Source organism: Gorilla gorilla, chromosome 13, assembly GCF_029281585.2.
Source record: "Gorilla gorilla gorilla isolate KB3781 chromosome 13, NHGRI_mGorGor1-v2.1_pri, whole genome shotgun sequence".
Classification (NCBI taxonomy): Eukaryota; Metazoa; Chordata; class Mammalia; order Primates; family Hominidae; genus Gorilla; species Gorilla gorilla.
Genome location: NC_073237.2, coordinates 23,517,395 through 24,094,110, shown reverse-complemented (window position 1 = coordinate 24,094,110; position 576,716 = coordinate 23,517,395). Strand labels below are relative to the sequence as shown.

The 576,716-nt window shown below is 39.3% G+C and overlaps 3 protein-coding genes, 1 long non-coding RNA gene and 2 pseudogenes across 12 annotated transcripts; 4 read left to right on the top strand and 2 right to left on the bottom strand.

The window, feature by feature from the left end:
- The first annotated feature begins 49,204 nt into the window (after positions 1 to 49,204).
- Positions 49,205 to 99,505, top strand: LOC129524551 (uncharacterized). Of its 2 annotated transcripts, none has more exons than XR_008668350.2 (6): positions 49,205 to 49,251; positions 49,586 to 49,769; positions 49,932 to 50,034; positions 64,178 to 64,331; positions 96,834 to 96,954; positions 98,946 to 99,505. It is a non-coding gene; the product is annotated as an uncharacterized lncRNA (long non-coding RNA). The 2 variants fall into 2 exon arrangements; XR_008668351.2 differs by having other exon boundaries at positions 49,239 to 49,350.
- Positions 99,506 to 172,546: 73,041 nt separating this feature from the next.
- On the bottom strand, positions 172,547 to 401,548 carry LOC101143875 (contactin-associated protein-like 3). Of its 3 annotated transcripts, none has more exons than XM_063696227.1 (24): positions 401,059 to 401,548; positions 376,754 to 376,864; positions 348,981 to 349,174; positions 292,693 to 292,840; positions 277,722 to 277,925; positions 276,884 to 277,068; positions 275,521 to 275,664; positions 270,922 to 271,183; positions 265,478 to 265,621; positions 249,387 to 249,558; positions 243,848 to 243,954; positions 240,078 to 240,197; positions 232,535 to 232,738; positions 218,924 to 219,080; positions 209,967 to 210,094; positions 204,574 to 204,744; positions 203,330 to 203,548; positions 200,687 to 200,926; positions 189,196 to 189,420; positions 187,491 to 187,624; positions 186,509 to 186,596; positions 179,503 to 179,733; positions 179,200 to 179,271; positions 172,547 to 174,850 (listed from the first exon to the last, which is right to left on the bottom strand). In XM_063696227.1, exons 1-24 carry the CDS (start codon positions 401,141 to 401,143, stop codon positions 174,729 to 174,731), a joined length of 3,867 nt encoding a protein of 1,288 aa, XP_063552297.1. In that variant the 5' UTR covers positions 401,144 to 401,548; the 3' UTR covers positions 172,547 to 174,728. The 3 variants fall into 3 exon arrangements, with proteins under 3 accessions (XP_063552297.1, XP_063552298.1, XP_063552299.1); XM_063696228.1 differs by having other exon boundaries at positions 232,535 to 232,735; XM_063696229.1 differs by lacking the exons at positions 172,547 to 174,850; positions 243,848 to 243,954; positions 249,387 to 249,558 and adding an exon at positions 178,688 to 178,855 and having other exon boundaries at positions 232,535 to 232,735.
- LOC129524474 (splicing factor 45-like) lies at positions 253,652 to 255,056 on the top strand (annotated as a pseudogene).
- A 35,114-nt stretch (positions 401,549 to 436,662) lies between the features above and the next one.
- Positions 436,663 to 442,873, top strand: LOC129523482 (spermatogenesis-associated protein 31A6-like). 3 transcript variants are annotated; one of them, XM_055350099.2, is made up of 5 exons: positions 436,699 to 436,886; positions 438,024 to 438,100; positions 438,669 to 438,729; positions 438,985 to 439,587; positions 440,044 to 442,873. In XM_055350099.2, the coding sequence occupies exons 1-5, from the start codon at positions 436,699 to 436,701 to the stop codon at positions 442,718 to 442,720; spliced, it is 3,606 nt and encodes a 1,201-aa protein (XP_055206074.2). In that variant the 3' UTR covers positions 442,721 to 442,873. The 3 variants fall into 3 exon arrangements, with proteins under 3 accessions (XP_055206075.2, XP_055206074.2, XP_055206073.2); XM_055350098.2 differs by having other exon boundaries at positions 438,006 to 438,100; XM_055350100.2 differs by having other exon boundaries at positions 436,663 to 436,887; positions 438,043 to 438,100; positions 438,985 to 442,873.
- Positions 442,874 to 520,116: 77,243 nt separating this feature from the next.
- Positions 520,117 to 540,595, bottom strand: LOC129523567 (zinc finger protein 658-like). 4 transcript variants are annotated; one of them, XM_055350343.2, is made up of 5 exons: positions 540,355 to 540,512; positions 537,618 to 537,644; positions 533,402 to 533,528; positions 533,031 to 533,126; positions 520,117 to 523,974 (listed from the first exon to the last, which is right to left on the bottom strand). In XM_055350343.2, exons 1-5 carry the CDS (start codon positions 540,484 to 540,486, stop codon positions 521,033 to 521,035), a joined length of 3,324 nt encoding a protein of 1,107 aa, XP_055206318.2. In that variant the 5' UTR covers positions 540,487 to 540,512; the 3' UTR covers positions 520,117 to 521,032. The 4 variants fall into 4 exon arrangements, with proteins under 4 accessions (XP_055206318.2, XP_055206322.2, XP_055206321.2 ...); XM_055350347.2 differs by having other exon boundaries at positions 537,618 to 537,676; positions 540,355 to 540,386; XM_055350346.2 differs by lacking the exon at positions 540,355 to 540,512 and adding an exon at positions 540,113 to 540,341 and having other exon boundaries at positions 537,618 to 537,676.
- A 20,429-nt stretch (positions 540,596 to 561,024) lies between these two features.
- Positions 561,025 to 561,529, top strand: LOC101146772 (S-phase kinase-associated protein 1-like; annotated as a pseudogene).
- Positions 561,530 to 576,716: the final 15,187 nt, after the last annotated feature.

Genomic DNA, 576,716 nt, shown 5'->3' with positions numbered 1-576,716 from the left:
CTAATTTGATTTCATGTGTTGCTCATGATGTTTATTGCTGAAACATCCATTACCCTGCTGATTCTGGCAGTGAAATAAACATTATAATTTTTCAACAGCTGTAGTGTAAAATTTTAGAAATTAGACTATGAGTAGCACAATTGGGGTTTACTGTTTTGGATTACCAAAGTGTTTAGCCTTTGCCGTTCAGGGTGATTGTGTGGAAGCGGACACTGCGTGGGCGGAAGTCAAGGCAGACGCTTCCCTGTGGCGCTGGAACCTGGCGGCTGCTCTGCAGGGGGCTGTGAGCATCCCTCCTCGTGAAGCCATGGGTGGCTATTAGGTAATGCAGAAGCTGTTGCAAATAAGAGCAAGGGTGTCCTGGTGACTGCCGCACCTTGCCCCTCATAGGAAATGCTGCTGCCTCTGAGCAGGGCTCAGGGACTGTGAGCAGTGATCGGCAGCAGCGGGGCTGTGCGGCCTGAGCTCCTGATTCCTCGGACCCACGTGCACACCTGGAGAATGGCGCACGCCTCACCTCCTGAGCACCAAGGCCCCTCCTTCGTGAGACTTACCCCATTTATGTGAGCCCCGGGAAGAAGGAGGCATTTTCAGATGTTTTTAGAGACAGGGCTCCTGGAGCGCTAATCAGAGCCGTCTGTGTTTGAGGATGTTGTTACGGATGCACTCATTTTTCAGGATGAAAGTCCACGCTTTGCTCACACAGCAGTCCCTGATGGTTCTCCCTCTGTTCAGGGCCTTCATTACCATGTCTGGCACGACCTTGATGCAAATGAAACATTTCCAAGAACAAGGAGCTATAACAGGAACTCAGATGTTGCATTTATAATGATTCCCACTTCGGCTTTTTGACCTTAGAGTGCAAGGAAAAATGTGCAATTTCTTATTTGGGCAAAAACAAAACAAAATAAACAACGAATGCAAATCCAAACCGGAGTCTGTTACTGTGAAGTAGAGGGCTCTTAAAGGAAACAATCTAACTCTAAAAATGGAACAAACCAGAGCAGCTGCCCTGAAGAAGCAAGGTGGTTTCCACCCAAGCTCCACCTGACGCTTGCGAATGGAGACGCCAGCAACACCCCTGAGCACAGACCTGCTCTCAGGGAGGGATTTTTACCTTCATCTGCACAAAGCACCCTGCCCCTGCATAGATCCATGGGGGCTCATTGGCACTAAATAGAAAAATAGATCCATTCTGCCTCGTTCTGGTTCACACCCATGTAGCCACAGAGCTGGCAAGAAGAATAAAATAAAGTTTTAATCTATTCCATTCTCAATCTTACTGCATTTACATTTATTAATCAACTCCATTACTAAGTATACACTCCAACGTTTGCAAAATTCTGACTACATTATCTACTCTACAATGTCCAGAAGTTAGTTCATTAAAATCTGAATTTAAATTCTATGTCCATTTAGAAACTATTTGTATTGTATTCTTCTGTAATTGGTTAAGCTTCATGAGTATAAACGCAGGAATATGGATTTTTCAATGAACGTTAAATAATCTTGTTGATTAAATTAAAGTCAAAGTAATGTTTGCTTAGAAATTAAAGGATTATATTTCATTAGTATTTAATTTACTTAGTTTTAATTCCTGGCTTGTCATGAAGATGGCAAAAGCTGATGTGTTCCCTTGTTTCCTATACTATACTATGTAACATGGAATATGTGTGTGTGGGGGGGTGTTTGTGTGTGTGTGCACACAAACACAAGATACGTATACACATTTAAATTTAAAAACAATTCCCTTGGATAAATACTAGGTATTCAAAGAAAACTCATTTAAAGGTTAGGCAAATCTAAGTGTACTGGATTTTTATTGTGCTTTGCTGAGTATAGTCTAGCTGTTCACTGTATACTGTTTTGTTGTGTCTGCAACAGTTTCATTTGCATGCACTTCAGTAGTTAGTTTCCTAGACAAGTAATCTCCAGATAAGTGCACCACGACCCCTCTCTCCAAAAACATCTGAAAATGCCTCATTCTTCACAGAGCCTACTAATTGTCACTTTAAATTGGAGAAGGGGGCTGAACATTGATTACACTATGGTGAGAAGGGTCAGGTCCGCCAAATGTGGGTCTCAAGGAAGTAACCTGCATATTTTCAAAAACAGCCTTCGGGAATGGCAGACTTTGCGTGCTGGTGCACTGAGTACATGGCTGGGTCCCTAAGCTGAAAGTGCCGAGGCTGCCTGGGTGGAATGCTCAGCTCTGCCACTTCTGAGTTCAGAAAATTAGGCAAATTATTTCATCTCACTTGGCTTCAGTTTTGTCATTTTAAAATTCTGAATAATGACAGCAGAACCCAATTTCTAGATTTAAAAGACATAATTTATATAAGGTGCTATGAAATGAGTCAGCCCATAATCAGAGTTGGCTAGTTCTAACACTTACTACAATTATTACATCAACTCTCTTTCTGTGTGGTCCTGAGAGGTCACTTGTCCTGGGAGTGTGAGTTTCTTCATCTGTAGAACAGGGAGGTTGATTAGCCAATCTTAGGATTTTATGATCCTCTTCCTGTTAGACAATTGTCTGGAAATAGGGTCCTGTCCCTCCTCCTCCACACTCTCCCGTGCTGTGTGCAGGCAGATGTGGCCCCTAGCTGCATGAGGGCAGGCCTGGCCCCATGGCAGCATTATCCGCTTTGCCGGGGAAAGGAGGGCATCACAGATGATCCCAAGCTGTGTCCTGAAGAAACACAAAACTAAAGATTTTGCATGTGCATCTAGGAGGAAGTTTCACACTGGAATCAATTCCTTGTTCCTGAGATTCCTTTCCTCATGCATCTTTTTCTGTGGGGGTAGATGATATGGTTTGGCTTCGTCCCACCCAAATCTTATTTTGAATTCCCACATGTTGTGGGAGGCACACAGTGGGAGGTAATTGAATCATGGGGGCAGGTCTTTCCCATGCTGTTCTTGTGATTGTGAAAAAGTTTCATGAGATCTGATGACTTTATAAGGAGGATTTTCCCTCCATAAACTCTCTCTCTCTCTGCCTGCTGCCATCCATGTAAGACATGACTTGCTCCTTCTTGCCTTCCACCCTGATTGTAAGGCCTCCTCAGCAACTTGTAACTATAAGTCCATTAAACCTCTTTCTTTTGTAAATTGCCCAGTCTCAGGTATGTCTTTATTAGCAGTGTGAAAATGGACTAATACAGTAGAGAATTAGTGAGAAACTCAACTGAGAAAAAAAAACCCTACAGAGAAGCAGAATCCAGTTATTCACACAAGGCCCAGGACATGGGGCATGTGTGGCATTCTCCTGGCTGCTCTTGCTCATAGGTAGAGGTGGATGGAAACTCCACGCACATCACCCACCCCATCTCCTGCCACCTGTCCCTAAAGCCTCCCTTGCCCTCTCCCTCCCCGCCCCTCCCCATAGGCCGTGCTTTCCCAGGCTCTCCGGCAGCCCTGCTCACTTCCTCAGTGGCTGGTCTGCCAGTCATCAGCTGAGAGCAGACCCTCCATTCACCTGGTTTCCTGTACTATGCTGTACCATGGAACATGCAATATATGTGTGTGTGTGTATGCACAAATATCAGATACCCCACACAGTTCAATTTAAAGAAGACTATTTCCTTTGACTAATACTAGACATTAAAAGAAAACTCATATAAAGGGTATTCAAATTTAAGTTTACTAGATTGTTATTTACCAGGTTAATTAGCTATTATAGCCTGGAACCACACAAAGGGGTCAGCATCCTGCTCCCCAAACTTCCAAGCAGGTATGAAGGGATCCGTGGGGAGATTCCTGCCAGGTTTCTTAAGTGGTGAGTTGGGGGTGGGGCGAGGGGCAGAGAACAGCTTCCCAACAGACAGCCAGGCACCTGGGGGACCGCCAGGTGGGAGTCTGTGCTCACAAAGAAGACATTCTAGGTTGGCCTCAGCAACACTCACAGCTCCCTCCCCGCAGCCTGCACACCCTCGCTCCGGACACCCGGATGTTGCAGGATTCTCTCACCAGCCACCAGCCAGGGCCTTTGTAGCTGCTTCGGGTGGTGTCTGGAACCACGCTCCCACCCTGCTACAGACGCCTGCAGTTAGAAAGCCCTGGGCATCTGTTCAGCAGAGGGTCCTGCCAGGCTCCCGTCATTCAGATGGGACAGAATTCTCCCCCGACAGACTTTTTTTTTTTTTTTTTTTTGAGACGGAGTCTCCCTCTGTCTCCCAGGCTGGAGTGCAGTGGCGCGATCTCGGCTCACTGCAAGCTCTGCTTCCCGGGTTCACGCCATTCTCCTGCCTCAGCCTCTCCGAGTAGCTGGGACTACAGGCGCCCGCCACCACGTCCCGCTATTTTTTTGTATTTTTAGTAGAGACAGGGTTTCACCGTGTTAGCCAGGATGGTCTCGATCTCCTGACCTTGTGATCCGCCTGCCTCGGCCTTCCAAAGTGCTGGGATTACAGGCGTGAGCCACCGCGCCCGGCCGACAGACTTTGTTTCTATCATCATGTGGGGAGTGAACATGGATCTCTTCCTGCCTGAAGGGGGCACGAGGATATTGACCCTTTGTGGGATTCCAGGCCTTTCAGCGACTCCTGAACCCAGGGGAAGGAAGCCAGGGAAAGGAATGCTATGGGGAGAGGGTGGAGAAGGCAGAGAGCAAAGGAAGGCTGTAGGGACAGGTGGTCAGGTGGAAGACCAAACCATGCAGCGGTGAGTGGACGTCAGGGACTAGAAATAGTGCTCTCAGGGTTCACTGTGCCATGGGGAGGTCTGCATTTCACCATACCCTATGCCCGAGAGGCTACAGAGCGGGTCCGTTCAGCTGTCCTTGTACCTGTCCTTGTACCCACATGGGACACCCACCACTGCAACACCAGAGGCCCGGGGCCTGCCCTCCTTGTTTGGAGGTTCTGATTTCCCCAGGATCTGGGTGAGTTTTCTTGGGCCACAGTAAATACCCTCAGAACTCTTGTCCTCACCTTCTCTCCAGCAGTTTCGCCCGACTGACAGCAGTGAGTGCCTTAGAATGCAGCTCAGAACCCATTCCCCGCAGGAGGATCTGAGCGCCTCCAGCCCTCGCTCCCTGCCTCAGTAGCCCTGAACTCCACTTTTATCTCCCCAGACCTAGGAAACTGTCAACAGTTTCTAAGCATTCTGTTCTGTCTCTCTGACCTTCAATACTGAAAAAGCAGCAAATACGTGCAGGGAGAACGCTGACACAATTCAACGCATTCCCTTCTCCCTGGATTCTTGGCCCTTCCATTCCTGGCCTTTGTGATTACTCTCTGACACCGGCAAGTAGCTGCTTTTTGTTTTTTATCTGGCATTTATATTTATTTTTCGTGGTGGTGGTGGTGAGGGGGCTTCTTGGTGCAATAAAGATGTTTCTGACCTCTGAAAACCGCACAAGAACGTGAAGACCTGCGGGTCTAACTTCTCACCAAGCAGCTGCAGGACTCCTGTTATCTCTAATAGGGGACGTTTGACACTCACAGGAAGAATTAACTCATTCTTACAGACCGAGCTTGATTTTTTAAAAATCAGTTTTTAGGCCGGGCATGGTGGCTCACGCCTGTAATCCCAGCACTTTGGGAGGCCAAGGCGAGCGGATCACGAGGTCAGGAGATCAAGACCATCCTGGCTAACACGATGAAATCCCGTCTCTACTAAAAATACCAAAAAAATTAGCCAGGCGTGGTGGCGGGCGCCTGTAGTCCCAGCTACTTGGGAGGCTGAGGCAGGAGAATGGCGTGAACCCAGGAGGCGGAGCTTGCAGTGAGCCGAGATTGCACCACTGCACTCCAGCCTGGGCGACAGATCGAGACGCCGTCTCAAAAAAAAAATAAAAATAAAAATAATAATAATAATAATAATAATAATAATAATAATAAATAAAAATCAGTTTTTAAAAAAATCAAAGTAAAATTTACCCAACATAAAATTAACCATTTTAACATGTACAGTTCAGTGGCATTGACTACATTCATGGTGCTGGGCAACCATTACCTCTATCTATTTACTTCCAAAACATGGTTATCAGCTTACAAGGAAACTCCATACACATAAAGCCATCCCTCCCTTTGCCTCTTCCTCAGCCCTGGGAAACCACTAGCCTGCCCCTTGTCTCTATGCATGTACCTATTCTGCATATTTCATGTAAAGGGGCCATACAGTACCTGGCTTTTTCATAAAGCATCATGTTTCTGAGGTTCATCTACATTGTATCAGTACTTCATTCTTTTATGTTTTATTTATTATTATTATTATTATTTTGGAGACAGAGTCTTACTTTGTTGCCCAGGCTGGAGTGCAGTGGCGTGATCTCAGCTCACTGCAACTTCCACCTCCCAGGTTCAAGCGATCCTCCTGCCTCGGCCTCCCTAGTAGCTGGGAATACAGGTACACACCACCGCGTCCAGCTAATTTTTTTTGTATTTTTGGTAGAGACGAGGTATGGCCATGTTGGCCTGGCTGGTCTCGAATGCCTGACTTTAGGTGGTCCAGCCGCCTCGGCTTCCCAATGTGTTGGGAATACAGGTATGAGCCACTGCACCTGGCCCAACACTTCATTCTTTTTAAGTGACTGAAGAATATTTCATTTTGCCAATATACCACACTTTGTTCACTTATTCATCAGTGGATAAGTTTGGGTTGTTTCTACCTTTTGGCTACTGTGAATAGCATAATCAGTATAACTTTTACATCCACATGTGTAACGATTATATGTTAGGTGAATGTCAGTCTCTGATACAAACAACTGGAGCTTATTTTCATGCACAACCCATTCTTATTACAAAAGTTCTTGAGAGGGCTGAGCGCGGTGGCTCACGCCTGTAATCCCAGCACTTTGGGAGGCTGAGGCAGGCAGATCCCTTGAGGTCAGGAGATCGAGACCAGTCTGGCCAACATGGTAAAACCCCATCTCTACTAAAAATAGAAAAAATTAGCTAGGCATAGTGGCGGGTGCCTGTAATCCAAACTACTCCGGAGATGGAGGCAGGATAATTGCTTGAACCTAGGAAGCAGTGGTTGCAGTGAGCCAAGATCGTGCCACTGCTCTCCAGCCTGAGTGACAGAGCGAGACTTTGTCTCAAAAAAATAAACAAAACAAACAAAAACAACAAAAAACCACAAAGTTCTGGATGGTGTATCCACATCACTCAGGGAGGGACAGGACTTTGTCTTCTCTCTGATGCACTCTGGGCCCCAAAAGCAGCAGAGAGGGTGACGCTGGGTCTGAGGCCCAGGTCCAGATCCCACCCTCCCTGCAGCTCATGAAAACAGGCAGTCAGCCATCACACCCTCCAGCCCTGTGTGTGCCTTGTTCCTATGGACATCCCAGAAGCTCAGCCCTGTGACATTGAAGAAAGCCCTCAGACTGCACAGTGGGTTGGTGCTCAGCACCCTTTATTTATCACTGGAGATAGGCAATTACATTTCTGCTTGTGGGAAAAATGAATGACAGCAGGACTGGGGGCCTACAAATGCATGAGGAAGTAAACCCCCTCTGTCCACAAAGGCTTCACTGTACTTCTCTAGCCTTTCTATTCAATTCTTCACCTTAGAAATTTGAAAATGTAATAGTCTATCTCATGGTAATTTCTGAAACAGTTGTCTTCATTTTTTAGAGATAAATATGCAGGATCATGATCAAAACATCTCCTGAGGCCTCCTTGGTGCCATGCATTATACTGATGACATAGAATAATCCATTTAATCCTCACCACAGCCCTGTGAGGGAGGTCCTGTTTTGATTCTGATTTACAGGTGAGAACACTGAGGCACTGAAAGACAGACACAGAGGGAGACGGGCTAGTACGCAGAAGAGCTGGACTTAAACGCAGATTGCCTGGCTCCTGGTTCCCTGCTTGCAACTGTTAGCAGCCATCTGCTCGTGTGGCTATCAAAAATGAGTTCTCAAACAACATTTGGCATCCAATTTCCAATCCCCATTTTATAATTTTGCATGAAAAAAATTTATGTTACTATGATGAATTACTGAGATGAAGTTCTGATGCACTTTGTTCATGTTTAATTGCTTTGGAACCTGACTTTTTAAGCACCTGGAAGGAATCAGTGTCAAGTTAGTTTTGAAATGAACAGATACTGCCTCTTCTGATGAATCAGGAATAATCACCAGGTAGGAGTGTAATCTCACTGCAACTTGTTTGAGTGGTTCACGGACTTTACATCCTAATTTGGATCCTAATTTGCATCCTACCTTTAAAGTTCTGGAATGTCAATGGACAGCTGCATGAATAATTTTGTTTACAAATTAAGATGCAAATATTGGAAGAGAGAATAAAGCTATTCTGGAGTATATGTCAGGAGTGGGCACTGTTTTCTCAACTGTAAATTTTCACCACTTTCTTTTTAATTTGCTGTTCGAGTTGTTTTACAGTTTTCTTGTTTTTCTTCATAGACTTGATGGGTTAAAATAATAAAATAATAATTAAAAAACATTAGCATCTGAGAAACTAGAATTTTAATTGTGTGATTCTTTAGGATGGTGTCTCAAACAGCTTTTCTTATATTTTTAAGTTTGGTCTACATAATAGAAGCATTTTAAAACATCAAGCAAGTCATAATTGTTTCAGTTTACTGCTTATTCAATTAAAAAGAAATAGACTAACAGTGCTTATTGGTTTCCAAACCACCAACCCACATTTAAAAAAAATCAATCTTCATATTTCCCTGAGTCAATTTTTTCTTTTAACCATTAGTATGAGCTAATCCTTATTCAGCATAAAGCTAGGCATTACGTTAAGAACTTGCATTTCATAGTCACCACAAAATGGCCTAAAATTAGTATTTATTCCATTTTGTAAATGAGCAATCTGAGGTGTAAAAAGATGCAATAACCTGCCCAAGGTCCTTCAGCTAGCGCATTTTAGAGCTGGGATTTTACACTGGGTTGCCAGAACTAGAGGCCTAGCGACCTTCCAAGCCCATCTCCTTACCTCCCGGGCCTCAGTTTGGCTATTCCCTGTCTTTAGAACAAATAACAGCATTCTATAGCTAAATAATTAGCAAAACAAGTCTTTTTTTTTTGGAGAATGCCTTTTAACCTACTATTAATCCACTTGTTAAATTTTTACTACATTCAAGGCAAAGAAGTGTAAAATATAATCCCTGCCCTCAAGGAGCTTACAGGGATTGCAATGAGAATTTGTAACATAATGAGAAAACTATGTCAAATGGTAGTTCGAACACTGCAACACAGTTGTGATGCTTACCACCTGGAGTTAGCTACAGGTGCCACAGATTTAAGGGACTGACCTTCCTTCAGACACCAGCCATACTTCTGGTGTCCCCAGTCCTCTTGCAGTGCTGAACAACTGGCTAGAAATGTGGGCATCACCATGACCCTTTCGAGTTTGATAATTTGCTAGAACAACTCAAAGGACTCAGGAAATACTTATGCTTAGTTTTATTATAAGTAATAAAAATTGGGACCTGCCAAGGAAGAAACACATTTGGCAAAGTCTGGGAGGGTCCCAAACACAGAGCCTCCATCCCCTCCCTGCGGAATCTGAACCTGTCATCCTCTCAGGATATCCACATGTTTACCAGCCAGGAAGCTTCCCTGAGCTTTGGTGCCCCCAGTTGTTACTGAGACTGTGTCACAAAGGCAGGATTGACTTAACCATTGGCCACATATTTTAACTGAATCTCTAGCCGCTCCCCTCAGAGATTGGAGGTCAAACTTAACATCTTGTGTCTCAAAGCCCAACTCTCCAATCACTTGGCTGCTCTTTTTGGCACAGCTTACCTTTTTCTTAAGCACAAATTCAGGTGTGATCCAAGGAGCTCATGAATAACAATGACACTCCTATTACTCAGGAATTCCCAAGAGTTTGAGAGTCTTCCAGGGACCAGGGACGAAGGCCAGTCTAATTCTTCATTACACAACAGGCGACCCTGTGGCTTTTGACTATGGTTCTTTTATATGTCTAAAATGTGGAGGAGCTACTGTAGAGTATGAATAAAAAGCTTTTAACTCAATTTCCCAGTATATTTGACTGTCATTACCAGTATTATAATTTTACCGATTATGCCAGTGTTTGACCATATTTCAATATGGTAAAATAATCTGAAAAATAAGAGTAACAAATATTGACATATTACTAGAATCTCATTCAGTCATTAATAATTAGTCCAGCCCATCATCATATGGTGTAACCAAAATGTCTCCCAGGGTGACATCACTCACGTTTGCAGCTTCTGTTCAATTCTCTCAAGTTCCACAAGCAGGAGTGCTTTCAGCAATACGTGGCTTCACTCTTTCCAGCATCTGGAATCTCTGAGCTAAGAGACAATATCATCTCTTGCCTTCAGCCCTTCTTAAAGTATTAATATAATATTGAATTTTCCTCATTGTGCAACCCAGACATTCATTGTTATAATCAACTAGTGTTTCTTCTTCTCACCAGTTATGAGTTTCTAAGCTTTTCCACATTTAGAAAGCACATTAGGTTCAGCCATTGTGCTGGTCTAGATTCCTGGCAGCAATACAAGTTTAGCAAGTGCCTTCCACTCAGTGGACTCCCATTCATGTAGGATGAGGTACAGAACTAGGGGGCGTGTCAACCACTAAGCAATACATCTGCATTTCCTGTCAACCTCAGTCTTGCCAGATGGGGTAAAGACACAGTCTACCCCATCTGGTCCTTAGGAAGCACAGTTACAGCTTTTACTTAGGAATTATCCCTCCTTCTGGTATTTTGCAGCCCTGGGCCCGAGACCACCATAGCAGGTAGGTAAAAGAAATTTGAGGTGACGTGGGGAAGAAAGAAAGCTGTAATCACAACTCCTTTGTAAGAAGAATTGTATACTCATCACAACATTTGCCCTACCTCTTCCTTAGGACCCTCAGAAAAGTGGAGGAATCTATCTAGTGGGACCACCCGCTTGGCTGCCTCATTTTGAATGTGAGCACACACTCAAGAAAACATATAAGCCAGCCCTTCATGCCTATTTTTATCCCCATTTTAGATGACCAAATTTTTTATTTTATTTTATTTTTTATTTTTTTTTGAGATGGAGTTTTGTTCTTGTTACCCAGGCTGGAGTGCAACGGCACGATCTTGGCTCACTGCAACATCTGCCTCCCAGGTTCAAGCGATTCTCCTGCCTCAGCCTCCAGAGTAGCTGGGATTACAAGCATGTGCCACCACACCTAGCTAATTTTTTTTTTTTTTTAAGACAGAGTCTCACTCTGTTGCCCAGGCTGAAGTGCAGTGGCTCGATCTTGGCTCACTGCAAGCTCCACCTCCCGGGTTCATGCCATTCTCCTGCCTCAACCTCCTGAGTAGCTGGGACTTCAGGTGCCCGCCACCATGCCTGGCTAATGTTTTTGTATTTTTAGTAGAGACGGGGTTTCACTGTGTTAGCCAGGATGGTTTCGATCTCCTGACCTCGTGATCCACCCGCCTCTGCCTCCCAAAATGCTGGGATTACAGGCTTGAGCCACCGTGCCCGGCCCTAATTTTGTATTTTTTGTACAGACGGAGTTTCTCCATGTTGGTCAGGCTGGTCTCGAACTCCCCATCTCAGGTGATCCGCCTGCTTTGGCCTCCCTAAGTACCAGGATTATAGGCATGAGCCACTGTACCCAGCCGATGACCAATATTTTAATTGTCCATTTCAATTCTCTATCAAACCATTACTGTTAGGACAGAAGTGTTTCCTGAACTAAGAAAATATGACTTGTTCATTCAAATTGGTGCAGAATAATCTGTTCCTTTGTCTCTGATCATTTGCATCTGTTTCTGGGTAAGCAAAGCCAAGTCTTGAGCAAGTGTCTATTCCTGTCTATACCCCTTCGTCCACTAGGGGTATAGTGGACTAATGTCATCCATTCGGCTTACAGGGCCTTCCTCCCAGCTTCTCTGCTCCATAGCCATCTATAGTCTGTGTCTCTCTTGTTAACAAAAAGAAGAATCTTTATGAGCATTTTGTGCCTCAGAAGGTACAAAGGAATAAATGTAATTCAACCCATCTCTGGGCTGCTGCAGCCTCACAATATTCACTCATGACATGAACCCAGTGGCCATCTCAAGTGAGCACACCAGGATATCCTCTTGCTGGCTCCGAGTACCTCCTAATCCTAGAAGGGGGGTTTCTGATAGGCGTTGGCATGCCCCACTTCAATGCACCCCTCAAATTCCTGTGATCACTTCCACAAGGCAAGCCCTCCATAGGCCAGTTTTCCATTGCCCTCTGCATAACCCCCAGGTGGTCCCAAAGTCCATCCTATGGGAAAAAGAGTCGATCTGCCTGTGAACACACTGGGTAAATTTACATTGACCTGTGCTATGATCTGGATGTCCCTTGAAGTTCATATGTTGACATTTAATCCCCATTGGGGTGGTATTAAGAGGTGGGACCTTTTAGAAAGTGGCTAAGTCATGAGAGCTTTGTCCTCAAGAATGGACTAGCATCTTATAAAAGGGCTGGGTGTCTAGGCACAGTGGCTCACACCTGTAATCCCAGCACTTTAGGAGGCCGAGGCGGGCGGATCACAAGGTCAGGGGATCGAGACCCACCTGGCTAACACGGTGAAACCCTGTCTCTACAAAAATACAAAAAAATTAGCCAGGCATGGTGGCAGGTGCCTGTAGTCCCAGCTACTCGGGAGGCTGAGGCAGGAGAATGGCGTGAACCCAGGAGGCGGAGCTTGCAGTGAGCAGAGATCATGCCACTGCACTCCGGCCTGGGCAACAGAGTGAGACTCTGTCTCAAAAACAAAACGGAACAAAAAGGACTGGGGGGTTCTAGCTGAGGCCTTTGGTCTTTCACCTTCTGCCATGTGTGGACACCTAGATGCCACCAACTATGAGGAATGGGTCCTCACCAGGCACAAACTCCACTAGCCTTGATCTTAGACTTCCTGGTCCACAGAACTGTGAAAAATCATTTCCACGAGGCAAAGCCGCAAAGGCCCGTTCTGTTCTTTATAAATTACCCAGCCTCAGGTAGTTTGTTACAGCAGCAGAAAGGGACTAAAACACCCTGGTAGCAGTCCCCATAAACCAATTCCATCTGACTACGAAAATTTTCTGTTTATTGTCCTTCCTATTAAAGCCTTTCTTCACTATCACTCAAGCCATGATCATATTTTAGGTTTCAAGATTAATTTGTGTCCTTCAGTTATAGAGTCCATTTCAATTAAAGTCTGATCACAAGCTAGTAATTGCCACTGAAACGGCAAGGGGTTCAGCTATGGGACTCTGGCCGCTCCGTAAACTTTATGTTGATAAATCTGCCTGACCATTGTCCAGGTGATTCCAGGCTGGGTTCCTCATTGGAATCTTTGTTTTCTGGCCTTTAAAATTACTCCAAACTGACACAAATAGACTTGTGTAGGGCCCTGTAATGGGGAAACCGGCCAAAGGGGGATCAGCAGTGGTTCCTGTTGGTCCCTGCAACCTTCCATAGCACTGCATTCAGACCTTTGTTTCAACACCATTAACGTTTACTTTATTTATTCCAATTTGTTAATAGTCATCTAAAGTTTTCCACCCTGCTAAAATGAATCTGTTGATTCTCTTCTTTCTCCATTTTCTTGTTAATTATGTTTTGTTGTTGTTGTGTGTATCTCTAAGACACATAAGGGGAAGCAGAGATAACAAATCCATAGGGCTCTTTGGACTGTTGCTTGATTTTGCAGCAATAAAGCTACACTGAGTGATTATACAAAGGGGGCCCCTTAATCATAGCATTAACCATGCCCTGCATAAGGGAAATAAACAGTGGATGAATATCCTGAGCATCATAAAGCCAATCCAGCATGGCTTGCACACAAAACACACCAGCCCCTTCACCTGGGATGTTCCAATGGGCATTTATAGGGGAAATAGGATAGTCCTCCTCAGGGTAAACAACTTTATACTGTCTTTTATTTAGCCTAGTAGGCTAATTGTTCCCTAGGGAACAACCTGCTATGTGTCTGGATCATGTGTGGTGATCTACGATTGTTCCATAGTGAGCTGTGGATCTTATATCAACCCAAACATGCTTTTCTATTCTGCAGTATTCAAAAACCAAAGAAACTGACTCTGAATTAATTACTCCTACATTTATTTCAGTAAAGGTTCTTCCATAAACTGTTGATATAACTTCGTCATGCTGCACCCCTGGTTTCAGTAGTTTCTTGATTTTTCCTGTCTTACCTGGACTGTCTTTTCGATGACCAGATGTTTCAGAGCATATTCCAGCATATTTTTCCCTTTGAGGATGGCTTTGAGACTAGTGGCCATATCTCAGACTGATCAAAATCTGAGGTTGGTGTCAGTACCCTTTTTTTCTCTCATTTTAGCAATTATAACAAGAACCAAGGGATTATATATTTCACTTTTTCCTTTTTTGCACTTCCCTGTACATCCAATAGATCAACTCTTTAGAAGCTGGTCTATCACTATTTCTGAATTCCATTGGCTGGGTCTATCACCGTTTCTGAATTCCATTGGCTGGGTCTATCACTATTTCCAAATTCCATTGGTAGCTTTTACCTTTAGAAACTGATCACAACGCAGATGCAATTTTATATCGGGGTGACCCTGTGGCCCCCAAGAAATCAAAGTTTCCTCATTGTTGGCCTTTTAATTTAATTCTTCCTCTTTCCAAACCCGTTGTTTCAGGGTTGTTCTAGTGAGTCTCACATTTTCTGGTACAAATGGTAAGGAGAAGTAAACATTTCTCTATGGAGAAATCACTATGGGGGCATAAAAGCCAGCTTCCCGGAGAAGTAGCATTTAACCCGGGATTTGCAGCATTCCATCTGCATAAATGTGAGGAAAGGTCCCTTTAGGTATGAGCTAAAGGGTCAGGACTAGCAGATAAGAAGCATATGTGAAGGCCCATGCAGAGGGATATTTGGCTGTGGGTAGCAGCAGGCAGTAGATGTGACTGGGAGGATGTCGGGGGAAGGGGAGCATGTGGAAGATGACATTGGATAACACTGAAAAGAAATACATTTTAAAATTTACTCAAGGGAACATGGTATTAAATCGTTTCATCTAAAGCTGCCTCCTTACATATTTAAGTTTGGCCTAAAGGTTTTTCTGTACATTGTGAACTGTAACAAGTGAAGTGTAAGCAGAATGTAGCCTACCCTCGTGCCAATCACCGAGTTTTGGCCAATCAAATGTAGCCAACTGTTCGAACCATGTTCAAATAAGGTAAATGCCAAGCTGTAACCAATCCAGCTGTTTCTGTGCCTCACTTCCATTTTCTGTACTTCACTTTCCTTTTTCTGTCCATAAATCTTCTTCCAAAATGTGGCTGAGCTGGAGTCTGGGAGCCTAGTCTGGCTGGGAAGGCTGCCTAATTTGAGAATCATTCATGGCTCAATTAAACTCCTTCAAATTTAATTTGGCTGAAGTTTTTCTTTCACTAGTGGGGAGCCATTGAATAATTTTATCTGGGGGAAAGGCATGATAGGAAAATCTCTTTCAAAATAAAATGAGTGCTAGCTCACTGCTAACCACATGTTTACTGAGGTTCATCACTGTGCACACCTGCTCCTCTGGGTTTCCTCACTACTCTCAGAATTCCAGCCCTTACCCGACATGCTGGGGCCACCAACTTACTCGTTTGCCTGTTCTCTTCGACACTGAGGTCATCAAATACTACGTAAGATTCAAGCTTTGTAAGCTCAATGCTTCTACCCATTTTGATACTAGATATATATTTATCACATGATTATATTAAATATAGACCAAGACCCTAAAACATTCCTAACCCTAAGATACTCCATGTTTGGGTAAATAGCATCCAAAAATACCACTAGCTGTCCTAAGGTATAGCAGGAGAAAAATACAATGCATCAAAGGGAAAAGCTGTACTGAAGGAGAGACGTAGGAAAGAGGGAAATTAGAAAAATAAAAGATGAAGAGAGACTTTTGCTTAATGTGGATGGGTTAGGTCATTGTGGAGGCTAACAGATATTGTATGGTGGTGTACATGCCATAGGTTGTGCACACATAACCACCCATCATATTTAGACATAGCATCGGCCTGGGAGTCTCACCATACGATAGGCTCAGAGTCTGATCCATATTGCAGGAGAGTCGGAACAGCACACAGCGAGACATGAGGAGGAAGACCCATGACCATTTAGTCACCTGTCATTCTTCAAATGGATACAGTACTTCTAAAACACTAATACTCCTTTTATGGTATATCCATGATTGTAAATTAAAGCCAATAATGGCCGGGCGCGGTGGCTCGCTCCTGTAATCCCAGCACTTTGGGAGGCCAAGGCAGGTGGATCACGAGGTCAGGAGATCAAGACCATCCTGGCTAAAACAGTGAAACCCTGTCTCTACTAAAAATACAAAAACAAAATTAGCCGGGCATGGTGGCGGGTGCCTGTAGTCCCAGCTACTCACGAGGCTGAGGCGGGAGAATGGCATGGACCCAGGAGACGGAGCTTGCAGGGAGCTGAGATCGTGCCACTGCACTCCAGCCTGGGTGACAGAGCGAGACTATGTCTCAAATAATAATAATAATAATAATAATAATAATTCTTAGCTTATCCCAAATAAATCCTGATTTAACTTAATTGTATCTTTCTTGAAATTCTATTAAGAGTAATAAGACATTCAATGATGTATTAAACGATAATAACAGCTGACATTTGTAAAGTGTTAACCACAAATATTGATTCATTTATACACAAAATGATTATTGAGTACTTAAAGTCACTGGGCTGTGCCCTGAGTAAATAAGAATGAGACAGTGCTGCCTCATGTTCTAGTCTTTCCTCTGCCAATTTTATACTCCTTTGTTCTAATGTGCACGGGCAACCCGAAAGTCAGCTAATTCTACAAAAATTTAAAAGAAACAAACTAACTTGAGGTTCTAAATAACTTACTCAAGTCCTGGCAGTCGGGATTTGACCATATAACTCTTGTCTCTATTTCTCAGACTGCAAAAACTAATAGGTCTTGCCAAATAATATATATAAGTTTTGTTAATGAATGGAAAACATTAGGAAGTTAAATATCTGGATACACATATTTTCTAGGCCAACGTTTCTCCTGCTAAATAATCCTACCTTCAGTCGCGGTTGATTTTAAACTACAGCCAAAAGAACCAAGGGTGATTGTGGCTGTCATTACTGAATAAATGTCATGGGGTTAGCAGGGAGAGAGAGAGAGAGAAAGAGACAGAGACAGAGACAGAGAGAGGGAGATTACAGAATGGGGTACTAATAGTTTGTAACAGTTTTTAAACAGTCCTGTTGTAGATTAATGATAGGGTATCAGACAGTAGAGGTAAACTTTATAGCATATTGCATTTCTGATCAATGTCTACAGATTGATTTTTTTACAAAACTCCTCTGTCACACATGTAAGCGTCACAAGGAGCCTGAGTTTCTTTTGTTACAGATTTAAACAATATTCTAGCATAACCCTGAGAAAGTAAATAATATTTGTGATAATTAATGGATTTTCTAGAAAACTAAATGGTGGTGGTGAACTGCCAGGATCCCAAGGAAAATGAATAGCTCTAGCAAAAAGGATCTGTAGAAAAGAGGAAAGCCTGGTAGGCCTTCTGTCCCCATCTTATCCATAGGCTGACCAAGATAATACCTTGAATGTCACATTTCCAAGCAAGTATTTTCTGGCCCGATAGCATCAAACATAAAGTCAATCCATCATTTGTCCTAAAGGAACAGCAACATTTGTTTACACTGGAGGAGTCGCAAGTCTGAGGAGATTTTTCGATCAGAAATAACCTATCCTTAGACTGAGGTTGGTGAAGGAAGGCAGAAGTCTACACTGTGTTTTTCTGATTGAACTTTGCACACAGAGGAGTCTTTTGAAATAAGCGCGTCGATGTCAACAGCAGTTAATTCAGCAGGCACATGCTGTGGATTAGGGAGAACTAAGATAGGTGATTCTAACTGCTGCAACAGATGTTCTGGGAATATCAGAACCATTGGACTTCAGTGTCAAAGTGAAGCCAGGGACCATGGGAGAATCCTGGTGCCCCCCAAAATCACAGAACGTCTTTTGATTCACGTCACTCTGGCCTTTCAGGGTGTTTCTCTACCCTATCATGCCTCGATTAAGCCACATATTGGTTGAGTCGCCTTCCCTCCACTCCCCAAATGTAGCTGCCCAAATCAGATACCATCACAGGTCATGGATGATAAGTATTTTAATGCATGCGTCAGTGTGTGTCCTGTTTCTGTTACACTGAAGTACTTAAACGACAGTCATTGTGTTCTCTGCTGATGTGGATAGACTCTTACCTGGTCATTAATGTGTCCTTTATAATTGCTGTTACCTGAGGGCTTTCCATGAAGGCGACTTCAGCAATTAAAATTACTTAGGTATCAATCTTGGTTAAAGTGTGATGAACATTTAATTTAGAACAGTGTAGCTTCTTGGTCAGTTTGTGTTGATCTCCAACCTGGTATGTCAACTTGTTTCTCAGTGAGATGGAGAGGTTGAGAGTGCTGCCAAGAGGATGTTAACTATTTTATATGGCATCGTTCTACAAGGTTTGCAGCTATGTACTGAGGTAAAACAGCGTGAACACAGACAATTAAATAAAAACATAAGAAAATGAAAATATATTTCCAAGATAGGAGGGCAAGTTGAGTGGGAACAATATGCAGCCACTGCCTGAAGGCATTTGAAGAATGGGAATGGCGAGTCCTGGAAGATTTCCTGGGCCAACAACCTGAAGATTGCACCGCTGCGCAGAGCGCTCCTGGCCTCTGAAGCAGATGTTCTGGAGGCTGCTCTAGTAGTGGACAGACAGGTAAGGATGGTCTAAGCCAGCTTCCTGGAAAGTTCCAGGTCCAGCTTCTAAACGCTCTTCCCAAATTGATAATTCAAAGAGAGTCTGTAGAAACATTTAGGATTTAGGGAAACTACCGTCTACGTTTATTTTTCTTCCCACAAACTTTTAATAAGCAGCAACTATATTGGCCTGTGCCTGGTGTGGAAATAGGAAGGAAGGGGGAAAATGATGTCATAAGACACTGGCTGTGTGTCTCAGTTCCCTTGTGATTATTTTTGAGATGGAAACGACTGACTCAAGGGCAGAGGACAGGAGGCCCTCAAGCACTACAGTTTGCTGATTGGAAGTGATCAGCATTACAAGCCCGGTGCAAGGGCAAAGGTGGGTCAGAGATGTGTGCTGAAGAGTCCTGGAAACAGAGGTCCTGGGCAGGGAAATCTGATGTGGGGCTTTGAGTAACCTCATGGGCATCTATGAAGAGACAGACAAAAATTAGTCTGTCCAGAGGAAGCGATGACTGATGGCATTTCTACCTGCACACAGTCTGGAAAAGAGTCGGCCCCACCCTGAGTCTTCCCACTCATCTCCTCTCACACATCAATCACCCTGTGTCCTAACCACGACAGCTGCTAAATCTTTAACTTAAGGGGGAAAAGATTTGTTTTTAACTTAAGGGAGGAAAGTATTGTTTAAAATCTGAGATGAAAGGAGGAATGACTATTCACTCTTCCTCTCCTAAAGACTTAGCCATTTTAGGCTGGGCGCGGTGGCTCACACCTGTAATCCTAGCACTTTGAGAGGCCAAGGAGGGCGGATCACGAGGTCAGGAGATCGAGACCATCCTGGCTAACACGGTGAAACCCCGTCTCTACTAAAAATACAAAAACAAGGGCCGGGCGCTGTGGCTCACGCCTGTAATCCCAGCACTTTGGGAGGCCGAGGTGGGCGGATCACGAGGTCAGGAGATCGAGACCACGGTGAAACCCCATCTCTACTAAAAATACAAAAAATTAGCCGGGCGCAGTGGCGGGCGCCTGTAGTCCCAGCTACTCGGGAGGCTGAGGCAGGAGAATGGCGTGAACCCGGGAGGCGGAGCTTGCAGTGAGCCGAGATTGCACCACTGCACTCCAGCCTGGGCGACAGAGCGAGACTCCGTCTCAAAAAAAAAAAAAAAAATACAAAAACAAAATTAGCGAGGCATGGTGGTGGGTGCCTGTAGTCCCAGCTACTTGGGAGGCTGAGGTGGGAGAATGGTGGGAACTCGGGAGGCAGAGGTTGAAGTGAGCCGAGATCGCGCCACTGCACTCCAGCCTGGGCGAAACAGCGAGACTCCGTCTCAAAAAAAAAAAAAAAAAAAAAAAAGATACACAATTTAGGTTAGAGAGGAGGAATAAGTTCAAGAGATCTCTTGTACAACATGGTGACTATATTATAGTTAATATAAAAAATTATACTGATGAAAATTGCCAAGACAGTAGATTTTAAGTCTTCTCACCACAGAGAAGTATGTGATGTAATGTATATGTCAATTAGCTCAATTTAGCCATTTCAAAATGTATACATATTCCAATACCACATGTCTTACATGATAAATATATGCAATTTTTATTTGGCAATAAATAAACAAAAATATTCAAAAATGAATGAACTATTTTGTATTACGAAGGGTCTGTATCCAAACAATCTATAGTTGGTTATTGGAAAACACAAACAAAACTCCCCTAAAATATCAGAATTTCATTGCTTTTAAGATAGAGATTGGATATTTTATCAAATATTTTACGATTATATTTTACTCACTCATGGCCTGATTCCTCAGAACATACAGTCAGCTAAATTGCCAATGACTTAAACATTTGAAGTTAAGTTTGTTTTTGGTTGTTGCTGTTCATGCTGCAGGGCATAAATTCCTGTGTAATGTGTGCTCACGTATTCAGCTTTGCTTTCAGATTAAATGGAGCACTTCCTAATGGGTCAGTATCCTGTGAATCCACTGCTTATGACAGTCATCACACTGTAGCTCTGCGTGAGGGCAGCCAAGTGTAAAACAGATTCTCCACTAATAATCTGTCTAGGGGAGATATGAGACAATGGCTTTTAAACTTCAGCGTATGTCAGAATTAACAGGAGGACTTACTAAAATACAGATTGCCGGGCCCCAGTTCTAGAGTTTCTAATTCAGTAGGTCTCAGGGGAGCCTGAGAATTTGCATTTATAACAAATTCCCGTGTGGTGCTGTCACTGCTCATTCAGGAACCCCACGTTAAAAACCAGTAGAGAAAAGTGTGGTGCTGCATTTGTTGCTGCCATATGTAAAACCTGTGAGGTAGCAAGTGAGGTGGTCATCACCACACATAATGAAAACAGTTTCATAAAACTCACTAATGAATGGGTCCAGTTCTGTTACCCCTTAGGTCTAACTTTTATGGAAGAAACACAGACCTTGCCTTCTGATGAATTGGCTGACTGCTGAACTAACTCACTGAGTCTTTCATTTACTTGGAAAATCATGATTGAACTTCATTGATCAGATGGACATTCTACTTAACACAGGGTGGACAAAAGTTTGGAAAAATGAACAAGTGTTTAACATATTTCACATATTAAGTTGCAATAACACTCATTGTTGATGAGCTAAGGGACACTACCTGGAGTGCTTCCCGCAGAAGGTACACCACCCGTTCCTTCAAGGGAGGGAGGAACCAGGTGGTTGGTAATTTCCAAAACTGAGATGGACAATGTAGCCCTGAGGAGTGGGCTGCATGCTCCTCAGCTCGGAACCCTCGTGATTACTTTCTCTGGAATATGCAAAAAGTGCGGGTTTATTCAATGAAAATCAGAGGCACCAATCATCTGAGGCAATGTCTCAATGGGGAACATCTGAGGGGTTGATGAAGGTGTGTCTTAAGGCACCATGGTGACTGTAGTTTTGCACAGTATCTTGGACTTTTTGTTGCTATTGCAGATCAATACCATTACGTATCTCATGTCATGTAATATCACGAACTGGAATGGTGTATCTATAAATCACCTATTATGGATATTCCGTCATATTTTCAGGTTTTGGGCCACCCCGCAGAAGAGGATTCAATGAGCTCATGCTATCTTCCCTCTCAAAGGAGGTGGGCAGTAACACAGAGCATTTGAATTCAACGCTGAGCCTCTCATGAGAGGGGATACATGGGAAAAGAAGCTCTGTGAAAACTGGAGGTTACTGGGGCCAGATGAGGCTGTATTGCCATGATGGGGCTGGATGATTAGAAACAGTGCAGAGAAAGGGCCCTGACAGATTGGTGTTTGATTCCAAAAACATAAAACAAACGTGGCAGGTTTTCATGTCTTTGCTATTGTAAATAGTGCTGTGATGAAAGAACCAGTGCAGGTGTCTTTTTTATAAAACAATTTCTTTTTCTTTGGGTAGATATCCAGTAGTGAGACTACTGAGTTCAATGGTGGTTCTATTTTTAGTTCTTTTTTTTTTTTTTTTGAGACAGAGTCTCCCTCTGTCACTCAGGCTGGACTGCAGTGGCGCGATCTCGGCTCACGGCAAGCTCCGCCTCGGGGGTTCATGCCATTCTCCCACCTCAGCCTCCCGAGTAGCTGGTACTACAGGAGCCCGCCACCATGCCTGGCTAATTTTGTTTTTATGTTTTTAGTAGAGATGGGGTTTCACTGTGTTAGTCAGTATGGTCTCGGTCTCCTGACCTCGTGATCCGCCCGCCTTGGCCTCCCAAAGTGCTGGGATTACAGGCATGAGCCACCGCGCCCGGCCCAGGATGGTATTTTCTAAAGTTTCTTCTAGGATTTTTATAGTTTGAGGTCTTACATTTAAATCTTTAAACTATCTTGAGTTAATTTTTGTATATGGTAAAAGGTAGGGGTCCAGTTTCATTCTTCTGCATATGGCTAACCAGTTATCCCAGCACCATTTATTGAATAGGGAGTCTTTTCCTCATTGCTTATTTTCATCAACTTTGTCAAAGATCAGATGGTGGCAGGTATGTGGATTTATTTCTAGGTTCTCTCTTCGGTTCCATTGGTCTATGTATCTGTTTTTGTATCAGTACCATGCTGTTTTGGTTTAAACTAGGTGCCCATAAACAGTGGATTGAATTAAGAAAATGGGGTACATATACACCATGGAATATTATGCAACCATAAAAAAGAACAAAATCGAACCAGCGTGGTGGCTCACACCTGTAGTCCCAGCACTTTGGGAGCCCAAGGCGGGTGGATCATGAGGTCAGGAGATCGAGACCATCCTGGCTAACATGGTGAAACCCTGTCTCTACTAAAAAATTAAAAAAATTAGCCCGGGCATGGTGGTGGGTGCCTGTAATCCCAGCTACTCAGGAGGCTGAGGCAGGAGAATGGTGTGAACCCGGGAGGTGGCGCTTGCAGTGAGCCGAGATCGCGCCACTGTACTCCATCCTGGGCGACAGAGCAAGACTCCATCAAAAAAAAAAAAAAAAAAAAAATCGTGTCCTTTGCAGCTGCATCCATGCAGCTGGAGGCCATTACTGTAAGTGAATTAACACAGCAACAGAAAACCAGAAAACCAAATGCCATGTTATTACATATATGTGGGAGCAAACCATTGGGTGCGCATGAGCATAAAGATGAACAAAAGACACTGGGACTCCTAGAAGGGGGAGAGAAGGAGGGAGGGTAAGGGTTGAAAAGCTACTTATTGGGTACTATGCTCACTACCTGAGTAATAAGATCATTTGTACACAAACCTCAGAGTCACACAATATACCCATGTAACAAATCTGCACATGTATCCCCTGAATCTAAAAGTTGAATTTTTTTCTTACAGTAAGCTTTTATTCATTTATGTTGCATAACCAGCAATATTGGGAGATATTCAATTTTTTTATTAAGGTTCTAGGCTGTGCCTTAAAGGAATCAAATATTTTAATAAAATGTAGTTTCAAACTATTTTAAATCAAAATACTCTAATGTTATTTCTAATATGAATGCCATTTTTTTCTGAGTGTGAAAAATTCCAGAAACATTTATTTTAATACGAAGCTAGTACAAAATAAAGTTTAAGTGAAATTAATTGGAGAAAAAGCCAACTTAACTAGGTATAAACTCCATACTTTGCCTCTCTTTATAGAAATAAAATCATGTTGCCTTCAAGTGTATAAGACAGCAGGAACTAATTTCCAAAGGACCGACACTTGGAAAAGCAGTGACAGCATTAGGAGGAATAACTGTTGAGAGCTGCACTCTTGGGACAGCTGGACTATGCTGCTGGGCAGAGTTCAGGCAGAGCAGGGCTGCTCTCTCTCCTGTCTGGAGAGTGCTCTGAGTGTAGCCCTAGGCCTGCACCTGGCAAGTTCATGGTTCAGACAAACTCTGGCCTCCCCAGCACAGACAGGCAGCATGGTTCTTCTCACAGTCCAGGGAAATGCTCCTGGACACGTCTCAAAATGAAAGATCTTCTCATCTTGTCCCCCAGTGGTTCAAACTTCTGCTGAGTGTGGGCTGAATATCTTTGTGATACATTTATAAACAAATAGATGCTTCCTAAAGTTTTACTTTGCAACTGTTTCATCCCTCTTCTTCAAAATAAAGTGAATAAAATATTTCATGGAGTTTAGTGAGAAAAATAAATTAGATTATTCACATAAAATATTGATTACAGTGCTTCTTGGTACACTGTCCACTGTCTGGGCACACGGGCAATAAATTATAGCTGCTATTTTTAAATATATTATTTGAATATTTTCAGACATAAATGAGTATTCAAAACCTCTACTATAATATCTGTAAGATATTAAATGCCTACTAGGAAGTATTAATTATTTTTCTATATACAATGTACCAGGAATTCTCAACATGGTTCCCATTCAAATTGGATTGAGGACATTTTCCCAGTAGAGACTATCTCAGGTGTTGAACATGAGTGCTAGCTTTGCCCTGTCCTGTGAGTGCATCACCACACTGACACTCTTGAAGTCCTCTAACTTGATAGTTTCCACGTGAAATCTTAATCCAGTTCATGAGCAGGGTTGGTTCTATTGAAAATTAATGAGGAAGCAGATGAAATTTATTTTTACTTCCCACCCCAATCCCCAAAGCTTATTAATCTCCTTACATCCTGGCCCCTTGCTCTTCCATTTGTTCTGAGCTCTCGAAGTCTGTTTCTCTATGTGTTTTATCCTATCGATTCAATAATTGTTGTTAGAGTGTCTCCTCTGTATTACCCAGGGACATCTCGTTAAACGCTGCTATTACAAAGTAGATAAGACGCTGTCCATTCCCCCAGTTAATGCTTCTCTTAAATAATTATCATAAATATCATGAGCAATGGCATAAGCAGATTTTTCTGGTCTACTCCACGGCAGCAGTAATAGAAAGTTATCTCAGTGTGTTCAGTGTTGTTAACAATGTCCTGTTTTGTATCTTACTATAAGTTTTTCTTCGGATAAACTTGTTTTGTGAAATATGTTCAAAATGTATTAAGAGTCTGCCTTTTAAGCAAATTCTCTGAAAAGCTTCTCCTAGGTATGTACTAAATAAATACATTTTCCATTATGATGCATTCTGCCATTTGGTACATTTTAAGAACTCTTTTCTACTTATTTAATATAATTAAGGTCAAGCTTATTGTACTTTCTTTTTACATGTTGTGCACAAATGTATGTACAATTAGTTCATTATATACATTGACTACAATTTTCTGTCTTGTTTTGTTTTTCTTTTCTCAGAGCTAAACTCCTGGAATAGGAGTTGGGAGACTGGAAGTCTGGCAGTGGCTCTACTGAGTTGACCGACCTGGAGTGAGCACGTGCCAGCACTTTGGTCTCCATATATACCACGCAAGAGTTCAAATAAAATAATGCACACACTTTCCTCCAGCTCTAACATTTAGGACTTGATCATATTTCAAATTCAAAACTCTTCTTAATTTTAATAGGAATCCCTCTCTAAGACAGCCTTTAAAAGGCAGTAAGCCAAATGTGCGATGGAATTATCAGGTGTATATATGCTGTGGGTTAATTAGCTGAAATACGGCTGCGCTCTGTTTAGCAGGTGAAAAGAGTTTACACCTTAAAGTAGAATGGTTTTAAAAATTGAGCATTAAAATGTTATTCTGTGTTCGTGTGGGTAATAAGATTAAAGAACACAGATTAGTTATCGACATAAAAGAATGGGCAGAAAAGTAAATAATGAAGGGAGCAAGACAAGGAGGCAGAATGCAGTGGAGATGAACGTAACTGATCTCATTCAAAACTCAAGGGATGTGTCAACAGTGAGCGGTGTGAGCCTGAGGGGTTTTAATCAATCATCTGGAACTGTGGGTCACTCCCGCATGGTACACCATGAAATTCAAAACAAAACAAAAAAATGGAGCAGAAGGAACATCACACTCGACCACTGAATAAAGACGAAAAACATAAACATAAAGGAAGACACTCTAATGTCATCATGATGACTTCTTTGATAGAATTTTATCAAACATGTCTGCCAACTTTTGAAAAACCGCAACTGAAGAACAGGAGTGGGAAAGACACCCACTAACTTTCTTTTTTTTTAAATTATACTTTAAGTTCTAGGGTACATGTGCACAACGTGCAGGGTAGTTACACATGTATACATGTGCCATGTTGGTGTGCTGCACCCAGTAACTTGTCATTTACATTAGGTGTATCTCCTAATGCTATCCCCCCCTCCCCCCACCCCACGACAGGCCCCGGTGCGCGATGTTCCCCTTCCTGTGTCCATGTGTTCTCATTGTTCAATTCCCACCTATGAGTGAGAACATGCCGACACCCACTAACTTTCTTCAGCTTTGAAACTCACAACAAACGCAGACGCACCACACAAGGCCACAGCGTCAGAGTCTATTGATGTTGGATGATGAAAGCACAGAAAACAGAACATGACTTTCATCAGGTTTGATCTTCTCATCTTCAGTGTTTTTAAGGCATAGAAGAGGACTACAATGGGATGAATGCAAAGGTTAAAAAAGTGAAATTGCAGAGTGTTTCTGGCTAGCAAGAGTTAGGAAAAGCAAGCAAAAGTCTCTGAACCCTGCATCTCCACCATCTCTTCTGAGCTCGGGATTCCCAGCCTGGATGCAGAGAAAACCCTAGTCCCTATCGGGAGGAAGTCTTGTTACCTCAAATGCTGTGTATTCTTACCACACTTCTTTTCAACACAAAGCTGTTCTTTTTCTTGGCTCTCTCATTTCTGCTATTTATATGACTGACATCTGTTATCTCTTGCTGAAAAGTTAGATGTGTTTTGGAACTAGGGTAAGACAAGACACACAGGGGACAAGATTTAAGGAGATGCTGCACTTGCACAACCGTGACAGTGAGTGTCTCCCTAAGGTCTGTGCCCTCGGCACTTCATTACATCACCCCCACCCTGGCCCTGAATCAGACCACTTCTGACTTCAACACACCGCTTGTGTCTGCCTGGCTTCTGTGCTCCAACGGCCCTGTTGGACTGAGAAAGTGATGCCCATGAACATGTTTGTTTGGCATAACAGGTTAACTGCGATGAAGAGGTCCATCTCTTCTTTCAAGGGGCCTGCTGCAAAGTGCTAATCTCCTCTAAATGGCCGTGTTACATCCCTAGTAAACAAACATGCAGAAACATAAATGCCACTTCTTTAAGCTGGATTTCCATGTCCCATACAGATTCCTTGGGCGTGGGTGTGACTGGAGCATTCGTGGGGTAAAGCTATGGCAGAACCATGCTCAGGCCTGGTTTGGATCACCCTGCAAACATTCCATTCTCACCCCAGCTGTGTTCCCAGTGGAGGCAGAGAATAAGTGAGAGAAAAGTTGCAACTGGGGAGAAGACAATTCCAGACATAGTAGGGTGGTTGAACCAACTGTGTATAACATTAGAAATGACTTGAATCCAGACTGAGTACACTAGAAATACACAATACTTCTGTTGGTCTTAAATCCTACTGAATTACAGGAGAATAAAGAGGAAGTATTTAGAAAATGGATATACTTCAAGGAGAGCAATTGAACATTTTTGGGAAGAAATAAAGAGCTATTACTTTATTCCATGTCTTTATCATCTCATATCTAGATATTCTAATGGATATATATCTTTCTGATTGACCTCCTGCACCAATATTTTAAACTTTTTCTATTCATTCTGCATGTGGCATTCCAAAGTGCCACTGGTTCATTTATATTACAAGCACAAGGATAAACAGATAACTTTTTTTTTTAACCTTATGAAGTACAAATGCTGGCTGGGCGCGGTGGCTCACACCTGTAATCCTAGCACTTTGGGAGGACGTAGCGGGTGGATTACCCGAGGCTGGGAGTTCGACACCAGCCTGATCAACATGGAGAAACTCCATCTCTACTAAAAATACAAAATTAGCCGGGAGTGGTGGCACACGCCTGTAATCCCAGCTACTTGGGAGGCTGAGGCTGGAGAATCGCTTCAACCCAGGAGGCAGAAGTTGCAATTAGCCGAGATCATGTCATTGCACTCCAGCCTGGGTGACAGAGTGAGACTCCATCTCAAAGGAAAAAGAAAAAAAAGGAAAGAAAAAAAAAGGCTTTTCCATATATTTATATTCCATATCATTTTAAATATTAGACAATTTATGCCACTTTGGATGCACTCTAAGTTTAAACAAAGGAAATTAGGACAAAGATAAAATGAGGATTGATTAGTAAGAAAAAGCTAGAGTGAATTGGTACCCACAATGACAGGCCATGAAAACTTTTACAGCTGTTGATTTTAGTAGAGCAATTTAGTACTGCGTTCTTGGTAGGCAGAGTGAATAAGGAGCAAGAGTCAGTCATAAGATCCCAATTGGCTACAATTTAAAAACACACCTGTTAATCAAGGAAGGAACCACAATTTTTGGAGACAAGTTCTAGGAGAAATTCTAATCCACGGCATAATGGAAGATGATGCCTTAGCAGTATCTCCATGAGGAACTCACCTGTGAGTCTCACTAGTTGTCTGTAACACTGACTCTTAACTTCAAGCCAATGACATGACTTGGTTCTCTGCATGGCTTTGAAGACCCTTCAAGATTAGGCCATCCTCAGCTCCAGCAGAGCCCATCTCCTCAGTGAACACTGGGGATCCCACTCTCCTTTCTCCTTTCCAGGTGGCTTGTTCATAGCATGTGGAATCTCTGTCATTAGAAGCCACAAATTCAGCCACATTTTATGTTTCTACTTCATTCTTTGTGAGAAACCACCCCACGTGAGACATAAAATGAGCCGTTGATGGTGAAGAAAATCCAAGACTGCAGAGAGAAAAGCCAATATTTAGGCAGAGTCAGATTCTAATTGGTTACTGGTGTCCATATCTCTAATTTATCAATGATATTCTTTTTACATTTTGGGTAGCAAAGAAAATGGAAAGATGAAAACTTGGGCTTGTAGTTATCTTTATCAAAATATTTGAGCAGATTTTCAGGTACCTGATTTGCATAAGTTACAAACACATTCACTTAGCTAAAGTTTGACAGACCTGAGGATGAGTGGGCAGCCTTTACTGCCACGGAAAATCTAGCATAAATATTTTGTTTCTGTTTTACTGCTTTTTAAAAGTTGTACATATTTAATGTATTTGTCTTGATGAGTTTAGAATAAGAATACGCCTATGAAACCAACATCACTATCATGGCCATAAATGTATCTATCACCTCCCAAAGTTTCCTATTGACTCTTTATTATTATTACTGTTTCATTTTGTTTGGTGAGAACACTTAACATAAGATCTATCTCCTTAGCAATTTTAATTACACAGTAAGGTGTTGTTAGCCGTAGGCACTATGCTGTATGGCAGATCTCCAGAACTTATTTACCTTGCATAACTGAAACTTCGTACCCCTTAATCATCACTTTCCCATTTGCCCCAACCCCTAGCCCCTGATCACCATTATTCTATTCTCTATTTCTACGACTGTGATTATTTTAGCTTCTACATATAAGTGAGATCATGCAGTATTTCCTTTCTGTGTCTGGCTTATTTCACCAACATTATGCCCTGCAGGTCCACTCATTTTGTTGCAATTGGAAGAATTTCCTTCTTTTTTCAGGCTGAATAATATTCCATTGTATGTACCATGAACCCAAAATATCTGAGACAGATCTCAGTCAATTTAGGAAGTTTATTTCATGAAGGTTTAAGGATGCACTGGTGACACAGCCTCAGGAGATCCTGATGACATGTGCCCAAGGTGGTCGGGGCACAGCTTGGATTTATACATTTTAGGGAGACATAAGACATCAATCAACATGTAATATGTACATTGATTTGGCCTAGTAAGGTGGGACAACTCCACCTTACTTCAACTCCCCCCACCCCCACCAGGTTCCAGGTTTAGAAGAGGCTTCCAGGTTAGAAGAGACAAGGGACAAAAAGGTTGCATTCTTTTGAGTCCTTGATACGCCTTCCACTAACTACACAATTTAGTCTGGCTCAGTGAATCTGCTTTGTACATAAACAATAGGGCAGAGGAAGCAATCAGATATGCATTTGTCTCAGGTGAGCCTCAGAGGAATGATTTTGAGTTCTGTCTGTCTTTTGTCCACAAGGAATTTCCTTATGGGCAAAATGTGAGGGAGGTATGTAGCTTTTTATCTTTGTAGGCTATTTTATTTAGGAATCAAAAGGGAGGCAGGTTTGTCTGACATAGTTCCCAGACTGACTTTTCCCTTGGCTTACTAATTTTGGGGTCCCGAGATTAGTTTTTCTTTCACAGTACAAACTGTGATTTCTTTCTCCATTCATCTATTGATGGACATTTAGGGTGTTTATACATCTTAACTGTTGTGGATGATGGTGCAGTGAACATGGCAGTGTGGATATCTCCTTGAGATCCTGATTCCAGTTCCTCTGAATATATACCCAGAAGTGGCATTGTTGGATGATATGGAAGTTCTATTTCTAATTTTTTTTTTTTTTTTTTTTTTTTTTTTGAGACAGAGTCTCCTCTGTCGCCCAGGCTGGAGTGCAGTGGTGCGATCTCTGCTCAATGCAAGCTCCGCCTCCCGGGTTCACGCCATTCTCCTGCCTCAGCCTCCCGAGCAGCTGGGACTACAGGCACCTGCCACCATGCCCGGCTAATTTTGTTTTTGTATTTTTAGTACAGACGGGGTTTCACCGTGTTAGCCAGAATGGTCTTGATCTCCTGACCTCGTGATCCGCCCAACTCGGCCTCCCAAAGTGCTGAGATTACAGGCGTGAGCCACCGCGCCCCGTCACTATTTCTAATTTTTTAAGTAATCACCACATTGTTTTCCATAAGAGCTACATCAGTTTACAGTCCCAAAAACAGTGTGCAAGGGTTTCCTTTTCTCCACAGCCTTGCCAAGACTTGTTTTCTTTTCTTAATAATAGAAATCCTAAGAAATGCTGAGGTGATATCTCATTGTGGTTTTGATTTGCATTTTCCTGATGATTAGTGACACTGAGCATTTTTTATATGCTTGTTGGCCATTTGTTTTGTTGTTGGTTTGTTTGTTTATTTATTTATTTATTTATTTATTTATTTATTTATTTATTTATTTATTTATTTATTTTTGAGACAGAATCTCGCTCTGTTGCCCAGGCTGGAGTGCAGTGGTGCAATCTCGGCTCACTGCAAGCTCCACCTCCCGGGTTCACGCCATTCTCCTGCCTCAGCCTCCCGAGTAGCTGGGACTGCAGGTGCCCACCACCACGCCCGGCTGCTTGTCTGCCATTTGTATGTCTTTTTGAGAAATGTCTGTTCGTGTCCTTTACCCATTTTTAAAAATTGGCTATTTGTTTTCTTGCGTTTCAGTTGCATGAGTCTCTAATATATTTTGGATATTAAACACTTATGTGGTTTGTAAAAGAATGACACTGGACCTTTATAATACACACAAATTAACTCAAAACGGATTAAAGAATTAAATGTAAGACCTGAAACCATAAAATGCCTAGAAAACTGAAGGAGAAAGCTCCTTGACATTTATCTTGACAATGATTTTTTTGGACATGACATCAAAATCACAGACAAGAAAATCAAAAATGAACAAGTGAAATAAAGCTTGTGCATAACAAAGGAAATAATCAACAAAATCAAGAGGCAACCTACGGAATGGGAGATTAGCATAAATATTTTGTATGGACAAAATCTGTTCAAGAAAATCAATAATGAATGCTTTGAACTGTAACAGGTTTAGTACTTTAAGTACCCATGGAAGCAGTTCATTGCATTCTTTTATTATTTTTTATTAGAATTTTCTCTCTTTTGGCCTGGCGCAGTGGCTCACACCTGTAATCCCAGCACTTTGGGAGGCCGAGGTGGGCGGATCACGAGGTCAAGAGATGGAGACCATCCTGGCTAACACAGTGAAACCCCATCTCTACTAAAAATACAAAAATTAGCTGGACGTAGTGGCACACGCCTGTAGTCCCAGCTACTCAGGAGGCTGAGGCAGGAGAATCGCTTGAATCCAGGAGGCGGAGGTTGCAGTGAGCCAATCTGGCGTCACTGCACTCCAGCCTGGGCAACAGAGCGAGACTCCATCTTAAAAAAAAAAAAAAAAGAATTTTCATTTTTTGCGGCGGGTGCGGCGGCTCATGCCTGTAATCCAAGCACTTTGGGAGGCTAAGGCGGGTGGATCACGAGATCAAGAGATAGAGACCTTCCTAGCCAACATGGTGAAACCTCGTCTCTACTAGCAATACAAAAATTAGCCAGGTGTGGTGGCGTGTGCCTGTAGTCCCAGCTGCTCAGGAGGCTGAGGCAGGAAAATCGCTTGAACCGGGGAGGCAGAGGTTTCAGTGAGCTGAGATCATGCCACTGCACTCCAGTCTGGTGACAAAGTGAAACTCTGTCTCAAAAAAAGTATATATTTTTTAAATCTTTTAATTTTTTATTTTTTATTTCACTTTAAGTTTTGGGATACCTACGCAGAATGTTCAGTTTTGTTACATAGGTATACACGTACCATGTACCATGGTGGTTTGCTGCACCTATCAACCAGTCATCTAGGTTTTAAGCCCCACATGCATTAGGTATTTGTCCTAATGCTTTCCCTCCCTTTTTCCCTTACCCCCAGACAGGCCCTGGTGTGTGATGTTCCCCTCCCTGTGTCCATGTGTTCTCATTGTTCAACTCCCACTTATGAATGAGGACATGCAGTGTTTGGTTTTATGTTCCTGTGTGAGTTTGCTGAGAATGATGGCTTCCAGCTTCATCCATTTCCCTGCAAAGGACATGAACTCATTCTTTTTATGGCTGCGTAGTATTCCATGGTGTATATGTGCCACATTTTCTTCATCCAGTCTATCATTGATGGGCATTTGGGTTGGTTCCAAATCTTTGCTTTTGTAAATAGTGTTGCAATAAACATACATGTGTATGTGTCTTTATAGCAGAATGATTTATAATCCTTTGGGTGTATACCCAGTAATGGGATTCCTGGGTCAAATGGTATTTCTGGATCTAGATCCTTGAGGAATCGCCACATTGTCTTCCACAATGGTTGAACTAATTTACACTCCCACCAACAGTGTAAAAGTGTTCCTATTTCTACACAGCCTTGCCAGCGTCTGTTGTTTCCTGACTTTTTAATAATCACCATCCTTTCAAAACTTTAACCTGACAGCATTTAAATTCAATTCAAAAGAAAATAAATTGGCCAGACACGGCGGCTCATGCCTCTAATCCCAGCACTTTGGGAGGCTGAGGCAAGCAAATCATTTGAGGTCAGGAGTTCAAGGCCAGCCTGGCCAACATGGGGAAGCCCCACCTCTACTAAAAATACAAAAATTAGCCAGGGTTGATAGTGTATGCCTGTAATCCCAGCTACTTGGGAGGCTGAGGCAGGAGAATCACTTGAACCCAGGAGGCAGAGGTTGCAGTGATCCCAGATCATGCCACTACAGAGTACACTCCAGCCTGGGAGACAGACCAAGACTCCATCTCAAGAAAAAGAAAAAAAGAAAATCAGTTGACTAAACAGGTAAGAAACAAGAACAAAAATATAAATCTATTCAATATATTTATTTTCTAAACATAATGAGAAAGGTTATAATACTTGTAAAAATTCCTTCACTCATTAGTTATACTTTGCATTGTCTACTTTTATTTTATTTAATTAATTAATTTATTTTTTTGAGACGGAGTCTTGCTCAGTAGCCCAGGCTGGAGTGCAGTGGCATGATCTCGGCTCACTGCAAGCTCCGCCACCCAGGTTCATGCCATTCTCCTGCCTCAGCCTCCCGACTAGCTGGGACTACAAGTGTCCGCCACCACACCTGGCTAATATTTTTTGTATTTTTAGTAGAGATGGGGTTTCACCATGTTAGCCAGGATGATCTCGATTTCCTGACCTCATGATCCACCCATCTCAGCCTCCGAAAGTGCTGGGATTACAGGCATGAGCCACCACGCCTGGCCGGATTGTCTACTTTTAGAAAAGTAAGCTGTGAAACACCTAAACTAGGTTATTGCTATGTGACTATATTAACTTCTCTATCCTTCCACCCTTCACTCAAGTACATACATTTTAGAATGGAAAAAAAGGATGAGAGGAAGCTTCATGCATCAGGCATCAGACATCTAACAGAGAGGTTTGTTAAGCTGAACTGTTGTCTTGAACCACATTTGGCCAACTGGAACTGCTGGAAGTTGTGAGGGAGATGATGAAGAAGGTTCTGGTCCCTCTCATGTTGGACAGATTGCTGACAGCCATGGCTGAATGGAGGGAGACAGGAGTGGAAAGCCTTTGTTCTAAGAGTTCTAGGTTTTGCATATGAATACATAGCTGAATCGAAGTGAAAGGTAGAGAAGGAATATGTAAAACATTGGACACTTTTGGAAAACAATATTTTCTTCAATTAGTGCTTTTGTGAATAACAGGATGCATTAGGTGTCAGGAGAGACTTTAAAAAAATTGTGCCAATTTGTGGGTAAGGCTCAGAGCCGAGAACAAGGCATTCCAGTTATTGCTGCCTCTCAGGACACCCAGGTTCCCACAGGCTTGCTGGGAGGTCTGAATTCGGGAGAACAAACCCTCTCCCAGACTCTTGTCCCACAGTGGACATCAGAGAAGGACCTAGGGTGGAGGAATGGTCACCTAGTTGGGGAGTGCTATGTTCCTGAAAAGATCCTAGTCTTGTTCACCTCTCTAAAGCCAAAGGATGTAGCCCTAAGAGAAAAGATTACTCCTGGAGATTGGGACCCTAAACCCTAAAGTGCAGAATGAGTGAGTCCCTCATTGGGAAGTTGCTAAGCTACACAGTTGGCAGAGAAGATGAGCTGCTGAGGCTGGAGAAAAGGGAAGAAGAGAACATAGAGAGTTGAGAAAGGAGTCTTCAAAGAGCAGCCATTTCTAGCCTGGGGCATGGCAAGGGTCCACGCGTGTCTATGGAGTTAACAGCACCACAGCAGGAGGCTGAGGTTAAGCCGTTTTCCTGGCTCCACCATCTTCACAAAAATGCTTACGGTGTAAGGGAATCTCTACGAAGGAAGTTTGGTCAGAAGCTGGGGAGAGATGTGATGTCAGTTTGAGAAGGATCTTCCATGCCAATGAACTTTGCAGAAACAAGGCCCTGGGCTCGTAAGATCTTGCAAAGTTCCCAAAAATTCACTCCTTGAAGGAATGATTATTTGTACACCTGCCACACAAGGGGAACCCATGGCCACTCGAGAAAGGGGACTGCACCCACACCACAGGTAGCCAAGGCAAGGGATAGCTCTGTCCCGCTCCTGCTAGAGAAGGGAAGGATGTGTGAATAGAAAACCTCTCCTTATTTTCAGTGTGGGTACATGTGTGGGGGGGACACACGTGCACACACACACACACACACGAGGAGAAAGAAGTCTTTCGTTTAAAAATGATTGAACATAAGAGTGCAATTTAAACTGTAATTTCTCCCACCCAAGTCACGACAATCAAAAATGTCTCCAGACATTGCTAAATGTCCCCTGAGGGGCAAAATCCCTCCAGATTGAGAACCCCTGGTCCAGAGAAAGACCTTATCATTGAGTGGCAGCAACTGTTTTTTTTTCTTTCATCTGTTACTTAGACATTCTATGCCACAAAGTGAAAATTAAAGGGAATAAACCTACTGACAAGTCGTGGAACAAACAGATGTTTTCTGGCAGAATCAGGAAAAAAGCCAGTGATGCACTGAAAATTACTAGAATTTCTCCTCTGTGGGAGAATCTTGGCAGGCAACCTCAGCAGGCATGGGGCTAGATGTGCTTGATTTTTATGCCAAATATTGACTGATTTTCTTAGGTATTGTTCCATGGTATTTTTTCAACTAATGTCCAGACTGAGCAGAAAGGCAGCCTGTCTTTGCACGTCATAAAATGAACTGTAGACATATTTGCAGTTGACATAGAAATAGGGTTAAAATGCGTAGACATTAAGTTTTCAGCCTAGGTTCATGTTTGCATGTTCTAAATGCTTTTTTCTCCACTTTCTGACATGGAAATAACCATTTTTTAGGCCTAGATCATACAAAGCCCCTCTGTGGCATGATCCTGTTCCCACAGGAAAGTGCCATCTATCACTTTTCTGGGCCTACCCAGAGCTCTGCCCTGGCACTCTATACTTACCTGAACATATATCCATGTCTTCCTATAGATCTATGATCTATAAATTTATAGTCTTTGTGCCCAGCAGTTAGCACATTTCCAGACACAGTTAGGTGCCTAATTAGTACTTACTTACTTACTTACTGAATGAATGAATCATCAGCTGAAATGCACGCACATCCATGTTTCAATTATGCCCCACATAGTAGGGCTTCCTTTTCTCACTCTTATATAACAGAGAAACAATATTCAGTGACACTCGCTAAAGCACCGTACAAGAGACTTTTCTGAAGGAGGGATCTATGGAGACGGGTATAGGGCCCATGGCAACGGGATTTCATAGTGGAGGAGAGAAACTGGGCTGCAAATGCAGCATGGGCAAGTGGGAATTTATAACCAAGGGCATGGTGGGGGCCAGTGGGCGGAAAATTATGAAGAGGAAACAGCAGGGCTGGGGGATTCTGGCTAAAGCTACCCCCAGTAGGATTCTTGCTGAAGACAGGCCAGGCTGATGAGGTATCAACCGGGGGACAGTGGAAGATGACAAACCTGATTGGGTATTGCGGTGATCAGATATTGAGAGTGGGGAGTTCTTACTAAACTGACTTAGCAAGGTTCTTGCTAAACTGCACTTTATAAGGAAGTGCACAGATGGGCCTTGGGGAGGGTTCAGGGGAATGAAGAAATTTTGGTCCAGCCAAGAATCTGTCACCTAAAAGGAGTGTCTTTTTCAATTGGGATCGGGGTTGTCCGGGGTCTCAGCCTCCTGTCTCCCCAGCTTGTTAGCTGTGGGCTGGTACACGTTCCTCATTGCTTTGTATTCCACAGGGTGCGTGGATTTGGTCTCCACTCTTCCTGCCCCACAATGACCTCATGTTCCCTTCCCCAGAAGGAACACACATTGGCTGGGCCCACCTGGAAATTGAAGCTATACACTGCCCACACTGCTGTTTGCTTCTTCCACAGCAGCCGAGCCCCTGCCTCCACCCCCACTTACTTGCCATCAGAGCCTTGCTTTGGCTCATGTGTGCTAAGAGAAGGTGACCCAATTTCCAGCCTAGGAGCAAAGTCACCATGAAGTCATGCTGACCTTATTACCTCTGGTTTAGGGGGAGCCTCTGACCAAATTCTGGCAACGGAGCCATGAGGAATCTGGGAGCCCCTGAGAAAGAGTTCCACACTGACATAAAAAAGCGAGAGCAGAGGTTCACTGCTCTCCTTCCACTGGTGCTGTCCTGACTGACGTGAGGTCACCTTAGGACCAGCGAGGAGCGAGCCCGAGGGCAGGGTGCATGCCTGGGATGGCAGTGCCAACAGATGGAGATAGTAGGTTCTGGTAACACCGCAGGCCCTGGAGCAGACCGACCCTAATCTGCTCTCTCTTCCAGATCCTTGCTTGTGAGATTTAACTGTTTAAACCAGGTGAACAGGGTTTTCTGTTAACTTGTAGGTAACTGTACCTTGCACAAAATGATTGTTTACTGAAACACTCTTGGAACTGTACAAACTCCTCAGTATCGGTAGGTAGGGGTTCAGGGAAGGGCCATGAAGCTGTCATCATGCCCAGATTTAGCTTAACCAAGGAGCAAAACATCCCTGTTTCTGCCTTTGAAAGGAGTGGTCCGTTGTTTCTTTGCTGTTTTTACACTTAAAAAAAAATCTGATCAGCAGTTCTTCCTGTTGCTCAGTATGTACACTTGAGGGCAGGTGGTTGGGTGCACAGGCAGGGCGAATGGAACTATAGCCAAAAAGGAGAGCAACACTGAAAATCTGTTGCTGAAGTCACAACTTCCTCTCAAGGTTGGAGACCTCAGGGCTCAGCTCTTGGCTGCTTTGCTGTCCTCTCTCACAGACTTAAATCCCAGCCAGAGTCTGAAGTCTCTGCAGGATTTCCCTCCCACCACCTCTCCTGTGAGCTCCTGGTGACACAGTCCTCAGCCCTCTCCATACATCCACTCGGATGTCTCAATGTCATGTCCAGCTTAACGTGTTCAAACATGAACTCCTGGTTTTCACTTCCCAAATCTCCTTCCCTTTAAGCATTTCCAGTCTAAGAGGCAGCAAGTCATCCACCCACTCATTCAGGCCAAATGTCACAGTTGTCCTCAGTTCTTCCGGTTCTCTCAAATTTACATGCAGTTGATCATAAAATCTGTAGAGTCTGACTTCACTCTCCTTCTGAAATCTTACCCCATTTCACCTCTACCCCCACCCTGGATCAAGCCACCATCTCCTTCTGCCTGGGCTGCCAACATGGCCCCCACCTGTATCCTTGCCTTGGCCTTTGCCCACCTTCAGCCTATTTTTCTGCAGCTGCCCAATTTATCTTCCCAACTCATAATTCACATTAAAGTCCTCCAGCATATTTGTATCACACTTACAACAAAATATAAAGGCCTTTCCTTACTATGCTACTCTGTGATGTATTCTAAATGTTACATTGCATTGAACTAATGAGCCTGATAAAAGTGTTGTGAGCAGATATATAAGCATTCCTGGATTGGCCATGGGGATATCAATTCATATGGATACATGGTGCAAATCCTTAGAGTAACTGATGTGTCTAAAGAAATAATAATGTAATGATCCACATTCCAGTCACTAATATTTGAACCCTCCAAACCTCATGTTGAAATTTGATCCCAGTGTTGGAAGTGGGGCCTAATGGGAGGTGTTTGGGTCATGGGGTCGGATCCCTCGTGGACGTCTTGGTTCTGGGGAGTGGGGGTAATGAGTGAGTTCTCGCTCTGTTATCTCCTGCAAGAGCTGGTTGTTAAGAAGAACCTGGCACCTCCCCTCTCTCTTGCCTCCTCTCTCACCATGTGATCTGTGCACACTCCACCCCACCTTCCCGCATGAGTGGAAGCAGCTTGAGGCCCTCCCCAGGTGCACGTGTCAGTGCCACGCTTCTGGTACAGCCTGCAGAACCCTGAGTCAAATACGCGTCTTTTCTTTATAAGTTTCCCAGCTTCAGGTATTCCTTTATAGCAATGCAAAAATGGACTGAGGCACCGAGTGACTCAGAGAGCCCTTTTATCAGCTACTCTATTGATTCCATCAGGAACTAAGACCTGTTATGGTCTTGCATCACTGCAGTGAGCCTTGCCCCGTCACTTGTGTGTATTACCTAAACACTAGAAGCCGCTAAGTGACAACTTTGTGGGCAAATGTAATATCAATTCCATCAGAGTTACTGGAAATACATTTTGTATTCAAGCTTTTCCAGTCACTAAACATTTTCTGTGATAGTTGTCCATGTGGCAATAAACTGCTGCTCATCCAATCTGGGAATGTGGTGCATCACTAAAGTCTAATAAAGTTTTGGAAAAGATTCACACATTTCTGAATTTCACTAAGGTCTAATTATTTTGCCATTTCTCTCATCCTAAATATAATTGAAATGCAATGAGTGAGAGCCCACAGGGATTCTCTTAGTGTCCAGATGGGCATTTCTGCTTTTCCTCATGACGGGCTGGACTATAGAAAATTAATTGGTATTTTCAGCTGTGCCAGGTTGTCAGCCAGCTCACAAGTGTAACTGATGACTTAGTACTCGCAAACCATTTATCCTTAAACAGTAATTCCATATTAATAATTTGTTCCAACTCATTTATATCTCAATTTTTAAGCTAGAAAAAATCTCACGTAAAATGTAAAAAGTTGACTAGTAACTTCTTAGTCATCTTTGAATAAACAAATCAGGAATGTTGCTGGCCTATATGAAGTACTTCCTGTATTTAGAAAAGTTTCTGGAGAGGCCGGGTGCGGTGGCTCACACCTGTAATCCCAGCAATTTGGGAGGCCAAGGCAGGCGGATCATGAGGTCAAGAGATTGAGACAATCCCGGCCAACACGGTGAAACATTGTCTGTACTAAAAAAAATACAAAAGTTAACTGGGCATGGTGGCACATGCCTGTAGTTCCAACTACTTGGGAGGCTGAGGCAGGAGAATTGCTTGAACCTGGGAGGCAGAGGTTGCAGTGAGCCAAGATTGCGTCACTGCGCTCCAGCCTGGGCGACAGAGCAAGACTTCATCTCAAAAAAATAAAAATGAAAATAAAAATAAGTGTTTCTGGAGCATAGGAAATGGCATTTACATACTAAAATGCAATTTCTACAAATCCAAAATATTTTAAGTCATATTTTAATTTGTTTACATAGCTTTAGAGGTTAATATAGAAAAAATATAAACCTAGACATTTTTGAAAAATAAAATTTTATTCTTGAGAATAATTTTTATTTGAACTAAATGCTTTGAAATGCTCAAAAGCTTTTGTGTGTTATGGTGGTTATGGTATGTGTGTGTGTGTGTATATCTAAATTGTATAAAGGAGTGTGAGGAGTGTGAGTCAGTCAACTAACACAAAGTATTTTTCTTGTTTTTGATATCAAAGCTATAATAATTCAGTAATAAATATCAAGACTGTATGTCAATCCTCTAAAATTTGTTTTATTTGGGAAACAGTGAACATGTGTAGGAAATATGATTTTTGTATTACATGTTCTCACTCATGTGGATGCTAAAGAGGTTCTCACTCATGTGGATGCTAAAGATGCTCACGGAGGTAGAGAGTAGAATGATAGATACGAGAGGCTGGGAAGGGCATGTGGGTCAGGGGGATGGGATAATGAGGGGAGGTTGGTCAATGGGTATCACCATACAGTTAGAAGGAATAAATTCTAGGGTTCAATCACAGAAATATTTGTAGGGTGACTATAGTTAACAATGATGTATTGTATATTTCAAAAACAGCTAGAAGAAAGGACTTGAAATGTTTCCAACACAAGGAAATGATAAAAGGTGGTGGACACCCCAAATACCCTGACTTCATTACTACGCATTCCATGCATACAATGAAATATCATATTTATGTACCCCATAAATATGTACAAATATTATGCATCAATTTAAAAAGAAAATACAGTTTTGGGTAATTGAGTAAAACAATTTTTTTCAAATTTTGTTTTGGCTTAGTGAGAATTGATTAAAAGCATTCATCAAGATGTAGTGCTTATCTATTTTAATTTAGCCACACATTTACTATTATTTGGATAATTATGCTTGTGACAATTTAAATGGTCATACCAGAACAGTTGAGAAGTGGAGAGATCTTATACCTAGTTCAATGATTTGTTTAGTGTTTTGCTTCAGAACATGTCTTTCAGATGAAATGTCACCTGCAAGTTGGATGAATAAAGCAGCTCAAAGCAGACATTCTTGGGGCAGGAAGGGTGCGGGGACCCAGACTCTTCTACCAACCCCTCCTCTCCGTGTGGCAGGTGCTGTGCTGGGTCTGAGGAGCAGCTTCCTGTGGCAGTAGCCCTGGTGCACACTGCCACAGAGACAATCTCTCCCTCTCAGTGACGTGGCCGCTGCGGGGCCCAGCTGTCAGGACTCAGCCCATGGCTTGTTAAGTTTTCTTATTTAAAACGTGCTTTTTAAAATCGAGTTTAAATATAGGCTCCTTGTAATTGCCTAGTTAAATAACCTGACATTAGTAATCTTGTATCCGCCAAGATACCTGACATGTTAACATGACTTATGTCTAAAGTGCAGTGATGAAAAATGCAGTTTGTTCTGCTCTTGCTCTAACATATGTGCCACTCCTGGAATATAGATACGAATTGGGAAATGGAACATTATTCATGTAATAGATATTACATTCAAGTTAAAACTGCATGCACATAAGTAGAGTATGCACAGGCTCTAAAGGCCGGAAGCAAATAAAGAAACATAATGTTGTCAAAGAGATCTCCAATCTTAAAAAGCAAGAAAATGATGTGGACACACCAATGAGTAAAAATATGAAACAAAATAAAATAGAGGATGGGGTTTCTTTTTACTTGGAGGAAAGGGGTGAAAGCACACAGAAGACTACAGAAAGTGAGAATGTTTATTTTTATTTTGTTTTATTTTATTTTGTATTATTTTATTTTATTTTATTTTTGAGGAGTCTTGCTCTGTCGCTCAGGCTGGAGTGCAAAGGTGCAATCTTGGCCCATTGAAACCTCCGTCTCCCAGGTTCAAGTGATTCTCCTGCTTCAGCCTCCCAAGTAGCTGGGATTACAGGCACCCTCCATGACACCCAGCTAATTTTGTATTTTTAGTAGAGATGGGGTTTCACCATCTTAGCCAGCCTGGTCTCAAACTCCTGACCTGGTGATCCACCTGCCTTGGCCTCCCAAAGTGCTGGGATAACAGGCGTGAGCCGCTGCGCCCGGCCGAGAATGTTTATTTTTAAAACTGAATCGGTACATTCATGCTCATTATGTTGTCATTGTATGTAGGTTGTGTAGATTTTATGAATATTATTTTGTATCTATGCCTACTTGCTTCCCTTTCAGAGTTACATATGCTATGTAAACTAATAAAAATACTGCTTAAAATATTTTGGATTTGTAGAAACTACATCTGAGTATGTAAATGCAACTTTCCATGCTCCAGAATGTTTCTAAATTGGTTAGGTTTGCGCCTTTTTGCATTTTATATAAATGGAAGCATATTGCATGTACTCTCACGCAGCCTTACTTCTTTCACGCAGTATTATGTTTCTGATTTCATGTACATTGTTTCTCACAGCTGCAATGTATTCTTTTTCTCTACTCTATGGTATTCCATTGGGTGCATATCCATGATTTATTGATCCATTCTGTGGATAATGTACTCTGAATTATTTTTGTTCATTTGATTAAACAGATTAAAACAATGTTTCAGTAAATATCTATGTATGGTGCCTTCCGATTCTACAAGTCTACTCCAAGATACAAAACTAAAAGAGGCAAATTTGAGTGGTAGAGTATGTATATTTTCTATTATTTGAATGAAAATAATAAATATTGTATTCAAAGGTGGTTGTGGCAATGGATACTCCCTCAACAACGTGTGTCTCTAGGTTGCTCCACATCCTTGGCAAGTCTTAATGCCATCCACCTTTTCAATGTTTGCCAATCGGGTGGGTTCCTGATCAGAAAAGAAGTTAATTGTGAGATTTCATTATCAATATAATAAACCAGTGGTCACAAACCAAATCTCATAATTGAGGAGGGACATAGTTCTAATTTCACTGAGATACAATTCATTCCAACGTTCTAAAAAAAAAAAAAGCACATTTTATGAATGCAGGACATTGGTAGGTTTATTGTCAGAGATCTTATAAGGGAGGACAAGAGCTGTTTCAGTTACTTGAAAGAGTCTCAGACTGTACATGGTTCATCTGTGGTTTTCTTCAATTAAGAGCATTTTGCCAGTCACGTTTTGACTCAAAAAACTCTGTGGTACTCATCAAATGAGTAACATACACCATGCACACACACAGGCACACACACACTTATCCTATAAGAAAGGTACTCTACCTGTAATCCCAGCACCTTGGGAGGCTGGGGTGGGTGGATCACGAGGTCAGGAGATTGAGACCATCCTAGCTAACATGGTGAAACCCCATCTCTACTAAAAATATGAAACTTTAGCTGTGCGTGGTGGCGGGCGCCTGTAGTCCCAGCTACTCCGGAGGCTGAGGCAGGAGAATGGCATGAACCCGGGAGGTGGAGCTTGCAGTGAGCCCAGATTGCGCCACTGCACTCCAGCCTGGGCGACAGAGCGAGACTCCTTCTCAAAAAAAAAAAAAAAAAAAAAAAAAAAAAGAATGGTACTCTATTATCATTTGGGTTTGCAGAAGGTTGTTTGGCTAGACTTGAGAATCTAACAAATGCTCTTGAGAGGGGCTTTGGTATAAGGACATAGAGGCTGAATTCAAAGAAAACAGCTCTGGTTCTGTCACTTGCTAGCTTTGTGACTTTGTGAAATTATTTTCTCTATATATCTCAGGTTCTATCTTATTAAAGTAGAGATACCTTTGCTTACCATGAAGGGTTCCTGGACAATTGCAGAAGATATAAATGTGAATGCTTAACATAGTGATAGACTTAATAAACCGTGTTATTGTTACTATGTGAGGGCTTAAAGTGAAAGTTGCAGGCACAAGAAAACATCCCCAAAGCACTGAATCGTGAATGTGTAAATAGGAAACTAGTCCAGAGATTACTAGAAATGACTGATTTCAGGCCAGTGACTTTCTACCATATTAGGCCTCATGACCTTTGGTTATTCAGGTTTGCAGGCTTCCATTTGACCTTGTAAGTTTCCAAAAGCAGAAGTAGCCTTGGCTTCTCTTTCTGGCAACTGGCATAACTTTCCTAAGAGACAATTTTATTTGAGGAAAGAAAAGAACTCTTATCTGAGAAATGCAAGTCCTTTTAATTATCAGGCCCAAAGAGAGATTAAAAGGAGGCAGCAGTCACGTCCTCCTCCCTGCTTTGAGCTCTGTATTCCTCTCTTGGAACTGCTTGCTTTTGCCACCAGCAGCTGTAAATTAACTTAATAATGCCACACCCTACAGCTTAAGGATGTGTAGCGAATCATTAATCAATGTTATTTCTGTAAAGCAGTAAGGATTCCTGACAAACCAGTTTGTACCAGCCCACTCCCTGTCCCCCAGTTTTTGTCTTTATAAACCTACTTGTAACTGCTGCTAAATGGAGTGTATATGGTAGCAACTTCAATCTTATGCTCCTGGGTTGCAATCTTAAGCTTGGCCCAAATAAACTCCATTGATACTAATTTTGCCTCAGCTTCCTCCTTCTAGGTCAACACATTTCTTGCTCTGAGCCACTCTCGAGGTGTTTTATTTTTTATTTCATTTTACTTTTTTTTGGAGACAGAGTCTCGCTGTATCCCCCAGGCTGGAGTTCAGTGGCACGATCTTGGCTCACTGCAACCTCTACCTCCAGGGTTCAAGCAATTCTCCTGCCTCAGCCTCCCAAGTAGCTGGGTTTACTGGCTCCTACCAATATGCCCAGCTAACTTTTGTATTTTTAGTAGAGGCGGGGTTTCGCCATGTTGGCCAGGCTGGTCTTCAACTCCTGACCTCAGGTGATCCACCCACCTTGGCCTCCCAAAGTGCTAGGATTACAGGCGTGAGCCACGGCACCTGACCGTCTCAAGGTGTTTTAAAACTTAGGTTTCATTGCTATGCAGGTATAGTGAGGCCAAAAGATCAGGAGATGAAGGCACTTCAAAAGACAGCTTGTTACTCACAGTTGAGGGGGTGGTTACTCAGTTAGGGTTGGGGGAGTGGGGTAGACACACTCCATGCCACACAGGGCCACCTGGGGAAGCACCAGGTTGGTCGGGAGGCAGAGGGAGCAGGAAGAAAATGTGGGCTCTAGCCAGTACTGTGATTTCTGTGGGAAAGAATGAGTGAAGCAAGGTAAGCAGATTTAGCACTGGCTATTTGAATAATTTCGGTGGGCCCTGGGGTATAGAGGCTGTCCAGAGTTGTCTGGTTCCTGTCTCTCAGATGACTTGGGGCAGAGGAATATTGATTGGATGTCTGCGCGTGATAAAAGAAAGAGTTGAGGGCTCTGGGCTGTGGGTCGTCTGGTTTGCATATGAAAGGCGTGCTTCTGGGCCATGTTTGCTATTTCTAGGAGTGAGCTTTACCCTCTACAGTCAGTGAGGGCCAAATGCCAGAGCACCAAGAATATAGAAATAAGAAACTGCAATTAATACACAAGGTACCAATGTAATATTGGGTTTTCATTGCATAACCCATTTATTCATTTATTTACTCTCACCGATTATTCTTTCTTTTCTCCAGTTATCAGTTTTATTTATTATTATTATTATTTTTTGAGACAGAGTCTCACTATGTCGTGCAGGCTGGAGTGCAGTGGCTCCATCTCAGCTCACTTCAACCTCTACCTCCCGGGTTCAAGCAATTCTCCTGCCTCAGGCTCCCGAGTAGCTGGGACTACAGGCACCCGACACCATGCCTGGCTAATTTTTGTACTTTTAGTAGAGATGGGGTTTCACCGTGTTAGCCAGGATGGTCTCGATCCCCTGACCTCGTGATCTGCCTGCCTTGGCCTCCCAAACTTCTGGGATTACAGGCATGAGCCACCACGCCCAGCCAGTTAGTTTTAATTTTCTACCTTCGGAAGGGATGTTAGGTGAGGCCCCCGTGCTGGTTCAGATTGCCAGAAGCAACACTAGTGTAGCAAGTGCCTCTCCGTCCATTCCCATGCCCATGGGGCAGGGTTACATAGGTACAGAACCAGCGGGCTCTCTCGACCGCTAGGCAGTACAGCGGCATTCCCTGTCAATTCCAGCCTTGTCAGACAGGGTGAAGGTAAAATCTGCTCTACCAGTTTCTTAGAAATTGTGACATCAAAGTTTAAAAGTATAGTTACAGATTCTTGTTTCAGGGGCATTCCTGTTTCTGGCACCTGCAGTTGCAGCCATTGTCCCAGAACACAGCTTCAGGTAGGAAAAAGGAAAGGTGAAGTGATGTGGGGAATAATTTAAAAAGCACTGGTATCTTCTCACTGTGGGAAACATTGTATAGCCACACCAGCCTCCTCCCCTACCTCCCCTTCTCCAGGTCCCCCAGAAAGGAGAGGAATCGCGCCAGGGGAGATGTGCCCTTGGTACCCCTCATGTTCAGTGTGACCACACACTCAGAGGCATACGAGTTAGCTCTTCATGCTTTTCTGTCTCCTGGTGTTAAGTAACCCATGTTTCAACTGCCCATCCCAATTCTCTATGAACTTATTACTCTGAGAATAATAGCTCTATCAAATGTGTTCCATAGGCCGAAGAAATGTGACTCAATGGCTCAAATCGGTGAATTTATTATGTTATAATAAATAAAAGTGTATGGCTAACGTGTTGAAAGAAATGTTAATGACTTCACTGAAAAAGACCCACATAAATGACGGCAACAGACTTAGATCTTGCCACATATTTTATTTAATGTTTCATCTGCCAGCACACACAGCTACAGATAAAACTTGGATGCAGTAAGATATAACGTCATGAAATCGTAAGAAAAGGAAGACAGAAATTAGTCACATAAATGATACTCAACGATGGGTTGTATGATTAACTAGTTTACAGTGGGTCTTAGGACTTTCAAAAAGAGTTGAAAAATAGGTCGAAAACTGAAGGAAAAAATGTAAATATATTTTGTGGGCAAAGCTATCGAGGTCATAGGATTAAAGAAGATGGGGCTGGCCGGGGGCAGTGGCTCACGCCTGTAATCCCAGCACTTTGGGAGGCCGAGGCGGGCGGATCACGAGGTCAGGAGATGGAGACTATCCTGGCTAACACGGTGAAACCCCGTCTCTACTAAAAATACAAAAATAAAATTAGCCGGGCGTGGTGGCGGGCGCCTGCAGTCCCGGCTACTCCAGAGGCTGAGGCGGGAGAATGGTGTGAACCCAGGAGGCGGAGCTCGCAGTGAGCCGAGATCGCGCCACCGCACTCCAGCCAGCCTGGGCGACAGAGTGAGACTCCATCTCAAAAAAAAAAAAAGAAGATGGGGCTGAACTGCCAAATACAATTATGTTATGTTCCTTTTTCTAGGAAGTCTGTGGACAGTGATTTTTAAGTTAAACCAACAACACTGTGGTTAATAATTGTCAGTGAGATCTTTTCTGCAGCATCATTGTATCTGATCTCTTCTCAATAAAAAAATTGTTTCCTACATCAGTTTCTCTTTATTTCTCCCTATCCTTCAGAGTGAAAACTTCTTCTTCCTCTCTTTCCAAGACAAGTCCTGCCACCGGAGCAATGTCACACTTTCTCCTCTCAGAATAATTTGTGATTTTTCAAATATTTATGGAATACCTACTATGGAGGTCTGTCACGTGCTGGGCACTGTGATAGGCACCTATGGATGGGATTCTGTCCTGGAAAATAATGTACAGGATGTAGAGGGGAGAAAATCATTGACATAAATAGCTGTAACCCAGAACAGAAAGGGGCAGCTGACATAAAGACACACAGAATGTGCGGGTTATAAGTGCCTGTTTATGGGGGCAGTTGCAGGAGCTGAGGTTTGATTATGGGCAAGATATGGACAAAGGCATGTTCTATGGCCATGCCATGAAAACAAAGGGGCAGAGGCGTGCATACAAATCTGGAGGCAGCTGCTCCAACTCCTAAATAGTGTAACCGAACAGCCCTGCCTGAAAAAGCACTTTAAAACTTCTTTCTCCTTTTTCCTTTCTTCCCAGTCTCAAGTTGAAACCTTGAAACAATCTCTAGAAATGTTTTTCCTTAGTCTTAAAATAGAGCCTTGAAAGATACTTTGAAACCCTACTTCCTTCCGTTTCTCACCATATTTTCCTTTACCCCAGGTGCATTTATCTAGCTGTATGCTTGTATACCCCACACGCATTTATCTAGTTTATTTAAGCACGTAACGTATCTAATTATGTTCTTATTTAGAAGTTCCAGGGCCTAACGTTAAGACAGACCAAGCGGCAGGGCGCGGTAGCTCATGCCTGTAATCCCAGCACTTTGGGAGGCCGAGGTGGGTGGATCACGAGGTCAGAAGATCGAGATCATCCTGGCTAACACGGTGAAACCCCGTTTCTACTAAAAATACAAAAAATTAGCCGGGCGTGGTGGCAGGTGCCTGTAGTCCCAGCTACTCGGGAGGCTGAGGCAGGAGAATGGCGTGAACCCGGGAGGCTGAGCTTGCAGTGAGCCAAGATTGCGCCACTGCACTCCAGCCTGGGCAACAGAGCAAGACTCCGTCTCAGAGAAAAAAAAAAAAAAAAAAAAGACCAAGCATGGAGACTCCGCTGCAAAATCCCAGTGATGACCTCAAGATGGCTGTCAACAACTCGTCAATTGTTGAGATGACAGCAACCTGCGCTTCAAGTGGACCACAGCTTGAAATAGGCACCAGAACAAGACAGCAGACCTTGTGCAATGCACCCTCCCACGGGCTTCCCATTCCAATTTCCCCTTTTTAAACTTTTCTCCCCAGCCTAAAGTTTTAAGTGGTTTTTGGAGGCGTAAAGTAAGCAGCCTGCTTCCCTGCTGCTAGCTTTGGAAACAAAGTAACTTTCCTTTCACTACAGACTTCCTCCTTGTTACTGACTTTGTAAGCAGTGGGCAGCTGAGTCTGCACTGGGTTACATCGGGGTGTGTGTCTGTGTGTGTGTGTGTGTGTGTGTGTGTGTGTGTGTGTCTCTGAAACCAGTGTTTCTCAGCTTGATCCTCAGGGTTGCTAAAAAATATTTGGTAGGAATGAAGTACAGTTTTAAAAGATGAAAGCATATATTAACTTAGATGCATCTTGTTTACCTCGATATCTTAACACCTCTCATGGTGCCCAGCATACAATAGGTTCTCAGCAAATGTATACAGAGAGTACATGGATGGATGGATGGGTGGATGGATGAATACAGAATTGAATAACTTAATATACTTTTCACCAGATACATTTTTTAACACAATACTTTCTCCTTTTACATAGGATTCTATTTATGTTTAATGAACAAAAAAATTAGTTTCAATGAAAACTTTATTTGTAATGATGAATTCAAGTTGTTACCAGCCTCCCAAGTAAGATGCCAGAGACTTCAAACACTGCTGTTGTTTCTCAAGGAAAAGATCCAGTTAACAAGGAATCATTCTCTCTTCTTCAATAGCTGCTTATGGTAAATAAAATCTCTTCCTCCTTTTAATATTTTACATAAGAGAACATTTTAAAATTTTATTTAAAAAAAAAAACATGAGAAAGAATGATAGCCTTAAGTGAGTTAAGTGAGTTTTCTCACTGCGCTTACAGCCCTTCCCAATTTTGTGTTCTGTATATTTAGGATGGCTGATGGGTGGGAAGGCCAGGAGCCAGAGGTGTACCACAGCTGCTGTGCCTGCCAAAGAACAACCAGGTGTTCTGGTCTTTTGTTCGTATTCTTTAAGGTCAGTGAACTGGCTGGTTTCCATTTCTCATCTTAGCCTACGTCGTTCTTAAAGGTTCTGTCTCACAAGGAAATTGTTCAAGAGCTTAACCAGCAAGTGTGGCTCTCCCAAGTGAAATGGAGAAATAGACCAGCATCCCTCATGAGCCAGGCTCAGTCCTCACTTTTACCATTAAATATTGACATTATGAATGTAATTGTTTCTCTATAAAGCATCTGCACAAATTCCATATTTTAATATATTAGTTCGGTGTTTCTCATTATTTGGAAATCAGGCCTTTTTTGATAAGCATGTAAGAAAATAGCAGAATCAGAAACAATATCAGATATATCAAGAGCAGGAGAGTGACAATGGGCAGAGCTTCTTTCCAGGCTTTGGGAGTAGTTGACAATAGGCTAGCTGAAAGATTAAAAAAGAAAGTTAATGATGGGTCACCTTAAGGGAGCTGGTAAACTAGTTGTGAGGTAAAATAAAGAGGTATGGGACCAGAGAAATAGCAGAAAGAATGGGACTGATCTAGGATAGAAGTAAAATCTAAATTAAAAGAAAAAACAAATTACGGCTCTGATTCCTTCTCTGGGGAGACTTCAATGTGTGCTTGTCAAAGTGAGTTGTTTTTTGTTTTTGTTTTTTCTGTTATAGATAGTTAAAAGTGCAGGGGAAAAGAGGTATCTTTTCCTCAGCCATTGCTAGGTTCATGGCTGAGGCCCCTATAACAAAAGACAAATTGACAAGAGAAAAGCATAAAACTTACTAATAAGTTTTACATGACATGACTTCATGAAAAATAAAGAACCAAAGAAGTAGAAAACCTGTGTATTGACCAGGCGCAGTGGCTCACGCCTGTAATCCCAGCACTTTGGGAGGCCGAGGTGGGCGGATCACCAGGTCAGGAGATCCAGACCATCCTGGCTAACACGGTGAAACCCCGTCTCTACTAAAAATACAAAAAATTAGCCGGGCGTGGTGGCGGGCACCTGTAGTCCCAGCTACTCGGGAGGCTGAGGCAGGAGAATGGCGTGAACCTGGGAGGTGGAGCTTGCAGTGAGCCGAGATCGTGCCACTGCACTCCAGCCTGGGTGACTGAGCAAGACTCCATCCCAAAAACAAACAAACAAACACAAAAAACGTGTATTATGCTACATTTGATGTACAGTCATGAAGAAATATAACTGGACAAGATGGGTAGACCTCATGGTAACACACTGAAGGTAACTTAGCAAGGCTTTTGTGCAGGTTCTTCTCTGTGTCCCTGTGTCTTCGGAGATAAGGATACTCCTTTCCTCTGGGTATAGGGAGAACCTCTCAAATAAGAGTCCTATGACCTGCTTCAGGAGAAGGTCAGAAAATCCATCCTAGGTTTTAGGACATGCTTTTAGGAAGGAGGATCAGGGACACTCAGAGTGATATTTCTTCTTCAGTTTCCTCAAATGTCAAGGTACCATATTTTATGGTAACATAACTGAACCCAATGAAAAGAAATTAGCATGTTACTTTTTGATGGGGAAGGCTCTGACGGAGCTAAAATGTTATGGGTTTTGTAGGGGTGAAAAAGCAATACCTTTTCCTCACCCATCACAAGGGTCATGGTTGACACCTTGATAACAAAAGACAGATTAACAAGAGAAAAGCATAAAAAATTTATTTAACTAAAGTTTTGCATGGCACAGGAGGTTTCAGAAATGAAGATCTAGAGAAAAGCGTGCACTTGTATGCTTAGGTTTGATGTAGAATCAACAGTCATGTAGAACTATGATTGGATGAAAGGGTGTGATGTCATGGTGATAAACTGGGGGGAACTTAGAACGGTCTCTTGTTCAGATTCTCCTTGGCCTTTCTGAGTAGCATTCCTTCCCCCTGGGAATGGGGCAGGGCTCCTCTGGAGTGAGGGTCTCACAACTTAATTTCAGGGGAGGAAGGTCAGAGAAATCGTTTATAACTATGTTTTACACAGAAAGGTGGGAGGAGGTCAGAGTGACTTTCTTGTTCTGCAGTTTCCTCGATTGCCAAGACACCATATTTGGAGGTATCGTGTTCTGGTCCCCAGCAAGTTATATGGGGTACTGTGCATTTGTTGCCCCTACATAGTTTTCAATATATGCTAATTCATGGGTGCGGCAGAGCATAGACTGTAAGTGCTCTGTTTCTGGGAACCTGGTGCTCAATCTCTAAAGTTGGCTTATTCATCTTGCATGTAAAATGAGAATATAAATCTCATTTAAAAAAAAGTCTCGAGCTAAGAGATGATTCATGCATAAGAATCAGCACACTGTCTGGCACAGAGTAAGTGCTTTCCAAAATGAACATTATGTTAGATATAATTTCCAAAACACACACTCTTGTGTATTAAGTCATTGGCAAACATACCCAAGCTTCTTGGCTCACTGATATGATGGACTCTGCGATTCACATCCTGAGAAGGGTGTGGGCATCACATGCACAATGCGGCTCATCACAGAGGATTTTTCCAGAACATAAATGCTACACATCCCTCCCTATGAGAAGATTCACATTTCTTTCTTTTGAATGAGAGGAGAAATTCTACACAATAGAAATAGTAATTTGAATGAGAGATTTGAATTCACAATTCAGGCAGACTGTATTCTTTGTCTTCCTGAAGATAAGAATAGTTCTTAATTTTTTTTCCTCAATGTTGAAGAGCATGAAGTTTAGGAAAGAAATGTGTGTAAGTGGTAGCTGACAAGTGTTCTAACCCTCTTAAGATATTCATTGCCAAAATGGAAAGCGTTTAAGTGAATATCCTTCTCAAGGATTCTGAAATGCCCCCTGAGAAGAGGGCAACAATTGTTTTGGGGCTCTTTCTGTAAAGGGGAGTATGTGACAACAAGGAGGCTGGTCCTGTGTGCTTCCTATGGTGGCATGAGCATATGCATTCTCTAAAATATAATCATAGGTGTATATATATGTATATATGTATGTGTGTATTGTGTGCGTGTATTTCTCTACATATTCTTTTAAATATTGTTCTCAACTATATATAATATTCTATAATCCATTGTGGGGCTCTACAAATAATCAGTTAAAGTGTTGCTTTATAGCTACATGATCACAAAGGTCAGAAACCCAGTCAGGACCAAATCATGTAGAGTCTTAGAGGCCACCACTAGGAATTTGTATGTCATTCGAAGTGGCCGGGGAGCATTTCAAGAGCTTGAAGCATGGGAGTGATATGATCTGATTTACATTTTCAAAAGATCACTCTTGATGCTTGTAGGTGGAGTTGGGGGGATATAAACTCCTCAGGGGGCCACTACATCCCACTACAGATGATGCTGGCTCAGAGCCCAGAATCTGGTTTAGAGCTGGTGAGACATGGATTGTATTCAGAAGGTAGAACAGCTGTGAGGACCAGGAGAGAGGAAAGAGAAACAATGATAAGTTTCTAGCTTGAGGATTTGAGTAGATGGCCATTTCATTAACTGAGATAGAAAAGACAGGAGGATGAGCAGTCGGGGTTGGATCTGACTGGCTTTGCATTTCTGTGGGGCTGTTGGGGAGGGAACAGCTGTGTCACCAGTGCTCTCTACCCACCTGTCACTCAAGGTGGGTGAGACGTCTTCTTGAACTTAATTTAGGCTCCTGCCTTTGTGCTTCTTGGGGTTAAATGTGTTGAAGCCCTTCGAACGTATTAAAACGACGGTGCAAAGATTAGACATTCTTTGGAGGCCCTGCCTGACTTGCATTAGCTTTGATTAGGCTGTGTTCATTGCCAAAGCTTGTGTCCACATGCTCATTATTCTGCATTTACTGAGGAAATAAGAATATGACAAGACGTTCTGAAGTCTCCGATGACTCCAGTTAAGGTTCTTTGAAATGCACGTGCTCTACTTTCTCTCCCGCTACCTGGTGACTTTTTTCACAGTAGGCTGGAGAATAAGTTGGAAGAAGGCTTGGTCCCCTTGGCTTGGTGAGATCATGGTAAGCAGCAACTCTGATTGTTTGATGCTACACTGTGAAGAGCAGAACCTGAATTTTCAAAATGGAAAAGTTGCAGCAATTAAAAATTGTGCTGACAAGTTGTGTTTTTGCAACAGTTGTTAGGGCTAGTGTTGATTAGGAAAACAATGACAGGATGAGTCGTGAATCTGCGCAGTGCTTTACTAGTGTTCAGGTGAGAGAGCTCCGTGGTCAAGGGAACTTTTAAGTTACAATATTTTCTTTATGGTTTCTAGCTTTCAGTATTATATCTAGAAAGTCCACATGTAAGCCACAAGGATTTTTTTTTCGACTTTTACCTAGCTCTTTTATGTTTTAATTTTCACATTAATTCTTATATGCTTCCAGGATTGGTTTTGAGGTGAGTTGTGACACAGGAGTCCAAACACAACGTTTTTTCTAAGTGGCCAGCAAATTATTTCAACACACAGTGTCTCCCTACATTGTAAGTAGGTCCTGTGGGGCAGGAGCAATCTGTCATTTTCTTAGGGCCTAGCACAGCATGAAGTCTCAGATATTTGTTCGGTGAATGCCTGAATGAATCCGTGGAAGAGCTTCCTCCTAGCATTTCATGGCTGCGTATGAACACTTACGACTTATAAATGCAAAGGTACACAGTAGCCTGGCAATTGACTCCCAGTTAAAAAAATAAGGCCAGAGGCGGTGGCTCATGCCTGTAATCCCAGCACTTTGGGAGGCTGAGGCAGGTAGATTACCTGAGCTCAGGAGTTCGAGACCAGCCTAGGCAACTTGGTGAAACCCTGTCTGTACTAAAAATACAAAATAAAAAAAATTAGCTGGGCATAGTGGCGGGTGCTTGTAATCCCAGCTACTCGGTTTCACTCATGTCCACATGAAGAGACCACCAAACAAGCTTTGTGTGAGCAACAAGGCTGTTTATTTCACCTGGGTGCAGGCGGGCTGAGTCCAAAAAGAGAGTCAGCAAAGGGAGATAGGAGTTGGAGCCATTTTATAGGATTTAGGTAGGTAAAGGAAAATTGCAGTCAAGAGGGGGTTGCTCTCTGGCAGGCAGAGGCAGGGGTCACAAGGTGCTCAGTGGGGGAGCTTTTGAGCCAGGATGAGCCAGGAGAAGGAATTTCACAAGGTAATGTCATCAGTTAAGGCAGGAACAGGACATTTTCACTTCTTTTGTGATTCTTCAGTTACTTCAGGCCATCTGGATGTATATGTGCAGGTCACAGGGGATATGATGGCTTAGCTTGTGCTCAGAGGCCTGACACTCAGGAGGTTGAGACAGGAGAATCACTTGAACCCAGGAAGCAGAGGTTGCAGTGTGTCACGATCGTGCCCTTGCACTCCAGCCTGGGCGACAGAGCAAGACTCCATCTCAAAAAAGAACAATAAAATAAAAAATAAATCCCAGAATTATGTGAAGTGCTGATTTAAAAGGGTATTGTTTTACCATAGTCTCTAGGGCTCCTAGGATTTTTAAAGTGAAAATATAATCTAGAGTGACACAAAATTATTCTAAACTAAATGAGAGACAGCATGGTGTTGTGAAAATATTTAGAATCATCAAACTGCATGTCTGTCATACACTTGCTATGTGATCTTGATTTATTCATTATAATCAGTTTTCTTGTCTCTGCAGTGAGAGTAACAGCACCCACTTTTCAGAGTAGCTCTGAGTTTCAATGAGTTAACATCTGTAATTTACCTGAACAGTGCCTAGCAGGGAACAGACACTAAATTAATGTTTTTTCTTAAACTCCTCCCTAAAGCCACATTCTAAAAATATATCCTTTCTTTCATGACTTGACAGCTTGAAACTCAAAAAAAAAAAAAAAAAAATTGTATATCTTGTGTGAGTACTGATATGTGGGCAATTTTCCATCATGAGAGTGTGGAGTACTTTTTAAGACTGTCTTTTAATGAATCAGGTACACTGATTACAAAAGGACTGGTTGATTGCAATCCAGTTATTTTCCATGAGTAACTTCAATAATACAACAAATACGTACACTTTTTTTTTTTTTTTTTTGATACAGAGTCTTGCTCTGTCACCCAGGCTGGAGTGCAGTGGCGTGATCTTGGCTCACTGTAAGCTCCACTTCCCAGGTTCACGCCATTCTTCTGCCTCAGCCTCCCAAGCAACTGGGAATACAGGTGCCCGCCACCACGCCTGGCTAACTTTTTGTATTTTTAGTACAGATGGGGTTTCACCGTGTTAGCCAGGATGGTCTCGATCTCCTAACCTCATGATCCACCCTCCTTGGCTTCCCAGAGTGCTGGGATTACAGTCGTGAGCCACCACACCCAGCCACAAGTACACTATTAATGAGCTAATGATGAGCTCTGCGTCAGGGCCAGGACTGAGGTGAGCAGCTGCCTCATTTGCCTCGTGTGCAAAACTGAGAAGTCACCAAAAAATTCAGTCATTAAGATAAATAGTTAACATAATATTAAAATATCAAAATGAATGCAAAAAATTCATTATGAGCAAAATACCAACATTTCAAATGAAGACAAGCTCTGACAAGGCCAGGCTAGTGAGGGACTGATGCTTTCAGGTACCGTGCTAAGCACTGCAATGTATGCTAGATTAAAGCAGATGACATTGCTGTTTTTATTTAAATATTTTTATCTAAAAATGGTCACATATCTGCAATTTTATATTTTTCAACCTAAATATTTCCTTATTTAAACATATTTAATCTCTGCAGAAACCCTTCGTCTCAGGGATCATTTCATCATAAGACAGTAACTCCTTTAAACTAACTTCTGGTAAAAAAATGAAGTAAACTTATAAAAATTTAGGAGACAGCTGACTATCAGCCTCTTAAGTGTTTGGAACAGAGGACTGAGGCCCAGGAGCTGAGGTTTCTCATCTCAGCATCTCTCCAAGTGGCCACCTCTTTCTCTTACTGTCTCTGCAAAGAGGCTTTTCTGATTACTCCTTTGTATGAGTCTCCATTATGATGGCTGCTAAAGGGCAGCCTTGGTTCCAGGAGTCTTTTTCCAGGGCCTACTTCAGCATCTCCCATTGAATAACCCATTTGTGGTGTCTCAGGTCAATTCCTGGAAAGGCAATGTGAGGAGCCAAGGCTATAGGGTGCCTCAATTCCTCCTGGTCAGGGTCCACTTTGGTTCTTGGGTACAGGAACAGGGGTTTCATGTTTAAAAAAAGAAAACCAGGACACAGGCCTGAATTGTCTAACGTCAATCAATAGGAAATTGGGAAGAAATGAGCTTGGTCAGACAGCCGGGTAGGGACTGGAACTCATTCTCATCTTATATTTAAGGAAACAGAAAAGCAGAGTTCAGTAGCTTGCTGAAGTCACGGATTAAAAATGGATTTGGGATCTGATGGGAGTCTAGTTTCTGTGTGACCTTCAGTGAGTTAATTAATAGTCTGACATCTTTGTAAACCAAAAATAAAATTCTTAGCCTCCAACTGACTAAAATGGACCCCTCTGTCAGCCAAGGGGGCCCAAAGAAACCTGAAAAACTAAGTCAGGCCAGGACAGGAAGAGTTCAGGCACAAGCCACCAACATTAACACTGAAACAGAGAACATAACACTGACAAAACACAACCTTTGTAACAAGATACCACATTTCAACCCAACTCTAGTATAATATTACATGACAGATAAAGGAGGAAATCAAAATATTTTATCCCAAAATATGTGTCTTTGCCATATTTTGAAATGGCCCTGCAGAGCCATCTTTTGTGGGGCAAGATTTGCATCTATAAAGAATCTCCAGCTGGGGACAGTGGCTCAGACCTGTAATCCCAACACTTTGGGAGGCTGAGGTGGGTGGATCACTTGAGGCCGGGAGTTCGAGGCCAGCCTGGCCAACATGGTGAAACCCTGTCTCTACTAAAAATACAGAAATTAGCCCGGCATGGTGGTGCCCAGCTACTTGGGAAGTTGATGTGGGAGAATTGCTTGAATCCAGGAGGCAGAGGTTGCAGTGAGTCGAGATCACGCCACTGCACTCCAGCCTGGACAATAGAGTGAGACCCCATCTCAGAAAAGAAAAAAAAAAAAAAGAACATTATTAACATAGCTAGATCTTTCCCCTCCCAGGCCTTCCAAGTCCTGAAGAGATTAACTGAGGGTCTGGCACCTTTTAAAGATCTGAATAGGAAATATTTACCATCTATTTTTCTCTAAGGGTGGCCACCTATTAGACCTCATCTACATAAGAAGAACCTTGGTCTCCACAACCCCTTATCTTAACTCAGACACTCCTTTCTATTGATTCTAAACCTTTGAATGGTAACTTAACCCTTTCAACCAACTGCCAATCAGAAAAACCTTTGAATCCACCTATGACCTGTAAGCCCCAACCACCTCCCACCCCCACCGCCACTTTGAGTTGTCCCGCCTTTCTGGACCAAACCAATGTATAACTTACATGTATTGATTGATGTCTTATGTCTTCCTAAATATATAAAACCAAGCTGTAGCCCGACTCCCTTGGGCACATGTTCTCAGGAGCTCTTGAGACTGTGCCTTGAGCCATGGTCACTCATATTTGGCCCAAAATTGCTGAGACCAGCTCGGTCAGGGAGACCCTAACCCAGCTGCGCTAGAGGAATTAAAGACACACACACAGAAATATAGAGGTGGGAAATCAGGGGTCTCACAGCCTTCAGAGCTGAGAGCCCCAAACAGAGATTTACCCACGTATTTATTAACAGCAAGCCAGTCATTAGCATTGTTTCTATAGATATTAAATTAACTAAAAGAATCCCTTATGGGAAAGGAAGGGATGGGCTGAATTAAAGGAATAGGTTGGGCTAGTTAACTGCAGCAGGAGCATGTCCTTAAGGCACAGATCGCTCATGCTATTGTTTGTGGCTTGAGAATGCCTTTAAGTGGTTTTCTGCCCTGGGTGGGCCAGGTGTTCCTTGCCCTCATTCCCGTAAACCCACAACCTTCCAGCGTGGGCATTAGGGCCATCATGAACATGTCACGGTGCTGCAGAGATTCTGTTTATGGCCAGTTTTGGGGCCAGTTTATGACCAGATTTTGGGGGGGCTTGTTCCCAACACAAACTTCTTTAAATATTCTACAGAGTTTGGCTTTTTTCACCAACACCTCCATTTTCCTATAAAATGTGATAAAAATACTTCTTGAACCCCATGTATATGGACAATAGATTTTTGAACAAAAGCACCAAGGCAGTGCAGTGGAGAAAGGAGAGCTGTGTGACAAATGGTACTGGGACTTTTAGATATACAAAAAAATGAACTTTGGTCCATAACTTGCATTATATGTAAACATGAACTCAGAATGGTTCATAGACCTAAATGTAAAAGTTAAAACTATAAAATTTCTAGAATGAAACAGAAGCAAGTCTCTGTGACCTCAGGTTAGTCAAATATTTCTTGGCTAAGGCAACGAAAGCATAATCTGTAAAATAACAAATTAATAAATTGGATTTCAAAAGACACTGAAACATAAATGAAAAGCCTTGCTACTGACTTGGAGAAAACATTTGCAAATCCCATACCCAGACGTATTTTCTGTGCCCAGTTAGTGATTTTATAAAGGGATACCAAGTCAGCATGGCCCAGTGGCTGAGACAATTCTGAAGCCAGACACCTGGGATTTGATCCCTGCCCTGCCACTTACCACTTCTTAAGCATGTGACTTGAAGAAAGTCTCCTAATCTCTATGGCTTTCCTTTTCCCATCTAAAAATGGATAAAATAGTAATATCTAAACCTCCTCATTGGTTTCTATAAAGGTGAATTAATATTCTAAAGTGCATAGATCAATGTCTAGCACATAGTAGCCAAGACAGGTTTGTTAAATACATAAAACCAAGCAGGAGGAAGCCTGTCCCTACCATCCTCCTAGTGCTGGTACGTTTTTCTCACCTTTCTTAATCTTGGGGGAGAATTGATTTTCTCATTCTGTCTTATTTAACATTTGAGCTCAATGTCTAACCTATAACTTTATATATGATTTATTTCCATATACTTCTCATTTTATTTTTTAAAAACCTTATGATTTGATTTCAAAAGAAGTAAAAACAAATTAAATCTTGTTGACCTAAAACTTGCTTCTGCAACATCCCCACTGGGAATGATGATATAAATGCTCATGCCTTGATATGAGAATGTCATTGTTTGTTCTATATTGTTTTTTCCTTACTGTTGTATAGCCTGAAGATTAAATAAGTAAAATAAAAGTGGAATTAAGAAATATATCTTGTCTACTAGTCAAAGCAGTTCAGAAACTGTATTTCACTGTTACATCTAGATAGTTGAATTGTGTGCCTTTAAGCTATGAAATTTGTTTAAATTAACTTTAATGAAAAAAATCGGAACGAAATTCCATTTTTATCTTCTTTAAATATGGTAAAACCTATTAATACAGCATTGAGATAACTTTGACCTATTAGAATGCAAATGACTCTAGATTGATCTAATGTCTCACATTTAGGGCTGGTTTTAAAGGTCTCTATGATTCCCATTTACAAATGAAACTTACTAATATGAGTTATAGATTCTTTTCCATTGTGTGCCAAGCAAGGAGAGAATCAAGCTTATTTGAATCATGCAGGCACATAGACTTTGGAATGATCAGGAGACCATGGCAAAAATTGTGAGTAATACATGTAGAGAAGTTTAAACTTTTCCTCTGGAGGTGTGATAACTGAGTCATCTTGCCAAAATACACTGACAATAGATAGATTAACAGGAGAAAAACACACACAGATTTGCTAATATGTACATGAAAATGCGAGCCCTATAAATATGAGACTCAAAGAAGGGCCAGACAGCTGAGGCTTAAATAGCATTCTTTTTGTAGGGGAGAGGGGAGATTAGTGTGCAGGTAATTTTGAAGAATAGTAAAATGCTTTTCAGGAGAACTGAATGGGCCTGGGAGACAGAAATTAGTTTATAAATTATTCTCTTTGGAATTTGAACAGGACAAGTTATGGGAAGGTGAGGGGTGGAATTGCACTGAACAAAGGCTGTCACTATGCAGATAAAGTCTCTTAGGCAACCTCTTGCAGCTGCCCTCAGAAGAACAGATGAAAAACCTGTCTGGGCATGGTGATGATTTTAGTCTCCTCTAGAAGGTATCAAAATCTTATTTTGCCCCTTGCCAAGTACTTGTGAAGGGGTAGGCACTGGTTATGACATGTGGAGTGTTATGGTATGGTGAGGAGCTGGATAGCAAGGGGGCTGAACATGTACTGATTTGATTAGCTTCATCTCTAAAGAGTCATGTCTCAGATGGAGCAGCTTGCACTCAAGGTACTATGAAAATGAAGAGGTTATAAAAGTATTCTAAGGGTCTCTAAGCCTTGTCAGTCTCTGTTTTCTTTTTGACAACCTATGGGTTGTTAAGTAGTTGGGATGGGGTCAGTATATGGGCAGAGGGAGGTGCCCTGGTGGAAGTACTAGATAGAGGATTTGGTATTGCATCTAGGATGCTAGAGTTCTTAGAGGTTAAAGGATTTTAATTTACCTAATAAAACCTCAAAGTTTAATTTACTCAACATTTAACCAACAGGCGTCTTCTATGCTGAACTAAGAAGCCTAAACTTATCTCTGAAAGCAGTAAGAAGCCTTGTAGGGATTTTAAAGTAAAGGTGACAGGGTTAGATTTAAATTTTAAAAGATTGCTATGAAGGAAACGTGAGAGGGAATCAAAAAAATAGAAGCAGGGAGATCATTAAATTTTGTTACAATAGCGAAGGTGAGAAGTGATGATGATATGAATTCAAGAATTAAAGAGTTTTTAAGAAAATGGGTTCACAGGACTTAATTGTGGCAGGAGGGCATAGGTGGGGGGGTGGTAAGAAGGAAGTGTCAGGAGGGAATGATGCTGCTAGGCATTTGGAGGGGGAGCTCAGGGGCAGGAAGAGGATTTGGAAGAATGATGGATAGAATTGATGACAAGCTGAATTTTAGGTGTCTGAGAAAAATCCAAGTGGAAACAATTCAGAAGATGCATGAATATTCAAGTATGGGTGTGGAAGAAAAGTCTGGACTAGAAATATATATTTAAAAGTAAATAGGGCGGCCAGTTGCGGTGGCTCATTCCTTTATTTCCAGCACTTTGGGAGGCTGAGGCAGGCAGATCACGAGGTCAGGAGATCGAGACCATCCTGGCTAGTACGCTGAAACCCTGTCTCTATTAAAAATACAAAAATTAGCTGGGCATGGTGGCATGCACCTGTAATCCCAGCTACTTGCGAGGCTGAGGCAGGAGAATCGCTGGAATCTGGGAGTTGGAGGTTGCAGTGAGTCAAGATCGCCACTGCACTCCAGCCTGGCAACAAAGCAAGACTCCGTCTCAAAAAAAAAAAAAAAAAAAAAGTACAGGGTATGAGTGATAGTTAAAGTCACACCTGTGAATTGGTTGAAAGATGTGAAACAGCCAGCTCAGGGTCCCAAACAAAATAAGACAGACTCATGTTTCCTGACTTTACTATAACATTGCCTATTGCATTTTCAAGCATGAAGGGGAGAATATATATTTTTTTATGGAGATACTTTGATCTTTCAAATTCTGGACCTGGGATGTGAAATGGCCATGGCCTTAGTTATTTTAACTGGCTAACTCATAGAATCCCTTTTCTGTGTTCCACAAATGTGCCACATTTTGCGCTATTCATATTCCTGTATCTAGTATATCCTCTTTCATTAATCTATTTTAGTGCAGTAATAGTTATATTTTCAGATCTTAGAACTAATTGCTTGACTTTGTTAATGGAGAAAACAAACTGTAATATATTTTAAAGAGGTTTATTCTGAACCAATATGAGTGACTGAGGCCTGGAGAAAACATGCAACTAAGAAGGCTTGAGTAAGTGGTCCCGAGGTGGCCGGGTTGGTTTGGTTTTATACATTTCAGGGAGGCAGGAGTTACAGGCAAAGACATCAACACATGGAAGGTATACACTGGTTCGGTTCAAAAAGGAGGATTATCTTCAGGAGAGGTCTTATAGGTTGTAGGTGGACTTGGGAATTCTCTAATTTGTGATTGGTTAAAGGAGTAAGGCCCTGTCTACAGCTTAGAGTTGACAGAAGGGAAGGTAAGAATGCTCTGTCAGAGTCAGCCACAATAAAATGCCCTGGTTAGCAAGCCTGATGGCCTGCAGGCCTGACTTACACCTGCCTTGCATGGCCTTAGGGCTTGTTCATAATTTGTTATCTTATGGCCACACAGGGTCTGTTCTGTCAGTCTTAGGATCTCTATTTTAACACCGCTGCTGGTTACTTGTTGAGTCCAAACTCCAAAACAGAGGAGGTATGATGAGGTGTGTCTGACCTCCCTTTCTTTCAGGGCCAGAAACAGCTTTTCAATTTTCTCTGGGGTCCTCTTGGCCAAGAAGTTTCTGTTCAGTTGGTTGGGGGGCTTAGAATTTTATACTTAGTTTACAACCTAGCGTTGGTCTATATTATATGCTCAGGAAAGTTTCTGAAATAGCCCTGGACTGGTTGGGTGATCTGGGATATGGAAAATGGGCCTGTGTCCTGAATGATGCACTTGAAAATGGAATATAAGACTCTGTAAAACTCAAAGCATCTGTGAACACAAAATTCAATTGAGTTGATTTGCGGCAGGCTTTCTCCACTGCTAACAGTTACAATTCAATCTCAGTTATACATGGCGTCCAAAAGAAGCACATTGTGGTGACCAGCAGAAACCAAGTTTTGCTTGAAGAATAAAGATTGCAATTTTGCAAAGGTCATGTGTTATATAAATTTTCAGTAAGATGAGATAGTTTTAAGTATTTATGGCATGGACCTTAAATACACTTGCACTCTTTAGGATGAAGGAATCTATTATTTTGTTAATAAGTGAGGAATTTAAATGGCCACTAATTTCTTGCACGAATAGCTCTGCACGTTTTTCTCCACGTGTTTGTAGCGTGTACCCTTATCGGTCAAGCAACACTGAGGGGTATTCTGTGAGCACATCTTTAGAATGATACATTAAAATTCTAGTAAATCTTAAGGCCTAGATGATATAAACTCTGAAGTCATCTTGCTCAACAGAAATTATCAATAAACCTTTTTATAGTTCACTAAAAATAAAGAACAGAGTTAATAATCTTGACATTTTTATTCCTGCAAGTTGAAAAAATTCGTGTGTTTTTTCTCAATCTACTAAAGATCTAAATTATTTTGATACAGTTTCAGACTTACTTTGTAACTGAAAGTGATTTTTCTCATTTCTGTTGATAGAAATAAAAACATCAGTAGGAGGGGAAGGAGGAAGGAAGGAGAAGAAAGAGGAAGAATAGGAGGAGAAGAGGAAGACAGGAAGAAGTCGTGAATAGCCCTCCTGCATTTTGCATCAGGTAGAAAAGTCAGTTGAATGTTGGGAAGAACACAAATAGTAAGTACATAGATTTTCATGTAATAAAAATACCCATTGTTATCAATGCAGGAATGTGCATTTTTTGAGTCACCATAAGGTGACAGAGAGCCCCTGGGGCCACCCTTTGGTGTCTCCCAGCTTCCGATGGCAGTCAAGCTTGTAGCAGAGGGACCTGCGTCCCACGTGCCCCTCATCTCCACACTGCCCTAGGCTTGGCTAAGGGAACTGCTGTTCTTTATGTTCCCAAGGGCAACTGTGCAAATGTTCCACTTGCCCTTCAGCATGGGGTGATTCTCCTATGCACAGAAGCAAACACAATGGTTTAAAACAGGGATAACTCAGTAGATTACCCCGATCCATCCAACTGTGCTTTATCGTTATCTTGTTACACTTTCTGGGTGGAGCCTATTTTTCCAGCTTTTGGCTGCTCTGAGCTGAAGGATGGTAGTAGGGCAGGAGAAGGGGAATTGAATTAATATTTATCAAGGGCCTGACACGAGCCCAGCACTGTGAAGACACTGTCTACACCTGTTATCTTACTAAATCCTCAGTTCCATCCTTTGGGACAAGTGTCACGCTGTTTGCAGATGAGGAAACTAAAACTCATTAAAAATAAGCGACATGCGCAGATCATGTAGATAATATAGAGTAAGGGTTTAAACTCTGGACTCTTTGGGACCAGTACCCATCCTCTTAACTGTTCCACACTTTCTTCCATGTAATGTAGAAATATTTGATTTATTAATAATGTATTCCTTTACAACTTCTGAATGGGATCTGAGATAAATGTATTCATATGCCCTATATATGATAGTTAAGTATAAGGTGAAAATAGGGAACCATTTAGACAAAAGAGAAGATGATTACGTATGAGGCTAACATAGTAAGATCACGAAAATTAAGTTTAGTTTCTCATCTCCTGTTAGACAAGAGGAAGGGAGGTGTGGCAGGTCCCTGGCTTTCCCCGTTTCTCAGGGCAGACCTTGGGTTGTGATCTGATCTCATGTGGTTCTCCAAGACCTTCAGGGAAGACTTTGTTCTGTTTTGTTAAGTTTGAGGTTATTTCTTAATTTGTTTGTCATTTTGCTGATTAAGAAGCATAACAGAAATTTATTCTACAGAAAAGGAAACTGATTAAGAAAACGCAGTGCTTTTATCAGGGACTTTCCAGGATAGATGAATAGATACTGTATATTTATTATTTCAACTCGTGAAAAAAATTCAAGGACATGTTATTAAATTGTAGTTTCTTGAAAATCTTTTAACAGTAAATAAATCCAATGCAGACCAAGTACTTTGCCATTCAGTGGTCTAACAATAAAAAGAGACAACCTAAAGAATATCTGGCTTGTGTGTTCCTTAGGTCAACATGTGTAAATAACTAGCAGGTTGGAGGCATTATGTTTCACTTCCACGCAACCTGTTGCATTTTGCAGGGGTCAATGATTTAGGCACCAATGCACCTGTGTTTTTTAAAGGGACAAAATACAACCACAATTTCCCTGAACTATGGATTTTAGACTCTAGTTACATATGGGCTAATTTAAATATTCCAAGTAAAGCGTATAAGAAAATATAGTCAAAATAGCATGATAATAATTTGACAAGTAAACATCATCGCACTTTCTAAAGCATCCATCTGTATGATAAATTATATGGTCCACCCTATTTATCAGGTCCACCCTAATAACAACCCTCTCTTGAAGGATTATATTACCCTGGTCTTTCAAATGAGTAAATTAACAGTATTGAGATCCCAACCAAAAGCTCTGGCTTCAGAGCTGGCGTACTTAGTCACTGTACTGTGTGGCCACTCTGCATTCTAGTTTTATTATTATGATCTGGTTGTAAGTGAGTTTACAAGAGACAAGGGGAGAAGAGTAGGCATAAAATAGAAGCCACGATCTAGAATCACTCATTCAAAATATATGGTTACTATTTCCCTCTTTCCACAGTCACTTAGAAGGCACTCCTGATACATTTTAAACCTAAGTCTTAGAATAGTATTAGATTCCTAAGAAAATGACAGCTTTTCCTCTTTGATAAAAAGTCTTGTATTAATTACGTGTCCCCTTTGCTTTGACTGTTATAATAAAGTCTTATACCTTAAAGACGTCCACAATGCCAGCCCTCCACAAGTCTCACCTTCAGCATTTTCTTACTATTCCAGTTTACATTATTTCCTGCTCCTAATTTTTAAGCTTAAATTACTTAGCCATTTTTATGTGGTTGTCTATCTGGTCAAGTGACTGGGAAATAGAATGATAGATTGGTTTGCATAGGAAAACAGACAGAAAAGGAAAGACAGCAATACAGGACCAGATGGATGCTTCCCAGAAGCAAAGAACAGGGGCCCGCGCTTACAGGAGTATGTGGGCACTGATGGATGAGGTTCTTTATGCCTTCCAAAAGAGGAGCCAAGCCGCTGATGAGTGAGGTAACTAAGAGCTCTCATGCTCTTAGTGAGCTAAGATCCAACTGCTGCTAAGATTACCTCAAAATACTAAGCTTAAGGTAAAACTCCAGTTTTAGAATCATATTAAAAATAATTTGGTTAAGGATGAGCTGTGAAATAATTAATTCAAATGCTGCTAACTGAGCACTTCAGTTAGTGCTCCTCAAAGCTGTGAGAAATAGGCTTATGCTCAGTTCCTCCTGGGTGCTGTAAAAGGAACATAAAATCTCTGGACCCCAAACTCACTAAGCTGAAGGGAACAGTCAAGCTGAGAACTGGGTCATGCCAATCAGCCTCCCATTTTGTTCCTAAATAAGACAGCTACAGATCTAAAAGGATACATGCCTCTCTCACAATTTGCTCAAAACGAAATTCTTTGTGGGTCCCAAGATCTTTACCCTAAAACAGTTCTGAATTTCACCCAGAAAATGCAAGGGAACAGCTTATCTTCACAGATCCTGGAACAAAGGACAAAGGATAGAACTAAAAGCGCCCCCCACCCGCCGCCCGGCACCAAAGGAGTCATATCTGATTACTTCCTTTGGAAAGGCTAATCAGAAACTGAAAAGAATGTAACTGTTTGTGTCTCACCTATCTGTGACCTGGAAGCTCCCTCCCAGCTTTGAGTCTTCCTGCCTTTGCTTCCAGTTGTTCTGCCTTTCCAGACCCAACCAATGTACTTCTTATATCTATTGATTGATGTCTCATGTCTCCCTAAATGTAAAAATCAAGCTGTGCCCCAGCTGCCTTGGGCACATGCTATCAGGACCTCCTGAGGCTGTGTCACGGATGTGTCCTCAACCTTCACAAAATAAACTTTCTAAATTAACTGAGACCTGTCTCAGATTTTCTGGGTTCACAAATGCATATCTGATTACTTCCTCTACTTTATGTTTATTTTATCTTATGTAAAAATGCAGATTCACTGAGTGTGAGATGAATGCATAATTGACTATTTCTCTACCCCTTCCTTTGACATGTGAAATGTGGATTCAGTGCACACTGATCAAAGACTCAACAGAATGCAACTGCCTGCCCCTTTTATCTACCCTCCCCCTTTTTTCTTTTCTTCCTCTTTCTCCTACTGCCTGCTCTTTCTCATTAAATACTAAAATTCCCAGGCCCTCTTTGGAAAAAGCATGGATCACAGATTGTTCTTGTGGTTTTGTGTTCCTTTTTCCCGGGTGCGTTCTTAACCTTGTCAAAATAAACCTCTAACATGATTGAGACGTTCCTCAGTCATTTTCTTTGACTGTCAGTGGTGAAGGTTTGTTGCATGAGTCAACTTCTGTCTCACTCTGAGTATTCTTCTGGCTGATTTCAGTGCCAACACAAAGTGCTCCCTCTAACTCCTTGGCAAACACACATTTCTTCTGTCATCACTATCTCTAGGATTTCTGTTTATTGCTTTTGTTATGGCCACCGTCAGCTTTCAGGCATACAAATCCCCAGTTTCTTCTCTATGTGGTTTATATTTAAGGTGAACAAGGGAGTCTCATGGGTTGGAAAGTCACCGTCTGATATGATCCAGACCTTTGGCTGCCCTTGGCTAATGAGCAACCTGGTGAGAAATAGTGGCAATGAGAATGCCATATGAGCTTAATAAAAAGTCTGGGGTGATACACCCAAGGATTTGCTTCTAATTGCATTTACCAGACAGGGCAGTGTTGAGTGCAGACAACTTTAAAAGGGGCAATTACCCAGCCTGCTAAACCTGCTATAGGTAAAGGAGTGTGCTGGGCAAGGTGCCAGCACATTGTATAAAATGATCATTATAGATTAAACAAACACAGGCATACCTAGGGCCGTGGGCATTTGATACATCAGATCTAAAAGAATAATACATATGCTTCAGACCAGTTGTAAGAAAATTTACTTTTCTGTATAGCAGGGTCTAAAGTGCATTTCTAGGAGGCACAGATGCCTCACTAGAAAACTAAAGAAGTTCTGAAAAAAGCTAATATGATGCTTGAGAGCATGTCTGTTTCCATCTCATCTAAGTCACAGGAAGAGGAAACGGCCGCATTTATGAAAGTGTGAATTGGAAGCCCCTGAAAAATGTGACTGGATGGGATGACACACTTGTGTGACACTTTAATAATGGGTATTGGCTAGCTCCTTATTATTTTCCACTGCAGTAAAGTGCGGCATGCAGCAAGATGTCAGTGTAGCATTTACCTATGCAGTGCCACTCTGCTGCAGAGTTTTAAGGAATGAAGATAAGGAAGTGCTACCCGAAAGCTGGCAAATACACCACACATTGAAAGATAAAGAAAGTTGACTTTTGCTGAGTACCTGCTTTGTGCTAGGCACTGGTTTCCAAATTTTGCTGCACAATGGAATCATCTTGGATCTTTAAAAACTGTTGATGCCTGGTTCCCATGCCTAATATTTTGACTTCATGGATGTTGCGTGCAATGTGGACACTGTGTTTCTAAAAGCTTCCCACTTCATTCTAATGTGCAGCAGTTTGGGAATCACCCTACCAGACTATTCCATTTCTTTTTTTTTTCCTTCCCTCCTTCCTTCCTTCCTTCCTTCCTTCCTTCCTTCCTTCCTTCCTCCCTCCCTCCCTCCTTCCTTCCTTCCTTTCTTGATGGAGTTTTGCTCCTGTTGCACAGGCTGGAGTGGAATGGCACGATCTCAGCTCACCACAACCTCCGCCTCCTGGGTTCAAATGATTCTCCTGCCTCAGCCTCCTGAGTAGCTGGGATTACAGGCATATGCCACCATGCCCGGCTAACTTTGTATTTTTAGTAGAGATGGGGTTTCTCCGTGTTGGTCAGGCTGGTCTCGAACTCTCGACCTCAGGTGATCTGCCCACCTCAGCCTCCCAAAGTGCTGGGATTACAGGCGTGAACCACTGTGCCTGGCCCAAACCATTCCATTTCTACTCATTATCTCACTTAAGCCACAGTGAAGCCTGTTGTTACCGATGAGGTCATAGAGGATAGATGACCCCAGAAAACTTGCGTAGTTTTGGGTAGTGGAATAGACTAAAATCTGATCCTGTGGCTGTAAAACTCCGAAGCTTGGGTTCTTTTCACTCTTCCACACTGGTAAAATTCATGCACTGTAAGGAAAGAAAGGTTTTCTCTTTAATTTTCCCTGTGCTGGTAGCTAGCAGAGAATTGTAATTCATTTAGTAGAGGAAAAAAACCATATATATACTGGGCTATTTTATTAAGGGTTGGGTTTTGGTTAAGATCAGACAATGAAACCTATTATAAATTTCCAAAGATATGCAGGTCAGACCATGCTACACCATGTTTCTGGGAGCCCAGAATGCAGAAACAAACATCAAAGTTCTCTTGTAATTTCATGGAAATATTTCATGTTAAAATTGTATTAATTTCAAAAGGTTAGAGTAGAAAATGAGAAGTATACACTTCATTAATTCTCAAGTTCTATATTTGCCAGAAACTTATCTCACCTTCATTAAAAAAAACTCTTATTACTTGATTTCAGAACACTTATAAAACATACTATGGGCCAGGCGAGGGGGCTCACGCCTGTAATTCCAGCACTTTGGGAGGCCGAGGCCGGCAGATCATGAGGTCGGGTGATCGCGACCATCCTGGCCAACACGGTGAAACCCCGTCTCTACTGAAAATACAAAAAATTAGCCAGGCATGGTGGTGGGTGCCTGTAGTCCCAGCTACTCAGGAGGCTGAGGCAGGAGAATGGCGTGAACCCGGGAGGTGGAGCTTGCAGTGAGCCGAGATCGCGCCACTGCACTGCAGCCTGGGTGACAGAATGAGACTCCATCTCAAAAAAAAAAAAAAAAAAAAATACTATGGCATCCTCAGTAGTGACTCAAAATCAGAGTTACAAAAAACAAGTAAAATGAATTTTCAAAAACAAACAAAACATGTTGAGCTAGGAAAACAAACTGAGATTGAAAATACATCCTAAAATAAAATCCTATGTAAAATTCAACATAAATAAGAAGATACTTCTGATGCTATACAGAAGAAAAAAAATAGGTAGGAAAAGAGCTTTTCAGACCAAAATAAAGAAGAGAAGAAAATGGAGGGACGGTCCTGGTAGAATGCCAGAGTAATCTCTTCAGACGCCGTGATCCTCCGGGGGTGTTCTCTTCTCAGGCATCTGACATTAAGAAAGGAAGCTTGCATTTCCCACTCCTATTGTAGTGCTTGATTCTCTATGTTTAGACGTACGCTACCCATGTCCAATAATATTGAACATATAGATTTATATCTTGCTTTTTATATGTATTTGTCATGTCCATGTTTGACAAATGTTCATATTTATTACATTTAATAACAACAGAAGCTTATCGCCTCATGTTGGGTGTTAAAATTTTCTTAACTATTTTCTTACTCTTGGATATTTAGACTGTTTTCACTTTTTCGATGTAACATTGAATGTCTTGTAAACATAATTTAAAAAAAAAGGCCGGCGGGCACTGTGGCTCACGCCTGTAATCCCAGCACTTCCGGAGGCTGATTCGGGTGGATCACGAGGTCAGGAGATCGAGAAAATCCTGACCAACATAGTGAAACTCCATTACTACTAAAATACAAAAATTAGCCAGGCATGGTGGCACGTGCCTGTAATCCCAGCTACTCAGGAGGCTGAGGCAGGAGAATCACTTGCACCAGCGAAAACGCCCGGGTGCTGTGGCTCACACCTGTAATCCCAGCACTTTGGGAGGCGGAGGTCACAAGGTCAGGAGATCGATCGAGAACATCCTGGCTAACACAGTGAAACCCCATCTCTACTAAAAACACAAAAAAATTAGCCGGGTGTGGTGGCGGGCCCCTGTAATCACAGCTACTCAGGCGGCTGAGGCTGGAGAATCGTGTGAACCCAGGAGGCAGAGGTTGCGGTGAGTGGAGATTGCGCCACTGCACTCCAGCCTGGGTGACAGAGCGAGACTCTGTCTCAAAAAAAAGAAAAAAAGCTTGTCTTAGGAGAAATTCCTGGTAGTGAGATATTGGTTAAAGGAGGATGAAATTTTTATAAATTATATAGCATCTGTATGTTACTTTCTGAATGCATCCATTAGGTTACAAGGTCACAAGTAGCACATGGTGCATCCCGTTCTCCACAGGACTGCCAGGAAAGGCTTATCTTTTCAGAGAGATTTTATTAGTAATTAGACATAAAATGGTGCTTTGAACTACTGTAACTTGCATGTCTATGGTTATTAGATAGATAAAATTTTCCCACTTTTTAAACTATTTACATTATCTCATATGTGATCTTGACAATAGAGTTTTTTCCTTTTGTTTTTTACTGCTCTTGAATTTCCTCTTATTTTTTGAAATAACTTACTTAATATAGAGAGTTGTCTTCATGATGGTAGTATTCTTCGCAATATTTCCCAACTTCGTTGTGTTCCTTATATAGCTCTAGTCTTCTTATGCAGATATTTTCATTTGTATGCATTTGATTTTTTAAAGAATATCTTCTATTGCTTATAATCTGTGAAAGTTTGTATTTCTTCATCTCCGCTTAGACCTAGTGACTCCCTCATTTTATTATCTGTGAGCTTTTCTCTCCATTAGGTTAGCACAGCCTTCTACAATGTGACCTTATCACACCTTACAGAAGCATCATTTGACACACTTCAACTCAGCACCTCAGATCTCTTTGGCCCATCCCTTTTCTTCCACACAAACATACCATGTTCATTTATGCCTTGGGGCATTTGGCCTGTCTTAGATGCCTGCCCATTCTTATTTCCTCTACCCATTCAAAGTCTACCTATCAGGGGGACAGATGCCTTGATGACACTCCTCCCCTTGATTTACTTAGTCACATGAACTCCTATAACCTCCTATAACTTGCATAGTCAATATTTATTTATTTATTTATTTTTTATTTTTTTGAGATGGAGTCTCACTCTGTCACCAGGCTGGAGTGCTGTGGCGTGATCTCGGCTCACTGCAAGCTCTGCCTCCCGGGTTCATGCCATTCTCCTGCCTCAGCCTCCCAAGTAGCTGGGACTACAGGTGCACAACACCACGCCTGGCTAACTTTTTTTGGTATTTTTAGTAGAGATGGGGTTTCACCATGTTAGCCAGCATGGTCTTGATCTCCTGACCTCGTGATCTGCACGTCTCAGTCTCCCAAAGTGCTGGGATTACAGGTGTGAGCCACTGCGCCTGTCCCATAGTCAATATTTATAATTTGGCAATTACCCGTAATTATGTAGTCTCTTGTACGTATTTCAAATGTGTTAGCCTTGTCTTCTTAGACAAACTGTGATAATTAAGACCTATATTTCAGTGGTCTTTATAGCAGCTCTGATGACTGTTGAAATACATTTTTGAGTACCCTACATACTCACTGCATATTTAATTGGTTAAGAATTTTTTTTTTTATTTTTTATTTTTTTGAGATGGAGTCTTGCTTTGTCACCCAGGCTGGAGTGCAGTGGCACGATCTCGGCTCACTGCAAGCTCCACCTCCCGGGTTCACGCCATTCTCCTGCCTCAGCCTCCCGAGTAGCTGGGACTACAGGCGCTACCACACCCGGCTAATTTTTTGTATTTTTAGTAGAGACGGGGTTTCACCGTGTTAGCCAGGATGGTCTCGATCTCCTGACCTCGTGATCCGCCCGCCTCGGCCTCCCAAAGTGCTGGGATTACAGGCGTGAGCCACCGTGCCCGGCCATTGGTTAAGAATTAAATAAAGAAGTGAATTTTTATCTGCAACTCAGTGGGTCAGGCCCATTGAACTCCAAGTGTCTCCAAGTCCTCATCACCTGCCTTTGAGTGACATGACTCACTCAAAGGCAGGTGATAAGAAACAAGAAAACTGGAACTCATGCTTTCAGAGATTTTCCTGCCTCAGACGTGAAGTCTCTTGGCTACTGGAGTCTAGAAGATGACTTCTAAACTGATTCTGACAGGATTGTAACTTGAAACTCTATTATATTCAGTTTCCCTCACTGGTCTCTTTACCCACTCCACACTAGGTGGTACCGGTACTGAGAACTAATTCCCTTCTAAATTCTAAACTCTAAACCGTGTCCACTTTCATCTTACTTATCCTGCCAGTCCCTCCACTCCCTTTCAAGTTTCCCCCTCAAAGCTTCAATTTGTTCTCTTTGGTTCTGATCGTGTTCATCAGCACTCTCCACATGCTTCAACCTATAACACTCCAACTTTCAAACTGGATCAAAACAACCATGGCTTTTCCCGTTCCTGTCCCTGGGCTATAGAGTGTTGCCACAAGAATTCACCCGCCAAGTGAGGTTGGTGCTCATGATTTACAGCCACGGGAGCAGCTTTGCAGAACTTTCAGGATCCTCTTCCATTTCTCCTATGGCTCTACCAAATCTTCACCACCCCTCAGAAGATTTTGCCTTTCATTCACAAAGAAAATTTGATTATCAGCCAGAAAGTCTCTCCATTGTCATGCTCTAAAACAACCACATCAAGACATTACCCATATTTGCATGCAATCACGCTCACGTTCTTGTCTTCTAATCTGAGAAGGCTTGGAGGGAAAAACCCTTCTGCTCAAAGGCAGTCCATCCTGACATTGTTTACTCGGTCATAATCAAGATGCTGTCCAATTATTAACATCAGTCTTCCCTTTCATATATTTTTAATCTTTTCAATTTATAAACATGATCAAAATTTTTTCCTGTGAAGAGAAAAACCAATTCTACATTTCAGATCTTGCTTTCTACCCACCCACTGTCTCCCTCAGCCATGGCCATTACCTCTTCAAGGCCAAACTTCTCCAAAAAAAAAGTCTTCCATCACTTCCTTGTCAGGTCTCCACCCACTTCCTTGGGTCTATGCACTCTTATAAACATTGAAGCCCTCAATTCCTCAGTAGTCAGATCCGAGCTCATCTGACTCTGGAATTTTCAGGTGTTAAGCCTTTCCTCTTGTAACCCTGTCTTTCCCTGGATTCCATGATACCGTTTTTCCACACCCTCTTCTAAGGTCTCTGAATGTGCCTCCTTGGTCTCCATTACTAACCATTCTTCCTGCCTGCTTCTTGAATGTGATGTCTCTCATGTTCCATCCTTGAGCTTATTTTTCACAATGTATTCTTCTGAGTAATGTAAACCAGTGGTTTCCAATTTTAATGTACATATAAATTATCTGAGAATCTTAAAATGCATATTCTTATTCAATAGGTCTGGGATGAAGTATGAAATCGTGCATTTCAAACAAGCTTTCAAATGATGTCCATGCTCCTGGGCCATACACCACACTTTGAATAGTGAGGATCTAAACTACTTATTGGTCTCAGTTGGCGATAACCCCAAATCTCTGGCCAGTTCTATCTCCTGGGCAAATGCTATACAAATAGTTAAGCACCAAAGACAAATGTCTCAAAAACAGATATGCAAAACTGAACTCATTTTCTCTGTTTCCTCAATCAAATAATTTGCAGACATCCCTGTTTTAATAAATGGCACTATGTCCCTTCAGTTATGTAAGTCAGACCTGGAGTTACCCTGAGCTTTTTTTCACTATCTCTCCTGCCACTCATCCTCCACCTCGATATTCAGTTAATAAGAAAGTACTGGCTGGGCGAGGTGGCTCACGCCTGTAATCCCACCACTTTGGGAGGCCGAGGCGGGTGGATCATGAGGTCAGGAGTTCAAGACCAGCAAGGGCAATATGGTGAAACCCCGTCTCTACTAAAAATACAAAAATTAGCCAGGCGTGGTGGTGTGCGACTGTAGTCCCAGCTGCTCTGGAGGCTGAGGCAGGAGAACTGCTTGAACCCAGGAGGCAGAGGTTGCAGTGAGCTGAGGTCATGCCACTGCACTCCAGCCTGGGTGACAGAGCAAGACTCCATCTCAAAAAAAAAAAAAAAAAGAAATTACTGCTTACTCTACCCTCTTAACATCTCTTAAACCCATGGACGACTCTTTATCCCAGGCTACTGCCTTAATTAACAACATCAATATCTATTTTATGAATCATTTACAAAAATTTGCAAACTCGTTTTCTTGCCTTTACCATTGCTCCTCTCCAGACTCTCTACATTAGGAATATGTTTTTTTAAAAATGAAAGCATGACAAAGTCACTGTTTCAGGACAGTGTATCCAGCAAGTGATGAAGGAAGGCATCAGGCAAGAGGCACTGGAGCTTGAGTTGGTCATTTTTGGACACATGAACCAAGAGAGGGAGAGGGAGTGTAATGGTTTCCATTTCATCCCTGTGGCTCCACAGGATAAACCCCAAAACCCTTAACACAGACCACAAAGCCCTTGAAATCTTCTGTTTGCTAAACCTTCCTTCTTACAACCTAAACTTTTGGCATGCTTAGAGCTCCCAAGGTCCCTGTGCTCATCAGTCAACTCCTCTGTAAAGTGTCTTCTTATTGGCTCTTCTATTGGAATTCACGCTGTCTGCCATACTTCTCCAGCCAATTAGCCTTTTTAATACTGTTGTTGTAAAAACTGTGGAAGAGGAAATTAGTACAGAGAAAAACAACAGGTTAGCAAAAATCAGGGGCTCGGGGAGGAAGTCAAGGGCTCATCTTTCTATCCCCAATTAGAATCAGCACATTTAAGAACACTTGTGAATAGAAACTCTAGATTGCAGCCATTCATTAAAAACCCTTCATTTTACATATGGTAATCTGAGACTTCATAAATGACTTGTAACTTCCAAGATTCCAAATCTAATCAGTCCCACATAGGACTTTTCACCTCCAGTCCGGTGCTCAGGTGTTTCTGTTCTGCCCATCACCCATTACAGAGGAAGTACGTTCATCTGGGGATGCTTTTCTCCAGGAGAGACTTCCCTAAGCCTTTTGACTATGCAGATGCTTTCATGCATCTAGAAATAGTTTATTGCCAGTATAATGCAAATTTTATTTCAGTGTAGAAAATAATTTCTAGACTCTCATGTCACATTAGTTTTGGGAGGGGCTATTGTTGGAGAGTTAATCATTCTCTGAAAGTCATTGGTTCTTGGTTCTGTTTCTTTTAAAAGAAGAGAGCTCATTTAATTTAAACATGTAATAACATCCAGAACAGGTTGCTTTTCCGGAAACTGTTAATAGAATCTGCATAGCTAGACAATGATTAACATTATGCAAATCTTTTTTTTTTTTTTTTTTTTTTTTTGAGGCAGACTCTCGCTGTGTCTCCCAGGCTGGAGTGCACTGGCGGGATCTTGGCTCATTGCAAGCTCTGCCTCCCAGGTTCATGCCATGCTCCTGCCTCAGCCTCCCGAGTAGCTGGGACCACAGGTGTGTTTTTGTATTTTCAGCAGAGACGGAGTTTCACCGTGTTGGCCAGGATGGTCTCAATCTCCGGACCTTGTGATCCGCCCATCTCAGCCTCCCAAAGTGCTGGGATTACAGGCATGAGCCACTGCACCTGGCTGATTATGCAAATCTTAAGCATTATTTCAAAGGTCTTTATCTTGCCTTCTTTTGGATAGACATTAAGAGGTAGACAGGGTTCAAAAAACCTAGTTTACTAAAAGGGAAGTCATCAGAATTCCATGAAGAGATTTTGGGAATGTGCATCTTCAAGCCCTATTCTTGTATTCATATGATCTTGGAATCTGTCTTCAGAAATTGTTCCCATGTGACTCTGATGACCATCATTAGTTAAGAATCACTCCCAGAGAATTTAAAGCTATATTGATCAAAGTGGAGGATCTATGACATGATCTAACCATTGATTTTTGATTCTGTATCAAATCCTTCAGTATCACACTCTATTGACCAATAGAGTTAGGGGCCAAGGGAAGGCTTATCTTTTTGCCTTCAGTAGATTGACTGAAAAATCAACTCACAAAAGGCAGATTAGTGAGATAAATGGCATATACATTTACTAGGGTATATGAGAGAGAATCACAGAATGATTGCTCCACCACAAATTGGGGTACAGGCGATTATTCACTCTTATTAAGGGAAAGAGAAGTAGGGAAGTGTGAATGATTTTAGAGGGGTAGTAAATAATTTTGGGGGAGATTCAATGGGTTTGAAGAACATACATTGACCTGGGACCAAGTGTGTCGGGCCCACAGAGCAGACAATGGTTTGTGACAAAAGTCTGTCCAGATATGTTGGCAGACTTCAGTCTTTCTTCCTTCAATATGATTTCAGTTAAGGAAAACTCAGGGAGAATACCAGAGGTAATTGTTTTCTTCTATGTTAGTTCCATACTTTAGGCCTATAAAGAAACTTCAGAGAACAACTTTATCTTGTGCTTTGGGAGAGAAAGGAGAGGAGGGAAGGTCAAAGAGACCTTGAAGTGGCCGAGCATGGTGGCTCACACCTGTAATCCCAGCAGTTTGGGAGGCTGAGGCAGGCGGATCACAAGGTCAGGAGATCGAGACCATCCTGGCTAACACAGTGAAACCCCGTCTCTACTAAAAATACAAAAAATTAGCCGGGTGCGGTGGCGGGCGCCTGTAGTCCCAGCTACTCAGGAGGCTGAGGCAGGAGAATGGCGTGAACCTGGGAGGTGGAGCTTGTAGTAAGAGGAGATCGTGCCACTGCACTCCAGCCTGGGTGACAGAGCGAGACTCCGTCTCAAAAAAAAAAAAAAAAAAAAAAAAAAAAGAGACCTTGAAGCTTCTTCTGGAGTTCATCATGTCAAAGCACTGTATTTTGGTGTATGGGTTTCTGAGCCCCAGCAGGGTGAAAGGCAGATGTCAGGGACAGAATCACACAATCCTGATGATACTATTTAATTCCTGAATCCAGAAATATTCTGGATTAGAAAATATATCTTACTTTTCATTTATATGAGCCAGTTAATTCCTCTTCATGTTTAAGTTAGTTCTTTGTTTAAGTTTTGTCCTTTGCAAAAGAAAGTAATGGCTTTTATGTTTTCTTCAGAAGGCCTTTCCTTTAATTCCTTAAAAATGTATAGAAATCTGGAGAAGAAGCCTTTTGTTTTTAATAGCTTGACAATTATATACCCAAGTTGTTATGTTTTATTTTCCCTGTTTGATGTTCTCCAATTTTCTTGGATTTGTGGTTTCCAGTCTGTTGTTAACTTCTGGAATATTCTTGGACATTACTTCTTCACATATGTCTCTCAGATTCCAATTATATCTGTACTAGATTGTTTAATAATATGGAATAGATATCCCTAGTTCTTGAATGCTGTGTTCTGTTTTTTCCCCATTCTTGTTTTCCTCTGTATTTCAATTTGGGCGAGTTCTATTGATTCCTTTCTTAAGCGCAAGAGTCTTTCCTTGGCTACATGAAGTCTATTGACGAGTCTATCAAAGGAATTCTTTATCTCTGTTACCAAAGTTTTATTTCTAGCATTTCCATTTTATTCATATTATAGTTTCCATATCTCTGCTAAAATTACTCATCTGATTTTGCATGGTGCCAGTTTCTTCATTACAGCTTTTACCATATTAATTACAGTTGTTTTTAAATTTTCTATCAGAAAATTCTAACAAACACTTGTGTCAGAGCTGAGTGTTGAGTGTGGTTTTGATGATTGCTCGGCCACTTGGAAATGTGTTGTTTCTTGCCTTTTTATGTAGCTTGTAATTCATTTTAAATCTAGACATCTTGTATTAAATAGTAAAGACTGGGGTATGGAGACTGAGGCAGGAGAACGGCGTGAGCCCAGGAGGCAGAGCCTGCAGTGAGCTGAGATCTCGCCACTGCACTCCAGCCTGGGCGACAGAGCCAGGCTCCTTATCAAAACAAAGAAAAAGACTGGGTTAAATACTTTTTATTCCTAAAAATGGGCACTTCTTTTTTTTTTTTGCTAGACCCCACTAGGTGTGGGGTTCCATCCATCTCTTGAGAAATGTGTTAGCATGCTTAGTTAACTTGTATTTTTAAAGTAAAACTGTTTGGTTTTATTGGTTCGCATTTTTAAAAATATGTTTCACCAAAACGTTAAATATAATTGAATTGGAATATCACTCTTTTAGTAAACCATAGACCTTTGTTTATGTATTTATTTATTTTAAGATGGAGTCTCGCTTTATCGCCCAGGCTGGAGTGCAGTGGCGGGATCTCTGCTCACTGCAAGCTCCGCCTCCCGGGTTCACGCCATTCTCCTGCCTCAGCCTCCTGAGTAGCTGGGACTACAGGCGCCCGCCACCACGCCCAGCTAATTTTTGTATATTTTTAGTAGAGACGGGGTTTCACTATGTTAGCTAGGGTGGTCTCGATCTCCTCATCTTGTGATCCGCCCACCTGGGCCTCCCAAAGTGCTGGGATTACAGGCATGAGCCACCTCACCCGGCCCAACCATAGACCTTTGAACATACCTAAATGCCTGTGATATCATCTAATGAGACAGTTGCAATTTTCATTAAGTTTTCACTACCCATGAAGTTCTTTTACTTTTCAAAATACACTAGCTATAAAGAAAGTCATTGCAAGATATCCAGCCTGTGGCAGACCTTAACTTTCTTCATCATTGGCCTTTAATTTTACTAAACACCAGTAAATTCCAGGAATTCTCAATTGGAAGCATTTTCCCTTTTTTTGATAATGATTAAGTCTCATATTAGGTTTAAAGTAAGTTTACCTTTTTAAGAAAAACAATACACTTTATTCTACAGAATAGTTTTAGTTTCACAGCAAAACAGAGTGGAAAGTACAGAGAATTCTCATATACCCTATGCCTCCACACACGCACCGCCTCCCCCGTGATCAATCAGCACCCCTCACCAGAGTGGTACACTTGTCACAACCAACTTACATGGATACATCATTATCATCCAAAGTCTATAGTTTGCAACAGATTTTAATCTTGGCGTTGTACATAATATAGGTTTTGACAAAGGTGTAGTGACATGTATCCACCATTATAGTATTATACAGAATAGTTCCAGTGCCCCCAAAAGCCTCTGTGCTTTGTCTATTCATCTCTCCCTCCTCCCTAACAAGTGGCAAATGCTGATCTTTTTACTGTCTCCAGAGTTTTGCCTTTTCCAGAATGCCATACACTTAGAATCAAAAGTAGTTAGCCTTTTCAGATTGGGTTTCTTTTACTTAGTAATGTCCACTTAGGGTTTCTTGATGTCTTTTCGTGGCTTGATAGGTCTCATCTTTTTAGGTTGAATAATATTCCATTGTCTGGATGTACCACAGATTATTTATCCATTCAGCTACTGAAGGTCGTCTTGATTGCTTCCACATTTTGGCAATTATGAATAAAACTGCTGTAAACATCTGTGTGCAGGTTTTTGTGTGGATCCAAGTATTCACCTCCTTTGGGAAAATATCAAGGAATGCAATTGCTAAATCATCTGGTAAGAATATGTTCAGTTTTTTTTTTTTTTTGAGACGGAGTCTCACTCTGTTGCCCAAGCTGGAGTGCAGTGGCACGATCTCGGCTCACTGCAAGCTCTGCCTTCCTGGGTTCACGCCATTCTCCTGCCTCAGCCTCCCCAGCAGCTGGGACTACAGGCGCCCGCCACCACACCCGGCTAATTTTTTTGTATTTTTAGTAGAGATGGTGTTTCACCGTGTTAGCCAGGGTGGTCTTGATCTCCTGACCTCGTGATCTGCCCACCTCGGCTTCCCAAAGTGCTGGGATTACAGGCATGAGCCACCGCGCCTGGCCTAGTTTTTTAAAAACTGTCAAACTCTCTTCCAAAGAGGCTGTACTATTTTGCATTGCCCAGAAATGAATGAAAATTCCTGTTGCTTCACATCCTTACTAGTTTTTAGTGTTGTCAGTGTTTTGGACTTAAGCCATTCTAATAGATGTGTAGTGGTGTCTCACTGTTGTTTTGATTTGCAATTTCCAGTGACATATGATGTTGTACATCTTTTCATATACTCATTTGCCATCTGTATATCTTCTTGGATGAGGCATCTTTTCAGGTCTTCTGCCCTTTTAAAAATCGGGTTGTTAGTTTTCTTATTGTTGAGCTTTAAGTGTCCTTTATATAACTCAGATAACAGTCCTCTATCAGACATGACTTTTGAATATACTTTGTCCCAGTTTGTGACTTGTCTTCTCATTCTCATAGTATCTATGGGTTTTTTTTTTTTTAGATGGAGTCTTGCTCTGTCGCCAAGGCCAGAGGGCAGTGGTGGTGTCTCAGCTCACGCAACCTCCACCTCCCAGGTTCAAGCAATTCTCCTGCCTCAGCTTCTTGAGTAGCTGAGACTGCAGGTGCCGGCCACCACACCTAGCTAATTTTTGTATATTTAGTAGAGACAGGGTTTCACCATGTTGGCCAGGCTTGTCTTGAACTCCTGACCTCAGGTGATCCACCCGCCTCGGCCTCCCAAAACTCTGGGATTGCAGGCGTGAGCCACCATGCACAGCCAGTTTTTAACTTTAATAAATTCTAGCTTACAAAATATTTCTTTCATTGGTGTTGCCTGAATGTACCACTGTTTTTTTATTCAGCCAGTTAATGAAGGACATCTTGGTTTCTTCCATATTTTGGCAAATATGAATAAAGCTGCGATAAATGTCTGTGTGAATGTATTTGTGTGCACGTAAGTTTTCAGCTCCTTTGGGTAAATAGCAAGGAGTGCAATTCCTGGATAATCTGCAAAGTCATCACCGTATCCAGGGTCATCCAGGTTTTCTCTGATGTTATCCACTAGGATTTTACAGTTTTGCATGTTACATTTAGGTCTATGATCTACTCTGAGTTAATTTTTGCAAAGCTCATAAGGTCTTTGTCTAGACTCATTTTTTCATGTGGATGTCCCGTTGTTTCAGTACCATTTGTTGAGAGGGCTATTTTTTCTCCATTGCCTTATGTTTTCTCCTTTGCTGAGTTTAGTTTTTATGGCCATGAACAAAATCCTCTTGTTCCTTCACAGAACTATTAAAGACCTTTTTTCATCCTTTTCGTCAAGGCCCAAGTAATTACAATTTCTCTTCAAAACCTCTCATAACTCCTGGAGGTTCTTCAGAGAGTTGAGCTTAGAAGAGACTTATTTAGCAAATGCAACTAACAAGGATGCTAATGTACTCAGTCCAGGTCAGAATTTCTTTTCTTCAGTAGCTGACGTGTGTGCTTGACCCTTAACGTGGGTCTATAAATGCAGCACTGGGTTCATCAGTGGATCTGCAAGCTTTGGTGTTTTATTTCCCAAGAGCTCTATAGATGCTCCCCATTCCCTGAATTTTGTGCTGTAATGAAGGTGGACATGGCATTGTCAGTGCGACCCGGTCTCAGAGTTAGGTGGACTGCCTGTGGGTTCGGGTTCTGCTACTCCCTGTAGGACCTTTCTACAAGTCACCTGTCTCCTCTAGGCCTCAGTTTCTTTATCTGTAATGTTGGACTAGATTCTCTCTATGGTCCTCTAGAGCTCCAAAGTGAAGATAAAACTCCTGTTCCACTCAGGGAGTTTGTGTCTTCAAAGTGAAAGCTTCCTGGGGGAAATGAAGCTTTCCTTCAACAACGTTAGAAATTAGTGGTTGAAAAATAGTATTTTTCAGTGTCTGTGAGTCTTGAAGTTATGTTTTCACAGAGTGACAAGAAAACAAATTAATGAAAGGCAGACATCTTCATGAATGAGAGTCAGAGAAAATATGAACATAACATATGACCCAGCATATAGTCTGTTCTCCCTGAATGAATAAAATGTAGGAGTTATTCCCTGGTTTACAAACCAAAATGTTAATCAGAAGTCTCATTTGAGAAGTGAAGTGGGACTTTATTTTATTTTGTTTATTCATTTATTTATTTAAGACAGAGTCTCGCTCTGTCCCCAGGCTGAGTGCAGTGGCGTGATCTCAGCTCACTGCAACCTCCACCTCCCGGGTTCAAACAATTCTCCTACTTCAGCCTCCCAAATAGCTGGGGTTACAGGCGTGCCACCATGCCCAGCTAATTTTTGAATTTTAAGTAGAGATGGGGTTTTGCCATCTTGGCCAGGCTGGTCTTGAACTCCTGACCTCAGGTGATCCACCTGCCTCGGCCTCCCAAAGTGCTGGGATTACAAGTATGAGCCACTGCACCTGGCTGGGGCTTTAAAGTATGTAAGATATATAGAGAGATGATGAAGAGGGAGGTACGGAGCGAGAGAGAGAGTGTGTGGCTGGAACTTGAAGTTTTTTTTTTTTTATTTGAAGTTATATACTTTGGGAATAAACTTAGGTTTTCATGCTATGCCGAGCTCGAGCAAGATGGCAAATGCATACATTGAGCTCTCTAATCATAACCTCAATATATGGATTCTTGTTCATTAAAATACTTGTACCAGCAAATATGATTTCCAAAATTTGTGTTTTGGAGGTAATTAAGTAACTGTATAAAAATAAATGCTTTCCCCTCCTTTCCCCAGTGACTAAAAAATTTCCATACTTTTAAAATAATAAAAATAATGTATATTTTTTTAATTTTTAAAAGCAACTTAACTGTTTGTTTTTAGGAAACTGTAGATTAAGGTATCCCTTTGATCCCGTGTGTACTAGGGATCCACAGGAATGTTCCTCAGCCCTGTGGCATGAGGTCTTTCTCAAAGTCCAGGCAGCTACACAGCATAGCCATGTCTCCTCTAATACTGCCCTATCCTTCCTCTGCAGAGAGGACACACCTTCATTTCTATGTCTGTCTCACACCTTCCACCTTCTGGCTCAGAGCAAGACTCTCACCTTTGAGCCAGCCTGAGTTGGCTTTTAATATGCAAGCCATATCAGGAATTTGGTGTACCCTTTTCTCCCTCAACAGAGCTCATCTTCCAGCTCTATTATATTGTTGTGAGTTCGAAAATCTTATTGTGGGGACTGGCGTAATGGCTCATGCCTGTAATCCCAGCACTTTGGGAGGCTGAGGTGGGTGGATCATGAGGTCAAGAGATTGAGACCATCCTGGCCAACATGGTGAAACCCCGTCGACACTAAAAATACAAAAATTAGCTCAGTGTGGTGGTGTGTGCCTGTAGTCCCAGCTACTCAGGAGGCTGAGGCAGGAGGATCGCTTGAACCCAGGAGGTGGAGGTTGTCCTGAGTCGAGATCACACCACTGCACTTCAGCCTGGTGACAGAGCAAGACTCCATTTAAATATATATATATATATATATATAGTGAAAGTTAAAAGCTAAACATTAACTTTTTTTTTTTTTCGAGACAGAGTTTTGCTCTGTCTGCCAGGCTAGAGTGCATTGGCGCGATCTTAGCTCACTGCAAGCTCTGCCTCCTGAGTTCACGCCATTCTCCTGCCTCAGCCTCCCGAGTAGCTGGGACTACAGGTGCCCGCCACCACCACGCCCAGCTGATTTTTTGTATTTTTAGTAGAGACGGGGTTTCATCACCGTGTTAGCCAGGATGGTCTCTATCTCCTGACCTCGTGATCCAGCTGCCTCGGCCTCCCAAAGTGCTGGGATTACAGGCGTGAGCCACGGTGCCTGGCCCAATGTTACTTTTAATTAGTGTACTTACCGTGGAAACAATAGGCATCATCTGTCACTGTTTATCTTTCATTCTAATCAAAAGAGACATTTTAAACAAGCTTTTTAGGATCTCTGAAATATTGTCTACTCATAATCATGTATTATAAAGTTCATCTGTTTTAAAGTTAACTATACCAGGAGTGTACTCATTAGGTATGATAACAAGTTAACTGGTTAATCTCATACAGATTGAAAGTTCTTATAAGTTAGACATTTTTGAGTTGTGCACCTATATTTGGAAAGAACAACTTTTAGTCATATCCCTCATAATCTGTTTTGACGTCTTATGTCAGCCTTATGTTTAAATGTGATACCTCATTATAACGTCCTAAAGGCAAGAAACAATATACCCAAATAAAAATATGTCTATTTTTCTGTGTTATAATTTATAAGACTGGCTTCAGTAATTGAATAAACATGTTAAGGTATTTTATTTCAATTATTTATACTCCATTGAGTTGTTCAAATGAGTATGAATCCTTCTAGCAAAAACCCAACCCTCCTTTGGATCTATTCGCAAGGTGCACTTCAAAAGTTTATCATATAGTCGATGTTTGTAATTCTGTCTGTATTATTTCTTCAATAATACTCGTGCACCTTGAGGGAAAGTTCTGCCTTATTCTTGCATAAGCTCAATAGGCACACATTTATAATTCAATGCTTGTAATATTTTCTTCCATTTCTGAGATACTTAAAAAATTTATCCTCATTATCACCATCATTTCCTCACTATCACCATGAAAATCTCAGTGACAAATAGAGCAACAGTGATCAGCTTGTGAGTAAAAGCCTAATACCAGGCACTAACAAGAGTTCTCTTTTCATAAGAAACCTTCAAGGTCACTGCATGAGGACGAGGCCAGGCCAGTATTCAACATTGGATTTATAGATCCTAAAGTTGGCCACTTTCCTCTTTGCCATGCTGAATCTTTAAAATAAATCCTAATTCAATCTTTTAACCTAATGGCATGTCCAAGTCAAATTTTTTACTACACACATTTCCCAGATTCACCTCTTTTATTATACATTGGAAAATATAATTTCACAAAGATTATTTCGAATAAAGAGGCAATTTTTCCAATCGTGTAAATGAAATCCACAGGAAAGGAGAGCTCTTCTGTATAAATAGCACAAATTCAGAGGAATGCCTTTGCAAACTCTATGCTTCACCAACACAGATCTTCCCTAGGAAGAGAATTCAAGATTGACCCCAAAACTCATCTCCTGAACTCAGTTGATACATCTTTTCAGTAACTGCCAAAGCCTCATTTGCAATTTCAAATACCTTTGACAAAAAGCCAAAATGTTCTGAAATGTCAAATTCACTTGTACTTTACTTCTTCCACTCTAATGTTTTCAATAAATATATTGTCAGCTACAGCAACAATTTCCCATTTCCCTTGTAAATAAGTGAAATAGCTTGGGAGGATCTTCTGAGATTGCATTGAGGTGTGCTCACAGGGCTGTTTCATTTATAAGGTGTCAAGTCAGGTAGGTGGGCTGATCTGTTTCTTCAAGTAGCATCTGTGTAATAGGATGTTGTTCAGTTAAGAGCCTGAGTCCTGCATCTCAGTGTCTTACTATGGGATGCTGAACAAGCTAAACTTTTTAATTTTATTTTATTTTTCAGTTCTGGGATACATGTGCAGAATGTGCAGGTTTGTTACATAGGTATACATGTGCCATGGTGGTTTGCTGAACCTATCAGCCCATCATCTAGGTTATAAGCCCCGCATGCATTAGGTGTTTGTCCTAATGCTCTCCCTCCTCTTGTCCCTCATCCCCCTACAGGCCCTGATGTGTGATGTTCCCCTCCCTGTGTCCATGTGTTCTCGTTTGAACAAGCTAAACTTCCTAAACTTCAGCCCTACCATATGTACATTGGAAATTATAACAGCGCCTTGTATGGCATTTAGTCACAATGTCTGGTGTAGAATAGATGCTCTAAAATTATTATTATTATATGCTGAAGGGCAGACATCTCATCTTATTTTTTTTTTTTCGCTTAAAAGAATATATTTTTTCAGAGACAAGATCTCGCTATGTTGCTGAGGCAGGTCTCAAACTCCTGAGCTCAAGTGATTCTCCCATCTTGGTCTCCCGAAGTGCTGGGATTACAGGCATAAGCCACCATGCTTGGCCCACATCTTATTTTCATTGTGTTCAGAATACAATATAGGGTTGCATATAAGAGCATTAAATGAACTGTTGTCATGCTTCCCTTGCTGATGTGTGTGCATATCTGTAATCCACTTCATGGGGGGATGAAGTTTTGTTTGGGCTCATGTCGGAACTGACGGAGTTGTCTCTTCATTAGAAACTGGATGGTCTAGTTTAAAACTACACTGTAAAGATGTGATGTGGCCTTTAGTTATGGCATTTAAATAGTGGGTTTAACTCATCAAATTTCCCTAATAATATAACACTAATATATTTAGCTGGTCCACAGAAACACATATTTTTGTAGATTTTCTTTTTTTTTTTTTTTTTGGAGATGGGGTCTCATTCTGTGTCCCAGTCTGTAATCTGTAGTGCAAAGGTGCAATCACACCCATTGCAGCCTCAACTTCCCAGGCTGCAGTGAACCTCCCACCTCAGACTCCTGAGTAGCTGGAACAACAGGTGCATGCCACCATGCCTGGCTAATTTTTTTTTTCTTTGTAGAGGTGGAGTCTCACTATGTTGCCCAGGCTGGTCTTGAACTCTTGGGCTCAAGTGATCCTCCCACCTTGACCTCTCAAACTGCTGGGATTACAGGTGTGAGCCACCACACCTGGACATGTAGATGTTCAATAACAAGAAATGTGAACAGTAAAGATATAGTATTAGAGACAATTATCTATTTTTTAAGACCTCCAGACAGCGATTATTCCTTCAGCTGCGAGAAAACGTAAATGCAAAATACCTGCAAAATGCGATGACTTCCTGTAACGTGGCATCACAGGCAAGCTGTGGCTTTTCAGAAGATACATTCACCCTGTTACCTTATAGCTCTACCAAGTGGGACACCCCAGAGATCCTCATATATTATGTCTTTTTAATAGTTATTCCCAGACATTGTTTCTCTGCATTTATTTTCAAAGTATTACTCCAATTTAACACTCATCTTCCTGGCAAGAACAGTAAAGGGTCTGAAATTTTATACTACTTACAATCTAACAAGTTGGCCTGCCACTCTCATGGATGCTGCCAAAAGAAATAAGACTCCCAGGTCAGAGACAAAGAATGTTATTATTATTGTTATTATTTTATTTTATTTATTTACTTTTTTGAGATGGAGTCTCGCTCTGTCGCCCAGGCTGGAGTGCAGTGGCATGATCTTGGCTCACTGCAAGCTCTGCCTCCCAGGTTCACAGCATTCTCCTGCCTCAGCCTGTCGAGTAGCTGGGACTACAGGTGCCCACCACCACGCCCAGCTAATTTTTTGTATTTTTAGTACAGACAAGGTTTCACCATGTTAGTCAGGATGGTCTCGATCTCCTGACCTTGTGATCTGCCTGCCTGAACCTCCCAAAGTGCTGGGATTACAGGCGTGAGCCACCACACCCAGTCAATAACATTATTATTTATGGACCAACAAACAGCATAAGCAGCAGGGTATCAGTTGTCCTAGCCCTGGAGTCCCACAGGAAGGACATGGATGGACTCAGATGGATGCTTGCACATGCATTATGGGATAGGAGCCCTGAGCTCAGGGAATGCAAATCCCTTGTAAAGATCCCTAACTATGCCTAGTCTTTGTTCCAGAAGGAGATACCAACATGCTTGAAAAGATGGTCAAAACAAAGGGCAGTCTGTGTCTGTTCGTCAAATGTGCAGAAATGTGAGGGACTCATGAAAACATGTCACACAATACTTTCCTCTTATAGTAGACAAGTGAGTCTGTATGCACATGGGGTACTGGATGAAATACTTTATCAAAACTGGTCAGAAATTCAGACAAAAATTTAATTCAATCAAACAACTGCATGTAATGATATTTTCGTGTGGCTACCAGTGACTCACAAGTCCAGCTGCTTCAAAAAACATCCTAATTCTCTAGCCCCATCATGGTTCAATTCAATATAATCTGTGGGGAGGGGCCTGGCCTCAGTATTTTTAAAGCTTTCCAGGTTACTTTAATGAGTAATCAAGTCGGGGCTGACAATCACTAAGCCAAAATAAGCTTACTACTATGCAAGGTCTTTTCAGAGACAGAGAAGGAAAAAAAAATAAAAAACTACCTAAAGTAAATTCCATGATACAGTATCTATAAATGAGGGAACCTACAATCTTTGGCAGGAAAAACTTCAATTAAACTCATTTTCTTGCTATGCTGACCATTTATTTTACCAAAATAAGTCATAACATAAGATCTATTGCTCAGTTCCTGTGTAGATAGAACCTAAAATCTGGGGAGAGGCAAGATCAACTAATTTGTTTTTTTTACTCACTTGACAAGTATTTTGACTAAAGCACTTAAGGATTGTGGTGTTGATTTAAAAAAAAAATGTTTACCAATTTTGTAAAAGACATTTTTTTGCAGTTTTCCAACAAAATCTTGTAAGCGAAGCATGCTTTCTTTCTCCTTATCTCAACCCAAATGGTATGCTATTCCTCATATTTTCTTTTTTTAAAAATCTTGTATTTTAGATTAAGGGGTACATGTGAAGGTTTGTTATGTAGGAAAATAGATTGTTTCATCACCCGGATACTGAGCCTAGTACCCAATAGTTATTTTTCCTGATCCTGTCTCTCCTCCCACCGTTCATCCTCAAGTAGGCCCCAGTGTGTGTTGTTCCCCTCTTTGTGTCCATGTGTTCTCATCATTTAGCTCCCAATTATGTGGTATTTGGTTTTGAACATGTGGTATTTGGTTTTCTGTTCCTGCATTAGTTTAAGCACCATGGCCTCCAGCTCCATCCATGTTCCTGCAAAAGACATGATCTCATTCTTTTTTATGACTACATAGTATTCCATGGTGTATATGTACCACATTTTCTCTATCCAGTCTAACATTGATGGGCACTTAGATTGACTCCAGATCTTTGCGATTGTGAATTGTGTTGCTGTGAATATATGCATGCATGTGTCTTTATGATAGAATGACATATATTCCTTTGGGTATATACCCAATAATGAGATTGTTGGGTGAAATGGTAGTTCTATTTTTAGTTCTGTGGGGAATCATCACACTGCTTTCCACAATGATTGAACTAATTTGAACTCCCACCAACAGTGCATAAGCGTTTTTTTTTTTCCCCTGCAACCTCACTAGCATCTGTAATTTTTTGACATTTAATTATAGCCATTCTGACTGGTGTGAGATTGTATCTCATTGTGGTTTTTATTTGCATTTCTCTAATGATCAGTGATAATGGGATTTTTTTCATATGTTTGTTGGCCACATGTATGTCTTCTTTAGAAAAGCATCTGCTTATGTCCTTTGTCTACTTTTTAATGGGATTGTTTGTTTTGCTCTTATAAATTTACTTAAGTTTCTTATTGATGCTGGATATTTGACCTTTGTCAGATACATAATTTGCAAATATTTTCTCCCATTCTGTGGGTTGTCTGTTTACCCTGTTGATAGTTTCTTTTGTTGTGCGGAAGCTCTTTAGTTTAATTAGATACCATTTGTCAAACTTGCTTTCATTGCAATTGCTTTTGGCATCTTTGTCATGAAATCTTTGCCCATTCCTATGTCCAGGATGGTATTCCCTAGGTTGTCTTCCAGGATTTTTATAGTTTTAGGTTTTACATTTAAGTCTTTAATCTAGTTCACTGAGAGTTTTTAAAATAAAGGGATGTTAAATTTTATCAAAAGTCTTTCTTTGTCTGTTGAGATAATCGTGGTTTTTGTCTTTAGTTTTGTCTATGTGATGAATCACATTTATTGATTTGCAAATGTTGAACCAACTTTGCATCCCAGGAATAAAGCCTATTTGATAGTGGTGGATTAAATTTTGGATGTGCTGCTGGATTCAGTTTGCTAGAATTTTGTTGAGAAGTTTTGCTTCCATGTTCATCAAGGATATTGGCCTGAAGTTTTCTTTTATTTTAGTGTCTCTGAGAGGTTTTGATATCAGGATGATGATGGCCTCATAGAATGAGCTGAGGAGGAGTCTCTCCTCTTCCATTTGTTGAAATAGTTTCACTAGTAATGGTACCAGCTCTTCTTTGTACAGCTGGCAGAATTCAGTTGTGAATCCATCTGGTCCTGGGCTTTTTTATTTTTATTTTTTTTATTGGTAGGCTATTTATTACCAATTCAAGTTTGGAGTTTGTTATTGGTTTGTGGAGGGATTCAATGTCTTCCTGGTTCAGTCTTGGGGGGTTGTATGTATCCAGGAATTTATCCATTTCTTCTAGGTTTTGTAGTTTGTGTGTGTAGACGGGTTCATAATATTCTCTGATGATTATTTTTATTTCTGTGGGGTAAGTGCTAATATCCTCTTTGTCATTTCTGATTGTGTTAATTGGATCTTCTCTCTTTCTTCTTTATTGTTCTGGCTAGTGGTCTATCTATCTTATTAACTTTTTCAAAAAATTAGCTCTGGCTTTGTTGATCTTTTGAATAGTTTTTCATGTCTCAGTTCCTTCAGTTCAGCTCTGATTTTGGTTATTTCTTGTCTTCTCCTAGCTTTGGGGTTAGTTTGCTCTTGCTTCTCTAGTTCTTTTAGTCATGATGTTAGGTTGTTAATTTAAGATCTTTCTAACTTTTTGACGTGGATTTTTAGTGCTATAAATTTCCCTCTTAACACTGCCTTAGCTGTGTCCTAGAGAGTCTGGTATGTTGTAACTTTGTTTTCAGTAGTTTCAAAAAACTTCTTGATTTCTGCCTTAATTTCATTATTTACCTGAAACTCATTCAGGAGCAGGTTGTTTAATTTCCATGTAATTGTATAGTGTTGAGCAATTTTTTTAGACTTGAATTCTGTTTTTACTGCACTGTGGTATGAGAGTGTGGTTGGTATAATTTCAGTTCTTTTTGCATTTGCTGAGTATTGTTTTATGTCCAATGTGTGGTTGATTTCAGAGTATGTGCCATGTGGCAATGAGAAGAATGTATATTCTATTGTTTTGGGGTGGAGTGTTCTGTAGATGTCTATCAGGTCCATTGGTCCAGTGTTGAGTTCAGGTCCTGAATATCTTTGTTAATTTTCTGCCTCAATGATCTGTCTAATATGGTCAGTAGGGTGTTGAAGTCTCCCACTAATATTGTATGACAGTCTAAGTCTCTTTGAAGGTCTCCAAGAACTTGCTTTATGGATCTGGGTGCTCCTGTGTTGGGAGCATATATATTTAGGATAGTAATGTCTTGTTGAATTGAGCCTTTTACCATTACGTAATGCCCTTCTTTGTCTTTCTTAATCTTTGTTGGTTTAAAGTTGCTTTTTTTTCTGTTTTCCATTTGCTTGGTAGATTTTCCTCCATCTCTTTGTTTTGAATTTATGGATGTCATTGCATGTGAGATAAGTTTTTTAAAGACAGCATACCATTGGGTATTGCTTTTTCAGTCAGCTTGCCACTCTGTGCCTTTAAATTGGGGAATTAAGTCCATTTCCATTCAAGATTAATACTGATACGTGTGAATGTAATCCTGTCATCATAATGTTAGCTGGTTATTTTAAAGACTTGCTTATGTGGTTGCCTTATAGTGTCACTGGGCTGTGTATTTCAGTGTATTTTTTTTTTTTAGTGGCTGGTAACAGACTTTCCTTTCCATATTTAGTACTTCCTTTAGGAGCCTTATAAGGCATGTCTGGTGGTAAAAAAAAATCTTCTCAGCACTTCTTTGTCTGAAAAGGATCTTATTTCTCCTTCACTTATGAAGCTCAGGTTGGTTAGATTTGAAATCTTGGTGGGAATTCCATTTATTTAAGAATGTTGAATATTGGCTCCCAACCTCTTCTGGCTTGTGAGGTTTCTGCTAATAGGTCTGCTGTTAGTCTAATGGACTTCCCTTTGTACCTTTGTAGGTTATCTCTCATTTATTTTCCTCTGCCTTTAAGATTTTTTTGCTTCATTTCAAGCTTGGAGAATCTGATAATCATGTCTCTTGGGGATGATTTTCTTGTGAAGGATTTTGCAGGGTTCTCTGCATTTTCAGAATCTGAATGTTGGTCTCTTTAGCTAGGTTGGGAAAGGTCTCATGGATGAAATCCTAAAATATGTTTTCAAGTAGTTTCCATTCTCCCCATCTCTTTCAGAGACACTAATGAGTCATAGATTCGGTCTCTTTACATAATTCTATGTTTCTCAGAGATTTCTTACTTTCACTCTTTCTTCTTTCTTCTTGTCTGGCTGTCTTATTTCAGAAAGCCAGTCTTCGAGTTCTGAGATTCTTTCCTCAGCTTGGTCTATCCTGCTGTTAATACTTGCCATTGCATTATGACATTCTTGTAGCATGTTTTTCAGCTCTATCGGGTGGGCTACATTCTTTTCTCTATGGCTATTTTATCTGTCAGCTCCTGTATCATTTTATTGTGCCTCTTAGCTTCCTTAGACTGGGTTTCAACATTCTGCTGAATCTTAATGATCTTCATTCATATCCATATTCTGAATTACATTTCTGTCACTTCAACCATCTCATCTTTGCTGGAGAGGTGATGTGGTCATTTGGAGGGAAGAAGGCCCTCTGACTTTTGAGCTGTCAGGATTCTTGTGCTGATTCTTTCTCATCTCTGTGGGCTGATGTTTCTTTAATCTTTTAAGTTGATGTCCTGTGGCTGAGCTTTATTTTATTTTATTCTATTTGATGGCCTTGAGGGTTTGGTTTTGGTACAAGGTGGGTTCAGCTGAATGGTTTCATTTCTGGAATATTTTAGGAGGCTAAGGCTCAGCTCAGGACTCCCGAACTGCATGCTCTAACTCTGGGGGACTGGTTTCTGGCCTAGGCTTTGTCTCTGGCCCCTAAAGGTTAGGAACCTGCTGTGCTGGAAGGACCAAGATGATCCAAGACCACTGGTCACAACACTCTGATGGGTGGTGCCAGTCAAAGTGCTTCATAGGGCAGTGCCAGTGAGATCCATCCTGGTTCACACCTTCAGCAGCAGCAGCAGCAGTGGCAGCGAGGTGTGGTGCACATTCACTGGCTGCGGCAGGGAGCAAGTGGCTGCCAGCATGCTGGCCTCATTGTGGGCATTCATAGCAGCAACTGTGGCATCACAGTGCAGGGGTTGAGGGTGGGGGATGCTTGCCCCCTCCCCCACCCCCGTGTCTTTGTGTGCATTTGTGCCGGTGGCGGTGTTAGCATGGGAGTGAAGCACTGGTGAGTGTGTGAGTGTGTGAGTTCACACAGGACTGTGTGAGTTCTCCTTGCACATTCACGTGGGTGGTCATGGCTGCTCAGAACACGGGTGGGTCCTCTGTTCTCGGTGCCTATTGTCACACTGGTGGTAGTGTTGGTGCAGGGGCAGGGCGCTGGCAGGGGCGGGGCTGGCAGGCTTATGCCCACTCATCAATGCTCCAACAGCAATGGCAGTATGGTGGGGGGGTCGAGAGGGTGAAGTGCACTCGGGATGGCAGCAGTAACATGGCACACATGCTGTGGCGGGAAAGGGGAGGCAAGGTCCACCCACACACACATGCACTGGCAAAGCGATGTGGGGGATGGCCGTGGGCTAGTGCATGCAGGCAAAGTGGCACGGGGAGACTGCAGTGGGGGCAGGGCACAGTTAGGTTGATGTGTGTACATGGGGGCCACTCTGCAGCAGATCTTTGCTGGTCAGGCACAGTCAGCCAGCACAGGAACTATGATGCAGGTCCTCAGGAGGTAGCCTCCACTGCACCCTGCTGTGAAGCTGCGCTGCAAGCAGGTGTGGCCAGGCTGGGGCCCCAGGAGGGGCGAGCAGACTGAAGGATGCTCAGGTCAGACTGGCCCTGTCTCAGGGGCAAGACTGCCCTGCAGAGTTCATTTCTGACAGTTCCCCTAGGGCTGAAGTCTCCTATGAGAACAAGTCTAGCCTAGGGCAATGGGTGTCCCTGACCATTCTCCACTACAGATGCTCCCACACAAAACCTTCTGGGCTTTGCACAGTCTGGAGTTCTACCATTAACACTTTATAAGCAGGTCTTCCTGACAACTCAAGTGTCCCTGGTGGTTGTAGGGTCTCCTCCTGTCAGGAATTCAGGGGCCTGCGACAAGAGGAGGTTGCCCCTTGCCTGTTCAACTCACCTCTCCTCCAGGAGATTTTGGGGACCTGGAATGAGTCCTGGTGCACAGTTGCCCCTTGCAGGGTTCCCGGCTGCCCCTTGCAGGGTTCTCGGCTTCCTCCCCCTTCAGCCCAACATCTGTGTCTTCCCTCTGTCTGCCCTCAAAGCCTTCCCTCTGAAGATCTGCCAGGAGCACACCAGTCTTCCCAATTTCCTGGTCACTTGGTGGGAGCTGTTCCTCCTGGCTATGTCTAGTCAGCCATCTTCCCTCATATTTTCTTCACACAAGTTAACAATGGTTATTTTCACATTGTAATTTCATCCATTAATTGACATTTAAGAGAAAACAAATCAGAGTGTGTGATAATTTGCTAATACTTCTCCCATTGAGCACGTATATTTTGTTGTTTCCTTCAACAAAGACAGTGATAGCTCCACATCATTGTTCTGATTTTATCAGATCTATAGGAGGAAAACTGTCAAACTGTAATGAAGGCATTCAGTGAAGATCTAAATAAATGGAGAGTTGTTCTAAGTATATGGATAGAAAGACTCAATATTGTGAAGATGTCAGTTCTTTCAAATTTCATCTATAGATTAAAAGCAATCCCAATAGAAATCCCAGCAAGTTATCTAGTGGGTACTGACAAACTGATTCCAAAGTTTATATAAAAAGGCAAAAGATCCAGATTAGCCAACAAATGTTAAAGAAGAACAAGTTTGAAAGTCTTACACTGCATAGCTTCAAAATCTATGATAAAGTTATAGTGATCAAGACAGTGTGGTATTGGTGAAAGAATAAAAAAATAGATCAATGGAACATACCAGCTGGCCAAAAAATAGACCCACATGTACATAGTGAACTGATCTCTGACACAGAAGCAAGGGCAATTCAAAAGAAAAGGTAGTCTTCTCAACAAATGGTGGTAGAATAACTGGTCATCCAACATGCAAAAATATAAATCTATACACAGACCTTACACCTGTCACAAAAATTAAGTCGAAATGGATCATAGGCCTAAATGTAAAGTGCAAAACTATAAAACTTCTAGAAGACAACATAGGAAAATATTTAGTTGACCTTGATTTTGGTTATGACCTTAGGTACAACATCAAAATGCATGATTCATCAAGAAAAATGGATAAGCAGGACTTCATTAAAATTAAAACTTCCATTCTATGTAAGACACTGTTAAGACAATAAAAAGACAAACCAAAGACTGGGAGAAAATCTTTGTATAACACATATCCAATAGAAGACTAGTATCCAGAATACATAAAGAATCCTCAAAATTCGACAAGAAGAAAACAAACAACAACATTTAAAAATGAGTAAAAAATCTGAACAAACATCTCACCCCAGAAGATATGCAGAATGACAAGCATATGAGAAGATGCTCCACCTCATATGTCATTGGAGAAATGCAAATTGAGATAGCAGTGAGATACTACTACACACCAATTAGAATGGTGACATTCAAAATACTGACAACACCAAATGCTGGGGAGGATATGAGTCAACAGGAACTCCCATCCATTGTCGACAGGAATGCAATATGGTATAGCCACTTTAGATGACAGTTTGACAGTATCTTTCTTTTTTTTTAGACGGAGTCTCACTCTGTTGCCAGGTTGGAGTGCAGTGGCACGATCTCAGCTCACTGCAACCTCCGCCTCCTGGATTCAAGCAATTCTCCGGCTTCAGCCTCCCGAGTAGCTGAGACTACAGGTGCGTGCCACCATGCCCAGCTAATTTTTGTATTTTTAGTAGAGATGGGATTTCACCATGGTGGCCAGGATGGTCTCGACATCTTGACCTCGTGATCCACCTGCCTGGGCCTCCCAGAGTGCTGGGATTACAGGCGTGAGCCACCACACCAGGCCGACAGTACCTTACAAAACTAAACATACTCTTACCACATGTTTCAGCAATTGCAGTTCTTGGTACTTACCCAAAGAGACTGAAAACAAAGATATGTTCAACAAAAACTTGCACACAGATGGTTATAGCAGCTTTATCCATAATTGCCAAGACTTGGAAGATGACTTTTAATAGCTAAATGGATAAATAACCTGTGGTACATTCAGACAACCAAATATTATGCAGTGATAAATAGAAATGAGCTAGCAGAGACATGTAAAGACATTGAGGAAACTTAGATATATGTTGTTAAGTGAAAGAAGTCAATCCAAAAAGGCTACATACTTTAGGACCTCTGGGGGAAAGGAGGGATGAATAGGTGGAGCAGAGAGGATTTTTTTGGGTGGTGAAAGTATTCTGTATGATACTGTAATGATGGATATGTGTCATTGTGTGTTTCTCATAACCTGTAGAATGTAAAATACAGAGTGATCCCTAATGTAAACTACGGTCTTAATAATAGTGTATTAGTATTGGCTCATCAATTGTAACAAATGTACCAGGAGATGTTAATAGTAGGGGAAATTCCTGCAAGAATTGCCCACTCCCACCCTCTTATTTCACAGATGAAGTCCCGTGACCCAGAAGTGCAAAGCCATCTGTTGCTGCTCCCATCCTATTGGAGACATAGCCCTGACTCTTCCTCTGAGTTGGGGTCCAGGGCTCTTTCTCTTCCTCTAAATAGCCACCTCAGCAGAGCCTCCTGGCAAGTAGGATTTAGCCTACACCAGGCTTCCTGCATGCCACTATTTACTTTCCTAATGAAGACAGAAAACGAGGTGTGAAGGCAGCAGCATGTTAGATTTTTCAGTTCTAATGGGAAGAATAAAAAACTCACTATGATGCACTAAAGAGCCATTAGTGAAAACAGTTTTAAGTCCCTACCTCAATTCCCAAGAAAGCTGATGGAGAAAAACAGCAGCTTCAACATTTGCACTTTGACTTGCCTCTCTCCATGGGAACTTCAGATTTCCTTCCTACAGCTAACACAATCCTAAGTTTCTAGTGTGACTTTCAGGGATTACCAAAGACAGAATGTTGAATGCATTGTATGGTTTCTGTCTTCAGTCATAGGAACCATTCTTTGCTCTAGGAGTAGCAATGAGATCCAAATCCAGGAAATATGGCAATATCTTTGATTTACATCATTAGCCCTCAGTATTTTTTTTTTTTGAGACTAGAAGCAGAAGGCTGCTTCATGCCTGGCTGCCTATCAAAAGAAGCAATTTTCATAAATCTATAGCTCTGAACAATGAAAACGGTTCCTTTCACCTCTGCTGAATCAGTGTCTGGAGCATCAGGGACAGGGGAAAATTTCTAACATTAGCTTTTTTCTTCTACCTGCTGCTAATCAGAGTGCAAGCGAGAAGTTGTATTCTTCTCAGGGCCAGTAAAGCAGGGAAAGAAATCACTAGTGCTCCTCCCCAGTCTGAGGATCAAATAACAGCCTTTTTTATCATCCAGCTACTAGGGGTATGGCTTGAGCTACAGACAGCTCATTAGAAAGAACCACAAAGTTAGAAATTTGGGCTTTTGGGGGGAAATGTCATTCTTCAAATTCCCTGTCTTGTGTTCTTTAACTAAGTACATATCCTTTTTAGGGGCCAGATGGGATGGGGAGACCTGTTTTGAAACTTAAGACAATAATAAGAGCTTAGATATTTACTGAAGGAATGAAATGGTTTGTCTGAAAGTTGCCCAGTTTCACAACTGTTGTTCCATAAAACCAAAGAGAATGATGCTTGCCACGTGGGTAAAAGCTGACTTCAGTTGACATCTCTTCCTTCATTCTTTTTCAGCTTACACATTCCTCCCCATTCTCTGAATTCCCACAAAGACTGTTATTGCTGGGGCTCATAAAATTATACCCCGAAGTATGATGCTTTGGCATCCAGAGTGCTTTGAACTAAAGGAGACTGAAGGCCCCAGAAGCCAAGTTTCCCTCTGACCTTCTCCTGCCTTCCTGTCTCCCACCCCCTGCTTTTCCCCTGAAGTGAGTCCTGGAAACCAGAATTCTTCTTGCCCAAAGCAAGCCATGACACCCTGGAAATATCACTCTAACCTTCCTTTCCTTTCCGTGTGGCAGCTGGCCATGAAGAAATTCTCTGACCTACCTTGTTTGATAGCAGATCACAAGACCCTGGTTCCAGAGCAGTCCTGCTTTACACCTAGGGAAAGGAATGTCATACAGAAAGGCCAAGAAGAATCTGAAGAGATGTCCAATCACCTTTGCACGTGGCTGCCCATTCTTCATTGAACCTAAGCATTAAAATAGACAGTTTCCCCTGGGTCTTTGGGTCTTCATTTCTGAAGACTCCATGTCGTGTAAAACTTTGATTAAATAAATGTATCATGCATTACTTTTGCTAACCTGTCTTTTGTTATAGGAGTGTCGCCTGTGACCTTTATGATGGGTAAGGAAAGATATCACATCTTTTCTACCCCTACATTATCATACTGTGAAATTTTATTATATTCTGTCTTGCCCTCATAGAACGAGAATTTTGGAGTTTGAAAGAATCCTGGTAATCATGAAATCTGGTCCTTTATTTAACAGAAAGATTCCCAGAGACATGAAATGATTAGTACTGTTTCACAGAGAAGCAGAGTGAGAGCCAGACCCTCGGTCAGTCCAGGCTCTGCTGTCTTTGGAGGTGGGGTTTCAGGTCTCCCCAGCAGGGTTGTGAGGTCCCAGAGAATGGGAGGCAGGCCTTGGGCCATAGTCTCCTGCATCCCTCCAGAGCCTGCAGCAGGAGCTGGGTCCAAGGATGCTGCTGAGTGAGTCCACATGACTGACATACACTGCTCTGGAAGCACCATTCCGGCAGACTAGCCCTCTTCTTCCCATATAATCCAGGAAGGTTGTTATAGATAGTCCAGATTTTTCTAGATAATTTTGTAACATATTCACATTCAACATACATACAAAAATTCACACTTGGTATGGGTAGGAGAACTGTGCAGACTTCAGTAGAATTTATTTATTAAAGCTTTCTGTAGACGGTCATTTAAGGCCAGCAAAATGTTTTCGATCTCAGGGGTTAAATGGATTCAAAACAGAAATCAGTAAAGCTGTCATTGCAGATTTCTGTAATAGAGAGGCAAGTATAACAATTGATTAAGAACTCTATCCCTTTATATCTATAGAACATATAAGGCCCCTGGCTACCCCTGGACCTCAACGCTCCACATTCCCCATTTCAGAAATCCAGGAGGACGTGTGGCACCGTGAGGGGACCACAGAGACCCTGTCTCTCCTGTCTAGTCTATGCATCTTCACTCGCCCGGCCCCCACTTCACAGAACAGGCATTCTTGCTCCAAAATCCCTTGCTCATTAGCTGCGCCTATCCTGCTGCTTACCCAGATTTTAACCCGTGAGTCACCCCACACACCCTCCTGACATCTGCTTTTCTCAGGACATGGAAAATACGGACTTGGGATTTGAGCATTTTCTATGCACAGGAAAACTGAAATTGAGATTCAGGAAAGCTACTTCCTGAATTTGATAATTTAGGAGTGGATTAAGATTGTAGGTGTTATCTTGAGAGGGCCCCAAGCAAGTTTCAGATGTACATTTTTTTTTTGAGAAAATGTGTGAGAGGCTATTTTGCTGTCAGTTCTCTGCTATTGTTAGGACCCCTAGTATTTACCTGCCTGCTTGCACTGCAACTCCAAAGGAAGCTTTCACCTAAAGCTTGGGAGAAATGATCTGCTAATAATCCATCACTGTGGTTTTTATCATGTTTCCCACCGTTTTCTCTTTTAGGAGCAGTTCTTCTAATATTAGCATTTTCTTCTTCAAACATCACTACCATAACAATATTATCAGACACTTTGGGAACATTTGTGGTGCATGTTTTTGTTGTTGTTGTTGTTTTTTGTTTTTGTTTTTTGTTTTTTGAGACGGAGTCTGGCGTCTCCTCTGTTACCCAGGCTTGAGTGCAGTGGCGCGATCTCGACTCACTACAAGCTCCGCCTCCTGGGTTCACGCCATTCTCCTGCCTCAGCCTCCCGAGTAGCTGGGACTACAGGCGCCCGCCACCCCACCCGACTAATTGTTTGTATTTTTAGTAGAGACGGGGTTTCCCCGTGTTAGCCAGGATGGTCTCGATCTCCTGACCTCGTAATCTGCCAGCCTCGGCCTCCCAAAGTGCTGGGATTAGTGAGCAACCGCACCTGGCTTTGCGGTGTGTTTTTTTTCAACCCAGAAAGAATTTTGTTGCCAGCATTATTTGTATGTATTAATACTTTACTGAGAAACTGTGTCAGATATAGGTGTATGCAAAGTTCCTAATGACAGTAGAAAACTAGAAAATGGGAAAAGTTTGAGCTTGAAATATGAAAATTAGAATGATGTACTTAATTAAATAAAAGAAATATTTGCAGATACACTTGGACCAAGACTGATAATTAAAACACAGTACAATTTATTTCAAAATTAAAATGTTGATTATTTATTTTCTTAGGGGGCAGGTATACATGTTCTTAAATAGAAACTAAATACACTCTTCAAATGTTGAGAAATAAGTAGTAAAATATTTTATAAAAAGAAATAGCATGCCCACCTAGATTACTAATAATGAACACTCTTTTAGTTTTTGAATGAAACATTATCTTAGCATAGAAGTTTAAGAAAACAAAGATTTTTTAAAGTCACTATACTATGACATGTCCACAAAAATGTTTAGTAGATAGATCCTCAGAAGTAATTTTCATAGATGAATAAAATGATGACTGTGCATATTCTTTTCAATGGTCTTTGTAGATGTGTTAATTCACAGGCGGTAAAAGAGAAAAGTTAACAAACGCAAAGCATGAGAATCCCACATTTTAGTTTATACTGATTCTCATTAATTTATCCAATGGTAATTCATTTTTCTTTTCCTTTTTTTTTTTTAGACGGAGTCTCGCTTTGTCGCCCGGGCTGGAGTGCAGTGGCACGATCTCGGCTCACTGCAAGCTCCGCCTCCCAGGTTCACGTCATTCTCCTCCCTCAGTCTCCTGAGTAGCTGAGACTACAGGCGCCCACCATCATGCCCGGCTAATTTTTTGTATTTTTAATAGAGATGGGGTTTCACCGTGTTAGCCAGGATAGTCTCGATCTCCTGTCCTCGTGATGCACCCACCTCGGCCTCCCCAAGTTCTGGGATTACAGGCATGAGCCACTGCGCCCAGCTGGTAATTCATTTTTCCTAATTGTTGCTTCAAGATTCTAACCCCAGTTCCCATTACCCATCCTGTCTCACACACAATAAAGTGTCATGTCTGAGTCACTAAATGTCTGCGATGGAGTGAGTTTGAATTGTCTTTAATGTCATACTCACTTCAGAGGAGGTGTGGTTTTCTTGTTTTTTTGATTTTTTGTTTTTTCACCTCTGTAGGACTTTTCCAAGTGGCTCCGGGTCAGTGAAAAGTTATTAAGAGCAGCTTCTACTTCTGCCCTAACTAAAAATTGTGCAAAACAAAAATCTTTTTGACACATTTTTTTCTGAAGTAATCTCATATTTTTTTCCTTCAAAAATTGAAATCAAAAGGTAAAATAAATATACAATTTTAATTTTTGATACTGGCATAGTGTTTGTATCTGACTATCTTCATGGAGCAAAAGTCATGGAGATAAAAGATAAAAACTTCACAATTATTCAGTTATTTTGTTTATTGTTAAGTTTAAATCCTATTTGATTTAGCATTTTATTTTCTATAAATGTTTAAATAAACATTTTATAGAAAAGCCCAATCACTACCACCTCCTCAAATCACTCAGGTTGCCTCTAACCTGAGTGTAAATGGAAAGCAATTATATTATTTATCTGCTTTTACTTACTCATATTTAAGTGCTGGTATTTGTGCTTTAGGTCAAATAATATAAGATTTTCCCATAGAAATGATGGCAACTTAATGATTAAAATTTTAAAGCATCTTACAGAGAACTATTTTTAGACAATATATCACTTGTTCATACCATGACTTAATCTCTTGATGATAATTTTTTTTTGAGACGAAGTCTCTCTGTCGCCCAGGCTGGAGTGCAGTGGTGCAATCTCAGCTCACTGCAACCTCCACCTCCCGGATTCAAGCGATTCTCCTGTCTCAGCCTCCCGAGTAGCTGGGACTACAGACGCCTGCCACCACGCCTAGGTAATTTTTGTATTTTTTTAGTAGAGACAGGGTTTCACCATATTGGCCAGGCTGGTCTCGATCTCCTGATCTCGTGATCTGCCCACCTGGGTCTCCCAAAGTGCTGGGATTACAGGCGTGAGCCACCGAGCCCGGCCTGATAATTTTATTTAACTTTTAACTTAAGTGTTACATGTACAGGTTTATTACATAGGGAAACTTGTGTCATGGGGGTTTGTTGTACAGACTATTTCATCACCCAGGTATTAAGCCTAGTACCCATTAGTTATTTTTCCTGAATCTCTCCCTCCTCCCACTCTCCACCCTCTGAGAGGCCCCAGTGTGTGTTGCTCCCCTCTATGTGTCCATGTGTTATCATCATTTAGCTCCCACTTATAAGTGACAACATGCGGTATTTGGTTTTCTGTTTCTGGGTTAGTTTGCTAAGGATAATGGCCTCCAGCTCCATCGATGTTGCTGAAGAGGACATGATCCTCCTCTTTGTTCTGGCTGCATAGTATTCCATGGTGTATATGTACCACATTTTCTTTATTCAGCCTGTATGATAAATATTATTTTTAAAAAAATCTTGAGTTCTAAATTCTCCCACTCAGTCATAAAGACAAGTATGAATAAATTACTATTTGGTAGTATAATGAAGGTTATAAGGAACATTTTAAAGTAATTTTTCAGAACTGTTTTAGACTATGCTGTTAGGAAATTGTAGTCTCTCTCAAATTTAACAGGCATTTAACCAAGCACATTTTTATAATTTGGAGATGGAGATTGTTTCCAGAAGCAGTAACGTAGACTCTAATAACATGACAGCAAGCATGAGAACAGTATGTAAAGCCAAAGTCACCATCTCTCCTCCTGCCCCCTCTTGGTGATTATTCTTAATTTCAGAGTCAAAAATGACTGCCATCTTTGCAGTTGAGAAGCCTAAAAGACATTCCTGACTCTTCTGTCTTCCTCACATTCATGTGTACTTAATCAAGTCAATTTTATCTCTAGAATTTATCTGTATTAACCACCATCAACTCCCCGGGCACAGTGCCACCATCATGTGGCCAGCTGATCTCCCCCAGCTGCTCTTGATGCTGGTATTAGTCTGTTCTCACACTGCTATAAAGAACTACCTGAGACTGGGTAATTTATGAAGAAAAGAGGTTTAATTGACTCACAGTTCCACAGGCTGTACAGAAAGCATAGTTGGAGAGGCCTCAGAAAATTTACAATCATGGCTGAAGGCCAAAGGGAAGCAACCACATCTTCACCCGGCTGGCAGGAGGGAGAGAGAGAGCCAAGGGAGAGGTGCTGCCCACTTTCACACAACCAGATCTCGTGAGAACTCACTCACTATCATGAAAACAGCAAGGAGAGATCTGCCTCCATATTCCGATAACCTCCCACCAGGTTCCTCCTCCAATATTGGGGACTACAATTCAACATGAGATTTGGGTGGGAACACAAAGCCAAACCATATCAGACCCCTTCCTGTCTATTATCCCCAATGTATCCACACTTATCTTTGAGATGGAAGCCTGATCATGTCATCCACAGGTCAAAATGGTGTTAATGGGTTCCCATTATCTCAGTGGTGTCAAGGACTTCTGGTTATTCCAATGCCCAGGAGATAAAGTCCAAAGACTCAGCTAGGCCTCTAAAATCCTGTATGGTCTTTCTGTGTCCCCCCAAGTCCCCATGCACAGGGCTCCCCACTCTGCTCACTGTGCCACACCAACCTTCACTCAGGCCCCCAACACTCCTTGCTCTCCTGCCACAGCGATTTCACATAAGCCAGTTCTACTTTCTGAATTGCTCTTCTCACTACAAAAACTCTCACATTAATTTTTTTCATCCTGCAGATCTCAGCTCAAATGTCATTCCTCAGAGAAGCAATCCTGACTCCCTAGAGTAAGTCAGGTTCTGCTATTTTATGCTTCCAATGAATCATATGTCTTTTTAAAATCACTAATCACAGCTTTAATTTTGCCAATATTTGTGCATTTGATTAAAGTAGCTCTCCCTGAATAGACTATATGTTCCTTGAGGTCAAATTTATGTCTAATTTGCTCACCTCTTTACCCCCAGCTCCACACCCAGTCCAAAACACTTGTTGGGAGAATAAATAAATAATGGTTGAACACTTTTGTGAGTTGAGACCTTCTTGGTAAAGGGAACATAGGCGTGAGCTGAAGTCATTGCTTCCAAGGGGCTCTATTCCAATATAGGGAGACTATTTCAAACAAAAACATAAATGTGTTATAGGTCAATTGAGAAGAAAAGGCAGGTCCACAGGTAAGAGAGTAACCCATGGGTAGAAGAAATTCAGCTTTACCTTGACTGGTCATAGAAGGTGTTCCCGAGAAGCTATCTGAGAATTTTACCAGCCAGGTATTAGACATATCCTTTGTAATAAAAGCCATGGTGAGAGAATTTACACAATAGAAATCAGCAAATGCTACAAATCAGGGGTTTCATTCCTTTTGTTTTAGAGAGCCCATTTAGCTTCACACTACAAGCCTCATTCTTTAAAAATCAGTCCTTTATTTTCAGTTAAGATTTACATATGTTGGGAGTAAGATGCCAGCATATATCCAAATAGATATGTCCACTATAACTATTTTAGTAACGGTGACAAGAAAATTTATCTTGGTCAACCATGGTTACAGGTAGAACAATTTCTCCCCTTAATATTTATCTAAAAAAAACCTTTTATTAACAGGCATGATGAGGTTAAAATTTATGTAAAATTAACTGCACACGTATAAAGTATACAATTTAACAAGCATAGGCACATACATACATCCATGAAACCAACACCACTCTCAAGGAGGGGAACTCATCCACCACACTCTCAAGTTTCCTTTGTCCTTTGGCAATGCTTGTTTTTGTAATCACTTTGTACCTACTCATTCTTAGGCAACTATTTATTTCTTTTCTGTCACTGTAGATTGGTTCAAATTTTCTAGACTTTCATAGAAATACAATTTTTACAGTATGTACTCTTTTTGTCTGCCTTTTTTCACTCACCGTATTTATTTTATTTTATTTATTTATTTTTTTGAGATGGAGTCTCGCTCTGTTGCCCAGGCTGGAGTGCAGTGGCACGATCTCGGCTCACTGCAAGCTCTGCCTCCCAGGTTCATGCCATTCTCCTGCCTCAGCCTCCTGAGTAGCTGGACTACAGGTGCCTGCCACCATGCCCGATTAATTTTTTGTATTTTTAGTAAAGATGGGGTTTCACCATGTGCAAGCCAGGATGGTCTCAATCTCCTGACCTCATGGTCTGCCCGCCTTGGCCTCCCAAAGTGATGGGATTACAGGCATGAGCCACCACACCTGGCCACCATATTTATTTTGAAATTAACTCATTTGCATTAATAGTTCATTCCTTTTAAATATTGGATTACTATTCCATTGGACGGTTATACTACAAGCATTTATCTATTCAACAGTTGATGAACATCTAGGCTCATTTCTTACTATTAAAAATAAAGTTGCCATAAACATTTGTGTACAAATAGTTCTGTGGACATTTGTATTTATTAGGCTTTTTTATTCTGTAGTATTAATGCTTTGACATCTTGGTGCCTTACTGACTCACTGATATACTTTTTCTTCAATAGGAGTGGAACCAAGTGAGTAATTAAGACAAAATGTGAAAGCAGTTTAATATTTGTCTAGTCTTACACAAGAATTTTTCTGTCTCATTTTTCAACTATAAGAAAAAGTACTAAAGATTAATTTATTCAAAATTTGGAACTTTCTCCCTTATTTTTGCCAAAATATCACACCTGAAGGATTTTGTTGTTGTTATAAATGTTGAGAGGTATGCATTTTTGTATTCCTATGAAATGTCATAGATATGAAATACTACATTCTAGGGAATATTTTAAAACAACGTATGACAGCTTTTCTAGCATTAACTATTAATGGCTATAAAAAATTAGCATTATCTTTGTGCTTGGCTGCTCAGCTTTGTGTTGAGATAAACTACATGTTAGGTAGGAATGACAGCCAACTTACAATTAACATTTTTCATATATATTTGCTCAAGGGTATATTTTACCAAAAATTATAATGCTTTTAATGTAGGTTTCAATTTTCTTCCAAAATGAACTAAAAGGATTTTTTTTCTGGTAATCAGAAAAAGAGAATGTGATACGTTTCATTTATATTGAGTAATAAATTATAGTAGGCAGGTGTTTGCTTGCTATCTGTCCTTCATTGACACATTAGTCAATTGATTCATGCATAGTAAATTATCAGTTAATGTATTCTGGCCCACAACATACTCAAAATGCTTTAGACTGTGAAGATTCTTTCTATATAACCCTAAAAAAGCCCTAGTTTAGGAGAAAAGGTACATGCCTTGGGCATGGCATTATATTCATAAAGAGATGTGACTTTTAAAAAAAATCCCTTTTTATGAAATTATTTTCTCTACTAAACTGTTATGAAAATGCTACCATTTTAACTAGAGAAAGAAAATCCAAATTTGAGAGAATGGACAATATTTTTTATTCAGTTTACTTAAAATCTGCCTAAGATTTCTGAAACTTAGCTCAAATGACAAATTAAACCTAATACAAAAGGGCAGATTCAAGGGCATGAGGGATGAAGTACATGGGCCTTGAAGTCAGGAAAACCAAGCGTCTAACGGGCTTTTGCCAACAAACTGGGTAATATTAGAATGAGACGTAGTGTAGTGGTGTGACCATGGTTCTCTGCAGCCTTGACCACCTGGACTCAAGCGATCCTTCTGCCTCAGCCTCTCGAGTAGTTGGAACTATAGGCATGCACCACCATGCCTGGCTAACTTTTTAAAAAATGTTTTGTAGAGACAGGGTCTCGCTTTATTGCCCAGGTTGGTCTTGAACTCCTGGGCTCACACAATCCTTCCACCTCGTCCTCCCAAAGTTTTGGGATTACAGGCGTGAGCCACTGCACCTGGCCTGAGGTAGGTTTTTGTTTGTTTGTTTGTTTTGAGACGGAGTCTCGCTCCGTCGCCCAGCCTGGGGTGCAGTGGCGTGATCTCCGCTCACTACAAGCTCCGCCTGCCGGATTCACGCCATTCTCCTGCCTCAGCCTCCGCAGTAGCTGGGACTACTGGTGCCCGCCACCACGCCCGGCTAATTTTTTTGTATCTTTAGTAGAGACGGGGTTTCACCGTGTTAGCCAGGATGGTCTCGATCTCCTGACCTCGTGATCCGCCCGCCTTGGCCTCCCAAAGTGTTGGGATTACAGGCGTGAGCCGCTGCACCCAGCCTGGCCTGAGGTATATTTTTAAAAATAATTGATCACCATAATGTAGAGCCTAATTAACGTGCTGTCTGCTATAATCCATATGGATTGCAAGCTTTTCTCTGCTAAAATGTACTAAAGTGAGCCAGAACAAGCAGCGGCTCCTGCCTGCTGCAGGATCAGTCCCTACCCTTTGTCTCTATGCCAGGCCTGAGCTAGCTCCTGCTGCTCTCACAGCCAGGTGACAACCCCATTTGCTGGAACCAACATGCAAATAAGTTGTTTTATTCAATCTACCAACTCTGCCACAGAAAATAAAAAGTTTATACTGTGTTCCTTCAGAATATGATTTTCTAAATTAATTCAACAGGAAATAAATAACAGAAACAGTTTACCACAACAAGTAATACCCTATAGTGACATTTGTTGTTGTACAGTCTCTATTATCTCTTAGAACCAAAAATACCCAGATATTGTGACCTAAAATCTAATCTTTCAAGATGCTTCAATAAAAGAATTAGCAATGGTGAAGTAAATGTAGTAACTGCTGCATTTCTACATTATTTTTGGAGATTTTAAATGTTTACCAGGTTAAGGGTTCAAAGAAGACTTTTGTTTCAAATTAGCGTTTACCAGATGTAATTGACTGTGGACACGTTTTTACATAAAATTTATTAGCACACACGGTAGAATTAGTTCAGAAGAAAAGCACATCTGTCAGTAAATGTTCAGTACAAGCAGGCCAAATATGAAATATCTCATTTTATATCCAAACCTCTAGAATCAGTTAAAATCTGGAACTTGCTCATTTAGTCGCTTTAATAACCTATTTAAAGATCTACATTTTTTTTAGAATTGCATCTATCACCTGGTGACTTTTGAAATCATTTTATACATTTTATATTTTAAAAATATGAGACCATTTATTGTTTTTACCTACAGACCATGACATTCAAGTTTGCCTATGGCTGATCACCCACCCACTCCATCCCCACCATTAACTGTCCTGGCCTCTTTGTCACTCTGTATTCTATATATTGGAGATCTATATCCATTATTTCAGTTTCCTGAACCCACTGAGTTCTTCCATCAGTTGCCATTTCCTCTGCTTGGAATGTGTTAATTCCCTCTCTCTTTACAGGACGGGCTTCTATAAAGCCATCCATAAACCAGCATCATAAGACAGAATTTGAATTTTCAGTGTGACATCAGCAAGATGGTGAAATAGGCATTTTCAGCACTCATCTCCTCACAGAAAAATCAATTTGAACAACCATCCATGAATGAAAATACCTTTGCAAGAGCTAAGGAATCCAGGTCAGAGATTATAGCACCTGGATAGAGTACAGAAATAAGAAAAGGCACATTGAATAAGGTAAGAAGGACAGTATTGCATTACCAGTGTGACATCTACCCCAAGCTTACACATCACAGTAGAGAGAGAGATACCTTTTGCATGGGGAAAGGAAAGTGAAGTGAGTGCCTGACTCTCACATGGATTTTGGCACCAGACTCCTACCAGTGAATCTTGGCACAAAGCCGTTCCCATTGTTCCAGGCTACAGATCCACCTTCATGGTCTCAGGCACCAGACCTGTTCCCATGGAATCAGGTACCAGTGTGCCCTAATACCAGTGTGCCTAATGCCAGACTGATCCCTATGGTCTCAATATGTGGCTCATTTTCATAGACTTAGCTTCCAGGCTCACCCCAGCACCAATTCAGCTTCCAGGTTCTCCCCAGCACCAGGTCAACCTTTGCATCCCCAAGCTGCAGGCCAATACCTGTACCAGGTTAGCCTCTGTGGCCCCAAGATCTAGACCAGCCCTTGTGGCCTCCAGGCCCCAGGCCAGCTCACATGACCTCAGGCAACAGGCCCATCCAGAGCCATGCTGGCACCCACACCTTCAAGCTCCAGGATGGCCCCTGCAGCTCCAGGCTCCAGCATAAGGCCAACCCCTATGGACCCAATTCCAGGCCTGTTTTCATGGTCTTAGGTACTAGGCTTTTCCCAATGGAATCAGATATGAGGCCTGTCTCAGTTGGCCCTAGGGCCAGGCTGCTGCCGTAGATTCTATACTGAACCCAGCCTCATAAACTCAGGTTCTGGGCCCACCCAGTACCAGAATAGCCCCTATGAACTCAGGCTCAAGGCCCTTCCCAGTGCCAGATTGGCCTTATGGACTCAGGCTCCAGGCTTATCCCTGAAGACCAAGTCTACTCTAGTGGGCTCTGGTACCAGGCCAGTCACCTCAGACCCAGGAGCCAGTCCACGCCCACAGACCCAGGATCCAGACCCACCCATGTAGACCCATGCTCATAGTCCACTGAGTGGACTGGAGCTATAGGCCTGCCCCGACAGGCCAAGGCACCAGGCCAACCCTTGTGGACTCAAGAGCCAGGCCCACATGCCCACTGACCCAGGCACCAGGCCAGCCCCCTAAAATAATCCCACCCATGGACCATGCCAGTTGGCCTTCCCAGAATCTCCGGACAAGCTGACTGGTAAAAGGATTTCCCACTGAAGTGTCTGTAAAGACTGTAAGAGGTGCCTACTTCTTCAAATATGAATACACCAAGGCAAAGCCACAAGGAACATAAATAATCAGGGAAACATGACATCACAAGAAGAATGTAATACCCATAACCAATCTAAAGAAATGGAGATCTATGAACTTCCTGAAGAAGAATTCAAACTAATTGGCTTGAAGAAGCTCAATGAACTACACAAGAAGACACAGCCAACCAAACAAAATCAGGAAAACAATGTGTGAATAAAATGAAAAGTGTGACAGAGAGAAAACATAAAAAATAACCAAACAGAAATTCTGAAGCTGAAGAACATAATGACTGAACTGAAAAATTTCAGAGATCTTCAACAGCAAACTTGATAAAGTAGCAGAAAGAGGCAGTGACCTCAAACACTGCTTATTTGAAATTAACCAGTCAGAGGAACAAAAGAAAAAAAGAATGAAAAGAGTGAAGAAGACCAACAGGATTTATGGGCCACCATCAAGCAAACCTAATATGCATTAAGAAAGTCCTAGAAGGAACAGAGAAAGAGAAAGAGGAAAAAGGCTTCTTTAAGAAAATAACAGAAAATTTCCCAAATCTGGAGAAGTAAATGAAAATCCAGGCCAATGAGTTCAAAGAATTTCAAATAGATTAAACATAAAGAGACCATCACCAAGACACTTTATAATCAAGTTGAAAACTTTTCCTCTAACATCAGGAACAAGACAAGGATGCCCACTCTTACCACTTTTATTCAACATACAAATGGGTATCCTAGTCAACAAGAAAAAGAAATAAAATGTATCCAGTTTGGAAAGAAAGAAGTTAAATTGTCTCTCTTTGCAGATGACATGATCGAATATATAAAAATCCCTAATACACACTTAGAAATAAATTTAATAAATAAATTTAAAAATTAAAAAAATAAATTTAATCAATAAGGTAAAAGTTATATACACTGAAAACTAGAAAATATTGATGGAAGAAATAAGACACAAATAAATGAAACAATACCCTGTGATAATGGATTGAAAGAATTAATATTGTCAAAATGTTCATACTACTCACCATGATCTACAGATTCAATGAAATATTTATCTAACTTCCAATGGCATTTTTCACAGAAATACAAATAACAATGTTAAAACTTATATGGAGGCCAGGCACAGTGGCTCACGCCTGTAATCCCAGCACTTTGGGAGGCCGAGGCAGGCGGGTCACCTGAGGCCGGGAGTTCGAGACCAGCCTGCCCAACATGAAGAAACCCTGTCTCTACTAACAAAAAAATACAAAATCAGCCGGGCATAGTGGCGCATGCCTGTAATCCCAGCTACTCAGGAGACTGAGGCAGGAGAATTGCTTGAACCCAGGAGGCTGAGGTTGTGGTGAGCAGAGGTTGCACCATTGCACTCCAGCCTGGGCAACAAGAGCGAAACTCCATCTCAAAAAAAAACCAAAAACCTATACGGAACCACAAAAGATCCCAAGTAACCAAAGCAATTTTAAGCAAGAAGAACAAAACTGAATGAATTATATTACCTAATTTTACAATATATTACAGAGTTATAGCAATCAAACACGATGGTATTGGCATGCATCAGAGGTATAGACCATTTAACAAAACAGAGAGCTCAGAAATAAATCCATACAATTACAGTAAATTGATCTTTAACTAAGGTGCTAAGAACCCAGAATGGAAAACATAGTCTCTTTAGCAAAAGGTGTAGGAAAAACTGGATATCTACATGCAGAAGAATGAAATTGGACCCTTGTCTCACACCACATGCAAAAATCAACTCAAAATGGATTAAAAATTTAACACCTAACAATGTAAAAATACTGGGGGAAAACCTTCATAACATTATTCTGTGGAATAAATTTTTGGATACGACTCCAAAAGCACAGGCAACAAAAGCAAAAATAGACAAATGGGATTACATCAAACCAAAAAACTTCTTCATAGCAAAGGCAATAATCAACAAAGTGAAGAAACAACTTATAGAATGGGAGAAAATATTTGTGAGCCATACATTTGGTAAGGGCTCAGTATCCAACATACATACTAAAATCAAACAACTCAATTTCAAGAAAACAAATAACCCAGTTTTGAAAATGGGCAAGGGACTTAAGTAGACATTTCTCCAAAGAATATATCTATTTGTCCAACAAATGTATGAAAAAATTTTATAATATATTTGTATTATGTCAATATCAATATATTGATATATCAAAATCACTAGTCAGCAGAAAAAAATGTAAATCAAACCACAGCGAGGTGTAATTTCATAATCTAGAATGGCTATTATAAAAAAGATTAAAGATAAGTGTTGATGAAGGTGTGGAGAAATGGGAACCCTTGTACACTGTTGGTGAGAATGTAACTTAGTACCCCCATTATGGAAAACAGTGTAGGTTTCTGTGATGACTGGTTCTTCCAAAACAGCTTTCTCAAAAAATTAAAAATAAACTACGATATCATTAAGCAATACCACTAGTGGTTATATATCCAATGGAAATGAAATCACTATCTCAAAGAGATATCTGCACTCCCATATTCAATACAACATTATTCATAATAGTTAAAATATGGAAACAACCTGAGTGTCTGTTGACAAGTCACTGGATAAATAAAATGTAGTATATGTGTACCATGGAATATGATTCAGTCTTGGAAAAGAAGGAAATCCTCTCATTTGTGACAATGGATGAATCTGGAAGACATTATAGTGAGTGAACTAAACCAGGCACAGAAACACAAATACTGAATGATCTTACTTATAGATGCAATCTAAAAAGGAAAAAAAAAAAGTGAAACCTACTAGACAGTAGGATGATAGTTACCAGGGGACAGAAGATGGGAAAAACGGGGAGATGTTGGCTAAAGAGTACAAAGTTTCTGTTATACAGGATAAATAATTTCTGGAGATTTTATTTACAGCATGGTGACTATAGTTAATACTGTATTATATACTTGGAATCTGCTGAAAGCAGTTCTCAGATGTTCTCACCACACACACACACACACACCACACACACAAATGGTGACTATTTGAGGTGATGCATATGTTCATTAGCTTGGTAGTGGTATCATTTCACAATGTATAAGTGTATCAAAACATCAGATTGTATACCTTTTTTGATGTTTGTTTTGTTTTGAAACAGAGTCTCACTTTTGTTGCCCAGGCTGGAGTGCAGTGGTGAGATCTCGGCTCACTGCAACCTCCCCCTCCTGGGTTCAAGCAATTCTGCCTCAGCCTCCTGAGTAGCTGGGATTACAGACACCCACCACCATGACCAGCTAATTTTTGTATTTTTAGTAGAGACGGGGTTTCACCATGCTGGCCAGGCTGGTCTCGAACTCCTGACCTGGGGTGATTCGCCAGCCTTGGCCCCCCAAAGTGCTGGGATTACAGGCGTGAGCCATTGCGCCAGGCCTGTATACCTTAAATATACACAATTTTGTTTACATGCCCCCGGCTCTGCTTTCTTGGACACAAACTGCCTGACTCTAGGAAGATGCCAACACCCTGTCCATAGTCTCACTACAACCATTTCCTTACAGCACTGAAAATCATTTACACTTGCTTGTTTACCAAGTTGTTTCCTTGTTATTGTCTTTCCTTCACTGGATAAATAACTTTTTTTTTTTTTTTGAGATGGACTCTTGCTTTTGTCACCCAGGCTGGAGTGCAATGGCACAATCTTGGCTCACTGCAACCTCTGCCTCCCGGGTTCAAGAGGTTCTCATGTCTCAGCCTCCCAAATAGCTGGGATTACAGGCGCCTGCTACCACATCCGGCCAGTTTTTTGTATTTTTAGTAGAGACAGGGTTTCATCACGTTGGCCAGGCTGGTCTTGAACTCCTGACCTGAAGTGATCTGCCCACCTTGGCCTCCCAAAGTGCTAGGGACTGTAGGTGTGAGCCACCTTGCCTGGCCAGATAGCAGATATAATAGCCCCATGTCTGTTTCTTCACTGCTCCATCAAAGTACCCAGCATAGTGTCTGGCACACAGTTGGACACTGGGCGAAGATTTAGTGAATGGGGAGTGAATTCTGTAGGGGAATTAGGAATTGAACCAGGAGTGCCTTTTGGAGATACTTAACCTCCAGTGTCTGAGGCTAAGAATGATCTGAGAAAACTGAAGCATGGACTAAAAAGCAGTGCTGAATGAAGCTAAGAAAAAACATAATGCGGTTGTCAATCTCCTGAATCTTCTGTTTATCAGGCCAAGCATCCTGTGGGTAGAAGTTCAGCCTTTCAGAACCCAAAAGTCACTCACTGGACTCAGGCATGACTAAAGATTCCATCATATGAAAAGCAAGGGAAGATAACCCAACTCTTCTGTAGACTCAGTCCCTTCATCCACAGCATGAAGCGATTGAATGAGGAGACCTATGATGTCATCTGGCCTCGACAGGCTATGATGAAATAACTTTAAGTTGGGAAATTCTCTGATTTGAAAACGGGATTTTCTGCTCTGACATAAGCCTGCCAGACACTTTTGTTTAAGTTGGGACACTTTCGTCATGCCAAATGCCTGCCATGTAGGTATTACACCATTGTAATAGACAGAGCTGCATGCAGACATCCTAGAGAAACAGGTCATGCTGAAGCTGACCTACCTCAAGAGGTTCTACTGTGACTGTTACAGTAGATATGGGCATGGGACCTGGACAGGGAAAAAGAGCAGCTGAATAATGTTAAAAGTGGTGGTAACTAGGGTAGGATGCAATAGTCCACACTAGTTATTTGTATAAATTTTATATCACAATTTTAAATCAATACCTTTCCTCCTCTGCACCTACAACTTGACAATGACTGATTTTTTAATGTTTCTAGAATTTGGCCTTTTCCAGAATCCCTTATCATTAAAATCATACAGTATATCATCTTTTCAGTCTGGCTTCTTTCACTGAGCAATGTGCATTTAAGGTTTTGCCATGTCTTTTCATGGCTTGATAATTGACTTTTTTATTGCTGACTAATATTTCCGTGTGTACAAACCAAGTTTGTTTACCCTTACACAATTTGAATGACGATTGGTTCCTTCCAATTTTGGCAATTATGAATCAAGCTGCAATAAGCATTTATATGCAGCTTTTGTGTGGACATGTATTTTCAACCCATTTAGGTAAATACCTAGGACTGAAATCATTGAATTATTTGGCAAGACTCAAACTGTGTTCCAAAGTGGTTGCATCATTTTGCATTCCCACCAGGAATGAATGACAGCTTCTGGTGCTCCACGTGCTTGTCAGAAATTGGTATTGTCAGGTTTTTTTTTTATTATAGCCATTCTAATAGGTGTATAGCATCTCGATACTGTTTTAATTTGTAATTAACTAATGACATATGATGTTGAGCAACTTATAAATGTTTATTTGCCACATGTATAACATCTTTGGTGAGATATCTATTCAGATCCTCTGTTTCCTTTTTTTAATTTTAAGAGTTTTTGTATATTTTGGACATCAATTATTTATCATTTATGCATTCTGCAAAATGTTTCCTAATTTTTTTGCCTCTCCATTCTCTGAATAGTCTCAGAAACTTTTAATTTTAATGAAATTCACCTTTTTAAAAAATGTTATGGATCGAGGATTCAGTGTTGGATGTAAAAAGTCGCTGCCAAATAAAAAGTCACCTATGCTATAATCTCAGCTACTCCACAGGGTAAGGCAAGAGGATTACATAAGCCCAGGAGCTCAAAGCTGCAGTGAGCCATGATAGCGCCAACCACACTCCAGCCTGGGCGACAGAGCGAGATCTCAACTCAAAAAAAAAAAAAAAAGTCATGTAGCTCTTCCCCTGTGCTATCTTAGTTATCTTATAGGAATTTTATAGTTTTGTGTTTTAATTTTGTTCTGTGATACACTTAAATTAATTTTGTAAAATGTATAAAGTCTGTGTTTAGATTCGATTTTTTTTGGTATGTGAATGTCCAGCTGTTCCAGCATAAATTCTTGAAAATATTTTTTGTACATTGACTTTCCCCTGCTACTTTGTCAAAGATCTGTTGACTATGGTTGTGTGCATCTACTTATGAACTCATTGTTCTGTTCTCTTGACCTGTTTGTCTATACTTTCACCAACACCACTCTGTCTAGATTACTAGCTTTATAGCAAGTCTTGAAGTTGGGTGGTATATGTTCTCTGATGGTGCTATTTTCCTTCAACATTGTGTTGACTATTGTAGGTCTTTTGCCTTCTCATATACATTTTAGTCTCAGTCTCACAATATTCACAAAATAACTTGTGAGGATTTCAATCGAGGGATTTATGGATCAAATTGGGAATTAACAATATTGAGTTTTTCTATACATAAACATGGAATGTTTCTCAATTTGTTGAATCTTCTTTGACTTTTTTGATGAGTTTCATAGTTTTCCTCTTATAGATCTTGCTCACATTCTGTTAGTATTTCTTTTTTCTTCAATGCTAATATAATCGGTATTGTTTTTAATTTCAAATTCCAATTGATCATTACTAGCATAAAGAAAAGCAGTTGACTTTCGTATATTATACATGTATCTTGAATTATTGCTATAATCATTTAGTTCCAGAATTTTTTTTCTATTGTTGATTCTTTGAGATTTTCTGCATAGACAATCATATCATCTGTGAACCAACAGAATTTTATATAGTCCTTCTTAATCTGTATACCTTTTCTTTTCTTGTCTTGTCTGTTTGCATTAGCTTGGTCTGCTGGTATGACTTGAATAGAAGTACTGACAGAAGACACCCTTGCCTTGTTCCTGATCTTAGCATCTTTACAGGAAAGCATTTATTCTCACCATTAATTATGATATCAGTTTTAGGGTTTTTTTTACAGATGTTCTTTTTGAGGTTGAGGATATTCCTCTCCATCTTAGTTTGCTGAGAATTTTAAAATCATGAATGGATGTTGGATTTTGTCAAATTCTCTCTCTGCCTCCATTGATATAATCAGTATGAACATATGGTTCATTTTCTTCAGGCTGTTGATATGATGGGTTGCATTAAATGATTTTCAAATGTTGAGTCAAACTTGTAAAGCAGTATATTTCCCTGACCCCTTCATGGGTAGGAACTGGAGTGCATGAGTGCCTGCAGGGGCGAACTCCATTCACTTGTTGCTCCACCCCTCGCCGGAGGGGGAGCGCAGGTGTAGGTATAGGAGCTGGGGCAAGTGCTTTTGGGCACCAGCAAGAGTAAACTCTGTACTGACCCTGTGGCAGCATCTAGCGGAGGGTGCCCGTGACCCCTGAACCCCCAGAGAAAGTGTTACAGTGCCCTTTTAGCTTTGCCATTCATGGAGAGCTAAAGTGTTAACAGCTCAGTGCAGGGTCAGTGTGACACCCTTTTGCACCCACACTTAGGGCACCTGAGTTCTTGTCTGACATCCAGGAGGAATGAGGTTGCACAAAGAAATTGAAGATGGTAAATGTGGGGGATTTTATTGCCATTGAAAGTGGCTCTCAATAGGAAGGGGGGCTGAAAAGGGGTCAGAGCAGGAAGGTAATCTTCCCCTGGAGTCTGGCTGTCCCCAGCCAACTCTTCTCCAAAGCTACGCCATCAAGCTGCTTCTCTCTAATGTCCCTCTGAAGTCAAGCTGCTTCTCTCCAATGTCTAGCCGTAGTCTCCAATGTCCAGCTGCATCTCCTCTTTCTGCCGGCTGAGCTCTGGGGTTTTTATAGGCACAGGATGGGAGGTGGAGCCATGGGTGGTTTAGGAAAAGGCAACATTCGAGGGGGAAAACAGGGATGTAAGTTTTCACTTTGGGCCGTGGTCCAGAGGCTTTTTGGCTTGAGGGTGGGGCCCCACCCTCTTCTGCCCAGAATTTCCCTGCATCCTGTCCCTATCACTTGTATACTCAGAATAAATCTCCCTTAGTCATGGTTTATAATTCTTTTCACACAGTGTTGGATTCAGTTTGCTGTTTTTTTTCCAGCTTTATTGAAGTGTAACAGACAAATACGAAGTTACATATACTCAAGGTACATAGTGATTTGGTATATGTACACATTGTAAAATAATTACCATAGTCAACATAATTAACATAACCATCATTTCATATAGTTACCATTGTGTGTGTGTGTGCTGTTTCCTAAATTTTTGTGTGTGTTTTTTAGTTTTTAGACTTCTTAAAATCTTATTTTTAATGTATAAATAACAGTTGCATATATGTGTGGGATACAATGTGATGTTCTGATATATGTTTACACTGTGAAATGAATAAGTCATGTTTAATTAACACATTCATCAAGGCAATAGAATATTGCAGGAGAGGAGACAGACTGAGCTTAACCCTGAATACAGCATGGGCAGGTGGGAATTTGTAGCTATGGAGCAGTGTGGGAGTCAGTGGATAAAAAGTTACTAAGAGGAAGGAAATATTAGGGGTGAGGGGGATTCTGGTTAAATCTGCCGAAGCCAGATGGGGGTGATCAGACCTCACCTGGGGGACAGTGGAAGACGCAGACCCTGATTTCATATGGAGGATGATCAGATATCCAGCATGGGGGTGCTTGCTAAATTGACTTAGTGGGGATTTTTGCTAAAACTGGATTTTACAAGGACATACATAGATGGGCCTAGGAGAAGGTTCAGGATGCTGACTGACTAAGGTTTCACCAAGCAATCTTTGTCAATAACAACAAACAAACCCCAAACCCAAGAGGCTTAAAACTTAAAGTTTATTTACCGTTTTGATTATTACACATTCTGCAATCATCAGCATAGAATATTAAGTTAGGGATCGCTAAGGGCTTTATGACTTGTTTCTAAACTGTGACCATCAAGTCCCTCCAAATCTCTAATAAATCTGATAAATTCATGAATCAAAGCTATTCTTTGCTGAGAAAAAAATGGTACAGTAAAATGTACAAGTTTGATAGAAAAAACAGATTTTGATTTAAATTAGAAAAGAAACTTTTAAAAAGTTAAATATGTTTTCAGTTTTACCCAAGGAAACCACACAAGTTACTGCTGCATGCAGAGTGCCAGGCACATGATCCAAAGCTACTGAGACAGCAACCACATTGTTTCATTTATTTTAAAATATGTATAATCTGAAAGAGGGGTAGATGCTTCCAGAAAAAGAAAGGCTTGGCTTGTTCCAGTGAAAATAATAGAGATTTTATTAAAATAAATATTTTACCTGAATGACTTGGACAATTTGCAAAATTTTTGTTCGAGGGTGATTAAGTGGGTTGCTTTTCTGACCAACTTTCTTTATTTAATGCCAACTGTAAGATCAATTATTTGCTATTCATGAACGACCAAAAATAAAACACTCTTATTGCAAGTATTGGAATGTAAAATGCTTCCTCTTGGTTGGATAATGGAGGATGGGGAGGCTTTCATTTTGCTACTTAAATGAAGCTTCATTCATTTATCTTTATTTTCAGCCTTCATGACTCAATTATAACTACAATCATGTATAATTTTGAATATTCATACAATGATTTTTTTTTTTTTTTTTTTGAGGCAGAGTATCGCTCTGCCACCAGGCTGGGGTGTAGTGGTGCGATCTCGACTCACTGCAACCTCCACCGCCTGGGTTCAAGATATTCTCCTGCCTCAACCTCCTGAGTATGACTACAGGCGCATGCCACCATGCCTAGCTAATTTTTGTATTTTTAGTAGAGACGGGTTTCACCATGTTGGCCAGGCTGGTCTCCATCTCTTGACCTCGTGATCTGCCCACCTTGGCCTCTCAAAGTGCTGGGATTAGAGGCGTGAGCCACCGCGCCTGGCCCTACAATACAAATTTTTAATTGCTGACTTTATTGGCTGTTGCCAGAACATCACTGAATCGATGTGTCAGAGTTTCTCACCCTCAGCACTAGTGACATTTTAGGCTGGATAATTCTGTGTTGTGGGGGCCTGTCCTGTGAATTATAGGATGTTTAACAGCATCTCTGGTCTCTCTCCATGAGATGCCAGCAGCACCCACCCAGCCCCACTTATAATAACTGAAAATGCCTCCAGATATTGCAAATGTCCTCTGAGGGGCAAAATCATACCCTGATTGAGAACCATGGGCCCGATGTTATCATTGAGAAACTAACAAAGCCTTAATCAGCTTATTAAAAATGCATATTTATTAGCTAATATTGAGAAAGAGTGTTCCTCCACTATATATTGTCTGTTTAGTAACAATACATATTCGAATCCTCTTTATAAAATATTTACCAAGGGTGCTGTATCAAATAACATTAGACATTTAAAAACGAAAATGGAATGCTTATTTGACCTAGTGTGTGCCCCGTGAGCCTAAGGTAAAATGGGGTTTCTTTTTTTTTTTTTTTTTTGAGATGCAGTCTCGCTCTGTCGCCCAGGCTGGAGTGCAGTGGCGTGATCTCGGCTCACTGCAAACTCCGCCTCTCGGGTTCACGCCATTCTCCTGCCTCAGCCTCCCGAGTAGCTGGGAATACAGGCGCCTGCCAGGACGCCCGGCTAATTTTTTGTATTTTAGTAGAGATGCGGTTTCACTATGTTAGCTAGGATGGTCTCGATCTCCTGACCTCGTGATCCGCCCACCTCGGCCTCCCAAAGTGCTGGGATTACAGACGTGAGTCACTGCGGTCGGCGTAAAATGGGGCTTCTAACCATGCAAGTGACTGAAGCAAAGCAGAGGCGGGGGAGTGTGCTCAGAGTGGGGGCAGGGATGCTCTGGCCACAGACGGGAGTGAGGAGAGGAATCCTCTTTCTACAGGTTCCCCTCTCACCCTCCTGTCTCTACATCCTCCACTCACACTAACTGATCCAATCACATCACTCTTTATTTTTGAGACAAAGTCTCACACTGTCGCCCACGCTGGAGTCCAGTGACGCGATCTCGACTCACTCATGCCTCAGCCTCCCAAGTAGCTGGGACTACAGCCGCCCGCCACCAAGCCCGGCTAACTTTTTTTATATTTTTAATAGAGACAGGGTTTCACCGTGTTAGCCAGGATGGTCTCGATCTCCTGACCTTGTGATCCACCCTCCTCAGCCTCCCAAAGTGCTGGATTACAGGCGTGAGCCACCGTGCCCAGCCCGTCTCCCCAGAATTTTTCACCTGTGCCTTACTTTAAAAAAATGTTTCCCCTAAATGCATTGCAAATAAAACTAGAGCAGGAATTTTTAATCTATCTTACTCACTTTTATAAAACTTCTTGCTAGAATATTGTGTGCCTGGGCGCATACAAGACACTGGATATGTGTTAAAAGAATGAATGAATGAATGAATGACTCAAATATTATCTCAAACTTCACTGGGTACTTTGAGTTTTTACAATAAAGTTCTCATTCACTCTTCCCAGTCATGGTAGGCAGTTCCTCTCCTCAGTGGATGGCTGCCATTATCTAGAAAATGGGCAGGTGCTATCAATCTGGGTACAATTTAATTTAGGTTAACCGGGATTACCTACTACATGATTTTTGAAGGTTCATTGCAAATAATGCAGTTATCCAAGGCAAAACACTAAATATTTTTAGGCCCATTTGATTCCTTAAATATTTTTGCCTCTCGGTAACTAATGTTCATTTCTGGGATTGGATTTAAATACTGGTCTGAATTCAAGTTTCTTATTTTAATTAAAATCACTTATTTTTTAAATATGCTTTATGGGCCTGGCACGGTGGCTCCTGCCTGTAATCCCAGCACTTTGGGAGGCCGAGGCAGGCGGATCACAAGGTCAGGAGATCGAGACCATCTTGGCTAACATGGTGAAACCCCGTCTCTACCAAAAATAGAAAAATTAGCTGGGTGTGGTGGCGGGCACCCGTAATCCCAGCTACTCTGGAGGCTGAGGCAGGAGAATGGCATGAACCCGGGAAGCAGAGCGCACAGTGAGCCGAGATCGCGCCACTGCACTCCAGCCTGGACGACAGAGCGAGACTCTGTCTCAAAAAAAAAAAAAAAAAAAAAATATATATATATATATATATATGCTTTATGAAATTTGACACAGGAGATAAAAATCTATGCAAATTTTATTAATTATCAATTTTTAAGAAAAATTTACTATACATTTCTGGTATAAATTTATATTTCTCCCAAATCTCATGCTTTTGGCTTGAAAATATTTTATTTTCCTTACCAGCACAAAGATTAGTTAGTACTCATTGAAGAAATAGTGAGTGAGTATATTAGTTCATTCTCTCATTGCTATCAAGAAATACCTGAGACTGGGTAATTTATTTTATAAATTTATTTATTTATTTATTTATTTGAGACTTGCTCTGTTGCCCAGGCTGGAGTGCAGTGGCATGATCTTGGCTCACTGCAACCTCTGCCTCCCAGGTTCAAGCAATTCTTCTGCCTCAGCCTCCTGAGTAGCTGGGATTACAAGTGTGCACCTTCATGCCAGGCTAATTCTTTTATTTTTAGTAGAGGTGGGGTTTCACCATGTTGGCCAGGCTGGTCTTGGACTCCTGACCTCAAGTGAGGAATGCCACTGCCTCCCAAAATGTTGGAATTACAGCTGTGAGCCAGTGCACCCCGCTGACACTGGGTAATTTGTAAAGAAAAGAGGTTTGATTGGCTCATGGTTCCACAGACTGTACAGGAAGCATGATGCTGGCATCTGCTCAGTTTCTGCAGAGGCTTCAGGAAATTTACAATCATGGCAGAAGGCAAAGCAGTAGCCAGATGTCTCTCATGGCAGGAGCAGGACCAATGTGGAGGGAGGTGCCACACACTTTTCAACAATCAGATCTCCTTAGAACTCACTATCACTAGAAGATTACCAAGGGGATGGTTCTAAACCATTCATGAGAAACCGCCCCTATGATCCAGTCACCTCCCACCAGGCCCCACCTCCAGTACTGGGGATTACAATTTGACATGAGATTTGGGCAGAGGCACAGATTCAAACCATATCAGTGAGCATTGGTATAAACTAAAATGCCTTCTTCAAATTCAGATCTATTCCTTAAAACTCTAAGCATCTCAAAACATTTTGCTTCTCAGCCCAAGGATTCAAGGCAGTTTACAACCATAATAGCTAAAAAGCAAAAATAAAAACAAAATGAAAGGCCTACCATGTCTCAAACACCTCCACCTTGTTTACAGTCATGTAGAAGATGACAGTGGAGAAAACTTAGGAGTCCATAAGAATTTCAAAATAAAATTACTAAAAAAATGATTATGGTTAAGCAATTATTTTTCAAAATATTTTACTTTGCTATGTTAATCTGTCCAAATTATAGTTATCAATTTAAGTATCATTCTCTTTTTAGAAAATCTAAATCAACACAGAGGAAGAATTTGGTGGATAGGATTATAATCCCCAAGGATTTTGGACAGGCCGTGGAGATAACCCACCAGGTCTGAGTAATACGTGTATTTACTGATAGATGCCTCCATCTATACTTGTGTGCATTTGCATGTGCACATGAGGTGTTTTTTGTTTTTGTTTTTGTTTTTTACAGAGTCTGGCTCTGTCGCCAGGCTGGAGTGCAGTGGTGCAATCTTAGCTCACTGCAACCTCCACCTGCCAGGTTCAAATGATTCTCCTGCCTCAGCCTTCCAAGTAGCTGGGACTACAGGCATGCACCACCACGCCCAGCTAATTTTTCTATTTTTAGTAGAGACACGGTTTCACCATGTTGACAAGGATGGTCTCGATCTCTTGACCTCATGATCCGCCCACCTCGGCTTCCCAAAGTGCTGTAATTACAGGCGTGAGTCACTGCACCTGGCCACACATGTGAGTTTTTTATGTGTGTGCGTGTGTATGCATGTTAGGAGTTAAATTTTATTTTTGTTTTGAGCTTCAATATATTGTCATCTAAACTCCAGTAATTTCTACTTTTCTAAGTATTTTTTGAGAACTAAAATGAAAATAGTTTCTTTGTTTTTAAATGGAAATCTTTCACTGGTTAGAGTTTAGTTTGTTTAGTTTCTTTTAGGTTTAGGCTAATGTCTGTCATGTCCTATGGCCTATGAACATTTGCCACTATCCTAATGATCTATTCCACGGGTAAACAAACATTTCTGACCTTAACAATTGTCAATCCAAAAATATGGAAATAATGTATTATTCTTGTGTTCAATAATGCTACAAACCTGCATAGTTTCCTGTCATAATGTTCAACAGTTTTTGAGGCGAACATACTCCATCCCTCTCTGTGCTAAACAGTCGTGAGATTAAGCACACTTTCCTATTTTTGATGAACAACACTGAGAACAAGTCAAAAAAAAAAAAAACTGCTTGTTGCAGGGAATAACTGCTCCTGGAAAAAAAAAAAGGCTGAACCAATTCAACAACTTACTTAATGGACTAAGAGCTGATTTATTAAGGTTTGCTTTAAGACTTAGCTAGTGCCTGCAGTCCGCAGCTGTTATATCAGAAACTCTGATTAGTCCCAACTTGTTCTGCTCCTTGTAAGACCCTGGGTGAATTTTTTTTTTTTTTTTTTTTGAGACAGTGTCGCTGTGTCACCCAGGCTGGAGTGCAGTGGTGTGATCTTGGCTCATTGCAAGCTCCGCCTCCCAGGTTCACACCATTCTCCTGCCTCAGCCTCCTGAGTAGCTGAGACTACAGGCGCCTGCCACCACACCCGGCTAATTTTTTGTATTTTTAGCAGAGATGGGGTTTCACGGTGTTAGCCAGGATGGTCTTCATCTCCTGACCTTGTGATCCACCCGCCTCGGCCTCCCAAAGTGCTGGGATTACAGGCATGAGCCATCGCACCCAGCCTAGACCCTGGGTGATTTTAACATCCAGCTGAGTCTCTGAAACCCTATGAACACTTTGCCCAATTTTCTATTTTGAGACGTGCTATTATACTAAGACTTTGAGCAGACTATATTCTTTCTTATTCTCATTTACAGTAAGAGAGCCAGGCATGGAATTAGCCAGGCGTGGTGGTGCACACCTGTAATCCCAGCTACTTGGAAGGCTGAGGCAGGAGAATCACTTGAACCTGGGAGGCGGAACTTGCAGTGAGCCGAGATCATGCCACTGCGCTCCAGCTTGGGTGACAGAGCAAGACTCTGCCTCAGATAAATAAATAAATAATAAATTACCCAGACTTGGGTGTGTCTGGATAGCAATGTGAGAATGGACTAATATACTCACTGTTTCTTCAATGAGAGTACTAGTAAGTCTAGTAAATGTAGTTTGCCTGACTAACAAGTTCTAGTATTTTTTTAGGGAGTTAAATGTCATTTCTAAGGAGGTCAAAGGATATATAAGAAATAACAAGTTTTAAAGTCAGAAGTGCATTTAAATTTGGGCTTAGAATTTATCTTGCATTTATCCTATTTCAGGAAATATTACCACATATGAAGTGTGGATATTTATGCGTACTTAGCAGTGGGCTTGAGAATATCACACACAATATTATACGTAGGCTACCATAGAATCTGCAATTATTATAATACCCGAATCCCTCCTACAGCCCTTCTACCTCTTGAAGACCTTTAAGAATTTGCTTTTTCCACTGAAAATTAGAAAGAACAACATAGCTGAAGGCAGTCCTTGTTCTATTGGGTCATTTGTTGGGATTGTGCTTATCCTGCAACTTTGGGGAAGGGAGGCATTTCAACATGAAACGAGGCTGCTTGTAAGTCAGAAAAAGAGTGAAGGAAAATTGAATTTAGCTCTTGCCAGCATTGCTTGAGGTATTTGGATGATATAAATTTTTTTTAAAGGGCACAATGCTTTTAGAATTTTCTTTGCTTGTGATTAGTCATTGTTGGCCTCTTTATGCTTCTCCCAGAATCATTACAATGCCATGCTTCCCCCACCCTTTCCTAAGGACTCTAAAGTCTGGATTTATTTTTTCTGACCCAAGAGGCACAACCAAATGATGTTTAAGCATCTGCAACCCAGCCAATGTGTGAGGCCATTTCCTCCAAAATACATTCTCCTTTCTTACCTGCCCTCTCTGATTCCTTGTCCAGCCTGGCGTCTTATGTGGACCCTGATCTTTTATCCTCAATATCCTTTCTTATCCCACGCCCACTGTCTACTTTAGTTTCAATTTCAGCCACTCGTTAGTTTCTTGGTAAACAAAGTGAATAAACGCCCTTGAAGTCCTGCCACTTACTGACTCCTTTGGAAACCCAACTCACCATTAAATTGCAGCGTCTTAAATTGTACTCTCTTTGCATACTGATTTATCCTCTGGTACTCAGCTAATTCACGGCTCTCTGAGTCTTGTGTACCTCATTTTCACATGCTCAGGTCAGGGTACAGATGGCTTTTGTGAGGCCTTGAGTGGGAGGTGTGAGAGTTTGTCCTCTAAACATGCATTTTGACTCTTTTTGTGTTCGTTTTTGCCATCGAGGACATCAACAGGGGCCCGCTGCTCTTACTCAACATGTCTTTGGGGTATCACGTCTACAATACCTACCACATTAATCAGAGGACTTTGGAGGGCCCTCTGTTTTGGATGTCAGGAGGGGCCGAGAACCTTCCCAATTATACATGTGAGAGGCAGAGCAAATCCATAGCAGCGATTGAAGGAACTATATCAGCATTTGTTTTTCAGTTGGAGATGTTGATGGAAATCTACAAACTACCACAGGTGAGACAGGATGGGGTGGGTCAGAGATGACATTGAATGTCCTTTGCTGTTATTACAAGGCATGTCAACAAAAGGAGGCTCAGAGCAGTCTTTGATGCCCCCAAAGGTGACAGAAAGTCCTTGTACTGCCAGTGTTTATTTAGGGTAAGAAGGAGGCAGAATGAGATGGGCAGCGGTGAGGCATCCCTGGCTGGCACAGCCAGGCCAGCTCTGGGAACTCTATATCTGAACACTTACTATCCAGATTAATTTTTCCCAGAGGGAAGATGATACATTAAAAAAAATCAACAAGTAAATCTTCCCCTTTCCAAAAGAGAATGTAGTATCTTCAACTTCAAAATGGTGAAATAATAATTGCTTTATTCTTTACTATCATGCTGTTATTATCTAACTGCTATATCTCCGAAGAATTTTTTTTTTTTCGAGACAGAGTTTCGCTCTTGTTGCCCAGGCTGGAGTGCGATGGTGCGATCTCTGCTCACAGCAACCTCTGCCTCCCGGGTTCAAGTGATTCTCCTTCCCTAGCCTCCTGAGTATCTGGGATTATAGGCATGCGCCACCACACCTGGCTAATTTTTGTATTTTTAGTAGAGACGGGGTTTCTTCATGTTGGTCAGGCTGGTCTCGAACTCCCAACCTCGGGTGGTCCGCCCACCTCAGCCTCCCAAAATGCTGGGATCACAGGCGTGAGCCACTGCACCTGGCTTTGCGAAGAATTTTTGACCATCCTCTGACTCTCTCCAGAATCGTATCCTTGACTAATAGTCAAAATTGGAATTTTTATAGCCCTGTAAACCCACAGATTAGCTTATAGGGAGATTTGGTAAACTGAGATTTTGGGGAGGGGAAGGGAGGCTGGCAGAGAAGAAACTTTGTTTACAATTTTATTACCCTAGATAATATTAACCAGTTTTGTATGTTTCTTAAAAATTTTATTATAGCTTACCTGTTTGCCAATGGCTATATGAAACCTTGCTCTTCAAATGGTCTACAAATCAGGACTTTTGTCTTCAAGATGTTTTCTCATGAATGAGTTGAATACAATTTTAACTCTTGTTAAGAAAAACTCTGAGCATTTTGCCTTTACACATGTTCATCAATTTCTCTAGTAATTTACTTGCTAGCTTTGAATTTCTTCTAGGAGTAGAAAGTGAAGTGCCTGATGTATTGTGTTTGATTGTGCCCTTCTCCCTCAAATCACTTCTGAATACAAATGGATATTGTTTTTCCTTTTCCTCCAAAATAGTTACGTCCATTTGATCCTTTGCCTAATGATGAAGGACAGTTTCCATCTCTGTATCAGATGGTCCCAAGGAATCATCTTTGCCTCTTGGCATGGTGAAGCTGTTGCAGCATTTTAGCTAGACCTGGTAGGGCTGCTTGTCTCGGATGACATAAAAGGTGGGCATTTTCGTCCAGGCACGGTGGCTCACGCCTGTAATCCCAGCTCTTTGGAGGGCCAAGGCAGGTGGATCACCTGAAGTCGGGAGTTCGAGACCAGCCTGACCAACATGGAGAAACCCCGTCTCCACTAAAAATAGAAAAATTAGCCGGGTATGGTGGTGCATGCCTGTAATCCCAGCTACTCAGGAGGCTGAGGCGGGAGAATCGCTTTAACCGGGAGGCAGACGTTGCTGTGAGCCGAGATTGCACCACTGCACTCCAGCCTGGGCGACAGAGCTAGACTCTGTCTCAAAAAAAAAAAAAAAAAAGGTGGGCATTTTTTCTAGGAACTGAGAGAAGTGGCCAGGGAAGGTATCTATTCAGGCTTTACAAAGAAACTGTCTTGGAGGGTGTTCTGCCATGAGCAGGCAGGATAACATTGACCAAGACTGAAGATCCATCAACAAATGTGGCTGCTGTCTGTGGTGACACAGACCCCCTAATCCTCCTGACGTTCTGGGATGGAATACTTTGAAAACGTGGAAAGTGTGTGTTACCACCTCCCAGTGGGACTTTATCACACATGGGGGAAGTTTCATACTTAATCCATTCCATGGGACTCTCACTTTTTCAAAGCAGAACAGTGAGATGCCTGGCTTCCAGCATTTTGTTCAGACAGTTAGCTCTTCCATACACCCAGAACACATTTTCCATAATAAACCGTGGCTTTTTTCCTTGGATTGCTTCCTTTCTGATTCTGGCTGTGAAACCCTAGGAGGATGCCCACGAAATGCTTTCTTGGGTCCTGTGCGTTTGCGTTGCTTTGACTGGATTGCATCTGATTTCATTAACACCATCTATGATGCTGCGTGTGCAGCCAATGCCCTACGCTAAGTGCTGCTTTTAGAAATACAGTGGGATATGAGGAAAATGTAGATGCAGTGCTGTTTCATCCCTGGCAGGTAATGATTTCCGCTAGGGCACTGTCGGCCCTGGAGCCCATCGATTCTTGAAACATACAGTCATAAATGAGATTTTCTCAAAACCTACATAATAACTCAGGCAAAACACATTGAAATTTTACATTCTGGATATAAATTCTGAAAATGAATATGTCTACTTGCTTTTACAATGAGAAACCATATATAGTCCGGAGAGTTTTCAGTTTTGATATGTGTGTGTGTGTATGTGTGTGTGTAAATGATCGTCACATAGATATCTCAGGCTAGAAGAAACTTTGTCATATTTGTTCTAAGATTAAATGTTTGTCGCATATTTCCAATACTCATTTTCAATCTGATTTAAATTTTTTGATATATGATATTAACTGTCTAGAAATGACTGGGGAAAAGAAATTAGTTTTGAGCCCTTTGTGTTCAGCATAAATGGTGATTATATTTTTTCTTTTAATTCAAAATAACATTAAGAGATATGAATTGCTATTTCTATTTTATGTATGAGAAAAACTCATATTCAGAGACACTCGGTAAAATTCTTACACACTGCCTGTAAATGGATCATCAAAAATTTGAAAGCGGCCGGGTGCAGTGGCTCACGCCTGTAATCCCAACACTTTGGGAGGCTGAAGGGGGCTGATCACCTGAGGTCAGGAGTTTGAGACCAGCCTGACCAATATGGTGAAACCCTGTCTCTACTAAAAATACAAAAATTAGCTGGATGCGGTGGCGGGTGCCTATAGTCCCAGCTACATGGGAGGCTGAGACAGGAGAATCTCTTGAACCCAGGAGGCAGAGGTTGCAGTAAGCCAAGATTGCGCCACTACACTCCAGCCTGGGCAGCAGAATGAGACTCCATCTCAAAAAAATAATAATAAAAATCGAAACCACAATTGTCTTTATTTTCATCAAAGTATAAAGTTGAATTTGAGCTTTCAGTCTTCAAGGATCAGGGAGGAACAATGCTTCAGTTAACGTTTCATAGCATAATGCATTTTTTTTTTATTACTCCCTGATGCATCCCTTTTAGCTTTACTCTCTTAAGGACCACGGAATTTATGACCAGTGCTGATGATCAGGTACCCAGATTAGAATAGGAACTCTGTTGCATAGTATGATATTCTGAATTATTGTAATTTGCCTGATGGTCTCCAACATCAAGGGAAGCTAGGAGAATGTGTTTTCCACGTGGTCAAGATTTTACCATACTCGAGGAAAGGATCAAATGGGCCATTGTTGTTTTCAGAGGTTAGTCACAGTTTCAAAGATAGCTTTTTACTGAATATGGATACCAGAATAGAGTTGATTCATGCAGGTAATTTCACCTGATTTGAACCCTCTACGTAGTTGATATGTATACACGCCTATACATATGTATGTTGATATGTATCCCACCTATACACGCTTCTACCTTTTAATATTTCTTATCCATTGCTTACCGAAGAACAAACATTAAATTGCATAATAAAATGACAACGATGGTAATAATGGTAGTGAATAATCATTAACTATGTGCCAAGCATTGTTTTAGTGGTTTTATGTATGTCTGTTATATTACTCAGAACGCTGCTATGAGTCAGATCCCTTTCATATTTGTTTTAGATAAGAAAAGGGGTGCAAAGGAACGTTAAGTAACTTATTCACCATTATATTCTTAGTGATGAGTCACAATTTTAACCAAAGGAGTTCCTGTCAAAATCCATGGTTTTAACCACAATACTGTATTGGTCCTCAGATTTTTATATCTTATTAAATAATATATTTCTTTCTAAATTTATTTTATTATTTTATCACTACACATGTAACAAAAATGCATTAAATAATATATTTCTAAAATTAAATGTTTTGTTTTTATTTCTACATAAAAATATTTTTGATATTCTGAATTTCTGTTATCTTCCTCATTGTTATAATTAAGATTGTCTTGGTTTTTATAGTCAATGATACTAACTCTAAACAGTAAGTTTTGTGTCTTTATTTCAAATCCTTATGTTATTTTATAGGAGCTCAATTTTCATCTTTGTGCATATCATACCCCTTTCAAATGGAATAATTCTTATATTTTACCTTGATGCTTTCTGTATATTTCTGGTAATAACTTTACTTGTACTGTTAGGTTACTCAGACATTCTTTTTTTTTTTTTTTGAGACGTAACGGAGTCTCACTCTGTCGCCCAGGCTGGAGTCCAGTGATGCCATCTCAGCTCACTGCAAGCTCTGCCTCCCAGGTTCATGCCATTCTCCTGCCTCACTCTCCTGAGTAGCTGGGGTTACAGGTGCCCACCACCATGCCCTGCTAATTTTTTTGTATTTTTAGTAGAGACGGGGTTTCACCATGTTAGCCAGGATGGTCTCGATCTCCTGACCTCGTGATCCGCCCACCTCAGCCTCCCAAAGTGCTGGGATTACAGGCGTGAGCCACCACTCCCGGCCACAGGTTACTCAGACATTCTTTTATGAATTGCAAGTTAGTTTGGTGTCTACTAAAATGCATATGATTTTCTGTAATGATTTGTTAGTATAGATTATTAAATTTATATATATGTATATACGTATACTTATTAACTTATCCTTGCTTTCCTAGGATAAACTGAAATTGATCATAATTTTTTAATAGACATTATTTTTTAGAGTAGTTTCACGTTTTAAAAAATTTGAAGAGAAAGTACAAAGAGTATATATACCTCCCTTCTTCCCCGTTTCTCTATAATTCGTATTTTCTATAACACTTTGCGTTAGGGTGATGCATGTGTTACAATTGATGAACCAACATTGATACACTATTATTAACTGAAATCCATACTTTACATTAGGGTTCAGTGTGTGTTATAGAATTTTATGTGTGTTGACAAATTTATAATGTCATGTATCCACTATTGCAGTATCAGACAAAATATTATGGCTGCCTTCAAAGTACCCTATGCTCCACCTATCCACCCCTCCTTCCTTCTCCACCAGGATGCTTTCTTTAATATTTTGTGGTACACAGTTACGGTATTTATATCCATATTCCTAACTGGAAATGTTCTCTAATTTTACTTTACCATTCTACGATTTGTTTTGTTATCAATGGTATGCTAGCTTCTCAAATCGAGGAGTCTTTTTCTAATTTACTAAAAGATGAAAATTTACTATTTCTTGAACACTGTTATTTGGGTATAAGATCACATGGATCTGGTGTGTATCTTGTGGCTCTATTTTTAACAGCTAACTCTATTTTAAATTATTATTGTGATATGGGTTGGATTTGTGTCCCTGCCCAAATCTCAGGTGGAATTGGAGGAGGGGTCTGGTGGGAGGTAATTGGATCATGGGGGTGGATTTCCCCCTTGCTGTTCTGTGAGAGTGGGTGAGTTCTCATGAGATCTCATGGTTTAAACGTGTGTGGCACTTCCCTGTTCGCTCTCTCTCTCCTGCCACCACGTGAAGAAGATCCTTGCTTCCCCTTCACCTTCTGCCACGATTGTAGGTTTCCTGAGGCCTCCCTGTCATGCTTCCTGTTAAGCCTGTGGAAGTGTGAGTTAATTAAATCTCTCTTTTTTTTTTTTGTAAGTTATCCACTCTCAAGTAGTTTTTTGTTTGTCTGTTTGTTTGTTTTCTTTTGAGACGGAGTCTCCCTCTGTCTCCCAGGCTGGAGTGCAGTGGCGTGATCTCGGCTCACTGCAAGCTCCGCCTCCCGGGTTCACGCCATTCTCCTGCCTCAGCCTCCTGAGTAGCTGGGACTACAGGTGCCCGACACCACGCCCGGCTAATTTTTTGTATTTTTAGTAGAGACGAGGTTTCACCGTGTTAGCCATGATAGTCTCGATCTCCTGACCTTGTGATCTGCCCGCCTCGGTCTCCCAAAGTGCTGGGATTACAGGCGTGAGCCACTGCGCCCGGCCTCAACTAGTTCTTTATAGCGGTGTGAAAATGGACTAATACATATTGTTTATTTTAACTTTGTATTTCTTCTTCAGCTGATGTATAAGTTCTAAGTTACAGGTTTTGTGTTTAAATTTTTTATTTCTTCTTGATCCATTAGTTATTTATACATATATTTAAAATGTAAAAAAATTAGGATTTTGATTTTTTTGATTGATTACTAATTTAATTGTATTGTAGACAGGAGTCTTGCTCTTTAGCCAGTGAATGGTCAATTTTAATCAACTGTCCATGTGTACTTGTGAAAAATGAGTAGTCACTGACTTGGAGGTTCAGAGTTCTGTATATGTTTATTATATCAGGCTTGTTCATTATGTTCCTTAAATTACTTGTATTCTTCTTTACATTATGTCTAATTAAACTCTTTATTCATGAGGGAGATACATTGATATCTACCATCATGGATAGATTTGTCAAATTTGTCAATTTCTCCTTGTTATTCCACTGCACAGTTTGTGTTTGAATTGGACCATATGCATATAAAGGCAGATGCTCAATCCTTATATCCTGTTGAGTTCAACTCATGAAATAAAAAGTAACCAATATAATTTAGCCATTTTTATTCTACTTTATATGTGACTTGATATTTATCACATATATATTATTTCTTTGTATTTTTATATGATCTGTCTAAAATGTACAAAAAATTTCCATGTTACTAATTTTTCAGATATTACTGTTACGTGGTAGCATGCTGACATGACATAGCTGAATTTCTACACTGCCCTAACTCTGCTTATCTTTAAAAAACAGGACACTTGTTCTAAGAAGTTCCCTTTGTAACCAGACCCGCTGACACTTGTTAGAACCAAGATAGCTAAAGCCTCAGGCTTCATTATAATCTCATTTCCATGCTAAGTGGCACTCCTGGCCAGGCATAGTTGTACATCCCTGTAATCTGAGCCCTTTGGGAGGCCAATGTAGGAGGATTGCTTGAGCACAAGAATTTGAGACCAGCCTGGTCAACAGAATAAGACCTGGTCTCGACAAAAAAAAAAAAAAAAAAAAAAAAAAAAAAATTAAAAATTACCCAACTGTGGTGTCACACACCTGTAGTCTCAGCTACTCAGAAGGCTATAAGGGGGTGGATCACTAAGGCCCGGGAGTTGGAGGCTGCAGCGAGCCATGATTGCACCACTGCACTCAAGCCTGGGCAACAGAGCAAGGCCCCATCTCTTAAAATAGAAAAGAAATCCTAGCACTTTGGAAGGCTGAGGCGGGCAGATTTCCTGAGTTCAGGAGTTTGAGACCAGCCTGGGTAACACAATGAAACCACATCTCTACTAAAAATACAAAAAGTATAGCCAGGCATGGCAGCATGCGCCTGTAGTCCCAGCTACTTGGGAGGCTGAGGCAGGAGAATTGCTTGAACCCAGGAAGCAGAGGTTGCAATGAGCCCAGGTCATGCCACTGCACTCCAACCTTGGTGACAGAGTGAGACTCCATCGCCAAGAAAAAAAGGAAAGAAAAGAAAAAAAGACACTTCCACTGGTGTCATGACACTTGACAATCATCATGACGCTGACCAGAAGTCATAAAAGTTCAAAAAGGAAGGTGGCACTAGGAGTTCTGTGAAGTTGCTGCTCATTCCTGGAAAATGCACGAATATTCTTCCCCTTGCTTTTAATGTCCAATCCCTTCATTAGAGAAACCCTGTATTTTATTTTAACCTCCTCACCTCTCGTTAGTCGAGAAGTGATTTGTGAGCCATGCTTCTGCTTCTCAAGTCCATGGCCATCAAGTAAAGCTTGCACTGCTTGGTGCTCACCTGCAGTTTTGTGTATTGCCTTTGCAGCACCGAACAAGCAAAGACCCCATTTTTGGAGGAAGTGGCTTTGTTTGATAGCATTGCTATGGCTATTAACATGCATATTAGCTCATCCCATAATTCTAATGTTTATATTTATATTTTTTATTTTTTTAAGAATCTTTCTGATTGATTTTGTTCATCTCCCAATTCCTGCTCACAATTTGACACCCTATTTGTTTCCATAAAGAGTTTAAGCCTATACATATTTTGATCCTATATCTGAAAATTATAAGGTCTAAAATGCCTTCTGGTTGCATTTTGTTGTTTGTTGTTTATGTTGACTCTTCATTGTGTGGTTTACATGTTCATTTGGTCTTAGTGTCTGTATAACTTCATGGTGAGTAATAAATATTTTGAGGGTCAGTCCCTCTTACAGGATTGCCTGTGTTTCATCCAAGCACCTGAGTTGTTAATAATCAGAAGACATTTAATTTATGCACTTAAAGTTTTCCTTGACTATACAAATACATTTAAAATTAAATCCCAAACCAGTATGAAGACAAGTTTTTGAATAAAAATTTCTCAGAAGAGACATTTTTCTCTTTTGCCACCCAGACTCCAAACTGAGGCTGAGAACTTATCTCCTTTCACTGGCAAGAAGATTTTTTTGTTTTCTTTTTCCTAGATCATTTCCCCATGAAAGTAGGCCTTCATGCTGGGCACGGTGGATCATGCCTGTAATCCCAGCACTTTGGGAGGCCGAGGCAGGTGGATCATGAGGTCAGGAGATCGAGACCATCATGGCTAACACGGTGAAACCCCGTCTCTACTAAAAAAATACAAAAAATTAGCCTGGCATGGTGGTGTGCACCTGTAGTCCCAGCTACTCGGGAGGCGGAGGCAGGAGAATGGTGTGAACCCAGGAGGCAGAGCTTGCAGTGAGCCAAGATTGTGCCACTGCACTCCAGCCTGGGTGACAGAGCGAGACTCCGTCTCAAAAAAAAAAAAAAAAAAAAGAAAAGAAAAAGAAAGTGGGCCTTCAATAGTTGCAGCTCTATGGATTGTCTCAAGCCTAAGGTCTTGTCTCCTGTCCCCTTGGTTTTGGTCAATAAAACCCAAGTGACCGTGATCATCTTAATTAGCAAACATTGTGAGGATAGCTTTTGCTTGCCGATCAGCTTTCCCGTTCTCGGTTTCTGTTCCTTTTTTATTTTTTTCCTTGAGGTTTCTCATAGATTATTGGAGCTAGGCTAGGTTTGTAAGATTTTGTTGTATTTATCTACCAATTCTAATTGTTTCGTATTCTGCAAATCTGATCTAATTATCACCAGTAGGAGTAGCCTAGGCTAGTTTTTAAAATAAAATGTCTTGAGTGCCTGGATATGTGTATCAATGTTATTGTTATTATACTAGAGATAGCATCATTATACATCCTTTGGACAATTAATCAATATACGGCTTTCAATCACCTTGCTTATCCATTTTGTGTGGATGTAATTTAGATTATTTGGATATTTGCCTTTAATGCAAAAATGTGACTTTATTTATTCATTTATTCATTTATTTATTGAGGCGGAGTCTCGCTCTGTCACCCAGGCTGGAGTGCAGTGGCCCCATCTCAGCTCCCTGCAAGCTCCGCCTCCCGGGTTCATGCCATTCTCCTGCCTCAGCCTCCTGGGTAGCTGGGACTACAGGTGCCTGCCACCACACCCTGCTAATTTTTTGTATTTTTAGTAGAGATGGGGTTTCACCACGTTAGCCAGGATGGTCTCGATCTCCTGACCTCGTGATCCACCCGCCTCGGCCTCCCAAAGTGCTGGGATTACAGGCGTGAGCCACCACACCCAGCGACTTTATTTTACCTTTATCAAAAACATTGCTTTTGTTTCTACTTAATTTTTATTTTCTAGTATGCGTGTTTCAGATAGTTCTAAAAGGTATTACACATCATTATAATATTTAAATTAATACAATATTATTAATTTTGGAATTTTATAATTCATCTATTCTAAATATATGAGGAACAGCAACCCCCAGTTTCTTTTCTTCAGGCTGTCTACTCTGTGTGCAGCCACAGCTATGGGTCAGAATTTAGAAAATCCCCACAGGAAGGAAAAGCTGTATGTTGTTTGAACTCAGCACCTAGAGGGTGAGATTTCCAATAAGATAGGTCAACAAACAATTTGTTTCTAGCCATTCTTCAGCGTCCCCGTTAATACAAAAATTGATTAGGATTTGGGTTAGACCTACAAAGTGCCATTCTTTCCCTTATTTATCATTCATGTGATCCACTTTAATGTTCTAATCAGTAGAACATTGCCAGCTTTCTCATGAACTAATGGAGCAAGAACTCACTCCTTACTGGAGGGAAGGCACCAAGCCATCCAGGAGGGACCCACCCTTATGACCCAGAAACCTCCCATTAGCCCCTGCCTTAAACATTGGGGATCACATTTCAATATGAGATTTGAAGGGGACAAATATCAAAACCATTAGTAGGTAAATGAGTCTTGTTACATTCTGAGGAAAGAACATTCAAGACAAAAAGAACTAGAAGTTCAAAGGCCTTGGGGCAGGAGTTTGTAAACTTGAAAGTAAATCAAGGCAGCTAATGTGGACGGTTGGAAAATACAGCAAAAAGAAATTGTGGTAGGAGTTGAGGTCTGAGATTTAGAAACATGATAAAAATTTTGATTTAAAGTGTAATTAAGAGCCATTGGAAAGCTTTGAGCATGGCAGTTAAATGATTTGATTGTTAAAGAGTAACTGCCTGCTTTGTGCAAAATAGACTGAAGTTGACTCAGGGAATTGGAAGTAGGAAGGCCGCTTGGGCTTATTACAATAATCTAGGTAGAGATTACATTGTCTTAGATCAGGATGGCCAAGTGGAAGTGACAAGAAGTGGTTAGAATTAGGAAGTATTTTGATGGGAGAGTCAAGAGGATTCACTGATGTATTAGTTGTGTTTTTTTGTGAAGTAAAAAATCATGAGTAATGCCCAGATTCTGGACCAGTGCAACTTAATGTCTCATGGTCAATCTAATGGGAGTTTGAGGGTGTGTGTTTTTTTTTTAATTTTGAGAAAAGCAGTATGCCTTGGTCATTGTAGTATTTCTAGAATTCAACTAAGGGTCTGGCTCGCCAGTTAAAGCTTTCTTGTGTAAACGAATAAATTTCTTGTATAAATGAATAAATTTAAGGCTTAGCCTGACAAATAGATATTTGGAATGTCTTAAAGATTGTAATGGTCTCATCATCAGATAAAAAATAGGAGTAGCATGCACATCTATGTAAAAGATTAAAAAACATCTTTCTTCATATAAATGACAAGGGGGATAAATACTGCTAAACTGGAATGAGTTAATTTGTAGCATCTTATAATTTCATGAAGTATGGAGAATAGGTGGACAATGTGCTTTAAGATGACTAACGTTATCATTGTTTAGTCCTGTGAAAAAAGGAAGCATTTCAGAACTTGAGACAATAAGCTTTTGACTTTTTAAAATCAGACTCCAGTGAATGTGCAAAATGCCCAGACAACCAGTATTCAGTGAGAGAGATCACTGCCTCACAGAGTTGTGACCTTCCTGGATTTTGAAGATGCACTGGGGACAGCACTGGCCAGCATAGCTCTCTGTTTCTCTGTCCTCACTGCCATTGATATGGTTTCACTGTGTCCCCACCCTAATCTCATCTTGAATTATAGCTCCCCTAATTCCCACGTGTTGTAAGAGGGAGCTGGTGGGAGATAATTGAATCATGGGTGCAGTTGCTCCCATACTGTTCTAAGTCTCACAAGATCTGATAATTTTATTAAAAGGTTTCCCCTTTTGCTTGGCTCTCGTGCTCCCTTGCAGGCCGCCATGGTAAGACGTACCTTTCACCTTCAGCCATGATTGTGAGGCCTCCCCAGCCACGTGGAACTGTGTGTCCATTAAGGCTCTCTTCCTTTATAAATTACCCAGTCTCTGATATATCTTTATCAGCAGTGTGAAAATGGACTAATACAGCCATGGTTCTTGTGGTCTTTGTGAAGCACATACACACACTCATAGTCAAGACTCTCAGCGACATCTCTCTTTCTGTTTTCTTCTGCTCCTTGCTCTTCACTGGCTGTACAAACACAGTCACTTGTATCCTCTGACAGACAACATTTGGAATCATTTTCACTGTGGTTGTTTCAACTGCGTTAGCTAAAACTATCACTGTGCTTATAGCCTGTAAGGCTGCAGCATCAGAGAGAAAGCCAAAGTGGTTTTGGGGACCGGGAGTATTTAGCACAGTTATTTTCATCTGTTTCCTTATCCAAGTAACTCTCTGGAATTTGGCATGGGATCACAGAGTGCCATCAGGACTCTCAGTGATGAGGTATTCTTTGCCTTCCACTCTGTTCTGGGATTCTTGACCTTTTTGGCACTGGGGAGCTTCATCTTGGCTTTCCTGGCCAGGAGCCTGCCTGACACCTTCAATGAAGCCAAGTTCTCGATGTTCAGCATGCTGATGTTACGTACTGTTTGAATTACCTTCCAAACTGTGTAACATAGCACCAAAGGGAAGGTCATGGTTGCCTTGGAAATATTCTCCATCTTGACTTCCAGTGCTGAGTGCTAGGCGGTATCTTTGCTCCCAGAGGCCGTATTATTCTAATAAAACCAGATAAGAATACTCTTGGAGAGTTAAGGGAAAAAAGCAAGTTCTTACATGTATAAATATTTAATTTCTGGCCTTAGAAAAATAAAAAAGAGGAAAGTAAAAAATAACTGCTATTTGCATGCAGATGAGACACAGTCACATTTAAGTAATATTTCAGACTGGTTTATAATCTCTTAACTCTGCCATTATATTCAAATAGTGTGAAATTCACAATACCTTCAATCCTCAAGTTTGTGAATATAAATATTAACTTTGATGTGTGTTTTCTGCAGGTTAAATCTATTATTAAATGCTGTAAGTTGTCCTTCATTATATGCACAGTAACCCTTTTTATCTCTATCTTTAGCTACCATTTTGTCTTAGACACACATCTTAAGCAGAAAGTATTGAGGCAGTCCTCCACTCAACATCTCATTTTATGACTTTTTTCTAATTGGCGGGACAGATGGCATAAAGATTTATAATTTGTATTTGAACTTTATTATATTTTTCTGTTTTCTTCTGACAAATATATGTAAAATTATAAAAATTTACCTGCAATTTATATATCTAAATTGCTGGAGGTAGGAGTCTAATATTACTTTTATCAAACAAACCAGACATTTGTCCCTAAATAATAATAGACTACACTTGTCTTATTGATTTTAAATACAACTGTATTGTACTCTACATTTTTGTGTTGTCAAAAATAACTCCATGTCAGTTTAGTTATCAACAAGCAATTTTAATATATGTGGGAGAACAATCAATAGATTGTTATCATCAGAGATAAAAATTGGACTTATAAAACAAAAGGGCAGAGGCATTTAAAAAAAAGTCTGAAAAATGAGTTTACTTTTCTTTATCCTGAGTATACTGACTGACAAGAGGGACACTAAGGGATCAGTCTCTGGGATAGTCAACAGAGAAAACTTTCAGTTATTTCTAGATTATCTGAAAAGGCTCGACAGTTCCGCTGGGACAAACTATGTCCAGGCATTACGTGCCACTCTCCTTCTATTGCCACTCTGCACACAATTAAATCGGACTGCATCATATCCCTTTAAAATATATCTTATATCCGTTTTCTTTGGTTAAAATCCAGCTCCTAGATGAACAGATTTTTCCTATAGAGGTTTTATTTTTTTCTTCAACACTGTATTATGAGTTGAATGTCAGGTCAGGGTTATGGCTGTGAAGCAAGATATAAGAATCAAGATAGGCTGGGCGCGGTGGCTCACGCCTGTAATCCCAGCACTTTGGGAGGCGGAGGCAGGCGGATCACGAGGTCGGGAGATCCAGACCATCCTGGCTAACACTGTGAAACCCTGTCTCTACTAAAAATACAAAAAAATTAGCTGGGCGCGGGGGGCAGGCGCCTATAGTCCCAGCTACCCGGGAGGCTGAGGCAGGAGAATGGCGTGAACCCGGGAGGCGGAGCTTGCAGTGAGCCGAGATGGCGCCACTGCACTCCAGCCTGGGGCGACAGAGTGAGACTCCATCTCAAAAAAAAAAAACCAAAAAAACAAAAAAACAAAAAAACAAGATAATGGGAAGGTTAAAAATATAAACAGTTTGGGAATAATCCCAAGTATTTTAAGAAATATTTGGAGCTCACTTAACATTCAAGTTTTTCTAGGGTTTAGCTTAATGAGAAAAATAACTCCTAAGATCAATTAAATCAATTTTACTTACCTAATGTTTATTCAGGTTTCGGATATTTCGGGTATGGTAAAGATTTTCTCTTGGAAGGACATTAAATTGCCAATTATCTATTATTTAGGACTATCCTAGTCAACACGTTGCTGCTATTCTGTTGTTTCTAAAACCTGAGGTGCTTTGTTTACTGTGTAGTCCACAGTCAAGGATAAATTATGGATCACTTATGTTAGTTGGGAAACAACTTGGATAAGGTAGAAACACCTACACATAAACAAACATACTCAAACATACACCTACACACACACAAACACAGTCACACACACACACACACACTGACACTGTGTCCGCAATTGGTGGGTTTTTGGTCTCACTGACTTCAAGAATGAAGCCGCGGACCCTCGTGGTGAGTGTTACAGCTTTTAAGGTGGCACATCTGGAGTCTGTCCCTTCTGATGTTGAGATGTGTTCAGAGTTTCTTCCTTCTGGTGGGTTTGTGGTCTCGCTGGCTCAAGAGTGAACCTGCAGACCTTCGTGGTGAGTGTTACAGCTCTTAAGATGGCGCGTCTGGAGTCGCTCGTTTCTCCCGGTGGGTTGGTGGTCTCACTGGGCTCAGGACTGAAGCTGCAGATCTTCACAGTGAGTGTTACAGCTCATAAAAACAGCGTCGACCCAAACAGTGGGCAGCAGCAAGAGCTATTGCAAAGAGCTAAAGAACAAAGCTTCCACGAGGTGGAAGAGGACCAGAGCTGGTTGCCAATGCTGGCTACCGCAGCCTGCTTTTATTCTCTTATCTGGCCCCACCCACATACTGCTGATTGGTAGAGCCGAGTGGCCTGTTTTAACAGGACGCTGATTGGTGCGTTTACAATCCCTGAGCTAGATACAAAGGTTCTCCACGTCCCCATCAGATTAGTTAGACACAGAGTTTCCACACACAGGTTCTCCAAGGCCCCACCAGAGCAGCTAGATACAGAGTGTCGATTGGTGCACTCACAAACCTTGAGCTAAACACAGGGTGCGGATTGGTGTATTTACAATCCCTGAGCTACACATATAAAGACTCTCCACGTCCCCACCAGACTTAGGAGCCCAGCTGGCTTCACCTAGTGGATCCTGCACCGGGGCTGCAGGTGGAGCTGCCTGCCAGTCCCGCGCCCTGCGCTCGCACTCCTCAGCCCTTGGGTGGTCGATGGGACCGGGAGCCGTGGAGCAGGGGGCAGTGCTCGTCGGGGAGGCTCGGGCCGCACAGGAGCCCATGGAGTGGGTGGGAGGCTCAGGCATGGCGGGCTGCAGGTCCCGAGCCCTGCCCCGTGGGAAGGCAGCTAAGGCCCGGCGAGAAATCGAGCGCAGCACCGGTGGGCCTGCACTGCTGGGGGACCCAGTACACCCTCCGCGGCCGCTGGCCCGGATGCTAAGTCCCTCATTGCCCGAGGCCAGCAGGGCTGGCCAGCTGCTCCCAGTGCGGGGCCTGCCAAGCCCATGCCCACCCGGAACTCCAGCTGGCCCGCAAGCGCCACACACAGCCCCGGTTCCCGCTCACGCCTCTCCCTCCACACTTCCCTGCAAGCTGAAGGAGTGGGCTCCGGCCTTGGCCAGCCCAGAAAGGGGCTCCCACAGTGCAGTGGGGGCTGAAGGGCTCCTCAAATGCTGCCAAAGTGGGAGCCCAGGCAGGGGAGGTGCCGAGAGCAAGTGAGGGCTCTGAGGACTGCCAGCACGCTGTCACCTCTCAACACCACACAAACACACTCACACCTACACACACAAGCACACACATACACACACACAAATGAAGCATATATGTATACATGTACATATATATGATAAATTCTGATGTCTTGAGTCCCTCTTTATAAACTACCACATTGATTCAATAAAACATGAGCAACTGAATGGTTTGTTTCAGTAAATGGAAAGGCCAGAACACGATGTCCAAAATAATGTTTATGTTTGAATATGATTATAGAAAATCATGATTTCTTCATAAGAATAATAATTCCAAGAGTATATCTTGTGGAGACACAAGTATGTTTTTCATAGTCACTATTATTTATCAAATGTCACCTGAATTTAATTAATTTTTGTATTCAGAATAAAATCCCAGAGTTTAGAAAAAGCATGCAATGATTTCTGTGTAGCTTTATGAGAAAATAATTGGTCATAATTTATCATTAATTCCATATGCCATTATCTTTCTCATGAGGCTCTAAAAAATATCAGCAACTGCAGCTAATTTTGAGGACCTGCCTTTCAGCCATAACGTCTAGATGCTTTAGCATTAGTAATATTCTGGAAAGTTGCAATGAGTTCACAGGGTTTATCAGAATGAAATTAGTCAAGAAAATGAGAAAAATGAGTGGGATTTCAATTTTCATAGCCTAATACCTTGAACTAAGACAAAATGAAAAAAGTGAGAAAAAGAGGGGTATCCAAGTGATAAAATAGAATCCAAATGAGGGCATGTTTTTCTGATCATGAAGTTTTACCTGAAATATCTTGAGTGAAAGCTTCATATGACTGAATATACTTTTAATGTCATCTTCCTGATCTGTAGACTCTTGAAGGAATATGTCTACTGGAAGTTGTCTGCTTCTGGAGGCTTTTTAATAGGCCTCTAGGTCAGATTTAACATGGGTCTGGATGTCCAGATTATAGGACCCTAAACACTTTTATCCTTAGAACCATGTCTTCTCTAGTGTTTTTCATAGAGCTTAAACAGATTCTTTGTGATTAAAAAAATAATCAAAATGGCTTTTTATAGCATAGTTCTAATGCTAAGTGTGTTTCTTCCAATAAACTCATTCTCTTGGAGGGATACGTCCAATCATATCCCTCTTGGAAATACATTTTGTATTAATTGTGCACATGACTGCACATATATTAATTTTGTAAATACTTGACAGGATACAAATTCAATGATATGGAATCTGTCAGAGCAGGATTCAAGCCAAGAGTCACGTACCTTCTTGTAACATTTACAAAATGAGAGTTTATGAGAAATTTGGGACGAGATCACATTAACATTTTATCTAGGAGTAGAACTTTAGCTCAAACGAAAGCTTTAATTAAAATGAAAAGTTTCTTCTTTGGTAAATGACTTTTAAAACTTTACACTTTGGTAACTGATCCTTGGTTATGCTAAGTACAAATAAGTTATTTCCAAGAGATTTCTTTGTGATTTTCTTGAAATTTGAATAAGTATTTTGGATTAATAAAATCAGTATGAGCAATTGGTTTTACCAGTTGGTGGAAAAAACAATAAGGGCTTCTACTTTTATACAGTAGTCATCTAGAAAGTTCTCTGTGGTTTTTAATATATCAACTAAATTATAGCCTACCATTTTAATAACCAAGATTCATTTTGAATATTGTGTTGCCCTCAAAGTCATTAATCATTTTCAGTGTTTGATTGAAGTACCCAGTGCAATTAGAGAACTCCTTTGTTATCATAGCTTGTTAGATTCATAAAAAGTCTCAGAGGAATATCTACTCTACTTGTGGTAGCTAAGCCTTAAAGCTATAGCAAGGTTGTATGCTTACACTAGACCTATCAGTTTAACCATTTGAGAAGAACTAAGCATTGGTAAAAAGGCAGACTCTATAACAGATATCCAAAAATTATAGCCTATACTGTAAAATATATACCTGGATCACATTAATATTACATCAAGGTTCTGTAGAGGAACATTAGTTCCAAAAGTGCATGATTAAAGTTTCAATAGTTGGTAGACACAAATAATAGTCACCTATATTAACAAGGAAATGTAGTGTCTGAGATTTTACCCCATTTATAAGCTAATAAGTTAGTCTGTTACTGTTTCATGAATAGGGGGAAGACACAACAGTCCTGGATCAGAGACAAACATTTCATTACTCACGGCATTGCTAGCGTGAGTGTCATGTTGTATCAGTCAACTTTGTCCCCCAAATTTCACAAGGATAAAGCAGAGGAATCCAAGTCAATGGTGAACATGCTATAATAAATTTGTATTGCAGCAAAGAAACACTGAGTTGGGGAGTGTACTGCTTTTACATTAGGCAGTAGACAAGTCTGCTTAACGTTCCAAAGGGAAACATTTTTTCACCTCTCAAGGTTGCTGCTAGAAATACAACCCAGAGAAATGGTATGGAAAAAGAGCATTCAGAGCCTCACATTTAAATTTTTTTCCCTTTTGACACAGGTATTTATTCTTATTTGTCTACATCTACATATCTCAAATTTTCTACTGTGATAAATAAACATAACATGAAATGTTACCATTTTAATGACTTTAAGTGTACAATTCAGTGGCAAGCACACTCACATTGTTGTGCCATCATCACCACTATCCATCTCCAGAATTTTTTTCATCTTGCAGAACTGAAACTCTGTACCCATTAACACTAATTATCAATTCCTTACTCCCCCCATCCCCAGGCAATGACAATTTTACTTTCTGTTTCTATGAATTTGATTACTCTGAGTACCTCATATCAGTAGAATCATAAAATATATCTCCATTTGTGTCTACCTTATTTTACTTAGTGTAAGGTCTTTCAAATTTATCTATATTGTAGCATGTGGCAGAATTCCTTTCTTTTTAAGGGTGAATTATATTTCATTCTATGTCTATGCCACATTTTATCTCTTTATCTGCCAATGGATATTTGGGTTGTTTCTACTTTTGGCTACTGTGAATAATGCTAATACGGATGTTGATGTACAAATATCTGTTTGAGTCCTTGCTTGAAATTAATTTTGGAGGAATTGCTGGGTCATATGGTAATTCTGTGTTTAATTCCTTGGGAAATCACTATACTCTGGTCTACAGCAACTCTATCATTTTGCATTCCCACCAGTAATCATAAAGGCCCTAGTTTCTCTACCTCTTCATCAGCATTCATTATTTTCTGTTCATTTGATATTAATTATCCTAATGGGTGTGAAGTAAGGAGACTTGCATTCTTGACATACCCAGCAAGAACCTTCAGAACTACGCAAGGCTCATGGTAGACTGCTTCCCTCAATCAGTAGCTAGATTTAGTTAATAGCAGAGTTTAAAGGTTTTCTGGGGAAGTAGCCAACAAAAGATTATATAAGCAATGATGTTGTTTTCCTAGAAGTGCCATGTGTTGTTCTATACTAATGACACTCTTGTCAAAGACCCTATACAGAGTGAGCTGAGGGAAATCTGCTAAGACTTTATCAGCTGGGCTACCACTATACCTAAACAAAGTGAATAAACCTTAGTCACAAGGTCAAGAGAAATGTTAATGTAGGCAATGAGCTTGTGATCAATTTTTAAACCATAAAGCAAAATGTTATCTCTATGCACAAATAATGGAGAAGGTTTATTTTCATTAGAAATGCCAGCCAATGTGGACCCTACTGTCACTACCCTGGTGAAGTGTTTTGGCTGGCACTCCCCATCAGAGTCTTGTTGCCAGTGGACTGGGAACACCTTGGCTCCTCCAAGCACCTCCTGCAACAGGTGCTTAAACTGGAGGGGCCAGAGAACAAAGCTGGAGGCCTAGTACCACCTTCCAGGGTAAGAGTACACAGCCCAGGAGTGCTGAGCTGAGCTTTGGCCCCCTGAAAATTTCCAGAGATGAAACCAGTTCACTTAACTCACTTTATACCATAGTCAACCCCCAAGGGAATCAAAGAATATATATATATATATATATATATATATATATATATATATATATATATATATATATATAAAAGTGAAAATCCCCATCCAAAGATCCAAAGGACGGCAACTTCAAACATTAAAGGAACATCAGCCCACACAGAAGAGAAAGAAACAGTACAGGAACTCTGACAGCTCAAAAAAACAGAATGTCTTCTTACCTCCAAATGACCCAGCAGTGGTTCTTAATCAGGCTGAAATGACAGTCATGGAATTCAGCATTGGGATAGGAACAAAGATTACCAAGTTTCAGGAGTAAGTTGAAACACAATCAAAGGAATCTAAGGAATTTATTTAAATGATGCAAGAAGTGAACGACAAAATCACCATTCTGAGAATGAAACCCATCTGATAGAGCTGAAAGACTCACCACAAGAATTTCATAATACAATCAGAAATGTTAACAGCAGAATAGACCAAGCTGAGGAAAGAATCTCAGAACTTGAAGACCAGATCTTTGAATCAACTCAATCAGACAAAAATGAATAAAAAAGCATAAACACAACTTCAGAGAAATATGGGATTATGTAAAGAGACCAATTCTATGGCTCATTGGCATCACTGAAAGGGAGGAAGAGAGAGCAAGCAAGTTGGAAAACATATTTGATGATAACGGTCCATGAACATTTCCCCAACTTTGCTAAAGAGCTCAACATTCAAATTCGGGAAATGAAAAGAACCCCTTGAGATACTACACAAGATGTCCATTCCCAAGACACATATTTATTAGATTCTCCAAGGTCAACCTGAAAGAAAAAATAATAAAGACAACTAGAGAGAAGGGGTAGGTCACTTAAAAAGGAACCCCATCAGGCTAACAGCAGACCTTTCAGCAGGAACTATACAAGCCAGAAGAGATAGGGGGCCTATATTCAGCATTCTTAAAGAAAAGAAATTCTAATCAAGAATTTCATATCCAGCCTAAGTAAGCTTTATAATCAAAGGAGGAATAAGATCCTTTTCAGACAAACAAATGCTGAGGGAATTCACTACCATCAGACTTACCTTACAAGAGATCCTTAAGGGTGTGCTAAACATGGGAACAGAAGACTATTACCAGCAACCACAAAAACACACTTAAGTACATAGACCACTGACATAAAGCAACTATATAATCCAGTCTGCATAACAACCAACTACCAACATGATGACAGGATCAAATCTGCACATATCAATATTAACCTTAAATGTAAAAGGGCTAAAGGCCATACTTAAAAGGCACAGAGTGGCAATTGAATAAAGCAAGACCCAATGACATGCAGTTTTCAAGAGACCCATCTCACATGCAATGACACTCATTGGCTCAAAGTAAAAGAATAAAGAAAAATCTATCAAGCAAATATAAAACAAAAACAAGCAAGGTTGCTATTCTAATTTCAGATAAAACAGAGTTTATACCAATAACAACCAAAAAGAAGACAAAGAAAGGCATCACATAATGATAAAGAGTTCAATTCAACAAGAAGACTTAACAATCCTAAATATAAATGCACCCAATACTGAGCACTCAGATTGATAAAACAAATTCTTAGAGACCTACGAAAAAACTTAGATAACCACACAATAATAGTGGGAGACTTCAACACCCCATTGACAGTATTAAACAGATCATCAAGGCAGGAAACAAAGATATTCATGACCTGAACTCAACACTTGACCAAATGGACCTAACAGACATTTCCAGAATGCTCCACTCAACAACAGACTATATATATTTCTTCATCTGCACATGGCCCTTACTAAAAAACTGCCCACATGATTAACCATAAAACAATTCTCAACAAATTAAAAAAAACCAAAATCATACCAACCACACTCTTGGACCACAGTGCAATAAAAGTAAAAATCAATATGAAGACAATATCTTAAAACCATAAAATTACATGAAAATTAAACAATCTGCTCCTGAATGACTATTGGGTAAACAATGAAACGAAGACAGAAGTCAAGAAACTCCTTGAAACTAAGGAAAACAAAGATACAATATTGCAGAATCTCTGTGAGTCAGCTAAAGTAATTTTTTTTTTTTTTTGAGACGGAGTCTCGCTGGAGTGCAGTGGCACCATCTCTGCTCACTGCAAGCTCCACCTCCTGGGTTCATGCCATTCTCCTGCCTCAGCCTCCTGAATCGCTGGGACCACAGGCACCCGCCACCACACCCGGCCAATTTTTTTGTATTTTTGTATTCACCATGTCAGCCAGGATGGTCTCAATCTCCTGACCTTGTGATCCACTTGCCTTGGCCTCCCAAAGTGCTGGGATTACAGGTTTGAGCCACCGCGCCCGGCCCCAGCTAAAGTAATGTTAAGAGGAAAGTTTATAACACTGAATGCCCACATTAAAAAGTTAGTAAGATCTCAGATTAAAACCTAACATCACACCTAGTGGAACTAGAAAAATAAGAGCAAACCAATACCAAAGCTAGTAGAAGAAAAGAAATGAGCAAAATCAGGTCTGAAATGAATGAAATCCAGATGTGAATAAAATCATACAAAGATCAATGCAACCAACAGCTGGTTACTTGAAATAATAAATAAGATTGATAGTCCCATAGCTAGAATAATAAAGAAAAAAGGGAAAAGATTCAAATAAACACAGTCAGAAATGACAAAGAGGGCATTACCACTGACTCCACAGAAATACAAACAACTCTCAGAGACTATTGCAAACACCTGTATGCACATGAACTAGAAAACCTAAAAGAAATGGATAAATTCCTGAAATCATGCAGCCTCCCAAGATTGAGCCAGGATGAAATTGAACCCTGAAAGACCAATAACAAGGTCCAAAATTGAATCAGTAATAAAAAGTCTGCCAACCAGAAAAATCCCTGGATCAGACAAATTCACAGCCAAATTCAGGCAGATGTACAAAGAAGACTGGTACCATTCCTGCTGAAATTATTCCCAAAAATTGAGAAGGAAGAACTTCTCTCTAACTCATTTATTAGGCCAGCATCATTCTGACACTGAAATCTGGCAGAGACACAACAAAAAAAGAAAACTTCAGGCCAATATCCATGTTGAACTACAGATGCAAAAATCCTCAAGAAAATTCTAGCAAATCAAGTCCAGCAGCACATCAAAAAGCTAATCTACCACAATCAAGCAGCCTTTATTTCTTGGGTACAACGCTGGTTCAACATATGCAAGTCAATAAATGTGATTCATCACATAAACAGAACTAAAAACAGAAACCGTATGATCATCTCAACAGACACAGAAGAGGCTTTTGATAAAATTCAACATTCTGTCATGTTAAAAACCCTCAACAAACTAGATATTGAAGGAACATACCTCAAAATTTAAGAGCTATCTATGACAAACCTACAGCCAACATCATACTGAACAAGCAAAAGGTGGAGGCATTTCCCTTGAGAACTGAAAGAAAACAAGGTGGCCCACTCACATCACACCTATTCTGCACAGTCCTGGAAGTCTTAGCCAAAGCAATTAAGCAAGAGAAAGAAATAAAAGGCATTCAAATAGGAAGACAGGAAGTCAAACTATCTCTCTTTGCAGATGATATGATTTTACACCTAGAAAACCCCATAGTCTCTGCCCAATAGCTCATTGATCTGATATACAACTTCAGCAAAATTTCAGGATACAAAATCTTTCCACAAAAATCTGTAGCATTTCCACATACCAACAACATCCAAGGTGAGAGACAAATCAAGATTGCAATCACATTTACAATACTCACACCAAAAATTACCTAGGAATACAGCTAACCAGGGAGGTGAAAGATCTCTATAACAAGAATTAAAAACGCTGCTGAAAAAAATCAGAGAGGACACAAATATGAAAACATTCCATGCTAATGGATAGGAAGAATCACCTTTGTTAGAATGGCCATACTGCCCAAGGCAATTTACAGATTAAATACTATTTCTATCAAGCTTCCAAAGGCATTCTTCAGGGAACTAGGAAAAACTATTCTAAAATTCATATGGAACCAAAAAAGAGCCCAAGGCAATCCTAAGCAGAAAGAAAAAAGCTGGGGGCATCACGTTTCCCAACTTCAAATGATACTATCAAGCTAAAGTAACCAAAACAACTTGGCACTGGTACAGAAACAGACACATATACCAATGTAGCAGAACAGAAAACCCAGAAATAAAGCCACACATGTAAAACTATCTGATCTTCAACAAAGTTGACAAAAGCAAGCAATGTGGAAAAGACTCCCTATTCAATAAATTGTGCTGGGATAATTGGCTAGCCATATGCAGAAGATTGAAACTGGACTCCTTCCTTATCCTATATAAAAAAATCAACTCAAGATGAATTAAAGACTTACATGTAAAACCTAAAACTATGAAAACCCCAGAAGAAAACCTAGGAACTACCATTCTGGACATAGGCCTGACAAAGATTTCATGATTAAGATGCCAAAAACCATTGTAACAAAAACAAAAATTGACAAATGGGACCTGATTAAACTAAAGAGTTTCTGAACAGCAAAAGAAACTAACATCAGAATAAACAGGCAACCTGCAGAATGAGAGAAAATATTTGCAAACTGTGAACCTAACAAAGGTCTAATACCCAGAATCTATAAGGATCTTAAACAAATGTACAAGCCAAAACCAAACAACTCCATTAAATAGTGGGCAAAAGACATGAACAGACACTTTTCTGAAGAAGACATACACATGGCCAACAAGCATATGAAGAAAACGCTCTACATCAGTAGTCATTAGAGAAATACAAAACCATGATGAGATGCCATCTCACGTCAGTCAGAATGGCTATTACTAAAAAGTCAGAAAATAACAGATGCTGGCAAGGTCGTGCAGGAAAGGAACACTTACATATTGCTGGTGGGAATGTAAATTAGTTCAGCCACTGTAGAAAACAGTTTGACAATTTATCAAAGAACTTAAAACAGAGCTACCATTCTCTCCAGCAATCCCATTACTGGGTATGTACCCCAAGAACTGTAAGTCATTCTATCATAAAGATACATGCTCATCTATGTTCACTGCAGCACTATGCACAATAGCAAAGACATGGAATCAACCTAAATGACCACCAGCAGTTGAAAACATGGTACATATACACCATGGAATACTACGCAGCCATAAAAAAGAATGAAATCATGTTCTTTGCAGCAACATGAATGCAGCTAGAGGCCATTATCCTATGTGAATTAACACAGCAACAGAAAACCAAATACCAAATGTCATCACTTATAAGTGGAAGCTAAACTTTGAATATGCATGGACACACAGCAGGGGACAAGACATAGGATGTATTTGAGGGCGGAAGGTGAAAGTAGAGTGAGGATTGAGAAACTACTTATCAGGTACTATGTTTATTGCTCCAGTGATGAAATAATATGCACATCAAACCCCCATGACACACAATTTCCCCATGTATCAAACCTGCATATATACCCCCTGCACCTAAAATAAAAGTTGGAAGAATTAGAAAAAAAAAAGGAGTGCCTAACTTGGGGGTTGTTGTAATGTTCGCTTAACAAACACACAGTCTTTTGGGCATCTAAATCACAGCACAGAGGCTCTGGGGCATGGGATCTAGTGACCTCATACAGTGGTTGAGATAATCAGAATATAGACAGTATCAAACATACCTAATTACTTTACAAATTTCTTCTTGAATAATGTGAGTAGAGCATTATCCAGTAGCTATCTGAGAAACCCCAAAGACCTTTAGATACGAACAACATTTAACAGCTTTATTCCCATAAATTCATAACTTAAATTTATAAAACAAAAACAACAAAAAGAAAGAAGAATGGGAGAAAGGAAGAAAAAGAAGAGAAGAGAAAAGAAAAGAAGAAAAGAAAACAAAAGAAAAGAAAAAAGGAAGACCCAGAATTTTAGAGAAAACTAGAAATTACAGCAAAAGTTAGATATTAGTTTCGGATACCTATTATAGGCGATGATACTTTAAACAAACAAAGCAAGAGGAAGTCTTAGAAGTGAGAAATCTTTGCCATAAATGATTGAAGATCCTGACCAAAACACACAACTTATATTTGCCATAAATGATTGAAGATCCTGACCAAAACACCCAACTTATATTTGAAGACCAAAATTTCAAAATGATTTTTATAAGCTGTTAATCTTGATATAATTATATATATACATACACGTGCGTGTGTGTATGTTAAACATACTCAAATAGGTGACAAATTTAAACTTTTTAACTCTAATTTTGAAATAATTACCTTTACTAACAAATAATGGGTAAATATGTTATCTTTAATTTACCAACTTAATAACCTGCACACTTTTTAAATCAGACAACATATATTCATTATCAAGTGTACATATTCTCTTTTCCCTGTACATATTCCTCTTGAGGGATGATATATCCGAAATAGTGCCTCACTGTGGAAATAGTTTCTGCCTTCTGAAACACAACTTGAGGATATAACAGAATTTCCAGCAGGGAGGTATAGTTTGAAAAGATTCCAGAAACGATTCTGATACCACACTCACTGTTGCGAATCAATGACAATATGTCACTTCCATTTGAGAAATTAAATAGTAAATGATGTTTATTACTCCCTAGATTTTAATGTAAAGTTTAATAGTTCAGTTTAGTTTTATACATATTTTGTCCTAAGCAGTTTACAGATCAATATTTTTAAAAGTTTCTACTTTTTATTAATTTCATTAAATCCTTTAGATAAAGTTAGACTTCCTGGAACCCTTATGTTTGGCAATGAATTTCCAGATTGATTCAGGTTTATAAGGACAAATACATGTGACACTACAGAAGTGTGAGGGAGTAGGACTTACATGCTTTTTCTAGGGCCTCAGTTGGTCGGAAGTGGACAGCAGCTGTTCTTTCAAAAACTCAAATGGGGTTGTGGGGATTTGCAACCTCAACCTCTTTCCCAGAGCATATTAGGAGGACACAGATAAAAGGATTCAATAAACGCATTGGCAAATTACAATGTGAAAAGTCACCACTGTGGGGTATTATTTGCTATGTAGCTAATCCCTCTGGGGACTCTCTGAGACAGCCCATGGAACGTGTCTCAGAATCTTCCTGTCCACTGATTGCTATCCCACATTTGTTGGATGTCACCTCCAGGGACATTGTCCCCTCTTCCTGCCACACACATGTAATTCTGGGTTGTTTTTGCATGTGTCCAATCTTCTATGCAAAACTCTTCCCTGGGAAGAGTGACAAGGCAGACTCTTGAGATGGAAATCTGTCAACCTTACTAGAACTTTCTGTTGAACTCAGGAACACTGGGGAACACTGAGGCATCAATACCATATGCTTTGACATGGTTTTAATACTCTTTCCATTTTAGGTTTTTTTTTTTTGTCTTAAATCTGAATGCAGTCATGTTCTTCAAGTTTTATCCTATAGAAAGAACTGCCTTCCTATGAAACCACAGGGTTTAAAGACATAAAGCTGCAGATTTCATTGCGGTAGAAAACCCTACTTTCCTGCCTGTTGGCAGAACACTTATTAGGAGTTTGCAGAAGCAAAGTGCAATTATTCTCCATGATGCCAGGACCTACATTATTCATTAATGTAGAACAAAACTCAGATATATTATTAAGTGTCCCAGATTATTCATTTGTGAGCAGACTACCAATTGTCTTTCCAAATGAATTTTCTTTGTTCTCAGTACTTTTGATCATATTCAAAATCTCAAAGCTTTTAAAATTTTCAAAATGGGCTCTCAAAATAGAAAATGTGATCTAGTGAAGCTGACTGTACTTACAGTTTGTTATGAGCCGAATGCTGTGTCCCTCTAAAACTCCTAAGTTGAAACCCTAGCCACTAATATGATGGTATTTGGGGATGGGGCCTCTGACAGGTCATGAGGTTTAGGTTAGATCCTGGAAGGAGGCCCTTATGAGGAGATTAGTGTCCTCATAGGACGAGGAGCCAGAGATCTTCTTATCGCCAGCCATCCCCCACACACTCAGGGAAGGCCACCTGACGCCCAATGGGAAGGAGGCTGACCACAAGCGAGGGGCCAGGCCTGATCGTGAACTAGCACCTTGATTGTAGGCTTCTCTGCCTCCAGAACTGTGAGATATAAATGCCTGTGGTTTAAGCCAGCCAATCTATGCTATTTTTTCTTTTTCTTTTTCTTTTTCTTTTTTTTTTTTTTTGAGACATAGTTTTGCTCTGTCACCCAGGCTGGAGTGCAGTGGTGCGATCTCAGCTCACTGTAAGCTCCACCTCCCAGGTTCACGCCGTTCTCCTGCCTCAGCCTCCTGAGTAGCTGGGACTACAGGTGCCCGCCACCACGCCCGGCTAATTTTTTTTGTATTTTTTTTTAGTAGAGACCGGGTTTCACCGTGTTAGCTAGGAGGTCTTGATCTTCTGATCTCGTGATCTGCCCGCCAGGGCCTCCAAAAGTGCTGGGATTACAGGTGTGAGCCACTGTGCCCAGCCCAATGTATGCTATTTTATTACAGCAGCCTGAGCTGACTGGCTGTTATTATTGGTAGTTACTGATAGTTATCTACTTGCATGTCCAAAGGAAACAACGTAGCTACCAATTTTTTGGTGATATTCTTCAAATGCTAGCAGGAGACTTGATTGATTCTGGAATGTGTAATGAGCTTGACAGAGGTACCACTAAGAATCCTTTTATCTGTTTACAATTCACAATCCTGCGATGCCACTTGCAGAGAAAAATGCTGATCAGGGTTTCCTGGATGAGATGTTGCTTCTCAGGGTAGCCATATCATCACACTATTAGAGACTACAGACCCCTAGAACTTGGCCTTTTGATGTATAGGACCAGGAGAAGGGGTTGAAGTAGATGAAGGTTTTCTAAGAGCATAGGATCAATTGGTCAGTTTTCATTTGAAAAGGGCTGAGATGTCAGCTTGTAGAAAATAAAGACCAAGAGGGAGAAGCAGCAAAGAGCTACATATTAGTAGGAGGTCAGCTTAAGAGCTAAGAGGGAGCAACCTCAGGGCCTTATGGCAATTAAAGATATTGAATATCAAGGAATTAGAAGGATTTAAAGAATTATGACTGAGAGTCTTCTATTGTATTCACTTTGACAGAGTTCATAAGTCTTACGGACTTTTTACTTGCCTTTGTTGGCTGGGTTTCATTTTTTAAAATTGCAGTTCTACAGAGATACTTAGCCATGAGGCAAGACAATTATATTTGTGCTACTCAATTAAATTGTGTTACATCTTAATGTCAGAGTCTATTCTCTATAAATTCTACCAGTAATTTTAGATTTTATGGTCTGCTTCCTAGCATTAGGATGAACCCCTATGGCAACCTTATTCTTATCCATTGGAGCAAAATGATAACTTAATTGTATAATATATCAAAAAAGTGTTTTGTAGTATTTCACTAGTTCTTTGCCTTTGTCTCATAATTGGCTAATTGAAATTGGGATTAAATAACTTTAATTTTCACATGGCTACAGTTGTAAACAGAGTCATTTTTTCCCATAATACATCAACATTTGGCAAATAATTTCATCTCCTGGGTCTTATGCCAGAATTTTCAGAACATCCTTAAAAACTGTGAATGAAATGACTTGGCAATTGAATGCTGAATGAAAAATAAATACTTAAAACAATGTAGTCTACTTTTAATCATTTTCATTAAAAAAAAACTTTGTTAATCATAAAGTAAGTTTCCCAGTTTATGCTATTAATTCTCCATTGTTTTCAGATAAAGCACTTGTAAACTGTTGAACATTTTTATGAAGTGTTATATCACAAATTGGGGCTATTGCATAAATGTTATGTTATTCTAGCCCACCTAAAATATAACTTCTTTCTGCACTCTACTCTTCTTCAAGTTGTCTTATAATATCCAAAATTTGCACCATCATTTTTTCACTCAGGAAAATACTTTTGGACAATTAAATTGTATGTATTTAATACAGCGTTAAATGATTTATGGTATTTCTTAATATCTGAATATTTTTGCTTAACCACTGAGCTTATTTGGCATAAATTATGTCAAGCAGTAAGAAAATAATAAGTTATCCTATAGAGAAATTTTATGTGTTTAGAACTATTATTATTATTATTTTTTGAGACGGAGTCTTGCTCTGTCGCCCATGCTGGAGTGCAGTGGCATGATCTCCGCTCACTGCAAGCTCCGCCTCCCGGGTTCACGCCATTCTTCTGCCTCAGCCTCCCAAGTAGCTGAGACTACAGGCGCCCGCCACCACACCCGGCTAATTTTTTGTATTTTTAGTAGAGACGGGGTTTCACTGTGTTAGCCAGGATGGTCTTGATCTCCTGACCTCATGATCCACCCGCCTCGGCCTCCTAAAGTGCTGGGATTACAGGCGTGAGCCACCGTACCTGGCCGTATTTAGAATTATTTTTGTGAAATAATACTCTATAGATTCCCTTGGCTGTCATTATCCCAATAACCAAAAATAATATCTCTATCACAGGCAATAGTGCATATTGGCTAAGAGATTGGGCGCTGGAGTCAGACAAGAGCCAGACTGCCTGAGTTCAAATTCCAGCTCAGTCATTTATTAAGTGAATGTGTAACCACAAAAAACCAATCTGGTTCTTCAATTTTTATGTAAAAATGTTATGAATAGTTTTTCAGTTGCCATGGACTCCCAGGCTGAAGGTCCCATAACCTGAACAGCCCAAATGAACCAAACTTGCAATGATGGGCGGAACTTAAGTGCTCAGCCCAAGAAGTGGGACTGAATTAAAAAGGGGACACTGCATGGCAAGATCCAGGATCTAATCAAATGGAGCCCTTGTGGTACCCCATGGCAGGATTCAGTCAGATCATGCCTCCCAGCATCATCTCATCACAAGACCCAATCAGATAACACTTCATTACCCTATTCCTATAAAACCCAACTCAGCCCCCAGCTCAGGGAGACAGATTTGAGCATTTTCTCCTGTCTCCTTGCCAGTCAACCAGCAATACAGCTTCTCTTTTCTCAAGCCTGTGCCATGGTATTGGCCTCTATGCACATCGGGTAGCAAGCCCATTGATCGTTTGATTACAAATGACCCTAGGGAAGTTATTTAAACTAATTCTGCTTCAGTCTCTTCATTTATAAAATGGGAATATTAGGAACTCACTTCACAAAGTTGCTGTGAGGATTTAGTGACTTAATCTATGCAAATCATTTAAGACAATTCCCGAGATTTTATGATTACCATATAAATATATCCAAAGACTATTATTTCCAATTATATTTGTTCCAAAGGGTAGATTTCTTCCTCTTACCTTCCACATTTCTATTAGATATTTGCCAAAAACGGGGACATATGAATGTTTTATTAATGAATGCATTTATCTATTTACTGAATGCTATTTAAATGTGGTACACCACTGTCTAGATGTTAGCAATTTAGAGAAAGTAAAATCCAGTCCCTTTCCACTGGATTATGATGAGGGGACTATCATAATGGGTATAATTTGAAGACAAGGAGGAGCCTAGTCGAAGATGGCAAATCAGAAAACTTTACTTTGGTGATAGCAGAATTTAAAACATCCTTCATTCTTAGTTGAGATGATAAATTATTAGTCTCAGCTCTTCTTTAAAATAACTGTATATAATTAATAATAAGCTGAAATTAGCAGTTATATTTCAAATATTCCATGTACCTTCATTTATACTAATTTCACCTCAGAACTGGGGTTTGGTGTTATTATTTTACATTGCAAATGGCATTAAGAATCCAATGCTGTGTTAAGTATAGCATCTGCCAGATAAAAATATTAGGACAAGGCCGGGCACGTTGGCTCATGCCTGTAATCCCAGCACTTTGGGAGGCCAAGGCTGGTGGATCACAAGGTCAGGAGATCGAGACCATCCTGGCTAACATGGTGAAATCCCATCTCTACTATAAATACAAAAAATTAGCTGGGCATGGCAGCGGGCACCTGTAGTCCCAGCTACTCGGGAGGCTGAGGCAGGAGAATGGCATGAACCCGGGAGGCAGAGCTTGCAGTGAGCCAAGATCAGGCCACTGCACTCCAGCCTGGGTGACAGAATGAGACTCCATCTCAAAAAAAAAAAAAAAAAAAAAAATTAGGACAAAAGAAGTTCATTAGTCTTAAGAACTAATTCAGGATATTTATTATATATTATACAGACTATGGACCTATTTATTAATGTATTTTTATAATATAATGTACAGTGTCCTACATAAAGCGCTCATTTTGACAAAGATATTTCTTTTCTCCACGTGTTCAATTTGCCAGACAAGCAATATACTGTGTAAGATGAAAGAAAAAGTCCCACATTTTCAAAATTATGGTAATTAAAAAAGTTATTGGATGAAAGAGTCTATCCTTTACCAAATAAAGGCAAAGACATGAAGTGGTTCTGTTAATTTCCCCATCGTCTAAATTTATAGTCTTTAATTCCTTATTTTAATAATATTATTTTATTTCTAAGTCATTTTGATTGAATAACATTCAGGTTTTAATGATTTCAATTATTTTAGAACTGACTACTCAAATATTTAAAATTAATTATTATGAATGATTAATACTAAGACTTTCAATAATCTGAATAATCACACATAGAGGGTCATTAATTATAACACAAAGAAGTGTACTTCTGAGCAATATATAAAATATTGCCTAAGACTTTAAGTTTATTTTTATTATCTTACGTAGTTGATGACAACTAGAATGATTTTTCTTTTTGGATTACTGGCAGGACATAGCTATGTAGTGATCTCAGTAATGATTATATATAATAACCCTTAAAATTACCAAGCACATATGTAGAACTTCTTACATATTTTAAATTACACCTACTTACTGGGAGTGACATACTTTCACCAAATCTCATAATCATATGCTCAACAAATCTCAAAGGAAATTTGGAGGGCTTCTGATTCATTATCTCTTTCTGGGTTACATTCGTCCTAAATCATGTTATTTCCTTTATTCCTGTAAAATGAGTTAATGTAATAGTGAACAACAACTTCCTGGCCAGGTAATTCTTTCTTATGTTTAGTCCAAATTCCTCCCCATAAAACATATGTACGTCTAATTTTTCCTCTGTCCATGGAAACTGAGAACAGTTGCCTAGGATAGACATGACTCTCATGAATAAGACACATTTTACTGCATGTTACAAGACATTTTTGAAAGTTTGAAATTATGAAGTCCCTACTTAGGGCTTAAGTCATTAAGGGCCACGAACACTAATAAAATTATTTTCCTTAAACTCTTCTCATTTTCTATCATATGTTATCTAAAGTGTTATCCAAAAAAAAAAAAAAAAAAAAAAAAAAAGAGAGAGAAGAAGAAGAAGCCTAACAAACGCGCCAAAGTTAAATCAGTATCTTTGCCAATTTTCTAACTGTAGAAGTTTGGAGCCCTAGGCCAGTGCTGGACCTGGCTGCTGGGTCATCCGCAGGCACCCGGAAGGGAACAGGAATACACTCACAGGAATACACTCTCCAGTGCACACGAGCTCTGCTTTCCGGCAGTTCACTGCAGACATGCACCGGTCACATCATCACATCAGTCATCAAATTGAGACAACCATGCTGATGAAAAAGAACAGTGATCTGTAGGATGGTTTTACGAAAGAGCCAGATTTGGAAGGCTAAGGAAAGGTGCCTCAAGACAGTGTCTCTTAAGCTGAGATCAGAAGGAAGAGGAGGCTTTAATTAGTATAAAAGAGGTGAATGGAGCAGGGTAGGATAGAGAGTTTTAAAGAGAAACGTCAGCAGAGCCACGTCCTTATGGTGAGAGGGAGCCGGGAACAAGGAAGACTTAAAACAAGGTACATAAAAGAACTAGAACAGGAGCACAGTCTTCCATGTTCTTTGGCTTCATTGGCTAAGAATAGCTAAAGTGGTTACTCTGAGTTGGGGGATGTATAGATGCTCCTAATAGCCAAGAGTTTAATTGTACATTGGAAATCAGAAACTATAAAAAGATGTTGGCCGGGCGCAGTGGCTCACGCCTGTGGTCCCAGCACTTTGGGAGGCTGAGGTGGGTGGATCATGAGGTCAGGAGTTTGAGACCAGCCTGGCCAATACAGAGAGACCCTCGTCTCTCCTAAGAATATATATAAAAACAAAAAAATGGTTAGCTGGGCGTGGTGGCACATGCCTGTTATCCCAGCTACTTGGGAGGCTGAGGCAGGAGAGTTGCTTGAACCTGGGAGGTGGAGGTTGCAGTGAGCCAAGATCACACCACTGCACTCCAGCCTGGGTGACAGAGTGAGACTCCATTTCAAAAAAAAAGATGTTTATCTTCCTTACTCAGATACCATATAAAAAAGCTGGGATTTTGCTAAATTCAAAAAGAAAATTACATACACCCTATATTACAAATACTAAAAACTAGTCATCAGCTAGCCATCTATTGTTGCAACATGTCTTTGAATAATATATGTGTTTTCATTATATTTCTAAATTAGGCAATTTGTTTTGTTATTTCAAATCACTGGGTTTCGTGTTTCAATTGCTTAACTAATCAACCCAGAAAATCCATTGTGGAGTCCATTTTTCACAGCAAATCTAAATTCTTTTTCCACACAACCATTCTTGTCCATCCTGATGCAATTCCTCTAGACATAATCACAGCAGAGAAGTGCAGAGCACACCCTGCCAAGGGGCATCTACTGAAGAGATACTGACAATGGCAATTTAAAGATACTTGTTATTTACAAAGTTGAGAGAAAGAGCCTTGTAAAAATGTGTATCTCTTTGCTGTAAGGATGCTTATTTAGAATTAACTACAGTAGTTGTCTATTTATCCAGCATGTTGATTTCAAAGCCCCGTTCTTTTTATTGAACTACTTTGGAATTAAACATTTTTATAATATTTACATATAGGATTAGGTTTTTAAGCTAACTCCATCTAACTGCTAGTAAATTTATTTTGTATATAGCACAAATAATTGAATTCAATCCCAAATTCTCTCCAGCATACTAACCAAATTTAAATAAACATATGTGATGAGCTAGCAATGTTATTTCTGAATTTTCATATTTTTATTTTCCTTGGCTTACATTTTCCATATATCAAAGTCTCTTTTGAAAATTAAACTATATAATATAACCTCAATTTTAAAACATCAATGATAAGCTGGATTTAATAACTCAGAACCCAGTGAGGGAAAACATGTTTTACTTGCTTTCATTTTTAATCAAACAGAAGTTGTATTTTGTTGTCATTGCAACATATCAGCGAATAAGCAATCTTGGAGAGCTAGGAGCAAGTTTAAATGTGTACATCTATGGGCAAAAGAACAGCTTAAACTACTGTGAGGCGGTCATTTTTCCTCCAGTGTTTCTTACGCCAGTGTGGAGGCAGCTGGAGACCTGGGAAAGATAGCAAAGACATTTATCTTTCTTTTTTTTTTTTTTTTTTTGAGACGGAGTCTTGCTCTATTTCCCAGCCTAGAGTGGAGTGGCACGATCTCGGCTCACTGCAAGCTCCTCCGCCTCCCGGGCTCATGCCATTCTCCTGCCTCAGCCTCCCGAGTAGCTGGGACTACAGGCGCCCATCACCCCGCCCGGCTAATTTTTTTTTTTTTTTTTGTATTTTTAGTAGAGACGGGGTTTCACCATGTTAGCCAGGAAGGTGTCTATCTCCTGACCTCGTGATCCGCTCGCCTCGGCCTCCCAAAGTGCTGGGATTACAGGTGTGACCCACCACGCCCGGCCGCAAAGACATTTTTCTTGTGACAATTTTAAACTTGGTATATTTCAAAATAGCACAGATGTTTTTGAAACACTTGCAGTAGAAATAGTGATGTTGTTCTGGTTAAAGAAAAAGGCCTATTTTTTTTTTTGAGACGGAGTCTCACTCTGTCACCCAGGCTGGAGTGCAGTGGTGCGATCTCAGCTCACTGCAAGCTCCGCCTCCAGGGTTCACGCCATTCTCCTGCCTCAGCCTCCCGAGTAGCTGGGACTACAGGCGCCCGCCACCACACCTCGCTGATTTTTTTTTTTTTTTTGTATTTTTAGTAGAGACAGGGTTTCACCGTGTTAGCCAGGATGGTCTCGATATCCTGACCTCGTGATCCACCCGCCTCGGCCTCCCAAAGTGGTGGGATTACAAGCTTGAGCCACTGCGCCGGGCTGAAAAGGGCCTATTTTATGTCTGTTATTTCCATCTTTATGTCCATGTGTATTCTTTGTTTAGGTCCCACTTGTAAGTGGGAACATGCAGTATTTAATTTTCTGAGTTACTTCACTTAGAATAATGGCTTTCAGCTCCATCCATGTTGTTGAAAAGGACATGATTTTATTCTTTTTATGGCTGCATAGTATTCCATAGTGTATATTTACCACAAGTTTTCTTTATCCAAGCAACACTTAGATTGATTCCATGACTTTGCTATTGTGAATAGTGCCGCAATAAACATACAAGTGTGGGCGTCTTTTTAATATAATGATTTCTTTTCCTTTGGGTAGATGCCCAATAGTGGGACTGCTGGGTCGAATGGTAGTTCCATTTTTAGTTCTTAGAGAAATCTCCATACTGTTTTCCTTAAGAGTTTTTACTAATTTATAGTTCCACCAACAGTGTATAAGAGTTCCTTTGTCTCCACATCCTTGCCAACATCTGTTGTTTATGACTTTTTAGTAATAGCCATCTTGACTGGTGTAATATGATATCTCATTTTGGTTTTGATTTGCATTTCTCCGATGATTCGTGATACTGAGCATTTTTTTAATAAAGAACTCAAAAAACTCAGTAAGAAAAAATTTCCATTAAAAACTGGGCAAAGGACATGAACAGATGTTTCTCAAAAGAAGACATATAAGCATAAAATAAAAAGAAGACATAAGACATAAAATGCTTAACATCACTAACCAATTTGGGTTTTAGTTAACTGGATTTAGTGAGGGTCTGAAGGTACAGGTAGACATGGAGAAATGTTGAATAATATGATTAAGTGCAAAAACTATTTGGAAAGAACATAAGAATTGATGATTTTTTTTTGCAATAGATCTGTCTAAATTCCTTGGAAAATTACAAGGGGTGAAGATTAATACATGTGCTATTATTGTTGTTTTTCATTAACTGTTTGCTATGGAATCATTGAGGAAAGTGATAGACATGTTAGAAAGACAGATTTCTTTAGAATGGTACACACTCATATTTCTTTAGGGTGGGCAAATTAAAATCACTGATCTGATTGTGGCATATATAACTAAGGTCTTGCATCCTTTTGGCCTGAAATATTCTCCTTCTAACTGAGAAGTATGTGAAGAGAGAAAGCATTCATTGCATATTCATCTGAGCAGCTTTCTAGAACTGATCCAGTCAGACTAGAAAAATTCTACCAAGCTCAAAAATCATCACACAAAAAACAACCACTTAGAGTCTCTGGAAACTGTCCTAACAGAAAATGTTTTTGAAATGGCATTATATTCTGTTGGACCTAATTAAATCCTTTTCTCTCTTCGCATAGTAAGGACCCATAGTCCCTCCCTGGTGACACTTCCTACTTCAGCTTTCCCTTGTTCTCAGTTTTAGGTGCACCCTACCTCAAGTTCTTACTGCTTCTGCTCATGGGACTATAACAAACACTACTTCTTTTACCTCAGTAGGACATCACAGCCCATTGCTTCCATGCATCCCAGGGGCTGGGAGAGACTTGGGCCTCTTCTGTCCGTTATTTTTTTTTTTTAATATTGCTAATCTCAGGCTATGGTCTGAGAATCAAACAGCAAACATTTTTGCACTTCTATTTTCTAATAAACTATCTGGATTCCTCCTAAAAGTTGGAAGTGAGGTAGAGTTGACATCTAATTTCACAGCCATGTTGATACAAATGAAGCAAATCTTTACAATATTTCAATATGTATAATTCCAAGGCACAATGAGCAAGGTATAGGAGTATGTCCCCTGTGTCTAGCTGTTTCTCCAGGCTTCTCCAGAATGATGGATGAAAATGTAATTGGCAAGTCAAATGTCTACTGTGGAAGCCTACAGGAAAAGGGATGTGAAATGCTTGACGTGATGAGGGGTGCAGAGTGTTCAGCACTTACTTGCTGAGCAGCTCATCACCTGATTGTATAGTATACAATATATGAGAATTTATAGAACAGTGAACATATAAACACATAGAACAAATAAACATATACAACATATAAACACTGTTTTTAACATTTATTACATACATAGAACATATAAGAATTTATAGAGCAATGAAAATACCACATTTTGACATTTGTATTGTACTGTGAAAGATTTAATATGTATTTGTATAAAAAATAAATAAAGGTGATAATCTCTTGTGATTTCCCCAAAATACAGCATTGTTTTCATCTTTTTCCGTTATGTAAATATGGTATGATAGAAATATAATATGCTGTGAAGTGATAGACATCATGACATATCAAAATGTATTATATATACATGTACATATTTATTGAAGTATAATTTATATACAATATACAAATTCCAAATATGAAATTCAAAGAGTTTTGACAGGTATCCACACCAATGTAACCATAGTCAATCAAGACATAGAACATTTCCATCACTCCAGAAACTTCCCTTGTGTTTCTCTGCAGTCAACTCCCATCCCACCTCAACCCAGGTAACTACTGATACGATTTCTACTGCTATATCTTAGTTTCGCTTGTTCTAGGACTTCAGAATGTACCCTACTATAGTGTCTAGATTTATTCATTCAACACAAGGTTTTTTAGATTCAGCCATGTTTGTTGCAGTTACCAGTAGTTTTGTCCATTTTATAGCTGAAGAGTATTTCATTATTAATACAACACAAATTGTTTGTCCATTTTCTTGTTGAAGGTCTTTTAGGCAGTTGACAGTTTGGGGATATTATAAGTAAAGATGCTGTAAACGTTCTTGTGTAAGTCTTATAATGGGCGTAAGTTTTCATTTCTTTTCAACCTAGGATTGGAATTGTTGGGTCATAGGTTTCATGTATGCTTAATTATATAAAACAATGTTAAACAACTTTTCCTAAGTGGTTGTAGCATTTTACATTCCAACAATAATGTATGAGAGTTATAATTGCTCCATATTCTCAACAACACGTGGTACTGACAATATTTTTAATCATAAACATTTTAGTGGGAAGAATAACTCACTGTGGTTTTAATTTGCATTTCCTTAATGACAAAACGATATTGAACATTTTTGTGTGCTTTTTGTCCACTGGCGTAGCACTTTTCGTCATTTTTTTCTTATATTCATTATTTTCATTTTATTTTTGCTAATTATTGAGTTGTTAAGAGTTCTTTATGAACTATATTCTGAAAAAAATTTACAGCATTCAAATAAAGTGTTGCAAATATTTTCTCCCAGTCTGTAGCTTGACTCTTATTCTCTTAACAATGTATTTTAAAAGGAGAGTTGTTAATTTTAAGGTCAGATTTATCAGATTTTTACATTATATCTTGCTATTTGCTTTCTATTTGTCCCACTTGTTCTTTGTCCTCTCTCATCTTTTTTGTCTACTTTCAAGCATTTAAAAATTTATTCTATTTCATCGCTGCATTGTAATATTAGTTATCACTCTTTTTGTTACTCTAGCATTTGCTTTAGGGATTATACCATACAGATGTTTTAACTTAAAGATAACTTGTAATAGCCAACTTTTAATAGACATTATACAACTTTACACACAGTCTAAGAACCTTACAAACTATATTTCCATTTAGTCTCTCTAGGTTATTGTTGTCATATATTTTACTTTTACTCATGCTGCAGAACTCACATGACACTGCTATTATTTCTAAACAGCCAATTATCTTTAAAAGATATTTAAGTAATAAGGGCAGGTATTGTATATTTACTTATGGTGTTACTATTGCCAGTGCTCTTCATTTCTTTGTGTGGATCCATGTTTCTATCTGCACAAAGATATTATTCTTTATTTTCCTTCTTCCTGAAAGGCTTTTACACTGTTCTCATAGTCCAGGTTTGCTGATAATATATTACTTTTAACTTTTCTATGTCTGAAAAATATCTTTGTTTCATCCTTTCTTGAAAGACGGTTTTGCTGGGCATAGAAACCTAGGAGAGACAGTTTTCTGCTTTTGGTTGGAAGATGTTTCACTGGAAGCATGAAAGATATTGCTCCACTGCCCTTCTCCTTGCATTGCTTCCAAAAAGAAGTCTGGTATCATCCTTGTTTTTCTTCTCTGTGTAAGACTTGTCTTTTTCTCTTTACCACACTGAGTTTTGATCCATTTGCTTATGATGTGTTGTGATGTGGTTTTCTTAATAGCACCCCTACTTGGGGATGTTGAGCTTCCTGGGTCTGTGGGTTTATAGTTTGCATCAAATGTGGAAAATGCTTACCTATTAATTTTTAAAAATATTTTATTCTATCCATCCACTCTCTTTTCTACTTTGAGAACTCCAAATACACACAGATTAGGCAACTGAAGTTGTCCCACAGATCACCGATACTCTGATTATTCTTTGTTTTTTTCTGTCTCTGTTTCATTTTGGATGCTTTCTACTGCTGTATATATTCAAGTTTATTAATATTTTCTTCTGAAAACTCTCATCTGCCATTAATTACATCCATTGTATTTTTTAATTTCATACATTAGCATTGTCATCTCTCGAAGTTTAATTTAAGCCTTTTCTTGTCACATCCTAATCTTTGAAAATACGGAATATAGTCCTAATATTTTTCATTAGTAATTCTAACATCTGTGTATGTGCTGGGTCATTTTAGATTGATTTTTATCCTCATTATAGGTCCTATTTTTCTGCCTCTTCACACACTTGGTAATTTTTTATTGTATACCAGATATTGTGATTTTACCTCGTTGGGTGTTGGATTTTTTTTTTTTTTTGATGGAGTCTGGCTCTGTTGCCCAGGCTGGAGTGCAATGGCACAATCTCGGCCCACTGCAAACTCCGCCTCCTGGGTTCACGCCATTCTCCTGCCTCAGCCTCCCCAGTAGCTGGGACTTCAGGCGCCCACCACCACGCCCGGCTAATTTTTGTATGTTTAGTAGAGACAGGGTTTCACCTTGTTAGCAGGATGGTTTCCATCTCCCGACCTCGTGATCTGCCTGCCTCGACCTCCCAAAGTGCTGGGATTACAGGCATGAGCCACCGTGCCCGGCCTGGTGTTGGATAGTTTTATGTTACTGGAAGTACATGTGAACTTTGCTCAGAGATGCCAATTAGTTATTGGAAACTGTTTGATCTTTTTTTCCAAATCTTTGAAGATTTGTTTAGTGGGGCCGCCATAGTAATTCATGGTCTAGGACTTGCCAGGACTGAGGCAAGACCCCTATGAATATTCTACCTAATGCCCTATCAATTACGGGGATTTCTGGTATAGCCCATGGCAACCACCTCTATTCATGGTTGTGTGTGAACATGCACTCTCAGTGAGAGTGATATTGTCCCCAAAACGGCAGAAATTAGTTTTTTTGGGGGGGATGGGAGAAGTGAAGAGAAGAAAAATATTCTTTTTGTGTAAAGCCCAGATATACATATAGTATTAAAGAGATATGCAGTGCATGTGCGATATTAAAATTTCAGGCCGGGTGCAGTGGCTTACACCTGTAATACCAGCGCTTTAGGAGGCTGAGGTGGGCAGATCATGAGATCCAGAGATCGAGACCATCCTGGCTAACACGGTGAAACCTTGCCTCCACTAAAAATACAAAAAAAAAAAAAAAAAAAAAATTAGCTGGGCGTGTTGGCTTGTGCCTGTAGTCCCAGTTACTCGGGAGGCTGAGGCAGGAGAATGGCATGAACCCTGGAGGCGGAGCTTGCAGTGAGCCAGGATCGCGCCACTGCACTCCAGCCTGAGTGACAGAGCGAGACTCCGTCTCAAAAAAAAATAAAATAAAATAAAAAATAAAAATAAAAAAATTCATAGATAGATGACTAGAAAAGATGTTTAAAAAGATTCCTTGAGGTCAATAATAATTTTTTAAAGGTTGATAAATGCTGCTGTAATTCTTTTGAGTGTTTCTTTCCCTTGCCTCAGGTAGTTTCATGCACTTTGTTACACACTGAAGGGCGACCCTCTCCAGATTTGCAAAGTTTTTTCCAACGCAGCTCTTTCCTCGCCAGTACTCTATCCTGCAATCTCTAGCCACCTTCGTGTACCTGAACTCTCAGCAACAGCTACTCCATTCAGAGACTTGCTAGGCTTCCTTAAGCTATCTATCTCCATTGTCGCACTGCTGTCTCAAATTCTCTCAAGTCGTAAGCTGGGATACTCACAGCACACATCTTATGTTTCCTATCTTTCAGGGATTACATTCCGTGCCTCATGTCCAGTGTACTGAAAACCATTGTTTCACATATTTTGTCTGGTTTGAGGTTGTTTCATGCAGGAGGGTTAGAGGGTAAATATGCTCCCTATTACTCCATCTTAGCCAGAAGTAAAATAAGAAAAAAAAAATATGTAAGTATAAACACACATACACATATATATGTATGTATGTATAAAACACACATGAATCATATCCTAAAGATTTGGAACAAGAAGTAAATTTAGCTATCAATTATGTTGACTCACTGCAGATTAAGATGAACATTGTAGATTGGAGCATATTACGGGAGCAAGGCAACCTGTAGAACTGGTCAGGAACTAGACATCTCAGGACCTGCAGTCTAACCCATTTTTGTCAGTAATTATCTGTGTAACGTTTTCTCAAAGCAGTGAAGGCCTTTGTGAATTTTGCAAAAATGGGGATAATTATATGTTTTACCTCATTGGCTTGCTTAAGGAGTTAAAATGTGATATGAGTCATACAAAGTGCTCATGCAGTCACAGAGGTTCTCTTTTAAGGGCTTTCTTAAATTTTTAGGTACCATCACAAGCTAGCTAAGTTAGAAATTTTCATATCGCAAAATCTAAAAGTTCATCTTATGATTTTAGACATTTTTATTCACAGAGCAAATGCAACAATGTGAACCTCACATTTTAAAATATATAATGGCACAATAAAATGCAAAAATATAATTTTAGGTCATAATCAACCTATAGGCAATAAACTATGTTATCATTTTGTAAAAAAAACCACAGGAAGTAGTGCTTCAGTACATTTTCCCGACGATATGATTAATCCATAATAAATTCTGCTACTACTCCTAGTAATGGCAACTTTCTGTAACCTTCTTAAAACATTATTCACATTTGCACTCAAGTATACCAACTTAAACCGTTAGTGGCTGTTCTGACAATGCATCAGCAATGAACTTAGCCTGAGCTACATCCATTGGGAGTGATGTGAAGGAAGAGAAAAGCATTGGACTCTATGATATTTAATGTCTTTACCAATAGAAAAGCTCTATAATTCTTAGAATTCAATTTTTTAATTAAAAAATTGGTTCTCTCTTTACACATAATTGCCAAAACAGTGTTTACAAATACTTTCATCTTGCCCCAAATTGGCCAATGAGATAGTAGGTTAAACAGCCAATTCATCATGTTTTGATTTAAAATGTGTCCATATCATTCTTCCCCAACTTCAAGTATATTTTAATAATCCATTTCTGTCACTTATATTATGGATTCAAGAATAAACTAAGCAAATGGATCATTTGTTTGCCTTCCAGTTATACATGAAGAAATTAATGTTTTATTAAAGAAAAAAGCCATCAAAATCAATTTTCCATCTGCACTCTTTTATTTGTTGCAATACTGTTTATAACAGCTAAGATTTGGAAACACCCTAAGTGTTCATCAACAGATGAATGAAAAAAATGTGGTTCACATACAAAATGGAGTACTCTTCAGCCATAAAAGAGAATGAGATCCCGTCACTTGCGACAGCATGGATGGAACTGGAGGTCATTATGTTAAGTGAAATAGGCCAGGCATAGAAAGACAAACATTGCATGTTCTCATTTATTTATGGGATCTAAAAATCAAAACAACGGAACTCATGGATATAGAGTAGAAGGATGGTTAGTAAAGGCTGAAAAAAGTAGTAGACAGCTGAGATAATGGTGGGGCAGAGGTGGGGATAGGTTAATGGGTACAAAAAAAGTAGAAAGAATGAGTAAAACTTACTATATGATAGCACAATAGGGTGACTATAGTTAATAAAAACTTAACTGCATATTTTAAAATACAGAGTGTAAATTAGGTTGCTTGTAACACAAAGGATAAATGTTGAGGGGATGGATACCCCATTCTCCATGATGTGCTTATTTCACAGTGCATGCCTGTATCAAAACATTGCATGTACTCCATAAATATATACACCTAGTGTGTACACAAAAATTAAAAAATAAAAAAGATTTCCCATCAAATATTCTTTCAGAGAAGATGTGAACAAAGATCCAGAATGACTGGTCAGTCTAGGCAAACAGAGTATCAAACAGCCTAATGTGATTTTCTCCTCTGCTAAATAATACTGGGAAGGCAGGAAGGTGGGCTTCTCTATGGATTGAAGTTAAGAGAGAGAAGTGTCAGGAGTTCAGTCCACGCATGACAACTTACTAGTACTGCCTACTTGAAGAGATTAGCTCTTACGACCTTATCTTTGTCTCATCTATAAAACTGAGGGAGCAGGTTAAAAAAATCTTATATGTTAATACATGACTTATCCTACTCCATGTCTCTATTACAATGAAAGATCATACACAGTCTGGAAGAAAATGTTAAATTTACTGTGACTTTTCCCAGTAATAGAGACAGAGTAATAGAGACACGAGGTAGAATATGTCACGTATCAGTACTAACTACTATCAAAGTATGTTAAGTTTATGCCATAATAATGACTTTTAGGAAACAATGAAGATTTACAGTGATTTCCTAAGGTGAATTTGGACAAAAATATTGAGATAATACCACTCACCAGTGTCACTATTTTACAGAGATAAGCCTTCAATGTCACATGAACCACTCTATTTTTAATATTAGAATTCTGAAGTTTTTAAGCATCAGAATCTTCAGCTTTCTCAAATGAAGAATGGTAATTATATGCTATTTTCTTTTTTAATCTGAAGACAAAAGTTGGGAAATTATTATGCTTTTACTTTTATATTACAAAAGGGTGTTACCTGCAACTAGCATCTATATATCTAAATAACGTTTAGTGACTTAATTCTCTGCAACAGTAAAAAGTACTCAATTTAGATTTTAGTAAGTTGACTGTTAGATGGTTGCTCTCTGGCAGAAGTTTAAATATATATATTCATAGATATTTTTACATCTAGCAATCAGTAAATATTTATCTTTTTCTTGCGCTTTGCATTTAATAATTTAAAAGGAAAAATTTAACAGATGATAAATATCAAACCAAAAAAGTCAACAAATCTTAATAATCTCAAAATATACAAGGGCAAAGTAATACATAAACCAATACAGAATACATTTGTCTGCACATTTTTGCATAAATTTTAAAAAGCATATAATTCTGTAATTTTAATTTTATAGAGCTTTCCCTAAAATATTTTTTATTTTATTTAAAAATGAGTTTATTTTCAAATAAGAAGATTAAGTCTAAAAATCAGTGCAAAAGATTGATGGTGATGATGTATCAATGCAATTTGATGCATCTGTTTTGCTGTCTTGCAAAAGGTGCAGTGACCAATGGGCTGTCTGTACTCTCAATACAGATGTAGTATTCTGAGAAGAGATCATTTGTTAAGAGCGGATTTAAGACAGAGAGTGTATTCATTCTTTCAAAAATAACACATATGAGAAGATGGAAATTCATTTATGTAACAGTACGCTGAATCAATATATTTTCAGCTTGCCCTGATGTGGAAGAAATATACCATCTCATTAGCCCTTGGTAGGCAGTTGGTATCTGGAATATGAAGAGTGTAGCATCATTGCTTTTATATAATTGGTTTATTGAATCCAAATGGTGGTTCCATGCATTATCAAATAACCACTGCTTCAGTATTAGTCCCTGGAACTGTCTCCGTAAAGTTAATTCCAATCCTTTGCTGTCTTAGTGTGTACGTAAACCTTAATGAGACATGTTCCAGTTAACAGCACATATTCAATTTTGGGTAATCTATGGGAATTTGGCCCCATGGTCATAAACCTGTGATCAGACTGGCAGATTTAATAAACATCATGTAAATGCTAACTTAACTTGGAGTAAACAGCCTTCAATTTACATTCCAAAAGTGATTAGATGAAAGGATAATACACAATGATATTTATGCCTAGAGCAGTTCAAAATTTAGAAAAGGAATTAGTGATCTTCAGTTAAGCTATTTTTTTAATAAATTGAAAAGATGTTCTGTACAACATAATAGAGTCATAGGAAATCAAAAGCATATCAGTAACAACTTTTAGAAAAAGAAATGAATGATAAAGAAAAACAGATATGACCTCTCAATATCTTGGGGAAGTAAGTTAGGATGATGTTTCATTCATGTATTAATGATATAAAAAAAGGATAACTCTGTGTAAGAAGTATTGTTTGTATCTGGTTGTAAATTTAGTTAAAAACATAATCACAAGTTACAAAAACTGTAATTACAAATTACAAAGAAAAACAGGCAGGCAATCTTGTATTGATATCCTCTTGCATCTTGTTACCTACCAATGTTCTGTTCCATTATAAAATTCAATACTAAAATTTCATAGCTAACATTCAATATTAATTTCAACATTAAAATGTATCAAAATCATTAAAAACAGTCAATTAGAAAAAGCAATACACCAAAAATAATGGTAGTATTTCCAGGCTTCAACTGCGTTGTATTAACCATCACACAGGAGAATAAAAGGGCTGTGAATTTTAGATAGGCCACTTGGCTCTGGATTCCAGGACTATGGAAATGCCAGTGAAGGTAGTCTAAGAAGCATTTCCTGTTTTATAAATATCAGCAGAGGACCAAAAGAAGGGATCCCAGATATGTTTTCAAGTAACAAAAACATTAAAGTGCAATTTTGTCTTTTACATCTGAACAAAAGTTCTGTCATTTTTAAAAAATAAAGTAGGGCCACAGCTTTATAGTCATTTTCTCATCTAAAACCCCACAATTATTAATACAGATCAAACTGCAGTTTTGGAAGAGAGCCTTTGGATGGGGAAACTACTGAACAGTGATGAATGGCCATACCTAATTCATTGTTTGGAAATTGATGTGGAGAACTGTGTTTCACCGAGGGAGAAAGGGACCTCCCAGAGGCTCCGAGGCTGCAGGTCTTCAGCCAGGTGACAGCACTGCACCTGCTGTGTGCACCCTGATGGCAACAGCAGGGAAGTCCACAGTCACGGTGATAGAGACAGCCACAGCTGCCAATCAGAAGACTCGCTCTTTCTGGTTTTCATGGACTGCGTTTTGCACATCGAGCTCACTGTTTAGAGCTGTCCTAGCACTCGTCTTTTTTTGAGACTTTTGACTCATTTTCTTTGAGTAACTTTCTCTGTAGATAGATGCGTATGGCTATGGCAGTGATGCAAAGCAAAATAAATATCACCACTGCTATCACACCTAGGGAAAGAAAAGAATAAAACATCATAATTTTTTTTTCTTTTTAGAGAGAGGGTCTCACTCTGTCACCCATGCTGGAGTGCAGTGGCATGATCACAGCTAACTGTAGCCTTGATCCTCCCAAGTAGCTGAGACTATAGGCCCACTCCACCGTTCAGCTTATTTTTTTTTTCTTTTTACAATTATTCTTTGTAGAGATGGGGTGTTGCTATGTTGCCCAGGCTGGTCTCGAACTCCTCGGCTAAAGTGATCCTCTCACCTTGGCCTCCCAAATTGTTGGGATTACAGGTGTGAGTTACCGTGCCTGGCCTCAATGTCAGAGTATAAATGGTGACTTTTGGTCCAATCAGAGGCTTTGCAGACATCATTGCTTTTTAAGTTTGGTTAAAATAAACCAACCACCTATTATATTATAAATTGAAAACACCAAAACTCAGAAATGCTGAGGTCAAGTAGTTTTATAACATTTAACATACTTCTGACGGACTATGACTTTTGGATATGGCTGTGTTAGGCTTTTTCCCTACAGGTATACGATGATTGGGTTTTAGATAATGCTTTCAGATTTAAAAGAATAGAGACATACATGTCTCTAAGACCGCTTACATCCTTCAGTTAACAAGTGGGAAATTTTAAATCATTTTACAAGTATAGAGTGCTTGCATCATCATAGGTCATTACATGTTATTGTTAGTACAATGAAATGGGTACATTTTAATGAAATTGTTTTCAAATACTTTTATGATAATATACTTTTTTTTTCTGAGACGGAGTCTTGCTCTGTTGCCCAGTCTGGAGTGCAGTGGCGCGATCTCCGCTCACTGCAAGCTCCGCCTCCCGGGTTCACACCATTCTCCTGCCTCAGGCTCCTGAATACCTGGGACTACAGGCGCCCGCCACCGCGCCCGGCTAACTTTTTGCATTTTTAGTAGAGACGGGGTTTCACCGTGTTAGCTAGGATGGTCTCGATTTCCTGACCTCATGATCCGTCCGCCTCGGCCTCCCAAAGTGCTGGGATTACAGGCGTGAGCCACCGTGCCTGGCCGATAATATACTTTTCAAACGCAGTAGTGTTGCATATATATAATCAATCCCTATTACCAAAAATATTGCAGGCATATTTATTCATTTTTTTTACCTGGAACGTGGATTATTTGAAAGAGCTGGGCAAAATGTTTTAAAATATTGAAACCATTAGCAGTGTCCATGATTCTCGACTCTAGCTGCACACTAAGTCAGTAAATCAGAATAAAAGAATGGAAGGCCTGGATACCAGTATCTTTATAAATTGTTTCAGGCTTTAATTCAGAGCCAGAGTGCTAAAGCATGAAGCCATGCCACAGAATGCTGTGTACTGAAGCAATCGTATTAGTGACAAATGAAAGTAAAATCTACCCTAAAAGAAATAAATGTGTATAAAGACAAGCTTCTGAAGGTAATCAGAATATGTCACCCCCAAATATGCCTTTTTGACAAATATTTTGAAGTAAAGGCAATTAAGAAGCAGCCAATGGAGGAAGAGCTCTCTAGATGCTCCCCTCTTTTCATCTAAAGACAGGATGTAAATTCTCTTTTACCGGAGACCATTCTTACCAGCTCAGGGATGTCAGCAGAAGAATGTACAAACACACGTACTCCACTAGTTTCTTCCCATATATTTATCTTCCCACGGTTTCTCGCCTTCGGACACCTAAAATTGCTTTCCATTGTCCTGTCATTTCTCCAGAAATGTATTGTTGAAGATGAGCCAGACTTCTAAGCCACTGCGCTTTGAGTTTCACTGAGGTTTCTCCCACATGCTGTGGGCTGCATGCCTTAGTAAACTTGCTTGTTTTTCTCTTGTTAATCAGAGGTCTGTCCCAACTACAAACTTAGGAATGATGAGGATAAATTATATTTCCTCCCCCACGCTTTTACTGCCTACATCGTACATTTAAAGTACTTCACACAAATATTAATTTATATCTTCAGCCAGTCCCTATTAGAAAATGCAAACTGCCTTTGGGAAAGCCCAGGGGAAGCCTTCCACAGACTCCTTTTCATCCCCTCCTTCAGCCTAAGAATTTCTCAGCAGAAGAGAACACTGCTAAGATGTTTCCCTACGTTTACTCCGTCAATCTTGCCAGTGATATTTGACCACAAGCAATATAATACAATTCCAAAGATAAGAGCTGGTTCTATGATCAACTTGCCCATTTCCTTCTCACCAAAAGCTGGGTACTAACCCTGACATTGTGTAAACGTCTGTAGGACTTCAAAACCTAGCGTGAAAATGTTCGGCATGTTGAAATTGCTTTTGCATTGCAATGAAAAAAATCTCCTAAAAAGGCATGATTGATTTAGGATTGGATTTGATTTAAAATTGAACACGAAAGTATACCTTTTAGACATGCATTAATGACCACATTCCCACTGGAAACTGTTTAAAAACAGTTTTTGTTCATCAGGTCATGTATTTTTAATTTACACCTTACTGATTTCTAAGAGAAAAAGAATTGAGATAGTGATGGAAATGTGAATATCCTCAACTGAAATTTAGTCAGAACTTTATTGTGTCGAAATTGTTTTCTGTCATTTTGGAGGAAACAAACACAACTAGTTTACTCTTGTATGTGCTATGGAGAGTCTGCAGAATAAGAATACAATTAAGATTTCAATAACTCGTCCGGGCATGGTGGCTCATGCCTGTAATCCTAGCACTTTGGGAGGCCAAGGTAGGTGGATCATGAGGTCAGGAGATCGAGACCATCCTGGGTAACACGGTGAAACCCCGTCTCTACTAAAAATATAAAAAATTAGCCGTGCGTGGTGGTGGGCACCTGTATCCCCAGCTACTTCGGCGGCTGAGGCAGGAGAATGGGAGGCGGAGCTTGCAGTGAGCCAAGATGGCGCCACTGCACTCCAGCCTCTGCGACGAGTGAGACTCTGTCTCAAACAAAGATTTCAATAATTCACTCATTAATTAACAAGGAAAGGTGAATGCTTATTTTTTGCACCAGCTCTAAATAAATTATATTTTAGAAAAAAAGTTTTCATTGCCAAAACATACTTTTAAGCTATGTTTAACTTCACTTTTCTTCAATTAAAAATAACCACAAAACATTCTTAGCCTGTTAGATTAGTTCTTTCCAAAGTATGATTAAAAGTGAAACATACAATGGCTACTGCTGCACAACATTGTAAATGTCCTTAATGACAGGGGATCATACACTTTAAAATAACAACACACTTCAAATAATGTGTGCATTTAAAACTTCTTAAATAATCAATGCCTGTAATCCCAGCACTTTGGGAGGCCGAGGCGGGTGGATCACGAGGTCGGGAGATCGAGACCATCCTGGCTAACAGGGTGAAACCCCGCCTCTACTAAAAATACAAAAAATTAGCTGGGCGCGGTGTCGGGCGCCTGTAGTTTCAGCTACTCAGGAGGCTGAGGCAGGAGAATGGCGTGAACCCGGGAGGCGGAGCTTGCCGTAAGTCGAGATTGCTTCACTGCACTCCAGCCTGGGCGACACAGCGAGACTCCGTCTCAAAAAACAAACAAACAAACAAACAAAGAAACAACTTCTTAAATAAGTGAAACACTGTCATGGGAGTATCTAAATCATACTATTTGTCATTGAAGAAAAGTACCATAAAGTGTATGCTCTGATAATTAGCTGAGGTTTCCATTGCTTTGAACATAATTACTTCAGGTCCGTCCAACAGTTGTCATTACCTTGACAAATATCCCACATGTCCTAGGGAATACAGCTATTTTCAAATTAATAACTTTTCATTATTAGCTTTGTAACTGTTCTTCAAAAAAAATTGTTTCAGCAGAATTCTTACATGCTGAGCACCCCCAGGGAAGCTGAAATCAGCAAATACTGCCTCAGAAAATCAACCAAGGCCGGGCATGGTGGCTCACGCCTGTGATCTCAACACTTTGGGAGGCTGAGGCGGGCAGATCACTTGAGGCCAGGAGTTCGAAACCAGCACGGCCAATACGGAGAAACCCTGTGTCTACCAAAAACACAACAAATTAGCCAGGCATAGTGGCACACTCTTATAACCCTAACTATTCAGGAGGCTGAGGCAGGAGAATCGCTTGAACCCGGGAGGCAGAGGTTGCAGTGAGTGGAGATCTCACCACTGCACTCCAGCCTGGGTGACAGCGTGAGGCTCTTGTCTCAAATAGAAAAAAAACAAAGAACAAAAAACAAAAAACCACCACCAACCGCAATACATAGCACCCCTCTGACCTCACCATTGAGTGTTGATTCTTACATATATTTCCCATTGTGCTAAGTAATGGTATCATTATCTAAAGCGATAATGACAAGCACCAGCATTCAGGGCCTTGTTACCTCCGATGACAGCAGAGTCTCTTCTGTCTGCATTAACCAAGGGCTGTCCCTCATCCGCTGGTCCAGAACGACCTACAACAGGGAAAGGGAGAATGATGTTTATTAGCTTGATTTAATCACGCCACAATTTACACATAGCAAACTTTTGTCAACTAAAAGAGAATTAAAATAAGAACATCACAAAAGCGTATTTTAAAAAAGGAAAAAAGGATGACAGAGACGAAGAAAAGAAGGCTTTTGAGAAATTCACAAACATTTGAGAGAAGCGCAGTTTCAGGTGCGCAGGGGTGGAGGGCCACACACCTGCGCCCCCCGCGAGTCGGGGAGCCAGTCCCCGCGCCGGGGAGCCGGACACCGCCCCCGCCGCGCAGCGGGCCGTAGGGACCACGTGGCCGCGGACGGTGACCCGGGAGGGGCCGCTGGGGCGCAGCGCCGCCTTCAGGGGAGCAGCGCGGCCGAAGCGCACCGCCGAGAGGCAGCCAGTGAAGCCACTAGTCGCCGCCCGCCTTGTGTCCGGGTCCGCGCCGGCAGCCTCTGAGGACAGAAGGGGAACACACAGTTAGGGCGCAGCGGTGGAGATGGGGGCGCAGGGACACCCCGCATCTGCAAGACAGCGACCCTCGAAAGTCCCTCCGAATCCCTCGTTCCTTCACTCCAGGAGAGGTCACCCTGAATCTTTACCTGTCTGGCAACTATTTCCATTGTCAGGGTTATGAAAGGCAGGTTTTTAACAGATTTGTTCAAGTGCAGATGGCTGGCTCTCTGCAAGTAACAGAGCTTCATAGGAAAGCAGTTACATGGCATAAATTTAAGAAATCCTCTGCCATTTAATTTTTAAAATATAGCATTAAATTAAAATTTTAATGGCGCTTACAGCCAATAATCCGGAGGATTACAGAAAAGCTACTCTTGGAGATGAGGGCAGAGCTCTGGAAATCCTTCATACTATAGTTGCTATTTTGTATGATGACTTTCATATTATCTTAATAAACTGTATCTTTTGTCATCAGATAATATCCCTCTTTATCTCATTTAAGATTCGATTATATTCCAATCTTAAATTCAATCTTATCTGAAAGTAGTGCTGCATTTCTTAAATTTATCAGCTGTTGCCTGCTAGTTCTTGGCATGCCCCTTCATTTTCAATATTGTAAGAGCATTTAACTGTTATTTTTAAACCTAGTTTGACAGAATTTAGTCAATTTGTCTTTAGAGTAATAACCACTATATCTGATTTTATTCTTTTTTATCTTACACTATTTCACATTATTTCATCTCTTTTTCCTTTTATTTTGCTGGTTTAATCAGTTTCCTTATTTCCTGCTTTCCCTTTTGTGAGTTTGAGAGCTCACCTTCCCTAGCCCTCACAATCAAAATCATTCCTTCACACCGTTATATGAAAACAAGATCCTTTTTCCAACTTTCCCCCATTCCCAACAGTGAGATGAGCGATTGCATGGTTCTTTCTCCCCACCCTCCCTCCCACACCACCGCGGGGTTCCCCACAACAGTTCTTCCCTAAATGAGAGGCTTGGGAAATTTTTCTTTTTCTTCTCTCACTTTTCCCTTTTTACTCTTCTTTGGTTTTACTCTAGTACATTTAGATCCTGACCAGAATGACAATTTCTCTTACATTTCTATTTTCCTATGATGTTTCCAGTCCAAGGATCTTTACTAATTTATTTTTTCCAAGAAAGAACTTTGACAGGATGTTGCCATGACCAGATGTTGGTCAGGCTACTCTAAGCTCTCTGCTCAACCAGCCTGACCTTTGGTCTTTCATCGTCCAGCTTAGCAAGAATCCTGCCAATTTGGTTTTAACCCAAATCTCCCACCCTCAATATCTGATCACTCTCAATATCTAATCACCTTTCTCATCCCTCTCACCACCCCGCAGGTGATGTCTGACAACACTGGCCTGGCATCACCAGGAAACCTGGTGAGTCAGTTTAGCAAGAATTACTCCCCCATTTTGTAGTTTTCCACTCAGACACCCCACCCAGCCACTCTGCTCCTTGGCTATGAATCCACACTTCTCCTTGTTGTATTTGAAGTTGAGCTCAGTCTCTTTCCCCAACTGCAAAGCCCCATTCCAGTAATTCCTATACCTATTGCCATAGTCCTGAATAAAGTCTGCCACACGATCTTAACAAGAGTATTTTTATCTTTTGACATGATACAAGACGGTTTTACATTAAATAATTGTAGTTTAGAGAAGAATCGCATAATTTTAGGGCAGACCTTTTTTTTTTTTTTTTTTTTTTTTTTTGAGATGGAGTCTCACTCTGTCCCCAGGCTGGAGTGCAGTGGCGCGATCTCGGCTCACTGCAACCTCCACCTCCCGGGTACAAGCGATTCTCCTGCCTCAGCCTCCCAAGTAGTTGGGACTACAGGCATGCACCACCACACCCAGCTAATTTTTTTTGTGTATTTTTAGTAGAGACGGGATTTCACCATGTTGGCCAGGACGGTCTCAATCTCTTGACCTTGTGATCTGCCCACCTCGGACTCCCAAAGTGTCAGGATTACAGGCATGAGCCACTGCACCCGGCCAGACTTCTCTTTAAAACCCTGAATAAAAACCTTGAGCAATTGTTTAATTTGGAGCTGATGAAACAGAGTAGAACTTTCTTACATCTTTAATAAATGAGTTAATTAGAAAATGATCACCAAATATACTTTGTTTAAGCTGGAAAATCTGAAAGAAAGGAGTTCCTTTGCCCACTCTGAAGCGTACTTGGCAATCACACCACAATCCAGGAAGAAACTCGTGATTCTGTACTCCCGGGTTTTAGCCAGCACTACTATTTATTGTTTATCAGTTAACCAATATTCAGTAGAACTCAACTCTTAACTGTGGTGACATGTAGATACAGTTTTCTGTCTATTACCTTGACATGGCAACATGGTTAAAACCCTTCACTTTTGCTTCTCTTAGCTGAATAGCTCTAATCAAAAATGTATGGTGACCTGTCTGCCTCCCTTTCTGGGCTTTCTCAACTTCGGGGTCCTGTACCCAGCCCCCTTCCAATTCTCTATTCTGTTCCATCAAAGCCTGCTCCTGAGTAAATTCATGTTTGCACAAATTCCTGGTCATGGCTTTTGATAACACTTTCAGGGGCATGTGTATTTTGGCAGAAGAGTCAAAAGAATGGATCTCTAATACAGAATTTGAAATATTGGCACTTGACGTTGTGGGAAAAGAAATATTTGAGATAGGGTTGTCTTCCCAGCCCACTGAAATCATGCCAAATAGATGTCTATCCTTACAAAAGGGTGCCACTTGGTTGAACTAAAGGAAAAAACGACTAGATAAGTGGACAGTCTTCTACACTGTGCAATATGGTAGACACTAGCCACATGTGACCACTGAGATTCAAATCAGGCCAGGCACGGTGGCTCATGCCTGTAATCCCAGCACTTTGGGAGGCCGAGGCGGGCGGATCATGAGGTCAGGAGATCAAGACCATCCTGGCTAACACGGTGAAACCCCGTCTCTACTAAAAATACAAAAAAAAAAAAAAAAAAAAAAAAAAATTAGCCGGGCATGGTATTGGGTGCCTGTAGTCTCAGCTACTTGGGAGGCTGAGGCAGGAGAATGGCATGAACCCGGGAGGCAGAGCTTGCAGTGAGCCGAGTTCACGCCACTGTACTCCAGCCTGGATGACAGAGTGAGACTCGATCTCAAAAAAAAAAAAAAAGAAACTCAAATCAATTAAAATTAAATAAAATGTAAAATTTAGTCCCTCAGTTACACTAGCCACATTTCTAGTGCTTAAAAACTCATTTATCTCAAGTGTGTCTGGGGACTACCACATAGGACAGCACAGACTTTACACGTTTTCATCATCACAGAAAGTTCTATTGGACAGCATTAGTTTTGTTGACTTATACTTTCAAAGACCTCAAGACATCTGTGATGCCCACTGAATCCTGGTTAATGGACCAAGTTAGAACAATCTTAGAATTTTCTATCGGAGAGAATCTTGAAGATAACTTAGTGCAGCCTCCTCATTTTACCAATAAAGGACTAATTGATATAATCATTGCTCTTTCTTGGAAAAAAACCCCACAAAATCTCCTATCTTCTTGACTTTTTATAGGGTTTTTGGGTGTTTTTATTCTGTAATGTTGAAAGAGGCAATCCACCATTGGCTCTGAGTGTCTCCTCATGCTTTTCTGGGTGTGCCAAGAAGTGCAAGATGCTGACAGCACTTTACTCAGGCCACTTCTCAAGGCTATAATTGAAGCAAGCAACATTGAGGGATAAGGTCATGACCCCCTCCAGGACAAAGAATAGACTTGCTTAGTGCTTGTTACAAAATCGGTGGATTCCCCAAACTCAGTGTTCCTCTGCTGCAGTGGAAACCTGGCCACAGGTACAGCCTTCATCTGCACCCATCACTGCCCCATAAGGCTTCAGGGCCAAGGGAAAACAATGCAAATGAACTGCTGCTCACGAGGCTTGCCGTGCCATGAGTAATAGGGTCCTTTGTCTCTGTACCAGGACAGCATCCACAAAACAGTTAAAAGCTGTTAACTTCCTAGCTCGTAAATCAGGTAAAATCAAATCCCAGACCTAACATAAAACATTTCTTCTAAAGGAGACAAACACCATAGCATAGAAGTAATATAAAATACATAGGTTGATGAATTTTAAATTTTAAAACTGTATGTCTTATGTGACATCTCCTTACAAAACTCAAAAGGCAATTTCCAGAAATATTTAATTACCAAAACTATTTGTCATTCTTACATACCTAGAGCTCTATTTGAAATATAGTCCTTCAGTGGGTTTTCTTTTCTTCAGCCTAGAATGTATACCTCCTAAGGTATATAAGCTCAGCTGTATTCATATGCAACTGTTTACAGGCTAAATTTTTTTACTTTTTGGGAGCAGACAAAAAGGCATCTTCCATTTTTGCACTCTGTTTTTTTGATATATATATGTAATTTTTAAGATAGTGTTTAAGGGGCCGGGCGTGGTGGCTCACACCTGTAATCCCAGCACTTTGGGAGACTGAGGCTGGTGGATCACGAGGTCAGGAATTCGAGACCAGCCTGACCAACATGATGAAACCCCATCTCTACTAAAAATACCAAAATTAGCCAGGCATGGTGGTACACGCCTGTAGTCCCAGCTACTCAGGAGGCTGAGGCAGGAGAATCGTGTGAACCTGGGAGGCGGAGGTTGCAGTGAGCCGAGATTGCGCCACTGCACTCCAGCCTGGGCGACAGAGTGATACTCATCTCAAAAGTGTTTAAATACACGTGCACATGTACACACACAAAGCAGAACAGAAAGAATACCAATAATACCAAAGTATCTAAAAACAAATCTTAATTTATGATGGATCATCTTTACTGAATTATAAAGTATTTTAGGTGTTTGCATTCTTTAAACCTACCTCTTGGATACAATTCAAAGCTATATAGAAAATTCAAAATCTAAAAAGCTTATATTTAAATAGGTTTACTCTGAATTGATCTTGTGATAATCAATCTGAATGGTCACTAAGACTACTCAGAAATGGCAAAATCATATTGAGGTGCTCAGAAACAGCATCTTAATTATGATGGATTTTGGGCCATTTTTTCCTAAGGCATTGTTAGGGTGCATAATAATAAATTAGGCTGGATATGAGCATTATTTTATTAGAATTGCTCATATATTAGCCTATGTACCTATTAACATGTGAGTGTAGTGAGGGTGGGTAGGTATAGTGTTTCTCTCATTCAGAGGCTTTCTCAGTGCTTAATAAACTGTTCATAGCAGATGCTCACCAAGTTTTTTTTTTTTTTGAGACAGAGTCTCGCTCTGTCATCCAGGCTGGAGTGCAGAATCTCTGCTCACTGCAAGCTCCACCTCCTGGGTTCACGCCATTCTCCTGCCTCAGCCTCCCGAGTAGCTGGGACTACAGGCGCCCGCCACCATGCCCGGCTGATTTTTTTTTTTGTATTTTTAGTAGAGACGGGGTTTCACCGTGTTAGCCAGGATGGTCTGGATCTCCCGGCCTCCCAAAGTGCTGGGATTACAGGCGTAAGCCACCACGCCCGGCCGCTCACCAAATATTTTTAAATGAAGGGATGAATCAAAGATTTACAGGGACTCAAGAGAAATATATTGGTAACTTAGAACAGAGTGTTTTGGGTTAACTTTCTTTGTAAAATTAGTGGCTTCTCTATTAGCCAACTTGTTGGTCTATTTTACTATAAGTTAAGGAAAGCACTTCCTATATAATTCCAAATTTAAAGATAAAATTGTAGTTTTGGTATAATTACTAAATGATGTGAGAGTGGCAAAAAATGTATAGCAGAACCAATCCTAAAATGCAGTTGTTCAAAGTATAAAGTGTTTTATTAATGTTTGATGATTATCTCTACCTCCAAGGACAGGCAAAATGAATATTTATAATTTTCTGAGATCAATTGCTTCTGAGTATATACTTCATTGCTGAATTTCAATGTAGATTTTTATACCGTAAGTTACACGCCTTTGACTATACCATCCTTGAATGAAAACATTAACACCTTCAATTCCATGTTCTCCTTTATTTGGAAGGAAACAAAGATGTATATAATAAATATTATTCAACTTTTTGATCCTAATATTAAAGTATAGTTCATTTTCTTAGTTGAGTTACATAAGATGGGTTTTTTTTAAAAAAGATTACTTTCCTCAGTTCCTTTATTAAATGTAAAGCTAACTGTGCTTTTACAACAGGTTATGATAGGCAATATGATAGACAATTACTGTAACTTTCTACCTTGTGTAATAGATATTTATGAATATGCCTCCCCATTCCTGTTAGATACTAAAGTCAAAAAGGATGGAAACAACAGGCAAAGCAGGGCTTGAGAGAGAAATAAAACTGTATTCATCTGCTGTAATAAGATTACCAGTTTTTTCTCTTGTGTTCAACTCAAACGTAGTTTTATCATTGAATGATGGTCTCCGGAGTTGATGTTGATTAATACATACATAATCTGTGAACTTCGTGTCAGCTTTGACAACATTTCACTTTTCAAGAAGGGTTAGAAAAATACCGTGATTCATTATGCATGATTGCCAAGTGAGAGGTTAAGTGTGGAGGTATTTTTCCAGGAACGCCCTTGCACATCTCACAGGCAGCACTTACTCATGATTATATGTACACTCAGGCAAGAGTACAGTTTGCACCTTGATTGTCACTCACTGTGAAATTATTATTCAAGTAAGACAAGGAGCTTCTTTCAGCATGATGAATGCTTCCAGAGTCTGTGACATGACACTTAGATTTTTTGGGAAAAAGCTCTTTCTCCTACTTACCTAAAACCTTTCCCAATATGAGAGATTTGATGGCGTTGAATTCTGTCCCTGAGGACAAGATGACTTGTTTCTTTGCGCTCTGGTTAACCTATTAGATGTCCCATGAGAAGCAAACATCAACAGAAAGTACAATTTTAATGATAAGGAAGCAAAGGAAGATGAGGAAAGGAAAGATGAAAATAAATCACTTTTAAGTACCACTACAAAAGCTCAAGAAGCCACCTTTAAATAATTAATTATTTAGAAGGGGAAGCTATTTTATAAGCAATTCCTATGATGCCATCAGCTACCACTCTATCCACGATATACCCACTTGCTGGCTTTACTCTTCTTCATAATGGAAGGATCTATAATTGGCAGAATCCATGAAAAAGATGGAATTGGCTATTTTAAACTTAAATACGTACTCATTCTGTGGAGAAAATCTGAAACATAAAACCAAGCATTGTTGTTCTCTACACAGTATATTTTCCTTCCAATGCCGATGACAATGTGTAATTTACTTCCTCTGTGGTGACTCAGGTCTATTTTCTTACTTATTCCCATTTTAATAACTATGTTGTGTGCTTTTAAACCATGTTTTTAAGTTGCTAAAGTATTTGTTCTTTTATAATCAGAATAAGACAAGTTCCCACTGCAATATCAATGAATAGATTCCACCAGTAGTCACTGTGATAAACTAGAGAACATTCCCCTATTGAGTAAAGTAAAACAAAGATATTTTGATATTTTAAATAGTAAAATATTAATAATATCTTTGACAGAATTGCATTGCTAAACAAACAAAACAAAGCAATACAGAATAAACAACCACCTCCTCTCTCCCAGATCCCGGCCATATTTGGCTTCTTCTTGACTTATGGAAGAGCAGCACTGAATGGGTTGCTCTTCTATTAATACTTTTTATCAAATTTTTTCATTAGATTATTTGTTCTCAAAATAATAATATTAGTTAGTTTGACTTTTGCATTTGTGGGATTACCTCTACCATGACCACGGCTTCGTCTCTGTTAATCTTCACTTGGTGAAGTTGCCCATCAGCCATGTTTTTAAAATCAAAGGTAAATGCATCAGGATTTTGATGTCTATCTAGCTTGTACCTAATCTGCAAACTTCCTAAAAAGAAAAATAAATGGCATTTAAAATTAAAGTGGTATTTTATAAAACTCTTGATACAGATTCTAGAGCACTTTTATTATTATTTACTTATAGCAGTTTTGAATCTATTTAGCATCAATTTAGATGCACCCAATAGTTATCTTTCCTGGAACAGTGATTACTTAAGTGCTATTCCTGTGCCAGACTCTGAATCCAATGATGCTATTTTAAAAGTCAAGACTAAATGTGTTGTTAATAAGCAGTCTCCCCAAACCTTTTCATTTAAAAATGAAAAGGTTTAAATTATGCATATGAGCTCAGAACTCAGATCTAAATTCATTATGACTTTGATATTTATGAAATGATGAAACTCTATGCAATATTGTATCAACATTCAGTTCCTGTAATTATAACTTCTAATAAGGCTCATTTTAATGTATTACTGATATGTGCATAAAGATTTTTTTATAGCCAGATTACTTTAAGTCTTCTGCCATAATCCAAAAATGAGGACAAGAAAAGGTTTTGTCAGGAGACAAGGTTTCCATAGTATCTACATCTTCTAATATACATACCCCTCTCCTACACAGATGTACCCTCATTATCTGTAATTCTCTTTTAGCTTATACTAAGATCCTGTTAATCGGAGATTTTTTTTTTTTTTTTTTTTGAGGTGGAGTCTCGCTCTGTCACCCAGGCTGGAGTGCAGTGGCGCGATCTGGGCTCACTGCAAGCTCTGCCTCCTGGGTTCACACCATTCACCTGCCTCAGCCTCCCGAGTAGCTGGGACTACAGGTGCCCACCACCATGCCTGGCTCATTTTTTTTGTATTTTTAGTAGAGATGGGGTTTCACCGTGTTAGCCAGGATGGTCTTGATTTCCTGACCTCGTGATCCGCCCGCCTTGGCCTCCCAAAGTGCTGGGATTATAGGCGTGAGCCACCATGTCCAGCCTAATCAGAGATTTTGTAGATTTTTTTCTAGGCATGAAATTTTTGTGCTGTGTACCTAACAGACTTAAAGCTTGGTCTTCTTGTTCAACTGTGAAAACCTTGCAATGCCCCAATTACCACTGTTTGAGAGGCTGTCATTACACTTTTCTTCTATAAAAGTGATATAACTAGTTTTTCAGCCACTGATGAGATAAAGAACAGCTGTACTTATCTGTTGCTTATAGGAATTGGCTGTTACATAGTTGTACTATAACATCCACATAAATGCTCCTCTACTTTGCTTAGAATGAGGAGGGAATGTATGTCATGTATCTAGATATCTTATTTCAAAATGAACTGCAAAACCAATTTGAGTCATCATGTACTATTAAAGTCATCCTATCAATAATAAGAAATATAACTGCATATCAACTCCGTAAAATTATCAAACATGTAATGGGAGAAAAGCATCTTAATTTAATCTTGAAATGCTAGCTTTTATAATAACCATTAAGGAAGGCACTGAAAAACCAAACACATTGGAGGGCATACAGTTTTCTCTCATCGTTTGTAGTTTGACTGCTGAAAAGACCCATGTCATTACAGTCCTATTTTTCTAATTCAGGGTTCTCTTTTTCTTTACACAAAAGATATTCACCATTGTTGGCGAGGATAACTGAAAGGTATTCCTCATAGAAAGAGCTCACATACAGCAATAAGCTCGGAGTTCGTGTGGTTCGGAAGCTCAGTGTGATCATGTCTCTGGTCAATGTTACATCTCTGTGTAATGAAGAAACGAGAGAGCTGGAGTTTCCACTTAAAGTGTAATGTTCTTGAAAATGGTATGTCATTGAGGAGCCAGTTGCAAAATATGCGGAAATCTCTGAAATGATAAATACATTTTTGTTATGTTAACAAAATGTAAGTCCAACGGTCTTGTTTTAAGTACATTTAGAGAATGAGACCAAACCTTAAATATCCTGGGAGATAAAGTAATAGTGAAATCCTTTCCTGTTTTATTTTTTATTTTTCACTTTTTAAAGTTTTTTAAAAACTACAACTTGAAGAAAAAGTAGCAAACTCCAATATACTCATAACCCAGAATTGACTAACACTTAATAGAGATTTTAATTCTCCAAATCATCCTCATCTTATATTTACATATAACTAATTCTTCAGTATAAATGTATAATTTATAGGTGACTTATCTCATCTTTGGTTTCCAATTTTTTCCCAAATCATTAATTTTTAAACATCTTTATTCAGATATAATCCATATGCCATGTAATAGACCCAATTACAGTGTAAAATTCTGTGTTTTTTAGTATATTTGCAGGCATGTGCAAACATTGCCATGATCGATTTTAGAGTATCTTCACTCCCCTCCCCCGTGCACCTTCTTATTCCCTCCTACAAAAACCTCCATATCCTCTAGCAGTCAGTCTCTGTTTCTCCCCAACACCCCAGCCTAGGCAACTACTAATTTACTTTCTGTCTCTGCAGAGGTTCCTATTCGAGAGATTTCATATCAGTGGAATCATATAACGTGTGGTCTTTTCAATCTGGCCTCTTTCACTTAGCATGGTATTTTCAAGGTTCATCCATCTTGTAGCATGTATCAGTATTTTATGCGTTTTACTGAATAATATTTCACTGGATATAAATAGTAATGGATGTGCCACATTTTGCGGATCTATTTAACAGTTGATAGACATTTGGGTGGTTTCTACTTTTTGACTATTATAAATAATGCTTCCATGAAAATTCATGTGTAAGTTTTTCTATGGACATGTTTTTATTTTTCTTGGGAATATATACCTAGGAGTAAAATTGTTCAATCTTATGATAACACCAACTTTAAAATTTTGAGGAGCTGCCATATTTTTTCCAAAATAGCTATACCATTTTACATTACAAACAGCAATTATGAGGGTTTTAATATCTCCACATCCTCACCAACATTTATTATTATCTTTCTTTTAAATTACAGCTATACTTGTCTGTGTGAAGAGGTATTTCATTGTGACTTTGATTGCCTACTGGCTAATGTTGCCAACTATTTTTTCATGATTTTATTGGACATTCACACATATCTGCTGAAGAAATATCTATTTATAAGCTTTACCTATTATTTAATTGGGTTAAATTTCTTTTTCTTATTCAGTTGTTGGTTTTTTGTTTTTATTTTTGTTTTTTTGAGACAGAGCCTCGCTCTGTTGCCCAGGTTGGAGTGCAGTGGCGTGATCTCCGCTCACTGCAAGCTCTGCCTCCCGGGTTCACACCATTCTCCTGCCTCAGCCTCCCGAGTAGCTGGGACTACAGGCACCCGCCACCACGCCTGGCTAATTTTTTGTATTTTTAGTAGAGATGGGGTTTCACTGTGTTGGCCGGGATGGTCTCGAATTCCTGACCTCGTTATCTGCCCACCTCGGCCTCCGAAAATGCTGGGATTACAGGTGTGAGCCACCGCACACGGCATCTTATTCAGTTGTAAAAGCTCTTTAAATAATTTGAATACTAGACCCTTATAAGAGACATGATTTGCAATAATTTCTTCCATTCTGTGGGTTATCTTCTCTTTTGTTCTCCCATGTTTTAAGAGTTTTATAGTTTTAGTTCTTACATCGAGGTCTATTTGGTACATTTTTATGTATGTGTGAGATAAAGGTCTAATTTCATTCATTTGCATGTGCCTGTATACTCAGTTGTCTCAGAGACTACTTCTTCCCATTGGGTTGTCCTGGCACTCTTGTAAAATCCATTGACCATAAATGGCGAGGTGTCTATCTGGACTTTCAATTTTATCCCAATGAGCTATCTGTTTTGTCTTAGGCCAGTTATATACTGCTTTACAGTAAGTTTAGAAATTGGGCAGTGTGAATCTGTCAAATTTCTTCTTAAAGATTGTTTTGGCTATTCTGCATCATTTAAATTTTCATATGAAATCAGCTGTCAATTTCAGGAAAGAAGCCAGCTGGGATATTGATTGAAACTGTACTGAATCTATATATTACTTTAGAGAACACTGGTATTTTATTTATATTAATTATTCAATCCATGACATGAAATATCTCTCCATTTATTTACCTTTAATTTCTTTCAATGCTTTATAGTTTTCAGTGTGTTTTCCATTTCTTTTGTTAAATGTATTGCTATGTATGTTATTCTTTTTGATGCTACTGTAAATAAAATTGTTTTATTGGTTTTATTTTCAGATGGTTCACAGCTAATGTGTAGAAATACAATTGATTTTGTATATTGTTTTTGTATTCTGCAATTTTGCTGAACTTGGTTTTAGTTTTAATAGTTCTAAGTAGACTCTTTGGGATTTTTTTATGTAAAAAATCATGTCATCCTCAAATAGAGATAGTTTTATTTCCTTTCTAATTTGGATGTTTTTCTTTTTTTTTTTTTTTTTTTTTCATTTTCTTGCCTAATCAGTCTGGCCTGAACCTCTAGTACAATGCTGAATAGAACTAGTGAGAGTATATATTCTTGTCTCGTTCTTGATCTTAGGAAAAAAACATTCAGTCTATAAAATTAAATATAATTTTAGCTATGAGTTTTTCAAAAATACCATTTGTTAGACTGAGGAAGATATCGTTTATAATTAGTTTACTGAATTTAAACAAAAATTCATGAAAGGATGTTGGATTTTATCAAAAGACTTTTCTGCATCAGTAGAGACTATCAAGTGTTTCTGTCCTTTATTCTAAGATATACTATATCATATTAATTGATTTTCAGCTGTTAAAACAACTTTCCATTTCTGGGATCATTTCCACATTGTCTTGATGTATAGTCATTTTTATATGTGACTGGATTTGCTTTGGTAATACTCTGTTCAGGGTTTTCACATCTATCTACTTAAATGGTATTGGTCTGTAGATTTAAAATATATATACTGGTATATCTATGTCTGGCTTTGGTATTAGGGAAATACTGACCTTACAGAATAAGTTGAAAAATGCTCCTTTCTCTTTTATTTTTTGGAAGAGTTTTGAAGAATTAATACTTCTTATTTAAATAGTTGATATATTTTTAAATAGTTGATATATTCTGATAGTTGATAGCATCAATTGTTTGAAACCATCTGGACCTGGGCTTTACTTTGTGTGGTATTTTAATATTATTAAGACATTCCTTTTATTGTTATAGGCCAATTTATATTTTCTCCTCCTTCTTGAAACAGAAGTAGTAGTTTGTGTTAATTTTGTAGTTAGTGTCATCCTAGGAATTCGTCCATTTTATCTAAGTTACGTAATTTTTTTCAACATACAGTTGTTTATATTCTCTTGCAATCCATGTTATTTCTGTAAGGTTGGTAGTAATATCACTCTTTCATATGTCATTCTAGTAATTTGAATCATCTCTTTTATTCTTGGTCAGTTGTACTAAAGGTTTGCCAATTTTGTTAACAATTTTAAAGGACTGACTTTTGGTTTGGTTAATTTTTTCTGTCACTTTTATATTATCCATTTGAGAAATTTCTCCTGTTTTATTTATTATTTCCTGTTTCTCCTTACATTAGATTTAGTTTGCTCTTCTTTTTTCAGTGTCTTAAGGTGGCAGGTCAGGTTTTTTATTTGGGAACCATTTTTCTTTTTAAGTATTGATGTTTACAGCTTTAAAATTCCCTCTAAACCCTGCTTTAGCTGTGTTACTATATGTTTTAGTAATGTTGTATTTTTGCTTTCATTTATCTCAAAACCTTTTCTAATTTCCCTTTTGATTTCGGAGTGTATAGTTTAATTTCCACATATTTGTAATATTCCACAATTTCTTTATGTTATTAATTTCATCTCATTGTGTTTTAAAAAGACCCTTCATATGATTTCAATCCTTTTAAATGTGTTGAGGCTTGATTTACAGGTAGCATGTTGTGTAACCTAGAATATGTTCCATGAACACTTGAGAAGAATATACATTCTGCTATTGTTAAGTGGTGTGTTCTACAGATGTGTGTAAGAATGATTGCGTTTTTATTTTTTTCAACTCTATTTTCTTGGTAATCTTCTGAGTAATTATTCTATCCTTTATTGAAAGTGAAGTATTGAATCCTCCAGGTTTTATTCCTGGTTTTTCTATTTCTCTTTTCAGTTCTGTCAGGTATTCTTTATGTAATTTGGGGCTATACTATTAACTGCATATAAGTTTCTAATTGTTATATCTTTTTGAGGGAATTATCTTTTTATCATTATAAAAGTTTCCCTATTTCTAGTAGCACCTTTTGTTTTAGAGTTTATTTTTTCTGGTATTAGTATAGTCCCTTTGGCTCTCTAGGGTTACTCTTTGCATGGTACATGTTTTCCCTTCTTTTATTTTCAACTAAATTACCCCTTTCAATCTAAATTGTATGTCCTTAGACAGCATATAGTTAAGATTTCTTTTGTTATCCATTCTGACAATATTTGTCTTTTGATTGGATTGCTCAATCGATGAACATTTAATATTATTATTGATAGTTAGATTTACATCTGCCATTTTCTTTTTCTTTTTCTATGTGTTTCATTTGTTTTCTTTTCACTTTCCTTCTGACTTATTATTTTGTGTTGGTGGATATTTTGGAGTGTAACATTTTAATTTCTTTCTTGATTTCACTATACTTTGGGGTAAAATATATATAATATATAATTTGCCACTTAACCATTTAAAATATGAAATTCAGTAGCATTAATTCACAATGCTGTGCAATTATCACCTCTTTTCATATCCAAAATTTTTCATCATCCCAAAATTAAACTGTATTCATTAAGCAATAACTCTCCATTGCCCCCTCATCTCAGCTGCTGGTATCCTTGAATCTACTTTGTCTCTACAAATTTGTCTATTGATATCTAGTAAACATGGAGTTACATAATATCTGCCCTCTTGGGTCTGGCTTATTTCACTTAGCATAATGTCTTCTATGTTAATTAATGTTGTATCATGTATCAGAACCTCATTCCTTTTAATGGCTGAACAATATACCATTATATGTATACACTACATTTTTTAATCAATTCATGTGTTGATGGACACTTGTATTATTTTCACTATTGTGATTAGTGCTACTATGAACATTTGTATACAAGTATATGTTTGAGTTCTTGTTTTCAATTGTTTTGGTTATATATGTAGAAGTGGAATTGCTGGGTTCGAAGGTAATTCTATGTTTAACTATTTTGAGTTAACTCTAAATCAATTTCTACAGTGGCTGTGGCATTCACTTTCCCACCAGTAACAAAACAGAGTTCCAATTTCTCTAGGTTCTTGCCAAAACTTGTTATTTTCTGTTTTTATTTATTTACTTATTTATTTTTATAGTCAATCTAGTAGGTTTGAAGAGGCAGCTCTTTATACTTTTCGTTTGCATTTCTTTAATAACTAATGATGTTGAGTATCATCTTTCCATGTGATTATTGACTCTTTGTATATCTTTTTGGAGAAATGTCTCATCAAGTCCTTTGTCCAATTAGACTTTTTGTTGTTAAGTTGTGGAAGTTATTAACATATTCTAGATAGTGAACCTCCATCAGATACGTAATTTGCAAATATTTTATCACATTCTGTGGATTGTCTTTTTACTCTCTTGATAGTGTTCTTTGATACACAGAAGTTGTTTATTTTGATAAAGTCCAAATAATCTATTTTTATTGTTGTTGTTGCCCGTGCTTTTGGGGTGATTTTTAAAAAACCACTGCCAAATCCAAGATCATGAAGATCTGCCTATATATCTTCTAAAAATTTTATAGTTTTAGCTTTTAGATTTAAAACTTTGATTCATTTTGAGTTAATTTTGGTAGGGTCTAACTTCAATCTTTGCATGTGAACATCCACTTTTCCTACCTTTATGTTGAATAGACTGTTACTTCCCTATTGAATGATCTTGACAAAGACTATGTTAAACATCAATTGACTGTATGCACGTAGGTTTATTTCTGGCCTCTGAGCTCTATTCCATTGATTTATAGGTTTATCCTCATTCAGTGCCACATTGTTTTGAATAATGTAGTTTATAGTAAGTTTTGAAGTCAAGAAGGGTGAATCCTCCAACTTTGTTCTTTTGTAAAATTGTTTTGCTTATTCTGGGCTTTTTCAAATTTTATTTAAATATTGATAGGGGCTTTTTCATCTGTATAAAAAGTGCTTTGGGGATTCTGATAAGAATTAGATTGAATCTGCTGGGGTTGTATTGTCATTTTAATAATCTTAAGTTTTCCAATTCATGAATATGGAATGTCTTTCCATCTATTTAGTTCTTTCTTTAATCTCTTTCAACAACGTATTATAGTTTTCAATGTCTAAGTCTTTCACTTTCTCGGTTAAGTTTATTTCTAAGTTGTTTATTCTTTTTGATGATATTGCAAATGGAATTGTTTCCTTAATCTCACTTTCAGATTTTTCATTGCTAGTGTAGAGAAATACAACCAAATTTTTGGTGTTAATTTTGTATCCTGCAACTTTGCTGAATTTATTTATTTTCTCTTAACAGCTTTTATTTTCTGAAGAGTTTTCTACATATAAGATAAGGTAATCTGAGAGAGAGATAGCCCTTCTATTGAAATTTGGATGCCTTTTATTTCTTCTTCTTGCTTAATGACTTTAGCTGGAACTTCCAGTACTATGATAAATAGAGGTGGTAAAACTGGGCATACTTGTCGTGTTTCTTATTTTACGGAAGAAGCTTTCACCATTGAGTATGATGTTAGTTGCAGGTTTTTCATATATGGCCTTTATCATATTGAGAAAGTTCCCTTCTATTCCTAGTTTATTGAGTGTTTTTGTTTTTCAATCATGAAAGGTTACTGGAGTTTGTTAAATGTTTTTTTTCAGCAACAATTAAGATAATCATTTTTTTCCCCCTCTCATTCTATTAATCTTGTGTAATATGTTGACTGATTTTCATTTGTTGAACCACTCCTGAAATCCTGGGACAAATCCTACTAGGTTTTGGTATATAGGCCTTTTAATATACTTCATGACAATGTTTTATTTTCTTTAGTGATTGCTCTAAGCTTGCATTATATATATCTTATCAGTAATCTGCTTCAGGTTTACACTAACTTAATACAAGTGAGATTTAGAAAAGTTATTTCTACATAGCTCTATTTCTTCTCTTTTGGAACTATTTTTATGCATACCAAACCCATTATTATTTTATTTTATATAATTTGTTCTCTTTTTAAAAAATCTGAGAAAAGAAAAAAAGATCAAGTAAATATTTATAGACTTTGTCTATAAACTCTCTTATTTACCATTTCTAGTTCTCTTTCTTTGTTCCTCTGACTCATGTTACCATTTGGTGTCATTCCTTATTTTGGTACAGCCTTGCTCCCATCTGTCTCCTCTGTGCTGTTTTTTTGTAATATATTTCTATAGGCCCAACAATGAAAATATATAATTATATATTTGTATATTCTCTATTATAGTTTTATACATTTTTTAAAATAGTTAAGCACTGAAAAGGGTAAGAAATATGACATTATACTTTCTTTTATAATTACCTGCACACTTACCTTTATTAGTGCTATTTGTTTTTTGCGTGTAGATTCAGATTATTGTCTGGGTTATATCCCTTCAACCTGAAGGAACGTTCTTTGTTATTTCCTCTAATGCAGGCTAATAGCAGTGAATTCTCTGCTTTTTGTAAGTAGGGATATATTTACTATCTTTTTTAATTTTTAGTTTTTATGAATACCTAATAGTTGTACGTTATTTATGGGGTAGAGGTAATATTTTGATACAACCAATCAATGTGTAATGATCAAATCAGGGTAACTGAGATATCCATCACCTTAAACATTTATCATTTCTTTTTGTTAGGAACATTCCAGTTCCACTCTTCTAGTTATTTTGAAATATACAATAAATTATTGTTAACTATAGTCATCCTGTGCTACTGAACATGAAAGATGGTTTTGCTGGGTGTAAGTTTCTTCATGACAATGGTTTTCTTTCATCTCTTTGAATATGTTATCTCACTGTCCTGTGGCCTCCATTCTTTCAGATTAGAAGTTAGCTGTTGATCCTGGCGTTTCCTTGTATATATGATTTTTCTCTTACTGCTTTTAAAATTTCCTTCTTGACTTTGGCTTTCAAAGTTTTTAATAAGATGTGTCTGGATATAAACTTCTTTGTGTCATCCGTATTTCACTGAGCTTCTGTATCTTAGATTAATGATTTTTATTAATTTGGGGATGTTTTCAACCATTATTTTTCAAATATTTTTTTCTGATCCTTTCTCCTGGTATTTTCAATTACGTATATGTTGGTGTGCTTAGTTATGTCTGATATTTCTCTGATGATCTGTTTATTTTTTTCATTATTATTTCTCTGTATTCTTCAGGATACATAATCTCTATTGATCTTGCTTCAAGTTTGCTGATTCTTTTTTCTTTTCTCTGTTAAACTTCCCTGGCTTAACTCATTACTCTCTTGGAATTATCAACATTCTCTTAATTGCTTACTGCCAATAACTTCATACCACTATGCTTAAACTTATCCATGCTCTGTTCCAAATAGAAATCAGTTCACTTGGGGAGGGCTACCAAGCTGTGTATTTTCATGGCCTCCGTCCACCTCTTGGTTAAATGTGCCTCACTGCTCTGAAGCTGTGGGGAGTGAGAGTGGCCTGCTCCTTTGTAGTAAAACCTCTGCTTACAAGTAGGGCACAGGGTGGGAAAGGTAACTTCTTGCTTTGCCTCTCCTGGTGGAGAAACTGTTCCTTACAAGTAAGCTGGAGTGAGGGCAATTGGGACACAGGATTTTCCAGCTGCCACAGCTGAAGACCTTATGTCCTGGAATGAGGAGTTGGTGTAAGAAGGAAACTCCAGACTTCTCAGCTGTTTCTGCGTGGACAGAGCTTCTGTCCTACAAAACTGCGGATGACAAGAAATGCTGGCACCCAATCTTGGGGTAATGCAGTATCTCTGGAGTAGGACCTGGGTAGAGAGGAAACCTTTGGCTTCTTGGCTATATCCATATAGAGTGGAGCTTCCGTCATACTGAGCTAGCGATGGGGAGGTGCAGGGAGAGGGTCTTGGCTTAAATGCCTCAAACTCTCACTGTTATTACTGATTAATAAATGTTTCTTCATTTGATGTATTTCCTTAGGACATTTTCTAAAGACTTTCAAGAGTTGTTTTTAAAATAGTAATTTTTACTAGTTATGCTTGTTTCGTATGAGAGAGGGTTTACAGAGCTCCTTATGTGGCCAGCCTGGAAATGCCAGAGTACCAGGTTTTTTATTTGAATGTTACCTCCTCTTTAAAAATCGATTTGCTTTGTAGGAAGCATGAAACAGAGCTCCTGAAGTAACTAGAGAAAAGGTGATTTGAAGACCAACCCTCCTTCAAGGTCAGAATTTAGAAATGTTCTTTTATGCCAAAGATGTTTCTCAAATTTACTGTCTGGATATAAAGGCTAATCCAAAGTGGTATCTACAGTATTCTGAGAGAGAAAAGTTGAAGGGCTTTCAGCTTCTCTTAAAACACTTTATGAAAGGTTGATATTTTAATTTTATATCAAGTTAATTCCAAAAATGTGTTTAGTACACACATACACATACACACACACCCCAAATATATCTGTAGATAAAAAGAAAATATTGGGTGATGATCATTGTCTTGGAATACTACTCCACTCTTTCCATTTCCATAAAATATAAACAATTTACTGAAAATCCAGATCATTCTTATTAGATTAGGTAATCTAACTATAACATATGCCCCAGCCACTGGAGGACCATTTTCCATTTACTTACTATATAATGTCTATCCTTAAGAAAATTTTGAGTTATAAAATAACATTCAAATTGCACTTAGCAAATGTGGATTGGGAATGATTTAGAAATCAGCACTTGTGCTCATGAAGGAGTGGTTACTCCTGATGTTGGCTTGAGATGTAAAAAGGGCTCTGTATTTGCACCAGAGCCATGAGATTTGTTAGCACAGAGATCTTCAGGACTAATAAAAGACATATGCAAGACCTTTTGAAAATTTAAATGACTTCTAGATAATGAATCCTCAAAATTCTTTTGAAAGTCACACAATTTTATAGTGATTAAAGCCTGTTTTGCTGCTAAAAATAGTAAGTGTAACAGCCCAGAGACACTTAAAAACACAATTACATTTTAGCTCTGATGATTCAATATTGTAAGAGGTTTCATAAAAGTATTATAAATATATTAAATAAGTCAGTACAGAGTACTTAATACTAAAATCAGTCCCTTTTTCCTTTTCTTTTTTTTTTTTTTCCCAAGACGGAGTCTCACTGTCGCCCAGGAGTGACTGCAGTGGTGCGATCTCGACTCACTGCAACCTCTGCCTCCCGGGTTCAAGCAATTCTCCTGCCTCAGCCTCCCAAGTAGCTGGGATGCCCAGCTAATTTTTGTATTTTTAGTAAAGATGAGGTTTCACCATGTTGGCCAGGCTGGTCTTGAATTCCTGACCTCATGATCTGCCTGCCTTGGCCTCCCAAAGTGCTGGGATTACAGGCATGAGCCACCACGCCCAGCCCTTTTCTTTTGAAAACATGATTGTACCTGAGCAGAAGCTGTGTGATACCCCACTGCACTCCTCTAAGAAGAGTCAAACATCATAGAGCAAAGTGTTTGAGTGATCCTGTTAATGACTGTCAATATTTAAATATTATTTTCCCCTTCTAGTTAGTATGCTTGTTTTATAAGACATTTCTATAAAGGCCTTTTGAATCACTTAAAGTCATTGTCACAAGGGACAATGGGTAAGACGATTGCTCAAGCCTAGGAATTCAAGTCCAGCCTGGGCAACAGAGAGGCTTGAATAGCAATACGTTGTCTCTAAAAATTAAAAACAAAAATAACAATGATGCTTTACTGATGTTAAAATTAGAACAGTACAAGGACAGAGTTTTGAAAACCAAATTATTTCGAGAGGATTAGCATTGAACAGATGCTAGGGGTAACCCAGAGATCTTCTAAATAAGAAACCCAGAGAGGACTGATAGCCTTAAGTTTTCAAAAACATCATATCCCTTCTAAAATCAGTAGAGGAATTTGGTACAGAAATTATTCCATTTCAAATAATTCAATCTTATCCTCTCTTTATAATATCAAATGCTAGAAGCATTCTTCATATTATTTAAGTTTCATGTACTTTCCCTATAACCTGCTCCTTGGTCACACTTACCATTGGAGCAGAACGGCCCATCATAGGCTGAGAAGGCACAGTCACAGGTGACCCCCCTGTGTTTCTCTCTGCATCTCCCTCCATTGCGACACAAGTGTCCATAGGTGCTGCAGTGTCCTGCACACCCTGGCTCCACTCCTGGCGTCACTGTGGCTCTTTCTTCCAGATCCAGGGCCACCCCGTTCAACTGCAGAGACCGAATGCATCCTAGAAAGCCTCTCTGTCTGGTGGCCGTTCCACCTACAACGGAAACACTGCAAATAGAAATGTGTTCCTTGGTATTTTATTCAGGATTTTAAGTCCATGTCAAACTCAGGCCTTATGGAGAGTGGCAATAATCACAATGTGTCAAAAAATTTTGTGAACATATACAATTTTGAAAATATAACTGTTATGAGATATGAAGCTTCAAATGACATTGAATAAAACATTTATTTACATAACTTTCAAACATGGTGAGTCTGGCAAATAGTCCTTCTAAAAACATTTCCTTAACTTCAGGTAAGAAAGAATTTCACTTTAGTTCCTTTACAAAGAACAAAATACATAATATAAACCACATCAAACACTATTTTACTTTGTTTAGGAATAAGAATGTGTATTCATCAAACATTATTTTAATTTCTTTATGAATAAGAATGTGCATTATAATCGTTAGGTATGAACTTCCAAATTTTTCACAATAATAAAAATATATATGGATAAATTTCTTACTTGGATGGACTCTAAAAATAAAGTGTGAAAGGAAATGGAGAAGCAAAGGAGGGGAAGTTGGAAGGGGTGACACCATACCCCAGGATCTCCTCCTCTCAGAGGGTACAGTGCTAAACAGTAATTGAATACTGCATGCATGCACATTTTGTCATGTCAAACTTGAATGCTGAAGAAACCATTTAGAGAGGTTTACAACACCTGTGTAGTGACAAACACCATTATGAATGAAGGTGACAATTCTCAATGTTAGGAGCATGGAAATTACCTAGAGTTTCTGGAAAATGCAGTTTTTAGCCTCCTCCCAGAGATTCCAATTCGGTGGGCCTAAGGTGGGGGCCCCAAATCTGAACTATCAATCAGCTTTGTGGGTGATTCTGAAGCCAGTGATTCATCCACCGCAATGAATGCTGATTCCAGGTGAATTTTATGCTAATTGTGTTTCTAGGCATTCCCTTAAATAATCTCCAAGATTACAAGTGAGAAAATCAAGTTCTTGGTTTGACCCCTCCGTGCAGTCCTCCTTTCCAGTAGTTTGATGGTTTCATGTCCTTTGAAAAAGCCTCACTGCACCTTAATAGAAGAGCTAACCACGCCTGAAGCTAGGTTTTAGGAAGTCATGGTATAACACCCCATCCACATCCACATACATACGTGGGTTCACGTGTAGCATTTAGTACCTGGAAGTTGTATCTAGAAGTTGTATCTACCCTCCCCTGTAAATTAGGTTGGATGATAATTTGTGATTTGGTCCAGTTTTAATTAGATTCCATCCTTATTTGCTTTAAAACACTTAAGAAATGAACAAGTGAGAGCTTTAATCTGTGTAGCTCCTAAGTTAGAATAGTTTCAAAAGCAATATAGCAAAATATATTTTTCCCAAGGGGAAAAATAAACAACAGTGATAAAACAGTAAGTAAGCAAACTAAAGGAAAGACTTCCAGAGCTATCACCTTTAAATAAATGGAGTGCAAGAACAGATGAGCCAGACCGGGTTATAAACAAGGAGCCTGTGATGAGAGAGCCCCAGAAGTGAGAACAGCAGCGAGGAAAACCGGGAGTGGGCTCCTGGAAGCCTGGCCGTGGGGGAGGTGCGCAGTGCTGCTTCCAATCAGCAGGTATCCTGCGATCTGGTTTTGAGTGGACCCTGGAGGACTTCTGTCCCAATTACAAGCTCTCTAACTCCACTGAGAAGTGAAACTGAAGGAATGGATAAAAATGTCTAATGATCTCACTAATAGTGTTGATAAAATATAGCTGTCACATATGCCAATCCTCTGCAATGTGAATGGTTCAAGTTTGGGGGTCGGCTATCCTGGGATCCCTCTCATTAGCTGGTTACTCCACCTCTCTGAGGCTTGGCTATCTCATCTGTAAACAGATGACAATACCTAAACATTGATACCTAAACACTGATACCTAAACACTGAGATACTGCAGGGCCCGGTGGCTCACGCCTGTAATCCCAGCACTTTGGGAGGCTGAGGCGGGTGGATCACGAGGTCAAGAGATCATGACCATCCTGTTCAACATGGTGAAACTGTGTCTCTACCAAAAATACAAAAATTAGCCAGGTGTGGTGGCACCTGTGCCTGTAATCCCAGCTACTCAGGAGGCTGAGGCAGGAGAATCGCTTGAACCCAGCAGGTGGAGGTTTCAGTGGGCTGAGATTGCACCACTGCACTCCAGCCTGGGTGACACAGTGAGACTCTGTCTGAAAACAAAACAAAAACACAAACAAACAAAAAAAGAAATGTCAAATAAGAAGCACACAGCAAGCTCCTGGAACCTACCAAGTGATCAGCAAATAGTACCAATAAGCAGTAGTTGTTGTTGTTGGCAACTGTTGCTCTCAGTACATCACAGTTCTTATTTTCTTTTGGTTGCTCTCTGGACTCACACTAAATTCAGTTATAAACCACCAGCACTCACCAATGAAGAGCTGGCTGTTGAGCTGTAAACGAACGTGCCCATCAGCAGGGGCAGGCTGCATCTTCTGAGGAAGCTGATCAACTTGAAGAGACGCTCCTTTAACATTTCTCTCTGCCCTCACGTGGTGCCACTGATTGTCATTAAAGGGAGTGGGTGACTGCACCGTGACCTCACAAGGTCCATTCCCCACATCGAAGGAAAAGGTCACTTCTGTGGGAGCTAGAAATATTAGATATGAATATTGCTCAAGCAAATTCACAGAAAATTGAGTCTTGTGCAGACACAGGAAAACATGAAGGCATGCTCAGGATGGAAGGAGATAATGACGGCGATGCAGAAAAACGAGACTGTGAGTTGGGGTGGGGGCAGAATAAATCTGTATCCTGGAGGAAAACAGAATGGATTTTAACATATTTATCCTCAGAGTTCACAATTCAACCTTGTTAAGTCCTAAATAGTAGAGATATGTACCCATAGCTGGACTACCCATAGCTATGTACCCATAGCTAGAATACCAAATAGTATTTGTTTTTGAGGTTTCAGTAATTTTATTTACAAATGGCTCAAAGTCTCATCTAATTCTATAAACACTGAATGTAAATTTTGACAGTCATAAATTAAGCTTTGGGTACATAAAAAACAATATGTCTGGTCAAATATTTTTGGAATTCAGTAAACAATGTGATGAGTTTGGTTTAAAGCTCTGGCTCTGCTGTTCTGTACTCTACGGAAGGCATGACATTTTAATGGATTATTACGTGCTTCATGCTTCATTGTTTTATTTTCTCTTAAAAATGATTACTGGCTGGGTGTGGCAGTTCACACCTGTAATCCCAGCACTTTGGGAACCCGAGGCAGACGGATCACTTGAGGCCAGGAGTTGAAGACCAGCCTGGTCAACACGGCAAAACCCCACCTCTACCAAAAATACAAAAATTAGCTGGGCATGGTGGTGCGTGCCTATAGTCCCAGCTACTCAGGAGACTGAGGCAGGAGAATTGCTTGAACCCAGGAGGCTGAAGTTGCAGTGAGCCAAGATAATGCCACTGCACTCCAGCATGAGTGACACAGCAAAATCCTCTCTCCCTCTCTCAAAAAAAAAATTACCTAAAATAATAGAAGTTTAGTGTTTTATAATGAAATAGAATCACAAAGAAAGAATGAAATACTAACATTTTGTTGAGTTAAAGCTTTTATTGCTAAATAATGGGTACCCTATGACTTGTCCAGAGTGGCCAGCTTACCCCGCAGCTCAATCCTGATGAAGTCTGTGATCCCCAGGTTCTCCATAAACACCCCGGAGGAAACTGTGGTCTTAAAAAAGAAGCACACGTCAGCAGTGAGTTCTCCGTGGAAAGCAGGGAAATGAAGGTATGAAGTCTCAGTGTTGAAGGAAGCTGAATTCCAAAATGACTCTGTTTACAATAGAGAAAACGACAAAAGGAAAAAAAGTCATGAAACAAAAATAACAGCTACATTTGATACTTACAGGATTATGACTGCTAAATACATTAATAGAATGTATATGAGCTTTCACTGGGGGTTCTGAGCATCCATGTCGTATACTGATGACATCAAGAGCTAAATGGTGATTATGTTGAGGATTAGAATTCTGTGTTCAGAGAAGGCCAAACAAAAGCGAAGCAAAAGCAATGAGACCAGTCAGGAGATCGTGCAGCAACACAGTAGGGACAGGGTCAAGTTCAGAATCACCTCAAAGGTACGACCAACAGAACTTACTGAAGAAGTCGGTAAAATGTGAGAAGAAGGGTGGAGTCTGAGGTGACATTGGGGTTTTTGGTCTAACTGGGAGGGGAAATAATTCTAAAGAAGCAGGTTCGAGCAGCAGCTCAGTTTGGGACATGTTTCATTTGAGATATCTATTAGGCATCCAAGTGGAGATTTGAAGGAGGTAGTTGGATAAATGACTCCAGAAGCCAGAACACAGACTCTTGCTTTCCTTCCTGCACACACACACACACACACACACACACACACACACACACACAGTCTTAATTCCTTGCATGGCAAGAACAATCAAGAACAAGAAGAAGCTTATTTGTTCCCTTCTGTCCAAAACCCATCCCAGGACTGCACATCACATGTATTCCTCAGGCCTCTTTAGTGTCCTTCATTCTGGTACAGTGTGTGAGTCTTTTCTTATCTTTTGTGTACTTTTGACTTTTTGGTATTTTTCAGTTGACTTGCAGAATGTTCCTCAACTTGGATTTGTCTGACATACTCATGATTGGATTCATGTTGTGCATTTTTGTCAAAAATACCACAGAAGGGCTGCTGTGTTCTCCTTAGTGTGTCACAGCAGCAGGCAGCAATGCTGATCAGCCCATCACTGGTCCTGTTAGTTTCAACTGCCTTGTAAAGTGGCATTTGTCCAGTTTCTCCAACATGAAGTTATTATTTTTCTCTTTGTAATTCATGTATTTTTGACACTTTTAAGGTTACAGAAACACAACTTTACCCAGTTTAAAATTTTTTCATCCAATGGTTTTACAATATATTGATGGCTCCTGATTGAATTTTTATTCTGATGACTGCCAATGGTGATTTTCTAAGCTCTGTCATTCCTTCCACATTAATTGGTTGACATGCCTCCGTTAGAAATAGCTTTTCTCAGCTAGGTGCAGTGGCTCACGCCTGTAACCCCAGCACTTTGGGAGGCCAAGGCGGACGGATCACCAGGTCAGGAGATCCAGACCATCCTGGCTAACATGGTGAAACCCCGTCTCTACTAAAAATTCAAAAAATTAGCCAGGCATGGTGGTGGGTGCCTGTAGTCCCAGCTACTTGGGAGGCTGAGGCAGGAGAATGGCATGAACCTGGGAGGCGGAGCTTGCAGTGAGCTGAGATCGTGCCACTGCACTCCAGCCTGTGCAACAGAGCAACACTCCATCTCAAAAACAAACCAAGAAATAGCTTTTCTCTTGATCTTTTACTAATTTATTTGTGTATTTATCCATTTGTTTATTCACATCGCTCTTGAATTTGTATTCTATTCAATGGTTTATACTCTATAACTTATTTTGATGCTTAAGTTGTCTCAAATGTGGCAGCTCCTTTAAGCTGACACCCATGCCTTTTTCAGCTTTTTTTTCCCCTTTGTCATAACAAAATGATCCGGGCTCATCTTAAATTTTCTCTGCCACATTTCTGGAATCAGCCATTTCTTCAATGAGTAGTGGTTTCTTTTTTAGCAGAGAATGATAGAAAATGGTGTTTAGAAGCCCAGATCTGCAGGCTATTTACTAGGGTGTCATTGCTTCTAGCCCTCTCAGTAGTCAGCTAGGAAATGTGTATTTGTATCTCTCTCTCTCTCTCTCTCTCACACACACATACAGTCTCTCTCTTCTATGTGTATTCTATAGTTATCTATTATGTATATTAAAATCCATGAGTTCATGTGGATACCTCCGTTTTTAACCCAGCACCACGGGGTTCATTACAGTCTTCCTCCTTCCCACATGTATAACTCTTTCCTCAGTGAGAAGGTCACTCCTACTCTCCTCACTGTATTTACATATTTGCTCACTCCCCAGTGTGGAACCAAGCTTCTGACCCAGTGGTCATTCCTTGACCCTATACCTGCAGATCCCCTAGTCCCAGCTGCCCCAAAAGAAGGGAAAAGAAACAATAAGTGTTATGTTAAAGAAAACAGAGATGAAGATAAGGAAAGGAAAAGAGAAAGGAAGAGGAAGCTACAAGTTTTACATAAGAGAATAGTTTATTTTCTTTCTTTCTTCATTAATCAATTTATTTATTTATTTTAGAGATGAGGTCTCACTTTGTCACCCAGGCTGGAGTGCAGTGGCATGATCATAGTTCACTGCCACCTCACATTCCTGGGCTCAAGAGATCATCTCACCTAAGCCTTCCTAGTTGCTGGGACTACAGGCCACCATGCCCAGCTAATTTTTAGTTTTTTTGTAAGAGACGGGGTCTTACCATCTTGTCCGGGCTTGTGTTGAACTCCTAGGCTCAAGCCATCCTCCATCTCAGTCTCCCAAAAAGAGAAGGGAATATTTCAAATATCACACTTTCTCTTCTCCATACTTTCAGAAGTCTTGCTGAAAGTAGGATATAAACTGAAGGTGAATGACATATCCTGAAGAGTCTCACAAATACAGCCACATTTGGAGAGAAATGAAGGGCTGAGGTAAATTTCCAGAGAGAAAATAATCTAGAAAATGTTTTTGAGAAGTACAGAGTACCTAGAAACCAGTGTTTGATGTCAGAGTATCAATAGGCGGGGGAAAAAGCTACAAATTTCCAGGGGTTATTACTGAATTGTGGGAGGCATCTGAAGCCTGCAGATATACCCTCCATGCTTCAGTGTGATGCCTGGCACAGGACATTTAATAATTCTTGAAGATAAAACGGCACAGAGAATGGCCAGTAAATCAGATACAATTCAACAGATCCCTCCCTTGAGCTCTTAGATTATGGGAAAAAATATTGATAGGATGACCAACTCTAGTCCTGCTATTGCAGTTCAGAAGGGACAAGAAGTATGTGTCTGATAGTGAAGAGATAAATGTCGAGAAGAATTCAACTCCTTCCATATAAATGAATTAAATGTCTGCACAGACCTGCCAGACAGACTTGTAGTGTAGACTTACACTACAAGTATAAACACTGTTTCAAAAAGCACAGAAACACTGCAAACATACTGAGAAAGAAAAAGAAAAAAAGAAGACAGGAAAGAAAGAAAGAAAAAGAAAGAAAGAAAATAAAGAGAGAGAAAGAAAGAAGAGAGGGAGGGAGGGAGTGGGGAAGGAAAGAAGGAAGGAAGGAAGGAGTATAAAAGCCAGACTGAATGGGAGGGAGGAAGGGAGGGAGAGAAAGAGGGAGGGAGGGAGGAAGGAAGGAAGGAAGGAGCCATCTGAATGGGATGGAGGAAGGAAATTAAGAGAGAACACAAGGAAATAAAAATTTCATAAGAGTTTCACACTATGGGAATAATATAAAAACCAATTCAGTAAAATAAGAGCTAAAATATGAGATAATTTAAACAAAAAAGATGATTTTTAAGGAAAAATTCAAAGACCCAAACAAAATCACAGAGGTAACAGAGAAATCGGAAATATCTGGAAATGGAGAACACAGCTGATAACAAATTACTGACATTGGGAAAAGCTTAGAATAATCATATTGAATGCATAGGAGGACAAAGAGATTAAAGCCATTGGAAGAAACAGAAAAAATGCATGGGGGGGCAAAGGAAAAAAGTCAACAGTCCCAGATGCAGAGAATCCAACAAATGAAACAAAGTATTCAAAGCATAATAAAAACCATTTTTTCTTAAAAGAGAACAGAATATTTCCGTCAAAATAAGCATATTTCATTTTAGAAAAAATTAACAGAATAATTAACGCTAAGGCATATTCTGGATAAGTTTTTGAAATTGAAGGATAACATATCTGTCAAGAGCTGTGAAGAGTCTGAGATTTCACCCTACTTGCAAGCTAACAATTTAGCTTGCCACAGATTAATGGATGCTGATAGAAAACACAAAATTTCCGGGTCAGAGTTAAAGAACTTTATTGCTCACAGCACAGCATGCAGCATGAGTGTCAGAATATTTGCATTGGTTCCTCTTATCTCCAAATTTCACAGGGCAACAGAATCCATTGGCCCAGGTGGATGCCACACACACAGTGGGTAGGTTTGCATCTCAGATGAGGAGCCCCCAGACAAGGGTCCGGGACTCCCTCATCAAGCAGGAGACAAGCCGGTCCCCCGCCCTCTGGGGAGTGAGTACACATTGATAGTGATGTTGTGTTCTCTTTGAACTACTTAGCTGCCTACACCACTGGCTACAGAAACTGCTTGGTATTAGGGGATGGAGACGCCACGCCATCTGGCACACTCGGCGAGAATGTACAGAGAGGCTCAGGCTCCTTGTTGAACCACCTCTCTCAGAAGTAGCCTCCACACATTGAGGTAGAACGGGAAATAAAAATACATTTAGTCTCAGACTTCTCCATGGCAATGTATGATGCCAGTGGGTAAGAAACACTATTACAATTTTTCTCAGGGAAAGAAGATTTTTACTAGCTTAGTTGTGGTTTCCGTGCTACGCGGTAGGTAGATCCTCAAAGAACCCTGGACTTATAGTGCCACTGAGGTGGGGGAGTGAGGACTTGACCATGAAAGCCACCCATGAATGAAAATGCTGCAGGAAAGAGATTAATACACATTCGGTGCCATGTAATGTAAAACAGTATGTACACAGGTCAGAAAATAGAGAGTGTCCAATAATTTCCTACCACTATAGTTGTCTGAAGAGTATAAGGGCAATGAATAAATATCCCTTAGCATTCAGAAAATAGTTCATCTCATGATTGTTCTGGAAAAAATACAATCAATTGATAATAAATCTAGCCAAGCAAGTAATAAGTTAAAACAAAGATGATTCATTTTCTATAAACTAATGCTTCAGTAAGGAAACACAGATCTTCAGTACTGACTGTGCCTTTATGGTATGTGTGTTTTCCTGATATTCGCCCCAGTCCTAGTACTGCCACTATTCTCTTTCTGGCAAGAACAAGGGCATTTGTCTACTCCTTTATAACCAAAAAAAGTTATTATGAAAATAAAGCTTTTTCTTGACACTACTTACTATCTCCGCGGCAGAGCAGTGGCCCCAGTGTATAAGCTGCTTCGGAATGTGGTCGGCCTGCGTCTGTCATCACAATCTGAGTGACTGGCAGGTGCTCCTTTTGGGAAAGGACTATTGTGTCACTAGTCCTAAAGAACAACAACCGAAACCATTAAAATTATTCTGATTAACATACGGGCAAAATTAACTCTGATCTCTTATCTCAATTTGAAACCAACATCATAGAGCTTAACAGAATACTTAACATTTTCAATATTTTGAGAGCACAGAGACTACCATGAGTCTAAATCAGGGATGGGCAAACATTTTGTGTAAAGGACCATACAGTAAGCTATCTTAGCTCAGCAGGCCATGCAGCTTCTCACAGCAACTACTCAACTCTGCCACCAAAGTGTGAAAGCAGCCACAGACACAGGCATGGCTGGGTTGCAATAAAAATTTATGGATATGAAATCTGAATTTCATACAAGTTTTATATGACATGAAATATTCTTTTTATTTTTCAACCTTTTAAAAATGTAAAGAAAACATTCTTAGCTCACTGCCATGCAAAAATAGACTAGTGGTCTGGATTTCACCCAAAGCAAGAGGTTATCACTTCCTGACCCGTTTGCCAATTCCTGATCTAAACGATTACAGAGAAGAAAGGGGAAAAATCAAGAAGGTAACTTCCCTTCTAAAATTGTCTTAGAATAATATCTAAGTGATTATTCATTACAAATAAAAATAGTAACACTGGATTTAGATATTCATTTTGCAGAATATTAATTTATCATTATTTTTTAAAGTCCTTTTATGATTACTAGGTATTTCTTTCCTTGTTAACTTTGTAAATGCAAAATGAATCCCACAGATTCAAAACCAAATACATACTACACCCTTATAAGTAATACATAGACTAATGAGTGTGAAAGTGGTCTGTGAAACACTGCTCCCAGTAGTTCAGGCAACAAACACAGGCCGGGCACAGTGGCTCATGCCTGTAATCCCAACACTTTAGGAGACTGGGGTGGGCAGATTGCTTGAGCTCTGGAGTTCGAAACCAGCCTGGGCAACATAGAGAGGCCCCGTCTCTACAAAAAATAACAAAATTTAGCTGGGTGTGATGGTGAACACCTGTAGTCCCAGCTACATGGGAGGCTGAGGTGGGGGGATCCCTTGAGCCTGGGAGGTAGAGGCTGTAGTGAGCCATGTGTGCACCACTGCACTCCAGCCTGGGTGGCAAAGTGAGACCCTGTCTCAAAAAATACAAAAAACAAACAAAAAACCCCAAACACTCAGCGCTCACCTTGTGTCGAACAGACATTGTCCTGGGAATTGAGGACACAGAGTAAAAAATATATTTTAGTCTCTGCCTTCTGAAAGCACACAGCCTATTGAATACCATGAGTATTAATTATGTGACTGGGAAAATAAATGCACACGTCTGGGTCCAATACAAAGAGACCTGGAGGATCCCCTAGGGGAGCCTGGGGTCCTGGTCTTAGCTATGCCACTAATTTTGTCTCTGGCCAAAATAAAGGCATTTGTCTACTCTGCTGCAAAAGTATTTTATTATATATGTGTATGTAACTGTATATGTAATAAATATTTGGCCAATAATAAATATTGCATATATGAATATATAATAAAATGCTTATATTTATATACCTTTGGTTATATTTTATTACATATATGTCTCAACTGCATGTATATTCTGATTTACAGACAAAACACTCTTAGTCCTATTATGGTTAGAAACTCCACAGTATCTAGTAAATACTGTATTTTTTAAATTGCCCAGTTCTCAAGCCTTCTTTTGTATGCATTTGTGGGAAAAGATCACAATAATTGATATTTCATCATTGCAACACTTTTGTATTTTCAGAATAAGGCTTTCTGAATTAAAAAAAATTAAATTGGCATGTCAGAGTTGTACATATACTGGGGGCACATGTGCTATTTTGATACTAGAATACAATGCATAATGATCAAATCAGGGTAACTGGGATATCCATCACTTTGAGCAGTTATCCTCTGTGGTGGGAACATTACAATTCTCTTCTGGCTATTTTGAAATATCCAATAAATTACTGTTAATTATAATTTCTCTAGTTCTATCAAATACTAGAATTTCTTTTACTTAACTCGACTTTTGTACCCATTAATCAACTTCTTTTATAAAAGACTTTAGGTATCAAACTTTCAAATTGGAAAATATAAAACTAAAATAAAATGGCTATATTATTTAAGATTATTCCCTGAAAAAATACACTTAATGGTAAAGAAAGCTTATTTCTAAAATTCAGACTAAAACCCTGTTGCTTTGCCTAGTTAAGATTCTGTTACTCATTTCTATGCAAAGAACAGAATATGGATTGTCTAAAGGCATCACCATTCAGCTTTACAGTGGACTGATGGTAGACAAGCTAGAAATATGTCTCCTGCTGAATGAGGTAGGTCTAGGAAAATTTTTATTAATGCGGTAGCCATTAAAAATTACCATTTCAACTTCTGTGATCATCATTTTAGCAAGATAGTCTAGTAGAGAAAATGCAATTTAATTATTTATGGAGGATGCTTGTATTTTAAAAGATCTATTTCACAGGAGCTCCAAGTTTCATTCCATCTTCAATACTGACTGTGCAAAATATTGAGAATGTGTAAATGAAATCCACATTTCAGTTTAATTAGGGCAGGTGCTATAATAAAGTCTTGTTTTTTCAGTTGTTTTGGAAAGTCTGGTGTTTTCATTCTGAGCATAAAGATAGCCAGTGTTTTTCACCAGTTTCTTATTGTTACAGGCAGATTCCCAACCTTTGGAGATCAAAATAGAAGACTCAGGATTTGTCATAGTTATCAGACTTCCTCAAAACTTCCTAATTAATAGGGACATCTCATTTTTCTTTTCTCCCTGTTATTTTCTAAAGCTTATACTATAGTCTACACTTGGAAATAGTGCTTTCATAGGTACCATAATCTCTTGCAGCAGTATTAAAAATTCAGTAAGAGAACTTTCAAAGACTTTTTGCTTTTATTTTATATTTTATTAAAATTTTTATTTATTAGAAATTCCTACGGTTCTGGAAATTGTACTTTCCTAGGAAGTGTGAAAACTTCTAAAAGCTACTACTTATTATTTGCCAGGGAACTTTATTTAAGGCAAAGTAGAGCCATAAGTTTGGGAGGTTGCAAAGAAAGCTAAAAGGGAGAAATGTTGAGTCAACTTTTTAACTTTTTTTTTTTTTCTTTGAGACAGAGTCTCACTCTTGTCACCCAGGCTGGAGTGCAATGGTGTGATCTCTGCTCACTGCAACCTCCACCCCCCTGGATTCAAGTGATTCTCTTGTCTCAGCCCCCAGAGTAGCTGGGATTACAGTTGTGCGCCACTACGCTCAGCTAATTTTTGTATTTTTAGTATAGACGGGGTTTCACCATGTTGATCAGGCTGGTCTCGAACTCCTGACTTCATGATCCGCCCGCCTTGGCCTCCCAAAGTGCTGGGATAACAGGTGTGAGCCACCGCGCCCAGCCCAACTGTTAATGATTATTTTGGGGGAGTAGGTCAGCAATAATAAAATCATTATGATCCACATCTAACACACTTAAAAAATTTCTAGATTCTCAGTTTCTGTTTAATTGCGTATCTTCTGGCCAATTCAACCTGCATTAATTACTACAGCAATACAGTATGTCTTGACAGCTAACATAACTAGTTTCTTCACTTTATTTTTCATCTTAAAAATTATCTTGCTTATCCTTTCATCCTTAATTTCCATATGAATTTTAAAACCAGGTTGCTGCAATCCACACAAGTAAAAACACTTGGCATTTTTTGGAATTTTGTTAAAATTACAGACTAATTTGAGGAGAATGTCAACTTTAAAAGATGGTATCTCAAAAGCAGCATTACTGATATTTTGGGCTAATTTTTTTTTGTTATGGGGGGGCTGTCCTGTGCACTGTAGGATGCTTAGCAGCACCCTGATTTCTAATTAATAGACACTAATATAAACAACCTTCTTCTCTGTGTGATGACAAAAATGTCTTTAGACAATGCCAAATGTCCCAAGAGTCGAAATCACCCCCGATTGAGAACTACTGCTTTAAGATACTGAGTCATACTACCCACGACAGTGGTGAGTCAATCCATTTATTTGGCTGTCCTGAATTCTCTTGAATAAGTTTTGTAATTTTTTCCATAAAAGTACTGCAGTTATTCCACAGAACTTTACATTTTTGTTAATATTGCAAATAAAATTTTTCTAGGTGTGTAATGGTAATTATTTTATGATTTTATAGAAATTCAAGTAATTCCTCAATACTGACTGACCATAAATTCAGCAAACTTACTGAACTCTCATTTTTCCTGATATTTCTTTATATTATTTTGGATTTTCTATGTAGGCAATCATATTATCTACAATATCTGCCAGGTTTGTTTCTTTTCCAAACTTTTTATCACTTACATCTATTTTATTTCCTCTTGTGTCTTTAACTGACACACACATGAGCTTTTAAAAATTATATATTCATTATTGATTACAGTTAAGAATATAGTTTCCATCATGACAATTCCGTAAAATTTGTTAAGATTCCATCCATTTACAAAATTTTTTATACTTATTCAACAATAATGTATAATACATTCTATAAAGAAATAATTTTTCCTTACTAAATGATATATGGCTGCTATGTCAAGTTTGTTAATTATAATATTAAAATATTCTTACCTGCTTCACTTACTCATTCCCAAAAATGTTATGTTAATTATTCCAGTTTTGGGTGTCAATTTGCCTTTGCATATTTGTTACTTCTCTATATATATATACACACACACACATATATATACACACACACACATATATACACACACACATATATATACACACATATATACACACATACATATATACACACACATACGTATATATATATATATATACACACACACATACTTTTTTTTTTTTTTTTGAGACAGAGTCTTGGTCTGTCGCCCAGGCTGGAGTGCAGTGGTGTGATCTTGGCTCACTGTAAGCTCCGCCTTCCAGGTTCACGCCATTCTCCTGCCTCAGCCTCCCGAGTAGCTGGGACTACAGGCACCCACCACCATGCCTGGCTAATATTTTTTGTATTTTTAATAGAGACGGGGTTTCACCTGTGTTAGCCAGGATGGTCTCGATCTTCTGACCTCATGATCTGCCCGCCTCGGCCTCCCAAAGTGCTGGGATTACAGGCGTGAGCCAAGGCGCCCTGCCACTTCTTTATATATTTTAAACAATCTGATGATACACACAAGTGTAGTAAGATCTTTCTAGTGAGTTTTATCTCAGCATTAGATAGAGTTCAAGTTTATCCCTAACAATGCTTTTCATCTTTGTCTAATACAGCTATATCTGCTTTCTTTTGATTTGTATTTACCCGGTAAATATTTTCTATTCTTTTAGTTTCAACTTCACCAAGTGCTTATATTTTATCTTTTGTAAACAAGCTATAGCTTCTTTAAAAATCCAATATGATAAAATCTAATGTCTGGTTTTTAAATGAACAGAGTTTACTCGTATTTATTATGATTATTTGTACACTTGTATGCGTTTAAACCATCTTATTTTATGCTTTTTATTTGTGGTTACTTTTAAAGACTCTAAGATAATCACACAAAAGTCCTATTTAAATTCTTAAGTAAAATAATATTACAGTTACATGTGTCATCATTATATTAGCAAAACAACTTGTGGATTTTTGCAGACAGCTGAATTACATGTTATATGTATATTTTAGAGAATATATTGGTCTATTTGAACATAGTCCACTATACATTTATACACATATATTGACTTGCAGCATAGTTCAATATTTTAAATCATTATAGTGCCTTTTAAATATATTTGTTTTTATAATAAATCTTTGGCATGTTATAGTTATTTGATAGAATATTCTTACTGTGCCTGAGGAACTGTCTGATCATAAACTTTTTTTTAAGTAATATGCTTTAGACGAGTTGCTGATTACAGGGACAACTTATGGAAAAATGGCGATGGTGTATATTAACAATACTGCCTGCCCCATTAATGGACATATGCCTGAAGAGACTTAAAACTGCTTTCACTTTACTTTCATTCCCAAATACTATTTTTATTATAAACTTCCCACCAGGAAAACCTTACTAGGCACACCTCAGTAATAGAAAATAAGTAATAAAGACTAAGATTTATGTTCTTATGTCTACACCTTAATCTAAATTATTACAATTATAAATCTTTTCATTTCATGAGACTGGTAAATTCCATTTTATAAACTGAAAAATCAATTTTATTTGAAAAATTAAAATAGAAATTGTAATTTCCCACCCCCCACCCCCATACACACCCCCACATTTACAAAACAATCTACAAGAGTTGGGATAGGATTTCAGAATGCTTATGGTCTTACTGTTGGATAGACCTGTCTACTGTAAGCTGCAAAGTAAATAAAATAAGGTTAAAAAGCAAATGACTCCACAATGCTCCCTTCTGAATGTAGGAGGGGAGTTAATTTTTAAAACCCGCTTCTCTCCTCAATTTTTTTTCCAAATGAAAGCCCAGGGCTTCTGTCACACCAGTGCAGTCCTTGACGGTGCTGAAGTGACATGGATAAGGGTGTCAGAGGACCTGCACCCACCTCAGTTCCTCCCATTCCCCTCCTCAAACTCAGTTCATGGGAGGGTCACTCAATACAGGTGGCTCCAAGTGATACGTTCCTCTGGTTACTGCCCTAAGCATACGTGAAGTCTACAATAAAGTATGCACTTAAGACTAACAGAAGGTTCTGTAACAAAAAAACAGTTGACCAGCCTGGCCAATAGTGAAACCCAGTCTCTACTAAAAATACAAAAATTAGCCGGGTGTGGCACTCGGCTGTAATCCCAGTTACTCGGGAGGCTGAGGCAGGAGAATCGCTTGAATCCAGGAGGCGCAGGTTGCAGTGAGCTGAGATCATACCACTGCATTCCAGCCTGGGCGACAGAGAGAGACTCTGTCTCAAAACAAAACAAAACAAAACGGTTAACATTCTTCGAACTAAGTTATAAAGCCACTAGCATATATGCCATTCTGGCTTTCTTGTAATAACCTGCCAATGCTCTCCTCTCTGACCTGTAGAGAATGGGGGTGGGGACAGACCAGTGAGCTGGAGGTCTTCTGAAGAGCCAGGAGCTGGAGGGCTGGAGCCCTCACAGGCAGGAGCCCCTTGTGGAATGGAGGAAATGAAAGCCTCTAGGATTGTTAAAGATGTCCGTCAAAAGATTTGAAGGTCGCTGTTTGTCTCATTAGAGCCCAAAGCTAACACACATCATCACGTTATCATACCAGACACTTTAAAATGTACATCATACAAAATATTGTACAAAACCATTTTAACTGATGGGAAATTACTTCAGACCTGAAACTTACTGGTGGCCAGATTTGAAACTATGGATCAGATCTGTTCCTGTTACTCACTGCACCAAAACTGCATTCGTCTTTAAGTAAGAGAAAGTTGTATTAAGACTGCATATCAAAATATTCAAAAAGAGTGTCTCATAAATCTGTATGATTATTTTGTAACTTTGAACTTGAGGAAGATTAAAAATAATATCCATGTAAATGTATAGTATGTATTCTATAGAAAGCTCCAGCAGATTCAAGTGAGTTTTCCCAACTTCACAATATTTTTTAAAGTGACGCAAAGTAGACTTTTTATGCCAAATAAATAAATGGACTACCATGCAGGCCAAACAACTCAATTTTTAGGAATCAAATTACTGCTTAGATTAGCCATTTTATGTCCAAATCAATTATACTGACACCTGGATTGACAATTACATTTTTTATTTATTAATTGTTATTATTATTATTAATTTTTTGAGGTGGAGTCTTGCTCTGTCATCCAGGCTGGAGTACAGTGGCACGATCTCGGCTCACTGCAACCTCTACCTCCTGGGTTAAGCAATTCTCCTGTCTCACCCTCCTGAGCAGCTGGGACTACAGGCACACACAGCCACACCCGGCTAATTTTTGTATTTTCAGTGGAGATGGGGTTTGCCACATTGGCCAGGCTGGTCTCAACCTTCTGACCTCAGGTGATCCACCTGCCTTGGCCTCCCAAAGCGCTGTGATTACAGGCGTGAGCCACAGTGCCTGGCCTAAGTTTTTTTTTAAAGCACGTACTCTACATGATCTAGTTGTTTTATGACAATGCTTTTTAAGTTGCTGACATGAACCCAAAGGTTGAAAACATTCACATATTACAAATAAAAAAAAGAAAACCAATATGCATTTCAAGAATAACCTCAAAAAGAACTTCTGAAAAAGAGGCATTGCAATCTACATGAGAAAATTGTTTCTGCTCAAAGGAAAGCTTACAAAATAATTTTCAAATTCTGGAAATTCTATGTTAGTTGTTTCAAAGTATGGTCTACAGAACAGTTGGTGCTTGAAGCTTTGCTATTGCACTGAAGATTTCAATGAGTGTGGGAAATTGTTGCTTCTACAAAATAAACACAGTCCTTTTATGCAGGACCTCTCAGAGTTTCTTGTGTTAATGTTAATTTCTAAAAGAAAGATAAACTATGCCGCATTATATCCCAAATCAATTTAAGACAAAGATTTGGAGGAATTTGCTTTTTGAATTGCCACATGAATACTACGTTAATTAATTAACTAAACTTCGCAGAGAATGATATTTGATTTCCAGTGAGTGGAAAACTTAACATCTGTTTCTCTTTTGCGAAAAATAAAAAACACATTATATAGTATTCACAATGAACTAGTAAATCTTTGGTCATAAAATTTAATCCTTAGATTAACTGATCATATTTCATCAAAACTTGTATTTCAGCTTGCTTGAACATACTTTAATCTAGTTACCTTATTGTACCAGCTTGTCTGACATTTAATTAACTATGCACAATTAAAGAATAAAAACCACATTTTTGTGCAGGGAAATCATGTGGAAATCACCATTCATTCCGGCCAGCATCGCAGTTGCAGTAATACTGAGAATCAATGCAGTTCCCCTCTAATCCACAAGTACACTTTTGAGCATCAGGCAGAGAACCTCCCCAGTAAGTGTGTGTTTCATTGGTTCTTCCAACCCACCAGCTCAGTGGGGTTCCATCTGAAAGACAAGTATAAGAAAGATGACATCTACTTTGTCCCTCACTACCACCCTCCCCATATAGCTCCCTTTACTCCCAGGTGTAAAGTGTATGTGTGAGAGGCAGAGAGAGAGAAAATGAAACTATACTTAAACACTTGTATTTTACCTCTGAAACGTTTCTTTAAGCCTAACCAATGTTTTTCCCCCAATATTTCAATATCTAGGCTTAAATGATTCCATCTATTTTTCTTCTATTAGAAATCAGTCAGTTGCATGTGATACATACTTTCTATAGAAATAACATTCAAAAAAATTCACCATTAAAATAAATACCGGAGTAATTTGCACACTAAAGATAAAATCTATTTGAAATTATGAAATGTTCATTGAGAAAGTTTAATATTATACAAAGACATTGATTTATCTCATCCCATCTTTTTGCTAACTACCTGTATATTACACATTTGGAAAGATATGGTACTCTCTGTCAGTACTTACTAATTTTTGGAGGTATTTGTTTTTGTTGCATTGTATGTCCTGACTCTTTATTTGGAGGTTAAGGAATGACATTGATAGGCTTTTCTCACCTCTGAGGTTAGAGATTTCTCATGCAAAGAAACAAAGTGCCCTGGGTCAACTACAGCTCTAACGAGTGCGCCTCCTTCTCAGCACTGACAATGATTAAATGATAGAGTCAGACACTAACTCAGATCTATAGAACTGCATATTAGGACAAGGGATGCTGTCAGGGGTTGGGAGTGAAGATTGGGGTGATAGACTGACTGCACATCACAGTAAAGTTAGGATAATTTAAAAAGCAGGTGTCAGGCCACCTATCTTAAAAAAGGAAAGGGGTCAAAGGCCACAAGTTGCAGTCATCACAGATTAGGCCATGAGGAAAATGAAATTGGATTAACTCAACCAGTTTTTTAAACATGCTTGATCACGTGGTGCTGTTTTTCAAATTTCAATAGGTTGTTACCTTTGGAATATGAATTGAGATCTGGAACTTAGCTTCTACCTTACTGCTTATTACAACTCAATTATAACTCATCCATAGATAAGATCTCTGCATTCATTACCACCACCACTATCCATCACCTGCCCCTCTGCCAAAAAAAAAAAAAAAAAAAAAAGGCAATCTGGGAAAATTTAAAGAGGAATTAGTACCAGGAATCTTTTAAAAATGTGCTAAAAGCTTGTCACTACAACGGAAAAGATATTTTTAAAAATTAACACACTCTTCTCGGAATGCCACTTTAAAAGTTATCGACTTCACCATTAAACTGTCGCAGATTAAAGAGCAAAACACTCATTATATCCTAATGTACAAGTGTAAATTTACATCTAAATCTCCCATATTCCCCATAAAGTAGTAAAAATGTATTTTTTAGAAACAGTAACAAAAAGATGTAAGTGGGTGAACTTCCAGACTGATAAAAGATCTTGTAGACTTGTCTATCCCTGCTATTTCCACCAAGTATAATGATAGATTCTGGAAATAATACAGAAGACAACCAAAGAGAATTCTGAAAGGTAGAAAGAGGAAGCTTAGGACCCCAGGACTGGAAGATACAATAACATAACTTTTTAAAAAACTCTGAATGGGCTCAAGAATAGAGTGAAAAGACAGAGGACAGAATCACTGAACTTGAGGACCCATCAATAGGCTTTATCTAACCTGACCAAAAAAGAGAAAACAGACTGAATATAAAAAGAACTGAGCCATAGGGTCCTATCAGACAATATCATCCGAATCTCAAAAAGAGAGAAGAAAGTGTGCTGAAAGAGTACTGAAAAAATACTGGCTGTAAACTTCCCACATGTGGTGAAAGATACAAACCCACAGATTTAGGAAGTTAAGTTTAAGTCCAAAAAACGATAAACCCAAAAATATTGACACCAAGATCCATCATAATTGAACTTTTTGGAAACAAAACAAAACAGAAATCTTGAAAGCAGCCTGAGAGAATAACACATTACCTGCCTGTAAAAGAACCCTAATTTGAATGATAGTAGATTACTCATCTGAAATTACAGAACCAGAAGGAATGGCATATTTTTTTTCAGGGCTGATAGAAAAGAATTGTCAACTATAAACTATATATCCAGAGAAACTATCCTTCAAGAATAAAATGGAAATAAAACCTTTTTAGGCCAGGTGTGGTGGCTCACGCCTGTAATCCCAGCACTTTGGGAGGCCGAGGTGGGCGGATCACGAGGTCAGATCGAGACCATCCTGGCTAACACGGTGAAACCCCGTCTCTACTAAAAATACAAAAAATAGACGAGCGTAGTGGCGGGAGCCTGTAGTCCCAGCTACTCAGGAGGCTGAGGCAGGAGAATGGCGTGAACCCGGGAGGCAGAGCTTGCAGTGAGCCAAGATTGTGCCACTGCACTCCAACCTGGGCGACAGAGTGAGACTCCATCTCCAAAACAATAACAACAAAAGAAAACCTTTTTAACACAAAAGAAAACTAAAATAATTTGTCGCTAGCAGACATTCCCTAAAGAATGGCTAAAGGAGGTTTTTCAAAAAGAAAGGAAATTATAACGAAGGATTCTTGGAACATCGAGAAAAAATGAAAAGAGAAGAAATATGGATAAATATAATAGACTATCCTTATCAATTTTTGAAATGACATATGATAATTGACACAAAAATTGTAATACCATATAATACTCAAGACAATGATATTTAGAAGTGGGGAAGATAAAGGGCCCAAATAGACATAAGGATTCCATATTTCATTATGAGAGTGAAGATATTTAAGTTGACTGTGGTAAGTCACATATGTACACTATAACACCAAGAAACGAGTAAGAAAATTATAAAAATTACCTTAAATGTAAATGGCTAAAATATAACAGAAGTTAGACGTTGGCAGAATCAACTGAAAAAAAAAATAACACAACGAGAAATTTATAAGAAACTCACTTCAAAATAAACATAGGCAGGTTAAAAGTAAAAGGATGGAAAAAATACACTCTGCAAAAATTAAATTTGAAAGAAAGCAGAATGGCTATCTCATAAAATAGACTTCAGAACAAAAATACTAGAGCAGGGACATTACATAATGATTTAAAAAAAATCACCAGGAAGACATAAGTGTATATGCAAGAAACAATACACCCTTAAAAAAATGAGGCAAAAATTGAGACTTCTGGTTTCCAATCTGATATGACGTTAAGAGTCTGGAAGTCATCACTCCCATTCTCACAACAAGAAAAAAGCTGCACTAACTAAAAATAAACAGTTCTTCTTACACAGTTAAAGTCACAGGGCAAACATTACTCCTAAAGCTGCAGAGACAAGTGAAAACAACATCACAGCTAGTGGAACCAAAGCAGATGGTGGAGTCTGGTAAAAGCACTTACAATGTAACTGACTAATTGATGGATACTGAGCAAGGACAAGCTACAGAGATTGAAAACTCCTAGAGTGGGGGATAGGCCTTAGAGGGTCAACACACCTTCAAGAGTTTTATCTCCAGGAAGAGCCCCATCAAGTTCTCAGAATAAAGATAGGAAAAAAATGCTCTTATGTCTCCAGCAGGCGGAGGGAAGGAGAAAACATTTTTGAAATTAGCGCAGAACATTATGTTCTCCTTAACAACATTCAAATGAAACATAATATCCAAACTGTTGGACAATAATTTTTTTTTTTTGGGATGGAGTCTCTCTCTGTCACCCAGGCTGCAGTGCAGTGGTGCAATCTCGGCTCACTGCAAGCTCCGCCTCCTGGGTTCATGCCATTCTCCTGCCTCAGCCTCCCGAGTAGCTGGGACTACAGGCACCCGCCACCACGCCCAGCTAATCTTTTGTATTTTTAGTAGAGACGTGGTTTCCCCATGGTAGCCAGGATGGTCTGGATCTCCTGAACTTGTGATCCGCCCGCCACGGCCTCCTAAAGTGCTGGGATTACAGGCAAGTGAGTCACTGTGCCCGGCCCTGTTGGACAATTTCAAACGGTGTAACCTATGTAACCCATAATTGGAATACCAGAAGTAGAAGGAAGAGAGTGAGAACCAGAAGAAATATTTAAAATAATGACAGTTGAGAATGTTTCAAAATTAATGACAGACATGAAACCATAGGTTCAGGAATCTCAGCAAACACCAAGCAGGTTAAATACAAAAAAATCCACACCTAGGCATCTCATATTCAAATTGCAAAAAATTGAAGACTTTCTTAAAATTAAAATAAAATCTTTTAAAAATAAAATCTCGAAATAAACCAGAGTAAAATAAAACACCTTACCTACATAGGAGCAATAATGAGAATTATGACAGATTTCCCTTAAGGAACCATGCAAGCAAGAAGAAAGTGAAGTGAAATATTTAAACTGTTGAGAGAAAACACACACTAATATAAAATTCTATATCCAGTAAAATTATCCTAAATAGTAAAGTAGAAATAAAGACTTAGATAAACAGAATTGAGGAAATCTTTCTCCAGTAGACCTACCTTGCAAGCCATGTTAATAGAAGTTCCTCAGAGAAAAGAAAAACAATATAGGTCAAAAACACAGAAATACATAAAGAAAGGTAGGAGCATTAGAGAAGAAAACATTTAAAATAAAATCTAGTGTCTTCTTCTTAATTGATGTAATAGGTAACAGCTCTAAATAATACTAACAATGTATTGGGTGATTATGGCTTATGAATAAGTAAAATGAATGATAATAATGTAATACAAAATAAGACAGAAGGATTGGAAATGCTGTGTTATAAAGTACCAGCACCATTAATGAAGTGGAATAGTGTTATTTGAAAGTAGACTGTTATAATGTATATTTCATACTCAAAGGCTACCACTAAAACAATGACCAAGAAATGTAATTAATATTCTAGGAGAAGTGAGGATATGGAATTATATAAAATGCTCAATTAAAACAAAAAATGTGAGAGGGGAATTCAGGAAAAGAAGAAGAAACAAGGGCAACAAATAAAAAAGAGTTACAATATGGCAAATATTAATCCAAGTACCAATAATCACTTTAAATGTAAACAGTCTAAATATACCAATTAAGAAAGCAATGGCAACAAAAGCCAAAATTGACAAATGGGATCTAATTAAACTAAAGAGGTTCTGCACAGCAAAAGAAACTACCATCAGAGTGAACAGGCAACCTACAGAATGGGAGAAAATTTTTGCAATCTACCCATCTGACAAAGGGCTAATATCCAGAATCTACACAGAACTTAAACAAATTTACAAGAAAAAATCAACCTCATCAAAAAGTGGGCGAAGTATATGAACAGACACTTCTCAAAAGAAGACATTTATGCAGCCAACAGACACATGAAAAAATGCTCTTCATCACTGGCCATCAGAGAAATGCAAATCAAAACTACAATGAGATACCATCTCACACCAGTTAGAATGACGATCATTAAAAAGTCAGGAAACAACAGGTGCAGGAGAGGATGTGGAGAAATAGGAACACTTTTACACTGTTGGTGGGACTGTAAACTAGTTCAACCATTGTGGAAGACAGTGTTGCAATTCCTCACGGATCTAGAACTAGAAATACCATTTGACCCAGCCATCCCATTACTGGGTATATACCCAAAGGATTATAAATCATGCTGCTATAAAGACACATGCACACATATGTTTACTGAGGCAGTATTCACAATAGCAAAGACTTGGAACCAACCCAAATGTCCATCAATGACAGACTGGATTAAGAAAATGTGGCACATATACACCATGGAATACTATGCAGCCATGAAAAAGGATGAGTTCACGTCCTTTGTAGGGCCATGGATGAAGCTGGAAACCATCATTCTCAGCAAACTATCGCAAGGACAAAAAACCAAACACTGCATGTTCTCACTCATAGGTGGGAATTGAACAATGAGAACACTTGGACACAGGAAGGGGAACATCACACACCGGGGCCTGTCATGGGGTGGGGGGAGAGGGGAGGAATAGCATTAGGAGATATAGCTAATGTAAATGATGAGTTAATGGGTGCAGCACACCAACATGGCACATGGATACATATGTAACAAACCTGCATGTTGTGCACATGTACCCTAGAAATTAAGGTATGATAATAATAAAATAAAAGACTGAGACTGTCAGAGTGAACAACAACAACAAAACCCATGATCCACCTGCATGTTGTCTACTGAAATCCTCTTTAAATATAAAATAGCAGGTAGATTTGAAGAGCTAGAGAAAGATATACCATGGTAACACTAACCAAAAAGAAAGCCAGAGTATCTAAATTAATTTTAGACAAAGCCAACTGCAGAGCAAGGAAAATTATCAGAGATGAAAAAGGGCATTATACAATAATAAAGGGGTCAATATAACAAGAAGATATAATAATGCTTAATGTGTATATACCTAGCAACAGAAGAGTCAAAATATATTAGGGGGAAACTGATAGAACTGCAAGGACAGAGAGACACATCCATTATTACCACTGGAGACTTCAACACCCCCCTATGAGTAAGTAAGTGACAGACTCAGCAGGAAGAAAATCATTAAGGATAGATTTGAACTGAACAGCACCATCAATCAACTGGATCTAACTGAATACTTTAGAATTCAATTAGCATTATAGAATATTTTATCTAGACACTGCAGAATACACATTCTTCTCAAATACAAATGCACAATTCATTAAGTTAAACCACATTCTAGGCCACAGAACACTTCACCAAATTTAAAAGAACAGAAATCACAAAAGGCATGTTCTTGAATCAGAATGGAATTAAACTAATAACAGCAGAAAGAGAGCTGAAATATCCTCAAATACCAAAAAATTTAAAAACACATTTCTAAATAATAAAACATGGTGAAAGAGAAAGTCTCAAGAGAAACAAAATTTTTTAACTAAGCCAGTAATTAATAACCTTCCCAAACAGAAGGTACCAAGCCCAGATGATTCACTGGTGAGTTCTATCAACATTGGAGAAATAAATGATACCAATTTTCCACAATCTATTGCAGAAAATAGAAGCAGAATGACTATTTCTTAACTCATTCCATGGGCCAGCATTACCCTAATACCCAAACCAGCAAAACCTTACAAAAAAGTAAACTGCAAACAAATATCTCTCTTGAACATGGATGAAGCAATCCTTAAAAAATATTAGCAAATTGAACCAAACAATTTTTAAAAATGAACACCACAACCAAGTGGGATTTACTCTAGATATGCCTTTAACATTTGAAAATTAATTAATATAGTCCATCAGATCAACAAGCTAAAGAATAAAAATCATATGCTTTCAGTACTTTCTGCTCAATTTTTATGTAAACTTAAAATTGCTAAAAAATATAAAGCCTATTAATATAAGAAAACTGATAGAGCAGAATGGAAAAATAAACAGATCCACAATTATAGTACAGATTTCAAAATGTCTCTCTTAGCAACTGACAGAAGTACTGGACAAGAAGTCAGCAAGGATATACAAGATCTGAACAACATAATCAACCAACAGGATCTCATTGAAATACATACAGAATACTCCACTTAAGAATAGCAGAATATACATTTTTTTTTTCAAATGCCCATGAAACATTTACAAGACAGACCATATCCCGGGGAGTCAAACAAACCTCAACATATTTAAAAGAACTAAAATCACACAAAGTATATTCTCTAAGCATAATGGAATCAAACTGGAAATCAATACCAGAAAGAGAAAAAGAAAATCTCTAAACACTTAGAAATTTTTAAAAATACACTTCTAAATAAGCTATAGGTCAAAGAATATGCTTCAAAGAAATTTATTAAAATACTTAAATGAAAATGAAACTACATGAAAAACTAAGTGAAAATGAGAATACAACATATCAAAATACGTGAAATGTAGGTAAAACTGTGTTGATAGGGAAAATGTAGCACTAAATGCCCACATTAGGAAAGAAGAAAGCCCTAAAGCCAATAATGTAAGTTCTCACCTCTAGAAACTAGAAAAAAAAGTTAACTCATACAAGCTGAAGGAAGGCGATAACAAAGAGAAGAGCAGATTTCAATAGAATTTGAAACAAAAATAATAGAGAAAATCATGAATCGAAAATCTAGTTCTAAAAAACAGTAAGATTGAAAAACTTCTACCAAGACTGACAGAGAAAAAAAAGATGAGACAAACTATGAATATGAGAAATTTAAGTGGATATCACTACAGATGCTGGAGACATCAAACAAATAATAAGAAAATACTATAAATAATTCTACACAAATCAACTTGACAATTCAGATTAATGGACAAATTTCTCAAAAAGTACAAACTACCACAATTCACCTAACATGAAATAGGTAATTTAAGTAATTGTAACTATTAAGAAAATTGAATTCATAATTTAAAATTACTGAAAAAAAAATCTCTTGGCCCAGATGGTTTTACTGGAGAATTCTTTTTGTTTTGTTTTGTTTTTGGTTTTTATTTTTGAGATGAAATCTCGTTCTGTTGCCCAGGCTGGAGTGCAGTGGTGTGATCTTGGCTCACTGCAACCTCTGCCTCCCAAGTTCAAGTGATTCTCCTGCCTCAGCCTCCTGAGTAGCTGGGATTATAGGTGTGCGCCACCACGCCTGACTAATTTTTGTATTTTTAGTGGAGACGGGGTTTCACTATGTTGGCCAGGCAGGTCTCGAGCTCCTGACCTCAAGTGATCCATCTGCCTCAGCCTCCCAAAGTGCTGGGATCACAGGCGTGAGCCACCCTGCCGGGCCTTACTGGAGAATTCTACTAAATGTTTAAATAAAAATTAAAGTCAATTTTACATAATCTCTTCCAGAAAACAGGAGACTAGAGAATGCTACCAAATTCATTTTATGTAGGCAGTATTGTCCTGATACTGAAACCAGATAAAGACAATATGAAAAAAGAAAACTACATATCAATATCTCTTATGAATTTGAATGCAAAAATATTCAATAAAATATTAATAAATCAAACACATTAGAAATGTATTTTTTAAATTATACATTATGGTGAAATAGGAATTGCTCTAGTTATGCAAAGCTGATTCAACATATCAACAGACAAAAGAAGAAATATAAGATTTTAATACCAATTGACACAGAAAAGACATTTGACAAAAATCCAATGTCCTTTCAAAATAAAAACTGTCAGCCAACCAGGAATAAAAGGGAACTACCTCCACATAACATAGGAAACAAGAATGAATGCTTTTCCCCTAAGACAGGAAACAAGGCAAGGATGTCTGCCCTCAACACTGTAGTTCAACCTAGTATTGAAAGTCTAGCTACTGTAATAAAGCAAGAAAAATAAATTAACTCCCTACAGATTGACGAGGAAGAAATAAAGCTGACTCTACTTGCAGATGACATGATTTTCCATATAGAAAATCCCAAGGAATCTAAAAAAAAAAATTAAGTTCAAAAAAGAGCTTATAAGATTAGTATGAAACAATCATATTTCATATTCTAACAAGAAACATGTAAACAAAAATTTAAAGCACAACAGCACTTACAATCAATCAAGAAACTAACTAAATGCCTAAGCATACTTATAAAACATATAATCTCTGGATGCTAAGAATTACAAAATGCTGAGGCAAGAAATCAAAGATCCAAATAAATGGAAAGATAGCTCATGTTCATGGATTGGAAGACTCAAAACAGTAAAACACCAATTTTCCCTTCATTGAGCTATTATGTTTAATGTCATTCCCATAAAAATTCTAGCAAGATGTTTGTAGACATAAACAAATTTATTACAAAATTTATACAGAATGAGGCAAGCTACAGACTTACTTAAACAATCTTGAAAAAGAAGAATAAAGCAGGAGGAATAACTCAACCCTGCTATACAGCTACCATGTTCAAGACAGCGTGATATTGGTGGAGGCATATAAATTAATGAAACAGATAAAGAATGCAGAAACAGACCCACCACACAAGTAAGTTCAACCAATTTTTAACACTATTTAAAATGCAACTCAATGCAGGAAGGATAGCCTTTTCAACAAATGGTTCTGGAGCAACTGAACATTCATAGTCAGAGAGAGTGAGAGAGAATCAACTCTCACATCTTATATAAAATGTGTCCCAAAATAGGGCATGGAATTAAAAGTAAAAGGTAAAACTATAAAACTTTTAGGAAAAAAATTCAAAAATCTTTGCACTTGGAATTTAGGGTTAGGTAAAGAATTTTTAGAATTGACACGATGTGTACAACCCATAAAAGGAAAATATGATAAAACTGAATCTCATCAAAATTAAAACTTTTGCTCTAAAAAATTCCACTTAAGAGTCGATGAATAGGCAAGCAACAGAGTGGGAAAAAATATTCGCAAATCACATATCCAACAAAGTGCTAGTATCTAGAATGTATAAAGAACTGAAAATTCAACAGTAACAAAACAAATCCAAACAATCCAATTAGAAAGTGAACAACAAAAACACATTCACAGACATCTATCTCACTGAAAACGATATACAGATGGCAAATAAGCATATAAAACATGCTCAATATTATTAGACATCAGGGAGACACAAATTAAAACCACAATAAAGATATTACTACACAGTTATCAGAATAGCTAAAATAAAAAATAGTTGCAACACCAAATGCTGATGAGCATGTGGAGGAAATGAAATCATACACTGTTGGTGGGAATGGTACAACCATTCTAGAAAACAATTTGGCAGCTTTTTATAAAACTAAGTATGCAGTTACCATATATGACCCACCAATTGCACTTTGGGGCATTAATTCCAGAGAAATGAAAACTGATGTTCACACAAAACCTGTACACAATGTTCATAAAAGCTTTATTCATAATTGCCCCAAACTGTAAACAAACAACCCAGATGCCCTTCAATGAGTGAATAAACTCTGGTATATCCATGCCACCGATTGCTAATCAGCAATGAAAAGGAACAAATTACTGATATACACAATTATGCAAATGAATCTAGAGAGGATTACACAGAGTGAAAAAAACTCAACCACAAAGAGTACATACTATATAATTTCATTTACATAACTTTCTTGAAATTTAAAAAAACCCATAGAAATGGAGAACATACTAGTGGTTATTAACGAGCAATAGAGCAATAGGAGGAATTCTTTTTTTTTTTTGAGACGGAACGGAGTCTTGCTCTGTCGCCCAGGCTGGAGTGCAGTGGCGCCATCTCGGCTCACTGCAAGCTCCACCTCCCGGGTTCACGCCATTCTCCTGCCTCAGCCTCCCGAGTAGCTGGGACTACAGGCACCCTCCACCACGCCTGGCTACTTTTTTGTATTTTTAGTAGAGACGGGGTTTCATCGTGTTAGCCAGGATGGTCTGATTTCCTGACCTCGTGATCCACCCGCCTTGGCCTCCCGAAGTGTTGGGATTACAGGCATGAGCCACCGTGCCCGGCCAAGAGGAGGAATTCTTGTGCTGATGGAAATACTGTGTATCTTGACTGTATGCATGTCAAGATTCCGGCTGTGATATTGCACTATACTTCTACAAGATGTCACCTTGGGGTGGGGGAACTGCTTAACGGCTACTCGGGTTCTCTCTGTTACTTCTCACAAGTGTATGTAAATCTACAATTATCTCAAAAAATTTTTTAAATTATCTTTTCAAAAGAGGAGAAATAGGGAAATTCTCACTGATGGGAGTAGAATATTCCATTTCTTGTGTTATTTTAGCCCCTAGCCCAGTAGTTTCCAAAAGATCACCTGGGGATTTTTTTAAAACAATTCCAAAGCCAAGCTACACTTCATTCAACAGCAATGAACTAACAAATAATTAAGTTTTGTAATGCCAACTTTAAAAAACTGGAGAACTGGGAAGGAGAGTTTCTTACTTACTGAACTTATGTAAGCTATCTCATTTATAAAAGAAACCCCATGAGATCAGTACTACACGGTCCATTTCATCAAAGAGGAAACAAAGTCTGAGAAAGATTAAGGAATGGCCTAAATTTCCACAGCTGCTAAGTGACAGACTTAGCACTTGAACTTCGAATGCAACCAGACCTTTGCTCTTTCTACTAGACCAAATTGGCTGGCAGGCATCCAGGGGAGAGAGGGATCACCCTGGGAAGGGACCCAGATGCGGACTGCACAGGTCTAGCACAGTGGGTAAGATTTAAGAGTGTGAGGGCCGGGCGCCGTGGCTCACGCCTGTAATCCCAACACTTTGGGAGGCTGAGGCGGGCGGATCACCTGAGGTTAGGAGTTCAAGAACAGCCTGACCAACACGGTGAAACCCCGTCTCTACTAAAAATACAAAAATTAGCCGGGCGTGGCGGCACCCGCCTGTATTCTCAGCTATTCGGGGGGCTGAGGCAGGAGAATCGCTTGAATTCGGGAGGGGAGGGGGTTGCAGTGAGCAAAGATCGTGCCACTGCACTCCAGCCTGGGTGACAGGCCAATCCAAGCAGAGGAAATGGTCTGGCATATTCCAGGGGCTGATTGGCCAGACGGATTAGGGAAGGCAATGCAGGTATGGGTTAGTGGATCAGCGCAAACCACCTTCAGATGACAGTCACATATCACTTTCCAACTTAGAGATTTTGTATTGAAAATTTAAGAGTGAAATTTAATTTAAGTGGCTTTATTATGCTACCGACATATACTGTTTTTGTTTTTTTTAAGACAAGGTGTTGCTCTGCTGCCCAAGCTGGAGGCAGTGAAGCAATCACAGCTCACTGCAGCCTAGACTTCCTGGGCTCCAGTGATCCTCCCGCCTATATACTATTTGGGATTGCTAAAACTAAAAAAAGAAAGGCAAATTTCAGTATTTAACTATAATTAGCAATAAAGTGCTTTCAAGAAACTATATGGAAACTGTTGGAGAGGAGCGGTGAGTCCTGCAGGGGACTGTGGGGATTCCGGAAAGGAGGAGGAAGTTGGTCTTTAACTTAGAAGACGGTTTTGATGCAGGCAGAGTTTCCAAAGCATTACTTCCATATATGAAGATTAAGGTATACATTTCTCAAGATATAATTTCAAAAAAATAAGACACCCACTGACAAAAGGTTTTAATAACCCTGGTCATTATTTCATCCTAGACCACAGTGAAAGTGGCGGGGCTGAGGAAGGGCATATTCAGTTAATCTAAAGGGAGGAAACAAACGTTCCAGGTAGATTTAGAGGAAGACTTTGAGAAGAGTAAGGAGGTTACCGGTTCCCACTGGTCTTCATGAAGAACTGTTAGACCCAGCCTGCCCTACAGCCATTATCTCCTCAGTGTGAACGGAAAGCTAAGGCATAAGTTACTAGCAAAATTTCCCTTGATTAAGAAAGGACAAGTCACTAGTCCTGCATATGAACACGCTGAACGTCTCTCAACGGTCAGGAAGGCGCTCTTGAATGCTCTTTGGTCCGACCAAGAGCGGGAAGAGAAGGAGAGAGCAGTCAGGGCTTTGAACTAAGAGCCACGGGAGGGACCCTGGCCTTTTCTCCCTCAAAGGCATCTCGCAGCCCGAGGGCCGCGCCCCGGCCCCATGAGCCCCTGTAGCCTCCAACAGTGGCGCTTACCTCGTGAGTCCGGGCGCCGCGCCGTCCCGCAGCGCAGAGCCAGCCGCTGCTCGCAGCGCTCCGCCAGGTTCACCGCGGCCCGCAGCTGCCCCGCGCCCGCTGCGTACGCGAAGGACACAGCCGAGCGCGGGTGCCCGCTGGGGGCACCTCGGAGGGTCACCGCGTCGGGGCCACCGTGCCGCAGCACTGTCCACGCGGCGTCTGCTGAGCAGAAACGGGCAAAGGAGAGGCATCACTGGGCGGCAGAGGCCAGCAGCAAGAGGCAAAGCACACCTGTCTTTTATGTGAATTAACGTTTAATTGAAATTTACATTACTGCATGTTTGCCGCGATTTGAGGAGTTGGATCTGTGTAACAATGTACTGAGCCAGAACTCAGCCTCTAAGAGAAAGCATATTGGAAGAACTGATGACCAAACTTTTGTGACGTCACGCCTAAAAGTGTATCATGTAAGCAATGACTTTTTAGTTGTTAAAACCATTTTTTTATATCAACACAAGCATGGGGCCAAACTGTTACTACCTGGACCTTTATCTTTTTAAACTCATCTGCACTTTCCTCATCTGTATGTGCCTCTATTTCTTTCATTATCGAATAAATTTATAAAAGATACATATTGGGACAATGTGACGCACATACTCACAGGTATGATAGGAAGCAGCTCTATTAAAATAAAGTGGTTTAATTATGTCAGCTTCTCCATCAGTGACCAAGCCCAGAGGAATCAGAGGCCTTGAGCTTCTAACAGCACTTTCCAGGCGGTGACCCTGAGCATCTGACTGCCTGCTGACATCATTTCTGATGTATCTCTGTCACTTGATTACTTATATTGTTTTGATGAAATAAAAACAAAATGACTCCACAATCTCAAAAGGGAAGAAGTGCATCTTGAGTTCTTTAGTGTTCCCAACAATGGACCTCCCACCAGACTTAAAGTCACTTTAATTCTACTATGCTGGTGCTGTCTGGTCCTTTAACCTCTAATAAGATGTATTTAGAATAATGGACATTTTACATAAAAATTTTCTGAACTGGAGAAACGAAGAAACATTCGTATGGGGATTTTTTAAGAACTACGAAAGAAAACAATGTGATACATTTTACCTTGAGAAATCACCCTCCCAGCCCTTCACATCTCAGGATTTTTAATGGCTTGGCTGCTAACTGTGCGTAAGACAAATTTCATAGCCTTACTGTTACTTACACACGCCTAACAACAGAGATCAGAGGAAAGAAGGAAAAGAAAACCAGCCATGCTACTGAAATATCTCTTTAGTCACAGAACCCATGGAGAGCAAAGGTGTGATATCCACAAATGAGCCACAAGTACAGAAAAAAATCTGCAAATTTAAATAACGAATGCAATTTTAAATTAAATTATCACTCCACTCACTGTACTTACCAAAGGAGGCTCTAAGTGTGCCTATGGTAATTTCAATTCCATGGGTTCTTCCTTTAATATTGCTCTATTTTTTATTTTAGATTTTCTATTTAATTTATTTATTTTTGAGATAAGAGTCTCGCTCTGTTGCCCAGGCTGGAGTGCAGTGGCGCTATCTCAGCTCACTGCAGCCTCTGCCTCCTGGGTTCAAGCAGTTCTCCTGTCTCAGCCTCCCAAGTAGCTGGGACTACAGGCACACACCACCACACCTGGCTAATTTTTGTATTTTTTTAGTAGAGACGGGGGTTTCACCATGTTGGCCAGGCTGGTCTTGAACTCCCAACCTCAGGTGATCCACCCGCCTTGGCCTCCCAAAGTGCTGGGATTACAGGTGTGAGCCACCACGCCTGGCCTCATTTTAGAATTTTTACAACCTGGTGTTACTCTGTGCACATCACCTACTCTCACCTTCAGAGTTTTCCTATCAACTGAATCAAATATAGAAAACCTATGGAACACTAAGTTGGGCATTGAAGATGATCAACCACATGCCATTTTTGGCCATGTGTTCATGATTTGTTGTACAATGGGAGAGAAATGATGGTCCGGAGTAGTTCACATAGGCTGGTGGGCAGTATGATAGATTTGCAGTCTCCCATGGTTACGATGTGATCACAGAAACGCCCTCAGTACTGAGAAGGGAACTGTTGAGAATACATCTGTAAAACTTGTTTTTCTGAAGAGTAGAATAGTAACCAGGGACATTATAGGATATGCATTTGTGTTTATAAAATTCCACTTGACTCACTTCTCCTTATATTATCAGTAGTAAAAGACCCAAAGAAGGACATAGACCATTGTGGTTTCCCTAATTGCTCATAATTTATTTCAATTGATTATAAGCATATTGGAACTGGAAAGGATCTTAAAGAGCATCTAATATAACCCTTATATTTTTCTTTTTCTTTTTTATTAGAGATAGGGTCTCCCTCTGTTGCCCAGCTTGGAGTGCAGTGGCACCTTCATAGTTTACTGCAGCCTCGACCTCCTGGGCTCAAGTGAATTGGACCTGAGTAGATTAATTATAACAGTGGCTAAATGTGGAAAGGGGTTCAGAGGTGTGGCTGAATCAGAACACACTGGAGGCTGTCTCACTAGCCCAGAAGGAGGGTAACTGTAACACGTTGATCCCTGTTCCACTCCTGTTGCTCAAATAAATATCCGACTTTGAAAATTAACCTAATTTAACTTCATGATTTTGATTGGAATTAACAGTACAGATGTTCCTCAATTTATGATGAAGTTACATCTGGATGAACTTATTATAAATTAAAAATGCATTTTAATACATGTGACCTACTGAACCTAGCTCAACCCGGCCTAACTTAAATGTGCTCAGAACACTTAAATCAGCCTACAGTTGGGCAAAATCATCTAACACAATGCCTATTTTATAATAAAGTGTTGAATATCTCATGTCATTTATTAACTACTGTACTGAGAGTAAAAAAAAAAAATAATGGTTGTGGCCAGGCGTGGTGGCTCAGGCCTGTAATCCCAGCACTTGGGGAGGCCGAGGCAGGTGGATTACGAGGTCAGGAGATCGAGACCATCCTGGCTAACATGGTAAAACCCTATCTCTACTAAAAATACAAAAAATTAGCCGGGCGTGGTGGCACGTGCCTGTAGTCCCAGCTACCGGGGAGGCCGAGGCAGAAGAATCGCTTGAACCTGGGAGGTGGAGGTTGCAGTGAGCCGAGATCGTGCCACTGTACTCCAGCCTGGGTGACAGAGCAAGCCTCTGTCTCAAAATAATAATAATAATAATAATAATAATAATAATAATAATAATAATAATAAAAAAATAATAGTGGTATGGGTACTTGAAATAGGGATGCATATGGTTTCACATAGTGAAGTCGCAATATTGTAAGTAGAACCATTGTAAACGGGGATTGTCTGCACTTAAAATTTACTCAGTATATTATACGAAATCCCCAGCATCTGGTATACCCATTCCTATACGTCCCAGAAGAAAAAAGAAAATAAGATCCACTGTGTTCTGTTGTCGGGAGCATACATATTAAGGTTATCTCTTTTAGAGAACTGACCCTTTCATTTGTCTGAGAAAATCTTTATTTCTTCACTTTTCAAGGAGAAGGTTTTGTTTTGTTTTGTTTTCTCTCTTTCACACTTTAAGTATCTCACTCCATTCTTGCTGGCACGATTTCTGAAGAGAAGTCGATGTAATACTTATCTCCTATGTAGGTAAGGTGCTTTCTTCCTCTGATTATTTTTAAGAATTTACTTTTACCCGGCCTGGGCACGGTGGCTCATGCCTGTAATCCCAGCACTTTGGGAGGCTGAGGTGGGTGGATCACCTGAGTTCAGGAGTTCAAGACCAGCCTGACCAACATGGAGAAACCCTGTCTGTACTAAAAATACAAAAATTAGCCAGGCATGGTGTCATATGCCCATAATCCCAGCTACTCAGGAGGCTGAGGCAGGAGAATCACCTGAACCCAGTAGGCGGAGTTGTGGTGAGCCAAGATCATACCACTGCACTCCAGCCTGGGCAACGAGAGTAAAACTCCATCTCAAAAAAAGGAATTTACTTTTATCTTTGAATTCTATAGTTTGAAAATATATGCCCGGTAGAGTTTTGGGGGCATTTCTCCTTCTTTGGTGTTCTCTAAACTTCCTGGATTTGTGGTTTGGTGTCTGATACTAATTTGTGGGAATTCTCAGTCATTATTTCTTCAAATATGCTTCTGTTCCTTTCTTTCTTTCTTCTAGAATTCTCTTTACACGTATGTTACACCTTTTGTAGTTGTGCCACTGTACTCAGATATTATGTTCTGCGTTTTCTTTTTGCGGGGGTGGGGTTCAGTCTTTTTTTCTCTTTGCTTTTCAGTTTCTATTGAGGTATCTCTAAGCTTAGGGATTCTTTCCAAAGCTGTGCCTGGTCTACTAATAAGCCCATCAAAGGCATTCTTCATTTCTGTTATGCTGTTTTTGATCTCTAGCACTCCTTTTTGCTTCTTAGAATTTCCATCTTGCTGCTTACATTGTTCATCTGGTCTTGCATGCTATCTACTTTATCCATTACAGCTTTTTCCATATTAATTATAGTTGTTTAAAGTCCTGGTCTGATAATTCCAGTGTCCCTGCCATATCTGACTCTGGTTTTTGTTTTGTTTTTTGGTTTTTTTGAGACAAAGTCTCGCTCTGTCACCCAGGCTGGAGTTCAGTGGCACGATCTCAGCTCACTGCAAGCTCCACCTCCTGGATTCATGCCATTCTTCTTCCTCAGCCTCCCGAGTAGCTGGGACTACAGGCACCCGCCACTACGCCCGGCTAATTTTTTTGTATTTTTAGTAGAGACAAGGTTTCACCATGTTAGCCAGGATGGTCTCGATCTCCTGACCTCGTGATCCGCCTGCCTCGGCCTCCCACAGTGCTGGGATTACAGGCGTGAGCCACCGTCTGTTTTTAATGCTTGCTCTGTCTCTTCAAAGTGTGTTTTTTGCCTTGAAATTTTTTCTTTTTCTTTTTTTGGAGACAAGGTCTTTCTCTGTTGCCCAGGCTAGAGTGCAGTGGTGTGACTATGGCTCACTGCAGTCTCCAACTCTCAGGCTCAAGTGATCCTCCCGCCTCAGCCTCCCAAGTAGCTGGGACTACAGATACATGTCACCATGCTGTTTGTTGTTGTTGTAGAGGTGGGGGTCTCACTGTGTTGCCCAGACTGGTCTCAAAACTGGTCTCAGGCTATCTTCCCTCCTCAGCTTCTCAAAGTAATAGGATTATAGGTCCAGCTGAAATTTTTTCTTGATAACCAGATGTGATGTACCGGGTAAAAGGGTAAAAGTAACTGTAACTGCTGTAAAGAGGCCTGCAGTACTACAGGTAACATGTGTGGGAAGGGTAAAGGTTCTGTAGTCCTGTGATTAGGTCTGAGTCCTTTAGGGAGCCTGTGCCTCTGGGCTGTGACCTTCACAAGAGCTTCTCAGCCCTCCCTCCCATCACCACCCTTACATGGGACAGGATGGCCAGAGGTGGGTAATTTCCTTCCTCCAGGCAGGTTAGACTCTGAAAACAAAAAAACAAAACAAAACAAAAGAAAAGAGAACAAAACACCAGTAGCTTAGGTGAAATATTTGCCCTTGAGGAAAGACCTTGTTAAGAAGAACAGAAAGCTCTGGTGTACTTCAAGACAGTTCCTTTTCACCTTCCCTTTTTGGAAGCATGAGGAGATTTTTCTCCAACATTCACTGTGAGAACCTGGTCAAGCTAGGTGTAAAACTCGCAGAAGTGTGGGGACCCTTCTTTGTCTGGGTCTTCCTGGAGGTTTTAACTCTCAGATGTGTCCACATCGAACATCCAACAATTCGTCAATTAAGTTTAGGTTTTCCTACCTTGACAACGGTTTCCCCAAAGGTTAGTGCTTGTGGAAGAAAATTGTCATTCTGTATATAAGCCCGCCTGTCTCTCCAATTTTGAGGGGCAGTGGTTTGTTCTGTGACCTCACTTCTCTGCTGGATCTAAAAAAATTGGTTGATTTTTCAGTTTGCCTGGCTTTTTACTTGTTCTTAAGACAGAGTGCTGACTTCCAAGCTCTGAAGCAACTGCTTTTTGAAGGTTATTACCATATATACATTTCAAGCTATTAGAGTAGTTTGAAATTGCACATTTTATAATCATTATTGCTTGATTTGTACAACTAGAGAATTTATTACTGGCTATAGAGCAATGCGGCATCTAAAGAGAAGGTGACATTTTCTAGGGGAGAAAAGAGACCAGAGTTTACTGATTCCCCTATCATTAGCTAGATTTTGTCAGTAGCTACTTCCCTAACCAACTTTTCTGAGCCTTGGTTTCCTCATCTTAAAATGATGACAACCAAGGTCCTTCCTGGTTGTGACTTTGGTTGAGTCTTTTGATATCCACCAAGACCATTTTTATGGGATTTCTCACTTTGCTTTCATTGTTTGAGTCAGGGGATTTTGGAGGTAATTGGTATCTTATGGCAGAACGCCTGTGTTTATCTTCAGCACATTGCTGTGCAGGTGGCTCTGAATCTTCTGAACATCCCCTGTAAAGTTTTACTATTTTTTGGTAATCTTTGCTAAGGCACTTTAAATGCCCATGTAATTTCAGTTATTTGTTTCTTTTTCCTTGATGCTTGCTGACCCATTTGGTTATTGTCCGAATTTATGAAACTTTTGAAACCTTTTGTCAGCACAATAAATGAGAACAGTTTATTCCAGATTTCCACTTTGCGGAGAGTTGGAAGAGCTAGGTGACAACAAATTTCTGTAAAAATGTAACTATTTAAAAGGCATTCTAGTGCAATCTTCTATAATCAAGCTGTGTTCATTTCTTTTTTTCCTTTTTTTTTTTTTTTTTGAGATGCAGTCTTGCTCTGTCGCCAAGCTGCAGTGCAATGGCACAATCTTGGCTCACTGCTACCTCTGCCTCCCTGGTTCAAGGGATTCTCCTGCCTCAGCCTCCCAAGTAGCTGGGACTACAGGCACGGGCGCCACCACGCCCAGCTAATTTTTGTATTTTTAGTAGAGATGGGGTTTCACCACGTTGGCCAGGATGGTCTCGATCTCTCGATCTCGTGATCTGCCCGCCTTGGCCTCCCAAAGTGCTAAGATTACAGGCGTGAGCCACCATGCCCAGCCCAGGCAGTGTTCATTTCTAATATCTAAAGCATGAGAAATAATCAAGTTTCTTTGGTTATGAAAAAATTATATGCCATAAAAATCACTAAATTATTTAAGATGCACATAGAACATTAACATATCTATGTTATTTCTTAGCACTTTTAAAGACCTCTGTTTTTTCTAAATACAGAAAGCATGTAAATCACCGAATCAGAGGTTTGTATTTTATCATGATGCACATGAACAGATGTATTATGAGGAGTGTAGGAGCTAGAGAGATGCCTTGGCAGAGCACTGAATCTTGCCTATAATCCAACCCAGGCAAACAAGAAATACAAGAAAATTTTGTTGACAACAAAATTAATAAATACATATTTAATGCTTCTACTTAGCAAGTACACACTATCAAACTGCATGTTTTAATAATGCTGCCAACTAGGTAAATTTCTCCTTGGTCTATTCTGATATATGCATCTAACAATTATCAACATACCTGTCATATTGCAGTACACAAGAAATGGTCCCAGGGGGCCACTTCCATCTGCATCAATATAGTAAAGCCCGGACGGGTTCCCTCGGTGCTTGTGGGCTTCACAAGACTGCTCGTAGAGAGCTGTAGGAGAACACCAGCCATAAGAACCAGAAAAAATATCTCCAGATGTTGAGTCAGTGTCCAAAGGTTTGCATTTCTGAATTACAGACATGTGATACATATGACCCAACATCATTTTTATAGTGTATGACAGTATATTTGATGAGATGCAAGAAAAATGACATTTAAAAAATTAAATCTATTTTTATTAACAAAGGAGAAAAAAATTACCTAGTCAAAATACATTCAAATATTGGATGTTGTTAGATGCTGAATAAATATTCGGTCACAGTGTATTTCTATTTTGAGGAAGAAGGAAAGATTGTGTTGGTGTTCAAACATGAAGATGTGCTTACAGTGGGAATGCGATACTATCTTCAATAGACAATCTTTTGGCAATGTCTAGAGACTGTACTTTCTCTACATAAATGTTTTCTTTTGCTTTTAGGCAAGAAAGCATGCAAACTCTGAAGCACAGTGTAAAACACTTGAAGAGATATGAGAGGAAAACTTTGTGAATCTGAATTCTGCATGCTATTGAAGCATGGTTCTTTTCAAACTCATGGCAACTATACCTCAGAATTAAACTCTATAATTAAGGAAGAAACCCTCATTCTCCCTGTAATAACTGAATACCTGAGCACATTAAACTGCCTAAATAATCTGGTATTTTCCCATAAGCATTCTGTAAAGTTTTTCTTAAGCTATGCGGCAGTTATACCCTTTGCTTCCTTTAAAACAATATGAATGAGCATTTTAAAGAGATAAATAGAATTTATAAGCTATCAACTTCTCATCATTAAAAAATAATTAAAGCTGATTTAAAAAAGAAACTTCCCTAAGTATTTTGCAAGTGACAATTCAAGACAGCTGAAATTCAAAACAGGAGAGAAACTTTTTTGAAAGATATCCCTATATAATGTAAATTTACTCTAGCATAATTGAATATTTTCATTTGTGCAAGTAAATGTTTTACCAAGTAGAAGGTATGGAATTAATATCTGCAGGAGATGGACATTGCTAATCTTTATTTTTTTGCCACTTATGGCATATTGATTTAAATAGATACATATATTTGTATATGTCTGGTAGGATTCACTCAAATTAATAACAATACTTAAATATAGGGCACAGACTAGGTTTGGAATGGAGACAAATATTGAGGAAAGTGACTAGAACTTGTGCTTTATGTGAATTGTTTGGCTTTTTAAATGATAATGTATACATGTATTAATGTATAGTATATATTAATTGAATACAATTGATTTTAATTTTATAATTAATTATATACAATGAGTTATATACAATTAATAATATATACAATTAATTAGTTGCACATAATTGATACATGTTATACAATTAGAAATACAAAATAACCTATTCAACTAGGTGTGGCAGTCTAGTCTCACAGTGAATGACTGTGGGCTTGGCAAATTTCTACCTATAGCCATCAATTATTATATGAGACTGACACTTGAAATACTTTTTCAATCTCCTGATATTTTCCCTCAGAAGTTTTTGGAGTTATATTTTGATTGCAGTGAATAACCATGGACTAATATAACTCATTGATTAATTGCAACATTAAATGCAATCGGATGATGCTGAGTGTGGTGGTGGATATAAATTTGCCAGGTAACACGCAAGATTAGGCTTCTGCTTTTAGGTAAGATACTATGCCTGGAGGATGAAAGACACACAGAAGTAAAAGATGTGGTCTCTGCACCAACTCTATGACCTTATCAAGACATTCAGCCTCTGGTGTGAGAGGCCACTTAACTCCTAGAAAATGTGTCACAGTGGCTGGGCATGGTGGCTCATGCCTGTAATCCCAGCACTTCGGGAGTCCAAGGCAGGTGGATCACAAGGTCAGGAGATCGAGACCATCCCGGCTAACATGGCAAAACCCGGTCTCTACTAAAAATACAAAAAATTAGCCAGGTGTGGTGGCGGGCGCCTGTAGTCCCAGCTACTCAGGAGGCTGAGGCAGGAGAATGGCGTGAACCCGGGAGGCGGAACTTGCAGTGAGCTGAGATCATGCCACTGGGCTCCAGCCTGGGCGACAGAGCAAGGCTCCGTCTCAAAAAACAAAAAACAAAAAACAAAAAAAAAAAAAGAAAATGTGTCACGGCTTTATAAACAGGGACCCTTCTAGTACAAAAATCATACTTCATGCTTCAATCTGTGAGAGTCACTCCTGGACTGTCTCCTCTTTTGCCCAGATCCTTTACAGAACCTCAGGACTGGGAGCGCAGAATTCTCATTGCATGTATGAAGTGTGGTTTTAACACTCCACAGCCTGCCTTTCTCCTGTGGTTTTTGTGAAAATCAAATGTCTCACGGAAGAGTTCTTAAAAGTTTCAATTAGGAACTCAGGATGAGCAAGTGGAACTGAAGACTTTGCATCTCTGTTTCCTTGAAGACCCAGGGATGGGCGAAATATTCCTGAGGAGAAGTTGCTGAGAAACGTCAGTAGAGATATACAGAAAGAAAACTCTAAAAGTTAAAAACAAATAGGAAAAAAAAACTTTTCACATTCTTTGATGTTCTAATTATAACAGGTTAGAGGTCAATAAAATGGCATGGCCTTTGAAATTCACGGAGGGTGATTCTTCAGTAAAGACAGATGATTTTTAATATGGCAGAGGCAGTTGAGAAGTGTTAGAATATGCCATCCCTTAGACATTGTTCTTACACTTAAATGTCTACCAGAAGCATGAGGAAGGTTGGTTACAAGAGACTTGGGGCCCCATCTCCAGAGATTCTGATTTAGTAGGTTTGGGTAAGGTCTGAGACTCTTTACTTGCAACAGGTTCCTAGGGGCTGTGGGTGCTGCTGGTGCATGGACCACCAATCAGGCATCCTGGAGCCAAGGCTGTGGAGCCAACCCCCTTAGCTCAACTCCTCATCTTCCCACAAACTAGCTGGGGGCCAAGTTACTTAACCTCTTTCTGTCCTCAACTCTGCAATGAAGATAATAAGAGTACTTTCTTCCTGGAGGTGCTTTAGGGTTAAATGAGTTAATATATGCAAAGCAATAGCAGAGGGCTGACATAAGTACTCAATACATTAATACTTTTACAATTATTCACTTTACAATCATCATCACCACCACCAAAGAAAATCACAGTCATTGTAAGAGATCTTAAAGGTCCTCTAGTTTCTAGCTGAAATCCCATTACCTCTTCAAAAATCTTACCATGTACAATCCCATGATTGCATCATCCCAGTGATTGTTAAAAAATCTTTAAATACCTTAAATGTAACATTGACAGCCTGGCAAGGGGTTGTTTTTCCACCTTTCTTTGACTGAGAATATTCTCAGAATTAAAATTATGGTCCAACTCAAGTAATGGAACAAGCTGTTAACATCATGTATTATTAATTTAATTTAGTTTCTACCTTTTACTGTATCTGATTCTCCTAGACTTATTTCCCAATTGCTTGCCAGTTTCTTTTTTTCAATCCTATGCGTACCACGTATTTCTGTGCACTGTCTGAACACCCTTGTATTAAATAAGGTGGATGAAAAGTAAACTAGAAATTGAGTGCTGAAATATCTCTTCTGATGTGTTTGCATGATTGCAAATATGCAGATACATATAAACAACTAATCAAAATGAAATGACAAAGAGATGCTGACAGAAATGAGAGGGAGGCATGAGGCTTACAGGAATGGCAGGTCTCGCCCGTATAGCCTGTGCCCAGACAGTCACAGGAGAAGGTGTCCCACGACTGGGAACACTCGCCCCCATGCTCACAGTAGCTGGGCAAGCACCTAAAAGAAAACAGATACAACTGCTGTTTCCCTTTTTCAATCATCAAAAAATAAGTGTCTTACCAAAAACAGGTTAACCAAAAACAGGTTAATGTGAAAGAGCAGCATACGCAAGATAACCCCACATGACGTGATTACTGGGTCTGCCATCAAGGTTCTCTAATTATATTGACAAACTTTAGATAAATATATCCATTAGCATGCAGCTGATTATTAGGTTTCTGTGACAGCTAAATTTTCAATACATTTCTTTTTTTCTTTGTCCCAAGTGACACAATAACTTGACATGTGGCTAGCAAAACCAATTACATACATAAAACTATGAAATATGGCATGCTCCATTACTATATTGTGGTCATTTTTAAAAGAAAGAAGGGGAAACGGAGGAAGATACAGAGGGGAGAAGAAAGAAACAGGAACAGCTTCAGTCACATAGTGACACAGGTTCAGAAATTTTGAAGAACATTTAATTTAGGTCATCTTGTCGCCTTTTAGATTTGCAATAAGCGGTCGGTTATTGCTTTTTAAGCAATCTTAACACTGGTAATATGTCAATATGACCCAAAGCAATCCACAAATTCAATACAATTCTTATTAAAATCCCAATGCCTTTTTTTGCAGAAAACAAAAATCCATCCTAAAATTCATAGGGAACCTCAAGGGACCCTGAACTAGCCAAAACAATCTTGAAAAGGAACAGTTGGAAGTCTCACACTTTCAGAATTCTTGGAATCTGCTGCCGCCCACTATGCCTAGCATGCCTGCCTCTCAGGATTGTTAGGGGAACAGGGAGCAGGGTACACTATGGAAACTGACCAGCACCTGACACAGAGTGTCACCAAGAGGTAGTGTGACCTTCTGGAGGCCTGGCCTGAATACCATGACCCACCTCTGCCTTGAGCAGGGTTGGATCTCAGCCTGTGGCCGCTGTCTCCCACTGCTGAGTACACAGCTAAGGACCTGGTAAAGAGTGAAGATTCTAAAGGACACTGACCTTCCAGGCCGTGAGGGACATCATAGTCCATGCTGGAGTGGCAGAGGCGGGGAGCACCCAAGTGCCCCTCACCATGGGACCCAGAGAAGTAACAGAAGAGGGGCTGGGAGGTTGTGACAGGCCTCCTGGCTGTGGTGGAAGGACGACCAGCAGAGAACTGGGGTATGAAGTTGACAGAAAGCCCCAGGGGCCTGTATTTCGCCTCTGGAGAGATCCTTTGAGGGGTTGGGAAGAGTCTGCAGCATTCCCTACCCTCCCCATGCCCCCAGCCCCCTATCCTGGCTCTCCAGCACTGCACCACCAGCTCAGGGCCAAGACTTCCATAATTACATGGTGTTAATGAGCATTTAGTCTGCATTCAGAGAAGAGTTAGGGGCCATGAGAATCACAACTTTTCAAGTATTTCAAAGGCCAAGGCATGGAAAAGTCTGTGTGAACTGATCAGAAGAGGGGGAGTTGGAGTGACAGGCAATGTTGGCTGGGGTGGGGGCCCACCCTCATAGCGTTTTTAAAAGAGCAGCTGTTCCTCTTCCCCCACATCCTTCTCCCCCTCCTCCCCTTCCTTCTTAATATAATGGAGCATCTTAAGATCATACCTGACTTGAAGATTCCACAAATTTTAAAAAACATTAAAAACCACTGCTGTTTGATATCAACAGGGAGAGAATAATTTTAGTTCAAAATATTTGGAAATAAGAACTAAGTGATCTAGAGACTATCAACAAGTATACACTATTTTTCTTCAACTAAACACACCATCAATTGTGAAAAATTTACATGTAGTACAAATAATAGAAGAAGTAGCTAGCATGCAGAAGACCAACAGAGGGGAAGATGGCAGAGGGAGAGCAGGAGTGGGGTCAGCAGCCTGGTCAGCACAGCCAGGTGAGGAGGTGACGGAGGCCTCCCTGCTCAGGGAGCCCCAGTTGGAACGCAGCACAGGACTCCATTGGAAGCTCTGCCATGTGGTATACAGGGCAAACCTTAAAAGAGTATAGGAGTCTGATGTAAAAGGTGATTAAGAAGTTAAAACCTATCCTGGCCGGGTGTGGTGGCTCACGCCTGTAATCCCAGCACTTTGGGAGGCTGACGCAGGTGGATCCCGAGGTCAGGAGATCGAGACCATCCTGGCTAACACAGTGAAACCCCGTTTTTACTAAAAATACAAAAAATTAGCCAGGTGTGGTGGCGGGCGCCTGTAGTTCCAGCTACTCGGGAGGCCGAGGCATGAGAATGGTATGAACCCAGGAGGCGGAGCTTGCAGTGAGCCGAGATCGTGCCACTGCACTCCAGCCTGGGCGATAGAGCGAGACTCCGTCTCAAAAAAACAAACAAGCAAACAAACAAACAAACACCTATCCAAACATAAACATCCATTATTTGTGACTCTGTCATCCAAAGTGCCCATTGCTATTTTTTGCATAGCTTAAAATTTTGACTAAAAAAGATAACTTCATACCCCTTATCTGTCCCTAAGTAGGATTTTTAGGTCTGGTATTTGAGTAACATATGTTTCTACTTTGTGAATTAGTGATACGGTTTGGCTGTGTCCCCACCCAAATCTCATCTTGAATTGTAGTTCTCATAATTCCCACCGTGTCATGGGAGGGAACCTGTGGGAGGTAACTGAATCATGTGGGCAGATCTTTCTCATGCTGTTCTCATGATAGTGAATAAGTCTCACGAGATCTGATGGTTTTATAAAGGGGAGTTTCCCTGCACAGGTTCTCTTGTGTGCTGCCATGTTAGACGTGTCTTGTTTCTCCTTCACCTTCTGCTATCATTGTGAGGCCTCCCCAGCCATGTGGAACTGTGAATCCATTAAGCCTTTTTTCTTTATAAATTACCCAGTCTTGGGTATATCTTTATTAGCAGCATGAGAACAGACTAATACAATTAGATTTTTGTTTGTTTGTTTGTTAACAACAACAAAGAAAGGCTGATAGATGCTTACAGGCCTGTTTTCAGGATACTTAAAAGTGAATTTTCAGTATTTTCAGGTTTTCAAAACTTAATGTAAAGGGAACAGCAAAGGTCTTTTAATTTTAACTCTGTAGAATGTCATTTTGTGTCCCCAAAGTTTTCTAATTTTATTGCTTTATAAAATTCAGGTTTTCAAAATAATCTCAGAGGAGATAGTCTTCTATGTTACTGACTTTGGGAATGAAATAGTAAATAGCCTTTATTTGTAGCCCTATTTGAAAATAATTTAAAAGTGCTTTCTTAAAACCCTTATCTGCAATGATTATTGTACACATCATGGCTGAAGTTTAAGTGTGGCTCACACATACATGTTTAGTTGAGCATGTTTACAAGTAACTTTGGGGTACAATTTGGAGGCCTTTTTAAAATGTGGGATCTTAGAGACCAAGTTAGGCACCACTGTAACTCTTGGGACTTTAAGGTTAAAACAAAACAGCCTATAACAGTGAAAACAATAGTTTTGTACTTTGGGAGCTACATGCACAAAGCAGGCAACATGGATCATCTCTGAAAAGAGGCAGCCTCACGATATATATCCCATAACAGAAACACTGCAAATGGATCATATTTTGTGAGTAATTAACAAGGTATCAAAATAATGTCATACAAGTGAAGAAAATCACACTTGCATCACAGTTGAGCTGACAGCTCTTGTCACTCACAGTGTGGGCCCATGGGACATTACCCCTTAACTCAGAGAGAGCTGAGCTCCCTGGCTAGTTAGCTGAGCAACTTGGGATTATATTAAGTGAGCAAATGGCCAGAAACCTTCCCAACTACCCTTCCCACGACTACAGAGTGGGGTTCTGGAGCTGGTGTTGAGATGTAAATGCAGTCCCAGCTGTGTGCCAAGAATTCAAATCTCAAGGTCAAGAATGAGAGGTACTTGACAAATTCTTACACTTCATATACTCCTCATCTTTGAATTAATTCATTTTTCCTACAAATCAACAGAATGTTCACAGGGGGAAATTATTCCATGCTGAATAAATAAAGTCCATATGAATGAACTTTTCATTTAGTAGTAATTACGTTTCTTTAGTATGTCACTAACTATGAGTTATAAATTAAAACCTGTTTAGCCAGAGAGGATAATTTTACGGTTAATGTTTAAAACAGAATTGACTAACTGAATTTACTCCATGAAGAAGGCAGGTTTTGAAAGTTCTACCAGATGCAGATATAACTTTTTTTTTTTTGAGAAGAGTCTGGCTCTGTCGCCCAGGCTGGAGTGCAGTGGCACGATCTCATTCACTGCAAGCTCTGCCTCCCGGGTTCACGCCATTCTCCTGCCTCAGCCTGCCGAGTAGCTGGAACTACAGGCGCCCGTCACCATGCCTGGCTAATTTTTTGCATTTTTAGTAGAGACGGGGTTTCACCATGTTAGCCAGGATGGTCTCGATCTCCTGACCTCGTGATCCGCCCGCCTCGGCCTCCCAAAGTGCTGGGATTACAGGCGTGAGCCACCGCGCCGGGCCAGATTATCACTTTTTAATTTTTAAATCTGTAGCATTTATTTATTCACTGAAAGTAAATACCAAATGTACTAGGGCAAATTGTATGTAGAAATATTATTTTTCCAGGTGTGACCCTATGATTCTTCTCAGCCAAAATCTTTGTAAAATTATGGCACAACTAGCATATCTGTGGTTGTAATACTTATTTGAATTAAATGTTTTTCTTGTCTAACCTCCGTATTTCATTGAGTATGTCCTTCTGCACACATCTTCATCCATCTTTTTGATTCAAACTTTTCTAGCAGAAATTACTTTTTATTTTCTCTGCAGAACATGTGGGGTTGGGCGGCTGATGAATAGTAACCTGGCAAATTCCTCTGCCTGGAAAAATATCATCCAACTGATGGGTGTGTGATTGCAAAAGCGAGCTTGATAACTATTAGCTGAGCAACTTGGGATCATATTAAGGTAAAATTCATAAGGTGTATGTCTTCTAATAAAATACTATCATTTAAAAAATGATATTTATTCCATTAGAGATGCAGTTTTTGTTTTTGTTTTGAGACGGAATCTCGCTCTGTCGCCCAGGCTGGAGTGCAGTGGCGCGATCTCTGCTCACTGCAAGCTCCACCTCCCGGGTTCACGCCATTCTCCTGCCTCAGCCTCCCCAGTAGCTGGGACTACAGGTGGCCGCCACCACGCCTGGCTAATTTTTTTTTTCTGTATTTTTAGTAGAGACGGGGTTTCACCATGTTAGCCAGGATGAAGTTGATGTCCTGATCTCGTGATCCGCCCGCCTCAGCCGCATTACAGGTGTGAGCCACCGCGCCCGGCCAAGATGAAGTTTTCTAATCCTCATAGTAATTATGACTATTTCATTCCCTCTCGAAAGATAACAACAACAAAAAAGAGAACGGAATGCCTTTTTCCAGCTGTCTACATTTGCTTTCTTCAACTTTGAAAACAGGCAAGCTAAAGTGACCTAGGATGGCCCTTACCTGTCTGTGATGCCGCAGGAGTCTATCTGGAGGTCCCTGAAACTCCCCAGCGCCCCCTGCTGTACTAAGATGGGATCCACCGCTTTGTCACCAATGGTGATGAGCCTTAGGCAGCCCTGAAACCCTCCCAGGGGGCTTTTACATCCAGAGCCAGAGCTGTTGTCCAGGCAGCCTGAATATGGAGACAAAAATAGGACAAAAGCAACAACTATGACAAAACTATTCCACAGTATTTACTATATGAAGACTGCTGCTCCCGCTTGTTTATGGACATCGGTATGATGCGATGAGCTTCACCATTCATTAGAGAGGTGAGAAGGGGCAAGGTTAGAACTGATCAAATTTAAGATAATACCTGGAATTCAGAATAAGAAATTATGGGGGAAAATTCAGATCTAAAATTCCTGTAACAGGAATTATTTCTTAACCAAGTGAAAAGAGGTTTGGCTTCTTTTGTGAAATCTCATCTAAGAAATAATCATGCATTTTAGCATTATGTAGTATAAGTGAAAAAAATTAAAGTGGAGGTTAAATTAAAATAAATGAAATCATAGCCCAAATTTTATTTAGGATATGCTGTGAAGTGTGAAAAATGCTACCTGAAAATATAATTGTGTACTACCATTTATCTAAAATATGTTAAATATCTACCCTATAGGTGTTTTTGTGTGTTGCGATGTATGTATATTTGGGAGTATTTAAAAACGTATTTTTTTATACTGACTGGGTGGAAATACCTAGATTTGCTTTTCTAGTAACACTTTCTTTGGTATTAGGTACTTTAGTCAAATATATAACTAAAGATTAAATTCGAATGTTAACAACAACACAAAAAGTAACAGGACGTAACACACTGTTAGGGTACATAAGGATAAAAATTTGCAGTCCAGAATGTTCTATGAATAGAAAGAGATAAAATAGACATTTGATTATTTCCAATATTAGAAGTTAAATATTAAAAGTTTCACTACAACCGTCAGCTAATTTCACCTAAATTACAAATGGCAATGCTTATGACATCACTTCCCTTTACTATGTGGGCTTGTTTTGTGAAACAAGAACAGTACTTATTAGAAGCAGTGGTGAGTGCCTGACTTTGACGTAAGCAGTATTACTCCACACCAGTCCAAGCATATAGGAAAGTAGTGTCTTGAACTTACTCCCACCCTCTTGAGTTACAATATATAACCTAATAATGGAACTCTAAGTTTGAAAAGTAAGGAAAAGGATGAAAGTACACACTCTAGTTAAAGAAAACACAGTAATTGTAAAATCTTTTTATTTAAAGACAACTGTTTGTAGAAAGAGTCATATTAATTCAGAATAAAATCATAAGGCATTTGTCTAAGTCAGGAGTCTGCAAAGGTTTTCTGTAAAACGCAGATAGTAAACACTTTTGGTTTTGTGGGTCACACCTGGTCTCTGTTGCATGTCCTTCTTGTTATAACCCTTTAAAAATGCAAAGCAGGGCTGGGCGCAGTGGCTCACGCCTGTAAATCCAGCACTTTGGGAGGCCAAGGTGGGCGGATCATGAGGTCAGGAGATCGAGACCATCCTGGCTAATTCGGTGAAACCCCGTCTCTACTAAAAATACAAAAAAAAATTAGCTGGGCGTGGTGGCGGGTGCCTGTAGTCCCACTTACTCGGGAAGCTGAGGCAGGAGAATGGCATGAACCCAGCAGGTGGAGCTTGCAGTGAGCCGAGATGGCGCCACTGCACTCCAGCCTGGGCAACAGAGCGAGACTTCATCTCAAATAAAAAAAAAATAAAAATAAAAATACAAAGCAATTATTCATTTGGGCTTATATAATATGCCATGGACCATGATTTGTCTACCTCTGATCTAAATGAATACTTAATTTTAACATACAAATATGAAAGAGGCACCTCATTTCATAATGGTGTAGTGCCAATGACAAGAGAAATTGAATTAATAATTGTATATTATGAAATTATACAGCTTTTAAAAATTTTATCCTTTGCCTTATTTTAAAAAAGAAGCCTACTTATATTGATTCTGTAAGTACTGTCTCTTTCAAACTTGTGAGAAATAATTTCTTATTTTCTTTTCCCATTCAAATATTAGGTATTAAACCTAATATTTGGCATGACACTTTGAGTCCATGCAAATACCCTTTTCTCCAAAGATTATAGTAAATATACATCAATATTTATCACTAGAGGATTGAGTTTTCTTTACAGTGTTCATTAAAATAAAAAAATGAAGTATAGAATTTGTACTTATGTGTTTTTCATTGACCTCTCTTTGACCTTATATTGTTAATCAGTAGCACAATTTCAAAAAATAGTCAACGAAGATTCCTCTTACTGGAATAAATGAAGCACCTCTCAATGGCTGTACTCTTATTTCCTCCCTAAAAGTTCCATAAAAATTAAATGTTGTGTTTAGATTTCTATTTTAATAACTGAAGCTTTATCTCTTTAACTTTAATATTTTCTGCTTTAGATTCCTAAAGTAAAAGCCTCCCTCATATTTAAGGCTTCTTTTTAGCTTATCGAAACTATACATAACCTGACAGACACTTGGAAGTTTAACATTTAACACCATATTTGTTTAAAAGTTTGAAGACTAAAATCTGTTATATTTTTATATTTACAAAAGAAATATAAGTTTAAATGGTACAGCAGAACCTTCTGAAGAATGGGATAGAGAGTGAACTTCGTATAATTCTACTGCATCTCACTAATCATTAAGAAATAAACACATTAAGTTAAGAATTAAGAGGATTATTAATTCAATAAATATTTTCCAGTAATGAATTATAGGAATATCAACAGTTGTGCTAATCTTTCTTTCACCATGTGGTGTTTCCTGACACATAACTTAGGTTATCTTTTCTTTTTTGAGACCTGAGTCTCGCGCTGTCACCCAGGCTGCAGTGCAGTGGTGTGATCTCTGCTCACTGCAAGCTCCACCACCCAGGTTCACAGCATTCTCCTGCCTCAGCCTCCTGAGTGGCTGGGACTACAGGCACGCTCCACCACGCCCTACTAATTTTTTTTTTGTATTTTTTTTCAGTAGAGACGGGGTTTCACCATATTAGCCAGGATGGTCTGGATCTCCTGACCTTGTGATCCACCTGCCTTGGCTTCCCAAAGTGCTGGGATTACAGGCATAAGCCACAGCGCCCAGCCAGGTTATTCTTAAAAGAAAATGAATTCAATAACTCTGTTAGAAAAAAAAACTAAAATAAATCCAGGTGTCCCGCAAAAAGTTATGAAACTTTCAGGACAAATTCTAATCATAAAGTACTGCATGGATATGAAATCAAACAAATAAAGATATTAAGACCCATGAAAATTTTAGCCCGGTTATTTTCACTGGTGGAAGCATATGAGGTTGGCAAGAAAATTGTCACTGTGTGTTATTGCAGTGACAGACTTCAATGCAGTGTTGCCACAAGTTCTTGGTCTAGCAGCTTCCTACAATAAGGATGTGAGGACTGGCGACACAACAGTCAATTTTGTATTCTCAATATCATGGAAGGAGGCATGGCATTGAAGAGCAGAAAGATTCCATAAAGGTAAGTTTAAAAGAATTTGACCTCAGTCAATCTCTATTTCAGGCATGAATGCAAAAAAATGCAGGCTATATGCACAACCTGCAACCGTACAGAGTGCTGCTTGAAAAACACTTCAAAAAGATGAAATCACAGACCAGAAAAAAAAGAATGGACAAATGACAGTACAGAAGATAAGCCTGCATCTGCGAATTAGACTTTCTCTTTCTTTGTCTCTCTCTTCCTTGACAGAGTCTCGCTCTGTTGCCAGGCTGGAGTGCAGTGGCACCATCTCGGTTCACCGCAACCTTTGCCTTCCAGGTTCAAGCAATTCTCCTGCCTCAGCCTACCCAGTAGCTGGGACTACAGGCTCCCGCCACCATGCCCAGCTAATCTTTGTATTTTTAGTAGAGACAAGGCTGCACCATGTTGGCCAGGCTGGTCTTGAATTACTAACCTCAGATGATCCACCCGCCTCAGCCTCTCAAAGTGCTGGGATTACAGGTGAGAGCCACCGCGTCTGGCCTAAACTTTCTATTAAAATAAATCTAGTGAGATCCAGAAATCCACATCCACCAGTGATTTGTTCCAAGTCTCTCAAGGTTTCTTTGGTGCAAATAACATTTTCCATTTATCTGGCATCAGGAAATTGGTGGGTTTTTCTTCTTCTTCATTTTTTCATATTAACCTGGCTACCATGGGTAGAGTCAGCAGGGCAACATTAAATTGAAAAAAAAAAAAAAGATGCCCCCATACGATGGCCTGAGAGTGGAGACCAGTGACTTAAAAGCAGAAGGCTGGTTCCAAAACGTCAAACTTCTGCAGTCTCAGCTTCAGGTGAGGAAGGCAGCTCTCACTCAGGGAAAGAGCCAAAGTTAGAAACAGTGCAGCTCTTTCCAGTCATTGACCTAAGGCCAGGCGGCTCCTCAGATGACCTGCAAATTGGGGACACACCACGGCATGCAGCAGCTGGGCTGAAGGATCCTGCTCCCAGTGGGTTTTTGCAGGGGACGTTCTGATTCCCTTAGCTGACGAATATGATCCTATGTTTCCTTATGATTATGAGAAAGTAGTGAAGTGCCAAAGAGAGGAACGACAGACACAGCAGGAGCTAGAAATATGAAAGGAAATAGAAGAAAGGGAAAAGAGGCCTGAAGACAGGCAAGAAGTTAGGGGAGTTCTGATCAAGGCGACCAAATCCAGATTCTGATGAAGGGGAAGATTAGGAGGGAGAGAGGAGGAAAAGTAGTAGGGTGGAGCTGCCATTGCCCCTCCCACTTCTCTGGTAGAGAAAGACAAAGAGTCACCCCGAGATTTTCCTTATGAAGAGGATTCAAGACCTCAGTCACGGTCTTCCAAAGCAGCCATTCCTCCCCCAGTGAAGGAGGAACAGGACAGACTGAGATCTCCAAACCGTCCTAGCAGCTCCTTCCTCGCTAACGTGGTGGGAACAGTGGCCCACAACATCATGCAGAAGTGCGGCTTCTGGGAAGGCCGGGACCTCGGGGAGCACCTGCAGGGGCTGCAAGACGCCTTTCCGGTGGGGAAGACTAGCAAATCAGGTGGCAAGATCATCGTGGGCGACGCCGCAGAGAAAGATGCATTGAAGGTTCAGGTACAAATCCACTGACTGAAATACCTGAGTCCTACTAAGGTGGTCCTACTAAGGAACATGGTTGGTGAGGGGGAGGTGGAAGAAGACTTGGAAGTTGAAACCAGAGAAGAATGTGTGATGGCATATTTTTCAGTTGATATGGTTTCCTATGAGACATAGCATCATTAAGGATAAAATAAGTGAAACTGAAAAGAGTATAGTTAATCTAGTTTTCATAATGAGTTCATTCTGTTATGTTTTTCTTTTCCATTGTCAATTTATATTGGCTCAGAGAAAACAGGCTTGATGGATAAAGTCCATGGTATTTCCCAATGTTGCCATGAAAAATATGGCAAAGTTGGAAAATGTGTGATATGTGAAATTCTTGGTGTCCCTGATGATGAAGCAGTACAGACCTTTTTAGAATTTGAGAGTTGAGTCAGCAGTTAAAGCTGTTGTTCACTTGAATAGAAGGTATTTTGGTGGACAGGTGGCAAGAGGATGTTTTTACATTTGTACAAATTCAGCATCTTGGATTTGGTGGAACAAGTTTGATTTTAAGAACTAGAGCATGAGTCATCTCTGGTGACCCTTAAATGACCAGCAGGCTGAGAAAAGAAGGAAAAAGGTCACAGCCTCCATGGCTGTTAGATACTGAGACTCTTGGAAGGACCTCCAAGGTATACGTTGATTGATCCCTTTTCATTTTGTGGTTTTTAAATATTGTATAAAAATCCAAATCCTTTTTAATAAATAAATAAAATGTGCAGCTGACTAGTTTCAATCATTGGTAGATATTATACTGTAGGAATGAAGTTAGTGTCTGCAGCTGTACATATTCAGGCCATTCTAAATATATAAGCTAGTTAGGAAGAAAATACTGTGGATTTTATCCATCAAGGCTGTTTTCTTCAGGCCAGTATAAAACAAATGGAAAGGAAAAAGAAACATAATGAAACGAACTCATTATTAAAACTGGATTACAGGATTAATTTTAATGTTTTCAGTTTCACTTATTTGACTCTTAGTGATGCTATGTGTCATAGGAAACTGTATGAACAGAAATATCCCAAGAAGTAAATTTGCTTAGAAAACAGAAAAGGGCTTATTAGTCTCTTTCAGTGCACTGCACAGCATTCAAGAAGAATTTGGGTCATGTGGTCTTTAAATTACTAAAATGAGTAATGAATACTAGCGGAACCAAAGGCTGTTTCTATGTGAAGAAATGATCTATTTTGGGTTTATATACATCCGTAAAATTTAACAACCAGCTTATGCTGTTAAACATGGTGGTTAGAGCTGGTGTTTCCCGAAGTTTACTATACAGATGGGTAAATAAAGTTACAAAAGCACACACAAGGAATGCAAAATTCACTGGAAAAACTAGGTATGTTAAGAATATTTTAAAAACTAAATTTTAGGCTGGGCATGGTGGCTCATGCCTGTAATCCTGGCACTTTGGGAGGCTGAGGTGGGTGGATCACCTCAGACCAACCTGAACAACATGGCAAAACTCTGTCTCTACAAAATACGAAGAAAAACAACAACAAAAATTAGCTGGGTGTGGTGGTGCAGGCCTGCAGTCCCAGCTACTCCAGAGGCTGAGGTGGAAGAAGTGCTTGAGCTTGGAGAGGCAGAGGCTCCAGTGAGCTGTGATTGCTTCATTGCACTCCAGCCTGGGCAACAGAGTGACTCCCTGTCTAAAAAAAAGCAAAACAATGAAACACCACCCCTCTAAATTTTATAAAGCAAATCTAAAAGCAAAAATGAAAATTGCCTAACAATAGCAAAATGGGACAGTAGAACTGATAAAATGTGGTATATTCATGTAACAATATATACATTCTTTTGAAAAATTAGCAATATTTTTAACTGTACCTATATGATCTATTTCACAGTAAAAATGAATAAAATTATGATATGCATAAAAATAACTCAAAAGCATTTCTCACATTAGCATGTATATATTTATGGAAATGGGCTCTTGAATAACAGGACGTTATAAAATCTCACCTGTAGAATTTAAACCCTAAAGGTGATACTATATTTATACTTTGACAAATCATTTTCTGTAATCAACTTTATTTAGTATCACTTAAAAAAATGAATAGTACTTTCATTCTTATCCCTTTTAGTGCTTCCTAAATATTTTACTTTTGAAATGATAGGTCTTGGATATATTGGCTTATTTGTTTTTTGTTATAAAATCTGTCATCTATAGCAAATGTTTGAATACAATTTGAGGCACATATGTACACCTCGGAATATGAGGAAAGAAAACAATCAGAAACTTTGCAGATTGACATTGTCTGTTTTCACAGTTGCTCTGTGGAAAGTTTGCTCTGAAGGACTGTTAGAGTTTAGAAAATGAGTTTTATAATTTCCATGCTGGCAGCCAATTTTAGGGATGAATTTTACTTTATTTTTTGAGATGGAGTCTCACTCTGTCACCCAGGCTGGAGTGAAGTGGCGCAGTCTCAGCTCACTGTATAAGCTCTGCCTCCCAGGTTCATGCCATTCTCCTGCCTCAGCCTCCTGAGAAGCTGGGACTACAGGCGCCCACCACCATGCCCAGCTAATTTTTTTTTTTTTTGTATTTTTAGTAGAGACGGGGTTTCACCATGTTAGCCACGATGATCTTGATCTCCTGACCTTGTGATCCACCCGCCTAGGCCTCCCAAAGTGCTGGGATTACAGGCGTGAGCCACTGTGCCTGGCCGAATTTTACTTTCATATTGTGCTGTCTCCAACATAATTTTAAAAGGATTCTGGAAAAAAAATAGTAAAATGCAAAACTATACTAATACTCTCAAGAAGCACCTCAAGCATTGATTAGCAAATGTATCTTATTATTTACAGAGTTAAATGACATTTCTAATGACCAAGGACTTTCTGAGTAAACATCCCTGGGCAGAAGATTTATTGCACCCTTCTGTGACCTCCCCACTCTGACTGCCCTCTCTTAGGCTGCAGTGTCTCTTGGCTGTACTCAATCATTGACTGAGTTGGCAAATATTCTGTTTATTATTGTCTAGGAAAGGCTGATGCGCTCCCTGACTTGGTAAAATGTTTCACTGCATCATTACTGGGCAATAAAAATAAGTTGAAATAACCGACTGAGTAAAACTATTAGTCACTTTGGGCAAAGCATGGCCTGTCTTCATGTGGCAGTCAGAAATCAATAAGATGCTCCAGAGGAGCCAAGTCTCTGGGGATACCTGTACGGTGCAATAAAACCAGCACATAAAGCAGTGGAAAAGGTAACGGCACTCATTTCGCACTGTTACAATTCCGTTGGGCAGAATGATGAAGGGAAGCTCCATAAAGGGCGGTCTATTTAAAATCGGTTCCTCAGTGTGATCTTTTATTTAGGCCTATCTGGAAGACATGCATTTCAGTCCTTAATTTGTAGTCTTTTTTCAACAACCCCATGAAACAAAAGGGATCCAGCATGGTGATACTGTTTCATGGTGATACAACCCCATGAAACAAAAGGGATCCAGCATGATGATCCAGCATGGTGATACATAATGATACTGTGTTATTTACCTGCAATTTGGTAAGAGAGCAGATTTTCAATGACTTCACTCCCCTCTGCCATCAACATGGTAACTATGTGTGATGTGATGGATGTGTTAATCAACTTGACTGTGGTAATCAGAACACAGTGTACACCTATATCAAATCATCACAAAGTATACCTTAAATATATAGAATTTTTATTTGTCAAATAAATATTTTAATTTTTTTAAAAAAGGGATTTATGGCAGTGTAGCAGCAGTGGGTGGTAAGGTCTGGGTCGGGTTCAGCCCCAGGTGGGAGGTGGGGTCAGGGAGGAACCCAGTAAACAGCTCTGGCCTTGCAGGTGTAACACTCTAGGCCTCTGTCTTCCTGAGGCATTGTTCCTGCATGTTGTCCCAGCGTCTTCCCTCTCTGTGTGTCTCTGCACCTCCATTTCCATTCTTCATAAGGACACTGGTCATATTGGATTGGAGCTCACCTTAATGACCTCATTTTAACTTGATTACCTCTGCAAAGATCTTATCTCCAAACAAGGTCACATTCTGGAGTTCATATGAATTTGAGGGAAAACAATTCAATCCATAATATCATCTCTGAAATAAGGACAACTTTACTTATGCATATACAATTTGGGTTGTGGTTGTTGCGTATCTGTTTCAAGTGGGTTATGGGCTCTTCTCACACTTTCAGGTCAAAGGGGACTTTGGAATCCATAGTGTATCTATGTATGCATGTATGATCATGGATCAGCCTTCCCATTTCTGCCACTGTGTCCCTATATGGTTCATGATCATGTATGTTACTTCACTCGAAGGCCATACACAATCCAAACAAAACAAAACACAGAAACTGTGTTGGCTATTTTGACTTTCTGTTGAAACTATTCTCTTTGGTCATATATATATTTAAAAAATATTTTATATATATATATTTTTAAAAAATATTTTATATATATATATATTTTTTTCAAGTGATTATCCTGCCTCAGCCTCCCAAGTAGCTGGGATTACAGGCACCTGCCATCATGCCTGGCTAAATTTTTTTTGTGTGTGTATTTTTGTAGATACAGGGTTTCACCATGTTAGCCAGGCTCATCTTCAACTCCTGATCTCAGGTGATCCGCTGGCCTCAGCCTCCCAGAGTGCTGGGATTACAGGCGTGGGCCACCACGCCTAGATGTATATATATATATATGTAATCTTTTTCAGTATATTCTCAGGGTGTGTTTGAGGAAACCTTTTTTTTTTTTTTTTTTTTGGCCATTGTCCAAGGGTTTAGAACTGAATGGGAATGTCTGTAAATGGATCTGATGGAGGTTGGAATGTGCATCAGCTTTTAATCATCACTGTAACAAATCACTAAAACATTCTCTTTATTATCTCTCACTTTAGAAGTGTGGGAGGGCTGGACTGATGACTCTGCTTATAGTCTTACAAGGACAAAATCAAGGTGCTCTTGGGCTCCTTATGAAGGCCCTAGGGCAGAATGTGTGTCCAAGCACATACAGGTTAGAGCAGAATTCAACTTCTTTTAGTTGTAGGAGTGAGGTCCCAATTCATCACTGGCTGGTAGCTGGGGCCTCTCAGCAATGTCAGGCTGCCTGCATTGCTCTTCATAGTGCCCAGTTCATTTTCTAAACCAGCAATGGTGCAGAGAGACATTCTCCTGCTTCTGGTTTCTCTGGCTTCCCCTCACCCACACCTATCTTCTGTGTCTCTTTGCCTCCAACCAGAGTTAAATCTCTTAAGTGCTCATGTGATTACATGGAGCCCACTGCATGAATCACGATCGTCTCCTAAGGTCTGCAACCTTAATTACATCTGCAAAATCCCTTATGTGATGTAACATATTCAGTTTCCAGGGCATCTTGGAGAGTCATTCTCATTCTTGCTGCCACAAAATATTCCTCATTCCTTCATGAAATGTTGTTTGCTTTCATATATTTGTCTCTAAAGAAGCATCAGGTATTTTCTCAACATCCCTTCATGTTAAAAACCCTCAACAAATGAGGCATTGGAGGAACATACTTCAACATAGTAAGAGCCACCTATGACAAACCCACAGCCAGCATCATACTGAATGGGCAAAAGATGTGAAGCATTCCCCTTGAGAACTGGGACAAGACAGGGATACCCTCTCTCATTATTCCTACCCGACATAGTACTGGATGTCCTCGCCAGAGCAATCAGGCAAGAGAGAGAAATAAAAGGCATCTAAATAGGAGAAAAAGAGGTCAAACTGTCTCTGTTTGCAGATGATATGATTCTGTACCTACAAAACCCCATCGTCTCTGCCCAAAAGCTTCTCGATCTGATAATCTCAGCAAAGTTTCAGGATACAAAATTAATGTACAAAAATTAGTAGCATTCCTATATACCAACAACATGCAAGCTGAGAGCCAAATCAAGAATGCAATCCTATTCACAATGACCACAAAAAGAATAAACTACCTAGGAATACAGCTAACCAGGGAGATGAATGATCTCTACAAGAAGAATTACAAAACACTGCTCAAAGAAATCATAGATGACATACAAATGGAAAAACATTCCATAATCATGGATAGGAATAATAAATATGGTTTTTAACCATATTGGGCCATACTGCCCAAAGCAATTTATAGATTCAATGCTATTCCTATCAAATCACCAATGGCATTCTTCAAAGAACCAGTAAAAACTATTTTAAAATTAATATGGAACCAAAAAAGAGCCTGAATAGCCAAGGGAATCCAAGGCAAAAAGAACAAATCTGGAGGCATTTCGTTTGCCAACTTCAACCTCTACTACAAGGCTATAGTAACCAAAATAGCATAGAACTGGTACAAAAACAGACACACAGACCAATGGAACAGAATAGAGTGCCCAGAAATAATGCCACACACTTACAACCATTTGATCTTCAACAAAGTCGACAAAAACATGCAGTAGGGAAAGGACTCCCTATTCAATAAATGGTGCTGGGATAACTGGCTAACCATAAGCAGTTCCTAGGCCCCTTCCTTACACCATATACAAAAATCAACTCAAGATGGATTAAAGAATAAAATGTAAAACTTGTCAGGTGCAGTGGCTCACGCCTATAATCCCAACACTTTGGGAGGGTGAGGTGGAAGGATAGCTTGAGCCTCGGAGTTTGAGACAAGCCTGGGCAACATAGCGAGACCTCGTCTCTACAAACAATCATAATAATAATAATAATAATAATAATAATAAATTAGCTGAATGTGGTGGCACGTGCCTGTAGTCCAGGCTAATCACGAGGCTGAGGCGGGGGAACCTCTTAAGCCTGGGAGGTTGAGGCTGTATCGTGTCATTGCACTCCAGCCTGGGCAACAGGTGAGACTGACTCTAAAGTCTCAAAAAAAAAAAAAAAAAAAAGTAAAGCCTATAACTACAAAAATCCTGGAAGATAACCTAGGAAATATAGGAAATGCCATTTTGGACACAGGACATGGCAAAAATTTCATGACAAAGACGCCGAAAGCAATTGCAACAAAAACAAAAGTTGACAAATGGGACCTAATTAAACTAAAGGGTTTCTGCACAGCAAAAGAAACTATGCACAGAGTAAACAGACAACCTACTGGAAGAAAATATTCACAAATTATGCATCTGACAAAGGTCTAATATCTGGAATCTATAAGGAACTTAACAAGAAAGAAAAAAAAACCTACCCCATTAAAAAACGGGCAAAGGACGTGAACAGACACTTTTCAAAAGAAGACACACATGTGGCCAACAAGCATATGAAAAACTCCTCAGCATCACTAGTCATGAGATAAATGCAAATCAAAACCACAATGAGATACCATCTCACACCAGTCAGAATTGCTATTATTCAAAAGGCGAAAAATAACAGGTGCTGGTAAAGCTGTGGAGAAAAGGGAGTGCTTATACACTGCTGGGGGAATTATACATTAGTTCAGCCATTGCAGCAAGCAGTTTCGTGATTTCTCAAAGAACTTAAAGCAGAGCTGCCACTTGACCCAGCAACGCCATTGAGTACACACCCAAAGGAATAATAATCCTTCTACCATAAAGACATGCAGACGTGCATGTTCATTCACAATAGCAATGACATAGAATCAACCTAAATACCCGTCAACGGTAGCGTAAAGAAAATGTACATATATACCATGGAATACTATGTAGCCATAAAAAAAGATGAGATAATATCCTTTGTAGCAACATGGATGGAGCTGGAGGCCATTATCCAAAGTGAACTAACACAGGAACAGAAAACCAAATACCATGTATTCTGACTTATGAGTGGGAGCTTAGTATTGAGTACCCATGGACACAAAGAAGGGAACAGTAGACACCACAGCCTACTTGAGGGTGGAGGGTGGGAGGAGGGTGAAGATCGAAAAACTACCTACTAGGTACTATGCTCATTACCTGGATGATGGAATAATCTGTACCCCAAGCCCCCATTACATGCAATTTACCTATATAACAAACCTGCACATGTATACCTCTGAACCTAAAATAAGTTTAAAAAAAAAAGAGAAGCATCATGTATTTTCTGAAGGGGAATTATATATGAATATACATTGTCAAAGACTATAATATTTGAGATTTTCTATTGCTTATATCATTAGTTTCTTTCTGTACCTATTCCATCTGGGCTAGCAGTTCTGAAAACAAAGTAGTGTGGATCAAACTCTGTCATCTGTTTCTGTCACACAGATTACAGCCCTCATCCTGAAGGGGGGACAGATTTCAGTCCCATCCTAATAAAAAAAAAAATCTCTGTTCCGTTTACTGTTTTTTCCTACTTGGTTTGGAAAAATTTTGTTAGAGGCAATTGACAATACCACATATGGCTGAGAGCAGGTATAGGAGGTATCCTGGTACTCATACTTGGAAACCCTTAATTTGGCATCATCCTCAGCACATGAAATCTCTCAGATCACTAACAATCTTGGACCAATGATGATTCCTTAAGCCAACTTTGCTCTTCTGAAAAGGTTGGCGGGCATGGCTGCATTTTTCTGAGGACTCCTATGTTATCATCCACTCAAGATACACCAAGGCATTAACTAATTTTAAAAACCTTGGCCTGGCACAGTGGCTCAGGCCTGTAATCCCAAACTTTGGGAGGCCGAGGCGGTCGAATCACAAGGTCAGGAGATCGAGACCATCCTGGCTAACACGGTGAAAACCCCGTCTCTACTAAAAATACAAAAAATTAGCCAGATGTGATGGTGGGTGCCTGCAGTCCCAGCTACTCAGGAGGCTGAGGCAGGAGAATGGCGTGAACCTGGGGGGCAGAGCTTGCAGTGAGCTGAGATCGCGCCACTGCACTCCAGCCTGGGGGACACACCAAGACTCCGCCTCAAAAAATAAAAATAAATAAATAAATAAAAATCTTAAGCTCTTCAGGTTTACTTTGTGTCTGCTTAGAGGAAAAAAGCATCCAACTACAGATATAAATGTATCCATTAATAAAAGGTAAATGGAGGCACAAAAGTTTATTTGAGCTAACAGTGATTCATGAATCACTGTTGAAGCAGCTTCAAATGGGAACTGGTTCAGGGACCCTTTCAAGGGAACAAAAAGGGTCAGCTTCTGTAAGGTAAATATAGTAGCAAATTTTTCACTGGTTGTAGTTATACAATTGCCTTATTTGGTTGATCCTGCTGGAAAGTCTCTAGTTATATAAGTTAATTGGCTTCTGATTGGTTAGCCTTAAGTTTGACTTTTTTTATTTTTAAAGCCATTTACAAGAAATAGCTCAAGGTAAGTTTTGCTTATATTGGTAAATCAAACAAAGTTAAGGCCACTTACAAGGCTTTGTCTGGTCAGAGATACCTCAGGCCATTTTAATTTTCTTTAACAATTTAAATACACCTGTGTGCCAGAGGACAGCTCAGTGAAGTCTTTGAATGTCTGTGGCTGTATATTTGGAAAAGTATATATTCTTTGCGAAATACCACAAATACTGATGAGGTAAAATGCAATGTATAGGACTGCATGTATATAACAAGTCTTCTATTACTAGATCTATATTTCTGTTTACATACAATTTTTATTACTAAGAAAGGCTGAATATATTTACCTTTCCAGTAAGAATTACAAGTAATTAAGTTACCTCAGTAACACTTCAGTGTTTAGGTACAGTGCAAGTGGCTCTCTGTATCTGTGTCCAGCATGGAATTTCATACCTAGTTGAAAACTTTCTTACTTGAGAGTGAGTTTTCTTATCATATATGTGGTGATGTGGGATGATAACAGAATGCTGTAATGTACAGGCATCCATGCCCCCATGTGATAAGTTTTCTCACATGATTGTTTCTCTTAACTGTGGTTTCCAGGTATAAAAGCTTAATCTTTGGATTCACAGGAGCATTCTAGAATACATAGCAGGGTTTTGCTGTTATTCCTAGTGGTTCTTTTAATTTAAAAAAATCCAAACTTCCTTTATAATCAAAAGATCTGCTTGTTTCCATTTCTTTAGCTGTATGAGTTCTCATAGTCAGTTTGGGCTGCTATTAACAGAATCCCATGAACAGAGTGGCTTACACAACAAACAGTTATTTCTCTCAGTCTGGATGCTGGAAAGTCTAAGTCTGAGTTTGAGGCAAAGCAGATGCAGCGTCTGCTTCACAGACCACACTCTTCGCCTTATAACTTCACATGGCAGGAAAGGCAAGGAAGTTCTCTTGGGCCTCTTTTATAAGGGCACTAATTCCATTCATTAGGGCTCCACCCTCCTGACTTAATTACCCTCCAAAGCCTCCTGACACCATGACTCTGGGGTCAGGATTTCAACTATGAATCTGGGGTGGGGAAGCAAACATTCAATACTTTGCACCAGTGTAACACCAGTTATACTGGATTCATTTAATATGTTTGTCTCCTATTAATTAATATTTGTTTACATTGTCAATGTTTTGAAAGTACTTCATAATCAGTATGATATTTCCTATTACGCCTTCTCCATGTAAAAAATATTTATCCATCTATCTATAAACTGAGCTGTGTACTAATAATGATTCAATAGTATAGATTTAGATGTAGACTTAAATATATAAGTAATATTTTATGTAAGCCAATGACTTCAGACAGTACGATTTGTTTTGTTTTTACGAGCTAACTGTTAGAAGTATAAATGGATTTATCTGTTGTAGAGATATGATTATGATATTGTTTGAAAGTTTCCACTTATTTACATGTAGCTCAAATATATTTTTCTTTTAATGTTAAATGAAAATATGAAGTTATTTAAACAGCAAGTAAACTTTCTGCAGATACTTATTTTTGTATTGGGAAGAAAAATTGATTAAATGTTTCATGTTTTTTACAAACTCAAAAGTATTAATTTCATGGCTAGAGATAAATTATTTCTTAGTATCAACTTGGTTTAAATTTGACTAGAGACTCAAAATGCAAAGCAATAAAGATAAAAAGTGGTTCCACTGCCAGTGTCATTCAGTTGTCTTCTCTTACCTCCAAAATAATAGGTGTCACCTGAATCAATGAGCACAGCCACCAGGGGCTGAACAGCTGTGTCATCATCCACCACCACATTCATATGGCTCCACTTGGCAGAGAAGGACACAGAGTGCCACTGCCCATCGTTTAATCCAGCACCTGGAGGAAATACAATCAGTCAGAGACAACTCTAAATTATGAGCCCTGTAAACACTTGAAAACAATTTGATTCAGATCACTGAATAAGTCAGAGAAGAGTGGTATTTACATGTTCATGTATCACTGAAAAAAAATTAACCACCTATCTTTAATTTAAAAATTTCATTTATTACGAAAATAACACATGAATAAAAATATTACTCTTTCTGAAGAATCACTGTAACAAATTCTGGTAATTTGCTTAAAGTAACTAGAATTTAATTATCAAATATATACAGTAGGAGCCTTTACAATGGGATAAAAACAACACAATTTGGTTTAATCTTCAAATGCAAAACTTACTTGCTTTACTGAATCTAACAAAAACATTTTACAAGAATCAAGAAAGTGAGTTGATAAAAAATATGTCAAGAATGACTGTGAAAAGTTTTTTTTAGAAAAAATTGACACATAATTGCACATACTTATGGGGTGTGACAGGATTTGAAATGGAAGATCACTGGATGTCTGGCTTACTGCACCCATTAATTAAGGTGAACCCTGCTTTCACGGTCTGAGCTATTTTACAGCCCTGTAAATTGTAGAAAACTGACAGTAATGCAAAATGACTTGTACCCATAGAAATACAAATGACTTGTGCCTGGCGAGGTGCAGTTGCTTACTGAACCATTTCACATCTGTCTGTAATTCATTTTGGCATTTCTTATCTGCCTGTATGTGTAGTACTTTGAATTATCCTCCGAACTGATTGTAACATCTTCCTGGTTTCTTCATTGATTAGTTAAAATCTTTAACATATATTCGTGTGTTTCTGAATTAACAAATTATGATTATAGATATAATTATACTGTCTTCTAAAAGTTATTATTCGCTGGGCATGGTGGCTCATGCCTGTAATCCCAGCAGTTTGGGAGGCTGAGGCGGGCAGATCACCTGAGGTCGGGAGTTCGAGACCAGCCTGGCTAACATGGTGAAACCACATTTCTACTAAAAAACAAAAAATTAGCTGGGCATGGTGGCACTAGCCTATAGTCCCAGTCACTTCGGAGGCTGAGGCACAAGAATCACCTGAACCTGGGAGGTGGAGGTTGCAGTGTGCTGAGATCACACCACTGAACTCCAGTCTGGGTGACAGAGTGAGACGCTGTCTCAAAAAGATAAAATAAAATAAAATAAAAGCTATTATTTAATATTTGATAAAAAATGCTTAGGAAAGAACTGGAGTTGTACTTTATATATGTACAATATTTTTATATATTTACACTCACATCCACATTATTTTATGATTCTTAGTAGTAATTATGAAATTAATCTTGTCAAATAATTTGGTAACATAATGAATTGTCTTTGATGGTAAATTTAAATGTTAAGATATTTAAAATCACTAGAGGTATTCCGTGCTTTCTTTTACCTGATAATATGTCAAAGATACATGCCAATAAATGGGCTAAAAATAAGATTAGCTTCATGAGGCCTATTAAATTAACTTTGCACTGAAGTTTAAAATTAGGCCAAGATTGAAACTATTTCAGAAGTTACATATATCATAATAAACTTTAATAGAAATTTTCCCATAAAGTTAACATTTTACTTGATAGTCTTGGGAAACCTGTAAATTATTAAAATGGCTCTATGCTTCATTTATTTTTCTTCCTAACATGCATTTATGTGAAGTTAGTATATTATTAGCATTTCAAATGTAGTACTTCTTAAAAATTAAACATTAACATTAATATTTTAGCTTTCCCTTTTAACCTTCAGTGATGTATGAAACAGAAACAGAAGTAGTAATAAAGTGTAAGGAAATAAATTATTCTTTAAAATCAACCAAGATTCTGGATGTCTTCAATGTAAAACTAGGCATTGTCTAAACACAATCTGGAGGATTATATGATTCTGCAGGTTTCTGTGCCTTTTACTTTCTTTGAAATTTTTTTTTTTTTTTTTTTTTTTGAGATGGAGTCTCGCTCTGTCACCCAGGCTGGAGTGCAGTGGTGCCATCTCGGTTCACTGCAAGCTCCGCCTTCTGGGTTCAAGCAATTCTCCTGCCTCAGCCTCCTGAGTAGCTAGGACTACAGGCACCCGCCACCATGCCTGGCTAATTTTTTTTGTATTTTTAGTAGAGATGGGGTTTCACCGTGTTAGCCAGGATGGTCTCAATCTCCTGACCTCGTGATCTGCATGCCTTGGCCTCCCAAATTGCTGGGATTACAGGCGTGAGCCACCATACCTGGCCCCTTCTTTGAATTCTTTTACCACCCTGTGAATTGTAGAAAATTGAAAGCAGGCAAATGATTATTGTCCATAGACATGCAAATGAATTTTGTCTGGCAGGAATACAATTGAACTTCTTCCTGGTTCCTCTACCCCATCCCATGGAATAAGCCAGTTTTACATTATACACAAAATCATTGCAGCAGTAACATCTTACTGATTCCCTCATAAACTAATGAGTTAAACAAAATCTTTGACATGTTCTTTTTATAACTGCAAAAAGTGCCCTCTTTAAGAATATCTTTTGACAAATAAAAGCAGATCTTCATATAACTGTTTTCATGTCTATCATCCACATTTGTTTTCTTTTTGTTTTCTATTAGGTTGTATTTGGCCTTTGGCCATAGTTTATGCACAAGAAAATCAGATACAGTGGAATCTATAAATATTTAAATGAGAAGTTACTAAATTAATTGCCCACAACATAGATGTTATTTTAAACACATTTGATATGAAGATGATCTCTTGTTAACAACTACAACATTTTAACTGCAGAGGCAAAATATCACACTCACAAAGCCAGGAGCTGAAGCAAAATCCTGATGAGATTTAAGAACTTTAATTATATTTAATTCTAGTTATTGTGCAACCCAGAACTGGATGAAGTGCTTGTTCAGCACTTCATTGAATCCAGAATATATGCAACTCATCAGCAGTAAAACTGAACCAACTACTGTAGGAAAAAAATTGAGGGCAGTCTTTCAAATGGGCAAAGGAGATTACTGGGTATCTTTTCAATGGAAAGATCAGCTGATATTACGGGATTGTAAACCATCATCTTGGACTAGGTTACTTTACAGCTGTGTAGTGACAGAAGTTAACTTGCAGAACATTGATAATAATGCAAATAATGCTTGTCCATAGAGATGCAAAGTGTGTACAGGGAAGGGATTTGCCTTTCCCTTTGGATATTGACAAGTTTAGCTAGTCGGCATCTCTTTTCTGACTATAAATGTGTGGTACTTCTTTAAACAGGCCTTACTGGTGTAAGGGTAAACACAAACCAAAACAAACAAAAGCTTTCTTAGTGCTAAGAGGGATACACACTTTCATTCACTTTTTTTCCTTAGAGCATTTCTTTCAGAAAACTTGTAATTGTACATCTTTAAAATCTTAAAACAAACAAACAAACAAACAAAATCTTATTTAGCCTCTTTCTTGTTTCCAGGAGTGTTTTTCTTGAGGACCTTGGAGACATTTCTTTGAAATGTAAACATAAAGAAAGGCAGTGCTCCTATCTCCTTGTCTCCGTGGGAGTTTAACTTAGGTACCTGGCTCCAAGCTGCAAATACCCACTTGTCAAAGAGACATGGAGTTTAGTTTTCCTTTGCATAAAGGAGTGTGCCTTCCCAATTACCAGGTGAATGTAAGATGGGCTGTGTAGCAAACAGTGCTGTCAAGTCCTCTTACTTGAGGACAAGTTGTCCTTTATCTTTAGAACATATATGTAGTGGGTTGTATCTGCCTGGCTATATAAATGGATGAAATTTCTTTATCTTTGCAATCACATTAGCGATTGCCTGAAATGTACATCACAGTCTGGCTTAATACTTATTCCATAATAAGACTATTTCATTTCTACCTTGTGAAACTGATTCACTATGTTGGTAGGCAATTTTATCTTTACTTATTTCCCTAACACTGGTTCTCTCATCAATGAGTTAAAGAAAATCTCTGACATGTGTTCATTCTGTATCTGTGTGTAGGTCACGATTTTAACCTTTCTTGGAAAAAATCTTATTCATGAGGAAATGGAAACTAGGTTTGTATTTCTAAAAGATAAAAAATATACGGCCCCTCTGAATATCTGTTTTATCTCCCCTGAAACACCTTTGTGAGGTGGACACAGATTCTAACACCCAGGACTTGCCTGATTGTTCCAGAAGTACTGAGATAAGGCCCCGCCCTCCGAATTTCTTCACGGGTCTTGAAATCCTGCTTTCATACCACAACATTTAATAGCAGTATAGTCACGTGTGCCTCTTACAGCCAAAAGGAATCTTTTTTTGAGTATGATAACCCCCTGGTCTCAAGCAGAAGTCAGCCTCTTCGTCTGTGCCTTTTTCTTTTTCAGATTACGCTTTTTTTTTTTTTTAAATCCCCCATTTAGTTCCGATGCCAATTTAGGCACAATGTCAATTTAGGACCCAGTGCTCCTGCCATCTGCAAATCCAATCATCAAAATCCAGCAGCTCTGTAGTTAACAAACTTGCCCACATCTGACTGCATGTGAGATTAGTTCCCATCTATTGTAACTCAGTCTGGCTTCATGGGATTTGAGCCCCTAACCTAGCATTTGCCCAACAAAAACAGGCCCTGATGGGGAGTGGGGATGTGAGGGCCTGTGTGTGGGGTGGGCATTGTGCTAATAAAATCAGACTTCCTATTGTTCTCCCTGCAAAGGAGATCTGAGGTTTACCACTTCACAAGTGAAAACAGCTGAGGCTTAGGAGGCTTCGTGATTTACATTTCAGAAGGGCAGTAAGTGGAGGAGCCGAGATTCTTCCAGGGTGCCCGGCTATCCCAGAAAATGAATCAGCCATCAACGAAAGAATAAGAACTCTTGGTATTTGCCGGGCATCTTTCCCTGTAAAGTGAGAGTTATCAACTGCCTACTGTGTATAGAATATTTGTGCACAGACCCTGAGCAGCGGGGCGGAGAAGGGAAAGGAGGAGGAGGACAGGAGAGGAATGTGCCTCCAGGTATTGTCTGTTCCATGAGGTCCTGACCCTAGTTCTTTGGGATGGAGGCTGGTATATGTTTGTCAGGAAATGGAGCTCAGGGTATTCCTTGTATATGGGAAGGTATGTCTGCAGAAATATGCATTTCATATTTCTCATATATAGTCATTTTGGTCAAAAGAACACTTTAGTGGCAGCGGGGTGTACCACACAGAACAGTCTAAATGGAAACAGCAATCTGTTCCTCTAGTGGGGGCATAGAGCATCTCACTGCCTCACTCACTCACTAATTGCCAAATGATTTCCATGTGGATATGTCAGGTTTATGGGAATACAACTGTTACCTGCTGTGACATTCCTTGGTGACTGTCCCGGCTGGAAGAGACTCAGTTTGAGCTTGCCATCCTTAAGAAAGAGGACGAAACTCTCTGAACCATGTCGAAGTTCGCCGAAAAGCAACTGTCCTGCTCTGTTCCACGTTCGAAATTGAAAAGTGACAGACACTTTGTCCTCCCCAGAGTTGCCTGGCAGAGCCAGATAACTCCTGGAGCTCAGAAAAGTCACAGGGACAGTCTGTGGCTGTGGACATGAGAAGGACGCATTTCCCTATAAATAAAACAAAAGAGCACATTGAGCAGTCTTACAGGTGGTGCTTCTATCTAATTAAAGCCAGATTTTACGAAGACGTACAAGGCTTTTTATCAATCCAGGATTAGTCTGCCTGCTAAAGCTGAAATCTATGACATTTATCTTCTCTTTCAACATAAGTATCATTATAATTGGTCAGACATCCATGTGGCTTTCTGTGTGTGTGTGAGAAATTCTCCACTTCTCTACTTCTCAGCATTAGTAAAGGAGTCTCAATATAATTTTAGTTCAACAGGAGTTTAATCTATGCCAGCTATTTTCCAGGCCCTGTGCTAGCCCTGAGGATACAGCAAATAACAGGACATTTTCATACTCAGTCTTTCTCCTGAGCAACATTTGGTCTTCTCTACACAATCCTCAAAATCTCTTTTGAACCAGCTTACTATTTTACTGGTTCCCTCATTAATCAATTGACTAAATCTTTGACACATGCTTATTTGATATTTGTATGGGTCATATTTTTAGCTGTTGGAAAGTTATATTTGACAGCCTTTCAAATGGTTTTCAGATCTAATAGTTATATACAATGTTTGCATATAGTATTTTTAGCATGAAAACGTTGATGTTTTTATATAGTCAATTATGTCTATATTGTATTTTACAGCTTCTGAGTTTCCAATCTTTGTTAAGAAAGTTTCATACTACCCTAGGTCCTACATACAATCTCATAGATTTTCTTTAAGATTGTTGTTTGTTTCTCATCCTCTTTAATTTACATATTCTTAGTGTGTATAAGATAGTGATCATGCTTATTTTCTGCCTTATGGACATTTGTTTGTTCCGGCAGAATTTCAGAAATAATTCATCCCTGTTCCACTGAATTGAGCCACATTCCTTGTTACTAACAACTCTGCACATAAACTGGGATCTTTCTGAAATCTTGACTGTTCTACTGACTTCTCTGTTCCTAACCACTACCATACTGATTCTAATATAGAAGCTTTTAGTATGCTTTAATATCTGGCAAGTCAACATCTTACTAGGTTTTTAAATGGTTTTTGTTCTTTTGTTTGTTTTGCTTTGTTTGGCTGGTGAAAGGAATAGGCAATTCTTGGGCATTATTCACACATAGGAATTTCAGTTCCAGAGAAAAACCCCAGTAATTCTGATTTTACTTGGAATTTCCATGGATTTATTTCTAATATACTATAAATGATTTTAGAAAAAGAATGTTACTGGAGCAGGACAGACAATCTAGGGTAGTGGCTCTCAAACCTAGCTAAACAGTCGAATCACCAGAAGGGCTCTTAAAATCCAGATACAGACCAATTAAAATCCTGATCTCTGGAGGTGGAGCCAGGTAAAGGTATCTTTTGAATTTCCTCTGGTGACTCCAAGATAAAGCCAAGTTTAAGAACCACACTGATCCAGTGGTAAAACAATTTTCAAAACAGAATCACATTTTAAAAAAATTCTGTCCCAACATACTTTAGAAATGGATATAATTCAGTTATCATTTTATAATAATCTTTAATACACATTCTAACTGTATACATCAATCAGAACATTTCTTCTTGACTATTTTTGTAATTCTGATAAATGGGAAACAGTTTTCATGACAAGAAAACATTTGCAGAAGAAAATTTAAAAAATAAAACATTTGCTGTAACGAACTAAATACCAAAAGCTTACAAGTAATTGGCGCTGATCCATAGTACACATGTAATCAGTGGACTACTACATATTTTTTATCTTTTTATCAGCTGTATATTTCTTGACCTCATCATTTAGGTGGGTGGCTGCCTGCTACAACAGAGAGGCAGGGCTTCTTGCCACAGAGGAGTGCTTGTTAGTTGACTGAATGAATTCTCACAACTGATTTTCCCAACAAAATACATTTTTAAATGTTTTCCTTTTATATATTGGAACAACTATTTTCCTTTTCTTATACAGAACACATAGAATTGTAGTAATTCTTAAAATGGAATTCCCATAATTAATATTATATATCCATATGCACAATTTGGAATGAATTGTCTTTTTGTTTTTGTGTGAAACTTACACATTTTAATAACCTCATTCAATGTAATTAGTAAATAGTTTTCTTGAGGATGATATCCAGAACCCAGAGATACCAGCTTAACTGTGGTTCTCCTTATTGGCTATACTCAATAATTCCATCAGTGAACCCATCAGTAATTCAGAATAACATGGAATGTATATGAAAACCTGTGTCTATTGTCCTCAAATAGTCTTGTCTCTTTGTGTCATAAGGCCCAACTCACTCTTCCTCACTTCAATGACAGTGTCTTTGGAAATAGCCCCATAGAAGTTAGGGTGAAGAGGAGGGATTCTTCTGAACACCAAGGACTGGCAGATAAAAGGTAGCTTAATATTCAGAACATGTTAGGTCAGGCTTCTTGACACGGATGCCCATTGGCCAAACCCATCTTTGTATCTGTATCTGAGTAACGCATCTCCAACAAAGCCAACTTCAATAACCAGGTCTTTTTTCTTTTTTCTGTTGAGCAGCACTTAAATGTCAGTTTCTCCATGGACAGAAACTTTAGGTAGAGGGCTGTTCCATTTATCTCCTTCCTCTTTTCATTTCTTTTTCATCCTGTCAAAGGAAACTGCGCTCTGTGGAGCCTTGTTATCACTCTTCCATTTGGTGTTTCCTTTTTCATGTATCTTGATGGTATTTTTCATTTTTATGATCTCAGCAGGGTGCTGTTCATAGTAAAACTTAGACTTCAAACCCATCTTTTTTTTTTTTTTTTTCTCCTTTACCTTCTTGGAAAGTTCATGGGCTTCACAGCTGTTTTTCCCCTTTTCTCATGCTAATCTAAGTGATGTATTCATTGTGTGGTCTGGTGACACACAGTCAGAGATATTTTCAGGTTTTGGTCCTGCAACCCATGAGCCAACTCCTCCAGCACATAACAGGAAAGAAAACATGTTTCCAACAATACAAATAAATATTCCCATGATGTGCTGCTGAGATACACTGACAACTAAACATGAGCTTTCTCTTTAACCCCAACTTAGATATTTCAAACTTTAAACATTGAAAGAAGTTTATTAACTGATTTGGAAGTATTTCCAGTTGATTAGGGAATAGATCATTAGGGATTGCCATTGCAAAATGATTGGTCTCCTGTGGATAACAACACCAAAAACACGTGAGACATATGAATTCTGATTTCCATGTAAAAATAGAAAGTTATTTTATTTCATATAAAAATGAAACAACGATGTCCCATGAGGCATATTTACTTTATAACTTTTTATGCATAATAAAAATTACTATATTAGGCTGGGTAAGGTGGCTCATGCCTGTAATCCCAGCATTTTGGGAGGCCGAGGCGAGTGTATCGTCTGAGGTCAGGAGTTTGAGACCAGCCTGGCCAATGTGGCAAAACCCTGTCTGTACTAAAAATAATTAGCTGGGTGTGGTGGCACACACCTGTAGTCCCAGCTACTCGGGAGGCTGAGGCAGGAGAATGGCTTGAACCCAGGAAGCAGAGGTTGCAGTGAGCCAAGACTGTACCGCTGCACTCCAGCCTGGGCAACAGAGCAAGACTGCATCTCAAAACAAAAACAAAAACAAAAAAAGTGCGCCTGTGGTCCTAGCACTTTGGGAGGCTGAGGCGGGCAGATCACGAGGTTGGGAGATCGAGACCATCCTGGCTAACATGGTGAAACCCCGTCCCTACTAAAAATACAAAAAATTAGCCAGGCATGGTGGTGGGTGCCTGTAGTCCCAGGTACTCGGGAGGCTGAGGCGGGAGAATGGTGTGAACCCAGGAGGCAGAGCTTGCAGTGAGCCAAGATCGCGCCACTGCACTCCAGTCTGGGCGACAGAGTGAGACTCCATCTCAAAAAAAAAAAAAAAAAAAAAATTGGCCAGGCCCGATGGCTCACACCTGTAATCCCAGCACTTTGGGAGGCCGAGGCAGGCAGATCACCTGAGGTCAGGAATTCGAGACTAGCCTGGCCAACATGGCGAAACCCCGTCTCTACTAAAAGTACAAAAATTAGCTGGGCATGGTGGCGGGCGCCTGTAATCCCAGCTACTCAGGAGGCTGAGGCAGGAGAATTGCTTGAACCTGGGAGGTGTAAGCTGCAGTGAGCTGAGATTGCGCCGCTGCACTCCAACCTGGGAGACAAGAGGGAGACTCTGTCTCAAAAAAAAAAATAAATAAATAAAACTAAATTACTATATTACATGGGCAGCTGTTAAAGTAAGAACTGATTCTTAAAATATTAGATGAAATGGAGACTTCACATGAATAATTTTTAAATGCAAAAAATAAAATGTCCTTTTTTCTTTCCTTCCCATTAGGCTTCCTTACCATCATGAGGATCTGTGGTTTGTGTTTCTTGGCTAATTCGGTAACATCCACTCCATTATAATAAAGATTTTCTAAACACCCATGAAAGCTTTTACGTGTGAATGCCCACGATCTTCCGGGTGTCGGAATTCCCCCAAAGCTGATCTTAGAAAGAAAAATGACATAAATAACATTGTTTAGTGATTTTCTGATGGTACATGTTTAAAGCATTTATAATTAATAGGTCTAGTACTAATTGTTGCAAATCCATTCCCATTATCTTATATTTGCATGCTTGCTTATTCCAAATGAAGTGTTCTATCATAATGGCAGCTGTTAATACCTTTATTTCTGGCACCACACAGTTATGAACAAACTTAAAAGGAAGAAGTCAACACACATTTTCTGCCACGTTGAAATTTTCAGCCATGTAGTAAATTTACCCTTTGTGGGTCATATGATCTCTTTTGCAGCACTCAACTCTGACACGAAGTACCAATGTGGCCACGGACAATACATAAAGAAAGAGAACATGTTCCAATAAAACCTTCTCTTTTGAACAAAAACAGGCTTTATATTTTTTTAATTAAAAAATGTCAAAACTTGGCCTGATGCCCATAGTTTGCCAACCTCTGCATTAGATATTATCTTTTGCTATTACATGGTTAAATTAAAGTAATAAAACTGAATAATCCGGTATAGGACTAGGATCTTCAGTTTAATATTATATGCCAAAGCCACTTACGCCAGTAAATATCACAGTTTTTCTGGTTTGTTCTGATCATTCATACACTTTAAGGTGTCCTGTGAAGGACTGGAAGAATAGATGCTATTTAACAGTGTAGCTTAGATACATATGGGCAATGGGTTGCAAAAAGCATTAATGACTTAAAAAATATCAGGATATTATTTATGTGTGAGCATCTGACTTTCCTGTTATTTAATAAATCTATTGGTGTATATCTTGTTAACTTCTCAAAGTGATCCTAAATAATGCTATGTTGGTTAGGATTGCACCAAGACAAGAAAAAAAATCCCCCAGGAATCTGCATAGTCAAACAACAAGTGTAATATACCAGATGAAATTTCAAATGAAATATATTCAAATGAGTACATTTAGTAACAATGCTTGCTACCTTGGTATTTCTGCATTTGTGGATTTCCTAAACCTAACACTGACTGTTTACTTCTTTTCAAGGTGGAAAAGATGATCTATTATAATAAACTGACCTATTAGAAGGCATAAACAGTTTCATAGTACCGGGACAGACGTACCTATTACTATTAGTCAACTTAGTTATGAATTACTATAAAATGGCATTTCTCTATGCAGCTACCTTATTTTTCAGGTTATATTTAATTTAAACTATATATCTATAATAACCTCAAAATTAAGATCCAAGTAACTGGAATCTCCCTTTGCTTGGAAATGATGAGTGTGTTTGTCCACGGTGAAGTTGACCTGCGTGTCGAGGAGCTCGATGAGGACGGAATGCCAGTGCTGGTCGTCCAGCAGGCTGCCCAGGGTGAGGGTCACAGGGGCAGTAGTGGAAGGCAGCTTAGCATTGCCTTAAAGGAGAAGGAAAAAAACAGTTATTTCTGTTCAAAATCACGGCTTCCCTTTTTTAGTTGAGCATCACAGTTTGCATCCAACTTTCCATCTTACAGAGTTGTTTTCTCACTTTCTCTCTATCTTGAACACAATAACCTTACCCTGTTTTTATTTTTAAGTTCAATTCTACACTTTGTTGAAATTTTTCTTAGTATTTTTTCTATTACTCATGACATTTGTATTTACATTGCAAATATTTTCTTTCTTAGAACCTCATTATCAGCATTATCTCATAATTTTATAATGATGTATTCTTGTCTTTATGACATGGATAATCATATATTACATATATATTATACACACATATGGTGATCTTGCACAGTTTGTCAAAATATATGCTGTTTACAGAAATCATACTTAGGATATGTATGTATTGCATGCATCTGGTAGTAATGCTCTTAAACTTTCATTTACATTTGTTCATTGCAGTTCTACTTTGCACTTACTGTCCCACAGTAACTATCACTTGTGTATTTTTTATTTCTTAAAGGTGTTCTGGTTTAGATGATGAATTATATGGTCATTTTATCTAACTGTGAAAAGACTGAGTACCAACAAATGTAAACAGATTTTTTTAAACTACTGGTATAAAAGTTCAAGTATTTTTTACCTGAATTAAGAAAAAAGACAAGCTTTCCTTTAATTAATTCCAGAGTAATGTGATTTCCATGTTGTCCTTCTCTGTGAAGTAGAATTCCATTGCTCTGCATGGCTTTAAATTTCAAAGAAATAACGTCTCTTATTGGTTTTAAAGGTTTTTTATCAAGTCTATACAGCACAGCAGTTTGTCCATCAAAATAAACCACCTCAGATTCTAGGAAAGAAGATATTAAAAAGCAATTCTAAATCTAAATATGCCATACAGTAGCACATTGAAAATGTGTGCATAAATATGCCACATTACACACACATAGACACACGTTGTATTTCTAAGCCATTCATTGAAGGAAACAACTGACAATAATGTATTTTCTGTTGGCATCATGAGTTGATATATGTAACACCCACTGTTAGATTTTTCTAACATTTTCTCAAACTTCATCATCTAGAAATGCTTTTATTAATCTACTCCCAATGGCTCTTATCTTTAGAGCAGCCCATTTCTTCTCATTCTGTTTGATTAAAAACAATCAGGAAAGAAGTTGTATTTCACTACATAAATTATTTATTTTAAGGTCATTCTTATATTAAATATCAGTGTCACTCAATTTAAATACCTTTGTTCATTCCCAGTAGCTTTGGCTTCTCTTGATTCTTACACATGTACCTACTTTACTAAAGATTTTGTCTGTAAAGATACAGAAACACATATCATACTTATTAAATACTGCTTTAGACATGTAATAAATGTATTTTAAATGAGCTGACATGTAATATTTTTCTCAACCCTCGGCTAATGGTACTGCTAATGGGAACTGCAATGTGTCAACTCGGCTAGGCCATGGTAAACAGCTTTTGGTCAAACACTAGTCTTGATGTTGCAGTGCAGGTATTTTTTAGAGGTAATCAATATTAAATCAGTAAACATTGAGTAAAGCAGGTTAAACTCTGTAACGTGGGTGGGCCTCATCCAATCAGTTGAACGCTGTAACAGAAAGAAAGAAAACTGAAGTTCTCTAGGAAAGAAGGAATTTTGCCTCCAGACAACCTCTGGACTCCAGCTGCAATATCACCTCTTACCTAGGACTTGCCAGTCCTTACAATCAGGTAAGCCAATTCCTTAAAACTCTCTCTCTCTCTGTCTCTCTCTACACACACACACACACACACACACACACACACACACACACACACACGCACACGCACACAGACATCCTATTGGTTCTGTTTCTCTGGAGAGCCCTGACTGACAAAGGCACAGAGGTTTTGTTTTCTCGGATGCTTTGTTGAGAGAGCATGGCCTTAACACCTCTGTTTTGGTTCTTCCTGCTGTAGCTTGTCAGAACTCCAATGCTGCCACACTCTCTCAGCACTCTGTCAGGGTCTTATAAATTCACCATAAATGTCACATATGTTCAGCTCATCAAAAAACAAGTTGTTTCATTTTATCAGTAATATAAAATAATATTTGATAATATTTGTCAAAATCACATGAAGAAATTAATATTACCCAGAAAATCTCCTTTTTAAAAGTAAAAAGAAAAATAAGCAATTGTCCTTTGAAAAATATATTTATTTAATAAATGAAGATGCATGAAAACCTAGTGAAATATGAAACTATTTGAAGCTGACTAGCTGATGTCATTCAAGCCAATAAGATGGCATTGTTTAATTATATTTAATTTCACAAAAATATTACTAGTACTTTTTGCATGGCTATCCATTTCATTCACATTATCTGAAATACACATAATAAACTGCACTTCAAAAGTTCTCCATTTTATGTATCATTTTAAAATTTAGAAGTTTGATTTTCTCACATTGGGTTAATGTACTTACAAGGAATTAATGTATCAAGTGCATGATGAATAAACACATTCTGAGTAAAATATGTGTAAATTAAACAATTATTCCTTGTTACATAACTTATTATATGTTCATGATAAAAACAAAACTCTCTGTCAAATGTAAATGAAGACATCTAAGATTATTATTCCCTGGCCATGAACTAAGGGAAACTTGAAAAAGATTGACTACAGACTTTCACATTTTTAGCACTGCCCTAATACTTATAATCATGTCTTTATTTGTTGCTTAAAGAAAATGCTAATATTTGAGCTATTTTTTTTTAGTTGACTAACAAAAAAAATTTTCTTCCCAAAAAGGTTTTTTCTGGATTATTGCAACCTATACATTTCTTTTTCTCATTCTATGTTTACTATTACTCTCCAACAGCAGTATTGATCTTCTAAGGCATGTGAAGTACAGTTCCTGGAATGTTTCCCTTAGGCAAATAGAATAGTAAAAAACTTATCAAGTAAAAGAGACATAAAGCAATGACCTTGAAACTCTTTTGTTCTTTAGCTAATACCTTGATTTTTTCTTTATTGTAATCGCTAGTGCTTGTATCTAGAAATTTAAGAATATACTTATAGCTCATTATGCATATTTTAAAATAAAAGCAGATTAATGAATTGCAAATCCAAACTTTCTAAAAATCATAAAACATTCTATGATTTATGAAGTCAATACATAAATATATGAAACAAAAAATGATGTTTGGGATGGAAAGCATTGAGTTCAATAAGTCAACAGTAATGAGCCCATCAAGATCAGCACTGGAGAGGGACAACTCCCATGTAGTCCCTCTTGAATAAGATCCTCCCACTGGAGAAGCGAAATTTCAAGTCTTGGTCTTTAGAAGTAATGCTAAAAGGTAAACTCTCTTCCCACTTGTCCACAAAAGTCATACTTTTAGCATTTTAAAACACTTGCAAGAGCAAAGAAAAGTTCTCCCAGCTGGTCAGGTGCAGTGGCTCATGCTTGTAATCCCAGCCCTTTGGGAGGTTGATGCGGGCAGATCACTTGGGCCCAAGAGTTCGAGACCAGGCTGGGCAGCATGGCAAGACTGGTCGCACTTGCTTATATTCCCAGCTACTTGGAAGGGGGAGGTGGGAGGATCGCTTGAGCTCGGGAGGTGGAGGCTGCAGTGAGCAGTGCTTGTGTCACTGCACCCCAGCCTGGGCAACACAGCAAGACCCCATTTCAAGAAAAAAACAGTTCTACCTAGCCATAATCAATGCAAATATTCCCCTACAATATATATTTGAATAATACACTAAAATAAAATAATTCCGGTAACACATTTAATATAATCTTTTCTCAGAAACCTGTTGGAAAAAATCCTTTGTATGAAATTCAATTATATAAATAGGAAATGTAGTGGGATACTGGAAAATTAATGTCACTTATTATGTTTATAATAAAATCCAACGTTCCTCAAAGTTTTCAGAATGAAAGCCTTGCTATCCAAAATGAATAAAGAAAACTTAGCTTGTGGTTTAAAGCAGGAAGTGCTTTTCTAATTTTATACGAATTTAGTTTATAATTATTAGCTTTATTAATTAAGATTATAGTTTTGATTGCTGAATCTCGATCAGTATTAGCAATGTGGACCCCTGACACGTTAGTCTGTCACCATTAGATCAGGAGCTACATTTTCTAGTACACTAGAGTATATACTGAGTGGGCTTGAATCCTGACTTCAACCTGGATAAGTTACACAGCCTCTCTCTGCCTCAGTCTACTCATAAGTGAAGTGAGAACACATACACTGCTCTCTCACAAGGTCGTTGCGAGGGTTAAATGAGTTAGTATTTGTACTTTTACAACAGTGCTGGGCACATGGGGTACCTTCAGTGAACGACTGCTTCATTATTATTGTCAGGGCACTGGGCAGAAAAAGAGGTGGAAATGAGTTTAAAATAGCACATAGGGGATATATAGGAAAGTAGACAGCTTAAAATGATAGCAGATTTAATTTTTGAAGGACCTAGGAAATCTTCAGTTTCCACCAGGAAAAAGAGATTTACAACCATTCATCCACACTTACACAGCTCCTTCTCTGCCAGCCAGCTTGTTCCTGGGCTGACTCACTTCAATCACTGGTAACCTAGATCTTACTCAGAAGTATTAATGTATCTATCTCATTTTCTTGTGTTAGAGGACCACGAGAGTTTTTAAATGATACTTGAAGATTATTGGTGCAATTATAATGTTTTTGTCACACTTCCTCAAAGAATACCGGAAAAGCTAAGGACAGATGTGTTCACAAAGTTCCCAAATACGAATTCTTGTAGATAAAGAACTTTGTCATACAAGGAAGAACTGTGTCAGAAGTAATTTTGCTAAAATGTGTCATGTCCTCACTCATACAGCTAATATTCACTGAAAGCCTTCCATATGCTAGGTGAAAGATAAAAATGCAGAAGACAATGCATTACTTTTAAGGATCCCACAGTATGGAAAAGAGGTCATATAATCCTGAAATATGATTGTTTCTGCCACATTCACAGTGATGCTTCTGTAAACAGGCATCTGGTCCAGAATGACTTCTAAGAAAGGATAAGGAAGGAGTCTACCTGCTTTAGACTCCTGCAAAGTATGACGTCTCTGAAAAGCTAAGACATAAGTAATTTTGAGTTGCTATTTCCTTTATTTCCTTACGCCATATTTTACCTTCACATTTTACTTTTATTAGAAATAGAGACTCACTCCATTGCCCATGCTGTAGTGCAGTGGTACCTTCATAGCTCACTGCAGCCTTGAACTCCTGGGCTAGAGTGATCCTCCAGCCTCAGCCTCCAAAGTAGCTGGGATTATAGGCATGCACTACAATGCCTGGCTAATTTTTTACTTTTTTTCTAGAGATGGGGGGTCTCACTATGATGCCAAGGCTGGTCTTGAATTCCTGGGCTCAAGCAATCCGCCCGCCTCAGCTTCACAAAGTGCTGGGATTACAGGCATAAGCCACCCCGCCTGGCCTACTTTCACATTTTTCACACCCAGAATGTACTCTTAACTCTGGCTTCTCATTACTACTTTTCTGCTTCTCACTGTCATTCTAAGCACAGGCAAGTCTCATCCCCGTCCTACCTTGTACTGCCTTTTCAGGGGAAACATCAACATTGCTTGAAAACAGCAAGATTCCATAGGATGCAAACACTGATATCTTACAAAAGAAAAAAAAAACACGATTCCACAGAAATTTTCTTAAAGTGTTCTATCAACCACCTTCACTCAGATTGACTAGGAGTGATCACTTGGAGACTTTAGAACGTGAGCCTCAACCAGACCAGGAATCAGGATTTCTGTGGTTGAGACCCAGGGGTTTGCATATTTAATAAGCTAACTAGGTAGCTGTGATGACACGAAGGCTTCAGGATGATTTATCAGGGATAATGGGCAAATTACAGAGGTTTACTCTCTAAATAAATTGAATATTAATTCCAATATGGGGTGAGGCACAGTGGCTCACACTGTAATCCTAGCACTTTAGGAGGCAAAGGCAGGCGGATCATTTGAGGTCAGGAGTTCAAGACCAGCCTGGGCAACATGGTAAAATTTCTACTAAAAATACAAAAAAATCAGCTGGGTGTAGTGGTGCATGCCTGTGATCTGAGCTACTCAGGAGGCTGAGGTGGGAGAATAGCTTGAACCCAGGAGGCAGAGGTTTCAGTGAGCCAGGATTGCTCCACTGCACTCCAGCCTGGGCAACAGAGAGAGACTCTCTCTCAAAAAAACAACAACAAAACCCACAATTCCAATATGGAAACATGAATATCATTTTCATAGAGTTATAATTTATATTCAATAAATTTAAGGTTATAGTTCAATGAGTTTTAACAATATATATACCTATGTTATTGCCAAAATATCAAGGTGTAGGCAATTTCATATCAACTCACTAATTGCCATTTGCATCAAACCCCCAACACTGTCACCCAGACCCAGACCCAGGAAACCAATGATCTACATTCCGTAACTACAGATTAGTTTTGTCAGTTCCAAAATTTCATAAAATTGTATCGTGTATGTGTTCTTTTGTGTCTGCGTTCCTTGCTAAGTGTAACGTTTTTGAGATACATGCATGCTGTTGCATATATCAACAGTCTGTTCTTTCTTATTGCTTGGGGTATTCAACTGTTTGACAACTTGTTTATCCATTTACCTGCTGATAGACATTTGAACTGTTTCCAGGTTTAAACTCTTATAAATAAAGCTGCTAGGAACATTCACACATACATCTTTATGTTGACATATGCATTCATTTCTGCTGGGTAAATACATGGGAGTGGAATTGCTGAGCTATATATTAAGTGTATATTTAGCTTAGAAGAATGCCAAATTGTTTTCCAAAGTGATAGTATCATTTTCACATTTCCCACCAGCAATGTATGAGAATTCCATATCTTTGCCAAACACTTGGTGTTTCCACCCTTTTTAATTTTAGCCTTTCTGCTAGGTGTATAGTGGTTTCTCATTGTGATTTTATTTCTCTAAAGACTAGTGACGATTCATTTTAATATAATAATAAGTTAGAATAGATGTATTGGGATTCTGTAGATCAATTCGGGGAGGATGATAAGAATATTGAATCCTGCAATCGATGAATACACAAAGCTTTCCTAGGAAATACTTGCCTTTATTCACTCACATATTTTCTTTCCTTCTGGGCATAATAAGAGGAACTTAGGGAAAACAGGCCTTGGTTCTGCATTCTCAGTAAAGGCCTTGATCTCTCTCTTTAATTTTCATGCATGATCTTTCCTCTCTATTTCTTTTCTTTCCTCTCTCTTTTCTCCTTCTCCCATTTCCTGGTAAAGATAGTTGATTGCACAGAGTCTGGAATCCTCTGTGGGTAGGTTCACATTCCAATTCTTCAACTTACTTATTTCTGATGGACATGGATTTACTTTCTCATCTTATTTTGAGTTTCTATTTATTTTACTTTTTTATTACAAATTCTTATTTTTTTTGAGACAGGGTCTCACTCTGCCACTCAGGCTGGAGTGCAGTGGCATGATCTTGGCTCACTGCAGCCTTGACCTCACTGGGATCAAGCGATCCTCACACCTCAGCCTACTGAGTAGCTGGGACTACAGGCACACACCACCATGTCCAGATAATTTTTGTATTTTTTGTAGAGATGGACTTTTGCTGTGTTGCCCAGGCTGGGCAATCAAGTAATCTGCCTGCCTTGGCCTCCTAAACTCCTGGGATTACAGGCATGAGCCACTGTAACCGGCTTTATTTATTTTTAAAAAATATTTGTTGAAATTTAATTAGCACTTCAGTGTTTTACAGAAAAATAATTTTCCAAAATATTAAGTAGATTGTATTATAAACACATTATTATATGAAAAAATTATATACACTTTGTTTTCTTCAACACATTTCCCATGGCATTAAAAGAAATGCAGTTAGTTATATTTTCAGTTATGACAAGCAAACATTCAGAAGACTACACTTCCCACCAAGGACAAGTAGAAAATGTGTACCTAGTAAAGTTTAAATAATCTTCTTGAAAGTTTTAAAGATCTACTACGACTGCCAGGACTCAAGAATGTAAAGATCTTAGAAGACAAGCTCAGAACACTCTTTCTGCTTTTACCCTTGAAGCACTGGTCAACTCCCAAGGAGCAATGGGCAAGAGACAAGGTGGCCAAGCAGAAAGTGACAGGACAGCTATGAGGCTGGGTCACAAAGCAGGGGTCTCTGTAGACTCATCATAATTAGGAGTCAGATGGCAGAATTCAGAGATTTTCAAAAAAATGTTTTGGCAAAGGCCTTCAAATCTCAGCTGGGACTAGTGAAGCATTGTACTCCAGATATAAGATATCAACTAGGCCTCATGGGGACTGAGACACTGCACTGAGTCAGTTAAATGCTGATTTGAATTAACATCTGTGCCTAATCTAGAAGCCTATCAGAGGCTGTGGTGGGGATTCACTGGGGGATCACTTTGTCTTCTCTAGCCTCTACAAATTTCTGTCCAACATGTCCAGAATTCAGCCAAAATTATCAGACATCAAAACGGAAACAAAAACCATACAATGGAAAAGATCAAGAGATAATCCAGATATTGAAGTTAACGAAAAATCTTTAAAATAACTGTAATTAATATTTCCAGGAAAATAGAGAGCAAGATAAGGAGTTTCACTAGGATACATGAACAGAAATTCCCAGACTGAAAATTGCAATAACTAAATTAATAGCTCACTGGCATATTCAACAACAGACTGGTCACAGCAGAAGATCTGATTAGTAGTATAGAAGATAAAGCAGTACACAATGTCTAGACTGCAGCATAAATAGAAAGAAAAGATGAAAGAGGAGAGGGAGAGAGAGAAGCAGGAGGAGGGAGAAAGAGAGAGACAAAGAAAGAAAGTAAGATACAAACATCTCAGACAGATGTAATTGGAGTCTCAGAAAGGAGGAAAGGAAATGCGAGACAGAGGCAATATTTTGAAGAAGTAACAGTGAAGAATTACCCAATCTAATAATCAATGCATAGAAAAAAGAAATTTAGTGAAATCCGAAGAGGACAAATTCAATGAAAACTAAAATAGCCACATCAAGGCAAAACTGCTGAAATCAAAGACAAAGAATAAATTCTCAAAAGTAACCAGAAGAAAAATACACATTTCCCTTATAGGATAAAAATCAATTACCTATTGATTTCTTAATAAACATCATGAAAACAACAGAATGCCGTCTTTAAAAGGCCGAAAGAAAATAACTACAGACCATATTCTCCAGCAAGCTGAAACAGCCTTCAGAAATTCATATAAAATAAAGACAATTTTCAAGCAAACAAAAGCTATATGACAATTTATTACCAGTAGAACTGGGCTAAGACAAATATTAAAAGGAGTCTTTCTAGCTGAAAGAATTTGATTCAGAAAGAGCATGAAAATGCAGAGAAAGTAAATATGTAAGTAAATTCAAGTGAATACTGACTGCAAAAAAATTATATTAAATTTTGTGATTAAAAATATATGTACACATATACACATGTATGTATGAAACTAAAATGTGTCAACATAGCACACATGGTGGGAGGAGTTTAACTAAACTAACATAAGTTGTACTTAAATCCTAGTATTGTTTGGAAAGTGATAAAAGTAGTAGCTCAAGTACCTAGGACAACAAAATTAGAACAGCAAACAATAGTGGAAAAACTGGAAAAATTAAACTTGATTTACCCAAAAGAAGAGGAGAGAAAAAGGAGTATAAAACAAGTGAACCAAATATAAAACAGAGAGTAACATGTCAGCTACAATTTTACATATGTCAGTAATTACATTTAATATAAGTGGACTAAATATACCAACTCAAACTCAATGATTTCCAGATTCGGTTTAAATAATAAAGAAAGAGTCCTTACATATGAAGACAAAAAGTTTGAAAGTAAAGAATGGAAAAAGTTATTCCATGAAAACACTAACCAGAAGAAATCCGGCATAGCTACACAGTACTATCATCAGAGAATGCAGACTTACAGGCAGGAGGCATTATTAGAAATAAACAAGGATATTTCATAATTATAAAAAATCAACTTTAAGGAAGATAAAACAATTCCCAATCTATATGCATTTAATGAAACAGCTTCAAAATATGTAAAGCATGTATCTCTTTTCATTTTACTGGAATTCATAGTTCAGGCATGCCTATTAATGGTAGACACAAAGGAGGACAGTAGGTACACTGTAGAGTGGACTCTGCCTACCATTAGCCAAAGGAAGTCACTGGCTGGCTCAAAAATCAGGGGGCAGGGAAGCATACGCCACTCACAGGCACTGGCAAGGAACAGGTGCAGAATTGGTGCCAGTGATGCAAACTAGCACAGCGTGTACATATATAAGTGATAAAACAATTAAAGGAACTTTACAGAGGTAGGTAGTTCTAACTTCATTAGAACACCAACGAAGAAATACAAACTTGGCCCATCTCAGGAGTTATGAAAATTTCCCATGTCTCAAATTCTAATCAAGGACAGGTAAAATTTTGGAAGGGAGAAAATAAAATTTGCTTTTGTCCAGTCACTATTTGCTCTATTTGTTTTGTTTTACCGGAAACCTCCACTTGCCGTCTGTTGTTCCTACAGAAAACAGTACAGCACTCAGTTAATCCAGATGAAGCTGCTAATATTCAACTGTATTTGATCTACAAAACTGGCAAATATATGGTTGAACCAATTATAAGTGAAGCTAGAATGATGAATAAGAAAAGGACTGATTGGTAATAGCATAGCTATGTAAGACAGTCTGAATGACATATAAAACTATTTGAAGACTAAGTTATAAGAAAATGTAACAGAAAATGCATGAATAAAGAATTACCTGTGAGTAATAAAAAATGATTTTCACTTGGGACATTATAAAATAAATCTTCGTGAAAAGAACATTTTAGAATTCTGTTAATTATCTGGGCTGTGCTCCAAGTATTAAAATTTTAAAAAAGAATCCACCACTCCCAGACCCCCTCCCCCACCAAATTTTCCACCATTAAGGGACCAAAAGAGTGGCAAACCAAGCTCTTCTTGGTTATTTATGAAGTCAACCTTGAATACTAACCATTTTCTTATTCCTTCATGAATTATTGCCCGTGACTTACAAAGGAATAGAAGCCCAATCTCTGTTTAACAGAAACATGAATCAGACAAAAGCCATGTTTGAGTGTTATCTAATGAAAATACTAAAACACTAGCATGGAGTGGAATGTAAGCCCTTAAGATCTGCACTAGCGGACTGGGAATTAAAGAGATGGAAAGGATACTAACCACTTGAGAAAACAACAAGAAGAGGACTGTTCTACTTTTTGCATTAATATCAAAGAAAGTGGAGTGATTTAAAGAACTCTGAAATTGAGGATAATTAAAGCTGGCATGATAAAAAGGAGGAAGGCACAGAATCAAAAACTAAATGTTTATATACAATACCATGCAGCTTGATGCTGCCTCTCTGAAAGTAGAAAAGAAGCTGCTGCCATCAATCAATATAGCAATATATCAAAACAAGTATCAATATAATGATCCTTTATGAAACCTCAGCAGTTATTATCCATCAAGAACATGGAATTGGTAGTCAGAGGACTGGAGTCCTCTCCCTGTCTCTGGTGACTATTTGTGGCTCCTGCACTGCCGACCCTTGGTGTGGCTTCTCAGATTGCTCACTTGGAACATCTGGGTGTTAATAACTGCCTTTCTACTACATAAAGATACATCAAATATCAGATGGAAGAATGGAAACATAACTGTAAAATCTTATATTTCCTATTTTTACTAGAGTTATTACAATTTTTAATACTATACTTTATAACAATATAATCTCCAAGATACCTGCCTTACCTGGATGGCTAGTATAAGAGAGAAATAATCTGAAATTTAGATTCATTATTCAGATTTTATCATCATCTGTCAGACTTTTTTTCTGAATTGCTTCATTCATTCATTCACTCAATGCAAAGCTATGGTGCATTTAGTATGTTCCTGGCTCTGTATTAGGTGCTGATGTTACAGCAATGAATGTACCTTACCCTAGTGTAGCCTGAAGTCTAATGAGGAAAAAGGAAATTAGGCCTCTAATAAGACAGATACAGATACATTATAAAAAGTGACTATAGCACATGAAGTCATACTATAGGCTTCCTGGGAACTTATAATGAGGAAACAAATGTAGAGTGAGGGCCTAGGAAGCATCATTTAAACTAAGATCCAAAAGAGGAAGAGTAAATAGCCAGTTGAGAACATGGGGAAGGAGCATTTCAAGCAGGGGAGACTGCAGGCGTAAAGGCTTTGAGTCAGTAAAAAGCTGGACACAATTGACAGTGGACAGGTAGCAGGTGACGGCAGCAAGAGGTGGCACTGGAGAGTTATTCAGGGACAAGCTCCTTCAGGCCTTGCTGGGAGTCTGGATGTTATTTTAGGAACAATGGAAAGCCACTGATGGTATTAAACAGGGACGTAATTGTATCAGTTCTGCATTTTTAAAAGGTAACTTGAGTTGCAGTGTGGAGAATATAATGTAGTCAGCTATTAACAGAGACAGAATGACCTAAACTTGGAAGGCAATTTCCATAATCTGTGGGACACCAAGTTTAGATTAAGTCGGTAGTAGAGCTAAAGAGAGCTGAAATCATGCAAGGTGTAATTTGGAGGGAAGAGTACAGAATTTCGTGACTCACTGGACATGGAGGGCAAGAGAGATAGATGCGTCAAGGACTCATAGGGTTCTGGCCTAAGATTCTGGGAGTTCCCCTTTGTTCTTGAGAGATGCCCTTGAAGGCCTGGACAGGCAGTAGAGCATAGGGAATTTATTTTTCTGTCTAAAGCCTCTGGGAAACAATCCTAGTGTCTTGGGTGTGGCTTTAAGCATGTTTCAACAATCGAGTTTGAACAATCGAATGTGCATGTTTTTCCAGGAATCATCCTGATTATTGTGTGGACTAAAAACTGGAAAGATCAAGTCCAGAGACAAATAGCTGATTTAGGAGGCTGGTGCTCATTTAGGCTAAACTGGAGGGAGAGAAAGAAATTCAAAACATTTAGGAGATAGAATCAGGTTTCAGTCAATAGGTGGCTGTTGGTATCATTTTATAAGATGGAAAACAAAGGAAAATGAGAAGATAGACAACTGAGTTTTAAGTGCTCACAGGGCCAGTGAAGAGAGGTTGGTACCAGAGGTTGGAACTCCTCAGAGTAGGTTGCGGATACGTATTTGGAAGTTATCAGCCACAGTATGTAAACGCTACTGAAAACTCATGGAAGTGGATAAGAGGCTCAGAGAGAGCTTGGCAGCAGGACAGAAGACCCAGAACCAATCTGTGGATAATGTTAGCCTTTAAGGAGTGGCAAGAAGAGTAGCATGCAAAGGTGCATGGAAAACCAGGAGAATACAGCTGTCAAGAAGGGCCCGAGGCCATCTGTGCTCATGGCTTTATTCTGCAGTTGAGCAGCAACTCTGGGAGAACCTACAACCTATCCCCAGGCTAGAAGTGGAAATAGAAATAAATGCACAGAGTAAGCCAGGAGTCTGTGAAAACACACACAGTTTAAAGGAATAATGAATTTATTACTGTAAATGAAGTGTAGAAAAGCTAATAACACTAGGGCTGGGCAGTCCCAGCTACTCAGGAGGCTGAGGTAGAGGATCGATGGAGCCCAGGGGTGCACTATGATGATCAGGTGTCTGAACAAATTTTAGCATCAAATGGTGATCTCTCCGAGCGGAGGACCATCAGGTTGCTTAAGGAAGAGTGAACTAGCCCAGCTCCCAAATGAAGCAGGTCAAGACTCCCGTGCTGATCAGCAGTGGGATTGCGCCTATAGCCACTGCACTCCAGCCTGGGCAAACTAATGAGAACTTGCCTCTTAAAATAAAAAAAGATAAATTGATAAATACATAAATAAATAAATGGGAAGAGATGCTGCATGGCAGGGATATTATAAGTCATTATAAGCAACGTTCTAGAAAACAAGCAGGACAGTGGAAATACAAAGGAAAATACTGAAACTACCATTATTAACATAAGTCATAAAGGATTGTATTACTGTCAACAACAAAAATAAAATCACCATACTTGAACAATTATTCTTCTAAGGAAAAAAAGACGATGTAGATGTCCACTTGATCTAAAGAATTACTTTTAGCTAGTTAGCAGTGGTCACATATTATCTGTCTGCATGTTTGGGTTTTTTTACTAGTATTCCCTTACAGCCAACAGCATGTGTTTACAGAAGTTAACGGTGCCAGCAGATTGCATGGCAGCTGCACCGCCCACCGGCCCTTCCTGGAATCAGGCACGGGGCTTTGATCTTCCTGGTACCAACCTCCAGCCCAAGGAACTGGAGTAATATCTCTTCATGAAGGAACATCAAGCTAATGGCAAATCGCCATCAAAGAGCATGTTCCACTTTGAAGTCAGTAAACCTGAAGTTGTTTCAGAGTAACGAGAGGAGAAGGTAACTTCACAGCATCAAAGAGAGATTCTAAATATCAGACATCTTAGACATTGAAACAGACAGCACAGTTATAGGTCCCAGAAAACACAGGGATGGAAGGAGATGAACAATAACAGGAAGAAAAAAGACTGTTGGTAAAGCAACATCATTATATTTAGCCCTGTAGAAATGTAAACACTAAAAAACAAGCAGAGTTAGGAAATGAACTGGGTTGTACAGGGGTTAAGTAATAAAATGGAAATAATAGTATCTGAGACATTAAATGCTGCATGAATGACAGACGTTGTTATCATGCTTTAGAAAATTAATATTCTGCAAGGCTAAAGCTGTGAGTAGGCAGAGAATGGGAGTGACTGTGTGTAAACAGTGTGATATGAACATCTGGCCAGACACAAATTGAAGCCACTTAAGACATTTCCATCCAGGCTGCTCTTTGACTTGTTCTCCAGTTTTATACAGGAGTATTTTTAAATTTTATTCCATTTTGACAATAATTTAAAACATTTTTATGATAATGTAAAGAAAGAATACAAGTATGTTCTAGATCATCAAGTGGCAACTGTGTCACTGAGTACCACCAAATAATTTCACGGCCAGCTTTTTGTTTGTGTTATATTCATGTCGGCCCCATCCTTTCCACTTTTATAACAAAGAATAGGTGAGAAAAGAGGCTGACTAAACACAGGTTCCCACCAAGTGAAGATCAAGTGAAGCGACAGCACGGTGTGCAAAAGAGGACGTTAGCAGAGAAAAACACAGAGAACCAAGAGATTGCGAGAAATCACACCCTGCCCCCAGTACCGCTCCTGTTTTCCCAGACAGCATGTCATCTCAGCTTCAGAAAAACAGCATCATCTGTTGTTAGTTTGAATTGTATTCGTTTCATCAGATGCCTACCATATTGCAAGTACTTTGCTAAACTCTGGGAATCTAAAGACAGGTAAGTTTCAGTTCAGGTCCACCACTAAATTCAACCATAAAAGACAGTAACTAAAGTCCATATTGTCATGGGGAGACACTAGAGTGTTTCCATAAAAACCAGTTCTGCTTGCCCAGCTATATAAAAAGACAGAAAAAGTCAAGTTCAACATTTCATGCCAACATTGCCTTTTACAGTTTGGCTTTGACAGAATCTCACGCTGACCTTGATTTCACACAGGGAATAAAGGCCACTTACTATATGCACATCCGTACACTTCGATCCGCATCCCAATCCTGCCCCTGGGGTTCCAGGCTAAAGGGAGAAAGCGCAGGAACCTGGCTTCAAAGGGAGGCTGGAGTCTGTAGTGCACCACACTGTCTGCATTTGTGTTTCCTGGAAAACCCTAGGAGAAAACAGAGAAAGGGATCAATGTATCTGCAGGACGCACCATCTTCATGTCATCACCTCTCATGGCAATGAGCAATGTATGCTCGCTTTGCTAATATGCAAAAAGCTGCTGTTTTAAAGGAAACACTGCTAATGGTTAACAAGGATGTGACAACCTCTCCAGTCCCTGAATTCGTCACCATTGTCTACGTTTTCTTTATTTACAAGGTAGTTTAAATTTCATCCACATCATTAAAATGACTATAAACATGGCAACCTCTATGAAGTTCACTTTTCTAAAATGCTATCCCACAGATTCCTCCCTAATCAAGTGGTAAAGATGCTCACAAAAAGCCACATCACATGGCAGGGCAATCAAGCACCACGGTAACATGCAAAGGATCTGCAGTGAGAATCCTGGAATCTGCAATGAGAGAGCTGGAAGGGACCTAGACATGATTCCAGCCCCACACCCTTAATTTATAAATGAGAAACTACAGTCTAGGAAGAAGAAAGGACACTCTGGAGGTAGGACAGCTATCATAGAGTGTGGGCAGGATTACATCTGGCTTTTATTTCAATGGCATCATTGATTCCATGTTATCAGGCTGAATCCACTTCACAGTGAACACAGCTCCATGCACCTGTGGCCTGCTTCCTGGGGGTGTCAAGAGGAGCACACTGCCACTATCTGCTCCAGGGCAAAGGGGCTTTCACTCTTCACTCCATCTTGCTATCTGAACATTGGGAAGGATCAGAGTGCAAAGCAAACAAAGTTGTTTTAGATATTTTTTCATTGTTTTCAGATTTTTAAGAATATGGCGTGTGTGAGAACAAGGAAAGGGTTAATGCTCTTTTGCACTAGAAGTGCTATCACCTAACATGACTGGGGCACATAGTTAACATCTATGTATGGAACAGGCCAGCAGTTAGTTCAACCAAGAATGAAGAATGTTTCCTGCCTAATTCTTTTGCTTTACTAAAGAATGTACCAGGCTTAGGGCCAGCGCGTTGGCTCATGCCTGTAATCCCAGCACTTTGGGAGGCCAAGTCGGACAGATCACGAGGTCAGGAGATCGAGATCATCCTGGCTAACACGGTGAAACCCCGTCTGTACTAAAAATACAAAAAAATTAGCCAGGCATGGTGGTGGGCCCCTGTAGTCCCAGCTACTCAGGAGGCTGAGGCAGGAGAATGGTGTGAACCCGGGAGGTGGAGCTTGCAGTGAGCCGAGATCATGCCACTGCACTCCAGCCTGGGCGACAGAGGTAGACTCCGTCACAAAAAAAAAAAAAGAATGTACCAGGCTTAACAACAAAACAAAGAGAATAAAGATCAGCCTGCCTCGTATCCAACCACCAATGGGTGTCCCTGGGTATAAACACATGGAAATAAAAATATAGGAAATGCCTTAGTGAATGTGGTCAATTTTAAATGCTAGTGTTGATGCTCAGACTTGGTAACAGTTCATCTATTCCTAATTCGTGCCAATTCCAAGATAATCATTTCACCTTTTTTTTCTTTTTTTTTTTTTTTTTTTTTTTTTTTTCTGAGACAGGGTCTCACTTTGTCTTCCAGGCTGGAATGCAGTGGTGCGATCTAGACTCACTGCAACCTCTGCCTCTCAGATTTAAGCAATTCTCCTGCCTCAGCCTGCCCAGTAGCTGGCATTCCAGGAGCATGCCACCACACCTGGCTAATTTTTGTATTTTTAGTAGAGACGGGGTTTTGCCATGTTGGCCAGGCTGGTTTCGAACTCCCAGCCTCAAGTAATTTGCCCACCAAAATGCTAGGATTACAGTCATTAAGCCACCATGCCCAGCCAGAGATAATCATTTCACTCTTGTTCCAACTAAAGGGTCATGTACATCGACATTTTTTGAGTTAACAATCGCTATACCAACTTCAGGTAAATATTTGCACAACCTCTGCACTCACAACCTTCTGTCTGGACAGCCCAGGCTGACCTATATAAAAGAAGCCATATCCCAGCTCCACCACCTCAAACCCTGTTACTCTCTGCTGCAAGCTGCAGTTTCTTCATCTGTAAAACTGATCTTGAAGGGCCAGAGTACTAATTGAGATAACACCTGGAAATCAATCAGCCCACCACCTGCGTGGAGGTGGCTGCTGTGATTGTGACCCAGGTTGGTCATTGTTGGCATGGTTGGTAGAGATGGTTGATCCATCCTTTTATTTTGGTTCTAATTTGGGTTTAATATCTAAGACATACAGCCAAGCTAATACAGGAACATCAGATCCTATGAGCATTTTGACTCCAATGTTAAAATTCAGTCGCAGAATTAAAATCATATTTTTCTGTAGCTGAATAAACTTTGTAAACCTCAGTAAAAACAATACAATAAAAACCTTTCAAGGGAACCCTACCAAAACAGAATTTTTTCACCTTTATCTGCCAAATGTTACTTCTTTCTCAATTTGTTTCAAAATATAAACTCTGGAAAATATACTTCTGAGTGATGTGATAACAGGATCATGTAGCAAAATAAAATTTAATGTCAATTTTTGCTTAATTAAATAGATTAACATTTAAGAAACTTTAAATAGACATTACCTAATAGTTTGTGAATAAGGCAGATGAGAAACATACTCTTTGCAACTTCAGAGATATCAATAAAAAATCAAACATTTATTACATATGACTAAAATATATTTAAAAGTTTATATATATAATCACATTAATTCATTTGAGATTTCAGAAATCACATTATTGTCTTATATAGAATTATAACCAGCTTCATGGGATACCAACCAAATGAACCATTGCTCTTTAAAGATATAGAAATTAAAGAGAATACATTTTGGGCAGGAAAGATTTATACTAGCATTTCACTGTCATAACATTCAGGGCTTATTATTGAAATAACCTTATCTATAACAGTAAAATAGTGTGTGTCTTAAAAATATGCAGTGTAGTCTCTTATTCATTATATTCAAAGTTTGCTTCGAGAGCTTGCAGAGCAGACATGAGTTCATACGTGAGCACATGACCACTACGGACAGAAAGAATGGCGAACACAAAGACCTATTCCTGCTTTGTTTTATTAAGGTGGAAAAACGAACCTTCTAGAAGGATAAGCCAGCTTTTATAGAAATATGCAGCCTTCAACAATTCTGCAGAGGCTTACGTCTTCATTTTAGACATAAATAGCAAAAGTTACAGCTCTGTGGAGAGTGAGGGTATACAGAATAGTTTTCGGAAGCCATAGTCCTTCAAATTCTTTTCTGTCTTAGCAGGCATGTGACCTTGGGAGAAATCATCTTCTTTCTTTGTAAAGTAGAAAAGTTATATCTATCTGGCAATCTTGGTAAGAATTAAACTAGTTAATATATATAATGTATTTGTAAGATTAAAAATCATTTATTTTTTACAGCATTCCTCTGCAATTTGTGTGTGTGGTGTGTTCATGTATGAAAGCTCCATCTTATTGAAAGACAGTCACTTAAGTTTGATGTGGATTCTCTGTCTTTGAGGGCATTCTAGCTAAGTATTATGTTAAGTAATCAAAAATGAGTATTTTCAGATAAAATGATCAGTTTCCATAACATGTTCCTTAGGTATACATGAAAGTGAGTGAAATCTGAGGCTTGGAGTCCACTCACATGCTGGAAATATGTTTCATAAATAATTTAGGAATTAATGACATTACTGAAAAATTTCCAACACTCTACTTTGATTTTTAGCGGTCACATTAGTTAAATCTAACAGTCACAGTCAGTGATGGTGCTCATGTGATATCCTGGTCTGCAAAATGTTAAGCGCATGGATAGTTGTGGTTGAGTATGATGAAATACCCAGATTGACAGCCATAAGCAGAAAAAAATCTGTCAAGGTAAGACTCATCAACAACTATTTTTAAGAAGACTGTTAGAAATTTGTTATTTTTCCAAATTTGTCATTTTGTCATTTCTGTTTTAGTGGGTTTTTATCATCAAATCTTTATTTTAAATTACGAGATACTGAAATGAGTCTCTGAATTTTAAAATAAGCATTAAATCTCTACTATGCATAGGGCCACCACTGTCCTATGCAATTTCACACATCAATTCAGTTAGTCCTCACAAAGATGTTAGAAAAGCTTGTCTAAAAGAAATAGATTCTCCAGCAGCTTCAGTTTATTATTAGTTTCCCAAACACTCAAATGTACTACGAGAGATTCTTATTTTAATATGCTGTTATTATTTTAAGCTGTCTGTGTGTGAGGTAAGAAAGTGCCCATGAGTCCTTGAGTTCTAATTCTGTTTCCTTAATTGCCAGACTATGCTGATATTGGATACAAATTTTAGTGCTTGTAATCTCAGCTTCTTTATGAGTAACATGGGAATAATACTAACTGCTCTGCCCAATTATAGCTTGTTGGAAGATGTTTCTGTAGGTGACTTGAAAATTCTAAGGAACTATATAAATGAAAGATATTGTTAAGCTGCTCCCTGTAATGCCTGTTAACAAGATTATTTGATTAAGACCCTTTGTTAATTATGTGTTATATGAAGAAATTGTATTAATTCTAAGTATATAGCATTAATAATATAATTACCATGACATATACCTTGATGATTTTATGAAGCAATTAAAATGTTTCTATAGATTATTAAAAATTAGCATATTATCTTTATCACCTTAGTATGACTAGTACAATTATATTTATGCAGTTAATCAGTAAAAAGCAAAATGAAAGATATAAAACAATATTATATGTAAGTGTAAATATGTGTGAACAAAAGAATCATGATTTTTAAAAGAATATGTACAAATAAAATGTATTGGACTGGGGAAATATGAATCATGTATAAAAAAATATGATTAATGAATGAATGAACACCAAGGCAAGAGTAGGGCCTCATGCAGACCAGACCGATCATTCATGATTCCTCACTGAGGAAGGTGACTCATGGAAACCTTGGCATCTGATGTCTACACACAATAAATAAACAAAAAAGGGCTCCAGCATGTGGACCCAGTGCCTGCTGAAGAGCTGTTAACCCTCTGCTGCTGCCCCCTCAACCTTCTCTGTTCTCAGGATGCCCATGGGTGAAGAAGGGACTCCTGGCAAGTGGGACCTGGGGCTGCCACAGAGCCCTCCCAAGGACACAGACAGGACTGTGAGGCCACGGCTCCAGCAGGATGCTGGCTCCTGTGACTGTCAAAGACTTCAGCTCAGTTTTGGAGTTTCCTGTAAGTGATACATCATATGATGAACACAGGCTGCAAAGCTGGAGAGACCTGGGTCTGAGGCCAAGTCCCAACATATACTGGTTCTGTGACTATGGGCAAGACACTCAACCACGCAGAGCCTTCTCCTCTGAACACTGGGGAGAATGATGATCTGGACTCACAAGACTCTCACGTATCTCTAAAGCTCTTAGCATAGGACTAGCATATGGTAAATAATCAATTAGCAGGAAACACTGCTTATTATTATCTGTTAATACTAAGTGATATTTCCTCTTATTCATTCTCACAATGCTACTCTTTGAAAGCAAGGATGAATCTATGGACCTTTTCCTTTGATTCTCAGCCGGAATCAACTTAATCACTTAGGTCTGCATCCCCTCACTAGCACATGACATTAGGCAAGGATGATACTGCTTTTGTCCCTGTTATTTTCAGAAGATTACAGATAATGGTGTAACATGCAAAACTGTTTCTTATTTAAATTAGTATCAATAACTGCCTATGTGAACAGTTGTACTTAATTATTTTAAAGTGCTCATGAATGAATTATTAATATTTTACTAACCATTAGAATACAATGTTTATCAACACAAAATGAGAAAAGTGTGACTTTGCCTTATTCTAGCATTATTAAATGAACTGAAGTAGGAATTAAGAAATGTGGGTGATGGTTCCAGCTTTTTCATTAATTAGCCGTGAGAGCCATGGTATGTCACCTGAGGCTTCAGTTTAGCTGGAAAGCATGCTACAAAGTACTACGGGGCCAGGCACAGTGGCTCACACCTGTAATCTCAGCACTTTGGGAGGCTCAGGCAGGTGGATCACCTGAGGTCAGGAATTTGAGACCAGCCTGACCAATATGGTGAAACCCCATCTCTACTTCAAAAAAAAAAAAAATTAGCCTAGCATGGTGGCGTGCCCCTGTAGTCCCAGCTACTCAGGAGGCTGAGGCAGGAGAATCACTTGAACCCGGGAGGTGGAAGTTGCAGTGAGCCGAGATTGCACCACTGCACTCCAGCCTTGGTGACAGAGTGAGACTCTATCTCAAAAAAAAAAAAAAAAAAAAAAAAGTACTATGGAATCTGAAGTTTTCTCTAGCACTAAAAGAGCATGGCCTGAAATAGTTAGTTTATATTTGGGTCAAGAAAGAAAGAAATGTTAGAAAATAAATGAATAATCAATGACAGCAAGAGTACCTTATTGAAAAAAATGTATGTGTATATGCACTTATGCATATCTTTAATTAATTAAATATACATAATCATTGAAAAATGAAACACTGCAAATACATTTGTATGTTTGATACTTCAGCATCCTATCATTTTTTTAAATAAAAATGATTTACCATATTTGAATAAGTCAAAAAAAGAAAAACAAAGTGTAGTGCATGTTTAAAAAAGACAAATAAATGTTTCCTTGTGTTTGCTCACTACTGATAACTTTGAGGAAATGATCATTCAGAAACATAAAGCAATCCAAAATACGAATCAAGATTAACGTAAATGCAATTTTTAAAATAATTCAGATAATGAAGAGAGCAGAACTAGCCACTTAGCTCTCTGTATATAGTGCATATAACTAAATATATCACAACTTAACAGGCGTTCTTTCTGAGATATTGCTATTGACTTTAAATGATCACATTAGTTAAATGTTAAAATACTTTTAGAAAGCAGGCAATTCATCTAACTTGTCATTTGACTTGGATCTGGGACAAATTTCCTGTGTGAGATCGATCAGCATGTCTTCTTGCTCTCAGATTTCCTTATTATAATTATAAACCTTTGTGCTTTATAAAAGTTCAGGGTATTATGCTGGTGCCATCTCTGGTTTCTCAGAGACTTTCAACAACCAGTCTCGTTCTGGGACATGATAGGCATTGTTGCAAAATCAGGAATTCTTCAAGGAGAATAAATGTCTGCTGTGTTGAATTTTATGCTAGGTTCCCCAAGGTCTGCACCTTTAACCCTCCCAGTATTTACCAGTGTTTAACACACAGTTGGTCCCAGGCAAATGCTGGTGCATTGACTTGATTGTTAGAGATAATCTTCCTAATGCTATATTCTATCCAGTCTCTCTAAACCCAGCTCCTTGTTCTGCTGTGAGGAGCAGCACCTGTCTTCCTTTGCCTGGGTGACTCAGAGATGCCCACTCCATCTTCATCTCTGGACTCACCACAAGTAATTACTTAGTACTTCCCACCAACTGCAGAGCAATTTACTTAATTGGAATGTTTTCACACTTTTTCATCCCTGATAATCAACCTGCACGATGAAAAAATTAGCTAGGGAATCACTATTATTAAATCAGTGATCTAAGTGCTTTTGTTATTCTAACTGAAAATTGTAATCATTTGTTTGTTTGACATATTTACTATCTGACCGCCAGATAAATTCACTTATTTTGTCCATTTTAACTATGACCAAATATATATTTTTTCACATAAGAATCTGTGAGCATTAAACCGGGTGATCCATATGACCTTATCCCTGAATATTAGATGTTGGATATGCACATACAAATGGTTATGATTGTTATGATTAGTGTGCTATCATGGAAAATAGCTCATAGTCTTGATAGTCTGAGAATTGCTATGATAATAGTTTCAAAAGCATTTAGGATACTTGTTCCCTATTTTTAATTTTAGTTTTTAGCAACAAAAATCATTTGAAAAGCAAACAAAATTATTTCACCATATTTTTACACTTGTAATCATGTATAATACATTCTAAGAAAAAGCCATCTCTACCTATAAAATACTGCATAAGATGCAATTGTATATTCCTGTGTGTCTCTCACACAGATCCATCAATGAACAATATTGCCAGCATTGGGAATAAGAATACTGAATGAATCAGGCCTAGGTTGAGTATTTTCTTTGACTATGAGGCAGTCACACCCTCCTATTTGGTTAGGATCTACAAACAGAGTAACTAGACTCAAAAGGTGCCACCTGCCTAGAATAATATTAGTATGAGATAATAAGACTTGCTCGTGGCTTATCCGGCAGCGTGCTAGAAATTTTCTGTCTATGAATTTGTAAAACAGCAGCAACAACTTGAGGCACATGGAAGTTCAATGTCCTAGGGTCAAAGCCGAGCTCTGAAACCACCTTTGCACAAATTCTAACAGTGACAAAATTATGGCAATGGGGAGACCTGATCTAGTTAACCCCCTTCTTGCCCTTGCCCTTCAAGTTGCCCTTAATCATTCCTGGGCTTAGGCAAGCCAACCGTGAGAGACATCTAGTTTATAGTTTACATGATAATAGCCCTTCCCCAAAACTAAAGCTAATGAGAGACCACCAGGCTAGGAGAATAGAGGAGCCTAAATTCTGCTAAAATACAGACATAAATGATTGCTAGCCATTTGTCCAGAGATCACGAGATATGCAACTTCCTCATGAATTCCAGCAGGTAACATCAGTATTGTAGAATATAAGATTAGCCTTTTGAGATATCCAGGTTTTTTGCATGTTTGACTACCGATGGCTCCACTGGACCTGCCGATAGCTCCCGTAGCTCCACCCATAAGTAACTCAGCATGCAGAAGAATCATTTCCCACACCCCTATGATTACACCCCCAACCAATCAGCGGCAAGCACCCATTGCCTAGCCACTCCCAGCCCTTCCCCTAAACTACCTTTGAAAAATCCCTAACCTATGAGCCTTCGATGAGACTGACTTGAACAATAACGTCATCTCTAATGTGGTGTGGCCGACCTTGAGTTAATTTAAACTCTTTACAGCAAATACCATGTTTTTTTGTTTTTTGTTTTGTTTCTTTGCAGCGAGCAGGAAGAATCCATCGGGCAGTGACACAATCAGAAGAGCTACTGTGGCTTGTAGAAGGCCTGGCATATCCAGAACAACAGAATCCAACAAGACAGGAAAGTAACCAATAGGTCTATAGTCAGGGCCTAGGTTCTGAGATGGGATCAGAACTAGGGCATCCAATATCAGGATATTCTAATAAAGCTAACAATTTGCTCCTTCTAAAGGGAATTCATCCCAGGTTTCCAATTCATCCAAGTGACCATTACCTCCTTCCTCTGAGATCCCAGATTGAGCAAAGAAGGGTGAAGAGAAGCTGAGGAAACAAAAGGAATGACAGCAGAGAAGAAATCAGAAGCTGGAGGAAAAAAAGAGCTTTCAGATTCTTACTCTATTCTTCCAATTTCTTAATTCATTCTTTTTGGTTTTTCTTTTGTTTATTCCTGACTACTTCATCTCAGGAATATAAATTATCTGTTTATTTGGGATTTTTTTTTTTCCTTAAAATCTCCGTGCATACACTAATTTGTCTACCTCAAAAGAGCCTTTCTCGGCCAGGCACGGTGGCTCATGCCTGTAATCCCAGCACTTTGGGAGGCAGAGGCGGGTAGATCACGATCGAGACCATCCTGGCTAACACGGTGAAACCCTGTCTCTACTAAAAGTACATAAAAATTAGCAGGGCATGGTGGCAGGCGCCTGCAGTCCCAGCTACTCAGGAGGCCGAGGCAGGAGAATGGCATGAAGCCGGGAGGCGGAGCTTGCAGTGAGCCCAGATGGCTTCACGGCACGGCACTCCAGCCTGGGCGACAGAGTGAGCCTCTGTCTCAGAAAAAAAAAAAAAAGAAAAGAAAAGAAAAAAAGCCTTTCTCTGGCCATTGCAAAGCAGAATTTTCAGAAGTTTACCCATTCTAAACATAATAGAGTGAAATAACCCTTCTAAGAGAAAGACCTGCCAGCAACATTCTGGACTTCCCATGTTTTTCTGCCGTTAAAACCTGTGCTGAATCATATAGGACCTGTGAGCCTGTATTACACGTTTTGCTCAATAATAACTCCAAATTTGCAGTAAGGGTTTGAAATTTTCCCCAGGAACCCAATCCTGCTGAGCCAAAGTAGATAATGGGAGACTTTTAAGCAAACAGTCGGGGTCTCTTACCTAATCCAAGAGGCCACATTTTATGTTGTGTGTTTTATCACAATAAAATGACTTTTTAAGAAGGTGGACACAAATCTTCCCACAAATTAACCAATAGAAGCACTCACTCAAGAAATCCCATCCTCATCACCAAATTGTTGGGGGGAAAATCAACACCCAAAGAAACATGCCAATTCACAAATACAGAATTAGTTGATTTTATTATTGGGCAAAACAAATAACCTGAATGTATGTGGACAGGCAGCAAGTGGCTACAAAGCTGTAACGAATATTCAGCTCCATTTATATGAAATTAATGTTGCAGTTGTTACACATCATCCTATCTTTAGAAAATAGTCAGCAGATGTTCAATTTGCACCAGTAATTACAGTGAGCTTACTCTGATGTTCTGTTTTACATACTTCTGTATCAGGCTTGCTCTGGTGTTAAGTTCCTCAGAATTCTTTATCAGGATCTATGGTTGTCCCAATAGGGCATTAGTACCTATGATTGGTCACGTCTTTCAGTATTCCTCAGCAAGGCTACATTGGACGCAAGTTCAGTTTCCCCACTGCATGAATCCTCCGGGTTCAGCTGGGTGTGCTTTTCATGTGAGCGCTCACCTTCCCACAGCGATTATGCAAAAACCAAGCCTCTTAACATCATACCTCTGTAAGTGATGTGATTATTTAAAATGAAGTGACTGTTAATTAAAATCATATTCATACAGAGCTTCTATTTGCTGAAAATTTAAAGTTTGGTGGGGGTTTTTGACTTTAAATGTCTCTCATTCATTCTGAATGTAATAATTTGCTTAATTTTATGTCTTTCTTGGAATCTATTTAATCAATTAGTACCATGTGTCTGAGTATGTAAAGAGTATGCTAATGACATTTTAGAGGAAATCAAATAGACTAAGAAATTAAAGGGATGCTTCAATACTGTGAATATTGATGACAAATAAGAAAGATAAGTAATCAGAGAGAAAAAAAGGGAAAATGCCTTGGACTAAAAAATAGAAACACCAGAGGCAAATAAGCCATATTTAACGAGGTTAGGTAATATGCGAGTTCTACAGAACTTATTTTAAATATTGTTCTTATATTCAGTCATTTCACCTGGCACAAATATGCCTTTTGTACTAAAGGAAGACAGTTTCCTTCATATTTACACTTTTGCACTATAATTAATGTGTCACCTTTTTTTTCAATAAATATGGTTGGCCCTCTGTATCGGAAGTCTCTACAAGGCTCACTGTGGGACTTAAGTATGAGCAGATTCTGGTACCCGAGGGGGTCCTGGAACCAATCCCTTTCAGGGAGATGACTGTAAACATTTTTGAGATTGAGAATATTAATATGTGCTTAAAATGTGAACGAGGAAATGTGTTAACATCTTCATTGACCATTACATTTTGGTTGAATAGCATATGCCATGTCTCATCTAACTAATTTGAAATAAGTTCAGATCACAAGAAAAAAGGAAAATTGGTTAAAAAAACAAGACCTGTCTTGAGCAAATACTCCATTTCCCCAGTAATATTACTGCAGTTACAATCTATCTCGAATCACTTTAAATTGGCCCAAAATGCCAATTGCTGAAAATTTAATCATTTCCCAATCAGGAATGATGCATTTATCAACCAAATCTCAAATCAGTTATAATTCTCCCCAAACCTAGTTTTGAGAACTTGAGTTTGGGTTTTTCCTAAGAGGATGACTGTCCGTTTCAATGTTGAGAAACAATCCAGAAAGAATGAATGATAACCATCCCCATTCAAAATTTTCTCATCAAATTAGAATTTTTAAATATATTTTAGACTACGTTAATAAGGGAAATATGTTGATTATCACAGAAGTTTGGCATTTTTATATAAAATAATGCTTAGCATTTATAAGAAATATCAATTTTGCATTCGGAAAAGAATTAATTTAAATAGAATCCAGCCATATACACCTGAAATTTGTTGAAATCAAATGGCTAACCTCCACTAAATTGTGTTTTCAAGCTTTTTTAGAAGTTTTACTAAATAAATTAAAAAAATTTTTGGCATTTAAATGAGTTGGCAATATTGCTAAACCAAAATGATGAGAGCTATGTAATTAACAATAAATTCAAGATGAATGCTTACTATGCATGAAAAGTTAAATGTTGAGCTGGAGAGAAAAGAAAAATAAATATATATCTGAAAAGCAAACTGAAGTAAGCATGAGGCATTCTGTCCTTGTTTCTGCCCTGTCAGGTGTAGGGCACATCCTCATAAAAGGAATCCAGAAAGCTGAGACCCCAGGGTGACTAATTTTCTGCAGGAGGTCAATTCCCTGAAAGATGCTCAGCTGACTCCCAAAGGGATAGAAATAAAATGTACCTGACTAAGTAATTAAACAAAAAAGTTCCCATTTTTCATATGTCAGTTTATGTTTTATTATACGGAGATAAATGTGTTGCTTTTTCATTTGTTTCCATCAGTGCACAATTATAAGCCCACATTTTGAGGACCTTCTGTTTATTTCCTTTTATTGTTTGTTTTTAGCAGAGAATAACAAAGAAAAAACAAAATATTGTTCACAGTCTTACCAGTCAGATAACCCTTGTTGACATACAAAATAAATGTATTAATAAACCAACAAAGTATGATCACATATACATTCTTTTTTTTTTTTTTCAGATGGAGTCTTGCTCTGTTGCCCAGGCTGGAGTGCAGTGGTGCAATCTCGGCTCACCACAACCTCCGCCTCCTGGGTTCAAGAGATTCTCCTGCCTCAGCCTCCTGAGTAGCTAGGACTACAGGCACGTGCCACTATGCCCAGCTAATTGTTGTATTTTTAGTAGAGACACGGTTTCACCATGTTGGCCAGGCTGGTCTTGAACTCCTGACCTCATGATCTGCCCACCTTGGCCTCCCAAAGTGCTGGGTTTACAGGTGTGAGCCACCGCGCCAGGCACATAAACATTCTTGGTTAGAAAATTGAAATAAGGCCGGGTGCTGTGGCTCACACCTGTAATCCCAGCACTTTGGGAGGCTGAGGCGGGTGGATCATGAGGTCAGGAGATCAAGACCATCCTGGCTAACACAGTGAAACCCCGTCTCTACTAAAAAAATACAAAAAATCAGCCGGGTGTGGTGGTGGGCGCCTGTAGTCCCAGCTACTGGGGAGGCTGAGACAGGAGAATGGCGTGAACCCGGGAGGCGGAGCTTGCAGTGAGCTAAGATTGCGCCACTGCACTCCAGCCTGGGCGACAGAGCGAGACTCTGTCTCAAAAAAAAAAAAAAAGAAAAAGAAAAAAAAGAAGACTGAAATAAAAGTTAAGCTAAAAATGATAGCCACTCTTTCACTGAACCCCAAAAGTAACCACTCCTGAAGAAAAGATGAAAATTGTGATCATCTTTTCTTAGTCTGTATTTTCTTTTAGAATAGCCTGCTCATCTTTAGCCACGCTGTGTTGCTCTCTCACCCATTTCCCCAAGGGTGTTGTGTGGTCACTGTCTCCCATGACACTCAGGCACACCAGCGATGCCTAGGATGGGGGCAGCTTTGTACAGACCTTCCCCCTTGACTCTGGGTCTGTGTGTGCTCCTGGCACTTCCTGCCTCCTTACCTGGGTTACTACTCTGGAATCTGAAGCTTGCAGACTGGTTCTCTCCAACTTAAGGGTGAGGGGCAGGGGCATTTAATGAAATGGCTTGTGCCAGGTTCCTTCCATCTGGTCTGCCCTTATCCCATCCAGTGTTGGTGCCCTCAGGCTGCAAAGATCCTCACCAGCCCAGTGCGACCCCTGAGAAAGCTGGCCTGGGCCCCTCACTGGACACCACCCTTTCCCCACCTGCAGCTGTCTCTCCTGCCCGGAGAAGGGAGTGAGAAAGAGATACAGAGAGAGAGATACAGAGAGAGAGAGAGAGGAGAGAGAGGAGAGAGAGAGAGAGAGAGAGAGAGAGAGAGAGAGAGAGAGAGAGAGAGAGAGAGAGAGGTGTGTTATGATTTAGGCTCTGTATTAGGACTGACCAAGGGGACCACATAGGGTTCTCAGCCTCTTTCAAGGCCCAAGGATCCCTCAGAAGACACTTCTTCACTCTACCTTCAATCTTTCATTTGCTAAATTACTTGGTTTTGCTAGACATCTCTAGCAAAACGAAGCAATTCTCTCCAGGTTTGAGTCTCTTTATCTCTAGGTTTGAATCTTCTGATTGATTTTTCTCTCATCTTCTCCCCTTTCAGTACAGAATCACCAAAATATCCCTTTCATGATTTTTTTTAAACCAACTCATCCTGATTGGTTCAGGATGTGCTTCTACTATATGAAAACTTTTAAATCACCTCTATAAACTGCCTCCACCTTCTTTTCTTGCACTTACCTACATTCGGAGACTGTTTAATATCATCTCCTGCACCCCGTACTTTGCATTCTTTTCTCTAGGAGAGTGTCCGTGGACACTGGATTAGCAGCAGTTCTGAATTAAAGCCACTGTGTCTCGACTCAGCTTCAAGCCACATTAATTCTGGATCTCCCACTGATGGTGATATTTGCTGTATAACTGCACTTTCATTCACAGATGCCAAAAGAAGGTTTGGCCAGGAGCTGTGTCCAAATTTACTGTTCTAAATTTGAGACAGAGGGTTTGATGATAAGATGAAAATATGGAACAAGACAGCACTGAATTTTTAAAATTGTAACTTCCACAGAGTCCAAAATGTGTGGCTGGCTGCTCTATGTTTGGGATAAAATACGTAATTAGCTCTTATATATACATAAATAACTCTCAGAGGCATTAATTCTATCTTTATTTAGCCCATGTCAGTATGAGTAAACAGTGACGTTTACACACGTTGCCTGCTATGCCTCCATTTTCCCATATGTCTTCATGAAAATAAAATGTGATAAATGTAAAACATTTCAGACAGTGCTTCACATGTAAGCACTTACTAAATACGTTTCCTCTCTTTTTTCTCCTTTTCTGTGTGAATTCTCTTTCCATTCCAAGTCTGGTTGGATGAAGATTATTTTTAGAAAATGGGACTTGGAGCTATAATGTCACTGAACTCAAATACAATTTGAAGAAAAATTTTCCTTTGCCATTTTAGGTAAAGCAATAGAATCATGTCTTGAAGCTGCAGGTGGATCTGAAGCTTGTCTGAGAGCAGGCGGAGGCGGCCGTGTCGGATGGATGGTGAGTTTGTGCGAATGGGGACTGCCCAAATGCTCTGCCTTTATTAGTATCTCCCAGGAGCCCCGCCTGCATGATGCCTTTTTTTCTGGTTACAAATCTCTTAGTAGATTTATTCCCCCTTACACATCTTTCCAAAGGGATTTTATGGCCTTCACAGTTACCTTTCTGCCATTTAACACTATAGCTTTAAAATAATTACTTATATCACTTATCCAAAATATGTTATTTCAGTATCTTAAGCTTTGAACTCACAGGTCTAAGACTGAAACCCACGGCCTACACTGGCTCCTTCTAAAAGCTAATGATTGCATTCTGTTCCATCTTCACTTAAAATTCACAGAGAGAATGTAGCTCTCCATGATAATGGCTGAGGTACATGAAATATTACTGTTTAGAAACAAATAGCCTCACATGGAGGGGATAATGGTAGACAAAGAGAAGCATTTGGGTGAATCGTTTATACAGATAATGTAGCAAATTTTGTTCAGCAAATAATTTATGGGTACATATGTGGATTAATTTCAAAAGGAATCTATTTTCTGCAAATATTTATTTTGAAGTTATGTGTTGAGGCAGGGCATAGCTGAACAAAAGGCAGCAGAAACTTCTACAGACTTAAACGTCCCCGTCTGACAGCTTTGAAGAGAGTAGTGGTTCTCCCAGCACGGAATTTGAGATCTGAGAATGGACAGACTGCCTCCACAAGTGGGTCCCTGACCCCCGAGTAGCCTAACTGGGAGGCACCTCCAAGTAGGGGCAGACTGACACCTCATACGGCAGGGTGCCACTCTGAGACGAAGCTTCCATAGGAATGACCAGGCACCAACATTTGCTGTTCCGCAATATTTGCTGTTGTGCAGCCTCCGCTGGTGATACCCAGGCAAACAGGGTCTGGACTGGACCTCCAGCAAACTCCAACAGACCTGCAGCTGAGGGTCCTGACTGTTAGAAGAAAAACTAACAAACAGAAAGGACATCCACACCAAAACCCCATCTGTACGTCACCATCATCAAAGACCAAAGGTAGATAAAACCACAAAGATGGGGAGAAACCAGAGCAGAAAAGCTGAAAATTCTAAAAATCAGAGCACCTCTTCTTCTTCAAAGGAATGCAGCTCCTCGCCAGCAACGGAACAAAGGGGGACGGAGAATGACTTTGATGAGTTGAGAGAAGAAGGTTTCAGATGATCTGTGCACATGTACCCTAAAACTTAAAGTATAATAAAAAAAAAGAAAAGAAAAAAGAAGGCTTCAGATGATCGATAATAACAAACTTCTCTGAGCTAAAGGAGGATGTTCGAACCCACCGCAAAGAAGCTAAAAACCTTGAAAAAAGATTACACGAATGGCTAACTAGAATAAACAGTGTAGAGAAGTCCTTAAATGACCTGATGGAGCTGAAACCATGGCAAAAGAACTACGTGACGCATGTACGAGCTTCAGTAGCTGATTTGATCAACTGGAAGAAAGGGTATCAGTGACTGAAGATCAAATGAATGAAATGAAGCGAGAAGAGAAGTTTAGAGAAAAAAAGAGTAAAAAGAAACGAACAAAGCCTCCAAGAAATATGGGACTATGTGAAAAGACCAAATCTACGTCTGATTGGTGTACCTGAAAGTGATGGGGAGAAAGGAACCAAGTTGGAAAACACTGCAGGATATCATCCAGGAGAACTTCCCCAACCTAGCAAGGCAGACCAACATTCAAATTCAGGAAATACAGAGAACACCACAAAGATACTCCTCGAGAAGACCAACTCCAAGACACATAATTGTCAGATTCACCAAATTTGAAATGAAGGAAAAAATATTAAGGGCAGCCAGAGAGAAAGGTCGGGTTACCCACAAAGGGAAGCCCATCAGACTAACAGCGGATCTCTCGGCAGAAACTCTACAAGCCAGAAGAGGTGGGGGCCAATATTCAACATTCTGAAAGAAAAGAATTTTCAACCCAGAATTTCATATCTAGCCAAACTAAGCTTCATAAGTGAGGGAGAAATAAAATCCTTTACAGACAAGCAAATGCTGAGAGATTTTGTCACCACCAGACCTGCCTTACAAGAGCTCCTGAAGGAAGCACTAAACATGGAAAGGAACAACTGGTACCAGCCACTGTAAAAATATGCCAAATTTTTAAGACCTTTGATGCTAGGAAGAAACTGCATCAACTAATGAACAAAATAACCAGCTAACATCATAATGATAGGATTGAATTCACACTTAACCATATTAACCTTAAATGTAAATGGGCTACATGCTCCAATTAAAAGACACAGACTGGCAAATTGGATAAAGAGTCAAGACTCATCAGTGTGCTGTATTCAGGAAACCCATCTCACCTGGAGAGACACACATAGGCTCAAAATAAAGGGATAGAGGAAGATCTGCCAAGCAATGGAAAGTAAAAAAAAAAGCAGGGGTTGCAATCCTAGTCTCGGATAAAACAGACTTTAAACCAAAAAAGATCAAAAGAGACAAAGAAGGCCATTACATAATGGTAAAGGGATCAATTCAACAAGAACAGCTAACTATCCTAAACATATATGCACTCAATACAGGAGCACCCAGATTCATAAAGCAAGTCCTTAGAGACTTACAGAGACTTAGACTCCCACACAATAATAATGGGAGACTTTAACACACCACTGTCAACATCAGACAGATCAACGAGACAGAAAGTTAAAAAGGATATCCAGGAATTGAACTCAGCTCTGCACCAAGCAGACATAATAGACATCTACAGAACTCTCCACCCCAAATCAATAGAATATATTGTTCTCAGCACCACATCGCACTTATTCCAAAACTGACCAGATAGTTTGAAGTAAAGTACTCCTCAGCAAATGTAAAAGAACAGAAATTATAACAAACTGTCTCTCAGACCACAGTGCAATCAAACTAGAACTCAGGATTAAGAAACTCACTGAAAACTGCTCAACTGCATGGAAACTGAACAACCTGCTCCTGAATGACTACTGGGTACATTGAGAAATGAAGGCAGAAATAAAGATGTTCTTTGACACCAATGAGAACAAAGACACAAAATACCAGAATCTCTGGGACACATTTAAAGCAGTGTGTAGAGGGAAATTTATAGCACTAAAAGCCCACAAAAGAAAGCAGGAAAGATCTAAAATTGACACCCTAACATCACAATTGAAACAACCAGAGAAGCAAGAGCAAACACATTCAAAAGCTAGCAGAAGGCAAGAAATAACTAAGATCAGAGCAGAACTGAAGGAGATGGAGACACAAAAAAATCCTTCAAAAAATCAATGAATCCAAGAGCTGGTTTTTTGAAAAGATCAACAAAATTGACAGACTGGTAGCAAAACTAATAAAGAAGAAAAGAGAGAAGAATCAAATAGATGCAATAAAAATGATAAAGGGGGTATCACCGCCAATCCCACAGAGATACAAACTACCATCAGAGAATACTATAAACACCTCTATGCAAATAAACTAGAAAATCTAGAAAAAATGGATAAATTCCTCAACACATACATCCTCCCAAGACTAAACCAGGAAGAAGTTGAATCCCTGAATAGACCAATAACAGGCTCTAAAATTGAGGCAATAATTAATAGCCTACCAACCAAAACAAGTCCAGGACCAGACGGATTCACAGCCAAATTCTTCCAGAGGTACAAGGAGGAGCTGATACCATTCCTTCTGAAACTATTCCAATCAATAGAAAAAGATGGAATCCTCCCTAACTCATTTTATGAGGCCAGCATCATCCTGATACCAAAGCCTGGCAGAGACACAACAAAAAAAGAGAATTTTAGACCAATAACTGTGACGAACATCGCTGCAAATATCCTCAATAAAATATTGGCAAACCAAATCCAGAAACACATCAAAAAGCTTATACACCATGATCAAGTGGGCCTCATCCCTGGGATGCAAGGCTGATTCAATATACACAAATCAATAAATGTAATCCAGCATATAAACAGAACCAATGACAAAAACCTCATGATTCTCTCAATAGATGCAGAAAAGGCCTTTGACAAAATTCAACAACCTTCATGCTAAAAACTCTCAATAAATTACGTATTGATGGGACCTATCTCAAAATAATAAGAGCTATTTATGACAAACACACAGCCAATATCATACTGGATGGGCAAAAACTGGAAGCATTCCCTTTGAAAACTGGCACAAGACAGGGATGCCCTCTCTCACCACTCCTATTCAACACAGTGTTGGAAGTTCTGGCCAGGGCAATTAGGCAGGAGAAAGAAATAAAGAGTATTCAGTTAAGAAAAGAGGAAGTCAAATTGTCCCTGTTTGCAGATGACATGATTGTATATCTAGAAAACCCCATCGTCTCAGCCCAAAATCTCCTTAAGCTGATAAGCAACTTCAGCAAAGTCTCAGGATACAAAATCAATGTACAAAAATCACAAACATTCTTATACACCAATAACAGACAAACAGAGAGCCAAATCATGAGTGAACTCCCATTCACAATTGCTTCAAAGAGAATAAAATACCTAGGAATCCAACTTACAAGGGATGTGAAGGACCTCTTCAAGGAGAACTACAAACCACTGCTCAACCAAATAAAAGAGGACACAAACAAATGGAAGAACATTCCATGCTCATGGGTAGGAAGAATCAATATCGTGAAAATGGCCATACTGCCCAAGGTAATTTATAGATTCAATGCCATCCCCATCAAGCTACCAATGACTTTCTTCACAGAATTGGAAAAAACTACTTTAAAGTTCATCTGGAACCAAAAAAGAGCCCGCATTGATAAGACAATACTAAGCCAAAAGAACAAAGCTGGAGGCATCATGCTACCTGACTTCAAACTATACTACAAGGCTACAGTAACCAAAACAGCATGGTACTGGTACCAAAACAGAGATATAGACCAATGGAACAGAACAGAGCCCTCAGAAATAATGCCGCATATCTACAACTATCTGATCTTTGACATACCTGACAAAAACAAGAAACGGGGAAAGGATTCCCTATTTAATAAATGGTGCTGGGAAAACTGGTTAGCCATATGTAGAAAGCTGAAACTGGATCCCTTCCTTACATCTTATATAAAAATTAATGCAAGATGGATTAAAGACTTAAATGTTAGACCTAAAACTATAAAAACCTTAGAAGAAAACCTAGGCAATACCACTCAGGACATAGGCGTGGGCAAGGACTTCATGTCTAAAACACCAAAAGCAATGGCAACTAAAGCCAAAATTGACAAATGGGATCTAATTAAACTAAAGAGCTTCTGCATAGTAAAAGAAACTACCATCAGAGTGAACAGGCAACCTACAGAATGGGAGAAAATTTTTGCAATCTACCCATCTGACAAAGGGCTAATATCCAGAATCCACAAAGAATTTAAGCAAATTTACAAGAAAGAATCAAACAACCCTATCAGAAAGTGGGCAAAGGATATGAACAGACACTTCTCAAAAGAAGACATTTATGCAGCCAACAGACACATGAAAAAAATGCCCATGATCACTGGCCATCAGAGAAATGCAAATCAAAACCACAATGAGATACCATCTCACACCAGTTAGAATGTTGATCATTAAAAAGTCAGGAAACAACAGGTGCTGGAGAGGATGTGGAGAAATAGGACCACTTTTACACTGTTGGTGGGACTGTAAACTAGTTCAACCATTGTGGAAGACAGTGTGGCGATTCCTCAAGGATCTAGAACCAGAAATGCCATTTGACCCAGTCATCCCATTACTCAGTATATACCCAGAGGATTATAAATCATGCTGCTATAAAGACACATGCACAAGTGTTTATTGCGACACTATTCGCAATAGCAAAGACTTGGAACCAACCCAAATGTCCATCAATGACAGAATGGATTAAGAAAATGTGGCACATATACACCATGGAATACAATGCAGCCATAAAAAATGATGAGTTCATGTCCTTTGTAGGGACATGGATGAGGCTGGAAACCATCATTCTGAGCAAACTATTGCAAGGAGAGAAAACCAAACACCGCATGTTCTCACTCATAGGTGGGAATTGAACAATGAGAACACATGGACACAGGATGGGGAACATCACACACTGGGGCCTGTCGTGGGGTGGTGGGAGGAGGGATAGCATTAGGAGATATACCTGATGTAAATGAGGAGCTAATGGGTGCAGCACACCAACAGGGCACATGTATACATATGTGACAAACCTGCACATTGTGCACATATACCCTAGAACTTAAAGTATATAAAAAAAAAGATCTGCATAGTTTTGGATGGTATATATTTAACATGATCTTCCTGTTCTAGATAGATAAACCTCTAGATATTAGAGAGTGGTCAATTTTCACTCTTATAAACAATGCTGCAACCCAGTAAATATGAGTAAGATTTATGCTTATTTATCTCTATTTCAGAATAACTTTCTAGGGATATAGTACACTCAGCAGCCCTCCATATCCATGTGTTCTGCACTCATGAATCCAACTGTGATTAAAAATAGTGGGGAAAAAATGGATGGCTGTGACTTTGTTGAACATGCACAACCATTTTTTTCTTGTCATTATTCTTTAAACAATATAGTATAACGACTATTTTTACAGCATTTGCATCGTATTATTAGTAATCTGGAGATGATTTAAGTATACAGGAGGCTGTACAAAGGTTACATACAAAACTACACCATTTTATATAAGGGACTTGGGCATCCATGAATGTTGGTGTCTTTGGGGGTGGGGGGTTCCTGGAATGAATCTCCCGCAGATATCCAGGGATGACTGTATTTCTAGTCCACAAGGTTGCTCACCATTGAGTAACTTCTTTTTACCTGCACATGGAGGTGTATTTTAAGTGTCCATTCAAATCAGTGATAGATGAGAATACACAGTGTATTTTTCCTCTAGGCCACAGAAACTAATTTCTGAAATGAAATTTTTTTAACTGATTGACTTTTTGCTAGTTTTTGAATAGCCCAAAGGAAATGGGATTATATTCTCAAATTCAAATCATCATCATCATCATAGCTTATGTTTTTGAGAACTTCCCACATACTTCCTTAAGCCCTTTGCTCAGAGATGGTCAGTATTTCATTGTCATGACAACCAAAATCACCTTCACCCAAATTTGTATGAAATGCAAGACTGATTCCCAAGTTTATATAGAAATATTGATTTTTTCTTTTTTTTTTTTTTTTTTTTTTTGAGACAGTCTCGCTCTTTGCCCAGGTTGGAGTGCAGTGGTGGGATCTCAGCTCACTGCAACCTCTGCCTCCTGGGTTCAAGAGATTCTCCTGCCTTAGCCTCCCGAGTAGCTGGGATTATAGATGCCTGCCACCACGCCCAGCTAATTTTTGTATTTTTAGTAGAGACTGGGTTTCACCATGTTGGCCAGGCTGGTCTGGAACTACTAAGTTCAGATGATCCACCCGCCTTGGCCTCCCAAAGTTTTGTGATTACAGGCATGAGCCACTGCACCTGGCCCTGATTTTCATTACTTTTCTTTCAGATTAGTTTATAGGTTTTTAGATTTGAGGCTTTAGAAGAAAATTCCTTACTTTAGTATAGTAGAACTATTTTCCTGTATTTTATTTAAAGTTTAATAATACAAATTTTAGAAGTGCAAATATATTTTATTATATTCTTTATCTCTTTATCTTTTTTATTTGTAAGATAAAAGTAAATATTTATCTCACAAATAAATGTTTATAAAAAATGAGATAGCAAAAGCAATTATTTTAGCCTGCCTAGGAGATTTTAAAATTGGTTCCACAGGTCTGTAAGAATAAACACAAACAATTTTCTATAGACAAATTTTAAAGTATAATTTGAAGTACATCAGAAATACAGTCATCCCCCCTTATCTGCAGTTTCACTCGCTTTCCATAGTTTCAATTACCTGTGGTTAATCACAGCCTGAAAATATTAAATAGAAAATTTCAGAAATAAGCAATTCATAAGTTTTAAATTGCTCACTATCCTGAGTAATGTGATGAAAACGCATGTCACCCTGCTCTGCCCTGCATGGGATGTGAATCATCCCTTTGTCCAGCATATCCATGCCCTATAAGCTACCCACCTATTAGTCACTTAAGTAGCCCTCTGGGTTATCAGGTGGGTTGTCGTGGTATCACAGTGCTTGTGTTCAAATCACTCTTATTTCAATCAACAACGGCTCCAAAGTGCACAAGTAGTGATGCTGGCATATTGCTACAATTTTCTATTTTATTAGTGGTTCTTGTTGTTAATCTCTGTGCCTCATTTATAAAAGCAACTTCATCACAGGTGTGTATGTATAAGAAAAAACACAGTACATATAGGGTTCAGCACTGTTTGCAGTTTCTGGCATCCACCAGGGATTTGGGGACTACTGCAGTCACTTTCTCTCAAAGTATCACCTCCATTTCTCACATCTGAGGTGTCACCATCAAAATACTCATTGTTTTGTGCCTACAAGCCTTTTAAAGTTCATTATTAAAGTTTAAATAGCCTTTTATGGGGATTCTTATCAGTTAGTGCCTTTTTCATTCATTTGTCCAGGATGTTTATTAAACCAGAACACCGCCACTCCCTGGACTAGGAAACAAGGAGCGCACAGGCTGGGGCCCAGAGAGTTTACACGACTCCTGAGGACAACCGACTCAGACGGGGTCTGAAGAAATTCAGATCGGTGAACGGGTGAACCACACAGAGAACTGGAAAAGACTACGTCGGCCCACTTCACCATTTTGCCCTGAGATGGTTCTGTGGACTTAACAAGAAAAGGAAAAGGATAAAGCCTGTGCCAGAAGAAGTGGTTCAGGAGGTAAGGGTTTCTAAGATAGTGTATGGCTTTACAATGTATAGCTCTCTCCTCCAAGTACATTTCAGAGAAAAATCCTGAGCAATAAAAAGCCTTGAGCAAGCTGAAAGCAATAAAAATGTACTGGAGTGTGATAAAAAGGACATTTTGCCAATTTATAATTACACTCATAACATATAAGCCGTTTCATACTTTACAAGTTGCACTCGCTAGGAGTCAGGTCTGTGGGTGTATGCAATCTTTCCTCTCTATACTTCTGCATAAGCCTATTTTTCTTCAAAATTGTATAGCTGTTTGTGTAGTGACTCCAAATAAAAACAGTGAAAATACACTGATTATTTTTCAACTCTAAATACCCACTTTAAGTATAGCTGAAGAATGAAAGGATATAATCCTCCTATTGGTCCCTTGTTGCTAAGAAGCATTTCCATTGCAGATTTTGAGTATTACATTCATTGAAAAAGTCTTATGCATATTTTATGGCATAATTATTTTTATTGTGGTAAGAAATGTAACATGAAATCTATCATCTTAAACAATACAGTACCATTAACTATAGGCACAGTTTTGTACAGCAGATCGCTGGAACTTGCTTAACTGAAATTTATGCCGAAAGAGATAGCAAGTGTTGGCAAGGATGTGAAAAAAAGGAACCCCTTTTGCACCATTGGTGGGAATGTAAATGGTGCAGCTGCAATGGAACACATTATGGCAAATCCTCAAAAGATTAAAAATAGAACTATCATATGATCCAGCAATCTTACTTTCAGGCATATACACCCCGCAATATAAAATGAAGATGCTAAAGAAATATTGGCTCTCCTATGTTCACTGCAGCATTATCCACAACAGCCAAGATGTGGAAATAACCCAAATGTCCACTGATGGGTGGAATGGATAAACAAAATATGGTATAATTTTTAAAATCACAAACTGAGTTGGTCTAATGTCTTCATATTGGCATGTCATTTTCAGCTTGACATTCACACCTTGAAGATTCAGTTAAACACAGAATAGCAATCTGCATCTTTAATATCATCTTGGTGGGGCTCAGACTTTCCTGTCACTGAACTTTCTGTTATGTCCTCAGTGCTGTGAGGAGCTTAGAGGCCCAATAGCAACCTGTCCTCTGGGATTCCGTCTTCCAAGTTGGAGCAACTGGGAGAACAACAGGGGCCACTGGAACTGTCCAACAGAGTCCTGCAGCTGCAGGACAGCCATGGGGTAGATGGAGGACAGTCAGAATTCTCTGCTGCTTTCATTTCCCACAGAGCTGTTGTTCCCGTCTTCCTCCACACAGTCAGTGCTGTGGGCTCACTTTGCAAACCACACAAGGACCAGCCTGTGAGAAACTTCCAGTAGAAAATGCTGCCACCCTGAGAAACCAGGACTTTCCAGAATCTTTCTGTCCACATGTCACCTACTTATAAACTGAGGGAGGCAGTGCTGGATTTTGTGGTGAGGCAGGGTTGGGGGGAATGGTTTTTAACTTGGAAGATCTAAATAAACCAGAGTTCAAGACCTGTCACAATTCCAAGTATGATGTAAACCACTGATCCCCCTTGAATTTCCCATCTTCATTTGCAAAATGGAGGTAATAGTGATTACTCCTAGGATCTTATCTGAGGGAAGATGTATAGATATCAGTAAACATAATGCACTGTGGAAAATTCAAATGATTTCCACTTCAAGTACACTTTGGGATGAAGCAAGGTTGAAAGAAAATAAGGAAGACAAGGTTTTGTTTTTGTTTCTTGGGTCTTGCTCTAATAAATTCACAAAGGAGTTTGAAAGGTGATAGCAGCTGGATGTTTCATAGCCAACAGGCCTACACATACCACAGAAACCACACAGCAAAATGTAAATTTTAAAATATGTTCCCTTCTTTTTAACTTTCAGCAAGCTTAACAGATTTCAAAATTACACTAAAACTCTCCCAGAGTTAAATGTTGTTTTTCCACTCTGGAAAAGGGAAATTAGATTGAAAAATAGAATATTAAAAAATAGGTAATAATGTAAGAAAACGCATTGGGTGGGGGGCTGTAACTACATACACTTTGAAAACGGAAGATGTTTTCCTACTCTGTCTTTCTAGAAGAGTTGTGTCTGGTCCTACTCAAGTCTGCAGAGGGTCAGTTTCCTGTTCACTTGCTCACAGCAGCTTGCAGTCCTTCTCGGTCCCTACTTCTAATTTTATTCATTTTCACCCCAGTGTAGAATTTGTTTCTCACAGTACTCATCAACGTAAGCCACGGTTCAGTCTTCCTGATATTTTATTGTGCAATGTATATTAAGTACTGTATTACATTTTAAACTACGAGTTATGAGATGTTAGTCACATTCATTAATCTGCACGTGAAAGTACAACTAAAATGTGGGCACAGTGAGTCCCTGGGGCCGCAGTTCTCAGGGTTCATTGAGCACATGATTTCTTTCAAGGTGAATGTGATTTAACTTATAAAATTTTGCTGTTTTTATAAAGGACAATCAGACTTCTCTGTATTATTTGGCATCACTGCAGGGTTCAGACTTTGAATGAAGGTAGAAAATTAGCCTTCAGCATACAAGTATTAGCCTTCAGCATAATAAGAAGTAAGTCGTTACTAAAGCTAAAATCAGGAGGAAAAAAGCAGAAAGCAAAACCAAAGCAAATTCAATCCCAAAGCAAGTTTAAATGGGAAAATAAATTAAAAATTAAATTTTAAAATGACATAGCAAATTATAAATAGAAAGAAATGAGTCTAGTCGAGTTCTGCAGCCTCCAGCCTGGAGAAGGGTGGGGTGAGATGAAAACATTCAGACTTCCTTCCTTCCCTTCCTTCCCTCCCTCCCTCCCCCACTCCCCTCTCCCACTCCCCTCTCCCACTCCCCTCTCCCACTCCCCTCTCCCTCCCCATTCCCCCCTCCCCCCTTCTGCCCCTTCCTCCCTTCCTTCCTTCCTTCTGGTGTGAACTGCACCAGCACCCTGCCCCTCGCCCCTCTCACCTGCATCTCCTTTTCATCCTTTCTCCCTCTCTCGGTTGGTTCTCTGTTTGTGATAGTGTTTTAGGACCAACCACTTGGGTTCAGATTTCTTTAGAGGACAAAATGCCAGAGGGACTAGAAAGGAGGAGGGGGTTCCTATGACTCAGAGGGAAAAGAACTTGGGCCTGGAACTAAGTCTCCTGCCCCTTCTGCATGAAAGTGCCCTGGAGTCCTCAGCTGAGCAAATCCATATTCCTTTAAAAGGCAGGAAATGCATTTTGCCCAGCACTAAACTCGTCCTCACTGATAAATTCCAAACCTGAGGGGGAACAGCTGCGCCTGATCATCGCCCTCACTCCCACCAGGGAGACAGAATCCATAGAATCCACAGCGTGCCAAACAGTTTGGGATTAATGTTTCTGTGTGGAACCCTGAAGAGAGACACGTTCTGGGCTGGGATGGCAGCAAAACCACATCACTCCAGAATTCCAATCAGAGACCCGAGAGCAGCCATTCCCCCAGGCCTCTCATCCCTGTCATCCCCGGACATGTCCTCAAACCCTATGCCGTTGATCCTCAGGTCAATCTGTCCTTTTCTGGGGCTCTCTACACTCCCATCCGCCCATGCACTCCCCACTACTCTTCTTCCTTCCCCACAGTTTTTTTTCTGTGCACTCTTTGACCCTCATAAGGGAAGGGAAAAGGAGGTGAGGGGAAGGGAAGGGAGCGATGGGAAAAAGAAAGAAGAGAGGGAAGGGGGATGAGGAGAGGAAAGAAGGAAGAAAAAAGACTACTTTAATCTTATCTGAGAATATTCTGGTGTAGCCTAGAAATTGAGACTGGCTCCCCAGGTGGGCAGCCCAAGGTTTCTGGTACAGGCTCTGCTTGTGTGACATGAGCTCATTACTGAGCCTCTCTAAAGTTGTATTTCTTCATCCCAAGTTAATGATGAAAAAGTAAATAATAGAATGCAGCTAAAATTCTAAAAATCTCACCTGGTACACAATAAATACTCAGTTATATTGGGTGTCAGACACTGATCTACACCTTGATTAAAACTCAGGTCTTTCTTTTGGACACCCCTGCCTTTGTAACACTCAGGAATGCAGTTTCCTCATTTCCCCTCATCTTATTTGTGGTGGGGTCTGGACACATTTTCACCAATCTCCTTTGATTTCATAACATTGCACTTCCTCACAAAAGTAACTGAACTAACACAATGAGAAAGTTATTTCTTCTCTTAAATATCATTTGACTATAGCTCCCTCTACCCTTCCTAGCCATTGTAATTCATTTTCTAAACTCCGAGTCATTCCCTTACACTTATCACCATCTCCTCTATCCCAAAGCCACAATATGAACATCCTTGAGGAATACCAATAAGATCCTTTGACTTCAAGTTCCCTGATGCAAATGAGCTCCAGCTGCTTCACTTCAGCCTCATTCCCATGGCCAACCTCATCACCACCTGGGATGGAGGCACCATCTTTGAAATCTTATTTAAACTCTGTGTTGACTGTACACCTCTAGATATTCCCAGATCTCTCACTCCCACACTATAGCTTCTTTGACATGCTGACTCTTTCTGATTTTCATTATCAGCCTCTCTTGATCTAATTGTCCTCTCCACATTGCCCAAACAGCATGGTACCTTTTTTTCCAGACTCTTTTGCCAATTTGTTAGCATTTATGTAGCCAAATCCTCAATGTCAGCATACCTGCAGATGCTAATTCTAGGTCAGTCTTCTCACTTGCCTTCTCAGGTTCTGCAAACAGCTGACTATTGCTGGGGAAAACCCCCCAGCTGTGCGGGTGGGATCCCTATTCATGGTCTCCATCCTGGGGTCTGTATGCTACGAGGACAATGGTCCTTAACCTTGAATGAATATGGGAATCATCAGGTGGATTCTTTAACATACTGCTTAGTTCCTACTCTCTTGAGGTTCGGATTTAAGTGGTCTGGGCAGGTGTTTCCAGTGTAGAAATGTACTATTACTAGGGACTCTTGTTGTTCCCTGTCAAAATCTTTTTCCATTCCACATCCTCTACTACACACACATAAACATTTCCTACCTTAATTCCACTTTTCCCTTATCACTTTTTTGTTTGTTTGTTTGTTTGTTTTTGAGACAGGCTTTTGCTTTGTCACCCAGGCTGGAGTGCACTGGCTCGATCACAGCTCATTGCAGCCTCGATCTTCCAGACTCAAGCAATCTTCCTTAGTTTTCCGAGTAGTTGGGACTACAGGCACACACCACTACAACTAGGTAATTTTTGTATTTTTTTGTAGAGACAGGGGTCTCACTGTGTTGCCCAGGCTGGTCTCAGACTCCCGCACTCAAGGAATCTGCCTACCTCAGCCTACCAAAGTGTTGGGATTACAGGTATGAGCCACAGCACCTGATCCTTCATCACTCATATCACAGAGCTCGAATCTTCTGAACATCAAGTAGATAAGAACAGCCATAAACTCCCTTTCAGAAATTTAAAATAAAGCGTATATAATTAGCTATTTTCCTCCTGTTTCAGAAAACATCACTGTTTTTCAGTGTCTTCTGTGTTCTGGATCCTTTTCCCTGCCATCCCTCTGGGACGTTGCCCCTCAGCTACTCTGTGAGTTTCTTCTGTCTCCAAGCTGTTGATGGGCATGGGAGTTCCACCAGCATCCCTGGCAGTGACCAGGCTCTAGTCGCTCTAGCTTCCACTTCACACTGTCTCCTGCCCATGTATGTCCCTCTTGCTACTGCCGTCCCACTCTCTTTTTCTAAGCATCCTGACTTCTACAGAAAGTATTCATCATTTGCTCTCTCCTTTTCATTAACTCATTTCCTCTCCTCAGTCCTCTGCAATCAGGCATCTACTCTTATCCATTCATCAATTTACTGATGACCTCGGATCTATCACTAATTTATACAGATTATTTTGTTTTCATTTTCACAATAATCCTATAACGTATGTTCTATAATAACACCTACTATATAGATGAAGAAACAAGGTACAAAGTGGTTAATCAGCTAGTCCAAGTTCATACAGCTAGCAAATAGTGAACCCAGTATTTGAACCCAACTGATTTGACTCAGAATCTGCATTCTTACCTACATCCTGCTTTGTCTTCCAGTTCACCTGACATTTGCTTGCTCTGATGACAAAACTCTGCCCTACCTGATTTGACATTCCTAGCATTCAAGTCAGTCTTGGGTTAAATAGCTGAAGTGGGACTATTATTTCCAGACTCCACTGTTAAAATGCACAAAGAAGCCAGAACAGAGGGAGTGTGCTGATGGTTTTCACTAATTATTTTCCTCTACCACATTAGCTTGGGTACCAGATCCAGCCACGTTTTTGGTGCCACAACCCAAGGAGCTGGAGGGTAAGGATCCACAGAGGGGAAGGGATAGAGGAGATGAGAGGAAGGAGAGGAAAGGAAAGAAGAGAAGAGAGAGAAAGGGTGAGGATGACCAGCTCAGTACCCAGTGTTCTGCAGCTCTGGAAGGTAGGCCTGCCTTGATCTAAGGTGTGTTCCTACAGGACCTCTGGCAACCAGAAGCTCCAAACAATGCCCAAAGCAGGTAACATGAAAAAAGATTTGGGAAGGATAAGAAATGCATATTCCTGAACCTGAACTCAGAGGTAGCTACAGCTTACTCTGCCTGGTCACAGCACACAAATGCAGTTTCCTTTCAGAAATAATTTTCGCAAAAGATTTTGTGTCACAGCTTAAGGAATTTAGCTCAGATGAAGAAAAAAAAATCTTAGTATTAAGATTCTAAATAGAACAATAAAAGAAACCCATAGTACAAATTAATGAGATGTGATAGGGCTAATTTCTCTGTTTAGAGATGTTTTAACTGTGACTTGACAATACTGACATGCAAGCTCTTCAGGAGAACCTAGTTTTCATTTGAGCTTGCTTAATTAATTACCGAAGTAATGAATTCATTCTGATTCAAGGGTAGACAATTGACTGTTAATGTAAATTTATTGGCCGTTTAACTTTTTTTATTATTTTGGAGAAGCAAGGATGGAAAAAAATACCACCAGAGTAAATTTACATTGTGTTCTTGGGATATTTTTCAGTAATTTTTGCAAACTTCCTTACAATAAATAGAAGCCATTCCTAAACCTGAATTTATTTTTCCTTTCAGTCAGAAGTTTAGCTAATAAAACTTTTGCCAGAGTGTAGCACAATAGCTCCCTTGGGAACTCTTTCAACTGCATAATTTTTTCTCTCTCTTGTAAAAAGAATGACATGGCGTCTTTAAAATGTTCAAGGCTCTGAAAGAAAGACAAGCCATTTGATATGAATGATTAATAAGGACATTAAGGAATACAAAATAAGAAGAGTTTAATTATAAAAAAAATTCTCATTTTCAGAATGCAGATCAAATCTGACTTCTCTTCTATTTTTTCTGTTTCACAGACAAAATCCTGACTGAGGGTAAATGCTAATGTTTTTAATGCCCATCTTTTATTCTCATGCTTGACACCAATCGGCTACTTCAGAACTAATGTCTTGACACTTGAATCTTTTCCACAGCACCAAAGGTTATTCCACAAGGACATCTGCGAAAGGAAGAATATGTTTCTAACGCAATAAAAAAAGGATTTTATGCAAAGCCTATTTAGACAGGAAATGGAAACGCGGATGGGAGAGAAGCCATGTTGTTCAGGTCCTGCTATTTATGAGGGAGAGTTTTCCTTGAGAAACGCATGTCTCTTTATAAGCAGAAACCTCTGTAAGGTAATCCAGCAGTGACGGAACGAGATATAATATTACATTTTAATCAAAAAGAGAATCATTAAGAATATAGCATTATTAATATTTATTCTTATCCATATTATTTTTTAAAGTATTAGGAAAATATTCATTGTGGAGATGATTTAAGAATCTATCCATATGAGGAAATAAAACAAAGTGTTACCCGAAAGGGGTCCCGATCCAGACCCCAAAAAAGGGTTCTTGGACCTTGTGCAAGAAACAAATTGGGACAAGTCCAGAAAGTGAAAGCTAGTTTATTAAGAAAGTAAAGGAATGAAAGAATGGCTACTCCAGAGGCAGAGCAGCAGCATGGGCTGCTCAAATAAATATAGTTATTTCTTTATTATATGCTAAACAAGGGGTGGATTATTCATGAGTGTTCCAGGAAAGGGGCAGGCAATTCCCAGAACTGAGGGTTCCTCCCCACTTTAGACCACATAGCGTAACTTCTGGACGTTGCCATGGCATTTGTAAACTGTCATGGTGCTGGTAGAAGTGTCTTTTTGCACGCTAATGAATTATAATTAACTTATACTGAGCAATAAGGATGACCAGAGGTCACTCTCATAGCCTTCTTGGTTTTGGTGGGATTTGGCCAGCTTCTTTACCGTATCCTGTTTTATCAGCAAGGTATTTGTGACCTGTATCTTGTGCCGACCTCCTGTCTCATCCTGTGACTAAGAATACCTTAACCTCCTAGGAATGGAGCCCAACAGGTCTCAGCCTCAGTGTTCCCAGCCTTTATGCAAGACGGTTCAAATGCTTCTGATAAAGGGACTCATATATTAGGAATTCACAATCTGAAATGAGCAATAATATTCTGAATGTAAAGATAGCCTAAATGACATGTTTTAGCCAGTGGCATATAAAATTAGATTTGTCATGAATTGATGTCATACGTATAATTTGGGGGAAAGGCCAGCATAGAATAATTGTAAGATAGAATGGAAAATAACTGAGTTTCAAATACTGGCAGGCAAAGAGTAGGCAAGCCATTGTAGCTCATGGTAATTCAGAAAGGCATCTGAAAATGGAGCCATCTCATAAGTCATTTACATGACAGAAGAGAAATTAGTAAATATTTCTGAGGTGGAGACCAGTTGGCAAACACATGGCTTTACTCTTGGTCAAAGGACCTAATTCAGAGGTGATGAGATGAGAAATGTTTGGGGGTGATACCTGACACCAAAGGAAAGCAAGAACTGGAGAAATGGTCATGAGAGTAAAGATGCAAAACTCTAGTGACTGACTAGTAGCAGCAACTTAGAAACCGAGTCAGCAGCTGAAATGCAAAAGGAAGCCATCCTAGAAGAAAGCCGGGTTAAAGTCGCAGACAGAACGGGCTGCTCCAACAGCAAAGCCATATATTTTGAGACAGCGATGCGCTGCCTTTCTTCACAACGTTTACCCAGCACACCCACCCAAACCATGGCAGACTTGTATTGATCCATTTTCCCCTTCCAAATGGATCCCCTGTGAGAACTCTGGGAGTCTATCCACACAAAGGTTGATGAGAAAGTGGAGAACTGAGCAAAGCTAACTTACTTTGAACTTCAATACTACTTTAGAGCACAATAAAATATTAAGCTTTACATCATTCTGCTTCCTTATTGTAGATTACCCATTGTTCAGTCTAATTTCGGATTTCTTCATTGTAGCTTGTTGCAGCACTTCTGTGCATGTGTGTGTGTGTGTGTGTGTGTGTTTGCACACACTCATGAAATCTTAGCATGAGAAATATTTACACCATGTGAATTTAAAAATGAGGAGAGCTTAGATAGGAACTTGTTAGTCTCAACTGCAGCAGCCCCTGTGGAAAACTGGTGTTGCCCTCCCTTTACAGTTTTGCTGCAGAAATGGGTGATTTTAAACCTGAAAGTCAAAGTATATTTATTAGCTTGATCATATGAAATTGCTGTTTTTGTAGGTCAAGATACTTAGATATCAGCACATTCACAAGGTTCAGCCTTATAGTGCGTGACTGGATTCCACATCCACCCTGCATTTTGTAATAGAAGGGGAGGAAGCTCACAGGTGTTGAGCACCTTGTACTTGGCCAGGTGTTTGTTAGGGGCTATTTTAGAAACAGCACTCAGTTAGTTACTCTTAGCCGGGTGCTGTCTGCACCACATCACGTGATGGTCAAGGACTGATGACCCAGGACATGAATAAGTATCATTCATTCAACATTAAACACGGGGAAAAAAGACTCATTAATTTAAAAAACACCACTAAAATAAAGATTACAACTAGAATTTGAAGGCTCCTATTTCTTTCCATTGGGTTATATCCACTAATAAATGTTACAAAGTTAGGATGACATTTAACTTGAGATACAGTTTTGTAGCCGTTGTTGTTTTTTAATCTAATAAGCTCCTTCTGTGCTATACCAAATGACCTCCCTAGCTGGGACTCCTCCTGACACCCAGGCTGTTCCTTCGCATTTGAAAGCCCATGAAAGTCTTTCGTCTTACCGGTACACTGATGCCCACACATCCCAGCCACTGCCCTTCACTCTCACATCAAGATAAGGTCTTGATGTTCACTTTCAGGTTTTATATCAGTATACTGAGCTTTAGCGATTGGCTTTCATCCTGGAGAAATTTCAATTGGAGAAAGAACTGCATTAAAATCACTACTTATTATTATTTTTTACATTTATTTCAATTTGTTTTTAATTGAAAAGCCATACGATTCACATAGTTCAAACCACATCTGCATCCATTTTATATTTTTATCCCATTCCCATTACCCAGAGGGAAAAAATGCTATGATTTTTCTTATGTGTCCTTCTAGAAATATTTCATATTTACATGAGTATATATATATATATATGTATATGTATATATTTTCATTGTGGGAATTTCAAATGGGAGAATATCTTACCTTATTCTTTGATTTTAGAAAAATATCTTGAAGTTCATTCACAGTAAGTATGTTTACCTCATTATTTCTCAAGGCTGCATGCTATTCCAGAGTATAAATGTACCATGACCACTGAAAGAGAACTGTACTAACATATTTACCATTATATTCATAAAATGTTAGTTAATCTCTTCATGCACATATGCATATATTACACTATGACTGTGGGATAAATTCCTAGAAGTAGCATTGCTGCTTAATGTAAACTATACATTGAGAGAAACTGAAAGCATCACTCTTTTTGCATTACCTCCATTCACTACACTGCAAGTTGATCATTTTTTGCAACTTTAATTTTATAGATAGTGCCAAATGGTTCTTCAAGAAATCGTATTCATAAAAAGGCACCAGTTCCTGAAATTGAATCATCTGAGTTTTACCTTTTCATGTGCACACATGAAACAGACCTAAAACATTCCCAGATGTGGTGAGGGGTTGTGAGTGAAGATTCTGCAGCCAGGCCACTTGGGTTCAAATTATTGTGCTACCACTAACTAGCTCTATAATTGGGGCAAATAAATAAAGCCTGTCTTTTTGCTTTCCTTGTTTTCATCTGGGAAGAATATTAGTATCTAGCTCATAGAGTTCTGCAAGGATTTTAATATGTACAAAGCACAAAGAATCATGTTTGGTGCACAGTAAGCACTCAAGATACATAACGTCTTCATACTTAAATTTATTCTTAAAACTGATTATTTTTAACCTGAGCCTTATGCTGAGCAATAATATCCATAATATTGCATGTTTGCATACTATTTAGATTTTATTTTAAGAGACTTTAAATTTAATGCATTAACTATGAAAGTACAGTTGAAAGTAATGTCCTAAGCAACACAGCCTCAGTAAATGTTTTAGTTGTTCTAATCAATTGAGTAGTACCTCACTGCTGTTTTAATTTGCATTTCTTTAACTTATAAACAAGGTTGAATATTATCTCATGAATTTATTATTATTATTATTATTTGAGACGGAGTCTTGCTCTGTCGCCCAGGCTGGAGTGCAGTGGCGCAATCTCGGCTCACTGCAAGCTCCACCTCCCGGGTTCACAGCATTCTCCTGTCTCAGCCTCCTGAGTAGCTGGGACTACAGGCGCCCGCCACCACACCTGGCTAATTTTTTGTATTTTTAGTAGAGATGGGGTTTCACCGGGTTAGCCAGGATGGTCTCGATCTCCTGACCTCGTGATCTGCCCACCTCGGCCTTCCAAAGTGCTGGGATTACAGGTGTGAGCCACAGCGCCAAGCATTATCTCATAAATTTATAAACTATTTTTTCTTCATGTGGAATGCTTATCAATCCTTCTCAATTTTACATTGCCTTTTTTAATCTTCATCCATTGATGTATAAGAGCACTTTATAAAAAAACTGTGTCATGTATATTAAAATATTATTTCCCATTCATAAATTGATATCTTCTGGTAAGTTTCAAATAATTTCATTTATTAGTCTCTTTACTGTGGTCTTGGTTTTACATCTTGCATGGAAATACAAGCCCGCTCCCACATTATATATGCAAACCTCTCCCAGAATCTTCTAGAACTGTTTCTGTGGCTACTTTAAAATCTTTAATTCATCTACAATCTACTTTGATGCAAAGAATAGGGTAATGGTCCAGTTTTATTAATTTTTTCCTGAGGGATACCTAGTTTCCCCAGTACCATTTATTAATATTTTTCTTACTAATTTAAAATGCCACATCTTTTATCAGCATATATATTTGAATTTGTTAGTGAATACTATTTTTTCCACTGCTATTAATATCAAGCATACTAAAATATAGAATCAACCTTTATTATGTACTTTTTTTTTTTGGGACAGAGTCTCACTCACTCTGTCACTCAGGCTAGAGTGCAGTGGTGCAAACTTGTCTCACTGCAACCTCCACCTCCAGGGTTCAAGAGATTCTCCTGCCTCAGCATACCAAGTAGCTGGAATTACAGGAGCATGCCACCACACCCAGCTAATTTCTCTATTTTTAGTAGAGACAGGGTTTCACCACGTTAGCTAGGCTGCTCTCGAACTCCTGACCTCAGGTGATCTGCCTAACTCAGCCTCTCAAAGTGCTGGAATTACAGGCGTGAGCCACCGCGTCCAGCCTCTAGGTATTTTTCTAATTGGTAAGACTAACTCCTTTTTCAATTTCTTGTTGCCAATTGTACTGCTTATCCTTTTATGAAAATTAATTTTTTTAAATTTGATGAATAAAATATGTATGCATTATGTACAACTTGATGTTTTGAAACATGCATACATAATTGAATGAGTACATCAAGCTAATTAAATATGCATTACCTCACATACTTATTTTTGTGGTGAGAAAACTAAAAATCTATTCTCAGCAATTTTCAAGAACACAGTACTTTGTTATTAACTATAGTCACCATTTTGTCCGATAGATTTCTTGAACTTATTCCTCCTACATAACTGAAATTTTGTATCCTTTGACCAACATCTCCCCAACTCCCAAACTCGCTAGTCCCTGGTAACAACTATTCCACCTTCTGCTTCTATGGGCTCAACATTTTTAGACTCCACATATAAGCTGGATCCTGTAGTATTGGTCTGTGCCTGACTTATTACACTGAACATAACGTCCTCCAGGTTCATCTATGTTCTCACAAATAAATAAGATTTCTTTTATTTTATGGCCAAATAGCACTCCATTGTGTATGTACACCACATTTTCTTTATCCATTCATCCACAGATGGACACTTCAGTTGATTCCAAATCTTGGCTATTATGAATAATATTGCAATGAACATGGTTGTACAGATATCTAAAAGACATACTGATTTAATTTCCTTTGGATACATACACAATAGTGGGATTGCTGAATCATTTGGTAATTCTATTTTTGATTTTTTGAGGAACCTCCCTACTGCTTTCCATAATAGATATACAAATTTACATTGCCACCAACAGTATACAGGGATCCTCTTTTCTTCACATCTTCATCAACACTTGTTATCTTTTGTCTTTTTGATAATAACCATTCTAACAAGTACGATGTGATATCTCATTGTGGTTCTAACTTGCATTTCCCTGATGATTTGTGATATTGAGCATTTTTTCATATACCTGTTGGCCACGCATATATCTTTCTTGAGAAATGTCTTTTCAGGTCTTTTGCCCATTTTTAAAAAGCACAGTTATTTGTTTTCTTGCTATTGAGATGTTTGAGTTGCCTATGTATTTTAAATATTAACCCCTTATCAGATGTATTGTTTGAAAATATTTCCTCCGATCCCACAGGTTGTCTTTTTACTCTGCTGATTGTTTCCTATGTGGCACAGAAAATTAGTTTGAAATAACCTAATCTGTCTAATTTTGCTTTTATTGCCAATGCTTTTGGGGTTGTAACCAGAAAATGATTTCCTACACCAATATCATAGAGCTTTTCCCCTGTGTTTTCTCTTAGTAGTTTCACAGTTATGGGTCATAAGTTTGACTCCTTAATCCATTTTGTGTTGATTTTTGCATATAGTGTGAGATAAGGGTCTAATTTCATTCTGTTGTGCATGTATATCCCATTTACCCAATACCATTTACTGAAGAAACTAAACTTTCTTCATTGTGTATTCTTAGCACCTCTGTCAAAAATCAACGGACAATAAATGCCTGGATTTAGTTCTGGGCTCTCTATTGTGTTCCATTGGTCTATGTATGTGTCTGTTTTTATGTCAGTACCATGCTATTTTGATTGCTACAGCTTTGTAGTACATTTTGATGTCAGATAGTGTGATACCTCCAGCTTTGTTCTTTACGCTCAAGATTGCTTTGGTTATTGGAGGTCCTTTGTGGTTACACACAAATTTTAGGATCATTTTCTCTATTTATGTGGAAAATGTCATTAGAATTTTCATAGGTAATGCACTGAATCTGTAGATCACCTTAGGTATTATGAATATTTTAATATTAATTCTTCCAATCCATGAACATGGGGATATCTTTCGATTCCTGTCATCTTTAAGTTCTTTCATCAATATTTTATAGTCTACTATAAAATTCTGTAAACCTCAGTGTACAACTCTTTCACCACCTTGGTTAAATTTATTCATAAGTATCTTATTGGATTATTTTCTTGATTTCTTTTTCAGACACTTCATTATTAGTATATAGACCACATAACTGATTTTTCTGTTGATGTTGTACTGTAACTTTATTGAATTTATTTATTAGTTATTTGGGGTTATTTTCTTTTGAGAGTCTTGTTCTGTCATCCAGGTTGGAGTGCAGTGGCACTATCACAGCTCACTGCCGCCTGAACCTCCTGGGCTCAAGTGATCCTCCCACCTCAGCCTCCCGAGTATCTGGGACCACAGGCACATGCCACCATGCCCAGCTCGTTGTTTATTTTTTTGTAGAAATCGGGGTCTTGCCATGTTGTCCAGGTCTCAAACCACTGGAGTCAAGTGATCTTCCTACTTTGGCCTCCCAAAGTGCTGAGATTACAAGCATAAGCCATCATGCCTGGCCTGAAATTTATTCATTAGTTCTAATAATTTTTTGTTGAAGTCTTTAGGGCTTTCTATATATAAGATCATGTCATCTGCAAAGAGGAACAATTTAAATTCTGTTTTCTTCAAATTTGGATGTTTTTTCCTTCTTTTTCTTGTCTAATTGCTCTGGATAGAACTTTCAGTGCTGTGATGAAAGAAGTGGTGATAGTGGGCATCCTTGTCTTGTTTGGATCTCAGAGGAAGAGTTTTCAACTTTTCACCACTGAATAAGATGTTAGCTGAGGGTTTGTCATATGTGACCTTTATTTTGTCGAGCTATATTGTCCTCTTTACACCCAATATGTTGAGAGATTTTAGAATAAAAGGTTGTTAGAGATTTTGTCAAATGCTTCTGCTGTGTCCATTGAGATAATCATATGTTTTTTGTTCTTTGTTCTATTAACATGATACGTTACATTTATAGATTTGCCTATATTGGACCATCAGTTCATCCCACAGATAATCTCACTTGATTATCATGAATAATCTTTCTAATATGCTGTTGAATTTGGTTTGCTAAAATTTCATAAGAGTTTTTGCATTTATGCTCATGAGGATATTGGCCTATAATTGTCTTTTTTTGTAGTGTATTTTCTGAGTTTGGTATCAGGGTAATGCTGGTTTTATAAAATGAGTTTGAAAGTATTCCCTTCTCTTCCATTTTTTGGAAGTGTTTGAGAATAATTAGTATTAGTTCTTTAAATGCCTGGTAAAATTCAGCAGTGAAGCCATCAGGGCCTAGGTCTTTATTTAATTAGAGCTTTTTACTACTGATTCAATTTTATTGCTTATTATTGGTTTGCTCAGATTTTCTTTTTTTTATGGTTCAGTTTTGGCAGGTTGTATATGTCCAGAAATGTATCCACTTCTAGGTTGTCCAATTTGTTGAGGTATACTTATTCATAGTAGTCTGTTAAGATCCTTTGTATTTTTGTAGTATTGGTTGTAATGCTGCCTCTTTCATTTCTGATTTTGAGACTTCTTTTTTCTTAAAGATTTGTCTATTTTGTTTATATGTTACATTTATATATATATTTCTATATTTTTTAAAACCTGACTTTTAGTTTTATGGATTTTTTTATTGTTTTCCTAGTCTGTATTTTATTTGTTTCTGCTCTGATCTTTATTATTTCTTTCCTTCTTTAACTTTGAGCTTAGTTTGCTCTTGTTATTCTAGTTCCTTGGGGTGTAATGTTGGGTTGTTTATTTGATATCATTCTTCCTTGCTGATGTAGGCCATTATTGCTATAAACTTAGAATTGCTTTTGCTGTATCCCATGTGTCTTGATATGGCATGGGTCAATTTTTGTTTGTCTAAAGACATTTTAAAATTTCCCTTTAAATTTCTTCTTTGACCCACTGGTTGTTCAGGAGCATGTTGTTTCATTTCCATGTATTTCTGAATTTTCTTTTTCTTTTCTTTTTTTTTTTTTAAGACAGTCTCGCTCTGTCACCAGGCTGCAGTGCAGTGGCACGAGCTTGGCTCACTGCAATCTCTACCTCCTGGGCTCAAACAATTCCCCTACCTCAGCCTCCCAAGTAGCTGGGACTGCAGGCGTGCACCACGCCCAGCTAATTTTTGTATTTTAGAAGAGATGGGGTTTCATCATGTTGTCCAGAATGGTCTCGATCTCCTGATCTTGTGATCTGTCCACCTTGGCCTCTCAAAGTGCTGGGATTACAGGTGTGAGCCACCGCGCCCAGGCAAATTTTCTGAAATTCCTTCAGTTACTGATTTCTAGAATCATACCATTGTGGTCAGAAAGTATAACTGATACGATTTCAATCTCCTTAAATTTATTAAGACTTGTTTTGTGGCCTAACATATCATCTATCCTGGAGAATGTTCTCTGTGTGCTTTTGAAAAAGGTGTCTTCTGCTGCTGTTGGATGCAATGTTCAGTTTATGTCTGGTAGGTCCATTTGGTCTAACATATAGTTTAAGTCTAATTTTTCCTTACTGATTTTCTGTCTGGATGAGCTGTCTATTGCTGAAAATAGGATATAGAATTTCCCTCCTATTAAGTCCCCCTCCCTTCAGATCTGTTAGTATTTGCCTTATATATTCAGATATTCCATCATTTGGTGCACACATATTTACAACTGTTACATTCTCTTGGTTAACTGACCCCTTTATCCTTCTTCTTTTTTATTTTTTTGAGACGGAGTCTTGCTCTGTGTCCCAGGCTGGAGTGCAGTGGTGCAATCTCAGCTCACTGCAACCTCCACCTCCTGGGTTCAAGTGATTCTCTTGACTCAGCCTCCTGAGTAGCTGGGATTACAGGTGCGTGTCACCATGCCCAACTATTTTTTTTGTATTTTTTTAGTAGAGATGGGGTTTCACCATGTTGGTCATGCTGGTCTTGAACTCCTGACCTTATGATCCACCCACCTCGGCCTCTCAAAGTGCTGGGATTACAGGTGTGAGCCACTGCGCCCAGCCCCCTTTAGCATTACATACTGACTTTGTCTCTTGTGGCAGTTTTGGACTTAAAATCTATTTTATCTGGTATAAGTACAGCTACTTCTGCTTTTTATTGGTTTCCTTTGCATGGAGTATCTTTTTTCCATCCCTTTGCTTTCAGTCTATGTGTGTCCTTATAAGTGAAGCGAGTTCCCTGTGTGTAGCACAGAGCTGGGTCTGGTTTTTATAATCCATTAAGTCACACTATGTCTTCTGATTGAATAGTTTAATTTATTTACATTTAAGGTAATTGTTGCCAGGTAAGAACTGACTACAGTCATTTAGTTCATTCTTTTCTGGCTTTGTTTCCTGACTACAGCCGTTTAGTTCATTCTTTCTAGCTTTGTTTTCCTTTGTTCCTTCCTTCTCTTTCCGTCTTCCTTTGTGATTAGGCAATTTTCTATAGTGGCATGCTTTGATTCTTTACTTTGTATCTTCTGTATATCTAGTACAGGTTTTTGCTTTGTGGTTACCAGGAGGCTGACATAAAATATCTTATAGTTGCAGCAAGTTTTTTTAACTTGAATACAACTTAACCGTGATCACACACAAAAAATCAACATTTTTACCCACCCACACCTTATGTTTTTGATGCTTTTTATATTGTGTAACCCTTAATGAATTATTGCAGCTTTAACTATTTTTAATAGTTTGTTTTAACCACTGTAATAAATGTTACTTAAACACTACCACCAGTTTTAAAATTTGACTTACTTTTGTACTTACTTTTGACTTAAACTTTTTGTACTTACTTTTACTAGTGAGTTTCAAACTTTCTTATATTTCTGTTACTAATTAACATCCTTTTCTTTCAGCCCGAAGAACTTCCTTTAGCATTTCTTGTAAGACACTTCTGAGAGTAATGAACTCTTGACTTTGTGTGTGTGTGTCTCTGCAAAAGTCCTTTTCTCTTTTCCTTCTGTAGAAGAGCTTTGCTGTGTATTCTTGGTTGACAGTTTTTGTTATGTTTTGTTTTTTTCCTTTCAGCACTTGAATATATCATCCTGCTCTTCCCTGGCCTGTAAGGTTTCTGCTGTGATGTCTGCTTCTAGTATTAATGGAATTCCCTTATATGTGACATGCTTCTTTTGTCTTGATGCTCTTTTGCTGCAGAATACTCTTTTTGTCCTTGAATTTTCAAAGTTTGATAATAATATGTCTTGGTGTAGTCTTGCTTGGATTGAATCTGATTAGAGACCTTTGACCTTCCTGTGTATGAAAATGTAAATTTTCCCCCAGATTGATAAAACTTTTTCTGCCTGCCTTCCTGCCTGCCTTTTTTCCTTCCTTCCTGTCTTCCTTTCTTCTTTGCTCCTTCCCTCCTTCCTTGTTTCTGCTACTGTTTCCTCTCTCTCTCTATCTCTCTATCTCTTTCTTTACAATAAAAACTTGCTCTATTAGCCAGGCTGGAGTGCAATAGCATGATCATAGCTCACTGCAACCTCAAACTCCTGGGCTCAAGCGACTCTCCCACCTCGGCTTCCCAAAGCGCTGACATTATAGGTATGAGCCACGACACCCAGCCTATTGTTTCTTTAACTAAACTTTCTAGACCTTTGTCCCTCTATTCTCCTTTTTCAGTGTCCATACTTTTAAGTTTTGTTCTTTTGATGCTTTCCTGTAAGTTCCATAAGCATTCTTCATTACTTTATATTCTTTTTTCTCTGATTGTATAATTTCACTAAACTGTCTTTGAGTTCAGAGCCTTTCTTCTGCTTCATTGATTCTGCTGTTGACATTCTCTATTGCAATTTTCATTTCATTCATGCATTTCTCAGCTCCAGAATTTGTTAGTTTTTTGTATAATTTCAATCTTTAATTTTCTCACTTTATTCATTTAATGACTTACTAATTTTTGAATTATTTTTCCTTTTTTAGATAAACAGAAATTTATTTGTAACAGTTCTGGAGACTGGGATGCTCAAGATCAAGGTGGTGGCATCTGTGAAGGCCTTCTTGCTGTGTCATAACAAGGCAGAAGGCATCACATGGGTGAGAGAGAGACAAAAGTAGGGTCCTTTTATAAGAAACCCACTCCCTCATAACATAAATTTTGAGGGACACATTCAAACCAGAGTAGTCCCAGTTCCAGATCTCTAGTTTTTTTCCAACATTTATTTTAGATTCAGGAGGTACATATGCAGGTTTGTTACCTCGGTATATTGTGTAATGCTGAGGTTTGGGGTATGAATGATCCCTTCACCCAGGTACTAACTAAACAGTTCGTTTTTCAACCACTGTCCCACTCCCTCCTTTTCCCTTCCAGTAGTCTCTAGTGTCTATTGTTGCCATCCTTATATCCATGAGTTATCAATGTCTGGCTTCTACTTACAAGTGCAAACATGCAGTATTTGATTTTCTGTTCCTGTGTTAATTCACTTGGGATAATGGCCTCCAACTGCATCCATGGTGCTACAAAGGACATGATTTCATTATTTTTTATGGCTGCATAGTATTCCATGGTGTGTATATATATAGCATGCTTTCTTTATTCAATCCACTACTGATAAGCACCAAGGTTGATTCCATGTCTTTGCTATTGTGAATACTGCCATGATGAACACACAAGTGCATATGTCTTTTTGGTAGAATGATTAGATTTCTTTTGGATATCTACCCAGTAATGGGATTGCTAGGTTGAATGGTAGTTCTCTTTTAAGTTCTTTGAGAAATCTCCAAATTTTTTTCCATAGTTGCTGAACTAATTTACATTCCCACCAACAGTATGTAAGTGTTCCCTTTTCTCCACAGCCTCACCAGCATTTGTTGTTTTTTGACTTTTTAGTAATAGCCTTTCTGACTGGTATGAGATGGTATCTTATTGTGGGTTTAATTTGCATTTATCTGATGATAAGTGATGTGGAACACTTTTGCGTATGTTTATTGGCCATGTTTATGCCTTCTTTTGAGAAGTGTTTGTTCATATATTTTGTACATTTTTAAGTGGGGTTGTTTGCTTTTTGCTTGCCTAATTGCTTAAGTTCCTCATAAATTTTGAATATTAAACCTTTGTTGGATGCATAGTTTGCAAATATTTTCTCCCTTTCTGTACGTTGTCTGTTTACTTTGTTGATAGTTTCTTTTGCTGTGCAGAAGCTCTTTAGTCTAACTGGATCCCACTTGTCAATTTTTGTTTTTGTTGCAATTGCTTTTAGGACGTATAAATCCTTTCCCAAGGCCAGTGTCCAGAATGGTGTTCCATAGGTTTTCTTCTAGGATTCTTACAGTTGGAGGTCTTACATTTAAATATTTGATCCACCTTGAGTTCAGTTTCATATATGGTAAAATGTAGGGTTCTAGCTTCATTCTTCTGCATATGGCTCACCAGTGATCTTAACACTATTTATTGAATAGATAGTCCTTTCCCCATTGCTTATGTTTGTTGACTTTGTCAAAGATTAGATGGCTGTAGGTATGCAGCTTTATTTCTGGGTTCTCTATTCTGTTCCATTGTTCTATGTGTCTGTTTTAATACCAGTACCAGACTGTTGAGGTTACTGTAACCTTTTAGTTTGAAGTTGGGTAATGTGATACCTCTGGCTTTGTTCTTTTTGCTTTGGATTGCTTTGGCTATTTTGAATTATTTTTCTATTTTCTTTAAGTTCACTTAGCTCTTTTGGTGGTATTTTCAGATGTCAACAGTGGTTCAAATAGATGATTCTGCAGACGAATGTCCTATTTCACCATCTTGCTGGCATCTGTACACTTGCCTTGTTTATTCTTGAATGAACATTCTTCAAAGTAAAATTTTGAATTACATCATTTTATTATGGGTTAAATTAGAGAGGATTAACATCTTTACATTACTGAGTCTTCATATCCATAAATGAGAATTTACGCAGATCTCCTTATATACCTCATAGTAATGTTTTAACCTTTTCTTTTCCCATGTAGCTTGTACATTTCTTACCCCTCTCCTGCCTGTCAGTGGTATTTTATGCCTTCTAAATCTATTATAAACAGTATTTGCTTCTTTTCATTTTAACTGATAACTTATACAAAGGGAGGTATTTCTGATTATTAAATTAATTTCCAAAAAAAAGTATTAAAAAATGTGAGCTGTTGAATCCTTTTTCTTTTTTCTTTTTTTTTTTGAGACAGAGTTTCACTTTTGTTGCCCAGGCTAGAGAGCAGTGGCATGATCTCGGCTCACCACAACCTCTGCCTCCCGGGTTCAAGTGATTCTCCTGACTCAGCCTTCCGAGTAGCTCGGATTACAGGCGCCCGCCACCACGTCTGGCTAATTTTTTTGTATTTTTAGTAGAGATGGGGTTTCAGCATGTTGGCCAGGCTGGTCTCAAACTCCTGACATCAGGTGATCAACCTCCCAAAGTGCTGGGATTACAGGCATGAGCCACCACGCTGGCCCAGGTGATTTTCTTATGTGTGTTTTCAAGGATCAAATAATAATAATTTTTACTTGGTTCCTATTTTTTATGCCTCTTGTTTAGTCTCTTCTCTAACTGAAATACTCTTTGTATCATAGGAAAATAAGGATAGACCCTAGTGAGAAGGGCCTAAAATTCTTTTTCAGGGTTACAGGAATGAAGGAATAAATAAATCTTTATTGCCACAAAATAAAGGAAACTCCAAACTCAGCCTCTCTGAGACCAAATTATAAAAAAGTCATACATAGAATTTGAGAATATCATAGCACCATTAAGAGGGAAAGAGGAAAGGAGATTATGAGGTGTTGCATTGATAATATACTGTGATGTATAAGTATTAAAACATTTTTGTATCTCTGAATAGAAATTTAAGTCAGGCCTCTCTCCTTGAACTCCTAAGACGGAGCCAAACAAAATTTTCTATTTGCTTTCCCTACTAGTTATTTTTATTTTGCCTTCTAGAAATTAATCAATTTGAATATAGTCAATATGAGTCATTTTATAAGCATCCTTATATATAAATTCAAATTTTATAGTGTTTGATACACATATTCATGTTCTATTACATGTATCCATAGATACAATCTTGTTTATGAAAATTGACATAGTATGCTATAAGTGAGCAAAACTATATGAAAGAATAACAGACCACACTGTTTGATAGAAAAAGTTTTAAATAATAGAAAAGTGCTGCAACAGAGATAAGAAGAAAAAATATAACAACAAAGGTCTTCTGGGAGCTTATTATCTGCCAAGCGCAGAGTTAAGCTCATTAAGTGGATAATCTTATTTTTCCTCACACAATTATGCTCATTTTATAAATGAGAAGGCTAGAACTTTGAGAAGTTAAATCAGCCAACTTTACATAGTTTATAACTGATTTTTGTTCTCAAAGGCAACTCTGTGTGACTGTGAAGCCCCAGCACAGGCTCCCATAAAAAGGGCATTTCCATTTACTGTAATATTTAAAAATCCACAAAAACTGATTTTTCAAAAGCCTACAGTTAAAAGAAAGTTGCTCAAATATTACCTAAAATAGAATAATCAGTTAAAAAAATTGATCACAATGAAAGAGGAAAAAAAAGCAGCTCACAGGAATTTTCTACAGAGGCATACAAAGATACACTCTCTAAACAAGAAAACCATTATCTAGTGAATGTTCATCAGAAACTAGAATATTCACTTTTGTTTAAGTAAAACTTTCACTAATTATATAGAGGGTTATACTTCCTATTGAGATAATTTATCACTATAGCCAAAGTTTCAGTGTAGAAAAACACCCCTGCTCATCAGTATCTGGGATAGAAGTAAAACAGAGGCTACTGCTTGAAACAAAACTGCTTAGACCAGCACACTTCTCTGATTTGTCAATGTCACTGATTTAAAAATGAAAGTTAATACCTTTTAAGATATCTGTACAATTCTAGGGCAGCTGTTTCAGAAGGTCAAGTGACTCACAGCCAGTGGGGAACTAGAGAAATATCTGAGGATTTGGCTGGTAAACCAGACTTTCACTGACAGGGTCCCCTTTGGGGCTGTGGTAGAGGTTCTCTTAAAAGACAGAGCAGCTTAAAGAAATCACTGAGGATTTTCACTATTACAACAACAAAATGATACTGAAGTGCTATATTGATTTTAAATTTGACAAAACGACAGAATCCCTGACAAAACAGAACCATTACTGTGGAATAAATTAGTTAGATTCTGGATCAGCCCCATTGTTCTTCATATCATCACAAGTGCTTTCTAAGATGTTGTCACCAGATTAGGGCACAAAGTGGGGAAGAGAGCTGGAAGGGCTTCTCCTTAAAGAGTATGGTTATTGTACTTCACTTCCATGCTTAATCATTTGATAACACTCACCCACAGTTGCTATTTTGGATACTCTATAAAATTCCCAGGCAGTTAACCATTTAATCTAACATAAATATGTGTTAAAATCTTTTCTGCTATTTCTCAAGGTCATGTGTTTGCCCATGGAACTTAGAGTACTGGCATCTCACTCAGTCACCGCAACAATGGCTTAAATCCTTCTTGACAGGTGGTACCTCTGTGTTCCTAGTGGCATCATACCACAGAAGGCTTCTCCCTCACACTAATGGGACTGAATCAATAACATCAGACTAAAAACATTAACCTTAGGAGTCTTATTATTCTGAAAAATATAATAAAACCTTCAGAATAAAGGTTTTATTATTAAAATTCAGACCCAATTAAAATTTTACAAATGAGAAAGCTAGAACTTTGAGAAGTTAGATTACCCAACTTTACATAGTTTATAACTGATTCTTGTTCTCAAAGGCAACTCTGTGTGACTGTGAAGCCCCAGCACAGGCTCCCATAAAAAGGGCATTTCCATTTACTACAATATTTAAGAATCCACAAAAAATGGTTTTTTTCAAAAGCCTACAGTTAAAAGCAAGTTGCTCAAATATTACCAAATATTACCAATATTACCAATAATCAGACCCAATTAAAATCAGAGAGAAAAAAAGTAACACAAGGCTGTGTAGCTCATGCACTACTAATATAGCCCATTGACTATTTAACTCATAGGATGCCTTTTAAAATAATTTTTATTGTGGTAAAATATATATCCCATAAAATCTACCATTTTAACCATTTTAAGTGTACAGTTCAGTGGCATTAAATATATTCACATTGTTGTTCAACCACCACCTGCATCCAGCCCCTGAACTCATTTCATCCTACAACTGAAACTCAAATCTTCTGAATAATTTGTGAAGTTGGCAACACACCATGCTGACCCTTAATTTGTGAAGAAGGCCCACAAGTATTAGAAAGATCCGTTTGTAGAGGTGTCACTTGATGTGACATTCCTTGCTAGCACAGATCCATCTCAAACAAACTTCTAAAGCTTGGGCTACTCTGCTCAACTCTAAATCCACATGAAGAAATGTCTCCTATTCAATTGGCACCACATCCTAGCAGGATTTTGTGTTCTTCTTTTTTCTCCACACTTTGCTTTTCAGATGGATTTTATATCTATATATCTTTATCTATATTATGTGTATACATATATACATATATTTTGCTTTGCAGGAGGATCATTTATGTGTGTGTATGTGTGTGTGTATATATATATATATATAAGAATTAAGTGAGAATGTTTCATAAGGACAAATACACCACTAAGTCTCTAATTCCTTTGCTATTGTAGAAATGGAGTTAGGAAACAAGGTGAAAAAGAGCCCTTTCACAGCCAGAGACTGTTTCTTTACCTTCTTGGAAACTGTAACCCTTACAGGAATTGTGCAAGAATTAAATGTGGGAGTGCTGGAAACCCAGAGCACACAGCCTTATGCACAAAGAGCTCTTCATAAATGGTAGATGGCATTAGCTTCAAGTTTAGAAACAATGTTTTCTTTTTGCTTCCTAGCCAGGAAAAGCCCTTTTGCTTCAAGTGACTAAAGAATGTTCTCTAACTTCCTGAGTGTTGTGTGTGTGTACTTGCCTCTGCTAATGTTTAGTTTGCCTTACAAGGACAATCTGCCTGACTTCGTGTTGGATAAAGGGAAGCTGTACATGAAGATGGAGAGATACAGAAGGAAACAAACCATGATTTCAGTAACCCAGTGGCCATGACAGCCAGAGGCAGAATGAAGGCCGACTCAAACTAGATATCCACTGACCACCTCTGGACCCACAGGTGCAGCTGTTTGGGCTGACACCACACCTGGCAGCAGGGCTGATGTGTCCTGCAGACCTGCTCTTCCTCTGACTCACTGTGTCGCTGCCCATCACTGGCTCACGGCTTGGTAGCTACCCAGCCACACCCTCAGCCTCCCTTTTCCCTACTGTTGACCAACAGTGTGTCTGGCATGTAACACACACTCAGACTGAGAATGTTTCTGTCTCTGTGCTAACTGCAGTGTCTGCCATCCTTTCCTGCTCTCTCGTAGCAGGTACCAAGTCAGTCCAGACAGCTGCTGCCTCTGGGCTCAGTGCTGATCAGCAGATCTCCAACCTCTGACCTTCCTTCTGCCTCCTCCGTTAGTTCCACTCACATTTGCTCCAGTCAGGCCCGGAAAATAAAGATAACAATTAGGAACAAATACACACAGGCCATGGAAGATCTACTAATGCACTTTGTCCACTGCCCCAAAAACGTCCCATGACAGCTGGTGGACACTTTTTTAGATTTCCCAGTTAGAACGGTTCTACATTTTGGATCTCAAAAATTCTCAACACTGATAAAGACCAGTGAAACAAGAATTCAGTTATAGCAAATTGTATGCTCTTTGTCAGAAAGTTTTAAAAAACAAAGTCCAATAATATTATTCAGAGAACATTTTCTTTCTTTGCATAAAATCTTCCTAGTGAGAAGAGACAGACAGGAAAAAAACAAAATTCCATACATGGGAACAAGAAATAATGACTTCCATAAGGAAACACAAAACCAGGGAAGACACAGGCTGGAGGCGGGTGGGGTGGGGAGGGCAGTGGGAGCTGTGTGCGTGCTTGTCTGCGTGTGTGTGTTCTGTGCACATTAGGGGTTATCTAGAAGAATTCTATCATGAAGAGATAATTTACCCAAGAAACGAATTGAGGAAGCTATCTATGCTATAGGGGAAAATTTCAGAGATACTGAATAGCTAGTACAAAGGATGGATCTTGCTTGACATTTTTAAAGAGCAGCTAGAAGAACAACATAGCACAAAATATTTGAAGCCACAGATAAGCAGAGAATACGGTCGAAGTTGCTTATTTCTTTTTATCTAAATAAGGTCAGTTCTTTATTGAAAATGACTACATTCATATGGTGCATAAAATATGTGGCAATTTACAGCAAGAATTAAAGAAAATAAAATTCTATAGATTTAAATTGGAAGCCAGTTGCAAAGGCAGAAGCAAGATGGGATGTGAAGCTGTGGCAATGGTCCAGGTAAGAGATGGTGGGCAACTGGGCTGTCATGGTAATAACAGAGGTGAGGAAAAGTTGTCAGACTCCACATATACTCTGAAGCTGTGACTGACATGATCTGTCTAATGACTGAGTTGACAGGATATGCCTATGGATTGATCGTGGAGTGTGAAGGAATGGAAGTCATTGGTAACTCCACCCATATTGGCTCAAGCCAACAATTGGTAAATGCTGTGATATTTACTGACAGGTGGAAGCCCAGGCGTAATAGGTTTGGTGATGGGAAGGATATGGAGATAATAAACTTAGTTTTGGACGTGACTATTTGACATCCGAAAGGAAATGGAGTCTGGTGCTCAGAGGGGAACTTGAAACCTATGTCAGGGATGGATAATAACCTGAATATATCTAATCCCAACCAGAAGAAAACTTCACAATGAATTAAAAAGTTCTATATTTCCTTACAGATTTAATTCTTTATTCTTTCAGAAATAAGTGAAAAATAGACATGAGGGAAAATGGCTTGTCAGTGATTGCTAATCTGGGACTATGGTTAATAGAATGTTATGGTATAATCTCTCAGCATGATTCCAGGACATGGTTAGGTGGATTTCTAAATATCTTTTCTCTCTTTCTGATTCAGAACATTTGTTCTTACCAGGCCAGGTGGTTTTTTAAGGCCATTCCTATTACTACTACTACTATATCTATATACACACACACACACACACACACGGTTCTCCCAGAAAATTATCTTTTATCTTCCCTCTTCTGTTGTTTATTCTTTTGACCTTGTTTGAGTACTGGCACCTTTTAAAATGATGTAGCAGATGAAGAGATTATTCACCTCAAGTGACTCTGTGTCCTGAAACACATTTTGTTAACTAAAAGTATAATACATAATGAAGCTTGTTCTGTTACTCAGAAAAGATTCATGTATTCCTATTGTAAGTAACAGGGATTCTCTCTTTTGAACAGAGCTTTTACTACTCTGAAGATTCCATAAATCTGGCAGTTACATCTAGTTTTCTTGGGTATTTCTCAACACAAACTCAGTCTAGCCCTTGAAGCGTCAATGTGAAGCATGTAATTAGTAACAATGTGGATTGATATATTAATCCATTCAGATAATCAAATGTCAGTGATTGATATGACAGCTGTACAATCTCTTATCTAAAGCCTTGGTATCAGATTTGCTTTAGATTGAGATTCATTTCATATATTAGAAAGGTCATACTGTGTATACACCAAATATGAGTGACTAGGTGGTAATCACATATGTTACTATTTTTGCAATAAAACATATGAATATTCACATTAAGCAGAGTAACTAAAAAATGCAAATAGCCCCAAAGTCAGTACATTCAGATTTTGCTGCTACATAAATTTGGGTCTGCTTAGGGTTCACCATTTTAATAATTCTGCTTTTAGAATTAAAAATTGCAGATAAGCAACTGTGGATCTTTAATAATATAAAACATTAGCATAGGTAATGGGTAAAACCAGACCAAAAAAAAACAAAGCCATAAAAAGACAGAGGGAGAGCATACTAGAAATATATAAGACTGGGGAATGCATTTTTAATGTGTCCTTAACATAAAAGTAGAAGCAGCAGGATCCCTAGGAGAGAGCTGGAAATGCATTCTGTTCTCCTGGTACAGGAAGGTTAATACGATGACCCTGAGGGCAGGGGATGTAGCTGTGGTCAGGAAAAGATAACAATAATAAAGATAATAATGTGCTGGGAAAGATAATAAGCCTATAAAAACATAATTTTCATTAATCAAGAGTGTTAATATTTTAGGTATCAAAAATAAATCTTAAGTTATTTTAATATCATCCATTCATATCTAAAATTAATGCCTTGGTAAAGGGCAGAAACTCTAATGAGATGTAATTTATTGTTAAGGCAGCAATGATAAGACTGGAGGACAGCCAATATCAGCCCATCTTTTTAAGAAAATAAATAGGAGACAGTCAGTGAACTTTATTTCTACAGAAGTAGCTTTGATAGGAAAAATACTAGACACAAGGGACATGCCTAGTGAAGAATATGATAACTATGACTCAGCTCACATTTCCCAAGAGTATATTACTAACCTCTACCATAATTATTTGCTTACTTACTAAAAGAATGGATTAATGAATAAACAAATGGAGAATATGTCCCTGAGATGTTGATGTAGCAGTTCAAGAAACGCCAATCAAGATGGTTACCAGTGGCAGGGAAGGGGCGTGGGGGGCTGGGGAGGAGGTGGGGATAGTTATTGGGCACAAAAAAATAGTAAGAATGAATAAGACCTAGCATTTGATAGCACAACAAGGTGACTATAGTCAATAATAATTTAATTGTACATTTTAAAATAACTAAAAGTGTATAATTGGATTGTCTGTAACACAAAGGATAAATACTTGGGATGGATATCCCATTTTATATGATGTGATTATTATGCACTGCATGCCTGTATCAAAGTATCTCATGAATCCCATAAATGTGTACACCTGCTATGCACCCACAAAAAGTAAAAGTTTTTTTAAAAAAAAGAAACTCAAATATCTACATAGGTATTTTATAATCCAAACTTGACAGCCTCTCTCTTTGCAATTTTACAACTTTCAGCAAATTCCCCATATTCTCTCCATCTCAGTCTGAACAGCCATTTCACATCTTACATCTCACTGTTTTTTGTGTATCTCATCCATTATCCATGGTTTTGTTTGCATTACTTTTGCTTTCTGAAATATCCTCCTGAATTATTTTCCAACAACCCATGAGGTAACGCTTTCTCCAAGGCCTGTCATTCTCAAGTCTCTTAGGGTCTGTGAACTGAACACTCACAAGAACCATCTCTGGTTTGTTTTGTGGGTTCTCTCCTCAGTAGCATTAACATTTTTTTCACCATGCAAATTCTGTATAGTTGGTCATAGAGTAGGAAATGAAGCTATTAAATGGTTACAATTTGCCAGTCCAGTGATGGAGAATGAAGGAGATGCAAAGATAAAGCCCTATCCCCAAAAACCTTTTAGCTCAAAATGGTGGAAGGCTGAGTCCTGAACCCTCATAGCACTACATTTCATTGCTTTAATCCAAAACAAGTCCTAGAGATGTGCAGAGTCAAGAAGGATCATTTTCAGTGTGGTTGTTCAAAAAAGGCATCCTGGGAGAGGATGAATTTCCCTCATTCATTCAGGAAACATTTCCTGACATCCTAGTCCTGTTAGGCACAGTTAGGCTTTAGAGGCTGAGTTAGTTTTCCAGAACTGCTGTAACAAAGTGCCACAAAATAGGTAGCTAAAGTGATGGAGGCCACACGTCCAAGATCAAGGTGTCTGCCGGCCATGCCACCTCTGGAGGCTCTAGGGAGGGATCTGTTCCATGCCCATCTCCTAGCTGCTGGTGCCTCCAGTGTTCTGTGGCTTGTCCATGCATTATTCCAATCCTCCCTCCTCACAGGGCTGCTTCCCTATGTGTCCTTGCACTGTGTTCCCTGTGTGTACATCTGTCTCTGGGTCCAAAGGTCCTTCTTGATGAGGACACCAGTCATATTAGATTAGGATCAACCCTCCTGACTACATTTTAACTTGATTACCTCTGTTAAAACCTTATATCCAATTAAGGTCACATTCTGAGGTATTGGGGGTTAGGATTCCAACATATGTTTTTGGGAAACCACAAGTCAACCCAGAATAGAGATGCAGGGATGAAAGGCAGGCACAGTGACTTTGAAAGGAAGCTCACACTGTGAGGGGGCACCAGGAAAGTAAATCACTTGTTCCAGTGAAGCTCAACACGTTCCTACACGAGGTAAGATCATGAGAGTTGACATCTGTCATTTTAAGTGTTCTGGATTAGTAAGAACCTTAACCTTTACACTCTTTCCCCTCAGGCTAGTAACCTTTCAGAGTAAGCAAAATTGGCAAATGGCGTTGCCTTGGCTATGGCTTCCCTCTGAACTGCTTAACTTGATAACAAAAATGCTGACGGTACCTCTGTCATTGATGTATCTTTTTTTAGGAGGAAGAAAGAGCCAAATTACAAATACAATGCAGACTCTATATGAGTCTTCTCTTACAGCATCTCTTTTATAGGGAAACTGTCCACAACATTTTAAACATTATTAATCAATGCAGAGCAAGATTTTAAACAGATACGGGTTACTTTCAAACACTATGTAATAAATATTTATTATTATTATTATTATTATTATTATTATTATTATTATTATTTTTGAGACAGAGTTTCTTTTTTGCCCAGGCTGGAGTGCAATGGTGTGATCTCCACTCACTGCAACCTCTGCCTCCCGGGTTCAAGCGATTCTCCTACCTCAGCCTCCCAAGTAGCTGCAAAAATTAAACAAAAAGTGATTACCCCCGCAAAGAGGCACGACATATAATCGGAAACAGAAATAATGTCACTGTTATGAGGATATTTACAGATTCAGAGAATCTCACAGAGATCTGTAGTCTATGAAAAACTAAATCTGGCCAGGCGTGGTGGCTCACTCCTGTAATCCCAGCACTTTGGGAGGCCAAGATGGGTGGATGACCTGAGGTGAGGAGTTCGAGACCAGCCTGGCCAAAATGGCGAAACCCTGTCTCTACTAAAAATACAAAAAAAAAAAAAATTAGCGAAGTGTGGTGGCGCACACCTGTAGTCCCAGCTACTCAGGAGGCTGACGCAGAAGAATTGCTTGAACCTGGGAGGCAGAGGCTGCAGTGAGCCAAGATCATGACACTGCACTCTAGCCTGGGCAATAACAGCGAAACTCTGTCTCAAAAAAAAAAAACAAAAAAAAAAAAACAAGAAAAACTAAATCTGGCCACTTAACAAAAGACACACAATTCTTCAAGTTCAAAGTCTGTGTTCCTATACTTGTCATACATACAGAAACTGCTCATTTATTACATTTTGAAATTTCAGTGTCTTTCAAAAATATCAGATCAAATCAGAGAAAATAAATGAATTCAATCTACCACTCTAAAATACTGCAGAGGCAATGTTAAATTACTTTATTAAGCAAACCAAGAAAAAATAAGTTATATATGATTTGTATTATTTTTTAACTTCCACACTATTTAATGGTATAAGATAAGATTGTCTTTCAATGCTTTCAATGAAATCGGTATCTTACTTTCACTTAGAACACTTTTTTCAAAGTAATTCTTAAAATTCTGTTTTTCTAATACGTTTGCAGCAATAGGTAGCAATTATTATTATTAGAAACATACCCAGATGCTTTCTTCTCGGCGATACTGCTTCCAGTTTCTCCCACCATCACTGAACATCAGGAGGTAGCTGGTCACCCAGTCGGAGCTCCCATATCCTCCTTGGGTGGCGACAGCAGTGACCTCCATTCTCTCTCCAAGGTCAATTTGCAGCCATTGGTATTTATTTGACACAAGTGGGGTCCAGCCACCGGCTCCTTTTTTGAAACAGAAAAAGTATAAAAATGGTAGAGGAGGAAGTTATTTAACATAGCTGTTACTAGATTAGAAAACTATAAAATTATGAATATATATTAAGAAAATCATCAATTTACAATAGAAAAAATAGAAGAATTACATGTGACTGGATGAACCCTAAATTGTGTTCACATTTAGCTAGATGACCCCTGACATTCTAGAAGGCAGGTGTCCTACTGACTGCAGAAAATGTTTGTTTAACGCAGATGGCCACTAGAGCATTCCTGTCAACTTTTGGAACTAGCGTTATTTCATAGCCCTTGTGCAAGATTTGCCCTTTGCCAACATAAGAGACTAAATTCCAGTAGTAGCAAGTACAGCATTAAGCATTGATAAAACAAAGGCGGTTAATATATTGACCTTGCACTCAAAGTGCTTACAGTATCATAGGTGAAATGGATGTAAAAGAAGAGTTAAAACATAGAGTGCTTTGTGAGGCAATCCCACTTACATGTGGAATTTTAAAAAGTTGAATTCACAGAAGTACAGAGGAGAGTGATGGTCACGAGGAACTGGGGTGTGGAGGAGATACTGGTAAAAAAATACAAAAAGGTATGGAGTAGCAAATGGTCAAGGTGAGTCCTAAGCAGGTTCTGGTGCACTCTGCTCTCTCTGCAGTTTCTGCAGGGAAACTGCGGCAAGCCTCACACAGCGCTCATCCACCTTGGACAAGGAAAAGGAGACTGTCAGGTATTGAAGAAGATGCGTGCAGAGCAGAAAATTTGCTTTTTGCTCTGACCAATGCCACATCTGAAACAAAAACATAGGAATGTCTGCTGATGTTTTATTGATGTTTGTTATTTTTCTAGTCTAATAGAATTAGGGGATACTCGAAAACCACAGCTTCTTTAATAATCAATGTCTAGAAAAAGAGAGTACTCTATAAACAATTCCCAAGCCGAGGAGTCAGAACACTTTTATTATTCCCTGGTGCTGCCACTTACCTGAAGGCTCTGATAGAAAGTCTGAAGTTCTGGACAGTTCATTATTATTCATTGACTTATACTGTGTATTTTATTATTAGGGGTTTATCATTATGTCCTCATTTGTAAAGTCTTTAGTACTTCACTACATGTCCAAAAAAGTTTGATATTATTAGAATATAGCTAGGTGTAAAAACGAATAAGTGAGGACATTATACTTTAATATAACTTATTATGGGGAAGTGTTGAGAAATATAAATATTTATATTTAAATAATAACAATTCATATTTAAATAATAAATATAAATATTAGGCACCTATTTGAATTGATGACCACACTTAACTACTGTTTCCTTATGATTCCCAAGTTTACAGATTCTTAGAAGTCAGATTCTAAGATATTTTTGTAGTGAATCTTTGTTCAAAAATATTTTTTCCTCTGAATGTACAATAAGCACCTCTAAAGCTTATATTATATATATAGTATGTACACAGACATATATATATAGATAAAATTTTTGTTTGTTTTGCTTTTTATTGTTCCATGTTTTGAATTGAAGAGTCAGGAATTTGATCTAGTAGACAAGATGGAAAATTACTGATAACGAACACTGTGCATCTGATTGACACTAAAATACTCCATTTATTTTCTTAATCCAGACAGCTAGGAGGTGGACACAGCTCTTGTTCAAAGTTAAATGTTCTGCTATAGACCAGGGGCATCCTCCCCTCATGCAATGTGGTTTCCTAGATCTGGCAAGATTTATTCTTGGATGATTTACAGCTATATTTATGTGAGCCCCTGCCAGAGACAGTGCACAGATTTCTTTAGCCCTCAGTAGGAACTACTTCCACAGTTTCTTCTCTCTGCTCATTCCTCCTTCCAACTTAACTTTTCAGGATGTAACAGAATTCCACCTACCCACTTCCATAATCACTCAATTTAACAATGAACACTTATCGAGCATTTGAGAACTCTAGGTCAGGCAAAGAGTTCCCTTTAAATAAATTTTGCATTTAATTCCTAACATACCTTTAAAAGACAAGGCCTCATTATTACCCTCCATATGGATGGTGGGCAGCTCACCTATGTTTACGCATCTAGCAAGGGGCCCACAAGCTTTGGATTCAGAACCTGTGCAATTAAATATTTTTATTATATTATTTTGATGATAATCATGGGATGTGGTGTTTCTCAAATAAATGTAACAAAGATGTAAAGACATTTGGGAGTGAGCAGGTCTGACTACCTAAGGCAGCAGCCCCCATGCAGCAGGGCAACCTCTCCTACTCCTGGTCAGGCAAGGCCTGGGTTTCGGAAAGCTGAGGGTGCAGTGCCAGTGGGGTTTTCTCTACTGGCCCTTCCTGTCGACTCCACCAGATCTACTCTTCTCTCCTAAGCCTATGTAAACTTTAATTGGTGGGAGATCCTTTTGGGGTTGGTCTAAGTAGCAACCAATAGTCCTAGGCACAACACTACTGAAACTGTGTATCCTTTTCTGTTTTTCTTATTACTATTTTGTGGGTTTTTTTCTGTTTTGTTTTGTTTTTGTTTTTTTTTGAGATGGAGTCTCACTCTGTCACCAGCCTGGAGTGCAGTGGCGAGATCTCTGCTCACTGCAACCTCCAACTCCCTGGTTCAAGCAATTCTCCTGCCTCAGCCACCCAAGTAGCCGGGATTACAGGTACGTGCCACCACGCCCAGCTAATTTTTGTATTTTTAGTAGAGACGGAGTTTCACCATGTTGGCCAGGATGGTCTCGGTCTCCTGACCTCGTGATTTGCCCACCTCGGCCTCCCAAAGTGCTGGGATTACAGGCATGAGCCACTGGGCCCAGCCTATTTTATGGTTGTTTTAAAAGAGTTGGGAGAAGGTGAAGGAGATGCTAACAGCCAACCCATCATCTTAGGCTGGATGTTGTACACTGGGAATTTTATACACAGAGCTGAAACTTCTGAGGAACTATTCAATATTTTTGGTTCTTCCCCTCATCTTGGTTAGTCAGCATGAAGGGCATCCTCTTCAGCTTGTATTTCATAACCTTTCTTTGGTGTTTTCACTGCCTCTCATTCCAGGTTTAGAAAAGTTAATTACTATGAGAACACATGTGGAGAAGCACAAGGAGGAAAATGAGTCGACACGGTTCTGGTGTGCTACCCTGGATGGTGTGTTTTCATTAGATGAAGCGGGAGCCGCTGGCCATCCCTCTTCTCGGCATCCCTCACAGTTTGTTAGTTTGTTGGTGTTCATGGTTGCACTCCTGCTAACAGATGACACATTTCAGTAACTTGATTTTACCTTTGATGAAGTAGTACTCAAATGCAAATAAGCTATATTTTCAGCCATTACTGATAAAGTAATGAAATTCTGGCATTACCAAAGAATTTCATCACGATGTTGTAGCCTCAGGAAATCTGCAATCCCAGCTGGGTTTTAAGGGTAAGCTGCTGTGCACAGAATTTAATTAAATGCTGAGTGGAAGTGGTGGGAAACACAGCGTGACTGACCTGTGCACTGCTGGATAGCACTAGTCTGTGTGCCTTTGTTAAAGGCAGCTTTGATGGTTGGTATAGAAGGCCACTACGGGTAACAGAAAGAGAAAGGAGGTGGGCTGACTCCACCCCCAACTAGAGTGTGGTAATTGTCCAGTCACTCAGCCTCTCTGAGACAAAAATGTTGTCCTTTGTTTAAAAAAGAAAAGCATAAAGTTGGGAGTGGGGGAATTAACAGTCATATAAATCACCTCACAAGACTGCAAGGAAGACGATGGGATAACTGAAACTACAGCACTTTGTAACTAATTATTCAAATGTGATGTTATACTCAATTTTTGTTGTCTTTAAATTAAAACAAATGAAAGTCTTCTATTTGTTAAGTCAAGATTATACATGTGCTGACTACTTTTTAACCTGGAAGTGTCTTTTCATAGTCCCTTCTAGTCTATGGTCAACAAAACTTTGTACACTAAACAGGGGAAACAGTTACATCCTCTAAGCTCAGCCTCTCCCCCATAACAAACGTTTCTTCTCCACTTCACCCTCCTCCTTTCCCTGCCTCTGACGAGACATTGCACCTGAGTTAAATAAAGTGTCACAATTCTACCCCACAGATCCTATGAATTATGAAAACTCATCCCCTCCATTCATAATATATGTTCTGTTCCATCACTGGAATGAGATTAAAATATGCTGAGCAACTGAAACTTTCTCTTACACTTTATATGGCTTGAGGAACAGCAGATGTTATTTTTTAAAGGGTAATTGGTTTTTATAAAGGCTGATATTGGTACCACAGTGAAGATGCTGAGCTGTGCAAACTGTTTTGTCTCTAAATGTTCACACAACATAAGATTTATCTTATGTACCATTCTATCCACTTTTAAGTTTTCAAGTTCTGAGGAAATTATTAAAGTTTTACCACTTATTTTGTAATGGAAAACAAGGGAAAAGGGGGGAAGTGAGAAACTGTGAAGCATATATTGTATGCTGAGAATTTGACCAGATATTTTCAAGCATGTTATTATTTTTTTATCTCTAAAAGCACTCAGTGGGTTGTCTTTATCGTATCTACCTTACAGATGAGAAAATAAAATCACTAATTAAAACACATGGAAAGATATTATTTTTAAAATCAGCTATGTTTCATTTTTATCCCTGTCCATGAATATATTCACATGATTTGTCAATCACTTAGTACTTTTTGGTTATAAATAATCTGGCATGATTATGTCTCTATTTTGTACAGTTATATCTGTTTGTTATAATTCTGCATTTACATCAGGTCAAAGTTACATTTCACTATCTGGGGCAGGGGGCTCTGCCAAAGAAAAGTAGAAACCTACAGCTGGAGCCTTAATTGTTTCTGACTAACAACAATAAAACTTCCCATGACTATAGCATCTAGTCATAAGTGGCAGCACTATCACAGAGTATGTATTGACTTTGTTTACAGGGGAAATAATGTACAGGTAAATCATCATCACCATCATTACGATTATCATCATATCACCACAATCTTATACCTTCCTTAACTAAATTTGATGTTGAGGGCACAAAATATAAGCAAACAAAGTAAATGTTCAAAGCCAGCCACTATTAGGGGCTTCTATATATCAAGCAAACACACAGTTAAGTCAACCTTGTCCCCACAAGACACTTCCCACTAAGACAACAAATTGTTTCAAATGTGATTTTATCCAGATATATTTGTTTCTTTCCTCATCTAATTGCATTTTAATTCACATTAAAAATTTCAGGTATTACCTGGGGTGAGCAGGAGGTGGGAAGTGAGACGTGAGGTAGGGACTGTCACAGCTCCTACACTCCAGTGTGATTATATGTAATTTGTAGGGAAGAGGAGTGAAGCTGGCTTTAAATAAACTCCCTCATTCCACTTCTGAGATTTATAGGCTTTAAACAGCCATGCTTTTTGTCAGTAGGTCTGCCTTTTTGCTGAGGGGAATTTAAACATTTACCTGAGATCTAATTTCATTTAGAAAAAAAAGGGCTAACTACACAGATATAGAATCAGGTACCACAGTCTTTTTCAACTGTGCTGTTTTAAAGTAAAAAATACAGAAACCCTCCCTCAGAATCTCTCTTTGTGTACATGTTCTATTTCAGCAGTATTTCCTTCAATCTTAGCAGGTTGAAGCAGAAAGAATATTCAGCCTACTAAAAATGTGTTCATAAAAAAGTACTGCAATTATGGTTAAAATCTCAGAGTGTATATAACAATTTATAAAATGTATTCTCTTACAAAATCCATCTACACTCCCTAGTAGCTTTGAAAATGGACAAAGAATAAACAAAAAACAAATAGTAGATGTTAGACTTAAAATTAATCATATAAACAATCATATTAAAGGTAAGTAGTACAAACACTCCTATTAAATGGCAATGATGATCAGATTAGATGAGAAAGCAAGATCCAACTATATGTTGCTTACAAGAAACACACTTTAAATAAAAGGCTCAAATAGCCTAAGTGTAAACACATGGAAAAATATATATTATGCTAATAATAGTTTTTTAAAAAGCTGGATTGGCTATATTAAACAAAGTAGATTTCAGTGCAAAAATTATTATAAAAGGTAAAGAAAATTATTTCATAATGATTAAGATGTTCTTTCATCAGAGGACATAATCCTAAACATGCAAACACTTAATAACAGAGCTTCAAAATACATGAAATGAAACCTAATAAAATTGAATGAAATAGTTAAATCCACAACGACAGTAGGAGATTCTAGCACCCCGTCTCGGTAACTGATTGCACAAGCAGACAGAAAATAGGGATTCAGAAGTATTAATTATCACTATCAACCTATATGATTCATTGATATTTATGGAATGTTTCACCTAACAGAAGAACATATATTCTTTTTCAAGTTCATGTGGAACTTTTACCAAAATAGACCATTAAATGAGTCATTAAACAAGTTTCAACAAAGTTAAAATCATTTAAATCGTGTAAAGTATATCTTTGTGATATACAATAGATTAAAATAAGAAATCAACAATAGCGACTTCTCTGAAAAATCCAGGAATATTAGGAAACTAATAACACATATTTCATAATAAATGAATCAAAGAAGAAACTAAAAGGGAAATTAGCAAGTATTTCAAGCTGAATTAAAATGAAAATACAACTTATCAAAATCTTTGGGCTGGAACTTCTGGCTTCTGCCCCAGGAAGTAGAAAGCTATAAGGAGCCTCATTTCCACCCTTACAACAAACTTCAAGTTCATGATCTTTTACAAATGCATTGGAGAGTTGAGCTTGCAGAACCACCACCTGGCCTAAAATCTGAAGAGATATGAACCTCGCAGGGAGAGATGTGAGCAGGAGCTCACCTTAGATAGATGAAACCAGAGGTCAGTAAGAAAAGTTCAGCTGGAATAGTTAACAAAATGGTGAAACCTACTGTGCAGGCTGGTGGGACAGTGAGAAATCCTTTATCACCCCAGAAGTTGGGGGAGTGTTCCCTCTTGCAGGCACTTGCTCCACTGGCCATTGGCAGAAACTCACATGCACTCCACTGAGAACTCTATTTGGCCCTCACAGAAAATATCAGAAAGAGCCCTAAAGGTTAAATGACTCAGCCTATAACCTCCGTTATCTCCACCACATCTTGATTTTTGGGTAGGTGTAGTTCCATTCATCTTGGTAACTAACTGCATAATTTAATAAAACCATCATTGTGCATTTTTTCACACATCCAATAAAGTATCTGATGAGACATATAATCTCAAATTATCACTTGAGCAGGCAAAGAAGCCATTATCTTCACTTGGTGAGTAGAAACAATTAGACAAAAGTGATGGGTGATGTGCAAACGGGGCATATGAAGAGAGGGTTGAAATGGAGTCAGGGCACCCTGAGGCTGACTGCACGCCTCTCATTGTGTTCCATTTCCCACAGATAGTGTGTTTACTTTCTTCAGGGAGTGATTAAACACATGTATTTGTCTTTCTTATTAAATGACAATTGATATCATGCAAGGAAACACGAGAGTGAAATACTGAGAAGTGAATATTTTAGTGAATACCAAATTATCCATCTGTATGTGATTGATTGCTCAGTCAACCAAAATCCCCTAGCCCACCCCCTAAAAAAAAAAGAGATGATAATATTTACATTTTTCCTAAGGATATTATGTAGTTAAACTAATTATAGTTTATGAAATTGCTGTGAAAGCCTCGTATGAAAAGAGACATGCATTTATTATTGCATGTAATAGGACACTATCAAAATATGATGCAAAAGGAATGTCCTCTAAACATTACAATAATGTTTATTTTAAGTTGCTATTAACAGAGAAATTTTTTAGAGGCAAGCACACATCAGGGACAATGTGGGGCATCAGAATTCTGCTAACGTTTGTCCCACTGAATTCTTTGGAAAAATTACGACAACCTAAAAAAATCCAGTTGGCAAAAATTAATGTGAAAGAAAATAGGTGAATCTGCACCATGTCCTACAGAAGTTCTGGAATGCCTCCCTTAACCCTGACTTTAATAACTAATGTAGGAGAGTTGGTTATAGGACCAACTGTTGTAATTTACCATTTTCATCATTGGTCATAGTCCTTTTGAATCTGTTTTGAAGCACAAATTAAACTGCCAGTCAGAATTTAAATGTTATTTAAGAAAAAAATTATTTTGAAATACAACTTCATATGAATTGGCAAAGATAGTACAGAGAAGTGATGTGTACTCTTCACCTAGTTTCTACCAATGGTTACATCTTATAAAATTACAGCACAATATCAAAACCAGGAAACGATGTGTCTATCCAGTTGTATGACATGTTTAGGGTACGTAACCCCCACCACAATCAAGAAAGAGAATGACTTCACTACCACAACAATCCTCCTCATTGGTACCTTTTACAGTTATACATAGCAACCACTAATTTGTTTTCTATCTCTATAATTTCCTCAATTCCTCAGGTTCCTAGATGGTCTGTCTTCCCTACATTTTTTCATTCTTATATTTATTTTATATATAAAGTGCCTTTTAAAATGTACTTATCAGGAAGAATATATTAAAGACATGTACTTCATCTCTCCGGAGCAGAAGCTGGCAATATGATGGTGAATACAGTGTCCCTTTATTTTTGAGTGATTCCAGTTGCCTCTGGTAAACAGGAAGTTTCCTATTCAACCTCACCTTTCTTGCCAAGAACTGCATGACAGTTGAGCTGTCACGTGTTATCACTGGATTTTTTTGAACAGGAAAAAAGTGAAAGGACAACATTTTTAGAAGGAAGAATGCAAACTGTAAGAGAGTGATGCAAAAATCCTAGAAAGGAGTGGGATGGCATTCTTCATTAAGAGTAATTGGTAACATTAAGGAACAATTAAGTACATAAAGAAATCATGGCCTATCAGTAGCTTTAATTTTATTACTAAATAGCAACCAGTTCAATGAATATGCCACATTGTGGTTATCCATTCAGTGGCTGATGGACATTTGAGTTGTTTCCAGTTTTTGTCTACTGTATTAGTCCATTTTCACACTGCTGATGAAGACATATCTGAGACTGGGTAATTCCTAAAGAAAAAAGGTTTAATGGATTCACATTTCCATGTGGCTGAGGAGGCCTCACAATCATGGCAGAAGGCAAAAAGCATATTTTACATGGCAGCAAACAAGAGAGAATGACTATCAAGCAAAAGGGGTTCCCCCTTATAAAACCATCAGACCTTGTGGGATTGATTCTCAACTACGAGAACAGTATGGGGGAAACCGCCCCCATGATTCAGTTATCTCCCACTGGGTCCCTCCCACAACATCTAGGAATTATGAGAGCTACAATTCAAGATGAGATCTGAGTGGGGACACAGCCAAACCATATCATCTACTATGAATAATGTTGCTGTGAATATATATATATATATATTTTTTTTTTAAAGGGGAGTCTCGCTCTGTTGCCCAGGCCAAGATTCAATGCAATCTCAGCTCACTGCAACCTCCACCTCCCAGGTTCAAGCGATTCTCCTGCCTCAGCTACCTGAGTAGCTGGGATTCCTGGTGTGCACCACACGCCCAGCTAATTTTTGTATTTTTAGTGGACACGGGGTTTCGCCATGTTGGCCAGGCTGGTCTTGAACTCCTGACCTCAGGTGATCCACCCGCCTCGCCCTACCAAACTGCCAGCATTACAGGTGTGAGCCACTGTGCCCAGCCGCTATGAACATTTAAGTCTTAGAGTGGACATATATTTTTTGGAGTGGAATTGCTGGGTTATATGGTAAGTACATGCTTTTAGTTTTTAAGAAACTGCCAAACTATTCTCCAAGGTGGTGGCACCACTTACATTCCCACCAACAAAGTATGACAATTAGGATTATTACAATTAGGACAATTTCAGTTTCTTCCAATCTATAAACATAGTGTGTCTCTCAATTTATTTGAGTCTTCTTTATTTTCTAATAGCTATGTTTTATAGTGTTCTATGAACAGGTCCTGCACACCTTTCATAAGATCTACATTTAAGTATTTTATTTTTTAATGCTATTGTGAATGAAATTCTTTTCTTAATTTGATAATCAGATTGTTACTCCTACATAAAAAAGAATTGATTTTTGTATATTAACCTTGTATCCTGTTAACTTGCTAAAATTCACTTATTAGTTGGTGTCTTTTAGATTTCTAGATTTCTTAGAAGATCTCCATATAGGATCATGTTATCCATACACAATAATGTATGGAGAGACAGTCCACTTTAAGCAGCTTGCACTCCTACATGTTTTGTTGGGTGTGCTAAGACTACAAAGGCCTAAAAGCTCTTTTATGGACCCTTTTTTCATGGCTGTTTATGCAGCTGGTAACCTTGAGAGGTGAGCTTACAGTTTCTTCCACACAAAGAGCTTTCTCACTTACTACTTGCTATAACTGCAGTAGATTCCCCAAGCTCATTATTTCTCAGCTGCAATACAAGTCTGCTATGAGTGTAATATTCATACGTGCCCTATTGCATTGCCCCTGTGGGCCTCAGGGGCAAAGGAGACAGATACAGATATGCTGAAACTCATGTTGTTTGTGGTGCCATGAGTAATATAGTTCACAGGTGTTGTCATTCTTTAATTTTAGCCATCCTAGAGAACATATTCTCTCTCTTGATATGAACTTATATTTCTCCAATGGTTAATGATTTTAATACCAAATGTTGACCAGGATAAGAAGCAACTGGAATTGACATACATTGCCAATGGGAGTATAACATGTTCAAGGGCTTTTGAAAATAGTTTGACAGTTTCTTTAGAGTTTCACATACTGAAATTCTACTCCCAAAAGAGATGTAAAAGAATGTTTGTAGAAATTTATTCATAATAGATCCATACTGGAAACAAGCCACAAGTGTCCATTTTTTAAAGAATGGATAAACAAACAGCACAATTGAAATCTACTCAGCAATAGAAGGGAATGTGCCACAAATCCATGCAACAACACAAATGGATCTCAGAAACCTTATGCTCACTAAAGGGAGCTGGATACAAAAGCTTCTGTATGATTCTGGTACTGTATGACTGCTTGTAAGTTCAAAAGCACAAGCCAACCTAAATAATGTGACAGAAAGTAGAACAGTGATAGGTGGGAGGTGCCTAGATAATCAATAAAAAGTATTAACAAATGGTAAGGGGGTGATGAACTGATCTGTAACTTGATCTGGGCTCTGGTAATACAGGCGTATACATCTGTAAATATTAACCAAACAGCACACTTTATGCATTTAATTGTATTTTAAGTTATGCTTCAATTTCAAAAATTTTAAAAATAATTTTTAAAGTGACCCAAGAGAATCAGACCAGCCAAATGTTTCTTGTTCTCATGTCTAATCTATATTAACATCCTTATGAATATTTTGTTTGTTTGAATGCCACTTCCTGTCATAGTACTAACAACCTATTTTAGATGAATTTTAATTAAAGTTACATATGCTGCTGAAGCATACTCTTTGCGTAAGTAAATAAGATTAATTTCTTTAAAATCTACATATTTCTTCAACCAAAACACATTTTGCTATAGATAAGTTGATGCTATTTTGTTTGGCCTGCAGTCAGCTGAATCATTCAACATCTGTAACATATTCACATTGTCATATGCTACAAATCTGAGAAAAAAAAGCACAAAAATAGAATGCCATTGGACTTACGAGTTCTAAGAACTATTAAAAGGCACAGATAAAAAATGTAGTAAACAATATCCTCAGGCAAAATATTTTCTGTTGTATTAATGTTCTACTTTTCAGGCCCTTTGTTGTATATGTAACTTGGCACATCTAACACCTAGGCACATTGGGAAGCTTAGTGTAGCTTCTGACCTATAAACTAAGGAGGGGAATATGCAAGAATTTTGATTTTATGAAAAATGGGGCCAGGCGGGGTGGCTCACACCTGTAATCTCAGCACTTTGGAAGGCCAAGGTGGGCGAATACCCTGAGGCCAGCAGCTGGAGACCAGCCTGGTAAACATGGTGAAACCCCATTCATACCAGAAGATATAAAAATCAGCTGGGCCTGGTGGTGGGTGCTTGTAATCTCAGCTACTTGGGACAAGGGTAATCCCAGCTATTCAGGGAAAGGGAAAGGGAAAAAGCGAAAAAGGGGGAAAGGGGGAAAGGAGAAAGAAGGGGAAAGAAGGGGAAAAGGAAGGGGAGGGAAGGGGAGGGGAGGGGAGGGGAGAAGAAAAATGTAGGGGAATTTAATTCTTATTAGATTAGTTATCTTAAATATTTGCTACATTTACATTGTTCTATCAGAGATTGATGCTCTCTATATTTTTAAATTATTGCATACATTTTTATCAATTTCTTTCTTCTAGATTCCTCATACAAAACAATGAAATCTCACATCCTATTCTGTTTTGGGATATTGCACTGTGCAGAATAGTGGAAATTTCAAGTAGTTAAAGATCACAATGCTATAACAAACCATTTACGGGTCATTTCCCCAATGTAAGAATTTTGCTTTTATTTATTAATATGATTTTAAACTATGGTGCCAAGTTTTCATTAGGAGTTATACTTTCTAATGTGGGAAATAAATATCTTGACATTGAAAAGCCCTTACAAATATCCTGAGCTATTCATTTTGTATTAAAAATATTCAGTAATTATTTTCTCTGCCTCTTAATCACTGAACCTAGTCAGTGTGCCAAGAAAGCATGCTCACATGGAAGGACATCTGAATAGTGGAGAAATTCGAGGAGTGGAGGGAAAAGATCCAGTATGTTTCCATTTGCTCTGTGTTTGCAGTTTATCACATAGGTTTCTAAATTATCCTTGTCTATGAAATTCATTCCCATACACCAACGTTAATTTCCATTCAAACCCACGGGCTTGCTCCCTGATTGTACTCTGCACATGAGAGTTCATGGTTTTCAATATATAAAGAAAGCCCTTCTGAATCATTAATAAACTAACGCTTCTGGCTGAGAATGAGAGTTAATGCAAGCGCTTTCTAGAAACAGAAAAAGAGGGCAAAATACATACATGCTTTTGCCTAGCCAGTTTCAATTTGCTTCTAGCAAAATTATCCATTTCATCCCTACTCCTGCACTTCTATTTCACATTAACGAAGGAGAATATGTACTTATTAAAATGGAAAGTTGTCTTACATAAAATGCTACTGAGCCAATCCAATGAATGCTTGCAATTAAAGGTATAATAATCATAAAAAGAAGAAAACTTGATAAGCAAAAGAATAATCAAGTACTAGCATGAGTTACTAAGTGTTTTATTTCTTAAGCTTTTGTCTAAATAACTTTGGATCACATAGTTTTCTTAAGGAGACACTTAAAAAGAATGACAAATGGAACTCTACTTTTTCTTTATTTGCCTTTTCTTGTATCAAATGCCCCATCATATTTTAGAAATCTTGGTTTTGCAGAAAAATTTAGCAATGTGCAATTCCAGGAAATATCAATGTAAACTTAATGACAACAAAGTCAGGTTTAATAGTCAAATCCAAATTTCAAGAATTTCATATTTTATATAATGGCACCATTTTTCCTGCAGCTGAATATACACAATCTGACTATACCTATATAAGTCAGTATACATACATATATATACTGAAATATATATGTATGTATATACTGACATATATAGTCAGTATATGACTATGACTATATATAGTCAGTATACAGTTATATAGTCAGTATATACTGACATATATGTATATGTGTATATGTACTGACATATATGTGTTTATATGCACACACACTGACCATATATGTACTGACATATATGTGTGTGTGTGTATTATACATATATACACAAACTCACGCTGACTGTATATATGTATATATTCCTGCAACTGAATACACACACACACACACACACACACACACATCCAGCTTCAGGAAAACTGGTGCCATTATATAAAATATACAGTTCTTGAAATTTGGATTTGACTATTAAGTCACACTGACTCTCTCTAAATTATATATATATATAATTATATATATATATACACACACACATATAGTATATATTTAGTACATAGTACATACACACACATACACACATATATACATACGTGTTGCGTATTTACATACATTTATTGAACACATTAAAATCTATTAATTTGCAAAATTATATATACAAAATTAATCATACACTTGTGATTAACCTTTTCCTTATTTCATGTTTCTTTGCATAAAGTAAGAGAGTTGTTTGGATATTAGAGTGGAAGAGTATACATACATAATCAGAAATTTCTAGAGGAAACATGAAGAGATGTCAACTATTTCTCCATTTTTTACTGATAATGCTTTCCAGAATCATGACTTTTGATTTTTGTTGAGCTATAATTACTCGCTCTTTACAATGTCCACTTACTTCCTTGAGGGATATGACAGGAAGATTGAGAAAAACTGTGGCTGGAAGGCTGGCAGTGCTGTAGAGACCCTGGGACCTGGGCCCTTCTTCTTTGGCTCCAGGTCATCCTGTGGTCTCCCCACCTTCCTCCTGCTTCCCTGGGCCCTCCTCACAACACTTCACAGACTTCTGTCCTCGTCTTGTTACAACATCTTTTCTAAAATGTATTTTACAATAATTTCTCTACATTTCCTAAGCGTCTGAAACATAGTGTGACAATTTCAGATATATTAATACTTTATACAATTCCTCATTCTGGTTTAGGAAAAATTACAAATCAGTTTAAAACTATTTTGGCAAGCAATCTAAATTAACTACAGAATATCTTCTTATTGCTTTCCTGTAATAGGAAAGAGGTGGTGATGAGATGGTACACAGGCAATTCTTTATGAAAGCTATGGAATTCAGGGCATTGCTAATTCTTACTAAAATATGTGGAAACTTAGCAACTTTGAGCATCATAAAAAATAAATAGGAAGGTACATGGAAGAAAAACCATGTTCTCTAAAACCCCATAAAGCTAAGTTTTCTAAATATAATGAAATGTAAAATTTTTTTAAAATCTGACTTTTTTCTGGTTTATTTTCCTTTTTAATTTTTAATTTTTGTGGGTATGTAGTAGTTGTATGTATTTATAGGGTACATGAGATATTTTGATACAGGCATGTAATACATAATAATCACATCATAGAGACTGGGGTATCTGACTTAAGCAGCTTTTGTACTGGACCACACTTAAAATAGTTTAAAGCTAAAATAATGGTATACAAAGAATTATCAGTACAGTCAACAATCATCATCATCATCATCATCATCATCATTTTCCATTTTTTCAATCTGAACCAAAGGGAGATTGTTATATCTACTGGCAAATACAAAAATCAAATGGGATTATGACAATGGTCCCGTGTCAGCTAGTTATAAATAGAAAATACACATATATATCCTATCGGAAGGAAAATACACATATACACACATCACCCATATGGTGATGTTTTACAACATGTTATGTATAAAATTAGGCATAAAATCGAACTTTAATTTTCAGTGAAGTATGAATAAAATAGTGAAGAGCTCTCCAGGTTGACAATTATAGGAACAATTCTAAAACTACTCATCAGCTGATTGGGACTCCTTATAAAATTAATTTAAATGCACCAAAAGCCATATTGCATTTATACTATAGAAGGTAAAACTGGTACAGCCATTTCATAAAAAGATTTTTGATATTTTCCTGTTTTTTTAAATTGAATAATTGTGACACAGAGAATGAGAAATGCATTAATCTTATTCTTAGAGGTTTCTCTGTCGAGTTTAAGTTGCCAATGCCATATGCCTGGCAGTGCGGTGGCCAATTTAAATGGAACCATATGGGATTCATTCAGTCCATGTAAACTACTTAAACATCACCTGACGGTCACCTCCCCTGCGCTGTAGGCTGCCATAACCTAATTTAACAAGCTCTTTCAGAGTTTGGACATTTCTTTGGTAACAACTGACATTACCTGGCATTATTTCATGTTTTATTCTGAATTATTCTACTACAGAAGCTTAAGTTTAATTCCATCTATACATATTATTTAATGTTTGCTTTGTCATGGCTCTGAGCTAGATGATGTGAAACAATGTGCTTAACTGCCACTTTTACTCCCACTGTTGATACTACTAATTGCCGGGCACGGTGGCTCATGCCTGTAATCCCAGCACTTTGGGAGGCCAAGGTGGCCGAGGCGGATCACGAGGTCAGGAGTTGAGCCTGGCCAACATGGTGAAACCCCGTCTCTACTAAAAATACAAAAAATTAGCCAGGCGTGGTGGCGCGCACCTGTAATCCCAGTTACTCAGAAGGCTGAGGCAGGAGAATCGCTTGAACCCAGGAAGCGGAGGTTGCAGTCAGCCGAGATCACGTCACTGCACTCCAGCCTGGGTGACAGGGTGAGGCTCCATTTCAAAAATCAAAACAAAACAAAACAAATAAAAAAAAATCTACTAATTATAATTTTTGCTTCAGCAGCACTCAGTAGATTTTAGCTACTTTGGATCAGATCATATACTAATTTTTTAATTATGGTAATACACATCACATGAAATTTACCATTTGAACTGTTTTATATGTAAAGTTCAGTAGCATTAAGTACATTCACGTTGTGCAACCATCACTACCATCCATCTCTAGAGCTCTTTCACCCTCCCAAATGAAAACTCTGAACCCACTAACAATAACCTCCATTACCAGCCCCTGGCAACAACTATTCTATTTCTTGTCTCTATGAATTTCACTACTCTAGGTACCTCATATAAATGAATAACGCAGTAGTTGTCCTTTTGTGTCTAGCTTATTTTCCTTAGCATAATGTCTTGAAAGTTCATCTGTGTTACAGTACGGGCCAGAATTTTCTTCCTACACTGCACTAGGCTTCTCCGTCTGTCCATCAATGGAAATTTGGGTTGTTTCTCTTTTGGCTCTTGAGGATACACCTGCTCTGAACATTGGTGTAACACAACCTAATTATTTTATGTGTATTAATTCATTTAATCTTCACAACCTATTTTACTCAAGTTAACTATTTCATGATAGGTACTTTACTAATCCCATTTTATAACTGAGGAAACAAAAACTCAGGGAGATAAAGGAATTTGTCCAAAGTCACGCAGCTAGTAAGGTGTAGAGCCTGGATGATTCCAAGCTTATCCCTAATCACTAAGGATAAGATAGCACACTTCCTTCAAGGAAGTTAGAATTGCACAAAGCATAAGAAAAGTATACAAACACCTAGTAAGCACACTGGCATGTGATAAATGCTGAGAGCTTTTTAAGGGAAAGTGCCAGACATATTTAGCATGCAGGCTTAGTAAAAATCTAGATTAGGTCTGGAAGCCAAAATCTAGATGATGACCTGCTTTATACAGCCAGAGAACTAAGAATGGTTTTACATTTGTAAAGCGTTGCATTTAAAAAAAAAAAAAAAAGGGCGGGGCTGGGTATGGTGGCTCAGGCCTGTAATCCCAACATTTTGGAGCACTGAGGTGGCTGGACTGCTTGAGCCCAGGAATTCAAGACCAGCCTGAGCAACATAATGAGATCCCGTCTTTACAAAAAATATAAATGTTCGCTGGGTGTTATGACATGTGACTGTGGTCCCAGCTACTCGGGAGGCTGAGGTGGGAGGATCACCTGAGCCCACAGAGGTTGAGGCTACACTAAGCTGTGATCTTGCCACTGTACTCCAAACCTGGGCAACAGAGCAAGACTGTGTTTCAAAAAGAGAAAGAGAAAGAGAAAAGAGGGGAAAAGAAAAAAAGAGGGAAGGAAAAAAGCAAGGAAGGAAGGAAGGAGAAGGAGGAGGAAGGGAGGGAGGGAGGGAAGACAGAGAAAGAAAAAAGAAAAAAAAGAAATGTAACAGAGACCTTACATGGTCCACAATACCAAAATCATTTTCCATCTGTCTCTTTACAGCAAAAGTTTGCTAACTCCGTGTTTAAATTTTATTTTTAATTGATGAATAATAATTGTACATTTTTATGACGTGCAATGTGATGTTTGGATACATGTATACACTGTAAAATAATCAAATCAGGCTAATCAGCATATCAGTCACCTCAAATATGTATCATTCGTTTAGCGGTGAGAATAGTTAAAATCCTCTCATATATTTCAAAACAGACAACACTTATTAACTATATTCACTATGCTGTGCAAAAGAACAACAGAAATTATTATTCCTATCTACCCAAAACTATGTACCTACTGACCAACATCTCCCCCTTCCCTATCCACCCTCTCGTCTAGCCTCTGGTAACCACCATTCTACTCTCTACTTCTGTGAGCACTGTCTTTAAATTCCACATGTAAGTGACACTATATGGTATTTGTCTCTCTGTGCCTGGTTTATTTCACTTAACATAATGTCCTCCAGGTTCATCCATGTTATCACAAGTGTCAGAGTTCCCTGCATCACGGGTTTTAATCCACACCTTTGATGTACTTGGCTCTAGTAAGTACAAGCGTGGGGAAAATGTAAAACTCTTTTGGTGCAAGCACTCTGCATTATGTTTCAGACTTTCAAAGAAAATTTTAAGTCATCCTCAACAACATCATATTAATTTGAGGCTAGAGAAGATACTGACTATAACCCTGACAAAAGCCACTTGAGCAAATCCATCAGAATCATTCTGCAGGTATAAATTTTTAAATCACAAACTCATGAGGGAAAATGTAACTTCATTTCTCCATAACCCAGAAAGCTTTCTAGTAGGAGCTGGAATTCTGGCTGATACAGAGACTGGAAGTAGCCACAGCAGGTGTCTCTGTCCAGTTAAGGGATAAGCCTGTCAGTTCGTGTCTGTATTGGTTGCAGACCCTTGAAAATTCCTTCAGGGGTTCTTTTACTTCCCCTTCATCCCCAGAGTTAACTCTGGTCTCTTCTGGCTTTGCTAATTGCCTTGGTAAAGTGGGGAGGGGAGTGTGTTCAAGCCCCAAGCAGAGGTCAGCACTGCACTGTCCTCAGGGATGGCGACCTGCTGCCGATGGAGCCAAGTCCTCCCATCCCAGGCTGGGACAGTGCTCTCCACAACGTTTTGGTGACCCTTTCTCCTCCCTCTGCCAGACCTCAGGCAGGAACATGGTCTTGCTCACCTGCCTTTGGTGCCTCAGGGTGTCCTTGGATAACTGGGGCTGTCCTCACCGGCCACCAGAGCTGCCGCAGGGCATCCAGTCCTGTCACTGAATGTGCCACAGCACAATGAAGATGCCGTGCAGGCTGCTCTTGGAGACTGGCGTTCTCCTTTCTACTACACACTTGAGAGTGCACACTCAGATCCCTGAGCTTCAGTGAAGACTTCCATTAAGCCACCACTGGCAAGGCTCTGCTTGAGAGCAGAGCTTCAGGGCAGTCCCCACCTCTCTATGCATCCTATCGTGCAGTCCTGCTGAGGGTTCCTAGTCTGCGAGATAGCAGAAAAATTAAAACACCTTTAGCCTGCTCAATTCCCTTTCAAACTTTTTCTACCTCAGACCAAAAGATGCTTTTGGACTTCAGAAGTGAAGATTAATGCCTTGGTTCACAGTCTCTGCAATGATCCCCTTTTCTCTATACAGAAGACTCAAGACAATCTGAGTTAGGAGCAAAGACGGAGGTCTGAGGGCACTGGCGAAAAATTTCAGTGAGCTTGGAAGCAGGGTCATTTATGTTAATTGTACATGTCATCCCACACAGAAATGGCCTTTATAGGAATTATCAGTGTCGTGAAGAAAGTTTTTATTTCCATATTTAAACCTCATATCCCCTCTTCAAAAGCTCCCACCATGAGTTTCTGGCTGACTTACGCCAGGACTCACAGAATGATTCATCCCTACATGAAAAAGTATTTTCACCAGCCTCAAAGGTTTTCAGGAATTACTAGATCAAAGAATTGTTAAAGAAACTTTCCAAAAGCTCATTCTACTTGCCCCTCCAAGCAAAATACTAACTTTGTGATGGATTTTAGACATTCCTAGTCCATAACAGTGGCATGAAACTTTTTTCTTTTCTTTTTTTTTAATAGAGACAGGGTTTTGATGTTGCCCAGGCTGGTCTCCAACTCCTGGGCTCAAAGTGATCCAACCGCCTCAGCCTCCCAAAGTGCTGGGATTACAGGCGTGAACCACCGTGCCCAGTCCCGCACAGAAGTTTTTGATGTTAGGTGTGCCACCTTCAATGATGGCTGTGTGGATCCAATATCTGCTTCTCTTTCATTCATAAAATTCATCAAGTTCACATTGGAAAACATTATTCTATGGTTATTCCAGAAAATATTAGATTATCCCCGTTTTGTTTGAAAACTGACTGAAAATATGACATCATGTTCCCATCTGGCAGGAGTGCACAGCAGGCATGGAAAATAGGGATGAGTGCGTCCAAGTTAGTTCCAATTTTCAAACATTCATCCCGCACCGCCTGTTCAGTTGCCTGGGTAAAATTGCCCCACGCAGAGAAGCTTTTACCCCAGGTTAATAAAGATGTTTTTTATATTTGTATTTGAGTTGTGGTCACTAGTAATGTTTTCTAGTCCAGATTGTGAAATTTGTATTTGTTACTATCTTTGTTTTTATACCTCAAAGAACCATTTAGAGTCACTGATTCATTTCCATAAAGCAGGAACTTTCCGAAATTTAGTAAGAATAGCTAAGTACAAATCTAAAAAAAATATATATACTTCAAAAACTAAAAATGCATTCACTGAGATGCCTTATATCCTAATTAAATATTAGCTGAATTGCAATTGATCTTACATTTTGATTTTGTGAAATATATATTGCCTTTACTCCAAAATTTACTAGACCACCTTCTTACATATGGCAGTGGGCATTAGGTGGCTTGTGAATTTGAGAACTGCTCTACGGGGTTAGTGTCTGCGATTCATCAACTGAGCATGGAACAAGAAGAGAATAGCACTTTAAAGAACATTAACTGAGGACTTTGCTAAGCATTTATTTAATTAGGGAAAGCTTCAAAAGTTGAAGTTCAATCATGGGACTTTCAAAATAATCCAAGTGAGACATGAAGAGACTAAGCTGAGGGGGAGATCCATGGAAATGATGTATTAGAATCATAAGCATGAACTGTTTCAACAGATAATACACAGAATTTGGAAAAAGGAGGGAGTGATAACTCTAAGATTTTTTTTCCACAAATCAACATTCATACATATTATTTTGTATTCGTATACTGTGATCTTCATGGAGTAAGGTGCTAATGTAAAAAAATTGATTATTGGAGTTTATAAAAGCAACTTTTGACCATTTTCTCTGTGTGTGTGTCTACAGAGCAAACTTACTTCCTCAGAGAAGCAGAAACTCTTTGTCTTACTGACACTGGAATCTATCCTCTGTAGTTTTATTCCATCAAAAAGATAACTAGGCTGGGCGTGGTGGCTCACGCCTGTAATCCCAGCACTCTGGGAGGCCGAGAAAGGTGGATCACGAGGTCAGGAGATTGAGACCATCCTGGCTAACATAGTGAAACCCTGTCTCTACTAAAAATACAAAAAAAAAAAAAAATTAGCCGGGTGTTGTGGTGGGTGCCTGTAGTCCCAGCTACTTGGGAGGCTGAGGCAGGAGAATGGCGTGAACCTGGGAGGTGGAGCTTGCAGTGAGCAGAGATCGCGCCACTGCACTCCAGCCTGGGTGACAGAGCAAGACTCTGTCTCAAAAAAAAAAAAAAAAAAAAAAACCAACAGCAAAAAAAACAGATAACTAAGACTTTGGCCCTACAATATTTACACTCTGCATGGAAAACAACCCACCAAATATGTTTTCTGTACTCACTGAAAAACCACCAACTATGGTTTTATATTCACTGAATACAAGTAAATTAATGAAACATTTTCAGGACAATCAGGCACAGATTGCTATTTTTTCTACTGAGTTGAGATAATTATTTGTGCTAATAATAGAAAGAAAGTGTGTATCCACTCCTGGAAGGCTGTGTGCTGTGCTATAAGAGAAGCTGATGCCTCTGCTTCTCCATCTTTGTTCTGTGGAGCCACACAGGCAGCCTGATACCTGGGCAAATGCTTACCTGCCCAGATCCGAAGGGCTGGTGCACCCAGAGTCGTGGCTAGGTTGTGTGCAGCACAAATTCCCGCCTCTAGTTTCCCTGCTTTCCTCTTTTCCTAAGAAATCAGTACCTGAGCTTTTTCAAAATAACTGGAGAAGAAATGAGGCAGAAAGTATCTTTTTAGACACAATCCTCATTCACTCAGAAAATTGAGAAAAAAGTTCTAAGTGATAATTGATGTCAACCTGTAAAATTTTTCAACAGCTTGAGTGTCTATTTTCTCTACAATATTGTCATCAACTCATAACCAAATATCACAAATAGGCAGCATAATGGCCTCATTAGGGCAGTTTCCACAGTGACCCACACCATCAACAATGGCACGCATCTGTCATGCATCTTCCCAGAAAGTCCTAAAATTCTACAGGAAAAACCTCTTGGAAAGAAAGTTTCGAATGTTGATGAGGTCCACTCATAGAGTTAATCTCTTCAGGTGAGAAGCTATAAACATAAGACACTTCTTCGGTTTCATCCATTTTGTAAACTCATTTGCTGAAATGTTCTTCACAGTAATATCTGTGTTCACTGCATTGTTTCCAAGTATTTAAAATCCCTGAAGAAGTAAGTAATCCATGTGTTTTACGCCATTTCAACAGAAATGTCTTAGGCAATGTTTATCTTTGCTGCTTACAGATCCCCAAATAAGACAGCTTGCTTTATTAGTGAAGGCCCCTTGAAAAAATTCTCAAATTCTCCTTCGGTGTAACGCATGGTTAGTTATTGTACATTCATTTTGCGACTTTAAAAAGGAGCAATTGCAGAGGTGTCAAGCCACAAATAACAGTGCTGTCTAACTTTGTTAGACCATGAAAACACATGGGTTATCCTCGCAAAAAAGCATATATATTTTTAATTTATTGCAGTAGCATCTTGAATTACATCTATCATGAGAGAATATAAAATCTTTTTCATGTTTTTCACACACTGTCATAACTTATTATTGTTTTCCATTATCTTAATATTCTGCTGTCTAAGAGATGTAGCCCCTGGGTGACCTGGGAGTCTGGTGAAGCTAGTATGATCAGGGATATATTAAGACAGTGACCATCTATGGACCTTGGACACAATACTAGAGAGCATGATAGACGCGTGTGGGCCATAATGATGTTGATATTAATACGCTATTAATTCCTTTCTGACTCCAGTAAATCATCTCCACCTTGTCTAGGTTTTGCATTTCCAAATACTTGCCCTTTCTCTTTTAATAATTCTCCTTAATATCCCACATTCCTTTAACCTGAGGTGGAAAACTCATAAGTGGGGAGGGAAATCCTAAAACTCACTAGGTGACACAATACACTAAAACATTCCAGCTTGGGTCAGCAGACTTGCTACAGCTGCAGACTCTTATGTTTTCTCTCTTTAGACCAAAGAGTTTATCTTACACTCATCATGTGTTGGTCTGTGAGCGGCCAAGACAACATTCAATGAGTAACCAGCAAACCCTCCCTTATGCTAGAATGCTTACTTATGGGGATACTAAAAACACTAGGTCTGTTATAGTTCTACTTGGAAACTTCAGATGCCTTTTCTTCTAACTCTGAAATTTTAATAAGATGGAAGAAGCACTTTCTGCATAATTGTTTATTTAAAACTAAATGCAATTCCAACCCAGAAGAGGCCTCTTTTGCACAAGACTATCCAAGTTACAGATGAAGACAACAGGGTCTTAGCTGTCAGTGAGATAGCCCTCTTTGATCTTGGGAAATTCTGAAGGAATTTCTCATTTCAAAATAAGAATAAATACTTTTGGGTAAAGGGAGGAGAGAAAATTCTTCAGGTCACCTTCCATTTTTTCCTTATAAACAAATTACAATCAGTTGACCTCAGCCTAGCATTTTGATTAAAAATAACTCAAGATAGGACTGAAAGAAAACACCAAGAAGAGTGTTTTATCCTAATCTTAGAAAGGCATATTCATATGACAACCAGCATAAGAAGCAAGGAATCTGAATTACAGAAAAATAAACTTTAAACTGAAACTACTAATATAATAAATGCAGAGGAGACACAGGGCAGCAAATGCACAGATAAATGTATGTCTTTAGCCAGTATGTGAATGATACCCAAAATGGCTGGTTTTCCATCTCAAACAGTCATAGAATAACAACTTTACAGTGTTTATTAATTGTTGAAATTGTCTAAAATAAGAGATTATATTTTCAAAAATTCATTTGACACACACACAGCTATAAGCACAAGAGAAGACAGGCCTAAGGAAAAAGGTAAAATTAATTCACCTATGTCTGTATTTGTCAACTAAACAAAGCATCGATCCATTTATTATAAAGTATAATAAAACTAAGGACAACCATTGCATAATTAAATTGCCTCTGAAAGCCAATTATTGATTATGGAGAAAACCAAGTTTTACAACTGTATGTGTGTATCATATAAAGATTTCATTTCCTAATATATATCATTCATTATTTATTTTGAAATGTTACGAATTTACTATGTGCCAGTGTATCATTTGAATTCTCATATTTTAAACATTTTAAACTATAGGTTAATTTTCTGAAATTTTCAATTAGTGTCAGAAGAAGTTACAGAAAAAGGAATAACAAACATGTTTAAATAATTAAATGGTTTCAATGGCATCTCTGAATTTCTTTGATATTATCAAAATGTTTTCTTCAATTCTACTCAAAACCTTATTTTTTTGCCCTAAGTCTTTGTCAGCTTATTTCAGTCTTATTTTTACATGTAATATTCCACAGAGTTCTTCTTAGCTTCAAGCGATGCAATGTGAAAGGTGTAGAAATGCACACTGACCCTTAGCCTCTTAAATTTACAACAGGTCGGCCAGGCGTGGTGGCTCACACCTTTGGGAGGCCGAGGAGGGCAGACCACGAGGTCAGGAGATTGAGACCATCCAGGCCAGCATGGTGAAACCCCTTCTCTACTAAAAATACAAAAATTAGCCTGGTGTGGTGGCAGGCACCTGCAGTCCCAGCTACTCAGGAGGCTGAGGCAGGTGAATCACTTGAGCCCAGGAGGTGGAGCTTGCAGTGAGCCGAGATTACACCACTGCACTCCAGCCTGGCAACACAGCAAGACTCCATTTCGATAAATAAATAAATAAATAAATAAATAAATAAATTTACAACAGGTCACTTTATCCTCAAATTAGCCAATACCATGTTAGAGGTTATACTGAAATTCTAACTATGAAGATGTAGAAAGCAAAAACATATTTAATTAGTTATAATCCAATCTGTGCAATATTCATGATAATACATTTTTACAAGTTGAAAGTAATTCTGGATTATGCTTCATAACTTATGAAACCTTTGGTGGAAAAATTGAGTCTTCCCCATTAAAGGGAATTAAATAAGTTGCTTATAAAAGTGTATTAACTTGTTTGGCCCATGGGTTCATCATTAAGTGGCATGGAAGAACTAGTTAACTTGTGGTATCCAAGAGGCATGAAGAAAGACACCTCCAAAAAGTCCATTTTGATTCTTTACACTGGGACAGACGGGATGCATAGCTACCTTGTTCCCCTCTCACCCCTCAGGCTAAGGCTTGAGTAACTATCGCAGCTGTTTCCATGGCGTCTTCCCATCACATGGGTACAAGGCACTGGGCTGCACAACAAGGAAACTACTTGTTTTCTGCCTGTTAATTTTTAGCTCTGAGATCTTTACACTCCACTGGAGAAAGGCTTTAATGTCTGAGACAGGGGGTCATTATTTGTTAGTTTAATTATTTATGATCAGAACATTTGTTCAGTCACTCTTCCATAGACCATTCTGAATCTAATAAAGGATATTAAAACACTAGAGATAATCTATAGCCTTCAATAAATCACTCCCAATTTGGAACTCCTTTGATGAATACTCCAGGCTACCATGAGGGAGAAGAAAAAAGTCAAAACCAATGAAAAAAAGCAACAACAATGAATTTGTAATAAACTCAGTTGATAGCTAACTAAAGTAAGCCTGTTTTTCTAACTTCATTAACATGAAAATAAATTTTATTAAGATTGATATCATGCTTTTTTGCACGATGAGTTACAGGAACATGAACTAAGAATAAAAATGATCCCTATGATAAAGAATCCTCATAATCATGTACTTTAGTACAAAATATGATTTGACATCAAGAAGAGCTATGGCTTGAGATTGCTCTTGTTTTCCTTTACCCCTGTGCCCAGGCTTAGTCACTGTTTCAGTGATAATGACCATCCACTGAGGCTCTGCAGCAATAGAATCTAAAGTAACAAAACAGAGCCCATATCTCTGCAACAAATGAAATCAGAGACTTAAGAAAAATAAACAGAAAAACAAAAAGTTAAGTTGTTCATGTTTCATAGCCATACTGCCTATAACAAATGCCAGAACATATTTATCTGGTCCAATGTGCAATGCATTAAATGTGCTCAAATACAGAAAACACCTAGAAATGCAACAGGGAGTTAAAAAAAAAAGGCTGGGCGCGGTTACAGGCTTATGCCTATAATCCTATCACTTCAGGACACCGAGGTGGGTGGATCAGGAGGTGAGGAGATCCAGACCACTTGGCTAACATGGTGAAACCCCGTCTCTACTAAAAAAAATATATATATATATATACAAAAAATTAGTCAAGCCCGGTGGCGGGTGCCTGTAGTCCCAGATACTTGGGAGGCTGAGGCAGGAGAATGGCGTGAACCCAGGAGGCAGAGCTTGCAGTGAGCTGAGATTGCACCACCGCACTCCAGCCTGGGTGACAGAGCGAGACTCCGTCTCAAAAAAAAAAAAAAAAAAGAACAAAGGCAATAAGAAAATAGGAAAGCATAATTATATAAAATACAGTAGACACTTTTGAATCTTTTTAATATATGCCTACAAATACATTTTATTAATAGTGTAAATTTAATTTCCTCTGAGAATTTATTCAAAGAAGTTCTAACTGAGTTTGTGCTCAGAAAATGCCAGGATGATTCCTTGTCACAATGTATTTGGTGTTTAAAGTTCCCTCTAATTTACACAGCAAGACAACATTCAATTTTCTACACTTCTGCTTAAGCATATGTAAAAGAAACACACTCCTCATGAGATATGTTTACAAATATAAATGGAATAGTCACAGTGGAGCATGAATAAACCATTACATGGTTATTTCTCTACAGTGGATGCTAAAGAGAGAATCAAGTCCGCCATAATAAGAAATAAACTAAGAGTTGTGGTTAAAACATAATAAAAATCTTTTTAGACGCTTCTTTACTTTGCCAATTTTCTCATCCAAATAGGGATAATTAAATAATCTGGGACAACAAAATGTATACCGTGGCAGAACAAAAGAATCCAAGGTAAAAAAAAAGGACATGGCAGAATCTAAGGTCTTCGATAAATAATACTCAGATATTGCAAGGGGTATACAAAGAGTTCAAACACTGTCAAAGTCAGGTGTGACTTGTTCAAGGCACACAAACATCGTACCAAGGGAAACCCAGCAGGACCAGAAAGCCGAAGTGATCAACTTATTCCTGTCAAATACATTCTTGGAGTTTCAAATGTGAACAAATATGCTTATTCTGAATTTTACTTCCTTCTGCAAAGTATTAATCAATTATAATTATTTTGTTAAATGAAAATCCAATGAGAGTCACCAAGGAGCAATACAAGGAAAAAGGCAGACTCACCATCTCTTCGATTAAGCCTTGAAAACCCCGGGCCGTGGCTGCTGGACAGCTCTGAGGAGCTGCTGAAGGATGACCTAGGCAAGGCAGAGGCCAGTGGGGCATCACAGTCAGCTGCCGGGAAAAATACCGTGATATGGTTAACACTCAGATTGCAGCTTGGGAGAAATAATAGTCCAAAAATATACATGAATATATTCTAGGATGTATGGCAATCATCACTCCTTTTTTAATTCTTTACAATTTTTAAAATTTACATTGCAGTATAATTTACAGAGAGTAAAATTCCAGAGAATTTATTTGATGTTTTTAAAGTGTACAGCTCTATTCATTTTGACAAATGCATTCAGCCTTGTAACCTCCACCATAATGAAGACATAAAACAGGTCCATTAGCCCTCAAAGTTCCCTAATGTCCCACATTTTCTCAATTCTGCAAGATGTCTGGGTACATCACCCATCCAACACTACTTTAAACTCAATTTGATGCTTAGGTTCTTTACGTACACACACACAGAGGTAGTGTGAATTCTGTGCCCAAACCTCAATAGTGGCTAGAAATTCTCACAGTGCCCCAGCACAGAACCTGTGGGGGATGGGAAAAGTGAAATGCACCAGGTGTTCAGGTCAGAGTTACCTGCGTGAAGCCAGGACCCATGAAAGGCAACACCTGTAGTGATGAACTGGAAAAAGCCCACTCTGCAGATCCCTCCAGAGGGAATCACTGCGGGCTACTTGCCTACAGGAGATGGAGGCTCCTCCTTTTTGCCTGATAACTTGAGCATTGCAGGAACTTTCTCTGCCTTTCCAACCCAAGGACCCCTGCATGTCACCCTCACCTCAGGGTGACTCTCTATTGCTTCAGCTCTGGTCTAAAAGAATTGCTGGGGGTTGAGTAGTGTTTGACCCAGATCATCTAATTTGTCCTAAGACCATAAGGACCCTCAGAGCCTTCTTGCTCCTGGTGTTCCCCACCGTCAAACTTGAGGAGCCCCTGGGACCATTCCCACCTTGGGTAGCTCTTTTCCTATGCGTAGCCATGGGTAACAGAAGCAACCCAGAGGCTACCTCTGAGTCCCGCAGTCCAATCCTGTAATCACTGTACTTTCAGGCATGTCATATATTTTCTCATAAAAAGGGTACCTCTTCCAGCATGGTTATTGATCTAATAATGTTAGACATAAGTTTTCCGTCACACATTAAGGTATTTCTGTGAAAGAGAAATGTTACACCTTGAATATATCATTAGATGATTCTGAACTGCATATTTTGTACACACTTTTTTTCTTTGTGAGCAACTTGTTAAGTCACAGAAAGAAGGCAACCAGAATTAACTAGATTGCTACGACTTAGCAAAATGTCAACTATGTTCAGTGAGATAGATAAGAGGTAATTCAGGGTCTCTCCTGATTTGTTTGGTTGAGTACATGATACTGCAACAACAGAAAGAAAATTCAGTGCACATATTTTGCCTGAGTGAATATCATTTCATAAAGAAATACTGGAATTATATCTGCTTTTCTAAAAGCATGCATTGCCATTAAGACAGCGACATGTCTTTAAGACATGACAAAAGAAAAACTCAGTAACTCATTGTGAAGCATCTATTCTACAATAGGGAGAACAGTATCTCATTGCTTGGTAAAACATTCAGAGTATTTGATATAGGAACATTTTTCTATATATTCCCCATAAGTGACAATGTCACATTTATACAGGTGAGTCAGACACTGGAATTTGTGATTTTTTACATACAAAGAGCAGCATAATCTAGCTAAGAAATTGCATTTAACATCTTTAGCATGAAGAGCACCCAATATTTTTACACAGCAAGAAGCCATTGAAATGTGCAGAGCTGTTAAGAAAGGTTTGCTTTCTCTATGCTTTCCTTAAATGTCCCCCTCAATGTTTATGCCACAAGAGAGGCTTTCTTGATTTCCCCAGCACACATGCTCTCTGGATAACACTGTGCAGTCAGGATTCTCAGATGTCAGCAAATATGCTACAGAGTGGGCTAACAAAAATAGATAAATACGAATCCAACTGGCTACGAACTTTACTTACATTTTCTAAAAAGGCATTTTAAAACTGTGAAGAAGCTAAAGTACAAGAAGGCAACTAAGGCTCTGCTCCATCTATAGACAAGCCCCACATGGCCCACGAGTGGTCACAGCAGGATCCAAGAAGGAAGGACATCATCCAGGGAATAGTGCCTCCTAAGCCTGTCTGCCTGATGTTATTTTCTCTCTATTTTCTGGGAAAGAATAAAACAAATCCAAGGACATCTAAAGTAGCATTGACATTTTTTGGATAAAATCTCTTCCTACATTAGAAAAGCATGATAGCTGTTCTCATGATGCCTCTGTCCTGCAGTATCATGCAATACATAAAACAGCACTGGGCGTTTCACGTGTCCCTGGATTCCTGCAGTATCATGCAATACATAAAACAGCACTGGGCGTTTCACGTGTCCCTGGGATTCCTGGCTGACATTCTAACTCTCTCTGTGGAATCATGAGCTCTTGAAGGCACAATAAAAGTCTTTCCCAACTTCGTGCGCTCTATACCTAGCGCAGAATCTGAAAGATAGCACATGCTCAATAAACTTCAACTGAATATTTACTAAATATGTAAAAGAGAATTATCATTAACCAATACATTTAATTAAACTTAGGGTCTTCCTAAGTTAGCAGAGTACAATTTATTAAAGTTCAAACACAAGAGGCCTAGAGGTATCACAGATTCACATCTCTAATAAAAATAATAACCAGATCTCAAGAGAAGGTTCTAAATAGGTGTAACAGATAATATTGTTATTCTTTCCCTTGGTTTCTCCCTAATTAACTTTCCAATTGTGTGTTTCACGAGTTTCAGATGATTTCCAATAGGATTAAGGTCCAAATATAAATCTGTAAAGACAGCTGGAAACAAAATTGCTGAAATTTTCCATTTCGCCTTTGGAAAATTCAAGAGTCAATAGCATCTGTCTGCCAAAGAGTCACCTTGTAATGAAGAAAATTTCTGGCACAGGCTTGAATAAATCTTGCCCTTCAGAAAGGCAATAAATTCGGGCACGGTGGCTCACACCTGTAATCCCAACACTTTGGGAGGCCAAGGCGAGTGGATCACGAGGTCAGGAGATCGAGACCATCCTGGCTAATATGGTGAAACCCCATCTCTACTAAAAATACAAAAAATTAGCTGGGCGTGGTGGCACGTGCCTGTAGTCCCAGCTACCCAGGAGGCTGAAGCAGGAGAATCGCTTGAACCTGGGAGGCGGAGGTTGCAGTGAGCCCAGATGGTGCCAGTACACTCCAGGCTGGGCGACAGAGCAAGACTCCATCTTAAAAAAAAGAAAGAAAGAAAGAAAGAAAGAAAGAAAGAAAGAAAGAAAGAAAGAAAGAAAGGCACTAAATTTTATAAAATAAAAGAACACAAGAACATATCTGGTACCTAAGCTTATTGTTTTTTCCCTATCATTTTGAATTCTGTGAACACTTTCTTTCTAGAAAGAATTGTACACTACTGAGTCAGAGGGGAAAATACAGTGGGCACCCCACAAGTGTTACAGGGGCTGGATCTCCCTCTTCCTCAGCTTATTTGGAAATCTGGTTAAGATTCACTATATTTCCATGTGCTTGGCTCAATATGGAGGGTTCTAGGGTCTTAATGTTACAAGTATTGATTATTTCATATTTATTCTCACCATCTAAAGGCAGAGATTCATTGCTACATAGGTGTATTTTATATTATTGTTCTCCTACATCATGGTTGAAAATGATATAAAATGTTTTATTCAGGGTTATTTTATATCTGTTCAAAAATGGTGGACTTCCTTAAAAATCACGTGTGCTGAACTGGGTAACAGCTGGATTCATATTAAAACTTGCAGGTTTGAAGAAGAGAAGCATTTGGAAAATGCAGAGAATAAACACAGTATGGGTTGGTGACTTAGCTGAAGGCTCAACAATGGTTGAGAGAGAAGTAGAGATAAACCCATAGGGGATCCCACCTGCCACCTTCCATGCAGCCACCTCAAGTGACAACTTTGAAGATGCACGCTAGACCAGAGGGTTTTTGGCTTGCTGCACTTCCCTAGGCTTGTTGATTTAGTCTCAGCGATTAGCTCTGCCTAGGTTCCTCTCTCCCCACTCTATGGTCTTGATTTGTCCCCTGACCCCTGCCTGGCATCACTCTTAGCTTCCCACTTCTCCTTGACAAGTATTCCCAGCATGCTTTGTGATTCCCAGCATGGTGCCTATGAAGGGTTTGGGACAGAAACCATTTGTTAGTATTATGTTCATGAAAGACAGCAGAAGATTAAAATTAGCCTAAGGGCTTCCTGTATACAAATCAACACTGCATTCACAGATGTGCTAGTTTACGACAATTTTTACCACATGAATATGAAATGATTAAAAAATCAATTTGAGGAATTGCCCTTACCTAAGACAGAGATGATATACTTTTCAAAACAGTATTTCATTTGAGTATGTTAATTCTTGCACTTATTTAATAAAAGTGTATTGAGCACCTACCATGTGCAAAGCATTATGGGGCATAAAGAGAGACATGGTTCTAGGTTCAAGAAGTCCAGAATCTAACATGGGAGGGAGATGTGTAAATATCTGTTATAGGAAATAAACAGAAGAGCAAAATATTTAGATACTACTATTTATTCCAAAACACAGGGAAGCATCTTAATTGCTTAGGAACAAAACCAGCCTCTGAAAGAGCAAACACTACTAGGGAAAGATGCGTATAAAAGCGCTTCTGGAAAAGATAAACATAAACCATGCATTTTCAAACAGCAATTCATTATTCTGGGATCTGATAATAAGAATGAAAAAAAAAGAATGCATGGATAATACATGGACATATTTTGTCCGTATCTGCAGAGGAAATGGGAAAAGCCAAAAGGGGGGCGACAACTGATCCTATGGGGAGGAGCTTTACATTCAAATGAGGACACCTCCTGGCATCTCCGGATGGAGCTCCGAATTCATTACAGTATTACTTAAAGGATTTTATTAAAAGACCAAACCACACTGCACTTGTGGTTGAATGCCTTTATCAGAGATGAATCTCACATGTGTTAGGACAGGCTGACAGTGGCTACCAAAGATATGTCTATGCCCCAATCCCGGGACCCTGTGAAGGTTACTTCAGAAGGTGAGGTTCTCCAGATGTGATCAAAGACCCTGAGATGAGGAAATTATCTTGAATTATCTGGCTGGGTCTTAAATACCATCAGAACTGCCCTTGTAAGAGAGATAAAGGTGAGGATGAACAGAGCCCCACACAAAAGAGAAGAGGGTGTGAAAATGGAGTGAGGCACCCACAAGGTGAGGCACACGGGCAACCACAGGAAGGCGGAAGAAACGAAGAATGGATGTCCCCCTAGAGCCTCCATAGGGAGTGTGGCCCATCTTGATTTTGGACTAGGGATACTGATGCGGAACTTCTGGTCTCCAGACTATGACAGAATAAATTCTTTTGCTTTAAGTCAGCCAGTTTATGGTCATTTCTCACAAGGGCCATAGGAAATGAACACACTGTTTATATGGAATTACATATTGGATATTTTAGGGGAAATGCAGGAGAGTTCCACTGAAAATACGATTAACATCCCTTTGAATCGCACAGATACTCAATTCCTTCTGAGAAGGGCTTCGTGATGCTAAGCCACTCTGCCAGGCTGTGGCTCTCCCCATGCTTGCGGCTGCACTTGCTCCTCACTGTGAAAGGAGCTAACCACTGTGTCGGTGGAACCTAAGGATGGAAGGAGAGGGGAAGGGGCCACTGAACTGCTAATATGAGGGGACGGCACCTTAACCAGCTTCAAATTATCAGAAAAACACAAAGCCTACTATTAAAGAGTTCAACAGATGGTTACTATGTTATCACAGATATATAGAAAACCTCTTTGTTCTAAAAAAAAAAAAGAAAAAAAAAGATTCCTGTCCTTTCTCAGACTGTCTCGATTAGGTCAAATTCACTAACTCCACAGCAGGTTTCTCTCTGGTTCCACATATTGAGTCAGTAGGGAGCACAGCCTCGGGAATTGAATCACAAACAGGGAAGAGGGTGCCCATACCTTCTTCAGGTCATGTCTGGATGTTCATCTGGATACGGCGCTATTCCATTCTTCCCATTTCATCACCTGTCTTTTCAGTTCTTAATGTACCTTAACATTATCTTAATGAGAGGTTAAATAAAGCTTTTATTTAGAAGGTATCGAAAGTTCATCTTGTTATTAATCTGAATTGATCTGTGCATTGCTATCTAGAGGGAATGCTTTGGAAAAAGCACATTTTACTCACAGCGAACATAAGCAGTGATGGTCAATGTAAAAATCTACTTTTTTCCATATAAAAACTTCTGTTTTACATGGTCTTGATCTCCATTCGATTATCTTCAGTCACTGTCTTCCCTACATCTCACTCCACGGGGTCTGAAGGGGGCTCACCCTACCACCTGGGGCCAGCACGGGGACACGACTCAGGCCTGGCAACTGAACACCATGCCTGTCCTACTGGAAAGGACTGGTTCCAGGATGGTCAGGAAGCCCACGCTGAATGAATGGAAACAGAACCTGGGACTTTTGAATGAATAACAGCAGAACCTGGGTCTTTTGGCTTGAACTCTTGGGAGAAATACCCATTCATTCATTCAACAAATATTTGTTGAAAATCTATACTGTGCCAGGAGTGCCCCTATGTTCTGGGGATATAACCATAAACAACAGAAAAAGTCTCTGCTCCTGTGAAGCTTATCCTACTGAGTAGAATAAACAAATAAAGCCATAATATCTGTAGAACTCAACATTGCTAAGAATAGAAATAAAGGAAAACAGTCACGCTTCTAAGCTGGTAAACGGTATGCCTGAAGCCACAGCATAGACAGAACTGCCCAAGAATGAGGCCAGTTGTAGACGAAAATAAAACTGCAAGAAGGAAAGAGGCAGACTGCTGATGAAAGAATCTGATTGCCTAAATTCAGCCTGGCTTCAATCAAGACACTTTGGTTCCCTTTATTGTTCAAGCCTATTTGATCTTAGATTTTGGTCACCTGAAACTGAAAAATGCTCAATAAGTACAATGTTCTGAGCCCCCACCCTTATCTTCCCTCTACAGCCAATAAATTGCCAAGGATTATGTACTTTTTGTGTGTATATGGCAGCTTTTCCATTATCATGATCATCATCTCACTGTAGGTCCTGATGTTAACGACCTAACTAATCCTTACAGCCAATGTTTACTTATTGACTGTCCCCAGCCACACACACACCTTACATACCACCAGGGCAGAAACGGTTTTAAACTATTGCTGAGTGCAAGTCACACAAACAGCCATATCAACCAGCTCCAATGGATCCCCACTGCACCTGTCCTGAAATTCAAATTTCAGGTCCTGGCATTCAATTCCTTCCATCACCTGTTTCCTGTCACTCTCTGCACTACAGCCGAATCCCCTACACATTTCTCAGATGCGCTTCCTCCTTTCATCGGAGTGGTCTTCTCACTGTTTCCTGAATGTGGGATGCATGCACCAACGCTCCTTGACCGCTCACCCGATGACATTGCAGCCCCTCCTGTCTGCGAGTTCCCATCACTTATTATCTTCAGGGCTCAACTCAAGTTTTGTCTCTGCTCTGAAGTCTTCTCACATGTGTGAAGGCCCTAGTAAGACTTACTCTTCTGAAATACTGAGGTCTGTCTCATGGAAAATGAATTACACCTCTGGAGAAGGAGCAGCACCTCACTCACGGGGAGCCACACAGCAGCCACGTGCAGCGGCAGACGGGGATGAGAGGGAACAGGAGAACCTCACTCCCGAGAAAGGAGCCTTGCCTGCTGACTGATGATTCTGGGGTGAGGAAGAGACTGGCATGACCAGCTGATGAGTGTCTGGTTCCCAGGACATGACAGACAATTCCTACAGTCTACCTGTGGGAACAGATGAGGCTTGGAAGAAGACACATAGAAACACGTTTAAATTCTATAAATTAGAATTTACAGGGGGTAGGAGATAGGGGTTACACGTTGTCTCTCCTTCCAGATGACATTTTGACTTGTTAAAGAAACCCTAGCATAGCAACATTGAATACCTCCTGACATTGGTGTTTTCAAATGACTTACAGCACTACAAATATAAAGTTATAACAACAGCATACCAATTTTAACATACCAGGACCAAGGACTTTATTCTATGAGAATTACAAAAGACAGAACACAAATGAAGACCTAGAGGAAAGTTTACACAGTTTTTTTTTTTTTTTTTTGAGACGGAGCGTCGCCCTGTCGCCCAGGCTAATTTTTTTTTGTATTTTTAGTAGACACGGGGTTTCACCATGTTAGCCAGGATGGTATCGATCTCCTGACCTCATGATCTGCCTGCCTCAGCCTCCCAAAGTGCTGGGATTACAGGCGTGAGCCACCATGCCCGGTCAAGTTTACATAAATTTAAGCATCTTAATTTGATGATCTACTCTACAGTCATTACAACAATAAATATAAGAACTATTTAAACATGTGGAGAGATGAAGGAGATGGGATGGGAAAATCTGCATATGAGAAGATAATGGACAAAGAGATCTGCTGGATTGAGATGAGATAATGGGTGTTAAATCCAACAAACACAGCTCTGGAAACACAGAAGGGATTCAACATAGATCGGCTCCTTTTCCCTGAGGAATCTGGATAGATGATCTTGTTCTCTTTCCTTTTATTTCTAAATTTCTTGCTATGTAGTTAAATTATACTTCTGTGATAAATTCAATACCTATTTTTAAACTATAGATTTTTGGCTAAAGTATATAATATGAGAATAAGACGAACCTATTTTTTTGAGACTTACTGCTAAGTAGAAAGAGAGGAAAACAAATAACAAAATTAAGTCCTGCAGAAAGACATGAGACACGACAGAAAAAAATACAACCACACAGGTGTATATAATTTAAAAAGAAAATCATGTGGAGATGTCATCACTAATAATTGTTATTACGAATGTATCCACAGCTGTGGGAATATAAGTGATAAAGATGAGCTGTTAATAAAGGGCAATAAATGATCTTTCCACGGGTACAAAAAAATAGAAAAAATGAATAACACCCAGTATTTGATAACACAAGAGGTGACTATAGTCAATAATTACTTAATTGTACATTTTTAAATAACTTAAAGAGTGTAATTGGATTGTTTGCAACTCAAAGGATAATTGCTTGAGGGGATGGATACTCCATTTTTCTTGATGCACTTATTTCACATTGCATGCCTGTATCAAAACATCTCATGTAGCCCATCAATATATACACCTACTACGTAACCACAAAATTAAAAACTAAAAAAATTAAAAATAATAATTCTTTCTATGCATCTCTAAGAGTTGACAGAATTAGGGTCTGAATGAGAATATAAGGTATGAGAAGGATATGGCTTCTTCCCAAGACATGTTACAGAGGGATGGAAAGAAGACTGTGTTCAACTTATAACATCTTAAAGGGACCTCATGACCTCACAGGCCAGAGCAGGCTACGGAGCATCTGGGAGCTGAAGAAAGAGAACTTCAGTGATACTTAAGTAAGGGTTAAGAGATGCACTCCAATTGCATTCTGAAGACAGATCCCAACAAGACCAATGACATCAGCTAGATTTTTTTCAGCCCAAAGTAATAAACCTGCAAATTATCAGAACTTGTTCACTACTCCGTACTTGGCTCTAATACGATTAGTAAGGTGGCAGTGTCAGAATCCTTGAGAAAATAATAACCAGAACATCTTAGAATTTATTGTGCCCAAGGAAGGAGCCCTGTCAATAGACAAATGTTTATTTGAGATGTCAAAAAGATAATTTTAAAACTTTAGGAAAACAGCAGGCATTATCCCACGGCAATATGTTTTATGTCCAAATTTCAACTCTATTATTTCAAGCTATGTGTGTGACTTTAGAGGCAGCTTTGACTTCAATTTTTTAACTTAAAAAGATAAGAGTATTTAGAACACAATGGGAAATGTTACATAATACTACCTTGTAGACCTCTGAGCAACCACTATACAAAGAGACACTGTTGTTATGATTGAGGACAACATTGTTCATCAAATGTGAAAAGCTACCCAAATGAAATCCAGAAAAAAAATGTTCCACTGAGGAAGAGAGAAATGGGCAAAGTAACCAAGGAAAGAATATTTACAGTGAGGCTGGGCGCAGTGGCCAAGATGGGTGGGTCACAAGGTCAGGAGTTTGAGACCAGCATGGCCAACATGGTGAAACTTCATCTCTAGTAAAAATACAAAAATTAGCTGGGCATGGTAGCGGGAACTTGCAATCCCAGCTACTCGGGAGGCTGAGGCAGGAGAATCACTGGAATCCGGGAGGCAGAGGTTGCAGTGAGCCAAGATTGTGCCACTGCTCTCCAGCCTAGGTGACAGAGCAAGACTCCATATCAGAAAAAAAAAGGAATACTTACAATGAAAAGGAACATTAAAAGGAGGCAATATAAAGCAAAGTAAGTTAAAGCCCAGAACAAATTAAGACTTTCAAACATTGCTAAATGCATTCAAAGAGATATTTGTATACTCATAAGAAAAACCAGAAGAAGCTGCACTCTTTTGACAAAGCTCATAAGGCTAAGAAAATAGACAGGTCCGGATCCAAGATGGTCGAATAGGAACAGCTCCAGTCTACAGCTCCCAGCATGAACGACGCAGAAGACAGGTGATTTCTGAATTTCCGACTGAGCTTTGGTGACAGTAGTGGTTCTCCCAGCATGGAGTTTGAGATCTGAGAATGGAAAGACTGCCTCCTTAAGTGGGTCCCTGACCCCTGAGTAGCCTAACTGGGAGACACCTCCCAGTAGGGGCTGACTGACACCGCATACAGCCAGGTGCCCCTCTGAGACGAAGCTTCCAGAGGAAGAATCAGACAGTAACATTTGCCATTCTGCAATATTTGCTGTTCTGCAGCCTCCGCTGGTGATACCCAGGCAAACAGGGTCTGGACTGGACCTCCAGCAAACTCCAACAGACCTACAGCTGAGGGTCCTGACTCTTAGAAGGAAAACTAACAAACAGAAAGGACAACCACACAAAACCCCATCTGTACGTCACCACCATCAAAGACCAAAGGTACATAAAACCACAAAGATGGGGAGAAACCAGAGCAGAAAAGCTGAAAATTCTAAAAATCAGAGCGCCTCTTCTCCTCCAAAGGAACGCAACTCCTCGCCAGCAACGGAACAAAGCTGGATGGAGAATGACTTTGACAAGTTGAGAGAAGAAGGCTTCAGATGATTGGTAATAACAAACTTCTCCGAGCTAAAGAAGGATGTTTGAACCCATCGCAAAGAAGCTAAAAACCTTGAAAAAGGATTAGACGAATGGCTAACTAGAATAAACAGTGTAGAGAAGACCTTAAATGACCTGATGGAGCTGAAAACCATGGCATGAGAACTACATGATGCATGCACAAGCTTCAGTAGCCAATTTGATCAACTGGAAGAAAGGGTATCAGTGATTGAAGATCAAATGAATGAAATGAAGCGAGAAAAGAAGTTTAGAGAAAAAAGAGTAAAAAGAAATGAACAATGCCTCCAAGAAATATGTGACTGTGAAAAGACCAAATCTACGTCTGATTGGTGTACCTGAAAGTGACAGGGAGAAAGGAATCAAGTTGGAAAACACTCTGCAGGATATTATCCAGGAGAACTTCCCCAACCTAGAAAGGCAGGCCAACATTCAAATTCAGGAAATACAGAGAATGCCACAAAGATACTCCTCGAGAAGAGCTACTCCAAGACACATAATTGTCAGATTCACCAAAGTTGAAATGAAGGAAAAAATATTAAGGGCAGCCAGAGAGAAAGGTCGGGTTACTCACAAAGGGAAGCCCATCAGATTAACAGCACATCTCTCGGCAGAAACTCTACAAGCCAGAAGAGAGTGGAGGCCAATATTCAACATTCTTCAAGAAAAGAATTTTCAACCCAGAATTTCATATCCAGCCAAACTAAGCTTCATAACTGAAGGAGAAATAAAATCCTTTACAGACAAGCAAATGCTGAGAGATTTTGTCACCACCAGGCCTGCCTTACAAGAGCTCCTGAAGGAAGCACTAAACATGGAAAGGAACAACCAGTACCAGCCACTGCAAAAACATGCCAAATTGTAAAGACCATCAAGGCTAGGAAGAAACTGCATCAACTAATGAGCAAAATAACCAGCTAACATCATAATGACAGGATCAAATTCACACATAACAATATTAACCTTAAATGTAAATAGGCTAAATCCTCCAATTAAAAGACACAGAGTGGCAAATTGGATAAAGAGTCAAGACCCATCAGTGTGCTGTATTCAGCAGATCCCACTCACGTGCAGAGACACACATAGGCTCAAAATAAAGGTATGGAGGAAGGTCTGCCAAGCAAATGGAAAACAAAAAAAAAAGCAGGGGATGGAATCCTAGTCTCTGATAAAACAGACTTTAAACCAACAAAGATCAAAAGAGACAAAGAAGGCCATTACATAATGGTAAAGGGATCAATTCAACAAGGAGAGTTAAATATCCTAAATATATATGCACCCAGTACAGGAGCACCCAGACTCATAAAGCAAGTCCTTAGAGACGTACAAACAGACTTAGACTTCCACACAATAATAACGGGAGACTTTAACACACCACTGTCAACATCAGACAGATCAACGAGACAGAAAGTTAAAAAGGATATCCAGGAATTGAACTCAGCTCTGCGCCAAGCAGACCTAATAGACATCTACAGAACTCTCCACCCCAAATCAACAGAATATATATTCTTCTCAGCACCACGTCACACTTACTCCAAAATTGACCACATAGTTGGAAGTAAAGCTCTCCTCGACAAATGTAAAAGAACAGAAATTATAACAAACTGTCTCTCAGACCACAGTGCAATCAAACTAGAACTCAGGATTAAGAAACTCACTCAAAACCGCTCGACTACATGGAAACTGAACAACCTGCCCCTGAATGACTACTGGGTACATTGAGAAATGAAGGCAGAAATAAAGATGTTCTTTGAAACCAACGAGAACAAACACACAACATACCAGAATCTCTGGGACACATTTAAAGCAGTGTGTAGAGGGAAATTTATAGCACTAAATGCCCACAAGAGAAAGCAGGAAAGATCTAAAATTGACACCCTAACATCACAATTAAAAGAACCAGAGAAGCAAGAGCAAACGCATTCAAAAGCTAGCAGAAGGCAAGAAATAACTAAGATCAGAGCAGAACTGAAGGAAATAGAGACACAAAAAAACCCTTCAAAAAATCAATGAATCCAAGAGCTGGTTTTTTGAAAAGATCAACAAAATTGATAGACCGCTAGCAAGACTAATAAAGAAGAAAAGACAGAAGAATCAAATAGACACAATAAAAAATGACAAAGGGGATATCACCACCGATCCCACAGAAATACAAACTACCATCAGAGAATACTATAAACACCTCTACGCAAATAAACTAGAAAATCTAGAAGAAATGGATAAATTCCTCGACACATACATCCTCCCAAGACTAAACCAGGAAGAAGTTGAATCTCTGAATAGACCAATAACAGGCTCTGAAATTGAGGCAATAAGTAATAGCTTACCAACCAAAAAAAGTCCAGGACCAGATGGATTCACAGCCCAATTCTACCAGAGGTACAAGGAGGAACTGGTACCATTCCTTCTGAAACTATTTCAATCAACAGAAAAAGAGGGAATCCTCCCTAACTCATTTTATGAGGCCAGCATCATCCTGATACCAAAGCCTGACAGAGACACAACAAAAAAAGATAATTTTAGACCAATATCCTTGATGAACATTGATGCAAAAATTCTCAATAAAATACTGGCAAACCGAATGCAGCAACACATCAAAAAGCTTATCCACCATGATGAAGTGGGCTTCAGCCCTGGGACGCGAGGCTGGTTCAATATACGCAAATCAATAAACGTAATCCAGCATATAAACAGAACCAAAGACAAAAACCTCATGATTATCTCAATAGATGCAGAAAAGGCCTTTGACAAAATTCAAAGATGCTTCATGCTAAAAACTCTCAACAAATTAGGTATTGATGGCACCTATCTCAAAATAATAAGAGCTATCTGTGACAAACCCACAGCCAATATTGTACTGAATGGACAAAAACTGGAAGCATTCCCTTTGAAAACTGGCACAAGACAGGATGCCCTCTCTCACCACTCCTATTCAACATAGTGTTGGAAGTTCTGGCCAGGGCAATCAGGCAGGAGAAGGAAATAAAGGGCATTCAATTAGGAAAAGAGGAAGTCAAATTGTCCCTGTTTGCAGATGACATGATTGTATATCTAGAAAACCCCATCGTCTCAGCTCAAAATCTCCTTAAGCTGATAAGCAACTTCAGCAAAGTCTCAAAATCAAGATTTTGTATCTTGATTTGATACAAAATCAATGTGCAAAAATCACAAGCATTCGTATACACCAATAGCAGACAAACAGAGAGCCAAATCATGAGTGAACTCCCATTCACAATTGCTTCAAAGAGGATAAAATACCTAGGAATCCAACTTACAAGGGATGTGAAGGACCTCTTCAAGGAGAACTACAAACCACTGCTCAACGAAATAAAAGAGGATACAAACAAACGAAAGAACATTCCATGCTCATGGGTAGGAAGAATCAGTATCATGAAAATGGCCATACTGCCCAAGGTAATTTATAGATTCAATGCCATCCCCAACAAGCTACCAATGACTTTCTTCACAGAATTGGAAAAAACTACTTTAAAGTTCATATGGTACCAAAAAAGAGCCCACATTGCCAATCAATCCTAAGCCAAAAGAACAAAGCTGGAGGTATCACACTACCTGACTTCAAACTATACTACAAGGCTACAGTAACCAAAACAGCATGGTACTGGTACCAAAACAGACATAAAGAACAACAGAACAGAACAGAGCCCTCAGAAATAATGCTGCATATCTACAACTATCTGATCTTTGAGAAACCTGACAAAAATAAGCAATGGGGAAAGGATTCCCTATTTAATAAATGGTGCTGGGAAAACTGGCTAGCCATAAGTTGAAAGCTGAAACTGGATCCCTTCCTTATACCTTATACAAAAATTAATTCAAGATGGATTAAAGACTTAAATGTTAGACCTAAAACCATAAAAACTCTAGAAGAAAACCTAGGCAATACCATTCAGGACACAGCCATGGGCAAGGACTTCATGTCTAAAACACCAAAAGCAATGGCAACAAAAGCCAAAATTGGCAAATGTGATCTAATTAAACTAAAGAGCTTCTACAGAGCAAAAGAAACTACCATCAGAGTGAACAGGCAACCTACAGAATGGGAGGAAATTTTTGCAACCTACTCATCTGACAAAGGGCTAATATCCAGAATCTACAATGAACTCAAACAAATTTACAAGAGAAAAACAAACAACCCCATCAAAAAGTGGGCAAAGGATATGAACAGACACTTCTCAAAAGAAGACATTTATGCAGCCAACAGACACATGACAAAATGCTAATCACCACTGGCAATCAAATGCAAATCAAAAACCACAATGAGATACCATCTCACACCAGTTAGAATGACGATCATTAAAAAGTCAGGAAACAACAGGTGCTGGAGAGGATGTGGAGAAATAGGAACACTTTTACACTGTTGGTGGGACTGTAAACTAGTACAACCATTGTGGTGTGGCAATTCCTCAGGGATCTAGAACCAGAAATGCCATTTGACCCACCCATCCCATTACTGGGTATATACCCAAAGGATTATAAATCATGCTGCTATAAAGACACATGCACACGTATGTTTATTGCGGCATTATTCACAATAGCAAGACTTGGAACCAACCCAAATGTCAATCAATGATAGACTGGATTAAGAAAATGTGGCACATATACACCATGGAATACTATGCAGCCATAAAAAATGATGAGTTCATGTCCTTTGTAGGGACATGGATGAAGCTGGAAACCATCATTCTCAGCAAACTATCGCAAGGACAAAAAACCAAACACCGCATGTTCTCACTCATAGGTGGGAACTGAACAATGAGAACACATGGACACAGGAAGGGGAACATTACACAACGGGGACTGTCGTGGGGTGGGGGGAGGGGGGAGGGATAGCATTAGGATATACCTAATGCTAAATGACAAGTTAATGGGTGCAGCACACCAACATGGCACATGTATACATATGTAACAAACCTGCACGTTGTGCACACGTACTCTGTTACTTAAAGTATAATAATAATAAAATAATAAAAAATTAAAAAGTTCAGTGTTCGAGTTCTCTCTTTGTCTCTTGGCCTCTGTGATGCCTGCAGAAACCCAGTCGCAACCCATTCATTCATATTCCTCTCCTTAGAGCCAGGAGTTAGCGCCCCAAGGGCAGTGCTGAATCCCTGGACAGGACTCGGGATAAATGCGTTCCCCCTGCTGTCTCTCAGAGGCACAGCTGTGAAACACATTCTACCAGCTTCCTGAGAGCTTCCCAGGGAGTTCATGCCCCAGTTGCTCACAGAAGTGACTAGCTCTATGACACCCCCTTTTGGTGGATTTTTCTTCTCTATTCCATTCTTCCCTCTTTTATGAGCTCACTTTCTAAAAGAGGCTACCTGCACAAACGCCCATCACAGGCTCAGCTTTCTAAAACTCTGGCTGGGACAGTGGACTTTCCAGAATGGAATGTGGGCAGTATTCTAAAATACTAAATAAAATGCAATAGGAAAATCAAAGGGATGAATGTCACATGGCATAAAGAAGGAGGTAGAGGACATCTACCTAGCCTGCCAAAAACAAAACAAATTGACAATCAACCCTGGCCACCCAGGAGATGAGCTTTGTCACAACAATTCTTCCTCATATCCCAGAAAAGAGAAGAAGAAATGAGGACAGTAGAATCAACTGTGACATCCAAAAAAGGAAGGCTGCCCAATCTCTTCTCTAGAATGTGTCAACTGTGATTTATGAAATGACATATGCTATTTTTATATTGCAATGTTTGCTTATCTATAGGTAAGATCTCACTATTTCTTATGTCATGTTATAATTATATTCATGGAGAGGATGACCATTGCACAGACAAGTATACTGTGAAGAGCCGTGAGGAGAGATTTTACCCTACTTGCAAGCTAACAAATGCGTCTGCCAGTTTGTTTCATGGTTGCGGCAGAAGACTCCTGGGTCAAAGCAAAGGACTGTATCACTTACAGCATAGCAAACAATATGAGCATCAGCATATTTGCATCAATTTCCCTGCCTCCAAGTCCTCTGGGGGAACATGGATGGGCACAGATGGATGTGTGCACATGCAGTGGGTTACATGACAAGTGAGGAGCCCTGAGCTTAGGGAATTCAAAGTTTTCTATGGGCAGCAGGCATTGCTTGCCCTTTGGCAACACTGCTGAAATAAATCTCTTATAGTTCAAGATGTATTGATAAGCGTGTTAAGCTTATTTTTATACATGAAGAATAACAAATTGTTATTTTCTATGGTTATTCACAGTATCTCAAAATCTATGTGATATTTTACTAGCTTAGTTTTATTATAATTTTAAAAGGCCATTTGGGTTCCTTTGTTAGTGGACAAGAATAAAAAGAGATAAATTAGTTCCTTTCTTAAAGCTAAGCAACATCATTTTCTATTGAGGAACCCAAAACTTTCCTAACTTTTACAAATGTTTGTAAATTGTAGGTTCTGTGACAGCCTGTGCTATAAAATGTCATAAGCTTGTAAGAGCTTTCTTAACACAGCTGTGGACTTTTCTCCTGGTGTTGTACAGCAGTTCAAATTAGCACAAGAATCATAAACCCTATATTTGAACAGCTATATAATATTATATATTTATTTTCCCATTTGATGTTGCATTACTTTTTCTACCAATCTTCTTACAATAAATTCATAAATATCTTAATTATAGCAAATGTGAAGTTCTTAAAGTTGAGAATCATCAAACATATTTCTATTACAGAGATATATTCTTCAAAAAGTCATCTAAAATACGAAACCCAACTGGGAGACACCTTAAAAGGTTATCTGCCACAACAGAGGCTTTGCTTAAAATACTGTTCTCTCTGTATTCATGTTAATACTTGATTTGTCTTTGAAATTAAATTAGGAATCTACTATATCTAGTGGTCTTGAAATCAAAGCCCCCTCCCCGTTCCTTATCTTCACTGCTGTGTTCAAAAAGACTAGACTCCAGGGACCTGTCCAAAGCTGGGTTAAATATAGGATGTCTGAGAGACACCCTTCTTTCCTAGTTTGAGGGTAAGCATGTAGCTGTATGTGTGTGGAGGGGTGGGTGGAGGAGGTTAGCTGTATCAGGGTAGGCATAATACTATATTTTAAATCCCTCCTTCTGTTATAAATGTAAGCTGAAAATAGTCTCTGCTCCCAGCGGCAGCAATCGTAAACTCGCTTAGTTCTGCCTGTAATTTAATTTAATTTAACATGTGACATTGAGACAATGTTTCTTTTAATTCACATATAACTTCTTCCTCACCCACATTCCAGCCAAATAAACACACACTTATAGAAAAATGTGACTGTTTTCCTGGGCACCCCAACAATTCAACTGTCCCTAAAACACCAGGTTCAATTTAAACTCTATTAGCTTGTCTGAGGGCTAAGATATCTAAAAATCCAAGACAAATTATCATTTGCATATATGGAGGCAGCTCTGATTGAACAGATATCTAAAACTGATAGGTAATATTTTAGATCAAATCACTCCATCAAGTCAAAGACTAATTCAACGGTTTGTTCAGTTTCCAAAGGAATCCTTCCATTTTGGTCTAGTGTTCCATAAACATTGACTTTACATGAAAAGGACAGTGAAGAGATCTCTTGAACTGGCCAGAAAGTTGAAGCTCAAGGTTGTAGAAGATTTCAGCTACCAAGTCCAAGCCTTCTAAAAGATTCCCAATATGTACATATATCATTTTCCTAACTCTACATTTGCCTGAGAAACAATGACATTCAATAAACTTTTTTCCATGGGATTTAGTTACAAAATAAGTCAAGGAACTACAAGTTATATATTTCCTGGAAAAATATACTATTATACATATATATTATATATTCAAAACTCTGTAAAGCATGTAAAGTATAAGCATATACTGAGTTATAAGGCATAACTCAACATGTTATTTTAACCTAAAATTTTCTTAGGGCCTCAACTGCAAATGCTTTAATTGCCAATGGTTCATAAACACATCGTGAATCAGAAGCAAGTAATATCCTCTGTTTTTATACTCTCAAAAAATGTGATTATGCTTAATCAAAAGTAATTCAAACCACAGCCCAGGCAATACATATTAGACCATGTCTTCTTGGTAATTTAATTCTTAGCAATAATTTTAATTGCTGCCTTATTAAGTAGGTATGCTACTTAAATTACAATCCTGTAGTTATAAGGTTAAAACTATTTTAAAATCTCAAATGTTTTTAGATTTCAATCACTCTTTGTATTATTATAACAAAAATGTTCATTAACTGGAACACATGCAGTATCATTTTTTAGCCCCCACTTTATGGTATTTTTTAATTTTTATTACCAGAGTAGTCATTTCATTATAAAATTTTAACCAAGCTAAGCATATACTCCGTTTTCTAGAAAACTAGATTTACTGTAGTCCTGTTAAGGCTATCATAGTAAGTAATGAATTTCACACTTGTCTTTTATACAGTACCACAACACATCAAGCAGATACACGAAATCCTTGACAAAAGACATTTAAAACAAACAATTCCATGCTTTATATGTCAAGTGGAAAAGGAATATTTTTTCTACAGTGACAGAGCAGACTTGACATGTGCACAATCATGTACAACCAAGCGTTTGCAAATGCTCTTACAACGTGGAGCAATCGGGCCTAGGGACAAGCAACCTTTCAGCTAAGAGTCTCGTCAAAGGTGCGGAAGCCCATTACAGAAGACCAGATAACAGTCAGTCTGACGGGTTCATTCAGATATTCAAGCTTTAAAAAGTACTTCGAAGACTGATACAGATGTCCTAGGCAATAAACTTCCCAAAAAGAATGGTGAACAATCCCAGTGACAATTACATCTTTGTCATTCAGAAATCCAGGCTAATTGGATTTAGAGACATACATAAATGAACTGTTATTTCTCATAATTGTTTTTTTTCAGCTTCTTTATTTTTAATCTACATCTCTTAGGTAAAATGCATCAATTTAACTACATTTACTTATTCTGAGTTTTTCTATTGGCCCATGTTTCCTTTAAACACAATTTTGAGTTTTTTAAAGTAACCATTTGATTTTGAAACAAATTTACAGAAAACATGGAAGAACTATGCTAATATATCACCCCTGAATACTTCAATATACATTTCCTACAACAAAGATGTTCTCCTATATAACCATAATATGATCATCACAGTCATCATGGATAAAGTTCCAATATTTAATCCCCAATCTTGTTCAAGTTTCACCAATTCCCAATCATGTCCTTCATAACATAAGCATTTAATGCAGAATAGTATTTAGTTGCCTTGTTTTCTTAGCCTCTGCCAATCTGGAATGCCTCCTTCCTCACTCCACTCAACCTCTGACAACTTGCTATAGGTCACCACCAGTGCTATAGGTCACCACCTGTCTCTCCAGGTCCCCACCCTTGCTACACTGTGGATGCTTTCCTTACCCTGCTGGTTTCTGAATGCTCTGCCATGGTCCTGGGCCTCCCCACTACCCAGCATGGATGCCTAAGCTGAACTGAATGACCTTGGACTGAATTGTTCAAAAAGAGAAGGGGAGAGGAAGAGGAAGAAGAATGCCAAGTAATTTGATTTTTCTTTTTTCATGATCAAACCAATGTCTTGGAATTGATTATTATTTCCATGGGCTACTTATGCTCCGTACTGTTTGTATAGAGTTTGGTGAAAATGAATAAAGGCAACTGAACTACATTTTTTGGGTGTTTTTTTTTTGTTTTTTTTTTTTTGAGACAGAGTCTCACTCTGTCACCCAGGCTGGAGTGCAGTGGCACGATCTCAGCTCACTGCCTCCTCACAGGCACCTGCCACCATGCCCTGAAATTTTTTCATATTTTTAGTAGAGACGGGGTTTCACCGTGTTGTCCAGGCTGGTTTCGAACTCCCGACCTCAAGTGATCCACCCACCTCACCCTCCCAAAGTGCTGGGATTACAGGTGTGAGCCACCGCGCCCGGCCTGAACTCCATTTTTTATAGAGTACCATTTGACACTAAAATTAAGAGTCTGTTACTCATCTGCAGAAACTCTCTTTAAATGGTATTACTAAAAGGTCCAAAATGAAACATCTGTAAAAATAATTATTCCTACACTCTTGTGAGATCTCTTTCCTGACACATTTCACATCTAAGTGAGTTTCCTAAATTACCCTTCTTTCCCCAGGCTGGCTGGCGAACATGCAAAACATAACCATTTAGGGGAAAAAATTGAGGCAATTAAAATTAAAAGTGTTTTAGGCTAAGTAATGAATAAATTAACCCACTGAAAAGTTACATCAAAGGCTATTACTCAGCATTTTACCAATTACAGGAATTTCTGCAAAATCTGCCCAGCCATTTGTTTGTGTATCCCTGGGATCAGTGCCCAGAGTTCAATCTTTCTCTTGATGCTTCCTGCTGTTTTCAGAGACTCAATGAGAGCAAGTAAGTGACCTTTCACTCACTGCCAGTCTATGGGCACTGAAGTTAGGAAAATATTTCCCTTCATGCAGAATCTTCCTAACAAAGCTTTCCCATGTATTTGTCGGGTCAAATAACATTCAGATAAACTACACATAATCCCCAAAATGCCAAATGTTTAGAGAGCTTTTTTTTTTTTTGAGACGGAGTTTTGCGTTTTGCTCTTGTTGCCCAGGCTGGAGTGCTATGGTGGGATCTCGGCTCATTGCAACCTCCATCTCCCAGGTTCAAGCGATTCTCCTGCCTCAGCCTCCCGAGCAGCTGGGATTACAGATGTCTGCCACCACGCCCGGCTAATTTTTGTATTTTTAGTAGTGACAGGGTTTCACCATGGTGGCCAAGCTGGTCTCGAACTCCTGACCTCAGGTGATCCACCCACCTCGGCCTCCTAAAGTGCTGGGATTACAGACGCGAGCCACTGTGCCCGGCCTATAGAGCTCTTCCCATGAAGAGCCATTTCATGCCATCATCAACAGGCTGCCTTCGTGGGTGGCCAATGTGCTTCTGGAAAACCAGCTGTGAATAACGTGAGCAACTCATGGTGTCTACATGAGAAGGAAACTTTTAGATGTCCTTATTGACTTTCTTCTTGGTATTGAAGGTGGTATAATTATTACAGTTACATAGTTTTATCTGGAAGAATTACTTGATCTAAAAGGTAATTTAAAATTAGTAAAATTTATTAGATATGAGGATACTAAGTTTCATCAATGAAAGAAGACTGAAAACACCCACAGTAGTAGTATTGAAATTTTACGTGTCACTCAGCAACTCGCGAGAGTCCCGTCTGGTGCTGAGTCCATTTGGAATATCTGTCCCTGCCCTCCCCTCCTCCAAAAAGAATGTTCACTATAAACGAGAAGAGCTTAATTTCTATGGGCTTTGTAATCCTTCCACTGGATTCCAAGCAAAATAACTATCAATACAACTAATCCTGAGAATAAAAAGTAATCACAACTACGCAACAAAAACAGGAAAGGTGGTGGCAGGGTCTCAGATTTCATTGCTTTGCTTTTCTCCAGGAAGGTCTTTTTGAAGCCCTGTTTATTCAATAGTAAGAGTGACCTCTAGTGACTTATTTTGTTGTTGTATTTTGCCAGTTGATTGGTCAATTACTCTAGCATGCCTTTCTATAAGTAACTCATTTATGTGTTTATTTAAGCCAAACGGCAGTTTCCATTACAACACCCAAGGATTTTGATTTAAGTAACAACGTTTTATTCACAAAGCCCTCTCACAAAAGCAGATTAAAGTTGAATCTGAAACACGGTACAGCATCTGACCAAAGGAATCCGGGGCTTGTTTTTTGGAAGGGCACACCAAGTGTAGGATTAACTGAGGCGCAACTGAATCATGATGCACAGTGAGTGCATGAACCCATGTGCGTGCCCTGTGTGTGAAGAACCAACCCACCCTTGAGCCCGCGGGCAGAACAGCACTGAGCTATGGCAAACTTTTCATGACACCTTAGGAGGACTGCTGAAAGCTATCCTTGGTTATCCTGCAATAATCTAAATTTCCAAACATGGCCACTAGCATTTATTGGAACTTATTTCGAAAGAGATTTTGGTAGGAGAGGGCTGAGGCTGACAGCGGGGAGATGCCACTGAAAGAAAAATAAAAGTGATTTGAGAAGGAGGAGGAAGACATTTTAAAAATTCTAATCTCATGGTTTGATTAATCAAGAAAGAAAAGACAACTCTCTGATAGAGACTTACTCCAAGCCGAAAAAAAAATGTGCAATGTTGTGTAAACATTTTTATGTGTGATAAAATATGGGTACATTATGTTTTGCTCATCTGTCTGGAATATCATCATTATATTAGAATCATAGCCCATTCTAGAAATAAAGGCTTCCTAGGTGTTTACCAAATTAAGAAAAATAAAAAACAGGGAACCCGATGGCAAATTAAATAATGTAAAATATTAGCATCCAGAGAGGAATCATTTTCAAGATCACCTAAATGACTGGCTGAGTTTTGTCTTTAAGCAAGAACTTTCTACTATGAGAAACGAAGCCCCTGACAGGGGTGTTCAAGTGTTATTCCCTTAGTAGTTAGGGCAGGTTATTAATTTAGTTTCGCCTACAGGCGCTCTGTCCCTATACTGCATGGAAGTTAATTAGCATTTTAACTCTGAAGCTGCCAAGGTCGGCAAAACTGTAAGCTGCTAACATCTAAGTTGATGCAGTATGATGTAATGTCTGCCAGTTTTTTCCCTGTTAGACTTAATTCCTACAAAATATTACAATCCTAAAAAGGAATAAATGACAGCATTTGCAGGCTAATCTCTTATTAAGATGCTCTTTTCAGGTTTTACAGAAACGTCCACTTTCTCAACGAATATTCGAGTACATCGATTAAAAAGTCAAAACATGCATGGTATATCTTAGACTCCCCCACAAGAGGAAAGTCTATTGTAAACAAAATCGTCTTTTTCGGATTGCAATTCCAAATGTTTTTTTAAGGTTCTTCATGTTCAGGAGCATGTTCTGCAATTCCACTTCCAAATATTACTGATAATAAAAAAAATACAAAGTTTTCCAGACAGCCTAGCGCAAGTTTTAAACCATTTGCTGTACTTACGTGGATTTCCTGCTCCTACGGGGCTCCAAGTCTGAGTGGGGAGAAGCAGCAGCACCTTGAGGACGGCCCAGGCCACTGAAGCCATGCTCACTTCAGCCAGGCGCCCTGAGACCCGGGCACGGCGACGGCCGCTCTGCGTCGCTCCTGCTCTCACTCCCGTCCCCTGCGCGGCTCCGACGCTGCTCTGTCTCCCCTGTCCAGTCTCTCGCTCTCTTCCTCACGCACTGGCAGCCTCCCTCGGCGCTGCAGACCCTCCCGCCAAGCCGCGCCCGGCCCCAGCTGCGTCTCCGAGGTCGGCCCCGCGGACTCGCGCCGCAGCTTTCTGGAGCGCTGGGGGCCGCGCGGCGCCGCCCCAGGCACAGAGGCGGCAGGTTCAGGCGCGTCCAGGACACTAGGCGCGGGAGGCGTCTGGCAGCAACGCGAGTCAAGAAGCGAGCGGGAGGGACGCCCCAGCTCTGCCTGGCGCTCTCCTCCCGTTATACCGGCAGCTTCCTCCGTCCCTCCCTCCCACCGGGGCGGGGCGGCCGCGGTGCACTGACTCGCGCCAAAGACCGCGCCGTCAGCCTCCGCCTGCAGGTGGAGAACGCCAGGCTTTATCACTCCGCTGTTCACCCAACGCAGGGGCTGCACCCAGGAAAATCCTGTCCTGTTTGAGTTCAAATAGGGAAGATGGGGCAGAAATAACTCTGCGGCGTGTACTCGGGCAGACGCGCGCACACTTTGATTTTGCTAGGAATTCTGACTTGTAGAGAACCAAGCTGGGAAACCGGGCCAGGAGCAGGGAGAGGCCGGTGAGCCTGGGTTGTGCGAGTGCAAGCCTTTATTTAAAGTTTTAATATTTTGTGTATCATGGGTTTTTTTTTCTTTGCGATTACATTCAATTTTAAAACTATTTCATTCATTCAGGATTAGCGTTACTTAACAGTTGCTCCTGAGACTAGTGCGTTAGTCCCTTCACCCTAGTCCTGGCCTTGGTGGAAGTCTAAAATTTACATTTTATTCCAGCTTTCTGTCCAAAAGAGCAACCCCTGCAAGTGTAGGATGAGGAGCTCAGTCCAGCAGCAGCTAACACTGCACTCCAGCCTGGGTGAAAGAGCAAGACTCTGTCTCAAAAAAAAAAAAAAACAAAAAAACAAAGAAAGCATTCTCCCAAATATTTTTGTTTATATAAAAAGATAAGTCTCACCCTAAATCTATGTTAAACTTATAGAAAGAACAGGTAGTCACAGTTAGAATGTGATTTTAGGGGCTAGGAAATCAACCCCAGACTTCAGCAAATCAATGTTCTACCATTGAAGTGTGCTAATATTTAGTATGAAACCGCTTACGGATTTCAGATCTTTTCCTGAAAGCAAACTTTAATATAGCAGAAGTCATCTGGATTTGGGCTGGAGATGGGGAGAATGAGAGGAGGCAAGTACTATAAGGGGTGGAGTGTAGGGGTAGGAGAGAGTAAAGAAAGGCATTAATTAAATGTCAGAAGTGAATTTATTCATTTGGTAGTTTTATCTAAACTGAAAACTGATCCTTGCTTGAACGGCTTGATAGAGAATGCGTCTCTCATGGGGCAAGGATAAAGCTATAATTATAAAACTTCAAGCTTAAAATAATGGGACTCAATGTTTGGGGCATCTTTTTAACTCAGCTAATCTAAGGATATGAGAAAATACTGTTCCTATTTAAGGAGCAAAAATTGGTAGCTACGTGTTTGGGAGAATTTTTAGATTTGCCAGCATTTGTGTTTCAGAACACTAAACAGCCTCATGGCAAGCCTGAATTTCTGAATATAATGAAGCAGAGACTGTTTTGTCTTGAGTAGATCCAGTTCGTGAAGGCTCAGGGGAACAGCATGCTTCATGCCTGCCAGCAGATGAGCTTCAAAGTGCCTTAAGGAAGCACTTTGACCAGAAGGTAGATAACTCTTATTATAGAAGAAGAAGGAGTGTGTAATTCATCTCCTACTGGTAAGAATAGTTATTGCTTTTGCAAACACTGTAAATGTGCAATCTAGAAGCTAGAAATAAGTACGCAGTTAGAAGGCAGTCTTTTTTTTACATATGTAGTGAAACTACTACACTTTCTGCAGTGGCAAATCTAAGCAGAGATTGTAAATCTAAGCAGAGAGGTATCCAGGATTGTGGTAGTCTACACTGAGTATGCCTACATGATGGTAGAGAAAAAAAAATGAAGATTACATGCAGGATAGCTCCCTAAGAATATCAGATAAGAACTTTTGCAGAACAACTTGTTATGCATCTTCTGGTCCAAATTTTCAAAGAAACTGCTGCCGAGTATAAGGATACAAAAAAAGAGAGAGAGAAAGGGAGAAAACAAACAAACAAAAATGACCCTGAAGTGATAACATATTTGGCTGCACTTGTTATTTAGGCAAGTCTGTGACTCAGAAATGAGATGGTCTGGAGGGAGACTTTAGAAACAATAGCAAGACACGAAAGTTCTCTCGAAACCTTGGATCCCACTTTTCATAATAAACAGAATTATGTCTTTTTTGATTAGCTTGTGAAAATTATTTGAGAATAATTTATGAGAAGTTCCCACTGCTATAATATACTGAGTTCAATAAATTATTCATATTTTATTTTCGTTAATTAAAATAAACCCAAATCCTATTAAGAACTTTTTCAAAGACTGATAACCATGACTACAAAATGCTTTGTTGTCACATTTCTTTTCATTCCATAAATTAAATAGACTCTTCTTTGTCTCTAAAGGCTATTTAAACATATTATGTTTCCCAGGAAAGGCTGCAGTTAAATGTTGGCATTTTGTCCTTATGTTCCTATAGTTTCCTGTTGTAGCAGTGTAGAATGAAGTTATGCCAGAAAAATTTCCACATAAATATTGAATAAAGTGGACTCTTCATGGTTCAAAGAGTTTTGTGCCAATATGTTTCTTTTCTTAAGCGTTCAATGTAAATTTACGAAATTTTAATATTCTCTCATAAACACCTAAGTGTAGTTGCCATTAAATACAGATTCACATTCATGTTAGAACTGCTATTTTTTTGTTTCATATGATTGTTCTTTTTTTTTTTTTTTTTTTTTTTTGAGAAGGAGGCTTGCTTTGTTGCCCAGGCTGGAGTGCAGTGGCGCCATCTGGGCTCATTGCAAGCTCCGCCTCCCGGGTTCAGGCCATTCTCCTGCCTCAGCCTGCCAAGTAGCTGGGACTACAGGCGCCCGCCACCACGCCCGGCTAAGAGAGAGAGAGTGTGTGTGTGTGTGTGTGTGTGTGTGGTGTGTGTGTGTGTGTGTGTGTGTGTATTTTTTTTTTTTTTGAGACCGAGCCTAGCTGGGACTACAGGCGCCCGCCACCACGCCCGGCTGTGTGTGTGTGTGTGTGTGTGTGTGTGTGTGTCTGTGTGTGTGTATTTTTTTTTTTTTGAGACGGAGTCTCGCTCTGTCGCCCAGGCTGGAGTGCAGTGGTGCGATCTCAGCTCACTGCAAGCTCCGCCTCCCGGGTTCACGCCATTCTCCTGCCTCAGCGTCCGGAGTAGCTGGGACTACAGGCGCCCACCACCACGCCCGGCCAATTTTTTGTATTTTTAGTAGAGACGGGGTTTCACCGTAGCCAGGATGCTCTCGATCTCCTGACCTCGTGATCCGCCCACTTCGGCCTCCCAAAGTGTTGGGATTATAGGCGTGAGCCTCCACACCCCGCCGGCAAATAAATTTTAAAGCCCTACATTCTTGGGCAAATTTTACCCTTAAACAAAAATTCAGCCAATTGTATTAATCCAATAAGGAGCCATTTTAGGGAGCCTAAAGTTTTTTTATGAAAGCTCTAGTTGAATCACATATCAAAGTACCGGTCTATTAAGTTTCTTTTTTTCAGATATAAGTTAATTTTGATGTATTTTATTTGCTCTTTAAAAAATCACACTTTTGAGGCTGCATGCGGTGGCTCATGCCTGTAATGCTGGCATTTTGGGAAGCCAAGGCGGGCGGATCACTTGAGGTTAGGAGTTCGAGACCAGACTGGCCAACATGGTGAAACCCCTTCTCCACAAAAAATACAAAAATTAGCCAGGGGTGGTGGTGCATGCCTGTAATCCCAGCTCCTTGGGAGGCTAGGGCATGAGAATCACTTGAACCCAGGAAGCAGGGGTTGCAGTGAGCCGAGATCGCACCACTGCACTCCAGCCTGGGCAGCAGAGTGAGACTTTCTCAAAAACAAACAAACAAAAAGTCACCATTTTGAATGCTTAGACGCTACTGGTGGACATGTAAATTAGTTCAGCCAGTGTCAAAAGCAGTTTGGTGATTTCTCAAAGAACTCAAAACAGAATTACTATTCTACCCAGTAATGAGAATGGTAGACCTAGGCATGTGTATGTTCATTGCAGCACTATTCACAATAGCAAAGACATGGGATCAACCTAAATGCCCATCAGTGGTAGACCGAATAAAGAAAATGTGGTGCATAGGCCTGGCGCGGTGGCTCACGCCTGTAATCCCAGCACTCTGGGAGGTGGAGGCCGGTGGATCACGAGGTCAGGAGATGGGGACCATCATGGCTAACACGGTGAAACCCCGTCGCAATTTAAAATACAAAAAATTAGCTGGGCGTGGTGGTGGGCGCCTGTAGTCCCAGCTACTCGGAAGGCTGAGGCAGGAGAAGGGCGTGAACCCCAGAGGCGGAGTTTGCAGTTAGCCAAGATCGCACCACTGCACTCCAGCCCAGGTGACAGAGCAAGACTCCCGCTCGAAAAAAAGAAAGAAAGAAAGAAAATGTGGTGCATATACACCACAGAATATACTACACAACCATAAAAAAGAACGGGATCATGTCCTTTGCAGCAACATGGATGGAGCTGGAGGCCATTATACGAAGCAAACAAACACAGGAACAGGAAACCAAATGCCGCATGTTCTCACTTATGAGTGGGAGCAAAACACTGAGTACATATGGACACAAAGAAGGGAACAACAGGCACTGGGGCCTACTTGAGGGTAAAGGGAGGGAAGACGGTGACAACTGAGAAACTACCTATCTAGTGCTGTGCTTATTACCTGGGTGGCAAAATAATGTGTACACCAAACCCCCATGATGTGTAATTTACCTAACAAATCAGCACATGTACCCCTGAACCTAAAATAAAAGTTAAAAAATAATAACAATAATCACCCTTTAAACCTATCTTTCAACGTTTAAAGTTTGCAAAGGCAAAGTTTTATTCACCTATGGAACATGGTTTACTAACTGAGCAACTCTGGGCAAGTACTCTCTTGGCCTCTTAAGTGGGGATAATAACAGGGCATGCCTCCAAATCTTCCTGTGAACATTAAGTGAATGGATACGTACTGGACACTCAGAAAAATGCTTGGGTTGTAGTGATATTTAAGTGCCATTATAATGGCAGCATTGTATGAACAGAAATTAAAAACTTCAAAGTACATGTGAAGAAATACTTTAAAAAAATCTAATCATTGTATAACTAGAAATTTTATTTAAGTACTTAAAGTAAGAATATTTCTACTTAAAATTCTAGATGCAGTGAAAATAACATTAAAAATGAAAATAAAGACATTTTTCAGACTTAGAAAACCTGAAATAATTCATCTCCAACATAGCCATTTTACAATAAATGTTAAAGTTTTTAGGCAGAAGAAAATTGAAAAACTGATACTAGATGGAAATATAAATGCATACAAAGGACTGTGGAACACTGGACATGGTAACTACATGAATAAAATTCTGGAAGGTTTTTCTTATTATTTAAGTATTTTTAAAATATAACTGTTTAAGTAACAGTAATAACAATATAGCATGAGGTTTATAACACATGTAGAAGTCAAATTTATGGCAGTGATGGCACAATGCCTATGAGGAGAAAAATGGAAGTATGCTTTTGAAAAATTTTATATGTGAAGTAATATAATATAACTTGAATATACACTGTGAAAAGTTAAAAATATATGCTACATACCCTAAACCAACCACTAAAATATGCCAACAAAGAGTAAAGGCTGATAAGCCAATCAAAGAGATAAGATGAAATTCTTAAAGAAATTCTCAATTATCCTTTAAAAAGGGCTAAAAAAGAGAATAAGTAACAAAGCACAGAGGGAACAAATGAAAAACCATTTTAAGAAAATAAACTTAAATCTAACCATATCAATAATCACGTTAGTATCAATTGCCCAAAAACTCTAATATTGACAGATTAGATTCAAAGAAAGCAAAAGCTAACAGTATTCTGCCTCCAAAAAAACATACTTTAAATGCAAAAACACAAGTAAAAAGACGAAAAAATATATAATAAACACTACCTCAAAGAAATCTGGAGTGACTATAGTAGTATCACGCAAAGTAAATTTCAGTTGAATGGGTATTACTAGAGATAAAGTCATTTCAAAATAACGAAAGGGTCAGTTTGTCAAGAGAAATAAAAAACCTAAATGTTTATATAACAAATCATGTACATTCAATATACATGAAGCAAAATATAAAGATTATAAGAAAAATAAACATTTTTCTTTCCACAATTACAGTTAGATTTTTTTTTGTTTGTTTTGAGACCGAGTTTCACTCTTGTTCCCCAGGCTGGAGTGCAATGGTGTGATCTTGGCTCACTGCAACCTCCGCCTGCCAGGTTCAAGAGATTCTCTTGCCTCAGCCTCCTGAGTAGCTGAGATTACAGGCACCCACCACCACGCACAGCTAATTTTTTGTATTTTTGGTAGAGATGGGGTTTCACTATGTTGGCCGGGCTGATCTTGAACTCCCAACCTCAGGTGATCCACCTACCTCAGCCACCCAAAGTGCTGGGATTACAGGCGTGAGCCACCATGCCTGGCCTAGTCAGATATTTTTATACCCCTATATCAAAAACTGATACAGCAAGAAGACAAAAATTCAGTAAGAGTGTAAAAGATTTGACCAACATTACCACTTGACTTAATTGACATGTATAGAAAATTTCAAATACCAACTGTCAGATACACATTTTTTTTTTAAATGTACACAGAATATTTACCTAGAAAAAAACATATGCTGGGGCATAAAATTAATCTCAGTGATGTCAGAAAAATGGCAGACTAGAAAACTTTAGAACTTTGTCCCCCACGGAGACATTAAAGAAAAAACTACAAATTGGTTAAACTGACATTTAGGAACTAAGGAAAACAGCTCAAGGTTTACAGAAAACACATGAACATCCAAACAAAACGGAGCCACATCCAAAGCAGTAGAAAATTGTGTGGCATTTTTACTTGGCTTTGCCACATCCCATCCCTGGAATTGCACAGAATGGTCTTAGGAAAGTGATGGCTGAGCTTCCAATTCCTTCCCTGGAACTGGAAGGGTAAACCAGACTTTATTTGAAATATTCTAACCTGTCTGGGGGCTCCATGTTGGATTAGTCTCTGTTGTTTCTAACTCATATCTCAGACAGCAAAGATCAGAACAGCTCAGATCTCAGGCTATGAAAACCAATGAGAGACAACAGACATAGCTCGTGAATGTTGCTGTGAGATGCATGATAGACCTGCAAATGCCTGGAGCACGAGATTACAGATAGAGGAATAAAATAGAATATTCTTGACTCTGAGAAGAAGCAGGGCTATGACCCCTAGGAAAATTAAGACATTTTCTAAACGGCTGTATACACAAGGAAAAAATAAATAAAAGCACACACAGGCCCAGAGAAAATGAAGTCTGATAAAAGACCACAGAAGATGAAAGCCTTCAGACCAGGCTGATCTCAAGTCAAAGAACATGCTCTTCTAATTATTGAAGAGCTTTTCCTACACAGACTCAGTCTGCAAACATTGGGAGAGGAAATGCCTTGTTTTCTAAATGCCCCATTTTCCACAATAACAATAACAATAACAAATTACAAGGTGTTCAAAGAGACAAGAAAGCCATGGCCCAAAGAAGAAAATACAGCTGCAGAAACTGTCCCTGAAGAAACATTGACATTTGAAATACTAGACAAAGACTTTTAAACAACTATCTTATGCTCAAGGAGCTAAAGAAAAACATAGACAAATAACTAAAAAGTGAAGAAAATAATATATGAACAAAAGGAGAATATCAACAAAGAGAAATTATTTTAAAAGAACCAACAAGAAATTCTGGAGATGAAAAATACGGTAAGTGAATTGAAAAATTTTTGAGACAGCTTTAACAGAAGACTTTAGCAGGCAGTGGAAAGAAGCAGCAAACAAAAAGAAAGATTATTTAAAAGTAGTGAGTCTAAGGACCAAAAAGGAAAAAAAAAAAAAAAAAGAAGTGAATAGAGTCTAAGGTATTTAAGAGTCACCATTGAGTAGACCAATTATTCATTACAGAAGTTCCAGAAACAGAAGAGAGAAAGAAGGCGGCAGTGATTTATATGACAACATAAGTGTCAGAGGCGTTCAAACCAGAGCGACTCCATTTTGAGTGAGGGCTAGGAAAATGAGGCAGAGACTTGCTGGACTGCATTCTCAGAAAATTAGGCATTTTCCTAGCTTCTAGATGTTTATGAGTCAGTGAACAAATTAATGATGCTTACTAAAACAGACCCAGACTTGGGAGTGTCCAGATATCTCAATATCTGGAGAATAAGGGCATTCCTAATTTTGCATTAAAGATAATAATATTGATTCTTGCAAAATATGGTAATTAAGAAAATTAATCCTTTATCAAAAACTCTTGTAGGAGAGCACATCTCCACATATATACAACCATTGTACCTAAGATGGATGTGTTCTTCCTCTCACTTTCAGGAAAGTCCTACTCTGTCTATGGAGTAGCTGTTCTTTCACCACTTGCTTTTAGTTTGCACTGTGGACTCGCCCTGAATTCTTTATTGTGTAAGCTCTAAGAACCCTCTCTTGGGGTCTGTATCAGGACTCCTTTCTGGTAAAATAAGGATCAAAAATTTCCCAAATTTTTAAGACATGTATATGCAAATCCAAGAATCTCAATGAACTCCAAGTATGATAAAACAAAAGGAGTGTAGGCAGAGGAACAAAATTGTCAACTGAAAATTTTATAATTAGCAAAACTGTCCTTCAAACATGAAAGGAAAACCTTCTGGTTCTAAACCAGTATGTAAGGAGCTTGATAGTCATACTTTATCCTAACAACTAGTAAAAAGTTGAACATACAAAAAACTCAACACCTCTTCTCAGATCTGTCATGGAAATGAGGTCAGAGAGCAAACCAAGGCCCCCCAAATTGGAGAGACAGACAGGCAGATACATAGAAGCAAAACTTAATGCATGCAGAAATGATGAGCAGAAATCTCCATAAGACCCAATGCTGGGTTGGGCATAGTGGCTCACGCCTGTAATCCCAGCACTTTGGAAGGCCAAGGTGGGCAGATCACCTGAGGTCAGGAGTTCAAGACCAGCCTGGCCAACACGGTGAAACCCCATTACTACTAAAAATACCAAAATTAGCTGGGCATGTTGGCGGGAACCTGTAATCCCAGCTATTCAAGAGGCTGAGGCAGGAGAATTGCTTAAAGCCGGGAGGTGGAGATTGCAGTGAGGCAAGATCATGTCATTGTACTCCAGCTTGTGCAACAGAGCAAAACTCCACCAAAGAAAAAACAAAAAACAAAAAAACAAAAACAAAAAATCACCAGTGCTGAAGTAGAAAAACCTGAAACTGTAATTAACAAATTGCTGGAGCTCAATGTGAACAACTCTAAAAGTTAAAAACTTCAAGTGGGTACACTCATTGAAGGTCTCCATACTTTTGTGAATTATGCCTCCAGAAACTCTACTAGGTTCTCAGTGAATGTTGGAAAAAATGTCCTCATGCTTCTGGCAGGAGGAAGGGGAAAGGAACCATTTGGAAACATGCTGGAGTATTCAGTTATTTTTCACAAGACCTGCACCAGGAGAAACTATTTTACTAGAGCCTAATCTGCTGGGGTTTTATCAGAGCCTACTATATGTGACAGAAGGAAAATACTCAACTGGCTGTAGCCTTCCACATGCACAAAAGGGAATAAATAACTCCATCTCCTTCTGGCCTTTCATGTGGGGAAAGAGAAACACTCAACTACAATCCCTTTTAGATTTCCACATGGAAAAAGGGAAACATACAACTTCATCCTCCCTTCAGCCATTATGTCTCATCTAAAGTCGGGGAGGAACTGAGAAGCACTGATGAAGTTCACAGTCAAGGGGCACAGTCTCACCAAAAGACTGAGCCCTAATCATAGGACTATAGAATGCTCCCCTTCCCCTTACACTCTATCACTACATCACTAAATGCCTATTTACTATAGCTGCTTTTACTTAGTACATTGTGTTCACTTTTCAACAAAAAAAATTCCAAGATAGACTGAAATGCAAAAAAAAAAAAAAAAACAGTTTGAAAAGTATGAACAAGCATCATAAGCAGAGTCAAGTATGGCAGGAATGTTGGAATTATCAAAGCAGATATTTTAAATAATTGTGATTAATGTGCTAAGGACTCTAGTAAATAGACAACATGCAAGAACAGATGAATTACGTAAACAGACAGGTGGGGATACAAAGAAAAAAATCAAAAAAGAAGTGCTAGAGATCAAAGACATTGTAATAGACATAAAGAAGGGCTTTGATGGGCTCATTAATAGACTGGACATAGCCAAAAAAGAATCTTTGAGTTTGATGATATGACAATAGAAATTTCCAAAACTAAAGAGCAAGGAAAAAAATACTCAGTAAAAACAGAATAGTATATCAAAGAACTGTAACAAAACTACAAAAAGGAGTTAATATATATATTGGGAATTTTAAAAGGACAGGAAAGAGAGAAAAAAATGGAAGCAATATTTGAAGCAATAATGACTCAAAATTTCTTCAAAACTAGTGTCAGACACCAAACCAAAGATCAAGAAAGTTCAGAGTACACCAAACAGGATACATGAAAAGAAAAATTACACCTAGGCATTTCATATTCAACTTCAGAAAATCAAAAATAAGAAAAAAAGTCTTGAAAGAAACCAGAGAGGAAAAATACCTTACATATAAAGGAGCAAAAATAAGAATTACTTCTTAAATTTTCTTAGAAACCATGCAAGCAAGAAGAGTGAGGTTGAGATAAAAACCACCAGCCTAGATTTCTGCACCCTGTAAAATTATCCTTCAAAAGTAATAAGAACTAAAGTTCTTCTCAGACAAACAAAACCTGAAGGCATTGTTACTGGTAGACCTACCTTGCAAGAAATGTTAACAGAAGTTCAGAAAGAAAATGATGTAGGTCAGACACTCCAATCTACATAAATAAAAGAAGAGAGTCAATGAATTAATAAGTAAAAGTAAAGTAAAACATTCTTTTTTGTTGTTAATTGATCAAAGACATAATAGTTTGTTCTAAATAATAATAGCAACAATATATGGTTATGTATGCATATATATATATGCTTTTGTATACTTTTGTATACATGAAGTGAGTGATAGCAATGATAAAAGGGAAAGGAAGGAAGAATTAGGAATATTGTGTTATTAATATATCTTCTACCTGTGAAGTGGTATAGTGTCATTTGAAAGTGTACTTGGATTAGTTGTAAAAATATATTGCGAACTCTAGGACTAATGTTTTAAAACTTTAAAAAAGTATAATTGATATGCTAAGGAAGGAGAGAAAATGAAATTATATAAAGTGCTCAATTAAAACACAAAAAGTAGAAAACTATGCGCTACAAAAATAAGAACTAAGAGCAAGGATGGCAAAGAAAAATCATTAACAAAGATGGTACACATTAATTGCTATATCAATAATCATCTTAACTGTCAATGGTCTAAAACCCACCAATTAAAATACAGAGACTGTCATAGTAAATCAAAAAACAAGACCCAGCTGTCTACAAGAAGCTCATTTTAAATTTGAAGACTCGTAGAGATAAAAATTAAGGGGATGGAAAAGATACTGAGGTAAATTATAAAGGGTGGTCATAGCCTCCCTTAAAGGAGAACAAACTTGCTAAATAGATGGAGAGAATAAACTACCCGACAGTGCACAAACCACATCATGGGCTCAGCGTTAGAACATCCTGCAGCAAGGAGGTAGAAAAATAGAAGGGAGAATTCCCAAATTCACACAAGCACAGAAACCCATGATTAGTGTCCTTGGACTGACCTATATTCACTATAATAGTAAAAGAAAAACACCCCTGGGTGGAGATTTAAGATGCTAATGATACATGCAATGTAAGTCCTAGCATGTACAACCACAGCACCTATGCAGCCAGGGGACTACCCATAACATACTCATCAGAACACCCCTTCCCACCCCTCCATGAATAATCATGTAAATCTCCCATAAAGGGCGATCCCCCTGCATCAGACAGGGTTGTCTCATCTTTGAGCAGCCTGCTCTGATCAGCTGTCAGAGTGTACTTTTGCTTTGCAATAAACTCTTTTGCTTACTGTTACTTTGGACTCGTTCTCAAATTCTTTTGTGCAGCAAAGTCAAGAACCTGAAACAGCCCACTGGCAACAATAGCATGTTAACAGTAATCCAAAGAAAGCAGGAGTAGCTCTATTAATGACACATCCCACTTCAGAACAAGAAGAATTATCAGAAATAAAGACACTAATTACATAATAAAAATGCGGTCAGTTCTCCAAGAAGACATAACAATCCTTAGTGTTTACACACCTAAAAACAGAGCATCACTATATGTTAGGCAAAAACTAATATAACTTCAAGGAAAAATAGATGAATTTACTACTGTACTTTGAGACTTTAACATCTCTCTACTAGTAATTAGCAGATTAAGCAGGCAAAAAATTAGGGAAGACATATTATAATTCAAGTCAGCAGTGACATTAATCAACTGCATCCGATTGACATGTGTAGAATAATTCACCCAACAGCAGAATACACATGCTTCTGAAGCTCCCATGGAATGTTCACAAAGACACATCACTATCTAGGCCATTAAAAAGCAACTTATTTAAAAGCATGTAAGTCATGTAAATTATGCTCTATGACTACAGTGAAATTAAGCTAGAAATCAACTTCAGAAAAATGACTGGAAAACATTAAAATACATGAAGGCGTAACATCACACTTCTAAATAAAAAATGGATCAAGGAAGTCTCAAGAGGAATTGTAAAATATTTTGAACTAAATGAAAATGAAAATACAACTTTAAATTTGAAGACCCATAGAGATAAAAATTAAGGGGATGGAAAAGCTACCGCGGTAAGTTATAGAGGGTGGTCATAGCTTTTCATTTTCGCTTACATCTCACGGAAGTGTGTGAAATGCAGTAAAACAATGCTTAGACCAAAATTATAGCATTGAATGTACATGTTGCATCCCAAGGAGGGTCTAAAATTAATAATCTAACTTTTCACCTTAGGAAGCTAGTAAAGGAAGAACAAATTAGATTCAAAATAAGGAGAAGAAAAATATAAAAATCAATAAAATTGAAGACAGAAAAATCGATAGAAAAAAATCAACAAAATAAAAATCTGATTCTTTGAAAAGATAAATAAAATTGGTAAATCTCTATCCAGAGTAAGAGAGAAAAAGAATACAAATTATTAATATCAACATTTAAAGAAGAACCACCTCTATAGATACTATGGACATTAAAACATTTAAAAAAATAAAGAAATATTATTAACAACTTCATAAGTTTGATAACCAACATAAAATGCAACACTTCTTTGAAATATACAGTCTACTAAAATCCACACAAGGAGAAAAAGACAATCTGAGTTGTCCTATATCTATCAAAGGAACTGAATCAATAATTAATAAGCTGATAAAATAGAAAGTACCAAGCCCCAGAGAGTTCTCTGGTAAATTCTAACACTTAAAAGAAAAATTATAACAATTCTCCAGAATCTTTTCCAAAAAATAGAAGCATACAGAATGCTTCCCTAGTTATTCTATGAGGTCATTATTACCATACACCAAAACCAAAGACATTACAAGAAAGAAAAAACAAAGAGCACTATCCTTCATTAAGCAAAAATCCTGAACAAAGTATTAGCAAATTGGATCCAATAATGTGTAAAATGATGATGAAGAGGACCTTATCCTAATTATGAAAGGCTAGTTCAACAATTGAAAATAAACTGATATATTTCATCACATTAGCAAGAAAAAGAAAAAAAACAAGATCACATCACCAGATGCAGAAAAACATTTGACAAAATCCAACATCCATTAATGATAACTCTCAGCAAATTAGGAATAGAGGGAAACTTCCTCAAAGTGACAATGTCTATAGGAAACCTACAGCTAACATCATATTCCCTGGTAAGAAGTTAGATGCTTTCCTGGTAAGACGAAAATCAAGGCAAGAATGCCTGCTCTCACCTCTCTTACTCAACATCATACTGAGGGTCCTAGCTAATGCAATAAAACATGAAACACACATAAAATTAAACAGATTTGGAAGAAAGAAATAAGACTCTGCTCACAGATGGCATGACTGTTTATGTAAAATTCCCCCCAAAATCAACCAAAACATTTGTGCAACTAACATGTGGTTATAGTAAGGTTGTAGAATATAATGTTAACGTACAAAAGTCAATTGATTTCTGATATACCAGCAATGGGCAATTGGAATTTGAAATTAAAAGCATAATACCATTTACTTTAGCATTGAAAAGAGAAATGTTTAGGCATAAATTGAATAAAATATGTACCAGGTTTATATGAGAAAACTACAAACTCTGGTGAAAGAAATCAAAGATCTAAATAAATGGAGTATAAATAGAATAAAATATGTACAAAGTTTATATGAGAAAAAACTACAAACTGATGAAAGAAATCAAAGAAGATCTAAATAAATGGAGAGAGATTCTATGTACATGGATAAGAAGACTCAATATTGTCATAATGTCATTTCTTTTTTTTTTTTTTTTTTTTTTTGAGACGGAGTCTCGCTCTGTCGCCCAGGCTGGAGTGCAGTGGCGCGATCTCGGCTCACTGCAAGCTCCGCCTCCTGGGTTCACGCCATTCTCCTGCCTCAGCCTCCAAGTAGCTGGGATTACAGGCGCCTGCCACCACGCCCAGCTAATTTTTTGTGTTTTTAGTAGAGACGGGGTTTCACCGTGTTAGCCAGGATGGTCTTGATCTCCTGACCTCGTGATCCACCCGCCTCGGCCTCCCAAAGTGCTGGGATTACAGGCGTGAGCCACCGCGCCCGGCCGTCATAATGTCATTTCTTCAAAATTTGATCTGTAGATTTAATGGAACCCCAATCAAAATTCCAGCAAATTATTAAGTGGATATCCACAAACTGGTTCAAACGTTTATATGAAACGACAAAAGATCCAGAACAGCCAACATAATATTGAAGGAGAAGAACGAAGTTCGAGGTCTAACAAACTAATATCTGTATGATTCCAACTACATGACATTCTGGAAAATGAAAAATTACAGACACCGTAAATAGCTCAGTGATTGCCAGGAGTTTGAGGGAAAGCGGACTAGGGGTAAATGGAACACAAGAGATTTTCAGAATAGTAACACTGTTATGTATGACACAGTAATTTTAGATACATGCCATTATATATTTGTCCAAACCCATGGAACGTCAAACACAAAGAGTGAAGCCTAATATAAACTATGGGCTTTAGTAACTAATGGTGTATCAATACTGGGTCGTGGATTCTAACAAATGTGCCACACTCATGTAAGATGCTAAAAATAGGAGAAACTGCAGGGAGGTATACAGGAACTGTTTTTTTCTTTCATCTTTTTTTCTGTAAACCTAAAACTTAGTAAAAAATGAAGCATCTTATTTTTTAAAATTATCTAAATACATTAATAAAAAGTGAGAGATTAGCAAAGTAGACTTTAAAATATCCTAATCATAAGCTGTTTATAAGAAACCTACTTTACATTTAATAACATAGGTAAATTGAAATTAAATGCATGAAAAAGACATAATATGCAAATATTAACAAAATAATGCAGGAATGGCTATATTAATATCTGATGGAGAGACTTCAGAGTAAGGAAAATTACTAAAGACAGAGAAAGATATTACATATTTTTAAAAGCCAAGCTACTATGAAGACACAATGATTCTAAATGTATATAAACCAACAGAATTTTAAAATACATGGAGCAAAAGCAGAGAATACTGAAAGAAGAAATAGACAAATCTACAATTATAGTTGGGGATTCCAACCTTCTCACTAGCTGACAGAATTACTAGTCAGAAAATTAGCATAGATATAGAAAAATATGAACTACACAGTTCACCAACAGGATCCAATTGATATTCATATATAGATTTATCACATAAAGGAAACTCCAATAAGATTAAAAACTAATTGCTCATCATAAGTAATAGAAGGCAGAAGAAAGTGGAATGACATATTAAAAGTGATTAAAGAAAATAAGAGACCAAGAATCTTATATCTAGCAAAACTATATGCTAAGACTAAAGATTAAATAGACATTTTCTGACTGGGCGTGGTGGCTCACTCCTGTAATCCCAGCACTTTGGGAGGCAGAGGCAGGTGGATCACAAGGTCAGGAGATCAAGACCATCCTAGCTAACATGGTGAAACCCCGTCTCTACTAAAAATAGAAAAAATTAGCCAGGCGTGGTGGTGGGCACCTGTAGTCCCAGCTACTCAGGAGGCTGAGGCAGGAGAATGGTGTGAACCTGGGGGACAGAGCTTGAAGTGAGCCAAGATCGCACCACTGCACTCCAGCCTGGGCAACAGAGCAAGTCTCTGTCTCGGGAAAAAAAAAAAAAAATAGACATTTTCATACAAACAAAAATTGAGAAAATGTGTTGCTGGAAGATTTATCTTGATATTTATTAACACTAACAAAAGATTTCCAAGCTGATTCCTGATACGTGTTCAACCCCATATGAGAAAACAAAGAGGCTGGTAAATTGAATTATGTAGATAATTGTTAAAGAGAGTATAATTGGATATTTTGTCTTCTTTCCTTAAATGATTTAAAATGCAATTGCATAAAATGATATGTATATACACAGATTGTTGGATTCATAACCTATGGAAATGTAATAAATTTGACAATAATGGCACAAAGGATATGAGCAGAAGCAAATCTATATTGGACCAACCAAGAGGTTGACACCAGATGGTTTTTCAGGTGTACAAAAATAAAGAGAACCAGAAATGGCAGATAAGAAGATTAATATCACAAACTTTACAAATGTATACTTGCCCTCCTTTCTTCCTCAGCTTCTTTAAAAGATGCAAAAGTAAAAAGAACAAAGCTGGAGACATCATGCTACCTGACTTCAAAGTATACTATAAGGCTACAGTAACCAAAACAGCATGGTACTGGTACCAAAACAGAGTTATAGACCAATGGAACAGAACAGAGGCCTCAGAAATAACACCACACATTTACAACCATCTGATCTTTGAGAAACTTGACAAAAACAAGCAATGAGGAAAGAATTGCCTATTTAATAAATGGTATTGGGATAACTGGCTGGCCATACGCAGAAAACTGAAACTGGACCCCTTCCTTACACCTTATACAAAATTTAACTCAAGATGGATTAAAGACTTAAACATAAGGCCTAAAACCATAAAAACCCTAGAAGAAAATCTAGGCAATACCATCCAGGACATAGGCATGGGCAAGGACTTTATGACTAAAACACCAAAAGCAATGGCAACAAAAGCCAAAATAGACGAATGGGATCTGGTTAAACTAAAGAGCTTCTGCACAGCTAAAGAAACTATCAGAGTGAACAGGCAACCTACGGAATGGGAGAAAATTTTTACAATCTATCCATCTGACAAAAGGCGAATATCTAGAATCTACAAAGAACTTAAACAAATTTACAAGAGACAAACAACCCCATCAAATTGTGGGCAAAGGATATGAACAGACACTTCTCAAAAGAGGACATTTATGCAGCCAACAAACATATGAAGAAAAGCTCATCATCGCTGGTCATTAGAGAAAGGCAAATCAAAACCACAATGAGATACTATCTCATACCAGTTATGTGATGCTTTTATAAAGCATGCTTTCTTGCGTGCCACCATGATTGTAAGATGTGACTTTGCTCCTCCTTGCCTTACACCGTGATTGTGAGGCCTCCCTAGCCAGGTCAAACCTCTTTCGTTTATAAATTAGCCAGTCGCAAGTATGTCTTTATTAGCACTGTGAGAACAGACTGATACATCAGAGATAAAGAAGGACATGCTGTAATGTTAAAGAGACAATATATCAAGAAGGTATAAAAATTATAAACCTATGTGCACTGAACGAAATTTTTCCAAAATCTACAAAGCAAAAATTAAAGGTAGAATTAAAGGTGAATTAAAGGTGGAATTCAACAATAATAGTTGGAGATGGTAATCGTAGCAGACATCAGTATCTCACTTTCGATAATCAGAAAAGCTAAATAGATGCTAGCAAGAATATGGAGAATTTGAGTAACAGTATAAACTAGCTAGATGTAACAGAACTGACAGTGCAGTACACCCAAAAGCAGAACGTTACTCTCAAGTGCACATGGAACAGTTCCTAAAACAGATCACATGCTAGGCCAATAACCAAATCTCAAAAAGTAGAAAATGATTGTTCTTTGATCAAAATGGAATTAAATTAGAAATTAAAAACAGAAAGAACTTTGGGAAAAGCAGAACTTATAAAAATTAGCTACATACTTCTAAATAACCAATGAGTCAGAGATGAGATCATGATAAAAAATAAGCAGAAGAAAGGATATAATAAAAATTGAAATAGAAATTAAAGAAATAGAAAAAATGGTAGAGCAAATCAACAAAACCAAGAGTTGGGTCTTTAAAAAGATTAACAAAATTAACAAACTTTAGCTACACTTACAGGGAGAAAGAAAGATTCAACTTACTAAAATTAAGAATGAAAGAGGGACATTACTATTGACCTTATAGAAATAAAAAGAACTATAAAAGGTACTATGAAAAAAAGAATGTCAACAAATTAGATAATGTTGACAAAATGATATCATTTCTAGAATAAATAATATCTACCAATCATTTAAAGAAGAATTAGTGCCATTCTTCACAAGCTCTTAAAAAAATTTTAATATTTATTACAGTATTACTTATAATAGCCAAAAAGTAAAAACAATCCCAATGTTAATTAACTGATGAATGGATAAATACAATATGGTGTATCATATATCATATATATGATATCATGTTATTGACCAACAAAAGGAATGAAGTACTGACACATGCTGCAACCTGGGTGAAAATATTATATTCTTGTAAATATCATGCTGTGTAAAAGAAACCAGAACCAAAGAGTGCATTTTGTATTATTCCGTTTATATAAAATCTCCCAAACAGGCAAGTTTAGACAGTGGTTGCCTAATGATGTAAGGTGGAGGAGGAATGGGAAGTGACTGCTAATGGGTACTGGGACTCTCTGAGGGTACCAAAAATGTTATAAAATTAAACTTTCGTGATGATTGAACAACTGAATGAATATATTAATATGTATGAAACATTTTAAGTGAGTAAATTACACAAAATTTAAATTATGGCTAAACAAAGCTGTTTTTAAAAAGTGTACCAGCAGCAGAAAATTAGTTATAAATTAATCAGGATTAAGCAGTGCTCATCTTGATTAAGCTTATAATGGATGACGATTATTTTACTTGTTTTATTCTATAGTAAACAGTTTGAGATTCAGTGATTAAACGAAGGACTACCTTTACACTCTACTTATTTTTTAAGTAAAAGAAAAACATTATTAAAAAGTGTATAAACTGGTTCATGTTTATGTTAACTATCTTACCCTTCCTTCTCTTTTACTTCCAATTACTTTGGTTATATTTCGGGTTTTATTTGATATTGTCTATGGAATCTGTTAATCATTCTTTAAAGGAAAGAGGAAGTGGGTAGGGAATAAAGTACGGAGCCATCCAAAAACGAAAAGGTCTGGGAAGGTGCTGTGCTGATTTCATGTTAAGAAATGTTCAGAAAGTAAACCCTTGATGTCTTGGTTTTTATCTTAGAAATATTATCTTGTTGACAATATACTAAAGTGCATACAACTGATTTAAAATAAAAATAAGGTATATGAAAATATGTAAGATGCAGCTGAAGCAGAGGTGAGAGGAAAATTTTTATTACTAAATGTTTATATTAGAAGTGATAAAGTCCTCAACCAACTAAATTCCTACCTCAAACAACAAACAAAAACAAGAAATAAAAAGAGCAAAATAAGACCAAATCAAGAAGCAGCATATTCTGGTATAACTTTCAAATTATCCTTTAAAAATAGTCATAAGTTTAGAATCTGGTGTACAAATTCTATATTATGTCTCCTTACCTTTAAAATGCATTTTTTTTTTTTTTTGAGACACAATCTCGCTCTGTCGCCAGGCTGGAGTGCGGTGGCACGATCTCGGCTCACGGCAACTTCCGCCTCCCGGGTTCAAGCAATTCTCCTGCCTCAGCCTCCGGAGTAGCTGGGACTACTGGAACGCGCCACCACATCCAGTTAATTTTTGTATTTTTAGTAGAGACGGGGTTTCATCATGTTGGCCAGGATGGTCTCCATCTCCTGACCTCTTGATCCGCTCGCCTTGGCCTCCCAAAGTGCTGGGATTAAAGGCGTGAGCCACTGCGCCTGGCCTAAAATGCGTTTCTTTTCCTTGATATAAATGTATTATCTGTACTACTATGAATACTGAAATGCCATAATTGAGGCTTTTTTTTTAACTTTGCAAATGGAATAAAGGAGAGAAGGAAGGATGAGAGTCTCCTGAGATATTTAGATAAATGTTAGAGAAAAGAAAAGATTCAAGTTGATATTCTGATAAACTTGATAAATCACATGGACAAATCTGACATTTATGCGAGTAAACGAAATGGAAAACAATATAACTGGGTGCAAAGAAAGAAGGAGATAAAAAAATACAAAGTTAAATAGTCCCTCATATTGGTCACAAGGCCAAATCAGCTGGCTCAGAATGTCATTTACTGCAGAAAACCTCACTGAATTTCCTCCTTTAAGGAATGGCTTTGTTCCTAGGAAATCTACACTAGTGTATAGAAATAAAGGGGCATACTGTCTGCATCTTGCTCTTAGATAATTCAGAAAAATGTGCGTGTATATCTATATCAATACCTATCTAGAATAAACAAGTGTGATGAAATGTTAACAATTGATAAACCTGGGTAAAGGGTAGGTATATGGGAGTTCTTTGTGTATTTTTTCAACTTTTATGCACATGCGAAATTATCTGCAAGTGAAAATGTTTGTAAAAATTAAAAAACATGCCATTTCAAAATAGGCTGTATTTATATAAGAAGTGCCCAATGTTTTTGCTTAATTTCTTTGTGGTAAGATTTTAGTCTTCCAGGAAAAGTTTCATATTGGTTATTATGGTGAAAAATAATGAAGTGGTCTGCTTCTAATTTTTCTAAGTTCCCTTTTGAATAACTAAGCATCTACACCAAATTAAAGATACTTCTCTATAATTTTTAAAAATTCAAAAAGGATGTCTCATAAAGTAAGAAAATAAACTGTGGTTTGTTCCTCCATTGTTGTTAATTTGCAATGTCCCACTTATCTCTGATGGGATATCAGTAAATTTACTTGCCTTATTGTACTTGTTCCTTGATGTATTTCTAATGATTATATCATTCTTTGAAGACTTACATTTGTACCCCCTCAACAATTGTGAGATAAAGTGTTGTATTTGAATACACTAAATGAATAAGAACTATCATGAGCTCTTCAGAAAGTAATGAGCCTAGAAGTCACCAAAATTCCCACTGTAGTACCTTTTAAGATAAGATAAATCCTTTCCAAATAAACAACAAAGTAGAATTTGATTTACTTTTTTCTTTCTTTCTTTCTTTACACTAACAGAACAAATTCATGCTAAAACCCTGTCTTTCCTTTTGTTTACAACCTCATATATATCAGCTCTATCTATTGAATTTATTTCTCCATAATGTCATTTTATTGTAACTTTGTGTTTTATACTTTTCTAGTGAAACATGACTGATAACTCTTAAAGAGGCAACTTGCTTTATGAGAATTTCTTCTGAATTCTCTTATATCAGACAGCACAAGATATAGAGAATTATGGATGTAAAAACAATATAAACGTAGTTTACAGTTGAATAACGCCCATTATTTTCAGCTGCAGGTTTTAGACAATGTGGAAGCGTTGACCGCCAGAGTTCATTTCCATGGCTGATGAACATTACCTCCAGCTCTCATTAACAACAACAAAAACACACACACACAAATTAAAAAGTCATTTTTAAAAAATCCTGAGCTGATGTAGTCTGCCAGCTAGCTCTTCCTTTCTCAAGTCGCCACTGATAATTCTGCAAGGAAATATTAGAATTAGATTAGATATTTAGAGCCTAAGTCAAAATAATTACACATTTGTCCACTTTGGAAAGTAATGGAGGTGAAGGGGGTGTGTGTGTGCACTTGTATGGACGCACACATGCATAGGTACACACACATGTATTGTGTTTTCTTGTTTTGTTTGTGCTTTAATTTTTATTTTTAAATTGTAAATTGACAGATCATAGTTGTGTATATTTATGGAGTACAAAATGATGATATAATTTATGAATACAATTTGGAATAATTATATCAAGCTAATTAACATCCACCACCTCAAATACTTGTCATTTTTAATGGGGAATGCATTTGAAATTTACTCTCTTAGTGATTTTTAAAATGTAGAATTCTTTACTATGTACTATTTTCACCAAGTTTTGCAATATATCTCAAAGAAAAAAAAACATTATTCCTTTTGTATAAATGAGGCTTTGTACCTTTTGACCAATATCTATCCGTTCTACCCCACACCTCCAGCCTCTGCTAATGACCATTCTACTCTCTGCTTCTTTCAGTTTGATTGTTTTAGATTCCACATATAAGTGAGAGCATGCAGTTTTTGTCTTTTTTGGCTTCGCTTATTTCTTTTAGCATAACATTTTCCAATGTTGTTGCCAATGAAAAAATGATTTTTGTAAAGGCATGTAATTGTAACAGTCTCTTATGATCCTTTGTATTTTTGTGGTATCAGTTATAATGTCTCCTTTTTCATTTCTAATTTTATTTATTTGAGTCTTCTCTCCTTTTTTCTTAGTCTAGCTAAAAGATTATTGGTTTTATATTTTTAAGAAACTTAGTTTTGTTCATCTTTTGTGTCATTTTCTAGTTTTCATTTCACTTATTTTTGCTCTGATCTTTATTATTTTATTTCCTTCGGCAACATGTAAAAGATATTTTTGCCAGTTTTATTGATTAACATAGAAAAATTGTATATAGTTAAGGTATGCAGTGTGATATTTTGATATACATATACATTGTGAAGTGATGATTACCACAATCAAGCTAACATATTCATCACCTCACCTGGTTACCTTTGTGTTTGTGTGGTGGAGAACACTTGAGATCTTCTCTTTCAGCAAATTTCAAGTATACATTATTATTGACTTTAGTCACTATGCTGTACATTAGATCTCCAGAACTTATTCATCTTATAACTGAAAGTTTGTACCTTCTGACAAACATTTTTTCTTTTCCCCCAACTCCCAGGCCCTAGTAAGCACTATTTTACTCTGTTACCATGAGTTTGACATTTTCTTAGTAGGCATATAAGTGAAATCATGCAGGATTTTTTTGCATCTGTTCCTGGCTTATTTTACTTACCATAATAAACTCCAGATTTATCCATCTTGTTACAAATGGCAGTATTTCCTCATTTTTAAAGGCTAAATGATATTCCATTACGTGTGTGTGTGTGTGTGTGTGTGTGTAATACATTTAAAACATCAATTCATCTGTCAATGGACACAGGTAGTTTCCATATCTTGGCTGTGTACATAACACTGCAATGAACATGTAAGTATACATATCTCTTTGAGATAATGATTTTCTTTACTTTGGATATATACCTAGATGGGGATTGCTGTATTATATGGGAGTTCCATTTTTAATATTTTGAGGAAACTCCATACTGTTGTCTCTAATGGCTGTACCAATTTACATTCCCATCAACTATCAACTAAGCACAAGGGTTTCTTTTTCTCAATATCCTCAGCAACATTTGTTACCTTTTTACTGTTACAATAGCCATCCTAATAGATGTGAAGTGATATCTCATTGTGCATTTTCCTGATGATTAGTGATAGCAAACATCTTTTTCTTAGTATATACCTATTGTCAATCGTATGTCTTTTAGAAATGTATCTCTTCAGGTCTGATACGCTTTGGCTGTGTCTCCACCCAAATCTCATCTTGAATTGTAGCTCCCATAACTCCCACGTGTTATGGGAGGGACCCAGTAGGAGATAGTTGAATCATGGAAGCAGTTTCCCCATACTGTTTTTGTGGTAGTAAATAAGCCTCACAAGATCTGATTGTTTTATAAGGGATTTCCTTTTTCACTTGGCTTTCATTCTGTCTTGCCTGCTGCTGTGTAATATGTGCCTTTAGCCTCCCACCATAAGTAAGGCCTCCCCAGCCTCATGGAACTGTGAGTCCATTAAACCTCTTTTTCTTTATTAATCACACAGTCTTTGCTATGCCTTTATCAGCAGCATGCAAACAGATGAATACAGTAATTGGTACTGGTAGAGTGCGGTGCCGTTATAAAGATATCCAAAAATGTGCAACCAACTTTGGAACTGGGTAACAGACAGAGGTTGGAAGAGTTTGGAGGGCTCAGAAAAAGACAGAAAAATGTGAAAAAGTTTGGAACTCCCTAGAGATTTGTTGACTAGCTTTGACCAAAATGCTAATAATGATATGGACAATGCAATTCAGGCTGAGGTTGTCTCAGATGGAGATGAGGAACTTGTTGGGAACTGGAGTCAAGGAAAATCTTGCTATGTTTTAGCAAAGAGACTGGCGGCATTTTGCCCCTGCCCTAGAGATTTGTGGAACTTTGAACTTGAGGGACATGATTTAGGGTACCTGGCAGAATAAATTTCTAAGCAGCAAAGCACTCAAGAGGTGACTTGGGTGCTGTTAAAAGCATTCAGCTTTAAAAGGAAACAGCATAAAACTTTGGAAAATTTGCAGCCAAACGATGTGATAGAAAAGAAAAACCAATTTTCTGAGGAGAAATTCAAGCCAGCTGCAGAAATTTGCATAAGCAACAAGGAGCCAAATGTTCATCCCCAAGACAATGGGGAAAATATCTCCAGGACATGTCAGAGACCTTTGCAGCAGTCCCTCCCATTACAGGCCAAGAGGCCTAAAAGGAAAAAAATGGTTTCCTGGGCTGGATTCAGGGGTCCCCTGCTGTTTGCCACCTAGTGACTTCATGCCCTGCATCCCAGCTACTCTAGCCATGGCTAAAAGGGTCCAAGGTACAGCTTGGACTGTGGATTCAGGGGGTGCAAGCCCCAAACCTTGGCAGTTTCACATGGTGTTGAGCCTGTGGGTGCACAGAAGTCAAGAATTGAGGTTTGGGAACCTCTGCCTAGATTTCAGAGGATGTATGGAAACACCTAGATGTCCAGGCAGAATTTTGCTGCAGGGGTGGTTCCCTAATGGAAAACCTCTGCTAGGACAGTGCAGAAGGGAAATATGGGGTTGAAGCCCCCACACAGAGTCCCCACTGGGGTACTGCCAATGGTGCTGTGAGAAGAAGACCACTGTCCTCCGGACCCCAGAATGGTACAGCCACCAAAAGCTTGATCATGCACACAGGAAGGCTACAGACAATGCCAGTCCATGAAAGCAACCAAGAGGGGGGGCTATGTCCTGCAAAGCCACAGGAGTGGAGCTGCCCAAGGCCATGGGAGCCCACCTCTTGCGTAAGTGTGACCTGGATGTGAGACATGGAGTCAAAGGAGTTCATTTTGGAGCTTTAAGATTTGACAGGCCTGCTGGATTTTGGACTTGGGGCCTGTAGCCCCTTTGTTTTGGCCAAATTCACCCATTTGGAACAGGTATATTTACTTGCTCCCTGTATCTCCATTGTATCTGGAAAGTAACTAACTTGCTTTTAACTTTATGAGTTCATAGCTGGAAGGGACTTGCCTTGTCTCAGACAAGACTTTGGACTGTGGACTTTTGAGTTAATACTGAAATGAGTTAAGATGTTGAGGGACTGTTGGGAAGGCATAATTTGTTTTCAAATGTGAAGACATGAAATTTGGGAGGATCTGGAGCAGAATGATATGATTCGGCTGTGTCCCTACCCAAATCTCCTCTTGAATTGTAGTTCCCATAATTCCCACATGTTGTGGGAGGGACCTGGTGGAAGACAATTAAATCATGGGGGCAGTTTCTCCCATACTGTTCTCGTGGTAGTAAATAAGTCTCATGAGATCTGATTGCTTTATAAGGGGTTTCCCCTTTTGCTTGGCTTTCATCCTGTCTTGCTGGCTGTCATGTAAGACATGCCTTTCACCTTCCACTGTGATTGTGAGGCCTCTCCAGCTACGTGGAACTGTGAATCCATTAAACCTCTTTTTTTTGGAGATGGAGTCTGGCTCTGTCACCCAGGCTGGAGTGCAGTGGCACAATCTAGGCTCACTGCAAGCTCCACCTCCAAGGTTCATGCCATTCTCCTGCCTCAGTTTCCCGAGTAGCTGGGAATACAGGCACCCACCACCACACCTGGCTAATTTTTTGTATTTTCAATAGAGACAGGATTTCACCATGTTAGCCAGGATGATCTCAATCTCCTGACCTCATGATCCGCCTGCCTCGGCCTCCCAAAGTGCTGGGATTACAGGCATGAGCCACCGTGTCTGGCCAAACCTTTTTCTTTATAAATTACCCAGTCTCAGGTATGTCTTTATCAGCATCATGAAAACAGACTAATACAAGATCCTTTGGAATTGTCTGAGTTCCTAATTTATTTGGATATTAACTCCTTATCAGATGTATAGTGTGTAAATATTTTCTCCCATTCTTTAGGTTATCTCTTCATTGTATTGGTTGTCTCCTTTGCTGTGCTGAAGCTTTTAGTTTGATTTACTCCCATTTGTCTATTTTTGCTTTTGTTGTCTATACTTTTGGTATCAAATCTGAAAATTTATTACCAATACCAGTATCAAGGAGCTTTTCTCTGATATTTATGTCTAAGAGTCTTACAATATTGGTCCTATGTTGAGGTCTTTCATCCATTTTGAGACAATTTTTGTACGCAGGGTGAGATAAGGGTTCAGTTTCATTCTTCTGCATGTGCATATCCAGTTTTCCCAACACCATTTAATAAAGAGACTAAACTTTTATCATTGTGTAGTCTTGGCACCAATGCTAGAGATCAATTGATTGTAAAGTCATGGATTTATTTCTTTCTGTGCTCTCTATTCTGTTCCCTTGGCCTACATGTCTGTTTTTATGCCAGTAGCATACTATTTTGATTACTATAGCTTTATAATTTAGTTTGGAATAAGGTAATGTGATGCTTCCACTTTTGTTTTTTCTGCTGAAGGATGTTTTGACTCTTTGGGGTCTTTTGTGGTTGCATACAAATTTTAGAACTGCTTTTTTCCATTTCTTTGAAAAATGCCATTGAAATTTTGATGGGGTTGCATTATATCTATAGATCACGCTGAGTAATAAGGGTATGTATCTTCTTCAAATTCTTTCATCAGTGTTTTATAGTTTTTGGTATATATAAATTTTACTGTCTTATTTAAATTTCTTCCTAAGTAGTTAATTTTTTGATGCTATTGTAAATGAGATTGTGTTCTTTCAGACGGACTCTCACTCTGTCGCCCAGGCTGGAGTGCAGTGGTGTGATCTTGGCTCACTGCAAGCTCTGCCTCCCGGGTTCACGCCAATCTCCTGCCTCAGCCTCCCAAGTACACGTGCCCGCCACCACGCCCGGCTAATTTTTTGTATTTTTAGTAGAGACAGGGTTTCTCCGTGTTAGCCAAGATGGTCTCGATCTCTTGACCTTGTGATCTGCCCACCTCAGACTCCCAAAGTGCTGGGATTACAGGCATGAGCCACTGTGCCCGGCACGAGATTGTTTTGTTAATTTCTTTCTGGGATACTCAACTGTTAGTATATAAAAACATAACAGGTTTTTTTTAATGTTAATTATGTGTTCTGCAAATTTGCTTGTTTCTTAATTTTAAGTTTTTAATTGGAGCCTTTAGAATTTTCTCTATATGAGATCATATCATCTTCAAATAGAGACACTTTCACTTCTTTTCCAATTTGGGTGCCTTTTATTTCTTTTTCTTACCTAATTGCTCTGGCTAGGACTTACAGACTTTTTCAGAAACCCCCCAAAATAATCTAAGGGAGTCCATTGTCACTAGATCTGCTTTATAAGAAATCCTAAAGGGAGTTCTTCAAACTGAAATGCAGTAAGACTAATTAGCATCATGAAAACATATGTAGTTATAAAAAGTCACCAGTAAAAGTAACTATACAGTCAAATTCAAAATATTCCTAATACTGCAATGGTGGAGTATAATCACTTTAACTTTTAAAAGGTTAAAAGACAAAAAATATTACAAATAAATATAACTACAAAGTAAACAAAGAAATAAACGCTGACATCAAAAAAAACATAAAAAGTGGAGGGGAGTAAAGTGTAGGGTTTTGTTTATGCTTGAAGTTAAGTTGTTATCAACTTAAAATAGACCATTATAACTATAATCATACATTTCTTAATGTGGATATGTTCTGAATAATGCCTCATTATGCAATTTTGTCATGGTGTGAATATCATAGAGTATACTTACACAAAATTAGATAATACCACCTACTACACACCCAGGCTATATGGTATAACCTATTGCTTCCAGGCTACAAATCTGTACAGCATTGTACTATACTGAATGCTATAGGCAACTGTAATACAATGATAAGCATTTGTGTATCCAAATGTATCTAAACATATAAAAGATACAATAAAAATGTTATAACCTTACGGGGCCACCGTTGTATATGTGGCCCATCATTGACCAAAACATCCTTATGTGGCACATGAGAGCATACGATGTTTTATGTAAGCCTCAGGATAATCACAAAGACAAAACATGTAATACTTACACAAATGAGAATTTTACCACATGTTTAAAAAAGAATTAATACAAAGACACAGAAAAGAATCAAAGTATACCACTACAGAAAATAATCAAAATAATCAAATCATGCACAGCAAGAGAGAAATATAAGAAAAAAGAAACTGCAAAATGCCTATCAATAGTTACTTTAAATATCAGTGGACCAAATTAGAAAAGACACAAGTGGCTGAATGGACAGTAAAACAATAACCAAATATATGCCACCTATAAGAGATTCACTTCACCTTTAGAGACACACATAGACTGAAAGGAAAGACAGGGAACAAAAAAAAAGAAAGAGTAGCTATTCTTACAACAAACAAAATAGACTTTAAGTCAAAAACTGTAACAAGAGGGAAAGAAAGTCATTATAGAATGATACAAAGGTCAATTCATCAAGAGGATATAATTACTACAAATATATATTCTCCCAACATTGGAGCACCTAATTATATAAAGCAAATATTAACAAATCTGAAGAGAGAAGTGACAACAATAATACAATAACAGTAGGGGACTTCCATATCCCACTTTCAACAATGGATTGATCACTCAGACAGATAATCAATAAGGAAACAGATGACTTGAACTACACTATAGATCAAATGGACCAGACATATACAGGACATTACTTTCCAAAACAGCAAAATACACATTCTTCTCGAGCATACACAGTACATTCTCCTACACAGGTCATATATTGGGCCAGAAAACAAGTCTTAGCAAATTTAAGAAGATTGAAATCTTATCAAGTATTCTTTTCGACCACAGTGGCATGAAACTGAAAATTAAAAACAGGAGAAAACTTAGAAAAGTGACAAATATGTGGAAATCTGCCAACACACTCCTGAACAACGAATAGATCAAAGAAAACATCAAAAAAGAAATAAAATATCTTGAGACAAACTAAAATGAAAGCACAACATACTAAAACTTATGAGATGAAGCAAAAGCAATTCTAACAGGGAAGTTTATACAGGTTAAGTGCTAAATGAAGAAAAAAGATCTCAAATAAAAAATAAACCTCAAAGAAGTAGAAAAGAAAAAAATGAAGCCCAAAATTAGAAGAAGGAAGGAAATAACAAAGATGATAGCAGAAATAAATGAAATACACTAGAAAAACAATAGAAAAGATCAATGAAACGAAAAGCTGATTTTTTGAAAACATAATGGCTGGGCGCGGGGGCTCATGCCTGTAATCCCAGCACTTTGGGAGCGGGCAGATCACGAGGTCAGAGATCAAGACCATCCTGGCTAACATGGTGAAACCCCCACCTCTACTAAATATACAAAAAATTAGCAGAGCGGGGCGGCGTGCGCCTGTAGTCCCAGCTACTTGGGAGGCTGAGGCAGGGGAATGGCATGAACCCAGGAGGCAGAGCTTGCAGTGAGCGGAGATTGCGCCACTGCACTCCAGCCTGGGAGACAGAGCAAGACTGAGTCTCAAAAAAATAAAATAAAATAAAATAAAAATAATAAAAATTGACCAACCTTTCACTAGGCTGAGAAAAAAGAGAGAAGCCTCAAATAAATAAAATTAGAACAAAAAACAGATATTAAAATTGATACCATAGAAATACAAAGGATAATAATAGTCTAAACAACTATGTGTCAACAAATTGTTTAACTTAGAAGAAATAGAGAAATTTCTAGAAACATACATCCATTAAGATTGAAACATGAAGAAATAGAAAATCAACACAAATAATGAGTAAAAATATTGAGTCAGTGGTCAAAAAGCTCCTGAAAAAGGAAAATCCAAGACCAGATAGCTTAGTGGAGAAGTCTAGCAAATGTTTAAAGAAGAATTAATACCATTTCTTCACAAACTCTTCCCAAAGTTGAAGAGGAGGGAACACAAACATTTTTATGAGGCCAGCATTACCCTGATAACAAAGACAGAAAAGGATACTACAAGGATGACAGAGATTTTTCAGGTACAAATGATGTATTGTTGGAACTGAAAATACAGGATTTGTTTGTACAAAGATTTGTGTGTGGATAGGTGGATGTGTACTGGTGTGTGCATGCATACATATACAAGCTTACCTTGTTTTATTGCACTTCACTTTATTATGCTTCTCGGATATTGCATTTTTTACAGGTTGAAGGTTTATGGCAACCCTGCATCAAGCAAGTCTACCAGTGCCACTTTTCTGGTAGCATGTGCTTATTTTGTATCTCTGTGTTACATTTTTGTAATTCTTGCAATATTTCAAATGTTTTGTTATCATTATATCTGTTACGGTAATCTGTGATCAGTGATCATTGATATTACTATTGTCATTGTTTTGGGGCATCACAAACCATGCTCCAAAAGACAATGAGCCTAATTGATACATATATGTGTTCGAATGGTTCCATCGATCTGCCCTTCTTCCATCTCCCCAACTCCTCAGGTCTCCCTGTTTTCTGAGACACAGTAATATTGAAATTAGGCCAAACAATAACTCTACAAAGGCCTCTATGTGTTCAAGTGAAAGTAAGAGTCACACATCTCTTATTTTAAATCAAAAGTGAGAAATGATTAAGGTGAGTGAGGAAGGCATGTTAAAAGCTGAGACAGGCCAAAAACTAGGCTTCCTGCACCTAACAGTTAGCCAAACTGTGCATGAAAAGAAAAAGTTCTTGAAGGAAATTAAAAGTATTACTCCAATGAACACATGAGTGGTATGAAAGTGAAAGAGACTTATCGCTGATATAGAGAAGGTTTGAGTGGTTTGGATAGAAGATCAAACCAACCACAACATTTCCTTAAGCCAAACCCTAATCGAGAGCAAGGACCTAATTCTTCTTAATTCTCTGAAGGCTGAGAGAGATTGGGAAGCCACAGAAAAAAAGTTTGAAGCTAGCAGAGATTGGTTCATGAGGTTTAAGGAAAGAAGTCTTCTCCATAAGATAAAAGTGCAAGGAAAAGCAGCAAGTGCTGATGTAGAAGCTGCAGCAAGTCATCCATAAGATCAGCTTAGAGAAGCAACAAAGGAGGCTACACTAAACAAAGGTTTTTACTGCAGATAAAACAGCCTTATATTGGAAGAGGATGTCATCCAGGACTTTCACAGCCAGGTAGCAAAATAAATGCCTGACTTCAATGCTTCAAAGAACAGGATGACTCTTTTGTTAGGGGCTTAAGCTGAAGCCAGAGCTCATCTACCATTCTGAAAATTCTAGGGCCCTTAAGAACTATGCTACATCTACTCTGCCTGTGCTCTATAAATGGGACAAAGCCTGAATGACATCACATCTGTTTACGACATGAATATTTTAAGCTCACACCTGAGAACTACTGCTTTAAAAAAAGATCTCTTTCAAAATATTATTGTTCATTGACAATTTACCTGGTCACCCAAGAGCTCTGATGGAGAACTACAAGAAAATTAAAGCTGTTTGCATGCCTGCTAATACAACACCCATTCTGCAGCCCATGGATCCATGAGTAATTTAGACTTTCAAGGCTGATTATCTGAGAAATACATTTCATAAGGCTGTAGCCACCATGTATAGTAGTTCCTTCGATAGATCTGGGCAAAGTAAGTTGAAAACCTTCTAGAAAGGTTTCACCATTCTAGAAGCATTTGCAATTCATGGGAGGAGGTTAAAATTAAGAACATTTGTGATTCATGGGAGGAGGTCAAAATATTAACATTAAAAGAAATTTGGAAGAAGTTGATTCCAATCCTCATGGATGACTTTGAGGGTTCAAGACTTCCGTGCAAGAAGTAACTGCAGATGTGGTGGAAATAGCAAGAGAACTAAGATTAAACGACGTGAAGAGAACTTAAGATGTGGCTGAATTGCTGAAATCTCATGAGAAAATTTTAACAAATGAGAACTTGGATGAGCAAATAAAGTGGTTTCTTGAGATGGAAACTACTCCAGGTGTAGATGCTGTGAACCTTGTTGAAAAGACAACAGAGTATTTAGAAAATTGCATAAACTTAGTGGATAAAGCAGTGGCAGGGTTTGAGAGGATTGTCTCCGATTTGAAGGAAGCTCTACTGTGGGTAAAATGCTATCAAACAGCATTGCATGCTACAGAGGAATCTTGAAAGAAATAGTCAATTGATGTAGCAAACTTCATTGTTGTCTTATTTTAAGAAATTGTCACAGCCACCTCACCTCCAGCAGCTTCCACCATGATGAGTCAGCAGCCACAACACTGAGGCAAGGCCACTGACCAGCAAAAAGATCATGATGTTGAAGGCTCAGGAGATCAATAGCATTTTTAAACAGTAAAATAATTTTTGACTAAGGTATGTACATTGACTTTTTTAGACATAATGGTATTGCCCACTTAATAGACTACAGTATAGCATAGACCTAACTTTTATATGCAATGAGAAACCAAAAATTCTGTGTGATTTGCCTCATTGCCATATTTGTTTTATTGCAGAACTGGCCACCAGAATCTTCCCTTCCCCTAGAACGCCCTTCACCCAAGCCACCTGCCTTTTCCCCTCACCCATCATACCCACCTCCATTATCTGGCCTGCCCTCCACCTCCTCCAAAAGCCTTCATTGCTCCCCGACTGCTGGACTGCATTCTGACTCCGTCTTAACGTGACTCAATGGCACTTCCATTGGGCACTGCCCTAAAGAGCGCATCTCCACAGTGGCCTGAAACCAAACCCACAGTATCTCTGAGGTATGCCTATGTAGCAGTCCCATAAGTTATCGTGCACTTTAAGCATTACCAAGTCCAGAACTGTAAATGCTATACATTTACAGAAATACCACTTGAAGGTTTAACTACTTATAATTGTTTCATAATTAGAATTACAAATTTTGAATATTAATTATTTTAATTGGGGGGAGGGGCCAAGATGGTTGAGTAGAAACAGCTCTACTCCGCAGCCCCCACCGAGACAAACATAAACAGCGAGTGAATTCTGCATTTCTAACTGAGGTATCCAGATTCCCTCATTGGGACTCACTAGGCAGTTGGTGTGACCCATGGAGAGCAAGGAAAAGCAGAGTTGGGCGACAGTTCACCCAAGAACTGCACAGGGCAAAGGAACCTCCCTCCTCCAGCCAAGGGAGGCAGTGAGGGATTGTGCTACCCGCCCAGGGAACTGTGCTTTACCCACAGATTTTTGCAAACCCCAGAACAGGTAATCCCTTTGTGAGTCCACACCACCAGGGCCTTGGGTCCCAAGCACAAAGTTGTGCAGACCCATAGCAGGGGCTCCAGCTGGCAGCCACTTGGGCAGGTACTGAGCTGTAGGAGTTTCTGCATACTCTGGTGGCTCACAGAAATCCAGTGAAGCAGGAGATTCATCAACTCCCATGAGATAGGGGCTGAAGCCAGGGAGCCAAGCAGACCCACTCCCACAGAACCCCACAAGCTAAGACCCACTGGCATGGAATCCCCACTGGCCAGCACAGCACCTGGAGTCTGCCTAAGAAGACCAAGTTCCTGGGGGGAAGGGTGACCGCCATTACTGCGGGTCTAGCCGGTGGTTTTCCCCCGCCAGTGCTAGGGAGACTGGGTGGTTTGTGCTGGGCAGAATTCCCCACAGTGCAGCACAGAGGCTGTGGCAGATATACCATTATTGTATATCCAAAGGAATATAAATCATTCTATTACAAAGATACATGCATGTGTATGTTTATTGCAGCATTGTTCCCAATAGCAAAGACATGGAATCAACCCAATGCCCACCAATGATAGACTGGATAAATAAAATGTGGTACATATACACCATGGAATACTATGCAGCCATAAAAAGGAATGAGATCAAGTCCTTTGCAGGGACATGGATGAAGCTGGAAGCCATTATCCTCAGCAAACTAACATGGGAACAGAAAACCAAATACCACATGTTCTCGCTTACAAGTGGGAGCCGAACAATGAGAACATATGGACACTGGGAGGGGAACAACACACCCTGGCACCTGTCGAGGGAGGGCCAGTGGTAGGGAGAGCATCAGGAAAAATAGCTAATGCGTGCTGGGTTTAATACCTAAGTGATGGGTGGATAGGTGCAGCAAATCACCATGGTACATATTTGCCTATGTAAGAAAACTGCATGTCCTGCACATGTATCCCGAAAGTTAAAATAAATACATAAGTACATAAATAAAATTTTAAAAGACAAAAAAATCTTAATTGTATGTGGGTAGTTCCCTTTGATTGAAAGTGAGATAGAAATAATTTTTGAAAACTTACTATTCAAAATTTGCAAAACTAAATAAGAGTAAAAGAAATTTACATTTTGTCCCTGGATTGATACAAGACGAAAACATAGTGTGGGAAAGCTGGAGTTGAGGATGAACGAGATTCTGAGAATGAAAATCCCTGGTACATAACCAAAATTTCAGAACTTCAGATTTTCAAGGGCTATAAAATAGGTAACCTCAAGTCACCGTCTCCAACAGATAAAAGGAACCAGGTAATATCTATATTCCAGGGAGAAAGAATAGAAAATTGGCTATCACTGACAAAACTTAGTGGGAAGGAGGGATCTAGAAGGTGGGATGGTGGAGGGATCCCCAGCTTGGGAGGTGGGGACGGGCTGTGCTTCAGTCTCCCCCTCCCCTGCCCCTCTCCCTCCCCCTCCCACTGTCCCTCCCCAACAAAGGAGCCCTTTGTGACATCAAGGCCCCACCTCTGTGACGCAGGCCTGGGCCCCAGTCCCTAGTCTCCACGGGGCTGCCCAGAGCTCAGTTGCTTGAAAGCAACGTGCCTATTCACATGGAGAATCTTCCCTTTCCTTTAAAATTACTTAGTGCCTCATCGCTAAACGCCCCCAGCTCCACACCATGGGTGTTGGATATCTTCCTTACCTTGGTGTTTGCCCTGGGGTTCTTCTTCCTATTACTCCCCTGCTTATCTTACCTCCGTTGTGGTGACCGACCATCACCATCGCCTGGGAAGAGAAAGGTAAGGAACCCTCAGTCTCGACCCACAGAGCTTGATTCTCTCCTTTCTTTTTATTATTAGTTCCACTTTTCCAAATCCAGTGGAGAGCCTTCTATGATGGGAAGTCTCAGAAGAGACCAGAACATCATCCTTCCAGGGAGAGGCAGGGCAGCCAGGGGTTGGTAGGGATAGATAGTGTACTGGGATTTCCATCCCAAGCTCTCAGTCCATCTGTGGGGGAGCACAGGAGGCATCAAGGCAAAATCAAACCAGTGGACTCAGCACCAGTACCAGTCATGAGACTGGGGAGGTCTCTGTCCGAGACCAGGCCCTGAGCCCTGGCTCATCAGACCCTTTCTGGGGCAGGTGGCTCAGGGCCCAGCCTCCCCTGTGTGGGGTGATCTGGGGCCTGTGCTGGGCCCCCGAGGGCCTCCCACCAGTGCCTGGTGTCTCCTCTGGTCTCCTGAGAAGCAGAATCCTACCTGACAGCTCAGCAGTGCCTGCTGGCCTGAACTTGGGTGTTCCTGGAGCAGAGGAACAGGGACTGAAGGCATCCGTGGTGGACCTCATATTGAAAATCCCTCTGTGTGTGTGTGTGTGTGTGTGTGTGTTATTTTTATTTTATTTTATTTTATTTTATTTTATTTTATTTTTTGAGATGGAGTCTCGCTCTGTGGCGCAGGTTGCAGTGAAATGGAGTGATATCGGCTCACTGCAACCTCTGCTTCCCGAGTTCAAGCGATTCTCCTGTCTTAGCATCCTGAATAGCTGGGGATTACAGGCACCCACCACCATGCCTGCCTAATTTTTGTATTTTTAGTAGAGACGGGGTTTCACCATGGCCAGGCTGGTCTCAAACTCCTGACCTCAGGTGATCAACCCACCTTGGCCTCCAAAAGTGCTTGGATTATAGGCGTGAGCCACCGCGCCCGGCCCCCTCTTGCTGTTTTTCTAAGAAGAAAAGCAGTTTATCATCCATTTAAGCATGAGTGGGAGGAAGAACACAGAGCTCCCTGAGGAAGACAGAGAGAGCCATGCGGTTCCTGAGTGCAGCGTGCTGCAGCTGGGCTGGGGCAGAGAGGGAGAGCCGGTCCTAGCTTCTCGCCCTTTCTTGTCTCCCATTGTCATCTTGTCTCTCTGCGTCATCTTGTCTCCCTACATCATCGTGTCTCCCAGTGTCCAGTAGGGTGGAGGGGAAGGCCCAGAGGCAGGATGAAAAACCACAGTCTGAGAGGTAAGGCTCTGCCAGAGCACACTAGAGTTAATTTGATCTCATCTGTCCTGGAGGGAACTGACTCTGAAGAAGTCAGTTGAAGAAGCCTGAGGTGGGGGCTCCTAGGAAGGAAATCAGAACCCCGGGTCCTTCTCAGATTCCATGCCGGAATGAAGCCATGGTGGGCCAGGGACTGGGCGTTACCCAGCAGGGGGCAGTGTGTGTGTCCTGGGGAGACCAATGCCTGCCTGGATGCAGAGGGGGGTGAGGGGGCCTCCCGCTCCCTGGGAACAGCTGTTCAACTCTGCTAAGGCTGATTCCTCTTTGAGACCACCCCAGTCCTTTCTCCCCACAGGGCAGTTGTGAGGACTGTGGGGGTGGGGGGTCCATGTGTGGAAGCCCTTTGTGAATGAAAAAGCCTTGTCCTCCATGCCTTGCTATTACCGTCGGGGTCATGTGGCTTTGGACACAGATGGGTGGGTTCCAGGGTCTAATTCCCCATGGTCCTCCCTAAAGAAACAGCCACTCAGCCTCCTGTGAGATCCCAGGCCCCTCCCTCACTGCCCTAACCCAGTCTCCTGATTTCCAGCTGGTAGAGAGTGCCCGAGAGGCCTGGAGGAGATTTGGGGCCTGCTTTCACAACTGCGGAGGTGAGGCACTTCCCCTTCCCTGCATCCTTCCTACCAGGGCTGGGACGTGACCCCAGGGCCACAGGCAGCCTGGAGCTGACCTGGGATGGGGAGACCAGGGGGACAGAGGATGGGAATAAAACCCTGGGGTGAGGAGTAGCAGGAGAATTGGGCAGTCAGGGTGTGGGGTGGTGGAGGGGCTGTGGCCCGAGCACCCACTCTGCCCTCCAGCCCCACCGGCTCCTGGCTGCAGCTCGTGCCTCCTGTCTCCTGCAGCCTCCCGGGGCCACACCTTGACAAAGGTGACTTTGGTCAGCTCTCCGGTCCAGACCCCCCAGGTGAGGTGGGTGAAAGAGCACCTGATGAAGCCTCCCGGTCCTCTCATGAGCCTATGGAAGATGCTGCTCCCATTCTCTCCCCGTTAGCTTCCCCGGATCCTCAAGCCAAGCATCCTCAGGATCTGGCCTCCACCCCATCACCAGGCCCAGTGACCACCTCAGTCTCCTCCCTAAGTGCCTCCCAGCCACCAGAACCTTCCCTTCCCCTAGAACACCCCTCACCCGAGCCACCTGCACTTTTCCCTCACCCACCACACACCCCTGATCCTCTGGCCTGCTCTCCACCTCCTCCAAAAGGCTTCACTGCTCCTCCCCTACGGGACTCCACACTGATAACTCCATCTCACTGTGACTCAGTGGCACTTCCACTGGACACCGTCCCTCAAAGCTTGTCTCCACATGAGGATTTGGTGGCTTCTGTCCCAGCCATCTCAGGCCTTGGTGGCTCAAACAGTCATGTTTCTGCCTCCTCCTGGTGGCTGGAGACTAACAGAACCTGCTGCGCCTTCAACTCATCAGTCCGGCGAGATCATCTTTCCCGCCACCCACCAGAGACCTGTCAGATGGAAGCTGGTAGCCCGTTTTTGCTCAGCTCTGATGGCCAGAATATCATAGGGATACAAATCACAGAAACAGCCAAGGTCAACCTTTGGGAAGAAAAAGAAAATGTTGGATCATTTACAAATCAAATGACCCCAGAAAAGCACTTAAATTCTTTGGGGAATTTGGTTAAATCACTGGATGCTGAGCAGGACACCACAACCCCAAAACCCTTCTGGAACGTGGGAGAGAACTCAAAACAGCTGCCCGGACCTCAGAAGCTCTCAGATCCTAGGCTCTTGCAGGAAAGTTTTTGGAAGAATTATAGCCAGCTTTTCTGGGGCCTCCCCTCTCTGCACAGCGAGTCCCTGGTGGCTAATGCCTGGGTAACTGACAGGTCTTATACTTTACAGTCTCCTCCTTTCTTCTTCAATGAAATGTCCAATGTCTGCCCAATTCAAAGGGAGACTACAATGTCCCCACTGCTTTTCCAGGCCCAGCCCCTGTCCCATCTGGGGCCTGAGTGCCAACCCTTTATTTCATCCACACCCCAATTCTGGCCCACACCTGTGGCTCAGGCCGAGGCTCAGGCCCATCTTCAATCCTCTTTCCCAGTCCTATCTCCTGCTTTTCCATCCCTGATTAAGAACACTGGAGTAGCTTGCCCTGCATCGCAGAATAAAGTGCAAGCTCTCTCCCTACCTGAAACTCAGCACCCTGAATGGCCTTTGTTGAGGAAACAACTAGAAGATAGGTTGGCTTTACCCTCTAGGGTCCAAAAATCTCAGGACGTCTTTAGTGTCTCCACTCCTAACCTTCCCCAGGAAAGTTTGACATCCATTCTGCCTGAGAACTTTCCAGTCAGTCCTGAACTCTGGAGACAACTGGAGCAGCACATAAAAAAGTGGATCATCCAACACTGGGGCAACCTGGGAAGGATCCAAGAGTCTCTGGATCTGATGCAGCTTCAGGATGAATCACCAGGGACAAGTCAGGCCAAGGGCAAACCCAGGCCCTGGCAGTCCTCCATGTCCACAGGTGAAAGCAGCAAGGAGGCACAGAAGGTGAAGTTCCAGCTAGAGAAGGACCCATGCCCACATCTGGGGCAAATTCTGGGTGAGACCCCACAAAATCTATCCAGGGACATGAAAAGCTTCCCACGGAAGGTTCTGGGGGTGACTTCTGAGGAGTCGGAAAGGAACATGAGGAAGCCCTTGAGGAGTGACTCGGGAAGTGATTTATTAAGATGCACAGAGAGGACTCATATAGAAAACATCCTGAAAGCCCACATGGGCAGGAACTTGGGCCAGACCAATGAGGGCTTGATCCCCGTGCGTGTGCGTCAATCCTGGCTTGCTATCAACCAGGCTCTTCCCGTGTCCAACACCCACGTGAAAACCAGCAATCTAGCAGCCCCGAAAAGTGGGAAAGCCTGTGTGAACACAGCCCAGGTGCTTTCCTTCCTCGAGCCGTGTACTCAGCAGGTGTTGGGAGCCCATATTGTGAAGTTTTGGGCCAAACACAGGTGGGGTCTACCCCTCAGGGTCCTCAAGCCCATTCAGTGCTTTAAACTGGAAAAGGTTTCATCCTTGTCCCTTACACAGCTTGTGGGTCCCTCCTCGGCCACCTGTGAATCTGGGGCTGGCTCAGAAGTTGAGGTGGCCACGTCCCTTAGAAAGCCACCAATGGCAAGTCTGAGAAAGCAGGTGCTGACCAAAGCATCTGTTCACATGCCAGAGAGTCTTCTGGCCTCCTCACCTGCATGTAAGCAGTTCCAGAGGGCACTGCGAGGAATCCCATCTTGGAATGATCATGGGCCCTTGAAGTCTCCTCCAGCTGGACAGGAGGGCAGGTGGCCATCTAAACCCCTCACGTACAGCCTCACAGGCAGCACCCAGCAGAGCAGGAGCTTAGGAGCCCAATCTTCAAAGGCTGGAGAGACAAGGGAGGCAGTGCCACAATGCAGAGTCCCCTTGGAAACCTGTATGCTGGCAAACCTCCAAGCCACAAGTGAGGATGTGCATGGTTTCGAGGCTTCAGGGACCAGCAAAAGCTCTCTACACCCTAGAGTGTCTGTCTCCCAAGATCCAAGGAAGCTGTGTCTTATGGAGGAGGTTGTTACTGAATTTGAGCCTGGAATGGCCACAAAGTCAGAGACCCAGCCTCAAGTATGTGCCGCTGTTGTGCTCCTTCCAGATGGGCAAGCATCTGTTGTGCCCCACGCTTCAGAGAATTTGGCTTCTCAAGTGCCCCAGGGCCATCTCCAGAGCATGCCTACTGGGAACATGCGGGCTTCCCAGGAGCTACGTGACCTCATGGCAGCCAGAAGGAGCAACCTGGTGCACGAGGAGCCCAGAAACCCAAACTGTCAAGGCTCATGCAAGAGCCAAAGACCAATGTTTCCCCCTAGTCACAAGAGTGAGAACTCTAGGAAGCCCAACTTAGAAAAACATGAAGAAAGGCTTAAAGGATTGAGGACTCCTCAACTTACCCCAGTCAGGAAAACAGAAGACACCCATCGGGATGAAGGCGTCAAGCTACTGCCATCAAAGAAACAGCCTCCTTCAATAAGCCACTTTGGAGAAAACGTCAAGCAATTTTTTCAGTGGATTTCTTTAAAGAAAAAAAGCAAGCCAGCACCAGTCACTGCTGAGAGCCAAAAAACAGTAAAAAACAGATCATGTGTGTACAGCAGCAGTGCTGAAGCTCAGGGTCTCATGACGGCAGTTGGACAAATGCTGGAGGAGAAAATGTCACTTAGCCATGCGCGCCATGCCTTGAAGGTAAATCAGCACAAACAGGAGTTTCAAGCCCCAGTCTGTGGGTTTCACTGCAACCACAGGCACCTCTTCTACTCAAAACATGGCAGAATACTGAGCTATGCAGCCAGCAGTCAACAAGCCACTCTCAAGAGCCAGGGTTGTCCCAAAAGAGACAGGCAAATCAGAAATCAACAGCCCTTGAAAAGTGTGTGGTGCAACAATGAGCAATGGGGCCTGCAACATCCCCAAATCTTGCACCCCAAGAAAGCTGTATCCCCAGTCTGTCCCCCTCAGCACTGGCCGAAGACATCCGGTGCCTCTAGGCACCATCACCACTGTCCAAGTCACTGTCTTCTTTGGGAAGTTATCTGATTTGGTCAGTCACAAATTCTTTTTTAGCCTTCCCTGGAGAAAAACAAGTCCCCAAGAAAAAATTCACTCTGTGTAGAGAAAAAATATTTTCTCTCGTGTTAGTACATGCAGAACATTTAATATTCCACAATATATATGGTTTTTTATTCATAAGAGGGCAATGGCTTTTATTTGTGCCATGCTTGGTGTGGGCTTGGTTTCCAGAAGCGACAGGACATGGAGGGATGTTGACAGTGGTGCTGTAAGCCCACCTTCATCCTGAGTTCCTTCACTGAACCTTATGTTTCTGTAATACCGTCTTTACACAAACAACAAAAAATTCTAAAAACAAGATGAGAAAAACCTATGAAGGTCCCACTCTGAAATAAGGTTCAACCCATCTTTCCACTACTTACTCTACCTCAAACTTCATGCAGCTGTAGGGAGAAGCTTTGCAGAGATGTCACGGGACTGAACACCTCCATGCAGGCTCCAGGAAGTGCCACAGCCGAGTACCTTCATGTGTCACAAAATAGTGGAAGTTTGGGTGGGAGAGTGCTGGGCCCTGAGTTCAGAAGTGGGAGAAGTCTTGACCCTGGGTATCCTGGTGGAGAATAGATAATGTCTGCCCCTGGGAAGCCCCTTCTCTCCCTGACAAAGGCTGGGATGGAGATGGGCCCTCTTAGCTCAGCCAACATGCAAAGCAGAGAGTCCCCATCCCGCTGCCTCTCCCTTTCTCGCACTCTGGAGTGGCGGTGGGGACAGACCTTCCAGCTCTGTGCATGTGTAGGTGGGGGCTGGGGGGTCGGGGGGCAGCCTTCATGGAGGCTGCTGAGGGCCGTGAACTCCCCTGCCCCAGATGAGTGAATGACCCTGCTCCTGGGTCACCGGCCTTTGTCTATCTCACCTATATGTCTCTCAGCTTCAGCGAAGTAGTTCTGGGTGAATGGAGTAGGGTATGCCTGTGTGTGCAGAGGCTTCTGATGGTGGGACTCTGTAGAGCTACAGGGGATGCAGACAGAGAATTGAAAAGGAGGCAAAGTGGTGTCTGTGAGGGAGCCATCAGTGGTGCCGTGAGCCAGGAGACTCTGACATTCCAACCCCTTAGACAGGCCTAGCGGGGCCTAGTGTCTCATCCTGGCCACACCCCAGGGTCTGTCTCTGCTCCAGCTCCCAGATCACAGACCCCTAGAAAAACCACATTTACCCCCAACACAGAGGGCCATATTAGTGAGAAGGCAAAGTGAATAAGGAAGATGAATTTCTTAACATCTTCGATAAGCTTGCACGTAATAATCTACTGAACTTTTTTTTTTTTTTTGAGACAGAGTTTCACTGTTTTGCCCAGGCTGGAGAGAAGTAGTGCAATCTTGGCTCACTGCAAACACCGGCCCCCGGGTTCAAGCAATTCTTCTGCTTCAGCCTCCCAAGTGGCTGAGATGATAGGCACCCACCACCAGGCCCAACTAATTTTTATATTTTTAGTAGAGACGGGGTTTTGCTATGTTGGCCAGGCTGCTCTCGAACTCCTCGCCTCAGGTGATCTACCGGCCTCAGCCTCCCAAAGAGCTAGGATTACAGGCATGAGCCTTGGCACCTGGCCTACCTATTGAATTTTTTTAAAGGATGTGTTGACAATAGGTGGAAAAGCAAGGACTAGAGAACCCCAGGCATGAGTCAGAGTCTGGTGACCTTTAATATACACGTAGTCCCAGGACTGCTCCCTGGGGAAAGGTGGTGACTTACAAGGGCCCAGCAGCTGAGCTGGGGTCACACAGCAAATCTCCCCTGGCTCCTGACATCCTTGCTTGTCCCAGAGACCAGCAAGGGAAGATGCAGGCAGGCAGGATTTGAACATACAACGGAGCTGGAAGTGACCTATCCAGAATGGGCAGGGTATGGGCAGGGCAGGAGCCGTCCCTGCTGTCTCCCTCTGCTTTCAGCACAGCTTTCCTCCTCTCTGGGCCCTGTCCATATGGGAAAGCAGGAGGTCTCCACAAATCAGGGACAGGGGGAGCCAGGTCTCTAGAGGGAGTTTTCTCTGCTTTGTGCCACATACAGGCGTGCAGGAGGCCCAGTTCCAGGGGCCTCATTTCAATGGTGGAGAGGCCAGTGCCAGGCAGTGCCACTGATCTAGATGACAATGGAAATGGCCCTGCCCCCAACATGTGGGACTGGCTGGCACCGGGGTGCAGGGGGCAGTGGGCACAGTCCCCAGCCTGTGGCTTCTCCTGGGGCCAGGTCCTGTCTGGGGCCCGGATAACTGAAGCAGCCTCCAAGGTGGGCCCAGCGGTGACAGCGGAGCCAGGATCAGCAGGAGGAGCTGGGACCTGGAACAGAGAGCAGCCCCGGTCCTCCGGGAGCTCAGGAGAGTGTGGCACAGAGCTGGGACCCTGACCACTGAGGATGGGCCATGCCTGGCTGCTGCTGGGTTCCCTCAGGAAACCAAGAGGCGAGTTCTGGGATGTGGAGGAGCTGGACGTGGAGCCCATGGCTCAGGCCAGGAGAAGCGCCACAGGCAACGCTGAGAGACCAGCAAGAACACAGGAAGCAACAACCCCTTAGCCCTTCTGCAGCTCAGTCTCCCATGACATGCAGCGAGGCCAGCAATGGAGAGACCCACGGAGACCTCCCACAGGAACCTCACAGAGACATCTCGTACAGAGTGAGCACACTGGGACCTCTCACTGCCACAGAGAGAGACACACTGCAGCCTCCACAGAGACCCCACGGAGCTCTCAGAGTCCTCATGGTGCCCCACAGAGACCTAGCACAGAGATTCCCAGAGTCCTCACACAGAGAACCCCACAGAGGCCACGCTGAGAGACTTCACTCAGTCCCACAGAGACCTCCCGCAAAGTCAGAGACCTTCCATGGTTCTCACAGAGAGATCTCACACAGAGACCCCACAAAGACCTCAGAGGCTTCACACAGAGTCATAAAACAGGGACCTCGTGCAGAGACTCATGCAGCTCACTGCAACCTCCGGCCTCCAGCCCCAGAAATGGCACGCGGCACCCCCCACTGCCTCACGGAGACCTCTCTCAGAGTCCTCCTCACACAGAGACCTTGCCTGGAGACCTCCCACTCTCCACAGAGACCTTGTATAGATTCCTCACACAGGCCTCAGGTCGCTCCACACTCATTGCCCGGAAACCTCTCACATAGAATTCCCTCAAACATTCCACACAGAGATTCTGTAGGGCTTTCACAGGGTCCTCACACGGGGACTTCATATAGTCCCATGGTCCCTCACACAGAGACCTAGCACGGAGATTTCACACAGGGACTTCCCACAGAGACCCCACAGAGACCTCTGGAAGATACCTCCCACACAGACCTTCTGCAAAGGCCTCACAAGAGGCAATAGAGCCCTCTCGCTGCCCCATGGAGTCCTCCCACAGAGACCTCGTGTGGCCTCACAGGCCTCGTACAGAAACTGACTCGGATTTCTTAGAGACTTTCCACACAGAACTCACGCAGAAACCTCACACTGAGGCTCCACAGAGACCTCACTCAGAGTTCTCACCAGGAGCCTGGCACCGAGGCCTCCCATGCAGCGCCCACACAGCGTCCTCGCCATAGGTGACATGCCCCTCACAGATACTCCTCAGAGATCTGGCCCAGAGGCTTCACAGAGACCTCACATCCATCCATTCTTTAGGGGCCTGAGCAGCCACCTGTTGACACGTCCTTCTCAGTGGATATAAAACCACTCAGCACGGTAGCAGCACAGCCGGGATATCAGTTGCACTCCCCAGGAACCCTGGGACACCCAGATACTGTCAGCATTGCAGTGAAGGCGGTTTTCTGCTTGGGGACATCCTCACACTTTTTTTTTTTTTTTTTGTAGTATCGCTGCCTCTGAAAAGAATTATGGATTCCACAGGCAGACCTGCAAAATTCTTTCTTCCACAGGTTTCCATTAGCTTGAATTCTGACCCACAATTTAGAAAATTCATTTTTTTAAATTATTTTTTGAGATGGAGTCTTGCTCTGTCGCCCAGGCTGGAGTCCAGTGGGATAATCTTGGCTCACTGCAACCTCCGCCTCCGGAGTTCAAGAGATTCTCCTTCTTCAGTCTCCTGAGTAGCTGGGATTATAGGTGTGCACTACCATGCCCGGCTAATTTTTGTATTTTTAGTACAGACAGGGTTTCACCATGTTGGCCAGCTGGACTCGAACTCCTGACCTCAGGTGATCCACCCGCCTCGGCCTCCCAAAGTGCTGAGATTATAGGCATGAGCCACTGTGCCTAACCAAAAATTTTTAAGTGAGGAAAATGTTACCAACCTTCAATGAAAGAAAATATCTTATTTGTTCGGTTTGTTGTTATCCAGCCAAATTATATCAATGTCATATATTTTTTAAAGTTTGGGGGAGAGAAGACTTGAATTTGAGATGCCTGACTTCTGTACTTTGAAAATATGATAAAAACCTCTAGAAAATGAACCCCAGAAATGAAACAAACCAGCAAAGAGGCATCTGGACTCACACTGGTCTCCCAGGGGACTGTGCAACTAGCACATAATTTCATACAGAACAGCTTGGATCACGTTTGCAGAGTTCATTTTATTTTTAGCAAGCTAATAATCATGCAAAGATTTTTCACAAATAGGTCAAATCTCTAGCAATATTCTTATTGTATCACTTGGAAAAATTATACTTCTTAATAATATTATTTTATTCCTTAAAATGCAGTAATGCCCTCAAATAGTAGTATGACACATGTTTGTCAGACATGACTTAGTCCTAATGTTCCACAAACATAGCTTAAGCAGATGGGCAATTTAAAAGGATTTATTTTTTAAACAGTTCTATGAAACACTCATTCTCTAAGATGGGCAGTAGGGATCCATTTTATATTCATTACAGGGCTAAAAAAGGAATGTTTTGAAATCTTACAAAACAAATTAATCTATGCTTGAGACATATACATAGCCTAATAAAATATATTGAGGAAGGGACACATTAACATTTGAGTGGAAGAAGGTATACATTTAATCAGCATTTGTATAATAAAAATGAATTATGAATGGCCTCACTAATTATATACGCAGCACTTTCCAAAGGGTGCACTCTGGTAAGACTACTTACTACTTCTCATGGCTCATAAGCAAACTGTTGTCCTTGCCTTGGTAAAATCTATTTTAACAATAGCTGTTAAAGCATATCACTAGATTATCCAACGGGATGACAGGGTCACAGTCTTTTCACTAAGAGAGGCATAGCTGACATCAAGGCTCTTTTAGCCTATTTGTTTCAACAAGAAATCCCCTTTCTATATTCATCATAACTAAAAAATTTTAAGTTAATTTTTCCACTTCCTTATAATGTCACTGCATCGTAAAATAATGGAATCGACATGGATCTTCAGATTATACATATACATATATATATAGTTTTGTTTTTGTTTTTTCTTTTTTTTTTTTGAGACAGAGTCTTGCTCTGTCACCCAGGCTGGAGTGCAGTGGCATGATCTTGGCTCACTGCAAGCTCAGCCTCCTGGGTTCACACTGTTCTCCATTCTCCTGCCTCAGCCTCCTGAATAGCTGGGACTACAGGTGCCAGCAACCATGACTGGCTAATTTTTTTGTATTTTTTTTTTTAGTAGAGAGAGGGTTTCACTATGTTAGCCCGGATGGTCTGGATCTCTTGACCATGTGATCCACCCTCCTCGGCCTCCCAAAGTGCTGGGATTACAGGCATGGGCCACCGTGCTTGGCCTATAGTTTTTTTCAACAGCGCAACTTAAGTAAGTTTAGTTATCAGAACAAAATAGAGTCAATTAGAAAAAAAATTCATACAGAAAAATATACTTTTCAAGTTGACTGTTTTAACAGAGTTAAAATAAGTGATTATACTTCAGTCATTTGATTTAAATTTGCTCAGAGTGGCCAGAAAGTCTAAACATAGAAAATGTCCATACTAAATAGTTGATTGCTATGACACGTTGAATGTGCTGTTCCTCAATAGTAATTCATAGTTCAGTAATCTACGCAAAATTGCAATGAACAATGTGCATTAAAGCAACATTTCCATCAATCAGTGTATATTCATCTGCCATATATTGCCTCAGATGATTTGTGTGTCTAATTTCACAGAATAAATTTGAACCTTTACCCCAGAAGAAATAATCAACGGGGCTCAACCTATTAAAAAGATATTGACAATATTTCCAGGCTCTATTAACTTCTATATTTTAGTTTTAATTAGATTCACCTAATTCAAAGCTTGTAAATATTTTTACCATTTATATGTGCCCAGATGAAATGGATATCAATAATTAGATAATGGAGAAAACAACAAACACAGATCTTCTTTGTTGTTAAAATATTTTACATCAGAGCATTTTGCTAGAAATAAAGCAATTTTTAATCTCCAGGCAAAAGACTGTCTAAATGACATTCAGAATGTATTACAAATTTAGATTTAGAATAGATTTATGTTTAAAACAGTCCTCATACTGCTTTCAACAAATCGGGCACTACAGAACAGAATGTGGGGAGGGTGACAATGATGTGATGACTTCTTAACACTGAGCAAAGAAGCAAAAAACAAGTTGTCTTTCTACAATGTTGATCCCTAAGAGTGATTTCCCTTTATAGACTGCAATATAATTCCAGTTGCATTGTTATTATTTTACAAAGAACTCCCACAGAAAAAACTTTCTGGAGGTTTTTCCCTATATACACACCTACATTCTCTGCCATGCTCACACCGTTGGCAAAGTATGGTGCATCCAGCCACAGACCATCAAGGTGCTTGATAATTGCCTCCTCCATATACCTTCTGAGGTCGGTCAGGTTTATAACCATTCGTGTAACACAGTTCATCCTTATAACTGGGCCTATGGCCTTGCGGCTTGTCACCTTTTCCAAGCAGGTGCTTGTCATCTTGGTTGCTCAGAGGTTTGCTGTGGCATCTTCCCTCACCTGCGGCCGGGCTGGCCTCCACCATGTTGCAACCAGAAGAGCCCACTTCCCTGGGGACAGAGCTTCCGTGCTCTCCACAGCCACGTCACGCTGCCACTGTGCAAATGATGCCAACTGTAAATCCCACAAAACTGCAAAATAATGCTGCGCCAGGCACAGTCGGTGAGGATTTAGAGGATGCTAACATCTTTCCTAAGAAACGTGGGTGACATCGGCCAGGCACGGTGGCTCACACCTGTAATCTCAGCACCTTGGGAGGTCGAGGCGGGCAGATCACGAGATCAGGAGATCGAGACCATCCTGGCTAACATGGTGAAACCCCCTCTCTACTAAAAATACAAAAAAATTAGCCGGACATGGTGGGGGCGCCTGTGGTCCCAGCTACTCGGGAGCCTGAGGCAGGAGAATGACGTGACCCCAGGAGGCGGAACTTGCAGTGAGCCGAGATGGTGCCACTGCACTCCAGCCTAGGAGACAGAGCGAGACTGCGAGACTCTGTCTCAAAAAAAAAGAAGAAAAAGAAAAGAAAGAAAGAAACGTGGGTGACATCACTCCGGTTCTAATCATTTTTGTGCTTCAGCTGCCCCCACTGGATCAGTGTTTCTGGTGAAACGCAATCAGTTTTCGGAGGGCCTCACCCTCCTTCACTGTAATGATGTTTGCAGTTCTTTCTTTCTCCTCTATGCCGAAAATCCAGAATTACCACCCCGTGTTCCCCATGGTTCACAATCTCAACCATGTTTCTCCAGTGACCACTTCAATTCACACAGCCATCCCTCAGTTCAAATATTGCCTTTGAACATCATGAGCAAGACCACGGCTCTTTGTATTTCTGCCACAGTTTCACACCAGTTACAGATTGTATACATACTTCATGTCAATAAGTTTATTTTGTAGAGTGTGGTTTCTGGAGTCAGATGAACTCTCCACCTACTAGGTCTGTTACTTAGGCAAGTCATTTCTTGCCTAGATTTACCAATTTGTTAGAGTTATATTACTTTACTCCAAAGGATTTTATTCTATGAATTACATTGCTTTTCTTATTTTTTAAAAATGTAAATCCAGGGATTTAGGCTTGGTTTTTTTTTAAATATCAGTACTTATCTAAACAAGTATTTGAAAATTTTTCTTTTTTCTTTACGTATATTAGAAATCTGGCCAGGCACGGTGGCTCATGCCTGTAATCCCAGCACTTCGGGAGGCCAAGGTGGGCGGATCACCTGAGGTCAGCAGTTTGAGACCAGCCTGGCCAACATGGCAAAACCCCGTCTCTACTAAAAATACAAAAAAATTAGCCGGGCGTGATGGCAGGCACCTGTGATCCCAGCAACTTGGGAGGCTGAGGCAGGAGAATCACCTGAACTGAGGAGGCAGAGGTTGCAGTGAGCTGAGATTGTGCCACTGCACTCCTGCCTGGGCAACAGAGTGAGACCCCATCTCAAAAATAAAAAAAAAAAGAAAGAAAGAAATCTGTTAACAGCCTTGCTATGAAGACATTTTTGTCTGCTTCTTTTACTTTGTGTACTTATTTACTATTAAAACCTGTATTATTGCTCAGCAAAGAGGAGAATTGTTTCCTTGGAGGAAAAAAAAACATCCTTAAGAACTTACTAGTTTAAAGCTGAGCATCTTAGATTTGAAGGTTGCCTTACCTTTTTAAAGATTTTTTTTATGAGTTAATAGAAAGTCCTAAAATCTCAGGAACAGAAAAAATTGAGAATTACAAGTCAAATCATTGAAATGGAGCCATCTGACAGTTTATGTGTTCTGCTGTGCCAGTAGTGAGTGGGAACAGTTTCTATGTGGGAATATAATCAGGGTCCTGACTACCCCAAAAGGGGCTCTTTCTTGTTTGGTGTGAAGCCAATACACGAAACCGAGAGTGAGTATCAAACAGTGTGGGCTTCTTTCAATGGCCATGGAATTGCAGAAGTGGGAGCATAGCCTGCAAATCAACTTCTCAGAGCCTGAGAACTAAGGATTCTTAATGAAGGGGCTGGGTATACAGACGAAAGGGAGAAATATTCATAGCTTTTCTTGGGAAGGGAGGTAGGTTTTTTTGGAATCAAAGAGCCACCTCTTTTCTGCCTGTTTTTGCTCTCTTCTGGACATTGTCATGGTGATTGTCAACTGTCAAGGTGCCAGTGGGAGTGTCGTTTAGCATGGAAATTGGATCATAATGAAGCTAGAGGTTTTTCAGAGGTCAAGCTGCCATTGCGGATTTTGCCAGCTTCAGCCAGTTTAGTCCTAAGAAGGAACTTCTGACCCCAGACATCCTGTTTTCTAAAACTAAGCAGTTAAAGCTGAATGGGAATTTAGCTCTGTCACATAGGCATTGGTTGGGCAACAAAAGCAGGGTAGGGCTCCAGCTAAGCCACGTAGGCACTACAATGGGCAACAGAAAGGTTGGTTTCTGGGCACTTCAGAGAAACCAAGGACAGCTACCCCCAGAACTCAGAGTAGCCAACTGGGCTGCTCACAGGAGATGCCTTAACTGAAAGGTTATCAGACTCCACGGGAGACCCAGAGAAGATGTGGAGGGAGCTCAGAGGCTGTCCTGGAGGAGACATGGAGAGAGCTCAGAGGCTGTCCTGGAGAAGACGTGGAAAGAGCTCAGAGGCTGTCCCAGAGAAGACGTGGAGAGCTCAGAGGATGTCCCAAACAAGAGAGAGCTCAGAAGCTGTCCCAGAGAAGATGTGGAGAGAGTTCAGAGGCTGTCCCTGAGAAGACGTGGAAAGAGCTCAGAGACTGTCCCGGAGAAGACATGGAAACAGCTCAGAGGCTGTCTGCAAGAAGACGTGCAGAGAGTTCAGAGGCTGTCCCAGAGAAGACATGGAGAGAGCTCAAAGGCTGTCCACAAGAAGATGTGGAGAGAGTTCAGAGGCTGTCGTTACAGCTGCACTTGGCTGTTTTTCTTTGGATAATTATTGCAATCAATTTTAGTAATTCAGGTGTTAAATCACAGTCAAGCACCTATTTACCTAGTGGTGAGTTCCTTTATGTTGTGAGTTCAATGTCATTTGTGGGGACTGTGGTCCAGGGAGGTGTTGGGAGGATGAAGTTTTTTCTGAGTGACTTTGCAAACATAAAAAGTCATCTAATAAAGATGCTAGAAAAGCAAATATCCTAACTTCCTAGTCAGAAAAATGTCCAACACCATGTTTATTTAGGGGCAAAATTACGTATTCAGAAGAATTTTTCACAAAAAAACAGTGGTGGGAGAAAATTACACATCTGGGCCCAGCAAGTAAGACTTTCCCTTCACAATTGTGCTGTGGGATCCCAGACCTCGGGGGGCTACTACCGTCACCGTCCCCAGGCTGTGGGCCCCTTCGTCAGCTGCTCTTCTGAAGGCAGGTCTCCTGTCCATGCCTTCCCCTTTGCTGTCCGGATGGAGATTGGAGATGCAGCATCATATACAGCTGACAGGTGTTAACCTTATTAGCTAATTCTGTTTCACGGGACACAACTTATACACTCCATGGAAATGCTTCTCACTGCCTTTTTTTTACCACTTCAAGGTAGAAGTAGGTAATAGTGCTAAAGTCATCTTACTAGAATAACAAAGTCCATGGTTTGTTGTCCCTAAAAATATTTGTATTAGTTTACTAGGGCTGCCATAACAAAATACCACAGACTGAGTGGCTTAAGTAACATAAATTTCTTTTTATCTTTCTTTCTTTCTTTATTATTATTATACTTTAAGTTTTAGGGTACATGTGCACAATGTGCAGGTTAGTTACATATGTATACCTGTGCCATGCTGGTGCGCTGCACCCACTAACTCGTCATCTAGCATTAGGTATATCTCCCAGTGCTATCCCTCCCCCCTCCCCCCACCCCACAACAGTCCCCAGAGTGTGATGTTCCCCTTCCTGTGTCCATGTGTTCTCATTGTTCAATTCCCACCTATGAGTGAGAATATGCGGTGTTTGGTTTTTTGTTGTTGTGGTAGTTTACTGAGAATGATGATTTCCAATTTCATCCATGTCCCTACAAAGGACATGAACTCATCATTTTTAAGAAAATGTGGCACATGTACACCATGGAATACTATGCAGCCATAAAAAATTTATTTTCTCACAGTTTTGGAGGCTGGAAGTCCAAGATCAAGGAATCAGCACATTTGGTCTCTTCTGAGGCCTCTCTCCTTCCCTTGCCAATGGCCACCTTCTTACTGTGTCCTCACATGATTGTCCCATGGTCTGTGTGTGGTCTCTGTCCACATCTCCTTGTCTTACAAGGAAATCAGTCTTACTGATTAGGGCCCACCCATACAACCTAATTTTACCTCAATTACCTCTTTATAGGTCCTTTTTCCAAATACAGCCCCATTCTGAGGTACTAGAGGTGAGGACTTCAACATAAATTTGAGGCAACACAATTCTGTCCATGACAATTGTCCACCTTAGTGTTATGGTGAACCAAGGCTGTGAAAAAGACTTGACTTGGGGCCGGGCACGGTGGCTCATGCCTGTAATCCCTACACTTTAGGAGGCCAAGGTGGGTGCATAACCCAAGGTCAGGAGTTCAAGACCAGCCTGGCCAACATGATGAAACCCCATCTCTACTAAAAATACAAAAAGAATGAGCTGGGCTTGGTGGCGGGTGCCTGTAATCCCAGCTACTCAGGTGGCTGAGACGGGAGAATTGCTTGAACCTGGGAGGCGAAGGTTGCAGTGAGCCGAGACTGCACCACTGCACTCAAGCCTGGACAACAAGAGCGAAACTCTGTCTAAAAAAAAAAAAAAAAAAAAGACTTGACTGAAGGCAGTGACCTAAGAGTGAAGCGATAACAGCTGGCAACTGTTCTGCAAGAAGGTGCAAAGCCCCTGCAGGCCTGGGAAGGTGCAGAGCCTGCACCTCAGATTTGACTCCTCTCATAGAATCATGGAATTTAAGTGAACCTCTTCCAGTATTAGAGAATCTTGAATGGAAACTCTAATATCTTAATCCCCAGTGTAACAAACTTTTACTACATTGTTCTCATGATGACAAATGTCTCATCAGAAAATGGCTTAAAAGTATAATTATTATGAAAGCAGACTGGCTTATTTAAAACAAACATAATCTGAAAACTGTAATCCAAAAGGTAAACATCCATATATATATATATACATATATATATATACATATATATACATATATATATATATATTCATTCATTCTCTTTGCTTTGAAACTTTCACTGAATGACCTTTGTCTGTTTTATTGGTTACCATATTTTAGTGGTGCTGTGCAGTGACTTTTGTAGAGTAATATCTCTCAAAGTGTGCAATGATCAATATTGCGTTGTCAAAAGATTCTGTAGTCAAAGAAGTTTGGAAAACTTTAATTTTTTGATTAAGCAAAGCAAGAAGTCTGAGTTTCATTTATTGGTTTACTATGAAAAGTGTTAGAGGCTTTATGATGTGCAAGAACGACATGTGTCATAATATTTCTCAAACCTATTTGACTTCCAATACTTGCTTTTTTGTTTTTTTTTTCTTCTTTTGTGGAGAAATTTCAAAAACTTTGGAAAATACTTTTTAAGTGAGATTCAGGAATTTGATAAGCAAGATGACAAATACTAAAAATATACACTCCAAATATAGACACAATGAATACTAAATAAACTCACTGTTTTTAGTCAACATTATTCAAGGATATCCAAAGTTGTTCATGGCATAAAATGCTCTTTTTCTTTTCAGTAATATGATACATGTGATGTTCCTGGAAACTTAAAAAAAAATCATCATTTATATGCTCTCGTATCAGTTTCATGCTGTATTTTTGATGTAGAAGAAAGAATTTGGTATCTTCTCAGGAATACATTGTCACATAAAAATATGTAAACTCCTTCAGATAAATTCTCACCTTCTGCAGAATGAGTCAAACAGCAGGGGGAGAAGCTGAATCTAGTGTTCGCAGTGAGTGACCTGTCCTCCTCAACACTGTCATCTCATCCATTGTCTTGGATGCTCAAGAAACGGAACTATATAAATGTGGCTTCTGGCCTTCATATATTACAGTGCCAAAGCTTCAAAGAACCAGTTTTTATTTAATACTTACTTTGTTTCTTTGCATTTTTTTTCAAAAATATAATATGTTGTTATTAACTATAGTGACCATGTTGTGTGGTAGATCTCTTCTTGAATATTTCCCCTCTCCTAAATGAAATTTTGAATCCTTTGATAAACATCCCCACTCCCCACCCCAAGTCCAGCCCCTGGTAACCACCAGTCTACTCTCTACTTCTATGAGTTTAGCTTTTTCAGATTTGACATAAAAGTGAAATCATATGGTCTTTCTGTGCCTGGCTTGTTTCATTTAACATAATGTCCTCCAGGTTCATCCATGTTGTCACAAATAACAAGATTTCATTATTTTTCATGGCTGAATAGTATTTCATTGTGTATATATACTACTTTTTTAAATTCATTCATCCATTGATGGACACTTAACATTGTTTCCACATCTTGGGCTAATATATAAATAAGATTTAGTGTATATGGTGTTGCAGATATCTCTTCGACATACGGATTTCATTTCCTTTGGATATATACCCAGTAGTGGGATTGCTGGTTCATATGGTAGTTCATTTTTAATTTTTGAAGGAACTTCCATGCTATTTTCCATGATGCCTTTCCTTCAAATCTTCTCCAACACTTGTTATATTTTGTCTTTTTATAATAACCATCCTAACACGTATGGGGTGATATCTCAAAGTGTTTTTAATTTGCCTTTCTCTAATGATTAGTAATACTGAGCATTTTTTATATGCCTGTTGGCCTGTATGTCTTCTTTCGAAAAATGTCTATTCGGATCATTTGTCCATTTCTTATTGAGTTATTTTTGGTTGTCTCTTCACTCTGCTAGCACCTATTTTGTATAAGACAATAATGCTCTTACATTTTCAAAATATACAGAAGATAAAAAACATATAGTAAGTATGATACTTGAATTGTAGTGAGACATTTAAAATTTTCCAGGAAACAATTACTGTGTTTTATGGTTATAAGGAAGAAACATGTACATCATTTTGGGGAAGAAAAAGAGAAATCATGGAGTGATAAGTTTAAATTGAGAAAATATCAACAAATACAATATACGAGAGAGGCTCTAGGCATTTCATTTTCAAAAACATTGTGCAGTTTTTGTATGTGTGATGTGTGCTTGTTCGCTCTTTCCATATCTATCTCTGTCTGTCTTTCTGCTATGGTTTGTATCCTCCAAAAGTTCGTAGATTGGAAACTTAATCCCTCTTCTCTCATGAATAGATTTATGTCAGTCCTGCCCTCATGAATGGATTAATGTCACTAGCATAGTAGTGGGTTCCTTATCATAAGCCCTTTTGCTCTTGCTCTTGCTCTCTCACTATGTGATGCCCCCTGCCATGTTGTTAGGCAGCAAGAAGGCCTTCTCCAGAGGCCAGCATCATGCTCTTGGCATTCCTAGGCCTCAGAGCTAAATACATTTATTTTCTTTATAAATCACTCAGTATGTGGTATTCTGTTATAGCAACAAAAATATTAAGACACTCTTCCTATTTCCCCTACTCTCCTTCCTCCACCCTCTTTCTTACACACAAAATGTTACTGAAATACCAGGAGTTCAATCTAGGTTCTGTTACTTGCACACAGAAAGCCACTCACTGAGACAATGAATATTGCCAAGGAAGAAGGCTTTAATTGCATGCTACAGCTAAGGATATGGGTTATCTGTCTCAAATCCATCTCCTCAACCAGCCGAAATTAGGGGATTATATAGCAAGGAAGAAATGTAACTATGAGCAGGAAAACAGGAACTAGGGAGGGCTAAGGAAGCAATCATGACAAATAAGGAATCTGGCATCTGGCATCTCATTGTCTCGACACAGTGGTCTGATGAATTTCATCTCTTTGATACTTTTTGAGAGAGCTGAGAGTCCATTTCCTGAGGAAGAAACTCAGATAAAACAAATGTAAGTTTCAAGCTTCAAGACCAGAAGGATTTGTTTCTATGTTTATATTTTTAAAATCTGTCTGTGGATCTATTGGGTGCATTTCAAAAACACATACAGAGGAAATCCCAGGCACTGTGCTAGAATTGGGAATACGATGGTGAGTTCAAAGAGGAATAATTTTCCTATTCTCATGAAGCTAATAGTATAGGATAGAGAAAGCAAACACTAATCAAAGAACCACACAAGCATAAGATTGCAACTACAGCTAAAAACCATAACCATTCAGTTAAGCTAAGGAGGCCACCATTGTCACCCTTCTCTTAACCTTTAATAATGTATTTTACAGGTAAAATCCTTAAGTAAGTCATATTTGGTTGGGAAGATCAAAGAAATCACCCAGTCTCCCACATCCGAAATTGTGCAGTCTGGACTGTCAGGAACAAAAGTGAAAGAGAGACATCATCAAGGCCAGGCGTGGTGGCTCATGCCTGTAATCCCAGCACTTTGGAAGGCCAAAGGGGCCGGATCATGAGGTCAGGAGTTCAAGAGCAGCCTGGCCAATATGGTGAAACCTGTCTCTACTAAAAATACAAAAATTAGCCAGACATGGTGGCAGGTGCCTGTAATCCCAGCTACTTGGGAGACTGAGGCAGAAGAATCACTTGAACCTGAGAGGCAGAGGTTGCAGTGAGCCAAGATTGTGCCATTGCACTACAGCCTGGGAGACAAAGCGAGACTCCATCTCAAAAAAAAAAAGAATGACTAAAATTAAGAAGATTGATGATTCCAAATATTGGTAAAGATGTAGAACAACTAGAACTCCCACATATTGCTGATGAAAATGAAGAATAATACATTACTTTGGAAAACACTTTGGTACTGATTTACCATATGACCCCAAAATCTCACTTGTAGAAATTTATACAGGAAAAATGAAAACATATGCTCACAGAAAGCTTGTATACACATGCTTATGGCAATAAATTTATTTATAGTTGCCTACCAACAAGTGATGAACAAATATATTTTAGTATCTTGATACTACTTTCTAGCTAGAAAAGGAATACTACTAAGCAAAAATAGAGGATGAAGTAGTAATATACATAACATAGATGAATTTAGAAACACCATGCTGATTGAAAGAAAACAATTATCAAATACACACTGTAATATTCTATTCACAGAAAGTTTGAAAACAAAATACTACAGTCTCTGAAAGAAAACCATTGGTTGCAGGAAGGTGGGGATTCATTGGCCACAAAAGGGACTAAGGAAACTTTTTATGGGTAATGGAAATATTTTATATCTTGATTGTGGCACCAATTATACAACTGTATGTACACATTTGTCAAAATTCTAATGTATTATACACAACATGAGTGACTTTAACTGTCTATAAATTATATCTCAATAAAATTGGTCTTAAAAGATACATATATACACACACATAATTTAATATGTATTTTATCTCTCTCTCTCTCTCGACCATGGAGTGAAATGTACTCTTTGGTTTTTTTTTGAGACGGAGTCTCACTCTGTCGCCCAGGCTGGAGTGCAGTGGCGCGATCTCAGCTCACTGCAAGCTCCCAGGTTCACGCCATTCTCCTGCCTCAGCCTCCTGAGTAGCTAGGACTACAGGCTCCCACCATCACACCCAGCTAATTTTGTTTTTGTATTTTTAGTAGAGATGGGGTTTCACCATGTTAGCCAGGATGGTCTTGATCTCCTGACCTCGTGATCACCTGCCTCAGCTTCCCAAAGTGCTGGGATTACAGGTGTGACCCACCGCTCCCGGCCTGTGAAGTGTATTTTTGTGGTTAAATTGTCACTTAGCAAACATCCAGAATGCTAAATATCCATATTATTTCCCTTGTTTTGCCTTTATCTCACTTTTTCTACAAGCACCATTTTGAAGAAAGCCTCATCAACTTTATTAATTAGATTTGTGATCATTTGAAGACACAGAAGATTTTCTTCTGCAAAACATAAAGTCTTCTTTCATCTGCTCTCGTGATCCTTTTATTCTTCTGCCAAGTGATGTACATTAATTGATCAACTGAGTTATGCATGCGTTTACTTTTTCACAGATCTTTGTTATGCCTCTACCAGTTCTATACTAGGGATATGGTATGACATTGAACAGGATCAATATGGTCCCTGCTTTCACAGAGCCCACATCTAATGTGTGGATAGTCAGAACACAGTTACACAAACACAAGTGGGAAATAATTACAACATCTGATAGATCTGAAGTCAGTAGAAAAGGTATTGAAATGGAGAAATAGAAAGGAGCCTCGCTTTGATAATGAAATCAGAGACAGTTTCCCCGCAACTTCCTTGGAGGGCAAAAGCCATGTCCTTTCCTTCTCCTACCCCATCACTGACCCCAATAAAATACCGAGCACAGAATTTTCACTCAATAAATTACCTTATAATGGATTTAAAAATATTTATAAAGCACATTTGTGTCCATTAAAGTACGAAAGGACATGTATTTGGAGCATAAAACCCAGCACATGATGGAAACATCACATAAATGAGGATCAAGAATCTAATTATGTAATGGGAAAATTTAAAAGAAATGTCAAGCTGGATAGAGTGTATTCTAAGAAAATGAAAACATGTATAATAGCTAAATATTTGGCGTTTGAGTTTGGGATGAAAAAATAGATGTAAAAGAAACAGTTTCCTTAATTAAGAATTTAATTTTATGGGGCCAGACGCGGTGGCTCACACCTGTAATCCCAGCACTTTGGGAGGCCAAGGCGGGCACATCACAAAGTCAGGAGATTGAGACCATCCTGGCTAACATGGTGAAACCCCGTCTCTACTAAAAAATACTAAAAATTAGCCAGGCGTGGTGGTGGGCACCTGTAGTCCCAGCTACTCGGGAGGCTGAGGCAGGAGAATGGTGTGAACCTGGGAGGCAGAGCTTGCAGTGAGCTGAGATCACACCACTGCACTCCAGTCTGGGTGACAGAGCAAGACTCTGTCTCAAAAAAAAAAATAATAATAATTTTGTCCTTTGGAAGGAGAGAAAAGGCAGTTCACCGAGACCATCATTTGCCTTTTTTAGTTGCAGCAAATGCCAGTTTTTAACCGGATATGTTTGCAATGTGTGAGTTCTTCTCCAAGTGCTAGCTAGGATGAGCTTCCATACACCACACCCCCAGCTGTGGTAATGGTTTACTCATAGCCTGTCTCTCATCCATCTGCCTGAATTCCTGCAGAACACAGTTGGACCAGCAGCTCATATTTAATCCTCTCATATGATATTAACACCACTGGTCTCCATTTTTGATTTACATCTTAAAGCCTCCAGGCTGTAATTGTTTTACCACTGTATTTCATTATTTAACATCCACTACTTTTATGGAAAAAAATGTGTTTACTCCTGTATCTCATCTTAATGTTTCACTAACTGCTAAACTCACATGTTTTGTTCATTTGCATTGTTTCGAGAATCTAGATTGTATTTGTCTTTGGAAACAGTCACAGCCACTTCCAGAGGTCATTTCCCATAGACCCCAAACTTCTCTTCCCCCAGCCTTGGAGGTGCTGGGTTCTAGAAGGAGGAGGCAGTGAGTCCAGAAGCCCAGCCATATCAGGATGACATCTACCATGCATCAGCCCTCGTGTGTCTTCAGCGCCTCTTTCACATTTCTGTGTCCTTAGAGCTTGCTGGAACCATCTTTGCTTGTCTCTGTGTGTTCTGAGTGTGTGACTATTTGGCTCTAGGAGTCTTCTCAACAAAGTACAATTTCTGTTGTCTTTTTCCAAAAGACTTTATGAATAAAATGAAAATATGAGTAATATAAAATCAAAATATATTTTGATTTCTCATTTCAAAATTATCTACCTCTGTAGTTTAATAGAACTCAATTATTGGCCCCAGAAGATAATTTTTTCCCAAAAGTATTTTCTAAATAATAACCAGTAGTTGACCTACGTCCTTTATATATGTCACATAGAAGATCTCCACAGTACATTCTTCAAATTCAGCTCAGATAATCCATGGAATGCTCAAGTTCCCTGTAACAAATTGAGCTCCTATATCTCTGTGGACTTATAATTGACTAATAAAAGTAAGACTTGTTTGCTAATGATAAAGATAATTTGTAAAAAATAAATCATTTTAGTTTGACCATGAGACGCACACATCCATTATCATTAAATGTGAAAATCTAGAATATATCCAGTTAATGGTCAAGTATCAACTTTATGTCCCACACTTGCCATGTAGAAGCTAAGCTTTTAAAATGCAGAATTATTTTCTACTTTTCTGTTATATGCATATTATTATAAATGACAAGTATTTTAAATACTGGTTTTTTTAAAAAAAATTGCTTTATTTTCTTCTCTTTTGACAAAAGTTGGCTTTCAAGTTTAATTAAGTTAAAAAAAAACGAACAACAAAAGTGTATTCCAATGGGAGAGAGATAAAGCGTCTTTCTTATCTAAAATACAGGACCAGGCGCAGTGGCTCACGCCTGTAATCCCAGTACTTTGGGAGGCCGAGGCAGGTGGATCACCTGAGGTCAGGAGTTCGAGACCAGCCTGACCAACATGTCTCTACTAAAAATACAAAATTAGCCAGGTGTGTTGGTCCATGCCTATAATCCCAGCTACTCAGGAAGCTGAGGCAGGAGAATCACTTGAACCCAGGAGGCGGAGGTTGCAGTGAGCCAAGATCATACCATTGCACTCCAGCCTGGGCAACAAGACTGAAACTCTGTCTTAAAATAATAATAATAAAATAAAATATATGTTTATATATGGTATACGAATTTGATACATTTTGCTTTATTTCAGGACTAATGTAATGCTACAGAAAAGGAATGACTGTAAACTCGCTTAATTTCTCCTGACTATAAATAGCCCTTGGCCACTTTCAACCTTCCCACTGATAACTTTATAACACAGGGCAAGTTACTTGACCTCACTGAGCCTATTTTGCCATCTATAAATCAGCTAATAGGACCTAACTTATAGGTTTGCTGAGAGGTATAAGTAAGACAATAGAGTCTAGCATATGGTGGGGCTCAACAAATATTAGTACATTACTTACACTTTTTTTTCCACCCTGCTATGCCTTTCAGTTTATTTCTACTAAACTCTAAGTTATTAAAATACAGGCTGAAGTATTATTAATTTCCCTCTGTGTTCTCCCCAGTTCCTATCACAGTGCCAGGGACACGCAGGCCCCATAATCCTTCATGGTCAATTGAACTGACAGTGAACTATGTCTTCGTCCATTTGGGATGCTACAACAAAATACCATAGACCAGGTGACTTATAAACCACAGAAATGTGTTTCTTATCATTCTGGAGGCTGGGAAGTCCAAGATCAGGGCATTGGCAGATTCAGTGTCTGGTGAAGGCCTGCCTTCTGGTTCATAGATGGGTGCCTTCTTGCTGTGTCCTCATGCGGTGATAGGGGCAAGCCAGTGCTCCTAGTCTCTTTGATGAGAGCACTAATCCCATTTCCGAGGGCCCATCATGACTGAATCACTTCTCAGCAATCCTCCCTTCTAATCTCATCACTTTGGGGGCTAGGATTTCAACATATGAATTTGTGTGGGGGGCACAAACATTGAATCCATTGCAATGAGCATCAAAGTATGGTACAGTGGTTAGTGTTTGTGTATCACGGCCTACCTAATAACTTTATGTCTTGGTTGCTGAAAATAAAACAAATAAAAGCTTTCATTTACATGCTTTTTTAGCACACCTTTTCTGGAAAAAATTCTCTACTTTAGTACTGGTTTGTGTGGCTCATACTACATCTATGGCCATTAAAATCCAATAGAACTCCAGAGTGAGGAAGCACATTGCTGTCTTTCTCTATGGTGTTTTCCAGGCAGGGTCAGATTGCCAGGATATCATCAGACATTTTTTGGTAGACAGTGAGGGCAGGGGGTGGAGAGGGTGCAGTTCATTATATGTAAATTATACCTCAATAAAGCTGGTACTTCTTTTAAAATTTGCCATAATTCTTTATATTATAAAGATATAAAGAAATTTTTGCACTGTCTCTCAAGTTTGTCCAGAGGATAAAATGAGAGGCATATGACAATATAAAATATTATTCAAAGATCAAACATTTATCCAAACTTTAATGCTAGAGAAAGACAGGCAGGTATAAGCATGAGCAATGGGAAAATGAGAAAGAGCAGGAGAAGGAAATGTTACTGAAGCAAAGTCAGAGATTGCCTGCTTAAAAAAGTTTTAAAAGCTAATTTACGGAGATGGCTTCCTTCCTTAAACCTCACGAACCAACCTCTACTACCTTCCAACTTTTCTTCTTCAGCTTCCTCACCTCTCTCAGCCTTCATAGAACTGAATAGAGTTAGGGCCTTCCTCTGGATTAGGCTTTGGTTTAAGGGAATGTTGTGGCTGGTTTGATTTTCTGTCCAGAGCACTCAAACTTTCTCCAGATCAGCAATAAGGCTGTTTCACTTTCTCATCACTTGTGTGTTTACTGGAGTAGCACTTTTAATTTCCTCCAGGAATGTTCTCTTTGCATGCACAGCTTGGCCAACTGTTCGGTGAAAGAGGCCTAGCTTCCCATCTATCTTGGTTTCCAGGATGCCTTCCTCACTCAGCTCAATCATTTCTAGCTTTTGACTTAAAGTGAGAAATACGTGATTCATCCTTTCATTTGAACACTTAGAGGCAATTGTAGGATTATTAATTGGCCTAATTTCAATACTGTTCTGTTTCAGGGAATACAGAGGCCTGAAGAGAGGAAAAAACAGATGGGGGATGGTCGGTGGAGCAGTCAGAATACACACATTTACTGGCAAGTTTGTCATCTTATATTGGCACAGTCATGGCACCCCAAAACAATTACAATAGTAACATCAAAGATTACTGATCACAGATCACATAACAGACATAATAATACAAATTTAAAATATTGCAAGAGTTACCAGATGTGATACAGTGACACAAAGTGAGCACATGCTATTGGAGAAAATGGTGCTGATAGACTTGCTCAATGCAGGGTTGCCGCATACCTTCAATTTATAAAAAATGCAGTATCTGAGAAGTGCAGTAAAGCAAAGCACAATAAAATCAGGTATGAGGCTGGGCATGGTGGCTCATGCCTGTAATCCCAACACTTTGGGAGGCTGAGGCGGGCAGATCACCTCAGAAGTTCAACCAGCCTGACCAACATGGAGAAACCCCGTCTCTGCTAAAAATACAAAATTAGCCGGGTGTGGTGATGCATGCCTGTAATCCCAGCTACTCGGGAGGCTCAGGCAGGAAAATCGCTTGAACCCAGGAGGGGGAAGTTGTGGTGAGCCGAGATCCTGCCATTGCACTCCAGCCTGGGCTACAAGAGCAAAACTCCATCTCAAAAAAAAGAAAAAAAAAGAAAAATAGAAACTAGAAAAGAAAATAAAACCAACAGTAAGCAGAAGAAAGGAAGTAAAAAGCATCAGTGTAGAAATCAATGCAATAGAAAACAGGAAAAATCATTTACAGGAAATAAATGAAACCAAACTCTGTCTCTTTGAGAAGGTCCATAGTACTGATAAACTTCTCTTCAGGCTTATCAGGAAAAAAAGAGAGAAAACAAAAACAACCTATCAGGAATAAGAGAAGTAACATAACAACAGATTCAACAGATGCTAAAGAGATAATAAATGGTAATTATGAACAACATTGTGCCAACAGATTTGACAACTTAGATGAAGTGGACAAATTTCTCCGAAGACACCATTAGCTAGTCTTACTCAAAAAGAAACAGACAGAATAGCCCGGTATCTATTAAAGAAATTGAAGCTGTAATTTAAAACCTTTTCACAAAGACTCCAATGCTAGGTCTAAATGGCGTCAGTGAAGAATTCTACCAAACATTTAAGAAAAACATGATGCCAATTCTGCTGGTTCTTACCAATTATTCTAATTGAAGAGAAAATTGAAAAAGGAAGGAATACTTCCTAATAACCTCTTGCACTTTTCTCAGACTTGTAAGTGTAACACTGGGATGACCAGTTCATGGGGAGAATTTTATATTCTTTACAGGTGAATTGGCTGCAACCACAGGCAATTTCAATTTCTTTCCAAATTTCTTCAGGGGAATATCTGAGGAAAAATAAAGTGCTTTTGAAATATAAACACTTTCTAGGAATAAAGGAATGTTGCTTATACATGATTTTACCAATGGTCTCATGAAAATTGTGTGGAGGACTGTGGCTATAAACACAATGGTTTGAATTTTATGTAAATTCATAGCTTTTTATTGTTATTTTTAAATACAGAAAAGTTCTGAAGATAGTAATTTTATTTGCCAGTTTTTTGGAAACTTTATATCTGAGGAAGATCTGCTGGAAGATGTCATTTGGGGTAATGCAAAATATTTCTGGAAGACACAAGTAAAATGGGCCCTCATTGACCAAGTAGTTTGTATAGATGTAGTGATTAAACTATTAACTAGAGGGTAGGTTGCAGAAATATTTGACAAAATTAAATATGTGCTTGCAGTGCAAAACCACTGATCCTGCTCACAAACAGGCATAGTGAGAAAGATTTCTATATGCCTGGTAGAACAACCTCTGTGGGCCATCTTAAGCACTGGTGAATAACACTTTTATGCATTCTATTACATCTGAATTTCACCACTTAACGTGATACTTAAGCTGAATTAAAATGCCTTAATACTCTTGCCTTAATATTCTTCCAAGGTTTAGCACCTGGTCCTTTTAATAAAAAAAAAAATAGGTTATGGTTAACTTTTTTTGAAAAGGTACTCAAATATGTCAACTTTATTGTTTCTAGATATACACCCCTTTGCACTGAAAACTGTAAAAATATCATGAAGTTTCCTCTTATTGCAATCCAAATTTTTGAAAGCCAGAAAATCTAATTATTATGCTCTAGACAACTTACCTAATGCTTTCTTTATCCACAAGTAACTTTGCTTCAATTTCTTGATGTTGGGTTTCATCTCACTGACTTTGGGCTCCTAAATGGGAATATTTATGTCCTCTTCGCTTCTTTGGGTCAAATCAAACAGTAGAGCTAAAGTTATTCAAATACATTCAAACTACACAGACCCCTTATAAATTACTAGTATCATGGTAGGAAGGAAAATATATAAGAAGAAAAATACATCCTAGAACTCATTATCAAAATTATTGGTGTATAGTCTATACTAGCATAGAGTAGCTTTCTCAAGCTGCTATGTAAAATTACCAGCAAGAAAAAAAAGTGCAAGAATAAGGTTTATGACTGAAGTGGCTCGGTGTCATGATTCCCTATTCTAGCATTCTCAGAAGGATCCCATCCGTTAGACATGCAGAAACTGCAGCCCATCCAAATGTGATCTGTTTAATCAATAATCAACAGTTCATATTGAAGACAGTATTTTTGCTATATGTGCTTGTCATAATGAAGGACGGTGTACAAAGAACAAGTTGAACCAGATGAACACTTTAATTTTGATGCCAAAATCAATCACTTTTTGTCATAACACCAGACATAGATAATGGTTGATCCAGTGCACACTGTCTGTATTACCCATAATTTCCTGCAGCAGACATGTTATAATTTGACATACTCCTTGATCATTAACACATTGCAGTAGTCAGATATACTTGTCAAGATTAAGCTAAATGTCAGTAGAAGACTCAGTGAAGGCTTGGAAATCTTGAAGCTTGCTCTCAGAGACACTGCCAACTGAAATGATAAATGTCATTGGGCTGTGGTACTATTCTCATCGACGTATCAATAAATAAAGGGATGCTGGGGAAAAAATGTTCTTCCAGATACCTGCCCACTCTGAACCCAGAGTTCTTTTCATCACTGAAAGACAGCTCCCTACACACCGCAGCCATTTCCTGGGAGGACTCTGAGCTGTGATTTTAATAACAGAATGCACTCATCTGCCATTTTTCTTCCAGAATTGCTTGTGAATATCCTGCATGCTATCCAAGTCTCTCCACCCTTGTAGTCTTTGTATAAATGGGTTCATTTTGTTCTTTTTAATTTTTTTGAGACAGAGTCTCACTCTGTGGCCCAGGCTGGCGTGCATTGGCGATATCTGGGCTCACTGCAACCACCGCCTCCCAGGTTCAAGCTCTTCTCCTGCCTCAGCTTCCTGAGTAGCTGGGATTACAGGCGCGCACCAACACGCCTGGCTAATTTTTATATTTTCAGTAGAGACGGGGTTTTGCCGTGTTGGCCAGGCTGGTCTTGAGCTTCTGGCCTCAAGCTATCCACTCGCCTCAGCCTCCCAAACTGCTGGGATTACAGGCTTGAGCCACTGCGCCCGGCCCCTTTGTTCTTATTTGTTGTTATTGCAGTGGGATTCTAGGAGGTGCTGGGAGTGGAGAAGTTAATCAACATATTTAGCTAGCTTGAATAGACATCCCAGTATTGATAGAGTTGCAATCTTAAAAAAAGAAAGAAAGAAAGGGGGAAAAAAGCCCAACAGTCATGGGATGAAAAAGTATTTGGGCGAGGATGAAAGAGTCAAACTCTCACTGTGCACGTGAAATCACAAGTATGGGCCGGGCGCAGTGGCTCACGCCTGTAATCCCAGCACTTTGGGAGGCGGGTGGATCACGGGGTCAGGAGATCGAGACAATCTTGGCTAACACGGTGAAACCCCGTCTCTACTAAAAAAAAAAAATACAAAAAATTAGCCGGGCATGGTGGCGGGCGCCTGTAGTTCCAGCTACTCGGGAGACTGAGGCAGGAGAATGGCGTGAACCTGGGAGGTGGAGCTTGCAGTGAGCTGAGATGGCGCCACTGCACTCCAGCCTGGGCAACAAGGCAAGACTCCATCTCAGAAAAAAAAAAAAGAAAGAAAGAAAAAGAAATCGAAAGTACGTACACACGCAACTGTCCTGGTACTAACACAACATTTTGGTTTTCTTATAATATTGAAATTTTATTGAATATTGAAATATATTTTATTGAAGTTGAGAGTTGTATCTTTTTTGACCATGACTGCCAACATGTATGTGCAATAAAAGCTATAAGAATATTTACATTTGACCCCTAAAATAAGGAACTTGGATTTAATAATTTGGCAGTTGCTTTGTTTCATTTAAATTTCAATACTTTTCTGTTTTATTTTAATAGATTGTTCCTATTGCACTATTCAAAGGTGTTAAAAAAACTCTATGTGGTTGATTAGAGAACACTTATTATGTATATTTATTTGTGAATATTTATAATAATGAGTGTTTATTAAATATGTACATATTATACATTATACCAGGTACATATTGTATAAGGTAGGGAATACACGTTGCCCATGTGGAGTTTATAATATAGCTGGAAAAATAATATCAACATACATACTGTATGATTCCAACTACTTTTTTTGTTTCTTTTTGAGATGCAGTCTTGCTCTGTCACACAGGCTGGAGTGCAGTGGTGTGATCTTGGCTCACTGCAACCTCCGCCTCCCAGGTTCAAGCAATTCTCCTGCCTCAGCCTCCTCAGTAGCTGGGATTACAGGCACGTGCCACCAGGCCTAGCTAATTTTTGTATTTTCAGTAGAGACGAGGTTTCACCTTGTTGGTCAGGCTGGTCTTGAATTCCTGACCTCGTGATCCTCTCACCTTTGCCTCCCAAAGTGCTGGGATAACAGGTGTGAGCCACCACGCCCGACCTTTTGCCCACTTTTAAGTTGGATTATTTGTTTTCTTATTGTAGAGTTTCAAGTATTCTCTGTATATTTTGAATACTAGCCCTTTATCAGATATGTTCTCCCTCCCTGTGACTTGTTTTCTAATTCTTTTAACAGTGTCACCCATGCAGTAGAAGTTTTTTTATTTTTTTAATTATAATAAAGTCCCACTTAGCAAGTTTTTCTTCTATAGGTCACGCTATAGGGTTGTATTTAAAAACTCGTAGTCAAACCCAAGTTCACCTGTATTTTCTCCTGCTATCTTTTAGAAGTTTTATAGTTTTGCACTTTAAATTTAAGTCTATGATCCATTTTGAGTTAATTTTTGTGAGAAGTGTAAGGTCAGTCTCTAGATTCATTTTTTTACATGTGGTTGTCCAGTAGTTTTAACACCATTTGTTAAGAAGCGTATCTTTTTCCTATTGAATTACCTTGGCTTATTTGTCAAAGATCTATTGACTATATTTGTGAGGGTCTCTATCTGTACTCTCTGTTCTATTCCATTGATCTATTTGCCTGTTCTTTACCAATACCACACTCTCTTGATTAATTAAAGCATTAGTCCTCTAATTTTGTTCTTCTTTAATATTATGTTGGCTTTTCTGCATCTCTTGACTTTCTATAGATTTGGAGTCAGCTAGTCAATATCCACAAAGTAGCTTGCTTGGATTTTGATAAGTACTGCATTGATCCCAATACTGATCTGTAGATCAAGTTGAAAGAACTGATATCTTAACAATATTACATGTTCTTATTCATTAACATGCAGTAAGTTGATTTTTTAGATCTTCTGTGGTTTTGTTCATCAGATTTTCATAGTTTTCCTCAGATAGATACTATACATATTTTGTTAGACTTATACCTAAGTATTTCATTTTTGGTGCTAATGTAAATGGCACTGTGTTTTTAATTTTAAATTTCAACTGTTCATTGATGGCATATAGAAAAAGAAATGACTTCTGTAAATTAACTTTGTATCCTTCATCCTTGCTGTAATCACTTATAAAAGATTATATACATAGAATTCATTCTAGGAGTTTTTTGTTTATTCTTTGAGATTTTCTACATAGGCACTCATGGCATATATGAACAAAGACAGTTTTATCACTTCCTTTCTTCTTTTTTTTTTTTTTTTTTGAGACGGAGTCTCGCTCTGTCGCCCAGGCTGGAGTGCAGTGGCGCGATCTCGGCTCACTGCAAGCTCTGCCTCCCAGATTCACGCCATTCTCCTGCCTCAGTCTCCCGAGTAGCTGGGACTACAGGCGCCCGCCACCACGCCCGGCTAATTTTTTGTATTTTTAGTAGAGACGGGGTTTCGCCATGTTAGCCAGGATGGTCTCGATCTCCTGGTCTCGTGATCCACCTCCCTCGATATCCCAAAGTGCTGGGATTACAGACGTGAGCCACTGCGCCCCGCTATCACTTCCTTTCTTATCTGTATACCTTTTATTTCTTTTTTCTGTCTTATTGCATTAGTTAGGACTTTCCACACAGAGTTAAATAAGAGTGATAAGAGGAGACATCCTTGTTTTGTTCCTGTTCTTAGTGGGAAAGTATCTCACTTTTCAGGCTTGAGTATCATGTTAAGTGGAGGGGTTTTTTAGATTTAAAAAATCAATTTGAAGAAGTTTCTCTCTATTGCTAGTTTGCTGAAAGTTTTTGTTTTGTTTGTTTGTTTTGTTTTTTGAGGCAGAGTCTCACTCTGTCCCCCAGGCTGGAGTGCAGTAGTGTGATCTCAGCTCACTGCAACTTTTATCTGAGGACTGACCCCACAGTGGTGAGCCCTGCCTGCCATGTTTGTGTTATGGAATCATGTCCCATACCTGACCCTATTCATTTAATTTTTATATTTTTAATAGAGACGGGGTTTTACCATGTTGGCCAGGATGGTCTCGATCTCTTGACCTCGTGATCCACCCGCCTCAGCCTCCCAAAGTGCTGGGATTACGGGTGTGAGCCACCGCGCCCGGCCTTTTTTTTTTTTTTTTGAGACACAGTCTTGCTCTGTCGTCCAGTCTGGAGTGCAGTGACCTGATCTCGGCTCACTGCAACCTCCACCTCCCGGGTTCACGCCATTCTCCTGCCTCAGCCTCCCAAGTAGCTGGGATTACAGGCGTGAGCCCCCACGCCCGGCGAATTTTTTGTATTTTTAGTAGAGATGGGGTTTCACTGTGTTAGCCAGGATGGTCTTGATCTCCTGACCTCGGAACCACCTGCCTCGGCCTCCCAAAATGCTGGGATTACAGGCGTTAGCCACCGCGCCCGGCCCACTCTCTGTTCAACTCGGGAATTCCTGTCTTCTTCCTGTCTTGAAAGCTTCAGCCTTCTGAGACTTAAGAATACAATTTCAGGCCGGGCGCGGTGGCTCACGCCTGTAATCCCAGCATTTTGGGAGGCCGAGGCAGGCGGATCACGAGGTCAGGAGATCAAGACCATCCTGGCTAACACGGTGAAACCCTGGCTAACACGGTGAAACCCCGTCTCTACAAAAAAATGCAAAAAATTAGCCGGGCGCCTGTAGTCCCAGCTACTCGGGAGGCTAAGGCGAGAGAATGGCGTGAACCCGGGGGGCGGAGCCTGCAGTGAGCCGAGATTGCGCCGCTGCACTCCAGCCTGGGCGACAGAGCGACACTGCCTCAAAACAAAAAACAAAACAAAACGCAATTAAATTTCAAAACCTAGATAAAAACTAAATCTTTTGAGATTCAGTGCTAAATTCTCAATTTGTGTTCACTAAAAGACGTATACTTGGGCAGTGACTAATTTAATAGTTATTTCCCTTGGACTGATAAGTACATTCCTTTTTTTTTTTTTTTTTGTTAGACAGAGTCTTGCTCTGTCGGCCAGGCTGGAGTGGCATGATCTCGGCTAACTGCAACCTCCATCTCCTGGGTTCAAGCCATTCTCCTGCCTCAGCCTCCCGAGTAGCTGGGATTACAGGCGTGTGCCACCATGCCCGGCTAATTTTTGTAATTTGAGTAGAGACGGGGTTTCACCATGTTGACCAGGCTGGTCTCAAACTCCTGACCTCAGGTGATCTGGCCTCCTCGGCCTCCCAAAGTGCTGGGACTACAGGTGTGAGCCACTGTACATTCATTTGCCCCACCCAAGTACATTCATTTTTAAACAAGAAGTTTTGTAATGACTTGTGAAATGAGGTGATGAAATATAATTAAAACAATCACTATTTTAATGGTAGTTCTCCATGGAATATTTCACATAATTATTCAGCACCTTGTTAAGTTTTTAAGAACTAACAATGAAATAATATATAACAATAAGCCAGGAACATAGTGTTATAAATAGATACAAAATACTTTAGAGATTGAAGTTTTGTATTCACAGAGATGGGAGTGAAATAAAGCAGTTGTTCTTATAACTCTTGGCACTGAGACTATGTGACCTGTGATTTTGATATATGAGAGAAAAGCCAGATTTTATATGCAAGATGTTGGACAATAGATTTAGAGAGAAAATGTATCAGAATACACACTGAGGCCATAATTGCCTATTTACAGATGAAACAGCAAAGACAAGATATAGAACTTCAAAATAAACATAATGGTAATACTTAGCAGCATATTGAGCCAATTTGGAGAAAATAATGAGAACACGCAGGACTGATGCTATTACTTGTTTAATAGACAAAAAATTATATTTTTTCCACTCAGGAGACTGTTTTTAGTAGTTTACTACTAGACAAGATGGTATGTTGAATAGAGCTAATGTACTTACTCTGTTTTGTTTCTTCTTTAAGTTCTGGAATAATTTTCAGGAGAAAGAAAATCATGAGTTTGTTTAAAATTTCTTTTTCTTGAAACTGAGATTTATATTATTGAAAAATTAAATAACAGGTCACTACATAAATATCCCTGAATTTTTTTTTTTTTCTTTTTTTGAGAAGGAGTCACCCTCTGTTGCCAGGCTGGAGAGCGGTGACGCCATCTTGGCTCACAGCAACCTCCGCCTCCTGGGTTCAAGCAATTCTCTTGCTTCAGCCTCCTGAGTAGCTGGGACTACAGGCTCGCACCACCACACCCAGCTAATTTTTTGTGTTTTTAGTAGAGACAGCGTTTCATCATGTTGCCCAGGATAGTCTTGATCTCTTGACCTCGTAATCTTCCCGTCTCAACCTCCCAAAGTGCTGGGATTACAGGCATGGGCCACAGCGCCCAGCCAAAATTTCGGTGAATTTTCAGAGACTAGATCCATTCAGTGAACACAGCCAGGGCTCTGTTGGATGCAAATGACAGACACAACTCAAACGTACTTTAACTCATGTTACAAAATGCTAAAGGACAGACCTTAGGGCATAAGCAGCATCTCTAGAATTTAGTCTTACCTCTTCCATCTCTACCTTTCTCTGTGTTGGTTCCATTTTATTTGTTTCCTGCAATGACTCATATCTTGTGATTGAAAAACAAGGGGCCGGGCGCGGTGGCTCATGCCTGTAATCCCAGCACTTTGGGAGACCGAGGCGGGTGGATCACGAGGTCAGGAGATTGAGACCAACCTGGCTAACACGGTGAAACCCCGTCTCTACTAAAAATACAAAAAAAATTAGCCGGGCATGGTGGCAGGCCCCTGTAGTCCCAGCTACTTGGGAGGCTGAGGCAGGAGAATAGCGTGAACCTGGGAGGCGGAGCTTGCACTGAGCCAAGATCGTGCCATCTCACGCCAGCGGGCGACAGAGACAGACTCCATCTCAAAAAAAAAAAAAAAATGAAGCCTGGTGGATATTCATTTCTGCAAGAATACTCAGGGAGTTCTATCATCGGGGACCTTTTCTGGACATGGTTTGCCTCTCCAGGCCTTGAGAACCATATCTTTCTCCCCAAAACACTTTTGTTTCTGAGCATCCTCAGAGCCCATTTTTTCTGACCCAAATTGCTGCTCAAGGGACCTGAGGGGATGGTCCAAAAAGAGTAATTTTCTAGAGTGTCCATATATTTTTAAGTAATTGTAGAGGCATCAATCAGGATATCACTCTTCCTCCATTCACCCACCAAGAGATTGGGAATTACCTTGTTCAATGTCGAAAGGCTGTCCTGGCTCACTCTTTCAGCACTCTGCAAAAGATGAGTGTTATCGCAATGGCATAGTGCCCACACACACCCAGGGAAAACCGCAGCTTTTGAAAAATGTTATTAACAAAATAATTGAATTGAATTCCACCAGATAAATTACAGATCATTTCTTTGAAAGTTAACACTGTGAGAACAATGTGTTTGATTTTTTGTTTTCTCAAAGTAAAAGTTTAGACAAGTATATTCTAGTAATATCATTTTATTTTTCATTTGAGACAGGGTCTCACTCTGTCATTCCGTCAGGAGTACAGTGGTGTGATCGCAGCTCACTGCAGCCTCAACCTCCCAGGCTCAGGTGACCCTTACACCTCAGCCTCCCATGTAACTGAGACTACAGGCATGTGCCACCACACCCATCTGGTAGTATCTATACAGATCAGAGTTTACTTCTATATGATAATGGAACAACTTTGACATGACAGAACATTCATAAGCAATTTTGGCATGTAAGTAACTGTTCTGATATTCGAAGCTCTCAATTGTATGATAAGCAATCCAACTCAACTAGTTAAACAAAGACAAAAAACCTCTACTATATAAACATTAGAGAATCTTACCACATTTTGAGTATTTTAGTGGCTGAGTAAAAGAGACAAAATATATGAACATTTAAAATGCCCTTTAATGTCAGTTCATTTTTTTCTATGATTATAATAGTAAGAGCTGTGCATGTGTTCTTTGGTTTAAATAGCACTACATCCTTCTTTGATATAATTTTTATATCCTCTCTCCCTCTCTCTCTCTCTCTGTGTATATATACACACACACACATAATATGTACATAGAATATATATACTGACACATACATACATTCATATATAAAATTTGAAATTAAAATATTAAGTATGGCTGGGCATGGTGGCTCACACCTGTAATCCCAGCACTTTGAGAGGCCAAGGCAGGTGTATTATGAGGTCAAGAGTTCAAGACCAGCTTGGCCAAGATGGCGAAACCCCATCTTTATTAAAAATACAAAAACTAGCTACGTGTGGTGGCAGGCACCTGTAATCCCAGCTACTCGGGAGGCTGAGGCAGAGAATTGCTTGAACCCAGGAGGCAGAGATTGCAGTGAGCTGAGATTGCACCACTACACTCCAGCCTGGGTGGAGCAAGACTCTGTCTCAAAAAAATAAAAAATAAAATAAAGAAAGAAAGAAAGAAAATATTAAGCATGAACATAAAAAAGAACAAGAGCTGGTATACTTAGAATTACTGTTTTGAAACTTTTCTCTTAAGTACTTTTGGTCATATTAATCAGTTGCTCTAAAATTTCAACATGGACATTTTGAAGGTGCACAGTTGCACACATCCCAATTGCAGAGTTCCAGTTTGGTTCAGATTGAGTAAACACATTCTGCCTATCTACTGATTAAACTGATAATCATGGTCAAAATGCATAATGTTACTAACAGAAGACTCTGAAAGTTGGATAAGAGTAGTAAACATTCACCCCTAGACATTGCCATGGGGTTGAAGCCCCACAGCCTGTCTGTATGCTCCCCTAGAGGTTTGACCAGCGGGGCACTGAAGCACTGAAGAAGCGAGCCACACCTCCATCACATGCCCTGCAAAAGGGACAAGGGAACCTTTCCCATTTCAATAGCTACACATGTACCCCTGAACTTGGTATGGAGCTCAGGACCTGAAGGATGACCTAGCTGTGATTTGCCTAACTTGATTTCCTCCTTCCTTCCCTTCCTCTTTCCTTCCCTCCCTCTCATCATCCTTCCTCTTTCCCTTCTTCCTCCCTCCCTCTCTCTCTCCTTCTTATTTCTCCTCTCTTATTCCTCCTCTTCCACCCCTCCTTCTCCTTCTTCTCAGTCTTCTTCTTTCTTCTTATGTATTCAAGCTTGAGCTCTGAAACAGACTGAAACTAGAACTGCACACAGGCAGACTGAAGGAGATAGAGACATGAAGAAACATTCAAAATATCAACAAATCCAGGAGATGATTTTCTGAAAAAATTAAAATAGACCACTAGCTAGACTAATAAAAAAGAAAAGAAAGAAGATTCAAATAAACAATCAGAAACAACAAGGGCAATATTACCACTGACCCCACAGAAATACAAATAACTATCAGAGAATATTATGAACACCTCTATGCATATAAACTAGAAAATCTAGTAGAAATGGATAAATGCCTGGACACATACACCCTCCCAAGACTGAACCAGGAAGAAATTGAGTCCCCGAACAGACCAAAAATAAGCTCCAAACTTGAATCAGTAATAAGTAGCCTGTCAACCAAAAAAGGCCCAGGACCAGACAGATGCAGAGCTGAATCCTACCAGATGTACAAAGAAGAGCTGGTATTACTCATACCAAAACTATTCAAAAAAATTGAGGAGGAGGGATTCCTCCCAAACTCCTTCTATGAGGCCAGCATCATCCAGATACCAAAATCTGGCAGATATACAACAACAACAACAAAAAACTTCAGGCCAATATTCTTGATGAATGTTGATGCAAAAATCCTCAACAAAATACTGGCAAACTGAATTGAGCAGCAGATCAAAAGGTGTATCCACCACGGTCAAGTAGACTTCATCCCCGGGATATACAAGGTTGGTTCAACCTACACAAACCAATAAATGTTATTCATCACATAAACAGAACTAAAGGCCAAAATCATATGATTATCTCAAAAGATACAGAAAAGGCTTTCAATAAAATTCAACATTCATTCATGTTAAAAACTCTCAATAAACTAGGTATTGAAGAAACATACCTCAAAAGAATAAGCACCATATATGATAAACCCACAGCTAATTTCATACTTAATGGGCAAAAGCTGGAAGCATTCCCCTTGGAAACTGGCACAAGACAAGGTTGCCCTCTCTCACTACTCCTATTAAATATCGTATTGGAAGTTCTGGCCAGGGCAATCAGGCAAGATAAAGAAATAAAGAACTTTCAAATAGTAAGAGAAGAAGTCAACTATCCCTGTTTGCAGATGACATGATCATATTTCTAGAAAACCCCATAGTCTCAACCCAAAAGCTTATTAAGCTGATAAGCAACTTCAGGAAAATCTCGGGATACAAAATCAATGTGCAAAAATTACTAGCATTCCTATACACCAACAAAAGTCAAGCCAAGAGCCAAATCAGGAACAAACTCCCATTCACAACTGCAACAAAAAGAATAAAATACCTAAGAATACAGCTAACAAGGGAGGTGAAAGGTCTCTACGAGGAGCACTGCAAACCACTGCTCGAATAAATCAGAGAAGGCACAAACAAATGGAAAAACATTCTATGCCCATGGATAAGAAGAATCAATATTGTTGGCCAGGCACAGTGGCTCACACCTGTAATCCTAGCACTTTGGGAGGCTAAGGTGGGCAGATCATGAGGTCAAGAGATTGAGACCATCCTGGCCAACATGGTGAAACCCCGCCTCTACTAAAAATACAAAAATTAGCTGGGCATGGTGTTGTGTGCCTGTAGTCCCAGCTACTCGGGAGGCTGAGGCAGGAGAATCGCTTGAATCTGGGAGGCGGAGGTTGCAGTGAGCCAAGATTGTGCCACTGCACTCCAACCTGGCGACAGAGCCAGACTCCGTCTCAAAACAGAGAGAGAGAGAAAAAAGAGTCAATATTGTTAAAATGGCCATACTGCCCAATGCAATTTACAGATTCAATGCTATGCCTGTTAAACTATCACTGACATTCTTCACAGAACTATAAAAAAACTCTTTTAATATTCATATGGAACCAAATAAGAGCACGAATAGCCAAGGCAATCTTAAGCAAAAACAACAAAGCTGGAGGCATCACACTACCCGACTTTGAGCTATACTACAGGGCTACGGTAACCAAAACAACATAGTACTGGTACAAAAACAGACACATAAACCAATGGAACAGAATAGAGAACGCACAAGTAAGACCACACACCTACAACTATCTGATCTTCAACAAACCTGACAAAAGCAAGCAATGGGGAAAATATTCCCTATTCAATAAATGGTGCTAGGATAACTGGCTAGCCATACACAGAAGATTGAAATTGAACTTCTTCCTTACACCATATAAAAAAATTAGCTCAAGATGGATTAAAGACTTAAATGTAAAACCCAAAACTATAGAAATCCTGGAAGACAACCTAGGCAATACCACTCAGAACAGTCACAGGCAAAGATTTCATGATAAAGACACAAAAAGCAATTGTAACAGAAACAAACATTGACAAACTGAAGACCTTCTGCACAGCAAAAGAAACTATCAACAACGTAAACAGACAACCTACAGAATGCAAGAAAATATTTGCAAACTATGCATCTGACAAAGGTCCAATACCCAGCATCTATAAGGAACTTAAACTAATTTACAAGAAAAAACCAACCCCATTAAAGTGGGAAAAGGACATGAACAGATACTTTTCAAAGGAAGACATACATGCGGCCAACAATCATATGAAAAAAAGCTCAATATCAGTGATCATTAGAGAAATGCAAATCAAAACCACAGTGAGATACCATCTCACACCAGTCAGAATGGTGATTTTTTAAAATAATAAAACATTATAAACTATACCTAACATTTATAGAACACTCCACCCAACAACAGCAGAATACATGTTTTTCTAAAAGAAAATGATATCCTGAAACATTTTTCAGCAGAACTGTTACAATTTCTTTTTAAAAACCTGAAATTTCTTCTGTTAATTGGTAATTTTTTTTAACTTTTAAGTTCAGGGGTACATGTGCAGGTTTGTTACACAGGTAAACCTGTGACATGGGGGGCTACTGTACAGATTATTTCATCACCCAGGTATTAAGCCTGGTACTCATTAGTTATCTTTCCTGACCTTCTCCCTCCTCCCACCCTCCACCCTTTGAGATACCACAGTGTGTGTTGCTACCCTCTATGTGTCCATGTGTTCTCATCAGAATGGCTATTATTAAAAAGCAAAAAGCAAAAAAAAAAAAAACACAGATGCTGGTGAAGTTGTGGAGAAAAAGGAACAATTATACAATGTTGGTGGGAGTGTAAATTAGTTCAACTATTTTGGAAGACAGTGTGATGATTCCTCAAAGACCTAAAGACAGAAATGTCATTCAGCCCAGCAATCCCATCACTGGGCATATACCCAAAAGAACATAAATCATTCTATTCTAAAGCCACATACACACGTATGTTCACTGCAGCAGTATTCATAACAGCAAGGACATGGAATCACCCTAAATGCCCAACAATGATAGACTGCATAAAGAAAATGTAGTACATATACACCATGGAATACCACGCAGCTATAAAAAAGAATAAGATCATGTCCTTTGCGCAAACATTAATGGAGCTGGAGGCCATTATCCTTAGCAAACTAATACAGGAACAGAAAACCAAATGCAGCATGTTCTCACCTATAGTGGGAGCTAAACGATGAGAGCATATGGACACACAGAGGGAAACATTAGGGTGGAGGGTAGGAGGAGAGAGAAGAACGGGAAAAATAACAAATGGGCATTAGGTTTAATACCTGGGTGATGAAGTAATCTGTACAACAAACCTCCATGACACAAGTTTACTTGTGTACCAAACTGATACGGAAGTGCTGGGAAGGGAAGAGCGTGGTCCCTTTAAATGATAGGGAAGGGGAGAAGGGAAGTGCTGGGTAGAGGAGGGCATGGTCCCTGACTAGGGCTCCACCCCCACGGACCTAGGTGAGGACAGGCACTTCTGCTTTCATGCCGAAATGTAGCATTTTCCAAGACCACCCTGGCCTGCCATGCCCCCATCATGGGCCTATAAAATCCAGAGACCTTAGCAAGGCAGGGACGCAAGCAGCTGGACATCATAAGGAACACAGCAGAAGAAGACACAAGCAGCTGGTCATCGAAAGCACACTGGCGGAAGAGCAGGCCAACAGACACCTGCAGGCCATCAGGCCATCGATGGAGTCTCGCTCTGTCGCCCAGGCTGGAGTGCAGTGGCGCGATCTCCGCTCACTGCAAGCTCCGCCTCCCAGGTTCACGCCGTTCTCCTGCTTCAGCTTCCCGAGTACTGGGACTACAGGCGCCTGCCACTACGCCCAGGTAATTTTTTGTATTTTTAGTGGAGACGGGGTTTCACCATGTTAGCCAGGATGGTCTTGATCTCCTGACCTCGTGATCTGCCCACCTCGGCCTCCCAAAGTGCTGGGATTACAGGCGTGAGCCAGCGCGCCCAGCCAGGACTTCTTTATTAAGTGTTTTTTCATTAAAGGCAGTGATGTTAAATGTGCTCTTGCAAAGGGAGTTTCTCCTAAGGTTGCTGTTACTAGGGAACTGTTGCTGCGGGCACCATTGCTAAGAAATGTTGCTAAAGACAATGTTTCTAAGGATATTGCTAAGAGCTTTGTTGCCAAGGGTGTTGTTGCTAAGAAAATTGTCGCCAAGGGAATTGTATTAGGTTGGTACAAAGGTTGATTGCGGGTTTTGCCACTGAAATGGCAAAAATCGCAATTACCTTTGCATCAACCTAATAATTAAGGACATTGTTGCTGCATATAGTGTTGCAATGGATTTTGCTCCTAGGGCCTCTTAGATAAGGGTGTTGTTGCTAAGAAATGTTCCCCACACATACTGCCACCAAGGACATAGTTACTTACTGCCACTGTAGCTAAATGCATGGCTGATGTGGCCATTATTGCTCTGGTCACAATTACAGTAGCACTCTTGCAGAAGGAGCAATTCCTATGACCACCGTTGCTAAAGACATTGTTATTAAGTATGTTGCTATTAATGGAACTTTTTCGAAGAGTGCGGTTGCTAAGCACATTTTGCCAAGTTTTTGATAATGATATTGTTGGGAGGGCCCTTATGCTAAAGACATCGTTCTTAAACGTGTTAGCATTAAGGGTGGTGTTGCAAGAAAGTTTTTGCTAAGGATGCATTTGCTAAATCAAGGTTGGATGGTCACTACTGCTACGAAAACTGTTGCTAAAGGCAACATTGCTAGGGGCAAAGGTGCTAAGGAAATTTTTGCTATGAAATGTGTTGATAAGATTGTTGATGTTAGGCAGTTTTTAGAAAGGCACTTTCTTTGTTAGTATCAGTGTGTTTTGTGTTTTCTTAGTATGTTTGTTAGTGTGTTTTGGCGTGCTTTGCTAAGAAATCTGCACTAAGTTGCTTTTGCTGAGGGTGTGGCTGCTATGGCCACTGTTGGCAAAGTCATTGTTGAGAAGGCATTATTTCTAAGTTTATTATTGCTAAGGAAATTGTTGCCTTTTTGTTAAGAGAATTGTATTAGTTTCCTAGGGCTGCCATATCAAAGTACCACAAACGAGGTGGCTTAAAACAAAAGAAATTTCTCTTACAGTTCTGGAGCTTAGAAGTCCAAATCAGGTGGTGGTAGGGTTGCTTCCTTCTGAGCACTCTGAATCTTTCCCATGCGTTTTTCCTCGCTTCTGATGGTTCCTGGAAATCTTTCACGTTTCTTGGCATCACTCCAGTCTCTGCCTTCATATTCACATGCTCTTACAAAACTTACTCTCTGTTGCTAGGAGCGTGTTTGCTAAGGAAATGCTTGCTAAAGGTATTTTTAAGGGCATTTCTCTTAAAGGCATTAATGTTCAGGATATTGTCACAAATAAGTTTTGGTACCAATGCAATTACCAAGAGTGTTGATGTTATGGCCCTGTTGCAAAGGAAACTTGTTGTTAAGGGTGTTGCAAGACTCTTGTGTTAATATTGTTGTAAAGAAAGTTGTTGTTAAGGATGCTGTTCCTAACTGCATTTGTTTCTATGTTGCAAAATGAAATATGTTAAAAGCATTGTTGCAGAAGATGCTCTTGCTAGGAGCATTGCTACTGATGGAAAGTTTGCAAAGGTAATTGTTGATGGAAGCAATTTTGAAGGCCCTCTTTTTTTTAAAAAAACAAAAAAACAAAAAAAAAACACCAGAGTCTAGCTCTGTCGCCCAAGCTGGAGTGCAGTGGTATGATCATGGTTCACTAACCTCAAACTCTTGGGCTCAAGCAATTTTCTCACCTCAGCCTCCCAAGTAGCTAGGACTGTGAGCACAGGTCACCATACCTGACTTTTTTTAAAAATTTTTTGTAGAGACAGCATCTCACTATATTGCCCAGACTGACCTCAAACTGCTGGCCTCAAGCAATCTTCCTGCCTCAACCTTTCAAAGTGCTGGGATTACAGACATTAGTCACCATATCTGGTCAAGATTGTCATTCTTAAAGGCATTGATATTAAAAGTGTTATTGAAGATTAAGGTTTTGCTATGAGTGCTGTTAGTAACTGTACTGTTGCTAAGAAAGCTGTTAAGGGCATTTTTGATAAGGGTAGTATTGATAAGGTTATTGTTCTTAAGGGTATTGCTATGGTTTGGATGTTTGTCCCCTCTAAACCTCATGTTGAAATTTGATCCCCAATGTTGGAGATGGGGCCTAATGGGAAGTGTTTGGGTCATATGACCAAATCCCATATTAACAGATTAATCCCCTTCCTTGAGGCTGAGTGAGTCATGTATCAGTTCCTGCTGGAGCTGGTTGTTAAAAAGAGCCTGAGACCTTTCTGCTCTCTTTCTCTCTCTCTCATCATGTGAGCTCTGCACACACCAACTCCCCTTCATCTTCTGCCATGAATGGAAGCAGCCTGAGGCCCTCACCTGACACAGATGTCCAATCTTGAACTTCCCAGCCATCAGAATTTAGAACCAAGTAAGTGGTTTTTCTTTATAAATTACCCATCCTCAGGTATTTATTTCGAGCAATACAAAATTGTATAAGGCAGGTGTTGATGTCAAAAAAGTTTTGTAAGGGCATTGTTCTTTAAGGCCTTGAAGTTATTGTGCAAAGAAAGTTTTGCTAAGGGTGTTATTGCTATAACTAGTGTTTCTAAGGAAACTGTTGCTAAAAGCACTTTTTTTCTCAGAGCATTATTCCTTAGGACTTAATTGCTAAGAGAATGATAGTAATAATATTTTTGCCAAGGTTGTTGTGGCTAAGGAAGTCATTGCTGAGGGTCTTTTGTTAAACATGCTGTTCTTAAAGGCATTTTTGTTTTGTTTTGTTTTGTTTTGTTTTGAGACAGGGTCTCACTCTGTCACCCAAGCTGGAGTGCAGTTGGGTGATCACAGCTCACTGCAGGCTTGAACTCCTGTGCTCAAAGTGATCCTCCTGCCTCAGTCTCCAAAGCAACTGGGACAACAAGCACACACCACCATGCCTAGTTTATTAGACCGTTCTCATGTTGCTAATACAGACATACCCAAGACTGGGTAATTTTTAAAGGAAAGACATTTAATTGACTCACAGTCCCCATGGCTGGAGAGGCCTCACAATCATGGCGGAAGGCAAAAGAGGAGCAAAGTCACATCTTACATGGCAGCAGGCAGGAGAGCTTGTGCAGGGAAACTCCCCTTTATAAAACCATCAAATTTCATGAGACTTATTCACTATTATGAGAACAGCATGGGAAAGACACACCCCCATGATTCAATTACCTCCCATTGGGTCCCTCCCATAACACGTGGGAATTATGGGAGCTACAATGCAAGATGAGATTTGGATGGGGATATAGCCAAACCATATCATGTAGCTAGCTTTTTAATTTTTTTAATTTTTCTTTTTGTAGAGATGAGATCTCACTACATTGCCCAACCTGGTCTTGAACCCTTGGTCTAAAGCAATCCTCCCGATCCCACCTCTCAAAGTGCTGGAATTATAGGCATGAGCCACTGTGCCCAGCCAAAGGCATTGATGTTAACGTTGTTGTTGGATGTTTTTGCTAAAGGTGCTGTTACTAAGAACACTGTGGCCATGGCCACTGTTGCAGAGGCTACTGTTGCTAAGATCATTGGTGCTAAAGGTGCTGTTCCTAAGGAAAGAGTGTTGAATTTAAGGAAATTGTTGTTATGGGCTATTTTCTTAGAGTCATTGTTCTTAAAGGCCTTGATAGTAAGAGTGTTGAAAATAAAACAGATTTAGCTATGAGTGATGTTGATAAGGGAGCTGTTGCTATGAGTACTGTTTCCAAATGTGTTGTTGCTAACAGCCAATTGCTAAGGGTACTCTAGCTAAATACATTGTTAATAAGGACATTGCTGCAAATAGTGCTGCTCACAGAATTGTTGCTAATGGTGCTGTTTCTAAGGACACTGTTGATACTGCACCAATGCTAAGGGCCTGGTTGGTCATGGCATTTTTATTAAAGGCAGTTATAATAATGAGGTTGTTTTTAAGGTGTTGATGCCAAGAGTATTGTTTCTAAAGATATTTTTGCTAAGCATGCTGTTGCTGATGGCCTTGTTTTATAGCCACTGTTTCTATGGGAATTGATACTAAAGGTGTTAGTGCTTAGGGCATTGTTGCTATGGTTGGTAGCCAAGAAAGGTTTTGCTAAATTGGCTTTTTTCCAAGGGTGCTGTGCAAAGGTTGTTAAGTACTGTTGTAAGGAAAATATTATTATGAATATTATTGTTAAGGCCATTGCCTATAAGAGTTGCTAAAGGACATTGTGAGTGAGGATATTTATATTAAGCACATTGTCACTGAGGAACTTGCTGCTAGGTGTGTTGTTGATGTGGCCTATTGTTGCTAAGGATATTGTCACCCTGACAATGATATTAGTAGCTAAGGACGTTGACATTAAGGCTCTGTTACTAAGACTCATTTTTGCTAAGGGTATTTTTGCTAAGGATTTGTTATTAAGTACATTTTTGCTAGAGCATTCTTGTTCAGTGTGTTGTTGCTAAAGGGCTAGTTGCTAGAAGCACTTTTCCTAGAATAATTGTTGCAAAGAGCATTCATGCTAAAATGTTGACCTAAGACCACTGTTTCTAAGAAACTCATCTGAAGGACACTGTCACTGTGAGTGTCGTTGCTAAGGTTGTTGTTGTAAAGTCCTTTACGGCTAAGGGCATTGTTACTATGTTCATTATTGTTAAGTGTATTACAGTAAAGAAGCATTGCTACTAAATACACTGCTGTTAATGACTCTATTGCTCAGGGACTTATTCCTAAGGGTATTGTTGCAAAGAGAGTTAAGGATGTTGATGTTAAGGTATTGTTTGAAAGTGTGCTGTTGGCCAGGTGCGCTGGCTCACGCCTCTAATCCCCAGCACTTTGGAGGGCTGAGGCCAGTGGATCACTTGAGGTCAGGAGTTTGAGACCAGCCTGACCAACCAACATGGTGAAACCTCATCTCTACTAAAATTACAAAATCAGCTGGGCGTAGTGGTGCACACCTGTAATCCCAGCTTCTTGGGAGGCTGAGGCAGGAGAATGGCTTAAACCTGGGAGGCGGAGGTTACAGTGAGCCGAGGTCATGCCATTGCACTCCAGCCTGGGCAACAAGAACGAAACTCTGTCAAAAAGAAAATAAAGTGTGCCATTATTAGAATCATTGTTGCTAAGGGGTATTGGTTTGAATGGTGGTATTGCTAAGGGGACTGATGCTAAAGACACTCCTAGTAAGAGCAATTGTCGCTAAGGTTGATGTTCCAAAAGGCATTGATATTAAGGACATTGTTGCTAAGCCTGTTTTTTAAAGTGTGCTGCTGTTATGGGTATTGTTGTTAAGGGTGTTGTAAGAGAAATCATTGCTGAGTACCACTGCTGCTGAGAGCATTGCCACTAAGATCTAATATTGCCAAGGACAGTGTTGCTAAGGCCGTTGAACTTAAATGCATTTTAGTAAAGGCGTTGTTCCTAAGACTATTGTTAGGGGCTGTTGCTAAGGAACTGTGTTAAAAATATTATTGTTATAGTCGTTAAATCTAAGCGTTTTGATGTTAAGGGCCCTGATGCTAAAAACACGTTTAGATAATTTTTACTACAACTCATTATGGCTAAGAATGTTGATGTTAGGTACATTATTGCAAGGCACTTTTGTAAAGTGATTATTGCTAAAGGCATTGTTGCTAAGGGGACTGTTTCTCAGTGAATCCATAAGAGCTTTGTTGCTAAGGGCCATTTTTACTAAGAACATTGTTTCTAAGGGTGTTGAAGTTAAACACATTATTACTGAAAGCACTGTGGTAAAGGCATCTTACCTAAGGGTTTACTGCTAATAGCACTGTTACTCAAGGAACTGAGGCTAAGGGCATTGTTGCTGACGGGGTTGTTATTAAGGACATTTGTTATGAAAGGTCATTGTGTCTAAGTACAATTGTTTCTAAGGACATTGTTTGAAGGGCATTATTTCAAGGGTCATTGTTGCTAAGAGCATTAATGTCACCGATAGTGTTGTTCCTAAGGGAATGTTAGTAAGAGCATTGTTTCTAAGAGTGTTGTTACAAAAGGACTCTTGCTGAGGACATTGTTGCAAATACGTTTTGGTAAAGGCATTGTTCCTAAAGGGATTCTGGCTAAGGACACTGTTACAAGGGGCATATTTTATAAGGGCATTGTTGCTAAAGTTGATTTTACTAAAGGCAATTTTAGCTAAAGGCACTGTTGCTAAGTACACTGTTGTCAAGGATGTTGTTGCTAAGAGTGCTGTTGTTAAGAGCATTATGTTCTAAAGGATCCGTTGCTAAGGGAATTGATGATAATTGCATTGTTTCTTTTTTCTTTTCTTTTCTTTTCTTTTTTTTTTTTTTTTTTTAGATGGATTCTCCCTCTGTTGCCCAGGCTGGAGTGTGGTGGCATGATCTCAGCTCACTGCAACTTCCGCCTCCCGGGTTCAAGTGATTCTCCTGCCTCAGCCTCCCAAGTAGCTGGGATTACAGGAGTGCACCACCATGCCCAGCTAATTCTTGTATTTTTGGTAGAGATGGGGTTTCATCATGTTGGCCAGGCTGGTCTCAAACTCCTGACCTCAAGTGATCCACCCACCTCAGCCTCCCAATGTGCTTGGGATTACAGGCATGAGCCACCTTGCCCGGCCTGTAGTTGCATTGTTTCTAAGGGCCTTTGTTAAGGCACTATGCTAATGTTTTTGCTAAAAGTCATTGTTACAAAAGCTGTGGTTACTAATGATGTTGCTGCCATGGAACACGTGCCTAAGGGTGATATTTCAATTGGCATCGATAGTAAGGTCACTGTTGCTAAGGAAGTTATTTCTAAGTGCATTGCTCCTGGAGCCATTGTAGTTATGGGTGATGTTCATAAGAGAACTGTTGAAGGTCATTGTGGCTAAAGGCATTATTACTATTGCTAGTGTTTCTCATGATGCTGTTTCTACCAGCACTGATCCTAAATCTCGTGTTGCTAAGAGTATTGTTACTGAGGGTATTATTGCTAAGTATATTGTTGCTTAGGGTACTATTGCTTAGAATGTTTTTGTATATTATTGTTAAGGACACTGTTTCTAAGATCATTGTTCCTAGGGTGCTAATGTTGGCAAGGGACATTTTTGCTGAAGGCATTGTGACTAAAGGCATTGTTGTTACAGGTATTTTCTTCAAAGGGCATTGTTGGGAAGGGGACATTTCTAGAGTCACTCTTGCTAAAGACTGTTGCTAAGAACATTTTACTAAGGTCAATGCTAACAGCACTATTACCAAGGCTTTATTTTTATGGCTCACTGTTGGTTGCTAAAGTCATTGCTTCTAAGGGCCAAGAGGGCTGTTGTCAAGAATGCTGGTCTTAGGGGATTTTTGCTAATAGTAATATTGTTAGGACATTGTTGCAAAGAGTGTGGTTGCTAAGGGCCATTGTTTATAAGGTAAACAATGGTAAACTCTTGGTAAGGCAAGTTTGGATAAGAGCACTGTTGCTAAGGGCACTGGTTATAGGGGTGATGCTCATGATTTTTTTACTAAGGACATTATTAAGAATGTCATTTCTAAGGTCAGTTGTTTACCCCTTTCTGGCTAATGGTACTGATGTTAAGAGTGTTGATTCTATGAGTATTACCATTCGGAGCATTGTCTCCAAGAGCCATTGTTGCTAAGTTCATTGATATTATGTATTTTGTAGCTAGGGCACTGCTGTAAAGTGTGCTGTTGCCAACAACACTGTTGCTGATGTCGTTATTGCTAAGGAGTTGATACTAAAAGCATTTTTACTAAGGTGCCATTGGTAAGAGTGCTGTTGTTAATGCTACTATAAAGGACATTTTTGTAAGGGCATTGTTGCTAATTGCTTTATTTCTAATTTTGTTATTGCTAAGGGCCATGGATTTTGAAGGTATTATTTCTAAGGGTGTTTTTGCTAGGATACACTAACAGGCCATGGTTTGACCATTTCCAAAGTACCATGGCAATTTATAGAGGTAAATGGACATACCATTGTTCCTAAGGGCATTGTTGCTATGGACATTGAGACATTGATTTTAAAGACATTGTTGCCAATGGCATTGTTGCAATTGGCATAATTCCCACTATTTCTACAGGCAATTATGCTAAGACTGTTGTTGCTTAGAGATTTGTCAGTAAGGTGCACCATTGCTAATGATGTTGCTGCTAAGGACATTGTTGTTAGGGGCCATTGTTGTTATGTTATGAGTGTTGTCTCTAGGGTCATTGTTCCTAAGGGCCATTTTTGTTAAGGGTCTTGATGCTAAAGGCCATTTTTTTAAAGGACATTTTGGTAAAGGTATTCATGTCAAGCTATTTGTTGCCAAGGTCATTGTTGTTTGGGGTGGTTGTTAAGGTCCATGATTGCTAATGTAAGATATTGCTTCTAGGAGTGTTAATGTCAGTCAAAGGTGTTGCTAAGAACAACTGTGGCAAATAGTGTTATAGCTGAGGGCATTTTTCTAATGTTACTGTTGCTTAGATTATGTTGTCAAGAGTCTTTTGGCTAAAAGGGTTAATATTAACAATGTTGTCTTAAAGCATTATTCCTGATGGTGTCTATGCTAAGGGTATTGTTGCTATGGGATTTGTTGCTAAGGGCCATTATTAATAAGAGTCGTTGTGATAGGCATATTTTTAAAAGTGTTGGTGCTAAGGGCAATTGTTCTTAAGGATGTTTTTGCCAAGGGCATTAGTGGTAAAAAATTGTTGCTAAGGCCATTTTTTTCTAAGTGAGTTGGTCCTAATGTATCCCACACCATGAAATCACTACCTCACTACTCTTCACCTCTTCCACTCCATACACCATATTTCCTTGTATCAGACACCTGCTGACATCACCAGTATAGGATCTTATTAGAACAAATGAGGCAAGTAGAGCAAAGTGGGCATCTCTCAGGGAACAAGAGTGTCCAGTGCAAAGTATCAGCCCATTCCAACCTTAGGACAGGTGCCAGGCTGATTAGGGGCCTCAGGTTTGAGCTAGTGACCCTGACCCTTTAAGCTCTGAGAACTTAAAGCTGGCTGAGCTCCAACCCTAAATGTTTTGTCCTATGAGTCATTATCTGTGAGCTATTTTTAAAAATATTTTGGACTTCATCTACGTTTTTCCCCCCTAATGTGTTTCAATTTTGTGGGGACTCTAGTGGAAACAGAGGAAGTCATTGATTGTTCTTAAATCTTAAATGCATCTTTCCAACCTGTCAATGCACATAACTTAATCAGGTCTATGTTCATGCATAAGGTAGTTCCATACATGAAGCATCTCACACTTAAATATGCTCTCTATATACAATATTTTTCCACTTAATATATCCACTAGGTTGAGTGAGGACATCGATAGCCAGATTTTCATATATATTTGAAAAAAAGAGAGGTAAGAAAACTCAAAAATATCTGTAAAAGAAACAAATACATTTGGAGCACGTGCCTTACTACCAATCAAGGTTTTAGAAAGCCAGACTCATCGAGACAGTGGCATAGGCACAGTGAGAGACAAAGTAGCTCACAGGAAAAGACCAGAGGCCCAGAATCATACTTAGCATTTATATCCACATGGCGTCTTACAGAGGGGACACACACATCAGTGAGGACAGAAAATGTAATTTAGGATTAGCATACTTGGTGATTAACTGGTTTAAAAAAATGTGTAATTGTTAAATTAAAAATATAAATAACAAATTTTTCAATAGCAAACTCAAATGCTATGAACTTAGGGGTAAATTTCACCAAAGATAAAAAGTATTTTATAGTCCCCTCACTATTGTAAGAAATTTAACCTACCCTGAGAGATGAATACTATGGTTTCACCACTTTAAAGGTGAACTTATTCATAAGAGAAAAAAAATAAAAGCAAATAAATGGAGATTTATACTGCAAATATCAATAGGAAAAGTCAAAATCATAAAAAATATCAGTTCCACCCAAATTGTCAATGTTAATTCCAGCCAAAACCTCAACCAGATTTCCTAATGTCCTTCATAAGCTGATGTAAAATTAATATGAAAAAATAAACCTCACACCAAAGAAAACCAAAGACACTCTCATGCAGTAATAACATAAGAGACTATCTACTGGACCTTACAATTTATGATGAAAATAAATTAATTAAGATAGCTTTGTATTGGAAAAAATAGAGACAAGCCAATGAAACTGAAGAAACAAAATGGAAACAGATACCTATGAGAAAGTGGAAACAGCAGGGCAATTTAGAAAGATGACTATTTTAAAAGCAGTCAAGGCCAGGCGCTGTGGCTCACGCCTGTAATCCCAGCACTTTGAGAGGCGGAGGCAGGCAGATCACTCGGGCGGATCACTTGAGGTCAGGAATTCAAGACCAGCCTGACCAACATGGTGAAACCCCCTCTCTACTAAAAATACAAAAAACTAGCCTGGCGTGGTGGTGGGCGCCTGTAATCCCAGCTACTTGGGAGGCAGAGGCAGGAGAATCGCTTGAACCCGGGAGGCGGAGGTTGCAGTGAGCCAAGATCACACCATTGCACTCCAGCCTGGGTGACAGAGCGAGACTCCATCTCAAAATAAATAAATAAATAAATAAATAAATAAAATAAAAGCAGTTAAACCATTCAGATATCCATATGGAAACATTGTGGATCCGTACTTATGCCTTACACTAAATTCATCCCAGTGGGATTAAAAACTTAAATTTGAAACAAAATATGTGAGTCATTTAGTAAAAAGAATAAGAGAATTGTCTTATGAATACTGTCTGAAACAAAACCACAATAGGAAAAGATAATTTAACTCTCCCACATTGAAAAGAAAAAAATCTCTTTTTTTTTTTTTTTTTTTTTTTTTGAATGGAGTCTCGCTCTGTCACCCAGGCTGGACTGCAGTGGTGCAATCTCGGTTAACTGCAAGCTCAGACCCCGGGTTCACGCCATTCTCCTGCCTCAGCCTCTTGAGTAGCTGGTACTACAGGTGCCTGCCAGCACACCCTGCTAATTTTTTGTATTTTTAGTAGAGAGGGGGTTTCACCGTGTTAGCCAGGATGGTCTCGATCTCCTGACCTAGTGATCCGCCCGCCTTGGCCTTCCAAAATGCTGGGATTACAGGCGTGAGCCACCTTGCCCGGCCAGAAAGAAAAAACATCTTAAAGAAAACCTAACAAAGTGACAACCAATCTTCAGACTGGTAGAAAGTATTTGCAACGTACAGATGCCACAAAAAATACCCAGAAAATATAAGGAATTTCTAGTATCAGGAGTATATTTTATTGATTGCCTTGAATGCTCAATAAGATCAAGAAACATGGAAATTTATAAAACTAAATGAAAATTCATTCTATATTCTTGAATACTATAATTCACTGAATTATGTATATAGTAATATGTAAGATAATAATATATCACTCATGATTTTAAGCTTTTCCATTTTCTTTTCTTTTTTTTTAAGACGGAGTCTCACTCTGTCACCAAGGCTGGAGTGCTGTGGCACGATCTCAGCTCACTGCAAGCTCCGCCTCCCGGGTTCACGCCATTCTCCTACCTTAGCCTCCCCAGTAGCTGGGACTACAGGCGCCCGCCACCGCGCCCGGCTAATTTTTTGTATTTTCAGTAGAGACGGGGTTTCACCATATTAGCCAGGATGGTCTGGATCTCCTGACCTCGTGATCCGCCTGCCTCTGCCTCCCAAAGTGCTGGGATTACAGGCGTGAGCCACTGCACCCAGCCTCCATTTTCAAATTGAGAGATATATTCAGTGCATTTCCCCTAAAAATTTTCACTGTGTTTTTTGAGTATTTAAACAACTATTAATAATTCTTACCTTCATATAAAAAAAGTCAAAGGCCGAAGAATTGAAAACAAATCTGTAGAATAAAAATAATAATAATAAGATGTAAGGAACTGCCGTACCACCAATCAAAATTCATAATGTTAGCCTTCAAGACAGCATGGGGCAAATCTCCTGATAGATGAAATAGCCCAAAGGAAAAAAAAAAGAAGTCCAGTAAATGACTCAGAATTGAGTCCATAGACATTTATGGCAGATGGAGCATTGTACATCAGTGGGGAGACATAAATACATAGGACTGGGGCACTTGCTCTTCCAAATTCTTCATGACTCCCTCTTCATTGAGCCCTGAAGGAAATGGAGAGAGAGAAAAGTAAGTCAGGGACAGGTGAGACCATTCACTCCCAGATGCACCTCTATTTCCACATCTTCAACTTAGCCTCATTAAGTGGTTTTGTAAACAAGCTGAGAATACCAGATGGCTATGGTTCGCTTTGTTTGTGTATCTCCCCAATGCCAATGTGACTGCTTCAATAGACTATGTCACAGATATGTTGCTTGTAATATTTGACATGATGTGAAATTTTATTCAAGTTAAGCAACAGCCATGAGAGACAAGCACAGAGAGCCTATCCATGTGTTTCTGACAAAGGTTCCTTTTTTATTGTTTTATGTTTATCAAGAGGTTTCTTTTGACACATGTACTTTTTAAAATTTTTTATTTTGAAATAATTGTAGATTCACATGAAGTTGCAAAAAGAAAAAAAGGTACGCAAAGGTCCCTTATACATTTCACCAAGCATAGGATTATTGTTGAGAATGTGATAAATTGCACATTCAGCCTACATAGATAAATGTTCTATGGTTCTACTAGATTTATGGTTCTACATAGATAAACGTTCCCAGGTCTCTGGGGCTCTCTCTTACAGAGAGGCTAAACATGCTTTCTAACACAATGTGCTAGACATAGCTGCAGTATTAGTCATTCAATTATTAAACTTAATAAAACTTCAAAAAATATTGTATGGCATATGTGTGTATGTCTGTGTGTGTATACACACACAGACACACACACACAAATGCAAAAGACTAATACTCTATTGTACCAAATTATGTTTAGAGAATTCAGGAGAAGCAACCCCTGTGTAGACAACAGATGCCCAGATTGTTCGTATGTTTCAAGGATATGTGAAGGAGTTTGACGACTGCTTTCTCATTTGGAGAGAAACTAAGCTGACTCTTGCAGTGACTTATTCTACATTAGTTCGTAGATCTCGGGGATTCAGTTGCCTCTTCTGACAATTTTCTTTCTCAGAGAACCCCAATAATCGTTTCTCATGTGCTTAACCATCCCCAGGATCTTCCTATGTAAAAGCCATTCTCTATCAAATCTTTATACTTAAGGAAAGTTTGAGTACAGAGTACAGTCCAGTGGGGCCAGTGTTTTCCAGCCAGGTCCTGTGGCCAAAACTTTCTACAGTGGCATCTTAAATGCAATTAGCATAAGGCTGATACCTCCAGAAGTAACAACCAAGTTGCTCACTTAGAGTTTCAAGAAGTCAGAGTTCATTTGTGGGCAAAGGATGCAGGTTACAGAGATTGTTCTTATAGGTTAAGAAAAGGAAAGAAAACCCAGCAAAGTCAACCATCTTTCTGGAAATGTTGAAAAAATGTGAGAAAATTCCATTAATTTTCTTTTTTTTTTTTTTTTTGAGACGGAGTCTTGCTCTGTTGCATTTTTTTAGTAGAGACAGCATTTCACCATGTTGACCAGAATGGTCTCGATCTCTTGACCTTGTGATCTGGTTGCCTCGGCCTCCCAAAGTGCTGGGATTACAGGTGTGAGCCACCACGCCAGGCTGAAAATTCCATTAAATTTTAACTGTAGAGCTTCTTGCTCACCCCTAGGAGTTAGAAACTTGAGAAGGCTAGCTCATCCAGAGTTGGACAAGTCCCAGCTTTAAATAGAGTCTCAGGGAATGAGGTCAAGTCTTTGCTGGGAGTCTTGTAGATGATACACATGCAGGTCACTATTCTGAGTGGAGAGTTTTCTAGCACCTAGTGTTTCTGACACTCTTGTTGGAAACAAGTTGGAAAAAAGAGATCTCTGTAAAATTTGAGGGAGCTAAGTCTAAATCTGACTCATAAACCCATCAGAAGCAGCTACCTTGTGAATTTAAACAGCTTTGGGAGAAATTGTGTGAATGGAAAAATAATTCCAAGTTGTTGAGTCTAAGATCACTGTCTTGAGTCCTGGGTTAGATATAGACATACAAGGTAAATGATGTAGAAAGAGAAACTCTAAGCTGGTCATGGTGGTTCACGCCTGTAATCCCAGCCCTTTGGGAGGCCAAGGCGGGTGGATCACCTGATCATCAGGAGTTCAAGACCGGCCTGACCAATATGGTGAAACCCCGTCTCTATTAAAATTACAAAAATTAGCTGGGCGTGGTGGCGGGCACTTGTAGTCCCAGCTACTCAGAAGGCTGAGGCAGGAGAATCGCTTGAACCTGGGAGGTGAAGGTTGCAGTGAGCCGAGATCATGCCACTGCACTCCAGCCCGGGCAACAGAGCAAGACTCCGTCTAAAAAAAAAAAAAAAAAAAGAAAAAGAAAAAGAAAAAGCAACTCTAAACTCTTAATATCTGAGTTAGCTCAATTCTTCAAGGTTCAGGAAGATTTAAAGAATCACTTTTACTTTAAGGGTTAAAATAAAAAGATTCCTGAAGAGTTTTGTCATAATCCCATTAGTTACCTGCATAGTTTCCTAGCTTAAGACCTGGGGGAAAAATTGACTCAAATCTAAACCATCTTTAGATTAGGAGCATTAAAGAAGCTGCATCCTGGAAGAAACATTCCAGACACAGTTGGACAAATAATTCAATAGCTGTCTACAAGGCTGTCTATACATTTTAGGGAATCCTTCAGTGCTTAAGAGACAAATCTCACTTATTCCTCAGTCCCTTAACAGGTTTAAGAAGAATTCTCAATTTCCCCGTGCCTGCAGTGGCTCTGTGTGGTAGCACAGGTAATGCCTACGAGGAGAAGCTTGGAAAATTGTAAGACCTGGGGGTTATAAGCTTCATAATTTGTTCAGACATCCCATGATATTTTCCTGCTGCTCCAATCAAGGCTAGTGTTCAGGGTCGGACTGCAGGATCATTTCTGAGATCAAAAGGCAAAGCAAAGGGAAGGGCAATGCAGTTGCAATTTGTGCAAGAAGTTAAAAAGAGAAATTTATTCTCAAGCAAAATGATTTTTCATTTATTCATTTTTACTGAGTTTAAACAGATTTTTGGGCAAGTTTAGCTATCACAGCTGTGATTGTCACACCCCTCTGTCTCTGTCTGAGGCCCTGGAAAAGAAAGTAACAGAGTGGGTTTAACATGTATTGCCAATTTCTCATTCCTAAGAGAAGTGAGGTATAATTGGCATACAATTAACTGCACATATTTAAGGTGTACAGTGTGATAGTATTTGACACGTGTAAAACACAGGAAACTATCATTAAAAGTCAAGAATTAATATCTGTCACCCCAAAATGTTCCTGTTGCCCTTTGGCAAGCCTTCTCTTCCACTCCTCTCTATCAAACCAGGGTAGAAGGGTCTTAACATGTTTTGTTGCTCAAATTTATCCCTAAGTATATTTTGCTGCTATTGTAAATCTCCTGGCTATTTTTTTTTTCTGTGTTTTTAGTAGAGATGGGGTTTCACCGTGTTAGCCAGGATGGTCTCCATCTCCTGACCTCGTGATCTGTCCACCTTGGCCTCCCAAAGTGCTGGGATTACAGGTATGAGCCACCGTGTATGGCCTATAAATCATAATTTTAAAATACAATTTCTGATTGTTCATTGCTAGTATAAGGAAGAAACTTTGTATAGTCGTATTCTATCCTTCAACTTTTCTTAACTAATTTGTTAGTACTAGTAGCTTTATCAGCTTATTAGTTAATAATAATTAGTAGCATATTAATTTCTGGTAGTTTTTGTGTAGATTCCACAAAACTTCCTGTCATGTTACCTGAGAAACAGAAACAATTTTACTTTTTTTCCAATTCACCTATGTGTTTTTCTCTTTTCTTTTGGCTTTATTGCCTCAATTACAATGTTGAATAGAAGTGGTAAGAGCTGACATTCTCATCTCATTCCTGATCTCAGGAGGAAAGCATTCAGTCTTTCAACATTAAGCGTGACATTACCTGTAGGTTTTTTGTAAATTACCTTAATCGGGTTGAAGAAGTTTCCTGCTAGTGCCAGTTTGCTGAGAGTTATTTTCTTCTGATTATACTGAGATAAGATCTTTTCTTTTTTAATTTCTCAATTTGGTGAACTACAGTGCTTGATTTTTAAAATTTTTATTTTATTGTGGTAAGAATATAACATGAGATCTACTCTCTTATGAGATTTTTCAGTATACAATAAAATATTGTTAACTATAGGCACAGTATTATACAGCAGATCTCTAAAGCTAATTCATCTTGCATTAATGAAATTTTATACCCATTGATAAGCAACTCCTCACTTCCCTTTCACTCCCATCCTGGCAACCACCATTCCACTCTTTGATTCTATGAATTGTACTGTTAATATTTTCACTATCTAAGATAAGCAAATTATACAGGATTTGTCTTTCTGTGATTGGCTTATTTCACTTGGAATAATATCCTCAAGGTTTATTCATGTTGTGCATATTGCAGAATTTCTTTTTTAATGCTGAATAGTATTTCCATTGTATTTCTATACCACATTTGCTTTATGAATTTATCTGTTAATGGACATTAATGTTGTTTCTACATCTGAGCTATTACGAATAGTGTTGCAGTGAACATGGGAATGGTAATATTACTTCAAGATCCTGATTTCAATTCTTTTGGATAAATACCCAGAAGTGGGATTATTGGAGCAATATAATGGCTCTGTTTTTAATTTTTTGAAGAACGTTCATACTTTTTTCCCATAGTAAATGCACCATCGTGTATTCCCACAAACAATGTACAAGGGTTCCATTTCTCCACATCCCTTCCAACACTTGTCTTTTTTTTAAATAATCATCATCCTGACAGGTGTGAGGAAGTATTTCATTGTGGTTTTGATTTACATTTTTCTGATGATTAGTAACACTGAGCATCTTTTCATATACCTGTGGGTATTTCTCTTCTTTGGAAAAATGTCTATTCAAGTCCTTTGCTCATTTAAAAAATTAGATTGTTAGTTTTATCTACTGAGTTGTTTGAGTTCCTAACGTATTTTGGAAATTAATCTTTTTCCCAGTGTTTTCTTATAGAAGCTTTACAGTCTCACCTTGCATTTAAGTTTTTAATCCATTTTGATTTAACTTTTGTGTATGGTATAAGACAAGGATCCAGTTCTACTCTTGCATGGAGATATCCAGTTTTCCCAGCAGCATTTGTTGAAGAGACTGTCCTTTCCTGATTGTGCATTCTTGGCACCCATGTCAAAGATCAATTGACTGTATATACACAGATCTATTTCTTGGCTCCCTATTCTAACCCATTGGTCTATATGTCTATCTTTATGCTGTTAACATACTATTTTAATTACTATAGCTTTGCAATATATTTTGAAATTAGGAAGTGATGTCTCTAGCCTTGCTCTTTCTTCTCAAGATTGTTTTGGCTATTCAGGGTACTTTCCAATTATATATGAATCATAGAATTGTTTTTTCTCTGTCTGTAAAAATGCTATTAGGATTTTTATGGAGATTGAATTGAATTTGTAGATTGCTTTGAGTAGTGTAGATATTAAGACTTCCAATCTATGAACACAGTATGTCTTTCCATTTACTTGTGTCCTTTTAAATTTCTTAAATTAATGTTTTGCAGTTTGCAGTGTGTCTTTTACCTCCTTGGCTAAGTTTATTCCTAAGTATTTGATTATTTTTGATTATGTTGTAAATGGGATTGGTTTCCTAATTTTCTTTCAGAGAGTTTATTTTTGGTGTATAGAAATGCAATTGATTTTTACATATTGTTTTTTATCATACTACTTTGCTGAATTGACTTATTAATTCTAACAGTTTTTTGTGGAGTCTTTAGTTTTCTGTATATTAGATCATGTTTAAACAGGTACAATTTCACTTCTTCCTTCTGAACTTGATGTATTTTTTGTATTGATCTTGAATAATCATTCTGGGCAGGACTTTCATTACTATGTTGAATAGAAGTGGTAAAAGTGAACATCCCTGTCTTTTTCCTGATATTAGAGGAAAAGCTTTTAGTTTTTTACTTCTGAGTGTGGTGTTAGCTGTGGGATTTTCATATCTGGCCTCAATATGTTGAGGTAACTTCCATCTCTTCCTAGTTTGTTGAGAGTTTCTAACATGAAAAAGTGTCGAATTTTATCAAATTATTATTTTTAAATCTATTGAGATGATTTTGTGATTTTTATCTTTTATTCTATTAACTGTATAACATTAATTGATTTTCATATGTTGAACCATCCCTGCAACTCAGGGATAAATCCCACTTGGTCATGGTGTATGATCCTATTAATTTGCTGTTAAATTTGGTTTGCAATTATTTTGTTGAGGATCCTTGCATCTATATTAATCAGGGACATAGACCTGTAGTTTTCTTTTTGTAGTGTCTTTGTCTGTCTTTAAATTCACATAATGCTGGCCTCGTGAAATGAGTTTGGAAATATTCTCTCCTTTTTGATTTTTTGGGAAGAGTTTTAAAATGATTGGTATTAATTCTTCTTTAAATATTTGGTAGACTTCAGCAGCAGAATCATCAGGTCGGAGGCTTTGCTTTCTTGGGAGTTTTTTTTATTACTGATTCTATCTCCTTATTCACTGTTTGCCTGTTTAAATTTCCTATTTATTTCGTGATGCACTCTTGGTGGGTTGTATGTTTCTAGGAATTTATCCATTTCTTCTAGGCTATCCAGTTTATTGGTGTATTTTTTCTCACAGCAGTTTCTTATGATCTTTGGATTTCTGTGACATCAGTTGCAATGTCTTTTTCATTTCTGTTTTTGTCTTCCTTCTTCTTAGTACACTGTTTGATTTTTAAATGTTAAAACAATTTCACATTCTTAGGATAAGCCCCCTTGGTCCTTGTGTGTTATTCTGTTTACATAATGCTGTAATTTATTTGCTAAAATTGAATTTTTTCAACTAATGTCATGAGAGATATTGTCTCTAGTTTACTTTTCTTGTAATGTCTTTGACATTTATATCAGGGTAATGCTAATTTCATAGACTGAGGTAGGAAATAATTACCTTCTCAAAAATTTTCTATGAAGAGTTCATGTAAAATTAGTATTACTTCTTAAATATTTGATATAATTCACTAGTGAAGCCACTTGGGCCTGGCATTTTCTTTATGTGAAGGTTTTGTAACTACAAATTGGTATTCCTCTAACAGATGTAGGGCTATTCAGATTATGTATTTCTTCTTGAGTGAGATATGGTAGTTTGTGTATTTCAAGGAGTTCATCTATTTTATGACAGTTGTGGAAATCATTGACATGAAGTTATATATAATATTTTATTATGATTCTTTTAACATCTGTAAAACCTAAAATCATGTCACCTTTCTCATTCCTGCTACTGGCATTTTTTTCTTCTAATGCCTGATTAATCTGGCTAGGTTTATCAGCTTTCTGTTGATTTCTGTTAACATGGTATGTATTTTTTAACCTATTTGTTTCTTTATATATAAAGTGTATTTCTTGTAAGCAGCATAGAATTGGGTCTTCCTAAAAAAATTATATGACAATTCCTGACTTTTAATTGAGGTGTTTAAACCATTTACATTTAATATGATTATTTATATAGTTAGGTTTGAGTCGATAATTTTCATTTTTGTTCTTTTATCTTCTTTTCTTCCATTTGGATCAAACATTTTTATTACATTTCATCTTCCTTTCTGGTTCATTAACTATGTAAATCAAAAGTAAAATTCTAAGCCCATCAACCAATTGAATGGACCCCTCCTCTCAAACAACGGCATTCCTAAGTTAACCTGGAAAATCAGTTCAGGCCATGATGGGTAGTAGAGGTCAGACATGCCACACTATACTCACCTTCCTTTGGAATTCAGGCACAGCTGACCAGCATTTAACATTAAAACAGAGACCTTATGACTGATGAAACAGACTCTTGGTAGCCATTAAGATACCAACATGACAGACAGCAAGCCCCAAAAGAAATAAAAATATTTTACCTCAAAAGATATTTCTTTTCTCTCCTTCTTCTTCTTTTTTTTTGAGATGGAGTCTCCCTCTGTTGCCCAGGCTGGAGTGCAGTGGCATGATCTTGGCTCAGTCACCACAACCTCTGTCTCACAGGTTCAAGCAATTCTCCTGCCTCAGCCTCTTGAATAGCTGGGATTACAGGTGCCTGCCACCATTCCTGGCTTATTTTTTTGTATTTTTTGTAGAGACGTGGTTTTGCCATGTTGGCCAGGTTGGTCTCAAACTCCTGACCTCAAGTGATCTGCCTGCTTCAGCCTCCCACAGTACTAGGATTATAGGCATGAGCTAACGTGCCTGGCTATATTCCTTAAACATATTTTGAAATGGCCCTGCAAAGCTGTCTGTTGTGGGAAAATCTACCTTCTATAGAAAATCTCCTTTTATTTCCAGGTCTTCTTCCTGATCTGGGAGAGAATTAACTGAGTTTGGTACCCTTTTAAGTCTGATAAAAAACATTTACAATCTATTCTTTCTGAAGCCTGCTACCTGGAGGCTTTATCTGCATAATAAAAACCTTGGTCTCCACAACCCCTTATTTTAACCCTTCTATTAATTCCAGGTCTTTAGATAAAAGCTTTCAACCAATTGCCAATCAGGAAATCTTTTAATCCACTTATGACTTGCAGGCCACAACCCCCCCACTGGCCCTTCCTCCCCCTTCACATTGCTCCATGTGATGGTTAATATTGAGTGTCAACTTGATTGGAATGAAGGGTGCAAAGTGTTGTTCCTGGGTGTATCTGTGAGGATGTTGCCAAAGAAGACTGACATTTGAATCAGTGGACTAGAAGAGGCAGACCCACCCTCAATCTTGGTGGGCACCATCTAATCAGCTGCCAGCACAGCTAAAATAAAGCAGGCAGGAGAATGTGGAAGGACTAGACTGGCTGAGTGTTCTGGTCTTCATCTTTCTCCCATGCTGTATGCTTCCTGGCTTTGAACATTGGACTCCAAGTTCTTCGGCTTTTGGACTTTTGGACTTACACCAGTGGTTTGCCAGGGGCTCTTGGGCCTTCAGCCACAGACTGAAGGCTGCACTGTTGGCTTCCCTATTTTTGAGATTTGGGAACTCAGACTGGCTTCCTTGCTCCTCAGCTTGCAGATGGCCTATTTTGGGACTTCACCTTGTGACAGTGTATACTCCTTAATAAACTCCCTTTCACATATACATTTATCCTATTAGTCCTGTCCCTCTAGAGAACCCTAATACACCCCACCTTTCCAGACCTAACCAGTGTATGTCTTACATGTACTGATTCATGTCTTATACCTCCCTAAAACAGGGAAATTCAAGCTGTAGCCAGACCACCTTGGGCAAATGTTCTCAGGACCTCCTAAGGCTATGTCACGGGTATGTCCTTAACCTTAGCTAAATAAACTTCTGAATTGATTGAGACTTGTCTCTGGTATTTTTTGGCTTAAAATTGTAATTCTTTATTTTGCTAATTTTGTGTTTGCTGTGGGGTAATAGTATATATCTTAAACTTATCACAATCTAGCTTCAAGTGAATTATACCATTTCACATATGCTATTGAAACCTTACAATAGTATACTTGCATTTCTCCCCTCTCAGGCTTTATGCTTTGTTGTCATATACTTTATTTGTATATACATATGTTGCAATAACAACACATTGTTATCATTCTGTTTAACCAATTATCTTTAAAAGAAATTTACATGAGGGGAGGTTCCAAGATGGCCAAATAGGAAGAGCTCCAGTCTACAGCTCCCAGCATGAGTGACGCAGAAGATGAGTGATTTCTGCATTTCCATCTGAGGTACCAGGTTCATCTCACTGGGGCTTGTTGGACAGTGGGTGCAGCCCATGGAGCATGAGCCAAAGCAGGGCGGGGCATTGCCTCACCCGGGAAGCAGAAGGGGCCAGGGAATTCCCTTTCCTAGCCAAGGGTAGCCCTGACAGACAGTACCTGGAAAATCAGGACACTCCAACCCTAATACTGTGCTTTTCCAATGGCCTTAGCAAATGGCACAGCAGGAGATTATATCCTGTGCCTGGCTTGGAGGCTCCCACGCCCACGGAGCCTTGCTCGCTACTAGCACAGCAGTCTGAGATCAAACTGCAAGGTGGCAGCAAGGCTGGGGGAGGGGTGTCTGCCATTGCTGAGACTTGAGTACGTAAACAAAGTGGCCAGGAAGCTCAAACTGGGTGGAGCCCACCATAGATCAAGGAGGCCTGCCTGCCTCTGTAGACTGCACCTCTAGGGGCAGAGCATAGCTGAACAAAAGGCAGCAGAAACTTCTGCAGACTTAAATGTCCCTGTCTGACAGCTTTGAAGAGAGTAGTGGTTCTCCCAGTATGGAGCTGGAGATCTGAGAATGGACAGACTGCCTCCTCAAGTGGGTCCCTGACCCCCGAGTAGCCTAACTGGGAGACACCTCCCAGTAGGGGCCAACTGACACCTCATACAGCCTAGTACCCCTCTGAGATGAAGCTTCCAGAGGAAGGATCAGGCAGCAACATTTGCCATTCTGCAATCGATCAGTAATAACAAACTTCTCCGAGCTAAAGGAGGATATTCAAACCCATCTCAAAGAAGCAAAAAACCTTGAAAAAAGATGAGATGAATGGCTAACTAGAATAAACAGCATAGAGAAGACCTTCAATGACCAGATGGAGCTGTAAACCATGACATGAGAACTATGTGATGCATGCACAAGCTTCAGTAGCTGACTCAATCAAGTGAAAGAAAGGGTATCAGTGATTGAAGATCAAATGAATGAAATGAAGTGAGAAGAGAAGTTTAGAGAAAAAAGAGTAAAAAGAAATGAACAAAGCCTCCAAATAATATGGGACTATGTGAAAAGACCAAATCTACATCTGATTGGTGTACCTGAAAGTGACGGGGAGAATGGAACCAAGTTGGAAAACACTCTGCAGGATATTATCCAGGAGAACTTCCCCAACCTAGCAAGGCAGGCCAATACGCAAATTCAGGAAAGACAGAGAATGCCACAAAGATAGTCCTCGAGAAGAGCAACTCCAAGACACATAATTGTCAGATTCACCAAAGTTGAAATGAAGGAAAAAATGTGAAGGGCAGCCAGAGAGAAAGGTCGGGTTATGCAAAAAGGGAAGCCCATCAGACTAACAGCAGATCTCTCAGCAGAAACTCTACAAGGCAGAAGAGAATGGGGGCCAATATTCAACATTCTTAAAGAAAAGAATTTTCAACCCAGAATTTCATGTCCAGCCAAACTAAGCTTCATAACTGAAGGAGAAATAAAATCCTTTACAGACAAACAAATGCTGAGAGATTTTGACACCACCAGGTCTGCCTTACAAGAGCTCCTGAAAGAAGCACTAAACATGGAAAGGAACAACCAGTATCAGCCACTGCAAAAACATGCCAAATTGTAAAGACCATCGAGGCTAGGAAGAAATTGCATCAACTAATGAGCAAAATAACCAGCTAACATCATAATGACATGATCAAATTCACACATAACAATATTAACCTTAAATGTAAATGGGCTAAATCCTCCAATTAAAAGACACAGAGTGGCAAATTGGATAAAGAGGCAAGACCCATCAGTGTGCTGTATTCAGGAGACCCATCTCATGTGCAGAGACACACATAGGCTCAAAATAAAAGGATGGAGGAAGATCTACCAAGCAAATGGAAAACAAAAAAAAGCAGGGGTTGCAATCCTAGTTGCTGATAAAACAGATTTTAAATCAGCAAAGATCAAAAGAGACAGAGAAGGCCATTACATAATGTAAAGGGATCAATTCAACAAGAAGAGCTAATTAACCTAAATATATATGCACCCAATACAGGAGCACCCAGATTCATAAAGCAAGTCCTTAGAGACCTACAAAGAGACTTAGACTCCCACACAATAATAATGGGACACTTTAACACCCCACTGTCAACGAGACAGAAAATTAACAAGGATATCCAGGAATTGACAGAAACTTTCTGTCAACGAGACAGAAAATTAACAAGAATATCCAGGAATTGACAGAAACTTTCTGTCAACGAGACAGAAAGTTAATAAGGATATCCAGGAATTAAACTCAGCTCTGCACCAAGCAGACATAATAGACATCTACAGAACTCTCCACCCCAAATCAATAGAATATACATTCTTCTCAGCACCACATCACACTTATTACAAAATTGACCACATACTTGGAAGTGAAGCACTCCTCAGCAAATGTAAAAGAACAGAAGTTATAACAAACTGTCTCTCAGACCATAGTGCAATCAAACTGGAACTCAGGGTTAAGAAACTCAGTCAAAACTGCTCAACTACATGGAAACTGAACAACCTGCTCCTGAATGACTACTGGGTACATAACAAAATCAAGGCAGAAATAAAGATGTTCTTTGAAACCAGTGAGAACAAAGATACAGCATACCAGACGAATCTCTGGGACACATTTAAAGCAGTGTGTAGAGGGAAATTTATAGCACTAAGTGCCCACAAGAGAAAGCAGTAAAGATCTAAAATTGATACCCTAACACCACAATTAAAAAAACTAGAGAAGCAACAACAAACACATTCAAAAGCTAGCAGAAGGCAAGAAATAACTCAGATCAGAGCAGAACTGAAGGAAATAGAGACACAAAAAACACTTCAAAAAATCAAAGAATCCAAGAGCTGGTTTTTTGAAAAGATTAACAAAATAGACCGCTAGCAAGACTAATAAAGAAGAAAAGAGAGAAGAATCCAATAGATGCAATAAAAAATGATAAAGGGGATGTCACTACCGATCCCACAGAAATACAAACTACCATCAGAGAATACTATAAACACCTCTATGCAAATAAACTAGAAAATCTAGAAGAAATGGATAAATTCCTGGACACATACACCCTCCCAAGACTAAACCAGGAAGAAGTTGGATCCCTGAATAGACCAATAACAGGCTCTGAAATTGAGGCAATAATTAACAGCCTACCAACCAAAAAAAGTCCAGGACCAGATGGATTCACAGCCAAATTCTACCAGAGGTACAAAGAGGAGCTGGTACCATTCCTTCAGAAACTATTCTAATCAATAGAAAAAGAGGGAATCCTCCCTAACTAATTTTATGAGGCCAGCATCATCCTGACACCAAAGCCTCGCAGAGACGTAACAAAAAAAGAGAATTTTAGACCAATATCCCTGATGAACATCGATGCAAAAATCCTCAATAAAATACTGGCAAACCAAATCCAGCAGCACGTCAAAAAGCTTATCCACCATGATCAAGTGGGCTTCAACCCTGGGATGCAAGGCTGGTTCAACATATACAAATCAATAAATTTAATTCATCATATAAACAGAACCAAAGACAAAAACCACACGATTATCTCAATAGATGCAGAAAAGGCCTTTGACAAAATTCAACAGCCCTTCATGCTAAAAACTCTCAGTAAACTAGGATTGATGGGATGTATCTCAAAATAATAAGAGCTCTTTATGACAAACACACAGCCAATATCATACTGAATGGGCAAAAACTGGCACAAGACAGGGATGCCCTCTCTCACCACTCCTATTCAACATAGTGTTGGAAGTTCTGGCCAGGGCAATCAGGCAGGAGAAAGAAATAAAGGGTATTCAATTAGGAAAAGAGGAAGTCAAATTGTCCCTGTTTGCAGATGACATGATTGTATATTTAGAATACCCCATTGTCTCAGCCCAAAATCTCCTTAGGCTGATAAGCAACTTCAGCAAAGTCTCAGGATACAAAATCAATGTCCAAAAATCACAATCATTCCTATACACCAATAACAGACAAACAGAGAGCAAAATCATGAGTGAACTCCCATTCATAATTGCTTCAAAGAGAATAGAATATCTAGGAATCCAACTTACACGGGATGTGAAGGACCTCTTCAAGGAGAACTACAAACCACTGTTCAACAAAATAAAAGAGGACACAAACAAATGAAAGAACATTCCATGCTCATGGGTAGGAATAATCAATATCATGAAAATGGCCATAGTGCCCAAGATAATTTATAAATTCAATGCCTTCCCCATCGAGCTACCAATGACTTTCTTCACAGAATTGGAAAAAACTACTTTAAAGTTCATATGGAACCAAAAAAGAGCCTGCATTGCCAAGACAATCCTAAGCCAAAAGAACAAAGCTGGGGGCATCACACCACCTGACTTCAAACTATACTACAAGGCAATGGTAACCAAAACAGCATGGTACTGGTACCAAAACAGAGATAGAGACCAATGGAACAGAGCAGAGCCCTCAGAAATAATACCACACATCTACAACAATCTGATCTTTGACAAATCTGACAAAAACAAGAAATGGGGAAAGGATTCCCTATTTAATAAATGGTGCTGGGAAAACTGGCTAGCCATATGTAGAAAGCTGAAACTAGATCCCTTCCTTACACCTTATACAAAAATTAATTCAAGATGGATTAAAGACTTAAATGTTAGACCTAAAACCATAAAAACCCTAGAGGAAAACCTAGGCAATACCATTCAGGCCATAGACATGGGCAAGGACTTCATGACAAAAATACCAAAAGCAATGGCAACAAAAGCCAAAATTGACAAATGGGATCTAATTAAACTACAGAGCTTCTGCACAGCAAAAGAAACTACCATCAGAGTGAACAGGCAACCTACAGAATGGGAGAAAATTTTTACAATCTACTCATCTGACAAAGGGCTAACATCCAGAATCTACAAAGAACTTAAACAAATTTACAAGAAAGAATCAAACAACCTCATCAAAAAGTGGGCAAAGGATATGAACAGACACTTCTCAAATAAGACTTTTATGCAGCCAACAGACACATGAAAAAATGCTCATCATCACTGGCCATCAGAGAAATGCAAATCAAAACCACAATGAGACACCATCTCACACCAGTTAGAATGGCGATCATTAAAAAGTCAGGACACAACAGGTGCTGGAAAGGATGTGGAGAAATAGGAACACTTTTACACTGTGGGTGGGACTGTAAACTAGTTCAACCATTGTGGAAGACAGTGTGGCGATTCCTCAAGGATCTAGAACTAGAAATACCATTTGACCCAGCCATCCCATTACTGGGTATATACCCAAAGGATTATAAATCATGCTGCTATGAAGACACATGCACATGTATGTTTATTGTGGCACTATTCACAATAGCAAAGACTTGGAACCAACCGAAATGTCCAAAAATGATAGACTGGATTAAGAAAATGTGGCACATACCCACCATGGAATACTATGCAGCCATAAAAAAGGATCAGTTCATGTCCTTTGTAGGGACATGGATTAAGCTGGAAACCATCATTCTGAGCAAACTATCGCAAGGACAGAAAACCAAACACCGCATGTTCTCACTCATAGGTGGGAGTTGAACAATGAGAACACTTGGACACAGGCCCCCATCACACACTGGGGCCTGTTGTGGGGTGGGGGGAGAGGGGAGGGATAGCATTAGGAGATATACCTAATGTAAATGACAAGTTAATGGGTGCAGCACACCAACATGGCACATGTATACATATGTGAAGAAACCTGCGTGTTGTGCACATGTACCCCAGAACTGAAACTATAATTCAAAAATAATAGTAATAATAAAAAAGAAATTTACATAATAAGAAACAAATATTTACTCATGTAGCTATAATTTCTGATGCTTTTCATTCCTTTGAATAGAGGTAGATTTCACTGGGTATCATTTCCTTCTGCCTGAAGAATTTCCATTAACATTTCTTTGTGATATGGTTCTGCTACTCATTTCTTTTAGCTTTTGCATGTCTGAAAAGCTCTTTATTTTGCCTTCATTTGTGAAAATCTGATTTCCCTGAGTACAAATAATATAGAACTATTTCAGTACTTTTATTTTCTTTCCGTATTATAGAAAAGCTATACTTGTTTTCTTGATTGCATTTCTTTCAATGAGGAATATGCTTTCATTCTTATCTCATTCTTTGTTAGTTTGTATCTCATGTGCTCCACATCTGGATGCATTTAACGCTGTCCATCAGTAGTCTTAAACAATCTGACTTTAATGTGCCTTGTAATTTTTTCATGTTTGAGTTTATTGAGATTTTTGGAATTGTGAATTTGTAGTTACCATGAAATTTGTAAATATGCAGCCATTGTGTACTCAAATATTCTTTGTGTTTTTCTGTTTGTTTGTTTTTTGAGACTGAGTCTCGCTGTATTGCCCAGGCTGGAGTTGAATTAGCACAATCTCGGCTCACTGCAATCTCCACCTCACAGGTTCAAGCAATTCTTATGCCTCAGCCTCCCAAGTAGCTGGTATTACAGGCACCCACTACTATGCCCAGCTAATTTTTGTATTTTTATTAGAGACAGGGTTTCACCATGTTGGCCAGGCTGGTCTTGAACTCCTGACCTCAAATGATCCGCCCACCTCAGCCTCCCAAAGTGCTGGGATTACAGGTGTGAGCCACTGCACCTGGCCCTCATTTTTATTATTCTCCTATTTACTACTTTTTGGGAACTCCAATCTTACATATATTAAGCTGCTTGCAGTTTATCTAGCTTACAGATTCCCTCTTCATCATTTTCAGTCTTTTTTTAAATCTGTGTGTGACATGTTGTATAGTTTCAGTTGCTATGAGTTTTATTCATGAATCTTTTCCTTTGCAATGTTTAATCTGCTGTTAATCTAATCCAATGAATTTTTATATCAGATATTGTATTTTTACCTTTAGAAGTTTTATTTTAGTGTTTGTATCTTCCATGTCTCTCCTTAATGTATATAGCTTTTCATCTACATTCTTAAGAAAATGGAGTACAGTTACAATAGCATTTTTAAACCATTCATAATTGAAGTGATTATTGATATAGGTGGAGTGATATCTACTATGTTTGTCATTGTTTTCTGCTCATTGAATTTGCTGTTTGTTATTTCCTACTCTTTTTCTGTCTTCTTTTTAATTGATCATTTTATATGATTCCATTTTATTTCCTTTCTTAGAATAGTAATTATACTTCTCTTAAAAAGGTTTTTAATGGTTGCTCTACAGTTTACAATATACGATTCTGTACTCTCAGTCCACTTTCAGATGTCATTATATTACTTTGTGTACAGTATAGGTACCTCATACAGAATATTCTCAACTTCTCTCTCATGTCCCTTGTAATACTGCTATCATTAATTGCATTTATTCATATTTGATAATCATGCAATACATTGTAATACTATTATTTTTAAATGTTATGCTTTACATAGATTAAGAATAAGAAAAATAAAATATTTAATTTTAATACCATTTATTCCCTCTCCAATGCATTGCTAGGCATTCTTCATTTCTGTTACTATATTTTTATTTCTAGAGTTTTCTTTCTTATTGTGGTAAAATATGCATAACATAAAATTTATCATTTTGACGATTTTTAAATATTCAATTCAGTGGCATTAAGTGTATTCACATTATTGTGCAATTATCATAACTATCCACCTTCAGAACTTTCGTGTCATCCCAAAACTGCCCATTAAACAATAACTCCACATTCCTCCAACCCTTTCCCCAGGCCTTGGTAACCACCCTTCTACTTTTTGTCTCTGAATTTGACTATTCATGTATCTCAAGTAAGTGTAATCATACAATATCTCTCCTTTTATGTCTCATTTATTTCACTTAGCGTAATGTTTTCAAGGTTCATTTATGTTGTGGGCCGAATTGTGTATCTCTAAAATTCACAGGTTGAAGTCCTGACCCCCAGTACCTCATAATGTGATATTTGAAGAAAGAACGTTTAAAGAAGTAATCAAGGTAAAATGAGGTCATAGAGATGGATATGAAGCTAATATGAGCAGTGTCATATTGAAGAGATTAGGACACAGACACACACAAAGGAAAGACCATGTGAAGACAGAAGGAAAAGACAAATACCAATAAACCTTGGAGAGTCCAGGCATGGTTTGTAATTCTAGCACTTTGAGAGGCCGAGGCAGGCGGATCATGAGGTCAGGAGATGGAGACCATCCTGGCTAACAGGGTGAAACCCCGTCTCTACTAAAGAAAATACAAAAAAATTAGCCTGGGCGTGGTGGTGGGCACCTGTAGTCCCAGTACTCGGGAGACTGAGGAAGGAAAATGGCGTGAACCTGGGAGGCAGAGCTTGCAGTGAGCCGAGATCGTGCTTGGGTGACACAGCGAGACCCCGTCTCAGAAAAACAGAATGAAAACAAAACAAACAATCAGAAAAAGCCTTGGAGAGAGGCCTCAGAAGAAACAACCTTGTTGACACACATGATTTTGGATTTGCAGCTCCAGACTGTGGTAAAATAAATTTCAGTTGTTTAAGCTGCACAATCTGTGGTACTTTGTGATGGCAGCCATATCAAGATAATTCTTTTTAAGGCTGAATGATATTCTATTGAATGTTTATCCATTTATTCATTGATGGTCATTTGCATGGTTTTCATCTTTTGGCTATTGTGAATAATGCTATTACGAATATTGGTGTACACACATCTGTTGAGTCTCTGCTTTCAATTCCTTTGGATATATATCTGGAGGTAGAATTGGTGAATCATACGATATTCTATGTTTAATTTTTGAGGAACCACCATACTGTCTTTTGTGGCAGCTGCACTATCCATTTTTCCATTCTCATCAAAAATGTGCCATCAATTTTTTCATATCCTTGCCAACATGTATGATTGTGTGTGCATGTATATTGGCCATCCTAGTGGGTATGATATGGTTTTCATTGTGGCTTTGATTTGCATTTTCTTAATGATCCTTTTATGTTCTTACAGGTCATTTGTATATCTTCTTTGGAGAAATGTGTATTGAAGTCCTTTGCTCACTTTTAAGTTGGATATTTAAGAGTTTTTTGTTGCTGTTGAGTTGTATGAGTTTTTTATATATTCTGATATTAATCCTAACCCAATTTTAGTATTTCTTTTATTTTTCCTTTCTTAGAGTTTCCATCCCTTTTTTTTATATCACCTATCTGTTCTTGCATGTGGTCTACTTTTTCCATTAGAGTCCTTAATATATTAATCACAATTAGTTTACATTTTCTGTCTGGAAAATTCCAATAGTTGTATCATACTTCAGTCTGCTTCTGATAGTGTTTTGTTGTGACTTTTTTTCTTGTCATTTGTCATGCCTTGTAATTTTTTTCTTGTCTGTATTGGGTAATATGGACTGAGGTAAATAGACCTGCAATGTGGGGATTTATAGCTAGGAATTAAGCTATGTTTAGTATTTTCTCTACCTATGTATCTAAAATGCTGCAAATTTCTCTGCTGCCCACCTTTTTGTCTCCTCTTGACTTTGGGCTTCCCAAGTTACTGCTCTCCAGAGAGAATCTGTTTCTTGGAACTCTTTTGGCTATAATTCACTATGTAATGCTATGGGATTCTGTTGGGATAGAGGTGTGGTCTAGGGGAGAGAGAGTGCTCTGTAATCTTCCATTTAAATCTCAGCTTTTTATGTGGCTATGTCCCAGGACTGTGAACTTTACAAGTATTTCTGACTCTTCTCCAATGGTGTATAGCTTTACTTATCCCCAGCCCTCAATCCTTTCCCAGGTTACAGAATCTTCAATCTATTTTTTTTGAAGCTCTGAATTCTGTTTTTCCTCCTTAGTGATACAAGAAGGCTGAAATTGGCTGGAGTGGGAAGAATTTCATTCCACCAACCAGAATAAGGCTCTTACAAAATATTTTCTCCTGGTGAGTATGCTGTTTTTGGAGAAGTTTCTAGGTGTATTTTATAGTGATTCCTCTTCCCCTTTCCAACTGTAACCATGAGGGATCTTTCTTAAATCTCCACCCTGAGCCCTGCTGGAGTTCCTACAAGTAAAACCTATTGAAGTGTTAGAGCCACCCTAAAACTGGGGCCCTTAGAACTAAGAAGTTTCTCCTACTCAAAGTAATCGAAGCAGGCCCCCTTCACAGGCAGGAACTGGAGTGCACAGAGGCACTGGCAGGGGCAAACTCCACTCACTCGGCCCGCCATGCTCCACCCCTCACGGGAGGGGGAGCATGCAGGAGACTGGGTGCCGGAGCTGGCGCTAGCGCTATTGGACATCGGCAAGCGCGAACTCCATACCAGCCCCATGAAAGCATCTACAGGAGGGTGCCTGCAACCCCTGATGCCCCAGAAGTAGTGTTACAGTGCCCTTTTAGCTTTGCCATCAATGGATGACTTAAGTGTTAACAGCTCAGTGGAGGCTCAGTGAGACAGCCTTTATACCTGCACTCATGGCCCCTGAGTTCTTGTCTGGCATCCAGGAGGAATGGAGCTGCACAAATGAATTAAGGATGGTAAATGTGGGGGATTTTATTGCCGATGAAAGTGGCTCTGAGCAGGAAGGGGAGCTGGAAAGGGGACAGAGTGGGAAGGTATTCCTCCACTGAAGTCCAGCCATCCCAGGCCAGACTCCTCCTTCTGGCCTATGCTGTCAAGCTGTCCCTCTGAAGTCAAACTGCTTCTTTTCAACATCAAATAATAGTTTCTAAAGTCCAGCTGCTTCTTCTCTTCTCCTCTCTCTGCTGGCTGAGCCTGGGTTTTTCTTTTTTTTTAATTGAGATGGAGTCTTGCTTTTGTCACCCAAGCTGGAGCGCAGTGGCATGATCTTGGCTCACTGCAACCTCTGCCTGCTGGGTTCAGGTGATTCTCCTGCCTCAGCCTCACAAGTAGCTGGGACTACAGACGGTGTGTGCCACCATGCCTGGCTAATTTTTTGTATTTTTAGTAGAGACAGGGATTTACTGTGTTAGCCAGATTGGTCTCCATCTCCTGACCTCATGATCCAGTGCCTCGGCCTCCAAAAGTGCTGGGATTACAAGCATGAGCCACCATGCCTATCTGAGCCTGGGGTTTTTATGGGCACAGAATGGGGTGGTGAGGCAGGCCATGGGTGGTTTTGGAAAAGGCAACATTCAAGTGGGAAAACAGGGATGTAAGTTCTCACTTTGGACCATGGTATTAGGCTTTTGGCTTCAGGGTGGGGTTTTTGCCAAGGACTCACCCTCTCCAGCCCAGAATTTCTCTGCCTCCTGTCCCTATCATATTCACACTAAGCCTCCAATAATGCATCAAAGTTACCACTGAAGAGTTTCTACCAGCTTATGGTTTTTGTGGCCTCTGCTCTAGGTAAGCAGGTCTCAGCTGTATATCTCTAGAAGTGCCTATCTCTCTAGATTTTTGGGTAACAGTTTGCCCTGTGACCTCAGTTCTGTGATGGCTTTAAAGAAAAGATTTTTTGTTTCTTCTGGCTCTACTTATTGTAAGAACTGAAGTGACAACTTGCAATCTATTTACACATTGCTGCTCAAGCAAGAAGTTCGACAGTAGCTTTCTAAGTGTTCTTGTCTACTAATTCTATCATCTGTGTTAATTATGAGTCTTCTGTCATGATTGATTTTATCCTCATTATGGATCGCATTTTTCTCCCTTGAATTCTTGGTAATTTTTCACTAGATATCACACATTTTGAATTTTGGTATCTGAATATTTTTATTTAAATATTCTCCAATGAAACAACTATAACTGGTTTAAATTATCTTAAAAATAACAATCTTTTAAAATCTCTGAAAATCAACTTAAGAGGACACAGAAAGTGAAAAATGTCTTCATAAAATTCTCAGTAAGAATAGTGAGAATTGGAGACTTGGGACCTGACCTACTCCCTCTCTCTACTCCCTCTCCACTGCTCAGTGTAACACAGTCTCTACTCTGGATAGGTATGGCCACAAAGATGTAGTTCTCTCTATACTCAGCTTTCAGTCAAGAGCTATGATGGCTCCTTTGGAGGATAAGGTCACCAGCATAGCTCATTCTCCCAACTCCTTAGCACAGAGGCTCAATTCCAGGTGAGTGTAGCCAAGAGGTCAGGAGCTTCCTTCTATCCCCCACTCAGAGGCTCCTCTGTCCCCCACTCAAAGGCTCCATTTCATGCATGGCAGGGTGAGAATGCTGAGACCTTGATACCTTCACCCCAGCTTGCTCAGAGGGAAAGATTCCAGACCAGAGAGGTAAGCTGAGAAGTTCAGAGACTACTGCCCTCACCAGCACCTTCCACCCACAAAAACAGCAGTGTCACTTTGAGAAAAATGGGCCACTGTCTCCAGCCCCAGCTCTAGAGAAGTGGCAAAGAGATTTTTTCCTGGGGGAGAGGTTATAAAAACAGAGAGCTCTGATGCTCTTCCCAAAGGTTCTGACTTTATTTAAAACAGAGTTGGGGGAGTTCCACTCTAAGGGAACTCTTGAAAACAATGGAGATTTTGTTGGTAAGCAATTAAGAGGAGGCTTGCAGCTCCATGATAATAAGCCAAACTATAGGCCAGCTAGTTAGGAAGACCAGGTAAAGAGCCAGTCACAAAGACCCCTCCTGGGGTCAGAACAAACTTCAAAATCTACCCCTGAAAAGGAACCCAAATTTAATTGGATTAAACATGGGGAACTTTTGGCCCAGGATACTGTCATGCACAAGAAAGAAATCAGCTGGAAATTAGTGAACATTAACAGCTGGGTATGACCAACAGAGTCAGACAGCTTAACAGAGAGAACAGGAAAAGAGACATCCTACATGAGTTCTGCTAAAACTACTGTCATCCCAAGGTGACTGTGCCAGTGCCCAAAGCTGTGCCCTCTGAGGAGTGACATTAGAGGCTTGCTACTGTTGGGGAATAGATTTCACCAAAATAGTCCATCCAAGTCACTCAATAACCAAGCAAACAACAAAACAACCAAGCCCCGTGGTCAGGGGAATTAGTATCCAGAGTTGCTAAAATGTATTATTTAAAATATCCAATTTTCAACAAAAAAATTGTAAGACATGCAAGAAAATAGAAAAGTATTACCTATAGGTAGGAAAAGAGAAGCAGGTAATATAAACTGCTTATGAGAAGGCCCAGATGTGGGATTTGGCAGACAAAGACTTCAAAGCAGTTATAAATTTTGTTCAGAGAACTAATGGTTACCAGAGACTGGGAAGCGTAGTGGGAGGGTGGGGTGAGGGTTGGGATGGTTAATGAGTCCAAAAAAATAATAGTTAGAAAGAATAAATAAGACCTACTATTTGGTAGCACAACAGAGTGAGTACAGTCACTAATAACTTAAAATAGCATATTTAAAAATAACCCATTTCCCATTTGCCCCAAGAATACTGCACTGGCAGTGAGCTGCAACTTTCTTTTTTCCTAAATGCAAAATGGGTTAAAGAGTGTAACTGGATTGTTTGTAACTCAAAGGATAAATGCTTGAGAGGATAGATACCTCATTCTCCATGATGTGCTTATTTCACATTGCATGCCTGTATCAAAACATCTCATGCACCCCATAAATATACACACCTACTAGGTGCCCACAAAAATTAAAAATTTAAAAATGTTCAGAGAACTAAAAGCAACCAGGTTTGAAGAGGTATAGAAAGATATTATGACAATGGCTTATTAAAAAGAGGATATCAATAGAGAGAAATTATAAAAAGAATCAAAAATTTTTGAGTTGAAATGTACATTAACTGAAAGTTTCACTTGAGTGGCTCAACAGTAGATTTGAACTGGCAGAAGAAAGAATCAGAAAACTTAAAATATAAGTGGATAGAAAGTATGCAATCCAACAAACAGAAATGAAGAGGACCTCAGAAGAAGGTGGGACACCATTAAACACACCACTATATGCATGAAAAGACTACCAGAAGGACAAGAGAGAGAGAGCAAAAGGCAGAAAAATGTATTTAAAGATATAATATCTGAAAACTTCCCAAATTTGAGAATAAACATTAAACGTCTACAAAATTCAACAAACCCCAAGTAGAATATACACAAAATGCTTCACACCAAGACACATCATAGTAAAAATGTTGAATGCTATATAGAGAAAATTTTGAAAGAAGTAAGAGAAAAACGGCTCATTGCATATAAGACAACTCCAGCAAGAGTAACACCTAAATTTTCATTGGAGGTTCTAGTAACTATCTGTTAAGTATTGCTTACTCTTGGTATAGTTAAATGAGTATTGATTGTTCTGAATGAAGTTAATCAGATATTGACAGAACTTGATACATTTTCTGGGGTTAGCTGCAAGTACCCAATGACTGAATGCTTCTAATATTATCAAAGGACCAGTACAAAATATTCTGTATCAGTTTATCCTGTTTGTTACATTTCTTCAGATGAAGTTACTCACTTGACTGCCCATGCAGTGCAATGCTGTGGAAAGAAATATTGTATTCCATATTAACCTCAAAGTAATGGTTTGATAAACAATTGAAATGAGTAATTAAAATATTTGCTTAAAAATATGAGATCTGACAAAGGATTGGAGAGCCGAGAGCTGATCTACGAATCTCCAGTATGGTGTTTTTCAACTCACCGTGAGAGGACTAAGGATGGGTCTTGGTTGGATAAATGGGTATGTTTTTGTGGTGGCATTGGAGAAGGTAGAAAATAAAAGGGAATTTATATACAACTCTTCTCTACTTCACAACAATTTTGTTGTTTCCAATGCTGAATCTGGAAGTCCCTATAATGGGGCTAAAATTAAGGTCCAAGTGTCTGGTAATATTACAAAACCAGACAGTATGCCTATTACTTTGACTAATGACAAGAATTCCAAAGAGATTAATGGGGTGGATGATACTCTGTCTGCATCTCGGCAAGTTGGGACTGCCTGTGCAAATGCTATGCTGCCTATTGGGTGAAGTAGCCATTATTTCTCTGCACTTATCCAATCCATCCCCATATGTGTGCGAATGGACAAATGAAGAAGTCCTGGCATGTCTCATCTTGCTACTGTCACTATAGCCAAATGAGTTACTGACTTCAGGAGGAAAGGTTTGTTTTAAAATTAATGATAAATGAGAGAAAAGTGAATCAGGCTGAGTGAAGAGAGCCAGTAAGTGTCTTACAAAAGGAAAAAATCAAAGATAATTTTGATGTCCTAAGAGAGGTTTACAACAAGTGAATAACATGCTCTCTTAGCTTTGACTCAGATGTCCCCTGGGGCAAAAGACTGCCAAAACTTTCTCCACTTTAAAAAAATGAAGAAGCTGTAAAATGACCAATCTAATAAATATACTTCCACTATTGATCTATGTCCTTCTAATCAATAAACAGATTGGAGCTCAGGCAATGACTATGTGAAACAATACAAATGTGGCTGTCTCATATGGTTCTTGTTTCACAGAGAATTCAATTAGTATAAATGTATACTAATAGAAGTATAAATCTCAATTGATGTATATCATACAATACAGATAGCTGAAGATCAGGGAGAAAAAAATGTATAAAATATGTGGCACTTCCTGTTGGCATTACAGGATGGTTTAAATTCACAACCCCTCAGGGGTGATTACAATTCTTTCAAACCTGTATGTGCGTTTTGATTGCCTATTGATTATTCCCTGTTGAAAGCCAAATGATTCCATCAAACTAAGAGTGATTGTTTTGTTGTAAAAGGCTCTGACCAAAAATTATGGGGGTGGAGTGGAATGCTGTAAAAGGTAAGCCCAGCAGACCTGGAATTAGTGTGAACTGCAGAGTTTGCGTATCACTGATCATTGGTCAAGGAATAAAACATACTGATTAATAGTGCTGCTTTTCATCCATGAGTCCAAGATGTTTGGGAGCAGGTTTTAACAGTGCATCAGTAGTGTTTACCGTTAACAGTGAGACTGATGATTTATGCCTGGTCTCATTGGAACCTTCAGAGTCCTCTGCTGTTGGAGCTTGTTGCCTAGCAAGAATATGCCTATGTGTCCAGCAGGGTATAAGAGACACCAGCAGAGAATCCATTTTGGGGTTTCTGATGTGTTTTGTGCACTTTGAATCCTTATGGGATAGTGAAATTGTGTCCATACAACACTTGCACAAGGAAAAATGGAGTTCGTGCATGGCCCTTACCCAGACTCCTTGCTGTGAGGCAGCCTTTGGCTGTGATGTAAATACTGACTTTAATGGTATTGCTATGTTGTACCCTTTCCCTTAATAAATGGTAGATATTTAAGCACTGTCATTTTGGGCCTTGTGAGCCTTCCTTAGCAATTGACTCTTAATTGCCACTGTTAAAGTACCACATTTTTTTGTAATGTGGCTGTTCTGTAGTTTTAGGCCTTGTGGCCATTTCTCAAGGTGTCACTTGCTTCACTGCCTAGGGAGTTACCTGTCCATAACTGACAGAGAAAACGTAGCTTCTGAGGCCTTCGCTTTAGCATATCCTTTTCTGAGCCCAAACGTGATCATGAAGTAGAAAAGCACAATAAGGAAAAACTAGTGAAATCTGAAAAAAAAAGAGTCTAGTTAATAATGTTATCAATGTTTCTTAGTTATAAAAACATACCATAGTAATATGCTAATAGAGAAAACTGGGTGAGGAGTATATACAAACTATCATTGTAATTTTTCTGTAAATACATTCTCAAATAATTTTTTTAAAAAAGAGTACTCCTTTTCATCTATACTTTTCTGAAAATTAAGCATGCAGAAAGGCATGCTTTTTGACCCTCAATTCCCTTGGGCACTGTGCAGTAAGCTCAAGTAGCATCATGGTATCAGAGACTAAGGAGAATAAAAAAGAAGGAAACATATTTCCATAACAGATGGCACCTTTCTGCCAGGAGCGGTAAGTATCTGAGGAAGGTAAGCAGCGCCAGGGCCAGTCCCACACCAACTCCTTCATCATTCCTCCCTTTTTCCTCATGAGCTGCCCAAAGTAGCCCCTCAGTGTCTGATGTGCCAGCCCTGGAGGTGCTGATATGGTCCTCGTCTGAAGGTGGGCTCTTCTTTCATGGCTCATCTTTGCAGTGATGCTACTCAATTAACTGTTAACAACAGTGTCAAGGAATTACCTGTCCTCTAACTAATTCTAAAGATGCCATCATTCTCCCTCACACTATCCTTGCCCACAATATAACAAGGGATGAGAATTAGAGACATTTTTCTTGGGTCAACTGATTTATTGTCCTCATGCTTAACCTATCAGATCAAACTTGCAGAAAGCAAGATGCTCAGGGCTGGGGAAAATTGTTACTGGTCTAGGTTTTAAAAATGATTTTGTCTACTTTCTTTTCTGTGCTCATCAAACCGTAGTCTAAAATGATGGCACATTAACTAAATGCTTTCTTGGCTAAGATTATGCCACATTATATTGTTTTACCAAAAGTGAGTCTGCTTTCTCATACCAGGACTGTACTTCTGGGACAAAGTAGTCCTTTTCATTCCAATTCCAAAACCTGCTGTCTTAGTTTGGTAGAAGTACCACTGGTTTGCGATGCAGTGTGAGGAGGCATCATGATGTTGGAGGAAAATATTCCAAACGGGATGCTGAGGCTATATGCATACAACGGAGGAGAGGAGACCAGTTGCTTTATAATCATCCTGTGCAAAATGAGTAAGTGGAGTGGGATAAAACTAAAATAAAGGAAAACAAAAAGTATATAAGAATCACCCTGTCCTCCCTGGCGCCCCCCTCCAAACACACAAACACACAAGGTGACTGGGGAAATCTCAGCTATCTCCAAGGTCTTAGAAGAACAGGCAAGACTAGTTTTAGGACTAGGCTAATTAATATCCAGACATAGCAGGCAGGCCAAAATCTAACAGCACTGAGGGAAGCCAACAGAGGACACAGTCACTCAGAAAAGGAAGTGGACATGCCCAGTGCAGGTTTGGCTGTTGGCACCCACTAGAACTCACCAGTGAGTTATAATGTTTATATACAGACTAAAAGATCTTCCACGGAGCTCAAACTATTCACATTTATTCATATTCTCCACAGAATTCAAATTATTCCATTTTTAACTTCACATTCTACAGTGAGTTTTTCTATAGGTAAATATTTTCTTATATATGTTCCATAAAATTTTTGATATTACAAAACAGAAGCTTGGTACATCAGTTCTAGGTGAATATTTTATCTCCAATTCTAAAACAGACATATTTCCTCAGAAAAAAATACCTAGGAAAAACGTCATTTATTCAAAATATGAAATTTTATTATAATTGATGTTTAATGCAATTCACTTTATGAAGGTTTTTGTGGTTTTCCCTAAAATGTCTGTTTTAATGAAGGCTCCTGATCATCCTGGATGTCGACAAGTTTTCTTCTTCATGTGACGTCTCTGATGCACAATAAACTGATTAGTTTTTCTAAAACTGATTATACTCATAGGGTTTCATCTCACTCTAACACAAAGTTTAAGCTAAACTACGTCCATTTAACTAATAAGCCAAATTTGTAAAAGCTTAACAGACTATAAACTTAACTCTTGCTTTAAAGCAACAAAAACAAAACCCTGGTGAAGACCTGGAAGTGAATTCTGTTCGTTTTTTCAGACTGTAGCTTCCTTGACCTTGTGCTCTATGGTTTTCAACACACAGGACCCAAGTTTGCTGCAGAAATAACCTCCAAATCCATCTTATGAACCAGGAAGACTGTGAGGTGTGTGTGTGTGTGTTGTTTTTTAAGGGTCAAGAGTAAATGTAATATATATCATTAGCACCACATCCCATGGTCAGCCCCACCTGAATAAATGGCATATTGGGATTTTTCTACAAACTATGAGCCTAATGAAAAAGGAAATGGATAAGGGAAACAAGTTCCCAGCCTATGTCACATGAGTTTCTGCACTACGTGTTATGTGGTAAGGTATGCATTCCCTCAGGACTTCCCAAATCCATTACATGCTAGGGTTTTCTCTCTGGTATGCATTCTGGTGTGATGTACCCTAAGAGCTGCCTTACGGACAAAAGTTTTCCCACATTCATCACATTTGTAGGGTTTCTCCCCTGTGTGAATTCTCTGGTGTACTCTGAGAGTTGAATTTTGGGCAAAAGCTTTCCCGCATTCATTACACTCATAGGGTTTCTCCCCTGTGTGAATTCTCTGGTGTGCACTAAGGTGTGATTTCTGGGAGAACGTTTTCCCACAATCATTGCATTCGTAGGATTTCTCCCCTGTGTGAATTCTTTGATGTACTCTGAGGGTTGAATTATGGGCAAATGGCTTCCCACATACATTACATTTGTAGGGTTTCTCCCCCGTATGAACTCTCTGATGTGCACTAACATATGACTTCTCAGAGAAGGCTTTCCCACATTCACTGCATTCATAGGGTTTCTCCCCTGAGCGAGTTCTAAGATGTGCTCTGAGATGTGATGTCTTGGAGAAAGTCTTCCCACAGTCATTACATTCATAGGGTTTCTCCCCTGTGTGAATTCTGTGATGTGCCCTGAGGGCTGAATTATCAGCAAACGTTTTCCCACATTCATTACACTCATAGGGTTTTTCCCCAGTATGAATTCTCTGATGTGCACAGAGGTGTGTTCTTTGGGAGAAAGTTTTCCCACATTCATTACATTCATAGGGTTTCTCCCCTGTGTGAATTCTTTGATGCACCATGAGGGCTGCCTTATAGACAAAAGTTTTCCCACATACGTTACATTCATACGGTTTTTCCCCTGTGTGAATTCTCTCATGTCCACTGAGGTATGATTTCCGGGAGAAAGTTTTCCCACACTTGCTACATTCATAGGGTTTCTCCCCTGTGTGAATTCTCTGATGTGTACTGAGGCGTGTCTTCTGGAAAAAAGTTTTTCCACATTCACTACATTCATAGAGTTTCTCCCCTGTGTGGATATTCTGATGTGCTCTAAGGGCTGAATTATGGGCAAATGTTTTCTCACATTCATTACATTCATAGGGTTTCTCCCCCATGTGAATTCTCTGATGTATTTTGAGGGCTGAATTATGGGCAAAAGTTTTCTCACAGTCACTACATTCATAGGGTTTTCTACCTGTGTGAATTCTCTGATGTGCTCTCAGGGCTGAATTGTAGGTGAAAGATCTCCCACATTCATTACATTCATAGGGTTTCTCCCCTGTGTGAATTCTTTGATGTGCCTTGAGAACAGAAATATGGGCAAAAGACCTTCCACATTCATTACATTCATAAGGTTTCTCCCCCGTGTGAATTCTATGATGTGCTCTGAGGGCTGAATTATGGGCAAAAGTTTTCTCACAGTCACTGCATTCATAGGGCTTCTCACCTGTGTGAATTCTTCGATGTGCTCTCAGGGCTGAGTTATAGGTAAAAGATTTCCCACAGTCATTACATTCATAGGGTTTCTCCCCTGTGTGAACTCTCTGATGTACACTGAGGTGTGTCTTGTGAGAGAAAGTTTTCTCACATTCAACACATTCATAGGGTTTTTCACCTGTGTGAATTCTCTGATGTGCTCTGAGATGTGATGTCTTGGAGAAAGTTTTCCCACATTCAATACATTCATAGGGTTTCTCCTCCTTGAGAATTCTCTGATGTCCTTTGAGATGTGATGTCTTCCGATATTCACTGCCACCACAGAGTTCCATCTCTGCATCTGTTTTCTGGTGTCCTATGAGGGGTGACTTGTAAGATCTCCCACAGCCATTGTTATCACAAGGTTTCTCTTTTGTGTGAATTCTCAGATGTTTACTGAGGTTTGAATTCTGACAGAAAGGTTTCCCACATTCATTACATTCATAAAGTTTGAATCCCACATAAGTTCCAGGATGCTGAATAGGATGTGAACTTGAACAAAAGGATTTTGCACATTCCTCATATTGGTAAGTTTTCTCTCCTGAGTGGGGCCTCTGATGCTGAATGAGGTGTGCTTTCCGGTAAAAGGATTTTCTGCATTTCCCATGTTCATCAGAAAGGTAGAATTTATCTTCTGTGTGAATTCTCTGATGTGCTGTAAAGTCTAATTTCTGGTAGAGGGCATCTGTACATTCATTATGTTCACCAAATTTATCTCCAGCTTGTGTTTTCTGATGTACTATATGGGCTGAGCTCTGGCTAAAATTTTCTTCACATTTGTTGCTTTCAAAAGCACTCCATCCTGTAATAGTTCTCTGAGATTGAGTGAGGGGTGACTTCCTACTGAAATTAATCCCCCTTTCATTACACTCATAGTGTGTCATAGCCATGTGAACTTTATTGTATGCAACAGCGGTGGTTTTGTCACAGGATGTCCCATATTCATTAAGATCAGAGCATTTCCCCCTTGTGTCAGTTCTCATGTGGTTAAATAAAGTGGTTTTATCAAAGTTTTTTCTAAATTCATCATCCTTACAGGACTTTTCTCCTGTTAGGAAACTCTGAGGTGTAATACAAATTGTCTTATCATGTAAACCTTGTCCAGATCCATCACATTCAAAAGATTCCTCCAAAGTTTGAAATTTCCAATGCTGATCTTTCTTATAACGGAAAGCTTTAGCATTTTCACCATGTTCATAAGATTTCTCTTCAGCATGAGCTTTCTCATGCTTAATATCAAGCTGCAGTTTCTCACACACATTCATGTATTCAGTCTTCTTTCTTGAATATTTTCTTTCACTTACAATTAATTGAGAAGCAATTGGCAAATTCATTCTGTGTGAGTCACATTTACAGTATATTTTTGCTGAAAGCTCTGGACCTATTTCCAGATTAAATGGTTTTTCTAAAACTTTCTGTCCTTCTTTACTCAATGTTTTGTCAGCATCATTGATGAATATTTCTTGCCACAGAGGTTTTTCTTGTTTTTTCTGGATCCCTTTGATGTGATCAACTTTAAAATATCCTAAAATGAGAAAAATTGAAAATATAGTATAAATCTTACATTTCTCATGGAGAAGAACTTATACTCATATTTTGATTCTGGTTTTGGTTTTTGAAATAGGGTATTGCTCTGTCACCCAAGCTGGAGTGCAGTGGCATGATCATAGCTCGCTGCAGCCTTGAACTCCTAGGCTCAAGTGATCCTCCCACTTCAGCCTCTCTACTAGATAGGACTACAGGGATATTCCACCATGTCCTGTTATTTTTTTTATATTTAGTGGAGAGAGGGTCTTGCTACATTGCCCAGGCTGATCTTAAACTCCTGAGCTCAAGCGATCCTCCTGCCTTGACCTCCCAAAGTGCTGGGATTACAGGCATGAGCCACTGTGCCCGGCCCATGTTTTGTTATGTATTTTATTCTATTGTTTCTGGTCATGTTTCCAAATATTAAATAATTCATGCACACAGACAGATTCTCTCCTCATCCATGCTGTTTATAAAACAGGTATTATTTCCGGGGCCAGTCAAGGTGGAGTAGTAACTCCTTTCCTCCCACATCTTCCCTCTTACAATTAAAAATCCCTAGAGAAAAAACAAAAGAACAAAAAAAGATTAACAAATATACAAAGACTACAAAATGGAAAGAAAGTGGACTTCAGGACTTAAGAAATGACACAGTATAGAATTCCAAGGCTATTCTATATCCTAGACTGGGCGCTGAAGAAACCTACAATCCTGCACTGACAGGCACAGACAAAAAGAGCACAAAGAAAAGCCTGCTTCTTCCAGCCAGAGGTCTGAGAAAATGGTGGTCTAACAGAACAGGAAACACTCTTGATGTTTTCTCATGCTCAGGCCAAACCAAAATGATACAGTCCTGTGGTTCCATGGAGGCTGAGCAGGCAGCTAATGTTCCCTGCCATAGATACACAGGATCTGCATGCTCTTATATGTTTTCTTCCATGAGACATGAAGAATCCTGAGAAAGTTCCATTCTTAGGATATGCTGGGAGATGGTCACAGCAGCCACTACCAAAATTCTGCCTAGAACCAAATTATTATCTAATTTATGGAACAAATGTCTTAATCTGCAAGGGCAAGAATATAATAAGTTGTTTCAGGGCACTGACAGGAACTCATAGCAGCTATGGGAAGGAAACAAGAAAAAAAAGAAGCACAGAAGTAAGAGCAGAGGCAGGAATACACAGTAGGCCTAATACTCAAGCAGAAGAGATAAGATAAAGTAGCACTTGCGATAACCATGGCTTCAAACCTGAAGACACAATGCATTCAACAGCTGAATTCACATTCTTCTCAAATGCACATGGAACAATCATCAAAACAGACTATATTCTAGACTGTAAGACAAACCTTCACAAATATAGAAGAAATAAATTATACAGAGGATGATCTTGGGCCACAGAGAAATTATACCAGAAATCAGTAAACACAAATTTATCTGGAGAAATACAAAAGAACTGTAAGTTATACATTCCTAATTAACCCATGGGTGAAAGAATTCTCAAATGAGATATTTTGAAGTGAATGTAAACAAAACAACTTAGAATACAGAAATTTGTGGATGCAGCTAAGGCAGTACACAGAGATAAATTTGGGGCTTAAATTTTTTTGGCCAGACGCGGTGGCTCATGCCTGCAATCCCATCACTTTGAGAGCCTGAGGCGTGTGGATCACAAGGTCAGGAGTTTGAGACCAGCCTGACCAACATGGTGAAACCCCTTCTATACTAAAAATACAAAAGTTAGCCGAGTGTGGTGGTGCACACCTGTAATCCCAGCTACTCAGGAGGCTGGGGCAGGAGAATTGCTTGAACTCAGGAGGTGGAGGTGCAGTGAGCCACGGTACTCCAGCCTGGGTGACAGAGTGAGACTCTGTCTTTAAAAAAATTATATTTGAAAAGAAAGATCTCCAGTCAGATGCTTGTTTCCCCCTTAGGAAACTAGATAAAGACAGGACATTAAGTTGAAAGAAAGTAGAAGGATGACAAAAAAGTCAAACCAAAAGCTTAATTTTTTTAAAAGTTTTTTTAATGATAAAAACCATCAGAGAGAAAAAAAGAGAAGACACAAATTACCAATACCAAAAATTCAAGAGAGGACTAACTACTAACAGACATTCAAGAGATAATAAAACAACATTAACAATAACTCTTTCTTAGTTCGGGCTACTACAACAAATTACCATAGACTAAATGGCTTAAAGAATAAACATTTATTTTTCCCAGTGCAGGAGACTGGAAGTCTGAGATTAGGGTGTCAACATGACTGTGTTCTTCTGAAGACCTCTTCTGGTTTACAGACCACTCACTTCTTGTTATATCCTTACATGGTGAAAAGTGAAGTAGCTAGCTCTGACACCGTTTTGTAACAGCATTCTAATCTCTCTCTCTTTTTTTTTTTAACTATAAAAGCAAACTAACTTTATTTGGACAATCTAAGTGGAAAGAAGAGGCAGGTGAATGTGTATTGTAACCACAGAGAATATATTCTATGTCAAATGTTAAAACATAATGGCAGAATAATCTAAAAGACATTTTTTTCTAAAGGAGCTGTCAGTGAAAAGGATATTTACAACAACATATTAACTTACTTCATTATGATGGAGGATATGTTAACTGAATGTCTAATTTACTCAAATTTTAACTATGTTTGCATATGTAAATAAGGCTTAATGTAATGAAATCTTCCTCTATATATGTGTGTGTGTGTGTGTGTGTGTGTGTGTGTGTGTGTGTGTGTGTGTGCAGTTCCAAAGAACAACTTCTGGACCAAATAGTTTTAACTAGTAAATTTTACCAAACATCCAAGGAAGAAATAATGCCAATCCTACACAATGTCTTCTAGAAAATAAAAGATAGAATATTTCCCAAATCATTTTATAAGGCCTGCCTCATCCTCATAGCAAGATTAGGCAAATATTATTCAAGAAAAGAAACTTTCAGACCAATATCTCCCATAACATAAATGCAAAAATGTCCCAAAAAGTACACCGAAATATATAAACATAGATAATGTATCAGTGAAATTTACCTCAAAAATGCCAAACAGTTACTACACTACAATACTATAAAAACTATAGTTTTTATGCTGCATTTCAGGTCAATGTAATCTCCTATCATTAGTCTGAAGAACTAAAATCACACACTACATCAATGCCAAAAATTTTAACAAAATTCAAAATCCATTTATTAATTTAATAAAAGTAATCTATAAAAAGCCTATAACTAACATTATACTCAAGAGAGACTGAATGTTTTCCCTCTAAGATCAGGAAAAAGACAAAGATGCCCACTACCAGTAGCTTTACACAAGATTGCACTGGAAGGACCAGCCAGTGCAAAAAGGTAAGAATAAAAACACAAAGATACAGAGTAAATTTACACAGAAAATTTAAAATCAAAAAAGTTCCTTGAACTAATAAGTGTTTTTAGCAAGGGCAGAATCTAAGGCCAATATACAAATCTATGCCTACAAACATACAATGACGAATTGGAATTTTAAATCACAGAAACAATATTTATCACAGCACCAAAACAAAATTAAAAACAAAAATTAAAAAAGCCTCGTTATCTGTGTTCTAAAAACTAAAAGACATTGATGAAAGAAATCAAAGAAACAGTAAATAAATCAGTAGGGATATTTTGTGTATGGACTGGAAGACTGTACGTTGTTAAGATGTCAATTCTCCTAATTCTACAGATTCAATGCCACTCCAGTTTAAATGCCAACATGTTTCCTTTGTAAAGATTATGAACCTCACTTAAAAATTTATACAGAAGATGAAAACTGGAGAAGTACTTGACTTCAAAACTTAATAAGCTAGAGTAATCAAGTTAATGTGGTATTGGCATAAGGAAAGACATGTAGATGAATGAAAAGGAATATAAACTACAAAAATAGACCCCCAAATGTACAGCCATCTGTTTTCTAAGAAAGGTGGAAATGCTGTTCAGTGGAGAAGTAACAGTCTTTTCAAAAAGTGATGCTGGAATAACTGGACTCCCTGTTCCAAAAACATTAAACTTGACACATAACTCATACTTTCTATAGAATTTAACACAAAATGGATTATCAACTAAGTGTAAAAACTGAAGCTGAAAAATTTCTAGAAGAAAATAGGATTCCTAAATCTGTTACTTTGAGTTTCAAAGTTTCTAGATAGAACAACAAAAGCAGGTTCTGTAAAAGAAAACTAGTAAGTTGGACTTTATCAAAATTAATAATCAGTTTTAGTGAGCCTCCTCTGAAGTTATACTAGCGGGAGTGAGGTGCAGCATCACTGCCTGCTATGTGGGGAAGGAAGTCCAGTTCCCCACTGATCTGACGCCCTGGGGGTGGAAGAGGAGGCTTCTACTTTTTTTTTTTTTCCTTCCTTCCTTTTGAGACAGTTTCTCTTGTCGCCCAGGCTGGAATGGAGTGGTGCAATCATGGCTCACTGCAACCTCTGCCTCCCGAGTTCAAGCGATTCTCCTGCCTCAGCCTCCTGAGTAGCTGGGATTACAGGCACCTGCCACCAGGCCTGGCTAATTTTTGTACTTTTAGTAGAGACGGGGTTTTGCAACGTTGGTCAGGCTGGTCTCGAACTCCTGACCTCAGGTGATCCACCTGCCTCGGCCTCCCAAAATGCTAGGATTACAGGTGTGAGCCACCGTGCCTAGCTGAGGCTTCTACATTAACCCTGGGCATGGGTGAAAGATCAGGAGCCCCACAAGGACTCTGATAACACTAACCACCTTGTATTTTGTCAGGTGCCAAGACCCCTAGTGCATCTTCATTCTTCTTTCCACCCTTCAGTAGTGTGATCTCGGCTCACCATAACCTCCACCTCCCAGGTTCAAGCAATTCTCATGCCTCAGCCTCCCAAGCAGCTGGGATTACAGGCACGAGCCACCATGATTGGCTAATTTTTTTGTATTTTTAGTAGAGACAGGGTTTTGCCATGTTGGCTAGGCTCGTTAAACTCCTGGCCTCAAGTGGTCTGCCTGCCTCGGCCTCCCAAGGTTCTGAGATTACAAGTGTGAGCCTGGCTAGATATTGCATTCTTTACAAACTGAAGGTTTGTGGCAACCCTGAGTTGGGCAAGTCTGTTGGTGCCATTTTTCCAACAGCAAGTGCTCACTTTGTGTCTGACTCAGCAGTTTTTAGCAAACAAATATTTTAATTAAGGCATGCATACTGTTTTTTAGACATGTTACCGCACATCTAAAAGACTAAAGTATAGTGTAAACATAAAACTTTTATAAGCCCTAGGAAAACAAACATTGTGTGTAACTTGCTTTACTGTGAAATTTGCTTCATTGTAGTGGTCTGGAACAGAAACTGCAATGTCTCTGAGGCATGCTTCTATATACAGATATTTAGCTGCACTTAGTGGGTAGAGTAGAAAGGAATACATTTACTCCATCCTTCCCCTGGGTAATGCATTCTGTATTTTATTAAATCCTTCCCTAAGAAGAGTCATTAACCTATTCTATCTGATCTTCTAGAATATTTCTACTTTTGCTTTGATAATTAGGTCTTAAGCCAACTGAATTCGACTTTTTGTTTTGTTTTGATCTATATGGATACCTCAAGATCCTTTCCTCATTGTTCTCCAGTGTCATCTATCTAAGATGTCTATCAAGTATATGTTTTTTCTTTTCTCTCTTTTTTTTTTTTTTTTGAGATGGGGTCTTGCTCTGTCGCCCAGGTTGGAGTGCAGTGGTGCAATCTCGACTCAATGCAAGCTCTGCCTCCTGGGTTCACGCCATTGTTCTGCCTCAGCCTCCCAAGTAGCTGGGACTACAGGCACCTGCCATCACGCCTGGCTGATTTTTTTGTATTTTCAGTAGAGACGGGTCTCCATCTCCTGACCTTGTGATCCACCCACCTTGGCCTCCCAAAGTGCTGGGATTACAGGCATGAGCCACCATGCCTGGCCTCATGTTTTTTTCTTGAACTTTCTACTCTGTTTCACTAATTTGCTAAATCATCCCACCCCCCAGCTCCATGCTACTTAGTTACAAAGCACTTTACATAAAGCCTCAATATCTGGTAGAGCAGCAAATCCTCCTGTATCACTCGTTTTTATGAATGGGATTGTGTTTGGTATAGCGTTACCTCTTTACAGATGTATCCCGACTTGAATTTATTATATAGGTGTTTCCTCTCTTTTCTCTTTGATAGGGTTAGCTGAAGTTTAATTCATTTTATTTTTCTTGTAAGAAACATTCCATTTCTGTTTTCCATTTTATTTTTAATTTTACTTTTAAATTCTTCTGTTTTCACTATTGTATTTTTGATGCTGTTCTTGCTTAATTAATGAGACTACGAACTTCCTTCTGTCCACTACTTTAGCTATACCTGATGGTTTCTAACTTGCAGTTACAATTATTTCATTACAGAAATCAAATCCAAAATTGCATTACACTTTTTTGTATATTGTTTAAAAGAGATACTAAAATTTTTTCAAGTGGATTTTTTTCATTTTATTATTAATTTCTAGATTTACCAAACTAGGTTCAGAGAATACTGTTTGTGTTTATTCTAATTTGTTAGATTTATTGAGGTTTTCTCTTTAGACTAATAGTATACTCTATTTTATCATTATTCAATTAAAACATGAAAGTTTTGTTTTTTGCACTAGCATACATATACACAAATGTATGGTTCACTTTAATACAAATGTAATTTATAGCCTCTCTAGGCATATTTATTTAATGTCCACTGTACTTACTGTTTAATCAGATGAGACATTATGATGTCCTAATTCTAATGAGTTTTAAGTTCTTAGAATTCCATTATTTTATGTTTTAGAAACATTGATATTATATTATTTGGTGCAGTCTTTCAAATCCTTAAAGGTTTTCATTTCCCTGTGCTCTTGAATGAGAGCTTTTCCTACTTTAATGAATTTCTTGCCTGAATTCAAATCTGAATGATATAGAACATGAAACCTACATTATTTTATCTTTATTGACTCAACAACTTTACTGATTTTTTTTTTTTTTAATTTTTTGGGACTGAGTCTTGCTCTTTTGCCCAGGCCGGAGTGCAGTGGTGCTATCTCGGCTCACTGCAAGCTCTGCCTCCTGGGTTTATGCCATTCTCCTGCCTCAGCCTCCCAAGTAGCTGAGACTACAGGCGCCTGGCTAATTTTTTGTATTTTTAGTAGAGACGGGGTTTCACCGTGTTAGCCAGGATGGTCTCGATCTCCTGACCTCGTGATCCATCTGCCTTGGCCTCCCAAAGTGCTGGGATTACAGGCATGAGCCACCGCGCCTGGCCCAACTTTACTGATCTTTTATAATGATCTTTCTATGTTACTTATTTAGGGATATCCTTTTTAGACAATCAACATGATCCAATAATTTACATTTAGTGACTCAGCAACATACTTGATCTAAATTATGCCACTCTTTATGTGATGCTATTTGTTGGTATGGCTTCAAACAAAAACCTTAATTGTGCTTCACTTCTAATAAGATGATTTTACTTTTTTATTCTAAAAATGACATTGAAAACTATAACTTTTTAAGATTTCTGGAATCATTTATTCACACAAAGCCTAATAGGCATATAAAAAGATGCCTGATATCATTAGTGACCAGGGAAATTGTTATAGACTTATTTGTGTCCTTCCCAAATTCTTATCTTGAAGCCCTAACCCCCAGTGTAACTGTATTTGCAGACAAGGCCTTCAAGGAGGCAAAAAGGGTAAAAATGAGGTCACAGGGAAGGACCCTAATCCAGTAGTACTGATATCTTTATAAGAAGCAGAAGAAACACCAGAGTATTCTCTCTCTCCCACTGCATGTGCACAGAGGAAAGGCCACATGAACACACAGCAAGAAAGTGGCTGTCTTCAAGCCAGGAAGAGACGCTTCACCAGAAACCAACTTATTAGTACTTTCATTTTGGACTCCCAGCCTCCAGAATCATGAGAATTTCTGTTGTTTAAACTACCCAGCCTATGGTATTTTATTATGATAGCCCTAGCTGACTAATACAGAAATGTACATCAAAACCACAGTGAGATATCACTTCACATCCACTGGGGTGGCTAGAATCAAAAAGTCAAACAATAACAAGCATTGGTGAGGATGTGGAGAAATCAGAACCCCCATATGCTGCTGTTAGGAATGGAAAAATGCTGCATTTAGAAAAACAGTCTGGTGGTTCCTCAAACAGATAAAGACACAGATATCATATGACCCAGCAGTTTCACTCCTAGGAATATACACAAGGGAAATAAAACCAATTGTACATGCAGAAACCTGTAAATAAATGTTTATATTAGCATTATTTGTAGGTGGAATCCCAAATATCTACTGACTGATAAATGGACAAACAGGTGGTACATCCATACAATGGGACATTATTTGGCCATAAAAAGAATGAAACATGTATTTTATATCAGTTGTAAACATTATGCCAGGCAAAATAAACCAATCACAAAAGACCACATATATGATCCAATTTATATAAAATGTCTAAAATAGGCATATTTATAGACACAGAAGTAGACTGTGGTTACCTAGGGCTGCAGAGGGCAGGGGGGATGGGACAGTGATAACTAAAGGGTACACGTATGTTTGCGGTGATGAAAATTAACTGTGGTGATGTCTGCATATACAGTCATCCCCTGGTATCCATGGGGAATTGATTCCAGGATTCTCTTAAATACCAAAATCCACAAATGCCCAAGTCCTTGATACAAAATGGCATAGTATTTGCATATAACCTATGCACATCCTCTTGTATACTTTAAATCATCACCATATTAATTATGCTACCTAATACAATGTAAATGCCATGTACATAGTTGTTATACTATATTGTTCAGGGAATAGTGACAGGAAAAAAATGTCTATTCATGTTGAATGAAAGTGCAATATTTCTTCCCTGAATAGTTTTGATATGTGGTTGCTTGAAGTCACTGACCTGTACACTTTAAAGGAGTGAATTGTAGGCATGTGAATTATATCTCAATAAAGCTGTTTCAAAAAAACTTTCAAAGGTGCTCTCCCTCTAAAGTCTAAGTACCCCCAGGGGGCTCCTTCTGTTAATGCCCACTCACCTGGGTACCTCTGGTTCAGGAATTCATCTTCTAAAGACCATGGCTCTTCTCCTTTCTCCAATGTGCAGATCACCTTGGGTTTAGTAATGCAATATCCTGTAAACAAAATAATTGACATGGACCAGATTCACAGGCTTTTGGATTTCCAAAGGTAAAAAAAAGATATGGCAGCAAAGCATTAACTGAGGGTGTTCATTTGAAATTTTTAATGGGAAAGTAATGACATGTTGCTTTTGTTTCTGTAAAGGTTTCAACTACTTCAGACCTTTTAATCCAAAGCTCTTTAATCTCTATGAAGGGTCCATGTGTTTTGATACTTTTTAAAAAGGGACATATATTCTTGAGAGAGCACCATGGTAAGCTCTGCTCACCCACTGAGACGAGGAGGCTGTAGTTCTCCAGCATCACATCTCTGTACAGCGTCCTCTCGACAGGGCCCAGGTGCTGCCACTCCTCCTGGGTGAATTCCACAGTCACGTCCTGGAATGACACTGATGCCTGTAACAACATTTATCACAACAAATATAACAACGGTTTGTTCAAGGGTTCAGAATTGGGTGACACAGAAAATATCTTTGAGAGCTACTACTAAAATGGTTATAAAGGCCTATTTTAGACCCAAAATTGTCTTAACGTATGTAACTCAAAACATTTTTTAACTTGCCATAATTTCTCTATGTATTTATGAATTCTAGGTTTTTGTAAGACAAAAAAAAAATTCAATGTAAAACAACTTCCTTCCAACCACCTCCTTCCTTCTTCCACATCACAAATTATCCGGGGTAGTCTCTAGGACATTCACACCCTCCCTGGACATCATCACTGTAAATTCTGGGGGCTAAGGAAGAGATATATGTGAAGTTTGGAGATACCCTGACCAAACTTATATATAAATAAATGTATAGAAATATATAAGGGTAGAGCACGCGAAGAGCAGAGAACAGCTACAATAGTTGTAACCAAAGAGACTGGCATAAAAGAACACTTCCTACACTGAGGTCACAGCAATGGATGTAAGAATAGGGATATAATCACAGAAGAGAAGCAACACCCATTTAATACAATACTTTCTTGTACAGCTACTCAAAGCCAGAGATGTTTTCAAAAAAATAGTAACAGAATCAGGAGGGGGCAGAGTCTTAGAAATTGAGAAAAGAGAAAGTTTCCACAACAAGAAGACTTCAAATTCAAATTAGCAAGTGATGACAGTGAAGATACTGAAGATCCAAGAAAATTCCTTCTTACATAAAAGCAATGAGAAACCGGCAAAAACTGCAGAATCAACTTTTTCAGAACTCTAGAAGCTACCAAAGGCTTACAGCAATCTGCGGAACATTGATATGAGAAAAACGGCTGCATCACAGTAAGAACAATGATCTTGTGTCATTTCAACCTGCCCTATATCCATCCCTCTCACTCCCACTCAGCATTAGCTTTGAGAAACATCTGAAACAGCAGGAGAATCCAGCGGCCTGGTATCCACTGGATGAGGCAGACTGGGTCACAGGTTGGCCAAAGCCTCATTCCCAGAAAACCCTCATTATCTGACCTAATCTGTGGTTCCCTGGAAGAGCTGACTTGAAAGGCTGATTGAATTAAGTCAGAGTTCCCCAGTGTGAAAAGCCTTATTCTTGAAGGCATTTGCCAAAAACATTCAAAGGCAATTGTTTAACTCAGCAGCTAACTGAGGCGGTGGATAACACCTGACATAAATAACAGCCTAATTGAAAAGCTTTTTAGAAAGGAAAAACTGGAGAATGGGATATTCATAAAGCTTTTGAAAAGCATCTATAGATTCTAGAGACTCTAGGTCACCTACATGCATAGAGCTGAGCATATGCCCAGGGCTGTGATTATGCTCTGGAAAGATGTGAGAAGGCCCTAAACTGTCACCCTGGGTGACCCTAGGGTTTGGGGTGAACTGGAAGTGAAGGAAGTGAAGGTTAACATGGGGTTATAAATTGCCTGGATGTCTGTTGAAGGAATGCCCCAGCACTCATGAGGCTCTTTGGCAAAGACTGAGAGCCTTACTTAAGGTTTCAGGCATTTAAGAAAATTTCTGCAGACTTCTGTGGCCACACATGACAATAAACACAGGCTCTACTGAATCAATTAAAAAGTCACTAGACAAATTTCAACAACAACTCCTGCAAATCGAGAAAGTTTTCTAGAGGTGCCACCTTATTTTATTTAAAATGTATAGTTTTCAACAAAAAAATGCAAAACAAGAAAAGAAACAACAAGTAAGACCCATATGCAAGAAAAAAGTACAATCAACAGAAACTGCTCACGAGGAAGCAGGCATTGGACTTAAACAGACGATGACTTTAAATCAACTATGTTACATATGGTCAAAGACTTAGAGGAAATGATATGTAAGGACCAAAGGAAAGTATTAGAATAATATCTCACCAGATAAAGGATATAAATAGACAGAAACTATAAAAAGGGACCAAATAGAAACTCTAAAGTTGGAAAGTACAAAACGAAAACAAATATTTTACCAAAAACACCTGTTCAACAGCAGGTCTGAACGGGTAGAATGAAGCAACTGGACAACATGCCCACTGAGATTATGCAGTGAGAAACAGAAGGAAAAATAACAAGAAATGAACAGTTGGACAGCATCAAGCTTATCAACATATGCCAAATAGACTAACAGAATAGAGACAGAAAGGGTCTAAAACAATATCAGAAGTAGTAATGGCCAAAAAGCCCCACAAATCTGACATAAATGATAAATCTACATGCCCAAAATGCTTCACAAACTTTAAGTAGGATAAACTTGGAGAAAGAAATCCACACTTGCTGGGAGCAGTGGCTCACACCTGTAATCTCAACACTTTAGGAGGCAGGCAGATCACTTGAGGCCAAGAGTTCAAGACCAGCCTGGCCAACACGGTAAAACCCCATCTCTACTAAAAATACTAAAATTAGCCAGACATGGTGGTGAATGTCTGGAATCCCAGCTACTTAGGAGGCTGAGGCACAAGGATTGCTTGAACCCAGAAGGTGGAGGTTACAGTGAGCCGAGATCATGCCACTGCACTCCAGCCTGGGTGACAGAGCGAGAGACTGTCTCAAAAAAAAAAAAAAAAAAAGAAAAGAAAAGAAAAAGAGAAAAGAGAAATCCACACCTGGACATGAGAATCAGAGTGTTAAAAAGACAGACAATCGGAAAGCTGTAACAGAGAAACAAGTCATCATATTACAGGCTGATTTATAATGAGAAACTATGGAGGACAGAGGGCAATGGGATGACATATTCAAAGTGCTGAAACAAAGACTGTCAACCAATAACCTCTATATCCAGGAAAAATAGAGAAACTGTAATTTTCCCAGGTAAACAAAACCTGAGAGAATTCATCACAGGCAAGACTGCCTATAAGAAATAATAAAGGGAGTGGTTCAGCAAAACTATGGAGATAGAGGAGTAGGTTAGTGGTTGTTTGGGGCTCAGAGGGAATCAAGTGGTAGTTACAGTGTACACAGCTTCTTTCTAAGGCAATAAAAATGTTCTAAAATTGACTGCAGTGATATTAGCACATTATCTGAGAATATACTAAAAAAAATCACTGAATTCTACACTTTAAATGGGTACATGGTAAGATACATGAATTGAATCTCAAAAAAAGCATTTTTAAAAAAAGAAAAAAACAAGGGAAGACAAAATCATTTGGAGACAACAGAGAAGACTAAAGAGCCAAGGACAGAAACTGAGGCTGAGCCGAGTGACAGGACAAGGAAGGTGGCTCCATGAAGACATCAGCCGGGGAAGGACCGGTGAGGGGCAAGTATCACTAACGGAAATGTTCCAGGACAGAGTGAGACATTGAGGCAAGTGCTGCGGAAAAGCCAAGCAAGTTAAGGAAAAGACCACATCCACTGGATTTGATTATACTATGGGTAGGGACACTGGAGGTCCCAGGCAAGTGGCAAGAAAAAATCAAGGCATCCCATGGAGAGTTGACGTTAAATGCTAAGCATGGAAATATCTGAAAGAGAACAATTTTGGACCATCTGCTGAGCAACCTGAATATCATGGGTACTCAAAATATTTATGGAGAGTGATTTTAAAGACATTCAGTTGATTCATCAGAAAAATGTTAAATTCAACCCTTGCATTGGAGTACTTGAAAAATAGTACTGAACGTGTTCAAATTTAGCATTACAATTTCTACTTCTATTGAAGAAGTAATATTCTGTTATTTGGCAATTTATTAACTAAGTCACCTACCTGAAGAACAATAAATACATTTTGTTATCTTTATGTTTATATTCCATGATAAATCAGTTGGCTTTATCTTTCTCATCAATGTAAACCTTTAAGTATTGTCCGTCTGACACTCCACCATGACTGTCAATAACCTCAGAAATAAATCTGAAGCTTAATTTGGTAAATTTGTAATATCGGAGGATCTGCATCTATCCACATGCCACTTTGCTCTGCTATTCATCTGCATTTCTACATCTTCTATGAATGTGTCTGATCCATTTCTATTTCTACTTTTCCATGTTAATGTATGGACACATAAACCCTTACAAAACCTATAGTAAAATAAACTGGTTTTTAAAAACCGAACTCACCTGAGACATGTTCATTTTCTGCTGCTCCTGGAAGAGTGCAGAGAACCGTGGAGGTTCAGCTGGGGAGGAGGAAAGAGCAGTGGGGTCATGAGAGACCTGGTCTGCCTCTCAGTTCTTACAGAGATGGTCCCTGACATGAGATGGTTCGACTTGATAATGGTTTTACTGCGACATAACCCCACTGTAATCAAGGAGCATGTAATCCTATTCATGTGCCTAAAAAAAAATACCATCGCACTCAGCTGGAGAAAAGGATTCCCAATGCAGAATGTCCCTTTGACTCTTGAAAAGGGACAGGAAGGACCACTCAAAGATAGCCACACCTGAATATGTGCATCTCTGATACGATTATGTGCGTTTAAACTTACATTTTCACTGAGTAAAGTAATACTGTTTTTTGTTGATTAATAATTATGTTGATTTATTAACAATTATGTTCCCTTTTGACTAAGAAAAGAGTAAAAATAAAACAAAGGATTAAGCAAGTTCAGGTACACAGAGATGAAGCTGTTTACATTCATTAAAGCTAATGTCAAAGAACTACTCAGCCGGGCGTGGTGGATCACGCCTGTAATCCCAGCAATTTGGGAGGCCGAGGGGGTGAACTGCTGGAGGCCAAGAGTTCAAGACCAGCCTGGTCAACATGGCGAAATCCTGTCTCTACTAAAAATAGAAAAAAATAAAAAATAAATAAATTTAAAAATAATTTTTTAAAAAAAGAACTACTCAGGCTGACTTAATCAAGTTCTTACTGCCTTTACACCCAGAATTAGCACTTCCACGGAAAAAATAAAGATGGGATGTTTTATGCAAGGAATTTCAGGCCCAATATTTTTGGGCTTCCAATATAGGAAATTCTTCCTCTACTACCAGGAGAGAGGGAGCATTAGTGTCACTCTAAATGCTACATGTGGTGATGAACACGGTGTGAGAGGGACTCACAATGTGGAAGAAGTGAAGGCAGAAAGGAAAATAGGCTGCCGTTTGGGATCTGGACAGCTGATTACATCTTCCCTGGATATCATGACCTAACCAGCCCTCCAGTAAAGTGTCTTTTTCCACCCAGCTTGATAGTCACTCATCCCTCTCAACCCCAGGGAATTGCCTTCTGCAAGTTAGTCCACAGCAAAGTCACACGGTCTGTGATGGCTTCTGGATGTGGCAACATCACGAAATCTGATGCATATATAGGGAGTCAACAACTGCCTCTGGGGAAGCAATCAGGACCTGCTCCTTTCTAGAATCTTCTGCCTCTGCTCTGACGCTCTGAAGAGGTCTCCGTCATATGGGCTGTTCTTCTATGGCAGTAGTCCCTAGGACTCCCTCTTGACTGCCTCATAGGAGCTGCTTTGCTCCAGAGGGGCTGGGACTTAGGCCTGAGAAACAAACTCAATTGAAACCTTCACCTAATACCCTAAACCTGACTCTTGAGATTCACTAGAAATGTGCTATCCAGCACTGCAGCCATCAGCCACATAGAACCATTGAACACCTGAAGTTCGGCCAGTGCTACAAGTCGAATATTTAGGAAGCAATGAGTTAAGTAAAATAAAGCAGTAAAACTGACTTTGCCTGCCTCTTCTTTTTACTGTAGCTACTGAAAAATTCTAAACTCTTTTTTTTCTTTTTTGAGACAGAGTCTCACTCTGTCACTCAGGCTGGAGTGCAGTGGTGCAATCTCGGCTCACAGCAGCCTCCGCCTCGGGTTCAAGCGATTCTCCTGCCTCAGCCTCCCAAGTAGCTGGGATTACAGGAGTGCACCACCATGCCTGGCTAATTTTTTTATTTTTGTAGAGATGGGCTTTTGCCATGATGGCCAGGCTGGTCTCGAACTCCTGGCCTCAAGTGATCCACTGGCCTAGGCCTCCCAGAGTGCTGGGATTACAGGCATGAGCCACCGCGCCTGGCCAAAAATTCTGATTTTTATTTGTGTTTTGCCTTATCTTTCTATTGGACAGCACAGCACCAGAATATCAATCTGTGCCTTTGAGGAGACAGCGGGAACAGTACAAGAGGATTCAGGAGCCTCAGCCTGAATCAGAGACCCGACAAATAGCAGAATGTATCTACCACTTGGTGAGATTCTGTCCACATTTACTTCACAATCATCTACACAGATCTGGTGACAGGCCACTCCGCATAAGTGCTCTGAAGGCTTTAGGCAGGTACTGGCAAGTCTGGGTTTCAGGCAGACAGCATGTTACAACGAGCAGGACAGGGAGTCACATCTCTCAGCATTTGCATCTCACCTCTCTCACCTACTAGTGTGTGCCCTGGGGTACCCATCCCCATGAACTTTCGTCCATTTTTTAAAAATGGCACGTTTATACCAAAGAGGTCGTTGTGAGGGTCAGGTGAAATACCAAACGATGAGAATAAGTGTCTCATAATTGTGAGAGCAGCTTACATTTCACAGTGACTATTACAGACACTTAACAAAATGCTTTACAGGTGACAACTTATTTTTCAGAATAGGAACACGAGTTACTAGTAACCTCCTCCTGTTCGCCGTCAACCTCATCCACGCACATTCCTCTTCCCGGCCCGCAACCCCGCGGGGCCCGGCAGCCCCTACACCTGCGGACAGGACTCGGCCTGGGCCCGCGCACTGGGCCGGGGAGGAGAGGGGAGGGCCATCCTGGGGACTCCTGAGACTGCCTGCTGCTGTCCTCCGCACACAAGCCCGCCCGTCCCCAGGTTCCTGGGCCGCGCGGAGCCCTGTCACCAACGCTCTCACCCCAGGTATGCAGCCTCCGCTCCCGCGCAGACCTAAAGACTCGGACACCGTGTCCCTTTCAGGCCCGGGAGGGCGGACGGCAGGAGGTGGGGCTGGGTTTACACATGGGCAGAGCGAGCCCCGAAGCCCCATTCCCAAAGTGCTGCGCGGTAGGCGCGTTAACATTGAAAACTACAATTCCCGTAAGCCCGTGCATCCGAAGGAAGTACTATAATTTTTTCTGCTGCTTTGACCGGCTGGGAGGGACCTTCGGAGCCCAGGGATTTCCCAAATTCCCGGAGGTTGTCAGCATGACCACAAACTGCGAAGCGTGGTTCTTGATGCGATCCTGGTTGGAGAAAAAAGCACCTGAAACAGACATTAACAATTGGGGAAACATGACTATCGACAGGACATTAGAAATATTAAAGAAAATTACCGTTACTTTGAGAATAATAGCTAGACGATGTAGGACATTGTTCTTATATTTAAAAGATATGTACAGAAACATTTACAATTGTATGCTTGTAGTTTAATTGAAATACTTTAAAAATAATTTCTCAAAACAATGAAAGCAGATATAGTAATAAGTGAAGAATTGTTAAATCTGTATAATATGTGCTTATGATGCTCATTTTACTATTTTCTACCATTCTGAGGGTCTGATTTTTTTTTTTTTCATACTCAGTAAAAGACGTGTGGGGCAGTGCAGTGCAGGGTGAGTGGAGAGGCTTTACTATCCCTTCGGAAGTATGCCATTAAATTCAAAGTTGCCAAGGGAAGTAAAAGTACATAAAAATAGCTTTATGAATAAGGTTGTGAAATCGAACAAATACTAGAAAACATAAACGAGTAACATCTGTGATCAGCAGGGTTTATGGGGGTTGGAGGAGGAAGCTAGCTGTTCAAAATACATATGTGATGCGTGAAAACACATGCAACCCAAAATATGAAAATGATTATTACACCAACCTTGCATTTTCATGAGGAAACCTTTTTTGAAACGTGTATACCCATCTGACTGTTTAAAGAATTAGGAATAGATAGGTACTATAACTTTTTTTAAATTAATAGACTTTTCTTATTTTTATTTTATTTTATTTTATTTTTTTGAGCTGGGTTTTGCTCTGCCGCCCAGGCTGGAGTGCAGTGGCGCTATCTCGGCCCACTGCAACCTCCGTCTCTGGGCTCATGCTACTCTCCCACTTCAGCCTCCTGAGTAGCTGAGACTGCAGGTGCGGGCCACCATGCCTGGCTAATTTTTTTTTTTTTTTCTTTCGAGACAGAGTTTCACTCTTGTTGCCCAGGCTGCAATGCAATTCTCGGCTCACCACAACCTCCGCCCCCTGGGTTCAAACGATTCTCCTGCCTCAGCCTCCCAAGTAGCTGGGATTCCAGGCATGTGCCACCACGCCCAGATAATTTTTTGCATTTTTAGTAGAGATAGGGTTTCACCATGTTGGCCAAGCTGGTCTCAAACTCCTGACCTCAGGTGATCCACCTTGCCTCGGCCTCCCAAAGTGCTGGGATTACAGGTGTGGGCCACTGTGCCTGGCCTTTTGTATTTCTTTGTAGAGATGGGGTTTCACTATGTTGCCCAGGCTGGTCTCAAACTACTGGGCTCAAGCGATCTGTCCACCTCAGCCTCCCAAAGTGCTGGGATATTAATAGATGTACAGAGCAGTTTTAGGTATACAGAAATATTGAGCAGAAAGCACAGAGTTCCCATATACCTCCGCTCATCAACCCACACACAGTTTCCCCTATTATTAATATATTGCATTAGTTTAGTACATTTAAAATACATAGTTTATATTAGCTTTCATTCTGTCTGCTCTACAGTTCTGAGTTTTGCCAAATGCATGTCTTTTAGTGTGATTTCCACCAATGCAATGATGTAATATCCACCATTACAGTATCATAAAAAATAGTTTCACTGCCTGATATGGTTTGGATTTGTGTCCCCACCCAAATCTCATGTCAAATTAAAGGAGGGGCCTGATGGGAGGCGACTGGATCATGGAGCAGATTTCCCTCTTGCTGTTCTGGTGATAGTGGATTCTCACAAGATCTGATGGTTTAAAAGTGTGTGGCACTTCCCCCTTCATTCTCTCTTTTGCTCTGCCATGGTAAAGATGTGATTGCTTCCCCTTCACTTTCTGGCATGATTGTTAGTTTCCTGAGGCCTCCCAGTCATGCTTCCTGGTAAGCCTGCAGAACTGTGAGTCAATTAAACCTCTTTTCATCATAAATTACCCCATCTCCAGTAGCTGTTTATAGCAGTCTGTAAATGGATTAATACAGAATTTGGAACCAGGAGTGGGGTACTGCTATGAGGATACCTGAAAATGTGGAAGCAACTTTGGAGCATAACTTTTTTTATTTCACATTGTGCCAGCAACATTTGTAGAAAAGGCTATCTTTTCTCCACTGTATTGCCTTTGTTCTTTTGTCAAAGATCAGTTGCTGATACTTGTGTAGGTCTTTTTCTGGGTTCTCTATTTTGTTCCATTGATCTATTAATACTTGTCAGTTATTTCACCAACATGACACTGCCTTGATCACTGTAGCTTTATAGTAATTGTTGAAGCCAGGTGGTGTTAGTCTTCTGACTTTGTTTTTCTTCAATATTGAGTTGACTATCTGGGTCTTTTGCATTTCCATATAAACTTTAGAATCAGTTTGTTGATGTCTACAAAATAACTTGCTGATATTTTATTGAGATTGTGTTGAATCTATTGATCAAGTTGGTAGGAACTAACATCTTAACAATATTGAATCTTCCTATCCATTAACATGGAATATCTCTCCATTTATTTAGTTATTTATTTCTTTCATCTGAGTTTTGTACTTTTCCTCATATAGATCTTGCATGCATATTGTTAGATTTATACCTAAGTATTTCATTGTTTTAATGATAATATAAATTGTGTGTTTTAAATTTCAAATTCCAATTTTCATTGTTGGCTTATAGGAATGTAATTGACTTTTGTATAATAAGCTTGTATGCTGCAGTCTTGCTAATAATAACTTAGTTCCAGATGTTTGTCTGTCAACTCTGGGGTTTCCTACAGGGACAATCATATCATTTGCAAACAAAGATAGTTTTATTTCTTCCTTCCCTATCTGTAGGCTTTTTACTTCATTTTCGTGTTTTGTTCCATTAGCTAGGACTTTCAGTATGATGTTGAATAGGTGTGGTGAGAGGGGACATCCTTCCCTTGATTACTATCTTAGGGGCATTTTCTTTCTCAGCATTTAACTATGATGTCAGCTATGAGTTTTCTGTAAATGTTCTTTATCAAGTTGAGGAGCTTCCCTCTATTCCTTGTTTGCTGAGAGTATTTATCATAAATGGGGATTGGATTTTGTCAAATGCATTTTCTGCATTTATTGATATGATTGTATGATTTTTTTCTTTAACCAGTTGACAAGATGGATTAGATTAATTTATTTTCTTTTTCCTTTTTTTTTTTGAGATGGAGTCTCATTCTGTTACCCAGGCTGGAGTACAGTGGTGTGATCTTGGCTCACTGCAACCTCTGCCTTCCGGGTTCAAGTGATTTGCCTGCCTCAGCCTCCTGAGTAGCTGGGACTACAGATGCACACCACCACGCCCAGCTAATTTTTGTATTTTTAGTAGAGACGGGATTTCACCATGTTGGTCAGGCTGGTCTCAAACTCCTGACCTTGTGATCTGCCTGCCTTGGCCTCCCAAAATGCTGGGATTACAGGTGTGAGCCACCATGCCCAGGCCAGATTAATTGATTTTCTATGTTGAAACAGCTGTGCATACATACCTGAGATAAATCCAAATTATGGTATATAATTCCTTTTAAATATTGTTGAATTCTATTTGCTAATATTTTGTTGAGGGATTTTGCTTCCATATTCATGAGAAACATTGGTCTATGGTTTTCTTATCTTTTAATATCTTTGTCTGATTTTAGTCTTAGGCCACTGCTGGCTTATAGAATTAGTTAGAAAGTATCCCCTCTATTTCACTGAAAAGATTGTAGAGAATTTCTGTCTTAATGTTTGGCAGAATTCACCAGTGAAACTATATTGGCTTGGAGCTTTTTATAAAAAGTTATTAATTATTAATTCCATTTCTTTAATAGATATAGGCCTACTGAAGTAGTCTATTTCTTATTTGTGTGAGTTTTGGTATATTTGTCTTCTAAGGAATTGGTCCATTTCATCTATGTTATAGAATTTGTGGGCACAGAGTTGTTCATTGGATGTGAAATTCTAAGTTGACGAATTTTTTTCTGTCAACACTAAATATTTCTTTCTTTCTTTTTTTTTTTTTTTGAGACGGAATCTTGCTCTGTCGCCCAGACTGGAGTGCAGTGGCGCGATCTGGGCTCGCTGCAAGCTCCGCCTCCCGGGTTCACACCATTCTCCTGCCTCAGCCTCCCGAGTAGCTGGGACTACAGGCGTCCGCCACCATGCCTGGCTAATTTTTTTTTTGTATTTTTAGTAGAGACGGGGTTTCACCATGTTAGCCAGGATGGTCTCAATCCCCTGACCTCATGATCCGCCCACCTTGGCCTCCCAAAGTGCTGGGACTACAGGTGTGAGCCACGGCCAACACTAAATATTTCACTCCACTGTCACTCGCCTGGTTTCTGAAGAGAAGTCTGATGTGGTTGTTACTCTGTTTCTCAACATGTAACATCCCCTCCCCCCACCCACCTCCTTTCAAGATTTTCTCTTTGTTTTTTATTTTTCTACAGTTTGAATATGATATGTTTAGGTGTATGTTATCTGATATTTATTCTGATAAGTGTTCTCTTAGTTTCCTGGTCTATAGTTTGGTGCCTGTTATTAATTTTCCAAAATTATCAGCCATTATTACTTCAACTATTTCTTATCTTCATTTTTCCTCTCTTTTTGGTATTCCCATTATATGTATGTTACTTTTGTAATTATCTCACCTTCTGGGATATTCTGTTTTTAAAAAATCTTTCATCTCTTTGCATTTAACGTTTGGAAGTATATATTGACTTATCTTTGAGCTTACGGAGTCTTTCTCAGTTATATGCCATCTACTGATGAGCACATGAAAGCAGTCTTCATTTTTGTTTCATTGTTTTTGAATTGTAACATTTACTTTTGATTCTTTCTTAGAGCTTACATCTCCCTGTTTACATTACCCATCAGTTCTTGCATGATATTAGCTTTTTCCACTATAGCCCTTAGCATATTAATCAGAGTCATTTTACATTTCAAGTCTGGTAATTCCAAAACCTCCGCCAATTCTGGGTCCAGTTCTGATGCTTGCTTTGTTTCTTCAGATTGTTTTATTTTTGCCTTTTAATGCACTGCAATTTTTATTGGAAGCCGAATACTATGTATCAGATAAAAGGAACTGCAGTAGATAGATGTTTAAAGTTTAATATTTATCTGGCTAAGAGTTAAACTGTGTTTCCTGTTTGTGGTAGCTGTGATGTCAAAAGCAAAAGTTTCCTCTAGTGTCCTTGTTTCTGTCTCCCATCTTGTCTTTGGGTGTTCATAGACTCCAGAAATAGGGTCTGAGCTTGCAGTTCTTTTAACTGTAATTCCAGGCTATCATGCAGGAGCACTATTGATGCAGTAGTAATGAGTGGGAGGAAGGCAAGCCTTCTATAATCCTCTGATTAGATCCCAGTCTTTTAGTGAACTGAAGTTATGTATTTCTTTTCCTCCATGTTAAAGTCTGAAGGGGGCTGGGGTTGGGGATTGCCTTCCCCAGGTCACTTAGGTTTTCATAAAAACCCTTTAGGCTGGGTTCTGGTAAAGTAGTTCCCCTGAGTGTGGGCCTTGTTAAGGGGAGCAGAGAGCTCTGAGCACATCTCAAAAATGGTTACTTTTCCCCTCCACCCTGAGAAAAATCATCAAAGGAATTTTCTGTGATCTCCATACTGAGAACCTGGTAGGGATCTTGCAAGTAAAACTCTGCAAAGTGTTGGGGCTGCCTCCAAGACCATGTTTCTTCTGAGTTCTTAACTCTAAAGTTAGTCCACATTGAGCCTCTAGCAATTTACGAATTACAGTTTAAAATGTTGCTACCCATACTGCTGTGGACATCTGCCTCTGGGCATCTGCTCCTGGTAAACTGTGATTCTCTGTATCTGCCTGTCTGTTTCTCCAGTTGTCCTGATAGTAGTTTGTCCCATGATCTCAATTCTCTACTCGAGCTAAGAAGAGTTGTTAGTTTTCAGTGTGTTCAACCTTATTCTTGCGGAAGATAAGAATAATGACTTCCAAACTCCTTGCATGTCAGACCAGAAACCAAAGTCTGTTTATTGTGTTTTGAATTGCATTGCTTTATGCTGTAAGAACAGGTCTTTGTGAAGTTCAGTCAGATTTGCTTCCGGGCTTCTACTTTATTCCATGAAGTATCTTATCAAAGAATTTAAGCTAATTGAGTCTGTGACCATCCATAGTAGCACTACTCACCTCTGTTATTATCTTTCTTTTTTCTCATAGTTCTCTCACTACACAAAGTATCCTAAGTATGTTGACTACAACAAAATGGCAACTTCCTGAGGACAGGGAGCTTGTCTTTGTCTCACTGAGCATATATGTGCTCAAATATTTCTTGAGAAAGGAACAATGACCTAAATCTGCTAGATACTACGAGGCAGTGGATTTCTGGTAAGTAACAAGACATTACCTACCTTCCCCTAGCTTAGCATCTAGAGGTGGAGATGATAAGGACTATGATGAGAGACAACAGAGCGGAAGACAAGGACAGGAATTCTCGTGGTAGTTGGTAGGGGCTTCTCTGAAGAGGTAACACTGACACACGCTCAAAAGGTGGGAGGGAAGATATCATGTGCAGAATAGAATGGAGGGTAAACCCCCACTCAGGAAAACCAGCGCTCACTATGGGAAAGATTTTATCCCATTTGAGGAAGACATAAAAGTCAAGTGCAGACACTTGAAGCCATTAAGAATGTTCCTTTGGCTTTACTCTGAGAAGTGCCTACCACAAGCCAGGCTAGCAAACACCTTCTCTTTTGTCTGAGCTAGACTGTCAAGCAAACCTCAGTGATGAAGAAGGCAAAGTGATATGGGTCCTTTCCTTTTTTTAAAGTAATTATTTCTTATTCAAATCAAGAAGTTAATTTATGAAAATGTCCGTCACTCCCAGGCCAACTAGACCAAGACAAGAGTAATCAGAGCAATGGAGAGTGCGACTGAGAGAGAATAAGAATGACTATCCCTTTACACACCCACCAGAATGGCTGCTTATGAGTCTGGCTGGCTAGCATAACTATTTTCTTTTTCTTTCTTTCTATTTTTTTGAGACAGTGTCGCTCTGTCGCCCGGGCTGGAGTGCAGTGGCATGATCTTGGCTCACTGCAAGCTCCACATCCCGGGTTCACACCATTCTCCTGCCTCAGCCTCCCAAGTAGCTGGGACTACAGGCACCCGCCACCATGCCTGGCTAATTTTTTTGTATTTTTAGTAGAGACGGGGTTTCACCGTGTTAGCCAGGATGGTCTCGATCTCCTGACCTCGTGATCCACCTGCCTCGGTCTCCCAAAGTGCTGGGATTACAGGCGTGAGCCACCGCGCCGGGCCTAGAATAACTATTTTCTTGTTATTCTGAAGCTACTTGGGTTCTTTTCTCAGTTCACAAATATTACACACATTTCTCAAATAGCAGAGATTCTTAAATATTCTGAATTTGAAGGCATATCACCCGACGGTCATTCAAACTGCATGAAACTGATTATCATTAAAAAGTCATGACTATTATTAAAAATGATGCAGTACAAACTGTTTTAGGGTAACAGAGTTAAAGAGGAAAAGGCCTTCTTTGTAGGAAAAAATAGAGTTAATAATTTCACAAGGATTAAAAGACTATCACCACCGTGCAACCTGAAATAATGGTTGTAGGCAATATTCATCAGCGGCTGCTAAGTCCATTCATGATAGCTTAGTAAGAATTTCTTGAGATAAAATAACATAAAATTTATCATTAACTAAAGTTTATCATTTTAACCATTTTTAAGTGTACAGTTCAGTGGAATTAAGAATATTCACATTGATGTGCAACCATCCCCACCATCCATCTCCAAAATTTTTTCATCTTCCCTAATTGAAAACCTGTACCCATTAAAAACAATAACTTCCTCTTCCTTCCTCCCCCTACCTCCTGGCAACCACCTTTCTAATTTCTGTATCTATGGGTGTGATTACTTTAGATACCTCATATAAGTGAAATCATACAATATCTGTCTTTATGACTGGATTATTTCATTCCCTTAGCATAATGTCTTCAGAGTTCACTCATGTTGTAGCAACTATCAGAATTTCATTCCATTTTAAGGCTGAATATGCACCATTGCATGTATATACCATATTTCATTTATCTATGCATCCGTTAATGGACCCTTTGGTTATTTCCACGTGCTAGCTGTTGTGAATAATGCTGTTAGGAACACGAGAATATAAATATCTGTTCAAGCCCCTGCTTTCAATTTCTTTAGATATATTCCCACAAGTGCCATTTCTGGGTCATATGGTAATTCTCTGTTTAATTTTTGAGAAGCTGCTATGCTGTTTCCCACAGCAGCTATAGCATTCCAGCAATGTGCAAGCATTCAAATTTTTCTTCATCCTGACCAACACTTTTTTTTTTGTTTAAATAATAACCATTCTAATCAGTGTGAAGTCGTATCTCGTGATTTTGATTTGTATTTCCCTCATGACTGGTGATGTTGGCTATCTTTTCATGTGTCTGTAAGCCATTTGTATATCTTCTTTGGGGAAATGTCTCTATTCATGTCCTTTGCACATCTTCAAGCTAGATTGTTTCTTTTTGTTGTCACATTGTAGGAATTATTTATATATTCTAGATATTAATCCCTTATCAGATATGTGATTAGCAAACATTTTCTCCCAGTCTGTGTATTACCTTTTCGCTCTACTGAGACTGTTTTGATGCACAAAAGTTACTAATTTTGATAAATTCCAATTTATCTATTTTTCTTTTGCTGCCTGTACATTTTATGTGAGATCTAGAGAACCATTGCCAAATCCAGTGTTGTGAAGAGTTTCCTCCATTGTGTTCTAAAGTTGCAGAGTTTTAGCACTTACGTTTAGGTCTCTGATCCATTTTGAGTTAATTTTTGTATATGGTGTAAGGTAACGGTCAGCTCATTCATTTGCATATAGATATCTACTTTTCCAGCACCATTTTGCTGCTTGTAGGATAGGCAGATTCATTTTAAAAAATCAAATTTGGAAAGTTTCAGTCATTTTCTTTCCCTCCTTTTTTTTCTCTCAGTATGCATACATTAGTATGTCTGATAATGCCTCACAGGTCTCTCAAGCTCTGTTCATTATTATTTTTTTTTCTTTCTGTTTCTCCAACTGAAGAATTTCAAATGACTTATCTTCAAGATTGTTAATTCTACCTTCTGCCTGCTCAAATGTATTGTTGAAAGCCTCTGGTGACCTTTTCATCTTGCATATTGTACATTTCATTTCCTAAATTTTTATTTTGTTCCTTTTATGTTTCCACTTCCTTGATGATATTTTCTAGTTTTTATACATTGCATTCTGCTTTCCTTTTGTTACTTTTCCATGGTTTTCTTTAGATCTTTGAGTATCTATAGGACATTTGATTTAAAGTTTTTGTCTATAAAGTTCAATGTCTATTCTTGCTCAAGGATACTTTCTCTTTTCTCTTTTCCTGTAAATTAGCCATTTTTTTCTTATGTCTTTGCATGACTTAGAATATTTTGTTGAAAACTGGACATTTTAAATGTTATAATGTAGTCACTCTGAAAATATGTTTTTCTCTTTTAAAGTTCTGTTACTGTTGTTCACCATGGTTTGTAGTTGCTTATTTGTATACTGACTTTTATAAACCAGTTTTTTAAAGACTGTATTCTTTGTTTTTCATGGCACCTGCTATGGTATATGTCTTCCCTCAAAATTCCTATGTTGGAATCCTAACCGCCAAGGTAATGGTGTGAAGAGGTGAGGCCTTGGGAAATGATTAGATCTTGAGAGTGATACTTCGTGATTGGGATTAATGTCCTTATAAAAGAAACTTCAGAGAGTTAAGTAGCCCCTTCCATCATGTAGGGACACGGTGAGAAGGCACTGTCTATGAAAGGGCAGGCTGGCACCTTGATCTTGGACTTTCTAACCTCCAGAACTGTAAGAAATAAATTTCTGCTGTTTATTAACTACCCAGTTTATTGTATTTTGTTACAGAAGCCCAAATAGACTAAGATAGCCTCTGAAGTTTTTGTTCCTTTATCTTGTGGTCAGCTAGTGGTTTGACAGAGATTTCCTTAAACACATGTTTCAGTTGCCTCTGTCTTGGCGTAGCATTTGCTCAGTTGCTGTAAACTGTGACTATTTTTCAGAGTTCTGAGAAAGTTGATTCTGACAGATTTTGCTCTGTTTCTGTGTGTGTGTTTCTGTGAAGAATGAGCCCTGATGCTTTCTACCTTACCATTTTCCCTGGCATCACTCAACAGCTCTGAGAGCTTTCAAGTTTTGACAATTCTTACAGGATATCTTTCCAGTGTTTGTTCTCTGATCTCTAATATTGGAGAGCCATCTCTTTTTCTTAAATATTGATAACACAAGGCCAGTGAATTCATACTCAAGTTATGAGGGCCTGCAGTACATACTTACAGGGCATTTTTCTTGAAGAAAATATATTTATGCCCAGATCTCATAGTTTCCTAGAAACATACTTTTGCTCTTCATGGAGCAAGTATACTCCCCAAAGTTGTGAATAAAACTGAAATAAATGGTTTTTTAAATTCTTTACTCTTTTCTAAGATGTTATCAGGTTGATGGTCCTCTAAAAATGAGAAAAAATAAGGTCTCTTAATCCTTTCTTATAAAATAAGACTTATGTACACAAGCCTTATTACAGATTAGATATTTTGGTTTCTGGCATATTAGCCACAGAATAAAGTGATTCCAAGTGTATATTTTCTATATTTTCTTCATTTGGAAAAGAAATATGTTCAGAAAAATTCTCTTTGGGAAACTGGTATTGAATGTACACAGGTATTTTGGCATTTTAAAATGTGATTTTTCAAAACTCAGTGGGAAAGAGAAATAAAGGGAAGAAATAGTGAATAGAGAACAATAATCTTTAAGATTAATTCTAGGAACTGGAAAATCAGATAACGTAGTGAATTAAACAAGAAATGTGAAGAGTAAGTAGAATAAAAAGGAAAATCAGTGCACAAAAATTGTCAGGACTTTATCAGAGACAGGGTTTAGATTAGAGAGGGATAACAGGGTCCAGATTCTCAAACTGTCAAGTATAAATTACATTGGTAGGATACTTATTAGTCCATATACTTCCGGTTGGACTTCTCTCTTTTCCATTCCACTCATCATGAAAATAAATTTAGGATGTCAAAAGTTACCTATATTTAAAGAACAGACTTATAACCCAGGCTGTAATATCCCTATCACATCACAGACATAAATGCACAAGCAGAAGTATAAAACTGGTGGGAGTAAAAGTCATTTTCCACTTCTCTGGATTGGGTTCATCACTCTATCTTGGCTCCGTTGTCTATTTATGATATCAGTGTTGTTCAACAGTGATCATCCTCACCATCAAATTACAATTTTCCTCTTTCCCATCTGTTCACTTATTTTTGCCAAAACAGTCATTTCCCTGATGCATCTTCAACTCATTTTCCACCTACTTTTCAAGATATTTAATTTCTATTGACTCAAAGAGCCTTAGACATACTCCTTAGAGTTTTTAGTTTTGGTTTCTTATAAAAATTCTTGTATGTACTCTACTGTTATCATCCTGCTGCTACCCACATTCCAGGCAACAATGTTAGTCCAGTCCTGTAAAACCTAATATGGTCCCGAAATCACTGCTTAAGATACTAGTAGATAAAAGAATTAAGAGACAACATTCTTAAAACAAAAGTTTTACCTCAATTGCATGGACATTTGGTGTTCACACTACCACTCTACAAATCCATAGTGTGGTCTGCTTTAGTCTAGACAAGCTGTTAATCCCTTTTAAATGTTTTGTTTCCAAAAATAATTTTATACTGAAAGCTTGTCATACGTGTACCCTGCATGCCATCACAACACAAAAAAAATGCTGGTGCCCTGGATATGATTGTGGCTATGAGCAATAAAATCCTTTGTCTTTGACCCAGAAGTCTTGTATCTCCTGCCAGAATCCATGAAACTTGGCAAGCTAACATGTTAGCTTGCAGATAGGGTAAAATGTCATGCCCTTTATAATTCTTGACTTGAATCTTACGTAATTTCCATAATTATCTATTTAGTTAGAGCTCCGTGGCCTGATGAGAGTCATGAACCACATGTAACTATTTGCCTTTATTATTTAATATAACAACAAATCAGTTCCTCAGTCACTTTAGCCACATTTAATGTGCCCAATAGGTACTTGTGTGAAGTAACTATTGTGTTGAAAATCCAAGTATAGAACATTCCCATTATTTGGAGCAATTTTAACAGAACAATGTTTGTTTAAACATTATTTAGTAATTCCTATTGCATAACCAATGACAAAATCAGTATGTTTATCTTTCTTTTTTTTGAGATGGAGTCTCACTCTGTCGCCCAGGCTGGAGTGCAGTGGCACAATCTCAGCTCACTGCAAGCTCTGCCTCCTGGGTTCACGCCATTCACCTGCCTCAGCCTCCCGAGTAGCTGGGACTACAGGTGCCCACAACTACGCCTGGCTAATTTTTTGTATTTTTTAGTAGAGACGAGGTTCCACCGGGTTAGCCAGGATGGTTTCAATCTCCTGACCTCGTGATCCACCCGCCTCGGCCTCCCAAGGTGCTGGGATTACAGGTGTGAGCCACCATGCCCGGCCTCAGTATGTTTATCTTTCAACTCATTCTTCAACCTCCAATTTTAGTTTCCTTTATTTCTAAGTTTTTATATTTGTAATGTTAATTATAATTTTACTAATTAGTTTGTCAGCTTTAAGTAATATTGCCGGTGCCTAGTTACATTCTGTACCTTACTTTCCACCTTACTTTCCCACATTAAATACATCATTTCTAAACTTCCCAAAGTAAAGTTCTGTAAAAGCAGAGTCTTGAGAGAAATGTTTTCAAGTGCCCACTTCTGATTATCTAGGATTTCCTCCTGGATACTTTTTGATGGTAATCAATGACGCCTGGGGCCTTTCTGTTCACACACTTCCTCTAATAACAATGGAGGCTGAGGGCGGTGGATCACCTGAGGTCAGGAGCTCGAGACAAGCCTGGCCATCATGGCAAAACCCCATCTCTACCAAAAAATACAAAAATTAGCCAGGCATGGTGGTGCATGCCTGTGGTCCCAGCTACTCAGGAGGCTGAGGCAGAAGGATCTCTTTAGCCCAGGGAGGTGGAGGTTGCAGTGAGCCAGGATTGTGCCTTTGCACTTCAGCCTGGGCGACAGAGCGAGACTGTCAAAAAAAAAAAAAAAAGGAACAATGGAGGTTCTCTTTGCTCCAACTTACCTGAAGATCACTTCTGGTTTTGTAGTGCAGTACAATTTAAATGAAAAATAATTTAGAATGTGGGCCAGCCACATGGATTTTAATGCTTCTGAAGGTAGAAGAAAAGACAATTTTAGATTTGGCCAAATGAAATCCTCATATTAACTTCTTTTGGGCAAAACTGACAACAAAAGTATTCTTTCCATTACCTAAACGGGATCAATCACGGTAGACGCCCCTGAATCATAAGCCTAAATGACATTAAACTTTAATGAGTCCATTAAACTTTAATAAAAGTTCAAACAATATACTATCTAAAAGAAACTATACTATTTTGACAGAAATACGTTAGAAGTAAAAGAATGCAAAAAATTACATGAAAATACTAAACATAATAAAGTTGGAGTCGCTACTTCAATATCAAATAAAATAAAGTTCAGATAAAGCAATATTACCAGGCATGAAGAGAACACTGCTTAACAATAAAGGGGACAATTCAGAAAGAGTACATTGAAATCCTAAATATTTATGCACCAAATTACAGAACTTTAAAATGCCTTAAGCAAATCTATAGTGCAAAAAGAAAAAATAGCCAAACCCGCAATTAAAGGGTAGAGATTTCAACACTCTTTTGTCAACAATTGATAGCAAAAATAAACAGAAATGTGTAAGGGAAGAGCCCCATTATGGGGTGGCTGTTTTTTTTTTTGTTTTTTACAGAGTCTCACTCTGTCACCAGGCTGGAGTAAAGTGGCGCGATCTTGGCTCACTGCAACCTCCACCCTCCACCTCCCAGGTTCAAGCAATTCTCCTGCCTCAGTCTCCCGAATAGCTGGGACTACAGGCACCCTCCACCACGCCCAGCTGATTTTTGTATTTTTAGTAGAGACGAGGTTTCGCCATGTTAGCCAGGATGGTGTCCATCTCCCGACCTCGCGATCCGCCCACCTCGGCCTCCCAAAGTGCTAGGATTACAGGCGTAAGCCACATGGTGGCCTTTCTATATGTATCCCTATAGGACAAGCAACAAAGTTTTGAACTGCTGGCCAGGCACAGTGGCTCACACCTGTAATCCCAGCACTTTGGGAGGCCGAGGCAGGCAGATTATGAGGTCAGGAGATCGAGACCATCCTGGCCAACACGGTGAAACCTGTAATCCCAGCACTTTGGACTGCACTCCAGCCTGAATGACAGAGTGAAACTCCGTCTCAAAAAAAAAAAAAAAAATGGAACTGCCTCTAATCTGAGTCTTGCCATAGCAGCTTGCAATTCTCCTGGAACATAAGAAAAAGGCGTGGGAGGAGCTGCCTCAACACCATCACCCATTTGCCTCCCTATCCCTCTTAGGAGGTTGTTATAAGACAGTTGCTCATTACCTGCTGGTATGTGGAATGATGCTTTCTGCTCTACTCCTACCTAGGGTTTAGCTACAGACCATAATGCCCCTTACTGTCATCTAGAATTTGTTCCTCAGGAATGTGGTCTCCCACGAGTTATGTTGCAGTTATCTGACCCTTTTTACATTAGTGGTGCCCTTTTAGGCATGTGGCACAAGGGCTGGGAGCTGTCACCTTTGGCTACTCTTCCTTTCATTGTCTCTGTAATAAACTCCTTGAATCTATAAGCGACTTGGTGCATCTTTCTAGACCAAATGACTTCGCTGTTGGCCTTGCCTGCTGTGTGTGCCTGACTCCACCCTACGTGGGCCAATACAGCTTCAGTGTTCCTCTGGAAGATATGGGGCCATGTGGACAAGGTTGGGGATAAGATAGATTCCCTGCACAGGTTCTCACCTACATGGTGGGATAAAAGGGGAGGGTGATACAAGCTCTCCAAACAAAGGATGGAATGGAGCAGTTTAGGAGAGATAAGACTCTCCAAGATTTAGTATTAGATGGGATTGCATGAGACAGATTAGGGGATGACATAAAAATTGCTGAAATCTGGTTGCATATGCTCTCTCCTAAGGGTCAGGCAAATCCTATTCTACCCATTTAGGGCCTGTATGGGTCAAGCTAGAGAATATTAGAAGACTCCCTGGGATCTGATAGCATATGCTGTCTGTTGATACATGTTTGGAGTCAGGCAGCTGGAGATGGGATTGAAACCAGCTACCAACTTGTGCCTTATATTTAAGTGTGTTAAGTATTTCTCTTGACAAAGAAAAGCCTGGATCAGAGGGCTATTCTGGTAAATTCTAACAAACATTTTAAAGAAAGATTTACATCAGACTTTCTCAAACCCTTCCAAAAAGTGGAGGAGGAGAGAACATTCTCTGAAGCCAGCATTACACAGATACCATTCTTTGAACTCATTATTTGAAGCCAGCATTACCCAGATACCAAGGCCAGAAAAAGGCAGTATAGGAAAAGAAAACTACAGACCAATATCCCTTAGGAATATTGTCACAAAATCCTCAAGAAAATACTAGCAAACAGATGGTAAGGTGCAGTGGCTCACACCTGTAATCCCAGTACTTTGGGAGGCTGAGATGGGTGGATCACGAGGTCAGGAGTTCAAGACCAGCCTGGCCAATATGGTGAAACCCTGTCTCTACTAAAAATATGAAAAGTTAGCTGGGTGTGGTGGCACAGGCCTGTAGTCCCAGCTACTTGGGAGGTTGAGGCAGGAGAATTGCTTGAACCCAGGAGGCAGAGGTTGCAGTGAGCTGAGATCATGCCACTGCACTCAAGCCTGGGCAACAGAGTGAGACTCTGTTTCAAAAAAAGAAAAAAAAAAAAAAAGAAAATACTAGCAAGCTGAATTAAAAGAAGGAAGGGGAAAAAACATATTACCATCCCAATTGATTCAGGAAAAGCATTTGAAAAAGATCAACATCCTCTCATAATTAAAAAAGAAAAAACTCAATAAACTACAAATAGAAGGAAACTTTTTCAACATAATAAACACTATATATATGTAAGAAAACTCCCTGCTACCATCATACTTGATGCTAATAGACTGAACTTTTTTTTTTTCTTAGGATCTGGAACAAGATAAAGAGGCCCACTCCTACCACTTCAATTAACATAACTCTGGGTGTTCTGTCCAAAGTAAATGAACAAGAAAAAAATTTAAAAAGGAATTGAAATTAGAAAGTAAGAAGTAATGTTATGTCTGGTCACTAAGGTGATCTTTATGTAGAAAACCCTAAGGATTCCACAAAAGCAAACAAGGAAAAAGTATTAGATCTAACAAATACATTCAGCAAAGTTACAGGTAAAAAATCAATCAGCAAATCCAGTTGTGTTGCTATACACTAACAATGAACAACCTGCAATGGTAATAAGAAAAACATTTCCACTTACAATAGCATCACAGAAAATACCTAGGAATAAACTTGATCACAGAAGTGAAAGACTTGTACACTGAAAACTACAAAATATTGCTGAAAGTAATTAAAGAAGATATTAAGCAGATGGTTAAAAGACAAAAAACCCTCTCTAAGATTCATGTGGAATCTCAAGGGAACCTGAATAGCCAAAACAATCTTAAAAAAGAGAAACAACGTTGGAGTTCTCACACTTCTTGATTTTAAAACTTACCACAAAGCTATGGTAATGAAATATTGTGGTACTGCCATAAGGATAGACACAAAGATGAATGCAATGGAATAGAGCACTTAGAAATAAACCCTCACATGCATGATCAAATGAGTTTCAATAAAGGTGCTGAGACTATTCAGCGAGGAAAGGACAGTCTTTTCAACGAACGGTGTGGAAAATCGGGATATTCACATGCACATGAATGAATTAGACCTTTGCCTTATATCACATACAAAAATTAAGTCAAAATGGATTAAAGACATAAATTTAGGAGCTAAAACTATACAGTTCTTAGAAGAAACTATTGGAAAATCTTCATGACATTAGATTTGTCAGTGTTCTCAGATATGACACCAAAAATACAGGCAATGAAAGGAAAAATGTAGAGAAATTGGACTCATCAAAATTAAAAAATTTCTGCATCAAAGGATACTACTAGCAAGAGAGTAAAGGCTGGGCATGGTGGCTCATGCCTGTAATCCCAACACTTTAGGAGGCCAAGGCAGGTGGGTCACGAGGTCAGGAGATCGAGACCATCCTGGCTAACACAGTGAAACCCCGTCTCTACTAAAAATACAAAAAATTAGCCAGGCGTGGTGGTGGGCACCTGTAGTCCCAGCTACTTGGGAGGCTGAGGCAGGAGAATGGCGTGAACCCAGGAGGGGGAGCTTGCAGTGAGCGGAGATGGCACCACTGCACTCCAGCCTGGGGGACAGAACGAGACTCTGTCACAAAAAAAAAAAGTAAAAACACAACTCACAGAAATACTTACAAAGCATATATCTGATAGGAGTTTAATATCCAGAATAGATAAACAACTTCTGCAATTCAAAACAACAATAAAACTAACTGAATTTTTTTATTGACAAAATACTTGAATCAACGTCTCTCCAAAAATGTATAAATAGCCTATAAGCACATGAAAAGATGCTCAACATACCTGGTCACTAGGGAATTGCAAAGCCAAACCACAATTAGAAACCAATTCATACCCATTTAGGATGGTCATTATTGGAAAAAAATGGAAAATACCAAGTGTTGGTGAGAAGTTGGAACCGTTGTGCAACTGTTGGGGGGAATGTAAATGATGCATCCTCTGTGAAAGACAGTTTGGTGGTTCCTCAAAAAATTAGAATTACCATATGATCCAATAATTCCATTTCTAGATACAGACCCCAAAGAAAGACCCAACCAGATACTTGTATACCATCGTGCACAACAGCATCAATCACAATAAACAAAAGGTGGAAGCAACCCACATGTGTGGACAGATGAACGGATAAACAAAATGCAGCATGTACACACCGTGGAATATTATTCAGCCTTAAAAAGAGAATAAAATACCTGGTGCTTGCTACAACATGAATGAACCTTGAAACATTATGCTAAGTGAAATAAGGCAGAGGCAAAGTGACAGATATTTTATGATTCCACATATATGAAGTGCCTAGAATAGATAAATTCACAGAAGCAGAAAGTAGAACGCAGATTACCATGATGTATGCATCTGCACCCCACCCACCACCAGAGATTCTACATGTTTTCACTTGGGTAATACCAATGACAAGAGGAGGAATGTAAAGAGTCTTTTATCCTGTCTCTGAAGCCCTATAAGAGGGAAGTCTCAACTTCCATGCTGGAAGTATGGGGTATGGGGACTTTGACTACACAGTTTCTGTTTGGGATTATCCACAGTTTCCAGTAATAGATAGCAGTGATGCTTGTGTAACACTGTGCACATGCTTGAAGTCACTTAATTACACACTTTAAAATGGTTAAAGTGGCAAATTTTGTTATGCATATTTCACCACAGAAAAAATAAATAAATACATAAATACATAAATGAACTTTGGAAAAAACAAACAAACCAACCTGGCCTGCATCCAGTCTTTCTTTTCCATAGCATGTATGCAGACTGCCCGAATCTTCATGCTTTCTTTACTGGGGGGGCAGGGGTTGCAGTCTTGCTCTGTCATCCAGGCTGGAGTGCAGTGGCATGATCTTGGCTCACTGCAACCTCTGCTTCCAGGGTTCAAGCAATTCTCCTGCCTCACCCTCCAGAGTAGCTGGGATTAGAGGCGCCTGCCACCACACCTGGCTCTTTTTTGTATTTTTAGTAGAGATGGGGGTTTCACCATGTTGGCCAGGCTGGTCTCGAACTCCTGACCTCAAGTGATCCCTCCACCTCGGCCTCCCAAAGTGCTGGGATTACAGGTGTGAGCCACTGTGCCCTGTCTGATTTTTCATGCTTTCTTTTGCCCATTTTCAAGTTATTTTCCTCCCAGAGACTGCAAGATAGAGTTCACTTAAATTCTGAAGACATCTTTAACAGACGAGCAAAGTTTCCCTTCATGCTAGGTAATGCTTTGATCTTCAAGGTACTCATGGTTAAAAGAGCATATACATTTCAGAACTAAAATAAGATGAAAACTACTGATTATTTGTTTAACCTTAGCACTAAAAATAGGCCTCTGATGTTAGAGACTTCACAATATGATTTCTTCATTAATCTGGATATATGTGTGCATGTGTCTCTGCGTCTGTATCTCAACTTATTGTAGCTTTAAAAAAAAATTCAAAATCCCCTTTACCATGAAAACAAGGTTATGCTTCGGTTTTCATAAAGCCTCTTAAGGTCTAAGCAGAATATTGCATATTTGTAATTTAAAATATTGTCATTAAAAAGTGCATTTGGTGAGACCTAGAAAGTGGTCACTTAAAACCAAAAGTAAATACAATGCTTTGTTGACAGGTAGGAGCTGCTTCCTCTTTCTATCTGCCTCCTGCCATGCCCCTTCTCCCAACAACCCCTTAGCTTCTAGCTAAGTAGAAAGGATGTTCTAGCAGCTACTGAGTAGCACCTGAAGCGCCTGTATGAAGTGCTTGGTCTGTGTTTCTGTTAAGAAATGTCTAACAGAGGTTTAGGTAAAATTTATCCTAAAGGAATAAGAAGGTAAATTATTTTGTGAATGAGGCTCTGAGCTGACTCACTGTATGCATTGTTGTAAAAATGTGTAACTGGAATAACATGTTGCTTGTTTGAACTGTAAGTGCTTACAAAGTATTTTTTAAAATCTCTCTAACTTTGAAATGTTTTACCGTGTAAGTGATGTCTTGTAAGTTGGCAAGTTAAAAATCTTTTTCAGGGTCCTTGGCTACACATCAGCAGGAATAACTGATAAGTCCCCAAAATTCGAGAGTGTTGCTTAGATTTTTCTTGTAACATTTCTTGAAACAATGTAGGTAGAATCTCATCACTGAATCCCCCTGGCAAAGAAAAAACTGTTGCCTTTTACAAAGAACAGTATGTTCCTGATCTAGAAGTTGCAGCTTTTGGAAAAGTTGCCCCATTTGTGGCCGGGCACGGTGGCTCACGCCCGTAATCCCAGCACTTTGGGAGGTGGAGGCGGGCTGATCACGAGGTCAGGAGATTGAGATCATCCTGGCTAACACAGTGAAACCCCGTTTCTACTAAAAATACAAAAAATTAGCCGGGCGTGGTGGTGGGCGCCTGTAGTCCCAGCTACTCAGGAGGCTGAGGCAAGAGAATGGCATGAACGTGGGAGGCGGAGCTTGCAGTGAGCCGAGATCGCGCCACTGCACCCCACCCTGGGCTGCAGAGTGAGACTCCGTCTCAAAACAAAAAACAAAAAACAAAAAGTTGCCCCATTCGTGATGCGGAGTTCTGATGGAGAGATATTTGAAGTGATATGGAAATTGAGAAATAATCTGTGATTATCAAAACCATGTTGGAAGATTTTGAGTGGATGATGAATGATGAAGGATATGATGACATAGTTCCTCTACCAAATGTTAATGCAGCAATATTTAAAAAGGTCATTCAGTGGTGCACTCACCACAAGGACGACCCTCCTCCTCCCCAGGGTGATGAGAACAAAGAAAGGGGAACAGACCATACTCCTGTCTGGGATCAGGAATTCCTTAAAGTTGACCAAGGAGCACTTTTTAAACTTATTCTAGCTGCAGACTACTTAGACATCAAGTTTCCTTGATGTTACATACAACACTCTTGCCAATATGGTTAAGGGGAAAACTCCTAAGGAAACTGACAAGTCTTTCAATATCAAAATGACTTTATGGAAGAGAAGGAAGCCAAGGTGCACTAAGAGAACTGTGGTGTGATGAGAAGCAAAATGTGTCTGACACTGTAACACTATAAAGACAGCTCCAAACACTAGTTGTACTGCTGTGTTTACAGTTGCTAATGTTAGACAAATGCAGCAGCAAATCAGTTCTGTTAGCAGAATACTGTCATCGTTGCATGAGCAATCTGAGTAGTTTCCAAGTGTATGGCTGAGTTTCTTCTGGTATGATTGAGAGTTTCTTTTTTTTTCCTCTTAACAAAACTAAACTGCGGGTTCTCTATTTAAAAAAACAAGAAATAAAAGAAAAAATTAAAACACTCCCTGTTTGTAGATGACGTGATTTTCTGAGTAGAACTAGTTAAGTGAATTCAGCAAGTTTTTAGGATATAAGATCAACACACAAAAACATACTAACGACAGACATGTGGAGATGGACTTTAAAACACAATATGATTTACAATTATCTCATAGAAAAGGAAATATTTAGGTACGAAATTATGTACAAATTTTAACAAAATACATAAAAGATATGTATCCTAAAATTTAGAAAATGCTGATGAAAAGAATCAAAGGAGACCTAAATAAATGGATATATATCATGTTCATGAATTGGAAATTTCAACATATTAAAGATGTCAGTACTTCAAAAGTTGACCTACAGATTTAGTACAATTTTCACGAAAGTCCCAACAACGTGTTTTGTAGACATAAACAAGTTTATTCTAAAACGTATATGGAAAGGCACAGGACCGAAAATAGTGAAAACAATTTTCAAAAAGAGTAAAGTGAGAGGAATCCCTGTGCCTGGTGTTGCTATATGTCTACAGAAAGCAATGCAATGTGTTGCTGGCAGAGGCAGAGACGCCTAGAACCCAGGAACAGAGTAGCTAATCCAAAAACAGACCCACACAATTATGCCCAATGAATCTGTAAAAACAATTACATGGAGGAAGGGTAACCTTTCAATAAATTGTGTTGGGACAATTATTATGCATCCATGGATAAAATAATGAACTTTACATTTAAGCTCACATCTTACCAAAAATGAACTAAAAATGGATCACAAATTCTCCCCGGCTGGAGTGCAGTGGCGCCATCTCGGCTCACTGCCACCTCCGCCTCCGGGTTCAAGCAATTATCCTGCCTCAGCCTCCTGAGCAGATGGGATTACAGGCGCCCACCACCACGCCCAGCTAATCTTTGCATCTTTACTATAGACGGAGTTTCACCATGTTGGCCAGGCTGGTCGCGGTAATTCCTGACTTCAGGTGATCCGCCCTCCTCAGCCTTCCTAAGTGCTAGGATTACAGGTGTGAGCCACCGCACCTGGCCTAAAACTATAAATATTTTAGAAAAATAAACATAGGAGAAAGTCTTCAGTACTTAAGACTACGTGGTGTTTATAAAATACACGGTGCTTTCATAAAATTATGTTTTTTTTTAAATAAAACTAAACACGTATCTATCATACAGCCCAGCAATAAAAGTTTTAGGCATTACAAATTACAGAGAAATGAACATTTCTGTTCACATGAAAACGTGTGTACAGTTGTTCATAGTGGCTTTATTTGTATTAACCAAAAGCTGGAAATAACCCAAATGTTTTCCTATAGTGAATGGTTAAACAAACTGTGGTAAGTTCATAGAATTATCTTTCCTTTGAGATGCCATTCCTGAAACCATAAAAACTTTTCTGGAAAACCTAAGCAATGAATTTATCGCTGTTTCGTTTGTATTGCCTAGTTAAGGAAGTAAAATGAACGATAATTTTTCCCTTCTTTACCTATGGTCATGTGATAAGCCCTTAATAGAAGTCAGCTTTTGCCAGCGGCGCCCAGTGGCTCACGCCCGTCATCCCAGCACTTTAGGAGGCCGAGGTGGGCGGATCACCTGAGATCGGGAGTTAGAGACCAGCCTGACCAACGCGGAGAACCCTGTCTCTACTAAAAATAGAAAATTAGCTGGGCGTGGTGGCGCATGCCTGTAATCCCAGCTACTCGGGAGGCTGAGGCAAGAGAATCGCTTCAATCCGGGTAGTGGAGGTTGCTGTGAGCGGAGATCGCGCCATTGCACTCCAGCCTGGGTGACAGAACTGGACTCTGTCTCAAAAAAAAGTCAGCTTTTATTATGAGGGGCTCTCCATCTCCAGATGCCTGTAAGGAAAGGAGTGAGCTAAGCATCTGGAACACCGTGGGGGTTTTGGACTGAGTGCCTACGGTGTGTGGGGCCCTGTGTAGGAGTTTCATATATATTATTTTATAACACTATGGCTAGCTCTTACTACCCAAATTTTACAAGTTAGGAAACTAAGGATTAGCATTACTTACTCAAACAAACAGTGGGTGAGTGGGGAAATTGGAATTCATATCCAGATGTCTCTGAGTACAGAAACCATATTCTCTATACCACACTTTTTTGTCCCTTCATAACTTCATCTGTGTGAGTGGCCAGGAGTAACGGGTTATGCAACTGCCTGAAGCGCTCTGCTCTTGTGTTCAATGCACAGGATGCGGAACATTCATTTAAAATCTTCCTGCCCATTCCACGGCTGAGTCTCATCTCTAGCCAGCAGAAACCCATTTTTAGTGGCTGGTAAGCCACTAAATTTACTCTTTGTCCCCAAAATGACCATCATTGCATATTTAAGTACATTTTATTTCTAGATGCCTGATTCATTTCAAATCTATGTAAATTGTTAGTTTCCTATGAACAATTAAAATTAGAGTATACGTATGTCAACAACTTTTCTGTTAGTGAAACTGTGAGATCCTGTCACTCAGTGTGACATCGCTAAAAATTAAGGGATTCGCAATCTTTGCTGACTTGTGTTCCAAGTCTGGGTCAACTATTTGCTGCATGACGTTGGCAATATTATTTAACCTCTAATAGAGTTCATCTGTTTATCTATTAAAACAGTGAAATGATATTTATCTGAAAGAATCCAGTATATTAATTTAGAGGTACACCCATTAACAAACACATTACTTTATGTAAATTGGTAATCTATACCTGCTTCTGCTTATTCATTACTTTAAATAACTACAAAGAAAATATTCAGACCAGGGACATAAAATAAGCACTCAAATAACATCTGTTGAAAAAAATGAATGTCACTTTTGTCAAATTATTTCTAAAAAAAAAAAAGTAACTTATTTAGAAAATCTCAAATCTACATTAAGGACCTTGTATTGTCACCACTTTTACTGAGAGTCAATAGGGACTATTCCTGATTCTGGAAGGCAGAACATAGATAAGGAGACCCACAAAATTGGAGTCTGATCTGATTCACATTTTCAACATTTAAAATTACCGTGTGACTTTGGTGAGTCATTTGAATTCTCCATTCCTATTGTCTATCTATAAATACAAATAATAAAGACATTTATTCTTAAATTAAGTTTCAATTTTTCATCTATAAAATCAAATGCTAAATATACACATTTAGCAATTATAATGCCATAGAGAGATGTTTCTGTAATTTCTATTCCTCTTCCAACTTTGCACCATTTTGCAAACATCCTTATGTTAAAGGTTGCAGTTTCTTCCAATTTCTTACTACCATGGTGTGCTCATAAATGCTTGAAATCCCACTTGAATAGGATTCAGGACAGCGTAAGGTGTTAATCTGACCATTTGTTTTTAAGAGTCTATCCTGTTTAAGGCCATGAGATACATTTCTAAGTGTTCTGAACAATATCATTTAAATCTTCTCATATTCTGTTTTTAAAAAAGTGGTAATCTTGGGTGAAGCCACTTGATCAATAATTTTTTAAGGTCCTTAATTTTCTCAACTCCAGGACATTTTCCTATCCATTGGACCATTTGAATTTCATCTTTATGTTTTGTGGGTGTTTTTGGTAATTTCCTTTTTACTGCATTCCATGACTTTTAATGTTTCCATTTAGGGAATTGTTCTCAAAGAATTTGAGTTGAAACTCATACTACATATTTATAAAATGTATAAATTATTTACAACTTAGCATTAAAAAATCAAATATGTCCAATTCAAGTAGCTGGTACAGAATCACTTATTTTCTTAAATATGATACATTATGATTATATCATGTTTTAAATCTCTAACAAACATGACTCCATAATATTTGGCTACAAGTTTATATAATACAAATGCTTATATGATGGCTGAGAAAACAAAAATTTTCATTCTTACACTTTTTAAATTGTTATTTTGTCTTCTTCTTTTAATGGAGACTTGGTACAGTTTCACCTGGATGCTCTCTATATTCAGGGGAATATACCAGCTATCTGGTATTATCACAAAATTGTCACATAAAATTAACCATCCCAGGTGGGGTGAGGCATTGTTGAAGAAGGCATTGTTGAAGAAAACCTTCAACAAGCATGAAAAATACGTGGACTAGAATCAGAGGGCAAGTTCATCTGCTTTACCCTAATAGGTCAAAGCAAGAGAAGGGAAGGGCAGAAAGGTTGCTTTTATTCCTATTAGTCAAGGTGTTTTTTTCTTTTAATCACTAGCTGCTTTAAATATCTACTTATGTTCTCAAAGTGTTAGGGTCCACATTAATTGTTCTAATGTTCCATAGCTTTGTTCCAGGAAACTTGTGAAATGTCTGAGGTAGTAAAAAGATACCATAATGGATAACAATAGGGAATAATAATTGAGTACTAGATATTTTCTATGCATTCGTTTATTTTATCCTCATAACAACCCTCTGAAGTAGGTACCAATATGTTATCATTTCACACATGAGGAAACTGATGACTAGAAAGCTAAAGTGACCAGCTAAGATCACCCAGCAATGAAAAGTCAGAATAGTGACTCAAATGTCCATAGAATCCCAAAGCCCATGTTCTTACACAACATAATAAACTGCATCCTTGTTTTCTTTTATTAACACTCCAGTGCATATCAACTGTGTGCTACAAATAAATTGTGTGCTGTTTGGGCTACAAATAAATAGGAAAAGATAAGCTGAGGATGGTTGTTGGTCTGCTCCCTGCCTTTCTCTTTTGCCTTCCCACTTAAGGAACCAAGCCATGCCACCTACTGCATGCCAATAGTGGGAATCGCTTCCTTATGTATTTCCTTGAAGGGTTACTGAAAAATAAAATGAAATCATCATTGAGGCACAGAAGGGCAATTTAAGTATAAACAGCCAAAACAGGCAAGGGAGCTAAATGTAACAAGTACAACGTGGGATATTATACATGAAAGGGTATTAAAAAATTGCCATCACCCAAAGTCTACCCTGCAAACAAATGCAAATAATTCTATGCACTGAGTATTCATGTAAGGATACAATGCAGTCTGTATCCTCAAGAAGCTCAGACTCGTTGGAAAAACAAAATTCCAAAGTAAGGGCAAAAAATTATTCAAACATAATTAAGCACCAATAATAAGTGTTTCAGGCACCTCTGGGAGGTAAGAAAAAAAATGCTGGCAAATAATTGGCTTCTGTCTTCTAGCTCCTCCAAGAAAACTCAAAGAAAATTGAGACACCTGCCAAGAGGCAGCGAAAATCAGTCAGTGCCACCTTTCAAAAGTGGCATACTTCAACCAGGAACTTTCAGCTCAATAAAGCCCTCAAAACAACTGGCTGTGACTTTCCAAATGTTTCATCTTCACAAGCTTTGCTTACATAAGTTGCACTCAAGGAAATAAAAGCAACCATGAGTTTCGACAACATTAAGTAATAATATGGTCCAGTTGGCAGGAGCTGCTGCCTCTGGTCTCCAGCACAGGTGGGATTTCAACACAGCCGGGGGTATCCTGCCTCTGTTTCTAGATGTCCCACAATGGCAAAGCCTGCCTGGCTCACTCCTGTTCCCTCAGCACCCAATGTCTTGTCTGGCATATAGTGGGTGCCCAATAAACAAGCAAATGAATGAAGTTAACAATCAGATGAAAAACTGCAGGGTAATTTGGGGATGGTATTCCCTTCTGTGGGTTCCTTCTGTAATTTTATGATGCTCATTTCAAACAGAGAAGCAGGCTTTGGCTTTCTTTGTTTCAGAAGAGGTCTGAAGTCAGTTGCAATGGCTATCTTGTATGGAATTCCAGAGTCACTGAAACAACTATTATGGATTTTCTGGAGCTGACAGAGAGAGGGAAGGGTAACTTTAAGGGCTGGAGGAATAAAGAGGGAAACGTGTCTCAGGGAAGATGGGAAAGAAGACAGAGATTGGGGGACCTGCTAAATAGCTAAGACTTAAGGCCCGTTGTGGCAGCACTCTGGGGGCACTCAACTTCCACCTCAGCCCCAATTCCAGCACCTCAAGCTCAAGAAAGTCTTCAGGCTGACAAAATGGGTGTCTGCATTTTACCCCCATGCACTTCTTGAGACCATTTGAGACCCAAGAGACTTTTGCACGGCACCCTGGGTAGGGGGCAAGAGCAGGAAACATAGAGAAGAAATGTATCCCAATAATGACCAAGGTTGAAATTAAACCCACCCTTGCAGGATGAGAAAACTTAAGGAAAGATTTAAGAAAATTAACAAAGGCAATTATTCTTCTGACTGTGAGATTATAGATAGAGAGTCATAACTGCTACAACGGTTTACAAATTGCAAACAAGTGTAAAGCTCTCAACTGGTGATGCATTTATCATCCAGTGAAGCCTGATGAGTTAGCAAATATTGTTTTGCATAGAGCACATCCATGCAAAGTCATGCTAGGGTGTGTGGATGCCAACATCACATCCACACACCTGTCGAACATGGGGCACCAATTTGGAGCCTCAGGGCAGGATTCACATGTGGCCCTATCCAGCAGTTTCTTTAGCCTGACTACTCAAATTACATGTCAATTCCCTAGGATTTATAAATTCATCCTAGTACTAGGACTTACGATTCATCTTTATGGCCATCCCACTGTCTAATGATTGACACTCAACTAGTGCTGTTAACTAGTGTTATTAACCAACAATAATAATGATGAAAATAACAAAACTGAAAATAGTGCTATCGTTATGGAGTTCTCACTCTCTGCCAGGGAATGCACTGACCTCTTTACGTGGATCAGTGAGGTGAAAAACAGGAAAAAAAACAACTTCTTATTTTGTCATTTTACAGATAAGAGGATTGGTGTTATCTTCATTTTACAGAAGAGGAAATAGAGACTTAGAATGGTTTTTAACTCGCTCATGTTTATGGTAAAGACAGGATTGAAACTCAGGCAATCTGACTCCAGAGCCCATGATTTTTAAATAAAATTTTATTATGGTAAGACAGATTTTAAAGTGCACAATGCAATATTACTATCTATAGGTAGTATCGTACAGCAAATCTCCAGAACTTATTCATCTTGCATAAGTAAAACTTTATACCCGTTGATTAGCAACTCACTGTTTCTACTTCTCCCCAGCTCTCTGGCAATCACAATTCCACTCTACTTCCACAAATGTGACTATTTTACATACCTCCTATGAGTAAAATCATGCATTATTTATCCTTCTGTGACTAGATTATTTCACTTAGCATAATGTCCTCCAGGGTTATCCATATTATCACACATGGCAGGATTTCTTTCTTTTTGAAGGCTGAATAATATTCCACTGTATGTATACCACATTTTAAAAAATCTATTTGTCTGTTGATGGACAGTTAGGTTGTTGCCATGTGGTAGCTACTGTGAATAGTGCTGCAATGAACATCAAGTACTGATATATCTTTGAGATCCTGATTTCAGCACCCAGAACTGGGATTGCTGGATCATATGGTAATTTTATTTCTACATTTTTGAGGAAGTTTCATAGTGTTTTCCAGAGCAGCTACACCGTTTTGCATTCCCACCAGCAGTGTGCAAGGATTCCAATTTCTTCACATTCTCACCAATGCATGTCTTTTGGCTTTTTCATAATAACCATCCTAAGTGGTGTGAGGTGATATCTCATTGTGGTTTTGATTTCCATTTTTCTGATGATTCATGGCATTGAACGTATTTTCACATAACTTTTGCAGGTCTTCTTTGGAGAAATATCTACTCAAGTCCTTTGGCCATTTTTAAATCTGGTTTTTGGGGGGTTTTTTGCTATTGAGTCATAGGGAAGAACCCATGCTTTTACCTATTACAAAATATTCTCTCAATATGCAGTTATTAACAAACAAATAAATGCTAAGTGTTCAAAGATGGTTCCACGTAATATACTGTCCAAGCTACAAAGATCCAGAAGTTCCCAACCTCACTATGTCTCTTAATGTACCAGTTTTCCTACCACTGGAGAAACAGCAACAATGACCTACCTTGTATTCCAGCATTCAGGTAAACACCCTTCCAGCAAACACCCTTCCAGCTAAACATTATTCCCCGTCCAGGCATACTCCCCAACATAATTATAAAGGCAGCATTCTTCCTGCTAGACCCAAAGAACTCTGCCTTACTGATTTCCAAGGGGCTGGGATTGGAGACTCTCCCCAGGGAAGAGATATTACATCTACAGGAGCAGTAGTTTGAAATAAACATGCACACACATATATGTATATATGTATATGCATATATATATACACATATCTGTACATATACTATATATAATGTTTTTATTTGGAGAAGTATAAATTACATATTATTCTCTAATATAAACAACCATATTCATATATGGTTTATAAACCATATAAACTATATTCATATATGGTTTATAAACCATATATAAACCAAATTTGGTTTTTTATTCATATTTTACTATGTGAAATATAGTAAAATCATCTTGGATAGTGGGGAGGTCAACAAGATTGATGATTTTCAAAGATGAGGGGAGTAAGTTTTGATACTGGGAGCTAACTTATTTTATCTTCAGAACACCTCTCTGAGGGGAGTCCTTATTTTAGTTTGGGCTCCCAAACTAAGAATTCGGTTGCAAGTGTTAGGAAGTGTTCCCATGACTGGTGGTGGTGGGGAAGGAAGCAAGAAAGTACACTGGGGAAGGGAAGGAAAGGAAGCCAAGAAAGGGTGCCTTACAAGCAAAGTCTTACCTAGGGAAACTGCTCAGTCCCTCAGGGAACTCTGGAGACAGTGTAGGCAGTGATTCTCAAAGTGTGGTCCCCAGACCAGCAGCATCAGCATTACCTGGGAATTTGCCAGAAGGGCAAATTCCCAGGTGCCTACCCCAGACTTAATGAATGAGAAACTCTGGGGTGGAGCCCAGCACCCTGTATTTTAACAAGTCCCACTAGGACTCTGATGCACATGAGAGTGTGCATGTAGGACACCTCCAAGTTGTCGTGATCAGGAAAGGGAGCCAGAGTATTTAACCCACACCTATCATTGGTTAAGTGCTAGTGGGAGAGAAAGTGCATCAGCAGCTGGCATTTATGACAATTTTAAGAGATCCACATGGTCTGGAGAGGCACTGACTGTGTCTGCTAGGGAACTCTTACTCTTTCTTTTCCAAAGAGGTCAGCGAGGCCAGTGTGACTTGCCCAAGGCCACACAGCTGATCATTCTCAGAATCAAAATTCAAATCTAGATCTGTCTGACTTCAGAACCAATCTTTTAACCAAAACACTACACTGCTGCAAGATGGGCATTGGTGAAAAAAATTGTAACACCTACACTTCTACAACAGCTCAAGGCCCCTTCCTCTTGCCTTCTCTGGCTTATTTTGCTCAAGTAAACATTTTCACTGAATGAACCAATCACTTAGGTTTAAATATCGACGGCATGTTTGCATAACAATCATTCTGTCAGTGACAAATCTATTTCCTTCATTTAGAGAGCTTCAACACCACTAACCTAAAAGATCAATTGAGGGCAGGATTATTTCCTTCTTAGAATTTTATGGGAATAGTGCATTCTACAGAGACTATCTAAAATAGAAAAGCTTGCCTTCTAGTCCAGTCTGTAGTGGTATCTATTTATATTTTAATGAAAGGAAGTATACTTAATAACGACTGTATAAATTTGTTTTGCAAGTAATCCAAAATAACTGCTTGGAAAGAATCATGATTAATGGAAAAATTTCTAAGTAATAGCCTTTCTTTTCATCAACTTAGCAACAACCAGCAAAACTTGGAGAATAGCTATTTCATAAGTGTGATGATTCAATGCAACTGATTTACAAACTGCTATGTAACATAGGGTAGTATACTGTTCCTCAATTTGGGTTTCATAGACCCCCCCAAGACTTTATAGACTGTGCATTGCCTTTCATGAGTTGTACAAGTGTTTTATTATTGTCACTTAAATTATAATCTTAAAAAAAATTTAACGGTCATAACAAGAAAACTTCTGCTGATATTTTCTAGTTGAAAAAGAGTCTAATTATATTAAACTACATCATCACTGTTGTTTCTGCAATTAAAGTCTTCAGATGTATTTCAAGCAGTTCACCCAGTTTTTCCTGTACAAACAGCCCATATAATACTCAAGTTTGAGAACCATTATATAGTGAATTGGACCCTTGCTACTCAAAAGTATGGTCGCTGGATCAGCAACAGCAGCATCTCTTGGGAGATTATTAGAACAATATAATCTCAGGCTCCATCTACATCTACTGAATCAGAATCTGCACTGGATTCCAGCACAAGAGGCTCTGAGACTGGATCCCAATGCCAACACTTACTGAATGTGTTATTTAACCTTTCTGAGTTTCAGGGTTCTCATCTGTAAATGAAGATGGTAATGTAAATTCCTACCTCCTAGGTTTTCCATGGAGATTCAATTAAAGAATGCACATAAAAGATGTCAATCATATAGTGTAACACAAAGCACTCAATAAATATTACCTATTACAATATTTTCCTCAAAACAGCAAGAATAAAATATCATATAGGTGGTTTTCTATTTTAGCCAATAAAATTATGCATCTTCAAAATGCTCATGGCTGACATTGCCTTTGACATTTGGGGAATATACACTCGGATTTCCTACTAATATGTTAGTGAATGAAAGACGTAATATTGATTTGTTTAATGGCAATGTGTAACCTGATAGCTTATCAAATTCTCTGTGCAGAACAAGTAGATTTCCAGAAACAGCATTTAAGCTCCACTTGAGAGAAAAATATTTGTTTGCTGCAGAAATTAGGAGAGTCAATTGGAAACTCTCCTACTGATAGACTTGCATTCAGAAGAAGACTCAGTCCATACAATTCACATTTACATATTTTCTTCAAAGTCCCTAAAATATTGACTCATATTTTAAAACACAACATCGAGCCCAATTCAATGTGACTGAAATTAAGACACACAGACAGCCTCATCATGTCGTTATGGCAACTTCTCACAAAACTGTCCTTTTAGTCATTGAACAATTGCTAATTTTCTTGCTTTGCAAGGAAGCCCCAGTTGCTTCCTCAGAAGGCTCAGCCTGGTATCAAAAGAAATTGTATATGATGGAGATAGAAGCATTCACAACGGTCACTTTTGGGAAAATAACATTTTATTATTAGTCACGCTTTGCATTTCAACTTGTTTTCCTCCTCAGCATGCCATTTGTGGTGTCTCTGATTTCTGTTAGTTTAGCAGACTGTCACAACAAAGAGACTGGTTGAAACTTTGCTTTGTTTGTAAATCGCAGGATGGTACAAAACTCCAAAATCATCAAAAACTGAGAGGGATTTTCAGATGGAAGCTCTCTCATCTCTGTGTCCTTCGAGTCTAATTAACATGTCTACTGGATGAACATTAGAGAATCACTGAAGTCCTAACATGTATTTTAAAGTTATTTACATATTTTCCAAAGTGCATAAGAATTATTTTAGTATTTTACTTTTGCAGGACTAAACTGGAATAATTTATGAAACAAGTCAGGTATTTGATGAGTGGTCGTAACTAGAACCATGCTTGGAACTCAATGAAAGTGTTTAAAACAAAGATCTTTATTCATGAAACATTAACAATTCCGAGAAACTGTTCTAGATTAAAGGAAACTAAAAAGACACGATAACTAAATAAAATGTGGTATCCTCAACTGAATTCTGGAGTGAATAAAAAAGCAGTCTAAGGATATTATTGGGACAATTGGAGAAATTTGAATATGAGCAGTATATTAGATAATGATCTGAAGGTTAGATGCTCAAATATAATCACTGTACTGTGATTATGCAGGATAATTTCCTTGTTCTTAGAAGTTGATTGCTGAAATATTTGCTACAATGTCTGCAATTAATTTTCAAATGGTTTAAAACATACATATACATTCATACATACACATACACACACTATAAATAGATTAAAAAAGCAAATGTGGTCAATGTTAACAATTGACAAATCCAGGTGAAAAATATAAGATTGATCATCGTGCTATTCTTAGTAATAAAAAGTGGGGATGGAGAAGTCTTTTTTGATTAAAGGATTCAAATCTGATGGGAGGGAAATGGAAAAAAATAAAGATTCGGGTAACAAGGAAATATGATAATCTGACAGTGTATGAAATTTTACAAAAATTCTTTTAGGATCAAAAGCATCCAAATAAGAGTCATCTCCATAGAGATAATATTTGACCCGAAATATATAAATAGATTTTATTACACATAAGAAAATACCTTTAAAATAACAGAACTAGAGTGAAATTATCCAAGACAGCTACAGAAGTGCCAGAAATAGTCATGAAAGCAAGCAAGCAAGAAAGAGGACTAGATATCTTAGACGTGTCATCTCAGATGACAAGTCTATAGACAGATGACGGACAGAGCCCAGAACCTCAGCTTTCAACCACATGTGTAAGCATTGCAGCCATTGCATGGCCTCTTTCAAAATGTCTAAAACCACACAGTCACTGAACTCATCAATCCATAAGCTTTCGAAACAGCAGAAAAGATCCAAAAAACTAGTATAGTTTCTCAAATTCATCTTAGTAATGGATATAAATCTGACAAATATTCCCTTTATTCAGGTCTATTTTTCTTGTAAATTGTTTTCATATTTTAAAAAACTGATCAATCTAATTCTTCTTTCAGTTACATCCTTCAAAAATCATTAACACACAGTATATGGACTAGTAAAGTGTGTGAGCTGAGAAGTCAGCTTGCCGGAGGTTGAAATTTACTAGCTATCCACTCTTAACCTTTTGGAGTCTCAGAGTCCTTATCTGTAAAATGGGGCAAATAAACATCTTTTTTAGCTCACAGATTTCCTGTGCTGGTCAAATTAGGTATGCTTTTGAGATCGAGCCAGACAATATTATTTGTAACTCATTTCAATGTATCTATATCCATTTATTTCTTTAAAAAAAGAGATAGGAATATTTGAGAGCTACACAGCACAATACCTTGCCTACAGTAAAAAGACTAGTAAAAATACTAACACATAATCATGTAGGGTTCCTGGGAACCCCATAGAGAGGAAGAAAGTATATAATAGACTTCGGTGTTTTCGAAACCTGAGTTTACATCTCTAATTTCTTCTCTTTGGCTGTATATTCTTTGAGATACTTGAGATCTTTCTGGTTCATGCCCTCATCTGGAAAATGGAAATAATAATATCTCTGCATGGAGATGACAAAGTGTGGGTACAATGCCTACCACACTGTAGCTACTCAAGAAATGGAAGTCATAATCATTCTCATGCCACCAGCCTACTGAGCAGGTAAGTTTGTCCAATAACGTAAATGTATGCAGGTAGGTACCAAATTTTAAAAATAATAACATTTCAGATAGCTTCAGACATAGTCGATAGCTACTGAAATGTTTACCACTTCTAGCAACTGACTTTGTAGACACATTGATTGCATTTTCCTTTGGTTTACTTTTTAACTGAGGTATAATACATGCGGTAAATGAGTTACTTTTTTTTTTTTTTTTGAGACAGAATCTCGCACTGTCACCCAGGCTGGAATGCAATGGCGCGATTTCGGTTCACTGCAACCTCCCAGGTTCAAGCGATTCTCCTGTCTTAGCCTCACAAGTAGCTGGGATTACAGGCGCACACTGCCACGCCCAACTAATTTTCTGTATTTTAGTAGAGATGGGGTTTCACCATGTTGCCCAGGCAGGTCTCAAACTCCTGAGCTCAGGCAATCTACCTGCCTCAGCCTCCCAAGTGTTACATTTTTAAAGTGCACTAATCACAAGGCACAGCTTGATGAACTTGTATATATACACATATGTACACTCCCATGTACCCACCACCTTGACTAAGATGTAAAGCATTTCCAGCATCTTCAGGCTGCTTGCAGTAAATACTCATCCCTGGAGGGAACCACTCTCCTGACCTCTGTCACTATAATTTCGTTTTGTCTATTCTTGAACTTTGAATAAATGCAATGATACTGTACATAGTCTTTTCTTTCTCTCTCTCTCAGTGTGTGTGTGTGTGTGTGTGTGTGTGTGTGTGTTTGTGTATAGTATACAGTATGTTTTCTTTCGAAAACACATTAGAATTTCCAGTGTGAGCTGGGCACGGTGGCTCAAGCCTGTAATCCCAGTGTATTGGGAGGCAGAAGTGGGAGGATTGCTTGAGGCCAGGAGTTCAAGACCAGCCTAGGCAATAGAGTGAAACCTCCATCTCTACAAAAAACAAACAAACAAATAAGCAGAAAAAACCCCAGTGTGTTTCTGATGAGGCAGATTCCTGGACTCTTCCAGGAATCTTTTTATTACTAATTTTTTTGTTGTTATTGGAAGTCCTTTGTCTTGCTTTTACATTCATTTGTTGTTTGTTTCAGATCAATGTTCTGGTGATGTTCTGCATCCAGACCATCTTTCAAGAACTGAATGGTTACTAGACCATTCAGTGACAATAGCCAGATAGCCAAATGATACCAGCGGAAGACAACAGCCAGGTGATACCAGAGGAGTTAATATTAACAAGTATTATTAACAAACTTTTATCTGCCATTTGATTGCCTTCCTCCCAAGTTGCTGCCTGTTAAGACTCAGAGTCCTCTGCCTTGTTACTTCTCTACAAATGTACTGTTTTGTTGATGATGCTATAGAAGCTGGAATTCAAAGCCACCTCTTTGAGAACTATTCATTCCTGGATGTCTCCCATGCATTTGTGAAATATATACATTAAGAAACTTTTCTTTATTTTTCTCTTGTTAATCTGTCTTTTGTAACAGAGGTCCATTCCAGTTATGAACCTATGGGTATTATTATTTTCCCCCACAAAGGAACAAGCTATCATGTTATGAAGACACTTAAGCAGCCCATTGGAGAGGTCCACATGATGAGGAACTGAGGCCTTCTGCCAAAAACCATGTAAACAAACCATCTTGGAAGTGGATCTTCCAGCCCCAGTCAAGATTTTAAATGACTGCAACCCTGGCCAATGTCTTGATCACAATATCATGAGGGACCATAAACCAGAGACACCCAGTTAAGCTTCTCCATAATCTTGCATCCAC

Coding starts and splice junctions, on each gene's coding strand:
- LOC101143875 (XM_063696227.1), bottom strand. CDS start 401,143: ATGGCTTCAGTGGCCTGGGCCGTCCTCAAGGTGCTGCTGCTTCTCCCC. Junction 240,198..243,847: donor GGGCGAGACCTGCCATTCCT/GTAAGCCTCATG, acceptor GTTCTCCTACAG/CTCTCTACGAGCAGTCTTGT. Junction 174,851..179,199: donor AGACTCTGCTGTCATCGGAG/GTAACAAGGCCC, acceptor TTCTTTCCCTAG/GTGTGATAGCAGTGGTGATA.
- LOC129523482 (XM_055350100.2), top strand. CDS start 436,699: ATGGAGAATCTTCCCTTTCCTTTAAAATTACTTAGTGCCTCATCGCTA. Junction 438,101..438,668: donor GAAAAACCACAGTCTGAGAG/GTAAGGCTCTGC, acceptor CCTGATTTCCAG/CTGGTAGAGAGTGCCCGAGA. Junction 438,730..438,984: donor CTGCTTTCACAACTGCGGAG/GTGAGGCACTTC, acceptor TGTCTCCTGCAG/CCTCCCGGGGCCACACCTTG.
- LOC129523567 (XM_055350344.2), bottom strand. CDS start 540,519: ATGTTAACGCGCCTACCGCGCAGCACTTTGGGAATGGGGCTTCGGGGC. Junction 533,127..533,401: donor CAGCCTCCTCGTCTCAGTGG/GTGAGCAGAGCT, acceptor TTTTGTTTACAG/GATATTGCATTACTAAACCC. Junction 523,975..533,030: donor CCTGAACCAGAGGTACCCAG/GTGAGTGGGCAT, acceptor TTCTCATTTTAG/GATATTTTAAAGTTGATCAC.